A 490,446-nucleotide genomic window follows, 5' to 3' on the forward strand; every position below is an offset into this window, starting at 1 on the left:
TAATAAATGAGAACATTTTCGAACTGCAGTTCTGGGTGTGGAGTGAGAAGAAAAAAACGTTGTTAAATTAATGCAGAAGTTGCCAAGCATATCGGATTACGAACAAAAAACATTAGAAAAGAAGAAAAATTGGACGTAAAAAATTATCACAGAATATACAGACGCACGAAACATTACGAAAACAAATTGCGACCAAAAAAATGAGGATCACAAAAGTTTCAGAAAAAAATTACAAAAAATTGAAACAAAAAGAACTTTTGCCATTGTACTTGGCGAATGTTTTTTTCTAGCTCACATTATCTTATTTATTTGGACCCCACGAATTCAAAAGTTGTATAAAACGCCAAGTACGACGACAACATTTTTGTTTCTTTCAATTTTTTAGTTTACAAATTTCTTTTGTTTGTTATTTTTTTTTTTTTATAAGAAGTAAAAAGAAATACATTAACGATTGCATTTGTTTTTTTCCGATCAAGCAACGTCGGTTTTATTGGAAAAAAAAAAAAAAAAAAAATGACAGAAGGCTATAAAAAATGAGAAAAATTCTATGCACTCGAGAATCGTTAACGACGATGCATTTTTTATGCATTTGCAAATGCATTTATGAACAGCCCAAAGAAAATGCATCTCGCGAGTCTTCCAATCATAAAATATGTGAATGCGAAGGTCTGAAAATAAACACTCAAATTGTTCGTAAAAACAAATGTTATCCATTACAGTCATGCGCAATCGCAGTGCGTTATGCTACGCCGCCTATCATACGTTCACCTCGAGGCAAACATTATTTCACCTCCACACATCCCAGACATATCTCCGCGCAACGAAAAATAGTTTTACGAAAAAATATATATTTCGCTGAATGCATGGCAAGTGTTCAAGTACGAATTTCAATAGTTCGATCAATTCCGAATCTACGATGTGCAAGAAATGAAAATGAACAAAAAAAATATTTTCACCAAAACGCTGATCCAAAACAGCGAATAGAGTAACAATTTTTCAAAGATCGCGAAAGTTTTTTACAAATTGAACTCTAGGGAGAAGTGATAAAAAAAGAAAATTAAAAGATGAAATTATCGATAAACTACTCATTTACAGACTTTTTTTGTAAGCTTCCCAGCAGCTTTGCTCCATTAAGAAACAATTCGCACAAACTCTCGGCCCAGTAGTAACAGCTTCTGTCCCAGTAGCCCGAGTCTTCCCCACCTGCATCTGTAATACACTTCCGAATGAACAGATTCCGCAGTAATTTGGACGACGTCCGAGATGCTTTGAGAGAAGCTTAAAAAGTTGAGCGTATATTTCAAGATGCAGTGGTACTCTCTCTAGAAACTATTCTCGCGTCGCGAACCGAATTCTGAACTTTACTTCAATGATAAACTTTTCTAACCTGCTGCAAAGTGAAAAACGCCACTCACAATAATTTTTCATCTCTAGAGCTCCTCGACGCGAAATGTTAAAAAGTATTTACTCTTAGATAATGGAAAATACAATAAAATCATTTCAGAATAACTTACAAAGAAATTTCTATGAATATTTTTCGAAAAAAATGTTGTTGGTGAAAAAACTAGAATATGAAAACGACAAAAATCTGAACTTTTCAAAAATAATAACAATGAAATAACTATTTTCGATCATGTACAAAGAGAAAGTTCATTACTAGAAATCAGTCGAAAGAAAATTCTACAAAAATTATGCCCAATCGTGGCCAATTTCATTTTTCCAAAGTCTCATGAAGCAATTGGAATAATAATTTTCGAAGTACGGTTTAAAAAAACTGTGTTAAATATTTACAATACTTACTTTTGCTATAAATGGTCCTAACATTTTTTTCAGCATTATTATCAATGAAAAATAATGTGGAGCTTCATTTTAGGGAAGGGGGAAGGTTCAGAAACCAAAAAAACAATTTTTAAAAAATCCGAATAAAATATCAGTTTCTTCACTGTCGTCATCGTACCTTCCCCTTCGTGATTTTTTTTTCAGATTCAAAATTCATCGCGATATCATTTGTTATTAATGATAATGCTTAAAAAATAATTTGGCATGAATCTTATGAAAAATAAGTCCTGTAAATATTAACCAAAACTATTTCAAGTATCGTAGCGTAATATGGAAAGCATGAAAAATCTTCGACCGCGATTAATGAAATTCTCGCTCTCGAAAAGATAAGAATGAATATCTTGAAATTGAGGTGAAAAATGCCACATATTCTTACGAAATACACGTGCTGTTGGGGATATTAATAGTCGGACTTGCTCGACTGCTGGCCGACTGGAAGCCGGAACTCAGCAAGCGCGCACCTTCTCGACAGAGTGCATGCCGTGAAGCCGCGCGCGCGCGCGCGCGCGAGACAGGGAAGGAGTCTCGTCTTATATATTTATAAGTATACGAAATAACGTTCTACCGAAGAAAATTGTGAGTCCGAGAGCAAACGACGCCGAGCTCGCTCTACCGCTCTCCCACGCCAACGCTTATAAACTATAAAGTGGTGGTGTACCTCGTGGGTCGGGCCCAGGCGAGGAACAACCACCACCAAGCCCGAGCGCTCCACTCAGGAATTACGTGTTAGCACGTAACCGGCGGCAGCACACTGAGCTCCTGCTCTATCCTATAATATCCTCTTATATATTCAGCACGGCTATGTATTTACTTTTATGTATGCATAGTCTAAAATGTTTATACGTTTAAGAATATCCATGAAAATGATACGTCAAACCAATCATGATTGAAAAAAGTATGAAGCAAAATTCGATTTTCATTAAGGTAGTACATCCGCGAAACAATTTTCTTAAGAAAGTCTTGAAATTTAGACAGAGTTTAAATGAATAGTCGACTCACACGCGAATCAAATTTTAAGGGGTTCGTCTTATTGGTTATTTAGATAAACGTGTTCAAGTATGAAGAAAAATACACAGCAGGGACTATGCGTAAAAAATCGTTTAACTTTCCATATGAGGAATGAACGCTTCTTACGAAGTTTATGAAAAACGTACACAATAACAATCAAGTATATAATGAAGGTCTGAGAAAAAATTCGAGACGATTGTCTTACTAGTAATAAAAATATATTACGTTAAAGATTGAACGAAATTGGTAACGAGCACTCGTAGCCTCAAATTTTTTATTAATACTTTTTTCTCGATCCATTTCCCTTTGTGTTTCCCTTTGCACTCTCTAATGTGATTTTTCGCATAAAAACTATTGTATTTTAGCCAGGGACGAATGAATTTCAGGTTCAGTCGGTGATGGATCCCCATTTAATTAATGGCTTGTTGTAATTTCATTCGCCGAAAGATAAATTGAAAAATTTTAATTACGATTTTGAATTAATAACTCTGACATGAATTTAGAGTGAAAACATCTTTAATTAGGAAATAAAAATCGACCCAATTAAGACAGCCATAAAATACGATCCTACCGGCATGATCTATATACCTTAAAAGCATTGAGGGACGTAATGAGAGAATTGAGATTTATAAGAGCCGGAGCAGTGATCCGACGCTGAAGTATTCATGAAAAAAGCCAGCGCGAGCAGGCTCGTTGGACTCGGTGGTATCTTCGGAGTTGAAGGTTTTCTGACTTTTTAAAAATTTTACATATTTTTTTGTGAATTTATAAATTTTAGTTGGGCTCTGTTGGGAATACGAGCTCAGTGATAATGAAATTGTTATTTTATCTTATTTTTCGTCTGCTCATATCCTTCGGTGGCTATCTAATTTTATGGATTTATGTGTTTGGTGATAGGATATGAAATTTTGAATGGGACTGAAATAGTGAGCGGTGTTTAGTGCATATTTGAATAACGTTCGGTTAGGAAACTTCTGACAGACCTAGACGCGGCAGCAGGAGAATCCGAGAATAGAAATAACACGAGTCGGTCGACGGTAGGAGCTCGCGGTCGCCCACCGACACCGGAGGTGGTCGGTGGCTTTTTCGTGTGAGAATTCGGATCGTAGACCCCCGTCGGCTAGACTCAGACGAATAGAACACTATGAGACGCTTGAGACTTTGGAATGTTTTCACGTCGAATGCAAGCCAACCGCGAACGCTTCGCGCGGCTGAGGAGTGCTGATGACACAGATGACTGCGATCGCTCCCGAATTGTCCCAAAGTTGACGATTTTTTATTTTCAATTTTTATTGCGGCTCAACAAAATCGATGTCGAAGACAAACATTTTTTTGAAACCGTTAATCCTCCAACTTTTCAAAGCACGAAATTACCATGACAAGATGACTATTCAAATAATTTAATCTCACGCGATACGAAAAAAAATTTCGTGAGCTGCAAATCATTCGTTCTTCATCACCCAGCATTCGATGATCCATGACCTCACATTTTCAGGTTTCCATATAAATTAAAATCAAACGTGTCCAATGCCAATATCGCTTGACTGATCGACACACAAATCGACTGAGAAATCGGGCCTCCCGGATTGACGTCCGTAATCGCGAGAGACACACACAAGCCTTTCAGTATGTCTCGAGCAGAAATGATATTTTCCTACACGAGAGCAAAAAAGAGCAAAAAAGGAAGGGTGGAGAACGCGATAAATCGTATTCGAAGGTAAACAGGTGGCGTAGGTGGGTACTCGAGCGATCTCGATCGTGTTATAAAGCATCTCGGACTCCGGGCCTGGTCTGCGTGGTGGTGCGCGCGGGGATACCGGAATTCCGTCTCCGATCCACGACAACCCTCGAGACGTGGCCTAGTTTTTACTTCGTGTTTTCTTTTTTTTGGTATTGTTTTTTATCTATTCATTTCCCATTGACCACATTGATCATAAGGAGCAAACGTAATCAACAGGTTCTTAAGTACCTAATCGCAGAACGACTTTATAAGGTTGTTCGTAATAAAATGGCTGATAAATATTCCCGTGGGTCTCGTATCTCGTGTGTTATAGTCTTATGTACATTCGTACGTGGTTAAATTCTTTCTGGCCTTGCGAGACGAAGAATCGAGAAGCCGAAATCTTTTCCTTCGACTCGTGAAGATTTTTGGTTTCTACATCGCAACACAATTTTCTTATTTGAGCTCTGGAGACTTTATGACTTTGGGAAAATATAAATTGCTGGGGAATTCAACTCTCGCGATTACTTTCTTCCTGAAGAGAGACGTTGGTGATTTTTTTATTCGTAAGTGCTCTTCGCTTTAGTATGGACAGAATATGATCGATTGAACAAATAAAATTGAAGAATTTCTCCCTGGAGTTAGCCTTTCGATAAATTATTCACGATCAGTTTTGCTTAATCAACACTTTTTATCCGATTCTCGAAACCCAATAAACTTCGAGTCTCTCGCGCACTGGTATTTTCTTCTCTTGATAAGAAATTTACCATCGGATTAAAATGTAAAGCAGAGCGTTTCGACGTTGAGATTAATCTCGATTATGCAACGTTTTTTTATAATCAACTCGTTGGATATTGACCTACCACAACGTTTCCTCGTGTGTGCATGAACTTTATGGACGGATAATGCAATGTGAGAATCCGGAATTTTACTGATCGACGAAATAATGTTAGAAACATTTCATTATTTTTCGATAAATCGATTATAAAATGGCTTTTTTTACTTGATCGTTTTTTCATGAAAAAAAATATTGATCTTGATTATGAAAAAAGTCTGATTCTCTGATACGAAGCTCCAAAATAAATGATCGAATTTCAAAAAGCAAAACTCAAGATTTCCTGCTCTAAAAAATTGAAGTTTCTCTTCTGGTGACAATAAAATCAAAGAATTGTAATCGTGATAAACCACTTTCCTGAGCTGCTTCGACTCCTCGATGTAATTCTGTAAATGCTTGTTTTCTTAAGGGGGTCCTGCTGTAGAAAGTCAAAAAAATCGATTGTCTTCGGAAAGGTTTTTAGGATAGACGGAAATAACTCGAGAGTCGACGAATGACAAGGTACTTTGAGAATGTTTTTACTCGATTCACATAACGTGCCTCTCAGTCTCGAGCTCGCTAATCCTGTTTTTTTTTTTTTTATCAGCGTACAACATTATTTGCAGACTGTAAAATACAATGAAAGCCTCCCGTTCATAGTGACACGTACTTAGATAAAACGCAATTTATTTTATTACTGTTTGCAGAAACGAACTTGAACTCCTCTGGAGAATTGTTTTATTTGAGTACCGTACATTAAAAAAAAAAAAAAGTCATTGGAGCAACGAAATGTGGCATTTCGGGGTGCCAATGAAATGAATGATCATCGCAAGGTTAAATGTGATCAGACCATTAGACGGGCAAAAGAATTTTAGATCAAACTGCAGATTCATTATCCCCGAAAACGTTACAGTTGAAAACTTTTCCAACAACACCAATTGTTGTTGGATCAACAATTTTATTTCTCAGTGTAGAAATTTACTGGGTTTGCTCATTTTCTCAAGATTTTTGTACAAGGAAAAAGCAATGTTTCAATTTTGACAATTTCGACATTTCACTAGATTATTGTCGAGAAATTGTTTGGGATTCACGAATAATGATATTATCGGCGTTACTGAAGTGACGAAAAAGGGAAAGTCATTAGCAAGAAAAATATCGACAAGAAACAAAAACAGTATCCACAGATGGAGCTTCACCGTGTGAGGGGGAAGCTACGCAGGTCACAGGTGTGAGAAACTCTCACTTCTCAATCTTTCCAACGCTATTCCTTCGCAATAGATAAAGACATTTCGAGGCTCGCACAGCTGTTAAACAGGAAACAGAATGTGGTGAACCGCTCAATCGAAGAACAGAAACACAGCACAAATCCTTCCATGCCAGCACTTTCATGATTCAAATCATTCGTTGTAATTTCATAACGAATACAACTGTGTTATCAAATTTTAATAAATTATTGATTTTCTTCGTTTTTTCACATTATTATTGTGACGAGATATTCAGTTGTGCGTTATCAACTAAATAATTGAACTTTCGAACTAACTATTAACTAATTAAATAAATAAAATATATACAAATTTTTTTTTTAAATAAACGTCAAAAAAAAAGAGATTTCGAAGCATTTTTTCGCATATTGGTACTGCTCCAGTGAACACATTTTTCATGGTTAATACTGCCCAGTATTCCGCCATCGGGAATTTAAATAATAATTGTCAATACTTTCGATCTATTTTTTATTCATAATTATTCATTTTGAACATCAGCGGTTGTGAGTTTTCATGCATTTTGCACGTATTTTATTCTGCCTGCATATGCTACATCCGTATAACGCATAAATAGTCACGAGGTCGAAGACACGTGTGGGCAGACAGCTTCTCGCTCACCGGTGTGTGCTGTACATAATCGCTTCGCTATAATCTCTCCCTGGGGATTTTATAAAAGTTTGAACACCGCTCCATATACCTGGAGGAGATAACTCGCGACGAAATCCACAGTGCAGCTGTAACGAGAGCTGAAAAAGGATTAAAATTCAACGAAATCCAATTTTGTACTTTTGATTAAATATTAAATTTCAATAGTTTTTCGAAGAATGGTTTATTTTTCATTTGATTTTTTGTTATCACGACGAAAGTTCATTTTTTCATCACCTTGACAACAACACTTCAAGACAATGAGGCTCGTGCGTCAAGGAAACAATGATCAAGGTCCAAATTGGAGTCCAAGATCGATGATACTCCCAGTCCAGCCCACATTCGCAATCCGATAAGATATATTTAAGGCGGATAAATCGATTACCGAATCTTCGTTTATCCGGCCTCTCGCGAGCTCTGATAATCGCGTGTGTGAAAGATCCTCGAACACTTCTCTGCATCCGGTATTGCTCGGACGAATTCTTCTGTCGTCAACTGCTTTCGCAGTTATTTTAAAACGACGAAAAGTTACATGTTTTAGATTGTTCGCACGGTTTTCGTACTTGGTCACAATTCTGTCCGATCCTACAAAAATCGTTCTCGAATATCGATACACATTTATGGCTACGTGCATATTACATTTATGAAATTATAAACGAATTGTGATCTCTGATCCCGATCTCGCGCTCACCCATACAATCGGAGACTCATTCGCATTAACGATTTACGGCGAAACCGCTCCGCGACTCTGTACAGGGTGTCCGAAAATTGAGCGATTTAATTTTCATCAAAAACTCTCTCGTTCGTCCGTGGCTAAGAAATTTGCGAAGGGTGCTCAAACTTCTTCGAACGTGTTTAATCTTCGCGTAGATTTTACAAGGTTTTCGTTCTTTTCCAGGTTTTGGGCTACACTGCAACCTCGATTTTTCGGACTGTGGCCCACGTGAATGATAGAATTGTCGCACTGTGAGAATTTTTGCTTAAAACGAGCTTGGGATGATCGAGGTTGCAGTCTCATTCGAATTATCATTCCCTGGAGAAATTCTCAGATGAGTGATGACGAGGAGGGATTTAAACTCTATCTGTTGCTGCCCGAAAGTCCACTCGGGGCTAGAATTCTTGTCAGAGGGCCCAAAATGGCTGCTTTCCAGAGATAAAAATATATTTTTATTCGAAACTCCAGTTTTTTACGGTTTCGAAAAATGTAATTACATAATTGAGCACACCCTGTATAATTGAAAGATTTAACGATCTTGTGTGCACGAAACATGTAACAGCCGAGATCCAAGGCTGGACTAGCGAGTAGTTAAGGGGTGCTTACCGCAGCGGGAAAAAATACGCAATTTATGTGTCGCGAACTCCAAGAACGTATGCGGTATTGCATCAGCGACACTTTCGAGCATTAGCATGCAGCATTGTCGTGTGCGCATGGACGAGAGCTCTGATAAAGTGAAAATAAATCCTGGGGATACTTTATTGAAATTTTTCTGTGCAACCAATTTAGAAATTCCGTGTTAAGGCGAAGGAGGAAATTCCAAAGTACTGAAAAGTTCATCTGCGTAATAGTATCAAGAAATACAACTTTTTCTGCAATTCTTCGACGCACTTATTCTCTCATTTATTGATTCAAATAAATTTGAACAAAAAGTTGAACGTCCTTGCTCGTCTGTGACGTTGAGTGGACCCAGAACATATTTTAATGCCCAAAGGCAGGTTCTCAGCGATCGGAGTCTCCTCGTAGAATCGGTTTCTCAACATTGTCGCATAATAAAATTGATAAAAGTATTGAATAGTAAATAACATTGTAATATATTGAGTGGTACTCGTCACAGAGTGATATGATTAGATCAAACGAATGATAAATTTTCAACACAGCGATGTCGCCTGACACTGGGTTATATCTGACAATGATATCAATAACGTGTAATACGACTGATGGAACTTTTTTGGGAATCTATTTTGTATCAAAATTTTAATCGGAGATAAAAATAAAATTCGATTCGTATAGAAAGCTGCGACGAAAACTACGGCCCTGTGTAAACGCCCCTTAAAAAATTCACGAGATAACTGTTCTGTGCAAAAGCTCAAATGTTTTATTGATTTAAAAAGAAAACATTTCCAGAAAAATCAAAGAAGCTTAAGGTACTTCGTGCACGAAACGATTTTATTAAGCAAGTCTTGAAATTTACACAGAATTTAAATGAGTAGTCGACTGACACGCATATCAAATTTAAAGGGCTTCGTCTTATTGGTTATTTAGATAAACGTGTTTAAATATGAAGAAAAATACACAGGGTTATAGAGACTATGCTTAAAAAATCGTTTACCTTTCCAAATAACGAATGAACGCTTCTTACGAAGTTTATGAAAAAGTACACGATAACAATGGAGTATATAATGAAGGTCTGGGAAAAAATTCAAGACGATTGTCTTACTGGTAATAAAAATATATTACTTTAAAGATTGAACGACATTTGCTTATTTCGGCATTTCGTTTCTTCTTGGCTTGACCCATTCCTGTCACAGCCTTCTTTTTTTTTATTAACACTTTTTTCTCGGTCCATTTCCTTTTGTGTTTTCCCTTTTCGTTCTCTAAAGTGTTTTTTTACGTAAAAAATTATAGTATTTTAGCCAGGGACGAATAAAATTTTGGTTTCAATCAGTGATGGATCCCCCCGATTAATTATTGGCTTGTACAATTACATTCGTGCAAAGATAAGTTGAAAAAATGTATTTACAACTTCGAATAAATAACTCTGACATGAATTTAGAGTGATAATATCGTTAATTAGGACGTAAAAATCGACCCAATTTAGACAGCCATGAAATACGATTCTACGGGCATGATCTACCTTAAAAAACACCCTGAAACCCGATGCGCTAATTCCATCGTGTAACGACACTCAAAGATATTTTTGTCACATTGGCCTGCTGATGTCGAGTAGCTTTTCCATAATTCGATTCGAGTAAAATAACAATCGTTAAGCCCATCAAAAAGATATCGTGAACAGCGATGGAATACGCTTCCCAATATTGCCCGGATACGAAGTCATTGAAGACTTCGAAATGTTTTGTGCTCACCCGAACACGCTCTGGGTTTCTCATCCCAAGCAACGTGATCGAAGAAACCGAGAGATTGCGCCTGCACTGACAAATCGACGATTCGGTTGTACGCGATGAGTTTCGCGTTCGTAAGTTTTATCATCGCGTAAGCTGTTGAAGTTGGAGGGCCCGCGGAGCGAGGAAAAGAAAGAGCGAAAGATTGGAAACGGAGGAGAGTAAAAGTGAGAGGAAGAGAGAAAGTTCACGATGCTCGCGAGACCCCGGAGTGTTAGATAACGACAGGAAATCGTTTGCGTTGCATAATATTGACGACGATAGTTACGCAATCGATATCTTGTCTTACAGAGTTATACCGCAAGACGCCCGGCTTATGGGTACGAGTTAATGTTGCCGCGCTACTCTGCTACGAAGAAATGTCATGGAATCCATAGCCTTAAGGGACTATAATGGATGCTTGAGGCGATTGAGCCGCCGAATTTTCAAGAGGCGAGTCCTTAATCGACTGACAAGATTGTTGACGCAGCGATTCGGTATTGTGTCGATAAGGAGAGAGCGTGATGAATGCCATTTAAGGTAGTTCAAACGATATGTGTACGATACCAAACGAAAATTATTAGATTTTATTACTCCGAGTTGATGAATTGAAAATTTGCGTGAATCTTGTTGAAGAGCGCTGGGCTCTTATGGAAGATTGCAAAAAATTATGCGAACTTCAACAATAAATATCTCAATTTCGAGACGGCGAGTCATCGGCATATCGGAAAAAAATGCAAAGTTGGAAACAACTTTTTTCATAAGATACGCTCGAACCTCCTTAATCAAACCAAGCGCTGTATCGGCTCAAGAGAGAGTTGCATGGAGAACATGTCAAATGTTCCTGCCTGTGGTTAACAGTGACAAAAAGACCTGAACGAAGTCCCTGCTCACATCGAGATACCTAAAAGTGTGCCAGCGTCGATCTTCGTTATCTCGAATTTAGGAAAATGAGCTTCTGAAAGTGTTTTGGAAAGAAAAATGAAAAAAATCGCAATTCCACTCGAGATACTTGACGCATTTCGTAGTTTATTTCGTCACACCGTTAACTCGCAATTTGAGCTCACGAATCCATCAAATCCTTCGGCCAAATTTCATCGTTTTTCCAAGTCTCTGATCGACGGTATCGAAATATTTGGAGTCTCAAAAAATTGTGCGTTTTTCACCCAAAACTTGATTTCCGGGACCCGGACCGGCTAGTCCGAACGCTGTAGGTATCGTCGGGTTATGAAATATTGAAAGAAGCCACAATCGCAATCGAGGTCGAAGCCAGCGTACCTTCCTGTACTTACAACAATCGAGCTTGTAAACAGCAACGATGCGAAATGCGAACGAGGATGAGGTTCGACACAACGGAACGAGCAGAATGGGTATTAGGAAAAGACAATCCCCGTAGGATTCTACGACGACGAGGAGCAGCAACGAGCCAGCGGAACTGAGGTTCGCGGAGCTTCCTTTCCTTCGGACATGCCTGGCTGACTTCTCGTCCTCTCCCACAGCTCTCTTGATGCTGTTTCTATATATTCTCCTATATCTACGAGTCCCAAGTAGCGTGTACACTTTATATAGGACCGTTGATGCATGCAGGTACAGTAAAACAGCAATTTTGTCAAGTTCGAGCCTAAGGTATTCCTTTCACGAACCCGAATACTCTGAAAATAACTGATTTTAAATAACAGTTGAGTAAAAGTGCATGCGAATAGACTGGCCAAATTTCAGGTCAGGTTATCGAACTTTAAGGAGTTTCGGTCCAGTCGATACAATGTTGTCATGCTAAGCCATGTTTAGAACATGAAAAAATTCAAAAAGTTCAGAATTTTATAAAATTTTGTGAGCATATTCTTTAGTACCAAATTCGACAATGCATATTTTTTTTAGACTTTTCTTCTACACCGTTATCGAGTAATTGAACTCGAAAGATCACGTGTGTATGAGCATAGCGTTTCAATATATATAAATATACATTCCGGGCTTAAGAACTTTGCTTTAATGCTTTATTACTCGATAACTATGTAGAAGAAGATTTCGAAAAAAATTGAGCTTTTGCGCGTTAGGTTGAAGAACATTATCACCAAGTTTTATCAATTTCTTAAAATTTGTTAACAGGTATCGAAACTCCTTAATGAAGAATTGAAACAAAAATCGTAAAATTTCGAGCTTCCATCAAATTTCTATTCAACAATTCGTATACTAAATAATTCTAAATTCCTGACGCAAACTGTCTCGCAGGTAGAAAAAAATGTAAGGAATCCACGAGGACGATAAAAATAAAAGGTTAGCGAACGCTTAAAAGATCAACGACAGAAGTTGGAAAAATGGCAGAAGCAAAAGCTTTTCCTACATAACCCTGACTTCTCAGAGGTTAGTAATCGGTCCAAATTTCAAGGGCCCCGATTTGCGCTACCAAAAAATACGCTCATGCGAAAGGAGTACCTTAAATCCAAATTTTTTGCTCAAGTTTTGCTCTCTTTTTCTCGAAAGGTGGAAAAAGGTCATTTCTGTAAACCCCTTTGAAGTGGGTGACCCGGAAATGTCGACCGTCGCGTGATCCTTAAATTATCCAGATGCAAAGTCACTGCGACATTCGTATACGGAGCAATTCACCGCACACGCCAGAACTCATCGTTACCGATGGGAACAACGATGTTTATGAAAAGCTAAAAGAAATTATTTGAAAAATAGAACCAACCAAAATTGGCTGGAATGTAAATAAAATTTGGATTTTCATCGCGGTTACTCGACCCGACAGGACTCCCTACTACAAAATTCTGCTGAGCGGGGCCAAGTGACGACTTTATTCGTATGTTTTCATTTGAATTTAGTTAGTAAATTGAGTTGCTTATATTGAAAAGGTATCGAAATGCTTCTCATGAAGCGTGTATTATAATTTTGTTTTGCGTTAATTTGGAGTGGCCGAACGAAGAAGCATCGTCTCGTGGCGAGCGGGGCTGTGCGCTCCGGCGAGCACGATACTTCTGTCACGGTTCTTGGGTCAGAGCGAGAGTAACTCAGGCTCATACACTCTCTCGTAAATATTCGACACGCTCAACGTGCCACCTCGATTTTCCGTCTTCCTTGTATATCGTCCCGGCTTTTGTCGCATTATTGCACTTGTTCTTATTGTAGAAAAATATTCAAAGAGCGTCAATTACCACCCCCTTAAGGCGAGGGTGATAAAAGTTGGCTGCTTTAAATATTCGAAAAGATTTTAAAAAGTTGTGAGTCATAAACGAAGCCTGGAATCGCGTTAACTCGAGAAATGATGCAACGCATTTTTATGACGCGCTTACAGACTATTTTTTAGATTTTAATAGCGGACGAAAAACTTGAAGTATTTCGATTTTCTAATTGATTCCATGAGGACATGTAATAGGATAAGTTTACGATCACTTTTTCCCTGCAAAATTGAGCGAATTATTTTCTATCTCTACCGCTATCGTAACACGTGCATAAATTTAAGGGGTCTACGCTAATTAGAATATTCAAAAATTCGGTTTTTTTATTGCATTTTTCGAAAGTATACATATTTAAAAGTATCATACTAATGTTTTATAAAGATCTGAGCAGTTCAAGTGTACTTTTGAGCGACGTTTTTTTGAAATTTTTAGTGCAACTATTTATTTTGGACAAAACTATGAAAAAAAACGTGCTTTTTCGTAGTTTTTGGAAAAACGGCCGCCATTTTGTCATTTTTGGAAAAATCGAAAATCGTATGAAACGCGCTATAGCCATTTACCTGTTGAATCAAAAACCATTTTTTTTTCTCCGATCATCGATTTCAGAGATTTTATCAACAGCGCACACCCATCTTTTTTTGGACCTGTTTTCTCCTTCATTTTTCTGAACGAGAACCGAGTAAAATGAATGTGAAAAAAAAAATTTTTGCATATTTTAAGAGTGTATTTTTGAGACTTAACACTTTTTATATTCATATTTATAATTTATACCGGTCAAATAAATTCGTGAAAATAGTCATTTTTATGCCCGTCAAATTGGGATCGACCCCTCAATGTGTAATTCGAGATGAAAATAGGTATCTTATGGTCGTGAGGTTTGGACTGAAGTATAAAAATGGTGAGCAATTTCATCGAGTGTCTGGGAGATAAAAAACGCCTGGACGAAATTTCGATATTTCCAATAAGCGTCGGACGTCGCGGACGGTTGGCTGTTTTATTTTCCTCATAGAGGCTAAACACGCTATCGACATTTGCATAATAGACAAATATTGTTGAACCTTACCCGGAAACTCATCCGAAAAATACGCTCGAAACGACGCATTTTAGTTATTCAAACGAAAAAGAAAAAACACGAGAGATAACACAGTGGTCTAAAGGGACTAAATTTGTTGGCAGGTTTTCGAAAAGCCTGCTCGTGAGCCCCTCTCGATTCACCGGCTCTCGAGAACCAGCAGGTTTCCCTGAGCCGCGGAAAACCGGTTTTTATCATTGAAAATCCTCTCGGAGTCGATTGACAAAAAAATTTGATAAAAATGTTTACGCAGCCTCTGAAAAGCGCTTCGCTCGTTTCCACCTTGTCGCGAGGAAGGTTTAATGCAAGTTTGCGCGTGTAATCCGGGTCGATTTTCAGGCGTCTTGTACGGCAGCGCGCGCGCTCCGTACGGCAGTCGCCGGTTGCGTAAGTCACTTCTCCGCGACTCCTCGCGATCGAGTTTATGCCTTTTCGTACAGTCTCGCGGGGCCGATTCAACGGCGAACGAAACCGCGATCGACTCCGTATACACCATATGCGAGAGGTTAGCGAGAGCTCCAACCGTCTGTATTGTAGCTTTCGATTACGCGAAAGTTTCCTTCGCACACACTCTTACCTCCAAATATGTATACTGTTTTCCTTATTATAGATATATCGCGAGGAAAGAAAATCGATTGTGAGCCAATCGATCGCTCCGCGGTGTGCATACTTCAATTTCGTGCTGGCGATGTTACTCCGTCGAGTTTTAGTTCCTCGTCATATTTTTCGCCCAGAAGTGAAGCATATTTCATTCGTAATTTCTGGTATTTTTCTTCTGTTAAGGGGTTTACCCTACTTGGAATTTTCAAAAAATCGATATTTTTATTGCATTTTTCGAACGTATAAATATCTAAAAGTGTGATACTAAAATTTTATAAAAATCTCCGAAACTATTGAACCGATCCTTACCTAAATTTTGCCACGTGTTCTTTATGACTATAGCTGTAGCGCATATTATACGAATTTTGAATTTTTTAGTGGAACTACTTTTTTTTCAAAAAAACGACGAAAAAAAACGTGCTTTTTCGTAGTTTTTGGAAAAACGGCGGTCATATTGTCATTTTTGGAAAAATCGAAAATCGTATGATACGCGCTATCTCCATTTACCTATTGAATCTAAAACCGATTTTTTTTCTCCGATCATTCCAGAGATTTTATCAACAGTGGACAGCCATCTTTTTTCTGGACCTGTCTTCTCTCCTATTTTTCTGTACGAAAACTGGGTAAAATAAATACTAAAAAAAATGTTGTGTATTTGTGAAAATAGTCCTTTTTTGCCGGTCCAATTAAGGTAGATCCCTTAAAACGAGGCCTTTTTGTTCAAGGAAATTTATGGTTTCTGAAATGCAATAAGAATTTGACCAGGATTCAGTGATTAAGTTGAAGCAATCATGATAATTGATCCGGAGACAAAACTCACACGAGAAGAGACTTTCTGCGAGACTCGTGTGAAACAATGATGTACAGTGCCTTGCTCCAGTTTGAGAATTTGAGAATTTATTGATGGAACATAACTATAGAATTGAGGTAATCGAACGATGGTTGTAAGACTGCTCCAATAGAAATGTAAATTATAAAGGACAACTTTTATTAAATTACCTGACAAAATCTTGATTAAACCTAATTCAAATAAATGAAAAAATCACCTCATCACTGATTCGTTCAATCACACACGCATGTAAATTTCATCGTGTCAAGAAACCTCGTATTTCCTTGGCCGCTTAAGTACAATTTTTAAGGTAAAGACCTTAATTATAACACAAAATAACAATATTACGTAAACTATCTAAATATCCCGATAAACTTTACGTCCTTTTTAACCGTTCGTCGAAAAAAAACTGTCTCCAAGTCAACAAACTTCTCCACTTCGTTTGTTCCTTTTTTTCTCTTTTATATCTATATTTCTCTATACATATTGAAACTAGTCAAGGGCAGTGTGACTATCTGCACTGTCAACACCAATCGATAATGTTAATACTCAATTCAAAGAATGACCCATTTATCAAAAAAAAAGTTTCTTTATTTTATGAAATTATTTAAAAACCTTCCAAGTTCGAACGACGTTCGACTCCCACGTCATTTATCTGGATATTCGTATCGTCTCTAATGTAAATTTTCCCCAACTCGTACAGAAGCACGCACGCATACATACGTAGAAAAATATGCTTAAATGCGTGTGTACAGCGTGGACTATTCAACCAGTTCTCACCTACTTTTTCGTGTGGAATATTTGTTCAGCTTGGCATCCTGATATCGCATATTACGTAAGTCGATGTAACAAATTTGAAGGCCGTTGCTATGAAGATTAGTTGGAGAAATAAAATTTTTATAATCATTTTCCTCGAATATAATGAACCTCTGTAAAAGCACATTCGAAATGCCGGGAGAACATTCTGTTCTAATATTTCCACGGCGTTTAGCAAATATCGTTATCTCTTTACGTGAGACAGACGAAAATGTACAATTCATGAAAAAACGCCCATTTCCAATTTCTTTTACGTATCACGTTAAGGGGAGAAGGAGAAAAAACGTGATACACAAAGAATAAAGATTTTTTTTCTCGTATTTGACCAATTTTTTCTTGTCAAAATTGAAAAAAAGTGTCCACTTTCCGATTACGTGGGAAAAAAGGTGACAAAGTTCGAAAACGCCGAATCAAGATTGCATCACTAATTTCGAGTGTACCCCAGTTCTGTACCAAAAACAATTTTTGTGTGAAAATTAATAAAAATCGTGGCACTCGAACCTTTGAAGATCGCAAGTGTCGCCTTAAATACTCCGTTTTGCCCCGGTCTCCCCTACATTACGTACGAGTACACGAGTACCAAGTATATGGAACAGTTTCGATCTCACAGCGCATGCATATATGCGAATGCACTTCCGGCGAAAGCGAAGATCCGTCCCACGATCGCGACCCGCTCGAACTCTCGTATTTATACGTCGTGTGCAATGTATGGGTAATGAAACAGTGTGGCGGGCTTCGACACCGATAAATGTCTTGATTTATCGATCCTCAACGCTGTTTTCTCGAGAACTCGTGCTCCTTTTAACTCCTTACATTATCCTGTTAAATCCGTTACGAAAATAAACGAGGATCGCGTCAAGTTGAACCCAAAGACTGATCAGAGAGCAAACATTATTAGCGCTCGAGGAGAAAAAGCGTTCCAACGCAATTTTCGAATTCCCTTTACTGGCAAGATATCGATTGACGAAAGAAACCGACTCGAAGATATTTCGAAAGCCAGTAAAAAAATGCGCAGTCTCCGGCGTTCCGTTTCGTGTATCAAACTTTGTTTCATTCTATTCTAATGAATCAATAAATATATTTTATTTTAATTTATGTCAATTGCAATTTGTTAGTATTTTAAACATTGAGCCATTTTTTTGGGTGTATTGATGTCCGCATGAGCCAAGCTGACGTCCATTGATTAATAAAGAAAAATAAAAACCAACTTTTATTGAACGATTTGGATTTTAATCATTCAAAATATCTCCAAATATTTTCCTAAGTGAAAACTCCGATAATTTTGTTTAAAATTGAAAACAACAGCAACAAAGTGGAGCGGACAACAATCAATTCATTCATCATAAAGATGGAACAAATTTTATTGCTACTCGCATATGAAAATGTATAGCAGAAATAAATTGGATAACTATCGATTGATTAAACATATTTGAAGATATCGATCGTCACCGAACTCGAAGTCATACCGATTTTGTGATCGCTCATTGAAATTATTCGTACGAGCGTGTTGCTTCTCAAGTATTTATTTTTTCTGTACCATCATTTTGTCGTTTTGCATGATGAAAATTTCCAATGAATTTCATTCTGCCACGGGCGAATATTTTCTTCATCGTTGTTCCATCGATAGCAACCTGCGATATTCTTGTGTTTGAACACTCATTCTTCATATTTGCGTATTTAAAAGTATGGCGTGGGGCTCGCGCTCGCTTTTTTGTACTCGACGTCAAGTCGTCGCCACGTACGTCTCTTGATAGCAAATGAAGGATAAACTTCCAAATACCGGTTGCCTTTGATTGGCTTCAAATTTCGCACAGACCTTTTTTTTGACTTGACAAGAGGCCCTGTGAAGGGATTTTTGGCGCATCGTAATATTTGCCGAGACATTTGAGTTTCAAAGTCGGTTTTCAGCGTTACAGAATATATTCATATAGCGTTGTGTTTCCCTTATTTTTCATAAATGTTTTGCTCATAAGCCAAAAGAGGGTCCAACCGCATCGTACACTTGAATCTTTTTAATTAAGCCAATTTTTTTTCAAACAAACTTTCATAAATTCCTTTATGAAAATGCAACGAAACAAATGCTGATTGGTTCTCCATTTTTTCGAGAAGCAAAATTCTCGATTTTTTTCAGTTTGTTGCTCAAACAACAAACATTTTGGGATCATCGCATTTTACACTTCGGAGACCAGAGATGTTTTCGACCTCTTCGATCTAATGTCTTTTTATCGCATGTTTCTGTTGGCGATGAATCGCGGAGAATAAAAAAAATCTCGATACTTTTTGCACAAACTTCTTTTTGTTCATAAAAAGTCAAGACACGATCGAGCCAGAACCGGTTCCATATCAATACATATTTTTGTCTTTCGCATCGATTTCCGCTTTGAAAGTTTCGTTTCGTGAATTATTGCTTGCTTGCATTAACTTCCTGGCACATCGATCGGTCGATGACGTGATAATATAGTCAACAAGAATTAAACAAATTTTGATAGTTGCCGAGGCAACAACATTTTTTGGACAATACCGGAACTAAAAACAGCTGCAATGAAAATAAAAAATAAAAATTCTCATTCCTCAAACTCTTTTTTAAGTACTCGACGATGGCATTCTATCGAAATTTCGTGATCTGCAAACTATTAGAAAAATCGTAAAAAAAAATTCACCGTTTGTCGAATGTTGGGATCGCTGTTTGTTGAGCCATTTCAAATTTGTGAATCCGATGCGTGAGAATATACAATCCACGATGACGTATACTTACGTAACGAGCGTAAGTTTTTCGATCGATCCTTAAATCGTTAAGATCTACACGCAAGGTCGTAGCGTTGAATTGTCTCTGGCTCTCACAAGCCTGTCATGAAGACTCGATTTCGTCTCGCGGTTTCAAGGAATTAAAATAATTGTTCTGGACACATGATTTTTATAGAATATTCGTTTCTGCATGAAATTTTATCGTATTATTGGCGAGCATGGTTCATTAACGTCGTTGAATCACAAAAATATTCGTCACCATTTTTTTCTCTGTTTGACATATTTTGACTGTTGAACCGAGCACTCATTATGAAACCAGGCACCTCTGGATGAGTTCGCATTATATTTTTCGTCTTCCAAACACAATTTTATTGCATCCACTCTATTGGAATATGAAAATTTCTGGCTTGTGGACCAGCACAGTAATTCAAACAGATTTTTTAATTTTTTTGAATCAGTAAAATGTTGATGCATAACGATAGCTGAAAAAGAAATTTTGTTTGAGGAATTCAATTTTGTTTGAGTGATTCAAACATTCTTCGTTCACATGTGATCACGATTTGTCGCTAGAATTTGATCATTGGTCTCGAAACACTTTCTTTAAATGCGAGTTTGATGGTAAAATTATTTGAAAAACAAATTGTTAAAGTCATTAAAGTCAATCAAAGTCAACACTGAACGTGATTGTTTGCAGCATGAATACTCATCCTTTGCTTCGAGACTCTGAACTTGTCGTGGTTTTCGAAGATCGTAAAAAAAACCGTTTTGCATGTTAAAATCGTATAGCAGAGTGGGTTTTGAGAAGAGCAGAGTTTCGTAGCAAAATACATCAACCTTTATCTCGTTTTTCGAAAGATCGACGATTGCTAGTTCTGTTTTCACAATATCGAAATGTTTTCGTTTTGAGGAATGTTTTGCTTTCGATTTCCTCAATCGATTCTATGTTTTTTATTATCGAGGGCAAGACGAAAGTTCAAAAACTCGCTCATCTTCGTACCTGCATACAAAGTACTTTCCCGAAGTTTTTTATTTCTCACCGACCATCAAATGAGCGCGGAGTTTCTTGTGAATAATTAAAAACTCCAGGTTCGAAGAATGACAAATTTCCCATTGCTCCGTCACAAGCCAGGTTAAAAAAGCGATCCTAAATTTCAACTTTCATAATTATTAATTTTATAATTAACCGACTTTTGGTATCGTTTCTGCGTGCTGGAAAACGCGCCCAAGCAGAAGGATCATTCTCGGCCACTTCATGATAAAAACACACTCTCAAGTTCAACGGCTGAGCACAAAACGTGGCGTGTGCGTCATCGTTGATAGCTGGGAGAGGCGACGCATCCTCGAGACTTCTCGCTTCCTTCCTGGCACGCATAAATAAGTGAGCCCGGTACAGAGGTTGACCAAGCATCGGAGGATTGGCAGTCTGCTAATAACAAGTCCAAGAAAAATGGGGATTAAAAAACTCGAGAAAAAATCGACGATGAATCGATCAAAGATCAGTACCGATCAATGGGCAAGAAACTTCACCAGTTCAACCAAAGTTTTCAGTCGAGTTATACCCACAGTTAGAGTAACATCGATAATCACAATTTAAATAAACTGAAAAGCGTTTTTGTTTTTCATTTAATTTGAAGTTGAAATTGAAAGTTGAAAAGAAAAAAATTGAAAATAATAAATAAATAAAAAGTAAAAAAAGTAAAAAGTAAAAAAAAAAAAAACAAAACAAAAAAACTCAGATGTAAGTCGAGCTGAGAGGAGCCAGGGATAGAAGCATGGCAGTGAGAGTTTTTTCGTCTCTTGCAGTGCGGCCAGTCTCGATATCTTTTCTTCGACATTAACTCTCCCAGCAGCAAAAGCGCCACTGACGCAGTTTCGTGCAGAGTAGCATGACTAATGTTCAACATACCGACACACGTAGAGCAGTGCTCTGACTTGTACCGGCTGTCTTTTTCTCAGTTTCATCTCCACCGCTCGTTTTTCCGGTAGGTTCGTCTTGCTCTTTCTTTCAGGATGTTTTTCTACAGGCTTGGTGCTATTACTCACTATAAGCGGATCCGTTTTGTGCAGTATCTTTGTATTCAATCCTCGTCGGGATTTTTTTTTTCTCTCTCTCTCTTCGTCTCGATGAAAACTCGATGGCGAACCTCTCGTTCTCGACTGCTCGCGGAGATCCTCTCTGTTTCCAGATTCCTCGTGTTACTCATCATGCATCCTATTGTCATACCGTATTTTCCACGAATAGAAACGCAGTCCTCGGAACTGATGAGGGAGTGCAAGGAAAAATGTGAAAAGACAATTGCGCGAGGAGGAGTGAAGTTGTGGAAAAAAATGGCAACACTTAAACGATCGAACAAAATTGAGTGGACAATGACGTTACTCAACGACGAACGCATCCATTGTTTTTTGTGACGCCGATTACTCGCCAGGGACTTTCACGTGGCCCAAATAGTTGACGATAAAAATCAGCTGATCGCTCCAGCACCGGTTCCATTTTTCTCGCCAGCAATCGCTGCTTTATTGATCTTCTTTTCGTCCCTAGCATCACAAATAGCACGTCGACGAACTTTCGACCCTTGCGTACCAACATTTTAATCTCTCGACGCTACAGCGAAACTTGGACCTGCGTATACATAAGATAAGAAAATACGTTCGTGTATCGTGCGCTCGGTTGAAGTTTTTGCGCGATAGGGCAAGTCCAACGGGAACGTTCCTCGCGTGTCTCCGTCGCCATTGTTCCACACAGCGTGTGGTGTCGATACAATCCGGATGACGGTGTACAAGGTGCTCCCGGAGTCACGTTCCAACTCGGGGAGATACGCAGATCGGAAAATTCCGGAGGGCAAAGTCCTCGGCCTTCTTCCTCCGCAATGGTGGTGCAAATGTTTTTCTATTTTATGATTGTGCTCCAGGAAACTCAGCTGGGGAAGCTCGCCAGGGAAGAGATCGTTCGGCGGAGCAGAAAAAAATTCATTGGGCCTGACCCGATGAGCATTTCTCGTTAACACATTTTCGAGACTTTGTGCAACTCGAGGCTTGTCAACGTTCTTTTTATTCCCTTAAAAATAACGTTCAGGAGGTTTTTTACTCATAAAGTGAAACATCGTATCGAAAAGTGGGCTCTTTTTCGTAGGTTAAACTTGTGATAAGATTTCTAAATCAATAGAACGTGAGGATTGCAGAGCAGGCTAATTAGTGAAAACTGTTAAAACGAGGGTGAATCTCAGTGCAAAATTTGGGACACTCCTTATAGACAATTTGTTCTGTAAGTATTGATCGACGGCTAAGTAGATAAGAGTGACGCAAACGCTCCTCAGGAATTCAGGAAATCCTTAAACGATGTTTCCAGGCCCGATTAAGATGGGGCTGAAGAAAAAAGCACAATCTCCAACACGGCATTGAGGATTCAATGATGGGATACCCAGCACCGGAGAATTTCGTAGGGACTGTAGAAGAGGAATTTGCTGGTAGCGCGCGATTTTAACAGGATCGTCTATTCCACTATCGCTAAATGAAATTCCTCACACAAGATTCGCCGAAAGCTCTGTCGAGAGTGCTTATAACAGCTCAATTTGCTTAGCCTCCTTCGTTCTAACTCGGAATTCGTCGTCGAGATTGTCACTGGCTTTCCGCGTGCTTGTGCCCGCCGCGGTGGGGGCGTTGAAAAATGTTGGTCAGCTGTTGGGGCCACTGGACGTGGTGCGCGTGCGGAAAAAAAGTTGTGCATTGAAAATGGGAGTAGAATTTTGTTAATTTTAGGGGTGGAAAAAGCGATTTTATTTACTCTGCATTTAAATTTCTGCGTACTTAATAAACCAAGTGATGACACAAACGGTTTTTGGGAGTCTTCAAAAACGATTGGGAATTGCGGCGTATAATTGGGATAATGATTTTTTACTACGGATTCTTCCAAGTGACTTTTGCCCGAAAGAGTCCTGCACGAATGGCAACTTTCTCTGTCACCAAAGCATACGGATCTGCGTCTGATAAATCCAAATGGATTAATGAGATTTGACAAATTGAACGAAAGTTTAGCGCTGATGAGGCTCAGCAAAGTTAGCATTTCCACCAGGCTGTCACGTGAGCAGTTCTGTCACTCGAATCGGCTGTTGAACGCGTCAATAGCGATGCTAGTTTTACTTTGCTATGCACTGTAGTAGACTCTGAAAGTTTTGGTACTCCGAGTAATTCATCTGAATTGAGCCGCGTTTCAATGGTTGGTGAAACTTCAGTAAGCACGCCAGCGTCGAGAGGCAAAGCTTCTTTTTTCATTTGTCGACTAAGTTACCATATTTTCTTGGATTCTGGACTAAAATTCGAAACAATTACCGCGACACTTGAGGGCTGTCAGCAGTGTAAACGTTGGAATTTTAGCTGTTTTTTTGTTTATTTTATAAATAAAAATTTGTTGGATAGATTTGAATAAAACTTTGCAGACATTTTTTACGTACTCAGAAGTACTGGAAAATATTTTTTTTAATTTGTTTCGTGGTATTTTTTGTACAACGGTGCGTTGAAAATGGCGCCCCTTTAATCGGCGTGACAGCGAATCTCACAAATGAAACATCTCAGGACAAAAGACCGAAAAGATTCTTTAAGTGCGTGCTATTAGCTATCGCATGACGTATATTTGAGGAAAAAAATTACAATTCTTGTGGATTTCTCAGTAGAAAATTGTTTATAAAAGAATCAAAAACAAAGTTGCCAAATGCAATTTGAATCGAGTCGCTGGGATAAAAACTCCTTCCGTTTTGCTCCCAACGTCGATTCAAGGGGTGCCCATTTTCAACACACCATTGTACAAAAATACCATGAAAGAAATGTCTATAAAATATTATTTAAATCCATCCAACCAATTTTTATTTATAAAATAAACAAAAAAAAGAACTAAAATTCCAACGTTTACACTGTTCATAGCCCTTAATTTTCACTGAGGAAAAAACGGATTTTACAAGCATCAATGGACATAATTCTAAAGAAAATAAAATTCCAAAAGAAAACGCGAAGAAGAAAAATGTTTCAATGATTGTCACTCGATTTGAGCCATGAGCAGCCATTTTTTTCAATTCCATGTTCAATATTTAAAAAAAAATGGTGTCTAGCGTCCAAGACGAGCCGAACCGCTTATCCGTGCCTACGTGAGATTGGAAGTTTCATTATAAACGTTGAAAACGTCTAAGCTTCATTGATTGTCATTGTGCAGAGAATACCTCGCGACCTTTGCACGTCGACATTTAGATCACAATCGCAGCATCGATACATTTAGAACTAAACTTCCATCCAGTTAGTATCGAACCGGACGGTGCGATACGATCTCTCAATCCGTGAACTCAGATAGTGTGAATCTCTCAAAGTGCCTGATGAACTGCAGACTCATCCCTGGTAAATAAAGCTGTCCGTTGTTCGTATCGATTCGTCACTGTGTAACAAACATCGAAGATAATTGGATCCCAAAAAGACACTTTTCGATAATTCTGCTGATAATCTGATCGAGATATTTAAAAGTTCTTCGTTTACAAGACTTACCGCTGCATCTGAAATACGCACAGCGATGTATTCACGCTTCCGTGTCCTTCTGCAAGCTTCAATCGCTTGAAACATGAAATTTGATAGTTTTCAAATTTTTAAGATAGTTCATGCACGAAACGATTTTCTTAAGCAAGTCTTGAAATTTACACAGAATTTAAATGAGTAGTCGACTGACACGCATGTCAAATTTTAAGGGATTCGTCTCATTGGTTATTGAGATAAACGTGTTTAAATATGAAGAAAAATACACAGGGTTATAGAGACTATGCTTGAAAAATCGTTCATCTTTCCATATAACGAATAAACGCTACTTACGAAGTTTATGAAAAAGTACATAAAAACAATGAGATGTATAATGAAATTTTGGGAAAAAATTCGAGACGATTGCCTTACTAGTAATAAAAAAATATTACGTTAAAGATTGAACGAAACTGGTAAAATGAGCACTCGTAAGCACACACAGCCTTCTGTCTTCTTATTAACTTTTTTCTTCATCCATTTCTCGTCGTGTTTACCCTTTGCCCTCTCTAAAGCAATTTTTTAAATAAAAAAAACTATAGTATTTTATCCAGGGAAGAATAAAATGTCGGTTTCAGTCAGTGATGGATCCCCGCTTAATTAATGGCTCGTATAATAAAATTCGTGAAAAGATAAGTTGAAAAAATGTATTTAGAATTTCTAATTAATATAACTCTGACATGAATTCAGAGTGATATCTTTAATCAGGAAGTAAAAATCGTCCCAATTTAGACACCCGTAAAATACGATCTTTCGAGCATGATCTTCTTTAAAAAGAAAGTGTCGTTAATCCCATGGAATTCCCACAGTTTGGTGACCCGGAGAAGCCAAGAAGCTCGACCTTTTGTGAATTCGAGTCGACGGTTGATGAGGCAGTTGATATTGGAGGTTCTCGATGGTGTATATGGACGAGGGTAGGAAAAGCCGAAGTTTTCATCTCGATGCTCCTGCCACGAAGGAAGTTGGCTCGAAAGAATTTCTGACTCGCGCAGGCATGTGTAGATTCTCACACTTGTTGCGGGCGCGGGTGCACTAGCAATCAAAAATCTATGGGGCCCACATAGCCACAGAGAACTCTCCTCCCTAAAGAAAATGTCTTTCATCAAGCCTGGCTTTTCTAGCATGTTCCACGTAAAGTGCAGGCGTTTTTTTTCCCCTCAATCTCTGCCTGTATTTTTTTCCTTCCAGTGTTGATGCACAGATCGTCCGTTCACGGCGCGTTCGTCGTCCCCCACGAGGGGGAATGTTTTTAAAAATTTTTTTCGTCGGTGCAAGTAGCTGATGGATCTCGGCCACGGGCTCTTGGCCAAGTGGAGACTGCACAGCAGCCCCCATACATAATTTTTTCCTCTCCCTTTCTCCGGGGCTCTGCCTTTCTTCCGTTAAGATTTCCGAGGCCCCGCATCTCGGTCTGGGAGTCCCAGGCTCTCAAAGGGATCTACTTCTCGGAATGGCCGGGCATCAAGAGCTTTTTTCTCGCTCGTTCTCTCTCCGGGAGCATCATTCAAAAGATCCCAAAGTGCCGAACGAGCAAGGGCCCCGGAGTGTGCACCTGCACCTTCGGATTCGAAGCGACCACAAAGTAGAGACACGCCAAAGAATTCTAATGGGTTTTTCCTGGGGCGAGGGGGCACCAACGAGTTCAAGAAAATCATGAAGAACACCCAGCACAGCTTAGTTTCCATAATCACGGGACTCAATGCGAAAAGCAATTGCATCCTATTTATTGGCCCTCAAGTGACTCAACATTTCGATACTAACGAAGTGTAACAGTTTTCCTCCACAGGACAAATGACCGTAATAAATAAATGTCATCGGGCACCTGTCACCTAAGGCCTCATGAAAAACGAGGGACGTGCGCCCAGACACACGAACAGCGTCTCGAGTCTTCGTCGCGTTGCTCAATATCCTCGTGTGAACTTATGAACGCGATGCGATTGAGTGTGAAAAAATATCGAGAGGATTGAACTCCGTGAGGCAAAGTTGGCCTGCGCGACGCTGCGAAACAGTACGTCGATCGTTAAAACAGCGTACAAACTAACCTTAAGCGATGTGGAAGATGAACATAAAGATAGAGAAATCGGTGTGTCTATACGTGCGAAGAGTCGATAGCACATGTAGAAAGGCAGAGCGCGGGCCACTCTGGCCCCCATTCGCATGGTCTTTCGTCTCCAGCTTACGTGTGTATGCACAGAGAGCGCGAAAGACCCGGTGTGCAATATGCCATCGCGCGTTACCCAAGCCCCAGCAAAGTGCCCAGAGAAAGAGGATCTTGGCTCCGGAGAGCGAGGAGAGGTGAAGAAAAAACGAATAAAGAGAGAGGGCGAGTAACGAGACAATTTGAGGCGGCAGGTATTCAACGTGAAAGAGAAGGAGGAAAGAAAAAGGTACGCGGTGAGGAAAAAGACGAGTGCCAGTAGCTTCAAACGCGAAAAGGGCGAGCTGTGATCTCCGCAGCCTCCTTTCTCTCTCTCTCTCTCTCTCTCTCTCTCTCTCTCTCTCTCTCTCTCTCTCTCTCTCTCTCCATCCATGTGTGCGCCGAGTCTCTCCAATATTGCGACACACTGCACAGCTCGAGCGATTGCAGGCGTGCAAAAGCACGTTAAACCGAAGTGCTCTATGGACAAACTGTTTGTAATAGACGCGGAGAATCATAAAGGCGTGAACGCCAGAGACTCTGCTTTGAACCCGTTCACCTTGCGCCATTTTCTATCCCAACACTCCACAGCGTATTTTTATATGTATGCATCCATAAAGAATAATGGGGAATACATAGAACTCGCAACTGCAGCAGCGAGTTGAAGAGCTCGACGTTACGCCATCGCCTGATCCGATGAGACGAGAACTCTTGGCACATTCGTAAATGTGTATACGTACACAGGCCATATCAATATCGCGGAGTCATGCTTCCCTCGTACTATCTCCACTCGCTCACCGATATTCGCCTCGTGCCATTTCTTCTCCCTTTTGTACCAGATTTATGCACAGCATCAGCTTGTCTCCAAGATCCTGGACCTGGCTCGACCGCTCGTGAGGACGGTCGCTGAGGACTTTCGTCGATGTAATGAGGCCCCAGTGTCGCTATGAAATTACGTGTGATGTGCTCAAGGGAGTTGAGGCATCAGAAAGAAAATGATGTCATCGCTTTTCAACCGATTGCATCTCAAAGTGAGATGTACAAAAAAATCTGTAAACTTTCAGACAGCTTAGGAGGGGCCTTGCTGAGAAATGTCGATAACAATTTGGGCCAAATGACGTGTAACCAGTCAAGACACATTCAGTGATATCTCCGTTAAAAATGATGCTAAAATATGACATTTTTTGGGCAACATGAGCAAGGCTTGCGGAATAATGTTAATTTTTTCAGATTTATTAGAAGATTTGCTGAGATTAATAATAATCTGTTTGCCGTGCTGTTTTTTCAGGCTAGGATCGTCACCGTCCGTGCGTTTTCGACTGAGCTTTCACCAGTTTTTCGTCTTTCCTTTCCCAGCTCTTCTTCAAAGTGTACGCAACATTGTCAAACTGTAAAGTAAACTGGCCCAACTTTCGAAAGGTACAGGTCATAACTTTTGGGTAAAAAAAAATGACTGTACGGCCTCAACTTCCTTAAGCATGGCATTTTCATTTGGACTATTTAGTCATCGGGGCTAGGAGCTTCTTCGTGGGTTTTTGCCTATCGAGAGAGAGAGAGAGAGAGAGAGAGAGTGCCTATTTTGAAAGTTGAGAAATTAGTGAAATAGACAAATCCCAGGAAAAGAGCAGGTTTTTGTGACTGAATTTTTGTAATCTCAATCGTCGTTTTTTTTTCACGAGCGTCAACGGTGAATCAGAGATTGAAACAAGAGTAGACTTTCCTATCCAATATTTGAGGGCTCATCGATTTCGTAAACCTTGGCGCTGGCCCCTTGTAAATATAATTTTGTCTCCTTATTTGCATACGTTTCGAGGAAGTTTCATCAAGATTTTCTATTAAAGTCAAAGCCCCAGTTTGGATTTGCACGAATTCCTTTACAAGGAATAGCTCAATATTCCTGCTAGAACGTCGTTTTTCGCCACACTTTCTTATTTAAAAAAAGTCTTCTGTCTCGCAGCATCGTCTTCTCACATTTTATCTTTTAATACTCACAAAACTTTTTTAAAACTCATTTCTTTGGAGACGAGAAAGAGGACGAACATCCATCGTGGTCCGGAATCAATAATGGGAATAGAAATTAAAATAAAATATTTCGCAACTCTGAAACATTCAAAAATGCTCGCACTAAAAAGTGCATGTCTACTCATTCCCTGTAGAGGATTGATATAATTGTTCATTGTAAACCTCTTTCTCGTTCGCGTGTCTCAACGCGACGGAGCGACACGTCGTTCAGAAATAATGAAGAATTTTCCTAAATCCAGCAGGTACAAAACCAAATGTTTACACCAACCTTATCTGTCTCTTGCAGCCTCGATTTTTTTCCAATTATTACGATAATCCTCTACATGAAAGTTCATATATTGAACTATAATTGTCCACAGTATTTTTTCTCAATTATCGCTATAATTTTCTGGTAGAACGTTTTGTTGCAAAAAAAGGCAGTTTGGGGCAAGTAGGCTAACAGTGGCATGGGGTTGGCTGACACATGTGTCGATGTACAAGAGTCCTCTATTATTCTGTGTGTAAAAACTGCAATTCTCATTTTGATGACGAGGATGAGGACGCATTACTCCTTTTGCTCACACTCGTCGACAAAAATTATCTTTACTAGCTCGTGTCAACATTTCGTATTAATTGTTCGAATCGTCAAATAAATAATATTGATAACTCTCCCCATTTTTATGAATTTCACTATTACGTGGTTGATTGTCGGAAAAAATAGTGGCACAGTCAACTCGGCCGCGATCGTGGGGTCGGTTGACACAAAAACGTTCGTCAAAAAAGCGACTCAACTCGCATCTAAAAAAGTTCTACATCTAAAAATTCAAATTTTTATCCAACATAGAGTTACTTCGATTCGAGACTACCATTTGGTTTTTGAAGTCGTCTTGAGTTCCTTGTTTACAAGCAATAGTTTGAAAAGTTGGCCAACCAGCCCGGTGTCCTCTGCATTAACCCTAGAACGCATGACTGGGGTGTGAGCACACCTCACGCGAACTTCAAACTACGCTCCTGTCCCAACAAGCGACATTATCGAATGATTATCGACGGATTTCTTTATATATAAATTCAATTGAAATTAGTTTTATAGTACATCATTCTTTTCGTTATGAAAAAACGAAGAAAATGGTGTAGGATAAAGTCAGTTTAGCATCGTAGGACCGGATTTATAAGCAGAAAAAAAGTGGGGTGCGTTCGAACCCCGGTCATGAGGTTGAGGGTATGAAAAAAGGCACATGAGGTGTAGGGTTAAATATGAAAATTCACACGATTGTGAGAGAGTCAGAATGCTGCCATAAAAGAGGCGGAGAATCCTTCACGCGCATCAAACGAGATTATTCTACGTGAATATGTGTATGAATGCGTTTGCATTTTAGACTTGTATTACAATTTATTGGGTCTTGTAGCGATACATCCGGTATACGAATGCTTCCCTCCTTCCCGCCCTCCTCTTCCTCGTTTCATCTCCGTCCCCGTGATTTTCCTTTCCTCTCATTCTCATTTATTCATTTATTATAAGTAGCCGTACTAGATAAGCATCTAATGCAGCAGCTTGTACACTCGGCTACTTAGGCCTCCGAGACTCGATGCGATTACAGCGTTTCTTGACTCTGTGCGGGTACGCGAAGGCGAGCGAGTGGATGAATATGCAGGAATATGTGTCTGCACGAGGACGTGGGAATATTGGTGGGTAAGGATGGAGAGAAAGGGGAGGGGAACGGAGGAAAAACAAAGGATCAAGGAACGGAGGACAAAAGTGTGAGCGACGTGAGATTCGACCGGAGAGAATGCGGACGCACACCTGTTGACCCGAGTCTCTGCAAGTGGAAGACAGCCAGAGGAACCGTTGAAAAAGTATTTTGTGCATGCGTCAGAGGCCGCCGTTGCTAAACCAATCTTTCGCGAATCCTCGTGTGCCCAACTTTTTGTTTTTCGGTTACGTAAGAAAGGAAGTAGGAAGCGCTTCCTCCGCGGCGGGGCCAGTAAAACGGTTGGAAGAAGGAAGTAAAATGGTGAAGCGCAGGTGACACCTGTGCGTCTCATAGGCGACGGGTTGATGCCTCGATTCCGCCAGACTTCCCGAATAATCCACGTCGCATTGAGGAAGACACCGTTGCAAACCGGAACTCCGAGACGGTTGTAGTTCCGACGCGAGGACGAGCGAACCAGAGGCTAATAAAAAAGGGTGCTCCGATAGACAGCAGGTGCCTGTACGCGCAGGGGTACACTCACGGAACTGAAACGCGGCGAGAGAAACACCGAGAGTCAGGAAATAGCCGAATTGCATTGAAGTCATTGGAATAAAAGAAAAAATCAAGTGCCACGGGGAAATTCAGGGTTGACAAAGAGCGAGGGGAGAGGGAACAAGTGTAAGGGAGAAAAAGGAAAGGGGAGAGAAGAATGAGAGGGAGAAGGAAGCCAGAAAAAGGAGCGATGGGGAGAAGATTGTAAAGGACCGTTGTACACGGCGAGGCCGTCCGGTCTTCGGTCTCTCTTTTTCATCCAGACACGGTCCAGCAGAAGATTCTCCTCGGATGTAACGGAGAAGTGCTTGCCTTCCTGATAACCTTCTTTTCTACATTGAATTTATTTTATTGCCAGTTCGATTATTCCTTCGGCTTTTCTCTCATCTTGCCCTTCCTTCCTTTTTCTTTCAGGCTTTTATCGCCGATGTTGCTCAACGAGTGTAAGCACCGTTTTTCACATTGTAATAATAACCGTTATCGTTGATCCGCTGTCTCTTATCGAGAGTACGAATCCGTCGATTAACCTCGCTTGGAATTTTCGAAATCGAAATTTTTTGAGACTTCTTTACCTGCGTCAAGGTCCAAGGGAAATAATCGCGTCCAAATATTGTCGGTAGGATTTTATATTTTCTGTTTTTTTTTGAGACTCTTCGTGCAGTGAGTCGAAGTAGTTCTTGTGCACTCGAACAAATGAAGCTTTGGACTTTTAACGAAAATCGATCGAAAATGATTTTTTCAATCCACCAACTCGGATGGAAACCAATAAATGCGGCTTGGCTTTTTCCTAAGTGAATTAGAAGTAAAATCGAAGTTTTAATAACGAAACGGGCTCGTGTGGCCTCGCAACTGAGTAAAGAGAAGCAGCTTGAACGAAAAAATCGTCAAGTTCAATTGCAAAAAAAATAACCGAAAACAGTTCATGGGGTGAAAGTAAATCCCGGAGAATCAGAGACACTTTCGATCGCCAGTTCATTTTTCATTAGTTAATAATTAGACGCAGCGCCAGAATTACAGTGAACGAGTGACGTTGAGTGTATCGCACGATATAAAAATAAAAATGATGCTTGCGTTAATAACGGAGTTTACGATTGCTCGATTCGATGATTTTTCGAGTCGATAAAGACGTCAGCGGGGATTTGTTTTGTCGTCCAATAACAGGTTTGACCAACGCAGTGTTTCGTAATTCGAAAAAGACGACGCAGCAGCGCCTGTTCTGCGGTATCCCGCGAGATTTCTAATTAGCAAACGCAATTTCCTTCCTCCGTTTCGCGTCGTGGACTCCTCACTCGGTGCACGGATTCACGCGCGAATCCCGTCCATATTGTTTTTACACACGGTGCTCTTCATAGCACACGCACACGTTCAACAATATTTAACTGTTGAAAAAACGCTGAAAAATCCTGGCTGGAAATGCGCGTTTGTGCGAAGACTCGATGCTCGTGGATTGCGAAGCCTCCGCATCTTTCTACAGGGAAGCTCCTTCCCGCTCGGCCCGAGCTGATCCAACGAGGAAATTTTCTGTCGCAATTACACGCGGATTCTCCAAGAAGCATATACGCGAAGGCAGACTTACAAGCGCGAGACGAGGGAAGTCATTAATTGTGGGAAGTCGGAGAAAATTGTGCGGTTTTTCGTGAAAATTTTCCTACCTCCACGCACTCAAATCTTGCACACGCAATCGCAGTTATCAAACCCAACTAATTAGCATCGCTCGAAAGGAAACGAAACAACGGACTATACAGCACACGTAGAAATACTTAATTTGCATGATCGCGAGTGAAAAGCAGAAAAATATTCTCGCTTGACCAAACTCCTGGAGCGTAAAGGAAACCGCGAGCGGCGCTCGCGGTCCTCACTCAAGAAAATCTAAATCGTCTATGTTACGGTGCAATTATTCCGGGAGAGAAGAATAAAGACATTACAAATTGTTTGGCGAGCGGGAGCTGTGGTGAGCTGCGAGAGCTAAAGAAGCAATTACGCCTCGAGACATCGCAAATTCTTGCGTTTATCGATATAATCTATGAGCCGAGGAACATCTGCCCTCGAGTTGGTGCCAATTTGGACCGGCCTGTTCCGAGCATCGCGATGTTCGAGCCAACAGATTCGTGGGACATTTTCGCGTCGAAATTTCGTGTCGCTTGGCAGCCAAATTTCTGGAGGGGCAAATTTTTTCAATGGAACGAAAAAATCGGAATTTTTTCGACTCTGAAGCGGCAGCGGGGCATTCGACGTCCAGCAGCGTTCGATTATCAGAATTCTTCGGGTCCGAAAGTTCGTCTCGAGATCGACGGGGAGACGAGCGACGTCGAGGTTGAAATTCTGGACCAAGTAGCTCCGGTCCAAATTAACACCAACTCCTCGACCCATAAAATCTGCACGCTCCGAGAGGAAGAAGTCGAGAAAGGAAGGAAGAAATTAATCGTTTCTAAAGGAAGAAGAAAAAACAGGGGAAAAATCACAGCGCGGCGTGTGCTATTGCAATTTAGAGCTCGTGCTGACCATCTCGGGTGTACACGAGCCTCTGGGATTTTACGATCTTGCTGAGAAGCGGCCGAGAGATGCTCCCGACACAAACGCCCAGCCGAGTATATCGCTCGGAGTGCACATATATCTGCAGACAATACGCTGGTAAAAGCAGGTAGAAAATCTTGTAAAAACGAACAACAGGAAGCTCTGTGGGGAACAGTAAAAAAGGAGTGGAACGAAGTTCAACTTAGAAACAGAGCACTGTCAAAAGTTGGACCTCGGCGAACGGAGGATCAATGCAGCAAAGTCCATTGAATGAAGAAACTTTTTGAATCATCCTAAAACTAACAATTTCCATAATTCGTATATGCCATTTTGACAATTACACGAAATGTCACAATTTTTACATTTTTCTCCGCTCGAAGTTTACAAACATAAAAGATACGAAATGAAAGAAGCGATCTCGTCGATTTTACAGCATGCAAGAAAAAATATAAAAATCCATGTTTATGATTCGTGAAAAAGTAATCGAGAAACGTGAGAATATTTATTCACAGAAATGCAACGTTCATTTTATAACTCAATTTGAAATTTGTGATGAATCAATTTTACAAGTTATTATCAAGTTTGTGGACTTTCGTCATTTATTTTATTAAAATCGCGTCACGGGAGGCGATTTCGTGGAAAGCAGAAAGTATGCAGATTTGCCAGTGATGAATACGTCGATGGTCGCGACGAATCCACAATTTTCGTGGCGTTTTTACACTTGCATTATTGCATCAAGGCCCAAGACACGAACGATATGCGTAACAGCTAATTATTTTCGACGAATCTTGTAACTTGCTCTTTCGCAGTGGTATTGTTAGCGACCGGAGTGACGTCACGAACCGAAGCATCACGGCGGGCGGCGTTTCCGTCCGAAAATTCAAAATCCCAAATAAAAAATAGTCTCCAAGCCACACATTTCGGTCTTATAAAACGGAAATAAAAATTCTGCCCCTTCGTTGCGATCTCAGCATCAATTTGAAAGAGTTTTGCAAGAAAATGTGTGCCAGCACTCGCATTATTGCAACGAGAAACATTTTTCCCTCTCTCAATAAATGATTTTAATCATTCGCCGTTCGTTCACACGGTTCTTACCACCGCTCATTCGAGTCTCGTCGCTCTTTACTGCAGTGCCGCACGCGAAAGTGTGCGTGCCTCGCAGCGAAAGACTTGAATGACGTAACAAAGAGGTTTCAGCGCACGAATATGAAAGATTTCGACGTACGTGTGCGCGTCTGTGAGCACACAATCGCAGCACTCGCTCGAGTATTCACGTCCGCGAAGGGGGAAAAAATAAGGAAGAAAGATAGTACATCGGGGATATAATGTCTCGGATTAAAGGCGACATTAATCATGCCGTAGGTATACAGACGCACGCAGGCAGGCGCGTTACTTACGAGATATCTGCCGAGCGAGTTTTTCGGTGCCGAAAACCCGCCCACGGAATTTTTCTCCCATGCTCTCTTGCGTTATGGTCTGGTTCGCTCGTGCTGGTCACAGGATCACGAGGGACGCTTCGGGCCCAGCCTGGCGCTCGAGATCTTCGATATGCCTCGTGGAATCATGGCCCGGAGTTAAAAGTACTCGCAAGTGTGGATGCGAGTGTGGGCGCGGCTGTGTGCACATTTTCGACGCGGAGATGTGCGAGGGAGAATAAGTCGAGATTCGGGGGGTCTCAACCGGATGCAAATTCGGTGGTGGGCTCGCGTGGAGCAGCGGCTTCCGCGCTTGGGAAGCCAATCTTGCGAGGAAGAATGCGCAGGGGGAGAGAAAAAACTTAATTGCGCTCGGACTGAATCCGCTTCGGAGCAAAGTCGTCGCGTTCTCCGTGGTCGCAATCCCGGTCGGTATTCAAGGTCGTCGAAAGCGTGGAAAGACGTGAGAAATTCTCAGTCGCGCGGAGTATGTGGGAGTGGAAATTCGGAGGTTTTCGGAAGCTGCTTAACGCGAGTGAATATTCGTAATAATGATTGCGTCTCGCGCGGAGGAAAGTCCTTCGTCGCAGAACGTAGGCAAAAAAATATGGCGTTGGCGCGCAAAACTCAATTTGCGACGTATGCGCAGCGCTCATTTCGTAACGGAGAGAGCTCGCATGCGGTCCCGGCGCGGTGGACGGAGCGGCAGCGAGGACTAGAATAAATTCCCGAGTTTCAAAGCGCATACGAGCCTGCAAATGAAAGACGAAAAATTCATGAATTCGCCGAGAGAAGAAAGAAAGAACACAGAAGAAGGAAAAGACGTTGAAAAAAATTGGATAAAGTCGACGCCGTAGCCGGAGCAACTAAATACCGGATCGCGAGTATTTCTACAGCGGCGGCAGCAGCGCCCGGTCAGCCGCCACCGGTAGTTCCGCATTTCTTCAGCTCTCTTTCTCGATCTCGAGGTCGAGCAGGCTCAGGCAGCACAGCAGCAGCTCGTTGCTGCATCCGTTCTCTCGCGCACCTTCCTCCTTTCTCTCTCTCTCTCTCCCTCCGCAGTCCCTCATTCCCTTCGGTCCGCGAGGAGTTCGCTCGAGTGCGCGGGCGAGATCGAGTCCGCGATCGCAGCATCGCACCAAGATGCATCCGCGAGGATCGTGCGAGCGTACGATTTAGTAGGACGTGAAGAAAAAATGGAAACCGTTGTCGACGGGGACGAATTATCCGCGGGCTCACGCACTCCCCTCGAATCAAGGCCGGTTTTTACCCACTTCCTTTCACTCCCGTCGGCGGGGGAGCGTTTCAATTCCGGTTGGAGCATCGCTAGGAGGCCCGGAGCATCGCGGGAAATACCACGAATGTTTGCCTCTCGGTATTCCCTACTTGTTACCTCGCCGGCCTCGCTCGCCTCGTCCCAATCCTCGTCTTTGTCTCATTTCTTATTTATTCATAGACCAGGGGACGCGCCCGCGTCCCCTGGTCGAAAGTGTGCAAGAAATACGTGCGAGAAGAGGGAAAAGCTACGGGGAAGTACGTGTCGCGCGCGCGTTGTGCCAGAGCCTTGGTATTATAGCGCGAAGAGATCGCGCGCGCGCGCGCGTGCGCGCCGCAGAGCTAGAGGAGAAGAAATAAAAAGAGAGAAAGAGGGGCAAAAGGAAGGCGAAGGAAGCGGGACAGGTAGCTCGCTGAGACGCCCACAAACCTGTTTTACCTGTTATGTGCTTCGGACCTCTCTCGCCTGCTCTCGCCATACTCCGCGCTGGACCTCTCTCTGACGACGGAGCGGGCCCGCGACGCGGCTTATATGAGTTCCAGCTCGATGATCTCGCACGTCGGTGCGATTCCTGGGCTGGTGCACCGCCATGAAATACGCTCTTTTATATGTGCTCGCATATATACTCGACAATTCTACACACACGTGCGTGCGGATTTAAACCGGTGGAGAGCCCGCGCAGCATCCAACGCAGATCAGACTGCGGGATGACGCGAGACGAGACTCTCCTTTTTTTATCTTTCGCGCCCGCGCGCTCTCTCTCTCTCTCTCTCTCTTTTGCTCGTCAAAATAAAGAAAAAGGTTCTGGTCCATCAGCAACATTTTTCCACGAAAATCGTCATCCAACCGGAGTTGCAAGTTTCCCGTGAAATTTCGCCCATGCCGCTTCGCATGGGCGAAGAATAAATTAACCTGCTGGACTCTCCGGATGCCTCACTACCGTTGTGAGTCTCCGTTCGCTTGAAATCCCTTGGAATTCGATCTACGCGGAGAAAACCGATTCGTTTTTTAGTGTGAGGAATGTATTATTTTTCAAGAATTTTCAAAGTACTTAGTCACCGATTACAAACGGCATAGTGTTTTTTTAATTTTCCTATTTTTCCTCCCTTCTGTTCTGAACAGCTTTATGTGCATGGCAAAAAGTGATGCACGTGCGAGAACTACTTTTCGTTTTATTTTCGAGTGTCATTCATCGTGTCAGACTAGCACTTGCTGATAAGTGGAAATGTATTGTAAATCACACATTTTTACTCAGCATGGTAAATTCTGTGATAAATACACAAATATATACGCCGAATACGTGCGAGATTTTACCATAAATATAGTTCGTTTCAGGGTTGTTCGAGCATACTTTACAATACAAACATTCGAAGTGAGTGAAAACATTTTTTACTATGCTTATAGAGAAATAAAAGAGTCTCGAGTCTTTCGAATAAAAGGTACGGTCTTTTTACTATGGTGGATAGAACAATTGTTGTTACTGCTCTTCGAATTAAGGCTGCAATCAAGTCCGTATATACTGTCCCCGAGATGCTATATTCTTAGTACTTTCCTCTAGAATTTTCGGTCTCGTTTTCTCCGTGTACGGTCACGGAGGAGGATGATTCACCTGAGACGGTTGCAGCTAATTATAGGAATGTGCGAAGTGACTTGGTTTGATGTTACTTTTTAATAAGAAAACTAACCTCGAACAGAATTCGAAGCGGTTGGATCGACGTTGTTTTAAGGATATTCGGTTTGAAAATCGACAATTTGGGTTTCCAGGAACACCTCAGTGCAGTAGTTTTTTGTGAATTTCTGATAGTGCGAACCAATTGAAATTCAAGAAAAGTGTAGTCGATCGACCTAGTTTCTCCGCAGTTTTCCTGAGCCCTCGTGCTGTGCAGCATTTCACAGGGAAAGGCAACGGTGGTCAAACCTTCAGGAAGTTTGTGGAGAATAATAAAAAGTCAGTGGAGCGGATGGTGAGGCGGAGAGCGCTCGGTCCCGGGAATGGGAGCTCACGAGCGAACTCAGGTACGACTCCTGGCTAAACACCTTCATGAATCTACGTCCAAACACCTCTTCCCGTCCAGGGTTCTCGTTCTGGGGAAAGAACTTTTTTCGTCAAAACATATTTCGTTTCTCTCCAGCAATATTTGGTTCGACCCGAGCAGATGAATGTTCGTAAAAGGGGCTCAAATCATTTGCAGACGCTGATAAGTTGTTAAAGCAAAATAAATTCATATCTCAATGCAACGAAATTTAATGCAATTCATTTATCCGCTCGATCAATTTGATCATTGAGATTCAAAGCAATTTTTATAGAAGCAATTGAATAGAAAGCGTTAGCAAATGAAAAATACGAGTTGGAATAAGAAAATCTTCGGCGGCAGCGTCGAAAATATATTTTCAGTTGCTGCGACGCAACTGAAAAGATATTTTCCTGGCGGCGGTTCCGGTGCTCGCCAGGGATTCGGCAGGCTCTGCGACTGTATCGACGAGTATTTCTGCAGTTTCACTTTGCCCGGGGCTAAAGCGACGCTCCGCGCAGGAAGCACGGAGCGATCCAGGATGGAAGTGGAAAGAGAGAATGCTGTAACAGTCTTAAGCCTGCACTCGTAAGAACGAATACAAAAAAACTATCATTTTTATTCCTGAAAGAAAAACTCGTTTCTCGAGCAAGTATTTAATGTCACAGCGAGCGCAATCGATTTTCATAACTGCAAGAAAATACGCGTAAGAAAAATTATATCATCGATGGACCGATGATTGATTTAATAATTAAGCCTTGCCGTCTACCACAAGGCAAAAATTTTCATACTTAACTAAATTGTGAGGTAAAACCTCGTACATCGAGTTTGCTCATAACAAAAAAATATTTCATAACAATTTTATTATTTATTTTATAATTTTATAACATATTATATTATTATCGCGATCTCCAGAAATCAAACAAGCAATAAAGAATCATGAAATGGTGGAAAATTTAGAAAAATTGTTGGAACAAACCAGAGGAGAGGAATTAAAAAGAAAACTAGAGGAAAAATTAACAAGGAACCATAGAGCTATGCATATACGCCAAAAAGTTCGAATTGATGGCATAAAAAGTAGAAAAGTAGAAAAGGAGAATAGAGAGAAGACCCTCGAAGAAAGGGATGACCAAAGCTGAGCGATAAAAGAAAGGAAATGTTAAAAATTAGATGTAGAAAAAGAAAAACGGTTGTTAAATATTGATGTGCTACACAGACTTTATGAAATAATATGTAAGAGGAACAGAGGAGGGGGGGGGGGGGGGGGGATAGTTATGTAAAAGTCTGAAAAGACATACAAGAAATAAATACTACGACTATATTATTATATTATATATTATTTTATAATACATTGTTTATTTTATAATTTTATTTTATAAAGTAAAATTGGAAAAGTCTTGTAACAATAATTATAGATCAAAAGAGCAGACTTGATTAACCTATGAGAGTACGAGAGTAGCGGTGAGAATAAGACGCTGAAGAAAGTTTAGAAGGATCGATATTCTTACAGTCTAGATAAACAGTAGATAGATAAAAAGTGATGTTAATAGTATTGAGTATACATTGTAATGAGATAAAACAAGAGACATAAAACAAAGGAGAATTTCCGGGTGAGCAAGGCCGGAGTGAGTAGCAGGTTCTGATTATTGTTTAGATCGTTTTTGGAGGAGAATAATTTTGAGTACTTTTGAAAAGAGCAATGAATGAATTAACGTCGAAGGAAAGAGAAAAGTGGGAAAGACGAGGCTCGTAGACTGCGATGTGAGCTGGTAGACTCGACGATTAATTCGAGCCTCGCGAGTAAATAGAATTTCCCAAAACAAGACATGCCAGATGTATATCATGAATCCGAATCCCCAACGTAACACGCGTCAAGGGGATAACAGTAATCAGTGGAGGATCGCGAGATAACGATCTTCATCGACGTCGATTTTCACTGTCCTGTTGATCGAGGCAAACAATTTGATGACATGGACCGTAATCTACGTAGGCGGTGTTCACAAAGTTGGAGTAAACATTTGCACGGGAATTGTAGAGCGCGGAATACTGCGATGGGAAGGACCGACGCTCTTGCCCCTGGAGAGACTCCAAATATTTTCGAGAAGCAGTCGTGAGTCGCTCTGTCGGTCGAGAACCGTAAGAGAAACTCAAATTCGATAATCTTCGGTTGCACGTTCAATTTTACCAGCGACCTCCCAACTGCTCGGAGAAGATTTCTCACCAGCTATTGACTTTTCTATTGGCTCAAATGAAGAAGTGAACTTTTTTCATGGCTTTTCATCTACTCGGCCGTCTTTCGGGGCTCACACCGGTCCATGAGCCGCGTTTGAACGCGGAGAGACTTTTATAGCAAAAATTACTACGTTTTTATAGTAACGTCGGACCACATCGATGTTATAATAATAATCGCAACAAGGGTGTGTCAAATATTGCAAAAGTTTGGGGAACCATTGCCACAGTCCACAGTAAATAATGCGGTGTACTATATCAAAAATCAACACCGAGTGAATTTTGATGAAAAACATAGTAAATAATGAAACGATTTGATGAAAATTTAGGAGATCATAGCAATCGCTTCTCTGTGCTATACGAAAAATTGCTTAGTTTCGTATTTTCCTTTTTACCGCACTGAATTTAGCTCAATAACATAGCAAAATTCATGCGCCCGCCAATTATAGAGGCGTTGCGAGTATAAACATTAAAATTAACTAGTGGCACATAGCAAAATTTCAAGCAATTTGTCCAGTCCAATAAACCAATTTTTAACATTTCGCCAAAGACACGAGTGACGTTCCGATATCGATACACATCTCGTTCGATGTAAGAATGTCGCAGACCTAAATTTTGCCTGTCGTACATAGTAAAATTTGAAACACCTGCTTTCGGCATCAAAATTGCTATGCACTTTGGTGAAATGTAATAGAACGGCGATATAGAAGAGCGCTGTTATAAAACATAGAAATTTTTTCTAGCAAATTCATCCGAAATATTCGTATATAAAAGTCTCTCCGTGAACGCTCCATTCGGAAATAATTTTCAAACTTATTCCGCCGAAAAACGAGCGTCTAAAGAATCCTCAAAAAACTTAGCGCTATTTCGAAGATCGCGAAAGTTTATTCTACTGTTCAGAGAAATTCTCCGGACACACCCTCAAAATAAACTTCGGATCCGTTCGCAACATCGCATCTCGAAACGTTCGCAATCTCGGAAACAGCAGCCACGATTAATTGAGTAACACATAGCAGATAAAAAAATGTTGCACGAAATACGGGTACAAAAAGGAGTGTAGAAATGCAGTAAGACGCAACGAGGAAGAGAAAGGGGTGAAGCTGCTCGGATAAGTCGGCGGTAGTCTGATTAACGACGGTATCGGAGATCGCGGTACGGAATCAGTCGTGAGAGCTTATCGGAATGAAAATACATTTAATCAATACGAATTCGGTCGGAGGTCTCGATTACTCGAGCGATGGCCTCTCTCCTTATCCTCAATAGCACATGCACATCTCGTGCAAAAGGAAGCTGATTAGAAAACGAAAACGAGCAAAAAATTGAGCCTGAGGTCCCCTGCGTTCGTGTGCGTCTTGGAAATTTTTGCTAAAAAATCAACTCGAATATCGACTTTTCGACGAAAAAATACGAGTGTTTTTAAGGAAGATCGTACGTTACTTGTGATTCAAAAAAGCAACTGAAATTTGGCTCATTTCGTGATGAAAGGTACGACTTAAATTTATTCTCGCGATTATTAAGGTATTCTTTTCGCACGAGCGTATTTTTTGGTTGCGCGAATTGGCCACTAGAAATTTTGACCGATTACTAAGCTCTGAGAAGTCGCGGTTATTTAGGAAAGCTTCTGCTTCTGCCATTTTTCCAACTTCTATCGTTGATGTCTCCTTTAAGCGTTCGCTAACCTCTTATTTTTATCGTCGTCGTGGATTCCTCACATTTTTTTCTACCTGCGATAAAATTTGATGGAATCTCCATAAACTCCCGTATAAATTTTACGATTTTTCAAGTTTTTATTCTTTATTAAACGTTCGACAACCCGACCCGAAATTTCGCCAATCCATTCGCATGCACTTTTACTCAACTGTTATTTAAAATCAGTTATTTGTAGAATATTCGAGTTCGTGAAAGAAATACCTTGAAATAATGTGTAACTTATTTGTACAGATTAATTAATTTTTCATATAACGATAACAGCTTAAATACTTTCCTAGTTAAATCATCAAGCGAAATGTGACAACAGCCATTTTCAATTTATATGCGTATGCACATCTACAATTTTTTTCTTTTTCCATTCCCAAGTGATGTTCACCGGTAACAAGGCTTTCCCAAACACATCACTGATATCGAAAAACATTATATTTTCTTATTCTCGTTTTTGGCTCCTCAAAGTTGGGAGGATTCTCTTTCGTTAAATCCAAATGGTCGCACAGGAAGTGTGTCTGCCACAAGAGCCTGTGCACAACCCTTAAAAACATGTAATTTTCGTTAATTGTTTTCTCGACGACTAGACGCTGGATCCTATAATAATTCCGCGGGAGTAGATGCACGCTGTTTGTTTCTAGCATAGCAAGTGTCAACTCTTAAGTTGAAATTTTCGATTTCCATTAGATTAGCGTGATCTTCCTTAAGGAGGGTGGATCACGAAATCAAAACAATGAGATTTTGATGGGTGACAACACTCTTTGGCATCAAGTATATACAAATACAATTTTTTTCAAATTTTTTGACCTCATGGTTATCGAATAATTGAGCGTTGAATCCAAGTTCTTATGCACGAGATGTTTAACTGTAAATATGTAAACTCTATGCTTATAGACGTGAACTTTAGTGTTCAATAACTCGAGAGCTACGTGGTAGAAAAATCTAAAAAAATGTATATTCTCTTATATATTTTTAAACAACACATTTATCAAATTTTATTAAAGTATTCCTTTCGCAGGACCGTATTTTTGGTGTCTGCCATTTTTTCAACTTTTACCGTTAATATCTTTTTTCAACATTCGATGACCCTTTATTTTTATCATCGCTATGGATTCCTTAAATTTTTTTGTATCCGTGAGAGAGTTTGTATCAGGAATTTAGAGATATATTCAGTATTTATGAATTATTGAATAGAAATGTGGTGATGATGGAATCTCCGTAAGCTCCCGTATGAATTTTATGATTTTTCAAATTTCAATTCTTCATTAAATGTTCCATAACCTGACCTGAAATTTCGCCAATCAATTCGCGTGCACTAGTACTTAACTGTTAATTAAAATGAATTTATTGTAGAGAGTTCGTGTTCGTAAAAGGAATACCTTAAGGAGGGTGGCAGGCGACGATACAATGTTGCCATGCTGAACCATGTTGAATACATAAAAAATTTCAAAATGATAAGAATTTAATAAAATTTGGTCAACGTATTCTTTAGTGCCAAATTTGACGATACAAATTTTTTAAGATTTTTCTTCTGTACAGTATTCGAGATCACTAAAGTTCACGTGTATATAAGCATAGCATTTCCATATAAGGTATACATTCCGGGCATAAGAAATCTGCTTTAATGCGTAATTACTCGATAACCAAGGAGAAGAAAATTATGAAAAAAATGGTGTCTTCGGACTTGGTGTTGAAGAACATTATCACCAAATTTGTGATAAATTTCTCTTCATTTTGAAATTGTTAATATTTTCAACATGCTTTAGCACGGCAACATTGATCGTCGCGATCCACCCTCCTTATTAAAACTGCTTCAAGACACTGTATTTCTCGATCCAATAACCAAGCGCCGAGGCTCTAGTGACTCAGTCAATTAGTCACGTCAGTTTATCCCGAAGAATCCAACTCCGTGTATACCGAACATTTAAAAAATAAACATTCTCCCCGAAGCGTCGAGAGAGACAGGCGAAAACAAGGAGGAAACTGCGAAAGACTGACTCGGATCGTCGCACCACGACGACTCGGTGCAGCACTTTAACACTCGCCTGTGCACACAGATTACAACGCGGGTTTGACGGAATTGTCCCGGAAAGGTTGTTCGGGTCGATAATAAGGTCATTTGCGGAGAGAAATAATCGGGATGCCTTATCTCCGCACCAGAATATCCTTTGTTTTAACAAACCACAGTTTATATATATCTCGAAAGATAATTTTTTTCTCCCCCTCTCGGCGTTCGTTCCGACGAGCATTCCGCGAGAATAATAACACTGCGGAGCCAAGAGATTCGTAGGCGCCAGAGTTTCCATCTCGTATGCCAGGATTGTCGATCCCGTCGAACACAATTAAAATAAAAACATTTGACTCGCCACGAAAAATCGGTCTCCTCTCCAAAAGGATTTCCAAATATTAAGAAAGCCCTTGAATTTTTCAGCACCGATGAGAACGTCGGCATGAATATTTGCTCACGAATAAAAACTGGAGTGGGCTGCTTCGGCGCAACATTTGGAAGGCGCGATTGCCATTGCCGTCCGTACGCTGCTCCGAGAGGAGCCTCGATAACCCCTCGCGCTATTTTGCTGATTAATCGCCTCAATTATTCGTGGCTCTTTCTCGTACAATCGTTCGAGCTGGTGTGTCTTTATTTTGGGGCTGGTTCTCCGTCGCGATTCGGAGCGTCGTATCGAGCCGGGAGTACGAAGCGTAACGAGGCGATCGGGAGTTTGAAGGAATTCGAAAATAAAAGTCGAGCACGAGGAAAACAAAAATATACAGCGCGCGCGCGCGCGGAGGCAAATCCAAGCGCGAAGGAAAAATGAATAAGCGGTAAAAGCAGTCGCTTTAGCGGATTGTGACAAACGACACGTGAGGAACGCGCGACGCGGACTCATCAATGATTCTCTAACAGGTTATTTCCAAGCCCCGCATGTGAAATTCGATATTTCACGTGAATTATTCGCAGCCTCGTTAATTTATATGGTTCAATCGGAATTAGATTCTCCGCGCAGAGACAGCCCGGACAAGAAAATTTTGCGGAGGCGACTCGCTCGTTCGATTCGAGCATCTTTCTATTCGGATTTGCGAGCGAAGTAAATGTGACATCGGCTGTTTTTCGACTACGGAATCGGGGCGCTCGCAGCAGACACCTGCCACTCTCCAGGCCGCTCGTTCCGCGCGAGCTTGCGAATATACATTCGCGTGTATTTGGACGCTTTTTCGAGCCGCTTTGACTCGGCGAGGCGCGTGTCCTCGGCAAGATAGAGATAAAAATTCGTGGCCCTCGTCGCCTCGCTGACGAGTTGATAATTCCTTTAAATCGAATGAAACGAACGTCCCCCCGAGCGGCGATGGCTATCTCGCGAATTTTAATTCCTCGGCGATGAGTTGGAACGATTAAGGAATCGGGAGGGGCGAGTATTTTCGAGAAAGAAAGTGTCCAAAATTCCGAGAAACGAGTTTGTTTCGTCCGAGAAAAAAAAAACCGTTCGGAAAATAATCTCGGGCGGTCCAAAAAGTATTTCGCCGCGAGGATCGAGTCGGAGGATCGCCCTCAAAAATACGGGCGAATTCCAGTCTGGAGTAGCGCCGCACCGCCGGAGCATCGGAACAAGTAAAATTCCCGATATTTCCTCGGCGCCAAAATTCCGAGGTTGCAGCCCCGCCGACGTTGGCGAATGATTAAAGAATAAAAATCGATAATTGACGAGCGCGATTAGCAGCGCGGGATCGCCGAAGCATCGGAAACCGGCAATTTCAGCGAGTGCGGAACAACGAGCGAAGAAAATCGAGGGGGAAAAGTGACATGGAAAGCGAGTGCGTTGGATCGGCTCGAAGAAGAGAGAATCGGAGAATGAGAGAGAGGACAAAAATAAGCGAGTTCAATGGAGAGTTTATCTGAGCGTTTGAACAGTGTTTCGTCTCGGTCTGTGGATGGCTCATAGCCGTTTGGCCCGATCGTCATCGCGCAGCACGAGGAAGCTACGAGGAAGTGTTGGCCCAGTCGAGCTGACCCCTCCGCTCGGCCCGCCCCTCCCGCACAGCCGTTCCCCTGTGCCGCTAGCCGGAGCGTCGCTCCGCTCCCCCCCCCCCCCCCCCGGCGTGCCCGGCGCGGCCGAGCCGCCGCGCCGTCGTCATCTTCTCGCCGCCGTCCGTTAGACGTCGCCACGTGCCCCCCTCCGCTCGGACTCTCGTGACAGAGGGCAACTTCGACTATTTCCGTCGGATCCATCGCGACCCCCACCAATGGGGCATCCTCGTCACTTGTTTTCCCGACCAATGAACCGTTGGAAAATATCGGCGAGGCGCTTCGAAGTCGCGGCTCCCTCCGTGCAAAGCCCGAACGGTAGTGGGAGCGTCGCGGGAACGAGGGGCTCGCTGCGGGGGTGGGGGAAGCGAGCGAGTAAAGGGGGAAGCGTAGTAACGTCCACACACTCCGGCAAAAGCACTTCCTAAAGGCACCTCGCGAGTTGAGTGACGGCTAGCGGCTCAGTCGCTCGCCAACCCCGAGACGTGACGGTGCCGCTGTACAGCGCTCGTTCAAACCGCGCGCGCCCGTCCTTGGTGAACCATCGCAGTTGACACTTACGAACGACTTTGTTTTATTTTGTTGTTCTTACTTTATCCGGCGAGTATCGAACGACTTTTCGATACTTCCTCGAACATCGCGGCCCACCGAGCTCGCTGTAATAAAAAAGAAAAGGCGGTGAAAGATTGTGGGCTTTTTGAACGAGAGAGCAGACAGAGGCACGAAACGGGGCCAGGATTATTCGGGGCTTTCAATTAATCGGGCTTGTACCTCGAGAAAAGAGACGACACTTTTTTGCGGAAAAGACTAAAGAGAATCGGAGTGCTCTTCGCGATTCGTTGTTTAAATACTTCGAAGTGAAAATATATTCGATCGGCGGTGCAGCGATTTTTGAGGAGTTACGCGCTCCCACTGGCGACTAATAGCGAGGAAGCTAAACCGGGATCCTCAATCCTCGACGTCTGTGATATTGAAACGAAAAAGAAACGATTTATTTGGATCTTCCTCTCGCGAGAGCGTGTGTGACCCGGCTGGTATAGTTACACAGCGTCGGTGTGCGAGGGGTCGTAATGACAAAGGCAAACAAACAAGCAAACAACGCTAGCAACAATAGACTCATCGATTGGTACAAAAGTGTTTTAGTGTGTGCTTGAAAAGTGAGAGGATAATCTCGCTTAGCTTCCCGTGCTATCTCCTTCGAGATTCAATTCTCTCTCACGTGTTCCACTACTCGGCGTTCGCATACTCGCGACGAGACTCAAACGCGAGGAGTGGGGAAAATAGGAAGAAGAGAAATAAGAAAAAAACGGTGTTTCGTGCTATCTCGCGCGCTTCGTGCAGAGGCAACGCGAGAGGAGCTGCTCGCCAATGTGCGCGTGTGTACGTGACTGTGCGCGTGATTTTTTTTACCCTCCTCTTCTCGTCACTTCCGGATAAGAAACTTTGTGAGGAATCTTCGCACGGGAGACGGGCGCGATACTCTTCACTCTTTTTCTCGTTTTCCTTTATATACCGTCGTACATCGATCGAGTGCTGAGGATTACTGTCGACGATACCACTTTTTTTTTCGCCACTTTTTCTCTCTCCCTTTTTTCCGTTCTCCTCTCACATCGAACTATATCAGCAACGCCACTTCCGTGTAACGTGAATCATTATTTATGACATATACGTATTCTTGCCTCTTACGTACACGTATTTAATATACTTTCGTAGTATTCAAGCTGTTTCCTCGAAGGTTTGACCAATGAACAATCGTGCAGTGCAAGTTGTATCGCCGAAGAGTAACGGCGTCCAGTGACAATCGTTTGAGGATTTATACACCAGCTCTATAATCGAGGTAAGCTTTTTATATTTATTTTTCTCTGTAAAACTCGAATTTTTCTTCGTCCTGAAACGTCACTCGTCGTTCAAATGCTTTGGTCCCCATGGAAAATGGCACCTGTCAAATTCCGCTCGTCGCGCCGTTTTATCATTCCGCATCGACATTTTTCCTCGGCTCATCCGAGCTTCACGGAATACAAAGGAGCTCTTGCAAAATTGCGAGTACAAAATTCAAGTGACTCTCTCGCGGAGTTTATTGTCAGTTTGAAAATTCTCTATAACGAACACAAAAAGGGATTTCGACCGTCCTAAAAGTTAACGGAAAAAAAATACTTCCAGCCTCGTTTCTTCTTCCTTGGTGTAAATCAAAGTACTCGCCACAGAAGCGTTGACAATTGATCGCCCCGATTAGAATATCTGTTATCGGAGGCCATAAATCTTCATCGATCGCGAGAGCTCAAGATTTTTCATGGAAACATTCGATCGGCCATTAATTCCGGCTCGATACTTCACCTCGCGTGAACCGTACGAAAATAAATAAAGTGACAGAACTTTTCTCGGTACTAGGGGCAACTTCTTGCTCGCTCAATCTCGTGTTTCGCGCCAAGTGTTATTTCCGGTCGCGAATCAAAAAGTCTTAACTCGAATTACCATTCAAGCTCTCGCTCCCCAATCGTTTGTCCTTCGTTCCAAGTATCGCTCTCCGAAAAGCGGGCTCGCGGGGAGCCGAGTGAACGGGAAAAAGACGCGCCCGTTGTATACGAGGCCCGATTGTTGTTCTCGGCGCCAGAAAAACATCTCCGCGTACACTCGCATCAACGTCTATTAAAATACATGAACCTTCGTGTACGAGTGTGTATGAGACGCACCTGCGCATCCGCGCACATGCGGAAAGCACGAAAAGCTCCACTTTGATTGACTGAAGCGAAAAATAGAGGCGAAAATTCAGCTCGGAATTCAGGTACGAAATTGAATTTTTATATAGCTACGAAAAAACGATGCGCCAGGCGGGCTCAGTTTTATCGAATCCTTTGTATACGAGTAAATTTGATTTCGCCTGCCCCACGGTACCAAACTCGGTCTTCGAATAAGAAGGACGCTGAATTCCGCAGCGTTCGAGTCCCACGAAACGAAGCAAAAATTTCTAATTAACTATTTTTTACCTCACGAAATTTCGGTGCAGCCTGAAAAGCTACGAATTGCAATTTGGCAGCGAACGAAATTGGAGAATTACCGGAATTGTCGGAGGCGGACTTGAACGTCGCGCGCGCACTCAGCGTCGTCGAAAAAGATACGAGGATGGGAAAGAAGCAGTTTTACTTGCAATCAGTTGATGAAATGAGAACTAAAGCTTGCGATAATGCTAAAAACCTCCTCGCTTATCTATAGATACGCAAATCTGTCAGTCCACGTGTCATCACTTCGCACTGTTTTTCGCTGTTTGTTTGCTTTTTGTTTGTTTGCCCGTCTCCAGTATCGGGGCCTCAGCGATGGTTTTCTTCTCGTATTTTTTAAAGGCTGCACGCGCGGAGATTACGGATTTAGGGACAACGAATATTGTGTTTTCACAACAATGTCGCGGGAGGCGCGGGCACGCGCACCTCCCAGCAAGGGAGCGGGACGAAGAGCGATGGGGAGTCGCTCACCCCGATAACGCGCTTTTGAAAACGTCGCTTTTATTTCAAAAGTGTTCTCTACAAGCCCCGGCGATTTTCAGATTTTTTGCAAAGCCACGTTGAGGACGAATTTGCATTCGAATGCCTCCGCATGATCGAGTTCGAATGAAAATCCCCCTTTTTTCCATTCCGAGCAATATTTTTCACCAAAGAGCAATTATTTTTGTTTTCGGACGGTGCGAACTGCGCGGAGGTAAGACTTCGATGATCGTTTTCACAGGAGGAGCGAACCGATCGCCGCGTCTCGACGTTCAGTCACTTTCGTGTTGGAAAACAAGGGGGCTTTGACGTTCGATCATTTTTTTCGTTCACGCGTCAAAAATTCGACTCGTTGAGTGAATTTTTCCTCAATTTTTCCGCCCGTCACCCCCCGCTAAACCTCGTCGACGTATTTGAACAACTTTGTTTGAGCACGTCGAGAACTCAGCTACTCGAAAGACTCGAAATTCAGTTCTTTGTACATTCGACGTTGTCGCAACTGGTCTCAAGGAAACTCCATCTCGAAGTTACATAAGTCCAACTTCCTTCTACGAAGTATAAAGTGTTTCGCTATAGAAATAAAAAAGAAACATTGTTTGATGGCATTTTCGCAAAAGGGGTTCGTCAAATTCAATAAAAATGACAATTTTTCAAAAGCATTCCCCCCCCCCCCGCACCTTCGTTTTCGCTGCAACTTTCAACCACTCTGGAAAACTCGTATTTTCGATGAAAAAAAAAAAAAAAAAAAACGATTTTGCACTCAATTTAACTTCGTTTAGATACGAATTCATCGATTTCTTTCACCACCGCCGTTTCCCGTGCGATTCCACGGATATTGGGGTATGAGAAAAAAAAATACTTTCCTGCTGCGACGTCCCCTCATTGTGTTCGTCGTCCCCCTCCGCCGAGAGCGTCTAGAGAACGATAATAGAGTTCGTCTTGAGAAAGAAGGGTCCCCCGAATCGACGAAGTAATTTGTTAGGACGCGCCAGCCTCTTTGGGGCGAGAAGCGATTTCTCTCGATAGGCTTTTTCGCACCGAAAGCCTCGTGATCGATTCGGGGCTGGATCGTTGCTCTTGACACTCGCGTTCACGAGGCCCCTGATCTTCTGACGCGTCAGGTGACCTTGAGAGGAGGAAAAGGGGGGAAATGGAGTTTAATTTTTTCGAAAACGCATTGCGATCTTATCGAGGAGGATATGAACCCCTGAAAGTCTGACGTGACGTGCAGATCAGCGTACTTTTTTATGATCAATCATATTTTCGTCGTAGTCGCAAACCTTTTTTTATAGTCCACACGCATATATTTTATCATCCGATCCACGAAACGTCGCGGTACGTTGAATTTATTACGTTATCGATGGATAATCGATAAGAAAATTTCCTAAGTGAAGGCTTGTTTGTCAAAAATAAACACGAGAACGCACCTTGTTATTTTTTTGATAGACTGCGTCTCTCGAAGCACCGTTTTTTTCGGCCCGCAGCTGCGAATCGTTAGTTTCAACAGCGTAGAGCGAAACTGTTTTTCAAAGTGTCCGCAGACACTTGACGTATCCAAGAGCATTGTTCGATTGGGTGCATGAAAATTTTCAGTGCTCGACCAAAATTCTTTCGTGCTGAAACTGAACTTCGATGAGGCGATTAAAGATGTTGATGCGTCCAGAAAATATCTCTCGAACGTGTCGAAAGAGTTTGAAGACTCTAAGAATAAAAATTATTTTTCAACTATACTCATGTTTCACCTCATTTTTCATGCCGTTATCGATGTTTTTGCCTCGGTGTAGATACCCGATGGGCCAACAGTGAGCGAAGAAGCTCCGCAAAATGTGTCTTCCCTTTTTAACGTTATTTTTCTCTCAAAAAACGAGGAAAAAAATAGCGCCACCGGCGCTCAGTTTTACCGTGATTTGTGGGAATTTCAAAAGCGAATTTTTCATTCGTTGCTTATCACTTTGATCGATCACGTGTTCCCCCGCAGAGAATGCTTAACGAAAAATCAGGCACAGAAAAGTAGCGTGCTTTGGATGAAAATTATAGTCGCTGAGAGAACCGAGTTGAAATGGGCTCGAGGAAATAACAAAAGCGAGAGAGAGAAAAAAAAAACAATGCGCTCCGCTTCAACTTGGACGTCGTTTCAGTCCCGGCTCTCCGAGCATTGCGCGCCAAAACCGAATTTCCGATGTTCCAGACGCTTTCGGATTACGAAACCTTACAGCGGTTTATTTGTGCTCGCGGTCTCTCATTCCGTGTTCTCTGCGTCGATACACGCGTCCCCGAGAGAAGCAGTGAGAACAAAGAGTCCAGCGGTACGAAGCCTCGTGTCATCGGAACGTGGCAGCGGACCTCCCCGCGTTTACTTGTTTCGGTTGCATCGATCTCCAAGGTGTATCGACGTTTCCATTTTCCCGAAGGATATTCGACGGGCCTCAGATGAGATTCGACGCTGAAGTTTGCAGCGTTAAAGCCCAACGAAGCGAAGGAAAAGAGGATTTGCACTTGACCAATTTATTATCTCACGAAGTATCGGGTGCAGCTTGAAAAACTACGAATCGCTAAAATTCGAATGACGCTGAAGTTTCCAACGTTGGAGTCCAACGAAATGATGGAAAAAAACTCTCCAATAATTCCCGCAATTCTCCGATTTTGTTCCCTGCCAAATTTGCGATTCGTAGTTTTTCAGGCTGCACCAACGATTCGTGAGATAAAAAATTGGCGAATCACAAACGTTTTTTTCGTTCGTTTCGTTGGACTCCAACGTTGGAAACTTCAGCGTCGTAAAATTCGACAGGAAACGAAATTGGAGAATAATTTGAATTATTAGCGCGATCTCAGGTTATTTCGTTGGACGCGCGAACGTTGCAAAGCTCTCGGCGCCGCGATTCGGTGACTGTCGCAGTCTTAAAAGTCAAGTGAGAAGCTGCCTGCGAGGCACGAAGAAGAGAGCAGTCGATTCGCCCATCGAGACGCTTCTAAAAATTGCACAATCGAGCCCATCCCGTGGCGCACGCCCCTGCGGAACGTCCTTAACCCAAAGGTGCCTCCAAAGCCATGCTCACACGCGTTTAGCTAAAGAGAGCCGGAAAAAGTAGAGGCTCGAGCGATCCCACGAGTCAAGTATGCATACGAAAATCCAGCAGTGACGTTTCATCATAACCACGAAGAATAGAGGCCCCGGGAATTACGCGCAGCTCGTTATATCCCAGGAATCTTGAGGCTCATTTATTTATCTCGTTTTTCCACACGCTCCGAGCGCGCATGTGTCCGTACTTAAATATGCAACGTGCCAAAGTGCCGGTGAGATCGCGTCACGACGCCGCGACAAGTTCCGGTATTTGTAAACTCGGGAAGTAGGTACAAAGACGAAAGAACGGAGGCGCGCGATCGTCTTTGTTTCTCTTCGTGCCGCGTATGCTCGTACACATCGCTTCTATATTAATGTTATACGAGCGTGCCTGTGTGTGCGCCTGTGTGGAACAAAGAGCAACGTATATCTGTAGAGTGCCCCGAAGAACGTGACTCGTTTAACATGCATGCATAAGTAATGGGCCGCGATATGGACGTACGTACTGTAAATGCACCGTATATACGTAATAAACGCCTACACGTGTGTGCGTACGTATTCTCACACGTTTGGCCACTCGACAATGCTCTTCGTTGCATCCGTATACCGCGGGGCGTCTCGACGTTTTCGTGTCCAACACTTGTAACACGAATAAATAATATTCATACGCACACGTGGAAGCTAAAATCCTCCCTGGGACGAGGTTAACGAATGGGGAGCGCTCAGCCACCGTTCCGGGCAGCACAGCGAGCTCCGACGATCGGAGGGAGCAGAGAGAGGGGAGGAAAAAATTAGAAACTTTGGGAGTACTTCCTTCCGGTGTTTTGATGACGCTGAAGTTTGCAACGTTGGAGTCCAACGAAATAATAATGTAAAATTTTGTAAAATTATATAAAATTATTAATTATGTAAAATTTTTTAAGCTACACAGATACTTCGTGAGATTTCATTAATTGGTCAATTGGTCAATTAAAAATGTTTTTTTTTCGCTCACTTCGTTGGACTCCAACGTTGCGAACTTCGGCCTCGTGTGTTTTGGGGAAAGACGGAAATTTTTACGACGCTGGAGCTTGCAACGTTCGAGCCCAACGAATGGAAGGAAAAAAACATTTGTGATAGCAAGTTTTGATTTCGAATTGGATTGCGAATTGGGGCGAGGGAACTGCTGGAATTATTGGACAGTTTTTTCTTTTTTTTTAGATCGTTTCATAAATTTATTTGGGGTAGGAGCAGAAAAACAAGTTGACACGGTTTCAAATCATTTTTAGCTTTTTTTTAATTCGTTGTCATTGTTTATTATTTTTCGTTGTAATTGACAGAATCGATTCTCCCTGGGTCGATCTCTGGGTGCTCAATTTGTTGTGAAATTTATTTGTTCTGCCTCAATTCTACTCGATTCAACGAATCGACCTTTTCTTAACACCCCGGCAACCCTAGTTTGGGGCAATTGCCAAGATTTTGAATTTTTTAAAAAATTCTTCGCGGCGATTCCGACTCAGGTCTAGTAACCTTTTGAGAATGCAATATTGTTGGCGTGGAGAAATACGGCGATTTTTCATCGCAGATATTCGCCGCAACGAGACATCTTTTCTTATGCTCATTCACGCAAGTTTTCGGACTATTTGGCCACTGGAATGCAATAATGTGCTTGATCTCGGGAATCTATCATCGGGAACGATCCAACCTTTCGCGTTTAGCGCCATCTCTCGGCAGTAGTACAATAAAAGAGAGCAGAGAATACAGTGATTCGTCAACGAAGCGACTGGCTGCTTACCAACTTGCCTTCACCTCCCTTGCGCTTCTTCCTTCGTCTTACAATTCCGTTTCCACGTGTGCGTCGTACAAACGCGTGTGTGTTGTGTGCGGATTACGCTGGAAGAGCCAACTTCCGGCTTCGGTAATGTCCGTGTTTCTTTTTTTTTCATTGTCTCGCTTCATCCGGCCGCGTCGTCCGACGCGGCTCTTTCCTATCGGGTTTTTGTTGACCTTTCGTACGTGAGATTCTTCAAAATACAGTGAATCTGGACGCGAGCTTTTTGGACTAAAAGCGCAAGTTTTTTGTACCAAGGAAGAAAGCCTGAAGGGCGAATCGAGAGCGGGAGTGAACTCATTTGGAACTTCAAACATTCTGAGAATTTATTTACACAGAAATTGGACGATTCGGTTGGAAGGAAAGCGATCGACGACGCTGAAGTTTGCAACGTTTCAGTTGAACGGAAATGGAGGAAAAAAACATTCGTAATTGCCCTATTTTTGGCTTCGCGAAGTACCGGTGCGGGCTGAAAGATAAAAAATTGCGAATTCGGCAGGGAATGAAATTGGAGAATTACTGGAATTGTTGGTGAGTCTTTTGACATCATTCCGTCGGACTCCAACCTCGCAAATATCAGCGGCATGGCGAAGTTTCGTCGAAATTGTAGTAAGCCTCGCACGGAATATCGGAACGCGTACCAAGCGCGTAGTCAACCGCCTTTTCCAAGCGTTTACATCGGAAAATATTTCTCAACAAATCGAAGCACCGTTGCCTGCGCGATAACGCCGCGGCGTGAGCCGAATGCGTCGAGCGGGCCTTGATAAGAGGCGAAAAGTGGAAAACGCGCAAAAGACCCCGCTAGAAGGCAGGCGAGCTCTCTTCGCGAGGTGGAGGAGGAGAAATCCCACCGGAAGAAGCGAAAACCCGGAAGCGAGGGGGTGACGAGGAAGCAGCGCTGGATGAAACGGGTGCGAGCAGGAGGCGCAAGAAACGAGGAAGGGAGCGGACAATGAAAAGTTGTATTTCTCCAGGGGTCTTCGAAACGGAGAATGCTCCAAGCGAGACCGTCTCGAGCTTGAGCTAAGAGTGAGACGCGAATTTGCCGGCTTGCCGGAGAGGATCGATCGTTAAGATCGAGATAAAGCGTGGAGTGGAAGAGCCAACTTGCCTTCCGTCTCTGCCTGTATACAGAGTGTCGCTGAAGTGACCTTCGGAATGGCGGCGTCGAAGGGATCCCACGCGGAAAAAACGAGGCCGAAATTGCCAGAGGAAAGTACTGAGAAAAAAATTGTCGATTCGATAACAATTGACGTTAATGGAAGAGTTTTCTTCATTCAACTACAATGCTTTCGGAAAGAATGAATCTGCAGTTTGATCTCTAAAAGTCTTTTGTTCGTTTAAGGAAGTTGAGACATTAGAATGCAAATGACGTCGTCGCTTTTAAACCGATTTTGTTTCTTATGAAGTGAAGTGTAAAAAAAAAACAGTTAAACTTTCAGAGAGTTTAGGAGAGCGTCATTGCTGAGAAAAATCAATAACAGTTTGACGACGCTGAACTTTGGAACGTTCGAGTCCAACGAATTTGACGAGAAAAACGAAGAATTTACCAATTTTTGTTTCACGAAATCATTGGTGTGGGTTGGAAAGCTACTAATTGAAAATTCAGTAGGAAAAAAATTCGATAATTACTGGAATTGTTGGAGAGTTTTGTTACATCATTTCGTTGGACTCCAACGTTGCAAACTTCGACGTCATACAATTCGGGCCAAATAACATGTAACCTTATGGAAGTCAAGACACATTCGGTGATATATTCGTTAAAGATGGTGCTAAAAATACAAAGCTTTTTGGACACACGAGCAAGGCTTGCCGAATAATGTCAATTTTTTTCAGATTTATTAAGAGATTTGCTCAGATTATATCAATAATAATTTTCACCAGTTTTTCGCCTTTTTCCCAACTTTTCTTTAAAGTGTATGCAACATTGCGAAACTGTAAACTAGCCACGACGCTGAAGTTTCCAACGTTGGAGTCCAACGAAATGAATGATAACAAAATGATTTTATCCATCAGTTTTTTATTTCACGAATCATAATTGTGTACATTGAAAAACTACGAAGTACAAATTCGACAGGAAATAAATTGGAGAATTACTGGAATTATTGGACAGTTTTTTACATCATTTCGTTGGACTCCAACGTTGGAAAATTCAGCATCATAACTAGCCTAACTTTTGAAAGGTACGGGTCATAATTTTTGGGTAAAAACAAAATGACTGTACGGCCTCAACTTCCTTAATGCCACATTTCGTTGTTCCAATGACTTCTTTTTCTTACTGCAGTAATAAGAATTGTTTTATCCACAATAGTAAAAATACCAATACTCGTACCTTTTATTCAAAAGACTCAAGAGTCTTTTTCTCTGTAAGCAGAGTAAAAAATGATTTCAGTCACTTTAAATGTTTATATTGTTAAGTATGCTCGGGCAACCCTGAAAAAATAAACTATTTTTATGGTAAAATGAGAGTAACTGAGAGTCAAAATATGGGATTTACAATAGATTTCGACTTATCAGTAAGTGCTAGTTTGACGCGATGAATAACACTCGAAAATAAAAGGAAAAGTAGTTCTCACGTGCATCACACTTTTTGCCATGCACACAAAGCTGTTTAGAATTGAAGGGAGGAAAAATAGGAAAATTCGAAAAATACTATGCTGTTTGTAATCGGTGACCAAGTGCTTTGAAAATTTTTGAAAAATAATATATTCTCCTCGCTATAAAAAAGGAATGCGTTGTCTCCGTGCAGGGAATGGGGCTGCGGGGCGCGAGTGATTCTTTCTACGATTGTCTTGTTACGTATTGTTCGATAAACGGATCTCATCAGTGGATTTCATCGAAGGTGAGATCTAATCAATAATAATATTACAAATAAATTTGAATGGAAAATGAAAATGTTTCGAGAGATCGCGGAGCCACTCTCCGGCGAAGAAGAAGAAAATACGAAATTATTTCCAGTCGCTTCATTCCCCTCGTGTTTATCCAGCAAAAATGAAATCGTTTCTTCATTCATTTTCGCCGGATCACGAAACGTTTTGGATCCTTTATCACTGATAAACGCTCTCTGCAAACACCGAATGCACGCACACGCACACTCACAAAAGCGAAATTAAAATCTGCGACGATTACTTTTCCGCTTGCATACACACGCGCAGAGGCGCACGCATTTATTTATCACTTCCCGGCTGTTTTTGTCACCGCGGCGCATGTCCTCGTTAACAAATAATTAAAATTACGGGTCAACGTCTGCCGATTGTTTTCCGAATGATGTGTTAATGTTTGTTAATCGCCTTTAATGTTTTCGCAATCGCGTTTTCGTCGTCTTCGCCTCGTCGTTGTTGTTGCCTTTCTATCATTTTTACGCTCACATATACCCAACCTATACGGCGATACACGCGCACGTATTTCTAAAGATAATAATAAATCTTTTCAACATGGTATTTCTTTGCGCCGAATGACGTATCCGATAAAGAAACCTTGTCTTGCGGTCAATGGTTTCGCATTTCGCAATAACAGTGCGTACATTTACCACGCTAGATATACACGAGTCGCTCGCCCTGTGCTATTGATCTGCGCCAAACGCTACGAAACTTTATCAAAATCAATCGAAACTTAATATTTCACTGTACGCTTAAACTAGAAGGTTTGGAGTGACGCGGACAGATTTCGAGGCTTCGAGCCATATCACCGAAATCTTATGGTCGAATCGCATCAAATTCCAGGTTAACCAAAACTCGAGTATTGAATTTTTTAAGAAAAAGGAGCATTTGTAGGTCAATCGGAGTGACTAAAGTTCGAAAATTATTGGAAGAGTCGTTTTTTCTTCAATTATTCACGTGTACTTCATGCACGAAACGATTTTCTTAATAAAGTCTTGAAATTTACACACAGTTCAAATGGCTAGTCGACTGACACGCGTTTCATATTTTAAGGGGTTCGTCTCCTTGTTTATTTAGATAAACGTGTTTAAGTATGAAGAAAAATACACAGGGGACTGCGTTAAAAATCGTTTATCTTTCCACGTAACGAATGAACGGTTCTTAAGAAGTTCTGGAAAAAAATTCGAAAAGATTGTCTTACTAGTGATACAAATATTGTTCAAGATTTAACGAAATTGGTAAAATGAGCACTCGTAAGCTCACATTTGCATATTTCAGCATTTTGTTTCTTCTTGGCTTGGCCCATTCCTGTCACAGCCTTCTGTCTTTTCATTGACACGTTTTTCTTCATCCTTTTTTGAATTTTTCCTTTGCGCTCTCTAGAGCGATTTTTGACATCTGTAGTATTTTAGCCAAGGACGAATGAAATTTTGGGTTCGTTCAGTGACGGATCCCTGTTCAATTAATGGCTTGTAATTTCATTAGCCAAAAAGTAAGTTGAAAAAATGTATTTACAATTTTGCACTAATCACTCTGAAATTAATTTAGGGCAATAATATCTTCAATCAGGAAGTAAAAAAATTAGCAAATTGCTTCCTCAAGATGGACAAGATGCACGATGCCCAAAGCTTACTCTATGAGGTGCTGTATTTTTCATTTTGGCTTCCTCCGAGGAAGCTTTCAGCATTGTTCTAAAAACTTGAGAAAACAATTTGTTACTTTCAATTTTCATCGTTTTTCTATTTACATTTAAATTAAATAATTCCGACAACTTTGCTGGAAAGTATAGAGGAAGTACAGACTTATAAACGATATCTTACAAAATTTCCAAAAATTAAAGTGGTTAGACGATTTTTCGAAAAACTCATATTTTCGTAAAATCCAAAAAGTCATAAAATTTAAACCGCTCAACCGATATTCCCCAAATTCAATACCAACCTTCCTATTATGATAGTCTATTTATAAAAAAAAAATTAGTAATAAATCTTAAAATTTTCGAAAGTTAGAGCGTCGACACCCTTTTTATGAAAATTTCAAAACGTCGTAGGATTCGTATTTTTTTTACAAATTCTGACAAAATTATCAGAGAATGAAGAGCTCGTGTAGATCCGGACATTTTTTCTGGATATGATTTTTCGATGTTTTGGGACATTTTGAGGACATCGACACTGAAAACTGGAAAAAAAAATTTTCATCATCACACAGCTTCCTCTGTGAGGAAGCAAAATCGACCCAATTTATAGACACCCGTAAAATGCGATCCTACGGGCATGATCCACCTTAAACAAATATTTCGTGCGCTTCATCCGAAGCCATGAAACCGGCGAAGGTAGGGCCGAAACTGCGAGGGTTTTTTATCAGTCTCGCGACTGCTGTGCGTTGAAAAACGCGCCTGCTATGCGTGCGAGTTTCCGATAATCGAACGTCTCATTACCGGCAACGAGAGTCGCGCGTGAGTAAAATGGAAAAGTTAAGCTCACGCAAATGATGTTTCTCGGTGCAATATTGCAAGTAGCCGCGCAGAGATTCTCGAAATTTCGGCAAGGCCTCTTGTCATTTTAGTACAAAATGAAGCTGCAACTTCGTTGATTTCAGTCTCGTCATGTGTGCTCGAGTCAGAAATTTCGGGAGTAGATTGCCCCGTACGCGGTTGAGTATATACTATAACGAAAAACACAGATTGCTCTCGCAAACGTTACGAAAGTTTCAATATCCTGAGCACGTCATCGGGAGAATACTTTATCGCCGATTTTCTCGCGGCGCGGAGCGCAGTCTTTCCAAGCGATCGAGTATAGCTCTACCTCGCGATCAAAGCAATATTTCTTCCGCAATCGATATTAACGGTATCGCGATTCTGCACGAATGGTAATGGGTGCGACGAGGTCGTGTTATAAAACCAACTCGGGGAAGTGTATTACGCTCGAACTCTTGAAAAAAATCTCTCCTCGTCCACGAACGCGCGCTCGCGCGCGCGTGTGTGTGTGTGTGTGTGCGCGCACGCGCGTGTGTGTTCGAGGCGCGCGTGTAATCCGTGTAACTTACGCTTATATTTATGGATACGAGCCATTTATGAACGTGTGTATGAACGGATGTGGATTTTCGCATACTTTTCCCCCTTTTTTCTCCTCGCCATTTATATTTTCCTCCACCTATTTTTTTTGCTCCCATTCGCGAATGTGCTTTCCATTTTCTAAAGCGAGAGACCCGCGCGAGTGCGCGCACATTGTGTGTAGTACATAAACTGCTCTCGCTGCGCGTATATTCAGTGGCGCAAGTTACACGGCCACTGCGACGCGACGAGAGACACGAGAGCAGCTAGAAAAAGGAGTGACGCGAAGGAAGAGTGAGAGAGAGAAAACCGGTCCCGTGTCCGGACCGGAAGTGCGGGCCTCTCGGACCAACTCGCGCTCTGCGGCCAAGAAAACCAGCGGAAATATATCTGCGCTCGAGCTTCTTCTCTGCGGATCGTTCTTCGTCGACTCGTAATACAACTTTTCCGCATTCGCGAGACCTCAGATGACGGAAATTATCAGGTGGACGATAGAAAAGCGAATGGAGGGGAAAAATCGATTTTTCTATCGGGGGAGACGTCGCGGACGATCGAATTCCATTGAATTTTTATTCGGAGCTATTCTTTCGTCATACACCGAGATAATTGAGTTTGTAACGATGGTGGGGTGACGAACTGCAATTCATGACATATTATGGTGGAGAAAAATTGAATTTTCCTGTACATTAAGGTAACTCCTGTACTCCATGCTAGTCAAATAAGTGCTGAATTTTCAAAACGCTTTTAGATGCAAATTTCCATGATGACACATTTTCACAGCTATTTTTCAAAGAATCATCTGTATTGTTTAACCGATTTTGTTGCACCAAGTCTCATTTTGTTCCTCAACCGATCCTCTACCAATTCACCACGTAGATTTTCCTTTAAACTCATTCCTTCAGAAATTACGAATGAAAAAGTTTTTTCACTCAATGAACAATTAGCTGCAACGGTGAAACGATCAAGTTAAAAAAACAACTACACGGTCGATTCATAGAGGACCGGTTGACGAACAAAATGAGACTTGTTGCAATAAAATCGATGAAAAAACGCAGATAATTCTTTGAAAAATACCAGTGAAAATGTGTCAGCGTGGAAATTTGCATTTATCAGTTGATGCTTTTTTATATTTTTACATTTTTACATCTTAATAAGGCATGCTGTAATACAAATCCACTAACAATACATTTAATCGGTACGTTAAACTCGGCCTAAAAGCTTTTTAAAAATTTAGCACTCATTTGACTAGCATGCGGTACAGGAGTTACCTTAAATAATATTCATTGTTCAAAGTAGGAACTTTTACCGGAGTTTCTAAAAGAAATATTCAAGGTGCCGTACTTTTTAAGATTATTTCAATATTTGTTTCGATTAGATGAGCGTCACGGTGGATTTTACTGCGCTGCACTGTAAACATTTCCGTACGGAGGTTTATGCCAAGATGCACAACGCCGAATTTCGCAACGTTGGTGTCCAACGAAACGAAGGAAAAAACACATTGCAATTGAGCTATTTATTGTTTCACTAAGTATCGGTGCGGGTTGAAAAACTACGAATTGCTAATTCGGCAGGGAACCAAGTTGGAGAATTACTGGAATTGTTGGAGGATTTTTGAAAATCTCTTTGCGTTGCAAACTTCAGCGTCATCCGGAATGCGGCGATAATAGGAACGCGGCAGGGGCATGTTGTCACCACACCGGCCTATTTCCCCATTGTTTTTAAATGCTCAGCCCTTCCTCGAAGTGTGTAAATCACCGATTTAGTGTGCCACGGGATTCGGAAGGGAGTGATCGATACCTGCGTTGGGACAAAGACATTTAACTGTGATGCGCGCAGTAAAATTGACCAAACATTCTGTAAATTTTAGTATGCGTACCGTAAATTTCACTATCTGCAATATTTACTACTATATAAAATTGAAAATTCGGCAAAATATTGAAAATTTTACAGAGCGTCAGAGGAATTAGTTTTTTATCGTCAACTTGTCCCCGCAGTAAAATACATTCGGTAAATTTTACAGTGAATTTCACACTGAATATTACCCCCTTTAATTCTCTCCGATGACGTTGACTCAAATGATTTCAGTGATTCTCGAATTTTGTTCCGGGCCGAATTTGCAATTCGTAGTTTTTCAACCTGCACACCGGATACTTCGTGAAATAAACAAATTACTCAATAACAAATGTTTTTTTCCTCCATTTCGTTGAGCGATTTTTTTACAGAATGATTCATTTGCTTCGAGCAGGGTTCAACGAATTTATTGAAAAGCTGAGACTCGCGCCCCAAGTAAATCCGCTTTCCATTCCGCTTATCGCGTTTTTTTCAGTTTCCATGAATTCCCTTCTCCAAATTTCCACGATATCATGCTCCCTGGGAGGCTCGTGTGTCCTTCTCGGATTCGTGCCGCAGGCCCTTTCGGGTATGTGCGCCGAGGAAAATAAAAAGCCGAAAAAACGGGGAGCAAAAGAAAATGGTCGTTGGCCCGGTTCCCCGGCGTGCTCCTCTCCCGGACGCACGATGGATGGCATCCGGTGTGTCCCTCTGTCCGGAGAATGCACTTTGAGGAATGAACAGCGACGCGAACGGCGGCAGTGCGCGTATACCCGAGTCTTTATGCAGAGAAATCGGCCCTCTCCGCCCCTCGCTTTTTCGCTTCTTTATTTCCCTCCCTTTTGTCCCTTCCTTCCACGCGGCTTTCTTCTCTCATCTCGTTTCTTCCTTTCGCTGTTAATTATTTTCCGTTGATGCCGGAAACGATGTTATCGTCGCGATTTAAATCTCGGTGAAGAGAGCTCGCGCAACCAAACATTTTTCTTCGTCCTCTCGCTTGGAGCTTTTAACTCACGAAACAAAGGCTGCTCGAATCGTCAATAATGTGACAGCTATACGCGCTCGTTTTCTCAGGCGTTCTTTACCCCCACGCATTTCCCATCCGGCATTCCACGTATTTGCCAAAATATTATTCACTCAAATACGATCATTTTTGTTCGCTTTTTTTATGTTGTTCTCTTGCGCGCGAGCTTGTTCCTCTTTCGTCTCGTGATTCCTCGCAACATCGCGGGCCGTGCGTCACAAAGCTAACAGGCTCGCTCCACTGGCAATACTGCAATCACGAATCTCACTCGCGGCAGCTCTCTCGTCCACACGTGCGGGCGATCGCGTATCGCGGATTTGTGTGTATATAAATAGTGAAAAAGTTGTAATTCTCACTGGGTCTGAGCAGCCGGTGAGCAGCCTGAATTTTGGGTTCGTCGGGTTCGTCGCTCTTGTACTTCCGCTCCGAGCATTTTCTCTTATCGGCTTCGACAGATTTTTCCGTCGCGAACATTTCTGTTTCTATTCCGCGCTAAATTTTGCGTCGATCGTCCACTTGTTTAGTTCCTCCTCGAAAAGTTGCGAAAAACCGTCAATTTTTTCGTCACTTTTCAGGCTATCGGACGCTGCCGGAAGCGGGAGATATAACGATTGCAGGAATGCAAGCTTGAAACTCAATATTGAAGCGCAATATTTCTGGCAGTTTCGAGAGAGCGCTCTCGAACCGAAAATTATCACGTGAATCGTAAATATCGAGCGATTCGCGGCCGTTGAACTTTCTCACAGCGTAATTGATCGTGCGCGGGGTTGCGTCGATGCGTATGCACATTTGACAGAGGCTCGGAGAGCGGCCTGTAATTACGGAGCTCGTGAAATTTGGGACGATTAGCGCGAGCTCACTCGCCATTAATCTCGTTGTTTTTCGCATTCGCGCGGTAGACGTGCCTTCTTTTATCCGGCGTTTTCGAATTCGGCGGATGCTGCTCGGGGATGAGGGGAATTTATCGGGCAATTTGTTAGGTTTATCGCGTCAAGTTTGCATTGGGACACGCTCGCACCGCGAGTGTCAACGATCCCCTGCGCGCGTTATCGTTCGATATATTTCTCTTTTGCGGCATTGTTTTTTTCCTCGGTGGATGACGCGACTCGAGTCAATCGCAATATTTTTTACAACAATATTTTGACGCCCTGCGAGGAACCGGAGCCGCGAGCTCTTCCCCCTTCCTCTCTCCGCGTGTGTTCAGCCGCGGAGAGAGCCCAGCTCGCTACAACACTTCGTGCACTCGATTTAGCCACCTCGCGGGACCTCCGCGAGCCAATAAAACCGATAAATCCGTCCCGTCCGGGTTATATATCGTTCTATTAAAAGTACTACTCCCGCTCTCACTCCCTTCCCCTTCCTCCCTTTCTCTCTCTCTCTCTCTCTCGCCCTCGTCGCCCTCACGATTTCCACTGTGTACACAATAGAATCGCACACTCCAATAGACGCGCGTGTATTATTTTACTAAAACACGGATTAGCACGGATCTCGCGGTCTCCCCTTAAATCGTTCTTCCTTTCCGCACTCGACATTTCTATTATCGTGTTTCGCCACCGCACCGCCACTTCCTAGCCCCTTTCACGTGGCTATAGATAGCCGATGTATGAGAGACATGCACTTGTATTAATATCCTCACGCGCTGCCAGACGATTTTCGACGGCGCCCCTCCGCACCCCGGCTCACCTTCTTCCTTAACTGCCGGTCTCTCTTTCCTACGCGATCCACAACACGCGCTTCCGTCTCCTCCTCCTCCTCCTCCTCCTCCTCTCCTCGCATCTTCTCATATTCTTTCCTTATTACGTGTCACCACGCAGCATCCACACAATTATCTGGTACTGTTTATACAACGCTCCGGGGCAGTCTCTCAGGCCGAGGCGACTATACGCTAGCTTCATCGTCGTGCGGTTTCCAGATTTAGAGAGACACCGGAGGGATGTCCGTCGCTCTAAGAATTTTCCACGCTTCCTTCGTTCTATATTCGTAATCGCTCGTTCCGCCGGGGCGGATTATAGTGCGACTGGGCGCGTGACTTTTTCGTTTGGATTATATTTGCCCGGTGGCAGTGCGCGGCAGCGGCGAATGAATTTTCGCGTTTTTTTAACTCATCTCCGATGTTCTGTGTTTTCGGATGAGACACTTTTTTCGGAGGGGCTAGAATTTTCGTGAATTTTTTATTGCACGATTTCAGAATCTTTCTGCTCGGGCCCGCATTTTGGAAGTTCAACGACGACTTATGTGCCCGCGTGTAGCTCAATGCGGAAAAACTCTGGGCCGATGGAATTAAAGTGAAGCTATTTCGATCGGTTTTGTATCAGTGGGAACGAAATTTTGGGGAAACATTCAAAATTTTTTTGGATGGATGCAAAATAATTTGTTCGTGTGGATCACAAATGTTTGTTTCAATTTTCAAAATGTTGTGCTACAACTAACGATTACGTATCTAAAGATACCGATTTTTACTTCCTAATTAAGGATATTATCACTCTAAATTAATGTCAGAGTTATTTATTCGAAATTGTAAATAATTTTTTTCAACTGATGTTTTGGCGAATGAAATTAACAAGCCATTTAAATCAAACGGGGATCCATCACCGATCGAACACAAAATTTCATTCGTACCTGGCTAAAATACTATAATTTTTTGTGTAAAGTCGCTTTAGAGAGCGCAATGGGAAATGGAACAAGAAAAAAAGTGTCGAAAAAACACGCGGCAGCGACTCTGAGACAAGTACGCATTTATAAAATATGACGAGTTGCTGCCAGAGAAATTTTCAAAATTTGTTTCTTTAATAGTTAATTGATTATAGTGTTTCAGAGAATATTGCAAGTTGACGTATTTCTTACTATTTTTTTTACTTCATTATACTTCACTTTAATCGTGTACTTTTTCACAAACTTCGTAAGAAGCGTTCACTCCTTATATCGAAAGATAAACGATTTTTTACGCATAGTCTCTGTGACCCTATGTATTTTTAATCATATTTAAGCCCGTTTGTCTCAATAACCAATAAGACGAACCCCTTGAAATTTGATACGCGTGTCAGTCGACGAGCCGTTTAAACTCTGTAAATATCAAGACTTTCTTAAGAAAATCGTTTCGTGCATGAACTACCTTAACAAGTATGTAACGAATGAGTCTGTATTTCTGTAAAGACGTTTTTCATATTAAATGAAAATCCTCGATTCAAGTGATTTTTCTAGCTAAACAAATGATTAGCTATTTTCGAACTAATGATTTTTCTGAAACCGATTAGATTTTTCATGTCGTAAAACGGACTTTGCTCCCCTTCCGAAAATTAGCACCCGCCACTCGAAGATGAAACACGTTTCGCGTTGATAAATCAGAGGCATAATCGAGTTCGCTAGACTGTTAAAGTTTCGTTAAAAGAGTCTATTATAGTGGCGTAAAGATGATGGGAGTGAAGGAAAAGTTAGAATGGAACGTACGTGAGGTAGATTGGCAGAAAGATTTTTCACGTAAGCATGCACGCAGGCTCCGAAGCTACGATTCGTCACGATCTCGAACGATTAGGCTGGAGAGCTCAAAACTTTTGGTATCGTTCGAGGGCTTTGTGTCGCCTCGACAAAGGCTTTTTCTTTTCTTCTTTTGGAGTAGCTGAAAAACGAGGAAGATGAAGCGCAAAAGGTAGTAAAATGGGGACGCGCGCGATAGGATTAATTTTTCGGATATTCTCACGCTTCAGTGGCTCGCTTCCTCTACAAGAGAAGGTCAAAAAAAATATCGCCATTTCACAGTCGAGTTCTCCGGTCCCTGTACGACTTTCGCCAGAGAGTCGCCCCTTCCTTTTTCTTCTCCTTTGCTTCTTCGTCTCTTTTCTCCTGTGCGCAACGATCCGACAGGAGTGAAAACGATGAGACGCCATTGTTGTTGCACAGGATTCTCTCCTTTCCGCGTCTCTTTCAACCTTTCAACATTCTTCCATCTCACGAATTTTAAGAACGAAGAAAAGCCACCGAATCAAAGAAAAGTCCGACTCGTTGAAAAATTAGGGACAACAAAACCCATCGCGCGGTACAGCCGAGTCTAGTGTTCACCTTAAAAACGTTCTTCCTGCCTCGTCTTGCTGCATGCATTTGCCCAAAACTTTTCTACTGCTTTGAACAGCAGAAAAATATGGCAAAAAATAGTGGAGCCAATTTCTCAACAAAACAGAAAAATAACACGAAGACGATTTTGTGAATAACGATTTTATTGCTTTGACCTCCGTAACAATAAATTGAAATTTTCGTACCAACATTTTTGTCCCCACCACCACAAATTTTCGATCCCCCCAGTTCCTCCTGATTTTGTAAAATTGTCACAATTATCCGCCTCCTAATCGAAGCTGACTTTGTCACGTCGAATTTCGAGACACCCGGTATGCCTGCTCACATATTTGTGCTGACAGAAATAGGTAGCTCTTGCGGTGTGCTGGTGCTCGAAGAAAAATGACCTGGTCCAAACGAGCAAAGTTATAACACGACTGGAAGGGCGTCAGGCGATACGGACAGGTACCAATGGACAGCAGGTAGACTCGCCACGAAACTTTTGTGCATTCCTCGTGTACGTACATCAGGGTGTTGCAAATAAAATTATTCTTTTTTTCGAACGACGCTGAAGTTTGCAACGTTCGAGTCCAACGAAATGAGTCTCAAAAAGCATTAGTATAACTCACCAATTTTTTGTTTCACGAAGCATCAGTGCAGGTTGAAAAACTACGAATTGCAAATTCGGCAGGCAACGAAATTGGAGAATTACTGGAATTATTAGAGGATTTTTTACACCGTTTCGTTGGGCTCCAACGTTGCAAACTTGAGCGTCATTTTTTTCGATTGCGCAGAAAAGTTGTGAGTCGAATTTGGGGATAGCTGTTCGATCGAGTGTCAAAGACTTTAACGCAGCGAATAATCGACGTTTTTGTTGCGAGTTGAGGACGAAGATAAAAAATTTCTGGGGCAACGTCGAATTGTGTTCAACCGGGAAATAAACTTTGAGAGGTTCGTTTCTTTTTCATAAATGAATAAATAAGAAAAAGTGTGAAATTTTTTTTACAATCTCAAATCTCAAAGTAAATTTCGAAATTTCGCACGTGCACGAGGCCGCTGATCCGACGTCGAGGAATTCCAGTCTTTCTCGCGATGGTTGCCCCCAACGAGAATCGTCGATCGAGGCAACATTCGATGGGGTTTCTGAATCGATATTTTCCCAAGGAATAAATAGTTTCCCTCGCCCTGCGATAATCCCTTTTTTCGTCCGATAATTCCTCCATTCCTTCAAAATGTCTTTGGCGTCCCTCCGCTTAATTGTTTCCTTGTTTCCTCGTGTCGTATCCTTTTGTCCTGCGCTGAAATCGTATTCCCCCGTTCCGCCCTCTTTCTTCGATTTTTCCATTGTTCCACGCCGAGATCGAGCCGGGCTTTTCGAGGCCGTGCGTACATGAGAGGAAAGGAGGGACGAGAGGCGCGGGGACGAGGGAAAGAAAATAAGAAAATGGCGACTGGAAGAAGCACAGGAAACAAGAGATTGCACGGAGCCGCGTGTCGAAGAAGACCGTGAAGTCACTTCCCGGAAACTCTAATCCACTTCTTCACGGATCCGTTGGAAAGGCATGCACGGTGCCTCGGTCTTTTCTGGCGGATCGGGCGCCCGGCGAGCGGCTCTCTCGGGCACTTCCGTCTTTGAAACGCACCGAGGATCGTGTATTGCGCTGTGACTCGATTTTCAACACACATAAGTACCACGAGCGTGTGTCAAAGTGGATTTCAAAGGTCTCGTTGTCCATTTCTTCGCCACATCGTTCGAGTTTGCACACACTCGCACACGTTGGCTTGGTCGCAGGATCGCCGGTTCCAAATACAAATACAACAAATCTACGCCGATCTTTTGCGAGGTTTGAGCTGCGGAACGACCCGGCTCTTGCAAATTTTCTTCATTTCTTCGGTGCTTCCATTCGTTAAAAATATACCGGGTTCTCGAAGCAATTCGATTTCCTAGTTACCGTGGCTGCTCAAACCCTCCGAAGTTTGCTTCTGCGAGGATGACCGAAAACGGATAATCGAGGATCGACTCTCCGGGAACCGGTTCGTCCGAAATTCTCCACTCTTTCAGACACGCTGCGTCTTTCTCCGCTATGAAAATTCCGTCGAATTATATATCCGGACTTACGTATATTGACCGAGTGTGCACCGCATCCTTTCTCCGTTTAAAAACGGCTCGTTACGCGCCGCTCATTGTGGCCGATCGATTGCGCAAGCACGCAGTCACTGCTGTGGCGTAAAGAGAAGTTGCACGCGCTCCTGCGCGCCTCTCGCTGTTGCGAACTCCGTGGGACACGCTTTTGTATTTTCTCTCGGTGCATCCTTAGCAGAAGCGTTTACTTTTCTTCCCTTTTATTCTTTTCGATCTTTCTACATTTTTTGCCACATCGTTGCCATCGTCGTTTCGCTCTTTCCTTCCTTTTTTTCTCTATTATCACACTTTTATTCAATGAATTCGCTGCCACCGAGCTCACAGCTCCCCGCATCGAATTGGCCATAATATATCGAGCCTATGAGCCGTTGCACGGTTCTCCCGAATTCGTTAGCCAAAGAGCACGAGGAAGAAGCAACTAAAATTAACGACCAAGTACGAGATGCCGCGTGATCTTACCCGAGGCGGGTTGAGCTGCGAGTTTACAACTCGCGGGCATTACAGACGCAACAGAGACGCTCAGCAGCATGAGAAAAAAAGGAGTAAGAAACTGGAAATATGAAAGTGGGTTGGCGCCGGAACGATTCCGTGCTCGTTGCGTCATATCGATTCTCTCGAGCGAGCAACGTGTTTTATAATTGTTCCACGTTTCAGACACATTTCCGACATAGTCACTCTCTCTCTCTCTCTCTCTCTCTCGCTCTCCTCCGCGCTCTCTCCCCGCCTCGCTCGTTCATCGGGATAAGTGGATGCTCGTGAGGCTTGCGACATTAACCGTGAGCGAAACTAACAAAGAGGAACTCGAAAATTTCAGCCCAAAAAGTCCACTTTCGACGAATACCTGATCCCTCGATTCCTCATTTTCTTATTAAAATTTCCAATCGAAGTAGACTCTCTCCAAGTTTTTTTTCCCCCCCCCCAAACACACACCAAACGTCTGACTTGAATTCCCAAATATTCCGGAGAAAACTTTCGCTAGAACCGAACGATACCGAAAGCCGAATAAAGTCGGCTCATCTTATCGAGAGAAACAACAAGTTCATCAACTTCTCAGCACGAAACAGTTTAATTGAAGCGCATGCACGAGTACGTCTGTGAATTTACGAAAGATAATAAATACAGAAGGGTTGCAGCAAGACATTTAATCGTCTTGCAACAGGGAACCGGAGTTCCCTGTTGCTTCTTCTTCTCAACCGTCCGGTCTCATACCGTTTTTTTTCTTATTTTATTTTCCTCGCGAGAGGGTGGCACAGACGTGTACATACGAATATAACACAAAGAAAACGAGGACGAGGTTGCACACTCTAGGAGACGAGAACCGTCCGCGGATGCTGCGCGTTGGGAAAGGCTCTTCGTTATTTGCTGCAGAATCCATGTACGCGCTGTGAAAATATGTGCTCTCTTAAGCGTCTATTCGAAAGCACTATAATCTCGAGGAGAGAAATGAAATTAGCTTTTTCTTGATGGAGTTTTCACTCGTCGAGGCAATATTTTATCTCGGTAAGTGAGAGCTTCATTTGTCGGATATTTGGGAGGAAGCTCGATGAAAAATGGGGAATATTTGGATGTGAAATTGGCGAGGAAGCATCGACAACGAGGCCACGTAAATTTTGTTTCGATTCGGCGGAACGGAGCTCTGAAAATGACGATTTTTTTTTATTAGCGGCGTTGGAATGTCCCATGTGGTGTACGCGCACTCGAGGCGAGTTTCGAGAGGAAAATAAAAGGAAGTGAGAGAGGGCCTGAAAGAGCGAAGAAAAGGAGGAGAAAGGGAAGACGAAAAGAGAGAAGCTTCTCCTCGCCTCTCGATCTTCGGGGAGCAGCAGCCGCGGCAGGTTTTAAGGCTCCGTGGAGCCCGCGCTCTGTGGAGTGGCACTCTGTTCGCTCCCGCAGACTCAACCGACGCTTCCCTCCTCGCCCTTTCTTCCCTGAGGTCGGCCTGCATCTCTCTCGCTCGTTCAAGAGGCCCCGCGCGACGTTCCCATGACGAGAGAAGCTCTCGTGTATACGTCGAGTGACGAGGGTGAACCACGGCTTTTTATCGACTTCCGGTCGGCGTTTACTCTCTTTCTCTCTCGTGTACATGCACACGTGCATCGAGCAGCACCGACCGGAGAGGCCAGAACCTCGTTTAAGGACGCTCTGCATGTACATTCCCAAGCAACATTTTTTCTTCAATCTTTTCCACCGTTTTCGCCACTCGAGACTCCGGACTTTTTACAACTCCGCTGTTTTCACAACTACTCGAAAACTTGGGCGCGAAAGCATTTTTTCATTTCGATAACATCTCTCAAGTCGCTCATTCGATTCGTCCGAATCCAACGAAATGAAGGAAAAACATTTGTAATTCGGCCATTATTAAACTCACGAATCGCATCGGTGTGTAGCTTGAAAAACTAAAAATTTGAAATTCGCCAGGAAACGAAGATGGAAAATGGCTGGAATTATTCGAAGGTTTTTTACACCATTTCGTTGGACCCAACTTCGCAAACTTCAGCCTCACTTTTTCTCCCTCAAAATTGCCCAGTTTCAGTGACGTTTTGCCTGAGAATGTACACACCCGAGATCCTTAAGACCGCCTCTCGTTCCATCTCATATTTTCGCTCCTCTCTCGTTGCTCCCTTTGTGGAAAGACCGCAGGGTATCTCAAACACCCTTTTACCATAGACATCCGCGTATATGTATATTTAACGTGTTTACTCATACCACAAGTGGGCGCATTCTCGTACGTGTGCGAGCAGCTCACGGAGCCACACAGTATTTGCCTACGTGCATGTATACTGTGTGCCTTTTCTTATGTATCGTTTAAGGTGCACACGGGCGGGCTTTCTGTTGCGTCCATCCCCCTTGAAATCCGAGCGTAACAGGTTGCCGAATGAGCTTTGCACATTTTCACTTAACCGTTCGCGACAATGCGCGGTGCGGAAGCACACGGCGAGGAAATAACAGTCGAAAGTTTCGTAAGCCCCCCCGTTTCTGTGAAATATTATAGCGGCTTTTCAGGCTGAGTTTATTTTGTTGAATAGATCCAATGAATTTCGAAGCGAGTGTGCGGAGTCGTGCTCGAAATTGTGTGGGGAGCGATTGAGCATGGAGGGAAAGAGGAGCTTTTCGGTTACGGAAAAACGTTGCGAGATTTTCGTGTTTTATTGATTATAAAACACGAAAAGGCGAGTATTTGTCCGGGTTATCCACATATTTCTGCGAGGAATCGTTCGTCATTAGCGAAAAGTTTCCTTAGCTGCCGAAGCCGTTGGTGCTGCCCGACTTCCTCGTGCGCGTAGGAAGTCTCCGGCTCAATAAGGAAAAGTCGACGAATCCGCAAAGCTCCCCATTTGCATTTACATACGCGAACTTTGTATTTTCTCAGCCTCCGCTATTGCGAATTCCACACTCGAGATAATACCCCGAGACGGAGAATCGAGGTGATTAATATTACGTGGAATCGTCAAACGATATGGGAGAAACGTGACGAAAACAAATTAGTCACGCGCGCACTCGGGACGATCCCAACGACTTTTTCGCGGTGGTTCCATCTCCAAGTATATTCGAATGATTTTTTAAAAAATTCAAGCCTTTCTGCTAACGCCATATTTCCCATCAAATTTACATTCTCCTTCCCCAACAAAATTTCATATTAACAAGAAAAAAACGAGAGTAAAAACAAATCTCTCGGAGATTAAAACACTTTGTAAATCGTTTCCGGATACCCGGCGCGATCGTTGCGCGCGCCGTACACGTGCAAAGGAAAACGTAAAAACGTGTATTTGACAAAAAACAACGAGGAAAAACGAAATACAGGAATCCCAATGAATTCAGAAAAAATTCGATACGACAAAAAGTGCCTCATTTCCATAAGAATTCGACGAGGGACTCGGGGACGGGCTGCTCCTCGCACCGAGTTGTACAGTATAACGAACCTTCGTAATCTATTCGTCAATGAATCGTGAACGCACACTCGCGCGTATCTTGATATAGTTGATGGACAAAAAATGGTAAAGATCGAGCAAGCGGAGCGGGAGAGAGACAGAGAGAGAGAGAGAGAGAGAGAAAGCGTTATTTCTTCGGGTCTGAGAATCGATTTGCTGCTACTCATTTGCGTCATTTCAATCTTTTTATCGCGTCTCATATTCGCGATCCGTACTGGTAATAACCACACATCGTTAGTTGCGAGCAGCCCCATTTTTTGCTGCCAACGTCAAAAAAGCGTGTTCGAGAGCTCGATTAAAAAACCTCAACATCCTGCTGAGAAAAAACTTGGGAGGAGTTTTTTTCTATAGATGCGTTCGCGTGACTTCGTGTTTCGACAACGAAAAGAAAAAGCTTTTGAGAATATGTTCGCCACGAGAGGTCGCTCTGCGCTCGAGCTTTCAAGTCGATCCCCAAAATTTTCGTGGCAACGGAACTCGAATCTTTCGTCGCAATAGCAACCGAAAAGGCCTGAAATTCCGCTCAACTCGAGCGACGAACGTCGAACGAAAATCCTGCAATCCTGCCAGAACTTGCCGTCTCTAAAAATCGCTGCAGCCATTGAGCCATCGCGCTCCCGTCGAAAGAAAATTCTTTTCATTTACACCACCTTAAAATATAAATATTTTTATTATTTCACGAAGTTTCGGTGCAGCTTGACTAATTACTAATTGCAAATTCGATAAAAGTGGACGAACATTCTTGGGCTGAGATGAGAGTCTTGATTTCTCTGCTTGCGAGTCGTTGATGGAGTATCGATTGGAAAAGCACGCGTAAAAAATTCGATCGAAAAATTATGACCAACGAAATGATGTGAAAAAACTCTCCAACAATTCCAGTAATTCTCGAATTTTCTTCCCTACTGAATTTTCAATTACTAGTTTTCCCACCTACACCAACGATTTCGTGAAATAAAAAATTGGCAAATTTTTTCGTTTTTCTCGTAAAATTCGTTGGACTCGAACGTTGCAAAGTTCAGCATCGTCAAATATTTTCCACTCGGATTTCGGTACCGTGATTAATTAATTGGATGTCAAAACCGGAAGTAAAAGTATTTCTTGTGTCGAGTGATTTGGAGATGTTGCAGAGACAACTTTTTGACGAACTGTATTTTCGTTTCTCTTTCGTTTCGTTTCTTTTTTTCTTTTCTTCTTTATGCGGGGGACGTTGAAACGCGAGTTTGTGTTTACGCTCGTGAACGCGCGTAACGAGCTATTATGCTCGAGCGCGCGTAACTCGAAAGCAATGCGTAACAACTGCAAGTAAAATAGCTTAGTATAGATATATATGAGGAGGTGTAGCTGTTTCATATCTAAGGCTTACAACACGAGAGAACAGCCCGTAAACCGGTGCAAAGAATTCCACCAACGTTCGAACTAAACGCGTTTGGTACGCATGCGCTCCCGGGAGCTGCTCTGATAAAGAAACAAAAAGGAAGAAAGCGAGAAGCACGCGAGAAGAAAAAAGCCTTCCATTTATCAGCGTTCCATGCGAGATACGAACAACGGAAGATCGCGCCTCTCTTTAATGCAGCGATAAGAAAAGAACAAGGAAGAATATATAAGCCACCCAAGGCAAATTAAGTTTGATCAGTCGAAGGACTTTAAATTCCTCAATTTTTTTCCAAGCCTAATTTTCTCGTCAAACTCAAATAAACGAGTCAAAATACGACTCCTTTTCCTTGTATCTCCATCGTCTTCGATCATCGTCGTTTTTCTCTCGCGTATAAAAAGTTCTTTCGTATGCGGTCATGAAAAGATTGATGAATGGAGAAGAAAAATTCTCTTCTGGCATCGATTGTTTCGATGATTTATTCGCTTTTTTTTGTTTCTTTTTTTTTTTTTTTAATTTTTTTTTTTCTTCATACAATTATCAATATACGAAGAGACGAAGACTTATGAAGCGGGATCGAAACGTCTGCGGAATGAATACGACGATGGCACGAGTGACACACACGCGCACACACACACACACACACAAACACAGTGGGAGAGCGAGAAGAAGAAAGAGGAGGAAGGTGGTGAACCCGGAAGGGTGTACGTTCCCATCACGGTGACATTATACCACAGTGTGCGGCGATCAACGACGAGCGCGTTGAACAAGAAGAGTTTAACCGCACACAGAGACATACACAGAGATGGAAAACTGCATGCGACACTTCGGGACACAGAGACGCGTCTGTGGCTGTATACACGGGCGCAATCCGCACCGAGATTCTATATCGAGAAACGGAGTTTTGTTGCCAGCGGGCGTTCGAGACCCTGATGAATGTTCGGACGGAGGTATATCGCGGCGGGAGTAATTCTTATTGCAACTATATCCGGAACCAGGAAAGACAGAAAATAAGTTTTGTGTCAGCGAAAAGACTCGGTAATTGGTCACAGCTTATTTTTCGCGCCTTTTAACGGCATCAATTAAACGTTTTGTTTCTTTTTTGTTTTTTTTCCTGTTTTTTGAAGTACCGGAAACAACCGGGGTTGACTAATTTCGTGACAGATCCGGTTCTGCATCGTTGCCGCACGCTCGATCGTTTTTTTTTTTTTTTTCATACACACGGTGAACCGAGACCTCGCGGTTCAACAAAAGTTACTTCATTCCAACGATCCACAACCCAAAAACGGGCTTTTCGTACCTCATTCCTGAGGGGATTTTTTATTTTAATGATTTATGATTAAGGAAGCTCACGCACATCCAATGGGAATCGGAAATTACAAGTTTGAGAGTTGAAATTTGGAAAAATCGAAAATTGCAACTTTGAGAGTTGATATTTGGAAATACGCTAGAAACAAACAGCGTGCATCTACTCCCGGAATTATTGTAGGACCTACCGTCCAGTTGTCGAGACAACGATTCACGAAAATCACATTTTTTAAGGGTCTACACAGGCTCTTGTGGCAGGCACACTTCCTGCGCGATGATCTCGATTTAATGAAATAAAATCCTCCCAACTTCGAAGAGCCAAAAACGAGAATAAGGAAATTAATAATGTTTTTCGATTTCAATGATGTCTTGAGAAAGCCTCGTTACCGGTGAAAATCACTTGGGAATGGAAAAATAAAAACGCTTGTTTGAGATATATAAACAGAAAATGGCTGTTGTAAAATTTTGCTTGACGATTCAACTACGAAATCATATTAAAAATGAATCAATCTCAACAAATAAGTTGCACATAATTTGAATAATTGCGAGAATCAATTTCATGATCATCGTAAGAGCAAAAAGTTTACTCCCTTTTTTGAGTCAAAAGTACGCACGATATTTCTTTTAAAAAATAACTCCATTCCGCAAAATCCCCAAAAACACGCTTTCGTGTATAATTCCTGCGGGGATTTTTATTTTAATGATTTATTCAAGTGCGTGCGTAATTGAGAAAAAATTCTATTGCTCGATGCTCTCGCAGAGTGTGCTCCTTGATCCGACACGATAATCTCAAAGTGTAAAAGTAATAAGAGAATTTGAAAAATACTGCAAATGTATCGGCTCGTTAATTGGCCGCGCGATTAAGCCTGATAGATCGATAATAAAGAAGATCGGAACGCAGCGAGTGAAACAAGAGGAGCGTGAAGGACCTTCCTGCTTGGAAATGCCTTCAGGAAATATTCATAAATATGTATACTGCCTGAATAGTTTAAAGTCTCTCGGTATTTTCCTCTCGCTCTCCGGGATTTCGCATCAACAATGTTCATTCGACGATGCTGTTTGGCTCGGTATTTTCGTCTCTTTCCTCCTCGTCGACGCACGTTACGTGGCAAGCAGTCGATTATTTCCGAGTCACCGTGCCGTTGACTCATTATGCAAATTTCCGCGTGTTTTTTCAAAACGCTCCAACGTTCAATTGGATAATTGCTTGTTGTCGTTTTTGAGCTTGATCGTCGTTGAGATTGATGGGTAGTTGTGAACGAAGATCGTCCAGTTGTCAGCTCCATCAGCGAGCAAAATCACTCGCGCACTCGTTTTTTAAGTGTTTACGCTCGTTTATTGACGCGCGCAAGTCCGAATCGGTGAGCTCGTCTCAGACGCAGCAGCTTTTAAAAGCCTCAAATTTCCCACGAATCTTACTCGCTACGGGGGAAAAGATTTTCAAATGTTCGTCGAGTACGAGTCGCGAGATTAAAAATCATCGGAAAACACACAAAATAAATAAAAATTGAGAAAACATAGTTGGTCAAAGGTCGATCACGTATTGGGGAAAGAGCCAGATCTGGTCTCCACGTGGCAGCGCATTAGTTCCGGGGCAACTGTGCGCGATGCACTTTCGCGTCCCTCGAACTCGACACTTCTCAAGTTTCTTTCCTCGAAGAATTTTTCTTCGTTTATTCGAGTCTACGAGCATCGAGTGGCCTTTGAATCCGGCGCGCGGGCGATGTTATGCACAAACGTAGACAAAAGTCTTGGAGACTTTCTCGCTCAACTCGAGAGAGTCAGCCTTTGAAAAGGTGTTCGAGTTTTTCAACGAGGTTGCTGGCAAAAGTTGCTTTCGTACACGATAAGCACAATATTTGAGCGGGGAGCTCGGGAGAAAAATCGTGACACGTTTTTTCACGAGGCGTCAGACGAGCAGGAGAAATATCCGCTCGAAAATGCTGTCTTCAAAGGTCGCTTGGAACTTTCGAGGCTTCGCTCGCTCTCGGACGCGAGCGAATTCGCTGCTCGATTGCTTTCGATTTTTTTTCTCGTGCGGCGAACGCTCCGACTGGCGATTCGCGAAGGCGTTCACCGCGAGCCAAAGTAAATAACGATCGAGTTTCTACCCACAACATTGATTTTCCAAATTATATTCACTCGCGCAGTTTCAATGAGTGATGAGCCCCGGGACGCCGAGGCTCGAATATCGAATTTCGCAAGTACGACAGTCGACGAGCACTTTTATGTCGCTCCGTCATTTCCGGTCTCCTCGGAATGATTTTCATTAGTTTTTACTCTGTGTCAAACTTTTCGCCTGCCGATCCTTCGACGATGTCAGAAAATGAAATTCTTCAAGTCCACCGTGGGAGTTCCACCAAGAAGAGCAAATCGCGTTCGAATTTCAGCGGGACTAAATTTTGCTGCCTCCCATTTGTTTTGGTCGTCACAAGTGCGTGTGCGCTCGCAGCGCGAACGAAAGTCGTTCGAGTTACTCGGCAAACGTATTATTTCGCATGCATTATGCAACGTTGATACCGCGCTGCTCAAGCATCGTTTCTTTATTCTCCACGAATAAGACTCACCTATACGAGAGCGTAAATCTTCATCCGAAGCATCGCGTTATAAAACTGATAGCGCGGGAGTGCGAGCGATTTTGTTTGATGTTTACGACTGCGAATGTTGACAATGTGTTTTCGTCAATTTGCAAAAAAACTCTTCAAATAGGAAACTCGAGCGTCTAAAATGTGAATAACGTTAAAATTATTATTATTATTATTATTTTTAATTTTATAAAATTTAATTCAATCTTTTTAATTATTAAATTATCGAATTAAAATAAATTTGATCAAAATAGTTGAAAAACACGCGAGCAGGTGGATAATCCGAAGTTGCGTAACAAGTTGCTCGCGCTTTCGGGGACCAATGAGCACGTTAATTTCTCCACACATTTATATAAGCCCCAACGATTGAATTTTCCATTCCGGATGCTGCGAGCTCACTAATCTAATCTTGCGGAAGCGTTAAGGATATTTCTTAAGCGTCGTTATATCTTCGAGGTTGAGTCACGGAAGCACGTTATTTCCGATCGCTGGTGAATTAGGCAAGCGCTTTGATCGCGATATCATGTACGCAGATTATCGACAGTCTTTTCTTCTTTTTCTCTTACGCTGCTGCCTACTTCTATCGTACGGTCGAAAACCGGTGACCTCGCTTCAATCTTAAGACCGTCACGAATGCTCGCGCACATTTCCGCTTACCCCCTCCCCAGAAGTACAATTTCGTACGTATTTTCTCAGCTCCTACCCAATTCGTGTCTTATACGCCAAAGCTTTTTTTTCGATGAGTAACCAAAGACCGAAAAAATCTTCTAATTTTTTCTATTTCATCAAAAAATTTTAATGTTTTTTTCTTTTTTTTTTTTTTTTTCTTTTCTTTTCGTACGTCCGATTTTCTTCGAAAACTTTCTCTTATTCGAGACGCAATTTTGAGGGAAAACGGTAAATAAACTCGGGGTATTGCTCCAATTTTAAGGTATTCCTTTCGCGGACACAAATATTTTACAAATAACTGATTTTAAATGAAAAGTAAAAGTGCATGGGATTGGTGAAATTTCAGGGTCGGGCTATCGAACATTTAATAAAGAATTGAAGCCTGAAAATCGTGAAATTTATACCGGAGCTTACGGAGATTTCGTCATCACTAATTTCTATTCAATAATTGATAAACTAAATAATTCGAAATTCCTGATGCAGACTGTCTCACATAGATGGAAAAAAATTGAAGGAATTCATAGCGACGATAAAAATGAGGGGTTGGCGAATGCTCAAAAGCGGTATTAACCATATAAGCTAGAAAAAAATTGCAGAAGCAGAAGCTTTTCCACATAACTGCGACTTCTCAGAGGTTATAGGAACAGTCGAAATTTCGAGTGCCCCAATTAGCGCGACGAAAAAGTACGCTCATGCGAGAGGAAAGAGAAAAAAAGCGATTCTTTGGAAAAAACGATTTTGGCGGAGAAATAATCGGCAGGTTTCTCGATATCGTCGTAATTAACATCCCCGCGTCAGCTCTCATTTCGGCCTGCTCCTCCACTGGCACATAAAGTACGCGAAGCAAATAACTTTTATCCGTATATCGATGTCGATTTGCTTGTCTCGCAGGTCTTTTTTTCTCGTTATCTCTCGCGCTCCCCTCGCATGTCCAAAACACTCGTACGCCCTTCCGGCTTTCCATTAGGACGCGAGGATTCAAGCAGTCTCTGCGGCCAAAGCTCGAAACGCGACGATAAACCGGATGAAGCTTACCCTCGCTTCGCGAGAGATGCGAACGTGCCGCAGTGAGGCTTTGTAAACCGAAAAGTTTTTTCGCATTATCGGGCCAATCCGAAGTCTCGGATGGACGACGAGTCTCTGCATTTGAATGGAAAAGAGAACACGAGGCTGAACGTTTTTATGTCTCGCGAATCCCGAGCTCGTACGAGGCTAAAAACTTGCAAGATGCGAATTCTTGGGAGGGGGAAAAAGTCGAGGAAAAATACGCAGCGATTCGAAGGAAAGTGTCGAGGGAATTTAGACCTGCGACTCGTTCCTTATCGCTCTCACCTTAATGCCAAAGATTCTCCGAACGAGGAAAAGTGCCTCGAGGAATCATCGCGGACGAACCAGCACCTCCGAAGCCGCTGCTGGGATTAATATTTTCGATAAAATAATCTAATTCGCGTGTCTCGATAAATATTTATGAGCCATAACGATACTTCGGTCTTCAAACGATGCCTGACCTTTTGGAGCCCCGCGCACCCGTGAATTTCTGCGACGACACGCATTTCAACTCGTTCAATAATTATCGTACATTCATTTAGCTGGCGGAACAGAGTCGCGCGACCTTCTCAGTCCAGGCAACGAAAGACTACCTTTTACCGGAGTATATCACGAGGTACACGATCTGAGCGAAGTGCGGAGCAACAAGAATAAGTTGAACTCTTTTGCGCGGCACGCGAAGGTCGATGCGCCGTTTTCTCGTTCTCTCGTCACACTCCTCCTCCCCCTCGGCCTCCCTCGCTCTTTCTCCACCGTGCACAGACACCCGGGGAACAGGAAATAATTTCCATCTTATTCCACATAACTCGTTCTGCGGACATTTTCAGCATACGAGTCCGCGCAGACGTCCTCCGCGAGTGTCTCGATGCACTTCGATCCCGTGAATTATTACAAATACCTCGGGAAATGCGCGTCGATGTAATACACACTGCTGGGCGCGAGAGCCTTTTTTTTCGTTTTCGACAAGAGGGATCATTGACAAACGACGCTGAACGTCGATTCGTTAAGGATTTTTCATTTTATTGTAAGAACATTTTTTTTAATTTGCGATTAACAATTGACAAGGAAGTTTCAATTGAAATATCGGCTCGATGGGCTTACTTTTCTTGATTAATTCACCGACCATTTATCTCAAAATTCATTCCATCGTGTGATTTATTATCAAACAACATCGGTTGCTCATCGCAAAGATTTCGACATTTTACATTTAAGATAGTTGACGCGAATCTAATGGGAATCGATAACTCCAACTTGGAGAGTTGAAATTTGAAAACATGCTGGAAATACGCAGCGTGCAACTAATCCCACAATTATTGTAGGACCTACCGTCTAGTTGTCGAGAAAACAATTAAGGAGGGTCGATCACGAAACCAGATAATCATAATTTGATCAAATTTCGTGATAACATTCTTTGGCATCAAGTATAAAAATACAATTTTTTCAAATTTTTTAACCACATGCGGTTATCGAATAATTGAGCGTTGAATCCAAGTTCTTATGCGCGAGATGCATAATTGTATGTGCTCAATTACTCGAGAGCTACGTGGTAAAGAAATCTAAAAAAATGATTGTCCTATATATTTTTAAAGAATACATTTACAAATTTTATCAAATTTTGATCATTTTGAAATTCTTCGTATTCTTAAAATGCTTTAGCATGGCAACATTGTATCGTCGCGATCCACCCTCCTCAACGAAAATCACATTTATTTAAGGGTTTTACACAGCCTCTTGTGGCAGGCAGACTTCCTGTGCGATTATTTCGATTCAATGAAACAGAATCTTCAATGAAACAAGACGTTTTTAGACATCAATGCTGGGTTAAGGAAGTTGAGGCTGTACAGTCATTTTTTTTACCCAAAAGTGATGACCTCTACCTTTCAAAAGTTAGGCCAGTTTGCAGTTTGGCAATGTTGCATACACTTTAAAGAAAATTTGGGGGAAAAAAGACGAAAAACTGGTGAAAGCTCAGTCGAAAATACGAACGGTGACCTCAAAAAACTGCACGGGAAACAGATTATTATTAATATAATCTCAGCAAATCTCCTAATAAATCTGAAAAAAATTGACATTATTTAGCAAGCGTTGCTCATGTTGCCCAAAAAATTTCATATTTTTAGCATCATTTTTAACGGAGATATCACCGAATGTGTCTTGACTTCCATAAGATTACATGTTATTTGGCCCAAATTGTTATTGATTTTTCTCAGCAACGACGCTCCTAAATTATCTGAAAATTTAACTGATTTTTTTTTTACACTTCACTTTATAAGATGCAATTGGTTTAAAAGCGGTGACATCATTTTCATTCTAATGCCTCAACTTCCTTAAGGAGTAATAACGACACAAACGGTGGAAGGTTTGACAACACCATGAGGGAGCTGCCTTAAAATACAGATGTGCATACGCATATAAACAGAAAATGGCTGTCGTCACATTTTGCTTGACGATTTAACTACGAAAGTATATAAACCCCGCTATAATAATATGAAAAATAGTTCAATCCCAAATAATAAGTTGCACGCACAATTTGAATAATTGGGAGGATAAATTTTAATCGTTTCTTTGATAATCGAAATATAAAAAGTTCAGTTGCCTTTGTTAATTGCAAGTAGCCGACGATCTTCCTAAACTCAAACGACACGCGGCGCCGTTGCAAATCGTTTCTACTGGATTTTTATATCGCTTCTTTATTTTGTTCTCTCGAAACGGAAATGCCTTGTACGTCGATGGAAATACGGTTATGCAAATTGCATTCGCTTTACGAAACGGATACCGGTCTTCCTGCCTTCGCCCACAAATTTATACACCGCCTATATGTATATTTATCCACGAGCAACGTCTTATTTTTCGTATCCTCAATGCCCTCTCTTTCTCTCTCGCTTCCTCATTATATTCCATGGTAATAGACGGCTGAAGCGTTTTCATACCTGTAAACAAACACGTAGGTATGCACCACCTACGTATGTATATCAGAAAAAGCGTACTAATGTACGTGCCCACTTGTGGGACGATGCAGCTCGAATCGGCATCGTCGTCGAGGTTAGCCCAACCGGAAGTCAGTTTCGCAACGTGGCTTTGCTCTCCGGCGGAGCTATTTTGCAATGTCAGTCGACGAGACATTGTTCCGATGCTCGCAACAGCTTCGCCGAATATCGGAAGGCCGATGAGTGTGCGCGAATGTCCCCGCGGGATGAAGGCACTTCGCTCATTTTCAAATGAACTTTCGTTCGCTTTTCACTGCGCGTAGCAACAACCGCTAAACTCGACGAGAGTGGTGACGCATTCCGTCACAATCGTTGAAACGAAAACTCGGAAATTCTCCGCGGCAGCGAAGATTTTTCTCCTCAGTGTCGCATTTCTGTTGTCACGAAAAAACGATTTTTCTCACTTTTCATCGGTTAAACAGAAATTTCCAATCAACTCGCTCGTGTTCCAAGATTTCCATTCGTTCCGACGACTTCATCGATTTTTATTCGTCATACTTTACAAACGAATCGCGTTCCTGCTCCGACCCCGCACGTGCTCTCATATTCGCAAAATTTTCCTCGTTTTCCGCTCTCTCATTTCCCTCGATAGCTTCAATTTTTCCTTCCTTATTTATTATACGAGTTGACGAAGAATCCGCATAATGTAAGGTATTAGATAACACCGATGATGAATTGTCCCTGAAGTAGAAAAACAGAGAGAGAGAGAGAGAGAGAGAAAGAAATTTCCGGATACCGATGATATACGGCTTCGTTTTTTCTTGCCCTGAGGCGCGTGAATAATTCAAAGATTTACAAGGATGCGTGTAAATACATGTTTCTATTTTATTTTTCCGAATCGAGAGCGACCGAGAAAGATCCGCATTAACGAGGAGCTAAAAATATTTCGATTATTCAATGTGACTCGTTAATTTTAATGTTTTCTGTGTTATCTGTGTTACAGAACTTTGGAAAAGCACCTTAACGTGTTATGAAACTGCTGCCGACGATCCAGTTGCCGCAGCTACCGCCGGTATCAGCCGCTGGCGGTATGACGGGGATGGATTCCCGTCTCCCTCCCGGGATTTCGCTGCCGTTCAGCCCCACCGATCTGCTGTGGCGATACGGTCCGACCATGAGTTTTCCGCCGACGGCGCATCCACCTCCGAGCCCACTGTTGGACTTCAAAACTCACCTACCAACGACATTAGGTAAGAAAAACTGTGTCTTCAGTCGCCTTTAGAGCCACGAATAATGATTCCAGGAAGGAAGAATTTTTGTCGAGTTGTGCAAAAAAGAAGCAGCGGCGGAAGCTTCGCGAACCGAAATAATTGAATGGACTAATAAAACTTGGAACGTTTCGATTGCAGCGTCAGATCCGAGGCTATGGTCGCGAGAGGACGTTGCGGCGTTTCTACGATGGGCCGAGCGGGAGTTCGATCTGCCACAATTCGACATGGACATGTTCCAGATGAATGGGAAAGCGCTCTGTTTACTGACGAAATCGGACCTCGGTGAGAGGTGTCCCGGAGCCGGTGACGTTCTCCACAACGTGTTGGGCATGCTCGCGAGAGATTTCAATCAATTGCAACGATGCTTGCCGAGCAGCCCGGTGACGCCGACGAGACCGTCGGTGTACCCGCTGAGTCCGCACTCGCATCCGCCAACGCCAACGTGGGTCGAGAACCCATACACGGCCAATCTCGCCTCATTGATGTCCGCAAATTCCGTAACCCTCTCGCCCGCGCCGTCGGTCGACAGTCAAGCCGGTTCACCTGGACACGCTGAAAACAATCAGACCCAAGTTTACAAGAGCGACTCGGACGAAGACAATCACCAGAGCAGCAACAGCCCACCGGCCACACCAACCGCCCTCACTGCCCAGAGGCTCAGCGAAGTTTGCGTTAAAGATCAACCGAGCCCGACCTTGCCACCTCAAATGATGCCACTCACACCAGGCGCGTTCAGACCAGCCTCTGCGACCGCTGCTAGAGAATTTTTCCCGTCGGACTCTCCCGAGCCGAACACGAGTACGTTCAACTTCATTTTCCTTTGTAAAAGTTTCTCGTCGTCGTCGTCGTTGTCGGCGGCATTGTCCTTGAGCCACTTTCAGCCAACAAAGAATCTAGATTTTCTGTCGTTTAAACAAAAAGAAAGAAACAAGTGTCGTATAGCATCAATTATTCCAAGAATCGTGACGGTAAAGTAAGAAAAAATTGTTGAAAAAATAGTGACTCACTTAGACTTGAGAAACTTTGGGAAAATATTTCTAACTCAAATCAAACACACGTGTATTGAAAATTACGACAGTCTCAAAAGTAACCGCCACGTATTTCGTTGATTCAGAATATTCGATAGCGGGTCTGTGAATAAAACGAGATCGCGCATTTGAACTCGAGTGGAAATAATTAATGTTACGAGGAATGACAGAAGCAAACAGAAGTTTGGAACTTTATCTGATAATAAAAGGCGACGCGTAACATGATTAACGCTTTATCTCTTCTATGTACAGACGGAAGACTTCTCTGGGACTTTTTGCAACAATTGTTGAACGACCCGTCGCAAAGATACACCCACTACATTGCGTGGAAAAGCCGGGAAACCGGAGTCTTCAAAATTGTCGATCCACCCGGACTCGCGAGACTCTGGGGCATACAGAAAAATCACTTGTCCATGAATTACGACAAAATGAGCAGGGCTCTTCGTTATTATTATCGTGTCAACATACTCAGGAAGGTCCAGGGCGAGCGACACTGTTACCAGTAAGTATTCACGAATTCAACTCCATTTATAGAATTTTCAAGTTTCAATTATTCAATTGTAACAATAAATTGGAGAAAAAACGCCAAGAAAAATGGTCGTTTTAATCAGGATCTGAAGACCTTTGAGAGGGTCCTGCTTTAGAAGTTCAAAAAGTTCGATTGTTTTCGGGAAATAATGTTTCCTCAATACTTGGTAAAAATTCCCTCGAATACGACTTTTTTTGTTGCCAAACCGCACTGAATCTCGATAAGATTGATCTCAACGTGAAATTCTTTGCGCTTACAGATTTCTTCGCAATCCGACCGAGCTTAAAAACATAAAGAACATTTCATTGTTGCGACAACAAATGAGAATTAAATCGGAGCCGGAGGACGAGGGTGTGATATCGGTGAACGGTATTGAGCCCGAATCGGATATGCCGACGGATTTATCGATGTCAAGTATGAATCAATCGTCGTGCGATCAGCCATTGCCGCTTCACGATCCACCGGCAAAGTACAGAAGTCACGCTTACAATCTTGTTAAAACCAATCAAGAGCCGGAAGAGAGGAAGTGACGGGTAACTTAGCGGCGTTAATGACGCTCGATTACGCGTTATTGGACGATACAAGTGAATCGCACCAGAGAATATATTTATACGTATCTCTATGAATATATACATATACGAAAGGTATACATACGTGTGAATATAACGTTAAAATATTCATATACATGTGTATATAAATGATATATATATATCGTGTTCGACCCGGACGATCGACTCTCATGGTAAAAATCGATAAAATGTTTCTCCATTGAGAAATTATGGGGGCTGGACCGTGCGCGATTGTATGACCGAGCGATGATGACACAGCGGAAAAAAGACTGAAGTCGTGAGAGAAAGAAAACTCGCTAATGGTGCCAACGACGTGGGAAGGATGTTGAAAAAATCGAAAAGGATGCAGAGTGAAAAAACATCACGTCGCGAGTTCTCTCGAGAAGACACACACGCGCTATGATATCCGGTAATCTAAGAGAATCGTTATCAATCATCCCTCGTATCGTTGACGAGAAGAAGAGGATAAGTGAACTTGAGGAGTCGGCCCGTATCGACGGATTTACCATTTCAGCATTCTATTTCGAATGTTCCTTGTGGCAACGAACGAACGAAAAAACAATTGAAAAAATATAGTATCGAGTATGTGCAAAAGCTCGTCGATTGAGAGGGCAAAACGCTCGGTTTATCTGTTCTTTTATTTCGCTGCAATTTCAACAGGAAAGTGTGTGCGATAAACAGGAGCAAAAAGTCGCTAACTTCGAAAACGAATACGGGAAGATCTTTCTCAATTGGGGCAATCTACGTTATCTTGTCGTTTGGAGTGGAACCTTAGGAACGACAACCGGAAATACTCCAGTTAGCAATCGTCATCGTCATTATCATCTCCCACTCCCTCTTTTGCCTCCTTCCAATCCACAACCGCCCGACTAAACTGTGCCAAGAACGTTACCCTTACCGTTAGAAAAAATATATATAGATATATGCATATATTTATATGCATATAATGTGTCTGATAAAAACGCTCGAACAGCGTTGCAAATCGTGGAATTTTGGAGCTGACAGCCCATCAATTTTTCTCCAGGAGCTCATTGCTCACGAGTTGTTCATTGACTAAAAACGCGAAAAAAATTGTTCACTTTTTCTTCGAAATACTTTGAATCCCTGTCCGAATGTCGAGTACGAAAAATCTCGGATAAAATATTTGGCCGATTGACTCCTTGAGCGATGCAGCGGAGAGAAAAATTTGGAGGGCTTTTTACTCCGAAATTTTAGCGACGTGACTATATATTGACTGCCTGCAGCTTGAGGCACGTTTGTTAAAGTGTGCATGATGCACACTGTACGTGGACGCGCGCACAGCGTGTGTGTTGTGCTGCGTCGTACGGGAGAAATGCGGGGATGTTGCCGAGCGTGTTCCGTGTTCCCAGTTTGTAAACGGACGAAAGGCTCGCCAAATTTTCTGCCTCAAAGACCTCGTGAAATTTCGGAACTCGAGGAGCATTGGAAAAGGGAGGAGGACGACCGACAATTCTCCTCGAGATCGCTCGGTGTGAAATTCGCTGGAGGCCTCTTGAAGCGGATTGCAATCTTATATAATCGGATATCCAGAGATCGGACTTTCTTTATTGCTCAAGGACAAAAAACGTCTTCAACTGTTAGTTCGGTGGATGAACTTTTATTTCGGTAACGTGATATATAATGTGTGTGGAAATATGAAAAAATTATTGTTTCAGAACGAATGACATTGAAGAACATTCGTTTGCCAAGATAAAAACTTGGCTGAATGCATTTTTTTGTCCCTGTAACGAAGAGCGTCCGTGTCTCGATCCAATATTGCTGTAGCACGTAGGGATTATTTCTAATGTAAATAAAACGAAAAAAGAAAAGACGTAACGGACATGGTTAAATGGAAACGAAAAATTGCGATATATAAATCGGCTGAATAAATGTGCGAGATTAAGCGAAAAATAAATACAAAGTCCATCACGACGTGAGACAATTTATGCAGATGATAAAACACAAATAGAAGGAATTTTTATGAAATCCGGGGCCAGAGTTATATTTAAATTTATACACGAATTCATAAATATATAAATATATATATATATCTCTCTGATTTAGATATATGTATATGAACATATATTTTAATACCAAAATTTATATTCGAAATTTCTATGTTGTTGGTGGTGTGTGATTTTGTGGCTTACATTCCACGACCGAGCTCGGTAAACTTCTCGTCCTCTTCTCCTCTCAATCCCTCAAAATTGTGAATTCTTTTTTAAGCCTTGTCGATTACCGATCGGGACACGCTCAGAGCCGGGGATTATCATCTTTCGAGGAATCCGAGATTTCTTGATTTCAGATTGTTGAAAGAAAAAAGAAAAGTATTATATATAAACTCCTTCGTGTGCACGGAACGGTGCGAATTTTTGTAAAATCCTTCATGGAAAAGAAAAAAAAAAATTCGGATACGACTGGAGAAGAAAGAAAAAAAAAATTTGTTACATTTGAGAATTGCAGATTTAAAAAAACCGTAATCGCATGCTTGATGAATTTATCCCTTGCGTCGAGAGCCTCTAAATTGGAATACAACAGGAACGAAAAAATGATAAATGAAAAAAAAAAACATAATAATAGAAAAGAAAAAAACTTAGAGATTAAGGAAGAAATAAAAAGACGAAGAAATATAATGTTAACAGGAAAGAATGATAATCGCGTTTCGAAATAATAAACTTATAATATTTTTGCACGAAAAAAAAAAGAATTCAAAAAAAAAAAGAAAAGAGTAAACAACACTGTGAAGCACGTGGCCCACGTGCGCGAAATGATGAGAGTATGATTAAACTGCAGTTGACTGTGAGTGCGTGTGTGTCTGAGTGTAAGGTAAAATAGAATCGAGACCTATTATCTGGCTTCTTGTATACTGTGATCTCTGTAAGGTAAAAAGAAAGGGAATTAAATGAGACGAGTGAATTATTAATAGCAGAAGGATAAAAAAAAATAAGTAAAAATAAAATAATAAAGCAAGTAATAATAATAATTGAGATACAAATGATTAATTGTAGACGAATTAAAGTAAATAAGTAAATCAATAAATAATAAATGAAGAAAAAATAAATATATGCGAGATTTAAGAGAGTATAATATTAACGAGATAAGAAGAATATATATGTATATCTTTAACTATCGTTTACAAAGTGTAAATAATTTATATACGCGAGAAAAAAAACGGTGAACGCGAGAGCTCAAAGCCGCAAATATAATTATGTACATATATACACACACGTATACATGGATAAATATATATTTGTGTGTATATATATTCATAGATGATAAATACAAATGAAAAAACGAATAAAGATTGATCGCGCGTATCGCACGAAACGTAGGGAAATAATGACGCATCGTGATTGAGAAATGAAAATGAATAAAAGTAACAACGTCTGTATATCATGCGTGGCAAACAGAAATATCGTGTATAAAAACGGCAGAAACGAAAGGAAAAAAGTATCTTACGAACACTTGTAAAGTTCTAGGTTTATCGCCATTTTATTATGTAACTTGTTATTGGAGAGATTATGAACGATGAATGATGTAAATATAGACTTATATACTTATTAAGAACATAAATGTGTTGATTTTATTGGTTTTGACAATTTACCTTATCCTCTTCGACGACTGATAGATCGGTAGAAAACGTTGAAATCTTTGTTTGAGAACAAATTTTTTATGGGGTATTTGTAAGTCATTCCACATACATGAAAAGGTAATCAATCATACAACGGCGAAAGTCTTGAAACATTGTTTCCTTGGGGTATTGAAACTTGCACCATCGAAATGCAATACAAATCTTTCATTTTTCTCTCTTCACTGGATAGCGACACTTTAATTGAACTCTAATTATGCAGAATTTGAAATGAAGAATGATTTTTCGTTGGGTCCCAATTGTACAAACTAACCACATTTGTTTGGCTTGTCATTTTGCTTAACTTTTCTGTGCAAAGAATATCACATCATCAGCTATAATTGCTGTTGTTGGCCTCGCAACACCCTCCTCGTCTTTTACTTCGCCGTAACTGAGGCGCCCATTGACCAATACTCGCTGACCTTTCTTCAAATAATTGTACACGGTGTCACGCAGACTTGGTTTGAAAATGCATACTCTATGCCAATCAGTTCTCTGCATAAAATCACCTGTGTGAAAAACAAACAATCAAAAAGCCTGAAAACCATCATATTCAAGTATTTAAGTACTGAGGAAAAGTCACAGCCCCTTTTTCTTTGATACTTGCTATCACGCTACTGTCTTGCTTTTTCTTATTATACAGCTTTAATTTTTTTATTCAGAAAGATGGAACGATTTTCTCCCTGTTGAAAATTCTATTAAGGCTGTACTCACCACCTTCATATTTGTAGTTTGTGTGAGTTGCCATAGAAAAAACAACAACTGGATGTTCTTCAGAACCTCGCTTCTGAGGATCGTTACCACACCTCCCCAGCAACGTCACCTGATTCAAAGCTGAAATGATGCAACACCCAATAATTTTTAGAGAACTACTAAAATTGATACGATAACACAGAAATTCAACAATGGAAAATCATTCAGTAGTGAGATTACAACAGTATAATCACACATGTTTTGAATAGAAATGTAAATTATAGTTATTGAATCCAACATTTGGAAAGATTATTGCAGTAGTAATAATCAATACAATTGCAATAGCAAAATATTTGAATGCAGTCTAAAAATCGTAGCTTACGATTCTTATCAACAATATTATCAACAATCTTATCAACAACAGTACTCACTTTTTTCGATTTTTGTTACATCTACACCTGCAGAAGACATGTATCTGGCACCGGCTATTTGATTCATTTGCCGAAACGTGTGCAACATAACCTTGAAAGACATACAATTCGACCAGAATTAAACGATTCAAATATCGAATGATTACATTTGAAAATCTTATGCTATTCGAAATGAATTATACGTACTCTGTTCAACGCCATTATAACGAGCTAAACAAAAATTAATAATGAGACGAATATGTTCAACTTTAACTTGGTTTCGGGTGAATATTCAGAATTTCAGAAATCTCAATCCTGTTTATGTGTTTTTTCTTCGAACGGGAGGCGCACATGGCACATGCTGTAGTATTCTGCGCGGGAAATGAATTCCTAAAAAATACTGAAGTGCACATTTCAAACGACAGGGGGTGCGCGTTCAACAGCGTGTGGCGCTCCAGTTCCATAGTAACCAATAGTAACTCATACAACACCGCTACTACAAAGTTAGGCCTGCTACACACGGTAAATAATATTGTGCAATATAGGTGATTGCACAATATTATTGAACGTATAGATGTAGTATTGAAACATTGCGCAATCATTGAACAGAAATTTGAGCTATCTTTATGGCGCACTACACACCATACAAACTTATTGTGCAATATTACTGTGCAATATTATTGACCGTGTGTAGCGGGCCTAAATAAACATCGACCAAAAGCAAAACTTCCCAAACCCTCCACTATAGAAGGCGCCACTTCCAAAAACAACCGGCATCCGACTTTGATGCTATCTAACTAACATTGCTGATTATTATTTTTCCGTTTACTCTTACTCCTTTACTGTTACTGTTTCTTTGCAACAATGAAGAAGCCATCACAGAGAAATAATGCAAATTAACCACGAATAATTAGAAGTTGGTGACTATAACCAAAGAAGCTATAACGTATATAGATTAGCAAGATCTATACGATTAAAGAAAGTTCAGTTTATATTAGTGAACGAAACCGAACGGGCATACAGGTATAGGACATATAAAGGTTAAGCCGCGATAAATCGTACCAAAATATTTTTGTTCGATATCCAGAACATGGACGAGTTTCTCCAAATCAATTGGTAAATAATGCTTATCTGTTGTATTTTGTTACTAAAATTTGTACGATGACACGACTTTTAAACTAATTTCAGGAATCCTCCACTTGAGGATATGCTCGAAGGTGAGTTTGTCAATGCAGACAGATTGATGCAGGAGGGAAAAATGTACCAAGCGTTGAGAAGCAGTTTCCGTGATCCTTTCCTCAATATACACGAAGACTTTGATCACCTTGTTACTAAAGAGCTTATTTCAAAACTTAAGCCCAAAAAAACTGCATCCATGAGGTCAGAACAAAATTTACAACTACAAAGCTCTGCGACTGAACCCCAGCAAGATCCAACACAATCGCAAGAATCTGACAAAGAGCAGCAAGAAATTCGGAAGAGGGAGTATGTGCCTGGAATTTTGAAAAATCCTTTGACGTTTCCAAAACAATCCGAATTAACCGTCCAACAGCATGCTTTGTGCCTCAAGGTTCTACTTAGATTTTCTTCCTCTGAAAAACCTTCGCTCACTGCCGCTGATAAGGAAGAATTGCAAACTTATATGGTAAAGGACTGAACAATTATCAAGTAAACACTTCAGCGATTGTATTGCTTGCTTTTTGAATCACTTACTCACAGGTATAGCTTCATTTGATAAAAAAAAAAAAACTTCAAAATATTATCGTGAGATCTGTAAAAAATGTTTAATTCCCCCAACCTGAACATCCTCAAATTTGTTTTTGAACTCGAAAAATATTTATAATATTGGAAAACGATTGAAGTTTGGGATTATTTAAAGTAGACGTATAAGCAACAATAAAATGAAATTTCTCAGCTTTGAGGTTTGACCAAAAAATGCATAGTACATTCACAAATATTCGTTAACTCTGAAAATCGTTTTTTTTTTCCTTTCAGAACTTAATGCCAATTATAAAAAAGGAACAAGAAACTTTTTTAGAGTTGGTTAAAAGTAATTGGGATGCTTCGACATTTGAAATTCAAGAAGAAGAATTTATTAACGAGCAATGGAAAAGAAAAGTGAAACTGGTCGATTCGTTGCCAAGATATTACACAGAAAAGGAAAATATTCCTTTCATATCACCCATAGAAACTGTTGTGAATATTCTATCAAACTGCCTAGAAATGGTAAATGAACAATAAACAACCACTTTTGTTCAAATACAATTTTCGATTTGATGCTAAAAATATAAAATATTTTGAACCATTTATACCGATTGAAAAAACGATAATACAACTCTAATTGCAGGGAACTGTGCCAAAGATTTTCTTGCCAAAATTCACGAAACGCGTTCTCATGCCTCCAAATACGACAAAAATAAATCAACGATTTTTCTCCATCGATTCAAGCAAAGGTCCTCAAGAAAACGTGATTTTTAAAACTCCTGTGAGTCAGGATCCAAATTGTGAGAAGTTGGCAGGAATACATGATGTTAATATGGTCATTTCATCGGGTGGGCTCAACTGTCTGGCACTGAACATTGAACCGAACATCACTACATCGTGGATTTTACCAGTTGTCATAAAACGCATTAATGACAAAAATGTTGTTTTTGTTGATAAACCCTTGCCACCAACGGGACTAAACGTATTGCAGAAAAATGCTTGGATACATAAGTATAATGTGAAATCATACTTAGCCCATCCTTTCCATTGCGGCGCTCCTAGGTAAATGACTTTACAAACTTCACTCAGAAATGAGTTTTTATATTTAACCATTTTTTTTTCTAAATTTCAATTTGTCTTTAACATTTCCTCTCAATGTTTTCGAAGATTTTGTGAATGAGTAAGAATTTCTGACAATTAAAATTATCTCTCAGTTGGATTATGTAAAACGATAAACAGAAAAAACTTGGTTGACAAGCAGCGGTCTTTATCTGAAATATAAAAACATAACATACGCTGAATTTGCATTGCTTATTTCTATTAGACTTTTCGTCAACGTTATCAAATACATAAATCGCAAACTAAAATTCGTGTACTATATAGATTATAAATATTTAATTAGTGTTGATAGAAATAAATTGTTGACGTTTATTAAAGGCTCGACAGTAAGCATGAAAAAGTGGAAACAAAGGAAGATGACGAATCACTAAACGAAGGAATGGATATCGAGCACTTGGAAGACGAACAGGAGAACAAAAATCCCCCAGAAACCGAAGAAAAAGCTGAAAATTATATTCTTCCACCATCGGGACATAATCTCTTTTACAGATTATTCAGCATTAACGCCTCCGATGAGTCTAAGAATGAGCTTATGAAAAATAGAGTGGATAAAACTTATAAACTGTTGGTTCGCACAAAGATGGATGGAATTTTGGTTGGTATACGTGAAAATACTAATTATTTTGATCATCATCGCTACGTTGCTTTGTCAAAAATAACATTGAGAATGCAACGAGAAAAATCAATTTAATTAAACGATTTTAAGCATTTACATCGGTCTGATGCAATGTAAAAATCCATATAAAAAATGTTCTAAACATTTTTACATTCGATAATTTTCTTTCGTACAATTACAAATATTTTCGTGGAACCTTTGATATTTTGCGACTAAGAAAAACAGCAAAAGTTATTCTATCTATTCTACAAAAACCTCTCGAATAATAGTTTTTTTGTAATGAAATTATCAATTTTCATGATCATGAATGTGGCATTTTAAAAAGCAGAAAGCACATACCGGTGAGGAGTATTTGACTATGATCGCAGCAAAGGTCGAGCATCAATTAGCGCTAGGAGCTGAAGAGGTATCTGTGGAAGAAGCTCTCAAACAATGGATGTCTTTAACATTCAGACCTGGTACAAGTCTCTTACGCGGTTAGTTGAATTTTTATAATATTCTTACATTTTATGAGCTTTTTGAGTAATTTTTTATACGTTATAAAATCGATGTTTTTCTGTGCAGTGAGAATGGAAGCGAAGAGTATGGAATTTATCCAGTTTGAAAAAAGAACCGCCGCCTCGGTAAACAATGAAATAAAAAGCCTCTACGGCCTGAAAACCGACTCCGCTTTGACATTACTTTACAACGTTGTGGACATAATGTCTGCAATGAATCCTGGTCATTATATCATCAGACATACTCCGCGCAATGGAGCATTCGCGTGTGTGTATCAAACGGTCGACGAACCGGGGTAAATAGTAACATTTTAGTGTCTAAATATTATATTTGTTTTGAAAAAGTTATTTTTTGTGTCTCAACACAAAAAATTTCCATTCCATACTCCATTTTGGAGATTTGGTTTTTTTCACATGGAAAAAGTGTATAATTTTTTTCCGGTTTCAGAAAAAACGTATTCGATTTACAAACACTTTACTGGGGTGACGAATTTCCTACGATACCAAATCCACCGTGGCCACCTATAGACAAATCTGTTGTCACACCCGCATTGAAAGTCTTTAATCGAATGCCAGCCATGTTTTATCCGTCACGATATAAACAGAAGAAAAAACCTCGAGGCGAGTGGAGTAGAATAGAGATTCTTGGGACGGGGGGGGGGGGGGGGGGGGGTACGTCAATTCGGTGAAAAAAAGGCCCAATTTTAAGAGAAAAATTATTTTATGGATTGTGACATCGTACTCCAATGTATGAACAATATTTCCTGAATTTTGAAAACTCAAATATCAATTATTAATTCGATGATAGCACAGGCGCTTCAGAAAAAAAGTTGTCTACTGGTAAACAGAATAAATCTACTCGACCGATTCTTTTGAAATTTTGCATACTACTTCCTTGCATAATGAACCAGGTGTCCAGGACGGGACAATTTGTTTATTTTTCGATTTTTTCATTTTTTGTGACACGTAGAAGTGAAAACACTGATTTATCGCCTAAAAAATAAGTCTGTTTGTTACTGTAAAATTATTAAATATGAAAAATTTAAATAAATCTCGTAGATACCTGGTCAATTATGCAAGCAAGTAGTATGCCGAATTTTAAAAGAATCGCTCGAGTAAATTTAGATTTATACTGTTCACCGGTGGACAACTTTTTTTCAAAGTGCCTCTCTGCTACCATGGAGTTAATTATTCATATTTGAGTTTTAAAAATTCAGGAAATATTGTTCATATATTGCATCATGATGTCCAAATCAATAAAATAAATTTGTATAACCTTTAACGTCTAAAAAAATTCTTAAAATTGGGCCTTTTTCACCGGATTGACATTACCCCCCTTCCCTTAAAACCATTCTTATATTCTAATTTGGACTCGGAGAATCTTCAATCTTTGTTTCAACCTCCATAACAAGAGCCCTTTAAATCCAGGAATACAATGACGTTATTTATTCGCGTAAAATATGAAATAAAATTGTCGACCATTCAATAACCCATAAATAATCTTTTCCAGGTGGAAAATGTGACCGAGGTGCAAGAGGCGGGAGAGGTGGCAGAGGTGGCATGGGCGGCAGAGGTGGCAAAAAAAGTGGTAAAGGACGGAAAAAAGGTGCGACCAAAATACCAGATCGTGAGCAAGAGAAAAAATCTTCGAACCCCGAAGGATAAGTCATTTCATGGAGAGTACGCTCCCGCTTCTGGAGGAGAAAGGACAAAAGACTGCGTGTTAATCGTAAAAACAGAAAAGCACAAACAACTGCCGGTGCAAGTTGAACGAAACTAACCCATAAACGAAATATTGTGATGAAACAAAAAGTTTTAGTTCCGTTATTATATTCAATATATTCGGAATAATGATGAATTACAGAGATATAGAATCTCAAGTTGGGATGAGCATTGAATAGATATGTTGGTGATTGAGGAATATTTTCGCACCGGTTTGCTCGTCTATCTCTGGTCAAAATACTTGTGGCAACAAATATTGGAAAGAAGACAGGTTGGTTCAACGATCATTTCAATAACACATTCACCTATCGAAAACGTTTTCTGTAATCTTCTTTCCTTTTATATTTCATAGAGAAACGTTTTTCAAGCGTATAAAATAGCACCAGTCGAGATACGGAATATAATAGACGAAGATGAATACGAGAATCTTCGTAGGGCAGCTTTGCATCGATCGGGTTTCGAAATTTTTAAGGGTACTCTCGACATTGGTATTGCTACGGTATGGTTTTGATAATTAAGTGTTAAGTAATTTACAGTGTTTCCATTACAAAATTGAATGCGTACGAAATGAATAAGAAAGTACATGCAAGGTGCGAATTTGTATTGAAATATTTTTGAATACACACTTAACAACGAAAGAATGAGAATGAAAGATTTGAAACTGTTTTCTACTTCGTTGGTCGTACATGATCAAGTTATCTCATTTTTCAGACTTTCATCCTGTTTCAAGGTTTTCGTAAAATCTGGGAAACATCGAGCGAAATCGTTGCTTACTTTAATATCCGAGATTCCAAGGAGATCATTAAAAATGCATTGTTTCTGACAATCATGACTTCGGGAACGTTTCTCGTCAGTTTGCCATTTTCAATGCTCGAGATTTATTCACGACCATTACTTAATACAAACAAGCAAGTCACCGTCACAAGCATAGTTTTGGACCACTGCGTTGCTCAGACTCTTCTGTTTCCCTTCGTTTGTCTTTTCATTGTTGCGTTTAAGCTCGGTGGCGACAAAACTATGCTCTGGGTTTTCGGCTTTGCAGAATTTCAACTACTCAACGAGTTATTGCTCGAAACGGAGCCTATGACAGTTTTTGATAACGCCGATTTACGAAATGGCATAATTGACATCGCGAATAAACATCAATTTCCACTGCAAGATGTATTCGTGTCAGAACGTACGAAGAATCACAAATTAGTCACCTTGCAAGGATTCCCAACGAGCAGAAACATTGTTCTGAGTAAACAACTCGTCGTTGTTGATTCGTCAAACGGACAATCACATTTCACGCATCAAGAAATCAACGCTCTGGTTGCTCGGGAACTGAGCCATTGGAATCGCGGTCACACTTTGATTAACTTCCTCGTTGATCAAGTATATTTTCATTTCACATTCTTCATTAATAGAGAAAGTAATACAAAATTAGTAAAATTTTTTCACTGCTAATTTTTACTTTTAACGAACAAACAATAAAAATCTATCGAATTAGACCAAATCGGCATTAAAATAATTGGAAACGAGATTTATCGGAAAACGAGAACTTTGCAAAATTCATTTTCATCGCTGTTAAGAGTGAGGCAGATGAAGGCGACTCAATCGTAGTCCAACTTTCTAACAAAAATGATGTACCATTTTGCAGACACATTTGTGCCTGCGACTTTACACGATGCATCGATTTTTGAACTCGGAGCAATTGTATGAAGCTTTTGAATTCAATAACCGACCACTAGCAATGGGATTGACTCTTTTGCAGTATTGCCCCCTGTTCGATGTGAGTTCAAAATTCAAATAATCTTAATCGAATATCTCCCAAGTTGCCTGTACTGATGTAAAAAATTTATAAGGAATATGTTACAAAAACATTTATTTGAAGCATGGTTTTATATTTTGCTGTCAGTTGTACAACTTCATCGCAAGAGTAATTAATAGAAGACTCGAATTCATTGTTGATGGGGACGTCAAGAGAATTCATGGCGATGATTCACTTAGGAAAGCAATAATAAAGTTGAGCGGTTATAATAAATTGTTTCCTATTCAAGATCCAATATATTCGGCCTGCTGGAATTCTGAAGCTAGCTGCTATGAACGCTTAAACGCCCTTAACGAGTAAAATATATGGCGAATGTACATTGATTATCCACTGGCAGCTATCCTATTATTGTATGAATTCAACTATCAGTGCAATCACGTGTCAGAGTTGTTTTAAATAAAAAAAAAAAAAACAGCTGTGGTTGATCTAATTTTCTCTAATCGTTTTATTTTTTCATTATCATGTCATAAATATTAAATAAATTTTGTTGTTTGAAATTCTTTGATATTCTGAAAACAAGTCAAAAAAATGTATTAGAAAAAATCTACCACATTGAATCGCATTCGATGAAACAAAATTCATCTGTTTATATTTGTTAAAACTTTTGTTGTTTTAACCATATATACCGGTAACTTTGAACTATGGCTCTGCCAAATATCTTAATAGAGTTTTAAAAATGATAAAATGACTTCTGAATATTTTTAGCAAACTGCAGAGTACTGAAATTACGATGTTAAAAAAATATCGTGATTTACGAATACAGTAAATGTTTCTTACATCCCCGTAGTTTTGTCACATTTCTATGCATTATTAATGGCCGTTTTCTCCGACGCCCTTCAAACTCAGTTTAATTTTTTTCATATAGTTTCGAGATAGGATGAACAGAGTTTAAACATAGATTAAGGTTGGAGAAAACGGGCATAACGCTGTCGGCTGTCGGCGTCCAAGTAGAATGTACCCAAAAATTTAACCTAACATCCGAGTCTAGTTCCAAATATGTTAACACAGATGTGGCTACGGTCGTTTTCTTCGATAAAGAAAAAAGATACGACGACAGAGATTCTCAACTTTGTTGACAGTCGAGTAAAGACACATTTACATCTTTACCAGAAACATTTCAACCGAAATTTGATTGCATAACTATCACATATCAACTTTGCAGAACATTCTATTCGTAAATCTATAAATCGCAACGGCTGTATTATGAAAATAAATAATATGAAAATATTATATCTAACGATTCATTATTTGAAAAAAATACTTCCATGAAATATCCAAACGTCATCCTGACGTTCACGTGTTTTGATCATTCAATCGGCAGAATGTCTACATTTGTAACATGAAAATCATTTTTCATATTTCGCGCACTCATATTTTTAAAAAAATCGTTGGTGTAGTTACTCACGGTTACAGGAACGGGCCTCGATCTTCTTCCTACCTTTTTCTCCCGCGATCCTTGCGATCTCAGTTTTCCTCGACGATCCTCTCCCGCTCTCCGTCTTCCTCCACGATCCTTTCGCTCTCCCTCTGCCTCTACGATTCTCTTATCCTGCTCCATGGTTCTGATCATAAAGAACTTTCCACATATTTTCAACACACTTTTCTTCCAATGTTTTTTCGTCCTCCCATGTTTGGAATTTATCATTTCACCTTTAACTTTTGTTATCACTTCACCACATCACAGAAAATCGTAATCGCCATTCATTATCACAAAGTTATATTTCTGCTGGTATTTTTTTCGAGAACGAACTTGGGTTTTTATTCACCAAAAATTTAACTTTATACCGACGCGAGAGAAAAAATTCGTTATTGAATTGTACGACCGATTGAATACGAAAATTAACATAAACGAAAAAAATATCCCCATTTTCAGGGAGGGCTCTTCTTTGCCTACTCTTCCCTAGGTTTTTTTCCCTAGAAAACCGTTTTTGCGCAAATGGATAAGCCAATATGTCGAGTAACAGAAACAATTGTAGTGACAAAACCTGTACCACCGTTTCATAGAGAATCGAGTGTGCCCGCGTGCGTGCACGCGTGGTCGGTTGCTCGCGTCCTATTGTTAGCATTTGACTAGTAAAAACTATTCGTAATGCTGTACATAGCTGCGGTTATACGCGTTGCGTGCATTGCTTAGCGTGCAGCGTTTGCAACTCCGACTTATCTGCATGGAATCTTGCCTGCGCGACTTCAAAGTGATACAGAAACTGTATCGAGCTCGGAACTGTGTCAAACTATCCACCATGGAGTAGATTTACTGACTGTCCGTCTTCGCTTGCCGACAACCCCATGGCTTTAGGACCGTGCGTTAGGTGCTTTGCTTTGCGTTGCGTTGCTCGGGGTATGCTTGCATCTTAGCTCGCTTGCGGACACGCGCGCGTGCGAGCATACACAAGACTCTCGAAGCTATGTTACAGGCGTCACTAAACTCTTTCTGTTACTGGCCCTTGCCTCGATACTATTTTTCACGAATTACCAAAATTTTAGAAATACTCATTCATGTGCAAATTTTGTAATAATAATAACATCGAGTGCGAGGACTTCCCTATCGGCTTATCTATAGTTGCGTCAAAAAAGGAATCGCAGAAATTAAAGAAAAAAAATGTATATTATTGAAAAGGAGCGAATCATTTTTTATTAAATTTCAACTTTAATATTCGTTACGTTATGTTTTCGTGTCTTTTATCGATTCGCACGATCTTAAGTTCTTTTATTTTGTAATTTAGATGACCGATCAGTTGCTTCAGCGAGATTGAATTTACTATTAAAATTATGAAATAACTGTTAAAGTTTAAATAATTGATAAAATTATGACCGCTACCAATTTTTATTGGTTTCTATTTTATTTGTTTATCGATTGATTGAAAAAAATTAAATCGTAAAAAAAGATTATTTTAGTCATTCAAGATAAAATAGGATTCCACGTGTCGTATTTCGTGCCCGGTTTCCTCAATGCACTGGAATGTATAATGCGTAGCGATAACATCACGCTCACGTTCCACGCCAAAACTCACCCTACGCCCGCCGAGCGGTGAGTGAAGCGAAAGCGAAAGCGATAAAGCGAAACGTGTTGTGCCCCTCTCCTGTCTCCTGTCCAGCCCGCTCTCGGGCCGGAGCTCCCCTCCTCCCTGGGCGCCTGCGCCTCTCCCCTGTCTCGAGCTCCGCCCGGTGTCCGCCCGTCTCCCCTCTCTCCCGCTGGCTGACCGAACGCCTCTATCCCCACTCCGCTCTGCTACTACGCTATAGCGAATAGTCCAAACACGACCAAGCGTAAACGCGTGAAACGTAAACACGTGAAGAACGAAAACAAACCGAACGAATTATCCAAAATCCATTCGTAAATATTCACCGATTAATTGCCATAATTATCAATACACAAAATTGTATGTACCCAACCGTTGAATAAATTTTGATCATCCATTAAAATTATACATTGTTTGTGGCGCTCTAATATTTATATATTAAGGTATTTTTATCAAATTTTAATAAATATTTTTTTATTTTTAACCTGGAAAACTACTTCACCAAAAAAAGTGAGGTAGTGACGTAATATGATATAATATTTTTGGAGTAGAAATATTTTCTGGTAGACATTTTTTAAATTATTTATTCTCATGGTACAGTCGTTACAGTTTATACATTAACGAATAGAAATGTTCTGGTGGAGTTGATATGTGGTAGCTGTGCAATCAAAATTAAATTCATGGTGCAGTTGTTAAGGGGTAGTATTTGGTCATGGTAGAAATATGAAAGTTGATTTGTTGGGTGTAGATAAATTTTGGTATAGATGTTTCTGGTGGTACAATTAAATTTTGGTAGAAATGTTTCTGATCGAACTGTAATGTGTCGTTTAACACGAAACCAACTCTTGAATTCAGTTACCAACAATCGAGAGAATCTCTGTCGTCGAATCTTTCGAAGAAAACAACTCCAGCGACATCTGTATTGATATTTGGAACTAGACCCCGACTTCAGGCTAAGTTGTTGAGTTCTGCATAACCATAACCAAATCGATCTCATATATCAACAATTTTTGCGCTACCTCCGTCGACAATCGCGGCATCACTAGTCAGTCTACGGGAAGAGGGAATAATGCCCGTTTTCTCCAACATCAATCTGAGTTAAACTTGGTTCATCCTATCTCGAAACTATAGGAAAAAATTGAACTGAGTTTGAACCGCATTGGAGAAAACGGCCATTAGCGTTATTAACGCTATTAACGCTGTCAGCGTCCAAGTATAGAATGTACCCATTGTGTGGATTGAATTACTGATTACAGTACGATAATTCAAACAATGTAACAAAGGGGAAAGAATAAAATGAAACTTAAAATGTTCTTAGGACCTAGGACATTTACGATTCGTAGCGTTGGCAAACCTTGTTTCTAACATAACTTTACTGTACTGCGCACTCTCAGGGCTCTCAGGCGTAAATGTCATAAGTTTTTTTATCATCACGGTGCGGCGTGTACTGTAGTTACTGTGCGGTACAGTGGTGTGTGTCGTCACGTTACAGTGTTCGATACACGACGAGTGAGCAAGCGAGACATTCCTGTTATCTTTTTCGTATGTGTTATTTTTTGTCGTCGTCGTGTGCCATTATCTCGAAACGTTTGGTAGGTGGCTCATTCTCGGTGGTTGAAGCCTTACAATACAAAGTGGGCAGTGTTAGTAATAATGGCAGATACAACGGTGGATGCAACGCGGCGTCTTAACGTCAAAAAACAAACTCTCGATGACGCTTATGCAGCTCCAGCAAACTTTCTCGAGATCGACGTTATCAATCCGGAGACTCACGGTGTTGGAAAAAAACGATACACGGATTATGAGGTCCGCATGAGGGTGAGTAATGAGTGAAATCGAACACACGATTGCGAATCGGCTGAATAACGAGACGAAGAGGAGAGTAGGAGAAAGCGAAAGGGGGTGTGTGCTCGTAATGATAAAATTCAACATTTTTTTAATTGAAAAAATAACAGTAAATTATTACATTAAAGCTTTACGGAAATGAAAAAAGTCATTTTCGATCGGTATTCGAATTATCCGGTGATATCGTGGCGTTAGCTGTATGTGCATCAAATCGTAGTACTTTCTTTTGACGTCAATCAATTAATTGCAAAATTAACGTTACACGGGTTCACTATACCATAATCCATTTTACCACTTTCGCCATCGATTGAAAATTTTATCCAGTGATTCCCGATCGAATCCAGTCACATTTATCGGGAGGTTCGTTCACGATTTCTATTTTTTTTCCCCCACTGTATTAACGAGATTGCTGATTTTTTCTAATTATCTTGCTTTAACGTTACGTAAATAAAAAGCAAGCGATCTTGCCACTCTTTTACGCGAGTTTTCAGACCGAAAATTGAGACTTTCGTGCGTCAATATGATTTTAATCTATTCTAAATATATACCAAACTTGGAATATTGGCAAGTTTTTGTCTGGCTTCTCAAACCCCAACTGAGCAACCTTTTCAGTGTCAGTCTACTGTTGCTTGTCATAATATGCTGTGTTCCTTGTTTTTCAAATCTTGAATTATTAATCTCTTTGTTGTAGACCAATTTACCTGTATTCAAAGTTAAAGAATCCAGTGTAAGAAGACGATACAGCGACTTTGAGTGGCTGAGAAACGAACTTGAAAGAGATAGCAAGGTACGTGAGAAGTCTCTTTGTCAACATGTGCACTCAAACTCATAATTTTTTTTTTCCAACAATTTGCAGTATGAAATTTTGAATTGTTCAAGTTAGCAAAAAAATTGATGAACTAAAATCAATAATGGTTCGGTCATGAGATCATCTGAGTAATTCCTATAATAAATGTGATTTATTGGAATTAATTTCATTATTTGATTTGTAAAGTTAAACAAACCCAAAGACTATTCAGGCTTCAAACAATCATTCAATTCTTTCAGTTTTAGTTTGATGGATAAAAATTTATTTATAAAAAGCAAGATGACAGGTGGAAAATTTGCAAATTTCTTATTCCATCCATTTTTGATTGAAAACATTTTTCAGATTGTCGTTCCACCTCTGCCCGGCAAAGCGTGGAAACGTCAAATGCCTTTCAGAGGGGATGATGGAATTTTTGAGGAAGATTTCATCGAAGATCGAAGAAAGGGTCTAGAAATATTTGTCAACAAGTATGTAACTTGGCTTAGGCAGATTTTACTCTTCAACTCTATGAATTAACAGATAAACAATTCTCTCAACCGCCGCATAAAAATAGTTGTGAAATCTGAAGTTTATTGTTAGAAAAATCAACTCTGCATAAAACAATTTACACTAACAACTTTTTAGTTTTGAAAAAGCTTTTTTGGTAAACTGAAAAACTCTGATTTGTATTACAGAATAGCGGGTCATCCTCTGGCACAGAACGAACGGTGTCTTCACATGTTTCTGCAGGATCCTGGGATAGATAAGAATTATGTGCCAGGAAAAATAAGAAACACGTAGACGTCGTAGTTCGGTTCAACTGCAAATATTTGATCTTTTATCCGTCACTTTAATACCACCTGTAGATTCCTAAATTCTCCATTCTAATTGAATTTGTACTTGTGAAAAGTAAACACTAATTTTTCACAATCATGATGATAGTAATACTCAAATGATTGAACAGTTATGTTGGTGATTCGTGATGCTCAGAGCTCTCGTTGGAAAAATTATTTGTATGAATTCAACTGCTTTTTTTCGGTGCTACGCGAATGAGGAGCTTAAGGATCTGTCTAAGGTGGTAACGAATATTTGCAAGCTTACCTGATCGTTGATCAGGTGGCGAACGTGTAAATTGTTACGTCGATTCGAAGTTATGAGAGAAACGGAAGCAAAAGAAAAAAAAATTAAAAACAGGACACGATAGATCGGATAAGATCATTGTAAAATCGAAAAAATCGTTGATACGGATATTTTCTTACATGTCCGAAAGGCAAAAAGACAAAGCGAGAGAAGTAATGTTAACGAATACAAATTCGACCATCGATCTGAACGAAATTTCATTTAAAATTGTTGCAATAAATATGGATGTGTATATATACGATAATACAGAGCGTATCAGGTTGAATGGTGAATAATGTAAATTGAAGATAAATATTCAATTTCAAATTGACAAATTTAATACAATTTTTAAATCGGACACCCACCTGAAGAGATTTTAATTATTAAAAATAGCGATCAAGGCTCGCATTCCCAATAAAAATACAGTCAAAACTGTTATAAATAGAATAAAAGTGTTGAAAAAATCCATGGAACCGGGACTATGGAGCACAAAATTTTCTACAAGCGATTTCCGGACAAAATTATTCTGAATTCAATTATTTATTCGTAATAGCAACGCTGCAAATATTTTTCGCTGTTCACTCGCTTATCCAATGTTTCAAAAATCTGATTTGAGGAGCAGTTACGATGAGTGTCAATGACTTCTTCCTCTTCGAATTCCTGCTCTACCTAATGAATCCTATGCAATATTACTCAATATCTCCACAAGTTTGAATACTCTCTATTGGAGAACAATTACTAATGAATTTTTTTGATTACCATCTTATCGTGAGGCAATTCGGTTCACACCTCTGTACTTGCAATTTGATCGTTCAATTAAATAATCAATATTAGAGACGGTCATTCAACCTGGAATGCCCTGTTCGCATATATATTTCGATGAAATTGTGTAAATTGAAGAAGGAAGAGAACCATGACAGACGAGTGAAATTTCTGATTAACGAAACATACCGGTAGAACGTAATAACGGAATCTTGTGTATCTTTATTATGATGAGTTTAAGGAAAAGAAAAAAAGAAAAAAAACTGTATATGTATAGTCTTAATAATATTTTCGTTGTTCATCTGTGTGTCTATCACCGTATTTAATCGTGCATTGATATCGGGATTGAGATTCAATTGATCGATATAAACTTTACTTTCCAATGACTAAAATGGGAGGTGAATGAAAAACAATGATGTTTGTATTTACAACTTTTTGTACGCGAGCAAAGAAAAAGTAAACGTCAAGATGAATTATTGATTACTCATAACTGTTAAGACACGAGTATATTCTTGTTGGAAAATAATTTTAAAAAGGATTAATGAATGATAGAAGGTTACAAAGAAAAATAATTGAATAAAAAGAGCTTGCGCAGGATGTGATAGACGATAAGGGTCTTGAAATTTATTCACGAGACTGTGAACTAATGATTTTTCATTACGTATATCGCGCGACGAACGTGTTTTGTATTTTTTTCCTTTCTTTCAAATCCAATGAATTTTCAAGTGTCGTGCATAACCGAAGTTGTTTGGCATATGAAGTAAATTGTTAAAGCATTAACAAAGTCGTAGGAATGAGAATTTCTATCCACGTGGAAAAAAAATGATCGAAAGGGCTTTCGTCCCATTGAACCTTTCGTGAGGAGTTATGCCTCACAAAATCCTCGTGCATCCAACCGTCGAGCGTTTGAACTTGAAATTCAATAAAACACATTTAAAAAAACAATTCAAATCGTCCCATTCTGATTGGAATAATAATGTACGTATTTCTTGTAATCCAATGAAATCTTGTATGATTAATCTTATTATTATTTGTACATTACGACTAGATTCGTCAGCACTTCATCGAAATTACTTATTATATCGTACTGTGGAAATATGTGCATCGTTCATCGGTGCATCTACCATGATTTTTCGGATTATTATCAATAAACATATGAATAATTTTCAACGATAATGTGTTTCAATATTGTCTAATTATTTTTAGATGTTTTACCAACCGAAATTTTTATGTGTTGATGAAATGATGAGAATAAAGTATGCAGTCAAAATAACTGAATAGTATTTGAATCCGTAAATTATCAATGTTTATCTTTCTATGGCAAATGCTGAAACTGCATTTTCAATACAGTACAATTCTTCTAATACTGAAATTTCTTATTGTTCCAAACTTGTCTCGGACAAATGCACGAGGCAGACATGTTTTTTCTTAAGAATTTTAGTACTCGGTGGTTTGTCGCAAGTCAGAAAAATGTCAAATCACCAAAACAGTAAGATTCACTTTTGAAAATTTTGAAAATTCATGATTTTCTGTCAAATGGGGGAATATTTTATACTCGGGGGCAATCGGAAGGTTCGTGTTGATATAAAACTCGAAATTTTTCTCTTCGTAAGAATATATTTCCATAATAAACGACTATTTCTCGTTCTTCCATTACACATCGATCAAAACTATACAAAAAAAACAGTATCCCGTCTACGATAAACGCACCAATTTGACAGATCTCCCTTAATTCCGACATTCATACTGATTTCTTAAGGTTGTTTTTAAAATACTGTGTTAGTAGAAAATCAATAGAATAATTGCACATTTTCAACTACGATTTTTTATCTCCCTAGCATTATTCGTGAGTGTTCAAATTTTTTTGGCAGATTCCCCTTTTTATCAAACTTCAAATAAAATTTAACATCGTCACAAATGTTAAAACCTAAGGAGCATTGGAAAAATCTTCAAAATTGATTTTTCCTTTTCCATTTGAAATGCATCTCAATCTCGTAAAGTTTTATATTCTATTTTTTGTGAGATGAAAAAATATGGATTGACTCATTAGTTGAATTATTCATTGGAAACGTCCACGACTCGAATCTACGAAGCCCAATGCTGTCGCATAAATGAATTAAAAAATGAATCCCTCGTCCGCCTATTTCGAGAGTTCAAACGTAAGAAATAATTCAAAGTATGTCAGCCGGATTATTCGGAATTCCTGTCACTTCCCATATCGTAGCTGCCAATCTTCTCGAGTGTTCCAACACGCACGAAGACGTTGCAAGACCCAAATGTACGCAATACAATTCATAAATTCGTATCTTGTTTGGTGATAGCTTTGGAAAACATGTTTGAGCCAATTTTCTGCAAAAAAAAAATCGTTTTTCACTTTCTCGAATAATCAGCATACCCAAGCTGGTACGAGTGATCGATTTTTGACAGTTTTCACCTGTAGTAATCACCGCAAAGTATCCCCGGTACCGGTAAATTTTTCATCTGATGGTTCAAGTACGTTTTGCATTTGAGTGGGGAACCCTGAAAAAAAATCGTACTTTAAAGTATCGCTTTGCAGAAAGAAACATGGGAGAATGTTGCAATATTTTTGCTTCAACCTATTCTAACTCGAACACGTTTTCATTTCTTTCATGAATGTTTTTTTTTCTGGACCGATTGCGGTTCTAAATATCAGGGAATTCGTTTTCATTTTTTCTCATTTTCGGTAAAAATCTTCGTGGTACGTAAACTCACCGAAGTGTCTTCGAACCAAAGGAAATAAGCGTAATTAAAAGTGGTGTCTTTCCACATTACTGAGAAGTGTCCTTCCTGCAAGTGGGTCCTGCTGTGCTCAACCATCGACCAAATCTGCAATCGACAAAAAATCATGAAAATTTTTCACATTCGTGAAAGCAAACCTTTGAATTACCTTTTTAGTTGTAAGAGCGAGAGTTTCAGGATTCGTAAAGTCCAAAGTCGGCGCTGTGAGTCTGTGTGTCGTTCGATCTATGTATATAAAATGTACGAGACCAGGAAATTCTTCAAGATATTTGTTGATCGTTAGGGAAGTTCTCGTATTGAGAGGAAATAATGTTAAGGAAGCGTAGATAAAGCAAACGACAATTCACGTACAATGTGCCCTTTGAAACCTGGCGAAACCTTTTAGTGGACGAAACAATGCACAATTTTATTTTCTTAAAAAGAACTCCAACTTTTTGTGTCGTTGATACTTTTCCCACCAGTTCACCAAGAAACATTTTTTCATATAAATTATCCAGCATCCAACGATTCAGAAAATGTTTCAAGTATTTTTCAACTTTCCAGGTATTTAAGTTTGAAAAATTGGCATTTTTCTGCATTGGATTCCAACAAAGGTACGAAATGTCAGGACTTTATATTCGCCACAAAGGCAGGAGCCCAAATTATGATTTGGTGGTTGAAACACACGACAAGAGTGCAGGGACAAGCAGAATGGTCAAAAAAGGATATGATCCGAGGCTGAAGTTCTTGAGAGCTTTGACCTTGAGAAAATCACTGAAGTCATTGAGCTTTTGGCGAACCAAACGACTGACAGTAACGATAACGTCGACGCCATTTTTCAAGAAGTTTTTATCGAAGCAGGTGAGACGAAAAAGTTCCCTCATCGTTTCTGTGAAGCCCGAAGTGTTCGATTCTATTTGTAAAACGAATTCGGGATCACGTGATTTCAAAAGATCGATATATTTTCGTCTTACAAAGTCCCATTTGACTTGAAGACGTCGTTGGCACATGTCGACGTCGTTGCTGACGTTTGCACGATTTTTTTTAATACCCTCAATCGCTTTCTTTATCGAGCCATCCAAATTCTCGAAGGCTGGTCTCATCTCGTCGATATCACGTTGCAACTGTAGACTGTTCATTATATTCAAATGATAAAAACTGTCGTAGAGCCCCGAGGATGTTCCCAAATTCGTTACTTCGACTATCGTTATGAGATTTATTCCCTCGGCCAATTCGGATATGTGAACCGCATTCGCGGTACATCCACGCTCCGATCCCAGTAAAACTAATTGGCTGTAGAGACCTTCGTCCGTGAAGGAATACAAACCTTCGCTCACTGACGAGTCTCTCGAGTCCCCTGCAATCGAAACGGTTCTCAAAAATCATTCTATCGATTCAACGCCTGCAAAATCATCGTCGCTACTCGAATCTATTACACACCAAAGATTTTTTTGTTTCCAATCAAAGAAACGATAAAACTGCACAAAAATTTTCGTGTTCTTATCAAATCGAGTTTTTATTTTGATGATAATGAAATTTGCTCCTTTATCTGAGCAGCTCCCCTGAAATTATGACTTCTGACGAGGACAGAATTGAAATAAATTATTTCTGATATTTTCATTGACTTAAACAGCGAAAGGAGCGAAAAAAACTCACCAAATAAATGCGTTATGTCTTCCGAGGTGGGATTAGCCAGTTTAGTATTGATGTCCAACGAAGCTCCCTTGTCGTCGAGACCGTCTCTGTTGACATGAATATTTCTGGGCAAAAGAATATCACCCTCTTCTCCATCGTCTCGGCACAATGTGCCATCGTCAGCAACTTTGCTGTGAGCGACTTTGCAGAGTAGGACCATCAGCAAAATATCAGCTGCACTCAAGTCTTGAGCATTTTTGCTCGAGTAGAGGGACAAAAATTTGTGTTCAACGAGAATGAGTACGTGGACGTTGGCAAATTCGGATTGGGTTTTTAGTTTGTCAGAAGCATCGCGAAGTATTTTCAATATCGCGGAAGCAAGATCAGCGTTCACCGAAAGCTGTTCCACAGCTTCTGTGAGCAAACTTTGTTCGCAACTACGAAGATGACTCCAAGAATCCAGCAACGATGATACGAGATGAATTTTTTGTCTGCTTGTTTTTAGCCTGCAAATATTGCCATGTTAAGCACGCTCTTCTCATTTTTTATAAAAAAATCATTCAAAAAATTCAGATGAGAAAATAAAATTAACATTGCAACGTCCGGACCACAAATGTGCCTCACTATTGAGACACAAACTCCCAAAGTTCGTCGCATAAGCTCCACGTCTTCTGTGGAAACATAAATGAACGTGTATCCCATAAAATCATCGAAAACCATGTTCGTCCCGTCGTGGCATTTCATGGAAGTATACGAATTGCCAAATTGAGAAGACATGACATTTTGAGATGTGACGATTGGCGAGAACAATTGCATTATTATATTCGGACTCAGCTCGTCTCCGTCTCTGTTGCTGTCATCCTATAGCAATAATTTCAACATGTTAAGCACTTTTCACTAATTTGAGCATTTTCATTACTGTTTTTTATCGTTGTTGTTAATAAATATTCACCTTGCCCTCGCACAAGAGTCCTTGCATTCGTGCAAGACTTTGTATGTGGTTGGCAAACTTTCTGTTGCATTTTGTAAACAAAACATCGTTGAGATGATCGAATATGAGAATGCCTCTCATTTTTCGTTATTCTAATTTTGGATATCGCACTTTTCACCGTGAAAATAACTTTAAATGTTGGCACTTTGATGATTCGTTCAAGAAATTTTTAAATTATCTACTTGCTTCAACCAGCTGTCAAACGAACATTCGATCTTTAAAAAATTCTGACATTTCAGCAATAGGCGTGTTGTGTGTATGTTGGTGGTCATGAGAGAAGGGATTATCTAACCCAGCCGGTATTGCTCGGGCGTACAATATCCCACGTACCTTATTACGACTTTTATTACGATTGAAGAAAAAATCGATAAATGTGAAACGTGTGAAACTACGAACGAATGCTTATGTGACTTCATCGCTCGATAAAACAGTGAGCCCCTTTTCCATCACTTTTTGAATTTTCCTAACGGAAACTCCGCTCTTTTACTTCCAGCAAAACAGTAACATAGAAATCGATTTCGCACTCGATTTTTTTGTACTCGTTCCCAACGACCTCATTCATTCATCTCGCTCGATGAGATTTTTGCACCGTTTCGACATAACACGAAAATTATAAGATCGAAGTACACAGAAAACAAGACAAATGTACTTGTTTTGATCGTGATGTGTAGCCAAAGGAAAAAAAATTAAATTTCTGGAGATTTAAAAATCGTTGATGAGATTTTCTAGGTGACAAAGTTGATAATCACAAAATATGATCAAATTTTGAGGACTTTTTCGGAATAAGTAGAATCAGTACTTTTCAAGGATAACTTGACACCGTGACAATAAAATGCCCTCATAAACCGCACTTTTTCAAAAAAATGTCAAAATTACTAAACAACGAAAGCTTATTCCATACCCTGTCCTACTTCTTTCGCATCATCCTTTCAGCCGAACTTTTTGATCCAAAAATTTTCTTCAAAAAACATAAAATATGATCAACTCTAAACTTGATCTCTTGAGGTTGGCTCTACTATGCCAACCTCAAAAAACTCTTTTTAAAGCATGAGATGTTGAGATTCCAAATCTGCTCAGTCGCCTTTTTTCCATCATTACGAATATCATTAAGGTAGAACCGCAGCAGTGGATAAAAGGTTTAAAATTGCATTATTTAGCAATAGCTTTATTTTGAAACATTTTAAATACATCGGAGTATATAACACCTAAATATGGGTTTTTCCGATATTTCGCTAATTCAATCAAATAATTAATTGTATTAAATTGTTTCTCTGCGATAATCGTATATAGTTATTCATTTTTATTTCCTTGTTTTTTTTCTTTTCTTTTCTCTCGAATGGTGCGTATATGAAGGTCATTACAATATATATATTTATATATATATGTGTGTGTGTATTTGTTAAGTACGCTTTGCTACTCCACGTTTTGGGTTTTGGGTATGCATTTATATTTGCAACATTCATAATCCACATACGCATTTATTCGTATGCAATTACATACAAATAAATATGTAAACGGATATATGTAAATAACTATACTTTTGTTCATACATACGTATTCACGACGTTGGTACAACAATTATGTACATAACGCTATTAAGCTATAACTAGATATATTGACGCTTGAGGATTGTTTTAAACAGTTGGTAGAGGTGGGAGAGACGTAGAATAATGGAATAAATCGTTGATTATCGGTGACCGTTTGAGTTTTCTCTCAAAGCCCCGACGAGTGTTTTAGGTTATGTTTGTCTGAAGTTCGAGTCAACTTGAAAATAGTAACGAGGAGAATAGATAGGCAAAGCCGAATTTTGAGTGAATCCTTTTAATTGACCGGAGGAAATATTTATTCGGAAACATTGGAATTTGAGGCTCACTGTTCTCAGCTGCGAGTTCACTGTTTTCCCGTTTCGCTTCATCGACCGTTTACTTCTCCAGAGAGGCTTTGCACTAATTTAATAAATTGGTAAAGCGAAATACCGAACAACAAGAATCGTAAACGATAACACTTATTGACTTTTTTTACGATGTAAAGACACGATGAGAATTGATCGAGTTCTGAATATTTGGGGGCCGAGACATCAGACGTTTCTTGTTGATCAGCCTAAGAGACTCGTACGGTCTGTAGTGCTTACTCGTAACCTCTACGATTGACTCTCATCACCAATTCCTGAACGCCACTCACTATATATAAATACTACACTCGTACATACAGTAAAGGGCACCTCTGATTACTTTGAATCTTAGCATTCAATAAATCGTTCGTTTTTTTTATCAATTACATTATTATCGCCAATCGATTATTCTACTACCAACTTATGCAATTAAAAATATTGTCTAATCACTTTTATACGAAATTATTCGTAGCTTTTATGTTACGCGCGACTAAAACCAAATTTCGGAAGTTTTGTTTCAAAGTAACGAGAGGTGATCGTCTTTGCTATGCGACCAAAACTTTTCGAAGTCGATTACAGAGTTTTTGGTTTGTTTGTTTGTTTGGTTTTTTTTCCTTTTATTTTTGGTTTTTCAAGCTTTAGCTTATATAGAAAACGATTTGTCATGGAGGGTAAGTTATTTTCGTTGAGTTTCTGAGTTTTGTCATAACGTGACTCGCAGATATACCTTCGTTTCGTCAGCATACAACTCTCGTTCGCACGATGAAACGCGTAATCTTTCACACTTTTGCAAAATAACGTAACAGTTTTGTTGAATTTTTTATTCGCTCTGCAGCTTCTCGCAAGACCATTAAACTTCCTATTATCTGGTCCACAAAAGTGTATGAATTAATCAATAAATATGGCCGACTTGTTTCTCCAATTGTGGCGTTTTTGTTTGTTTGTTGTTTTATAGCACCGCGGTAGCCGTTATTCATTCGATTAGATTTATCGTGGCAATAATCCGGCGCAACATTTTTATTCAACGTTTCACTATATTTTGACGCTCATTTATCCAATGATAATAACAATGTTTTTCATGTTGCTAAACTCCCTGTGATCGAACTCGACACATCTAAAAATCGAGCTAAGCTTTTCTTTCATTTGAAATTTATTTATATTTTTTACACGATATAGATGCTAAATAATAAGGTCTAAAGGTTCTTTCGATCGCTATCCTCGTGGGTTTTATTCGTCACTTCTTCGTTTATTTTTTATATTTTTGTTCGTCGTTAACCTCTTCGGTGGCAAGACATTTTCCACGCCATTGCCCAAAGCGCTGAAAATCTGACGGCAGATGGCGTCAATGTCACCGAAGGAGCTAATGCTTGTCTGCCCTCTCGTTTACGCTCCCTTTCACGCATCCACGAGTAAATACAATAAAATGTGCACGATTGGAGACTAAAATGAAAATCGCGCTGCGAAAATCTTGCACGGAAGATCGATGCATCGGAACAATTCAAATATATCTTACACGAAGCAATGAATTTCATCGTTTTATTACCTTTTTAAATGTTATTTTATCGCAAAAATTTAAAGCACGTCGTGGTGCGAGCCCGCCGGGGGCTCCAGAGGGCGTCGTTTCCTCGCGCGCGCGACCATCCTCGATCTATCAAAACGACCTATTTCGCCGCTGACAGCTCACGATCGAAAGATCAAAGGATTCTGGAAGCGCAAGTTTCAAGGAACGCGCAGAGTCATCTTGTTGTAGATACTTTCATCGGATAAGGCTGAGTCAATTATTGTCTTCCTTTTTTTCGTTTTTTTTTTTTTTCAATTTTTTCTCTTCGATAACGCGAGAACACTTCCCACGAAGCCAACAACGCCTTAACGAAAACTCTCTTCCCTAATGGGACTCTTCGCTTCTCTTTTTTTTCGACTTTTCTGTCAACCATAGGTGCGTTCCACTTATCGCCCGTAACGCTCAGACGACGGCTACTGGGATAGGATATTGGGGCATTTTGGGCGTTTTGGGCGATAAGTGGAACACACCTCATGCTGTCAACCATTTTCTTCTCAACTTCGTCTCATCGCTCGCCCCCCCCCCCCCCCTCTTTATTCGTATTGTACTTATGCGTTCGTCACGACCTCTGTTTTCATGCGCTCACATCTTTTTACACAGTTTTATATATCCGAGCCGGAAACGCCGACGACTGAACGTTTGAGAATTCACTGCACTCTCCACCCAACGAGTCGGTCTTCGTTTTTTTCAACATTTTTTTCGTTTCCTGCGAAACTACGAGGATCAACAAAAGGAGCTCAATTTTCCTGGCGGATTCTCCGTCCCGGGGGGGCACGGAATTTTATTCGTTTTGGATTATCCAATTCTCGAATATTTTAAACTCAAAACAAAGTCTACTTTTCTGGGAATTCGCACACACGGAGCTTCTGCTTAAAGTGTCATTGTCGGTTTTGGGGAATGGAAAAAAAAAAGTTTTGACGAATTTACGAATTTCCCCCCGGAAGCGGCATTTAAGAAAATGTCGTTTTCACAGTCCCCCACTCGCTCGGTGTGGAGTGCAGGGCTTGGTATAACAACGACTCACGCTAACGAGGAATCTCTTTGATCTCGCGAAATACTTGCGCGCGCAGCTTAATTCATTCGCGATTATATTATTCTTTGTAAACTGTTGACTTTTGAGGACGCTTCACCGATAAATTTACTGTCAAACATGCTGCAACCGTCGAAATCTCACTGTTTGCGATTCCCTTGAAGTCTCCGAGAATCCAAAGTTCTTTATTGCTGATGCGAAATTTCAATTATTGCTAATGCGAAAACTTGGACTAAAAATTACCCAACAAACGGTCGCATGACTTTTCCCGCCATTCGAATTGAGCCCAGTCGTCTTTCTGCACGAGATCAAGTATTCTCGAACCTTTGCCTCTCTTTTTACAAGCTTCATTGAACTCTTTGAAAAATAAATAAAAAATATTACATTTTTGAGAACCTGAAAAAAGAGAGGCGGTTCCGGAAGCAGCTTCCAAGTCTTCAAATACAAAAGACCGATAAAACGACGAAAAAAATCTCATCATCCGTCGAACCACTTTTTTCCTCATTTTTCCCAAAGACTCCTTAATATAATAATTATAACTAATGAGCATTCGCGAGAAGCCCGTCACTTATCTCGCACGGTTCCAGAGGATCGTAAACAGTAGAAATTTCAATCGATAGTAAAGTCTCGAAATTCATCTGTGAAGAGTGTCCACCCGGAATATCTTTCATTGTGTTCTTATTGAGTTGGTGCTACACGAGTCTGTGTCCAATCGTGAGTCAACGATGTATAAATATGCATTTATTAATATAATTGAATTGCGAAGTACAGAGAGGACGTTTGAACCGGTGACACGAACAAAGTTCTCTGAAAATAAGCGATTCGTTGATGAAAAGGGAAGAATTCAAAGGGAAGAACGTATTCGGAGAGGAGCGAAATCGTTCAAGGATCACGACCGAAGTGCTAGTTCGTAAACAACTAATTTGTTCCTCGTTACATGCAAATATGAACTTGTCAGAGTCACCGAGTTTCAAAAGCGCGCACGCTGCTCTCGGTACACGCATAGAAAATCGCGACTAATCGCGATTTCTTTTACTTTGTTTTATTTTATTTTATTTTATTATTATTATTTTTTTTTTTTTTTTTCATTTTCCTTGTTCTCATAATTTTATAAATATATAAACGGCGCATCCGACTGACTGACTGACCGATGCGTTAGGCCTATATAATCATATAGCTCGACTAACAAAAGGTATATAATATATAATAAATGTGTACTTTGAGTTGGTATTTTTTCTCTTATTTTCTTCAATGCTTATAGCTCATTGGATTCGATCAAAAGTCGTGGGCGCACGTCGCGGCTCGTACACGATCCGCCATCGACTTTGTTTATTCAATAATAAATATCTAGAGACGCGGGGCAGCGTCTTGTATATTATGCTAATGCGATCGTACTTGCAGCCCGAGGCGTACGCGTGGAACTTGAAAATTTCAAGTTGAAATTCCTTTTTCGATGTCTCCGTTCTTCGCTCTTCTTAACAGCGAACTTTCATCCCTTTTACTTTTCCTTTTTAACAGATTATTTCACTGGTTCTCTGTTTTTACATAAAACTACGAAAGTGCATGTGTTCGTATTGAAAAATCGTTCGAAAGTCGTTCGTAGATGAAATTTATCCTCGCATCTACTTCGATTAATAAATAACTGTTATTTTTGTTCCTTTTAGCAACTCGAAAGGTGCATACGCGTTAATATTTTTCATTTTTATTTTCTTTGTTTCATGAGTTTCTATTCGTGGCCCTTCTTTCTTCTCACTTATGGTGTTATCTCGACTGACCTAATCGTCGGGATCGAATAATACTAGGATATTTAATTTTAGTTGCAATAATAATAATAATCGTTGTAATAATACTAATAATGAACTTTCGTAGTTGATGGACTCTCAATGAAATAAAAAATTTAACGAAATACTGATTAATTATATTGTCTCTCGAATCACCCCTTCTCGTATTCTCGTCAATGACGTTTTGCGCCTTTGGTGGCGTGTCCTGACGAACTGTCTAGTGAAAAATACGATCGAGACTGGACTCACTTCTCTCGTGGGCCTTCATTCAACCGAAAGTTTTACGACCGTATAGAGTTTTCACAAAATCATGGACACACAGCAAACCGAGCAGACGAGCGAGTATTTAACTTTAATTTAATGTCCAGAATCAACGCGTTCCAAGAATTTTTCTTGTCATTAAGATTGTTGGTACACGACGATGGTAAACAAAAATGGTAAAAAGTCGGTTGAAGTACATAAAAATTTGAATTGGAACGAATCGGTCCGTCGATCAATAATTTATGAATAAAATAATGGAAGTGTGACTATAAACCGCATCATTGAGGAACCCCTGAATGTTGACGATTCAAATTGCACCCAGATCGCTCCCAAATTTGGTTCTCGTACGGAGCGTACTGTCCCGAAGAAATCGATCGAATTCGACACTCGTGTTTCGAGATTGATGAATTTCTTTTGAATCGATTTTTCTTCGATGCTTTGAAAGAAAGATATTGTGAAGGCTTTTGGACAGGGAAACAATTAATCGAAAATGACCGAGGCGCATCTTCCTTCGCTTGCGACCCATCGTTTGCTTTCGTAGGCTTTTCTCGACTCGAGAAATTTTGCAAGGCCTTATGCTTAGAAAAAAATAAGGACTCTCGCTATCTTTCGGTCGAATTTTGCACGGATTTTTCGCCACGGCTGGAGAGCTTTTCCGGCGTGAAGACAATGATATTCGATAATGAGCAATGGGGAATCATATACGCGTATTTATATATTGTTATTACCGATTCATGACGACGAGTTTGTTTTATCTCGCTGGAAAAAGTGATTAGCCTAAAAGGAGCTGTCGCACGTCGGTGGATTCATTTCACCGAAGATGTTGAGCTCGTAGAGCGAAGCGAATACTATGAAAATGAGGTACCATGCCATCAGCACGACACCGTATCTTCGATCGAGTTTCCAACCGTTCAGATGAGTCGCTACTACGAGGAAGACCACGGTCGAGAGAAGAGAGACCGTGGAATAAATTAAACCTGTGAAAGTGATAAACAGCGACGTTAATCTCCATTTTTGTCTCGATCAAAAATTCAATTTTTACTCTACTGATCAAGTAAATTCAAATTTTTATTTGACATCGAAATTTATGCTCAAAATAAAGTTTCGAGGAACTTGTTTAATTTAAAAATTTTGTTGAACGCTTTGTACAAAAATTGTTGATACTTCAATGCAGTCCTGTCGAGATATTGGACAGCCTGAATTAAAAAAAAAACTTTGAGCTCGTAAAAAAACGATCTCGCATCGGTCACAAGTTTCTAGTGTCACGAAATCGTTCTTATCGTTAATTCGAGCACGAAATTGACTCAACGGTTCTTTCGGTGTGGGCTTACACGGAGTGAAATAAAACTTGTTCAAGCTTACCTCTGCTCGTAACGTTGACATGAGAGCCTGGTTTAATGAGGGCAGTTTGGATGAACCAGGGAAGACCAAGACAAACAAGAATGTCGAAGACGTTACTACCAACGGCGTTGCTCACTGCCATGTCACCTAAACCCTCTTTTATCACGGCCAATGATGACAGCGCGTCGGGTACGCTGACACCAGCTGCCACGAAGGTCAGACCCATCACAGTGTCTGGGATTCCCAGTGTGCTACCTGAAATATCATGTTTTCAGTAAACGAAATTATTATGAAAATCGTAGATTTCACATTAGAATAAAAAAACAGAAAATTCGGGCCCCGCATAAATAGCATTAAAAAAAAAAAAAAAATGAGCATCAAAATGTGAAAAATGCTACTAAAAAAATCATTTTGATACACTTATTTCCCATTAATATCATGAATTTGTGTCCACAAAATGTTACGAGTGACAATGTCAGCTGCGATATTTCTAAACATTGAAATCAGAAATAATCTGATCTCGTCTCACTGAATACTGAATACTTATGTTATTTTTCTGGACTTTTGGTAATATTTTTCAAGCCGTCCAATGAATGCAATTTTGTGTTGAAAATTGTGTTTTTTTTTCAATTATAGTTTGTCGTAGAAAAGAATTGGAACTCCGCCATCTTTACGAGCCTCCAATGACGTGTCAAGTCACAAAACTCATCTGAAAATTCACCCACTGTCACATCCCATGATACTTAGTCAAATTTTTGCTCTCACCGATTATGGTAATCATCCAGACCATGAGATAACTGTAAAAACTGATCCATATCATGGAAATGCAGAATGTGAATGGATACCAGCTCCGCCATTTTTCTTGTCGACAATCAGGCATCGTTTTTCTGCACATGTAGTGAATCGGATAAACGAGACCCCATGTAAAAAGTACCCATTTGCTCGCGTCTACTGGCCTCTCCAACGGCGAAACTTCATTAGGGTCAGGCTCTTTCGCCTTGTAATACTCAGGCTGCTTCGGCGGCGGTGGTTGCTGTTCACCAACTTCCGGTAAGCCGCCACCTGCGATTCACAAAATAACCCAATTTATTCGCTAATTTTATTCAAATTTTATTCATTATGCTGTCAATATTTTTGACGTAAACATTTTTTGGTTGTTCACATTTAACTCCGTTACGACGATTTACGATTTTTGGATTCTAAAGACTTTAACAATATTTTGCGTCATTTCGTTTCACAACTGTAGAGAATTCATTGGAACGAATAAAAATGGCAATAATCGTTTGAAAAAATGGGAAAAACTCCAAAAACGTCGACAACGTTGATTTAGGTTTTTTCATTTTTTCTTAAAGTATGAACGGAAGTGGAAATAATCGATGCAGTAACATTTTTCGGTCCGTCGATTATTCCTGGAGACGCAGGTCTTGGAATATTTGTAAACTTCTGAAAATTTGGGTTTCTCTTGCAAAATTGCAGCTCTTGAAAGACGCGAGCCACGAATCTAAGAATTGCTCTAGATGTCCCTTTCGCTGGTACAATTTGATAAAAATTTTTGAGAAAAATTGAAAATTCTCAGAGCCACCGTTGCACAAAATGGCGTAGAATGTCTCATTACAGAGGAAAAAGTGTCCGTGAGAAATGACGAAAAAATGTAAAGGTTGCGCGAGCTTTTTCCAACACGACTCAGAGACCGACCTTCCTGACTCTTGACTTGCTCCGTAACCGGAGAATTCGGACCGGTGTATGATAGCCTGTCCTCTTGGAGCGAACGATAACTCACGAGTGCACTTTCCTCCGCAGGCTCGTCATCCTTCGGGAGGAAGGGAATGTTGAAGGACTTGGCCCAACGCTCGAGACGCGCGTTGTACGACAGAGCGACACAATAAATAACGTATGTCACCAGCATAAGCAACGACTCGGCCCTGTAAATCAGATAATCCAATTATAATCTCCATTTTCTCGTGAAAAATCTTTTTAAAATATAAAATAACTGAAAATAAGGAAAAGCTTAAAACACAAATTTTGATTCTGTGCTTTCTTGCTTTCGTGCTGATTCGTAAATTGAAATCGTAAATTCTACGGTCAAATTCACAGCTAAGAAGGCCAGAATTTGAACTGAAAAATCATTTTTTTTAACAAGTTGAAGTGTAAATTTACAAAATACAATTTTTTCATATCAACCATTTTTCATGGTAATATTTTAAAAATAAAATCCACGCAGATTCATGGCGATGGCTCTCATTTCATTATTCCTGTCTTATCTCAGGATTGAAGAAATTTTTACTTACCAAGAGATACTGTCGTTGTAAATAGTGCCGAGCATGACGAGGATCGATATGAAATAGAAGAAGGAGTCACGACAGAGTGGCCACCAATTGAGCTTGGAAACGGTAGTTGTGCATAATCCGCAGACCGAAATAACGAACATTATGTTGAATACAGCGCTGCCGATAACACCACTGACCTAACACAAGCGAGAAGATCGAATATCACACATTTATAGAGCCTTGGAAATCTCGTGGTTGCAATAAGAGCTGCGTCGGCCTTGAGTCGTCGAGTATCGAGAGCTTTTCTCGATCATCTCCTCTCGGCTGTACGTTTTTTTGTTTTACTTACTCCGATATCATCTTGGGCGAAAAAGACTCCAATAATAACGGTCGCTAATTCCGGGGCCGAGGACCCGGCAGCCATGAAAGTTGCGCCAGCAACGTCTGGCGATAATCTCAACTCTGAAAAAGCAAATTTTAACATTTCAGTGTTTTATTCAAATTTTTCATTTTCTTGAAATATGAAATTTTACATTTTTCGTCCATTTTATCGTAGGAGGAAAATTTCTCATTGATGTTCCATAAATATTGGCAAAATATCGTCGTTACTTGAATCTTTAAACGCGATTATCTCAGAATCGTATTTTTTGAAAAATATAACTATTAATCCGATCCATACGAAATTTATAGCACTTATTTATTACAATGATAGCTTGGGCCTGGACGAAGGATTTCGTATTTTGTTGGAAAAAAAATCGTAACAAAAAGCGGAAAATTCAGCACCTCGAAAAATGAATTTTTTGTTAAAACTGTCGCCATTTTTTTTGAGTCCAAATTTTTACAAATCCTTCGTCCTGGCCCAGCTATTGTTATAATAAATAAGTGATATAAATTTGGTGTGGATTTGGCATGGAATTTTTCAATGAAAAAAATTGTACAAGTACATGAACACGTGTACCAATGAATGTCGTCCACAGTTTTTCAATAAAAATGGATTTTCTTGTCGAAAAAAAATCAAGAAAATCACGTTTTTTTGCCCGTTGCAAGTGATCTTAAGGCCTTGAATTGATAATTGCTATGCTCTCGAAAAAATCTTTCGGAGAAGCAAAATTTTGATATTTCGATGACTTTTGATAAATTGATAAATTTTGAAATAAACGAGTGTTCGTTCGTAGACTCACCTTCGCAAATACGATCGAGGCTGGAGACGAAGTAATCGTCGCAAACGATAGCTAAACCGAGAAACGTGTAAACAGCAATGAGCACGTGAATAATGAGACCTCCGTGTTTTCTCGCAACTGGACCGATAATTGGATTTGGAAATTGTTCGATCGCCGGTGCTGAACAATTTGAAGGACGCCGAGGTCTCCACGTTGGATGAGCCTCGCTGGACGGAGTAGTCGAGGGAGTGCTCGGAGCTGACTGAACAGATTAAAAGTCCTTTTAAGGCGCTGTTTTTCCCATTATTCATCACTCTGCTTTCACTCGTGGCTTTTCAATAAATCGAGAATCGTTTTACGCAAACGTTATCGGGCAATATTGACACCGAAAAATGCATCTTTGATCACAAAAATTGAACGAAACGCCTGAAAAGTTCCAACGCGAGTGATTTTAACTCGGAATCTCTAACGATCCGAAAAGCTCGATCAAGGAATCTCAAGATTCCGAAGATTTATATTTCTTCTTTGTTTTGGCATTTCCTCGAGTATTAAATCGATTCGAAACGGACCTTGAAGAGCCCTCAAAAATAACACATGCAAGAACTAACGGTCGTGACGTCCGGCGAGCCTTTCGTCGTCGGAGGTTCATTCTTCTCATTTTCCTTGTGCTTCGATTGAACTTTCGCCGAGTCTTTCGCCTGTTCGCTCATCGGTTCCCCGACTTTTGGAAGTTTCGTCGTAGTTGGTTCTTTGGTCGTCGTTGCCGTTTTTTCATCTTTCACCTCGTTCATCTGAGGCTTGTTGCTCTCGCTCTCATTTTTATCTTCTTTTCTGGAGGAATCCGCGACCAGATCATTGGACCCTATACTCGTTGTACGTGTTCTTTCCGTCGTGTAAGATTCCGTGCTCGCTTTTCCCGTGCTCGGTGTTCTCGTCGTCGAAGAAGCGACCAGTTGTATGAAAACGTAGAGAAGGAAGAGGCCGAGGTGGAGAGGCCATTTTTCACGACGGGTCAAACGTCGTGGTCGGTTTCTCATCGTTTCTCCCTGCAACCATGAGTTTTTCAGGTCAAATATGTTCCCAGGCTCGCAGAAGAGGTTGCGCCAATCGTTTCGAACGAAAAGTCTATTTTTGTGAAAACGTTCATTCGGAACGATTGAGAAAATATTCAGGACATTATTCACGACGAAAAGCAGCTTTTAGTCGGTAAAAAACGTACCGGAAAAAAATTACTCAAAATTTAGTCTTCGATTTCAGTTTGAGCATAACAGAAAAAGGAGCAACATTTGTACGAATTAATAAATGCCAGCGACACGATATTATCGGCCTCTCTTCGCACACCGCGTATGTGACAAAACGTCCGACACTACTGAGTGAGCCACGGGCGTGCGTTACTCGAGAACACGAAGCAAGCGTCGTTACCCGGTAATGTGACTCGACAACGATGTTGCAACTTTTACGAGTTCATTCAAACTTATCGGAGTGTGCCCTCGCTGAGGCAGATTCGTTGAAATCCGACGGTGTAGAAAAAACGAAAACGTCATTTAAGGTGGATCATGCCCGTAAGATCGCGTCTAAATTGGATCGATTTTTATTTCCTGGTTAAATATATTATCAGTCTAAATTAATTTCAGAGTTATTTATTCGAAACTGTAAATACATTTTTTCATCTTTTGACGATTGAAATTAGAAAACGGGAATCCATCACCGGCTGAACCCGAATTTCATTCGTCCCTCGCTAAAATAATAATTTTTTATGTAAAAAATCGCTTTGAGAGCGCAACGGGAAAACACAAAAGGAAATGGATTTTTAAAAAAGTGTTAATAAAAAGAAAGAAGGCTCTGACAGGAATGGGCCAAGGCAAGAAGAAACAAAATGCTGAAATAAGCAAATGTGAGGTTACGAGTGCTCATTTTACCAATTTCGTCCAATCCTTAACGCAATATATTTTTATTACTGGTAAGACAATCGTCTCGAATCTTTTCCCAGACCTTCGGTATATACTTCATTATTATTGTGTACTTTTTCATAAACTTCGTGAGAAACGTTCGTTCGTTACATGGAAAGATAATCGATTTTTTACGCATAGTTTAAACTTTGTGCAAATTTCAAGACTTTCTTAAGAAGATCGTTTCGTGCGTGAGCGACCTTAATGGGGATACAGGAAAACAGTGGAAAAATAAGAGAACCAAAAGCGAAAATGATTATGAAGTTTCGTATGAGAATTTTTCGTTATTTTCACTTTTCTCATGTCCCATGCTTCTGCAATTGTTCGATGAATTTCAAAATCAAGTGGATTAGAAAACACGAATCCTGTTCTTGGGAACGTACACAAGTTTCAGGAAAGGAGTTAGCGGAACGAGTGTTCCAAAATTCCTGAAAGAGTTGCAAAATATTTTTTGACAATTGATTAAAAAATGTGGAATTTCGATGAAAGACTAATAAAAGTTGGTGCAACGATTTGTTTGTTTCGACGATGACATTTTCTCGCTGTCTCGACAGCTCAAAAGTGGGAATAAACGGGAAAATTATTAGAATAAATATTTTTAGTCCACGCGGTGAGTATCGAAGGCATCGTACCCTCGGGGATTAAAAATACTCTTTTGTGTCGGCCACCTTTTGATGGGGAAGCCTTCTAAAAATTGCTCGAAACAAAAGAATTAACGTTGTGAATGCGCAGTTGACAAACCTATGGCTCAGCATTGAATGACGCGAATGGGAGGGCACGTCGAACCGCGCCAGTGGGGCTCGTGGAAAAGAGTATCGAGCGTGAAATGTGATTTTTGAGGAGCTTTCAAAGCGACATTAATCATCGAGCGTACTGAGACTTTTCATTCGTAAAACGACGGAGGTTCAATCACTTCCGGCGGAGCTTGCAGACTGAAATGACAAACATGTGAAAACATAAAAAAGTGACGACTGGGCTTGATCAAACTGTGGCTGGATCATCGAGGGTTTTTCGGAGTTTTCTCAGAATAAAATTATTGGAATTCGCTTCTTCGCAAAACTCACGAATTTTTCTTTTCATCGAGTCCTCCAAATTAGATTTCTGCTCCGAGTGGAGAAATCTGGAGAAACCTGTTCTCAGAACCCTGGAAACTAAACTTCACCATCACCGTCGTCGAAAATCAAACGTTTCTCGTCGCGTTAAGTGCAAAATTTCAACTTTTCCTTCCTTCATGTTTCACCTCTCGTAATAGTGTGCGGATAGTCTCAAAAGCCTTTGAGAATGGGTCACTGTGCTTCTTGGATCGATTCGCTACTGCCCCAATCAACCATTACTCCCTTGCCCGTCTCTTTGACGTTGCCTGCAACGTTGTTCCTTCAATCTTGTTCTCTCCCTCGCCTCGCACCGTCTCCCGGCGTTCAACTATGTATACACAGCCCATCGTTGCATCTTCAGTTTCTCTCATTTCTACGTTCCCCTCTCAGAAAGCCTTTGTTATATTTCATTAATTGAAACGTTGAAACTCGCGTTCGAAATAACCGACGCAATTCTCGAGTTGCAAAGGGCAGAGAATATGACATCGGAGAAAATCTATAGGGTGGAGCAACAAAGATAAGAGGACGACTCCGGCTGTTTGTAGTATTGTTCAAATCAATGGGATCGAATGAATGTGATCAGAGAATTTATCACCGTGCACATAATTATTCTCAAAACGAATCGAGCAGTTTCATTCATAATTATGAATACGAATTGTACTTTCCTGACTCTCGCTTGATTAAGGTAACTCCTGTACTGCATGCTAGTCAAATGAGTGCTAAATTTTCAAAACGCTTTTAGACCAAGTTCAACGGACCGATTAAACTTATCGTTAGTAGATATGTATTCAAGCATATTTTATTAACGTGAAAAAATGATTAAAATGATAGTTTTGTAAAACTATCAACTGATAGATGCAAATTTCCATGATGACACATTTTCACAGCTATTTTTCAAAGAACCATCTGTATTTTTTGACCGATTTTATTGCGCCAAGTCTCATTTTGTTCCTCAACCGATCCTCTACGAATTCACCATGTAGATTTTCCTTTAAACTCATTCCTTCAGAAATTACGAATGAAAAATTTTTTTCACTCAATGAACAATTAGCTGCAACGGTGAAACGATCAAGTTAAAAAATCAACTACACGGTGGATTCGTAGAGGGCCAGCTGACGAACAAAATGAGACTTGTTGCAATAAAATCGATGAAAAAACGCAGATAATTCTTTGAAAAATACCAGTGAAAATGTGTCAGCGTGGAAATTTGCATTTATCAGTTGATGCTTTTGCAAAACTAGCGTTTTTTATATTTTTACATGTTAATAAGATATGCTGTAATACAAATCCACTAACAATACATTTAATCGGTACGTTAAACTTGGTCTAAAAGCGTTTTGAAAATTTAGCACTCATTTGACTAGCATGCAGTACAGGAGTTACCTTAAGGAGGGTGGCTACGTTCGTCAAATTGATAAGAAATTGATCAAATTTGGTGATAATGTTCTTCAACATCAAGTGCGAAGACACCATTTTTTTCAAAATTTTCTTCTGCTTAGTTATCGAGTAATTACGCATTAAAGCAGATTTCTTATGCCCGGAATGTATGGAAACGCTATGCTTATACACGTGAACTTTAGTGATCAATTACTCGATAACTGTACAGAAGAAAAATCTTAAAAAATTTGTATTGTCAAATTTAACTCTAAAGAATATGTTCACCAAATTTGATTAAATTCTTATCATTTTGAAATTTTTAATGTATTTTTCATCGTTTAGCATGGCAACATTGTATCGTCCCTAGCCACCCTCCTTAAGGTGGATGGGTGAATATTCGCTATCCAAAATCAAGTGCGAAGATATTTTTTTTTGTAGACAAAAATGAATACGTACGATTTGCAAAATTTGGAGGCCAGTCACCATGCAGTTTAGCAGCAAATTAATTATTGAATATCTACTTTTCTCTGACACTTGTCACTCCGGCATGTGAAAGTTGTACACACGTGAAAAGTTAATCAATTTTTTTATTAGTTATATCCAAGATTTTGTAAAAAAAAAATCGATCGTTGTATTTCGTGGATAATCAAGAATACACAAGTATTTTAGTTTTTGCGAACGTTACCGTTGAAAATCGGCTGAAATATTGAAAAATATCTGATGAAAAATCATTCGGATTACGCGACAAATGGATCGGTAACGTTTGGCAACGCTGCATTCGATAATGAATGCGTTGACACGTGAGGTCAGTTCGTCCTTTTGCTCATGTTTTGTCGTTCGTTTGCTTCGCCACACTTTTTTCGTCAGTTTTAACAAAACGACCATTTTTATTCGGGTGAACTTTTTAATCGTTCATTTCTTCACTTTCCTCCACTAAAGTGAACTCTTCAAACGTTTTTTTAGTAATAAAATTGCATTAAAATGTTGGTTCCCTACCGATTATATTTCTAAAATAGTAAAATTTTTATTTTAAAGTAAATTTCGTCTTTTGAAATTTTCAGGGTGAATTGTCGAGACTCGTGTATCTCGAATTTCACAGTTTAAAGCAAGTTTAGAAAAATAAGTGAAAAAATATTATTTTGGCACGTTTAAGGTAAGAGTCGCACGACTCTATGGTCAAATCACTATTTATTAATCGTCGAAATAAAATAGGTTATAAGAAAGGTTTTCTGTATTGAATAAATCTTAGGGCAATTTAAACTATATTCGTATAAATTTATACAAGATCATATTTAATAATTTATGATTAAAAATATCTTATGATTGCTTATTTGACTCGGTTTTTCAATATATACATATATATATCGGTTCTCTTCTCACCTGACAGTCGAAAGATATCCTAGCCTTCCAAACTCGCCGGCTATCACGTAAACTATACATTTTTGATCGTAAATTTCTTGATATAATCTTCGGTAACCTATTAAATTCTTTAGCCATACGAAAATTTATCACGTAAAAATGATATAATTTAAAAATCACGAGTTCGTCTAATATCGATTGTGGCGCGACTCCTACCTTAAGTGATAACCGAGGGGATTGAAAATCCAATTTCGTTTGATTGCTTGATGTGAGCCGTGCGAAAAATCGTGTGACACGAGCGATGATTTTTTCGAGTAAATTATAGAGTTTTTCGGCTCCGGTATCGTTGCAAGGGACGATTCAGGGGATTAATCGTCGCTCGTAATGGACCGTCACGACGGATGCTTACAGCTATATTTCTCGTGCTATTCCCCGTGACGAAACGACGCAAAAAATCTTATCTCGTAAGAATAAGACGAGAGGGCCAAGCTCCCCGGAGAATCCCCTCTGTTTGTCCAAGAATCAGGGTCGAGACCCACTTTGAACCACCGAGCCGGAAGGGATGAATGACAACGGAGTCCAGACAAGGGGTGGCGGAGCAGGCTCCTCCGCCCTGAGAGAAAAACCAGCGGAGAATCGAGACATGAATTCCGGTGGGGCTCGTATCACAATATACAATTTCGCCTTATACCCGGAAAAAACTCCGAGTTAGTGACGACACTGAGGCTCGAGAAATGAAACCAACAACTTTGCTCTCATTGGAAGATATTTCGTCGATTTTATCGTAACGATCCCGGTGGAAATAAATGAGACATTCGGTGCTAATCGGAGTGAGAAAATGTTCTGGGGGCCCTGCACGATTTTCAACATTTCCAAGTACACTTCACGCTCCTTTTTGGTATAGGGGCCCATTGAAGGAGGACGTAAGGCATGCGCCAAGTGCTTTGAGATTAAAGTGAAAAACAATGTGTAAAGAGACACTAAAAAACGCATTTGTTGTTCGAAGACGAATTGCATATTGGATACGATTTTTTTTCCTTCTGACGATGTATTTTATGGAAATTAGCGAAAAGAAACGTCATACGCGAAATCCCCAAAGACCGAACACTTGACCCATTGAAAGATATTGATGACGCTGAAGTTTGCAGCGTTGGAGTCCAACGAAATGATTTTTAAAATCCCTCCAATAATTCGAGTAATTCTCCAATTTAATTTCCTGTCGAATTCGCAATTCGTAGTTTTTCAATCTGCACTGATACTTCGTTAAGTCGAAAATTGGTGAACTACAAATGTTTTTTTCGTTCATTTCGTTGGACTCCAACGTTGCAAACTTCAGTGTCGTTATGAACTCATAAAAATGTGAAAATCTGTTTCTTTCTCAACTCGCTTAAAGAATAGAATTTCCCAATTTTTTCGAGCTTTTATAGATTCGTATGGAAAGAAAATATATGAAAATGGAATAAAAATTTGAAACTTTTGTTGCAATGATTACGACCTCCACATTGTACGCAGCTGAGAAACTTCGAGAATCATCAAACTTTGCCCATAAACCATGTACAAATTAGTATTTCTCACAGTAAAAAAATGTTTTTGCACTTTCGAAATATCCTTGAAACTCTACCGGAAAGTTCGCTACAATAAGTTATTTCCGTCTATTCAAAAACATTCCCGAAAACAATCGATTTTTTCGACTTTTTAAAGCAGGACTCCCCTCAATGCAAAAATACATATTGTAATGATATCAATATCGAGATAACAATAGAAACGTATTAATATTCTTAATTATTCTTCAGACATTTATTCAATAAAGAGGTGAGGAATCCCTGTGTTCATTAAGGAGGGTGGCTACATTCGTCAAAATGATAATAAATTGATCAAATTTGGTGATAATGTTTTTCAACATCAAGCGCGAAGACACTATTTTTTTCAAAATTTTCTTCCGCTTAGTTATCGAGTAATTACGCATTAAAGCAGATTTCTTATGCCCGGAATGTATGGGAACGCTATGCTTATACACGTGAACTTTAGTGATCAATTACTCGATAACGGTACGGAAGAAAAATCTTAATAAATTTTGCATTGTCAAATTTGGCACTAAAGAATATGTTCACCAAATTTGATTAAATTCTTATCATTTTGAAATTTTTAATGTATTTAACATGGTTTAGCATGGCAACATTGTATCGTCGCTAGCCACCCTCCTTAAATGGAAAGTGTTGGGAAACTTGACCCTACGTATGAACACTCGCGAGCTTGATGCATTTTTAACGAGTACAAAATGAAATAGTGGTCAAACTTGAAGATAGGACAATTTTATTCTCATATTTTGAAACTTTTCGTTAATCGTGATTCTCTGATTGTCAATTTTTTTGACATTTACATTTTTTTTACGCCCAGTGTCAAGTGCCCTCCACCAGGGCACAGCACAAAGCTGTTGTGAACATTGTACAAACTTCATAAAAAAATAAAAACTACACCTCAGCTCGCTATTAAACGAGATTATTCGTTTTGCTTCCTCATAGAGGAAGCTTTGTGACGATGAAAATTTTTTTTTTCCAGTTTTCAATGTCAATGTGCTCAAAATGTCCCAAAACATCGAAAAATCATATCTAGAAAAAATATCCGTATGTGTGTGTGTCTGTGTGCGTATGTTATGGCACTGCAAAATTAAAACGCTTATAACTCGAAAACGATTTGAGATACAGGGCTACCGTTTTGCAAAGATGTTAATCTATACGAGCTCTTCATCCTCTGATAATTTTGTAAGAATTTGTAGAAAAATACGAATCCTACGAGGTTTGAAATTTTCATAAAAAGTGTGTCGACGCTCTAACTTCCGAAAATTTTAAGATTTATTACTAATTTTTTTTTTATAAACAGATTATCATAATAGGAAGGTTGGTATTGAATTAGGGAAATATCGGTTGAGCGGTTTAAATTTTATGATTTTTTGAATATTACGAAAATATGAGTTTTTCAAAAAATCGTCTAACCGCTTCAATTTTTGGAAATTTTGTAAGACATCGTGCATAAGTCTGTACTTCCTCTATACTTTCCAGCAAAGTTGTCAGAGTTATTTAATTTAAATGTAAATAGAAAAACGGTGAAAACTGAAAGTTGCAAACTGTTTTTTCTGATGGCTCGTCATTCAGTTTTAGGAGCCTAAAAAGCCTAAAAAATTAACAAATTGTTTTCTCAAGCTTTGGGAACAATGCTGAAAGCTTCCTCTGCGAGGAAGCGAAAATGAAAAATATAGCACCTCATAGAGCATCGAGCATCGTGTATCTTGACCATCTTGAGGAAGCAATTTGCAAATTTTAATTTTCAGCATTTTTAAATAATTTTTTTAATTCAAGAGCGGGTGTTCCGCAAACGAACGACTCGCCTATTCGTCAATCGGATTTAAAAAACTTACGTCACTCCGAGGACACAGTTTCGAAGAAAAACTCGAAAAACAAACATCAAAATCGTTTCCCTCAATCACTCCGAGACGACGTTAATTTTATAAACTCCGCAAAAGCCTCCGCGAACGAGGGCCCTCGAAAGTTAAAACACAAGACCAAACACTCAATACCGTTCTCCTCGAAAGCCAGAATAAATAAAAAATTCGCTCAAACATTGTTTCGAATAAACGATCATTTCGGACAAATAATTCACCGTTGCAACCGTCCAATTCATTGAACGTTCGTACACACACCAGTCGGAAATCTCCGTGGCATTTGTCACGCGAAACAATCAGTCACATACGGGACGCGGAGTCCAGTCTCCTCGTCCATGGATATTAATACGAAATAGTTGCATAACAGTGACGTCGATAAGCGGAAAAGACGCTCTTCCGCTCGCTGCTCTCGAGAAATATCGCTATTCCGGGAACAATGAGTCGCGGATATCTGAAAACGGCACCCATACACGGGCGGTGTGGAAACGTGTGGGTTAGAGACGTCGTCGAGAGGGAGCTCGATCCTTGCGGAAAGTTGACGCGCCAACGGAGGCATGTGTGCCGGGTTTCCGATAAAATCGAGCCAAACGAGGGAAGGACGCCATCAATACGCGTGTTTACATCAACGCGAGTGTGTGTTCGTACAATAAACGTCGCGACTTGGACGTCGAGGCTGGGATTAATTCGCGCGCCTCTTCAAGGGAGCCTCTCCCCTTTCTCTCTCCCTCCAATTCGTGACGCACTCGGCGAATGTTTGCAAGCCTTCGTGGAGCGGAGAAAAAAAGGAAAATGGGAGGTCGCGAGGTGTTTCTGTGCCGTTGAATTTAGTCCACTTTTCCAAGACGAGTTAACCGAGAAGTGGAGATAAAAAAACGGGCTCTTTCGGGGCGCTCGGAGGCCTGCTGACGAGAGGCAAACCTCGGAAAAAAGAAAGGCGAAAAACGTCGAGTTCGTTCTCCGCGCCACGATCGTTACACGTCTCCGACTCTCCGAAAGCGGCTTCGGGTGGATGTGCCTTCATTAATTGTCCTCGAGCACCACCTCGACACGCGCAACGCTATTGTGATCATTGAATTAAGAACAGCGACGATTTGGGATTTGCGGATTTGACATTTTGGCAAACGTCACGCGTGAAAACCAGTTGGGATTTCTACAGAGTCGTCTCTCCCTTCGATGCTCGTCTCATTAATAACGCACTTCCGCTCGATCGATACCCGGTTGAATAAAAAAACTAGACGCAATCTCGACGATCCATTATCCACGGACGTGACGAAATGCGCAAGATTTTCGGACGACTTTCATCGAGAGCGTGGAAAGCAATGTTCCTCGAGCTCGTCGCTAGTTTCAGAACGTGCGAGGCAAGTTTCTAGCGAGTGCGAAATCCTCGCGATTCTCCCAATCCATTTAACGTTGAAAAGAATCGGCCGCGGACACTTGACGAGACGAATGTACGAAAAAGCTGCTTCGATCTCCCCTGAAATGACACGAGAATTGTTGTAAAACGTAGATAAAGATTCTCCTCGGTCCTCTGACGAGGCATCCATCGTATTAAATCTCACAAAGTTCCAGGAAAAAGGGGAGTTGAATTTTAGTGAAAATATTTACGTCCGAGGGATTTTTCGTAACGTGGAATCTCCAGCTCGCCCACTCGCTGCAGGAGTTTTATTTTGGTGGCAATATTTCGTCGCCTTTCCTTTCGTCTCACTCAGGTCACTAGGGTACGAAGTTATATTTTTAGGGAAGCGTTAAGTGTGTGTGTGTGGACATTGCTAATACGTTGGAAATTATTGATTTGCATATAATCCGAGGCGCGATGAAGAGGAACTTCGTCCATGAAAAAGCTTATCTTCTCAGGGTTTATTTTTCTATACCGTGCGAGATAAGGAGTCCACGGTGCACGAATAACATTCGTCCACGTCTCGCGTGCATCGACTTTTTAACGCTACGTTATAATTAGTGGCCTGTGGCCACTGTCAGAAGCGGGGGCTCGAGAGCGTGAATGAAAATCAGGAGTAGGTCAGAGGGGTGAATTCCTGAAAAAGTAGAGAAATAAAGAAAAAAGAAGGTAAATAAAAGACGAAAAAGAAGGGAGGAAAACGAAGAAAAAATCCACTCACCCTGGAGCTCGGAGGGGCCGACGTCATTTCCGCACCGCTCACCGAAACCGTGGACATTTCTCGTTCTCGAGAAGACGGTTGAGTCTTGAAGCCTCGCACGAATTAAATAACTTTTGTATTTTATACTTCGTATCTATATTCACGGTGTCAACTGTTTATCTGTAGATTCGCGTGTACACATTTATAGCGGTAACGTGCTCTATCGCATATAAACTCGCGCCTACCGGCCCCGGAGCTCGCCTCACTCGACACCGTTCACATATTTCACCCTTAGCTCGCGATTCTCGCTCGCACCGTCTCCTCCTCCTTTTCTTTTATCCCGTGGTTTACATTCACTAACTTTGCACTATTGGCCGGAGCTTTTATCCAAGTCCGGTCACGAGCCCTTCTCCTTTTTTCTCCTCCGTGGCTTTCTTTGTCACCTTTTTTCTATTACGTTATTTTTCTTGAAGAATTGACACAAGCGCCATTTACTCGAACTAACGGTAAAATAAGCCGAAAAACTCGCTCACTTTTGTCTCTCGAATATTCGGGAACTTTATTAACGACATTTACTACTGAAACGGTATGAAGGCCCCTGAAGGAACTCGGGGGATACGAAAGGCTACTCAACACCCACGCGTATTGGAAAGACACTAAATTTTCATTCGAGGGAAAAACTCGGCCCGTAGAATCTCCCCCGAATATATAACCGCCGCCGCCGCGCCGCGTACACTGATATTCACCACCGGTTAGCCTCCCCTCCCTCTCGCACCTCCGCCGCACGCCTGCCTACACTATTTCGCAGATAATAGGGAAGCTTTTCGCCCTACGGGGCCTTCAACGCTTGCGCACAATCGCGAACAAGCCAGCGGCTAAAAAAACGCTCGAGCGCCGCGCCGCTCCACAGAATCGGCAAACTTCGTTGGACCGTACGACCCACGCGCACGATATACTCACCGGTCCCTCTCACCTCCTTCGTCCTCGTTTATACACATAAATCTATGTATATAGGAACGAACTATTCTCCTTTTTATACACGAGACATTCCATGCCAAATCCACTTTCCTCAGTCGTTAAAATTTTATTTTTCTCCTTTTACCGCCCCATCTAGAATTACTGTCAATAACATTCGCTTCGTCACGACGATGTTCAATCCCCCACTCTTCGAATGCGACCTTCTTTCCCTTTCCCCAAGTCCAAACGCTTCTTCATTTGTTTATATTTTTCGTCGAAGTTCAGACATTGCTCCGTGAGTGCGGGAGAGATAGCTGCAAATTTCGAATGTGAAATTTTTCCATACCGTTCGCCCGATCGAAATAATGAAAATGTCAGCCCATTTTTGCCATCGCCCTGCGCGAGCTGACGGAGCCTTTTTTTAATCGGCCAAACTGTATCGAAGAATTTCGATTTTGAAAATTCCAAATTAGGTTAGGTGACTGATCACCTAACCTCGGAATTGCAACCTTCCATTTTTGTTGAAATTTTCATAGATTTCGTTAGTGCGTTTTGAAATACCAAAAGTCTAACGATGCTTCTCGTGCTAGTTCTTCATGAAATTATAAAAAAATGGAAAGACGAAATATTTGAAGAGCAAATTTAATCTTTAACAGAATTCTGGAAACGTAGGTTCAAAATTATTTGAAATTTGGAAAATGTGAGAAATAATGAGCGCCTTTTTTCGACATGGAATGACTCGTGGGGTCGAGCCGTCCACCCATTCGTCAGGTTGCACTACTGTGCTAGCTGTATATACGCTACTCAAGCCCTCGCTTGAATGATTTCCCGAAAAGACGAGGACAATCGAATCAATGAGAAAGCCTCGCGCTCACGCTCTTCGAGCCCGAATCCTTTTTTATTTTTTATTATCAAATATTATGAAACGTCAACCTTTGTGCGACTGAACGTCTAAAACGTCGAGCAAAAAAATACCGTTCACGGAGCGGGTCAAAGTTTAATACTCGCTTCTTGTTCCAATGGAAATGAGGTTTTTCAGATTTAGGTTTTTTTTACTTAGGAAAGAATAAGGAAAAAGCTGATGTTTTTTGACGTCCTTTTATCGACTTGAAACTCACTTCTTAAATGTCCAGGATACTAAAAAAGAAAAGCGATCATTTCTAAGCCCGAAAATATTGTCAAATGGAACATGGACGGAACAATTGGTTGGATAGCCTCCATTTTTTTTTCATATTTTGCCCCTTTTCTGCGAGCATCGGAAATCAACTGATGGATACATTTGAAAAATCGTGTCACAATGCCATATTCGAAATAATTGAACTTTCTTGCCTTCGATATTTACATTTTTACGAAACTTCATTCATGACTATGTTTACAGTATGGGGAATCGAAGAAACAATAGAATTGAAAATTTTGTCGTTGAAATATCGAAAATCAATGCTTCATTAAAACGATTGTTTTTTCGTTCCATGAACACGATTCTCGATGAGAATTTCTCCCAGCGTTTGTAAGTGCGGACTCCGTTTTCCTATCTCGTAAAAAAATCGATATATCGAGCGTCGTATTAATTTAATGGTGCGAAAATAAAAGTAGAAGAAAGGTAAAAGCGTGATGGAAATTGAAAATGGGTGGTTGATTTTATCTGAGATATTACAGACTCGAAGGTTTTTTGTTTGGTTTAATGGAGAGTGACGTACTCGGCATCGTTCGGTATGAGTTTTCATTGGTGGTTGGTAAAGCATCGCGTGCGAACGATCGGTCGCGTCGATTTCGAGATACGCCGACGTCGTGGTTAAAACGATTGAGAACTGTTGGGACAATGGAAATGTCACGATAATTATCACGTTAGAATATCGATCGAATCGGGAGGGCAAAGAAAAAATATCACAAACTTCCTGCGTGTCGTAATGGTTTTAAAAAGCAGGGAATATTGGATTTCAATCAGAACCTCGTGAAAATTGGAACTCTAGTCATAGATTGGATTATTGACTCTCTTTATACTCGGGAATGTCTTATCATACAATGCTGACTTATTTATTACTTTTTTATAAATATAACGTGTATCAATCGATGCTTTTGCTTGATCTTTCTCGGTTATTAATAACTGCTTAATTAACTAGGATTCTGATTAAATTTAACGCTATATCCACCACTGTTGGGATCCTGCTGAAGCTCGAAATTGTTAGTGGACAATCCGAATGGCTTGAGGACCAAATTTCCGAGATCTTTCAGTTTTCCTAACATTTCAGCTTTCAGTTTCTCGTTCGCTTCCTCTATCAGTGGTGGCAATCTCTGTTAATGAAAAGATTGGATTAACGTGTAGTCGACACACATCTGTCAGGCTGAGACTTGGAATTAAAGTGTGTTTATATTTACCCGCACAGCGTGGTTTGCTTCTGAGTGAGACGGATCGAGCTCAAGAATCTTTTTAAAATCTTCTAACGCGTTGTCCAGTTTATTCGTTTCTTCGTGCAATTGTGCTCTTCTCAGGTATGCTTTCAGATACTTTGGATTCAATTCTATGGCTTTTGTGCAATCGGCTATGGCGGGCTCCTTATCCTCCTGATTGAAAATTTTATTGAAAAACACGAAATTCGAATTCTTACTCACATTTTGCATGTTTAAGTTTTCATCTCTGAAACGAATAGAATAATTTTCTAAACTTCAAAACAAGAAATATCTGTGTTTCAGGGATGCGAACTTGAACATTGTTAATATTTGATCTTTCTGAACCATGTGTTTCATTTTGGCTGCAGCTCGGTTCGCATATAAGATTGCCCTCTCTTCGGCATATGCTAACGGACATATTTGCAATCCTTCTGTGTAAGAGGTATGAGCTTTGGTGTACTCTCCGGCTTTGAAAAATGTGTTGCCCTCGTTTTTCAGTACATCTGCTTCGTCACGAAGTTTCTGCAAAGATTCTTCTTATTAGCATCAAAATCCAAACGAAAGCCTCTATTACGATATGATTTATATTTTTTCACAATTAACACCCATGTGCTTGGTTTTTAACATTAACCGTACTATGATACAAAGCATGCTGTATCCTTATACAATTTACTTTCAGTTATTGTTGCTTCTACTTAAACTATAAGCGTTTTATATTCAAATGCCTTGACTCAACACAAAATGGCCCAAGTAAATTTGAAATTAAGCAATAACAACAGACAAATTGGATTAATTATAAAAATAGGAATAATTTGTTTGCCTTATTTGCCTAAGAGATGAGAAAACAATTGAAAATGAAGTATGATTCGTCTCAGATATTACTTTCTAAGGAGAAAATGTTTCCCACAACCAGTGGAAAGGGATGTACGAAAACTTTCAACCTGCCATTGAGAAAATAGTGAACATTGAATGTATTCGGTGGCAGGTGCATTCAGTGTTACAGAAATATTAGCAAAGGAAGTGGTAGGTTCAGTTATACAAAAAAATTCATTTTACTCGTCGTTTAAAGTTTCTTCTTATGGATTTGTTAATAATCAAAAAACCGGAAACAAATAACTGGCAAAGCAGAAGAATGGGAAGAAACGAACTCGTTTTTCATCTTCGGTTAAAGTAACTTCTCGATCTTTTAAAGCCTCCTCATCGATGAAATCCAAACAAGGTCCTTCACTTTGAAGAAAGTCGGATTTATCATCTTCTTCCATTCCTGTAGGCAACGAAGTCAGGTTTTCGTCGGCACTGTCTTTGTCGTCGTCCGAACCGTACTCCGCGCGTGTTGATGTACTATTCGATTGAGTCGTACCACACGAATTTCGAAGTTCCTTCGTTAAGTCATCAATAATTTGTTCGTTGGACGGTATCGTTGGCTCGTCCATTGCTCTTTCTACTTCAAAAAAATTAATATGGTAAAAAGAAAGATTTTTATTTTTTAGGTTAACGCTCTCTGATGATTGTGATGAATTAGGAAGATGAGATCTGTCAATTGCGAACTGTGAGCTGCGATTCGTTATACATACGTAAACTATAAAAAGCTGATGAGATTTGCTAATCATGTACTATTCTTATTCCTTTCGGAACAAGATAAAAACTGTTATAGATGGAAGCACTGCAAATTTAAATTGGTTTATCGATAACCGGTGTGCTCTATTTTTATTTTAATCGAGGACTAAAAAAATGACTTTTAAAAATATAATTTATCGAACAATCACCTACAATCATGCGACAAACGATTGAAAATATATTCAGAATTCGAAGAATAATTAAAAAACCAAATTCGCAGGCAAGTTTCCGTGAACCGTTTGAAGAAATGAAAGATTCGAGCCATCAAACCATTTTTTCCACTGAGAAAAAAATATTGGCGAAAAAAATTGTGCTTAGCATTTGAATTAATGAACCCATCATCCCGATGAACTTGCTGTAGATTAAAATAGTTTTTGATAACGAAAAGTGTATATATTGTATCAAAATATTGTATCGAAATCATTGAAGAAAGTAAAATCATGAACTACAATTTTGGAATTTATTGGTTATCACGTATTATTCATGCATTTTTAGATCGATGAACGTGCGATTACTTTTTCTAATTCTTGCATTTAAAAATTTTAAATGACCTGTCCTTTGGATGAATGAACTACGACCTACGACATTCCAATCAGTTCCGACTGTCTCCGCTAGATGACCAAGAAACGACGACAACGTCGATTCTCGATTCATCGATTGCTTTTATTATCAGTTGGTTAATAAAACTGAAAAACTCTTATCGCGCCGCAGATGTGTTCATCTTTATGGGCGTAATTAGATGTAAATTAAAACTTTTTTTTACTATCGCTCTCTCCGAAAAATTCTCTCGAATAATTGTAATGTTTTTCGTTGAAAGATCATTAATGTCGCGATAAGATAGCGGAATTTTTACAGGAAGTGCTTCATCCGGCATTGTTATAATAAACCCGTTCGATTGATTTGTTAAAAAAAGAATATAGAACGTCTGTACAGAACTGTCATGCAATATTGTTTTCATTTCTATAAGTGATAATCGTGATAGTGCTTTTGAGTATTTTGTTATCAACCCGGTATAATGGGTGAGTCAATTATTTTTCCAATGAACATTCCATAAAAATGTATGGTTATCAGTCAAAACTGTAAACTGTTTCATGAAGACGACTCGGCTGAATCCCAAAAATGGCAACAACATTTGTCACTACTTCGAACTCAATATGTCAGTTTGTATACGGCAAACACCGAATTGCAACAAAAATACGCTATCGCTACTGCCTCAAAACAAGAATCTGGATTCATCGAAAGGCTCCTAGCCACAATTGCTTCATTACATGGACAACAACGATACAGGTATTTAGAATTTCTCTTGAGAATTCGGTTGTAAACAATCATTCAAAAAAATGTGATTGATAACAAATAATTATAATAATAGTTTTCAACTTTTGTCTTTCACAATGCATCGTTTGTTTTTAAATCCACGGAGTTAATTGAAAGATGATTTTTTTTTTCCAATAACAAATAGACCTTCCAATAATTTTCAATATTTTTTTTCTAGTGATCTGACAATTAAACTAGCAAATCGAGATACTCCAGCGCACAAATTTGTCCTTGGAGCAAGAAGTGATTTGTGGAACGATACAGCACTTGCCAACAAATCAGACCTTGGTAAGTTTTTATTTAATCTGAGTTGTTAAAGAGAATTGATTAGCACAGAAAAACTGGCTAATTTGAATGTTCTAGATGTCTTTAAATTCATTTTGACACTCTAAAACAGAATTTTATTTGTGGCAACAGATTTATTCGAAAGATCATGACAATTGAGTAGCAAAAATTTGTTGTTGGTTATCTTATGATTATCAATATTTCTCAAGGCACATTCGTCAATTTATGATCATTAAAATAATTGGTTGAAATTTTCAAAGTTATTCAAAATGGTTTCAGATTGGAGTAATTTGGATCCTATAGTAGCTTCAATCCTTTTGAAATGGATTTACACCAGCATAGTGGAAAAAGACAATTTGTCGCTGGAATTGATGAGAGCCTCTTCAGATTTCCAGTTGCAAGAACTGACCGAACAATGCGAAAGATATTTGATAGGGATCGTTGGTCTTCAAGATTGTGTTCGTTTTTATACAGCGGCAGAGGAAATGAATGCATCAACATTGAGGGATCATTGCAGTTCCTTAATTTCCGCTCATTGGGTAAGATATTACATGGAGATTGAATAAAAAGCTAAAAACGGAATGGATTATTATCGACAAATTATTTCAACCAAGTTCATTGATAATTAATTTTCAAATAATTTCTCTATTAATTGTAGGAAGATTTGACTGGAGAAGATTTCAAAGAAATGCCAGGTCCACTCCTGTATCAGTTGCTTAAAGCCAAAAGCGACTTTCCATTACATTCCGCAGTGAGGTTGGTTCGTGAGGATGTTGTCTTCCTGTACTTGGTCGAGCATAATTCCGAGGTAAATATTGAGAGCAAGCTGCAGTTGGGACTGAACTCCAAGTATTTAAAAAAACCAGTATGAGCCCTGCCATACTCCTATTCACTGGAATATAATGATTTTTAGACTCTTTTAGGAAATACAGACAAAAACTGTTTGTTTTCGAACTTCAAGATTAAAAAACTTGATGAGCATTTTTCTCATTAACCAAGACTAAGTTGCGAGTGACCTTCGAGGTTTCGTGGGTTTGTGGGAGAGTTTATCTTTCCAAAGCTCTTAAATGTGTGGAATGCGTCAATTATGGTACAGACAAAAATTCCAGGGTGAAGATTTCATATCGAAAGATGTTAGAGTAAGCTTGTAAAATTTTATTTGAACGCTAATTTATAAAATAGGCTCGAACCCGTTTCGTTAATCACAACAACGAGATCACATCTTCGTTGCCGAATCTTAAAAAATAAATTCCTTTGACATCAATAACAATACCATGATCGATCGATAGCTTAAATGTATATGTACATTTTTCAATAGCTCGACAGCAGTGAATTTTGGAAAAGTACACTGTCGATTATCCCGTGTAGTATAATACAAATATTTTAATTCTTTTTCCTGTTCGATAGATGTTCGAGGAAAAATGTCGTCTGACATTTTGGCGATATCGTCCTTCATCTCTTCTCGCAGACTAGAGAATAATACTTTGCATTGAAAATACTCCAACAATCGACATCCAAGCTAAATAGTATGCGATTTTCTTAGCCACGCTCCCGTTGCACAAGTGGAAACTGCAGAAGCAATATTCGGGTGGTCCACCCGGGGATCCTCTGTCCTCACCGAAGTAACATCTCTCGTCATACGCCGAGGTTACAACTTCGTGTGTATCGTACCACGATTTTTTTTGGAAGTCGTAAGCTTTACTGACATTCAGTTGCGGCGCGCAGCCTCGTTCGACGCTTGTCAAAACAAGCGCTAAAACAAATGTTAATTCCCCATTTTAGTATCATAATTTTAGTCTCTCGGGTGGAAGAGGGTCAAAAAAATATTTGGGACAAAAATTTCAATTTTATTTCTTCTCGACAGTTTCTGAAAAAAATTTCAAATTTAACGGTGGTTTTTGTTCGTTCTCCACTGCGGTTGAATGAGTTTATATTATTCGATAGGAAATACGAAAATTTCGTGCTTGACCGATCTCGTCCCATTGAATAGAAATCACTCGTAAGATAGGAATTCAAATGACTATATTCGAAAGTGATAAAAAACGGATGTTCAAATCGATGTCGAAAAAGAGACAAACTCACATCCATTGCCAAGTCGGTGTCTTATGGATTTTTTCATACATAGCGTCGAATGTGGACAATACGTTTGAAAGTGTTGGCTCTCGTCGAAATGACTGCAAATTTGACTAGCAGAAACTTTGGCGCCAGGATTTGGTGCGACGGTGCATTGGTAGCAGGATAAACCTATGCAATGAATCTTCGATATATCTAGAAAAAAAGAAATCGTTAAATCATTTGTAGGAATGGAAAAAAACGGTTATTTTTCAGAGATAATTAATGCGAGGTAGAATTTTAGTTGGATTACTCACAGGCTAGAAATAAACCAGTCCACAAAGTGAATCGTAACCGTGTGAAGAAATGCATTATTTTATTAGGAATACCTGAACGTCTCAGGACTCGGTAATAAACATATCGTGAATCATTAATTAAGGTAGTGCGTCACTCGATAAGTTTTTTCTATCGTAATAGCCAAGCATTATTGATCGATAAGAATTTCACGAGGAAGAGACTTTTAATCCAACTGACATTATCGTCTCGCGCGACCTTGAAATTCCACGTGTCTAGCCATCGATCGAAAGTTATTGTGCTCCCTTCCTCGGTCTTGTTTTATTTGAATTTTCAAGAGATATGGCTCGTTTACGTTTCGCATAAAACGAATATTTGAAATATTTTTCTTTGTTTTTACAGTGGCAGATACTCGAAAAGTTTTAAAGGCACGAACAACAAACGTCGCGCGCACACTTGACCCACTTATTCACGACTATCGATTAAACTTATCGACCTAGTTTCGTGAGCATTTTGTTCGGCTGCTTCAACACAATGTTCGTAAAATCACGAGACGATGAAAAAGAGGATTGTGCCTTTTTAAAAGTGTCTAACGTTGAGGGACCGGCGCCGCGTCCGAGCTTGAGAAAAATACAACGCATTCTGATGGAAATGTCGAGGATCGCTTTCCGCTGTTGGTTGCTGGTTGCGGAGGTGGTGGGAAGATGCTGCTGGCCCGTGGTCAGGCGCGTTCTACACCAACTTCTATCTTTTGCCACGTCATATCATCCCCACCATTCCATTACCACTTCTCACTCTCCTCCTCCTCCTCTCCGACCTTCGGAGCTTGGAGAATGTGTGAAACACTCTTTCGAGAACGAGCGTATTATGCTCCGAGCAAAAAAGCTCGCTTGCTCATCGATGACTCCACTGAGGGCATTACCTCCTCATCGTGCGCTCTCTCCCTCCCTCTCTCTCGCGCATTTCTCTCGATTTATATTTTTATCGCTTCCACGGACGCGATAAAAGAATATCGTCACTCTTGACGAATTCTCGGTCAATTCGACATCGAGTCACGTTTCCAGAAGCCTCCTAAATGTCACCAAGTCAAAAAAACGATCATTCCAAACGTTTCATTCCCAGGAAATGAATAAATTTTTAAAACTCGAATAATATTGAACGAGACCTAAAATAATTGAGCATATTTGACAGATAGTGGCTGTAAAGTACAAAAGTGGGATTCGAACGAGGACTTAGGCTCGTTGAAATTCGCAAAAATGTATGCAGGAACGTGGCGAAGAAATTATATTGAAATGATATGAGATAAATTCATAGAAATCCAAAAATATGATGACGAGAAGTAGATTTGAGAGTGAGTAAACTGAGAATATTAAACCTGGAAAACTCTCCGTGTTATATTCACGTTTTATGGTGGGTACAAGACAAAAATGTTCTTGTTTCTCCATGCGCTGAGAAAAGCGCAGTCTAATGCTCGGGGATAACGCTTCGCGGTCACCTGAGCGGGAAGTACTTCCGGCCGCAAGTAACATCCGGAAAAGGCACACACGTTCAGATGCGAATAAATGAGAAGGGAAAGAGAAAGATAATAGAGGAGCTCTGGGTATATGCGAACGGACGGGCTTCCCGTTACTCGAATTATGCGATAACGTAACTTTGGCTCGTCTCGATTCTCTCTTCTGCATTTTATGAAAATCTACTTTTTCTGACCACTTGTCCATTCTCAAGCTGACAGCTTGGAGCTTTATATCAACGTTTTAGTTCGCGAGCCAATTAATTTTTAATTAATGTTTTGAAAAATCAGAATCTTTAATTATTATGAAAAAGTATTTGTTATTAACTGAAATAGCTGGTGATTGAAAGCTTTTTTTTGCAACCAGAATCCTTTGCATGAAATTCACGTTGAAAAACTTGTAATTCTATGAATCCCATTTGGAAAGATTTGAATTAATTTGAAAAAAAAATAATATAAAAACGAATTATTTACTGTAATTTAATGTATCGAGTCATAGGAAAAGGTGAAAGCAAAATAAGAATGGAAACAAAAGCTTTTTCAACGACTAAATTTTCTCATGGAAACGGTGAAATCGTTTCACTTCTTCAGTTAATTGTTGTGACTAATTCCAAGTATATTATTCGAAGGTGAAAAAATCAATGTAGAATAGAAACATGTCAAGTTGAAAAAATCGAATTTTTAACAACGTGTATTGGATTTTTTGTTGCGCAGCTTCCGAAAGCCGTAAATGCCGTGGACCACAAAGGGGAGAGAGCCCTCGAAGTGGCTTTGAAAGCGCGACAACCCTCTCTGGCACGTACGCTCGTCGAGCATCAGGCAGATTTGATAGCAAAAAATTCACGAGGTTTGACGCTGCTCCAGTCAGCTATACTCAAAGGAGACTTTTACACCGCCGAATTTATAATCGAACAATTGGAGATCAGTGGAAGTGCGCGGAGGCTTTGCGATCCTTTGCGATTTGAGGAGACGACTAAGGATTCTGAAGGCTTGAAAGAATTCGCTGGTTGCACAGTTTTGCACTTAATCGCAAAGCACAAAACGCAGGAGATGATCAATGTTGCTGCAAGACTTTTGCAAGCGGGTATCGATCCGAATTTGCAGGATAATCGAGGATGGTAACGTCAATCAACGAAAATAATATTAATTCTCAGCTTTCCTTTCATGTTGGAGCGATTTTTTCCTTATTTTAGCAAATACATTCAAAATATTTTCACTTAACTAAACACTATGAGTTTTCACGACCCTTTGGTCTCTTTTCGCCTTTTTTCAAAAATCGAAAGATCCTATGCAGTTGAGCAAAGAAAAATTGGTTTAAACTATTGTTTCGTTATCTAGGTTGCGAAAAATTTTGATAAGAATGAAAAGGAAAGATGCAAGATGAGAATGCGAAATTTCGAATGCGGTAAAAAAATTTTCTCATTACAGGACGGCCCTGCACAGCAGCATCGCAGAAAAGAACGAGGCGCTGTTCGATTTGTTGCTGGAAGCGAAAAATTTGAACCTGAATCTAGCGACTGTGGAAGGTCATTCGCCGCTGTGTTTTTCATTACGAACGGAACCGTTTCAGGAGAATTTCGCAAAAAAATTGCTGTCGAAAGGAGCAGCCGGGAACCCGATTTATCCGAAAACAGGCGACACGCTTTTGCACATCCTGGCACGAGACGGTCGGCAAGAAGCGGCTATTTTTTTGGTTGAAAATTCTACGGAAAAATCGTGGAAAGGAAATTTGGAAGGGTTTACGGTTTTGCACGAAGCTTGCAAATCCGGTCTCGCTGAGCTCGTCAGATTGTTATTAAAAAATGATGTTTCGCCTAATAACGCATGCACTGCGATGACCTTGACCAGTGGCGAAGCCCCCATACATTTAGCAGTGACGAATCTTTATCTCGACGTGGTCGAGGCACTTTTGGGTGCCAGTGACTCAAATACTCAACTCGATATAAAAGAAAAAAACGGCGAAACGCCTCTCAGTCTCGCCATCAAAGCACCCCTGAAAAAAGGCCGCGAAATCGTCGCAGCCCTTATCAATGCCGGTGCTAACGTTAATCAGCGAAATGAAAAAGGATTGACGCTTTTGCACCAAGCTATTTTAAAAGAAGATTCCGCAACTGCAATCTTTCTTCTCGAAAATGGCGCTGATATAAACGCCAAGTAAGTTTCTCATTATACCACTTTATTTAATTTGCGTATCCAAATTTTATCATTTAATTATTCAACTCTTCTAATTTCTATTTATTATCAAGCAACGAGTATTTAAATTTGCATCGTTGTACTTCAGTGATAATTGCTCCCAAGCTTCTAACATTTCAGTTTTCCAATTTTCAAAATTTTTTCTATGATACTAATCAATGAAAGTTGTTAAAACAAGTCTACTTGATTCCTGCACCTAAAAAATTTTACGAATTATTGGCGAATCAAAATTTCATCAATTATATGCATTTTTAAAAAACTTCGAATTGTTTTATGGAATAATATAGAAATTGAGGTCGTTCGCTATCTTCGAGACGAAGTAAACCAAAGTGAATGAAATTTGTGAACTAAAAATACGAATGTACGTTACAGGACAGGCGAGGGTGAAACGCCACTTCAGCTGGCAGTTCATTGTCGTCTTGGCGAAGTCGTCGAAGCTCTATGCAGACGAGGTGTCGACACATCGATCGGTTGTCCATTGTGGGACGCCCTGGAATCCGAGCAAGAGGACACAGCCTCGGTACTTGTCAGCCATGGGGCTGACACGGATTGCTGGAGTCCAGGGCCGGAAGGATGTCTACAGACTCTTTTGCATCGTGCGATCGACGACAATCAGCAAGACATAGCTCAGTTTTTAATAAGAAGCGGTTGTGATTTAAATGCCCCACGAAGGCCAGGCTTGGACGGTGCTGGTGGCGACGAGGCACGTGACAATTGTACGCCTCTTCATTTGTGTTGCGAATGGGGCCTCGAACAAGTTGTTCAGACCCTCGTCGAACACGGAGCAAATGTAAACGCTCGCGATGCTGATGGGAAAACTCCGATTCACATCGCCGTACAAAACCAACACACACAAATCATTTCGCTTTTATTGTGCCATCCGAATATCGATTTATCTCTGAGAGACAAAAAAGGCATGAGCCCCTTTGCCACCGCACTCACCGTTCGCAACAACAAAGCTGCTGAAGCGATTCTCGAAAGACTACCAACTGCTGCTGAACAGTTTGATAATAAAGGCCGCAATTTTCTTCATATGGCCATCCAGAAAAATGACATGGAAAGCATTCTGTTTCTGTTATCTATTCAGGTAAATTTATTCACATTCGCTGCATCATAGTTACCTGCGTGGGCATAAAAGCTGGCACCGATTGATTAAATCTGCCCACAAAATTAATGAACTTGATAGATAAAAAGCCAAATTTCTCATAAAAAAGTCAGAAATGCAGAGAATAAGCATAAATGTTAAAAATTTGTATATTTTCGGTTTCTCAGGTTGACGTTAACTCAAGGGTGCAGGACGTAACTCAAACGCCTCCATTGCATCTCGCTGTAATTTCTGGGAACGAAATGTTGGTTCGAAGTCTCATATTGGCAGGAGCGCGAATAAACGACACGGATGCTCACAGAAATACGGCGTTGCATGCAGCCGCCAAAGCGGGTCATGCTGTTGTCGTATCGGCTTTGTTGCAGGTGAATGAAAAAACGATAAAAAATTTGTTTCAATCGAAAAAATTGTTCAATCGATACTCAATTCGTTTCAATTTTTTCAGAACAATATAAACTTCGACGCCGTCAACGCCGATGGTGACAACGCACTGCACGTTGCCGTCCGCGAAGGTCATGCTGCAGTCGTCCGAGCTCTCTTGACGGAATGCACGCTCGACGCCGAAACCGTTAATCTCAAAGGGAGAAATCCATTGCACGAATTGGCAAGATACGGACGGGATAATGCCGCAACTATTTGCGAATTATTTTTAGAATGTATGGCCCAGTATCCTCTGAACAATCCAGGTGAGAATTCCAGACGAATCGCACTAACTACATTTTCGATTCTATTAACTAAAAATTATTGGATGCATTAAAAATATAATGAATGCGGGATTTTTTCTTCGATCAAGGTAACAAATTTTGTTTCCATTACAACTTCAACTTGTTCGAGAATACCTGAAAAACAAGTCCCTAAAACTATTATAATCAGAGATGAAATATTATATAAAAATTTGAAAAAAATTGTAGATTTGGACGGGAATACGCCTTTACTGATTGCCTACATGAAGGGCAATGGGAATCTGTGTCGTACGCTCGTTAAATCTGGCGCGTGTTTGGGACACATGAACAAGGAAGGAATCACGATATTCAATTATCAAGTCGCAACGAAACAATTGTTGTATCGATTATTGGATTCGCTGACGCAGGAAGCTCCTTGGGCCGATAAGGATCTTTGCCTTGAGTGTGGAACCAAATTCTCCCTGACCATGCGGAAGCATCACTGGTAAAAGAGACCTTGCTCAGATGTTCTATGACAATTTTGCAAATCCATTTATTGACCGCTGATTTTCTTCTTAGTCGTCACTGCGGCAGAATTTTGTGCAGCAAATGTTCAGGGCAGGATGTTCCGATCCTAAAATTTGGACTGAACAAACCCGTCCGTGTATGTGCAGTCTGTTTCGACGTGCTGCAAATTGGCGCAGATTAGACTAGAAAACCCATAACAAGAGAGAGGAGAGCGAGACATTAAAACAAAAAGACAATTTATCATAGAACGATCGTTGATGCGGAGAAAGTAAATAACTGTGATGGTGAGCGGTTAATTCGACGCCACCAGGAACTGCATATTCCGTCGCCATGCAGCGAAGTACGAGAGTATATTAGTTGTAATTTTTTTTAAGCAAAAAGAATTATATGAAATATAACAAGAATTATGTTCACTGTTTGTAAATACCAAGCCTCATTCAATAATCTTCATGTATAATCGCTTAGTTCAACTACTCTTTGTGACCCGCAATTTTGACTGAGTTCGGTCAAACACCAAAAGTGATAGCACTCATAAAGCAAAAATCACTAGTTTGTGGGTGATTACAACATAATCTATGTTTAAAGATTCTCGAAAATTTATAAAAATTAAGTGAAATAAGTTTATTGAAGGTAAGAGGGTTGAACGGAAAAATTCTAACAATAATTGAGCCAAAATCAAAAATGTAACTAAAGAATTATTGACAAAGAAAAATTAATCAAATACATTAATCCCCAAAATGGATACAAATCAGGATTTAACCTAAGCTACTACAACTTCATAGTAATGACCAAAACTTAATTTTTCATTGGAGCCGAAGATCGATAAGTCCATTCTCATTGTACACAAACTCTGTCTGAAGTAGCTCAAAATTGCACTAGTTTATTTACCAATTTTCATTCACCTCTAGCCCTTTTTACGGTTGACAGTTGATTTTCCTATATTTTCATGGTTTTATTTGCAATAAAGTTGAAAAAATTTTGTGGAGTTCCTCACATCTGGTTTATTTCTAACATTTGGATTTTTATATACAATATGTAGCGAGTATAACTAGTATAATGTTGCAGCAATGATTTACCAATTGTTCGTTAAGCGAAGCAGTGACGGACAGGTTGTTACTTGAGCTTGCTGAATAAATCATGAGAAGCGCAGTGATCTACGCAACTGACGTAATCTATCAGTTCTTCCAAACAAGTCTCTTCCGTCTGTTTTCTAGAATTAACTCTGTCGTTGCACGTGCTAAGTTTCTCTTGGAAAGCGCTGCATTTGTTCTCTGAGCATTTTTCCTGCAAATTATAATTTATCTTTTGTACAAATTGTTTACTAACAAAAAATTTTCAACTAAATATCAACTATGCTGGAGTATCTTTGCATGTTAGAATCTCTAATCTTATATCGATGACACCAGAAACATTACATTTCTAACTGTTACGTTTATTCATTTGATCGATTAAATTTCTATTTGATTCACATTTTCGTGAGTTTTGCTGCAATTCTCTCTGTGAGTGTTGAGTAAATTTTTGAAAAAAAAAATCTATAAACAGACTTTATAAAAATCTGCAACAAACATATTTAAATTCATCAGAAATTTCACACTTATTATGTCGCTTTTCGTAAAAAAATATAGACTCAACTATTAAAAAAAAACGTTTTTCATTCACATTTCAATTTTTTTCCATTATTTGTTTGAACAAAAAATGGTTGCCCTAATTTTTCGGACGTTTCTTCAAAGCTTTGAAATATTTCTTCCAAAATTCATGTCTGTCACAATTTAACCATTTTTTTCTTGCTCCCATTCATGCAGTTGTTGATATGGATAAAAATTATGTAATGTTTACGGATTCGAGATGACTTACTCTGAGAACTTTCTGAGGATCGACCAATTCTTCATCGTCCGCCTTGACCGTGGGAATAAAACGATTAATGAAGTTCTGGAGGAACGTCATTTTTATCGCCTAAAACAGAGCCGAACCCTTTTAGCTATTCCAGTGCAAATGACACAAATTATATTCCATAAAAACAGACAAATTATCGAAAGTATTTTCACCTCGTCGTGTGGAACAAATTGCACAAGTTCACCGCAACTGATCAAAAATGGCTGACACGGTTCTTTAAATTGTCAGACCCGAGAGTATATGAATTGTAGAGAAACAATATCGTAAAAATTTTCAAAACTGGACAAATCAATCACTTCACGATTCACATTTTTTTCATATTTTTTAACGGTAATCACTTCTTTCTTTTTTCATAGCTAATGATAGAAAATCCTAATAAACATATATGGATACGAAATCGATATATTTAAGAATATTCAATGCAATTCAAATTTATTATACAAGGGTACATGTAATAATGCAAAGGTTTAAGTTAGAATAAAACTAATTCATACGATTCGTTGGTAATTTTGGGTAATAATTGTGAAAACTTTTGAGTTTTGTGCAAAAAATTTCGAAAAATATGTGGTGGGAGATGTTATGGTAATGCAGAATAATTCTGTCATACATACATGAAGTTAGCAAAGTCATCAAATAACTTTAAAGTCTTTAAAGTCAACACAAAAATAGTTTTCCGTTCGAAAATTGATCAATTATAAATCAGAAAAATATATAAAAAATATTATCAACGAATATAAATAATCGTGCCTTTTGAACTTTTCTTATCTTGAATAAAAACTAGAACAATTATTTTCGAACGAAGTATTATTGCCAACTGTATTAAAAATCCCCACATCGACGACGAGACGATAACGACCTATCTTAGGTTTTTCTGTTCATGGACGGGGAAACGTCAAACATTGCAAATGGCTGCCGACGATCACAAAAAAAATCTTGATAAGAATACAGATAATACTTTTCCGATAAATAGTAATTTTTTATTCTCGTGCTGGACGTTCGTCTTACGACAAAGGATATTTACAGTATATCCCATTTTTTCTAGCGAGAACTGTCTTGAATAATATAATTCCTTTCGGATTTTATCACATATAAATACGGTACAATAAGATTCATATAAATTCGAAGAGTTTGAGGAGGAACGTGTGAAAAAAATTCTTTACACGTGACAAGAAAAAACAAAAAAATGAATCGATTTTTTTTCGTAATCCCCAGTTTTGGATAGGCCATATAAACCAATTCTTCGTAATATCCCTAGCTTCCATCGACCAATACGATTACAGAGAAACACACGTACAAACATACACAGAGACAAGCAAAAGAAACATTACCGTTCGTCATGCATAACTATCTCCGTCCAAGTTTTAACTGCAATAGCATTAATCGAGCGATTTTAATTGTCTTATGCGCGGTATAAGAAAATAATTTGATCGAGAGAAAAGCAAAAGAAAAAACAAAAAAGTAAAACACCAATGCCTGCGCTACGGGAAACATACAGGTATTACACTAACAAGATAAAGAGAGAGAAAAACAGTATCTCCCGAGAGATGCGCCGCACAAAATTCATCCCTCTTTTTCGATCGATAATAAATTGCAAAATTCGTCAATATACTACAGTGACAAAATCGGACTCTTACTATTTTCATGCGTGCGAATCATCGCGGAATTTTTTAACGCGCAATGATACCCAAAATGCCGAAAAAGTTGGACGGGTTTTGAGAACGGGCGCGATAAGATTCGTCTCGTCAAAAATAAAAGTATACCCGGGTCGTGAATTATTGAATAAAAAAATCAATTGAAAACTGGTCTATCGATGAAGAGTCTTGTTTTTTCGCCTCGATGGATGTAAAAAAAAGGGAGAAAAGAAAGATTGATCACGTGCGGGTCCGTAAACGTTGGATTCCTCGTGAAAGAATGGCGTTTTCCAAAAGTGTCTGCCACACATTTATTTTTTCTTCTCATCAAGTATGAAATTTTGCGTATGAAGAAATAATTCCCGTCAGGTGGAATTTAATTGTGATATACTGCCTATTTCGTATATAGCCAAGATATATTCGATAAATATGTACATATATACATATTTTCCTATATATAAATATATCTATATATGTATCGAACGATGAATGTAATCGCGCGACTCGTGTTGTCGAGACGGTTCGGTACGGAATAAGCAGAATAAGCTTAGAGAGAGCGAGCCTCGTTTGGTGAAGAGACGACAAAGTTTGAGGTGCCACACATCGGGACTCGCGCAGTTACGCTGACTTGTCGTGGGAGCGCGAGAAAGAGAGAGAGACTAAAAGAAAACGCGAAAAGGAAAGAATCACTAAGAGAGATAGAGAGAGAGGGGAAAGGAGATAGAAAAGACGAGAAGAGAGAGACAGAGCGCATCAGAGTAACAAACCAGCGCTCGTTGCGATTAGGACCGACCGCGAGGACAACGAACAACGAGGGACATAGAAACGGGGTGCATCGCGTCGAAACGTACACACACACACAGACATACACGACCGCGCGAAACTTACATTAACCCAGAAAAGGTTCGATATTGCAAAAAAAACCGAGGAAATACGATCAAAAAGGATTGTTGGAAAAAAAAAACAATTAAAAAAATGAGAATTTGCCGGAACCCTACCTAAACGCTGGATGGCCGTTCGAATAACAAAGGTATGCAAAAACATCGTATTTCATATAAAATATATTGTTTGTATTTATCGCAGTTAAAGCTTCGTGATAATTTAATCATTTACACTATCCTTCTATCTGTTCACGAATTGAGTTGTAAACTTGTTTTTTTACAAGTTGTACTCTTTTTTTCGAGGTTATGTCTCATTTTATATTGTCTTTTTTTCCGAATCAAACGCGATCTCTTTTTAAAGTATTATTTTCGTTGCTGATAAATATTTTTTTAATACGTGCCGTTGATTCACAGTTTCTAATTGGTTGTTTCTTGTGTTGCTTAAAATTGCTAGAATCCTTCTTGTAAACGTTTTTTTGGTACTTTCATCACTTTTCTCATTTATCCACCGTAAATAAACTCACGGATCACTCGCTTCATAAAAGGTTTGAATTTTTCATCAAATTTTTTCTTATTTCGTATGAAATTCAGCATATTTGTCTTTTGTACGTTTTTCCATCCAATCGAACAAATTTCTATTATTTTTTAGGTTAAATTGTCAATTATACGCTGAATTAATTGCTTCGTTCGATTTTTGAGGTTATGGCGTTGTTCTCTTGAAAGATTTTTCGTACAAGACTAATTAAAAACATTTCATACCAGATTTCTAACGTTTTTGACACTTTCCAAATTTTTTTCCCACTCTGGCTGTTGTGTCATGTTAACAGGAACCATGACATTCTACATGTTTTCAATGAAACACAATTTTTTAGCTTTCTCTGATCTAACATTCTAGTTCTCAATCAGTATTTATTTTCCTGATTACAAAATCTTCTTTTTATTAATTAATTGGTTGACTTAATCAAAAACGTCAGCAGTATTGTAAATATATCTCTTCATTTGTTTCAAATGAAACCTTTTTTTGTTATTTTCATGATGCTTATTACACTGAATGTCTTTTTGCATTCATGGATGTTGTTGACTTCAGTTCTCATTGTTTTTTACAATCGATTATATTGGGAATGACTTAATCAATGGTAGTAGTAAGAGAAACTATTTACTTTTCAATTTTTATTAAAAATAACCTATTTGGATATATCTTCATTCTTTATTTGTTCCTTTTCATCTACAATGGAGTCATATGTTTTCATACAATCATTGTATGTTGTAGAGAAACGCATAGCTCAATCTTTCTCAAAAATGTTATTGCATTATGGTAGCACTTTGTATTAATTTTGAGTTTCATGGAAAAGAATAATTTAGAAGTTTTTCTAAGCAAATTCCAGCAACACGTTATGACTTTTCCAATGATAGTTCTACTACTTTTTACTACTAAAAATTTTAGTTTTCAATTGAATAAAATCTTTTTCTCAAACTTTTTATATTTTCATCACTATAAGTACCGAATGTGTATTTGTTTGACACAGTTTTGTGTTGCAGTGTTTGACCGAAGATTCCATTTGAATGGATGATGCCTGGAGGCGATGAACGGTATGGAGAGACATGGACACGGTCATGGGCATTCGCATGGGCATTCGCATCATCATCATCATCACCATCACCACCACCATCATGCACATGGTGGGAGTTCTCAGAGCGTGACACAAAATGCTGGACAGGTGGCGTCGAAGCACGGCCACGGACATTCGTCCCATGCAGCAAAAGAGCCAGTTGCGCCATTGCCAGCGGCACAGCCTCAAAAGCCTCGAAATTACAGGTTAATAGTAGATCCATTTTTAACTAAGGGAGCTGCAAAGGTATATCGTTACGATGGTGTTGTGCCTGGAGATCCGACGTATCCGTTGATTCAAGTACGAGATCCACGTTCCCAATTGACGCGAATATGGACGAGATTAGAGCAATTAGATTTGCCGGTTCCAAGGTTCAAGATAGATGGTAATTATTGTGGCGAGCCACCGCCTCTGGAAGTAACTTTTTGTCATCTGAACGACAACATAGACAAGACCTTTCTCACCGATATGGTTCAGAAATTTGGCACGATAGAAGAATTGATAATATATTATCATCCGTTGACGAACAAGCATCTTGGGATAGCGAGAGTTGTTTTTGAAAACACAAAAGCTTCTAAGGCTTGCGTAGAGAAGTTGAATAACACATCGGTGATGGGGAAAGTATTGAGAGTTTTTCTCGATGCCTTTGGCGAAGAGTGCAAGAAACTGTATTCAGAAATGACTGTTGAGAAGAAGCCGGAGAAGAAAGCACCGGTTGAAAAAGAGGTGAAAGTTGAGGCTGAGCCTGAAAAACAAACGCCGATCGAAAAGGTCGTGCCCGAAGAGCGAGAAGAATATAGGCCCAAGAAAACAATCGCTGCCACATCCGAGAAAAATCGTGAGTCTTATATCGAAAATTCAAGATACAACAGAACGAAATATAGTGATTATCCCACACCGAGTGGAAGCACGACGAGCAGTGATCTAAGCTATGCTACTGCAAATAGCGAGCTCAATTATTCAAGCAACTATTCACAAAATTCGACACCTGCTACAAACTACGATTATTATTACGCGAGCTATCATCATACGCCGGCAAACAGTTACGTCGGCGGTCTACCAGCGAGCGCAGTTCCTGGTGCTCCTTTAGCGATTCAACAAAATTCGAACATGTGGTGGAACACGAATTCAGCAGGAGCAACACCGACGCCGGTCGGCTCAAGCGTTACTCCTGTTTATCCGGCCTCTTCGGTTTGGCCGTCGCAACACAGTGGAACGATCGAGAACAGTGATGCCTCGACATCCCTCAATAAAGCACCTAACTCCAAGAGCTCGTATCACACACCTAAAAAGGACAAAGACTCTTCGTCTTTGAGCTCATCCACCCGAGATTCACCGATCGTTGAATCGCGCAAAACGCTCGATCTCGATACAAGAATCGCTATGTTACTGAAGGACAAGGCAGGCGGTATGGCTCCTCCTTTCCTTCAATTTGGCAGCGATTCCGAAGACGAGAAAAAATCTCAACACATTGACGAGGACATGCTCTCCGAACCACCCAGCCCCTTTCTATCCGCCGAAGTTTACAAATCGTGCTTCGAGAAAAAGACTGAACGCACGAAAGAGCGTAGAAAAGCCCATGAAAATAACGTCAATCAATTCTCCGTTGATGAGGATTTGGGCAGTGTTATTAGCTCTAGCGAGGACGAAGCACTTTTAGGTAGTTACAGCCCTGCTGTCGACGATAACGAACCTTTACCACCCAAAGAACCACCGCCTCCACCACCCCCTGACGACGATCGAATGTCTCTCAGTCCTCTAAGCTCCGGAGATGAAAAAATCGAGGAAGTGAGAATTCCTTCGAATTATACCTCTTCGTGCATGGTAAAAGAAAAAGTATTTAAACATTCTATTTTTGGGATATTTAACTAAAAAATTTGTAGGTTGCTGCTCAATCGGAAACCGCCAATCAGATGTACTCGGGAGCTGGATATCCTGGTCATCTTCCCCACTATCCACAGCCCACGGATTTTTACAGTTTGCCCAGACCCACTCAATATCCTTATCCTTATGGTGCAGCTTATTTACCCAATCAGTACCAATCCTCCTCCACCCAAATCCCAGGCACTGTTGGCTCACAGGGAAGCTATTATCCGACATTTCAATCCAGACTTCAGGCTATGGCTAATCAGAGTATCACGAAAGATAATCCACAGGTCAGATTCCCACAATATCGTATTTTTTGCTATTTACATATTTACATTCATTCCCATAACTTTGGAAGAGTGAGTTTTTGTTCGACATTGCTAATATTGTTTTCATTATTCAGGGTCCTACGATAAACGCAGTGTTAACGAGGGTAGTAAATGAGGTGAAGGCGATCCTGAAGAAAGATTTCAACAAAAAAATGGTCGAGAGCACGGCTTTCAAGCTCTTCGAGGTTTGGTGGGACGAGAAAAAATCGGAAAAGAGTCAAAATCTGACGGGCACGGAAAATACGATCGTGAATAATGTCGTGAAGGAAGAAGCCCCTACCAAACCTCAAGCACTCTCCTCACTTTTGGACCAGGCGACACCGCTCGGTTTAAATTACGATGGCTTTGGTTTGGGTATTAGGGCCAGTATGCCAAAGATGCCTTCGTTCAGGGTAAGTCTTAAAACCGTTATTCTTAAGAAACTAAACGATTTATTCAACATGAATATTTATCTAATTCAACGTAGAAAGATTTATTTTGATAAATAACTGAATAATTTGGCTCATCCAAAATTGAAGCAACATGAGCTTATTCCAACTATCAAGATAACGATTCGTGAAGTTGCGAATGATATTTTTTGATCGTAATATTCGTCAAGCACAGCATAAATTTGGTTATTTATTTCTATTCTGAACTGTCATTCTCCAAGTTTTTACAGATCGTAGTTGAATAGCAACCCTGTAATTACGACCACGTGAAAGTCCAGATCTTTCATAATAGACATTAACATTGATTACTTTTCGAGCTTCTGAATAGACTATGAGTGTCATTGAATATATGGTTTTACGATTGAATCACAGCGCAAGATAAAAGCTCCGAGTCCTTTGCATCAAGACGAGGATAGTCGTCAGTCGGATCGTATGGATACGGAAATAATCGACAGCGATAGTGAATTAGATTTGCCGATGGTTGCTAATTCAAAACGCACGTTACCTGATGCCTCGACGACCTCGTCGTCCTCGTCTTCGTCGTCACCAAGTGACAGTAGCGAAGCGAGCAGCGGAGATTCGTCAAGCAGCTCGAGCGAAAGTTCCGACGAGGAAGGTTTTGATAACTCCCAAGAAGACGTAAGTTGTTTTTTTTTTATATACGAGCTGAAAAATGTTTTCCGTGTCTCCAGAGTACCGGAATTATGACGAACGGTCTGTTAATTAATTTTTCTTTCATTTATTTTCAGCGTGATTCCGATAGCAGAGTAGCAGATCTTCGTCCGCTCGCTTCGAGCAGTAAGGACCCAGAAATTTTGATGGAACTCGCGATACAACGATCTCTGAATTGTGCAACGCCAACAGGTCGGGAAACTCCAATTCCTGACTTGGATGTGCGAAACGTCGACGAATTCCCGCAGCTCGATAATGACCCGAGCCCCGTAAGTTCGCCTATTTTCGAAGATGCTACGAAGGTCGAAGACGAAAAGCCGGATGGCAGCATGCGAATTATGGGAACCAATGACCTACAAAGGGCAATTACACCGGCCACCATAAACGAGATCAATTCTGATCATTTGATTCGCGACGAAAAACGCATTGGCGTTAAGTTACCAGTTAAGGAAGAAAATCACGATATACAGAACATGGAAAGCTCCGCGGCCGAAGCCCTCATGGCTCTCGCCGGACAAGATAATATTATTAGGCATAAAGATCCGGGTCCTGTGACACCTAACTTTATAAGAGCTCTTCAAGATATGTCGACGAAATATATCAACGACGAACCGATACTTAAAGAATCGGAAAAGATTGAAATGTTCAGTGAAATTCCAACTACGGATTCTGAGGAAGAAAGCCTTGAAATAAGGAGACTCAGGTTAGATATTTATCACTTCAATTGCTCGCTTAAACTTTATATTACCGAGAGCTGTGATGCAATCAGAAAACCTGCGAATTCTAGTGTTCTTTTAAATCAATGTTTGTCTATTTCGCGTGTACACGCTATGAGTCTTCCAAGTTATGAAATTTGGAAAAAAATTGACCATTATTTTTTTCCAATTTAAGGTTCCAAGCGGAGGCAGACATTCGTTTGAATGGTGAGCGAAGTCCAAGCACGCCGGGCTCGCAAGCGTCTCAAGTTTACATGGAACACTCGTATTCCTTGCCACCAGCTCAACCTGAGCCGATCGATCAAGCCTCACAGCAGCAGCAACAGCAACAACAACAGCAGCAACAACAACCCCAACAACCCCAACGCGTTATCGGACAAAAGTCCAAACCGATTAAAACCGAAAAGCCAAAGGACAGAAACGAGAAGAAAAAATTGAATAAATACTCAAAGCTTCATGTGCATCAAAATCACGAGAGAGAAAAAGAAAACATGGCGCAAAATGAATTTATGTACGAGACGTTGCCGAAGAAGTTCGAAGAGCCAGCTAAAGTCACCTACAAAGAAAGAGATCTTATGATGGAAATGGGAGTTTTGTATGAATTTTTAACTCGAGGCATCGATGCCGAGGACGTTGAATACCTTCGGAGAAGTTACGAAGCACTATTGGCCGATGATGCGGTCGGTTATTGGCTCAATGATACACACTGGGTCGATCATCCTGCCACGGACATACCAAGTCCGGCGAAAAGAAGGAAAAGGGACGAACTCCGACTCCATGCGACCGGAAGTGCTAGAACTGAGGGCTATTACAAAGTTGATATCAGGGAAAAGGCCAAACACAAAGTGAGCCTTTTTTTCATTCTCGTTCATTTTTTAACTTTCCAATTCATTTTGATCGTTGTTAATACAAACTCCTTTATAAGTCCTTATGCAGTTTGGTAAAGATTGTTTGAACGAATTCCCCATCATGGAAACGTATTTCAAAAGGATGAAGCCGTTTAGCTAAATTTTCATAAATATTTTGTCTCGTGGTAAATGAGTGGATTCTTCGCTTTTTGCAGCACCATTATGCGCAAAGTATCCAACGTGCAAACGAGATTGAGGAAAGTGGTGGTTCCTACGCAGGCGGTGACGGTCTTGCGAACGGTCCGAAAAATAATTCGAAAGCTCTTACAGGAAAAATGCAAGCTCTTTCGAGAGAAGCTCGCAGTAATCAACGTCGTCTTCTCACAGCCTTTGGCATTGACACTGATAGTGATCTTCTTAAATTTAATCAATTGAAGGTACGTGAGGTTTATGTGATCATAGGAAATAAAAAATCTGATCAAGAAATATATTGAAAACTATATATTTTGATGCTAATGCTGTTTATTGCATTTTTTTAGTTCCGCAAGAAGCAATTGAAATTCGCTAAATCAGGTATTCACGATTGGGGTCTTTTCGCGATGGAACCGATCGCAGCTGACGAAATGGTTATCGAATATGTGGGACAAATGGTTAGGCCCATCGTTGCTGATCTACGAGAGTCCCAGTACGAGGCAACCGGTATCGGCAGTTCTTACCTCTTCCGTATTGATTTGGACACGATTATTGATGCGACCAAGTGTGGCAACTTGGCTCGATTTATCAATCATAGCTGTAACGTAAGTTTCTCTCGAGTTGAGCCCCCCAAAAAATTCAAGAAAATGACTCGTTTGATTTAAAAATCCTGTCGAAAAAAATCTCTTCATCTCTGAAATTTATAAATAATTTTCAAAACAAAAAATTAATTCCCTGAAAATAACAAAAATTCTCCTAACACATTTCTTTTTTTACAGCCCAATTGTTACGCAAAAGTCATCACGATTGAGAGCCAAAAGAAAATTGTTATCTACAGTAAACAACCGATCGGTGTTAATGAGGAAATAACATACGATTACAAGTTCCCGCTGGAGGACGACAAAATTCCATGTCTCTGCGGAGCTCCTCAATGTCGGGGCACTCTCAATTAAGATTTGTTATCGCGTTTCATCATCCAACTCATTTATCCTTTACCTACCTCTTTATTTTCCCACTGTTCCTCATCCCGCTATCTTCTTCCTGACGCTGCCCTCTACTCATATTTTTGTAAATAAATCTCCCATGTAAACATTTTATAAAAATGCAACGGAGAATACTGATTGAGCCAGTGACAGAAATTCCTTTTGCTCATTTTTCAAGATTAAGTGGTTCCAAAATCACTCGAAACTGAATGAGAACTTAACATGAGCAATTTCTGAACCAGAATGAAGGACAAAATTATTTATGTATTTTTTTTATTAATGCTCCATCGGCGCAACGTTTGCTCATTCATTTTCACGCTTTCCATCATGTAAATATATATACATTGACTTTCAATCGTTTTCGATTTTACATGATAGAAACCAAATTATCAAAGTCGTTTTACAAAGTTTTTTCTCATTGAAAAACATGGAAAACCGAAATGTCAGACATGAACTTTTCAAAGCAGTGTCTCGACCTTGTGGTTTACTGAAATGTTTAATTTTCAGTACACTATTATACAATTACAAGTTAAATTTTATAATTCGACTAATAATAAGACTACCCAACTATAGGGGCTCCTTGAGACATTAAACTTTTAACGTGTTTCCCGGTGGCTCCAAAACTTCTTTAAGAGATATTTTGTTACCAATTTATGAACTAGAGAAACACTTGACGAAGCTTCTTCTAATTCTTCAAGTACATCTCGGTCGGAGAAGTCATTTATTTTTCCTTTTTTCATTTTTGTACGAAACAATCACAAATAATTAAACATATTTATATACACGATAAGTAGAGAAAATATTAGGTCATTTATTGGCTGACGGAATTCGGTGAGCGATCACCCATTTGGTGAGGATTATTTGAAGCTGGCGCCGAGTTAACAGTGTTTGTTGGTTCCTGTTTGAAGTTTACGGCAGGATTCAGATTCGTATTGATGACAGCTGTGGCCGGTGCTGTTGGATTTTGCATGTCCAATTGACTTTGAGCAATGTCTTGCAGAGCCGCTTGAATTCTTTGCAGCAAAGCTTCGCCTTGTCTCACTACTTCTTCTAATTGCTCTCCAGCCTCCAAATTCTCTTGCTCTAATCGACTCAAACTCGCCACTTGGAGCTCCTGTGACGATTCTTCACTGGGTAAGCTTTCGATCAGGGTATCAATGTCCTTGGCACATCTCGCTATTAAAGTTGCAAATAAGGCTGCATAATCTGTGGAATGGTGGAGCTATTTTATATTTAAAATTGTACCAATTTCTGTTGATAATTGAGAATATTTTTACTATTTCAAGTAGTACGATCAAAAGGTTTTTCTGGAAAATAGGAGAGGCCTGATCCTGCAAAATTTCATATAAATTTACAAAAAAATCACTGCTGAAATCTTGTAATGTGATTTCAAGAAATGATCCACATAGCTGTTGAACGAGTTTTTCACAATTTCAATTTCAAATATTGGTAAACTCGTAACAAATTACAACAACCCACTCTCGGAATCACGAATTGTTTATTTTATATTTCGAATATTGTAAAGCAACTGCAGTATCATAAAAGTCGTGCCAATTTTCGAAAAACTTCGTTCGAGAAATATTTATTTTGTTACCTTCTTGGGTTTGTTGGGGCTGTGGCATTCCTATTCTGTCAAAACCAGGAAATTTGCTAGGTGTTGAATACTGTTGGAGGATTCCAACGCTGTTGCAAAAATGTTCAGCTTGCTAGATGGATTTCAATTTTGACATCGTTAATGCACAGTGAAATACGAGTAAACGTAAATTATGGAAAACCACAATTCCAACCTGATTTATCGTATCCTGCAATTGAGTTAAGCGATCTGCCATGTTTGTTTTTCGCTGTTTTCAATTCGTAACAAACAAAAATCTCAATACTGAGTTTTCGACCGAAGAAGTTTGCACTGTTTAGACAGAACAGCGAATTTTGACAACAATGTGACGCAACACTTTCAGTTATTTTTTGAGGTTAGAAATTTCGGAGCTGAACCGCGAACACCACCGCGAATGGTCTAATTGACGTGCATGCTCGACGGTGCTGTCCTCTGAGTAGACCGCAAGAAACGCAGGGTTACACATTTGAAAAAAAATGCCCTGGAAGTTGAACTTCCTATTGAATAATTAAAAATAATAGAAATTCATTCTCCCTTGAAAAATCTTCACATCTTTTTTATTGTTAACCTATCATTCGCCCCTATAAATAATACACTCCAATCATAATCTCTAGATACATATTTCGGTTCGAGATAGACAAATACGTGATATTAATAACCTAAAAACATGAGAATACGTTCAATCGAGTAACAGAATTAAATTCACTGCTGAAAAAAATGACTCTTCGCATCCGAGAATATAATTCTGTACTCAAGAGGATCTCAATAGAATGAATCGAATGCCTCGTTCTTCAAAATGCAAAATGTTTCGTCGATCACGTGTGAAATAATTGAATAAACAATTCATTTAAATAATCCATCAAAATAAATCGGGAACGTAATCATCGGCTCCATAATCGTAGTCATCTTCAGCGCCCGGGGGCACGAACACTCCTCCCAAAACACCGGACAAATTTTCTCCAAGTCCCATAGCAGAAGCGACACCAAAAACAAGTCTCATCACAACGAGTCTCACGAAATTAGCGACGTTCGTTTCTTTGCTCTGAAGTGCAAATTGTTTGGCCTTCCGTGATTTGCATTCTGCTCCCCTCAACTGAAACAAAAAAGCTCAAACCTTTAAACCCAGAACTAAAAAATGAATAAACTCAGAAAAATACTTAAAATGTGTTTAAAACTAACAAAGTATATCGGAACAATAAAATCACAAAATGGAAAACAAAACTAATGAGAATATGTGAAGTGAATCGTAAATGAAATAAAAATAATGCATCGATGTACATTCGTACAGCACGAATATCCATGAATTCATTCATGAAGTTTACAACGTCAACGGTTCGTGCATCCCCATAAAAGAAGTGCTAATTTGAATAATATTTATCATGAAAATCTCGTATAAAAAACAATACCAATTGTTCGGCTCATTCATGATTTTTTTTCACTGTCGTCAATGATGAATCAAACGTAGGAAATTCGACAAAAACTTAACGAAACAGAAGCGCGCAGTGGCATAGCAATAGAAAAAGTGTATCGGCTATGGTTGTCACTTCTGAAAATCCACGTTTATAAATCGAATTTCCGACGTCGTTTGAAAAGAAGTGTGTGAAAATCAGTGTAGCTTACGGTGAGACAGCAGATGATGAGTATTCCAACGAGAGTGATCTTCATTCTCGTCGTAGCAGGTGCCCTTTTCGAATGGGAATAAATTCACTTTCGTTTAATGGTGAGTAAGTGCAGCAGTGTCGAGTGCAGATGAATCGAGAGACCGGTTCTCGTGATAAAAACCGACGAAAGTAAGACGAATGCAAAAAGCGAGTAAAAAAATGTTTATCTGTCACGCGTTCGTCGGAAATGAGTCTTTTTCGAATTTTAAACTGCTCGATGAATTCGTCGCGGAGAATATTGTGCTCGTGGAGTCAACTTGTCTCGGTCGGTTCTCCGAGCGACTGTTTCTCAGAGCAGTGGGTCTCCTTGCACCACGAAACGATCCACCGCGCGAATGCGTTTTGAAAAACCGGTAACCGCACGACACCGCCGCTCTTCTCCGAACAAACTCCGACTAATTTTCTTTTTATTTATTCCCCTTTTCTCGTGACCATTCGAACGGGCAACTTCGTTTCCGTTCCGTCTCCGGTGAAGATTGACGGACGCATAGACACGAGTAATAGCGAGAATCGACTGCTTCGATATAGCTCCTCGTGTGCTATAAGTTATTGTACCTTGTAACGGTACACCACGAAAAAAGGCATTCAGGCCACCACTGTCTTCTGTACACTCTTTTAACTCTTATGCATGCGCCACGCACGCTTGTACAAATGTAGACAAATATTTAGCACTTCCCGCGACACCCACTAAATTTCATTTTCTATTTTATTTCCTATTATTTATTGACTTTTCTCCTCGGCGTATCCGCGCATTCTTCTTTCTCTCGTATTCTCAACAAGAGCGTTCGTGACATTCCCGGACGTTTTTTACTTCATTTTGCAGACGCGGTTTTTCGCATTTCCTTTCAACTTTGAATTTTAAAAAAATTTCTTAATTTTTTTTTCAAGTTGTTAAATTTTTAATATGAACATTATTTTAATTAATTTTTTTAAATTATAATTTTTATTTCTTTTCAAATTTTTTGTTTATTTAGTTTTTAGGTCTTTTTAATATCTTTTATTTTTTTTCAGAGCGTTCGTCACATTCGCGGTCGTTTTTTACTTAATTTTGCAAACGCGGTTTTTCGCATTTCGTTTCAACTTTGAATATCGAAAAAATGTCTCAATTTTTATTTAAATTGTTAAATTTTGAACGTGATTTTTTTTAATTCGTTTTTAAAAAATTTCTTGCTTCTTTAGTTCGTAGGTTTTTTAAATTTCTTTTATTTTTTTAAATTCGAAATAAACCTTGATCCAAATTCTCCTGAGTTTTCGTACCATTTTCGAAAGTTTTTCGGACATGCTCGTTCGAACGGTAATTCTGTTTTACGCGAAGTACCGGAAAATGAAGCTGAATTTGGCCTTTTTCGTAGTATTTTTAGTTTCATTACTTCAGAATTTTTGCATTCGAGCATTCGAACTTGAATTCAACGCCTTCACGCACCATTTTTCGGGTTATTTATCGCTGAACCCTCGTGGCTGAATGTTTACTCAAAAATGTAGATTCTTCCATTGAAGCTCGCAGACTTTTTTGGGCTTCGATTGTTGTTTACTGGATAATTTATTATACGATTGCGCGAAAGGATGGACAGCGAGCGTGGAAGAAAAAGGAGAAATGTGTTACGATTGCCTATGTGTTTCAGTGGCTCAAAGTATTTATGTACGCGGTGTTGTGTCATGGAATATAAGTTAATGGTAATGAGGAAAGCCTCCCCTCGTATTCCCTCCCTTTCGTATTACCCTACATTCCTGTTCAACACCTGTCGCGAATCTATAACTAAACAATCGCGCTCGCGCATGTAGAACAACAATCGCGTTTATGCGATCGTAAAGGAATAAACGAAATGGGAAAAAGAGAGTAGAAAGTAAACAGAGTGATTTTTCGAGCGCAACGATAAATTTGGCGGGAAAATAATCGGTCGAATGAATGAAATTTTAGTGGGAAAAGAAAATTTTTTATGTTTTTGAGTGAAAAAATAAAAGCTTGAGTCAGTTAAATAATGAGTAAGGGAAGAAGTCAGTCGTTGGGGAAATCTGGAGCTACACACTCGGAAAGAAAATCGCCGTAACGACTAAGTGTCTTTGGCTGATATTTTTGCTGCTTAATCCAACTGACATCCGCTTCCGATAAATAAGGAATTGTTCATTTATCCCAATCGCGTGATTTTTGTCGTGTCAATCAACTTAACGACTGAAACGAAATCTTCTGGTCGGACAACTCGAAACTTTTGTTTATCTCTACTCAATTCACATCGAATATCGAGCACCGAAGCATCCAAACGGTTTTGTTCAGGATGATAAATATTTTGGTGGAAATCGAATCACACTGGTCGGTTCGATGCAACCCAAAATTTCTTCAAATGTATTTTTATGTCAGCCAACACGATTCGTGCAAAATAAGAAATAATTTTGATGGATTTTTTCTTCGTGTAGCTTAACCAAAGCCCATCGACGACGAACCAAATCAATTGTCCATACAAATCTCTACCTCGAAATAAAAGCTGAGTATATTTAGTACAATTTTGTTAATTCAGCTTAAGGTTTTCTCGCCACGACGCAATATGCGGAGATTCAATGTACAATTATTTCCGTAAAAAATATTTCGTGAAATAAAATAAATATCTTGTCGTGCCTGAGGGACTAAATTTCAGTTAAATTTTCCAAGTCTCTCAATCAATAATTTCTTATCAGCGCACGGTCCTAAGGAAACGTCAAATTGCCTCGTTTTCTTTTTTTGCGAGGCGAAATTTTGCATAAAAAAGATTCAATTGAATATTCGAAGTGCGGTCGACAGCATGAAAACGCTACGGACACACAATTAACGAAAAAAAGCAACGGATCGTAGAACGCGCATTCCAACAGGTAGTGAAAGAGTCCACAGTTATAAGAGAGGCGATAAAAACGGAGAAAAATAATACGAACGTCAATGAAGTCGAGGAGGAGGAGGAGAGCTGGAAACGTATGCCAGCAAAAGAGGCCGCGGAGACCTCTTCGCTTCAGCGTTTGCCATCCTACACGATCTCTTAGCACGCGCGAGTAACTAGCTTTTTATTTCTCCCCCCCATTTGTATGATTGCATTCGAAAATAGTGGAAAAATAAATTTGACTTGTTTCTCTACTTTCATTATTTCACAGGATCCAATAAAACGAATCTGTTCGTTCGCCCGCTCATTTATTCATTGGCTTTTCGTTACAGAAATAAAAAATCGACGAGTCTTGAATCCTCGAATAATAAAATTAACGTGATAAAATCCCAGCATGCGAAGGAGCAGGAATCGAAATCCAGTTCGACGAAGTACCGATTTAAACGGCGCTTCACTCGAGGATAAATGCGAGAGAAAATAAAATATCTTCAACTCACCGAGCATTCGAATAATCTTGGGACTAATTATAGAGAAGCTAATAATAATTGAGGTAGCGAGAATCGAGCGTTGAATGGGAATTAATCGTGTGCCCAAAACGAGATTTTTCGTCGATCGAACATGCGCCTCAATTCCGCTTGAAAAAGAAAACGCACGATACCACGTTTTTCAAGAGTGCGAGACATACACGAGTTAAAAATGATCGTTAGTTCGATCGGCTATTACTAATTTCTTGTCGCGAGTGGTGCGCTGCTGGCTAAGAAGAATAAAACGATCAACGATCCGCTTGTCCGAAAGAGAATGTATGAAAGGCAGGATGCGTAGAGGAGGAGAGGAATTAAGAGACCGGACGTTACACACGACGAATACTCAAGCAGTTCCAGAAACGAAGGAAATACCCTTGGGAGTACTTTTATTCGTCATGGAGGGTCTCCGTCGAACGTTCATTCGTAAACAACATTTTTACAGTATTTTATGTACGTTTTGACCGAACGATTAAAGCCGAATTGCCATTTGAGATTTCTTTAAAGAATTTTTACTCCCGTTGTAAGTAGACTGAGAAAAACATTTGGTTGGAACACTTGAAAATTGTTTTAACTGAAATATTTAGTCCCTCAGGCACGACAAAATATTTATTTTATTTCACGAAATATTTTTTACGGAAATAATTGTACATTGAATCTCCGCAGATTGCGTCGTGGCGAGAAAACCTTCAGGTGAATTAACAAAATTGTACTAAATATACTCAACTTTTATTTCGAGGTAGAGATTTGTGTGGACAGTTGATTTGGTTCGTCGTCGATGAGCTTTGGTTAAGCTACACGAAGAAAAAATCCATCAAAATTATTTCTTATTTTGCACGAATCGTGTTGGCTGACATAAAAATACATTTGAAGAAATTTTGGGTTGTATCGAACCGACCAGTGTGATTCGATTTCCACCAAAATATTTATCATCCTGAACAAAACCGTTTGGATGCTTCGGTGCTCGATATTCCATGTGAATTGAGTAGAAGTGAACAAAAGTTTCGAGTTGTCCGATCAGAAGATTTCGTTTCAGTCGTTAAGTTGATTGACACGACAAAAATCACGCGATTGGGATAAATGAACAATTCCTTATTTATCGAAAGCGGATGTCAGTTGGATTAAGCAGCGAAAATATCGACTAAAGACATTTTTTAGGTGTTGGAATGATTTTTTTTGTAAAACTCCAAAAAGAGCTTCGAGATCTCGCTTCGTTGATCCGGAAACTCGTGGCTGCTCAAGCGAATAAAAATCTTTTTATTTACACAGAATTTTCCATCAAAATGGTGGTCCCACAAAACGTGAAGCTTCCAAAATCCTTGAGTAAGTTTCCCAATGGAAATGCTTCACGACGTAGAAACAATTGCTCGAAGAACCGTAAAAAAACGTTCTGCCATTCGATTAATTGAATGATGACATTAGTGAAATGAGTGACGTGTAAAACGAGAAGGAACGTGATGAAAGTCACGAGTGTCGTTCGAACTTAGAGGCTTCCACAGGCATGGGAAAATGATCAATATACTTCGCACTTTGCGCTCCATGTTTATACGAATACGGGTGATTGAATTGTTGTACGAAAGCGAATATATAGGATATAAAGGCGAAACGAAGAGAGAGTATACAGGAACAAGAGAAACGGAGGGATGAATGAATGATAGAGGAGAAGAAAGAAGGAGAGGGAGAAAGAGAGAGAGAGAGAGAGTTCGTAGACCTGCACGTCGCCAGGGACTTTATCCGGTATTCGAGGCACAATATCGGAATCTGCCTTCTATTATTCTAGATGCTCTATTCCCTCAATGTGAATGCATACAGAGAAACCGAGAAAGAGAGAGAGAGAGAGAGCGAATTGAATTTATTCAGCGCTTTCGCAGTTAGTTACATATTACGTACAAATATATTTATTCCTGTTTAATAATTAATTCCATTTGGCTTCGCACTATCGGTGATTTTATCATATATTTCTTTTATTCTCATAAATTCTATCATTAGAGATTTAAAGATTTCTAGATTTCTTGCCTTTTTTATATTTTCTGACAGTTTATTATACGTTTGAAATCGTTTATAAGTCAAACACTTTTCATCGTTATTCGTTTTCGATTTGTTTAGGTAAATGTCATTTCTTTGTTTTTTACCGTATCGATGTTTCTCGCCCACAAGTTCGATTTTTTCGGTCATGTACGTCAGACGTCAGACCATTTTTCATTCAAGTGGAGGAAAAGAAAGATTTATTTATTTTTATGCCTCTGTAACGTACTTAAATTCTTATTTCCTGGAGAATAAATTTCGAATATAATTTCAGATGCTTAATTACAGATTCCATAGTGTAAGATCCAATTGAGTATTGACGATGAGATATTATTATATTTATTTATAATATAAAAAAGAGAGGGAGAAAGATTGATTGATTGATCGATTGATCTGTATTTATGCTCTGGAAAACCCACGGGACAAGTAAAACACAACAAAAGTAAAAATAACAATAGTAATAACAAAAAATAAATCTTAACATAACAAGTGAGTAAGATAAAGTGAAGAGTAACAAAATATAATAACAATAATACTGTAGAAATACTAACGCATTGAAACGTTATAATAAAATAAAAAAGATAAAATAAAACCAAGTAAATCATAACGCTCGCAGATAAACAGCGAAAAGATCGATTGATTGATATGCTTTATTTAGCTTCTAACTATTTTATGGCAGAATTGCTTCAAAATACAATAAAAAGTAGAATCTTACATTTTACATTTGCTTGCAATTACAATTGCTTGCTTACACTACCTTAATGTTCTGTTTCCTACAATAAAGTCTTCCAATTTCAAATTGAATCTTCCCACATTTTTTATATCTCGAATATTTATCGTCAATTCTTTAAGGAGGGTGGATCATGAAATCAGAATAATCAGAATTTGATAAAATTCTGTGACAGCATTCTTCGGCATCAAGTATACAAATACAATTTTATGCAAATTCTTTTACCACATGGTCATCGAATAATCGAGTTATTACTCGAGAGCTATGTGGTAGAAAAATCTAAAAAATTTACATTTTCTTATATATTTTTAAAGCATACATTTACCAAATTTTATCAAATTCTTATCATTTTGAAATTCTTCATATTTTTCATGGTTCAGCATGGCAACATTGTATCGTCGCGATCCACCCTCCTTGAACAATTTAAAATCATTTTGTGTTAACGATTTTTCAACAGTAACGATTCTTGTGCTTTTTGTCATTAATTTGTCTTCATTTGTTGTGTCGCATCGATCACTTTCTTCTATACTTCGTACATGGCCATTCAACTATTAAGGTGACTGAGCGTTCTTCATTTCAAAAACAAGTTTTTTCTCACAAGAGAAAGAGAGAGAGGGACACACAGAAAAGAGAAGAAGGAGCATGAAAACAGCGAGAGAGAGAGAGAGAGAGAGAACCAAAAAATAGTCCGTAAAAAACGCGAAAAACGTGCTCTAGAACTGAAACTCCATCGAGCACACATAGGCAGCGACTCGACAATTACAAATAAAGAAACACTCTTACCGGTAAAATCAATAAAAAAGCTAAAAAAATAGAGCGAGCAATATAATGACGAGTGATCTCGTTCCAAGGCATTTTAAAGAATGGTTTCAAGCCAAGCAGAGCAGAAATACATAGAAACATAAATATCATATTATTATTCTCATTTCTATCATTACACTGCCCCTTCTAATTCAGTTTTTCATATATTTTCAACCAGTAACCTCGCCCTGGCACTGCTGTCGAATAACTGCTAATACGAGCTTCGTCTCAAGACATTTTTCCTCGTGAATATGAATATTTGATATCGCATGAGCCGATGAAAGTGACGGGCGACGCCGAGGAGGCCGTTAATTGAACAATGCACACGAGTATTCCTCCTCAACCCTCGTCGTCGGCGTGTACCGCGTGCTTTATTTTCATCGAGCTTGTCCGCGTGCGGATCGAGAGTGTCTTCCGCAGAGGCGCGTGCATGTGTGCCAGGTCCTTCTCCGAGGACCCTTGGCTCAGTGAGTGTCACGCTCTCCCACACGGATGACACTTTCTTCGCGTCTCGACTGCTCCGCAACCGCGTTTAGTTAGCCAATTTAAAATCAATTTTAACGTGACAATGTTATACAAATGTGCAGGATCGAGAGTGATTTTAGGCTGATTTTAATATTCGTTGGAAAAAGTGACTCGTTCAATTTGTTTCAAGTATTTGATTTTTGTGTCCGTCGCCCTTAAAATGAACGTCGAGGAGACCCAAGTCGGCTGGTTCCAAATACTTCTTCTCTTTTTACTTTCCATCAATTATGTAATCGTCTCCATGAGCCATGCGCTTCCGGTTTTTCAAAATTATACTCCCAAATTCTATTGCGAGGTACGTTCTCATCGGCTTTTACTTCAAATTATTGTGATGCTGAAGTTTCCAACGTTGGAGTTCAACGAAATGATGTAAAAAACTATCCAATAATTCCAGTAATTCTCCAATTTATTTCCTCTCGAATTTGTACTTCGTAGTTTTTCAATGTACACAATTATGATTCGTGAAATAAAAAACTGATGGATAAATCATTTTCTTTTCATTCGTTTCGTTGGACTCCAACGTTGGAAACTTCAGCGTCGTAAATTATTCCATTTTTCTTTTTTTTCGGTCGAGATTTCGACGATCCCAGCGGACTCGAATTTCCAGAATTTTTGACACTCCGATAATCGGCGATCGCCGGGTTTATTATCGTCCGGTTGTTTTACTCAAAATAAATAGAATCGAATAAATAGGCTGCGCACTTGCGAGACTGCGGAAACGTGGATGACCTTTCGACGAGGGCTTAAACAGTCCCGTTGAGACTCGCGATCGAAAAATTGGATTATAAACACCTTCGTGGTGTGATCGGACGTTTTGTGACAGCGATAATCCAAATTGTGATTCTCCGGAGTAAAGTTAACGTGGCAGACTCTTTTTTATACAGAAACTTTTATTTTTTCGTCAATCATATTTTTACACAGTTTTTTCGTCATTTTGAATATCCTCTCGAATATTTTTTCCCACGAATATTGCAGTCTTCCGATGGAACGAACAGAACCTACGGCTGCCTGCCCTCCATGAGCTTGCCGAACGCCTCCCTCCCAACAGACAGACAGAATCAGAACAATGGCGACTCGTGCACCAACGGATACTCCTGGGAGGCTGAGATCACCGAGAGAAGCGTCGTCACCGATTGGAGTTTGATATGCGAGAAAAGCTACCTCATTTATCTCGGACCAACGGTTTATTACGTTGGAATCTCAATAGGCGCCTCGCTTGCTGGCATTTTGGCTGATCGCGTCGGCAGACTTCCGGTTCTCGCGATATGCTTGTACATTCAGGGTACCATGGCTGCTGCCACTTACATCGTCCAGGTATGAGATTACACTTTTCCAGTTCTCGAGAAAATACTTTTTGTCATTTCTCTCCCTATGCTGGGGACATTTTATCGCGAGCTCTTCTCAGTTTCTTCATACGAGCACTAAAAAATTATTTAACAATATGCGGAATAGTTATCGCGGGACCTCTGGGGCTGCTCATTTCGCTCTCGAACTCAGATTTCGTCTCGCACTCTGGAACGTTTTTCGTTCAAGCTTCTTCAAAGTGATCAGCCGTTTTGGGGCGCGACGTTTTGAACTTACGATCGATTTTCGTGGAAATCTGTGAAAATGAGAAAATCGTGAAAATCTTAACGATACGATAAACTGATATAAACTGATGATTCAAGTTTTCGTGATGAAACATATTTTCTCTTGTATTCAGACCCAATTTAGTGCAAATCCACTAACGATACGTTTAATCGGCAGTTAAGCTTGCTGCTCCGAAAGCGTTTTTAAAATTCAGCACTCGTTTGACCAGCATCCGATACAGTTAACGGGGAAATGGAATCGAATAAAGATATAAAATCGAGTGAATTCGGACGCAACGTTTGCTACCGAAGAATTGTGGCGACTCGATAAGAAATGATGAATTTTGGGAAAACTGAAAGAGTAATTTTTCAACGAATGAAGGAAATCACATGGAAACTGAATGGTTCCAGAGTTATCCTGCCTTCCTCGTGCTCCGGGGGCTCCAAGGAGTATTTGCCCAAGGTTTACAAAACACTTCGTACATTCTGACGCTGGAATTGTTCCCGAAAAACTTTCGTACGATCGTCGCAACGACGATGGAGCTTTTTTGGGCCCTCGGCGTCATCTTGCTCGCTGGGCTGAGCCACATGATACCGGATTGGAGGATCCTCCAGCTGGCTGTATCCGTGCCGACTGCGGTCACAGTTCTTTACATCTGGTATTCCGGAGTCTGAGCATTTATCTCAGGAATTTTCATGCTGAAAGGTGTTTTTTGTGGAACAATTGGGCGATCTGGCTTTCAGGATAATCCCAGAGTCGCCTCGGTGGTTGCTGGCCAAGGGGAAGTCCACGGAGGCCGATATTTCGCTGGAGAAAATAGTCAAGTACAACGGCTGTTGCTCGCGGAAAAATCGGCAGACTCTCGTCGCGGAGACTGAAAGTGTCAGTGCGAGTTCGACGCCTGCGAAACCCGAGCGGAAGTCGCGCCTCGTGAGGTCGGACGGGGCGAGCAAAGACGCTCGGAACGAGGGGGACGAGGCTTGCGAACTTACGAACTTGCTGACACCGCCGAATCCGGCTCAACGCAAGTCTCGAAGTACGAGGCTGCGCGGTTATTTTTAGGGATAATTATCGGGCACACTTTTTGGGGAAAAATCAGGGAATTTCTTAGCGCTTGCGTTTTTATTACGAATTTTAGTTCTTACGGAACCTTAAATTTCCACGAGCAGGAACGAGCCTCCGTGCCATTACGGAAAACCTGGAAAAACGATTGTCGAACGTCGAGCTTCCGAGTCCGGAAATAAGCGTCGGGGAAGCAGAGGACACGACCTGCTGCGATACGCCGCTCGACCTCGCCACGTCGAGCTCCAATAATTACTCCGAAGCTCGAAAAACGTCGACGAACTGCGAGACCGATTCTCGCGTTAAAAATCCTGAGGACGATGAAGTATTGATCGTGAGAAACTCGAGCACGGAAATTCATAACGAGGAACAAAACATCGGCGCTACGAAAAAAGAGGATACACCGGATATCGAAAAAGTACAAGAAGCAGGTGTCAATACGAGGAGAAACAGATTCCTCAGTAAATATCTCATCATTATGGCGTGTCAATGGTAAATGAGTTTCGAAAAATCCACTTTTTTCATTCTCTTACCAACTTTTCATATAATTTATCAAAAAATGTTATTTCGTGACTGCTAGTGAAAATTGTACTGTCCAAAATCACGCTCATTTCATTCGCAAGTGATTTATTTTCATATTAAAACAATTACTAGCACGAGTGGATTTCGATCATTTCGTGACAGTTGTTTCACTTCAATTGTGGCGTTGTTCGTTAGTTTTGTACAAAATTCGAAGCTTTTGTCCTTTCGACAAATCCAAAGATAATAGAAACAAATTCAATTACTACAAAAAAAAAGAAAATAACGAAAAATAAATCATTTTGAGAAAATTCATTCTTTTTTTTATAATAAAATATTCCTTCAATCATTTTTCCACAATTGTTTCTCTCCATTTGTATTAGTATTTTGTAAAAATGAATGTTTTTTTTTATTTTTCAGTAATGCATAAAATCATTGTACCGTTAAACGTTAGTTTCGAAAAAAAATCAAATCCAAAGATAATCGAAACAATGGTTTGTCGCATTAGTGGAAAAAAAATGACACAAAGTAAAAAATTTTGTCAAAATTCATTCTTTATAATAAGATATTTTAAAAATAATGTTCAAAGTATTTTGTAAAAATGAATTTAAACATTTTTTTTTACCAATCCAACAAATCATTGCTCCCATTGTGCTTGGGCTTTATTTTCGTTAAAAACTGACGATCCGAGTGTGGTCGATTGACGATGAAACTTTTACTCCATTCGATGGTGTTGATCGATTTTTTTTCCGAATGATATTTAGAACAAATTCTCACGTCTTCGAAAACGATCGATCGTTTTCTATAAATTATTACTGTGCTCCATTTTCAATTTTTTGAAATGAATACAAAGTTGTTTAATTTTCGAGGTTCACCGCATCCGTTACACGAGGCATTTTCAACGATTTAACACCGGAGCTGAGTAAAAATCGGCACGTGAGTTTTGCGATTGGTGGTGGGCTGGAAATGATCGCTTACGTGCTCACCTACTTCGCACTCTCGAGATACGGACGGAGAATTCCGATGAGTCTCTGTCAATTCGTGAATTGTGTTGTTTGCATAACGGTCGGCGTTATTGCCGTTTTTACGCATTCTAACATTGTTTGGATCGGTGAGCGACCAATTTTCTTTACGATGCTAACAATTTAAATAAATTATAAAAAAAAAAACTTTAGTGATTTCGGTGTTTAATCTTTTTGCACAGAAAAACTTGAATTTTTCTCAACAGTTTGGTCAGTTCGATTTTTACTCAAATTCAAAAGTCAATAATGAATAAAAAATTATTGGAAATATTGAAATCGGTATTGGATTTTGGAATTTTAGCCAATTGTGATGTCCAATTATTTTTGGTAAATTTTTTTCTGCTCTTGGCTGCTTGGCACGTTTCGTGCTGAATTTTATCTCATCTCGCCCACAGGACCGTCAAGGATCGTGTTTTTGCTTATCGGTAAAATATCCGTCGTATCCTTAATCGCCACAGCTTATCTCTTCACCGTCGAAATATTTCCGACCGTAAGACGAGGCGCGTGCTTAGGGCACTGCGCCATCACTGGGATGCTCGGTAGCCTGAGTTCTCCACATATTTTGTCAATCGTAAGTCAAACGTGCTTTACGCAGTTTACAACGAATTCTCAAAATCAGCTCGTCGATGAGGCACTTTAATGATTAGAAATGGAAACCAATTTCGGCTTCAAATTTTTAGTTTCTTCTAGTCAAAACCAACATTTTTTGCTTTCCAATTTCATCAAACGCAAGATTTCATTTTCGATGTCTCGAGGAAACAGAAAATATTTGAAAAATTGTTTTTTTCTCTTTTTGCAGAGGAACCACACAACGATCGCAGCTCCCATGTCGATCACAGGATCTTTGTGTTTGGTTTCCGGTTTGATAAGCCTCTTGCTACCGGAAACGATGAACGAAGCTTTGCCGGACAGGGTCATTCAGATTGGGCGAACGTTAACGAAAAACAAGATCGGAGTGGCGAATTGTGAGGGCGAAAAGGCCGAAGAGGAGGCTTCCAAAAGTGAAATATTACGAGAGAAGCTTTATTCCGAGGATTGGGTGGATGCGGGCAACGGAATAATAGTTACTTTTTCCGAGAACAAAAATTAGCTCGCTTGTAGTTTGAATGAAGTTATAATCTCGAATTAGAGGCTGCAAGACACACCAAAGGAATTTGCCGAGTTCAATCGCTCGAGTTGATCGGCTCGAAAACATGGGAGAACCTCGAAACAATCTAAAAACAAAAAAGAACTTCGTATGCGATGATTTATTCATTGAACAAAAAAGAATCTTAACAAGTATTAATTAAAATGTATTTACGCTTTAAGTAACGTTTAAGTCTCGGCGTGATAAGTATTAAAAATGACCGATTGTGTTGAAATTCACACAATAAATATACGATGGGAATGTCTTTACACTTTCTTCCCTTTTTTTCTTCTCTCCGTTTGATTGCGAGTCACCATTGACTTGGTTGTTCGAGATACGGTTGGATCGAGAAGTTCCTTGCGCAGCGATTGAGACATAAAAAATGACATAGCGAGCGCATTTGTATTCAGCTCCGAATAAGAATACGTAATCACGTTTTCACGGAACTTTCGGTGGCGCTATTCCATTGTTTTGTTGAATATTATGCTGCGTCTGTTCAGCTGCTGCTTGCAAACGTGTCCTACGTCGTGTGTAATGTTGCCAGAGCAAAATTTGCTGATCGTCTATGAATTTTGTACACTGAGAATTGACAACTTCGCGCCTGAAATGCTCGTACTGCAGCAAGTCCAGGAAATACAAACACATTGGATACTTGAGGTATTTCGCGTACTCCGGCTCTTTCCAATACAGCAAATACTTCAAATAATTGATGAACGTCAAATCTTTGAAGTGTCCTCGTTGAGCCAAAACTGTAAAAAAGATTTTTGTTCTTTTTTATTCACTATTTAACATTGGTATTGAATTGCAAAAGTAAATGAATAAATTTATGAGTTCAAGCCTACTTCAAATTTCCATTTTTTATTTCAGCCTATTTCCCATTTTTTCATCAAGTTTTTTCTACGTCAGCAGGCAGAAAATCAAACATTTGTTCAATAATTTTCATGGTTTTGCCTTCATTTTTTTTCCTAACTAGCAGCAATTCACAGAGATTCAAATGATATAAAATTCCATTATAAATAAATAAAATAAATAAAATGGAAAATAATATTGCAACAATCAACAGATTTCGTTCTTTCCTGCACTTCAACGCAAACTTTTATTGTCACTTTGAAATTTTGAGTATACATAAGCACAATTCTGCTTGCAGGTTATTAGAAATAACTTTTTCTGATTTGTAGAGTTATATAAACAAAAGAAAACATTGTACTTACAGTTCAAATAATTAGGATTTGCCAGGCATTGGACAAATTCTAATTCTACTTGGAAGCGTAGACGCTGTTGATCATCGGTTTCTGGTCCGCCTGTCAAAATATTCGAGTTTTATTTTTGTTTTTCTTAACATTGTTTGAGACAGATGAAAATATGAAGAGTGATCAACTTACCGTTCATTCCAATGAATGAAGCTTTTCTGCCTTTAATCAGATTTGGTGGATCATCAAGTCGATTCATATTATAACTGGCACACAAATGCAGTTATGTAGCATTCGTGCAAATGACTGGAATTGCGTTCGTTTAATCCCTGACGTTATGTTGAGCGGGATGTTAACATAACCAAAAGTTTTCCAAGCAAGTTTTGGAGGGACCGATTGTAACTACAAAAACAACAGCTTATTTACTTTCTTGGTTATGTTCATTATTGGCTTGGCGCAAGGGCTTGGCGCTTGGCAATGAAAAACCGTCACTTCCGGTTATGCCTTCGGGAATATCCCGTTTCCGGAGAGTCTGTCTCTTTAAACTTATTGTTTCAATTTTCAACATGGCGGTTCGACCGGCTTTTTAACCCAATGTAAACAATTGTTTATTTGTGATTAGAATAGTCAATTTCAAGAAATGGAGCAACCGGAAGTGGTTGAACACTTTTTCGGAGTTTATTTGTTATATTGTAAAAATCCAATGTACAAAGGTAGAACTTATATTGGATATACAGTTAATCCGATACGTAGGATAAAACAACATAATGCAGGAAAACAATTCGGAGGTGCTTGGAGAACCAGTAATAGAGGACCCTGGCAAGTTTAATTTTTCTACTTGGATAGAGTTCCAATGAATTATAATAACCTTGAATGTTTGTTCGTAGGATTATGGTCCTCATTGTTCATGGATTTCCCAACTCTACATCAGCTCTGAGGGTAGGTAAATAATAATAAGATGAGTGGAGGATTGTTTTTGTTAAATCTAAAAATATTTTTGTCGTGTTTTTAAATAAGAATTTTTTATCTCCAATAAAGAGAATCTTGAAAATTTTTTATTATTCTAGCCGATACATGAAAATCGAGAAGAATTCGTAAACAGAAACTCCTACGAGGCATGTCACATCAATATAAAATTAACTATTTTTTAGAATGAATAATTTTTTTTTGACAATTTTTAATGACGTTTCGATGGATGTTTTGGGCAATGGGTTTGTTTTTGACCATTTCTGAAGTACATCATACTAAAGTCACTGGGGATTTCATACTCTTATGTCTTGCAACACAGTGAGTGTGACTTGCGACTTCTATCTTTATTTTGAATATTCTAAAACTCGTGTTTTCTAGCAGACTCGCTGTACAAAAAATTCATTTTTATGATTTCAGTTCGAATGGGCATGGCAGCATCCACATTTGAGTAGACGTCTTCGGCACGTACCTAAAAAGAAAAGCTCTAAGCAAACTGTATTCCAATACCGACTTTCTATTCTATCAGAGATGCTGAACGTCGGTCCTTGGCATCGTTTGCCATTGACCATAAGATGGCTGGATTATGAATTTTTCCTCAGTAATTCTAGAGACGTTACACCTCCGATTCACATGCCAATCAGCTATGGTAAAGTTATTTCTAAAAGTCTCAAAAGCAAAGGCTCAAAAAAGATAAATAAAGATTCTTGTGAGGTCACCGATCAGGACATTATGTTCTGTTCGCTCTGCCACACTTGTGTCTTTCCACAGGAAAAAATCACTTGTATACAAGCCAACTGTCACCTCATGGCACATCTTTTTTGTCTTGCAAAAGTTTTTGCAGAAAGTAGTATTCTGCCCGTTGAAGGCAATTGTCCAGCTTGTGGAACTAACGTCCTCTGGGGTGATTTAATCAGAAAAAAAATCGGCTGCTATATTCATTTGAAAAACAACGATAAGAGCGAAGATAGTTTCGATGATTCAGATTAATTTTTTTTATTCATGTGTCGATAATGGCACACTCGATTTTCTGCAATTCATCATGGTTATATATTGTGATAGGAAATAAAGTTTATTTTTGTATGATTTGTTTTTGTATTGCGGTTATTTGATGTACAAATATTTATAACCATTTTTTGAGGTCGCAGATTTCTCAAGCCCATTGGAATATGAATTTCCGTTTTGATTCAATATCGTAGAGTCGCGGTTGAAATTTACTTCTCCATGCAACATTCTCGTATTCCTTGTGGAACTTCCAAACAAGCCAATCATAAATCGCGCGTATATTTCGGTCGAATAGTTACAGGGGTTACAGGAATTCGAGACTTCTGATTGGCTGAAAAACTTCGTAAGCATGGTGGTTTGTGACTCAAATGTAGGTCTAAATTGTCGTTTTTATGCAACGTAATATGTTCACTAGAACAGAGTTTTAACGAATTTAATTAATATAACTTTCAAAATAAAGAATTTAAACAACCCATCATACAAGTGTAATCCCCACAAATCAATAAAATTCGTCATGCGTTATGAGTCGTTAGTAGAGGCACTGACTTCCGCTTGAAAGGCCGAACTTCCTGTTTCGGTCTTTACGACATAACCCACGAAAGCGAGGTGAGGCATTTGCAAGATGCTCTCGTTAAATATCGGATTAAATCTCAACCGCAAATTACAGAATTAATTGTGACCATTATTGAAGTTAATTACCGGAATTGTTGTTAAAATTGTCGAAACGAATTCACCACGATTTCTTGAAAATGTCGATGACTCTGAACGCACGTGTGACAAGCTACTCTCAAACCACTCTAACAACACGGAGTCATCGATTTTTTATTAATAATTATCCAAGTGATCTCATTTCAATCGTTTTTCTTCATTTCAGAAAAACGCAGACAAGATGCAGTTGCAAATTCGCGGGCAAGAGACCCACGTTATCGAGTGCGAGGGTCATGAGACCATCGGACAAATCAAGGTAACGTGAATATAATTTTTTTCTCGTGGCTTCTCCATCTTCCATGCATTATAATGATAAACCGACAATTGTCATTACACGCAGTGTCGGAACGAGCAATAATGCAAAATCAAACTTGAGATCTCAGGGTGACGTTAGATAGAAATTTCTTTATCGTCTTATCATAGATCTCAAACACTCATTTAATTCTTATCAATTTTAGTGATGATTCAATATCACAAATTAAAATATTGAAAACTACTAACACAGACAAAATCCGAAAAATGATGAAAATTAATTATTTTTTGGACTTGTCAAAAGCAGTTTGCCTAAGAACCTAAAAAATATTTTTGTCATACCGCATTATTAAATATTCTTAGAATTGAGTACATTCCGATATAGCGTTTGTCTTTTAGATTTCCATCCATGGTGTACCGGGTTCGAAAATTAAAAAATTTTCACCTTTAAATATCAAAACTATATTTTATCACGCACAAACTATCAAGATGAAACAGAAGCTCGATTAATTAACCGTTTTCGTACACCTGGGATCCAGTAACTCCCAGACTTTCCGTATTCTTACGGCAATTGGGCTGTAGAACTCAAACCTCAATAATTTGATATTTGCTCCAATGAAACTTTGGTCAAATAATTTGAAAATTTTATTTGATTAATGATTGTGTGAGATGAAAATTTTAATAAAAAAAAAACAGTAAGACAAATAGCGAATCAAAAACATGATTGAATCATTACTAGAATTTGTGATGGTAACAACTTTGACATTTTTCACTTGATTTTTCATGTTTCCATTTATTTATGAATGCGCAGGCAAGGTTCGGTTTAGACAATGAAGCTGATTTCACTCTCCACTGTGCGGGTGTACCGCTGAGCGACGAATTGTGCGTTTCGGAACTTACCAGTGATGTTCTTGAAATGACTGTACCTCTGTTGGGAGGTAAAGTTCACGGATCTTTGGCTCGTGCTGGCAAAGTCAAGGGACAGACGCCCAAGGTAAATATTATGAATAATACCAACTCTGTTAATCCACATTTTCTCATAATCAGAAGGCTCTTAAAACTCTTTCATTGCATTGTAAAAGAAATATTTCGGTCATGAGAACAAATTTTGCACGGTATGATCTAAACCGCTGTTTGACATTTCACAAATGATGGTAATGTAACTGTGCTAGAATAAACAGCAGGTTAAAGTGAAGTCTCGATTCCTTCACGGACTTGACTTTTCATCAATCTGCAACATTTATTTATGATCACTCATTACCGATTATTGGGGCAAGGCTAAACGCTAAAGCGAAAAAACATATAACATGAAGTAACAAAGCTTTGGGACCCCATAACGCGATTTACATGACGGAAACTGAACACTTTTTGACCCTTAAACCTAATTCGAGTCCGTTTCTTGAATTTTGCAGGTTGAGAAACAAGAGAAAAGCAAAAAGAAGACTGGGCGCGCCAAGAGGCGTATTCAGTACAACCGCCGATTCGTAACCGTCGTCCAGACGTACGGACGTCGTCGCGGACCCAACGCCAACCCTAACACGTAAACACACGTTTAATGAGTTTAACGATCCATTATCTGATGTAAAACGTGTTTTGCTAAAATAAACGAAAACATCCCGTTAATTCAAAGGTTTATAATTATTACAATAAATATATATTTTGCCATTTTTTTTTTCATTTACATCGAATTTTTAATTATCGGAGGATCTCTACCATTCAAAAAATCGAATATTGCATTTTCCCACTAATTATAAGAAACCCAAATTCTTGATCAACGAATCGACAAAATATTTTTTTTTACTTACAAAAAATTTGAAGAAATAATTTGAGCAAATATTTTCAAGGCAGAAAAACTTCCTCGTTCAAAGTATCTGAAAATGAGTAAAAACATGGTCGGAGAGTTGAAACTAAAAAAAAAAATAATAAAAAACAATAGAAGCGAGATAATTTTCTGCTTAAGAACCAGAAAATTAAAGTAATCAGTCTCTACAAGTTTGCCCGAGTTCTGTAGGTCAACAATGACCTCAAGCAAAATGTAAAATCCTCGTAGAACGAGGACTATGTTTTTGGAGAGTTTGGACCACGTGAGAGGTCGACAATTCCCTTATTCCGAACACTCAAACTAACTGAACTTCCTATCGCGCGTTCTCTCGACGTTCACCGCAACTTCAGGTTTTGAGATAGCGTAAAATGGAATTGCTTATCAGGAAAACCAGTTGTGTATGTAATCGTGGGCAAGTTTATACGAACTTCGACCTGAGAGTAAAACAACAATAATAAGGAAACAAATGATAAAATATTTTATTTCAAGTAGATTTTCAGTCTTTACAGAATAATAAAAAAATACATTTTTTAATGAAATTTAAATGCTTTTTTCACTCGTCTAGTCGATCTTGACCTTCCTCTCTAACTCGCCGCAGTGACTTCTTTAGAGACACTTGCTTTGTATTTTCTCGAAATTAATAGGGATGAGAAGTTTCAGTGGTTACTCGTGCACTCCTTGAGCTTAAAACAGTTCACGAGGAATACAACGACGTAGAAATGTAGGTACAGACGTACATTATACACTAGCATTTTGTTTGGATTAAAACCTACAAGGTTGAAAGCGTGGATATATACAGAGTGTCCCAGAGTTGAAGGGGAACAGTGGATTCTCCTTCTGCAATTTGTATTCAACGTTGAATTTTGGACGGAAAGATATGGAATTTTTAAAAATCGACGAATTATTGACGCTCGAAGTTGACCACTCGTCGGGGTTTTGTTTTATGAAAAAATTTAGGAAAACTTTCCTGTTATAAATTTGGATAAATATTATCGGAGGTTAGGTTCATGTACAAGTTTTTATATCAAGTCGAAATTTTCGGACAATGTTTCTTGGAGCATATGCGTTTGTTCTTCCGGCAGATGCAGGTATTGCATCCGACTTTAGTTTTTTCACCCTCCTTGCAAGTGTCCAAAGCCCGTGTAAGTTTCGAAGCGCAAAACGTCGGACGACAATACGCCACTCTCGTTCCAAGGCAGACGCAGCTTCTGCAGTCTTCCGCCCATGCGTCACCGACTATGCAAGGTTTGTCTGTTACAACAAATAATAAAACAAAATATTAGAAAACTAAAATTCTGGTCGATGAAAACTGATGATTTTTTACTTATGTCGGTTTGTTTGGGTTATTGGCAAAGTGGTTAATTGAAGAACGGAGGAATGGAGGATTCTACTTCGAGCGAAAATTTGATCTTCGTTCCAAGTGAAACTTCTTTTTTTTGTAATACTCTCGAAAACTTCATATACTAATTGGTGTCGTCCCCGTCGTCGCTGCTGGAGAGTCTCGTATCTCACGCCCCCCCCCCCCCCCGCCCGCCCCACCACCACACAATTTCTGTGCATCGCATCTATTTTTAACACCTTGTTTGGTGGTTCTGCTTCAAGTGAACTTCAATAGCGTTCTGCGAATATGTCGGGTGTACCGAAAGTTTTGTTCCATTTCGAAAAAGTCCCTACATCCGCAACATTTCGAGATGAAAAGTCCATTGTCATTTTGCTCTGGAGCGTTGGTGAGATTTTTGTAGGTAAGTGACAACCGATCCCGCGCGTTCCTCCTTTCGCGCCAATTCTCCGACCCGTATAATCGACTATCCACTAATTAAATAATATCTCGACAACGGTTGATATATAGGAAAGAAAAGATTCAAAAGACCTTTCTTTAAGGAATTCCGCGATCTTTGGCATGCTTCTAACGAGACGCTGTTGATTCTCACGATCCAGATGGTGTAACCTAACCTATTAATGTGTAGACGTCACGAAATGGACGCCGAAATACACGATGACGGCTGAATTTTCAAAAATAATATTCAACAATTGTAAACAGCTGATAATCCACAGAATTTATGTGAAAATATCGAAACCGTGAAAATTGACATTGGCATAAAGAAATCAAATAATAGTCGAGTAATGCACATTGTGAACGATCTTCAGCCTAGCAACGAAGATATTTTCAATATCCTGAATTTTTCCATCAATGATCAGAATGAAGCAGATCGCAGCAGCAACACTTGAGTAAATAATCGAATACGGAAATTGCTTATTATTGGGTTTTAAAACGCGGATGTTGATCTTTCGAGTGAATCCGTGCGTTTATACATTTTTCGATGTCTGTGCCGTTGTAAATATTCTTCTTTGACTTTCTCCTGTCTTCGGATTTTCTTTCTTCTCCTCTTTTGCAAATTGTGTGTATTTTTACGCGCTATCTTTGAAGGAACGATTAAAAAAAACTATATATACAAACCACGGAGTAATAACGACGAAAAGACCGGAATAAAGAGACGTTTGATCTCGAAACGAAGAAGGAAAATCGGGAAGTGTGCTGTCATCGAGTTTATCGCAAAAAACCATGCTCACGACGTACACCAATGATTGCATTTTCCCCCTCATCTTAGTACGAAGATAATTGCGCGACATTTCAATGAAATTCTCAACTTCCTTGACTCTTCGCCACTACATCGAAATTAATGAAGATTCTCGAGTCATTTTTCACTCGCCCTCGCCTCGATATTTCCTAGTAGGAAATCGTCCATTAAAACCAGAGTCAGGGGACTTATTCGAAGGCCACAAACATCGATCGAGAATGTTCTCAAAAATATTCGAAAGAGAGTGATGAAAAATGATTCGCTTTATTTATTGACTGCACCGTTGATTGTACAGCTCTCCTCGTACGAAGTACGGAAATAAATCATAAAATATTAATGTCCCTCACTATTTTTATTTCGTTACGCAATATTCCCGATCGTTTCGATTGGCCAATGCTGATAAAAAGATCGCGAGAGACTCGGCGTGAAATGACCGGAGCGCTGTTTGTCCACATGTAAAAATGACACATTGACGCAAATTGGTAAGTTGTGTGCTCACCGTGATTCGGTTCGATCGAAAGTGTCCTCGCCATCGTTATTCCCAAGAGCAAAATTACAGTGGGCAGATCGACGTTGCGCATCGCGTCAATTTATTCAACGTGCTTTATTATTATGTATATAAATATACATACATAAATATATACAAGCGCAACGTAAACTTGCACGATGCCCGATTGACCCGCCGCGGCGACTATCTCTTTTGCTGTATAAATAAGCCACTGAACGTCTCGGTGCAGAGTATTTAATTACGAGCACGAAACAAAAATTCAATTTAAACAAAACTTTGCGCACGATACTTTATTGATTTCGTTTATTTTTGTGAAATAATATTTATACACGGCTTTGTGAGAACACGTTTGGGCAATCCACTCGACGATGACCGCTTGCTCAGACTGCTGTATATCGACTGAATCAATTACAATCGTAGCCGCAGCCTCGGACACGAATCTCCAAGTTATTTTATACGCCGTCTTTTATGCTTATATATCAACACACTCACACACGTCATGTATTTTTTTTTCACACGCAGTCCGCGCCTGGAACAGGCGCAAGAAAATTGTCCGCACTTTTACTTGCACGAGTAGTAAACGTCGAAGATTTTATCGTCAGTTGCTTTTTCGTTGAATTCTTCTAGGTTACGTTCGTAGCGGCTTATTTTTAACGGCGATGTTCCTCCGGACGATTATTCCTACGGAATGATTCGATTTTGAAAACCCGTAGTTTATGTAATTCGTTAAGATTTTCTCAGCTGCACGATTTTCATTCTTCACGTGGTTTGCAATGTTCAGAACAAGCGCCATTTTTGTACGCGGCTTCGACGATCCCTCTTCGCGTCTAGTGTTTACGGAACGTGACACTTCACTGGACGAACAAAAAACCCGGAGATTTTGATGAAAAAACTCTGCCGTTGAGTTTCCAGCGCGATGCAAATTCCGATAAGCTTCGACTGGAAACTTCCGAGATCTTTGCGTAGGGTAAAAACCACGCGCTATCCCAGCGCATGTGCTCCCGGCTATCTCGCGTGGCTCCTCGCATTCGCGCGGGTTAAAAAGCCTTTGGCGCGTACGCACGATACACAGCGTAGCAGACGTACGAGAAAACAGACGCGCGCAACTTGCTCGCTGGATCTCCAACGGTGGATTTTGCATGAGGACGAACCGAAGAACAGTTTGAACCTCGCGCGACACACGGCCACTCGCTTAACGCCGCGTCCGCGGCGTACTATCGTAGCGCGATTTATTTACTTCGAGCCAGTTTTTCATCCAGTTTTTGTTCACATTTTTCAAACAAACGTCCATTTTTCCTTTGCCGTTTAAACTTTAATTCAGTTGAAATTTCGCCAAAATTTTGTATGTTCCAAATTAACTGGCAATCGAAAATCCGTTTGAATTTCGTTGGAAGTTGAAAGACGCTGAACTCTGGCTGAATTCTTCTCAATTGAAAAACTGAAAGATTACAAATTTTTCTCTCGATTTCAGTATAAACGTTTACAAAATTCTTGCGTCGATCTGCGATCATAAAATCGGTGTTGAAAGCGTCGCAACTTCTCGAGGCTCCCAAAACTCGGTAATTTTGAGAGGCACGAGTAATCGATCATGTTTCGATCGATGAGTGAGAATGAAAAGTGAAAATACGAAAATTTGTGCTGTTTGAGAAAGAGGAAAGAGGCGATCGCACGTAAGATTTTTCGTTTTAATCTCCTCGAAAATACATTTTCGTATCATCAATGAACATTTTTTTTCCTATTTTTTCCGAACGGAAAATCCGAATCGAACGATTCGGAATTTTCGTAACGAGAAAAGGCGACGTTTTGCCAGTGTAATTCCGGGCCTCATTAAATTTCCCCGTGTTTCGTCACGATACGACGAAGAGACATGAAACTTTCAACCTGCTCGGGGTATCGTCCCGCGAGGGTGAAATGCACGCATGGCTTAAGTGTGCAAAATTAATTTGCATGCTTTTGCGGCCGTGTGTTTTTTCCCTCGAGTATGCGGCGCATTGCGCTTCAATGATCGAATGTTTTACGTTCATCAAACGTTCCGGGAGGCAAGAGTCGTTTCACCTGCGTTTTGGCTTTCGCTGCCCTCCAATAAATTCATATTTTTATTCCAATTTACGATCGTTTATTCCAATTTCAACGTGAATCGCTAGATTTCCCAATTAATTCGTCGCAGTCGTATATTCTTCCCTCTATAAATTATTATTTCACCAAGTTAACTGAAATTTTTATTGGAACAATCGTTCGCCAAATACAAGCTTGCTAATCGGACGAAGATAATTATAAAAATGGCAAGCTTTCAAGCCAATTACGGTAAAAGCTCACGTTTCACCTGTCACCGTGACAGTGCAAAATGAGTCCGATTCACTTACACGAGCGATAGTCCGCCGCTGCTTTTTGGAGAGGACTTTTCCGTGGTAGAAAAAAAATGAAATGTTTTTCATGAGTTTATGAATTTGCCAAAATCTACGTGACTGAAGCAGATTTAATTAGTTCGCAACCGATTAGATTGGACTCGAAAATGTGCAGACGAATTTCCGCTCAGAATGTAAAAATAGAAAAATCGTCTTTTCTTTCCTTTTTATTGTAAATTATTATAAAATGAATTGAAAGAAAGATTTAAGGATCGCAAATTCCGAGGCTTTTTCAGTTCGTAACGACGGAATAAAAAATCGGATTTTCCGAGTGGAATAAAGTCGGTCGCGAAATTGTCGGATTTCATTGAACCAGGAGGGAAATTCTGCAACATTCATTGATCGTGTTCCATCAAAAAAGGTGGGTTTCGACGCGCTCCACGAGGCAGTTGAAAATCGAAGGAAGCGTCTCACGTGAAATTGAAGAAGACGATAATTGAAAGAATCGTGAAAATTGACGTTTCTATTTCCGGCCAAAATTCATCTCGCGAAGGCAGAAGGGTTGAATTCACGGGATGAAATTCTTTAGGGAATTGCAGGCAACGAGCGGCGGAGAGGGAGCAAAGAAAGCGTCGGAGGCCGAATGTGGTTCAAGTTCAAAGCGACCCGGTATGTTTATATTTTCGGGTTTATGTGCCACGAGCCTCGATAAGAGACGAACGTACTTCGCAGCTTGTGGAGACGCGAAGGGTGCCTCGAGTAGCATTCGCGAGATAGCTGCTTGCAAAACTCGCGTAATATCGTCTACAGGCTGCGCCAGAATCGCTAGTTTTCTCGTCGCCGTTGGCCGCATAAAATTAAGGGGAAAAACGACTCGCTCAGCAGCGCTCGACCCACCCAAAGCTCACAATTGACGCAACAAATGCCTGAACAATCGAGCACGTAAAGGCAGAGCAAGAATCGAAACACACGAAAATCGAGTCTCGATGATTTGGCTCGTGAGTGAGACTCTGGCTCAGCAAATACGCTTCGTTAAGGTATAACTCGTTAAGGATGGATAGCTCGACCAAAAATTGTATTTCATTGGAATTTCCGTACTTCGTGATGCGCAATAAAAATCTGAAAAAATTCAACAACATTTGGAAAGTTATGAACAACAATTATCAACAATAATATTGCCCAAAAGTTAGTAACAAATTGTTTAAACAATTAATTATTCAGTAATTTTGCGGTGACCTATTGTTTTTTTTTACGAATCAAATGTGCGTATTTTTCCGAATGCTCGTGAATTTTTTCCGAATTTTCGTGGATTTTTGAAATTTCTTGAAAAAATGTTGAATAAAATTTTTTTTAATTTGAATTTTGGATATGTTTTAGAAGACATATTTACCATCAGTTTTGAAAAGTCTCAAGAATACTGGATCAAAAATGTCCAAATAGAGCCACTTGAAAAATTTGAAAAAGGGAATTTCAAAAGTCGACGAAAATTCTGAAAAAAATCATGAGCATTCAGAAAAATGCGCACATTCGATTCGTAAAAAAAAGCAAGGGTTTACTGTAAAATTGTTAAAAAATTATTTATTTAAACAATTTATTAATAACTTTTCGGCAATATTATTATTGATAATTGTAGCTCATAACTTTACAAATTTTGCTGAATTTTTTCAGATTTTTGTTGCATCACGAAGTACGGAAATTCCGGTCAGGTACAATTTATCGACTGGCCATCCAGTAATACCTTAATACACCGGCTAATTATTTTGCTGGGACGTCGTTGTAGTTCTTCTTCAAAAGCGCACAAAGGCCTTTTCGTCTTCGCGAATTTGAGTGCATTTCGAAATTTTGGGGCCTGAATCGAATACAATTGTGTTTATTTTCAAATTCAATTTATCAATGAGTTATAATACTGAGAAACTTCGTTCTTCGAGGTTCGCGAACAAAACTGTCTCTTGATATTTTATTTTTCCTCACTTTGCATTTTTTTTAAAGAAAGAGTTGTTTTTTCGTCGTTGCTTTTTGCAATGTGAACGTATCACATTTCGAATTCGTGTTTCATTCCCACGTGTCCAAAGATACCGATTGTTACGAAGAACTTAGCAATTATGTGGTGAATGAATGAGTCTATTTTTCTGTCAAGAGCATTTTTCATATTCTTATAAACGATTTTAAGCCAGTCGACTATAACTGTACTGACCTTTTTAACAGTTTCGTTCTGTTGTTCAGACAAAAAGTTTGTATGTTTTTACGAAGCATTGTGCGATGAAAAAATATTCTGTTCGTTGTTTCGATAGGACGAATAATTTAGATCGAAATATTTGGAGGAAACGAAACGTTTTTTTGAGCCATTTTTTCGAGATACAACAAAAGATTTGTGCACCTCAACTGTGGCATAAAAATGACAAATAATCGATGGTTCATTCGACAAAATAAGCTTTGACCAAATGAATTTAGTTGGATCAACAAAATTTCGTTTCCAGTGCAGTCAATAATAAATTGCGATTAAAAGTCATTTTGCTCGAAACTTTGAGTAACGTTGACGAGTGAATGGAACTCAAAAATGTTGTCATTCGATTTTTCCTTCTCCAAAGTTTGCTAGACCGAAGCCTCGATAATCGAAATTGCGCAGCATTGAAATCTGCGCTTGAGAAGTATCGAATTGTTCACTTCGATCCACACGTTCCTCCAAGTTTTCATTTCTTATCGTTATAAAGTTTGGGTATTTAAAAAGTCGGCTGCACTGAGCCGCTTTCCTCGGGGTAAATGTGGCTCGGGGAGTTGCACCATTAAAATGTCGAAGTTTCGATAAGATCCCTATACACCGCTGACCCCGTTGTCAGCAATTCGTCTCTCCTCCCATTTATTCACGATGCAAAAAAAATCGATACCTTTTTTCTCGGAGCTCCAACGGTTAGTACATTTAAATAAAAAAATGATTTTCCCAAAATTTCAGATTGTTTTTTTCCACTTTTCCATATTTTCGCGAAGAAAAAACTGTTTTTTTTGCTCTCATAGCGGAAAGTGTTAGTGCTCAGTGGAATCATAAACCTAATAAAATTTTGTCACTCTCAAAAAAATGTTAAGCCTACCTTGCATAATTTATTTCCTTTTTTTTCTCTATATTTAGCTGTAAATTATGAGATTAAAAAAAGTGGGACTAAAAATGTCTATTTTTGTCGTCCTTTCAAGGGGTGAAAGTATTTTGGAAAAACAGTTGTTCAAACACTTTCCCTTATGAGGTCAAAAAGAAAGTTTTTGCTCCGCGATTTTTGAGAAAAAAAACCGGAAAATATGGAAAAGTGGCTCGAACACAATCTAAAATATTTTAATCATCAATTTTGGAAAAATCATTTTTTTTTATGTTACCAACCGTTGGAACTCCGAGAAAAAAAAAATATCGATTTTTTTGCATCGCCCCGATATTGACAGAGAAAATTGGCGAGGATTTGGATTCGTTGTGTCGCAATTTTTTCCCAGCAAATATTGTAAACATTGAAACAAAGTGAACGAGAGTTGTTTTGAGGAAAGTTGTCAGAATGGACAGAATCAGGCGAAAGGGCTTCTGCGATTCCTTTCGAACGTTCTTTGAACGCAGCAACGGAACGCAAACTCTTACTCGGTCCTCATTCCAACCAATTTCAGTGCGAGTATTTCACTTCCGCTCCTTTCTATCGTTCCTTGTGATCCAAGCTTCTTTCGATTTGATGGAAGGCTCGCGAACAAACCTGATTAGCCTCATGTGGGAGTGTCCGATGTTTTGCTTCGCGAGTACATCGAGCGACTATTATGCCACGTCCTCGAGGTGAATGTAGGACGCGACGAGAGATCAACCCATCGGGTTTTACGTTGCACGTTAAATTTCTTCGCGTTGAATTTTCTCACGTCGGACTTATCGAGTGCGAACTTTCGGCTGTAGAAAAAGTTTTTCTGAGAAAATTTTGACGTTGTACTTTAAGGCGGTGACCCCGCGTGGCGCCCGGATTTCTCGCAGTTTTTTCGCGATTTTTTTCCGGCGAGGAAAAAAAACATAGACTTTTGAATTTATTAGGGTTCGTTCACTGGCATTTCGACTATATAACAGAATTTTTTAACTCTGCCATCTCGGGTAGATTCGGTGTAAAACTACTCAGCAGGAACCCATACGTTTCTTCAAGGTCTCCACGATTCCGGGGCGTCGGTTTATCCGAGCTCAAAAAACCAAAGAGCCTTTTTATGTGTAAAGCAGTGGCTATCGCCTGAACTAAAATCACACAGAAACATTCAAAATTGAAGGATTTTCGGGCTTCGAAGCACAAAATTTCATTTTTAAAAATGTTTTAAAAAATCGCAAAAAATCCGGCGCCACCCGAGGTGACGTTAAAAATTATTCATCGAATCGTCATTTTGTTGAAGAAAATTCGAGGGTGAGCATAAGACCAAAGTTAAGTTTTTACTCCCACCGGAGAAGAAATTTCGACTAAATAAATATTTAAATTTGCTCGGTAAGGGAGGTCTATTAAAAAACTGACAGGAACGTGCCGTGGCGGTGCACTTGATGGGAAAAGCTTACATGACGTCTCGTTTGAAAGAAAGCACGTTAAATATATTCGCAGCGCTCTCCGGGCGCGCGGAGCGAAACATAATTTCGGTAGAGCTAGCATAAAATATATAAATATTTGGTGAAATCCGAAATGTTGAATTGGCTACGCACTGTGGGCGTTTCCATGAACGAGTCTGTTCTCCAGTCAGTTTTACTTAAATTACATTGGATGATGAGTAATTAAGGAAAAAAGCTTGAAACAGCAGGTTTTCATTGCGAAAGGCATGCAGCTTGCAGGGCCGTTTGAGGGAATGAAAACCGTGGAACTGCGCGATTGTTTTTTTTTTTTCGTTGCCAGGACCCTCGACATTTTTCACTTCAACTTTTCCTTTATCATGCTCCACGGAACGAAAAATTAAAAATTATGAATAAACGTTGATTCGAATAAGAAAAAAACGAAGGAAAACAATTCGAACGAAGTGCTACAAAATTTGGTTGCAAGCGAAGTACGATCGAAATACTCCAACGCGATCTGACGCATTTCGAGGAAGATGCTGAAACCGGGAGCTTATCTTTTTGACGCACAAGCGAATGTGGATTGTAAAAAGTCTGCGCTCTCCTTCCTCGCGGCACCAAAATTTTTTCTAGTCCACAGAGGCGATGAGGAATTTCGGAAAGATTAATATTCGCTCGGAGTTAAAAAAATCCCACGAATTACGCTTTTTCTCTAACATTCTTTCGAATGTTTATGTCTTTAAGGCCTTCAGGAAAGAAAATTTTATTCTGTTTGGGATTTTCGCCGATGAAGCACCTTCTCGAACGGACCCATGACACTCGGACGAGAAAAGAATCCGATGATCTCTCGCCTCGCGTCACATTTTATTTGGTCCGACGATCCCCTGAGACACTCAGAATGGAGACAGCAAAAATGTCGATTTTCTGGCGCGAAAAATATCAACTTTGTGACGTTTCGCCGAATCATCCAACTTCAGTTTTTCATCAGAGTTTACAAATTTTCCTATTTAAATGTACAAGATTCGGAGGAATTTTTTTCACCGCACTTTTACTGCATCGGCAGCCAAATTTTTCGTTGCGGACTCAAATTTCACTGCCTCGCACTGAGATAAAAATTTGGCTGAAACACCTGAAAAATGTTCAATTTAACTGTAATATTTAGTCCCCCACGCACGACAAAATATTTATTAAATTTCACAAAATATTCGGGTTACTCTAACGTCCTGTTTCGTTCCTACGAAAATAATTGTACATTGAATCTCCGCAGATTGCGTCGTGGTAAGAAAACCTTCGGCTCAATCGACAAAATGATACAAAATATACTCAACTTTTCTTTCGAGGTAGACATTTGTATGGACAATTTATTTGGTTCGTCATCGATGAGCTTTGGTTAAGCTACACGAAGGAAAAATCTATCAAAATTATTTCTTATTTTGCACAAATCGTGTTGGCTGATTAAATAATACATTTGAACAAATTTTGGGTTGTATCGAATCGACCAGTAAGATTCGATTTCCAGCAAAATATTTATCATCCTCAACAAAACCGTTTTGATGCTTCGGTGCTTGATATTCAAATAAATATATGATAAAAGTGTATCAAGTAGAAATAAACAAGTGTTTCGAGTTCTTCCAACAGAATATTTGCGGTTTCACTCGTTTAGTTAATTAACATAAACAAAAATTACGTGATTCGGATAAATGAGCTATTTCTTATTTATCGCAAGCGAATGTCAGTTAAATTAAGCAGCAAAAATATCAACTAAATACATTATTTAGTTACAACGATTTTTTTTCTCAGTGCGATCTTCGTATGTTTTTTTAATTCGTAAATTCCCGTTGCTTTATCGAGAACAGCGAGCTTTTGCCCAACTTCGTCGAAGCTAAGAAGTGATTCTTCGAACAGATTTTTTCGTCGGATTTGTATTACGAAATCGGATTTTCGAACGGAGAACTCTGAAAGTATCTCAGCTTGGGCTTAAAGAATTTGAATAGGAAAAACAGATGTAGGGAGTATCGTTAAGCCCGATTAGCCGTTTGGTGTATTTATCTTTACTATGACGAATAGCAGGAGCAAGCCGAAGTCTCTTCGAGTCTCTGGGTAAGCCTATAAATCAGCAAATTATAGACCCCTTCGAGCTGGCTAGATAAATTTTGGGATCCATCCAGAAATACAAATATTTTCGTGGACGATCGTCTCGAGAACATTCAAATATAGGCAAACGTAGAAGGGAATTTCATTAAACTCGAATCCCAGTGCGGAAGTCGAAAGATGAGAATTTATCATTTCGAAACGACTTTGCTGCGTTGAGAATATAGTGAAACTAAGAAAATGCTAAAAAGGTCAATAATTTGGCTGAGAAATCACGCGTTTGAGATTTTATCGGAAATATCGAATTTTTTCTAAACGCGAATGAACGCCCTGGGAACTCATCGATACCCGGAGAGCATTTTCGGTAGTTTGCAATCAAGAATTTTCCCAACAGCCTTTCCCCAGTTTGCGTTTAAACGAAACTAGCGAGCTTTAAAACTGCAGAAGCTTTGCATCGAAGGTGAAAGCTTCAAACTCGAGGTAACGACATCGAAGAAAATGAAAATTGGTGCGTCCCTCATCGTCGTGCACTCGATACCTTGTGTCTTGAGAAAATACTCTGTGTCCCCTGAACACGACAAAAGCGCACTCTCGATGCACAACTTGTTAAACTTTTCCTGTTTATTCGCTGTCCCTGCGATCGAGACTCGTCCCCTCGTCTCCTCGCAGAGCTCCTTTTAAAATTCCATGGCTCTTGATAAAAAATTCACAGCGTTTTAAGGATGCTGAGATAAGAAAAAATGGATAAGCGTTGTCGCAGCAATAAACTTGGGGTTTTTTTTTTTTCGTGCACCGAACACGTTCTGCTCAATTTATAATGTAAACAGTAAAATGATCGAGCAAAGTATGCGAAGGAAAATATTCATGAAAAAAGGTCGATAACGAAGCTTTTTGAGAGATGAGACGTCCCCGGGCAAAGAGAGCTTTCACTAATTGATTAATATCCCATCGACAGCGCGTAGGAGAAACGGGGACGAGAAGTTTTTTCTTCCACACAGTTTGGCAGCCCCTGCTCGGACGAGCGGTGAATTCCACGTGACTTTTGGGACTCCCTCTACACGTAATTCCGCCGTTCCAGTCTATCTTTGCAGACGGTAACTCTTCCAACGGGTTATGTACTCGTCTCGTTTGTAAGCGAGAAGAAATAAAGGCAAGACGATCTTTCGAGAGGAGAAAGAAAAGCGAAAAGGAGAATTTTTCAACGGGAAGAAAAGCGGAGTAATGACCGGCCGAGATCCGGAGTCGAGGGAAGAAGAAACTCGCTTCCAAAGCTGCTTTCCTGTGACTTTTCATCCGATCCAACTACTTTGTCGTCTTTACGAGCCAGCACGCATCGCGCCCTTTTCGCTCCTTCCCCTCCAGCCGCCGGCGTTTCCTCCAGTCTTCGGTGTCTCTTCGACGCGCTAATTTCGTTTTTCGGTTAGCTCTTTGCAGGGCTTTTTCCAGCGACGCTTTCCCGGGCAACGGAATTCACGAGCTCCAACGTTTCGATCGATTTCCCGGGTGGCACAAGACGAAATTATTGGCGTTTGATTCTTCGAGCTTCTTGACGCTTTGGACGCCGACGGGACTTGGACGATCGGGAGATAAAATATTCCCACTGCGAACCTTCGTCTCACAATTTTTCAAAACCCCTTAAATCCTGAATTTCCGAACGAGCCTATAACTCAACGGCGAATCGAGATACAGCGATTTACGAGCGCGCTTTTGAAGAGGCTTTTTGTAGATTTAGAGAATGGTACATGCTTCTGGGCCGACATCTCTGTCGGGTTTTCCCGGAAAAAAGCCTCGGAAATCCTCGTAAAAAGCCCAGAAAACATTGCCTGCAAGCCAGGATTCAAAAAGTTCACTATAAATCGATAACGAATCGTAGAGACACGACACGAATACTGTTTGTAAGGGAAATCGAATGGAAGCGAGGCCAGAAGTGGAAACTCGATGTCATATTCGAGATAGAAATTGAGTAAAAGTCATGAATTATTTCAAAGGGTCAAAGCTTTTTGAGTATATTTTGACCCGAAAGGAGGAAACAAATTCGTGAAAAAAAGCACAAAATAAAAAAAAAGCGAAAAAGTGTTTTGAAATGTTTAACAAAAACGTGTATTTTTAAATCGAACTGCTCAAATAATCTCACTGAGAAAACTGCTGGAGTCGAACGCGATGAACAGAAGAAATACATTTGTTATTTTGCTCGTTCTCTATTTCACGAATCATTCGTGCAGGCCACAAAACTATGAGTAGCAAATTAGGGAGGGAAAAAACCCGGAGAATTGGAACGTTTTTTTCGTTGAAGCTTTTTTCTCGGTAGCGCGCTTACTGAAAACGGAATTTTGTTGATCGAACAAAATTCATTTGGTCAAGATTTGTTTCGTTGATTCACTCATTGATTATTTGTTTTGTCGAGCTGTGCAGATCTTTGGTAGTGTCTTGAAAAAATGGTTCGGAAAAACATTTTTTCGTATAAATTATTATTTATATTTGCGCCACATCAACGAATTATTTTGTATTCATCCAAAATATCTTGTCGCCGACGTATTCCTCTATTTCATTTGATTCACTCAACAAAACTTTGAACGTTTCATCAAAACTTCGTTGTCAGTGCAAGCGAAAAATCAGGATTATTTGCACCTTCGTATTTCAGACGCTTGCGCTCATCAAAATAGTCATTTTTTCTTAATTCCACAAAATTTACGATTCAGCCTTCACCGGTTTAATCATAACCAGGAAAACTGATTTTCCACTCGAAATCGACGAGCCCACGAGCCTTTTACCAGGAGTGAAAGTTCGTTTAAATTAATGAGGAATTTTCGTTGAACATGCTCCCTTCGAAACTCAACTGCAAATCTGCGTACATTCATACGCGTCGCAGAAACATACTGTGAGATCGGGGCCCATTGAACATTTCCTCATTACTCCAGCACAACGGCGGTTAATTAAATTTTGCATATGAAAGACTGCCTCGCGAAACAAACGATTGCGACCTCGCGAATTGAAAAAGCCTTTTTTTTATTCTAACATTACATCAATAAACGATGCCTTTCGATAAATCGTGTCGATAAAAAGCCCGCAGCGAGTCTTCCAACTGCCCTAATTGAGTCCAAATATACCTCGAGATTGTTGTAACAACGTTCGAGGAAAATGAAGCAGCGAATATTTCATTAGATCGATACGAAATTCGCTGGAGCCACTAATTCATCAAGTTTATCGTACCAACCTCCATTTGTCAGGGCACGGAGTCCGGTAAACACACTTGTGGCTTTATCATCGATGTTCGCAGGCTCGGATACAGTTGTGTGCGAATGAAAAAAGGGGAAGTGAAAACGAGCTCTATTGACACGTGCTCCTCGTCAACTTCCTGAAAGCTTATATCTTCATACATACACGAATATTGGTACAAAAAGGGCGTTGATGTCGCCGGCTCTGAAATATTATTCGTATTCGTTGAAGCTCGCTGTTTCGCGAATCGCCACGAGGAAAGAGCCGTTTGCACAAACGTGTTTATACCGGGTGTCCGAGGAGTTCAATGGAGTTCGAGATCGCTCTGTCCGAGCAGAGTGTGTCCTGGGGCGAGTTTTTTTCGCCGATTCCCTCCACTCTGGATCGTCGAATCAACGGGTTAATGCGACGAGCAGACGCGACGCGAGCTCCGCAAGAAAAGCGCGTTTTTCCTCTTCGAGTGCCTCCGAGCCGACGCGTCCAATTTTCGCCGGGTTCTTCGAGCAGTATTTTGCAATCGCCGGCTCGAAAATAATCATTTCCCGAGCTTTTTATCTCCGGAATTCCCGGCCTCGCCGGGCCTCGACTCCGCGGGGCTCGAGCTTTCAGTCGCCCCGTATGAGAACGGGCGAACGGAAATGCGAGCACGTGCATTCGCGCCCGGAGCACCGGGACGCAAGAGACTCGCCATTCCACTCGGCAAATGTCGCGACTTACGCCCTTATGTCGCACAGCAATCGATTATACGTGGCGGTCTGGCTTTTTTATTTCTCCTGGGCTTACAGAGAGAGCTTTCGCTCTCTTTGCCTCGAAGTAACGAACGGGATAAAGGATGCACCGAACCGAGATGTAAATTACGTGTACACAGCGCGCGCGAGCGACGTGCGAACGAATATGCGGAGGGAAAACGCACCGCGGAACACGCTCATTCCATATTTACTGTACACACGCTCATGCTGCTGCTGCTGCTGCTGCTGCTGCTGCTGCTGGCTGTGAATAAACCCGCTTTACAACAGTGGTCCCAACGAGTTAGTGGATCATGAATGACGTGTTGCATTTCGACAGAGGAAAACAGACGGGAGCTGCGATTAAGTACAACGGGGGCACATGAATGTGTTGCCGAATTCTGATTACAGCGACGTAGCTTTCCGACGAATATTTCGCTGTGGTGTCTGCGTGGATCGAAGAGTTCAAGTATGAAAATGAAATGGAAAGCGAAAGCAGGAAGGCAACGCTTCGAGTTAACGACACCAATGAACATATTTCCACGCTTTTGTTACGAGATTCCCTCTGTGCTTCGAATATAATGACGGAATTAATTAACGTCATTGTACGTTAGACTCGAGTCCCTTGTCTCTTTCCTCGCGCACGCGTAACAATTTAATGAGCCTCGAGTACACGCCGTCGACCCTTTCTTCCTTCGTGTCCCGACGCGTTTCTTTCGTTTTCCATTTTTTAGCCACGAACGGTCATTTCTTTTGATGGAATCGCAACGAATTTTGGTTCCGATCAGGGCGAACGTTGAAGGAACACGCAAGGCAGGCGCCAAGTGTTTTACGACGCTGAAGTTTGCAACGTTGTAGTCCAACGAAGTGATTTTAAAAAACTCTCAAATAATTCTAATAAATCTCCAATTTTCTTCCCTGCCGAATTTCCAATTCGTCATTTTTCAAGCCACATCAATAATTCGTGAAATAAAAAAATTATTAATTATAAATCTTTTTTTCGTACATTTCGTTGAACTCCAACGTTGCAAACTTCAACGTCGTAGTGTTTTGAGATCGAAGTGCTGGGAGATAACGTGCAAGGACGCACGAAGAAACGCATTCGACCATTGAACATTGCATACCATTTTTTTTCTGATTTTCCAGATATTAACAAAAAGCAGCGTCGTACTCGAAATCCCAAAGACAGAACACTTGACCCATTGAATCGACACTCGCATTCAACGCCACAACTTTCACTGATGCCTACTAGCTTCGTTTACTTGTTTTCATTGATAAGGAGTCATTAACACTGATGCGAAAATTCATATTGTAATAGATATTAATTAATACAACAACAGATACACAATAAAATTTTTAATTATTGGCAAAATAACAACCGCATCCTCTGTACGCCTCTACTCGAAAACGACTCTGCTTCTACAACCTTGACTCCGGAATTCATAACAACTCTACGTCCACTCATGGATAATCCATCATCTCCAATATCTTTACTCACGATGAGATTTGTTCTGAAATCATAATGAGCAGAGATGTCGGGGATTAAATATCTCACCGGAGTACACTGAGAAAAAAAAAATTGTTGATTCAACAGCAATTGATGTTATTGGAAGAGTTTTCTCCATTCAACTGCAATGTTTTCTTTCTTTTCTCAATGTAGATATTTTAAGGAGGGTAGACGTTCTCTACGCAGATCCGCAGTCATTAAGGAGCGGAGCTGTTGTTGACTAGCTGCTATTTATAACTGTACTCATCACTGCTCTACTCGATAACAACTCCCCTCTTTAAACATGTGTTTAGAGGAGTGCTGTTGTTGAATACATTCGCTGCGAGAGTAGAATTTCGGACTTGCTGCAACATTACTCTCGGCTCTTATAAATCTACTCGATAACATTTCCACTCTGAAGATTTTTATTTTATGCACGAATAGCGTCTCTAGTTTTTAACATGTGTAGATGACGCTGAAGTTTCCAACGTTGGAGTCCAACGAAATGATCGAAAAAAACTCTCCAATAATTAGTAATTCTTCTATTTTGTTCCCTGCCAAATTTTCGATTCGTAGTTTTTCAAGCTGCACCACCAACGATTCGTGAAATAAAAAAATTTGGTGTATTAGAAAGGTTTTTTTCGTTCATTTCGTTGGACTCCAACGTTGGAAACTTCAGCATCGTCATGTGTAGGCGGATAACACAGATTATTGATGACGAAAGAGGAGCCATATTGGATTATATTGATTTTGCAAATTCGAGAGTAGGACCGTTGTTTTTGAGAGCAGCGTTGTTTTTGAGTGGAGCCCTCAAGAGGACGGTTGTTATTCTGCCTATTTATTCGTCAGACGTTTACTCAACGAATAGAGACGAGGAATTGCTGGGTTCGTTAATACGAACACTCGCGAATTTGATGCATTTTTGATGATCACAGAATGAAATAGTGGTGAAACTTGAAGATTGGACAACTTTGTTATTATATTAGTTGAAACAGTGTCAAGTGCACTCAAAGCTCTATTGTGGTAATTGCAGAAACTTGAGAAAAAAAGAAAAACTGTACTTTAGCTTGTTATTTAATGAGATTATTCGTTTTTAATAATTTTGTTCATTAAATAGCGGGTGTTTCGCAAGTGGACGGTTATCTCCCTACCAGTTTGAATATTTTGAATTGCAGATGAATGTCTCGCGGAATGTGAGGCTCAGGGACAATGATTCCGTCGAACGATCCTGCGAGGCGTCGATCATGAGAGAAAACTCGATTCCGGAAAGGATAAATATCGATCGGGATTGAGGCAGCGGCGGTACCAGGGGAAGCGAAATGGCCGAGGATCTTCGGAGGAAATCGTGATAGAGGCAAATGCTCATTTTTGGCAAACACGAAAATGTCGTATGTCCGAGAGATTCTGAGGGTTTTTAGCTTCCTGACGGTGATTATCGGCTCGGTAAATATGGGCGATCCCTCAGCTCGGGTCAGAGGCGACCTCGTCATAGGGGCTCTTTTCAGCGTGCACCGAGCCCCTAGCGGCGGACACGGGGCCCTCGTGTGCGGCACTGTTCGCGAATTGTACGGAATTGAACGCGTCGAAACGGCGCTTATTACCCTCGACAAAATAAATCGAGATAACACCATTTTGCCAGGTTTGTCAAAAATATTTCTGTGGCTCAATTGCAAGCAGAAACGTTGCAGGGTTAAAGTTTCGAACTTTGAATCACCAGAAAGCTCGAAATTCCAAAATTATCGATTTTTTCATCGAATTTCTTGGGGCATTGTTATTTTACACAAAAAAGTGGCTTTCGCTATCCAACCTACTGAAATGTGACAATAAAATCATCATTTCGACGAGCAATGTGTCTCGCGATGGAATGTCGGGCTCAAAATATCCTGGGACACGTCTCGGATCTAAATATCCGATACAAATGAGCCGCGTCAAGATTGAATCAGGCCACCGTGAGCCCTGCTGTACTTTGACACACTCAAAAACGGGTTTCTGGACTTTTTCATTTTTTTAGATTCTTTGATATCATGCAAGCACGCGTGGACGTACGGACACGGATACGAACAAACGAACCTTAAGGAGGTTGAAGCGTATCTTATGTTAAAACTATTTTCCAACTTTGCACATTAAAATTTTTTAAACGGAAAGCTTAAGACAGTATTAATCCTCTGGCGGGATATGCCGATGATTCACCGTCGTGAAATTGAGATATTTATTGTTGAAGTTTGCAATTTTTTGAAAGCTTCCATAAGAGCCCGTGTTTAACCTTGTCATTTTCAACAATGAATATCTCGATTACTAGGCGGTGAAACCTCTCCAAATTTTTCACACATAATTAAAAGCGCTATTCAAGAAGATTCACGCAAATTTTCAATTCGTTAATTTGGAATAATAAAATCTAATGTATTTTTCGTATCATGTCCTCGCTTCAATGTTGCCATGCTAAACCATGCTAAAAACATAAAAAAATTCAAAAAGTTCAGAATTTTATTAAATTTGGTGGACATATTCTTTAGTGCCAAATTTGACAAGACAAATTTTTTAAGATTTTTCTTCTACACGGTTATCGAGTAGTCGATCATTAAAGTTCACGTGTATGAGCATAGCGTTTCCGGGCATAAGAAATCTGCTTTAATGCGTAATTACTCGATAACTAAGCAGAAGAAAATTTTGAAAAAAATTGTGTTTTCGCACTTGATGTTGAAGAACATTATCACCAAATTTGATAAATTTCTAATTATTTAGACTTTTGTATCATACATCGTTAATGTTAACCCTCGTCAGTAACGTTGGCTCATTCGTGTCCCACCCAAAACTGTTTTTCGTCGTACCTCACTATGGAAAAAATTGGTCCATAAAGTAGAAGGTTTGTAGCAATAGCAGGAATTTTTTTAGATTTTTTTACCGTGATTTGGAGAGGTTCGGGACAGTGTCAAAAAATCGCTTACAGACGAAGGGTTGAGGCTTCGGGATATTTTGAAATGCTGTTGAAATACTTTCGAATGACGATGTTGAAGTTTGCGGCGTTGGAGTCCAACGAAATGAGGGAAAGCAACATTTGTAATTTGTTTATTTCCCGAATCATTGGTGTAGCTTGAAAAGCTGCAAATTTCAAATTCGGCAGGGAACGAAGTTGTAAAGTTACTGGAACAATTGGAAGGTTTTTCAGACCATTTCGTTGGACTCGAACGTTGCAAACTTCAGCGTAATTTTCGAATGAAAGAATAAAATCTCACCAGGACAATCTGTCCCATTTTCAACGACGTTGCACAAGTGAAGCTCCACGTTTACGAATCTTCGTTGTCAAAATTTGCCTCAGGTGTGACGTTAGGCCTGGAAGCTCGGGATTCTTGTTGGTCCGCTCCGGTTTCTCTGCAGCAAAGTATCGAGCTTGTCAGAGACGCGATAACACCAGCGCTCACACAGCCTCAGCTCGCGTCTAGCGGTGCATCGGCCACCTGTCAAGTTGATTCAGTTCTCCAGGTACATTTAATAATCGCTTGTAACGAATTTATTCACTATTTATCGTCCAGTTGCTAAAAAACGTTTCGGATTCTCCACACATTTATTTCGACTCCTCAAAAAATCTCAACTCATTCCAACTCCTAATAAATTCATGAAAAAAAGCGATTTGAAATTGGAACGCTTCCTGCTTGTCGTAGACCGAGTCACCGGTGAGCAAAGCTCCAATTGTCGGGGTCATTGGCCCTGGTTCGAGTTCAGCAGCCCTCCAAGTGCAGAACCTGCTCCAACTGTTCTCAATACCTCAGGTGAGCGAGCGGAGAGGATTTGGAGTTGAAAATTTATCGGAAACACATTAAAGGTGTTCGGAACTTTGATAACGAGCATAACAGAGATCTTGTAAAATCTCCGTAACGCGTATTCTTGGATGACGTCAAAATGCGTAATTTATCTTCCTTCAAAATATGCAATTATTGTTTTTATATATAAATTTACATAAATGCCTCGAAGTTGCTGGTTTCTGGGGACATATGAGCACAGTAAATTCGACGCGAATATAATGCCGAGTGATAAATAACTCTCGTGACGTTCGTTATCTCGTGTGTGTCACACGTTCATTCGATACAGAGACGATCCGCGGAAATTAATTTCGGCTAATTGGTTCACTCGGTGTGTGTGTGTGTGTGTGTGTGTGAGCACGATATTCTGTTGCGAGGAGGAATTAAAAGTTCCTGCCCAATTATTCCGGCGATCATTCGACAGCAATAATTGATAAGTTTCGCGGTTAATGGAAAGCGTGTCCCGGAAGCTGTCGAGCATTTTTTCACCGTTGAATTTATTCCCTTTTTTGTGATGGTTCGCTCCCGTCGATTGATTTCTCATCGCGATGGCGCATCGAAACCCCAATAATTGGAAACTCTTGCCTTTCCAATGTCAATTATTTTCGTCTCTTCGATCTCTAACGTCACTTTCGGGACACCCCTTAATAACGCTCCGATAATACTCCGGAGAAAATATGATGCACGTATAATATCGCGCTTTGTTTCCGTTTCAGATAGGATACTCCCCGACCTCGAGGGATCTCAGTGACAAAACTCGATACCCAACGTTCCTTCGGGTCGTACCGTCCGACTATTACCAGGCTCAACTACTAGTCGATCTCGTACAGTATTTCAATTGGACTTACGTATCAATCGTCAACACGGACGGTGAGCTTTTTTCGAATATTCTTTCTCCAGTTATGCGGCAGGGGGATTAACGAGAGATGGAAGAATAACAGGAGGAGGTCGAAGCTTCGAAGCCTGCGGAATGAGCGAGTTTATATTTTTATGTCATTTGAATATATCGATTTTTTAAATTCCTACAAAATTAATCACTTTCGAGCGTTGCTCGGTGGACGATCGCAGGCTAAGTAGCGACGTCGTAAAATCCTCGTTTCGTAGCTCGCTTTCCGAGCAATTCCATCCCTACGCAGCGTTAAGGTAGTTGGGTGAATATTCGCTATCCAAGATTAGGCGCGATGATATTTTTTGTAGGCGAAAATGAATGTGAAGGATTTGGAAAATTTGGAGGCCAGTTACGACGCAGTTTCGCAGCAAATTAATTATTGAATATCGACTTTTCTCTGACACTTGTCACTCCGGCACGTGAAAGTCGTACACGCGTGAAAAGTTATCGAATTTTTTCATTAGTTATTTCCTAGATTTTGTAAAAAAAAAATTGATCGTTGTATTTCGTGGATAGTCAGGAATACACAAGTATTTTCGTTTTTGCGAACGTTACCATTTAAAATCGGCTGAAATATTGAAAAATATCTGATGAAAAATCATTCGGATTACGCGACAAATGGATTGGTGACTTTTGGCAACGCTGCATTCAACGAATGTTGACACGTGACGTCAGTTCGTCCTTTTGCTCGCACTTTGTCGTTCGTTTGCTTCGCCACGTTTGTTTCGTCAGTTTTAACAAAACGACCATTTTCATTCCGGTAAACTTTTAAATCGTTCATTTCTTCATTTTCCTTCACTGCAATCGCACTTTGGGCACTAGACTAACTCCTCAAACGGTTTTTTAATAACGAAATTGCATAAAAACGTTGCTTCTCTACCGACTGTATTTCCAAAATGATAAAATTATTATTTTAAAGTAATTTTCGTCTTTTGAAGTTTTCATGGGAATACTCGCGCCCCCTGCCAGAATATTAATAACGAAATATTTCTCGTATCACAAGAAGCCACAGCTTGCGTTTACCCGGAAAATAATATATTTCGAGAAATACGAGATATTGCATAATAGTGGAAAGTATATACTCTCTGCTAAAGTCTCTCGGTGCGAGGTGCGTCCTGCAAAGATCAGCGTACTACCCTCATATTTGGCAAACCCAAATGTTAGGGTTGACCACTATTATAGGGGCTGGAGGAGCTGCAAGGCTCCCAAGAGATTTCGTTCGTTCGTCCAGCACCCAACGTGTTATTTGCTCCACGATAAAGACAAATTTGATTATTTTTATCGCTTTGACTCGAGAGAGAAAATGTTTGAATTCATGAAAATTTTCGGCCGTAACGATGCCCTTGCAGAATAAAATGAGTGGTCATTATCATACTCGGCTACTTTCTCGCTGGAATTAACGTTCATGAGGGCATGGAAGATCAAAAGCTGCTTCACGGACTCTCTTACCAAGTCCGACTGTCTCGGACAGTAGCGTGAACTCTGCTCATGTGCGCACACACATTTGTGGGCTCGAGAAGCCTTCTTTGAAGTGCGAGCTTCCGGCTCGTTTCTTGAGTTACGTGGACGTTCCAAGGTCCCATGGAAATTTGCACAATCGTCGAAGCCTTCGATTCTCGTTGAATGAATTGTGACTTTTTTTTATCGTTACTGAAAATAAATGAGGCTATTATTTCTGAGTATTTATCAACTTTAAACTCTGACGCGTTTAATCTACAAAGAAAAAGGAAAAGTTTCGTCAAAAGGAATATTAGAGTTGACTCTGCGAGCTCCTTTTCGAATATGAAATGTGGCGAGAACAGTGGACACGAATTTACATGTGGGAGAGGCGTTGGAAGATGGACCAAGAAAAATTTACATAATCCAGGAAGCCCCTGAGTCTCCAGCGAATGCAGGTTCAAACGTACAGTTAATGATCAGGATGCCCGCATTCTCTGCGGACAATACAAATCTTTGCGGTATCACTCGCAAGCTTCGGAGCCCTCAAACGACCCAGCCGCCACTGCTGCGTACGCGTTGCAATACAACGAAGCATTGATTACAAGCAATTAGCGCTTTTCATCTGAATTGCCGAGAACTCATCGTGGCCCTGATGTGGTCAGAGGATGTGGGGGCGATGTGTGATTACGAAAACGCTTATACAATTCGTATATATAAACGTACGCGAGTACATCCTTATAAATAGACGGACTACTGCACAGGGTGTCCTCCAAGCTTCGTACGGCCTGCTGGTAGACTCAACAATTCTGACGAGAAATAATTCCAGCGACTTGCTCTGCCGGGTTTAGAGGCTGAGTTCAATATGTCAAATGATCAAATTGTAGAATTGACGATGTTTCGAAATTTTTTAAGTTGTGATATCAGATTAGAGAAAAATAAGGAATAAGGAATTCTTATTTCCGATTTACTGTTTAGCAGGTTACGTGTTTAAGGAGGGTGGATCGCGATGATTCAAAGTGGCCATGCTAAACCATGTTAAAAATATAAAGAATTTCAAAATGATAAGAATTTCATAAAATTTGGTAAATGTATTCTTTGAAAATATATAAGACAACATACATTTTTATAGATTTTTCTACCACACAGCTCTCGAGTAATTGAACACTAAAGTTCACGTGTATAAGCATAGAGCTTACATATATACAGTTATACATCTCGTGCATAAGAACTTCGATTTAAGGAGGTTGAAGCGTATCTTATGTTAAAACTATTTTCCAACTTTGCACATTAAAATTTTTTAAACAGAAAGCTGAAGACAGTATTAATCTTCTGGCGGGATATGCCGATGATTCACCGTCGTGAAATTGAGATATTTATTGTTGAAGTTTGCAATTTTTTGAAAGCTTCCATAAGAGCCCGTGTTTAACCTTGTCATTTTCAACAATGAATATCTCGATTACCAGGCGGTGAAACCTCTCCAAATTTTTCACACATAATTAAGCGCTGTTCAAGAAGATTCACGTAAATTTTCAATTCATTAATTTGGAATAATAAAATCTAATGTATTTTTCGTAACATGTCCTATATATATCGCTTCAACTTCCTTAATGCTCAATTATGCGATAACCATGTGGTAAAAAAATTTGAAAAAAATTATATGTAAGAAACCTTGGACAAGCCAACTGATTAAGTTTCCGACTTTATTTAACAACAGACTTTATTTAACAACAGATTTAACAACATATTAGCAGGTCGTAGTGGAGTGGTGTGTTCCACTCCGCGTCTCGTCCAAATCTGCCTCAGCCCTTCTCGCCAAGACCCGAATCCGTTAGCCCTTGGACATAGGGCCCCATTGTACTCCCTAAGCGAGGCGAAGTGTCCTCAGGCATCTCAAGTGCTGGTGACGACGTCACCAAACTTCTCGCCTTACGAGATAGCATCGAGTATTGCTTTCATATATTTGTATACTTTATGTCAAAGAATGTTATCACGAAATTTGATCAAATTCTGCATGATTATTTTGATTTCGTGATCCACCCTCCTTAACAGACGATACGAATTTCAAAAGTTCACATTTTCGAATTCAAAATGGAGAGTGGTTTGGTAAATTTGTCGAATCCCGGCTCCACCTTAAAACAGCTCCAAATTTATTTCTGGTGTTTCCTCCTTAATATTACTTGGGATACTACTTGCTAGTGGTAAAAAACGAAAACAAAAACATTGGAGCACTTTCGAGGTGGAGCCGTGATTCGACAAATTTACCAGCTGTTTTATAGATAAACCAGAATATAGAGCGAAAAATCGAAAGTGAATTTTTAGAGCGTGTAAAACTTAGAGGCGTAGTAATTCATGAATCGAAAGAGTGATAGTCGAATTTTTGGAAAAACGATATTTCAGTGGTCGTTCTACGGGCGATTGTTACATTTTATTTTCGATGTAAACGTGCTTCGAAGCTTGAAGTTTCTACTTTATTTATTTTCGACATTCAAAGCCCTACTCGAGTTCATCCGTCTCCATATTATCATTCGAAGTTTATATTATAACTCGAAATTTCAGCTGTTCTAAATTTCAGTCATTCTAACGTTTCATCCCCACTCGAAAATACGAAGAAAGCCTGAACTGAAACATCCTCGCGTTGACTTTTCGCTCAGATTTACAGTCGATTGAATGTCAATCGATCGAATTCCATCAATCCGACGATTCCTTGATTCAATCGATTGATTTACAATATTTTCAAGACGAAAATGATTTTTCAGATGGAACTTCCATAAACGTTCGATTTCTGCTCGTCATATACCGTACGATAGAATCACAAATGTCCATCAGAGCCTTATTAATTCCCAAAAAATTAGAACACGAGGCTGTAACAGGTCGAAAATTTGTCTACAATCGCTCGTTTCGTTGAAGGAACAAATGCGATCGGCAAATCCGTCTATCGCAGCGTGCACAGAAGGCGGAGGGATTTATAGCTGCGTCAAATTCCACTCCTATTACGTTATCTCCTGACTATACTCACTGTGTATTGTGAAGCAATACTAGCTGCCTACTCTCCAGTCACTAGATGAATGACCAATCGGAATTCTATTTCGGAATCAGCACAACCATGCGTTTAACACGCGTACACGTGGACGTAGGCGAGGATGTAAATGTCAATGTCGCACAGCTCGTATTGTCGCGTTCCCGAACCACTGCGATCAAATTTTTATCAATTTAAGCGTCACTGCCAGTTATAATAAAATTCCATTGTAACAAAACGATGAGATTTTTCTGGCTGATATAAAATCGTGTTTGACTTCATATTCTTGTCGCAAATTTTCAACCGGATGAAAAAACGGAGAGCGAGGCTGCGATAACCAAACGGATTTTTTCATGTTTTTTTCTCCATCTCGAAGCATCGGGCTTTTCATTAAATCGCACTTTGCAGCGTGACAATGTCCAAACGAACGTGGACCCTGAATTCTTGCTACTGCTTCAATGGAACCTCGCATAAAGCTGGCAGGATTCCTCTGTCGTCAAGAATCTCAAGTGGCAACCAATTCGATTAATTTACCGGACGCTAACCTCGAGAGAGAATTTGCTGAACACACAGATTATCAAATGATTAATGTTCTGTGACAGAATTAGCTCGCATACCGATTATAGCTCGCGGGTCACCGCCTCCGAAAATTAAGCGGGGTTTCGGTATACTTTCAAGCACATTTCAACAGTACAAAAATATTTTTTTCATGTGAAAAATACTCATTTGTGCATGGTTTTTGCGCAAAGTCTGATCGTCGAAGTTTCTCAGCTGAGTACAACGTGGAGATCGTAATTATTGTCTGCAACAAAAATTCTAAATTCTTTTTACATTTTCATGTATTCTCTTTCATACGAACTTATAAAAACCCAGAAAATTACGAAATTCTATATTTTTAGCGAATTTGAAACAAAATAAAAACGTTTCTAAAGAAGAAGAATTCACTTGAACGTGCTGTAAATACGGAATTTCGAATTTTTTTCGCCTTTCATAGGTTCATGTGGCAGGAAAATATATATGAAAATGGAAAAAAATTTGGAATTTTTGTTGCAGACAATAATTACGATCTCCAAATGAGTATTTTTCATATTAAAAAATGTTTTTGTACTCTTGAAATATCCTTGAAACTCCACCGAAAAGTTCGCTATGCTGAGTTATTTCTGTCTATCCAAAATCATTCCCGAAAACAATTGACTTTCGACTTTCGATTTTTTCGACTTTCTAAAGCGGCGGATTCAATTGGTTTTTTTATCGAATGAATTTTATGCTATTTGGAAAAAAAATGTGACTGAATCGAGTCTATTTTCGTTGAACCGACGAGGGATCGCGTCATCCGTTTTCAGATTCCTCCGATACAAATAAGTTTATGTTTTTGGATACATTTCGCTAATTTCCTTCTTTCATTCTCAAGCCTCAAAATTTGAAGTGACTCGTTGCATACTTATTGGAAATTCTCGAGAATTCGAAGTCCAAGGCTCGAGGACGAGAATGAAAAAAACTCTTTTGTACCGTAACGTGAAAGTTAGCACAAGTTCCTCGAACCGTTATTTTTCCTGCAGAGAATTACGGCCAGAGTGGGATGCAGGCTTTTCGAGAACTCGCGGAGAGAAACGGCGTTTGTGTTGCGAGGGAAGACGCGGTTCTGTCAACCGCCGAAGAATCGGTGTTCGATGGTGTTTTGACGAACCTCGACCAGGACCGTTTCGCGAATGTCGTCGTGTGCTTCTGCGAGGGCATGACAATGCGGGGGCTTCTCGGAGCTACGAAAAGACTCAATTTGACTGGAAGATTCGTTTTCATTGGCAGGTAAGTCGACGCTCCTTCTCAGTTGAGAGCAAAATGTAAAAATCTTTCAATTGGTCAAGTTTAGAAGTGAAAATCGAACATTTTTTATGAAATTTATCGAAACTTTTATTTGCCAACGTTTTTTCCGATTACTTTCAATTTATTTGTGCATTCGGTCTCAAATATTCGCCACCTTAAGAGATTTGCTGTATCCGGGAACAGAGAGGAAAACAAGAGCGAAAATTCTCGATGGAAGAACGGAAGTTAGTTACCGAACGGAAGTCGGTGGGGAAGAGTCTCCCCGGACTGTAAATTTTGCTCCGCTACATTCTTCATTCCTTTCTGCCCAATTACGGAGCTCTCAGTGATTGCGGTCGCGCATTTGCGTTTGCCAATTTCCCATCCCCGAACTCGCTTTCTCAAAGCTTCTGCAAGCCTTTTTTTATCCATTTCGCCGGACGTTTCCAGACCAAATAAGCAGAGTCTGATAAAGATTACGCGGAGCAGAAGGATCGAGCTTTTTTCTCTTGCACCGGACGCGCGGAAAATGTGCAGGTCGAGGAAATCCATTTTCACGCTCCGCTTCAACGAAATGATTCACTTACAGTTCGGCTTCCGAAAAAAACGTGGTGCGACGTTATTACGACGATTTATCACTTGTGAAAATGATAAAAATTCACGGGCTCCTCGGCGCTCAACACATAAGCATTGTTATTTATAAATTTCGTCAACAAATTCAGCGATCGAGATGTAAACTTCGAAAAATTCATATTCCTGACAACCGTCGTCTTACGAAGTCGACTGGAACCCCGAAAACTGAATTTATCGATGAGAATTCCATAAAAATCAATTTTTTCATTAAAAACTTTATTTTCAAAGTTAGAAAATATTTTTCGCGACCCTCGGAAAATCGGCCGCGTCTCTCGGTCGCCCTTGTAAAAAAATCGAATTTTCTGGAATCAGCGACGGTTGGGCGGACCGAGACGACGTGGTCGAGAATCTCGAGAACGAGGCACGGGGCAGTCTTTCCATAAGGATTTACTCTCCCTACATCAACGAGTTCGACGATCACTATTTCTCTCTGAACCCGTTCAACAACACGAGAAATCCCTGGTTCGTCGAGTTCTGGCAGCACAAGTTCAACTGCGTTATGCCGAAAACCGCGAGCCTCGATGACGAAACGGACGAGGATGTGGAGAGAGTCAACGACTCGAGGACTGACAAGAAAATCAGTCATCGAGTACTTTCCAGCACTGAATCACCGGACACTCGAAAGATATGCACGGGTGAGTGACGAATTTCCTCAGACGTGGCCAATGAACTGTTCGCGTGCTCGTTACGCGATAAAACTTCACGCAGAAACTTTAATTATTTCTCAATTCAAAAAAGTCAAAAAATCGAAATCCTCAATAATTTTGCAGAATAAAAAGTAATCAGAATATCCTATAACTCCTGAAAATTCAGGATATTAGTTCAAACCTTTCCGAATAAGAATATCATGAGAACAAAAATATCCCCGATTCTGAAAATGGCGAAAAAAAATCTGCAACGAGGCCATGTTTTAGAAAAAACTATTTTTTACTGAAAAAATCATAAATCTCGGAGCGGCGAATAATTTAGAAATTCTTTAGATTAAAGTTGCTCTTGGTGTCATTTTGACTTCCGGTGACCACGGAGGATTGATCAATTCGTGCCTCAATCCCATTTAATTTATAAAAAAAATTACGATTCTCTCTCGTTTCACCTGAATCAGCCCTTACATTTCTCCCTCCCTCCTCTTTTATGCATACGGGGCGAGATTTAGATTACGCCCGAATCAATTTGTGGCTGCGCCCCGAACACTGTCGTCTTCAAAACGGGATCGCGTGTACAAATAAATAGGTCAGAGGACTATTGTGCTACAAACGGGTCTGCCGATGTCTCGTTTCTCTCGTCGTCTTTTCATTACATTATGCAGTCGTATTATCGTTGGAGAATTTTACATTGGAAAGAATGATGAACGAACGACTTTCTCCGACGATCCGTTCGAAGGCATAACTAAAGAGGAAACTTGGTAAAAGTTCGTTTAGTGAGCGTGGACTGGTAGCTGAAGGAGCAAAGTTGTACGAGAACCGCAATTAAAAGCCCATCGAGCAACATCATTTCAACAGCTTTCGAAGCTGAAATCATTTCAGGAGTAATGAAAAATAAGCTTTAAAGAAAAATCTTTTTAATTCTATCGATCTTAAGAAACTTACAAATGCGTACACAAAGCTTTTGTCATTTTTATCCCCTCGTTTCTGCATTTTCGTTCGAATTCACACGAAGCTCAGCTTTTACAATATTCCGTAAAGCTCCTCGTTTTTAAATCCAATCGTTAGTCCCTTTTTGATCGAATGCGCGAAGAAGCTGCGTATCGGGATTTATCGCAAAGAACGAGATTACTGAAGTTCGTACACGGAGAGACTTTTATAACAAAAATTACTATGTTTTTATAGTAACGTCGGACCGCATACATCGATATTATAATAATAATCGCTACAGAGCGTGTCAAATAATGCAAATGTTTGGGGAACCATTACAACAGTTCATAGTAAATAACGCGCAGCACTATATCAAAAATCAACGCCTAGCAAATTTTGATGAAAAACATAGTAAATAGTGAAACGATTTGATGAAAATTTAGGAGATAACGTAGCAGTAGTTTCTCTGTGCTATACGAAAAATTGCATAGTTTCGTATTTTCCCTTTTACCGCACTGAATTTTACCGCTCAATAACACAGCAAAATTCATGCGCCCACCAATTATATGAGGCGTTGCGAATATAAACATGAAAATTAACCAGTGGCGCATAGTAAAATTTGAAGCAATTTCTCCAGTCGAATTCACCAATTTTTAACATTCCACCAAAGACACGAGTGACATTCGGATATCGATACACATCGTTCGGTGTAAGAATGTCGCAGACCTAAATTTTGCGGGTCGTACATAGTAAAATTTGAGAGAACTGCTTTCGGGATGAAAATTACTATATGCACTTTGGTGAAACGTAATAGAATGGCGATATAGAAGAGCGCTGCTATAAAACATAGCAAATATTTCTAGCAAATTCATCCGAAATATTCGTATAAAAGTCTCTCCGTGTACAAGAGTAATTTAGCTGCAGTTTTGACAGTGACATTTTTCCGATATTAATGATGGATTTAAAAATTTATAATTTTACTCGATTCAGAGGTAGCACATTTCCCGCTTTTTTTCCACGGCCCATCAATGTTTCATTGCTTCGAACGACTCGGTTGTTCTGTCTCGTTTCTCGTAAATCGATTTACCCGGAAAATATAGCCGCAAACGAGCAGATTAGTGTTTCGTGGACTCTGGCGTCGTCGTCGTTTCACTCTGTGCGTAAAATACGTACAAATCTGTCAGACTTCATCCGGCTGACAATGGAACGTTCTGTACTCGGAAATGAGTAGGCGAAAGTGAGAAACGCGCCGTCGGTTTTGTGCTTTGGAAAAAAGCTTTTCAATCACCGCGTGATTCGACTACTCGCCCGCCGCTGCTCTCCCACTCGCGGGTGTCCTCAAAGTCGGCGAATGATTTTCGCGGGAGTTTGCACCCGGAATTCCTCTCTTGGGAAAATCCTCGGCGCGAGGGTTCCTCCGGGCCGGGGCTTTCGAGGTGGGCGGATCGTTCATCTCGCGAAATTTTGACAAATTTTTTCCGCCTCCAAAAGCCCCGAGAACTGCTCGAGTTTCGTCCCAACGCGGTACTTTGGCGAAGCTGCTGCCGAGCATGTTCCAGAGCGTCTTTGAAACGAGGATTTACAAGCTTTTCCAGTTCACTGTCTTGCTCACCCTATAAATTCTCCTCGTACGGAGGAGCTTTACGATAATTCACGAGGAAATTGAGCAGACGCTCAACGACCTTCGGGAACCACTGGTGAATTTAAGCTCTTCAATTATCCAGGGAAACGTCGAAAGCTTCATTCTCCGCGCCCCGCGCGACAACTTTTATTCAAAAGTATTTCTTTTGTGCGCAGGATCAGGCTCGAGGCGCGATCGCGTTTAGCCAGGGGAGCTTTCCATGCATTGTGTCGGAACTTTTACATTGTACGAAAAGTCACACAAAGCCGATGCACTCGATTATTTTGTTCGCTGTAGAAATTATCAAATTTTCTATTCATTCGAACGATATTTACTCGCTGATTCGCTGATGCAGCTCCACAAAAGTGCGCCAGGAACCGCGAATCGTGTTGACTTCCTTCCTCAATTATCGCTTCGCATCTTTTCCCTTCAATTGTCCTTTCCCATTGGCCCTCGCGTCGCTCTCTCTCTCTCTCTCTCTCTCTGTACGTTCATCCCCGTTTTTAAAGGTACGGAAAAATTGTCGGAAAAGTACAAACAAGATCCGAAAATGAGCTTCGTCATGAAATCGTTTTGGGCGATGGCCCACGGGCTCCACAGTATGCTCGAAGAAATATGCGGCCGTGGTTATTACGGCGTTTGCAAGGAAATGTACCCTTTCAACGGGACCCTTTTCAAGGTAATTATAATTTCTACAATTCAATTTAAAAACCCCCGTTTTCCTTTTTCTCTCGAGTGCACCAACTGGAATCCCATGAAAACGGTGAATGAAATGAAATAATTAAAATCCTATAAAAGTCTAAGATTGCATTGAAAATTGCGTGAGCAACTTAAAATGAGAATTCATTAAAATTTATTGAAAAACGTAACAAAAGGTCAGAACAGCATTGATTATTTTGGTTTCTCCGAGCACCGAATTTCATCGTCCTAATATAAATAAATAAAACTACAATTTTGGCTTTATTTTAATGATTCATTGGACGCAGAATCATTTGATGAATATATCATTCACGTTTGGCGAGGAGGAAGTGGAATTCGATCGCCGAGGTGATCCACCGGGCAGGTCGGTGCGTATGCTTACACATAAAATTTCGAAGGGCTCACAAAACGAATAAACAGTCGGTGAAAGTTTATATGAAATAAAGAAATTCGTAATCCTCTAATGAGAAAATATCGCAAACTCGAGTGCGGAAATTCCGATCGTAAAACCCCTAGTTCCGAGAACCACTTAAGGTAGTTCATGGACGAAACGATTTTCTTAAGAAAGTCATTAAATATGAAGAAAAGTAGACAGGATTATAAGAACTATGCGTAAACAATTGTTCACCTTTGCTCATAACGAATGAACACTTCTTACGAAGTTTATGAAAAAGTACATACAATAACACATTTGCTTATTTCGGCATTTTGTTTCTCCTTGGCTCGGGCCATTCCTGTCACAGTCTTCTGTCTTTTTATCAATACTTTTTTCTCCATCCATTTTCTTTTGCTCTCTAAAAGAATTTATTGACATAAAAAACTACGATATTTTGGCCAGGGCCGAATGAAATTTAGGGTTCAGTCGGTGATGGATCCCCGATTGATGAACGGCTTGTTATTTCATTCGCCATGAGATAAGTTGAAAAAATTTATTGCAATTTCGAATAAATAACTCTGCCATGAATTTAAAGAGATCGTATCTTTAATCAGGGAGTGAAAATCGATCGAATTTAAACACCCGTAAAATACGATCCTTCGGGCATGATCTACCTTAAAATTGAGAGGCTATAAATCGACGATTTCATCCTATGTTTAAGCTACGAATAATCGTTTCTTTACAATGCTATTGAATTCCACAGATACGAGATCCTGAATTTTCAAGAGTTAAAGAACGGTAGTTACGGCTACGTACAGATTGGCGACTGGAACAATGGGACACTTACGTTCTCGGCGAGTCCTCTGTCGTGGCGACGCACCACAGAACTCGTAACGAGTGTTTGCTCAAAGCCGTGTCAACCTGGTCACTACAAGGTAATTACTCTCGATGCCCTTCCTCATTTTCTACGTCGACCTTGTTATCATACATTCTCTATTAAATCAGCCTGAAAATTTATATCACTAGACAGAAGATCCTCGCCCGCCAATATTCAGAAACTTCATTTAACCGGAGATCGATGAAACGACGATTAAAAACCCTCCAGTCAAGAAAATCTCATTGCCAAGTCCACTTCAGTTAAAATTAATTAAGCAAAAAATGATTTTTTTAAAAATTACACTCATTAAAGAAGTCCCTACACAAAAAAGCCAACAGCCCTCGGGTGCAGGTCGGTCCACGGTTTCGCGGCGATGTCCCAAGTCGAGCAGCCTCCGGCGAGGGCATTACTTGGATGGGGGACCGCTTGCGCATTTTTCTCAGTTTTTGATGGCCTGAGTTAGCAGAAGCTCAGTAAAAATACAGTTGCTTGTATCGCCCGGTCTTTTCCAGCTTTGAGAACTTCGCATGGGAGCTAAATAAAGTAGGAACAATTAACAAAGTCCTGAATAAGAATTTGCAGGAGGAATAATGAAAAGTGCGCCGCGGACACGACGAAAAGTAACGTTTTAATAATCACGAAAACCAGAGTAGACAAAAAAAACGTCGAAAAATGTGCAAAGTAACGAAGAGATTGCTGATAATTGTGTGACCCAATTTTTCCGATGGGCTGCTCCTCGCGGAGGTCGAATACACGAGCGCCAGCAATCTCAGATTTCACACGGGGCTCTAACGTCTGCCTACATGTGTAGTGGTGAATATTATCGGGACCGGCTTTGTCTCATTCAGGCTCAATCAATGAATCACAAACGTACGCTCGTGCTGGAATAGCCCGAACAGACGTTCACTATTGTTTCGGATGCGTGGGGAGTTATCGAAATTCGAAGATGCGGCGGGGGGCAGCATCGCAGCAGATTCTGCTTCTCCTAACGCGTCTACGACGAGTGATATAGCGCGATGCATCGATACGCGATAGCATTCAGTCCAACTGATCGAAACTGGGAAGCTAGTGCAGCAGCGATCCGAACAATGTGAACAATCAGAGTTTTCATGTACATTTTTTGCTGCCGTTCTTATTTTCGGTCTCTTGCTTGCACCCTCTCGTGGTCCTCGAATACGTTACCATGCATTTTTTCTCCAGTTTTCTCCCACCGAGGCGAAACGAATGTTCCTACCCACACGCCTATCACATTTCCTGTGCGCTCTCGGAGCACGTGCATGATGAAAACGGATTCGTATTGTGTAGTAGGGAATATATTATTTTTCGATAATTTTCAAAGTATTTAGGCACCGATTACAAATTTTGCTATTTTTCGTGTCTTCAATTCTAAACAGCTTTATGTCGATAGCAAATAGTGATGCACGTGGGGACTGCATTTCGTTATGTGTTCGAGTGTTATTCGTCGTCGTGTCAGACTACCACTTACTGATAAGTGGAAATGTACTGTAAATCACAAATTTTCACTGTCAGCACAGTAAATTCTATGACAATGTAGGAGTCGAAATAATTTAAATAATACGAATAAACTAATCGATGTTATTATAAATTTGTTATTTTAACAGAAATACGACGATCATTTTACGTCTATTCGCTTCCGACTCTTTCCAACGAATGTGTTTATTCGATTCGTTTTTTTTTTATTGATAATTAAAAAAAAAAAAAAAAAAAAAAAAAACAGATCAGTTGTATGTGACGAACTTCATAACTCTATAACATAACATATTTTGTCAGAATTTGAAAAAAAGTACGAATCCTACGACGCTTTGAAATTAAAAAAAAAGGGTGTCGACGCTCTAACTTCCGAAAATTTTAAGATTTATTATTACTCATTTTTTTTTATAAATAGATTATCATAGTAGGAAGGTTGGTATTGAATTTGGGGAATATCGGTCGAGCGGTTTAAATTTTATGATTTTTCGAATTTTACGAAAATACGAGTTTTTCGAAAAATCCGGTTTAATTTTTGGAAATTTATTTGGAAAAGTTAAAAGTCGATAAATGAGTTAAAATTTTGTTTAAAAAAAATTTTAAATAAACAAATTGCTTTCTCAAGCTTTTAGAACGTTGCTTAAAACTTCCTCTATGAGAAAGCCAAAATGAAAAATATAGCACCTCATAGAGTAAGCTTTGAGCATCGCGCATCTTGACCATCTTGAGGAAGCAATTTGCAAATTTCAATTTCCAGCATTTTTTACTATGCTTCTAGAGAAAAAGAGTCTTGATTTTTTTTAAAAGGCTATCGGTCCTTTTTCTTTGGTGCATGAAACAATTTTTATTGCTGCTCTTCGAATTAATGCTGCAATCCAGTACGTATATACTGTCCCCAATATTCCTAATACTTTCCTCTAGAATTTTCGGCCTCGTTTTCTCAGTGTGATAATAGAATCGATGAGAAATTGATGAACGATCGTTTCCACGTGTCCCAACGAAGCCAGAAAAACTCATTTGAGTTTATCCCAAATACTTATGACTCACGAGTAGTCTTTAGATTCCAAAATTCTAGAGATTCGAGTACGGGAACATTTGTCTCGACGGTGCGTCGTCGGAGCGCTGTTAATTGATCGGGCTCGATCCTCTGCCGAGCTTTCATACTCTGAGCTCAATCTCTCGACCGCCGAATAAAATATCATTTATTTATATATACTCAATGCATTGGATCGAAGAGGGTCCCAAAATCGTGAAAGTTTTCAGCACACTCGGTACATTATAAAAAAGTCGTGAACGCGCGGCAGAGTAAGAGAGACTCTGATCGATCGTATCTCTGTGCAATTCGCGATGGCACAAGCCATCGCTGCGAGTTCAAGAACTCTTTTCATGCACTTGTCGATTCGCATGATTTCACAAAAAGCAACCTCAGACGAGACTGCCGGGCTTCGTATTCAAACGCCTTTCGGGACCTGCTCGAAACCGTTTTCAAAAGAGTTTCGATCTTTTTTTTTTCTTTATTATTCAAACACACTCCATCAATTATATCTGTATATTGCGATCTTATCTGCGAGCTCAATCTGCAGAAAGATCGCGGTGACCTACTTCCTGCGATTGATCATTCTTATCCACTTTTACAAGCTTTGTTGCACCGGACCAGCGTGCATGTCTGACGAAAATAAACGTTTTCAGCGCCTGCACCGCAGCTTTTCTCTCTCCGTCGAATCGGCACTCGATCGACGATACTTTCTACTATTAACCATGAAATTCATGCCCCTCGACATTTTCCACAGCCGCGAAAATCTTTCCAGACGCACTCGCATCTCCCAGAGCGTCGGACATTCATCTCGTGCATGGTTGTCAAAGCATTTCGAAGGGGGAAAGTGATTCTGGCGCTCGTTTCGCCGCAGTCTCCAACGCGAAACCCACTGGACACAACGCGGGTGTCTATTTATAGGTTTTTTATATACTGCTTGATTAGTCGTCAAACAGATGGCGGAATTCGTCCGATTTTTTTTCTGTTTTTGAGCTTTTTTTCGCTCTGAAGTGCGCAACTTTTTATAAGAAACAGTTTCACGAAATTTTTTTTCAGGTGGTTCCTCCACGAGACAGTTAAATTAGGAAATTATTTAAATTTGGCACACGTATTGTTTAACATATGAACAACACCTCTATAAAATTTTAACAAGTTTCACGATCCCGAACCCGAGATATATGTAATTGAAGTTGACTCAATTAACACGTAACATATGGACCATGCATAAGCAAACGGCACATTATTAATTCTACCGCTAGTACTAAAATTAGGAAGTTTATAAAAAACGAGGAGGAGCTAGAGCAGGATATGACAGATATTGTGAAAAAAAATCAAGGTGATTGACCATCTAGTTTGACAGATATAGCCTCGAGAAGTACGAAGGTTTATGCTGCATACGATATATTTTGCAAGCGAACAAGCGAATGTCGTCTGTATAGACAACCTTTTCTGTGTGTTGAAGCGTAACCTGGATAGTTCCGTCAAAAAATTTACTCACGATGTCGGATCAAAAATACTTTTAGAATAAATTTTACGAAAGCAAATGATATTTGTACTATATCTGCTGGCACCGAGTACGTATATAGGGTCTTTACAAAGTTATTGATTACGATCCGAACGAATTATCAAGCCTTTTAATATGCAAACGGTACATAACTTTTGGTTGGGGCTGTCGCAGAGGATCAACCTTAACCGTGGGAAACGTCTGATCGGTGGGAAAAAGTCCAAATTCAAGAGTTTTTTTAGAGGCTACAGGGGTAATGGCAAATTAATTTGATTGATTGTGACGTCATATTACAACGTACGAACAATATTTCCTGAATTTATAAAACCCGCATATCAATGATCGACTCGATGGTTGCAAATCTTCAGAGACACCTCGGAAAAAAAACTTGTCCATCGGTGAACAGTATAAACCGAAATCCTCTCGACCGCGATCCTTTTGAAATTTGGCATAATACTTCCTTGCATAATTGACTCTTGAAAAATGAGCCTATTTGTTATTGCACAACGAATAATTATGAAAAATTGGAAAAAAGGTCTCGTAGATCGAGCAAAAAAGTAGCACGCCAAATTCCAGGAAGATCGGTCGAGAATTCAGGAAATATTGTTCAGATGTTGTATCGTGAGGTCACAATCAATAAAATCAATTTGCATTGTCTGTAGGGTGTAAAAAAATTCTTGACGTAACCCCTCGTTAAAGTAACTTTTTCAAATCCGATTTCGATTCGCGGTTTCTTTGATGCCCCATTTTGGAATACCTTTATGAAAATGTTCAGTCTTCAAATGGCTTGAAAAGTGGCTAACGACACTGAGAAAAACAAAAAATTGTTGTCCCCGAGCGTGTTATTTTCTCGTCGACATAACTCATCCGGCTCCTGACAACTCTCGTTGATTAATCAATTTATCTTTCGAGAAATATTTGTGGACGATCGATTACTGTGTTCATTGTGAAGCGTGTGCGGGCGAGACAGCAATAAAACAAATAAGAGAAGACACTCGAGAGCAATAAAGCGATGAAATGTGTACGCGAGTCGTCGCGCGTTTAGGCTCGGACGAGAAATTGCATGGCGTCAGGGAATCGCTCCACCGGTCCATGCCTCGAGATCGATGGAGCTCAAGCTCACAGCGGCGCAGCAAGGACACCAGGGAATTATGGCTTTGGCCAGTTTGTTTATATTTGCTCTCCAAAGAACTCTAAATGCGCGAAAACCGGGCACGTTTTTCGGCGATTTCGAACTAGAATCGGCGCATCAGGCTTTCTACGTCACTATACCGGGATCTCGTCGAGTGACGAGAGAAACAGCGAATGCTACGAGACACTCGAATCACCCCGTCGATTCATTTTTCTTCTAAATTGTAGAACTTCAAGACCGGAGGACAGGAAAAAAAGTGCTGCTGGGCTTGCGTTCCGTGCGATTATCACGAGATCGTCAACGAGGAACAAACCGCCTGCGTTGCTTGTCCAGCTGGCCAAAAACCCAACGGCAACAAAACAAGTTAGTTAATAATAATATTATCGCTCACCTTTGCGAAATAACGCATGAAAATTACATTTTTAAAATACTTTATTACAAACTCGAGACTTTTTGCAAATAAGAAAATCCTTTTGCGGGCAAAGTTTGGCGAAGTCTTATCAGCCGAAAAGTTTGAGCGATACGAGGGGAAAATGTGTGCGCCCGGTCCGTAAAATCACGAGTGCAGCGAGTCAACGGTACCGAGACCTCTTTCCTTTCATCAAAGTATTTCATGCGGCGTTTAACTTTTCCCGTGGGAAAGCCTTTACGAGCGGCTAGCCGCGGTAAAAGACTCGAATCTCGGTAGAATAGCCGCTCTTGATTGTTGCAACTGCAACAAGAGATAGCCGAGAAAAAAGCGAGGAAAAACAAAACTCTCTCGCGCTCGTCTTTACGAGAAAGTAAACGGGAAAAGGAGTAAGAAGACGCACGGAGAATGCGGGAGTTTTACGGAGAAATTACTCAACAACGTACAGGCTGCTCCGAACTTCGCGTTTGGGGCTCCACGCATGCGGCCTTCCAAAGAGGAAAGTCTCCGAACATTTTTCTGCGGTATTCGTACTTCGCTGCCGGAAAGTCGAAAAAATCGATTGTTTTCGGGAATATTTATTGGATAGACGGAAATTTTTGGATAGTCTGATGTCGAAGTTTCTCAACTGCGTTCAATGCGGAGATCGACATTATTGTCTGCGACAAAAATTCCAAATACTTTTTCCATTTTCATATATTTTCCTGCCATACGAACCTACAAAACACGAAAATATATCGAAATTCTGTATTTACAGCGCGTCGAAGTGAATTCTTCTTCTTTAGCAGCGTTCTTTTCAAACTCGCTAAAAATATAGAGAGTTTCCCAATTTTTTCGGGTTTTTATAGGTTCGTGCGGAAGGAAAATGGACAAAGAATTTGGAATTTTCGTTGCAGACTGGGCAAAAACCGTGCGCAAATGAGTATTTCTCACATGAAAAAATGTTTTTGTACCCTTGAAATACCCTTGAAACTGTACCAAAAAGTTGGCCGAGTTATTTCCGTCTGTCCAAAAACATTGGCGAAAGCAATCGATTTTTTGAACTTTCTAAAGCAGGACCCCCTTAAGGAGGGAGTGAAAAGTCATTCAATCGTCGCGACCCCAGCAGAGGTCGCACCGGGCACTTTTCTTTTCGGATCCGCGACCTCGTCGCTCTTTAAATTTCCCACTCAGCGCGATCACGCCCCGTGGAAAAAGGTCCAAATACACAGAAACACGAAATTATTTTGGTTCGACAGAATGCGACGTTATTTTGGTGGAGCACATATCCTGGGGCGACGCGGAGGCCGTCGTCGCAATGTCCTTCAGCGCGATGGGTCTCATGGCAACCTTCGTCACGTGTCACATATTCATTCGGCACAATGACACCCCGGTCGTTAAAGCGAGCACCCGTGAGCTCAGCTACCTCATACTAGCTGGAATGACTCTCGCCCACATAACCGTGAGTCTGACCGTTTTTGTCTCCCCCGAGTCATCAAAGCGATCCCCCCCCGTGCATGTTCGGAATTGCAGCTTCGCGGGGTGCTTCTCGGCGAATGGAAAGCGCGTGAGAAGAGCCCGAGCCTCTTTTTCAACGAGTTTCGTAGCGCGTCCCTCTATTTAACGCTTTTCATTAAGGTATTTCCCATTCTGGCGGAGCCGAGCCGGATCACGTGCGGCTTGAGTCGACTCATGCCGGGAATTAGCTTCGCGATGATGTACGCTTCTCTCTTCACTAAAACGAACAGAATCGCGAGGATTCTGGCCGGCTCGAAGAAACGCTTTCCCAAGAGGAAACCACTGTTCATGTCAGCAACCGCCCAGGTGAGCTCTCACTCGCTTTTTCCACTCACAATCAGTTTTCTTATTTTCCAGAGTTTTAATGAACTTTCGATCCTTTCCTCAGGTCGTCATAACGTGCTTTTTAATTATGCTCGAAGCCGGTATCGCCGCAGCGATGCTCGTCATCGAACCACCGATGCCTCGTTACGAATACCCCACTCGCGACCGCTCCGTCCTCACCTGCGCCACTTCACCCAGAGCGGTTCTCTCCCCCCTCGCTTTCGACGGCCTCCTCGTCGCCCTCTGCACTCTTTACGCGGTAAAAACTCGCAATGTGCCGGAGAATTTCAACGAGGCTAAGTTCATCGGGTTCGCCATGTACACCACTTGCGTCATTTGGATCGCTTTCGGACCCATCTACTTCGGCAGTGAATCCAAGGCACGTTTTCCGCTCGACGAATTCACTCGAAATTAGCAGCGAGTTACGAGGAATTTTTGAAAAAATCAAAAAAAAAAAAAACCGCCGAACTTGCTTGTGACGATTTTTTACATTATATTCTCAGGCTGTGCCGAAAATGAAAAAGTCCATAAAAAAGGGAGCAAAGAATAAGGGATTCGGGGAAAAGCAAACGAAATCGAAAAATTTGCTTTTAAGCACGAGTTTTCAGGCTCCCTTTACAGGACGCGGCGAAAATGGAATCGTCGAGTTTACAGGATCGATGCCGGACGCTATTTCGTCGAGAAAAGTCCTCGAGCATTTTATTCCGCTCCGATGGACGCGGTTGCTCAGTTCCCTCCTCCCGATGTTTCTCAAAACATTGAATTTCTCTGCCCACAGGTCGTGACGATGTGCATGTGCGTTACTCTGAGCGCGTCAGTGACTTTGGTATTTCTGTTCCTGCCAAAGCTGTACATAATAGTTTTGAGGCCGGAGAGAAACAACCGAGCGCTGTTCACGACGAGCAAATCGATGAGATGTCATATCGGTGCACGCGTAGCGGCAGCGATTGCGGAACCGCCGGCAAAGCAAGCAATTTATCGATTAGCCACGGGGGATTCTGAGATTACAGGTGACGAGCGTTTTTTCCTCATTTTCGAAGCCCCGACGCGCATTTTTACCGAGCGAGAATTTACGTAATCCCCGAAGCAGGGGAATACGTGTCGATACTCTCCGCTCGTTTATTTCCTCGTCCTTTTTGCCATGACCTCGTTTCCCGAACCGACAAACATCGGAAATCCCAGGCAATCTCTCTCTCTCTCTCTCTCTCGAGTAATTACCTTGCCGCAGCTTTAACGGATATTGAATAGCCTCTTGGACCTCCGATATAAATGGGAAGACATGCAACCGCGTGCCGGATTGATGAAACAACGATAGCGAATAATGCTCGTTTAATTTTAGCGGCGGACGTTGAGAACGCCCTCATCTCGTTAAAAATTGCCAGCAAAGTTGAGAGGAAAATGAAATTTCGTTGCAGATCAAAGATCGAGTGTCTCGAGGCGAACGCTCTCGGTGCAGACGGGAGCGGAGCTGCTCACGGGCCTGTGCAAGCAAGACGATCGGTCGACCTCACCGATGCTGAGATTTTTCGAGGACCCGGAGTACCCGGACTCGCCCTCGTGGCGTTGTAAATTCGACAAGAGAATTTGTAAGTCGAGCGACAACGTTCAGCTGAGGCCTCGCAACTGCGAGAACGAGACGATTCTGAAGGAGTTTGGAGACTCGAGTTTCGTGCAGCGCTCCCACGAGAAGTTGTACGCGAGCGCCAAGAGCCTGGGCTCGCGTCTGAGCCTCTTCGTGGGCCGTAGCGAGACGAGCATCAAATCGAGTGTCAACTCCAAAACGAGACTCTCCGATTGGCTGGAGCTCGACCCCAAAGTTCTCATCGTCGATTCTCAAGTGCGCGATTATTTGACTGACGAGAAAAACCACGCTGCGTCGTCACAGCTTCGAAGTAACCCTCGAAACGGAAATGCTTCTGGAATGGAAACGACTAACTCGGAGAACGGAGCGAGTGCGGGGGTGAACAACGAAATCCCTGCTTTTTTGAGGGAAAGAAAAACTCGGATTCTCGAAGAACGAGGCGATCAGGTAGCGAGCAATGGTCAACCGGTCATAAATATCACCATAACACTCGGCAGCGATTTGCCCGACCTCCGAGACCTCGGGCAAAGCGCAGTTTGATCTTCTCGGATCGGGATTTCGTGAAACTGACGAAAATCGTTTCACCGATGACATCAAACTTCGAAAACAGTGCCAAATCTGTCGAGCATCCATGAAGAAACTCTCGATCCAAATGATCGCGATCGATCGCCTAAAATTAATGAACATCAACGATTATTTCACATCGAACATTTGACGTTATCGGGGTAAAATCATATCCGGCGTGGAGAGCGTGTCGAAAGTCGAGGCCGAACGGATCTCGAAATGTTTTTTTACGCTTCGAGAGCTGACTGTTCAAATTGTGTCATGCGACTTCTTCTAGTCAATACCCAGTAAATCTAAGATTTTTTTTCTCCTCAGTCTCAAAAAGTCACTGACAAAATACCGACTAATAAAATCGACGATTTTACGAATCATTCACCAAATAATGCAATTATGAATATTGTATCGAAACGTCTCGTCATTGCCACGCTCGATAGTCATTCGAGAATTGGTTAAACTTTTCTATCGTTCATTTTCATCAACGTCAAAACTATCGTTAAGTCCTCCAAGTAGATGAAAACGTAATTCTCTAAATAGAAAGTTCGAAGGAGTCTGAGCGTCCTGAAAGAAGCAGAATCCAACCAGAATTTCTACTGTTGCCCTAGAACCAAAGGCGAGTGAATGAAGAACCTTAAAAATTGTTAGATCAGGTTCTGATCGCAATTGATCGTTTATTTTTACAAAGGTGATTACAACTCGTCAAAAATTTGGGCACAAAGATCCTATTCGAGAAGAGAGCGTTCACTTTTCATTGAATCACTCCGAATGAATCCTCGATAATCGACGAAAGTTATGGTCGATAAGTTTTTGATTGAATTCGAACGTTGGCAGTGTCTACAAAGGGATCAAAACGTATTAGAATATATCGCGACTCCGTTTCCTCATAATTATGGAATTTAACGAGCAGAACACTAGCCACGAAGCAGTAATAATAGATTATCATACAAACGGTGCATTAATGCCAGTAGATTTAATCGTGAAACTCATAGTCATACGAATAATACTACGAAATAGATAATATATTCGACGAGAGAGTATTAGGTTGGACGAGTCGAAAATGTTAGAAGTCGTTTTCAGTGAGATTCAGTAGTTCGAAGCATATCGAATAACCTGCAAGTACCAAGCAAAAGTGTTTTCATGGGAATAAAGGAAAATCAATAAATTATTTTCCTCTGCTTTCGAGTGGTTTTTATCCCCGAATCAAATTACGCCATTAAAACTTGGATATTTCGTAGAGGCGACAATCAAACGAATAAATTGTGCAATAATATCTTCCGTTAATACTGAATGTAATCGTTGTGGAAAAGACTAATTTTAAATGGCGAATATGTAAGGGTTTGAGACCCGCGTCGATTCTCGTTGACCGAATTAATAAAAACAATCACTTTCTATGCATTTGATATCGAACTTTATTACGAATGTGTTTTATTATTTGGTTTTTTTTTTGTTTTCTAGTAGAGGTAATAAAAATACTGCACGAAATAAGCATTTGTTCGTTCAAATTCCCATTCTTCTTACTTCTTACTCCGTTTTATTTTTCATAATGTTCAATTGCAGATTCCACAATAAAATTTCGTCTGGATTTTTTTGAACGCTGAACAACGGAAATGAATGAGGGGAAAATGGAATTTTTTATGGAGCGATTTTTCCCTCGGGCTTTTGGTTATTTGATGCTGAAAAAAAAATTTGGTTCAACGAACGAAATCCCATTTAGTTGAACGAAAATTGTTGTTTCTGTACGGACTTTTGAAATCTTTTCGTTTTTCTGAACAAAAACAATCTAATCAAAATAATTTCTATCAAAAATATTTTATTTGATAATGGAAAATCGTTGAATTGACTCAACAAATGAAACATTAAATTTTCGTCCAATTAAATGGATTTAATTGAATGCGATCATTTTTCTTCCTACAACTTCGCTCTTTATTACTCCCCAAAGGCTCAAAACGATTTTGAAGCTTCACTGGAAGTGACGCCCAGCGAGTCTGTGAAAAATTCTACAATGGGCTTTTTCGAGCTCATTGTCACTTTGAACTCTCCCGAATGTTTTCGATAGCGAGCTACATTTTTTTACCCTTTGGGTCTTTAAAACGACAATCCTGTTGGAATACTCGTTGGTTTCTCGTCGGTGGTCGTTCCGCACACAAAAGTACTGCGTACATTTGTGCGTTACAATGAAATTGAATGCCTCCACCAGCAGCATGCCTCGGTCCGTAGCACCAAAGAATTTGATTTCGCTGCAAATATTATCGGTTCCCAAAGTCCATCGGTCTGGAAAAAGTATCGTACAATAAAAAGGGGCTCGCTCATCAGTTTTTCATTGAGCTGGATAATCCGTGCTCGTTTCTCCTTAATCATCAATTTGGTTCGTCGTTTCAAGCGAGTGAGTTATCCAATAATTGTATTTTTTTATTTCTAACGATTTTCTGATTTTTTAAAATAAATCGCACGACTCTTGAGTTACTGGAATAACGAAAGTGTCCAACAGCTTCTTGCTCGGTGCGGCGTCGCGCGAGCTTCGAGTTCGAATTCTATCGACACCAATTTCATTGATCAAACGAAACCAAGGTAATCGCTTCTGATTCTCACTCTTCGTTCTTCTCACTTTTTCTCTCTCTCTCTCTCTTCCGTCAATAAAAGCTGCAGTCCTCTGGGAGCTTTTCGGCTAGAAGGGCAACTTTTTTCATCGGAAATGTCCAAGAGTTTTCGAGCAGTGGAATCAATTAATTGGAAGCCATCGATATCGGAGATTGCAGGTCGTTTGAGTAGAAGAAATTTGGCGAGTAGTGCGTCGATCTCGGGCAAAAAATGTGCTCCAATAAATCTGACGTTTTGCTGTTTTGACGTTAGAATTGTTGCGAACCCTCGGAATCTCGCCGCCTCAATTCTACGACGAAAACTTTTTTGCAACGACTCCAACTTCCTGGCACAATTCTTTGGATTTTGATGACCACGAGGAGTCGGACATTTTTCCTAATATTTCCGAGAGTGAAGGATCGATCAAGGAACCCTATTTCGACAGGGAAGCAATAATCGAACGACTGAATATCGCTATCGAAGAAGGCAAAAATATCCAATCGAGGAACAATTGCTTCCACGAATACCTCGTCGAGCACTTCAAAAGAAAACAGGTAATTTCATCATTCCAGAACCACAGAAACTTCCGTTCTCGTCATCAAAGAGTTTCTTAAATTTCCATTTTTTTCTCTTACTCAAAACTTTTCGCTCGCATGTTTCCGCGTAGAACGTACAAATAGTCGAAACTGAAAAAAACGAACAAAAAATAATAAAATGAAAAATAAAAAAATAATAAAAAGAGTAAAGAAATAACATCGGTGCCTTGGCCAATGGATCCATCTGTATTTTCAACCCTTTATTAGATGATGCACGTCTGTACCAACGAGTCCGAGGATGACGTCTTGTTGAACGAGTATTTAAGGAAGCTGGACGAATTGGAAAGATCGAACGAGGAGCTGAGAGCTTCTGGCGATGATTGGGAAGCTGAGCTCACCCGAACGCGTGCTCGAATAAGGGAGAGGAAAGAAGATGCGAAAAACGAAACGAACGAAATGATAAGCAAAGAGCGTGAGATTGGCTCCTCCTCGTGGCAGTGTGGAAAGCCACTGAGTATGAAAAGAGTCCAAGCTTTGATGACGCGACAACTTGACAGAATGAGGGACATCGCAAAATTTCGTATCCGTTATGTACGTAAAAACGAAAACGAGGCTACAGCTTCGGCACCGTTGTTGCCATGAGGATCATTTTTAGGGAGCAAAAAGCTTGAGGAACGAAAATACTGTGATAAATAAATGAGAGCGAAGAATTCCTGATTGGAAAATGTTTTGTCAAGCATCGAAATTCCAATGAGGGATTATAAGATTTTTTAATAAGGATAAATATCAAAATTCAGTACTTTAAACAGCACGATTTCGTAATTGTTTATCTCAGTGTGTATGATGCTTTCAGACGCGATTGAGAAACGAATTAGTAGAGGTAGAAGTGGAACTAAAACGTGGCGCGATATCGGGCCCGAATTTAACGAAGGAGGATTACGAGCGACTGGAGGCCGAGCAATTTCGTTACAAGCTCGAATTGCAAACGATGAAAAACGAGTGCGTTCGATTTCGCGATCGTCGGGATAATCTCATCGTTCGTATTAAAGAGATGCCGGAAAAAATGAAGGGAGTGGATATTTCACTAGAAAAGTGTGAAAAAATGATGATCCTTTTGAAGTACTCGATAAAGTTGCAACTGCAAGAGCGAAAAATTTGGCTCGCTAAATTGGCCGATGCGAAACACTTTGTACGGAATTTCAACGAAATAATCGGGGCCACCGAGCGTCCGGAATTCGCCACGAGAATTACAAATATTAGGAAGGAACACGAAGAGTGGATGAAAAAAATTTCAAGCTTTTTGAGCGACATCAGGAATTTAGGACAGTCGTTGAATTCGCTGAGGGCAAACTTGATGCTGCATGGCCAAGAATTGGAACGAGTATCGAGGCAAATTCGCGATAAATCAGTCTTTGATTCGGCGAACGAAAGAACTTCGGGCGGGCACGTTTCACGAGGATGAAAAAAGTACGAACAAAATCATCGACATTTGTTTATCGTACGTTTATTAAATAATTATTTTGATTTCGTTGTTGTTTTTGTTGATTTTTTTTTTTTTTTTTTTATATTAGCAACAGTTTCGTATAAATAAGGGGGCGGGGAAAGGCCTTGTTAAAAGATCGTAAAAATAACGAATTATTGGTCGATTATTCGTTTTTTTTGCTTAATAACGCCCTCGTATGTTCGAACACATTTTGTACTTAATATTATTGTTTTTTTACTCGAAATATTCTCTCAAGGCCCAAAATGACGAAGATTAATATTAACGAGATGAATTTCACGCGAGATAAATCTCGTGAAATAATAAACGTTAAGAATTTCACTTAAATTCAATAGAAAATAATAATGTTTGATTAAATTGTCTAGAAATGGAAAAGTCTCAATTCAAACAAATGAACAATTGTATTTTTTTATTTGCGATCCAGTTGAGTCAAATCAGTGCCAAGTTTTTAGAACCGTTTCTACAAATTGTCCTGCATTAATCGACGATAACAGAGAATGAATGCCACTGCCCCTGGCAGGAGTGAAAAATGAAAAGCTTCACTCATATCACAAGAGATTTGCTAATATTTCACAACAAAAAATCGATCGCTGTTTCGCCCTCGTGGCTACAGATTCCGTGATTCTAATTTCCTTCGATTCTACCGAGATTTCTGGCAGTGGCATCCATTCTCTATTATCGTCGATTAATGCAGGACAATTTGTAGAAACAGCTCCAAAAATTTAGCACTGATTTGACTCAACTGGGTCGCGACAGGAAAAATACAGTCGTTGAATCGCAAAGTTAAAAATTCTTATTATATTTCACTGGTCTTCGTTCGTAGAAAGACTGTAAATTGAAAAAGAAAATAACCAATTTTTCGGCGACTCCGTTTTGTTTGGATTTTCAGAACGATCGTAAATTATCACATGTCGTATTTGATCGTGTTTTTGAGAACGGCTTTAACTAAGTCAATTATTACCCAAAAGGTCGAAAACGGAAGATAAACTTGTTCACACACTCCACTGATGAAAAGTTCCTTCGATTGACGCTGCTACTTTTTCTCGGGGCAAAAGAATGCCTCGGTACATTTCCTTCTTATTAGTTTCTACGTTATCGAGCCTAATTTCATGTTAATAATAATAAATATTCTACGTATTAAAAGAGCGATTAAAACTGTTCAATGTCGACTATTAATTATAAATATTTACAAACTTTACGCATTAATTTCCTAACGGTCGTTCAATTTGAATGGATCGAAAGTCGAGAATATCGAAGATCGGAGATGGAAAATTGAATGCGGTTGGACGATCGCGCTTGGTCGATCGAATCGTGATTTTTTCCTCGTTATATTAAATGTTATCATTCGTATATAAATGTTACTTTAATGTATTGCACATTGGCTGTTGGCAGCTTTGATTATTTTTCGTTCAATCGACGAGATACTTAAAATCTCTGAAAATTGCATACATCCATGCAGACTTGAAAGATTCTGTTTTTTGCTCGGTTTTAAAAATGCAAAAAAACATTAATAATTGTTGTAAAGTTAAAAAATTTTAAGCTATAATATTCGTTTGAAGACGATATTACCAAATATCTTAAGAATCCAGTAAACGGCGAATAGACAAGACAAAAAATGATAACGTTTTTGTACTCAATCTACAAGAAACAGGAAGTTATTGGTCCAGCAATATTTGTGCGAAAATTTTGTACTTTTGATTCGCTGTTCAAGCAGCCCAGTGGCATTTACTTTATCACAATTTTAAGTCTGCAGATAATAAAATAAATGATTAGAAAGTTTGAGAGAGTTTATTATTCGCCATTCACGTTTTGCTTTTTGGATTTTTTGTTTTGAAAAATCGTTGGTTAACCCCAATTGATCTTTTCGTCTGCGATTCTCACAAATATTCGGCCGTAACAAAACAAAGTGAAAGAAATAAAATTCAACGAAGAGCTTCGGTCAATGCACGAGAAGTCGTACAATTTTCAACACTACCTTCGTATAAATATGGTGTATAAAAAATAGTTCCGAATTCGAACAAAACTGTTCGAATATTTCATAAACGATCGAGCGATATTTCGCAATGTCGTGCGTCCGGAAAATGCACCCGGATTTTGAGAGTCCGAAAATTCCAATCTTTACAGAGATTGAATTTTTATTCGTGTTTTCGAAGGTCGAGAAAAGAAGGCGTTTGTTCATGCATTGAAGCCCGTAAACCCGATTGTCATCTTGTAATTTTTCCACCCCTTGAAAAAAACCGATTTTTCATCGTTTCGAAGTCTGATCCTAACTCTCGATTGTTTTTGACTTTTGACCGGCTGTGTTCTTTCGAAATGCCATAGCCACTCGGTTTCTTTCACGCTTTTCGAATCTCCCTTTTTCGGTCGGTTTTCCTCCCTCGCTTTCTTTCCCTCTCACTCTTTCTCTCTCCTTTTCCCACGCAAATTTACAGCATGCAACATTTCTTCTTGTTCTTCTTGTAATTCTGCTTCAATGGTGGTCTCTCGGACAATTGAAACTTTCTCACAATTCGCACGAGCTCGTGAAACGCCTGGTCAACGTTCATACGAAGTTTCGCGCTACACTCGATGTATGGAATTTTCAGTTGTCTTGCGAGATTCTGGCCCTCGTCCATGGACACCTGCAATCGAAAATTTTTTTTTTTCACGCACCAGAAAAAAATAACGATAAAATGACGTTTTTTATAAAACCCCCATATCGATAATAAAAAAGATCTGAACCTCGAAATCACAAAAGCGCGAAAATTCCTCGAGGAATCTGCAAAACTGACAGCAACAATTGAGAAAATGAATAATCTTTATAAACGAAGAAAAGCAATGCGAGACCTCAATAAACAGGAAAGGAAACAATGAAAATATTCACCGCCCGTTGATGGTCCAAATCGGCTTTGTTCCCGACCATGAGCATGGGGAACTCGTCACGGTCTTTGACCCTCAATATTTGTTTGTGAAACTTCATCATTTCGTCGAATGAGGAGTGATCGGTGACTGCGAACACAAGAAGGAAGCCTTCGCCGCTTCGCATGTACTGTTCTCGCATCGCGCTGAATTCTTCTTGTCCAGCGGTGTCGAGTACTGTCAAAACAAACAAACGACCATACAACACACATGCACGAGGCGAATTCAAAATAAAACGTGACGCGTTAAAACCGGCCGGATACGCCTGAAAGAGTTCATTGTTTTTGTCTACTGACTGTCGAGCTTTGCTGGTACGTCGTCGATGACGCATTGCTTCGTGTACGAGTCTTCGATCGTTGGATCATAGTCGGTCACGAAGTAGCTCTGAAAACACCAAAGAAGCGAATTTTTATTGAGTACAAAGAACGCGCTCACTTTTTTATTCATCTTTTTAGAATTTCATTCATTCTCGGTCAACGTACGTGGGTAAATTCCTGAAGATAAAATTCTATGACCGACACTAAACAATTCGAGGAAATATTTCATCAAATTTTGTCGAATAATATTTGTTCGTTAGAATTTTTCATTCTGACAGAATTCTGCTAGAATTCTTTGGAAGAACTCGATTATTTCTATTCCTATTCCTATCCAATTTCGTTGAAATATTGTGACGTTGAAGTTTGCAACGTTCGAGTCCGCGAGGATACCAACGAAAAAAATGAATTTGTAATTCCACAATTTTGTTTCCTCCCTAATTCGCAGATCGTAGTTTTTCAACGGTCAAATAAATGTTTTGAAATGGAGGAGATATTTCGTTGGGCGAGCTCGGCAAAGAAAACGTTCCGTTCTCGAGACGCGTACCGCGATACTGGCCGCCCATAAAGAAGCTCGTACAGCTGCTACTGTTCTTCCACGATTCTACGTGCTCGAAAAAATAATTTGAGGATCCTGGTCTCGAGACGTGACGATTGAATGGGCGTCGAAGATGAAAATTTGATGAATCCATTTTTTTTCATTATTTCGCAGAGCGCCTACATCCTGCAATCCTTTCGCTCGCGTGAACGGCGTCGACAGTGTGAGCAAGAATTGATATTGGGGAACGGAAAAGTGCGGCGATGAGAGCGTGAGGAAACTCGAGCAGTCCGACGTGAAATATCCGCTAAGAAGGAGCCGAACGAACGCACAAAATTCGGCAACAAAATGCTGCTGCATTTCCATACGTCGATCGAAAGGGAGCGTGAAATGTTTTGCGGCGCCAGTACGAAGGCGCTAATAAGTCAGGAACGAGGCGTGATATCATCGTCGAACGACGAGGGGCCAGATATAAACCGGTCCAACGCATATACGCATAGCGATAAACAGACGCGATCCCCACCACGCAATATTTTTGACTTTCTGCAAATTTGGGACACACGAGAGGGGAGAAGAAATAACTATAATTAGCCGAGTTTTGTTTATCGGGGAAAAAAATGCGTACACGGAGAGACTTTTATAGCAAAAATGACTATGTTTTTGTAGTAACGTCGGATCACATCAAATAACGCAAATGTTTAGGGAACCATTACCACAGTTCATAATAAATAACGCGCTGTATTATATAAAAAATGAACACCGAGCGAATTTTGATGAAAAACATAGTAAATAATGAAATGATTTGATGAAAATTTCGGAGATAACATAGCAGACGTTTCTCTGTGCTATACGAAAAATTGCATAGTTTCTCATTTTCCCTTTTACCGCACTGAATTTAGCTCAATAACAGCAAAATTCATGCGCCCACCAATTATATGAGGCGTTGCTCCGTATAAACATGAAAATTAACCAGTGGCACATGGTAAAATTTCAAGCAACTTGTCCAGTCCAATTCACCAATTTTTAACATTTCGCCAAAGACACGAGTGACATTCGGATATCGCCGTACATCGTTCGATGTAAGAATGTCGCAGACCTAAATTTTGCCTGTCGTACATAGTAAAATTTGAGAGAACTGCTTTCGGCATGAAAATTACTATGGACTTTGTTGAAATGTAATAGAATGGCGATATAGAACAGCACTGCTATAAAACAGCAATTTTTCTAGCAAATTCATTCGAAATATTCGTATAAAAGTCTCTCCGTGTAGAATTCATTAATCGAAAGTGCTAGGAGGCTTCACATCGGAAGATTCTTCTCGGCAAAAATGTTTCTGCAAATGTTCCAAGGGGAAACGGAGAAATTTTGAAAAATCAAAAACTATGACGATTTTTTCTGGTCGTTCCGTATTTTTCCACTGGAAATATCGTGTTTGAATTACACGGAGGACAAAAGTCTGGGGAAACTCTCGTTTCGTGTATGGGATCTTGTTCGAGAAGAAGAAAGAGAGGCTCGTTGAGAAAAAGCGAGGTTAAAAGACGTGGGTACACGCTGGGAGGACAATCTTTGCCTTCGCTCGTTCGTGTACGTTTCTTCTGTTTCTTCTCGAGCACTTCTTGTGTGTATACACGTGAAAAATAGCACATGTGTGGCCTTTCTACGCGGAATGCCCGTAGGAGGCGGTCTCGCACCCACGCGCGTCTTTGCGAGGCGCCCGATCTCTCGCGAGGCCTTTTTCTAAAGCAAACTCAAAAGAAAATAATCGAGAATTCGAACGGCCCTGTGGTATATGAGGCGGCGAAATCATTGAACGGATCGCGACATCGATGATCGTGGATTCTTCGATGTTCTGGCGGAAAACGTGATTTTCTTGATTTTTTTTCGACAATAAAATAAATGTTTATTGAAATGCTGTGAACGACGAAGGATTTGTAAAAATTTTTAGTTGAAAAAAAATAACGACAGTTTTAACAAAAAAATCATTATTTGAGGTACTAAATTTTCGGCTTTTTGGCACAATGTTTTTTTCCAACAAAATACGAAATCCTTCGTCCAGGCCCTAGCCATTATTGTGATAAATAAGTGGTATAAATTTGTATGAATCGGATTAATAGTTTTTTGGTAATCGTCGTCTCCCCCGCAAAGGTTTTTTTGAAAAACGACGATTCTGAGATAATCGCGTTTGAAGATTCAAGTATTAGAGGCCCGCGCGCACCGGACGATCGGATTCTTCGGACACTGTACTTGAAGAATATCTAATAAAAATTTTTTTTATTTTTCCGCCCATCGCAAGTGTACTAAGGCCTTAATAAAATTTTTGAAAAATTAACAAAAAACCATCAAATCTAATGAGCAATAAGAAAAAAAAAAATAACTTTCGAACAATAAATAATGAAAAAAGAAATGTCAGTTAATATTATAATAAATAGTAAAAAATTGTCAAAAAATGATGGAAATTGAAATTTGGAAAGACGCTCAAAGCTTACTGTATGAGGTGCTATATTTTTCATTTTGGCTTCCTCGCATAGAGGAAGCTTTAAGCATCGTTCCAAAAGCTTGAGAAAGCAATTCGTTACTTTTAATTTTTTTTTTTAATAAAATTTCAACTCATTTACCGACTTTTAACTTTTCCAAATAAATTTCCAAAAATTAAACCGGATTTTTCGCGAAAAACTCGTATTTTCGTAAAATTCGAAAAATCATAAAATTTAAACCGCTCGAGCGATATTTCCCAAATTCAATGCCAACCTTCCTACTATGATAATCTATAGATAAAAAAAAAATGAGTAATAAATCATAAAATTTGGGGAAGTTACAGCGTCGACACCGTTTTTTTTTAAATTTCAAAGCGTCGCAGGATCCATATTTTTTTTCAAATTCTGACAAAATTATCAGAGAACGAGGAGCTTGTTCAGATTAACATCTACGAAAAACGGTAGCCCTGTATCTCAAATCGTTTTCTCAAAGATATGATTTTTTCATGTTTTTCGAAATTTTGAGCACATTGACATTGAAAACTGGAAGAAAATGTTCATCGCTGCATAGCTTCCTCTGTGAGGAAGCAAAATATAAAATAGTAAAAATAAAATAAAAGTTGACATTGACAGTGTTCGATCCGTGCGTAAAGACCGCGATTCGATGACGAATTGTCGAGCAAAAAAGAATTAAAAATTGTTGAGTAAAAGTTCCAAATTGACATTTCTCTGTTGGACGTAAAAATCCTACGCTCGTTATCATACGAGATCGGCTGATACACGAGCGTGTTGGCCGTTGCCGAGAAAATGAAATCTTCCGCAGCGACTCTAGGCAAACATCATTACGTGAGTCAGTGGAAGAGCGAGTGGTGCAGAGCCGAGGAAAACCGCGGGCTTTGAGTTTTACCAAGAATAGAACGAGAAGAGGAATATAGCTCGACCGCTAGACGAGCGCACGCGAATATAGCGTTTCAGCAACGTTTGTTGTGAATTAGCCACGCTAATTCGAATCCCGAAGTCCCTGACGCGGAGGATGCTTTTTTTCGGGACTTTATGCGAGACTTGCTCTCGTTCGGTGCTTTATAAATGCGAGGATTCGAAGAGTTTATTAAGGAGGGTGGCTACACTCGTCAAAATGATAAGAAATTGATCAAATTTGGTTATAATGTTCTTCAACATCAAGTCCGAAGACACAATTTTTTTCAAAATTTTCTTCTGCTTAGTTATCGAGTAATTACGCATTAAAGCAGATTTCTTATGCCCGGAATGTATACCTATATGTATGGAAACGCTATGCTTATACACTTGAACTTTAGTGATCAATTACTCGATAACTGTACAGAAGAAAAATCTTTAAAAATTTCTATTGTCAAATTTGGCCCTAAAGAATATGTTCACCAAATTTTATTAAATTCTTATCATTTTGAAATTTTTAATGTATTTAACATGGTTTAGCATGGCAACATTGTATCGTCGGTAGCCACCCTCCTTAAGAGGGAATGAAAAGTGAAGATTTTGAGGCATTTTGAAAGCTGAACGCGCCCATTCGAAGCTGCATTTTGCAGTTGGAATTATCGCGATTTTATTCGCCATTGAGGCGAGGCGGTGAGGAAATTTTTAATAAATCGACAAACGCAGTGATTCGCATATGAATTGGTCCGAGTCTGAGCTCGCGTCTCGCCTCGTGTCCGTGAAAATTTGTAAGAATAAATATAGAATTTTAAATCAGGGTCCAAGGCCTGAATCTCTCGAAAATGAGGGAGAGCGTTAAGACGCGCGAGCCTCGGCGAAACGAGTGTCCGATCCGATGGCTCAACTTTTGCTCCCACGCACACGATTCAGAGTTCTTTCTCTCCGAAGCGTTTCCCCTCGTCAATAATCAATGGGCTTGAGCAATTGAGCCGATCCGACGGCTTGTCGATCTATTTATTCAAAGTCTTGGAGAGAAATCCCGGTTGACAACGATGCACAAGAATTTTTCATAACGTTGGGTCAAACTGCTTTAATTCGTCGACGTTGTTGACAGCTCCTCGGCGTTATCGTTTATTCTGCTAATTAAACTCGAGATGGAATTTCACCAAACACACGATTCCGCGTCATTCTATTTTCAGCACGTACGAACCTCGAGAAACAACAAAAAACGAGAAAAACATGACAAGCGGGATTTGATAAGAGCCTTAAGAAAATTGAGGCGTTTCATCAGCGTGATGGATATTTTTCATCGATGAAAGCCATTCCCGAGTTGCTTCACTTCGTTTAACATTTTCCTGGGGTTTCGATACACCTTCGTTACCCAGCAATTCGAGCAGATCCATCGCGATAGTGCCGATGTTCGGTACGCAGGGTGTCCAAAAAGTCGCATTGGATGACAAGGGGGCTCGATAAATCGTAAAATTCTGAAGAGAAAAGTCCCGAACTATTTCGAGGTGCGATGCACGGTTTGCGAATTACAAAATAATCTGTAGAAAGGCGTATCAAAGATGGCGGTCGAAACGCCGAACGACGAGATAGTCCAGACGAATAAGCTATAAAATCGACTGACTTCTATTCTGGAATGACGTAGGTTAGCCAATTTTTTTCTAGGTTCATTAGATATGGACGAACATATCTTCACTTATGCCCCAAAAAGTTAGGTCCGGATTTGTCCGTAACCGTTGTTTAAACTTTTGGAACCCCACGTTTTGTTAAATAACGTCTTTGTTATGGGTTGTACACGGAAACTGTTCAAACAAAAGTTGCTCGTCTCATCATTCTTGAAAAAATGAGCCGTCATGAGATCGATTATCATTATTTGTTTAGTTGCAGAACCCAAAGTCCCGTGAAAAAAAAAAAAATACATTTTTCGTTATAAATTGATAAATAAACAACGTGTGGCTTTGAAACTCATGATACAAGTAATATAAGGTATCTTCAAAATTATCGTACAAATTTTTTTTGCTTATGTTGTATAGTTTAGCAACAATCCGCAACAAGCCAAAATCCGTAAATCGTCTGCCCAGTCTGATCGCATTGGCCTACAGGTAGCCAAAAAATCATGGAGTCAGATCGTTACTAGTACTTTCCATAAATGGAAAAAAAAAATTTTTATACACCAAAATCACAATTTTTGGGCGACTTGAAATTTTATGCTTTTAAACAATTAGAGATATCTCGGAGAATTTTCATATTATTGTAAATATTATGATAGATTGTACTTGCCCTTCATTTGACGAGTAATTTGAAAAAAAAAAAATATGAATATCTTGGTTAGAACCGGAGATAATGATGTTTAAGTGTTATTTTGTTTATTGTTGTTGTTATCAACATTGGGGGGTGGAAAAAAATATCATCTACCTCTCAACACCCCAGGGAATCACCGTGAATTTTTTCAGATCCTTAGGTGCGTTTTATCTAATTAAAAAAAATTGATTAAAGTTCGTCGAGCGTCGTCAGTCGGAGAAATGAGACCGAGCGGCGTGGTGGGGGGTCCGAGGCCTCGCGCGCCCGGCCGTTTCTACCGCTTACTTAACAAATCGATTACTCCGTTAATAATTACCGTACAATAGTTTATTTTTTTTTTAACTATGCTATTTTTTTCTCAACAATTCGAATCTGAAATTAGATTTTCAATATTCATGAATTTTTTTTTTTTTTTTTATTTGAGTAATATTCTTAGGAAATATTGCTCGAAATAATTTCAAGGACATAATGTGAGTTTGAAGATAGAATAAAAGAAAACAAAATTTAATTGGGATGGTGTGAGTATATATATATATATATATACGCATATAATGGAAGAGCGAGAGAGAGATTCAAAGCATTATAACGGGTTTTTTTCTGTGAATTACCCTCTCCCCTCGAACTGAGGCAGATGTTTTCGGCTGAAGGTTCTTCAGGTATAGAAAAAGTCTCCACAGACGGTCATTTCTGTCTGAGTCTTCCTTTCGAACAGTCAGTATACGAACGAAATTTTACATTCTGTGGTGAAATATGTTTGGTGAAACACGTCGCTAAATATTACGTTTGCTGAAATACGTCGCTCTGTGGTAAGTTATAATTTGTAATAATGTCTGATCTGTTTACTGTAATGCATTAAAACATATTTCAACTTATATTATTTAAACACATTCACTAATTTGTAATATCTATAGAATTTTATTCCAAAAAGTCAACTCTACTAATCATCATTCAAAACAAAAAATTGTTTTTTTTAGTATTTGTCATACTATTGTAATGGAAATAAAATAAAGACTAGCATATTATGTTATCGTAGGTTATCTGATCATGGAGGAAAATCGATGTTTCCTGTGCAAGGAATCGTTAGACGAGGGCAAAACGATTCACCTTAAAGAAAAAGCGCTGGGAACATTAATCAAGGCAAGTGTTCAGAGAAGAGACGACAAACATCGAGAACTCCGTGGCAAGGATAATATCGTACTTCATAGTAAGTGTCATAAAAGTTACACTCATGCGAATAGTATCCAAGCCTGCATCAACGCCGCAACATCAAATACGTGCGCTGCATCCACACGCTCCGGTACAGCAACAGATTTCGATTTCGAGACGAATTGTTTATTTTGTGAAAAAGATGCATCTGAAACATTTTTGAAAAATCAAGCAAAAAAAAAAAATGTTTCGAAACGGGAAACTGTGAGTCTCATCAAAGATTCGAGAGATAATCTTGAGGTAGAAATAGATCTGATCGAAAGTAACGAAGACGTAACGTATGCGTTGGATACTAATGAAAATGAAGAATTCGATGATGATTCAATGGTACATTATTCGCCTACTTGTAAAAAACAGAAAACAACGATGTAATGTATGTATACGATCCTAGGCTCCACTCGTGTATTTTATAATATAGCTAATAATGTAATAAATAAGTTTAATATAATATGTATACACAATTTCGAGCGAAAAAAATGTTTGTATATTTATGGTCACATGTTCACAATTATTTTACGTATTGTAATATTAAATGTCATTGACGCTTGAATCAGTTTTATTTTTTGTACTATTATCCTACGTATTTTAAATGATTTTACGCTTTGAATCTCTCTCTCGCTCTTCCATTATATGTGTATATATATATATATATATACTCACACCATCCCAATTAAATTTTGTTTTCTTTTATTCTATCTTCAAACTCACATTATGTCCTTGAAATTATTTCGAGCAATATTTCCTAAGAATATTACTCAAATAAAAAAAAAAAAAAAAATTCATGAATATTGAAAATCTAATTTCAGATTCGAATTGTTGAGAAAAAAATAGCATAGTTAAAAAAAAAATAAACTATTGTACGGTAATTATTAACGGAGTAATCGATTTGTTAAGTAAGCGGTAGAAACGGCCGGGCGCGCGAGGCCTCGGACCCCCCACCACGCCGCTCGGTCTCATTTCTCCGACTGACGACGCTCGACGAACTTTAATCAATTTTTTTTAATTAGATAAAACGCACCTAAGGATCTGAAAAAATTCACGGTGATTCCCTGGGGTGTTGAGAGGTAGATGATATTTTTTTCCACCCCCCAATGTTGATAACAACAACAATAAACAAAATAACACTTAAACATCATTATCTCCGGTTCTAACCAAGATATTCATATTTTTTTTTTTTCAAATTACTCGTCAAATGAAGGGCAAGTACAATCTATCATAATATTTACAATAATATGAAAATTCTCCGAGATATCTCTAATTGTTTAAAAGCATAAAATTTCAAGTCGCCCAAAAATTGTGATTTTGGTGTATAAAAATTTTTTTTTTCCATTTATGGAAAGTACTAGTAACGATCTGACTCCATGATTTTTTGGCTACCTGTAGGCCAATGCGATCAGACTGGGCAGACGATTTACGGATTTTGGCTTGTTGCGGATTGTTGCTAAACTATACAACATAAGCAAAAAAAATTTGTACGATAATTTTGAAGATACCTTATATTACTTGTATCATGAGTTTCAAAGCCACACGTTGTTTATTTATCAATTTATAACGAAAAATGTATTTTTTTTTTTTTCACGGGACTTTGGGTTCTGCAACTAAACAAATAATGATAATCGATCTCATGACGGCTCATTTTTTCAAGAATGATGAGACGAGCAACTTTTGTTTGAACAGTTTCCGTGTACAACCCATAACAAAGACGTTATTTAACAAAACGTGGGGTTCCAAAAGTTTAAACAACGGTTACGGACAAATCCGGACCTAACTTTTTGGGGCATAAGTGAAGATATGTTCGTCCATATCTAATGAACCTAGAAAAAAATTGGCTAACCTACGTCATTCCAGAATAGAACTTAATTTTATTCTTCTGGACTAAGAGCCCGCGAACACTCCGGGATCACAACCCCCCCGCCACTGCCCTTAGTCCTTCGTCGTTTTTATAAGCGCAAAGCGCAACGAATCAGTGACTTCTCGGACGCCCTACTAACGTCTAATCTAATTTTGACTGAAGTCACGGCAGGATAAACTAGTATGTCGTAGGAAAAATCCGTTTGCCCTCGCGCCATGAATCTCTGGAGTGTGCAGTGTGTATGTTGATTATCGATCGCATTCTCTAACAATGACACAATACAGCTGATCGATTTGTGTACGATCTTTTTCACGCTGAAATATTATCTCGGATAATCCCCAATGGAGTGACTTTTATGAAGATACAATTAGTTTAATAGAAAGGAATATTTTGTGGCATTAATAGAGTAAATATGATGGGACAAATTACGATGCACGACTTTATTTGCGATCGGAAAAAAGGTTCGTCGTAATCCGAGAAGCTCGATGCGCTAATAAAGAAAATGACGTAGTTGTATACTCTCCCCATACTCTGTCGATCTTCGAGCTCACGGACCAACGTGTCTTACGGCTAGACTCACGACGTGTGTGGAATTGTCAATTACAAGAAATTTGAATGGATGAAGTACTGTTCGAAAAAAGAACCACAAAGAAATGACGCACCAAATAAATGAGAATAAAATAACGGGTTGAATATTTACCTGTATAAATTGAATCGTGATAGCGGATTTACCAACACCACCGCCACCCACTACGACGAGTTTGTACGTCTGTGCGTAGCTCTGTCTCTCACCGGTTCGCGACATAATTATACCGATATAACACAATACTTGAGAACTTGTTTTCGGCGTTTTAATCCTCGTATTTTTATCACGAGCGGGTGAAATAACGTCGGCAAAGATTCAATGAAAAGTAACGTCGATAATTTGACTTTCGGGGATGAGAACTTGTCGAGTCTTGAAGGACCTTGAAAGGCAATGCGTCGAGACGACGAAAAAAGAAATAAATATATATTTGACACTCGCGCCTTATCGACACTCCCGTAAATATTGTTGCACCGAGATATAATTTTACAAAAAACCAGTAAAAATAATTATTTATTCGAAAAGTTCGTGAGAACTTGCTACACTCGACGGATCAAGCTATTGAACTCGAGACAGTTTTTTTTTCGTTCTTATTCGTCTCGAGTACTACTCTCAATAAGTGTTTCAACGCGAACATATGGCTGTGTGCGTGCGCCCGCGCGCGTGTTCCTTGCCGTTTACGATACTCCACTTGACGGTGTATCCCCGCGACTGTTGAGAAGCAACAGGGGACGAGCGTCGTATACGGGAGAGCCGACGACTTTTTTCTTAAACGTGCGTCCACTAGTACGATTCGAGCGCCCCGCTGCTTGCGTTTCAAATTCTCTTGAATCGGTCGTAGGTCATGAAAAAAAACGCTTTTTGGTCAAACAAACGCCATCTCTGAGAACTTTCATATACTACTCGCGTGCAGGAATTGATCGACTCTGTTAGTAAAGCAATGTACCAACGTACCACAAATAGGTACGTGATACGAATAAATCAATGCGATTCGCGGGGTTGAAGAATTTTCTTCCATTATTTTTTATTTTTTTTTATTTTCGCCACGGGAGTTTACAAAAAATAATCCACTTCTAAATATTATGAAAGAAACCCTTCGATACTAAATAATTTTAAACGATTTCAACAAGCATCATTTTTATGCTTCTCTCACGCACATTTTTCAACATTTGTTGTTTGTAATTAAACTTTGTTGGAGAAAAATAACAAAATTTTATTGATCGATAATAACGAACATGATGATTTTTTGTATCAAGCAACTTCCGAAAAATTCAGTGGGGAATCAAAGTTACAGTAAAACGATAGATTTTTGTACATCCATCTGTATAAACAGCAATCTTGAGTTTTTTTTTAGGTCGTGTTTTGATATTGACTCTGAATACTGTAAGCCCTGTACCAATAAAGCACGTACTCGCAGTCCTCACAATGATCAGAACATAGTCAGTTTGGAGAAGCTTGAAAAATGAAGCTAAAGGTCTTGATAAAAACAAAAAAAAAAATACCAAAACTTGACATGGTAATTTTCCTGATTATCGACAGATTTATTCGTAAAGAAAAACGCTGTATGCGTCGTGTGCGCCGAGACTTTCTCGGTATTCTATTCTCGCACTAATCGAGAATGAAGCCTTGTTCTGTGATCTGTGAGAGGGTATAACCAAGGTCGATACTTGATTTCAATAAAGATAGAAAATCCAGATCCAGGTCGTTAAAAAAACTCTTCCGAAGAAAATTCGTCATACTTGTACGCGATATATTCGAATCACATTCCACTTTTTTGTGTTCAGTATATTTTTCACATAAAAAGGGATAAGATCGTGGATAAGATTAAGTAAAAAAATAATGACCAACGTTCCATCGTTCGGGGAGACAAAAAAAATGCATGCAAACTAACTCATGCGGTAAATCCTGCGGTAGGATTCCTTATTCGCGAACGTCCGTGACACAAAATTCTCAGAATGCATTATTTGTAAATATGTGTACAATTAGTCAGCCTCGCGAGTCTGATGTGATCGTGTTTTGTCACTCATTTTTCGTCGGTTCTATTTTTATTTCGAAAACACATGTATAAGCACATACGAATGGAATTTGAATTAAAAAATGTGTCAATAAAACCTCGGCAATAAACCACGACGAAGGATTTGGCATGACGTAAGGGCGAGAGTCGATTAAGATCGCTCCAGAATTTTTATCTCACACATTCACCATTTCAGCGCGACCAAAATACGAACGAAAATTTCCCCCTTTCCGAGTCCCTGGTAATCTGGTATTACTTCGCGATTAGAGCGAGAACAAAAAGATTACAAATCTTGGCAAGGTCGTTTAGGGGATAAACGTCACGAATTTCCTTTCACTTTTAAGGAAGTGCCAACTTGTGCCCCCTCCTAAGTCTTCAGTCCTCAACGAGCTATCGAATAGTAAACAGTGGAGTTAGAGTTTTACGAACTTCGAATGTGTACTAAAATTAGAATATCTTGTTAAAACAAAATATACGCGGTCACAGAGATCGAATACCAATAAACGGATTGATCAAATCAATGTGTGTACGTAGTGTTAATAAATTGATAAAAAAATTATGAAATATTTGATTTGACAGTCTGCACTATTTGACCTTGTCATACACGGAGGAAAAATTTTGCGGCCCCTCATTTTTCGGCGGAGTTAATTTCTCAGAACGTACAAATCAATTTTGTCATTTTTCATTGCATAATAACAGGCCGCTTATCATTCGAAGACTCATAATTTAGCTGAGTAGCCGGAAAGACTCGGCGGTTTTTTTTCAGCAACCACACATTTCTTGATAAGATTGTCGCGGATACAAAAAAAAACGTCTGCATATTCGAGAGTGTGACTGCATGCGTCCGGGCGCGGTCATTAGAAGATCAGTTCTTGCTCGAGCATGTGCCCCCCCTACTTTTTTCGACAATATTTTCCTTTTCGTTCACGATGAGACGCAATTTACGTGATAAACAGAAAGTTTGCATTAATTGATAAGGGACCTCGCGACCGAGTGGAACATCATACATACGTGCTATTTTTTTCAACAGACAATTTTGAACTCGTTTTTCCCGTCTATTTTCGGACTCTATATAGTAGGCCATAGAGCGAGAAGAACTCGTTTGCAAAAACTCCCACTTGAAGGCGTGAAAAAATCCTTACATTTCCAAAATCTCTCAACCGCGTCTTCTATCATATTACTTATTGTCTATGTACAGAGCCTTTAGAGTGTTTACCTATGAAAACATTCATTCGTGTTTCAGAATTGACAGTGCGTGTATAAAAACTGTCGTGAGTTTTTAATTTAAAAAATGGGTGGGAGAAATAGTAAATCTTATTCTCCGCAAGAAAATAAACACTCGAGGAGACAAGCAGTTACCACGAGCACAGGTAAGTTTTTGTTTTTATGGAAAAGCAATGATCCGGTATATATATGTATAAGAGCGCCGGCTCCAAACAATAATAAGTTAAGGACACAACAAAAAGAAATATTTTTTATATACAAACTTGTAAATATTTTAACGTTTGAACTTTTGACGTCTAAATAACGCGGGTTATCTTATTTCAAAACTATAATAATGGATGAAATAGAAAATAATAAATTACGTTCAATAAATAACTTTGAGCGAGAAAAAGGCGTGTACAATTCAATTTTGAGCTGCCATGTAGAAATTTTTTGAATGCCCCCTTAAGTTCGCGTGACCTTTAGGACTTAATCAGTGATTCTTTCATCGTTTTCGTTATTATTTTATTTACTTATTCGTACTACTACAGCACAAGCATCAATTAATTCGTGTTGAAGTATAAGGTTAGTTTTAATAAGTATATAGAAATGATCACACAATAATCGATCAACAAAGAGTTTCCAAGCTCTTCAGTTTATTCGATAGAGGGCGTTCAGCGAATGTTTGACATTTTCATATAGTTTACGAGCATATATTACGAGCTCGCTTATGCAGAGATCTTTCCCTCGTGACGAAAAAAGAGATTGTTGCCTTCTCAGACGAGTTTAAAAAGTTATTACTACAATATCGTGTAGATTTCGATCCCGAAATAATTAAAGGTTAAATTCTTCATACTAAAAGTGCAGGCTTCAATTAATGGGAGGTAACATATATCATCATTGTTATATTCATTTGTTTTTATTGGATATATCCGTCAAAATTTATCGGCTTTTCGTGATGTCAAATTGGAAATCGAAAGATCCGAATTGACGGTTTTTTCAAAAGTAGATTTGTTGAATATTTGAATTGTGACTCACGTTTTAATGGATCTTGATTATAACAAGAAATGTCAGCGGTGCGCAAAATCTATAAAAGTGACAGTACAGAAGAGTGTGAAATATAATGTACCAAACTGTTGTTGTTCCTGTGAGTTTAGATCTTTCAATTCTCAAATATTTATGGTAGTTCATTGTTGAAGGATTCAGTGAATATGTCACAAACCCCTGGAAAAAATGCTTGAATTCCTGAAAATTTGAACTGAATTCTTCTCAGTATCCTTGGCATCGTTCGAACATTTTGAATGAATAGCAAAAGTAATCATCCTAAGAATTTCATAATGATATATTCAAAAAATTGGGAAAGAGTACACCTTTCAACCCAAGTCCCGTGAGAATGCACGAAAAATCTGGGGGCAGCTGGACCGCAAGTGTATGAGAAGAGTTAGAGGGTTCCTTAAAAAGTTGTATAGTAGCTCAAAATTTAGGTGTACGAATGTTACTGAAGTTTAAAAATTCATGAAATTACAATAAGATTATTATAGATTATTAATTCATTTTCAATTATATGGAAAGTAATATCAAATGTAATTAATCAAAGCTATTAATGAATTATGTTTTTTATTTTCTAGGCAAATCAGAAAAACTCGACTATGTCGAAGATGTTGTTTGCAACGAGAGTGACATCAACGATAATGAAATGAAGTTATTGCCATTGGGAGATGATGGAGGAAAAATCTTATTGATTAAGCAGAAGGGAGAATTGCACGCTATAGGAACAAAATGTACCCACTACGGTGCTCTTCTGCATACAGGAGCATTGGGAGACGGAAGAATCAGATGTCCTTGGCACGGTGCTTGCTTCAATATCAAAACTGGCGATATCGAAGATTATCCAGGATTAGATTCTTTGCCCTGTTATAAGGTTCACTCCTATATATATTATTTCACATATTTAGTTCCTCCACTAATTCTTATATTTGAATCAAATTTCTTTTTAATTTTGTGTGGGAAATTCACAACAATCGATTGACGCAACACAACAAAGTATTGAAAAACGCTAAAGCAATGTTCCAAGTTTATTAAAAAAAAAATGGATTGAATTTCAATTGGAACGACTTAATGCTAGAACGAAATGAGTAGGAAATCTTTCAGTGTATAATGAAATCGTATATTATTTTTTCCAGGTATCCGTGGACAATGGGCAAGTAAAAGTTCAAGCGAAACGTAAGGACCTTGAGGCGAACAGACGAATCAAAGGGATGTGCTCATTAAGGAAGGAGTCACCAAAAACTGTTGTGATAGTTGGTGGGGGACCAGCAGCTGCTACGTGCGCTGAAAGCCTTCGTCAGGAAGGCTTTGATGGTCGAATCGTTATGATATGTAAAGAGAACGTTTTGCCATATGATAGGATAAAGGTTTCCAAAACAATGGACATGGATGTGCAGAAAATTCTTTTGAGGCCTCAGATGTTTTACGACGAGAATAAAATTGAAACGAAACTTGGTGTCGAAGCCACTGGTTAGTTCAAAGTTCAACTTCGATCGTGTGAATTATTTCGAAATCCGAAAAGGGAACTTCGGTTTCCATTCGGACGAAAAAAAGAGTGAACCTTCGTATCGTAAAATCAACTAATTTTGCATTTTTTATTTTTCGTTTGCAGCATTGAACACGGCTCAGAATATTGTCAAATTGAGCAATAATGAGGAATTGAAATACGATAATTTGTTCATTGCAACGGGAAGTAAAGCACGAATGCCCGATGCACCAGGATCTAATTTAACAAACATATTTGTCCTCCGTGATTACACCGATGCAGCTCGAGTTCACCAAAAATTGTCATCGGACAAACATGTCGTAATTCTTGGACAGAGTTTCATTGGTATGGAAGCTGCTGCTTATTGCGCTGGAAAATGTGCTGAAGTTACTGTTATTGGACGCGACAAAGTTCCTCTCAAGGCTGTTTTCGGTGAAGATATCGGGGATCGGGTGAAACAAGAACACGAAAAAAAAGGTTTGAAAATATGTGAATAATTTCAGTACTATCCACCTGAAAATTATTGTAGAAGATTCAAATTTGAATTTGTTCGGAATTAATCCAAGAACTTTAGATTCATATTGATATCAAGATAATTTAACGGGCGAATAAAAATACATTTTTTCCTATTTCAGGTATAAAATTCATAGATGAAATGAATATCGCAAGGTTCATAGCGAAGGATGATGGCCAAACTTTGGGCCAAGTTGAGCTTACGAACGGGGTACTTCTTCAAGCGGACATTGCTATAGTAGGCATTGGCTCGACTTTCTACACAGACTGGCTTAAAGATTCAGCTCTCGAACTTATGCCCAACGGCAGTGTCATCGTAGATAAGGTTATTTAAATTTCAATTTATTCTCTCGTTTAGTATTTTATTGCAGAAAGTTGACAGTGCCAATCGGTAGCCTTTAAAATCATAACAATATTCACTGCTTTGATAATTTTTAAAATCCTTTTTCAGAATCTCCGAACGACTGCAAGAAATGTATTTGCTGGTGGTGATATCGCATGTGCTCCTGTATTCGCTGCCCAGGATATTTCAGCCGCAATCGGTCACTGGCCGTTGGCACATTATCACGGGAAAATAGCAGCCTTGAATATCGTTGGAAAAGAAACTCCTCTTCGTGCTGTACCTTTCTTCTGGACCATGCTCTTTGGAAAAGGTTACCGCTATGCAGGTACGATTATAAATTTATCATTGTGAGATACAGAACACAAAAAATGCTTTTTTCGTATCTCCTTTTGAATATACCCACGATCGAATGCAAACGATTGTATTTCCCTAGGTTTTGGTAGAGCAACGAGTCACAAGATTTATGGATCGCTGTCTGATTTGAAGTATTTCGCTTACTATTTCAACGAGGGTAGAGTAATTGCTATGAGCAGTTGTGGTACCGATCCAATTGTTTCGGACTTTGCTGAGTATTTGCACGAAGGAAAGACTTTGACCGAAGCCGAAGTTACAGCGAATCCAACTGGTTGGATGCGGAACAAACCTAAAGATTTGGACAAGCTATTATCCGCCTCAAAAACAGTTTTGTCCGCGAGCCACTCGTAAGGATTCATGATGTCCTAATTTATGGTTACGAACGGCCTTCTATAAGTGTACGTCGAGTTGAACGAAAAAATATTTTCCGAGACTCTTTTGGCTTTAGAGAATAAGATATTTTTAAAACCTGGTTGCAAAAATATGTTCCTTAAGCCGCAATCTACAAAGATAAAACAAAGTTTTCTCGATTCGTGAGCTACGTGAGCATCCAAGTTTCTAACATTGGAAACAAGCGTATGAGGTCGGGAATTTTGATACGCATTTTTTCTTTATGACTGCATTTGTTGGCAGGACCACAAAAAATCACAGTATAAACGCCGTGAAATTCCGTTTTCCTTACCCCGTGCATGGATTGCTAGATTCGTCAGTTCGTACTCCCAAAATACAATATTTTCATGCTATTTATTTGTAAACTTTTAGGATCGGTGCTTTGTGCGGGAGTCAACAGCGAAAAGCTTATCATACGTTAGCTGTAAGGCAACGAGATTTCTGTAAAATGAGTGGAACTTTTGAACGAATAACCCACTGTAAAAAAATGTTCAAATACGCCAAGTTTATCGTCGGTTTTCGCATTTAAATATTCAAACCAAATTACTACATTTGAGTTTTTTTAAACCGACGATTTTTTGTATGAATTTCTAGTGATTATTTTTTCTCAGTTAAATATTGCAGTAATTTTATTGCACCTATGTACTTTCATATAAAAGATTTTTTAATCAAATCCACGAAAAAGTTGACCTAATTGAAAATATCCAGAAGCAAATGTTAGCAACTTTTACATTCAAAATGTTTAATTTTTGAGTAATTGTAGCTCAAAAATATTCTTTCAGTCGATTGACAGTCAAAGAAAAATTCTTGCAAGATAATCGATTACGTAATAAAAATCTCTCTAATTCTCAAAAATGCTTGCAGAAATGATATAAAACGATATGTTCAAGAAACACTGCGAGTTCTGGGAAGTGAAGATTTGAATGACGACGATGATTGAAGCTAGAAGAATCGTCCAATTCTAATTTATGAGCATATTAATGCAATCTTATGATAAACACATGTGACTCTGTATACATACATAATTGAATACATATTTATTTAATATCGGCAGAAATAATTTCACGTTGTACAAAATAATTATTTTGTACAGACTCTTATTATTCCCAAGCATCAGAAACACTCAAGTGACTCAGTTGCTCTGCCCAAGTGAACGTTTTTGAAAACTTCTCGTTTCTTCTTTCATTCGCCTCGGCTATGAAATGTTGCACACCTTTTTTCTTTCCAATTATTGCTTTGGACTGTTCAACCGTCAAATAAGGATGTCGCAGGATCAACATGTTTTGTTCTTCTCTTTCTAACTCTATGTAACGCTGTTGTAATGCTGGTATTTCCACTGCTTTTACTTTTCGATATTTTCTATAAAAACATTGATGTATTAGTTTCCTATCACCATATTAATAAATTTTTAAACAAGAGATTTTTTTGTTATTGGGAACTTTTGAAAAAATACGTTGTGGAAAAGTTTCAAAATTAATGAAAAGGAGAATCTATAAAATGTGAGAAAAAAAAATTTATCATTTCAAATACTTGACACTGAAAACCAGTTTTAGTAACAAGTCTATGATAAGGTATGTTCTGATTTTTCTTCTTGATCTCTTTAATATGCATATTAAAATGAAACTGTTTCATTAGGATGACTGTAAACTAGTCCAAGTATGGTCTGAATTATCACCCGAGCCTCCAGGATATGACGCTGAAGTTTACAACGTTGGAGTCTAACGAAATGAAGGAAAAAAACATTTGGAATTCACCAAATTTTTATTTCACCAAGTATCGATGCAGGTAGAAAAACTATGAATTGCAAATTTGGCAGGGAACGAAATTGGAGAATTACTGGAATTATTGAAAGATTTTTTTAGATTATTTCATTGAACTCCAACGTTGCAAACTTCAGCATCATTCAGGATTCGTGCTATTTGAATTTTGATTTTTTTTAGTCTTTGAGTTACCTGCTTAATTCAGGAAGTACTTAGACATTTACTTAGATTTACTTAGATAAAGGAACATTTGTATCCAACACAAAAATATAATTAAAAAAAAACTAAAATTGTCTTCAAATATCAGATGCTTATTTTTTGTGTTATTTATATCGATTCATATTTTTTAGGAAATTAATATTTTATCAAGACATCGTAATAGCTTGTATACAAAAATATGTAATTGTTAAAATCATTCGATAGTTTATCATTGTATTCTGTACGCTTCTGTGAGGTTATGTATGACGTTTCTTTGAAACCTTCAAAATACGATGGAAACTCGATAAATTTACTTACCCTCGAAAATTAAAAGGTGCCATTCTCATTTTCTTAGCGAAATTAACGAATGTCAAATGCATTTTGCCGGATTAATACGTCTTTTTTTCCAAAGTATATAATGATCAAATTTGATGCATCGAGTCCACGAAGACTAGAGTAAAGGAGAAAGGAGCAAGGAGCCCGAAGCCCGAATGCAATGTTGGAAGAATGGTCATGTCCATAAGTGATGAACGGTCCGACAATTCCACCGCCTAGCAGCACTACCGTTCGTGGTTGCGGGACATTTGTCAGCGCGGATACCGTGGCGCGGATTTTGGAGTATCAACAGAATTCGTTGTCGTATATTTCTTATTATATAGCGATGCTTATAGAGTCGCATCTCAATATACTTCCGTTTAAATTATAAGGCGGTAATATTTCAGTAATTTTTTTACGTCCAGGTTATCATCGCCGCGGTACTACAAAAATGGTATATTTTTACCCGATGAAATTTACGATTAACCTCTTAAGGACGGGGATTTTTATGTTGAAATCAACCTTTTTTACGCAAAATTTGTGCATCATATCAATGAATTTTTCAAGTGGAGTACCCGACCAAACCACCAAACTAGGTAGTGGTCGATGTTTCGACCAGACTCGTCCTTCAAAGGTTAAATACCATTAGCGTTCCCGCCAACGTTGCATAATTTCGCGGCTGGAATATAGTAGCTGACAAAACTTTGCGAAAATGCTAGAAAAAAAATATTGTTTGTTTCAATTTCGATAATGGTACGAAGACAAGGTGGCAAAATAATTATTTAAACCCATTAATAATTGAGATTAAATAGATTAAGATTAAATAGATTAGAAAGATTCACGAATTCACAAAGTGAATTAGACTATCTTTTTCTGATAAAAGAACCTTTTGAGACTAACCAGTCGAAAAAAAGATTTTTTTTTACATTGCGCACATATATATATTTATGTGAAAAAATCATTCGTCGACATATATACGGGGTATGGCCTAGCAACGAAATAAAACGCATAAACAAAAGAATATTGCGTAGTGCGATGAACGGAATATGGCGATCTATTTCTTTCTGAAAAAGCCCGTTAATCTTCCAGCTTTTTTGCGTCGTTTGTTATTGACTAAAAAAGTCGTAAGCTTTATGTTGATCGTATAGAAGATACGCCCTCTTGTGTTTCAGTTGGTTGGAATTTTCACGAAACGCACGGTCGTTTCGAGAAGGTATTTCCATAAGATTCTCGAGACTTCGCAGCGATTGGCCGGTTAATATAAATAGAGAGCGCGCGCAGCACAGCGTCAGTATTCAAACAGCAACTGAGCGTGTAACATTTCACAAAGCGTAAAATCAAACACACCAACACTTTGACAAAAGTGAAAAAATATTGAAGTTAAAAAAATACTGAAGTGAAAAAGTGAATCGTGAGCAAACGTCGAAAAGTAGTGAAATCTGTATTTCCATAAATACGTTACGTGTGAATTATCAAAGTAAACAAAAATGACGAAAGCTATTGGAATTGATTTGGGAACAACCTATTCGTGCGTCGGAGTTTGGCAAAATGGTAAGGTGGAGATAATTGCTAACGACCAAGGTAATCGTACAACACCGAGTTACGTGGCTTTTACCGATACCGAGCGTCTGATCGGTGACGCAGCGAAGAATCAAGTGGCTTTGAATCCGACGAATACGGTTTTCGACGCAAAACGTTTAATCGGTCGTCGCTTCGACGATCCGAAGATTCAGGGGGACATCAAGCACTGGCCTTTCCGAGTAGTGAACGATGGTGGCAAGCCGAAGATACAAGTCGAATTTCAAGGTCAAACGAAAACATTCAATCCGGAAGAGATAAGTTCGATGGTGTTGACGAAAATGCGAGAAATCGCGGAGGCTTATCTCGGTCATACCGTGAAAGATGCGGTGATTACCGTGCCTGCTTATTTCAATGATTCTCAACGTCAAGCTACTAAAGACGCCGGAGCTATAGCTGGGTTGAATGTGTTGCGAATCATAAACGAGCCGACCGCAGCTGCGCTTGCTTATGGTCTTGACAAGAATCTAAAAGGTGAACGCAACATCCTGATTTTCGACCTTGGTGGTGGAACTTTTGACGTTTCCATTCTCTCCATCGCCGAAGGTTCTCTCTTCGAAGTGAAATCAACAGCAGGAGACACTCATCTCGGTGGAGAAGATTTCGATTCTCGTCTTGTGAAGCATTTCTGCCAGGAATTTGAGCGCAAATTCAAGAAAAATCTGGCTAACAATCCACGTGCTTTGAGAAGATTGAGAACAGCTGCTGAGCGTGCGAAACGCACATTGTCATCGAGCACCGAAGCAACTCTTGAGATTGATGCACTTTACGATGGCCTCGACTTTTACACAAGAATATCCCGAGCCCGTTTTGAAGAACTTTGTGCCGATCTCTTCAGAGCAACGCTCGAACCGGTTGAAAAAGCTTTGAAAGATGCCAAGATGGACAAGAGTATGATAAACGACATTGTACTGGTTGGTGGTTCGACTAGGATCCCCAAAATTCAGTCTCTCCTGCAAAATTTCTTCAACGGCAAACAGCTGAATCTGTCGATCAATCCGGATGAGGCAGTAGCTTACGGCGCAGCAGTTCAAGCAGCTATTTTAACCGGAGAAGATGACAAGAGCTCTGCTCTCCAAGATGTTCTCCTTGTTGATGTGGCTCCTTTGTCTCTTGGCATTGAGACTGCAGGAGGCGTCATGACCAATATCATCGAGCGCAATTCGAGAATCCCCTGCAAGCAGACTCAAACTTTTACCACTTATGCGGACAACCAACCAGCTGTGACGGTACAAGTTTACGAAGGTGAACGTGCTATGACAAAGGACAACAATTTGTTGGGTACATTCGAGCTCACTGGTATTGCCCCGGCCCCACGGGGCGTTCCTAAGATCGAAGTAACTTTCGATCTCGATGCCAATGGCATTCTTCACGTAACTGCCAAAGACACGGGCAGTGGACGCACCCGTGACGTTACGATCCGCAACGACAAAGGTCGTCTGAGTAGAGCTGAAATTGATAGAATGCTTTCGGACGCCGAGCGCTATCGCGATGAAGACGCTAAACAACGAGAGAGAATTGCTACAAGAAACCAATTGGAATCTTATATTTTCTCTGTGAAACAAGCTGCCCAGGAATCCGGTGACAAACTCTCCCAAGAAGACAAAAATAAGGTTATCAATTTGTGTGAGGAAGCAATCAGTTGGCTCGATGGCAATAATCTTGCTGACAAAGAAGAATATCAGCACAAACTTGAAACTCTACAGTCTCAGTGCTCGCCCATCATGACTAAGATTCATCAAGGAGCCCCCAACGGACGACAATCCTGTGGTGGCCAACAATCTTATGGAGGTGGACAAAATTCTGGACCAACCATTGAAGAGATGGACTAGAAAACACGTCAGCATACTGATATGTTTGCCTCATTAAACATCTCAATTACCATATTATTCTTTTAATCCTCATGATTTTCGTAGACCAAAGTTTAGAAACTTTGTAGAAATGTCTTGTTACATCTTATCCATTAACTCACTTGAACTCTTCAGATTCATAAACTTCTCCCTTTTATCGCAACCTTCAGAACTGAAATACTAAGACTGAAGCATTTTTTTTGCCAATGTATACTTTTCTGTAACAGTATGAAAAAATTACAACAAGAAAAATAAAAGATGTACAAACATATAAAATTAAACATTGTCTTATTCGTGTCTTATTTCTATTCCTAATATCTATTCAATTATTCATAAAATCAGATATAATTACACTCGACGCGTTAACTGGTTTGCACACTTTTCATCATATTGGTGTTTTCCATCTCTTGCATTTTTAATAACAAGCTAGCAAGTGTGTGCCGTAGTAAATGGAATTTTGCTAAGCTCAGTTCAAAAATTTTGCGTTCTCCTGTGCTCAAGATCCATTCCATCAGGATTACAGGTTTGAGAATTCTTGAGAGCGAACTGTAAAAGACGTGCAACAATATTATTCCAGAAAGATAGATCAACAGAAAATCAAACCTACAAACCTTGATGAAATAGTGATGTCTATACGCCAGAGGAATTTTTTTACTCTGGGGAACATTCTTGTGGTTTCTGAAAGGCTGTTCAACATTGCTGGTCTTTTGTGGCCATAGAGAACAGCACACAAATCATCTATGCATTCATTTTCGAATCTGAAAGAAAATTTATTGAACAAGGTTTAGTGTTTATCAGGTCATTATACAGTATATTGTCAATTCAATCATTTGATTCTAAAATAAAACTATAAAACGATTCAACTGTTTCGAAAACAATATTCATTTATTACCCAATTATAAGTTTCCCAATTCGTTTAAATACAAAACAGATATAACTGAGTTTACTGCTGAATTAATTTGTTAACAGCAATGTCAACATGTAAGTTTATTCATGGTAAAGATTAGTACTTTGTGTACCGTGAATTTACTCTGAACTGACGTTATAGTTATCATTGTCGCAGTAACAATTATCAAAACCAATTCAACAGTAAATTTTTATTACTCACTTCAATTCCTGCAGGCATTGTTTGAATTCAGCATTTTTTATAGAATTATTGGGAGCTCTGAGATGAACCCGAATTATCATTAGTATCGCAGCATACCACTCGTCAACTTTGTTCTGTGGTACATTATATTTCTCAGCTATTCTTTCAAGCACTCCATCTTCGATATGCTCCTGTTCTATGGATTTGACAGCAACTGCATGTCAAATTTAACGAATAACAATTACATTAACACACATCATACTTCCGGAGTACAGTAACAAACATGATAAAAGGTTATGTTTTAGTTGAATGTAAAACAGAAAAAGTCTTAAGAATAGTAGCACTTTTATTATCTCACGTTGAACAAGGGGTCGTAACAATGTTTTTCGCAATTCTGACAAAAGTTTTCCTTTGTTTCCCAAATTCGATGACAGTTTCATTAAAGTTGTGGAAGACATGTTTGATTGTTATTATCAACATTCGACGACCTGTCAAATTAGTGAGTAATTCTAGTGTTGAATAATTCCAACAGAGGCGCCACTAATCGATGCTGTATTGGAATTCCGTTGGAAGTAATGAGGCAAATAATTTACAATAATTTTAAGCTCACACTCGGACCAAAAAATTATCAATGAAGAAAGATTTGAACATTTCTCTTCTTGATTTCGATAAATCATCGCGTGTGCATTACCGTTGTCTTTGGCGCAGTTTTTGATCTCACAGTTCGACTTTTTCTCATACAGTTTTGACATCAGTTTAAATTTCGTAAAAACGTTGGAAAAAATGGACATTAAAATAACGGAATTGATTACAATGGCACGATTTCTAGTTTCACAGAAGCCCGTCAGAGGGCTACGGATGAAGCGCTCTCCTGTCAGCGAAGCACCACCCGTGCGCCAATAAAACATTCAAACAAATGTATTATTCGACACATGGTGTGGAGGATAAAATACGAAAATACCTTGATCTATGTATTATTATCTGAAAAAAATAAGAATCTCTATCGGGAATATCGGGATGTTCTGAATCACCTGATAGATTCTTATTTTTCTCAGGTACGATATAATTTCTAAGTATAATATTGAAAATATCGATTTTTATCAGCTTTGCCAGCATTTTATCTACGCCTGCATGTTTTCTCAAATGGTTTTTAACGCTCTTAGGCACAATGTTTTTTGTGACTCCGTACCCTTGACTCGTTCGATTATATCGTTCAGTCAAATACCGAGCAATAGTAACAGTGCATGAGAATGATACGCTCTGAAATTTACCTCTATTTTTTCAAATTTCTCACCGTATTATTTGATCGAGAAACAGTGAATCGCGGTACACCGAAACAACGACCTAGCAACCAATATTGCTCAGTAGAGTTCTCAGCGGTCTTCCCTACAAAGGGAAGACCGAGATAAAACCGAATACATAAAAAAAACTACGAATTTTATTCAATTTCTTCAGATTTTTACACAATTGAAAAAAAAAAACAATGCATCTCTCGATTATATGCAAGAATAAGTAGACAAAATGCATTAAACTTTTGACACAAGATTTTACTTCAAGTACCGTGTGTCACTTCTGAACCGTTAAAGAAAAATAGCACAAGACAAAAAATCAATATTTTTGATATCATTAAAATTGTGTTTTAAAAAAATCGTACATTTTTAGGGAAAGCCGTTTTGTCCTAAAAGTTCGTTTTCCTGAAATTCTCGAAAAATCACGTCACGAAGCATAAATTCATTGATTGTTGAGGGAAGAAAGAAACAAAGCTTCTCAGACTTCTGCGAAAAGTACAATTTTTCCAAGTACCCTCTTTTGACCCTGTTTTCCCTAGATCAGTCGTTCGCATTCAACGTTTTATCCATAAATTCTTAACTCGATAGTCGCCCATTTTTCAATGGAAGAAAGTAATTTTATTGATTTCTCATGCGAAATGGAATTTTTGTTTTATGGAAAAAAAATTCGATCGTGAATAATGGTGGTGGGAATGAATTTAGTAATTACATGAGCATCGATCGATCCGTCGGTTATCATTACCAAATAACTCCAACATCTGCTATTGTAAGCTGTACAATTATAGAAGCCAAATAAACATCGCACATTATTGCGTCTCGGGATCATACACTTTCGTCGTGTTACGAATTTTTGACTTACTTTTTACCTTCGAAAATACTCGCCAAACATTTATTATCTGAGATAACACGATCAGTCGTTGTGTACAAACGTCAGGAGCGTTAACGTGAACACAGAAGTTGGGACAAGCGCTTCGGTAACGCTTCTCCAGCGCTGAATCTTCGAATTTATTTTTCATATCCATCGCAACGGTGAGTATCTTGGGCACTTAGCGAAATTAATTTTCTCGAATTGCTGGTCTCAGATGAAACGAATGGGGAATTAGCCATGATTAAAAATAGTATTAACGATTATAATTCCTGATGCATTTTATGAAAATGTGTATATGGTAGCCATAAAAGACTTTCCATGAATTTCATTGCTTAACTCCAGCAAAGTAAAGATTCATGGACGTTCTGGGATAAAATGAAATTTTCATCTTTTTTTCGAAGCAAAAAAGTAACCGAGGGAAGAAAATTCAACGAATTTCGTAGATTTTCTCTTCAACTCCTTCATCGAGCATTTAAATCTCTCACGTTGATTCTCATCGTTCATGGTTTTTCGATTTCACAGATGCTGCAGCAGCAAAGACCAGAAAAAAATGACGGGATGTGGAAACGAGGAGCGTTGTTGTCATTCGTGTTGAGCCTGATGACCAATACTGGTGGTGTATTTTCACAAAAGCCACATTTAGGTGAGGGAGTTCGTCTCAATCCTTTCGAGCATTATTTTGGAGACATAGGAACCGTGTCTGTAATCGGGGCTGATCATTGGTTTTATCATTTGTACACCTCGCAACTTTTCCAAGATCCATCGGCATTACCAAAATTTATACAGCCGGTTGGGCTCTCAACGAGAACGATTTACAGTTTGAATTTTGTGACAACGCTCAACAATTGATAAAAGCTTATTTTCGTGGCTTCGAAATGGAAGGAGAGACAGAACTCTGGACCAAGTTTGCCGATGATTTGTCCATACCCGTTTTTGCTAACCATTTTGGTATTGAAGAATGGGAATTGTCGAGCGATAGACACGCCTTCATTTTGGTTAGGATCAAAAAATCGTACGACAACCAAACACTTGCTGAAAATGTCAAACTCAACGATACGAATGCCAAACAACTCGACAACTTCGATACCATCGTGAATCTTCCCACGCATTATATCAAATCTTACGCAACCGGAAACTCCCTCTATCAGGTGAGAACAATTTGGACTGACGGTACTCATTAAAAAAAAAATTTATTCGTACTTGAAATCCCAGCATACTAGAAACATAAAAAACGGAATTTCTCTGGATTTTGACGGTTTCTATTATCTAACATCCTCAGGTCTTAGTGTTTGAAAAGCAATTCTACGAGCGGATCAAAAATGCCATGAAGGATCGTGGCTTAGCGGTTTACTCAGACGCCCTACGACGAATATTTTTCTCACCTCCTTATGTAATACGAGCAGGAGAGATACGAACAGCCAGTCGTAACCGAGCGGTCGAGGATTGGGCAACCAAGAGTGTTCGAACCTCCTATTACGATCGGAATTGGTTCAGTGCTTGGAGATCCGAACCGTACGAAGTTTTCTTCTCGAGTCTTATATTGTTTTATCGCAACGCAACGTTGTTCAATCAGCTTGACGAGCTTCTACGAGACGAAGTCCTCCTTCAACTGGAAATTCCGCTCGTGACACGTCTGATGTCTGAATCTTCGCAAATGTCCTTTGTAGATGGAAATTTCGGATATTTCGGTGACGATTGACTCTCGCGTAGTTATTCGTATCCAGGTCGATCTGGAAATGCACAAATGTCTTTAGATTTTATATCATAAACGAAAGTCAAAGGTCCAGTCGCAACCTGTATATCTTTATGCTCTGACAATAAATACGAACATTTGAAAATGCTATTTGTTGACACTGCTTTTTCGTTCGTTCTTATTCAACCAATTGCTCTCTGGCACTCTCCTACTTTAAACCAAGAGCCGTAATGTGAACTGGAAAATCAATTTTTTCGTTGTTCGGAAAATTATATTTTTTCATTCAGCGAAAGTCAAGTTTTTCATCATGAAGTTTGGATTTCATCATCAAGAATTTCACCATCAAGAAATATTGGATTCATTGACTTTTCTTAAAATTTCTATACTTTTCAACTTTAATTCTCTGTTTTCAAAAATAATTCGCCAAATTTCATTACATTGTACAGCAAGCAAAAAAATAATTTTCTTACATCTCTGTTCGGTTGGAAGAACTTTTTTCCAGAAGTACCTCTCAGCCCCATGTTTCCTCTTGATATCTTCCATCCTTTTCAAGTTTTTCGATAAATTTTTCAGCCTCGGTTTCCGTTAGTTTTCCAAGATCTCTCGCTACTGCGACGAACTCATCGCGAACACATTTCGGCATGTTTTTCGAACTACCCGAAAGATAAATGCTGCCTCCCCGTTCCAACAGTTCCCAGCATAGTTGACGCTCTTTTTGTATCACGTGCTGTACGTAACTGTAAGAAAAGAAAATTATAAGCAAGTCGTAGAGGATTGCCGAAGGACCATTTCGGTGGCTCTATCTAAATTTTTTGTTCAGAAATTACAATGCGGGGAGCAAATTACAAAAGTTGAAACGATCTCGAAATATTCAAACAATATTAAATACTAACATTTTTTCTTCCTGATCTCTGGAAAAGGCACAAAATACTCGTAGATCATTATTCTTTCTGATAGATTCAAAATCTTTGCGGCAGTGATAATCTTTGTGTTTGTTTCTACATCCGAAGAATAGTACAGTGTCAGCCAAATTGGCATTAAGATGAGACTGTTGAAGAAGAAGAGATCGGAATGGAGCAACGCCCGTTCCAGGGCCGATAAGAATCATTGGTTTGCCATAAGTGAATTTGAAAGTTCCTTTCTGAATGGAAAAAATAATTTCTTCTCCTGGCTTCAACGTCGCGAGCCAATTGGAGCAAAGGCCGAGTCTCGGTTCCACAAGCTTCGTTTTATATTTCACTACAGCGACCAGGAGATGAATTTCGTTTCTATTCTCCTCGCAGCTCGAAGCGATGCTGAACGCCCGAGGCTTTATGGGGCTCATTATTTCGAAAAGTATTTTCAAGCTCAGCTTACGCGCAGTATGAGGAAAATCTCCAAGGACTTCGAGTATATTTCGCCTGGGTCGATTTACATAACTGAACAACTCTTCTTGACCAGCGGGAAGCGTGAACTCATGAAGTTTTTCCTTTTCCAACTCATCCTCGCTTATCGAAGCCAAAACTTGCATTGTCGATCTCCTGGGCTTGAAACTCAAATCCCAATATTGTTCGACAATTTCTTTCAAAGTCAATATTTGCTTCAGTGCCGCTGGAACTTTGATTTCTTTCTCCTTTACGCTTATCAACGTTTCAGGACCCAATGCAATCCCATGATGCATCAATAGATTGAAAAAGTTTGCTACTTGCTTTGGAGAATTTCTGGGTTTCACATACAAAATGTCACCCGGTGAGTAATTTACGTTATTGCAGTGGAACTTTATCAATCGAACATCCTGGAAATGATCCTCTGAGGTTGTCCGAATGTTTTCAAGAATTTTTCCAATTCTCAGCTCTTTATTTAACTCTACTTCCAGTCGGAAAATATCTCTATTCTGTTCCAAATTGTCTATTTCTTCTTGAACAATGTTCACCTCAAAACGTTCAATAATTTCATGATCGCTGTGCTCTGAATAATCGAGTTTTACATTGAATTCTTTGCTTATAATTCTCCACAAATTCTGTGTCCATGGATCTACAACGGCATCAATCCCAAGATCATGCTGATCATCCGCTAATCCAATAGCCTGAATTTCTTTTGCTCCCAACTGTGCCAGCCTACGGTTCAATTTTTTTGCTGCAAAATTATATTTCTTATAAGAACTGTCACCCAGTCCCAGGACCGCGTATTTCACATTCTCTAAACATTTGGCTGGCAGAGTTTTACGCAATAACAAACGCCAAAATTTTGTCATATTCTTTGGCGGGTCACCTTGGCCGGTTGTTGCCACTACAAAAATCACCAACCGTTCTTCTGTCAATTTTGCTATCTCATAATCGTCCATTGCAGTGACAAAACATTTTATGCCATTTCTGAAAGGAAAAAAAAGAAACACATTTTTTGGGAATTCATAGCACCAGCGTGTCTTTCAGAAATTTTTTATAAACAAGAAATTGAATTTTTCACCATGACCAGCAACTAAAAAGATAAACGTTTTAAAAAGAGCAGAATTTCTTTTGACCTCTTCGAAATTACGAAACAATGGTTTTTTGAAGATTTTTTATTTTGCAGTTTTTTCCACATATACTTTTGTATTTTTCTATATAATTATGAAACCTCGTTGATCATTTTAAAGAACAGGAGGTTCACATTTTTTTCTTTGACATACAACAAAGAAGAAATAACCTCTTAGCACTCTTCCAAATCTGTTCGGCAGTATCCTGAGCAGTTCCAGTTTCACTTCCATACAAAATCGTCATTTTCAATTCCATATTTTCGTCTCGTTGTGCTGAAATATTTCATATAACTTGGCGAAATAAATGTGAATAGGTTTTAAAGCGTCTCGAGGTAAACGTGTCTCCGAGCATGTTGCAAGTCACAGTGAAATCAGCTGTTGCTATCGTGACGTCATTATGTAAAGCAGACGACAATACTTGACGCGTTGCCAGGTTGCCACGTTGCCTGATATTTTTTTTCGTGCACCACACGATTTGAAGTAACTCGGGGCGGGAAAAAATATTTACTCAGACATCCACAGATATAAACAAAAAAAATTTGCGAATTCTCTCAAGGTTAACTATGTGTGAAGGCGCATAACCATTTGTATCTAAGGGTAATAAGAGAAAAAATACAGATTTTAAACTTATTACTTTGACTCTTAATCATAATCATTCCCAAAAAATTTATTAAAATATTAACAATCACAATGCTTAATATATTATTTTTAAAAAATCATCTTTATTTATAACATCAGGGATTCCATGAAATCATGATTTTTAATTGATCACTCTAAATCACAATTATTCATTTCATTTACTGAAGATACTTATGAAATTATAAATTTCAATATTTGTTAACAATCGATGTAGATATTGTCACATTCATGAAGCATTATTAATAATTATAACATCTGAGTAAAACGTTGTATCACATCATATTTTGCCATGGTAAGGCCCAACCATAAAGTTTCTTTGTTTCCTCTTTTCGAAAAATATTTCGTTCTCAAGCAACTCTATATAAAGAAATATTGAATAAAATTGATCGAAAGAACGAGAAAAATATATAAAAAGATAACACAATAGGAGGGAAGTATTGAAAATATTTTGTTACAGATTTCGAATGATTTTTTGACATTATTTAACCGGTCACTGCTACATTAAGTAATCATTTAAAAGAATGTGAAAGTGTCTGATTTCTCGTAGCTGTTCTGTATCACCAGTCAATGGCAATGAAAGAAAATAATTCATCCGTGAAGATGAATGATTTACTCGTGTCATGCTCTCTTTAGCGTTGATGCAACGGACTGTGAGTTTGCATGATCAGCGGAAAAATAGTCTAAAAATACGTATACCTTCGGTAAAATACTAAAAATCTCAAGATCCACTTGTTTTTTCACTATTTAAAATAATTCATTTTGAGCATACCCGTCTCATAGCCACATAAATTTCCGTTGCCTACTTAGAAATTTAACGATAAAAATATTTTGCATACTGGTCGTTGCAGGCAGTAGGAAATGAAAAATGTGACTTTTGCTTTTGTGAACTGACATTTGCCGGCACTTCGGAAGGAATGCATTTATTTTCGTATATCTAATTTCGAGTATTTTCCACTAGTTTATTCCTTTTTCTTCAAAACGGTTGATTTATCTGTCTCAGTTGGCCTCGATGGAAATATCGCGAAGAGCGATAGTTGCACGGCATTCAGAGTCAACCCCAATGCATTTTGAAACTGTAAAACCATAAAGAAAGCCTTCATTAGTTCGATTTTATTTTTCCTTCGAAAATACGCAATCTACATCTGAATTTTCAAGAAACTTATTTGAAAAGAAAAACAATCGATAAATTGAAAAGTCATCGCTGCAATGTCTTGAGCAATTATTATAAAAGGGCAGAACTTGAAAATCACATGAAAAACGAGTTTAGTCCAATTGTACGAACCCACTTTTTCAACAATGAAATAACGAGCGAAATTTCGTCAGTGCAGTTCTGACGTTTCTGACGAAATAAACTAATCGAGAGACTGTAAAATTGACGAGAAAAATGAATATTTAGTCGGAATTAATCGAATTTAAACGTGACCAAAATCAGTTCAATACTTTTTTAACAAAATTGTAATTCCTGATGAAATACTCGTTGCAGTTGCGGTAGACTTATTAGAAAAACCAGGAGGACAAATAAATCAGCATGATAAGAGTTTCTGTATGAGAAAAATCGGCGATTCGAGATATTCTTATCTTTAACGTACTATGATAAATGCATCATCGATCAAAAGTCCGTACAACAGCCACTGGAATGAGACGAGCGTGCCCATCAGAATAAGAGGAAAAGGTAACATCTCGGTGCTCTTCGTTCTCAGTACTTCACCCTGAAAAGCGTGTGTGGTTCTTGTAATATTCGATAGTAAAACGTAAAATTTACTGGTCGAACGGTCGATTATCAGAATGATATGAAACTCCAATTTTTTACGAATTTCATGCTACTCAGAATGTTGTTTTTACATTTTTTTCATGGATTATCCAAAAAAAAAAAAATAGCATCATAAGAAAACCGGTTTTACCAAATGCAAAAAAGGTGAAGCTATGAGCAAAATCAAAAGGACCGTGACGATCATTCCGTATCGAAATTGAATCAAATCCTGATGTTCCCACTGGGCGTATCCAAGAAAAAATCCGGCGAATACGGCCGCTTTGACGATCATCCCGATCACTTGATCCTGCAATTATTTTCACAAGGTCATTAGCCCATTCCATTGTTTTTCATGATATCGTTCATGAAGCTTTTACAAATTCTCACCTTGTCCGGAGAGTAAGCATAGAATACCAGGACATAAATAATGTTGACCGCTAAACCAAAAAGATTGATGTTTATCATTGCTGGATCTCCAAGAATCAAAGCGTATCGAAGCATCAAAAGACACCTGCAAAAATTCATCAATTAATTCAACATCGAAATGAAGAAATAAACGGGCAGAGTGAGAAACATTGACAATGAGACTTTGTCCATGAACCATGTACATATTATTGTCTTGCACGTTAAAAAAATGTTTTTTTTACTCTTGAAATATCCTTGAAACTATATAGCAAAAAGTTCGTTATGGTGAGTTATTTCCTTCTATTCTAAAAAAATGTCTGAATAAAACAATCGATATTTTCGACTGTCTAAAGCAGGACCCCTTTAAGGAGGGTGGATCTAGACGATACAATGTTGCCATGCTAAACCATGTTAAAAATATTAACAATTTCAAAATGATAAGAATTTAGAAAAATTTGGTAAATGTATTCCTTAAAAATATATAAGACAATATAAATGTTTTTAGATTTTTTTAGATAGATAAGAACTTTGATTAAACGCTCAATTGTTCGATAACCATGTGGTAAAAAAATTTGAAAGAAATTGTATTTTGTATACTTGATGCCAAAGAATGTTATCACGAAATTTTATCAAATTCTGATTATTTTGATTTCGTGATCCACCCTCCTTAAGATGATTTTATGAAGTTCGTTATAAGTCTCTTTGAAAATGCAGTTTTAGAAAAAAAATTTCTTAGCCATTTTCCAAAATAAAAACAAATTTGACTGTACTCATTAGCGAATATTGAGTTAATTATTTTTTAATCAACGAATTATAGTGGAGTGATTATTAAATAATATTGATTGTACAAACATGACAGTTCCTCCCACAAACGGCGTTGGATCGACCCCTTTCGTTGTTCCTTTCTTGTAAATATCTTTGCAGATAAGCCTGAAACGAACGAGCACATAAAACTATTAAAACACTTAAAAAAAAATCATTCGTTTAATTCGAAAAAAAAGTATTAAAATTTCTCGGTTGTCATTGGGGGTTACGATTTCTTTTATGATTTTTCGAACGTCAAACCTGCAACGGGAACGAAAACGACGCGAATTTGGTATTGCCGTAAAATGTCCAACGATGCGAAAAAAATTGAACTGTTCTCTTCGTTTTTTCATCATAAATTGAAAAATGTACGATTAAGTTGACGAATATTCACGATTGAATATTCCGAGTTTTCGTTTATCAAATGGAACGAATTTTCAAAGTGATGACAAAAAAATATTCTCCAAAATCGGGATCTTTTTTTTGTCTTCGTTCATTTTTCCGAGGAAATCTCCGATGATAAAAAATCGGCTTGTTGACGGTTGAACCAAGCACTCGGATAACGCAGTTGATTACTTATTTCACAGTATGAATACGTTGGCTGATTTGTTTAGATCGTCTTAAAGTCACGAGATAAAAGAAAATTTGAAACCAAGAAAGTTTCGTAAAACTAAGTACGCTATTAAAAGTAGCATATTCAAGAATTCCGAGTTATAAAGTTTTGGTAATGAATTTTCGATTACAATCTTACGCATGCACGAGATCACTGAATATACTCAAAAGCAACATTATAAATAATAATCGATGTTTTTTTTCTACTCTCGATAACAGCCTGGTCGCTTACTATCATTCGCGATTATCACACGATGTGACATTCAAAAATGAACGTGAACGAAACACTGATGCGCGTGATTCGACAACAAAAAAAGTGGAATTATGAAAATCAATCCAACGTTGGACAATCACAATTCTTACTGAATCGAAAACAAAGTTATGAAAATCGACTCTGTTGTATTCAAGATTTTTATCTCTGCTCTTAATTGTCGAATAATTATGCAGTTACTTAAATCAAGACGCAACAATTAAACATGAACGTCCGTGGTGCGTATTTGATTTATTGTTCGAAAAAAATGCTCAGATTATCGTAATAAAAAATCCTGGAAATTACACTTCAATAATCATGCGATAAGCGAATAAAAGTATAGAAGACTGAATCATAAATACATGTCATTGCACTGATTGTAACGTTACATGACATAAGTAATTGGAGACTTAACAAAAGTGCAATCTTATACGAAAGCGACATGCGTACGGATTGCATGAGAAGACTCACGTTCCAGCCAACATTTGACCCATGGTCGTGATGACAGCGCTTGTCGCCACGATTTCCTTCAAGTTGAGCGAACTCATATTGCTATTTTTCAACACAAATTATCGTTGATTCAATCCTCTATATATCACGACGACACCGAACAACTTTGTGATAGCAAAAAAATGAGAATAAGAATGTGAAAAAAATCAAATCAATCTCGAGCCTCGTGCTCGAACGAATGACTGGGTTTAAGACACGACTTTATCCATACGTTCACTCGCCACGACGTTCCTTCGCCGACTACCCGACTAGCCAGAGTCAGAACCGCACCGCAGCGCATTGGTTGGTCACTGTTATTATTATCATTCTCAGCAACGTAAAAATATTGGAGAGGGAAGGTGGCGTTCATGAAAAATAATGATTTCTGAGAGTGTCATAACAAATCTCTTTTGTTTACCTCTCGCATTATGTCATTCATGACAAGATTTTTCAAAACGTAATTTTAATCAAGGTTTATATTATGTCTCAAGATAACATTTATGAATTTGCGTACGAAAATGTTCGAAATTGCTGAAAAATTTTGAATTTCGTGATCATCAAAAAAGATCATGATTCATTTTTCATCTCATTGAAAAGTTTTCTTGATTTTGTTGTTTAATTCATTTCTATTAAAATTGAGTAGAAAACAATCCGAATTTGACGTCGGAAACTTAGCAATATTTAAAAAATAAAATTTTATGGTTATGTCGATCAAAGCGTCAAAAGTTTGAATAAAGCTAATATGGATGTTCGTGACACATTTAATATTCTCCTTATATATACGTAAATTTATGATGACAAGTATCTCGTTTTCATTTTCCCCCTCCATCTGTGATGCTTCGATTGACCGGTAACTGATTTAACCTTGGAGTGATTGTAATAATTATGAAAACTGTATAGTGTGGAGAGGGTTCGATGGCTATATTGAGTGTTCACCAAGGCGGATTAACGATTGCTATCAAACGAATATCATATTCAGCTGATGATACGGTTTCAACGCTTGCAACAGTTTGCAGAACAACGCTGACGTTTGTTATGTTGGCAATAAAATATCTTAATCACATAAGTAGTATCATTTGAATTCAGAGATCCAGGTGATAAAACTGTCATAAAGGAGATTGGATATTTTATGTTGAGAGAGTAACTGATTTTTTATTCCAAGAAGAAAGTATTGTTGCAAATATTTGGTGACGTCGTCACCAGCTCTTGAGATGTCTGAGGACACTTCGCCTCGTTCGGGGAGTACAATGGGGCCCCATGTCCAAGGGCAAGGGATTCTCGTCTTGGCGAGAAGGGCTGAGACAGATTTGAACGAGACGCGGAGTGGAACACAACACTTTACTATACCCCACTAATATCACTGTGCAATTAGAATAAAGTCAGAAACATAATCAACTAGCTTATCCAAAATTTCTTACACTGAAAAACAATAAACTCAAATTATATTACAAGCGCAATTGAATTTACCGGCAAAACGCCATTAGTTCGAAAAGCGCCACACATCATCTAGCGACGCTACTTGCTGATGAAGCGCGAGTTGTTTTCCCCCTCCAGTAGGCTGACGAAGCACGTCTCTTCCATTTGCAAGCGGCTCTTTTGGTACGTGGTAACTCTAAATTTTTCCAACAAAATCCAAAAATATTGTTATCGCCATGAAGCATCCGTGTGAAAAAATGTTCTTTAAATGTTGTTTCGGCATTCTTGAATGGAAAACTACGAGTATTTTTTTGCGTAATTGTTGTTATGGATAAATTGTCGTGCATTATGTTCTTTGAAGGTTATGAGATGAGTGTTGATCACGTTCGTTGACGTTTAACTCGTGTCCCGTATTTTTCCAACTACGATAAATATCCTACGCTCAAGGAACATTCAATAAATACTTTCTTTTCAGGATTTGAGCCATGGGTCGTGTTATTCGAGCTCAACGTAAGGGAGCTGGATCCGTTTTCCGCTCTCACACGAAGAGAAGGAAGGGAGCACCCAAGCTTCGATCTCTCGACTTCTCCGAAAGGCATGGATACATTAAGGGTGTCGTTAAGGTTTGTCATCAATTTCAATCTGTTAATCACACTTTTGTTTAATTGCTTACCACTATTCGACAGCACACTTAAATTTGTCGGTTCCTTCAGAACAGAACAATCATTGAGTCGAGTACATACACGTATTTGTTCGAAATTGAAAACAATATTATTTTCTGATACAGCAAACGATGAAGTTCATTTATGTGCTTGAGAAATGAATATAATATAGTAAATGAAACAAAGCTTTTAATGATGATTTCTAGTAAACCTACTTCTGAAGTTTCATGAAGATTGTAAACTAGAGGCTCTTTCTGATGCTGCACAAACACATCTTGTTTTGTCAATTTTTCATAGCAATTTGTTTGATAGAAGTATTCTTCATTTATGTAGGACATAATTCACGATCCGGGTCGTGGAGCTCCCTTGGCAGTGGTGCACTTCAGAGATCCGTACAAGTTTAAAACTCGCAAGGAATTATTCATCGCACCTGAGGGCATGTACACAGGCCAATTCTTGTACTGTGGTAAAAAAGGTGAGAATCCATAAAAAAATTTGAACAGAAATTAACGATAACTCTTAGGTCAGTTCACAAATTTTTGACATGATGATTTCTAGGCTTACTGATTGTAAAAATGCAGATTTATTTCTAGAGGCTCTTCCTGAATCGTTTCAATCGATTACCCACAATTCTGTGTAAAAAAGCAGTTTTTTCAATGTTTCTTTTTCTTCTTCAGCAAACTTGCAGATCGGCAATGTGATGCCGGTTGGTACAATGCCTGAAGGTACCATTGTGTGCAACCTCGAGGAAAAGACCGGCGATCGTGGCCGGCTTGCAAGAGCATCCGGTAATTATGCTACTGTTATCGCTCACAACCCTGACAGCAAAAAGACGCGCGTCAAGTTGCCATCCGGTGCAAAAAAAGTAATTCCGTCGAACAACAGAGCCATGGTCGGTATTGTTGCCGGTGGTGGTCGTATCGACAAACCCATCCTCAAGGCTGGTCGTGCCTACCACAAGTACAAGGCTAAGAGAAACTGCTGGCCAAAGGTAAATTTTAATCTTTTTATTCTTTCGTTCATATCATCATATTATATTCGGAAATTAATTGATATACAAAATCAAACACTTAAATTATTATCATCGTATTACAATTTTCATTGTTTCTTCTATCTTTCAATCTGCTTTCTGTCAAAGCCTTGATTCAATAGTGTCGATCATTGTTGATAGTTTAAAGCAAAAAACAAAAGCAGTAAAATATAGATGAGAAAACTGATCACTGCAAATATGTTCTACTCTTACTAGATTTCATACTGATTTTCCAATGATGTCTTGACATTTGAAACCTGAACAATCGTGTGGTCAAATATTAACTGAGCAAACGAAGAATTGAGAAAAATATTTAATTAGCTAAGAATCAATTAATGATGGGTTTTCTCTAATTTCCCTCTAACAGGTTCGTGGTGTTGCTATGAATCCTTGTGAGCATCCTCACGGTGGTGGTAATCACCAGCATATTGGTAAGGCTTCAACGGTAAAACGTGGAACGAGTGCTGGTCGGAAGGTCGGTCTCATCGCTGCTCGTCGTACCGGAAGAATCAGAGGAGGAAAGACAGACACCAAGAAAGACGATTAGATCAATTATTATTGATCATCGTGTGGTCTTTGTTGTACAATAAAAAAAAATTAAAAAAAAAAAACTAAAAAAATCGCAATATTTGTATTCATTTTACTTGTCATTACCGTATTTTTATTGACACTCGTTCGTTTCCTCCTGTCATTTTATTTGTGTACAATTCGATTTTTTTTCTTTTTTATAGATATAATCAAGTTTTCGCAAACTATACAAAAATATAAGGAACGAGTATATTTGGCGCTTTTTCCGAGCATTTACCAAATCTCATGATACTAATAAGCAATCTGTGATGGAGGGTATGAAAATTTGATAAGATGTTGGTACATCAAAACGAAAGATATCTTGAAATCTATGATTTTACTCTTAGAAAAATTGGGAATTTGATAAAGTCAACATCCTGTTTGAGGGATTGGATCTGTAGAATTTGAGGATTGAGTTTAAATTCGATGATAAGAATTTTTGAAAGTTGGAATATAGAAAAATGGCTTAACACAAAAAAAGTAAAATTACGGTCAACATTTAAATCATTCAAATCCGTCCTATTACATTTTAATTTTGGCGCGCTTTTAATATTTCTTGAGAAGTTTGGAAGGGGATGGGGAGAAGGTCCGGAAGTGCGTCACAGAAGCGTGATTGTGCGCGCTGCCGCGCGAAAAACGTTCTATTTAGGTTCGAGTGTCGTCCCCTGCTAGTCTTTCAAACGTACAGAGGAAATAAAAAATGTTTATACTATTGCCATGCCTGCGGGGTAAATATGTCGCGGGCTTCTCAATTATTAAAAATTTAACTAAATTTTGAAACGATATACGAAATGAAAATTGATGCAAAAAATGAGTGGACAACGCAAGATCTAATCCGTTGAAAAAACCATTTACTCATCCTCGTTATTGAAGCGGGAATTTTTCCAACAACGATAGTTAGATCGAGTAAGGCAAGAGACATGGAGAGAAGGAGAAACACGCGTGGCTTATCACGCACCACGCACCCACTGGTTGTTGAGGGTTCGTAAGTGCCGCGAGCAAGAGCATCTGCACATAAAAACGCGCACTTACAACCTCAAAGGGGAAAGAAAGGGGGGAGCGAATAGCGCGTATTGGTGGGAATGGTGACGGAAATAGTGTCGACGCCATCTTGAAAACTGACGAATATTTCGGTTCCTCGGCCATTTTCGTTGCGTCGACGTCAAGTGCGGCCAGAGGCCCTCTCACATACTCGCTGGCGTCCGGGGGTATTAGATTTCAGTCTTCGACTTTGAGTTTTCCTTTGTGTCATAATATATCGGTACAGCCAAGTGCGGAAGGCTGTGTGAGCGTGATAACGCGATAATACGTCTCGTATTTGTTACAAACATTATATATATATATATATATATAAAATATATATATATACACAAAAATAAAAACTCGAAGTTTGCATTTGGATATAAGATTTATATTATTTCGATCATCGAGACGTTGAACGAGAGTCTATCTGCAGCAGAGCTACGAAAATCTACGCACCGAGGCGGAGTAATATGAGTAATGCAGCCAACCAGAATGGATCAGGTCTAGAGCAGCAGGTAAATCGTAAAGAAAAGATACATAAACATCCCCGAAACTTCTTTGAAGGTTCTTCAAAGTTTTGTGAGCGTTTTTCTTGTATGACACGAGCGTGAATCCCTTTCGGAAATGGTCCCCCGCGCGCCCCCTTTCACCTCGACATCGCAACTTTAATGATTCGTACTTTTCCTTTATTCTTATTTTATTCGCTTTGGTTTGATCGATCAATCATTCATTTGTGTAAATAATTGGGATTCTATCGTTCGTTATTATGCTCTTACCGCTGGCGTCTTTTAGAACACGCGAAAAATTCCGTGACGTTCATTCGCGTAATGGCGGCGGTCAATTCCCGGAACGGAGCAGCACGTTCCTCAACGTGATTGTTCGTTTGGCCTTTTTTCTCGACTTTTTTTTTTCTTACGTCGTCCCCTCTTGCCAACATACACGTGAATTCATCCGGGTTTACTTGATCCTCTCACCTTGATCCGTTATTTGAATGCTATGAAATTCATACCTCCCGTTGTCCCCGTCTCTAAGAAATAATTCACCCGATTTTTTCGTCCAATCTCCAATTCGCTGAACTCAAGCGAGGTTACTTGAACGAAAATTCACGAAATCATTATTATCTGCACCGCTGATGTGCTATGAGTTGAACGCGTTTTTTCCCAAATTTGTAATTATCACGTTTTCGAAACTATCAGCATTATGATTATGATTATTACTATTACTATCATTCCTATTCCGTTTTATTGCTATTGGAACAAAAAAATGATAAGCAAGTTTATCGTCTGAGTTCATTTGGGAAAATATTCAATAGCATTTGAAATAGAAAAAAAAGTCTTAAATTACTGAAAGTTTAACTACTGGTAATATTGGTTTGATAATATGATTATTGAACAGTTGATTTTCGAGTTGAATAAATGCAAATCATAACACAGCTTTTTTTGTTGATATTTATAATTTATTTATTTATTTTTTTCATTCTTTGTGCAGTTAGCTGGTCTGGACTTGCAGGGGTCCCGCCAACCTAGCGGGGGCCGATACGTTCCACCGCATCTTCGCAACAAAGTCGCAACCGATAGCGGTAAGTGAATTTATTCAAAAGGTTAGAATAATCATTGGTTTATGGAGGTTGATTCAAAGTGTTGCACAGCGATTTTTCGAGAATATACTAGACTCGCATGAGTAAGGGACAACTCAAATTGAACATAAGTTTCAATTGTAGAATTTGCAACCAAAATCTGATTCTGGTAAATGGAACTGAAGACTTGAGCTAATTTGTAGAAGAGTAGTAATTATTGAATCTTTTTCTCTTTTGAACCAAAAATAGGTAACGGACCGACGAGTGGTGACGATCATTCGGGTCAGAATTCAAGAACATATTCAGACAGAGATAGGGGTGGTGGACGCGACCAGGACAGAGATCGTGATTACGGATATCAAGGTTCCTCGTACAGAGATATTCGTAACAATCGTGACGCTGATTTCGGTAATTTCGGAGGTAGAAATCGTCGCCCTCAAGAGAATGGTCGAGACTATCGTTATGGAAATGGAGAACGAGATCGACCAATGGGAGGTGGCGGAGGTTCATGGCCAGAGCCGAGAAATGATCGTTGGCAAGAAAATCGAAATGATCAGAGAATGGGAGGCGGCGGCGGCGGTGGCGGAAGTCGATGGAAGGATGAGCGGGATGGTGGTGGACGAGGAGGAGGAGGACGAAACGAGGTCGATTGGACAATTCCCACTTCAAAGGACGAGCGACTCGAGATCGAACTCTTCGGCACTGGCAACACGGGTATTAATTTTAGCAAATATGAGGATATCCCCGTTGAGGCTACCGGTGACAACATACCCGGTCACATCTCATCCGTAAGTGTTACATTATTTTACGTTACACCTTGAAAACATTTAAAAACTCTTGTTTATATAAATACCAACAACTATTAATCTCAGCGCCTTGCAATCTATTTTTCAGGGCATAAACTTCCTCTCAACGGGGTGGAGAATGACCCTGTTTTCTTTCATAATCATGAATAAAATTATTTCAGATCAATATATCTCGAATCGTAAGAGAAACGATTGGAATTATATGTTTTTAAATATTTCCAAGATTTGTTTTTCTTACTAACGGACTATCAATAAGACTTGGAATAATAAAGGAAATTCAATAATTAATTTTATGAAAATATAACCCGGTATCAAATAACACGTGCCAATAAAACGTTGCAGTTTGACGAGGTTAAGCTGACGGAAATCATAAAGAACAGCATAACTCTCGCGGGCTACGACAAACCTACACCCGTACAAAAGTACGCGATACCGATAATAATCGCTCGCAGAGACGTCATGGCCTGCGCTCAAACAGGCTCTGGAAAAACGGCGGCTTTCCTAGTGCCAATATTGAATCAGATATACGAGTCCGGTCCACGCCCACCACCACCGCAGGCTGGCTCAGGTCGACGAAAGCAATATCCTCTCGGTCTCGTACTCGCTCCTACGAGAGAACTCGCCACTCAGATTTACGACGAAGCGAGAAAATTCGCTTATCGCTCAAGAATGCGACCAGCCGTTGTTTACGGTGGTGCCAGTATGGTCGATCAGATGCGCGAACTCGATCGCGGGTGTCATTTGCTCGTTGCCACACCTGGACGATTGGTCGATATGCTGGGACGTGGAAAAATTGGCTTACACAATTGCCGGTGAGCTCAGAAATCATGAAACTCTCTTAAAATAATTCTTACTCATCTTTCTGATTTTCATGTTCTTTTTTATCTTCGAACTTCCCTCAAAGTGAATAATCAATGTAACAAACAATTATGACGAAAGAAGGCTATATTAATAGGTGGAAAATTTTTAATCTGTACAGATATTTAGTTCTGGACGAAGCCGATCGTATGTTGGACATGGGTTTCGAACCACAAATACGACGCATCGTAGAAGAGGACACGATGCCACCGACCGGAGAAAGACAAACCCTTATGTTCTCTGCAACTTTCCCTAAAGAAATACAAATGTTGGCGCGTGACTTTTTAAGCAATTATATTTTCCTAGCAGTCGGCCGAGTCGGCTCAACTTCCGAAAATATCACGCAAAAAATTGTTTGGGTCGAGGAACACGACAAACGCTCGTATCTTTTAGATCTTTTACAGGCGAGCAACGTCATCGAACCGAGTGAGTTCAATATCTGACGAAAATTTGGTTTTGTTTCCTACAAAAGTTCTCAGTCTTTAAATGTTCTTTTATCTACGAAAAATTTAATTTTTTTATTTTAACTGCAGATTAAATGAAAAGAATTGAAAATCGACTCAAAAAATTCAAATTACAATCAGAAAGTCGCTTCACTGTTTAGAAAACCAGGTTTTATTGTAATAAAAACTGAACCTTATTCACTCGACGCTTCCCAAGGGAAAACTTAAAAGTTCGAAACAAAATGAAGGCTTTTCCAAATAAAATATAAACTCACAATCAATACAAACGAATTTCTAGGTGCGGAATCGCTCACTCTTGTTTTCGTGGAGACGAAAAAAGGTGCTGACATGCTGGAAGAGTTTTTAGCGTCCATGAATTATCCGGTGACGAGTATTCACGGTGACCGATCTCAACGCGAACGTGAAGACGCATTGCGACGTTTCCGAGCGGGAAAAGCTCCAATACTCGTTGCTACAGCGGTTGCGGCTCGTGGGCTCGATATTCCGCACGTTAAACACGTTATTAACTTTGATTTACCCGGTGATGTTGAGGAATATGTCCATCGCATTGGCCGTACCGGACGTATGGGAAATTTGGGTAAGTTCAGATGCAAAAAATGTCCAGTGGCTGAGAAAAATCCCTGAGAATGAAAAGTCTCTTCACTTGAATAAGAAATCTTCAAACAGTAATGTAAATTCTCTAACGAAGAACATACTTAACGAAATTTCTCATACGAGGCTGCCACATAAAACCTAAGCTCAAAAATATTCATCTTCGTTGCCTGTTTTTGATAAAATAAATGTCATGATACCTCTAATGAATTTCTGCTAAATGGTCATGATTATGATTTTATTGTGCGCAGGTCTCGCAACGTCATTTTTCAACAGCAAGAATCACAATTTGACTCGGGATCTCGTTTCGCTTTTGGCGGAGGCGAACCAAGAATTGCCTTCTTGGCTAGAGAACATGTTCTCAGAAGCCCGGCACTCAGGAGGCGGAGGTGGTGCTCGACGACCCACTGGTGGTAGCGGCAGCAATGCCAAGGGACGCTTCAGCGGCGGCTTTGGCGCCAGGGACTACCGTCAGACTCCTAGTTCCGGAATGGGAGGTGGACGAAGTAACGGACCAGGGGGAAGGCCCGGCGGATATGGAGGTAATTTATATTTCCAGCAATTCATTTATTAAGGTATAATACTATCGCTGCAGTCGTGCATTCGAATGAGTATGCAAAAATTATGCCCATTCCAATTTTGACACGAAAAAATAATCATTTTTAATGAACAAATTTGTCCCGATCAAAAACCGTTTATAATATATTTACATGGAAGTAAGAAACTGAAATAATAGTCATTTCAATTACTCACAAAATACTTGAGCACTTGTAATGAAAATGAGTATCAAACATAATTCTAATAGCTAATATTCATGATTGTATTACTTACTGTATTTTAACTGGGCACCACTCTATCTTTGTCACTTATTCAAAATTCAAAAATGTTACCTTATTGGATAATCTCGTGAATTGAAGTTATTATATTTTATCTCGTCGATTTCTATTCTTACTTTCCTTATCGGCCTCATAACTTTCAATATTCTGTCCATGTTTTGATTCAAGGTCGTTTCTGCCTTACAAATACTTATATTTTAAACGTACTCACGTTTTATGAAAGATCTTATTGCCCGAAAAATGTCCCCTTTTCGTTTATTGTTTATTATTTCGTAGTGCACGTGGAGATGACATTATTCATTTTCATCCAATACTTTTGAGTGTTTGCTCTTTTTTCTCAAATTAACTAAAAAAATATTTTGATGTCCCTTATCAAACCTTGCCATCTGTTATTCCCCTTTCTTCACATCTTAAAGACGAAGTTCGCCCTACCATGTTTTCGTTTTTATGTCAGCGCGTTTCTCAACAGTCTTGGTTCTCTAGGTGTCAAATCTGTTCTTGCTCTACCTACTCCTTCATTCCGCTATTATATGAAACGAGTGAAAATATTTCCAAGCTCTGGATTTTCTTGCTTTCTACTCCTTAAATCGGGTTAGCTGTTTCAAAATGGTTGTAACTAATTACAGGTGGTTACGGCGGAGGTTACGGCGGTAACTACAATTCTTCGTACAACTCGAGCAACAACGGAAGCAGCGGCAACGGTCAAGATTGGTGGGGGGGAAAATAGAATGATTCAAAACGATGAAAGAGAGAAGGAAAGAAAAAATGGAGAAAAGGAGAACTCCGTTCACCGACGTATTTGCGACCATTATTATTATTAATCTACACAAAAATTCGATTATATGTAAGTGCAAAAAGAGACACACACACACACACACACACACACAATACACGAACATTAACACAGGGACGTTCAATGAAAAGCGAGAAGAGAACAGAAAAAATGGACTAAGACGGACTTACGATCAAGTTGGACGAATCATTTGAGTCACTGGACTACGAATACGAATTTTGCGACATGAAATACACCACAAAGTCGATTCCTCCCCTTTCCCCTGTTTCCCTTTTCACTCAACACTTTCCAGCCCCCCCAAAGACATTTATTCATACGCGACCAAGTATTAACAAATCCCGAAAAGTTGCGAATCGCGCAAACTCGGTCCAAACCCCAAAGCCCTCACACTCTATTCGGTGCCTCATAATTTTTGAGGCCCGTCTTTTCTCTCGACGATCACGGTGAGCGCAAATCCTTTGTCCGATGTTCGGGAAAAAAGACATGGCTCTTAAAAAAAGCCGGTACAGCGCCACCCTTGTCGGAGATAGAAAAGAGAAAACTATGAAAAAGAAGAAAAAACGAACGAACAAAATGTATGTAACTGTGAGAGGGGATTTAATGGACATTGGGAATTGTTGAATATTAGCTAAATTGCATCAAACTCAATTATACAATGTAGAGAATAGTCATTTAATGAATCAAATCGTTTGACCGTTATTTACTAATCCGTGAAGAATAACGAATAATACAGTAGGTCAAAGGTAAATAAGATGAAAAAGTTGGCGACGAAGATAACAAAGAAAAAAAGGAGGAAAAAGAAAACACTGAGAAAACGAAATTTAGTTGAATTTGTTAGAACTCGTGTCGGGACTTATGTGTGAGACTCGTTGTTTGTGGCTTCGAATTATTTAAACGAATATTATATAAAACAAAAAAAAAAAACAAGTAAAAACGTATTGTGTAGCGAGGAAAATACATGGCGTGCGCGTGTTCGAGCCTACGGCCAATTATTGCCGAATCTCCGAATCACACTGTGGTCGTTAGACTCTCGATTAATCTTTCGCGTCGCGGGTTATCGACTGCGGCCAATTTAACTTTTTTTTTGTTCCTCTTTGATTTTCTCGTTTGATTTTTTTTATTTCTAAATGAGAGCATAAGTTGGAAGCATAAATGAAGGCCGCAGGCTCTGAAACACCCGAGCCTCATTGAAAAAACAATCGCATCAAAGACTCGACTGTTCTATTTGCATTATTTTCAATTTTTCCCCTTTTTTTTACGTCGACAAATGGTACTCTGTTGTTTTGTCGTCCCCAAAAAATAATAGACAAAAGAGGGAGAGAGAGAGAGAGTTAAAAATTTTGCGCGAGTGACTCGGAAGTCAGATAATCAAACACTCCAAGCTGGTTAGATCAAAGGGTACGTTTACGGGGTGAAAAGTATAAATCAATAAGGAAAAAGTTAAGCGTATCTCGTAATCAATTGGTGTAGAGATTTTTTTTTTCAATTTAATCGCTCTTGAGCAAGGTTGTACGAAAAAAAAAATATCTGTACATGGATTAATATAGATCAATTTCGATCTCCGTGGCTGTTCAGATTGATGAGTCCGAAAAAGTAAAAGAAACTTCGAATTTCCTTGAATATGAAAACATTGTAAAATCGCTGCTGGTCGGAACGAAGCAAAGGCGTTTATAAGGTCATCGCAATCGTTTTGTTTTCGGCTAAGGTTGAAATTTTGAAACGACATATACCCTCATTTCTCCGCTCGCCATTTGCACCAAAACAGATCAGTTTTTTTTTATTTTTAATTTTTTTTTTTTAGAAAACTGAACAAGGCCAGTAGTTTCGGAAATGAAATACGAAATTTGCATTCCATCCTTCCGGAGCTTGATCCTCAGGGAAGAATTGGAAAAATCACTCGCTCTCTCGTGGAACGGAGAAATAGAAGAAAATAAATGAATAAACAAAATTTCAAAAAATTAATTCACACTTCAAGCTAATTTAATGCCTCCCAAAATAGTGCAAAATGCGTAATGAGAATAAGGAATTAAGACTTGAGAGGCGGAGTAAAACTGAGCTTGCAGTTATAAATGACAATTAAAGTGGAAACAAAAACCCGCCAAAATACAGGAGCTCGGTTTGGAAAACTTTGAACAGGAAAAATGTGTATGACGTAATAAATAGGCGGAAAATCTGGTGAAAAAACGAGATGAAGATTTGAAAAAATAAAAAATGCCCGAGCATACACAAGTCGACGCGACACCGAGAGACGCACCCGTACAATATTTTATAACTGTATTTATCAGTACGATTAATGCTCTATATTATAAAAATAAACAATATTAAGTGATATTCGTAAAATACATTATTATAAACATATATAAAAGTAATTGAAAAAGTAAATGAAACAAAACAAGAAAAAAAATGAAACGACTGTGATATCGAACGATCTTGTGACATTCAATTTCCAACGCGAATTGAAACGATAAATGAACGATTAAACAAAAAATATACAAATATTTAAATTAATTAATTAATTTATCGGGTATTGAATGTCGGTGAAAGGAAAAATAAAGAGGCTCTGTAATTACGAGCTCAGCGGGAGGAATATTAAGTCGTTACGATAATACAACACCAACAACACGGGCAAACTTTGGGTGACGTCAATGAAAACAAACACGAATCGGAGGTTATTTTCAGTTTCGTTAGTTCCCGAAAATCGAGCGCGTCTCAACTAATCGAAACATTAAGATACTTTCATCAATTCATTGGATATCGTAAATACACAATTTTAAAAACAAATTAACGTTTTCGAGTTCAAGAGCTGTGACTCTATGTTATCCATTTTTATCACGCTAGGCAGTTTTATACTTCGGAAAAGGTCGAAACCGAAAATGATCTATTTACGTTCCGCGTCACCCGGTCAGAGAAAAAATGAGAGAGAGAGTAGCTGTAAAACAGGTAATTCGGGGCATTGTTCATACACTCGAGATGAATGAAAACGGGATCGAAAAAAAATGAGACATAAAAATGAAATAATAAACGATGGAGTAAATGGAAATGATCACGGGCGAAAAGGCGGCATCGTTATTTCGTCATTCGTCGATGAAGGCTCGTAGGTTTTTGTAGCATTTTCGGGGGATCGTTCAACGGACGGGCAACCTAACGAAATAAAATAATAACCCTGAATTGTCGTCGTCCCCCTGTGATTCATCTACGCTGGCGATAAGAATAAAAAAGTACAAATTCGTTTCGCGTGACAACCGACAAGATTTTCTAGACACGTCATACTTATTATATAAATACCTGTTATATTCGTAGATTAATAGTGCAATCGCGTGATTGAAGGCGTCGTATGACCGTGGACCAAGGTATGAATGCCTCTTCGCGAGGAACGATCATTTATTTTCAATTACTACACACATTTATTTGTATTCACTTTTTGTTCTCCATTATTTACCATCTAATATATGCGTCCCGATCATTTTGGGCCATTTTTAATGAGAGAGGGAGTGAAAAAATACATATTTCACGAGTTTCCACTCGAAATTGTTCCGCAGTCACGAAATATCCCGTTTAGATACAAGGATTTCCAAAAATCACGCCTGTACCGCCACGGCTGATTGGATTGTTTAACGATATTCCAAAGCGCAAACTCTGCATTCGTTTTTTCCAGTAGCTCGTTCGCGAGATGATAAATAATAAACAGTGATAAACTCCACTACGAAGATAGCATTTCACGAACGGTGCTTCACAAAAAAAGTACACAGACTTTGCTCTTTAGAATTTCGTGATTCGCGTAACCTGAAAGTGAGGGTGTAATTTTTTAGAAATTCTGTAGAATCAGTGATGAATTCTAGAAAACTAGCGCCTGCCACAACGAAGATCGTCTCATTTTCAGAACCATTATGATTACGATTATTATTATTATTATTATTATTATTAGATTATTATTACTATTATTTTTAAATTACGCATATAATCGAAGCTCGATAATAAGGAGCAGCAATGGTTGACCGTCGGCAAATAATCTTATTTATAACTAAAGTTCTAAGTATTTATTTTGATTTTTTTCCTGTCGTTTGTACCTTGCGAGCGCGGTTGGGTAAAAGATTCAATTTGTTTTTTTTTTCATCGGTCCTCTGCTGAAAATAATCGGCGAGCAACAGCATTTTGGGTGGAAAATAAAATATTTATAATAATTCATCGTGCGACAGAAACAAAAAAATTCAAAACAACAGAAAAACAAACATGAAGGAAGGCAAAACTAGGCCATACTAAATGTCCGAATTAATAGAGTTGAACGGTATGAAGAGAAAAGAGCGAGAGAGCGATGAGATATTAACATGAAATTATGATATATATACGGTCGCTGTTGATGGTGTATATACGACATAGCTAAATATGAATGACGTGAAAAGTTTAGTGCAAACCGATAAAAAAAGAACAAAGTCATGTTAGACCGACTACGATCATGCGAGCAGGACAGTAAGAAGGCAATAATTGGATAAAAGAAAAAGGAAAGAATAGAAGAATAAAGGGAAAATTCCCTCCGCATAAATTTTTTTCATTTTCGTACTGAAATTAAATTAATTTTCCGGTAAAGGAGCTGCGAAAAATCATCACTCTCTAAATTTGTACGAGTGAAAAGAGCGTCGTTTGAAAGGTAACGAATAAAGCTTGGAGTGAATTTACAAAATCAATCGTCTTTCTGCGAATTATTACAATTAGTGCGAAAATAGGAATGTAATGAGTGTTCGTATGATAAAAATTCTTTGTGGCCATCGGAGCAAAAGCAAATGGTATTTGCAAAACTTTGGCTACGTCGATCACATGATCCATGCGTCCCTCTTACGTCGCCAAACAGTCACAGGCAGTTCAAAATTTTTCATAAAAACTTTCAAACAAAGAACGCGACACTGGGATTATTTTAAAGTAATCGAGCTCCATCTTACGGGGACAAAAAAAAACTAAAAATTGGAGGAATCCGAAAGAGTTGACGAAAGGATTCAAAATAAATAACGCCGCAACGGTGGACGTACCATTCTGTCGGTATATCTTTAAAATATTAGTATAAATCCACACGTTTACAATGCTACGTTAGTTATTCGAAAAAGGAATAAAAACCACATTGGCATAATACTAAAAATCACTTGTAACGTCGCGCGAGAGTAATCGGATTAAAAGTAAATAAACAGAAATAAAAATAAAACAAAATGATTATACATTTTGTGTCGTTTTCAAAACTTGTGTATGAAAACTCGACGTTACGATTAAGCGCAGTAGGTTGCGGACCGAGATTGTGACAAACAAGTCCAAGTCATGGCTACAAAAGTATAAGAACTCTTAAAGAGCCGAATTGGATGATGAAAGGAATGAAAATAATAATTTTTGGCCCGGTTCGTCTAATTACAGGCTAATTAATCGAACTTGTCGGAAAAAATACGGTTTTTAAACAATTTGTTACGTAATATCTCTGGGATTTTGTTCAAGTCCATGGAAAATAAAATTGGTGCTAGCGCAATGCCGTACTTCTTTGGGGGCGTTTATCATTGAAACGCGTTAATTTTTTTGGAACATTTGATTTGTTAGCGACTAATTTTTTTTTAAACGACAATTACGTACCTCTACGACCGTTTCGAATAGCCGTCTACCCTTGCAAATACCCAGATTCTTTAATTATGCAGATCGATTCGTGACAGTATGGCACTTGAATTCTGAAAGTTTCATAATGAAGTAAAACTATTTATGCGCCTGCCATACTTTCAACGAAGTTCAAAAATCCTGCAATACTTCAGAAACAGTTGTTTATCAAACGTTTTCGAGGTACAAATTCACCAAACGTAAAATTATTTATCACAGTATGGCATTGTCGTATTTTTTTAGCTGCAACGCTAGTGTACCTAAAAAAATGTCCCATACTTTAACCATAGGTCCAAGAACTATCAGACTCGAGCTACAATGTAGAAAAAATAAAAATTAAACGATTTGTTACACAGTACGGTATTAAAATTTTTCGAAAGTTAATGCGGAATAATGAGAAAAACATACCATCTCATACCCAGAAAACTTGTCCTGTAGCTTCGATTAGGATAAATCTTATAAATACTTATACTAGTACGCTCAAGTCGCATCGAATTTATTTGGATTTTTTTCAAAGCTCTTAAAATAGCGCAACAACGTTTTACAGAGTTTACGAAAGAAACGTTAAAAAATGTTACGCACTCGACTTCATTTTCATTTATTCCGATAAATTTATTATTCAAACCTCCGAACCTCCATCTTCACTTTCATCGTCCTCGTTGCTGCTGGTATCGGTATCTCTCCAGCTTTTATCTTCGATATCCGAAGTGCACACGAATCGCCGATCGTCCGCATGACGTTGTCGTCGAACCAATGATCCCAAAGATATATTCGTATCCCTCGAAAGTACCGAGGGGTCGGAAGTCTTGAGATTTTTCTCGAATCTTTCATCTGTGGCACGTGCTGTAAGATTTTCAAGAGGGACAGTCGCACTTCGTTGAGAATCCACATTCCGGTGACTGTACAGTTTAAACGAATATAAAAATTTTTTAATTCGTTGAAATATTAAAAATAGTGAAATATTGAAATAGCATTTACTGTGAGCAGAAAGAAAAGACCTGCAAATAAATTTCTCAACAGAAAAGCTCTCCTCTTCGCTCGAACATCTTCGTAAAAACATCTTGATATTTTTCTGCTTTGAGCAGAATTTTCAGAAATTTTTTTGCCGTTGCGACAAAGGTTGCAACCTTTAAAAAGATTGGCCGGAGGCTGAGTCTCTTGAACAGGACTTATGCGAAGGTGACTGAACTATTAGGCCGCTTCAGTCTTTCCAAAATGTACACAAGATTTGAAACATACAATGTATGTTTTCAAATCTTGTTATCAGATAAGTATGCACTTACATACAAGTTAGAAATTGAATACTGATGTTCTTTGTACCTTCCACTGGTATAAAGAATGGTCATATTTTGGTGCTCTTCAAAAAATGTTACAATTTTCAAAATAACATTCCAGGTATTTCGGCTCAACCCACGGGTATGGCTCGATTGGATTCACATTTCTTATATAAATAACTGGTCAATCAAGTTTCACGTTGGAACAAATCGGTTTGCATAATTTGAAAAAAAATATACGTCTTTACAGCGGTCTGATTGCTATTCGGAACCGTCGTAATGACGTGGCATCGTAATTTTCTTAATTATTGATTTGAAGATTGTCGTTAAAAAAATGAATTCGTAGAAAATGTTTAATAAAAATAATGAACGCGTTTCAATTAGTACGGCGGGCTATAAGCGCTGCCAAAAAAGTATCGCATTGCGCAAGCGCCGATTTTATCTTTCATGGATTAACCCTTAATGTGCATCTGGGGTCAGGTTGACCCCAACATTTTTTCTCACATGAATAGCATTTACAGATGAGCATCTCATAAGTAAAACCGCCAATATTAAAAAATCGTTATCCCCTCTCTAAAAGTAGGGAGCATAGCCACTTCATACTCCAAAATAGACTTTTTGGAACGATTGCAAAGTGGACTATTTTTCCCTTAAAGCATGGACACTTGTCTGTAAAACTCTGTAAGGATTTTTTTCAAAACTCAAAATTTAATTTTTTACGAGTGATTTAACCGAAAAAGTGCTTTTTACGCGCACTATCAACTTTGAGCGCGTTTTTGAACAATGAAAAAAGATTTTTTTGGAAATCCGACTTTGCAGCCTTAAAGTTGGATCAATTCACTGCAAAAAGTGACTAAACCTTTTATTTCGAAAAGCGCATAGTTACCGAGATATTCGATGTCGAAAATGGCCTGGGGTCAAAGTGACCCCACGTGCACGAAATGTCTCGCTGTGAAGGTGTGCACACTAAGGGTTAAAAAAATGCCAGACAAATCGTTCGAAAACCTTATTTTTTCCGAACAAGTTCGATCAACTAAATTTTGCAGCAATTTGAACTTCTCTGTCACCATCGCCCAGTTCAAGCTTCGAATATCATGGAATTCGCAATCCTGAAACAATTTCTATCACACGTGTTTTTTACTTTGTAACATAATTCGGTTATCGAAAGAACCGAATGGCGAATAATCGACGCTCCACTCTCGTTATTTTTTACGATTTTCGGACGACAAGCATTAATCCAATAAAAGTCAAGAGATAGCAGGACACAATATATTTTCCCCGTTTATATATATGTATGTATATATATATACACACACTCGAAACACAATGGAATACAGTAGTTGGATTAAATTGAATAACGCGCCCGTATAAAGAACGGACACTTTCTTTCGTTTTAAGGGCCGACCAAAAATTGGAAATTTCACGTTTTTCAATAATCATAGTCTAATACATTTTTTCATTTAAACTCGTATTTTTTGAACATTCATACACATTTTTTAGTTTCGTTCAATTCCCAAGAATGGGGCGCCTTTTTTAGGAAACAAAAACAAATCGTGGACGCTGTGGGACAATTGGTGGGAACGAGAGAAAAAAACTGCTTGTCGATAGCTACGATAAAAAATATTTTCACCATACATATTGTCGCGAAAAAAATTCTCGCAGATGCTACATTTAGTGAACTTACAATTTACAGACATAAGCAATTTATTTATTTTTCTTTAGTATTGACCAAAATATAAGAACGCATTTTGATTCTCAAGTCCCTTTGAAAAAGGCACAAAAATAAGTGTTGATTCGAAGTATAGTTCGGGTAATTCCCACGTAATACAGTGAGTATAGGTGTTTGAGCTGACATAGTTTCGAAGGTTGTTCTTCTGCGGACCAACGTCATTCTCAGCTGACGTGATTCAGCGTTGGTTAAGTAAAAAATTGCTTCGCATCCATTTCGGCTTTCATTTTTACTTTGGAGTGTGAAATATTAATTCAAATCATGCTTAAAGATTGCTAATAATTACTGTGCATCGATAGAAGAATTTTAAAATTAATAAAAAATCTGTTGATTTTATGGTCGCACCGTTTCAACATTTTCTGTTGACAATGTCACGGGGTCATTTTCAATCTTTCAGCAACATTTATGCGTTAAAAAAAAATACAAAAAATGTACTTGAGCAAGAAAATGATTCATATTTTTCTTTTGTTTTGACATGAACGAAAGTTACTACGTTTACACGCCACTTTTTTTCCGGTTCAGTTATATCATTATAGATATACAAAATACTCTTGATATATATATAAATATACCCGTCTGTGTATACAAAACTGAAATAAAAGCGCCGTATAAACGTAGTCAGTAACGAGTCTCGGAGAAATTGATTGTTGGAAATTTCGAGTTTTCATCCGTTACGTAGAATGACGAAAAGGCGCGAATGTTTCATACATTCAAAGTTTTCTTATTCTTAAGTCACTAATACACTATCCATATATCAATGTATATATCGTGCGGCACATTTTCATTCTTGACGAAATTTCGGCGACATTATTCGCCATCATTTTTGAATATTGACCATTCAACACGCATTTGCACATTATCATTATTATTAATATTATAATTGCAACAATTTTTAAAGCTATAATGGTATACGATTTTGTATACAATTTGAATATATTTATATATATATATATATAAGGACGCGATTACACAACTTTTAAAACCGTACTTTATCGTTATAATCCGAGGAATAAATTTACCGAAATAGAAATCTGTGCGCAAATTTGGCATTACAGCTTTAATATACATTTATATATTTTTTCTGCTTGTTTCTTTTACATACAGATAAAACTCTCCAACTTTATATGCGTGCGCAAGACACATTTTAATTTGTATTTCCGGTCGAGAATCTGGTACGGTACTTCCGTTACATTTCATTTCCCTTTATGGTCGAGTTATTAAAAAAAAGAAATCACAGCTGAGCGAACTCGAACAAACGAATCGTTCAATTTTAAGCGGCAGTGACTTTCGTTGCGTTTTTCTTTTTCTTCATCGAGTAAAAATATAAACTCATCTTTACTTTCTTTCTTTCCTCTTTAGGGACGTATAAATACTTTGATGTCCCAACTTACACGAATTTCTTTCACGATGCATTGACTGTACCAAAAGAGTGTATTATAAAAAAAAGAAAACAGAATATTCCAAAGTTATTCGGTTGGTTTGACAAATTATTTTCTAAGCTTTCGAAGATTTATATTTTTTATCTAGCGACCGAAGTTATTTACAGAAAAGAAAGTGAAATCGTTTAACCAACCATCGTTATTTGCCATTGAATCATTCAAGATCTTATGTCAAGCCAAAAAATTTGAATTCTTATCATTTTGAGAATTCAATGTACTGTCTTCTGTAAAAAAAAACAGAGCTGTTAGAATGTGGTCAAGGCACCATAAAAATAAAAAAAACTGCGTCGTCGGAGGGAACAAAGATTAAGTGGATTATGATCGAAAAGTTTTTGCGTAATTCTTGCAATCGGTTTTTCGTTTGTTACTATACGAGTAAACATTAAAAATTTCATATATACGTAGAGATAAATTAATCATCGAAAGTAGTTATGGTCGCGCGTAAATAGCACGCAGCTTGAAAAATATTGAGATCTTGCATTGTAATATTTGCGAAAGATAATAATCAGTACAAGAATTAAATGGTATACATCTTAAAAATGACACACGTTAGCGACATCAAATTGAGGCCTTTTTCCAAACGCCCGAAAAACCGGGGCATCACTTCGTCCTTTAAGGCATTGCGTACAAACAGCAAGTATCTAACTATTATTTATATTGTCCTGTTGTGTGAGGCACGAGGGAAATGAATCCTTCGTTTATACGTCGAGAATTTTATTTTTTGCACTCTAAACTAGTTCCAAGAGAATTTGTTCTCCCTTTAAAATGACGAACGAGAAGCAAAGAAGGCAACTGAGGGTGAGTACCCAAACTTTCTCTCGACAATCACTATTTGATGGTCTGCGAAATAACAAAAAGCTGTGGTATTTCTGTAAACATTGCCTATTGTCAGTTTGCACAATTCGTTTTGTCTCGCTTACAATCTTTCATCTTTACATATTTATTAGTGTAGAAAAAAAAATTGTATATATGTTTATACATTTTTCAATAGACCGAAACTGCGACATGATTCTATTTTTTTTTACTTTCATCTCTCGAAGATTCAACGAGAGTGAATAATTCGGTCGTACCCCAATTTACAAATTAAAATTTTACGACGGACGCTTATGATTAAAATATATACGTATGTATATATATATATATATATATCCTTATTATACAGTAAATCTACTATATTTCTCAGTAGTATAATAGTAGTTTTCCTTCTTCGTGAAGAACAGCCTAAAAATTTGTACGGCTTTATCTTGTTGTTTGTCTTTTTTTTCTTTTAATTCCGTAAATAATTGCGCATACTTTATACGTTTGTAGATATATATAAATTATCATTCATATATTTGTTAATATATAAACAATAGCGTTTTACTTTCAATGTGTTTAATTTTTTTCATCTTCTCATTCAATTATAAACGACTCTCTTGTACTAAATAATCCTATATTTGCACTCGCGTCAAGGCTCCTCGTTTAGTTTTCTGGTTTGCTCCACATTTTTGCTCTCCATTAGTTCTTCTCATAATTGCGAATACGAAATTAATCGAAATTCTGAATGAAAATCGAATGTTTTCGAGTTCGACTCGTCTTTTTTGAAATTTAATAATGGCATTTCAGGCCGTAGAGATCGAAAAAGATAAACACACTTTGTTATTAGCTCGTCATGCGGGACGAAGGCTTCCAGAATAGACTCTTCTCCCCCACTTATTCACAGGAAAACCTGTTCAGAGTTATTTACCTCACTTATCTAGGTCTCATTTATTTCTCTATCTTTCCCTCTTGATCGCTAATTCGGTTTTTTCGTCTTTTTTCTCTTACGACACTGAACTTATGGCGTTGTGTGGCGAACCCATTTGGGTTAAAACTTTGTCCAGCCACTGTAGAGGACCGTGCAAATGAACTTCTATCCAACACGGCGTTGAAGTTACATCTTGTCGATGGTATTCGGCACCCCATCCTTTTACGAATGACATCCTGAATAAAATATCAACTATTGTGAGTATTATCGAAACAACTTTTTATGACTACATGAAAATATTATGGTTAGTGTCGGAAAAAAATTCTAAAACTTAGGAAAATTTGTTATTTATAGAATTGTTGCCTTTACTTCAGTAGATGAAAATGTTAAAATATTTTATTGATAATTTGAGATGTATTGAAAGTCTTTAATCACCTGATAGTGCACATTTTGGTGAGTTCGTAAACTGCCTCAAAGCCATGATTGACACTTTGTGACAATAATTGAGCAAACTCCTGATTGTTGAATATCTTGAGAGAGCAAGCAGGAGGTATTTTGCAGACGGTGCTGGGATGAAAGCCGTGATGATGATTACAATTTCTCGATTGTACGAAAATAGCGGAATCGGATAAACACTCGGCGTAAACTTCACCACCAACGTAATACAGATGAACGCCTTTGCCAATATGTCGCCTGGTGTTTTCGATCGTGGAGTTGCGATTTACGTTGGATAATTGGCCGAGACAAAAGCGATCGGAATTGTTACTAGGGTTGGTGAAACCGTCGACGATTACAGAGTGGGATTGACAGTGGAAAACTTCGCCGACGCGACAGTTCAACTCGTAATAGGCGATTGAGGCCCAGTAGAGAGGTTCTTGGTAGCAGACAGGGGCGACTTCTGCCGAGTTTCCGGTTGTATCCATTGCGGCTGGATCCGGAGGTGGGGATTGGCCAGACTGGGAACCATCCTCAGGTGGGGAATATGCAGGGGGTGGAGTTTCCGGCAAACCATTAGCTCCGTAAGGACTCTGGGGATTGGGGGATGTTGTGCCACCAGGACTGGGTACTGAACCCACCGAAGACATAGGCGAGGTCGGATTCACAACACTGCTACCGCCACTCCCAGAATTAAAGCCGCTTGACGAGTAAGACACGTTATGAGGCATCGTTGGCTCAGGAAGCTGATGAAATGGCAGCAAAGAATGACCCGGTGCAAATTCTGAATGCCTTGGTACTAGAACAGGTGGTAATACTGGACTTTCCACTCTCTTGTAATGATAAGGATTTATACAGACTTCTTTTTGCTTGGCGGAAAATGGATATTGGCACAATTCCAAAGGTTTGAGTTCATGATGCGACTGGAGATCGGGCCATCGCCACACTCGACAATAAATTACATGTGGCAAACCCTTTCTATGCGACACCTGTAAACGTCCGTCCAAACTCCTAGGTATCGTTACGCACTTGCTAGGCGTACCAGGACAGCTCAGAGCTCGCTCCAATTCCTCAATTGCGCCTTTGCGTTTTTTCAATTTCTTTACCAGGGAATCTACCGCTTTTTCTGCCCATTTCTCTTCCTCGTCACCCTGTTTCCAACCCAAAAGTTTTTTTACTGCTGGACTCGTGAATGAAAACAGGCTGTTTAATGAGGACATGGGCCCCGAACTCGAAGAGCCTTCTTCGTCATCCATTTTTGCTTTTCAACTCGACAAATTTGATTTTAAATCTCTACTGACAGTGGTTTGTGTCAGTGTTCCCTCAATACCTGTGGATCATATATACATTCTCATCAGCCCAAATTACGTGCACTTGTTTTTACTTGTTATTTTTTTTATTATTCCTGTGTTGTTTTCTGTTGCCTTTGATCTCGGTTTTACACTTTAATAAAAAAATCTCCAAAGAAAAATGAATTTACGAGATTTTGAAGTTAAAGCCGAACTCAACATTGAATACTATACTCTACGTTATGATTCACTCCGAAATTTAGACGAACGGTTGTTGAACGTTCACAGGAGTGAAATTATTAACTTGCGTCTTGATTACATACTCCGAACCGTGTCTACATTATTGTTCACTTGAATCACTATACAATACTTTTTCCCTGAAACTTGATAAACCACTCTAGTTTGTTGTAACGTTTTTAGTAAAAAAAATCCCGCGCAACGTGATATAAATACGAAAAAACTGATATACGAATGCAAATTCGAGGTTAGGTCGGTCGTTTGGAGTCAAACGCGATGCTCCTGGACATTTATGATTCACTGATCCTTTACATTGGTGTATCTTGTCGATGTGACAATATTAGTGTATCAAATACGCGTAACGATTATCTTTCGAAGTAGGAGGAAAAAAAACGCACTGCAGACACGTTACAAATGGCTTCCGGTACAATATTGTTTTTTTACGGGTACCGAGTGTCCCGCGCCCGAGGGGAGTACGCAGGGAGCGCGCGCGTCGCCCGTTAGCGCAACGCCCGGAGAGCGAGCAGCTTCGTTATTCCGCATAGCACCCATCCACATTTATATATGTATTTACATCTATGTAACTATATCTACATTTACATACAAGTATACACTTTCGAGCATCAAGGATTCGCGTTGAAAAAAACTCTTGAAAAACAGCAGCAAACTCTTGATGTACACAAAATTGCAAATGGCGGAAAAAAACTAAGAAAAATTGTGAAGTTATTATTGAATTACTAATCTAATTTGAAATCATTCGATTTGTAATTTTCTCTTTAAGCGATCTTTCTCCTGTCTCGAAGCAGTGGCTGATTCGACGCAAGACGCAACTAACTAGAAACGTTCTGCTGCAACTCCGCGCGTATAAACAATCCGCCAAATCTTCAACTGTTACATTACTAACCTGTATAAACCTGAATCCTGTACCTTGAGGCATCAACGAATTACAAGCTTATCATTCAAACTTCTCTAATTCGAACATAGTGAACTTCTTTGGCGTGCAAAAAAACTATTGCACTTGTTTATCACGGAGGAGCACCCAGCACCAAACCTATCTCTCACTCGGAACACAACGTTATGGCGTTACGGCATAATGGCGGAGTGTTTACGAGTACCCGACAACAGCGGCGTCTGCATTCGCTACTTGTCACCTCTTGAAAGATTTTTTTCTAGTATTCTCTCTCTCTCTCTCTCTTTCGATCTTGATTTGCGCAATGCACTCAGGCGTTTTTTTTTCCTTAATAGCTTTGCACTTATTGCGATAGACCGACGACTAACTTTCCCTGATAAATCTTTTTTTAAGAGGGAGACTTATTGGACTTAATTTTTATTTTATTTTTTTTTCTGTCGTGCAGCATATACGATGATGTGAAAATGTCGCTTGTTTCTTTTCTCTACTTCTCTCTCTCTCCAAAAATGAAATTGCGGTAGCAAATTTCGTCTTGCCAGATTACCAAAACGTTCGGGCAAATAGATATATTACCAATTCAAACAACTTCCCGTATTTTCCGAGATTTTTGTATTAATGTAGGAAAAAAAAGACGCGACAACTGGACTTTATATTTTGCGTTGCTATCGAATTGTATGTATCATTGTATATATATATGAAATGAAGCATATATACGCATAAAATAAATTTAATGATGACCAACTGTCGGATGACGATAATGGCCGTTTTCTCCGGCGCGGTTCAAACTCAGTTCAATTTTTTTCATATAGTTTCGAGATAGGATGAACCGAGTTTAAACTCAGATTAACGTTGGAGAAAACGGGCTTAAATGCGTGTGTGTAATGGCCGTTTTCTCCGATGCGGTTCAACTCAGTTCAATTTTTTTCACATAGTTTCGAGATAGGATGAACCGAGTTTAAACTCAGATTAACAACGTTGGAGAAAACGGGCGTTTCATTACCGGTCGAGTCAACTTGCTTGGCAAAAGTGGCAATAAAAGTTTAATTATTATGCATACATAACCTAAATTCTTAGTCACGTTAAATTTTTCAAGACCGGCAGTCTCAATTGTTTTATTTTCAATTGTTTTGATAACATTGCGGTACAAATAGCAATCGAATATTGTGTTTAAAATTTAGAATCTTCCGGTGATATCCCTTTTCGTGCAAATTATAGAATGGAGCTAGATCAAGTTCAAGATCAAGGGGGTTTACGCATAGACGGCAGACGACCTCTTGAATTGCGGCAAATTCGCGTTAAATTGGGAGTTTTTCGACAGGCGGATGGAAGCGCCTATTTGGAACATGGAAATACAAAAATACTCGCTGCTGTATACGGTCCTCATCAGGTGCACGATTTATTGCTCTTATCAAATCGTTTATGACAATGAAAGTCAATATTCAATATCTTGCACAAATGTGTAAAGAACTATTTCACTATATTTCTAATGAACGTTTTAACCGTTCAAAAACAAAATTGTTTTAATTGTTGATGGTCTTAAATTAAATAATTTGAGACATTAATACCATTTGCAGCCTAGAGGGGCAGCCGCACGGAACACAGCAAACAAATCAACCAAAGGAATAATAAATTGTCAATACAGTATGGCAGTGTTTAGTTACACTGCTGGTGAAAGAAAAAGCAGACCTCGAGGTGACAGAAAAACACAAGAGAGATGTACTCAACTGAGACATGCAATGGAGGCGATATTGAATTTGGAACAATTTCCTCGATCTCAGATTGATATTTTCATTGAAGTTTTACAAGTTGACGGCAGCGACTATTGTGCCAGTGTCAATGCTGCTACTTTAGCTCTAATCGATGCTGGAATACCCATCAAAGTATGTTACCTCATTCTACTAAAGCTTGGAAGAAATAAAAGTTCATCACGTTGAAAGTAAATGTAAATTGTTCAATGAGAAAAAGTTTGACAGTATTGTCAGTTGAAATTTTTCCCATGCTGTTTTTTATGACAATGATGAAATAATTACAATTATATTCAGAATAACCCTTGAAAAACCAAATAATCATCATATAAAAAACGGAATTATCGCCATGGAAGTTAGCAATGGTAATCGTAAAGTAAAACAAAATAACAAATTAGTAATGAATAATGATTACTATGAAGAGGAAAAAATTAATGCTAGTGATTGAGTCGAAGTGCAATATACTTTAATGATATCAAAAATTCAGAATTTCTCCAAAATACAATGAAAATGAAATAATTGTAATGGTATACTTACAGGATTACGCGATAGGATGTACGATAACATTGCCAGATTCGTCAGCATCGTACGAGGAAGAGGACGCTCGAGGAATCGGTATACTGGACGCAAATTTTTTGGAAGAAAACGGTCCCGGTGTTACACTTTCGATAGTCGCTCTTCCAGAAACGAGCAACGAGGCGTCGAAAGAATCCGGTCTTATCGTGGTTGCCCAGGGTTCCGGACAACGATTGCACCTTTCTCGTCTCGAACCCATGAAAGTTCGTGCATTGACTGGATGTCGGGACATTAAAGTTATTTTGGACCGCGCAGTACGACAACATCTTAACGCAAATTCGTTACCATCATTGTTCAATGTTCACACATTGGTTGACTGACGAATTCAAACGATAATTAAATATGTGGCAAGTTTTCCAATATGATGTATGCATATTTATATTTTTTTAATTAATATAAATTCGACATATTCAACAACGATTTCGTCAACTCTTGATATTAAACTTTTCTCTCCTGGATCGACAGGTCGCCACTTCGCAATTCTTCACTTCCCGATAACAATGTTTCGTTGATCCATAAATCTCATAAAAAATATAAACTATTCTACTCCTTCATATAAATTGTTATTTATATTTTCCCTTCTCGTTGAAATTGATCGGTCACACGAATCAGAGTTCTTGCGCAATTATGATGAATATAAAAATATAAAATCCGTGACGTTCAAAGCTTTGCATCTGGATGCCTCTCCATTATCATTCCAACACCCTGATAAACAAAAAAATAATGATTGATCTCAAGGGGACTTATAAATTTGTTATAGCAACGAAATTAACTTATAGAAGATTAGCTAAAAAAACTAGAAAAACAATCTGACACAGTTTTTGAAAAATAAATGTCAATAAATTACCTGTCCTCCTGCAGCACAGGCAGCGATCAAACCAAATTGCTGATCCTCTCGAATCATGCGGTTTGCTGTGTGCGTTGCTAATCGAACTCCTGTAGCGGCAAAGGGATGTCCAAGGGATAATGATCCTCCCCAGGTGTTCCATTTATTCATGTCGGGCGTACCAACTTTTGTAGCCCTCTTCAAATATTCCTTGGCGAACCATTCTGAATCGAGTGCTTTTAAATTGGCCAAAATTTGAGCCGCAAACGCTTCGTGTACTTCCCAAACACCGATATCCTTCATACTTAAATTTGCTTTATCAAGAATCTGCAATTTTACGAGTTTTACGAATTTTCAGTCGTATATTGTTAAGGTTATTTTTTATGATAAAATTGAATTATTTAATATTTTAGCATCATAAATGATAAAAGAAATGATCTGATGGCGCGACTAAGAATCTCAAATTGAAATAATTTGTTCTAAACTTCCTAATGGAAGATTTACATTATTTTTGACCCACATCAGTTTCTAGAAAATCTGAAATTATGAAATATCAGCGAATTTCAATGGTTCAAAAAGTATCGTCACTTCTCTAATTACCTTGGGAATCGCGTAAGCCGGTCCAAGTAGCAACTGATCCACAGGATCTTGTGAAACGTATGTGAATTGTCTCAGATACGCTTTAGGCTTGAGGCCTAGTTGTTTTGCTTTTTCTTCAGTCGTAATCAGAGCTGCAGATGCACCGTCTGTCAGGAAGGATGCATTGGCTGCTGTCACTGTTCCATAAGGCTTCACGAAGGCTGGTTTCAATTTCGCTAGTTGTTCGGTTGTTGAGACTCGAACACCATTATCCTTATCCACTAGCTCGTTTACTCCAGGCACTGAAAAATAAACGAAAGTCATGACTAAACAAACGAAAGAATAAAGTAATCTTTGCATTTCATGAATAAAAATGAGAGGAAAATTATTTCCTCTGTTGTATTGTATGCTTGAGTACTTGCTGTTCATAAAAAAGAGCTCTAAAATATTTTTCCAATGAAGCAGTTATATTAATAAAAAATATGAACATGTAAAATGTTTGGCCACCTTTATAAGGGACGATATCGGACAAGTAGCCTTTTTGATGGGCCTGGGCAGCGAGAGTGTGAGATCTAAGAGCATACTCGTCTTGTTCAACTCTTGATACTCCGAAAGCAGCAGCCAAACGGTCACCACTGTGTCCCATTGTTTCACCAGTTGAGAATTCAGCTACCGCTGGTAACTGAAGAATTTTGGAAAAAGAAATTTTTGAGATATCGCTGACTTTTCGAATGCAGGTAGCTTCTTCAATTCATTATTTTTTGTAATAATTTCATGTTGAGTTGTGATAAAAAATAAACAAATTATACTGAGCAGTAATAAGAAAATTATGAGGAAAAAATGAAAAATAAATTGATGACTGATTGGAAAATTGGCTTACATCAGGAATAAAATGGGATGGTCTGATACTCGCAAGAAGAGCCATTTTTTGTTGCAAAGATTTAGCTCTGTTGGCTTTTAACATAAGAGAACGCATATTCCTGTTGTGCCTTATAGGTATGTCAGACATAAATTCAACACCTCCAGCCACGATAGTGTCATAAACTCCAGAGGCTATCAAGCCCATTCCAGTGGTCATAGCTACGTTGCTGCTTATACAAGCCATTGTGACAGTATGTGCCGGAGTTCGGTCACTGTATCCAGCAGCTAAGGCAGCTTCTCTTGCAATATTGGAAGTCTTTACTTCTTGCAGCACCGTACCATAAATAATATAGTCTACAACTTCTTTCGGTAGATTCAATTTTTTTCTCAGACTCCTAAAAAGATGTTGACATTGAAAAAATATAGATTTATATTTCGACATGTTCAACTATACCCTTCAAACTAAATGCATACAAATACCTATTTGTAATTCTAATAACAAAAAACAAAAACTCACAAAAGTGCGTGTTGAGTAAGATCATGAGCCATCAGCTTACTATATTGCGTTCCAGACTGCAAAAATGGAGTACGGACACCATCCACAAAAACAATATTTTTGCCTGTTGGAGTGCTGCTTTTTGTGACATAATTATTTGTCGACGTTGTCAAAGCAGCGAGGGAATTCGAACTCCCTGTTTGGATAATATTCGTACAAAATTTTTACTCTAAATAATAATAATAGTGAAAATAATAATAATAGTAATAATGAGGAACGAAATGAAAATACAGGTCAAGTTTTTTCGATTCAAAATTTTTTGCTCTGTATCGCATTCAATCGATTCATTAATAGCACTTTGCGAAATCCAATGTTCAAATTTCGTTATTTAACGAATCGAACTTTGCACTGACCGGTTATAATCCGTACGTCATTGCCCTTACTCCATTAAAGAATCTATAATTGTTCTACAATTATGAACATTTATTTCATGTTTCATATGATAAAAAATCACACTCACCCGAATGGAGAAAACCTTGTCTTACTCGGGGAAAATTTCTAGCAACGAATACAGACATCTTTTCGTAAATTAAATAAAAAAAATACAAGTACTTGGAAAGTATGTTACACCCTCAACCGATCTGCCGACACCGAACTACTGAACTGAACACTGAACAGCTTCCCGAAACAACATAGAATACAAGAATGGCTCAAAATTCACATACTTTATACATAAATATATATATATATATATATTACACCAGCTACAGCTCCTATTTTTACCCACAGCGAGTAAATGAATCCTTTATGCGTTGGTACATTTTTTACTGCTAGAGGCAGCACACAATTTTTCCTTCAAATATCGAATGCCGTGCTCTCAAAGTTTATGTTTACAATCTCTAATCTCTATAGTCCAATTTACGAATTTACATTTGAAATAGTAATACATGCAAAAAACATTCGTAAACTGTGATAAATATTGACAATTTCTCAATAAAAATCTGCCAGTTAGCACTGCTAAATTTCTACTATTCGAAATTTGATTGTATTCAAGCAGAATGACAAGTGTACTTGTTCCTAATGATATTTTATCACGTGTGCAATACGCTTTTCCCATTCTTGAGGGAAAGGTTAGTTTTACATTGAACATTAAATTTTTCATGTTTATCATCGAATATATTTCTGTTGGATGTTAAACCAAAATTTGAAAAATCCCGAAATTATTTGAAGATTTGCCAAGAATTTGTGTGTGATTTAATTTATAATGAATCCATTCTTTTATTTATAAATAGGTGCAATCGGATTGTACTGATGATCAATTTGTGCAAATTATCAATGAGATAAAAGGCTTACATTTAGCAAGAAGAATTCAGAATCTTGCGATCCATCATATAGAACGATACATAAGACAAAATGTAGCTCCAAACTTTTGGTCCAAGTTTACAACTGTGATAGATGAGCAACAAGGCTTTGAATTATTCAGAAGCGCAGTGGATGACCTGTACTCCAGTTCAATTGAATTTTTGCCAATTCTGAAAAGGCTGGAACAACTTGTCACTGAAGAAGACTCCAAATCAACACTTTATGGCCAGCCAAATATTTTGGCACAGTTCAAACTTATTGTAAGATCAACGTTACTGAGTTGCTTACCACTGTGCCACGAAGTCATCATTGAACACTTTTATAAAATTGCCTTCAATGTTTTCTGCAACACTGATGTGAATTCTGTTGGTAAGATTTTGGATTAGATTTATTTATTCTGTTTTTTGAACAATGATTTTATTTCTCTTAAGGAAACTCGTGCTAATTGTTCGTCAACTGATATGCTATAAATATTGAATAGATACTGAATAATTACCAAATTTAATTCAATCAAAGGAAGATGAAATTTTGCCTTCAATCATTTTTCTTACAACAGCAAAAAACAATTATTCATAAATGTAACATAGCGAAAGGTTATAGCATGCCTTGCTTGGTGGTAATTGAAAATATCTTTTGTTTAAGACAATGGAACTGATATTACCGAATGCGGCGGATGCAACAAAGAACTTGATAGTTGTCAATGCCAATTGATAGTGTACATGTTCCATGAGACAAACAGGAAGTTAAACGAACTGGAATTGCTTGAGAGGCTTGTTGGAAATGTGCTGACTTCGTTAATTCACATTCGAATTAAGAGTCACGTTAGTCAATCGTGCGAACGGCCGTTTGATATTTCACAGCTAGTTCCTCTTGAGAACGTAAGATCTTGAATATTCATATATTCCATCTAAAAATTGGAATACCCCTTCTCATGAATTTCTATGGAGGAAAAAATTTACTTCCAGTGGCTTGAAACCGTCGTGCTCAGCTGGCTCACAAGAATCTTCTCCGGTGGCTCGTCAAAGTCCGTTACTGTCACTGAGAGAATTCGTACACTGTACAAATTCAAAAGGAAATTGTCTCATTACCTCTATGAAACCTACACGAGAATCAGAATTGATCAATTATTTAATATAATTATAGGTAATTTGATAACTTGAAATATCATTAGACATACCAAATACTTCATTCTCATTTCTGGATTTCATGAGTCTATACCATTGCTTTAAAGCTAGTTCACCAACTTCAATATTAGAATAAGGGTTAACATAAATGGTTGAAAACTGCTTTTCAATGATCCAAACTAATGCATGGCTCAATGATATTTGAGTGAAAATTCTATTCAATTCCCACTGCAAAGATACGAAAAATACTAATTATCATAGCAGAGATATCACTAACACTTATTATACTGTTTTTCAGAATATCCAGACTCACAGCCGGCAATAGACGATTTACGAATCTGCTTAGAGCGAACGGATTTACGCAAGGTTTTGGTGCAAACTTTGCAAGAGGCTCTGAGAACCCGTTTGTTACATCCTGGTGTTAATACACCCGACATACTAACCGCTTACATAGCCGCTATAAAAGCACTACGACAATTGGATCCAACTGGTGTTCTTTTAGAAACAGTCACCGAACCAATTAAGTATGGATTTTCACGGTTTTTCGGTTCTAATGACTACGTAAAATCATGTGGTCGAGAAATATTCGGTGAAAACAGGCTTGGTCTTTTCTATTCCAATGAAAAAAATGTTCTTTACTCCGGAAACTTTTTAGAATATGTGACAACATAATTGTTTAGATTGTGCTAATGATGTACAAAATTCGTTTGCGAGCATGTTTGGATACCAAGAATTTTATGCTCGATGGATTCACGAATATTTGAATCAGTCTAAATGGAAATTGAACTTTCTTTTTAGGGTTTATTTGAGAAGTAGAGAGGATACAGTTAGATGTGTCGTAAATGGTCTTTTGGATGATTCGCCGAGTGATCTAGCGGACGAGTTGATAAAGGGAGAATCTTTACAATTGGACGATGGATCAGTGGACGAGGAGAACGAAGATTGGGAAAAATGGATGCCAGATCCAGTGGACGCTGATCCTGGTAGTAAAACATAAAATCAAAAAAATAATTCCTGAATTTTCTTGCTTCTTTATATGTTTGATAAACATATGTTTTCAGCCAAATCGACGCAACGACGAATGTCTGACATTATTTCCATGCTCGTGAATGTTTACGGAAGTCAGGATCTGTTCGTAAATGAGTACAGAACGCTGTTGGCCGACAGATTATTGTCGCAATTGAATTATCACACGGAGCGAGAAATTCGTTATCTCGAGTTGCTGAAAAGACGTTTCGGCGAGAATCAATTGCATTATTGTGAAGTTATGCTCAAAGATGTTTGTGATTCGAAAAGAATTGATGGAAATATTCAGTCAGACGCGATTTACAGCATGGAAATGGCCCCTTTCTCGACCTCGGCTCTCATTTTATCGGCCCAATTTTGGCCTCCGTTCAAAGAAGAATGGAAACTAGAATTGCCAAGCCTCGTTCAAGAACAATTAAAAAAATACGTAAAAGCCTTCGAAGCTCTTAAAGGCAACAGAACTCTTTGCTGGAAACCTCATCTTGGAAATGTCAATTTGGAAATCGAATTGAAGGACAGAAAATTGGAAATCAATGTTACTCCTATTCATGCCACGATAATATTACATTTTCAGGAAAAAAGTGAGTATTACTTCAGCAAAACGAATCTTATTAAAGTATTTAGTCCAGTCCCACTGGCTAGAAAAAAGCTCAACCGAGCATTTCGGAAAAAGGTTGAAGGATTCACCATGAGTGTAATATCGAGTTTCCGGGGTCGGAGGTGATGTCATTTGAGCGTCATCTTAAGAATAAAGTGCAAATGAGTTTCTCCAGCGTATCTCGATAACTACGAGTCTTGTCGAGAATTTCCTGAAGATTAATGCAGAAAACCGATTTCTCTTACATTGAAATCATCAGAAAATTCTTAGTCTCTAGGCAACCAACAGTTCGCAGATGATTTAATTCAAGTCTCAGTTGCCTATTGATCTACGTAATATTAATAGTAAAAAAATTATTCATACAAAGAGTTAGAAAATAAGGAGATGACAACTTAAAAACAACGTTTGATTTGAAATTTAAGATAAGTGGACCTTGGAAGAACTGGCCGACGTGATGCACGCACCAGCAACGATTCTTCGTCGAAAAATGACGTTTTGGGTGTCGCAAGGTCTTTTAAAAGAAACCTCGAACGATGTGTTTCTCCTTCAGGAGGAAAGTTCATCGAAAAATCGTTCTGTAGCGGAGATCGTAGATGATGAGGAAATCGAAAGTGCAATGGCGTCTGCGAGTGATCAACGGGAGGAGGAATTGCAAGTTTTCTGGTCATACATTGTTGGAATGTTGACAAATCTCGATTCGATGCCTTTAGAAAGAATTTATCAGATGCTTAAAATGTTCGCGTCTCAAGGTCCTGGAGCTGTCGAGTGCGGTTTGCCCGAATTGAGACTATTCTTGGACAGAAAAGTTCGCGAACATCAGTTATTATTTTCTGGTGGATTGTACCGATTGCCGAAGGCTTAAAAATTTTATTGAATTTCAAAAAAATTTCAAACGTATTAAAATGATTCGTTATCAACGATATTCAACGGATTTCAAAGTGTTTTTTCGTCGCTCGTCTTTGTAAGACCAAATATTTTTTCATAAAACTATTGAAATTTTTACGAAGTATTGAAAAAAAGTAGAAAAAAAAATTAATGTACATACTTAAGTATAAAGTAATCGTTTATCCTATAAAGACAGACTCATTCATAATATAATTTTAGTTTTATCTTCGTATGCGTATTGTATTTTTTTTTTGTATTCATTGGCCCGGACCTGACAAAGACTTGTCCATAAACTTCTTTTTAGCAAAACACAGCCACCATTTGCTTGGTTTTCCATCTTCTCCATACACTTTGTCTACAAGTCTCGTTGCTGTTTCTTGCCTTATTTGCTGCAAGTATTGCCTCATTTGATCTGAAACGGAAAAAATGAAGAGTATAGTAAATAAAAGGAAAAGGATGCAACAAGCCATCAGCACATTCACAAACAATCAAGCTACATTATTAATTAATTGCTACAAGAAATGAGGTTTATCTTATTTGAAGTTACCAGCTTCGGCAGGACTGCTTGGCTTGGCGTAGACTGAATTGAGAGGGAATCCAGGATCTCCGGGTATGTCAAATTTAGCAAAAGCCAAAGAATGCATTTCAGTATTAGCTTGGTGGCGAGTCGCACATTTTTGCAACCTCTTCAAGCACTCAGTTATGTACAAAGTAATATAAATGAGAACTCTGTCTGCTTCACTCTGTAGAAAATTCATTGAAATGAAATTATAAAAAAAATGAAATAATGCAGGAAAACAATTGTAATATGCATAAATGTTCAATTAAACTCAGTTATGTTTGTAGGATAAAATTATTTATATTTTTGGAATGTTTCTTAAAACTGATAAGTATCCTGCAATTTTGTATTGATTTTTCACTAGTTTTCTGAACATTGTGCTCTTTGTATATGTTGTTAAAATTTTTGACAATTCACCTTAATTTCATAAGTTCTAAAGAAAACGTTGGCTTTGAAATAATAAAGTGCTTCATCTACAATGTCCATGTCCTGTCCGCTCATAGGAGGAGCAGGACCTCGGAAATTTGTTTTCAATGGCAGAAGCGCCATATTCCCGAGCATCATCTTTTTATTGACAGTAAAACTCGAGTGAAACGCCTGTAACAATAAAATTGAAAGAAAAAAAGCATGTATAGTATTTTTGGAAAAAATCGAAGTTTTTTAACAATTCTTGCACACGCCCTTTTGACAGATAAGACAGTTCGGTGAGAAAACTCTTTTTGTTTTTGTATTTATCGAGAAAAATTTTGTTTCTTACCGGCATTTTGAGTCCTTTGAAATTTATATTATTTTCTTTAGCGGCTTATTTCATTTAACGAATAATATCCGAAAGAAAAAACTCATAATACCACTGATAAGGAGAGTTTCTTTATGAATCAACGAGATAAAAGCACGAAATAAATACCAATACAAGAAGAATCGCAGCGGGAATACGCTGGACCGGATGTGTCTACTCCCAGTCGGTAAAACGATCAAGTTTTCACATTTTTTATAGATGGCGCTTTTCATTAAATTCTCAGGTCAAACCGGATGTGGCGAATCTGGGATATTTTATACGGGCATGGGTCTTCGTGATGATGTCTCTTCTTTCCTTTCGTACATTGATCGTGCAGGGTGAGTGGCCGTGTATTAAAATCCACATGGATCTACGGCATCGAACATAATTCGAAGCTCGTCGTTTGTTCAAGTGCTAAACTGTGATCTCCCGCGATACGTGATTTCATACGTTTTCCCGTTGTTCTTTCCAGTTTTTTTATTTATCGGCATTTTTCTGTCATAACCTACATTTCGAGGCGCGATCTGTTTTCAATCTTTCCCAACATCCTTTGAGACTCGCAACGTGACACTTTTATTTACTTTTTTCAACCTGCAAACTATTATGAATTTCGTTTCACTTGTTTTTTTTTTCGATAAGTTCTCTCACGATTGTAATCGATTTCGTAAGGAAAACAATTCATGAAGTTGAATAAACTCTATATCAAGTCGCAACGCTAGTTCCTATTTAGAAACCACCTCTGCTAATTTTTTTCGGTGTGCGTTGTTTTTCATTCATTCTCTTTTTCCAGGTACTCACGATGGGTGCGTACAAGTACATGCAAGAGTTGTACAGGAAGAAACAGAGCGATGTGCTCCGTTTTCTCCTGCGTGTCAGATGCTGGCAGTACCGTCAGCTCACCAAAATGCACCGTGCTCCCAGGCCATCCCGCCCTGACAAAGCCCGTCGTCTAGGATACAAGGCCAAACAAGGTTAGTTCATACACATTCCTAGAGTATTCTATTTCAATCTTATCTCATAATTTCACATCCCAAAAAATCCTCATATGTACACAAAATTGAGAATTTTTGTACATCAAAATTTGTAAGAAGTTATTAAAAAACTGAAATTTTAGTTTTGTCAATCCAAAGATGTTATTAGATAATTATAAAAGACCCGCAATTTTTCTTATTCTTTAGCGTAACTTTGATTTATCGCTATAATTTGCAGAAGATCTTTTTAACTTCTGTTTAGAATATCAACCTGTAGAATCATTTGTTTATTTGGATGAAAAACTGATTTGTAAATGATGAGTTGTACATGCACCACTCTTACTTCTACATGGGGATCTGTACATCTGATGCTTTTCAGTTTTTGACCATCAGATTGCATTGATGTTGAATTTTGAAACGTTGGAGTGGAACAAAGTGAAAGAAACAAAATATTCGTAATTTTCATATTTTCCCCTCCCTAATTCGCAATTTGTAGTTTTTCAACCTGCACAAATGATGCATGAAATAAAAAATTGGAGAATCACAAATATTTTTTTCATTCATTTCTGTCGACTACAAACTTCTGTGCCATAGTTTCAACATAAAATTTAGAACTATGAGCCTGAAATGATAGTTTCCAATACAATAACATTTGATCTAACTTTTGTTTAAACATTAATCAATTTATCGATAGAATTTTATAATCTGAAATATTACAACCACACGAACCAGGTGATATTTTACAAAAACAGGTTTTGTAGAAATTATAAAAACAAAATGTGTTGTTACAGTGTAACAGTGATAACTATTAGTCATGTACATTTACTCTGATTTATTCTGATGATGTTGAAAATGTCAAAGATAAAATTGCAAGTCGATCACAGCAAGCATGGCAAACACGTGTAAATCCTGAAAGTGCTATTTTTTTATACTTCTTGATGTTGGTTAGAAGCCAAGCTCATTTTTTGTATACGTACAAAACTTTTGATAGTATTTTTGTTCAAGTCTAGTTTTGAACTAAATCCCAAGATTGAAAAGATAAATAATCTAACTGTATTGCCCATAGATATACCTTGATATTTCTGGTATTGTTTTTCCTTTACAACTCAAGCATACTTTTGGAAACGACTCTAGAAATTGTACTGTTCAAAAAGTCTTTCTTTTACAATTGATGTGAAAATTACAATAGAAAATATCAAAGCTTCTCAAAAACTGTTTGCTGACTGGATGGCACTAACTTTGATATTTGGGTAACCAGACCCAACCAAAGTATGCACACATGCTTGTTAAACTAGAGCTTTGATTGACTTTAATGATGAATTGTACATGCACCACTCTTACGAAATCGTGGAGATATGTACCGTCTGATTTGAGGAAATGATAAAATTTGAAAAAAATTGGATGTGAGAAGAATGATTAATGGATTTTTTTTTATGGAATCGTAGGTTTCATTATCTTCAGAATTCGTGTACGTCGTGGAGGACGTAAACGTCCAGTGCCCAAAGGTGCAACTTACGGTAAACCCAAAAGCCACGGAATCAACCAATTGAAGCCCACAAGGAAATTGCAGTCCGTTGCTGAGGTAAATGAGAATTAAATTCGATTGAAAGAAGGAATAAAGGTAGTTAGAAAATTGATTTAATCGTTGAGTGATGATAACCCGGATCATAAGCGACTTGATGAATTCATCTGTATAACTTCCTTGGATGTCTGATAACGATAATCAATAAATTCAATTTTATCCTCGAATCAGTTTGAAAAAATTTTATTTTTCATTGATCGATCTTTTAAACTGGATTTCAGGAGCGCGTTGGCCGTCGTTGCGGTGGATTGAGAGTTTTGAACAGCTATTGGGTAGCTCAAGATTCTTCTTATAAATATTTTGAGGTCATTCTCGTCGACCCCGCACACAAGGTGAGATAATCGTTCATTGCTCATTTTTCAATTGAAATTTTACCAATCTTATAATCTTTTGAGTCGCCACTATTTTTTCTCCTTATAAATTCTTAACTCGTAATTGAAGCCAGGTCTCTCCCATTTCGTTTCAGTTCAATCAATTATTTTTTCAATTTTATGTATACTTTAGTTTTTTGGTACCAATTTTATGTAAAAATCAAGCACCAATTTCCAAACGCAATTTATTCAATTCTATTAAATTTTTTTTTCTTCCTATACTTTTCAAGTCGACATTTCATAAGTAATTTCCATGACTTTAGTTTTCATCAAATCTCCCTTTCGTCGTATTTTTTAGGCTATCCGTAACGATCCCAAAGTGAACTGGCTCTGCAACGCAGTCCACAAGCATCGTGAACTCCGTGGCAAAACGTCGGCCGGCAAAAGTTCCCGAGGTTTGGGCAAAGGACACCGTTATTCGCAGACCATCGGTGGATCGAGAAAGGCGGCATGGCTCAGGAGAAATTCCCTTTCTCTCCGAAGGAAACGATAGGTTACTTGACACTTGTCATCTCACGCAAATTAAAATGTCTGATTCCATCGGAACATTTTTATTTTGCGTCAAAAGTTTGATCGACGATGCAAAAAATAAATATCTTCTAAAAAAACCACAATTCACTCTCTTTGTCCCCCTAAAAACGCTGATTTTCTATTCTTACATCTGCAAAATCTTATGCCATGGATTCTCTCGAAAATCCACCCAATTTCTTCTAGTAGAACGAAAAATCGAAGATGAGTTTGTAAATCTTTTGAAATTCGTTTTATTCTTAAAATCTATGAAATTTATTCAACATACAATGAACTTGTACAACTGGCAGAAGTATTTTAATCCTTAAAGTCGAAATCGACAATACTCGATACGTGACTAATATCCTCTGGATTTGATATCTATTTTTTTATATCAATTCGTTACGAATCGAGAAATTGAATTTATTTTGTTGATAAATCAAGATATTCATAGAGATCGTCTCGTCTGGTTCTTCTATTTCACATCGCACACGTACGAATAACATTAGGTATTATACTGTGTATATATTATATTAAGCAGTACAAACGTAAACCGGATCACGCAATATGAAAAATTCGTTTGTAACGAAAGATTCTCATTTTTTTTAACGTTCTTTGATTTAAAGTAAATAGAACACTGGATATTTTCGGCAGAGTGATCAGCAGTGAATCGTAGAGATTCTTAAGTAAATGCTTTTTATAATAATTGTGGTTCGTTTTAATTTGACTTTGTAATAATGAAGCCTAACTTTGGTTATATCGTTTCAGCCCATGCGGCAATAACGTAAGTCTCGATTTCGCATTCGTTCGTTCCCTTGGTAATTCTGAAGAAGCCATTTTCACCCCAATCCGAACCCCACGAGTTCGCCACAAGCTGAAACAGACAAATTTTCATCGATAAATTTTCATTCTTTGCTTCAATCATCGTTCCGCTTTCAGTGATGAATTTTCTGCGATTGTACACGCTCATTTTTTCGAAATTTCCTTACCCAGTATTTTTCAGGAATTCCATTAGAGATTTGTTCTTCGCCCCAACCGATTATTCTGACCGAATGATAACCGCTGAGATATTGTTCAGCGATTTTAGAATGCCTGTAAACGCCAGCCTCGTAAACGAAGAAATCTTGATAAACTTTCATGGTGGCTGGAAATAAAGGCGAAAACGTTTAGCGGTGAGAGCGTTTCATTCGTGGTCCCGTTCTTAACCTTTCAATACTCCCGTGGATAATTGTTAGAAATTTGTTAAAGACCGGTTGTTTAACGTACCTTGAACGGGGCCGGATGTCAGAATTTCTTGCATTATGTCGGTCTCATTTCCCAGACGATAAGCTGGTCCAACTTGATACAATCCTGTTCTCAACGGATTCGGCGGATTTCTGCAGTGAGCCGTTCGAAGAGTATTCTTTTTTCTTAATCTACAGGCCTCGTTTCTTCCGACCCAAGGATAACAGTCTTCGTCCACCAGACTGAAAGCAATTGCCAACCAGAACTCGAATTACAGTTTGAAGAATCATTATTTACGTTGTTTGATTCACGATATTTCTCGAATACATTCCAATTGTTGAAAATTCCATAAAAACATTAGAAACTTTTTTTTTTCTAATTCAAGTAATGTTTGCTTCGTTGACGAACGTGTTTCTTTTATTTTCATTTTATTTATTTTTTAATTTAATTTTATTTTATTTTTAATTTATTTTTCAAATACTGTCTTAGTGATTTTTTAATCTAACATGAGCAGAAATTCACGCAGTTTTCAAATAATCCAAATTTTTTTTCTATAATTGAAATAAAAATAACAGAGTTAAACGAGTTTTGATATTCCTTTTCATTTTTCACGCTCTCAAACATTTTTCGTATCCTGAAATACTACGTCGTAGCTTCGGGAAATTCGAGCAATTTTTTTTCGAATTTCCGAAGTCTTTGAGCGAGAAAAGATTTCCATAAATTTTTACTTTTTCAAACGTTTTGAGCAAGAACGAAAACGAGCTGAAGATGCCGAAGATTCTTTGCAAATAGTATCGGTGAAATAGTTCGTTTACCCAAATTTCCGGACAAACATCCACGCCCTGTCAAGATATCCGCCGTTGCATCCCTGTTGGCCTCTGTTGTTGCAAGATAATAAATGTTGCGCACTCAGTTCGACTGCTTCAGTCCCTTTGCTCATAATCGCGTATCTGTCAGTGGCAACGTCCACGGTTGACAAAGCCCACGATGCACTGCACCATCCTTGATCGCGAATGTCCGAAATATATCGAGGCCATACCCTTCTCGAGTCAAATTCTTTTGGCAAAGCGTCGGGGTTGTAAATTCTTCGCACTGGATTCATTCGATAGACCTGATGAGATGAAAAAGTGCTATTGATTAGCGACTTTATTCCAATTCAAGTTTATAAATCTTTCCATTTTAGGGATTGGAATGGAACTCACAGATTTTCCAGGATTTAGAGTTCCCAGTCTCAATTTTACACCATCATCGAGTGTCCTCCCCCAGAATTTCGACTGATTCGTCGCTTGCCATCCGAGGTAATAATTTTGCAGGTGAAGTTCCTCGAGTAAATCTGCGTCGACGATGCAACGATTTTCCTCGCACAGTACTTTGGCACTCACCCCGAGCGACGAGCATTTACTGTTGACACAAAATTGATAATCTCAGTTTTAAAATCGACATTGCAATTTGCAATAAAAACGAGGCATCGCGCTATCCATATTTACCAAGTATTGCAATTGAGTTTGAAAGTTTCTCCATGATTGTAGTACTTCCCTCTGAAGAAGCATTCTAAAAAATGCACATTACGATCAACAGAGTTCAATCATTTGGTCAATTATTTATTTACTCAGCAGATTCATGAAATCTACAATGAAAAAAAAGATGCAGTAACAGAAATTACGTCGGAGTTCTTCGGGCCCAGTGGGCAGCGAAATTCCTCTGCAATGTGACCAATAATCGGGACAGCAATCTTCCTCGCGTGTGCGATTGCAAAAATCGTCGCAGTAACAAGTCGTCGTTAAAATCGGTGCGCTGCAATCGTCCTGACGTCCCGGACAACATTGACCACTCCGGAATCTACCGGCGCAGTATGGCCCCGGTGGCAGTCCCGAATAATTCGGTATTCCTTGGGACATTGTTATTAAATGGAAAAACCCGAGTAGGGCTATCCCGAAATAAGGTTTGGTCCACATTCTGAAAAATTATTTAAAATTTTTCATAAACAATCGAACAATGTGGTTAAGCCCGAAATTATTGTATTTATAGTTTCATGCTTGAGTAATTTTTTCAACATGCGAATTGACAGATTCTGCAATTTTATTACATGAAATTATGAATAATAAGAGGAACGAGGATTGATGAAAATTTTTCAAAACTTCTCTCGCTCCATTACCCGAAATGGATGAGTTTTAAAATTCTTTTGGTAGTAATTAATTATTTTCATCTTTTTAAAAACAAGAAAATCTCGTACTCTTTGAAATACAGAAAAGAAATTGGAGTTTTTCGTAACACTACAAGTGCTGTTACTTCGGTGAACATTTTCTCGGCTTTTAGTGCTCTCCAAAGTTTAATTGTTGCTCAGGGGGCAATGAAAACGATTTTAAAAATGAGCAACAATCACCAAAGGAGGTCAGCTAATTCGCCTTTGGCACGAAAGTACACGAGAGTCCTGCTTCCTATTACAGTTCTCGTTATTCCTTCGTACGTTATCATTTTGATGCATTGCCCGGCCATTGGCGGTTTCTAAGCCTGTAATAATATTGGATTTTTGTTTCGATCGCACGGATCGTCGATTATTTCGTTCGAGGCTCTTATAAATAGCACAAATTCTTTGCCCATACCCCACCAACTCATGTGAGCTCGATCGATTACAATATTTATAGTATTTACCAGACTGGAACTTCGATTATAAGAGCGAGAGAGAGAGATGACCAAATTTTTAGTCGGGACGAGCCCGAGTCCCTCGTGAAATGACTGATTCAAAACAATGAGCCGTGACCATAAATTTCGATTCTAAACCGTCGAAAGCACGTGGGAGAATTACAAAAAATTCATTTTCCATGAGAAGACTCACTTGCGATCCGAGTTGATATTTTTCTGATCGATCCCAAAAACGCTCGTGTCTCGATGATCCGTTATTTTCGACTGCAACAAAAAATGGAGAAGAAAAAAGTTAGAAAGTTGCAAAAGATAAAAATGAAAAAGCTCGCTAAGAAAATCCATGGAAAGTTTTTTTTTCTGGTTATGAAAATGAAAGTATTTCGAGACTGATTGTACCTGAATGAAAATTTCGAAAAAATGACATTTTTGGGATTCCTTACGACCCGAGTCGCTGATAAATTAGATGTTTCGGTGCGCTGTTATGCGTTGAATGATTTTGGCTCATTGCCAATTTTCCATGTGCACACCCGGCTGATCGATCGCGATATAGTTACGGTGGTTTCTGTCGCGAGAGGAGCTTGCGTTAAACGGATTAGCGGGCATTTTGAGCACGCGGGAAAATTAAGCGGCTGTCTATCAAAGCCAAACGGGCGATTAGACCGTGTAATAAACCGTTCTTGACCCATATTTTCTTTCATGAACGGATAAGTGGCCGGAGAAAATATTCTCATAGCAAAGACGCGATGCAGTTCGCCATTAACAAGATTGTGAGTCACATTTTCGTTTGTAAAACTTTTCATTTCGATGCAATCACATTTTCTCTCCCGGAGAAGTTGCCAAGCGTTTGAAAGGGTGGAAATTCTTGGAATTATTTTCGCATCCAAACCAGAGTAAATATTGATAAAAAAAAAAAAAAAAAAACAAAATTCGCGTAAGTGAAAACGTCAACGATTAAAAAATTGCTTTCGACAGCGCCAACATTAATCAATATTCTAAAAAAGTCCTTTCGAAGCGTTCGTTTATGCACGCGCGCGTGATGAGTCGTACCGGTAGCTCGTTATTTGCATATTATTTTTATTGAGTGACTCAGGACATTCGATTTGCATGTTAAACGCAATATTCAACACGTCAAAAAATTCGCAAGTGATTCAACTGTAATTGCACGTGCTCGGCGAGGCCTGACGCGTGGACAAGAAAATCGTTTCCTTTTACAACGGGCTCTGCTTGGGGAACATTTCTCAAAAAATACAGCGCAAAATGACAAAAAACGTTAAACCATCGAACAAAATGAAATTATACGAAAAAACGAATAAGTACAACATTCGTATCATTTTTTTCGTTCAAAGCAAACAAGAGAAGCTTCATGGAGCATCTCCAGCGACCAACATCGCCACAATAAACCACTGTTGCTCGCATCGCGTCCTAGAAAAGTGAATCTTGATCTATTGTCTTGCCCATTTGTTTTTATCGCATTGATCTTTGCGACGGGACTCTTGCACCGGAGTAATTACTCGACGAAATGTCAATTTACAAGTGCCCGACTCTCTCTCTCTCTCTCTCTCTCGTGCTACGATCAGTGATTTTTTCATTTCGAAAATGAGAAACATTTTCTCATTTGATTTCTTAACAATTAAAAAAATAGTAAATAGTCGATTTATTTTGAATAGAAACAGCAGGGAGTTTTCAATGAAAGAACTCCAAGTGTTTAACGTTCCTCTCGTTGTTTCTGTCTCGAAAAATTCTACGAAATGAAAATGTGTCTGAAATATAGATTCACAGAACTAAGACTCTCGGTCTTAAATATCGGTCTCAAAAAACTAGACTACATCTCAATGACACATTCAAATGCTCGTAATAAAATAAATTTTATGTCATATTTTCGAAGCACCCGATCGTTTTCGAGATTTTTATTATCCCATAAAACATAAACTTCGCTATAAATCAAGCTCACGTTTTCTTACTTTGATGTTGCAGTCTTTTACTGGAATGTGCACGTGTCGATGTGCACAAGGCGATTCAACCGTAAAAGAGATCATTTTCGAAGGGTTTCGTGTCGATTTACATTTTTTCGACGATTTGAATAGTTCGAATAGAAAAAAAATGCTAAACTTTCACACGATTGTCTTGAAGTCTAAGAAAAATCGAGTTGATTCAGTTGAATAAACTTTTTACTCGATTTTCCCACGATTTTTCAGTGAATCGCTCATGTCGGGACACCCCGTACACTGCGAATTCATCGAATATGTATGTAATAGTTTTGGATCCGAGCCAAAAGATCGCCGAAGCCTTCAGTAGCGTCCAACAAATGGACAAGCTTCTGTGTCTCATCACTTATGAATAGTAAAAAGACTTTGCCAACTCTAATCTATCCCGCACACGACGTGGAACCAATAAAACAACAGTAAACGTCAAACTCGTATTTTCTTTCACTCCTCATCGAATCACGTTGAATAAAATTCACATTTATCTCACTTGATACGAAGTACGTCAAAACAGTGCACGTTTCGAATGGGAAACATTTGATTTTACGTCTTTGTTTTTTTCTCGATTGTTATCGAAGAATTTTGGTTATTCTTCAGCAATTTGTAGATCGGTGGTCTCGAAATTAACGTCGCGGAGGTCTTTGATTTTACGATCACTTTTCGGACCCGAGAACCCCTTTTCACTTCCCATTCTTGAAGGAATTTTCTGAAACAATTATATCCACAGTTGTAATTTCATTAATACGGATAAAAATAGAAGTGCATTAGCTCGTGTCGCTTAAGCGATGGCACACGTTCGCAGGGATCGGGAATTTGACGCGAGTCCGTTCCAAATACCTCAATTTGTATATTTCCTCACTAAACAAAATCATCACTCTAAAATTCCCCGTCGAGGTGTTCCACTTTCGTCAATCACACGGATCTCCCCGTGCGCGTTTTTCAAGAAAATTTATGTTTCACATTCAAATCGTGCTCTGTGTTTTGTACAACAAATGTTGACAGAATCACTCATCGTAACTTCATACTCGAGAAAGATGCGCTCTGTATTAAGTCTGAAACACCAACACTCAGATTTACGATGCTCCAAGCTTCAACGTACAATCACCTGTTGCTGTTTTTATGGATTTCAGGAAAATATAGAAATTCTATAGATTGAATTCGAAGAAAAAACTATAAAGATGAACACACTGAAGATGCAACGATGAAAATGAGCTCAATATCAACACAAAAGCCCCGCAAAAGAACAATCGAACTGAAATTAGAGAGAAAAAGACAAAAAAATTCTCAACATGATCAACGGTAAAAAGATTCTTGTAGGAAAAATATCAAAAACTAAACATCAACGAATTTTTCGACTTTTCGGAGTAGAAAAAAGCGGAATACGAATTAAGAATCGAGCATGATTTAATGAAATTGAGCTCACTCGTACAATGAAACTGAACTTGATGTCAAAAACGTTGTCTCAAGATTCTTATCAAAAAATTCCAGCGACACTTACTCTGCTGTCATATGAATCGAGAATGGCTGGGGAGCACTCGTAAGCGAGGAGGCTATTGTACGGGTGATACAATTACAATTTCAATATCAACAAAGCTCTGAATGTTGTCACTCGGCTAGAGTACCGTTCAACAATGCCTCGAGTCTCGTACTGACCCCAAGACAGTTTATAATACCGAAGCTGCGCTATTAGCCACGCGAGAGCCAATTACAAATATAGGAATGACAAAGATCGCTCGATAGACGTAAATTTTGGCTCGACGAGTGGTTCGACCGATGATTTTTCATTTGCGAATCAACGAAGAAAAATTGATGCGGTGGCTTGCAGCTTGTTTACAATCGATTTTAAATTTTCAAACCTCAATCATTCGCGATATAAAATATAAAATTCATCAATTCCAATTACGATTTATCTTGAAATCCTATCGACACGAATGAAGGATTTTCTTATACATAAAAAAGTTGAGCAACTTGTATACCTGAGCGAGTCACGAGCCAAGAGAACAATGTCGAATTTCGTCAACTCAGTTTCTCACTAACACTCGATAGCATGCACAAGTGTCTAAATATGCTTATCAGCGAAATTGTGAATTAGCAGCATCCGAGAAAAATGAGAGTAGCACGCGATGCACGAAGAAATTCGTATCCTCGACGACGTTTTTTCCGTTAACTTGTCACTTTATATTCTATAATTTCGAATAAATCATTGAAATGTGAAAACGAACGTCGAGTTTCATCGACTTTACTTTCCGCTTGATAAAATGTCTATACGAAGAATTCAGATTCACATTCAAAAGAAACAAATTTTTCTCGCAGATTCCAATTAAAAATTTTTTTTTTTGCTGACTCTTCAACTAATGATCAAGGGAGTGGTCACTATGGATTTCAAAATTCCTCGTTCGTACTCGAAAACGCTAATTCAGGAATTTATCGAATTACTGACTCGCTGGATGAATGGAGAACGTAGAACTGTTTTGAATTTTGATCAAAGCATTCAGAAACATTATTATACGTCTAAATCTTATCGCCGCCCCGAAGGTTACCGGAAGTCTCGTATTTACTTTACACAGTCCTGCCAGTCTACGAGCGTACACAAACCTGGTCAATGAATGTTTGATCAGCGTTCTTTAAACTTTATTATCGCAGTACAAATACGCAGAATTCAGAATTATTTCCTAGTGCGATTTTTGACCCGACGATTTTCGTGTCAGTCTATTTATTGACATTTTCAACTCGTCGATCAATAATTTTTCGTGTTTACAGACTATTTCAAAATCCACTATCCTTGAATTCTAGCTTTATTCGGATTTTCAAACGGGGGATTAAATTGCAAGGTTTGTTTGTGTTCATCTCGTGCACGACACACGAAGAAAAAACAAACACGATTTATCGGTAAATCATCGGAATTAAAGAGTCTCGAGCACTCGAGGATCAACGCGATTAGAAAATTCTTTGCGAGATTCGATTTTCGTATCTTCAGTAAACCTCGTGATTGCGCAGCCCGATCCGCACAAAGTTTTTCTACCGATCGATATCGATAATATCGAGCAAAACAGCTCGATAAGTTCGGTCATTCGTTCGATGTGACAGCAGCAATCCACCATTCTTGACACGCATCGTAACTAAAAATAGGAGAACAGGATACTGACATTTTAATAAGGAAATCATAAAATCGAATTGCCATAAAAATATGAAAAAACCAGAAACGATAAACCTTGAAGAATTTATAATTCTTCGAGAAATATTTATTTCGAGTATCATATACGAACTTGTAAAAAAGCTTTTCAATAATCAAAATTTCGCGATGGTCACCATCGTTTATGAGAAATTGACGAAAAAAGCGTTCCCCCGAACAGTTGAAATTGAGGATCCTGAAAATTCTTCTTTTAAATCTTTTTTTGAATTGACGTATCTCGTTTGAAAGAATGATCGAAAGTACAATGGTCAAAAGTCTCGAGACCCCCTTGGAACGTAATTATCAAATAGACGTGAGCTCGATCGTGGTATGCGAGGATTCTAACAATCTTGTGCGGGTGTTTCAAGAGAGAGCGAGAGAGAAAAGGCATTATCATCGATCAAAGAATCAACCGGATCTGTCATCTCGAAGGCTACTCGTCGAGGAAAATGTCACATAGCTCGACTACAATAATTTCAGTCATTTCGAATGATTTGTGAAAGCACAATGACAGCTAAATGAACTAAATGAAAATGTAACAAAGTTAATCAAATGCTTCCACGAATTTCACACTATCAATTACAGAATAAAATCGATTTTAACTGTGGAAAATCGTATTGTTGATCAAATCGAATTTCCACGTTTTCGTGTCAAAAAAATGATGAATTCAGGCACTAATTTTTCTTCGAGAACAGAAAAAATTTGAGTTGAAAAATAAACAAAAAAATCCAACGAAATTATTTTCATTAATTACCAAAATTTTTCAAGCTATCGCTGATTTATAGTCGTAAAAAATGATTTTTCTCACAAGTTTCGAAAAGTTCTCTCAGCGGTGTGGAAATTTCGTTACTCTAATAATTACTTAGGATTGGCAGAAGAGATATCGAGAATTCCGGAAAGGGCACTTAGCGATACGGAAAGGTAAAAATATGCAGACTTTGTCGTTGGCATTGACGAACTTGTGAGTAAATTTCTACAAATATACGAGGGTCTGAGATCTACGGTGCAGCTATTTCGACACAGGAAGAGATCATTGGAAAAAAGTCAATAAACCTACACGTGCGATTTGAAAAGCTGTCGAAAATCAATAAGCACGAAAACGATCATAGAAATTCATAGAGAATTCATAGGGAATTCTGGTGACGAATTGAATTCCTTATTTAACTTTCAGCACATGAAACTGAAGTTTGCAACGTTGCAGTCCAACGAAAAGATGTGAAAAAACTCTCCAACAATTCCAGTGATTCAGTGAAATAAAAAATGTGTGAATTACAAATGTTTTTTTCGTTAATTTCGTTGGAATCGTTCGATGTTCGAATTATTTTCGAAATCTTTCATTCCGTCCACTGCGCCTAACAAAACTGTTTCACAGAGAACTGAAAAATATAAAAATCAATAGTGCAAACACAAGTAATTGATGTTACATTTTTTCAATGATTTTTTTGTAACTGTCATTTTTTGGCGAAATTCTGCGATGACACGCACGCATACTTTTGTGAGTTGAATCTCAGTGCGAAACATTAAAGGTTGATTTCTGATGACTAAGCGAGGTACTCGTAGATAACGGAATTGCAAATCGACGTTAGAATTGATAAGTGCAGATAGGGTTTTGCACGTTTTTGTACGCGGATGAAATTTTCGATACGGCTATAAGTATAGAAAAACATGATTTCCCGAGCCGAGAAAATATAAACACGATCCTACGTAAGAACACACGTGCGAATAAAAGCGCGGGAACTCGGCGCCGTTGGATATTGATGGAAAAAGGAAAACGATTCGAAAGAAAAAGAAATTCGAGTTCCCAAACTCAAAAAAACACTCCAAAATCCTTTTTGCGATCACTGATAAATTCGAGAGAAAAAATCGACACTATAAAAAATGTCCAAGTACACTTACGTGCGTTTTTCACGTATTTCCACTTTCAAGGGGTTGATGCGCCCCGTTCGCTTCAGAAAATGTTCGAAAAATCGTGATAAAACACTTGCTGGATTCTGTCAAAATGTTTGAACGCGTAGCATCGAAAAGTCGATCAGTAATTTTGGAAAATGCTTTTTAATCGGTGAACTGAAAAACTGTTTTTTATTTGTTAATCAGGAGTCACGAGTTGGAGGAGTAAATGTCGATCAAAAGATCAAGAAGATCTCGGTGCTAGCCGCTCGAAAGCGCGAGCCGCACTGACCCACGTTCGCGGAGGTAAACGTTCAAAGCTAAACTAAGTCTCCTCGTTGTCGTATCACAATTCGGTTTAAACCATACTCCCTCGTCTGTTACTCATTCTTTTCATTCTCCGTCTCTCTTGCTCTTCTCTCTTTCGCGGTTTTGCCTTTTCCCTTGTCACTCAGTTTTTCTCCAATATTTCTGTTTTGATCGATGAAAAACGTATATTAATTTCGACCCAAATTTCCGTCCCAAAGGATCATTCGATTCGAATTTTTCGAAGTTACAGAAAAGTAACTAAAATTGGTAAAAACCGTAAAAAAAAAACTGACTTTTAGGGATTCTTCATCGAAACGGTCCTCCAAATTTTCTTTCGTCTCCTTTTCGTAGCTTCATTTGGTAGAAATTTCATCGGACGCTCGATCGGATCCTGAAAAAATAAAAATTACGACGAGGATTATTTAACTTTTTGCATAACTCGTCGACATGTTAACCGTGAATGGAAGCGTTATCGGTCCAATCACTTTTTTTTTATTGCGTTGCTTTCTCGAGCCTCGATAATTATGCATAAAGTGTGCATGTATCGTGAAAAAGGAAAGGCCACGCCGGTTAATCGCTCTGATTAACCCCGGCGCCGCCTTGACAATTACAAGCGAAAAAAAATGATCACAATTATGTTTCAACGATTTTAATCATTTTCACATTTTTTTTCGCTGTGTAATTAGCACGCTCTAATTTTGTTTATCGAAACATTTGTTTATGCGAGTGCTGCGATTAATCGGAGTTTATTCTCACGCCATTTCCAGCGATAAAACAAATGATATAAGACGTTTTTCGAAAATCATCGCTTTTTTTGTCGATTGGACCTCGTTCGGTGACACATCGGATTGACGACAGTTACGTCACTACCAATTTCGATAAAAGTGCTTCCGATTAGGATCAATCTGATGCCGAAAACTCATCTCTCGCCCAATTCGATTACGTAACACTGCACCCGAGGCAAAATTCCTCGAAGAATCAGCGTTTTCTCATCTTTAAAAACGTTCAATTTTTTTTGCAGCAAACTTTTCAAATTATGAGCTGTAGCCCTGATTTTTTCACGTTCTATAATCCCATATTTTGCCCAATAAAAATGAGTTAAATGTTTACTGATTCCAACATACAGAGCTGGAAATTCAATGTTCTGTTAATTTCCGATCGTTTCACCTTAACATTTCACTTTTGAAGGCAACATCGATAAAAAAGGTAAACCGCTGATCACGTCAATTTTTTTTGTTAACATTCGAATTCAAAAAACGCTTTAATATTCGATTACGAGGAGAGCCAGATTGAGATTGAAAAACCAACACACATTTTCTAATATCGAGAGAATATTGAAAGAAATTAATGAAATATTATTCGAAATTCGATTATCGATGATCGTCGTATCAAGTTTGATTCTGGCCACATGCACAAAATATATACATACGCATATAGAGCCGGAAGTAAACTGCACCTTTTCCGTCTCCTCCAACCACGGGCCGAAACAAGCTCTCCAGGGCATGACGTATAATTTGAGACCGTCATTTACTCACAAATATAAAAATACCGCAGCTCCCATAATTCAGCAGATTCTGTAAATTGAATAAAAAATGAAAAAAAAATTGGGCTCGTCCGGGATTTGAACCCGGGACCTCTCGCACCCTAAGCGAGAATCATACCCCTAGACCAACGAGCCTTAGTTATAAATAAATATGTGAAGATTTCACAAAAATGTATAAGCTAAGTATTCTCTAGTGATGATAAATTTTCAATTGAAAAATCGAATTCATTCGATATTTCAATAGTTCATTTAATTTATTTTGCATAATTCAATCCGCAGCAAGTGTTTCGACTCACGCTCATGTGCTGCAGCGCTTTGCTAATTATTAACTGCATAAAAATGCAGCTAAACGGAAAATGTAATTGAGAAAATTTCTTATTGTGTCCGAGCATAATAATGATTAATGAAATTTGAGGTTATTCATATTATGTACATTATTCTAATGTTTGGCTTGAGGGGGCCACCCGGTGCGACGGTCGAATTTTTGGAATTTTTCGCGATTTTTTTGCGACAGAGAAAAATAAGAGAAACTTTTGAAACTTGGAAGGTTGATTTATCGATATATCAACTCTGTAGCAGAATTTTTTGACTCTGATATCTTGCATGGATTAGGCATTACACGACTCCACAGGAACCCAAGCGTTTCTCCATAGTCCCCACTATTCTGGGGGATTGGTTGATCTGAAATCAAAGAACCAAAAAAGGTTTCAAGCTTTAAAGCAGTCTCTATCGTCTGAAGAAAAACCATTAAAAAATATTGAGAATTGAAGAATTTTCATAATTTGGGACAAAAAATTTCTATCTGAAAACTGAATCTTTGTGTTTGAGAGTGTAAACATTCTTTAATCTTTAATATTTCAGTATAATTTCAGTTCAGGCGATAGCCATTGCTTTATAGATTAAAACGCTCTTTAGTTTTTTGATCTTAGACAAACCAATTCCTCGAAATCGTGGGGACCGTGGAGAAAAAAACTCAAAAATTCAACTGTTATGCAATTTTAGTTATTAAATTAAAGCTTGAATAAAACTTTGGTATTGGAAATTAAATAAAAATTAAATTCAAGAAGTCGCATTTGAATAAAAGTACAAATTTTCGATACAATCCAATTTCAGGTAAAGATTTTTGAGGGTAAAAATAAAGAATATTTTTTTGTCTAGAGATAAAATTCATCCATGACTCATCTTGAGCAAGTGAAAAAGGTTTTGAAATCCCCAAGTTCCAGTTTTTTATTTGATTTTTATGTAAAATTGAAAATTTTTGATAATAGCAAAACGATATTTACGAGAAATTTGTAGATTTACCGTAAACATTAGTGAAGGCTTGAATTTGTGCAAGAGAATTATGACAAGTTCATGTAAATAAAACGAGCTTCAACCACCCGAGGCAAAAGATTCAATTTAGACAAGCTCTAGCATGTATTTTCTCACACATACAGTCAAGTAGTTTCAACCATTTTTTTCATAACCGTAATAATAAAAAAATGGAATGTTAGTCAACGAAATGTTTTATCAGTGCAAATATCGATGCCGCATAACAGAAGAATGAAAAGTTTGAATTTTGTGACGAAATATATTTGCAGATCGTCGAACTCGAAGTATAAATAATAGTAAGAGTAAAGGAAAAAATGACTTCAATTAAAATAGCTTCTGGATTACACATCTACGAGACGCGTAACACACACATACACTTGCACGTGTATGTAGGTACATGCACGAACACCTGTGTGTATCGTCTGACTCACCTTGACGAGCCGCCACTGATATCATTCCAGCCGGAGAAGCGCAAAATAATCCATGACGACAGAATCAATAAATCGCTTTTTATCGTATGGTCACCATGTGTAATTGACGTGATTATTATCCTGTTGCGTCGTTGAGGTATGACGAAAGCATCGAGCTTGTGGGAGACACAATGTGAAACCGAACGAAAAAGTGTCTAAGGCCGCATTCTCTGGATGTTTCTTTGTCGCAGCTACTTTTGTCCGGATCCGCGAAGAAGGACGAGAATTTTTCTTCGATATTAAAAATCTTGTCATTTTGTTCTGACAATTCAGATATGTCAGAGTGATTAGTTTCTTGTCAGGCAAGTTGCGAAATAATGTTCTATTATTCAAACGTCTTAACTGTATGACAGCGTTGGAAGAACTGATCAACCGAGTGACCAAAAAAATCACTCGAACCCGAAGAACAAAGCGGCACTATGCCGATCTACGACTCTTGTCACTTGTATATTTTGAATTTTCTAAAAACTTTCCCATTTCTAAGATCTCACGCACTATTTTTCTACACTCGTAAACATCGATAACGTTCGAGCTCTCCATATAAAGTTGACGAAAGCATTGGTTTCTTTTAAACACATGCAGTAAACAACGAGGAAGAATAAAGTCAACGTTTGTATATGGGTCTCGGCGGTGCCGCGGGGAGCCGAAACCCAAAACATAAACAAACATTGAGAAAGAATCGTTGGCTGCAGGGCCCCGTGGGTGGGTTAGCATGGAGGGGATACGACGCGACGGCGCTCTCGAGAGTCCTCTTGCGTTCAAGCTTATAGACGTATACAGCGCGAAGTTGGCGAAGTTCTTATATACGCGATTTTGAGGTTAGAAATACAAATTTGATCAAGGGTTGAAAAGAGATACAAACTTACATGTTATGAATTTACAGGCATTTTCAATAAGATGTCGGTATTTCGGTACATAGTCCATATAGTTGATGCAACGACCACACAGGAGCAGCACGGCACACGCCGAAAATCCACAAAATAATAACTTTGAACTTACAATTGAATGTTTTTATGGTTGATTTTTTGAAAATCCTGAAACAAGATCATCAGATCTGGCCCAAAATATTGGTGGTGAGGATAAGTACGCGTGACACGTACTTCTGAGAAGGATTAACCCCTTTTCTTTCTCATTCTTCTTCCCGGTCATCGCATCTAAAGAGATTTTTGTATTGATTCTAATAAAGAATTATCACGAGCCGAAAGTGCCCTCAACCAGCACGAGGATTGAATGGAAAGCATCGGCTTTCGTTTCGATTTTTTCATCGCTTCCATAATTCTTTAGAACTTTTGCTACCGTTTATGAAAAAAAGTACTTTGCACACTATTTCTGTCGAGTAATACAGTTTTCTCGAAAGTTTCAAAAAGTATCAACTTTATCACGAGACCCAGACAAAGTAAAAAGAGTTTCTGCGCGCAGACGGAAGTTCCTCGTCCATGCTCGACGGATACGGATGAGGACAGAGGCGCTGAGATGGCGTTTCATCGTACTAAAAGCTTAGTGGGATAGCGATTCAGTGATAATTTGTCCTCTTGTATGAAGCATAAGAAAATGTAACGAGCTCTCGACTCAAGATTCTCATTATGCGATACGAGATGTTATGCTAGAGTCATGGCCGAGCTGGATTTTTCATCGGTACGTTCACTTTATGTATATTGAATACGTAATTGTTGCATATTATAAACACAACAATGAGTATGTGTGTGCGTGAATTGGAGTAGAACTGGACCATGAAAGGTATTAGCGCGAGAGCACACAGGCGGGAATAGCCCGGCGGAGGCAAGTATAACGAATAATCCGGAACTCATACAAAGCAATTGAGAAGTAAATCGTCCCGTCGGAGCATTCCACGATAGTGCGGTCACTAAACTATAAACCGCCGGAGAATGTCGATGCGCCGGTTGCAAACACACGCGTCTCGCGATCTCTCAATTGGACGAGCTCTTGACATTTCGCTTCCTTATGACGGAGGAAGCTCCGTCATTTTTTCTCCATCACGGATTGTTTTTTCTCGCCGGCAGCAGGCCATACTTGAAAATAACTGGACCGACCTAAAGTCACAATGAAAAAACCGCTCGCGCTCGTGTGGGTGGGATTCCTTCAGGCTTTTTTGTCCGCGACCACGATTGAATTTCGATACAGGCGCCTCTGAATATGTTTCGAGTAAATAATTCGGAACGTGGGCAAAAAATGAGCGCGGAACTGATGTAATTCAGAGCAAGTATATATGTAGAAGCGTTAAGGCAGTTTCGCGTCTCATTCTACGCGGATTTATTTGCTGAACATTTTCATTCGCTCTTCTCGTCGTTTTGACTGACTCAACGATTGTTTTTTCAAGTGAATATACATCGCGCAATTTTTACATGGAAAATATGAAAATAGGCGAATTTTTGGGCCCGTTGGATTGGATTAAACCGGCAGCTTTTAATTAATCGCTCTCGGTAACGTTAATTTTTAAATATTCTTTTTAATTCAACAGATTCAATTGTGTAAGCGGCTAAAAATATCGGGAGGCGCCACCTCAAAATATGCTGGAGGTTACATGCGCACTCCCGAGTATTTATAACTCGCTGGAACTTGAAGGACCATAAAGTTACACGAGCTTTCGAATGACGCTTGTCGCGCGATATTTCGGCCGCTCGTTGACTCGTTTACGAGCCAAACAAATCCAAAAGTGGATCACACCAAAGCTTTTGCTATCGAGCATCGCCCCCTCGACTAGAGCGTTAACGAGATATTACCAAGACTTAAATACTTCGTAAGTCGCTTTCTATTAATAAAATTTACGGAAACATTGCGACCAGTTATTTTATTCGATTGCTCGGAGGTATTCGTCCCCGTGCGCGCGGAGGGAAAGGTCAGGAACGCCGGGTCTCCAAACGAGAAAATACGCTCGTATTTTTCGTCAATTCGTCGTTAAATTTATGCATAATAAAATATACGTCACGCTCGAATTAATTAGTGTTGGTTTCGACGTTCTTTGGCTCATGACGCAATCGATGATTCTTTACTCAATAAAAGTAAAAAATTATAAATAAAAAATTTATAAAATTTCTTTTTCTACTCATTTTTCAATTTTTCTTCCCAATCACTCTCGTTTTTTTGCCTTTTTTCAGGCGAATTTTTCTGGCACAGTCTGCATGACAACTCGTACAGTTTTCAATATTTTTTCATGCTTTTTTTTTTAACTATTCGAAATAGTTTTCTCTGTAGTCTGTCGAGTGGATGAAAAAATTTTACAAACATAATTAAAGTGTGACATATTTATGACACAGAACGCACACTTTTTTAAACTGCCGTAAATTGCTTGATTTTTCGAATTTCAAAAATCCGGCTCGACTATAACCACAACTTTATTTTACACGAACGTTTTTTAACCTTTTGCAGATCTATCAAAACTTCAAGAATAAATAATGCAGACCGCGGAGCAGCTTTTGTTTCATCGTGCTTCAGAAAACGCGATTTTTTATGCTGCAATTTAAAAAAAAATGAAATAAATTCCTTTACAAAGTTTAAATAGCAAAAGCAACGTGTAAAAATGATTTTTATTAATTTCCATTGCAATCTCTTCTAAAAAGAGTTTTTCTTTTAGCGCTCTTCAGGCACTGCTGGACGTACGTAAAACCCTGAATTAAAATAGCAACGAAAGTTCGTTACGTAAACTCGTCGTTGTCGTTGAGATTCGAAATGTTTGAAATCATACGAAAATGAGGCTCGAGTAATCCTGATTCGTGTCCCACGATTATGAATGAATATATTTTTTTTTGCAGCTCTTACTATTCCACCACATATACGCGCGCAACACTCGAGGAATTTATCATGAGAATGTGACTCGCGAATGCGCGTGGAGCATTTTCTCGAGCATGAATAAACGAGGGCATAGTGCAGGAATATTATTATGCGAAGAAATGACAACCATGTGGAGAATCAGAAGCGTAGAATCTCGCACAGTAGCGCACATGTCGGAGCATAGTCCTGTGTATGAGAAGCTGCGCGACTGCGACGAGGCTGAACTCTGGAAAAGTTTGTCAGACGCCTCGTACGCGGTCTCGGACGGTGCATAACTCGGTCGCATATCTCACACGATCAATGAATTTGTAGGTCAATCATTGGTTAACGGTCGATCAGCGAAATCGAGCGTTTTGCATGCTCTTGATCTTTAAGCATTTAAGTTTATTTTTCTCATCGCTTTATAATTATTGTATTCATCGAGCTTTTAGAAACGTTAACTGGCAAGCTTTTTGGCAACTTTCGACCGAAACTAGCATAGCTTATTGTCCATGGGGACGCGCAACTCGCCTTGGGGCTTTCGAGGCTGCTGAATTCGTTCCCAAACTCGCTTGACAGATTGCGACATAACGCTCGAGTTTGCAACGTTGCAGTCCAACGAAATGATGTAAAAAAACTCGTAATGATTCGACTAATTATCCAATCTTGTTACCTGACAAATTTTAAATTCGTAGTTTTTCAAGCTTCATCGATATTTCGTGAGATAAAAAATAATTGGTGATTTACTTCATTTCGTCGTATTGCAACCTGGAATGTGGTTTATCAAAATTTCTCAAAAGCTGGAGGAGAAACACTTTTTGGAGGCTGGCATTTTGGAGCTTTTTCTGCTTCAGTGAGGGCGTCCTCACTCTGTCTTTCTTTCGAAGGACCGTACGACTCTTTTTGTCTTGTGGTGGGGCGCGAGCAAGAGAGGCAAACTAGAAACACGTGTAAAGCACGAAAACCCGGCTGGGCCTGTCGCACACTTCGAGACTCGGCAGCTATCGCATTTAAGGAAGTTGAGGCTGTACAGTCATTTTTTTTACCCAAAAGTGATGACCTGTACCTTTCAAAAGTTAGGCCAGTTTACAGTTTAGCAATGTTGCATACACTTTAAAGAAAAGTTGGGGAAAAAAAGAGGAAAAACTGGTGAAAGCTCAGTCGAAAACACGAACAGTGACGATCCTAGCCTCAAAAAACTGCACGGGAAACGGATTATTATTAATATAATCTCAGCAAATCTCCTAATAAATCTGAAAAAAATTGACATTATTCGGCAAGCCTTGCTCATGTTGCCCAAAAAATTTCATATTTTTAGCATCATTTTTAACAGAGATATTACTGAATGTGTCTTGACTTCCATAAGATTACATGTTATTTGGCCCAAATTGTTATTGATTTTTCTCAGCAACGACGCTCCTAAACTGTCTGAAAATTTAACTGATTTTTTTTTTACACTTCACTTTATAAGATGCTATCGGTTTAAAAGCGGTGACATCATTTTCATTCTAATGCCTCAACTTCCTTAAGGCTTTATGTATACACTTGGAGGGGGGCAAAAAGCGTGATTTCGTGATTTTATTTCGACAAGGAAATAAATGTTTATTGAAACACCTGTGGACGACATTAATTAGTATTTACGTTGATGCACTTGTACAATTTTTTTCATCAGAAAATTTCTCAAAATGGCGAAACTCCATTTTGAGAGATTTTGAGAAATGGCAAAACTATGAATCGGATCGATACCAAATTTGTAGCATTTATTTATTATAACAATAGCTCGTGCCTGGACGAAAATTTGTAAAAATTTTGATTAAAAAAAATGGCGAGAGTTTTAACAAAAAATTCATTTCCTGAGGTGCTAAATTTTCGGTTTTTTCTCACAATTTTTTTCCCAACTTACGAAATCCTCCTTCCAGGCCCAAGCTATTATTATAATAAATTAGTGATATAAATTTGGTAGGGATCGGATCAATAGTTTTTTTGTAATCGTGCCCACCGCAAAGGGATTTTTCAAAAAGGCGCTCCGACATTTATGAAATTTCGTGAGAATATTTTTCCGACATCGTACTCGAAGAATATTTAATAAAAAAAAGCTCGATTTTTCCGCCCATCAAAAATGTACACGAGGCCTTAAAAATGCGGCGCGGCCCGGCCCGGTCTCTACACCACAATTTACGTAACTCGGATTTACGTAACATTATTATTCGCGAACAAGGATACGAGGTCGAGGGGAGGCGAAGCTTCATTCTCGTTCCATTTTCGAAAAGTTTTGTCGTTCCATGTGGCAGATAAGAGTCGTGGGATTTTTTTAATCAAAGTTTGTGGCGAGCTCCGACGACTGATCCTCGTATCCAGGATTTATTGGTGAAATTTTAACCGCTCATTTCCAGCCGGATATCCTCTTCTCCGTATCCTGGATGGACATCCTGAAATCTTGAAAAAATAAGGGGAGCGATTTCCACGTAAAATGACGAGTGAAAAGTGATTTATTGAACAATCAATTCAGCGAGTTGTGGACACTTTTCACACTTCATTGGCGTTGGTATTTATAATTGGAGTAATAAGGACTGGACGGCTCGTTCTGCGCTGCGTTATTCCAGCGCGCATTTTGTGTGATCGATAACGATGATTTTCCATGGGAACGGGAACCGTGCGTCGCCGAAACTTCGCCAGTCGCTTTATTTTCTCTGCGCTTCATTGAACAGTTATCATTTATAGCTACGATAATCGAGAATGGGAAATACCGAAAGTAACGTCGCAAGTGCCGTTAAAAAACAGACCGACACTTCGTCGATTTTACTCTACAAATTGGTCGACCTCAAGGGCAAGTGTGCTTCGAAAAACTAATTGAATTTTCGGCTTGGAAACGAAAGTTTTTTATTTATTTTTCATCTCACCGCTCGCCAAGGCCAGTGGAATTTTCTGAATTTGCGCTCCAAAGCAGAAGGAAATTAGATTGAGGAAGCGAGACGAAAAACCAACAAATTGATCGGGAACATTTTTTCATCGTGCTCCCTCAATGACCGAATGCAACACTTTGAATTTGCAAGTCTCGTGCATACGTAACAGACCAACGAAATTATCCGTTTTATTCCCGATGAGTCAGCATACCGATTCGGAAAGTGAAGTGCTATAATCCGACACGCGGTTTCATTTTTTAAAATACTTTCTTCGTCGCGTTCTCGTTTACGAGTGCTTAGTCCGAATGATTTGACGAGATCAAAGTGGCCGGGCACGATTTCGAAATGATCTAAATTTGAGCAGCGGTTTAAATGAATTCATAAATTCCCATCTCTTCACTGATCACGCGAGTTTATCGCTGTGATGAAAAATTTCTAAAATATTTTCGAGTATCGACGTTTCCTGTAATTATTTGTGTCTTCGTGGGGTTTTGTTGATTGCGATTGCACGTTACGGGGAATTAATTTAATGAATAGTGACATTCGTTCCTTCATGATTTGCCACGTTTATTGATGATCATTCAAGGAGGCGGACTTCTCGTTGACATGATGAAACGGGCGTCCCAGACTAAGCAATATGCCGAACTGGACCACGCGATGAGGACGAAAGTCGAGCCTTTTTTGTACAACAAAGGAAGAGGCAAATGGATACCGATCGACAAGCTCGTGCTTCTCAGGAACAAGGAGCGTCCTCGTCACAAAATGGTACTAAATTTTCCCCATGAAGAGACGAATTTTATCGAATAATTTTACTCTAAACGAGCATCCGCATTGCTTTTTTTCTCTGTCGAACAGTTGCCGGTACTTCGAGCAATGGAAAAACCGGACGATTACGACATCACGAAGGAGATCGGGGACCAGGACGTGGACGAAACGAAAATCGGTATTTTACTCGCGAACACTCTATTTTTCGTACTTCCCACCCAAAATAACTCGCGCCCATTGTTCAATCTCCAAACTATACTTTCAGACAAAAGCAAATACCGCCAAGTTTGTTGGCTCCTGAACGAGCGTGGGGCCGTCGGAGAAACGATTTTACATCTGTGTATGCTCAACGCCACCGCCTTGCACGCAGATTTGGCCAAACGTCTATTACGCTTTTATCCCAAGCTCATTAACGACATTTACATAAGCGATGAATACTACGGTACGATCGCATCCACATGTTTATCAGACTCACTTATAATGTGAAAAAAAACCAGCAACCTTTCGTGTGCAGAGGATGATGAGCAGCAGGAATATTATTTTTTATGAAATTCCCTCGAAAATTTTGATGCTTTATTCATTTTTGTAATTTCGTGCAATCAATCAATTTTTATTCTCAAAACGACAATTTTCCTTACAAAGTTTCGACTTTACGAAAAAATTTAGTAGAACGAAAAGTGTTTAGTATCATCCAGAGAATATGTGTGAATTTTTTCAGAATTTTTGGAATTTTTCAAAAAAATGTCAAAATTCAAAAATAGCTAGAACATTTTTGGAAAAATTCACACGTGTTCTTCGGATGATTCCAAATATTTTGTGCTCTCTTAATTTTTTTCGTCATGTTGATACTTTTGGGGAAAAAAATCATAAAAACTTACGTCACGCTGTTTTGCAAAAACCGCCATCTTGGAAAAACTGAGAGGGGGGGGGGGGGAAAGAGTTTGAAACCAGCGTTCTGGAAAGGTCAGACGTTAAGGACAACGAAAATCGATTTGAAAGAAAAGAACGTCAAAAATTCTTGACTTTTTAATTAAAAAGCCAAAAATAATGAAGATTTTGTCCAAAATTGTCGTTTCGTGCATTAATGGGTCAAGTTGAAGATGAAAAATGAAATAACGATTTGATGATAATCCGTCGATCTCGACTACACGCGAGTGCTTCACGGAGTGAGAAATTCGTGAGAGAAAAATCGATTTTTCGTTTCGTCAATCTCAAATCAAAATTCTTCCTTGCGTGTAATGTTTTTTTTTTTTTCCCCAATTATGACGCCGAACCGTCTAACAAGAATCACACAATTGGTTTGTTTTCTGCACGTTACCAAGGCGAAAACGTGTTGCACATCGCGATAGTAAACGAGGATCCAGCGATGGTGAAATACCTGCTGGACAGTGGTGCGGACGTGCACGAGCGTTGTTTCGGTAACTTCATGTGTCCGGAGGACCAAAAAGCTTCGAGAACGGACAGCCTGGAGCACGAGTGGGTGTGCGTTGCACCGGAAACTAATTACAATGGGTAAATCATGAGAAAAAAACCACTTTCATTTTGAATATCATGATCGAGGTTGAACGAGCGAAACGATTTTTCCAGCATGATTCGCAGCGGTTTTCCAAAACAATTTGATCCTCTTCTGGGATCGTTATTAATGGTTTTTTCATTATAATAGTGCGAGTTCAGCCGGAGAATATTCGAAGAGTCTCGCAACGTACAGCTGGACTCGGTAAACTAATTCTTGGTATACGAGAAGCAAGAGTGTCGAAGATGCGGAAAGTAGAGCTTGGCTCTATAGAGCAGTTTGTGACTTTTGATGCACTCGCCTCGTCTCCTGGAACTAAAGATGCATTTTATGTCCACGACTGTTTAACCCAGCAACCGCGTTATATTCTTAACGAGAACTGCATAAAATGAGACGAGACAAAATTTCATCGCTCTCTTTCTTCTGCAAACATATAAATTGCGCATAACTCTTTTTTTCTCCTCAATTATTTACTATCCATTTGAATAGAGGGTCAAATGAATGACGTACGACGTCTGAGCGCCAATTTTCAGTCTCCTTTTCCTCAATTGCAACTTCCTCTTGATTAAATTAAATTGTCCAAAATTATAGCAAGAAGGCAGCCTCGCTGTAGCATGTCAAAAAGTTTATTCAACTCCTTATTTTTCTCGAATCCTTCTCAAGCTTTATCCTTCCGATCAAATAAATCGTCAGAAAATAATGAGCTTGCTGTAAAACTCGTGAAAGTTTTCTCCATTCGATGACGATTGTTTGGGTTTGTTTTTTGTTGTTTTTTTCATTATTAATCCTTCGATAAATTGGACATGAAAAATAATTGATTTTTGCATCGCAGTTACGTCTACTGGGGCGAATATCCTTTGAACTTTGCTGCCTGCCTGGGACAGGAGGAATGTTATCGTTTGATGTTGGCACGAGGTGCGGACCCCGACAAGCAAGATACCAACGGCAACACAGTTTTGCACATGCTCGTGATTTATGAAAAGCTCGTGAGTCACTCTGCGAAAAAGCACATTTCAATGGAGATTTTAAAAAACGTTGTTCCACGGGGATGGGAATTTTGAATGATTTAGAGTAAATTAAATTTCTTCTTCGACCACTTTTCATGGCGGGGTAGCCAGCACAGATTTGTATTTTCGTTCGACGTTTGCTTCGGTGATAAATCATAAAAAAGTGACGTTTTCAATCAGTGTTAATACGAAAGTTGATCTCCAAAAAATTCGGCAGAGTAATTAGAGCAATGAAAAAAATAATTTTTATTCCAGAGCACTTTTGACATGGCCTACGAAGTCGGAGCATCTCTGGCCATTAGAAACGTTCAACACTTGACCGCGTTGACACTGTCAGCGAAATTGGCGAGAATCGAAATGTTCTTTCACATTTTGAATATAGAGAGAGAAATTTACTGGCAAATTGGTAGTATCACTTGCGCTGCCTATCCGCTCTCACAAGTCGACACAATTGACGTTAACACCGGCCAAATAAGCAATAATTCTGCCTTAAATTTAGTCGTCTTTGGGGTCAGTCATAAATTTATTTAAATTCTCTGTGGAAATAAGAAAATCATCGTCATTTTGAAACACATTTTTTCAGGAAAAAGACGAACACTTGGAGCTCATGGACGGTGTTCTAGTCGATCTGTTGAATGCCAAGTGGAATACGTTCGTCAAATCAAGGTAAAATAAAACTTTACTGTTGGTTCGATTGGAATGAATCGCATGATTTTCAAGCTAAACTGATCACAGAACAAGAGTGAAGGAATTTTGGACGATCACAGAATTATTGTTTCAGATTTTACAGGCAGTTTTTTCTCTTCTGTTTCTACTTCGTTCTGTCACTGATAAGCTTCACACTTCGTCCTGGGCCAGCGGAATTATCAGAGTCGACGACATCGCCACCGACGACGGGGAACGATTCATCTCCGACGAAAGCGACGACGCTCCTCTTAAATTCGAGCTCAATTTTGGCAAGCGAAAAATCGCTCGATCACGCGATAAATCAGCTCGCGTCGAATCTCGCAGCAAATTTAATTGTTTCGTTAAACGTGACGTCATCCTTGTCGTTACTCGCAAATTTAACGTCTCAAATAACGTCGAATCTAACGACGACGCTGCGCGACGTGATCGTTAACTCGGACGTTGATTTTCAAGGTCTCGTCTCGTCGGGCGCATCGTCAAATGCCTCGGAAATTATAAATGACGTATCTGGGACATCGTTTGGCAAAAACTTAAGCTCCTCTTACGTCGAGAATAAACAGAGCAGTGTTGTAAACGATGATGCTTTGAGGAATCGTCGTTCAACCGTTCCTACCACACTAATTAGGAATTATCATTTAGAAGATAAAAATCACAATGGAGAGAAGCAAGACTGGTACGATTGAGCATCATTTCAATCACGCTTATCACTTCAGCTCATCCGAATTGCCTTTAACATCGTTTTTTTCACATACATTTTCATTATTTTTCATTTCACCGACGTTTCAACTGCATCGAGTGAAAGATTTTCATTGCACAGAGAAAACGAGGCCGAAAATTCTAGAGGAAACTGGGGACAGTAAATAGGTTGGATCACGAAATCAAAATAACCAGAATGTCATAAAATTTGGTGATAACATACTTTGGCATCAAGTACACAAATACAATTTTTTTCTACATTTTTTACCACATGGTTATCGAATAATTGAGCGTTAAATCGAAGTTCTTATGCACGAGATGTATAACTGTATTTATGTAAACTCTATGCTTATACACGTGAACTTTAATGTTCAATTACTCGGAGCTATGTAGTAAAAAAATCTAAAAAAAAAAATTACATTCTCATATATATTTTTAAAGAATGAATTTGCCAAATTTTATTAAATTCTTATCATTTTAAAATTTTTTATGTTTTTAACATGATTTAGCATGGCAACATCATATCGTCGCGATCCAACCTCCTTAATTAACGACTTCCTTAATAACGATTGTTCTATCCACCATAGTAAAGAAGACCTTTTATTCAAAAGACTCGAGAGTCTTTTTCTCTGTAAGCATAGTAAAAAGTCTTTTCAGTCACTTCAAATGTTTATATTGTAAGTATGCTCGGGCAACTGTGAAAAAAAAACGATTTTTATGGTAAAATGTCACAAGTATTCGGTGTGTATTCGTGTATTTATCAAATTTGTGATTTACAATACATTTCGACTTGCCAGTAAGTGCTAGTCTGACGCGACGAATAACACTCGAGAACAAAACGAAATATAGTTCTCGCGTGCATCACTTTTTCCTATGCACATAAAGAAAGCTGTTCAGAATTGAAGGGAGGAAAAATAGGAAAATTCAAAAAATACTATGCTGTTTGTAATCGGGGCCTAGATACTTTGAAAGTTCTTGAAAAATCATATATTCCTCACTATAATACAAAACGAATCGTTTTCTCTGTGTGGCTTTAATTTCTCTTTCACGAGCAAACATTCGTTACAAAAATAATGCAAAACGTATTTGGGGGAATCTGTTCCACTTATTTCGTCTCGAATTTTTTTTTTTTATCACGCTCCTCTGACCTCGAAGGTGGGGAGATTTGACTGAGGAATGCAGACTCATGCATCTCGAGGATCCAGTGGCAAAAATACGTTTGACTGCTGAAATCTGCATGGAGGTCGGGGCAATACTCTACATAGCAGCTGCTCTTCGCGAAGCCCGATTTCTCGGGCTCAACATGTTTATTGAGAATCTGGTAACTACGTTCAAATCTGCTCCAGATGCATTACAAATCAGGATTCATTGCTTACTCGTTTATGTGCTTTTGTTGCAAGCAAAGTCAACGCACTGTACTCCTACAACCTGGATCGAAAAAATTACACATTTGTAGTTCACATCCAAGTGGAAACCCGCACAAAAAATTAGCTGCCCACTCGCATATTTGAGGGGTTAAATGAATTCCTATAAATCGTTGGTTTTTTCGTTTTTCTCGTTTTTTTTTTTTAGTGTTCCGTAACAATATGTAATCGGAAATTGTATAGCTTTTTTCTTCATTTTATTCTCACAAGGAAACGTGGTTTTTCGTATAAATTTTTCTCAAATTTTCCATATTAAACGTAATCCCATTCCGATTAAAAATTCAACATTTATTCTATTTACTATTTTCGATTTTATAATTAATATACAATTTTCGATTATACATCATTGCTGAGCACTGAAAAATGAATAAATTTTCCATCTAAACTTTTGTCGCATAGATCAGATGTGCGAGTGGGGAGCTAATTTTTTCAGAGGGTTTATACGTTTATGTGAACTACAAAATGTAATATTTTCGAGCCAGGGTCACACTGAGGTGACTTTCCTAGTTAGTGAAAATATTTGTGAACCGATTGGGTTGATAATTTCATGCAGTGTCACTTCACGTATTCAGTGGAAATGTTGCTATTGCTCGATCGATCGGCATCGGGCTGAACGGGAAGATTTTTTCTCTCGCGTTCAATCGCCCGTAAAATTATTCTATTGCGAATAAAAATTGTTTTCCAGATGACCGCGCCTTCGAGAGTAATGTTTCTCTTCTCGTGCTGCATTCTCATGTCATTCCCATTTTTGAGGCTCTCCTGTGCCGACAAAGTCGAGGACATGCTCGCCGTCGTCGTAATGCTCACGACCGCACCATATTTCCTCTTTTTCTGTCGTGGCTTCAAAACCGTGGGTCCGTTCGTCGTCATGATCTACCGCATGATAATGGGCGATCTCTTGAGATTCGTCTCGATATATTTGGTCTTCGTAATGGGATTTTCACAAGGTAAAAAAAATGGAATCTGAAAGAGAGGAAAAGGGGGATAAAATGTTGGCCAGCTTTTGGAAACAGCCCGAGCGACGTTGCCCGCATGCATTTTGCACCCGATTTCTTTCCGCGGCTCCTCCACGCGCACACGCGTAACGTATGCTCGTGCACAAAGTGAGATTTTGAGCCGAGCGAAATTCCCGTTCGAGTCAAAAATAGAACGGGCGATCCAATAATGGACACGAATTCGAACCGCTCTCGCTAAGTCGATGGCGTCACTTTCCGCGGGTGTACTTCAATCTCAATCCACCGACATGAAAATATTCGATGTGACGTTCGACTGACGCGAGAAAAAAGACGATATTTCCCCGTCGATCGTTCACGGACTCGCCTCATCCGCAATTTCCTCACCGCCCTCGAAAAGAATTCCATCTTTTTATTACTCGTATGACGAACGTTCGACAGTTCGACGAAGATCCAATGAAAAATGTAACGCGCACGTGGCAAAAGATCGTCATCGAGCGTGCGTGAGCTAATCGCACGAAGCAGTACGGAAATCCAAACGTATCGCTTTCGATGCGCAACTGCCTCGGTGACGAGCAGGCGTCAGAGGCTTTATCATCCAAGCACCACGGCTATGACGCCATTCCATCTTTCCCAGAGACCCTTGACGCGAGAGCCATGTTAGTCTCACCGCGACATTGACATGTTTTTAGTATTTTGTACACTCACGTATATTCAACGACGACAGTAACGATGCGAAGTAGTAATTCACTCGGAGAATTAACGCTCGTGCTTATGATGTATCACTTACCAAGCTCGTTTTGCCACCGATCTTGCGACGGTCCATCCTCTTTTCATCACTCCTCTATTGTGTCAAGGTCACGTTACGTTACCGCGTGGCGAACGCTCGCTGTTATTATGCAAGTTTTCATTCGCGCGTATGCACATCGCGTTGACAAACAATAAGATGACGAATTTTCGTCGAGGAAAATCTCTGCGATTCGGCCTTCCCGGGTCGATCGGACCCAGCGCGCTTGGAGATCGGCGCCGGGGTCCAATGGATTTTTCTCCCGGAGCGGCATGGAATTGTCGTTCCCGGATCGAATCGCTGGAGAAAGAAGCTTTTGAGGATCGTCACTAAAAGTCGCGCTTCGATCCGGGCGCGTCTCGACGACCCGGGGACCGAATTTCGGGACACTCGGTATACGGCGCGAAGGCAAATTCGCGCGTTGAGTGATATAATATAGTACTATGCTATTCGAGTCACCTACGCTCGCGCGCACTGATTCATCCATTCTTAACTATTCGCGAGACTCGCTCGGTTCACCAGCTCGCCTCCTCGCTCGGCAAAGTGCCATTGACTTCGGCGGATTTTCTTGTTCGCGGCAACATTGCACCATTTTGCGAACGCACCTGGCCTCCTCGGAATGTCGCTTCAGCTTGCTTTCATCTTTTTTTTATTGCGAGCGCCACTTTGGCGGGGTGCTTCCGTGAAGTTATGAAGCTTCAGCGGGACAAGTCTGCTGGTTTTCGGTATTCGCGTGGGTCGAGCAGTTTGAATTGTTCTTGAAGAACGAAGAGCGTACAGTTTTTTTTTGTTTTCGGCACTTTTCAATTTCCATAACCGTAAAGAACGCCAGCGGAGGCGTTCCACGAACCCGAATAGTTAAAGCGCATGCGAATAGATTGGCCAAATTTCGTGTGAGCTCATCGAACGTTAATGCGAAAACTCGAAAAATATTCACATGCCAAAGGAATGCCTTAAAAAAATGAAGATTCCGCCCTCGGAGTGGCGCGAAAGTCCCCGCAAATATTAAGGGCGATCTCATTTTGTGTGGTCCGCAGCTTACTACATCATTTTTCTGTCATTCGACAACCCAAACACACCTGAGGGAGTCGACGACTCGGTGAGCAATCCAATGCCGTCTCCGATGGAGAGCGTGATGGCGATGTTTCTCATGAGCATGACGAACTTCGGGGATTATTACGGGGCGTTCGAGAGAACGGAGCACGAGATGGAGGCCAAGGTGACGAAGCGACGACGACTCAATACGAATAAGCACAAAAGAAAGAAGAACGGAAAAAAAATGAAAAATAATACCGAAGGATGGAAGGCCCGAGTTTTATGGATCTTAATATAAAAAGCTCTCCGCCTTCTGCGTGTTTGCTAAGTCAACGATACAACGCGTCTTATCCGCCCGCGAGATTATTTAGGTTTATGATCGTGCGCTCCCTCTCTTTTCCTTCGAATTCTCGCGCACAAGAATAATATTGGCTCGGCGCGCTAGAATCTCGCGGTAATTGCCCGTGTAATGTACTAATCCGTGAGGGGGCGCGACGCGCACGCCCGTTTTAAAAAAGCCGGAAGGGTCCGCGGGCCGCGGAGAAAAAATGAATGTTCGAGCATCGACTGCGAGCGCTCTGGCCAGCGATAACGAGCTCCACATTGAACGAGCGAAGGTGTCTTATCCTTCGAATCTATCACCGATGTTGATTATTTGAATCAATGAATACGTTTATGTTGTTATTACGAGAGCGAATCGCCGAGCGAGAGAGTACGACGAGTGGCCTCGTGACTCGGCTCCACAACCACCCACCCACTGTTTTCTTTATCTCTTGTCTCCTTTTCAGTGCCTATTCGTCGTTTACATGGCCATTGTTGCTATTCTTCTGGTTAACATGCTGATCGCCATGATGGGAAACACTTACCAGAAGATTGCGGAAACGAGGAACGAGTGGCAGCGACAGGTATCACTGGCATTAACTCGCAATATTTTGATCGAATTTATCAGCTTTTAATGCACGGTCCTCCAGTTTTTACAGCGCAGTTTTAAGGCCATCGAGGACGACGCGGTCGTCGGGGTTTTTTGCCTTCGCGCGGTTCCACGTTTAAGTGCAAATGGCGCGCGCAGGGCTCGCGTAACAGTTGAATCGTTGTTGCGGCAATTTCGCAAATCCCTGTCATCGCTGCTTTTAAAGACGTTGCGCGGAGTAAATAACGCGTGTACGAATACTTGATATGGAGCTCGCGATCTCGAGATACACGCGCGCGATGACAATTCTCCGGGAAAGTAGCGCACCGTCGTGCGGTTGCGCTTTTGCGATAATATTTCAGTAGCTCTTGGCGAGATTGAGGGAGGTCTGCGGCGCGTGGGAGAAAACGGAAAAATCACTTTTGTTTGGCGCCCTCGTTGTACGCTCAGGAAAGAAAGGCCGTCCGCGTAAAAAACTCATTCAAACACTCGCAACTGCCCTCTCCGTTGCTTCAAGCTATTTTTAATTAATGATCGGATTATTTCGAATTCGGGAATTAAAAGATTTATTGAACTTTGTGCTCGCTTTGCAGAATAAAAACATTAAGGCCTTGCACACTGATTGGGGTGGGCGGAAAAATCGAAAATTCGTTTTATTTAATATTCTTCAAGTATACGATGTCTGCGAATAATATTCCCACCAAATTTCATAAAAGTCCTTTGCGTGGACACGATTACGAATAAACTATATTGATCCAAACCATCCCAAATTTATATCACTAATTTATTATGATAATAGCTTGGGCCTGGACGAAGGATTTCGTATTTTGTTGGGAAAAAAATTGTGACGAAAAAAGCGAAAATTTAGCACCTCGAGAAATGAATTTTTTGTTAAAACCCTCGCCAATTTATTTGAATCAAAATTTTTACAAATTCTTCGTCCAGGCCCGAGCTATTATTATTATAATAAATGAATGCTATAAATTTGTTATTGATCGGTGGTTATCGTGTCCACCGCGACTGATGCTCAAAAAAGGTGCTACTGGAATACAGCTGGAGTTGCGCCATTTTGAGAGATTTTTTCATAAAAAACATTGTACAAGTACACGAACATACGTGCTATTGAATGTCGTCGACAGGCTTTCAATAAACATTTATTTTCTTGTCGATAAAAAATCAAGAAGTGTACAGCATAGGGCCTTAAAATGTTGAAGAAAAATTCACTCGAAATTTGCGTTAAGACAGAAAAAATTACGCAGGAATGAACTGTTTGTAATACAGAAAAAATTTTATCAATTCTCCGCACGGTCCGGTAAATTTGCCATTTAAATTCGGGGCGCTCGGCACCCATGTATTTTAGTGTAAATTCAAATTCAACTAAACAGTTATGCACTTTTGTACGACGGTCATGCACCACTTAAAACCCGAGGAAACGATCCTCAAAGATCCTTGTCGAATATACCGTGCAGCTTGACGTTCGTTTTATATTCACAGTGGGCACGAATCGTTCTTGTGGTCGAACGAGGCGTCAGTCCAGCTGAGAGGCTTAAAAAGCTCATGGATTATTCCCAGCCCATGTCCGACGGCCGAAGGGCACTTGTACTTCGACTGAACCAAACGGTATTATTTTAGACGAAAATACGAGAGAATTCCGTACGAATCGTTTCATGATTTTTACTATTTTATCAATGTCGTTTATTATTGAAGGTGAAATTATTTATTGACCCTTGATAGTCACACCTTTCGCCCTCCACTCACTTCGGAGGGCGAAAGACAGTTGAAAAACCGTAGAAACAAAAAATAAAATAAAAATACTACAATGTATTTTCAACCCTAGAGAAACGACCACGACGATTTTATTTTATTCGTGCAATTTTCAATATAATAAAAATGTCGAAAAAATACATGCAGCAAAAATGACTTTTTTTTAACAAAAAATGATCTAGAACTCGTAATTTTCAATTTAAACAACAAAAATCGAATCATTTAGTAAGCCTGAAATATCATGCGTTCAGGTGGAAATGGTTAAATTTACGATTCTTACAAAAAGCATATTTATTTTAACATCCAAAGTCTGGTCTAATTTTGACAAAAAAATTCCCGACTTCGGAATAACTTTTTTTGGCACCTTCTGTAGCAGAATATGGCAAAAAAAATGTGCTCTGAGACTCTTTTTTGAAGCGACGAGACTCTCTACTGGAAGGTTCAACTACCGGCAGAGAGCGTCATAAATACCATTTCCTCAAAATTTCTATTATAAAAAAAATAAACAAATAAACAGATTAAAAAATTTTTTTTTTAATTCTAAAAAAATATCGAGGGTTAACAAAGAGTATTGTGAATGAAAATGTTTGAATTGCTGTTGATTGATTTCGATTCGTTCAGGAGGAGGACAAGGAAGAGATGAAAGAAATTCTCGAAATGAAGACGACTCACAACAAACTTTACAAAAAAAGGCAAGCGAGACTGTTGGCTGAAGAAGCCTGCAAGGAAGCTGGAGCCGGGGGCAAAGACTTGGAAACCCCGAATATCGGATAGAACGAGAAATTAGACGACGAATGGAATTTTTTTTCATTTTTGTAAATAAAAATAATCGAGAGCGATTAGAGAAAATGGATGAAGGACAAATAAACGTGCGTCAGTTTTGATCTTATGGTCTGCAAATTTTTTCATTGTCCCTTTTTTTACACTTGGTAGAAATAGTTTTATCGCACATTTTTATCTCCGCGCCGATTTTCTTGACGGCACTTGACGAGGGAACCAGTCGGGCGGTTTTTTTGGCAAAAATTGTGGCAAACCCATCAACGCGTCGCTCTCGGAAATGACGCACAAAAGTCTATTGCTCGTGACATTCACCGTTCTCACGGACTCCCTCGCGCAATAAGCCTTCGCTAATTGCCCTCGCAGTCTCGTCCCACAGTCGTAGGAACTCAAGGAATCGAGCCCGGACTCCGGCGACGAACAACTCGTCGACTGCTCCCTCGATCCAGGACTCTTTACGAACAAAAATATTCACGCATTTACATTTCATTCGACCAACGCACCAACGTAAAATGCTGAGAAAATTTTAAAAATCTTTCAAGCAACCATCCTCCCGAGGGTTTTGCAGCTTTCGAGTATTTTTATGCACATCGATTTCCATTAAACTTTTAAGGACGAGGATTTTTATGCACAATATCGATGAATTTTTCAAGTGGAGCGCCCGACCAAACTGAGATCATCCCAAAATTTTTACCCGGAAGCTTAATACTTTTCATCAAGAAGGCTTTCAGTGTCTCGAGTTCAATTCTTATGATCTTGCATGACAATTATTCTCGAAATTATTAAAAAAAAAGGAAACAATTTTCTAGTTTTCAAGCAAGTACGAATTTTCATATTTTCTTGGGCACTTTCGACTCGGTACGAAATTCGATTTTTTCACAATTAAGCAATGAAACAGTTTTGTTAGTTAAAGAGAGCAAGAGAAGCGATAATTCACGTTCGAGTCGTCCGTCGAGATCGAATGGTCCGTGTCCGTAACGAGGATGCTGAAACACTCAAATTCTTCTTTCTCCTCATCAGCCAGGATTCCATCATTCCCATTTATTTCGATCTTCTCCTCCGCGTTCTCCAGTTTGTTCGAAAAACCTCCAGGACCTTCGGTTCTGTCGTTTCCCCGAACCTGCTGCTGCACCATTTTCCTCACGCTTTCGTGCTTGTTTATTCTGTTGACGACGTTGATCCACGGATCGTTTTCCAATCGCGGATAGAGCGTTACGCCTTTGACGCGACAGACTGGTCTCAAGTATCTAAAAATTGGGGAACTTCAGTGATTTTTCTCGTCCCGCGTCGAATGAATAGCTCAAGGTTATTCGTTACCGAGGATTCTCGAATTTCGTTCGACCGCAAATCGTGCAGCACTCGTCGATCGAACACGATTTATGATCGTTTCGATGGCTCGAGGCAGTCGACGACTCGGAGTGGCTTCGAGCTTGCGGTAATAAATTGTTGACGAGCGGTGCACAAACCGATTCTGTACAGTTTCCGGTTTCCCGTGGAAGCAAGTTTTCAAAAGGATTTTCTTCTCGAAGGTTGCCGCGAAGATCTTTCATTTCGACGAAAATCGATTCGAGCTCTCCGTCAGTTTCGGTTTCGATTCTCAGCAAATTTATTCCTCCAACTTGAGACTCTGGATTTCCCTTGTTTCCGTACCGAAGAATCTTTTCAGCAGTTTCCTCCGTTTTCTTATCCGGTTCAAAGTGAGCGACTGCTTTCTTATCAGCTGCCGATAGCTCGTGAAAAATCGCGTTCGTTCGGCCGATCGGTGGCTCGATCAAGTCGATGATCCCGCGGATATTGAACCCCGCGTTACCGAGCAAGGTTCTCGGCATTCCGGGCATCCGGGACGAACTCGGGGTGCAATAAATGTCAATGAGATCGCTGGTGTCGGTGGAGATGTTAATTTTGGAGGCTGAGCCGCAGAGGATCGATCCATGATCGATCCCCCGAGGCGGTGGCGCCATCTTCTGATCCGCAAGATTTTTCAGCTCGAAGATTATGCGTTCGATGCTCCGCTGGTAAGTCGAATCATGATCGTTGTCCAAAGACTTTTTCAAGAAGTTCGAAACGATGTCGCCTTCGGCTCGGTGCTTCGTCGGGGCTTTCGTAACTTCGGAGTCTTTTTTTTCATCGATTTTTTGCTGAACGAATTTGTCAGGATGGAGTTTTATCGACAGAAGGTCGGACGGACTTTTCCTCAAGTATGACGAATTTATGTAGAAGACACTTTCGCAAGTTCTATGGAGCGACGACCATTCGGTTTTCCCCTCTTTCTCCGCCTTCCTCGAAAAGGATTCAACCGAGAGCGAGGACTTTGACGAGAGATTAAAAATCATAGAAGAAAAAAGATTATCGAGGTCGGTTTGCAGAGAAAAATCGTCGTCATCATCGTCTTCGCTCAAGGGCACGTAACTCCCCTGCCGTCGAAGATGACCATCGATCCCGCGAATTTTCGGATTTCTCCGAATGCCCCTATCGACCGACGACTCCGTCGACACACAATTGTTGAAGGTAACGTGTCGCTTGGGTGCAACGCAGTTCAGCAGGGATTCGCAGCGGTGGAACGATCGAACGGTCTGCTTGACCTCCGCGTCTCTAAACTTCGCCGTCCCGGTTTCGCTGCTGGCGACCACGTTCCGAGCGCCACCGAGACGTCTCTGCGATCTTATCAGTCGAATTATTTGCTGCTCCCTCAGCTTTCGTAATCTAATTAAACGGACCTGAGTATATTACGCTTCTCATTAAACCAATTCCCATCCGGAAACAATAAAAATTACTGTTCTTATAGGATTGCGGGATGTTCAGACGATGCTGTTCAATTTTCGTCCCTTTCGTTTATTTTATTAACCCTAGAACGCATGACTGGGGTGTGAGCACACCCCACGCGAACTTCAAACCACGCTCCCGTCCTGACAAGCGACATTATCGACTGATTATCGACGGATTTTTTTATATATAAATTCAATTGAAATTAGTTTTATCGTACATCGTTCTTTTCGTTATAAAAAAACGAAGAAAATGGTGTAGGATAAAGTCAGTTTAGCATCGTAGGACCGGATTTATAAGCAGAAAAAGAGTGGGGTGCGTTCAAACCCCGGTCATGAGGTTGAGGGTATGAAAAAAGGCAAATGAGGTGTAGGGTTAATAAAAATGAAACATTGTACTTTAATATAAATCAAAATAACCGATGATCAGTTACCCAGAATCGCTGTGGCACTCGCTTGCAGAAGGACAACGATGGGATTCTCGTTTCTTTTTGTCCCCCGAACGATCCCAGTCGTCCAGATGACTCGAGTTGTTATTTCTCGGCGATTCGGAGTCCGTCGCGATTTGTTTGCTCGAGCAAGTTTCGTAAGGCGAAGTAGAAGCCCGTGATATCGGCCTCTCGAGTATTTTCAGAGTGTCCAGAAGAGCATCGTTCAGCCGCGAGTACGTCGGAACCGGAAATCGCGGAGGATTTGATTGCTTACGTTTTTTATGCCTGCGCCGCCATTGAGGCCTGTGCGTCCAGAAATACGTGACGCTTGGAACTTTTGCGTACCAAGGCTCGCAGCTCTCATTCGGCTCCGAAGGATTTTTTATGGGCGATCTTAGCAGAGCTGTGACTTGAAGAAGTTTTAAAGTTACACATCAACTATTCGTCGATAACCCGAGAGCTTTTCTCATTTTCTCAATTTAATTTTCACTCCTACATAATCAAGTAATTAGTTTTTCTCACAAAAAGCTCGTTGAATTGCGCTCAGTGATGAGTGGATTTGTGAGTGACCATTTCACGTGCGATTAGAATGTTTTTATCACAGAAACGGATATACTTACGAGATCGTAAATACAAAGGATTTTTCACTTTCATAGTGACGTGCTGATCTTTAGTGAGGAATACCGAACCATCCTTGCGTTAATCCTATTTTTTTTTCTTTTTAACTTTTTCATCTATAACCTCATGATTTAAACGTTGCGGAATAGTGACGTCGGCCGAACAGTTTGAGGGGAAAAAAAGAAGGTCGATGGGCAGCGATCATTTTTCGTACGATTCAACATTGCTTTTGACAGTAAAAAATGAAAAAATCAGAATTCTCGCGGAATGGGAAAAATTCGTGTTAGAGAGAAAATTTAATTATACAGTTTACTTCCGTTTTTTTTTCGTCTATCGTCGTACGATTATGCCCGAGGGCTGAAGGGTGCGGAGCAGCACCTTCGGAATGTTGCCCTGACAACGGGCAGTAACAAGTGTCATTTCCAGTGTGTACTTTGAGATAAAATTTTCTTCTCGATTGTAATCGTGGAAGTTCCTCGCGATGAAAGCCTTCAAGGAACCCATCAATTACGAAGGGCTCGAGGAAGAATTGCACGAAGCACTGAGAGCCGACGAACTTTACGCCCTGCAAAACGATGCTAAATTTCGTGCGATCGAACAATCCGTTCCCACTTACGAAGACTTCAGGCAAATGGTAATAAAACAATGGATTTTAGACGAAATTCAAGCGAAACTCGAAGCAATCGCCTTTTATTCTGGGAGTGCATTGACTCGAGACATTGTTACAGGTCAATGCTGCACATTTGAAACCTTTAGAGCGCAAAGACGTGACCCCGAAGCTTGGGGTCAAGTGGAACGCGATCGCTGACGACAGAAAATATTCGCAGTCGATGAAAGGGGGGACGAAAAAAACGTCTGGCCAGGAACCGACCGAACAGCTCATATTTGGAGCGATACCGAAAGATAGCCACGAGTTTTTGAAAGTCTGGAAGAATCTCGATTGCGAGAAGAGAATTCGATTGTTGAATGAAACGAGGTGACTAAATGATTTTGCAAAATAACGAACTATATGGGAATCTTGGCCCCGAGTTAATTGAGATTCTCCTCTTTTTCTTCAGGCCAATTCTCACTAGCGAAATATTCCGGAGTGAAATTCCTCCGAACGTTTTAAACGAGTGTATTGTCGCCTGTCTCGAAAGTCTCGAAACTCCAGATTCCGAAAAATCGGTAATGAAAATTTTGTCAACGCTCAGCGAGTGCAACAGATTCAAACTGGCGATCGAGTTCATGTCTCCTCGGGATAAATCTACTTGTCGCGAGCTTTTTCAAGCTCTGAGGAAGCAATCAGGAAACGTCGAAAGTGAAACAATTCTTCGCAATCTCGAGGCAACTTACTTGGTGGAAATCTAATTCGACGAAAAACAATCGAACGGTTTCACTTTGTTGCTTTTTTCCAATGGATTCTGCAATAAAATTTTTCCATTAAGGAAGTTCACGCGAATCTAATGGAAATCGAAAATTCCAACTTTAAGAGTTGAAATTTGGAAATATGATAAAAATTTACAACGTGCATTCATTCCCGGAATTATTGTGGGATCCACCGTCCAGTTGTCGAGAAAACAATTCACGAAAATCACATTTTTTAAGGGTTATACTCAGGCTCTTGTGGCAGGCACACTTCCTGGCCGACGATTTGGATTTAATGAAATGGGATCCTCCCAACTTTAAAGAGCCAAAAAAACAAGAATAAGAAAATAAAATGTTTTTAGACAGACATTTTTAGAAAAACCGATATTTTTTCCTTTGCGTCCAGCCGAGAAAGTTGAATTAACGTGAAAAAAAAGAATCCCAAAAGCAGAGCTCACTAAAACATTATTTCGAACGGTGCATCGCGTTTGAAGATTTTCCACAAGAATTATTGAGACCTCTGATCATCGTGTCGTAACTCTTTACGAAAAAATCACACAAAAACCACAAGAATATGTTTTTATAGAAAATCGATTCCCCTACAAAAAAGTCCTTTCGAACAATTAGCTCTGAGCAACCTGTAAAAAGCAAGACGGTAAAAATTCAATTTTTCGTTTCACGAACAAACTTTTTGGTATATTTTTTCGTAGAGAATTGCTGCCTCTATTAGAAAACTGTTATAATCATTGTGATGTTATAATTTTTATAAAATCCCGTTAATAATAAAAAAAAAAAAAATTAAAATAAGTGACACATAATTTTAATAATTGCGAGAATAAATTTTAGTAATTTCTTTAATCTTCAAGAGAACAAAATTTTCGTTGCTTTATTGAAGCACACAAGTAACACAAGTCGTAATCCTTAACTCGTCGAGCTCATCCCTCTTTTGAGTCACTCGTGCGAACCGTTAATCTTTATAGTGTAAGTGAAAAATGTTGTTTTTCGAAGTACCGGTGGGCGTAAGATTGTGTTAATGGTTCGACGATCGAGGTGCACGGGGTTCCTGGGTAACCTCTCGACACAAGCGATTCCTCGCTTTCTCGCCATTCACGGTTTCTCAGTGGCAAGTTTGCTCGCACCTTAGCAAAGAACCAAGACAACCGGGTCAACGGATCAAGGTTCCTCGTATTTCCTCAGCCATTGCAAAAACTCATTCTCGCTTGGTGGACGCGCAAACATACGGGAAAAGCGAAAAGTACGAGCTGGTGTCGATGCACGTTCCAAATTCTCGCAAGTGAAATGTTTATTCATTTGACTAATATTTCGTTGTTCATTCAACCTTCGTGTGCGTGACCTGGACTCGAAATGAAGCTCGTTTACGACCATTTATTCAACCCAATCGATATTTTCATTTGCATGCGACGATTTTTTACTTTTTACTCTCAACTTTTATCTCCGCGATAAAAATATAAAGAGTTTTCGCTCCTCTCTCTACTCTCGTTATGTTTTTATCTCGTACGTAAATCGCGTTACATCACGAACATCGTGAAACAGACTTATGCAAAGTGACTTGAGATTGTGCCCTCGCTGGTATTTGCCTCTATCTGTCATCGCTAATAATTAGAGGTTAAAAACAAATGTGCCATTGTTCGACTCGTTAACGAGGCCGGGTCAACGGAACATGAAATTTAAGCAGCGTTGTACAATCGTTTATGCTGGTTTTAGAGAAACTTCAAATTATAGTGGGATTTTCTTCGACACATTCTTAACCGAGCGAACACAAGAGCATGGAAAATGAATGATTTTTTGAGCGTTTTTGTCCGCGTCCGTGCTCCATAGCCAACTAGTTTTGCGGCTCGAGTTCTTTGTCCGTGTCTTTTACTGTTGTTTTTTATCCTCGGTACGACCGTGCCAGTGACTTTACTCGCTGATTATTCGTTGTGCAATCACGCCCGTGGAGATCTTCATTCACTGCTCGCGAGTGTGAGCGCGAAAGCGAGGTCGTGAAATTTTATTTGTCGGAGCAAAAAATGACTCGCTCATTTTCACTGCCTCGCGATGTGGGTGGATTTTAATTCGTGTTTGCTTCATCAAGTTAGTTTTTCAATTAAATTCAATGAAATAATAAATAACAGTAACGAGGTTTTGGGAAGAAGCCTTTAAAAGGCATGAAAAGCCCAATTTATTTGATTAAATGTAACTAGAAATAAACGAATTATGAAGAGGAAACGATTCTCGACTCGCTTTTATCCAGGGTCAGACCTCGGGCTTCGGATCGACAGGCCGGACCCATCGCTGCGCCGTGTCTGAATACAATTTCTGCTGAAATTATTGTTTTATTTGTAATAAAAGTTGAACGAATGTGTGAAAAGTTGTATTGGAAAAGCTTCTGTTTCTGCCATTTTTCCAACTTCTATCGTTAATTCTTTTAAGCATTCGCGGTAGCCCTTTATTTTTATCGTCGCTATGGACTCCTTAATTTTTTTTTTTTCATCTGTAAGACAGTTTGTATCAGGAATTTAGAATTATTTAGTTTATGAATTATTGAATAGAAATTTGGCGATAATGGAATCTCGATGAGCTCCCGTGTAAATTTTACGATTTTTCAAGTTTTAATTCTTTATTAAATGATCGATGAGCTGACCGGAAATTTCGACAATCTATTCGCATGCACTTTTACTTTACCTGCTATTTAAAATCAATTATTTGTACAATATTCGACTCCCGCGTGAAAACAAGAGTTTTTTTTTTCGTTATACCATCGTATGTTTGATAGTGTTTTTTCTGCAACGTTTCCTAGCGAATTCGTTATTCAATGTCAAACATTTTTTTATCGCGAGGTACTTCAATCAATTATTCCCTCAATCCTACAGAGCGGAAGGAATTGCGTTGAGTGGAGGATCAAACTGGGATTTCCTGCTTGGGTTCGAAAGAAGTTCGAAAGAAAAATTGAATTCTATGTTTTATCATTTATTTTTATTTTATTTTATTTTATTTTATTTTTCAGAGCTGTGAATATCATTGCATTTTATATGAATATTTATATTCACGTGAGAGTGCGAGAGATTCGTCGGGTTCCATGGCGATAAATAACGATAAAGGCCATTTAGCGTTTGATTCGTCCTCTGGAAAGAACAACGACAGCTGCGCGGTGTTACGTGTTAAGCTAACATGTATATTATAACGTTGCTCGTGAACGGTAACGCGTTACGCAGTATCCCGCCGGACTGCAAATGCCAGACGATTCATTTTGAGGCATTCCCCAACGAGAATCTTTCTCCTTTTCATATTTATTTTCTAGTAATTGCTTCGCTACTCCACTACCGAAAAGCTCCATTCGCGACGGTCTACAATCGTGAGAATCATCTCGCGAGGATGTTCACTAATTACGAAGGGGCGTCTCGTCCCTCACGCGTTGCCCAGCAAGGTTCTTCGACAATTTTTTATTTCCTCTGATCTCTGACATCGTGAAGATGGAATTTCTTTTTTTTTTTGAAGTTATGAAATTACTCTTCCGGACCGGAATGACGATTCTTTTCTTTGAGAAAAAAAAAACAAAAAACAAAAAATTCCAAACTCGCGAGAACATAAAAAATAACTCGCTCCGGTATCGAGAGTTCTACGCCGTTGAAAATCATCCACGACCAATCAATGGCGCGTGGATAAGAAAAAATGATGAATATTGTTTTGCACTTTACGTTTAAGGATCACGAGTGTCAGGCGAAATGTTCGATGAATCGCACGATGATTTTTCTCCGACCTTTACAACGAACCTGGTGCAAGGCACATAACACTTGCGGGAGAGATTAATACCTATATATACAGTACTTTTATATAATCACAGGCATAAACACTTTTTCATGGTGGCTCGTTGATAAAGGTGAAGGTTTATGATAACTAATGCTACCTTACTTCCATAACAAGTGAGAACCAAGAGAGGAGTTGATTAATTTGTCATAATGAGATTTGAGATCGTTCTTAAGAATAACGCAAGATAGGGTATATAGCCGATTGATTAATGATCGTGCTCTCACTCCCGGGGATGGACGAAGCAGTATTGATTTCACTAAAAAGAAAATGTTTTTTATATTTTTTGTAAAAATAAACCAAGCGATTCGTATCGCAGTGAACAATCGTAAACTTTTCAGACCCAAAAATAAAACTGGCTCAATAGTAAAAGGTTTGCACTTTGTTGGCTCCAGTCCTCGATCTGCTCGCAGGAAAACTTATTCTCGGTCCCACCGGCAAGGTCTCTTGGACAACTCTCGCAGCACTGCCTTGTTTTTTGGGATAAAATGTGGGAAACGAAGCATCGTGTCTCTCGATTCGACAACGAGGACTTAGGCATTTGTTTATTAAACTAAAAATCGCACTGTCTCTCTCAAGCGTTTACAATGATTCTTAAGTCGATGTATGTACATTGGAAATATCCTAGAAAAAAAAAATGTTAACAAATGCCGATAATCTTGGTGACGCGCGCGGACCTTGACTGACGTTAATGCTCTTGACGAGCACCAGCAGACACATGACGACACTATAAACGACGAAGAATAACGAACGACGAGTCGAGATAAAAATGGGCAGGGAAAAAGAAAGAATCACGCAGCTCAGACTTCAACCGAAACTATTTACTTGGGATCCGTTTGTCCTTTCCTTCCACAGTGTCAGATCCATTGCCCCGTTCAAGTACGTCGCACACTCGCTCAATTCGTTTCTGAAATAAAAGCGTTCACTTGCCAAGTCAGGTTTAAGCAGCTCTCGAAATTCAGAGAAATTATGTCCACGCGACTCACAGGAAAGGATCCTTCAGAATAAACGCTCTCGGCTGCATACTTCTCAGGCTGTCACCGTTGTCACACAGTACTTTGGCCATCGTGCTCTTTCGAATTTCCTCCAATTGCTCAGCCGTGAAAGACCCCGGGGAATTAGCATTCTCGTACCAGTATCTGTCGCCTGGACAAAATCAATGCTTTCGAAAAATTCTCCTTCAACTCCACAGCTTATCGCCAGCCTCTTCCAACGCTTCCAAACTCGTGGGATTCTTGAGGAGGGCGGATCGCGAGGATGCAATGTTGGCATGGCGAACCGTGTTAAAAATATTAGGAATTTGAAAATTATGAGAATTTCATAAAATTTGGTAAATCTTTAAAGACATATAAGAGAATATGAATTTTTTTAGATTTTTCTACCACACAGCTCTCGAGTAATCGCGAACACTAAAGTTCACGCGTATGAGCATAGAGTTTGGATGTATGCGGTTAATTAAACATCTCGCGCATAAGAAGTTCGGTTTAACGCTCGATTGTTCGATAACCATGTGGTAAAGAAATTTGAAAAAAATTGTATTTGTATACTCGATGCCAAAGAACGTTATCACCAAATTTTATAAAATTCTCACTCTTCGATTTCGTGATCCACCCTCATCCTTATAGTGAAACTCAGAGCGACGAGAATCAAGTATACTTTTCGACTTGGAGAGTTTATTGTGAAAAACGAGGAGGGTCTGGCTGAAAACCTTGAGGAAGCTCCGATCGCATTTCGCAAAATGAGAAATAACTCGTGGAGCAAATTCTCATTCAACCTGGTCGACAGCAGCGTTTTGATAAAGCTTCAATAACTTCGCTTGAATTTTCAAAGTTTGCTAATCGACGTGCTCGCAAATTTTGGGATCGTAATCTACTGAACTGGAACTGTAGCGCGGGTGGAAAGAAATTTGAAAAAGCGGGCGAAATATAGGGCCGATCGAACGAAATCTTTGAGCAACTTGGAATTGCCGGATTTTTGGGATATTCGCGGCCAGACGAAGTTTTGTACGGCAAGGGGTCGAAAATGATAGAATTTTTATGAAAGAAATGAAATTCAGTCTCACCGAGCCTCGCATTTCTGAAGGTTCGTCCCAAAAGGCACAGGAAGGTTGCACCCACGACCGATCCTTCGGCCGGTATTTCCGAGAGAGCGCCGCTCACGAGATCGATGTCCTCGACATTCCTGCGGCAGATGGAATAAATCGTTGGATCGCACTGCGATTATCGATCACTTAACCGGAGAGTGTAAAATTGAGATAATTAAACGACGAACGAGTGCGAGGAGAAAACGTACTTGTAAACTTTTTGTAGCCTCTCGATAGTTTCCTTAGTCATGCTGCCCTCGAGATCCCGGAAACCGGTGACTTCCGGAAGCTCACAGAAAGCTCTCCACCTCACGTAAGGCGCGAGACCGTGGTCTCTTCCTTGCTGAATCGCTTGAGCCGCGTAATCGACCGCTATGTCGCGAGTTTTCCCATCGTGGAAGTATCTTTCTAGCAATATTTCATTCAGTCCTGGCGGCAATGGTTTTCTCGAGTGTCCAGCTGCATTGGATTATTCATTCGTTAACTTTCTCTGCTTTATGGCTCGTTCTCGATCATAATTTACGGTCCGTCACGTCGGTTTACTACTCGATTTAACTTCGATCGATTATTTCGCTCTCAACGTCCCGACATTCGCATTTTTTTCGAGATACTTTTTACTAAGAGAATTCTACAGTGGGGCAAGAAAAACGGCGCTGACCTGTGGCGCCGGCGATCAGTCGATCGATGGCTCCAGCCTCGTAAAGCTCCTGGGGAGCATAAAATGCTGAGAGAAGGGATCTCTCTCCGGACTTGACCTCTGACCGAGGGTCAACGAGGTCGAGAGTCTTCGGGGTGAGTGCAGCAACGAAAAATAAACCTGCCGAGCCTGCTGCGTTCGATATCGTCGCGTCGATTTTCGAATCGTAACCTCGGAAGTAGCCCTGGCTCGTCAAGCGGAGATCGAACCTTGAAAAATATTTGATTACCTTTGTCAAAGATGTCTCATTGAAAAGTCACTTTCTTGGGAGTGCTTTTATAATTAATTAATCATCGATCCAGAAATTCTTAGCAAATTATCACAAAATGCGAGCTATTTTTTTTCATTAAACTCCAAATGAACTGTCAAAAGTAGTTTTGCCTTCGGAAATTTAAATAAAAAATCGGTTTCCGATCGTCGAGAAAGGTAAAAATAATTGAATCGACGGTCCGGAAAATTGAAAAATAAAATTCTTCAAAACCTCATGCCAGTTCGAAGTTGTGTGCAATCGAGGAAAGAATTTTCTACGTAATTCGAGTGATCCTACGATCCGACAATACTTTACCTATCGAGATTCCCTTCGCCGAGAATAACCGGGAGGAATTCGTTGTAAGTAATGTGTTGCATTTCAGCAATGACGACGCGTCGCGCTTCCTGATAAAGTTTCTCGTCCTCCCACGTTGGATTGAGCAAAGCGAGTTGATCGGCGACTCTGTTGTGTTCCCGGAGAAAGAGCACGTGCATAAGAGCGAGGCCGGGATTCTCATTGATTCGGGGATCACCGCTGAAGAAGCACGGAAGAGATTTGCTCTCGGATCGACAGCTTCCGCTATCGGTCGCTGGCATCGGCAGGTTTTTTTGCTGAGTGTTCAAACGACCTCCGCTTCCTAAACGCAGTGCTCGAGCAGTTTCCTCCGAGTTTCCGTATATCGTCGATAAATCGAGGTACGAAGACGCTTGATTTATTTGCTGTCTTGGACCTAAACATCCCTTCACAGGGCAATTCGAGCGAAATTTATATTATTGCTTCACTTCGCTGTTCCAGTCGATGAAGCAACTATTATTTCGACTCAATTCCGGTACCAAGTGCCAAAAACGACCCACCGAGTACCTCAGTTTGAGGAGGGTCCTGCTTTAGAAAGTCGAAAAAATCGATTCTTTTCGGGAATGTTTTTAGAATGGACGGAAATAACTCAATCGATTTTTTTAATGTGAAAAATACTCGTTTGTACGTGGCTTATGCGCAAAGTCTGATTGTCGAAATTTCTCAACTGCGTACATCACGTTGAAGTGATATTTTTCTTCTTTAGAAGCGTTTTTTATACAACTCGCTAAAAAATATAAAATTTCACGATTTTTCCGGCTTTTATAGGTTCGTATGGAAGGGAAATTTGTGAAAATGGAAAAAAATTCGGAATTTTCGTTCCAGACAATAATTACGATCTCCGCATTGTACACAGCTGGGAACTTTTTAAAATCAGACTTCGCGCATAAACCATGTACGAATTAATATTTCTCAGACGAAAAAAATGTTTTTGGACTTTTGAAGTATCCTTGAAACTATACCTAAAAGTTCGCTGTGCTGAGTTATTTCTATCCACCCTAAAAACGTTGCCGAAAACAATAAATTTTTTGGACTTTCTAAAGCAGGACCCAAGGAGCATATTTTCGGAAAAATCCTTTCTGCGGTACGTTCTGTTTTCTGTTTTTTCTGTTTCCGGAGACACTCTTAAGGAAGTTGAGGCCGTACAGACATTTTTTTTACCCAAAAGTTATGACCTGTACCTTTCAAAAGTTAGGCCAGTTTACAGTTTGGCAATGTTGCGTACTCTTTAAAGAAGAGTTGGGAAAAAAAAGACGAAAAACTGGTGAAAGCTCAGTCGAAAACACAAGGACGGTGACGATCCTAGCGTCAAAAAAACTGCACGGGAAACAGATTAAAATTGACATTATTCAGGAAGCCTTGTTCACGTTGTCCAAAAAATGTCTTATTTTTAGCATAATTTTTAACAGAATATATCACTGAATGTGTCTTGACTTCCATAAGGTTACATGTTATTTGGCCCAAATTATTATTGATTTTTCTCAGCAACGACGCTCCTAAACTTTCTGAAAATTTAACTGATTTTTTTTACACTTCACTTTGTAAGATATGCAGCGATGACATAATTTTCATTCAAATGTCTCAACTTCCTTAAGTTTAGTTGTGAAAATTGCGTGCACGATTTTGTTTTTCAATATGAGAAAAAATGGCGGATAGAAAAGTGTCAGGATCGGACAAAGTGGAAGGCGAGGCTCACCTGAAGGCTGTTGCCCGGATGTGGCGCGGATCTCGCGTACTCCATGCACCCGACGCGATTTTCAGCTCTGATAGGGAAGCATTCGGGATGAAAATTTTCATAATCGACGTCGCAGCACTTGAGTCTGATACCGCCGGTGAGTTCCATCCTGGGAGTATGCGCGAAATCGTTGGCAAGGAATTGTCCGAAGAGTGGGGTGAGGGCCATGAGATGAGGGTGTTTGAAATCGGGGCCGCCGGCGTGAATTTTGGTCGAAACGTCACGGGCGCTCGGGAGCTTTGTTCGGGGCAGGGAAACGCCGTCCTGATATTCGGGCGGTAAGAATCTGGCGTAGGCTTCGAGAGCTCCGCCCCACGTTGGGTGGAGATAATTGTTGCATTTTCCAGAGTGAGTTCTATACCGCTGAGTTTCGCGTTTGCACTCGGCGCTGTTCCTCGCGTATGCGATCGCCGTGTCTCCGGAACAGACGAAGGTCCCGACCGAGGGTAGAAGCCAGACAACGTCTTTCGACGACATGTTCAAAGCTTCCACGATTATCATCGCCATTGTTTCGCTTTGCAGGGCACGTCGCGATAGATTCTTCGCGCCCTCGTTCATCTCGTGAGACGCGCCCAAATACCACGACGGCGAATCTTGGCTCAAGTGAGTTTGAGACTTCCGTATCGTCTCTTCGGTCTTGTAATATTTCTCCATCGAGATATTCGTCCGCAAGGTCAAATCTTGCAGCATCCTCGGTGGCAGGGTCGTACATTGTGCCAATTCCAACAATAAATAATAAACACTGAAAATCAAACGTGACAACTCAAATCGCAGCCTCCTGTCAAATTTTCTATTCATCTCCCATTTCACGCGATCATGGCTTGTTCTTTTACCTTAAAGTGTATATTTCGTTTCATCTGATATTTTCTTCCTAGTTTTAATACTCTCTATTAATTTTATTATATCCCAAGTCTCTCTTTATATCGTGATTGCTACGCTGAGAAAAAGATTTGTGGTTGTTGAAACGCTTGAAAAATGTTCAATTTAACGGAAATATTTAGTCCCATAGGCACGACAAAATATTTATTAAATTTCACAAAATATTTAGATAATCATTCAAATAAATAGGAATTTGGATTAACGAAATTGAGGGTTATATGACGGTATTTGAGTTACTCTAACGTCATATTTCGTTGCAACGAAAATAATTGTATATTGAATCTCCGTTGATTGTCTTGTGATGAGAAAACCTTCAGCTGAATCAACAAAATGATACAAAATGTACTGAACTTTTCTTTCGAGGTTGACATTTGTATGGACAATTTATTTGGTTCGTCATCGATGAGCTTTGGTTAAGCTACACGAAGGAAAAATCTATCAAAATTATTTGTTATTCTGCACAAATCGTGTTGGCTAATATAATAATACGTTTTAATAAATTTTGGGTTGTATTGAACCGACCAGTGTGATTCGATATACAAAATATTTGTCATTCTCTACAAAACTGTTTAGATGCTTCGGTACTTGATATTCAAATAAATATATGATAAAAGTGTTCGTGAATTAAGTAGAAACAAACAAATGTTTCGAGTTCTTCGAACAAAAGATTTGGTTTCACTCGTTTAGTTAATTCGCATAGACAAAAATTGAGTAATTCAGATAAATTGTCGCAAGCAGATGTTAGATCAAGCAACAAAAATATCAATAAAGACATTTAGTTTTTACAACGATTTTTTTTTCAGTGTATCCTTGTCTCTTTCGTGCTTCACTGTGTTACTTATAATTTTACTGGGTATTTTTTATTATTAGTTTTATTATTTCTATCATTAGTTCTATTGCTATTTATGTTTATTGCAGTTTTATATTTTCTACATTGTCATCATCACTTCATATTATTTTCTTCCTCACAGTTACTTTTGTCTAAATTCCATTTTCATTTTGTTTTACTTCGTATCAATTGCTTCTATATTCTCGTATTTTTACTTTTTACTTGTTAATTTCGTCATCTTCATTAGCATAATGTTGTACCTCGTTATTTTTAAAAATATTGTTATCACACCTGTTATGGGTTCCCGAGGCCTAATAAACTCGAATCAATCAATCAAACGATTCTCCACTTACACGAAAACGAGCTCGCATGGGAGCTTTCGAACCGGCAGTCTCTTACAACCAAGAAAATTTTCTTCGAGCAGAAAAATGGGACCTAAAACGCCGATAAATCGCCGCTGCGCGTTGGCGAAAAAAAATCAAACAAGAAATTCTCGGCACGAGTCACGGTTTCGGATACGCGATCGAATGTGCCTGGGGGGAGATCGAAACTGAATAAATGTTATTAAAAAACGGAGAGAGTGCAGCACGTGATTTTGGGATCTCGAAAACGTCATGGATACGAGCATCGCAATCCTCGGGTGAATGCGTTTCATTATCATACGGAATATTCAATTAGGACGTTGCTATTGAAATTCTCTCGCGCAAGAGAATCGTTCGTAAATCTTGGAGATCAGCCTCAGGCAAAGTTTTTCGTTCCCAGTTACGATTAATGCTCTTTTCTCACGTGTTTTTTTTTTTCTTTTTTTTTTTTTGTGAGAGCTCGAAGTGATGGAAAGTCTGAAAAAAATTAACGTCCTCATAATTAGACGCGTCAATAGCTGGCACGATTTCTGTTCCTTCCACTTTTCGCACTTCGCACACGCGTTGCATCACCATTTTCCTCCGGCTGCTTTCAAACACGAGGACATTTGCATTTTGCACTGTACACACTCGCTGAACAAATCTCTCAAACCTTCCGAGGGTTGTTGCTCCAGTATGAATAATCATGATAATAAATAAACAAACAGCAGCACGCGGGGAGACATTCTCGATCACGAGTCCCAAGATCCGTTTCCTTTCTTTTCTCAAACGAGAGTTTCGTCACATTTAATGTGAGGAGAGAATCGTTAAATAAATGTCACCGAACGAATAATAATTATTGCGACCTCGTTAATTTATTCAGCGAATCTTACGCCGTCCTTTTTGACGTTACTTCGTCGATTTTGCCACCGGGAGGATCGCTTTTCAGGGCCGTTATACGAGCAAAGTTGCGGAGAAAATGGGAAAAAATCATCAGTTTGTGATTCCATCGAGGCAAACTTGCTCGTAGAAAAATTTCTTTCGACCTCTCACTTCGCGCGGTCTTCTCGCCGCGTTGAATTCGTCGATCGATTTTGAGAGAAGAAAAAACGAGTGCGACAAAGAACGTTATTTACGGAGGTCTTAAGTTCGTTCCTCTGTCGCGACCAGCTTTCGAAAGCCCGAGTTTATGCTGCGCGCGAAATCGTTCGTGATTGACATTTATTGTGGCTGCGTTGAGATTTTTGAAACTGCTCAACACACAATAGAAGATTAAAAATGAAAAAGAAATCTGCCAGTTGCCAATTTGACCTCGGGTCACGCTGAAATCTCTGCGACCATAATAAAACGACGCCTTTACAGACTCCTTCGCACTCGTAACAACATCCTCGAGCGCGTTGAATGAACTTGAGTGAAAAGAAAAGATTGGCCAATCGATTACGAATTTTCGGAGCTCGCCAAATAAGGCGAGAAGGAATCCTCGTTCAATATTTAATCCCGGCGATATAAATTGCCCGAGTCGCACGATTCCACGCCTCACGTTTCCTCACATCCGCCCTTTTGGCTGTCAACACTAAAGTTTTTACTTGCAAGAATCAACCGCGATTTATGCATGATATTTCACTTTTTCATTATCCAATCGACTCTAATCGCCCGAAAACCTTTTATAATTATTCATTCTGACAGCGATTTGCCCCATACATTGGTCAAGACCCCAAATGATCGTGGCGTGCTCTAAAATTATTGCACAATAGTCGCTCAAGCGATCGAATTCGACCTCAATTATTTCCTCTAATTTTCATACGAAAAAATGGAGCCCCGAACATCAAGTGCTCGAGAGACGAGCAATGTTTTGAGCTCTCCTAACGAAATCGTCCCCAAAAGTCCACACTCCGTTATGTCATCGTCTATTTTTCGACCGATCGCTCGGTAAATTTAGTTGAAACCTTCCGAAAATGCAGATTAGCTGGGACCATCAGTTCGCCGAAGGAGATTAACCCTTTTCAGAGAGTGACAGCTTGGAATTAGACTAACCGAATTCAGTTCGAATAAAACTCTGTCGAGAACAGCAGCAGTGTTTTCACTCGGGGTAACTTGAATAAAGAGTTTTCAAACGACAGAAGCTGCTGACCCTGCACGACTGGCCTCGAGATTGGGCCATTCCCTGAATTTTATAACTTCGAGTCGCTGCTGTAAACACGCGTAAATATTCTTACAAAGAAATAATAAAAACGAACGATTTTTCCGACCTAAACACTCGTGCATGGACTCCTCAAATGCGAACGATCAAAAATATTTGAATAAATTTACGAATAAAATATAAAAAAGTCTGCTGTCAAGACTTTTTTTCAGTCATCACCTTCGGTTGCCTCGGCTCTTTGACATTTTGTAAAATACATTGAAGTTTTTAGTTATTGAGATCATCTGTCAGATGTTCGAGGGATAAATAAAAAACACGTGAGTCCGTCGAACAGACATTTCGTCCCCCTCTTGAATTTTGTTTAAACTCGTTTCTTTTCCTAAATTAGACTCTCCCTCTGCGTGGCTAGCTCAACTAATTCAAAGCTGCTTTCCCACTCGCTCATTACACGCTCTCTCAAACGTGCTCAAAATATGAAAAAGAAAGGAGTCGTTCCGAATGTATATGGAAAATCTGGAAATGCTCGTTGAAAGGGTTGCAAGGTCGATTCCATTTGAAGAAATGTTCTTAAACCCATCGAAGCTGGTCTCGTTCCGAATGACATTTAGAAAGACTCGCGATCCCTGGCACAAACTGGTCGCATTGTATCCCCGCCGTGAATTCGATTTCTCGTATATCGAACAGTAACGCAAATGGCGCCAAGCGATTTTTACTCCTTCGATCCCATTCATTCTTCGCACTGCACGGGCTTTGACCTGCTCAATACCTCACGATCACACTCGTGGAATATATCCCGTATAGAAATATAATTCTTCTGTATATATAAATGAATGCGCGGAGAGGGATCTCTCCGAGAGCGGAGTTGACATTTAACGAATCCTTCCTGGTTCCCTCGTGACTTCCTTACGCAACCGGTTCCACGATCCCACGCTAAAGTTCGTACCATAGACCCAGATACCGTTCCACGCCTTGTTTTTTCTTTCCTCCGCGTCAGACTTCTTCCTACCGTAATTAACGAAGGATCGAAATAAAAATTGCTTCTTACGAAAGAGCATGATTGGGGCTCGGAAAAAGCGAAGCTCGTAATAACGAAGCTCCATGCATGGTCGTTGTGGAAACTCGATCGGTGCGTGCACTTGAGTCGGTCGTGAGTGAATTGGGGGGCAAAAAGGCTTTTGGGGTTTTACGAATGCCAAAAGTTATTTATGAATTGAGGAAATTTCATCACGGAATTGTGTGGGGTAAAAAAGATCCGAAAATCCCAATAACCTTGCTGCCGCCTGCATTGCGAAAGTAAAATCACGCGTTGACGCGCGATCAATTTGAGATTAGAGATGAGGAAAATGAGGAGACGAAGAAAAACAAGAGGCAACGATGACGCGAACAGTTTCGAAAATCGTTAAAGCTTGACTCATTATGATCGGAGCTGTAAGGACGTCGATAAAAACCGATGTGGGCGGTATTTTTATAAGGTTCGTACACGCAGACACGAATACCATTTGTCGGAATCGTACACGCTCGGTTGAATTACGCATGGTACAAGTGAGATATTGTACCCGAACACTATTCCAGATACGGTAACTTGGGCACATAACAATTCCCTCGCTCCCTGCCCCGCTCTCTTTCTTCGAACCGCCTTTCTTCTCCTTCGTCTTTCGAATTGCACTTCTCATTCTTTAGATGCTAATCGCCAAAGAAATTATACATAAAAAACGAATCAAATGTGCGTGCAATCTCTGCATAGTTTAAAGTGTGTCACGCGCCATACGGACAATGATTTTTCGCCTTTTTTTATCCATCTGTCACGGTCTGTGACGGATGAGGTAACGAGGGAGCGCGCGAGCTCGACTTTTTCAGTCTCCTTGTTGAAAGAAATTTCCATCGCCGTTCAAAAGTCGTAAACAAATTTTTATTTCAATTTTTTGCCTTCAACTTTTTTGTCTCCTTCCGATTTTTAAGGGGGTGAAGTTTGGAGGAAATTCGGTGCAATTCTGAGCCGAATTTCATCGATAATGTCAATTCTCAGTGGCTTCTTTTCAGTCTGTTTATCAACTGTCATTTGTGAATTCCATCTACTTCGGGCTGTGGAGTATTCCAATTTTTTGACCCGACAACCACTTTTTTCGCGCTACCGCGAACGGGCGAGCGATGAAAATAAACATTCGAGATTGTTGAATAAATCAACGGGGAAAGAATTTTATTCGGATGACTCCTCGGCTTGGATGAGAAATGAAATAAAAAAACGAACAATTTGAACGATGTTACGGCGTAGTTTCAAAGAGTGCTGACGATCATCGAACTCCGTTCGGCATCGTCGGGTATCAACAAAAGAAAACAAAACTCGCAAAGAAGAAAAAAATTCCACGAAAGTTGAATAATTTCAGGATTTTTGTGTGAGGATTTAAAGTAAAAAATGTCGTCTTACCTGACGGTAAAAAAAAACATCGCTGCTGTGAACGTGGCCCCGGTGGGGATCGCCGTCGGCGACAAAGATAGACGAAGAGACCAGCGCGATCAAGATCGCGCGACTGTCATACGATTATAAACGAATGAACGGTCCGAAAAAAATGGCTCGTGAAGCAGAGAATCACTCGAGAAACAAGTTCATCGAGAATCGTTCACTGTTGCACTAGAATGAAAAAAAAGAGATGAAAATTGCGAAAGACGAAAAAGTTTGAAAAAACTTTTTTGGATGCGCGAAAAAAACGTATTTGAGAATTTTACCGGGCACGGAGTCACGTGACTCTCGGAGAATTTGCAATCGTGTGGCGTAACGTAGCGAAGTCGAACCTCAACTAAGAGGCCAGTGTAAGAACGAAAGTACGATCGATGAGACTCTTATGGGGATTCGAGCAAGACGTATATTCACATTAGGCATGAGAGTGGAGGGGCCCAAAGAAGCGGGATCGTAATCTGCCTGGCACTTACGCCGTAACGAAAGTATACACACGATTCGATACAATCGCCACGAATAGGTGTAAAAAAAGCAGTAAAAAGGAGCCAATTTGAGGGGATAATTAAGATCGATTTATTCGTTGAACTCGAAGAATTTTTTTCCACTCCCTTTCATCTTCGTGAGTTCGTTTGTTTCTTTTTTATCACCGGTGACTCTTATTTTAATTAACAGGTGGGTAAAAAGATCCATGAAAAAATAATGGACTCTTGCCAGCATTCTTAATTGTATACCAATAAAGTCATCATTCCGGATAATTCTTTTTGTTACCTTCAACATCGAAGATTATTTCGTAACAAATGGCACGAATAAGAAATATAAAACTAATTGAAATTGTGCAACTGAGGAGTAATTAGTGAGAAATTATTCAAGACGTTTTTTTGTACCTCTGAATTATTCAAACGGTGAGGAAGCCTCGGAGAAAAATGATCGTGATGGATTTCCTATTTTTACGTACAGCCTTGAAATTCACGTGGATAAAACACTTGGGGGTTGCTCAATTTTTGTGTCACGATCCTTCGTCGTCGATTCATCCGTTTGCTGGAGTCGAACGAGTACATTTTTTTTTCGAAAATTCAACTCTGCAAACGTTTCTTGCTTTGGTTCATTCCAGGATCCATCACCGCGACAAAATAATCGTCAAATCAACGTTCACATGTTCGCTCCGTACAATTCCCTCAACTGATCTCCAGATCTTAATTTAAAATGATCCAATCTTAGGATTTATCATGCTCCTTTGAATGCGGCTATTAAAATGTACCGTTTATCGATTGAATATTCAATCCTTATTGGAGCTGTTTGTGTTACGGATGAACATTTTTGCCGCGCCTCGTTTCGAACTTATATATTTACAGGTGGGATTGTAGTCACGAGACACCTCGTGACTGCGCGATCCCCTTTACGTCCTTTTTCACTCGCGTTATATCGTCGAGTCAAAAGATCGCGGCGTGCATATGCATATACGAACCTGCTCGAAATTTCATTCGAATAAAAAGTGTCAATTAGTGAATCCTCAGTAGCGTTAAAAATTCGTAGAAATTAATTTTTTTTTTGTAATGTTGAATATAAAAATAATTCTTTTTATTATTAATTATGTTTTTTTGTCGAAAAACCTCTCGATTCGAACGTTCAAATATTTCGTTTGAGGGGAAGAATTATGTTCGATTTTGCGAAATTTTTTAATACCGTATATTCATTTCCTCTTATTTTCCTCTGGGATTATGAAGTCATCCTGAAGGCGGTAAATCAATCGATCGTTTCGCTAATAACCCAGAGATATTCCATCGCCGAGATCCTTATCGTTTTGTCTCTCGATCGATGTCGTTGTGCAAATTGACGGACGGGATATGTGCCGTTAAACATGAGTGCAGTAAGACGTCTTATTTTCACACTTATCCTCTTCTGTAATCTTCGTTTTCCTGTTACTTTTTATTTATATTGGTGATTTATTCAGTTCTTCGTCGAGCCCGTTATTCCTTGAATTAAAAAGTGACAGAATTTTTGAACGAATGGGAGAGGAACGTATTGCAATTTCGTGATGAAGAATTTTTTCGCAAAATGAATATTTTTCTTTGAGGTATTCGTTGGAAAATTGCCGATTCTTTCGTTAAAAGAATGAAAATTATTCGGTGGTAAAAAAATGTTTGTTTGCGAAAGAGACTCGAAAAAATTTGGAAATTTCATGAAATAAAGTTGAAACTGCCGAATACTGTAAATATCGTTTTGTTTTTTAATCGCATTCAATTAGTTTTTCATACAATTTCGGATTATATCAACGGAGAGATGGAAGTGGATGAAATTTAGAGTAAGCGATAGAGAAAAAGAAAAAAAAAACGTATAAAAAGAAGATCGGATAAACTGCAATCCCATTGATTTTTATTGAATCGATTCTCATTCGTAAAACGCACCACTTGTATACTCTCGGATGTATTTAATGCCTAAGATTGAATTCACGCTCAGCGCGTTGGAAAAAAAGGAAAAAAAATGGTTTACGAAAGTTCTAGGAGCGCACATCGTCCGTGTTATCGAGAACCGCTCCGCTGTAAGCGAGATCCCAATAATGCTCGACCTGGTGTTTCTTGAAGTGTTCACGAGCCATTTTTTCAATTGGGCAAACCTTGAATTTCATCTCACCAAAATTACGCTGTTTACTTGTGCCCTGCCAAACGAGGACACATTTGTTTGGCACGTCGTTACCATCATTGTCCTTTACTATGTCCTCTTCCCACTTAATACGATGCAACATCAGACGCTGATATTTGCTCAATTGTTTTGCCCCACCCTCGACCACGACCACGTTGCAGTCACGAAAAAGCATCACGCAGCCCGTCAAGTAAAGCTGCTTCGCGTTCGTCTCCACTTTGAATTTTTTCGATGCGTTGTTTATCAAATCTCGTATTCTGTAACATTTTCAATGGTCATTCAGTGATTTATTTGAGAAAATTCTTTCAATTTTATACGAGGGGATATTGAGCTATTATCCTTTTTTATTTTTGACGTTTCATTGAATATTTTTGTTTATTCATCTCATGAAACCTTGAAATATATTTTTTCCCAAAACGATGATTTTTCTTGCTTCCAAATGTCAATTTTTCCGTGAGTCAAACAAGGGACCAGATGTTTATCAAAATTTCGCCTTAACCATTCGAAACTTTGCTGTTTCTTGGAAAAACGACTTTAAAATATTCGACCTGATGCAAGATTGATATTTTTTTTTGTTAATTTTTAAATGTAAAAATTGTTTCATCTTAAGATTAGAGGGTCCATTTGGAATCATAGTTACTATACAAATGGTTTTGTTAAAAAAACCGTTGTACGTGAACTGAAAACTATCAATGTTGTACTGTTCGTATTACTTTTTGGTTTTTAACGAAACAAACCTGTAAACAGCCACGTGAACTCCGAGCGAGGTGTCTTCTTTGAGTTTTCTGGCTTTTTTCTCTCGTCTTTGATCAGCCGTGAGCCGTCTGGCCGCGTTCGCGTCCTCATGAGCCTTCAGCCTTTTGGCCATTTGTTGTCTAACGTGAGCCTCAATTTTCGTTGGATCCTGAACGGCCTCGGTCCCGAGAACCCGCATCAAATTCGATATACGCAATTTCGGTTCCGGCGGCGCTTCGAGACCTAAACGTATTTTTTCCTGTTCTTCTTTCCACGCTTCCCGACGATTTTGACGACGCAATTTTTTTCGTTCTTTCTTCGTTAAGAACACCGGCATGTAAATAGGCTTCAAAGGATCCGCTAAAAAAAAGCATCAGGAAGACATGAATGTTGGGAAATCACAGGTACGAAAAATATTTGTATTTTTTTGTGATAAATTCATCGCAATTTACTGTATTTATATAAAATGGTTTCTGCTAAAATTCGTTCAACAAAAGCGAACGATAAAAACTGAGAGAAAACTTACTGGGTGGTCTCATCTGGGTTGGATGCTCGACGAGATTGGTAATGGCAGTAGCTTTAACGCTAGAGGATTCATCATCAGTGGGATAAGATCCGTTGAGAATGACGGAGTCCCACCATTCAACATTGGGTACATCTTCGCTCTGGGCCTCGGTTTTGGGTGCAATGAGGGCCAATTTGGTTGCAGAACTGATACCAGTTTTCCTGGCGATTTGGCTAATCTCGTTTTGCAATTTTTCCAATTGGGCTTTCATCCGAATACGTTCAGCGATTTGTTGAAATTTTCCAGGCTCGTGAAACTTTAGAGCACGTTTGCCACGAATAGCGGATTTAACGCCGATTCGCGTATCGAAGAAATGAGTATCTTGAATTTCCTCTGGACCTTTTGATTCTTGCAATTGCGCCTTAAATTCCTCTCGCTTTTTCGCTCTTATATTCGCTTTAAGGGTCGGGACTACTTGAGTCAACTGGACTTCTTTGCCCGTGATGTCAACGGTTCGTCCAGCCTCATCGAGAATCAACGGCGTTGGTTTGTCCGGCACGCTCACGTTGTTCAATACTCCCGAACTCAGCTTGTTCCGTATTTGTGCCTGGAGAGCAGCTATTTTACGCGCCTTGTCCGAATCCGTTTTGCTCAGTAAACCCTGATTGTACATACTTGCGACGTTAGTCGTTGTTTCCCGAGTTTTCAACACCGGCCTCATCGATTGCACATCCTCCTGCTTTATCGCTTTCAGAGCTCGCTTTCTTTCCTCTATTTCTCTCTGTGCGTTTGCCATCATTTGTTTTATCTGCATAAAAATGGTGTTAATTTGATTTAAAATATTCACGCTTTAGACAAATTATCAATTTATGTTCATTGTACTTTATTGGTGAGTATTCAATCTGTCAAATCTTATATTCACTTCAATAAATATTTCGATAAATAATTTGACTAATTAATAGAATATCATAAAATGTATGAAAAAAATTATGTTGTAAAATTCACATTATTAATAAGAGTTGATTCACAATTATTGAAAAATGGTAAATGATCGCATACTCTAAGCATTAGTTTTGATGGAACTTTACTCGATTCTAACATGAAAATAAAGCGATATGCTTACCTTATCAGGAGATAATTGGGTTTCGATGTTGGTGTCATTTTTAAGCTCGTCCTCTCGAAGTTTTGGCTTCTTTGCATCTTTATCCTTTTCTTTTTCATCCGCATGGATGCGTTTTTTGCTTTTTTGGGCTGCTTTGGTATCATCGTAAATCGTGAAAATTTTTTCTGTTAATTTTGTAGCTTTCTTGTCCTCCAAAAGTGCCGAAAGTTTATCTGTGGAACAGTTAGATTTTACACATTGACGTAGATTCAAAACAACCCAGTTATTGGTAAATTTGATAAAAGTAATAAGATTTTAGGATTTAGTTTTTTTTATATATATACCCGCTGTTTTACGCTTGTCGTAACCCGATGTAATGCAATTGACAGCAGCAGTAACAATGGCTGGTTCACCAAAACCCAAAAACTTATTCACAGCTTTTTCAATCTGAGGCTTCATCTCGTCTATTTCTTTTCTAGTTAAATACGACATTTTGACACTGTCTTTTTGCACGCTCTTTAGATGAAAAATAACTAGCGTTCAATTCATTTGTGCAAATTCTAAATGAGTTTTCTGATTCACGACATAACCTACAATGTGAGGTTATAAATACTCCAGAACGATCTACACTCAGCTCAATACAGAAAGAACTGTATTTTATTTATTTCCTTGCGAGTTTAACGAATCTTCACATTATGTACAAGTTTATGACTTTTAAATACTATAACTATTCATCACTTCATTTTTACACGACACAACGCGCCGGAACGTTTGCATATCTGATGTCTGATGGGAATTTAAAATGTGTAACGATGAGAATATAACCGTAACGCTATCGAACAGATTTCCAGCAAAGCTCGATCACAAACTCATTTCCCGTACCGCCAATAACTATAGACCGACTGATTTTGGATTTCAGCCATTTCAGCTCACGCCCTAAAATTATTATTTAACAAACTTTTTGTAATCATGAGGAATCGTTTCGAAAATCTGGTTTTATTCCGAAGGCAAATTCTTATTGGGACAGATTTCTAAAAGCGATGGATCTTATTATATATATTAGGAATCTTTTTTTCACCGGGAAGTATTCCTAAATTGATTTGAATGTATTTGAAAATAATTTACAATTTTTTATTTTTCACTTTTTCATGGCCATCGATCGTGAAGTCAGGACCCATAGTTTTACGTTACTCGGGACTTTGGGACAATTATTGGAAAAAGAGTAAAAGGACTTCTCATCTTGTTTTATATATATCTATGCTGTTTTTTCGTAGTTTATTTTTATAACGACTTTCCGTAATCATCAGACTGAATCTTCTGCAGGCTGCAGAAATTGAAATATTATCGCGATTTTGTGGATTTATATATCGACTTGATTTTTTCAGATAAAATTATTTATTTTCATAAAAGTTTGAGACTGAAAAGTTATAATGCACTTATTTATGTTGAATCTTCTCCCATTTTTGTTTGTTTTTGTTTTATTTAATAAACAGATATTCGACAACTGTTTTCATTATTTAAATAAACAAACGACCGCGAACTTCGATCAGTAGTGATCAGAAGTCAGAGATCCAAAATCAGTGTTCACGGAGTTATATTTTCTGTATTGGTCACTAATCTTGGAATATAAATAAACCATAGAATAAGTTGAGATTGAACAAATAATTCATAACTATCGACAGGAAACATTCATTCGAAGTTTTTATAATCACGTTTGTGACATTTCATTCGACTTAAAAATAAAATCATAAATTTTGAACGAAAAAAATTTACTCCGATCCAACTCCGTGACAGGAGTAACATAACTAGATGACCGGAAAAATTTCGGCCAGGTAAAAGGAGACAAGGTTATTAGTGAAATATTGTCACGGTTGTCAAATCACCAAATCGATGAATCAGAATCTTTATCACGAAATCGAGCGATAATTAACAAAAAAGTAAGGTGTTAAAGAAATAGGTGTGTAATGTGGTCATAGATTTAGAAGTATTAGAAAAATAAAAATTTAACACTCGTCGTGTGCTACTTTGTCGATTAATTCTTGAGTCGACAGTTTTTTTTTCTGTCTTCTTTGCAATTCCGAACATAAACATGGATGTATTAAATAAATTAAGGAATACGGTGAGCAATACGATAAGCAATACAGTAAACAGTACGGCATACGGTTTGTCGCAACTGTCGAGTGTTCTGCCAGGAAATCCGGTAACTCGAGAGTTTGAGGCGACTGCACATGTTGCAAGTGCTGGTCCTGGTTTATTGTGGAAAGTTTACAGTGGTTATAAAAAATCAACTCGACAAGAAGCCTCGATATTCGTGTTCGAAAAGCGCATGTTGGACCGCTGGTCGAGCAAGCAGGAACGCGAAGCTGTTCTCGAAACGTTGAAACGAGGAGTAACACAACTGACTAAACTCCGCCACCCACAAATTCTCATAGTTCAACATCCATTAGAAGAGTCTCGAGACAGTTTGGCCTTTGCGACCGAACCTGTTTTTGCCAGTCTTGCCAATGCTCTTGGCAATGTTGAAAATATTTCGATACCCTTGTCCAAAAATCTTCGTGACTACAAATTACTGGATGTAGAAATTCGCTATGGCCTCTTACAACTTGGCGAAGGCCTTGCTTTTTTGCATGGTGACGTCAAACTCCTTCACCGTAATGTTTGCCCAGAGTCTATCATCATCAACAAGAACGGAGCATGGAAAATTTTTGGATTCGATTCTTGTGCCCTGAATCAAAATCCTAACGATAAACAGGTATTTTTTCTTTAGTTTATTGTCTATCAGATTTTATTTCTCTATTGCCTTCGTCATGGATTTTCATATTAATTAATATTCACATATTTCAAATGTTCCTAATTTTTTATAAAAACTGGGTCAATATTGATGAAGCCAAACAAAAATTCTAACAACCATTTTTCTTATTTTTCTTATTTCGTGTTTAGTCAAATTTGCCATAAAATAATGAAAATATATTGTGTAAACTCAAATATTTATATGTCATTTTTTTTAGCCATCATGGTCGTATGTTGAGTACGATCCTACAATTCCAGCTATTGGTCAGCCTATATTGGATTATCAAGCTCCTGAGTGTATTGTGGCTGGGAGTTGTTCTCCAGCTAGTGATATTTTTTCTCTGGGAATGTTGGCATATGTGTTGCACTCGCCGGGCAATCGTCCACTCCACGAATCTCATGGAGATGCCTCAAAATGTCGACGTTTTTATGCAGATTTTAAAAACTCGCTCACATCGACAAAGCTTGCTCCTGTTCCGGATGCTTTTCGAGATACGGTAAAACTTATGTTGAGTAGCAATCCGGAACTCAGACCAGATGCCCATCAATTTATCAAGGTAAAATATATCATGTTTTCTCAATTATTCAACGGTGTTATGAGTTTTTGCTATCAATTCAATTGTTTATCTTATAAACTTTTTCAATGGTTTATTTTACTTGTAAAAGCCATCTTACAATCTTGTTCCTTTCAGATCGAATATTTCATGGACATCGGGGTTAAGACTCTTAACTACTTAGACAAATTGTTCCAATGGGACAATTTACAAAAATCACAATTTTACAAAGGCTTGCCTCAAGTGATGAAACAGTTTCCGCATCGCGTTGTACTTCACAGAATTTTGCCATGTTTGTATAAAGAATTTGTAAACGCTCCGATGATCCCATTTGTTCTACCAAGTATTCTTCAAGTTCTTGAATCCTGCACCGCTGAAGAATTCAGCGAGCATATTTTACCGAACTTGAAACCCGTGCTTGCCCTTGAAGAACCACCACAAGTAAATATTCTCCTTCAATTACTTAATTTCACATTCAGTTTCAAGCTCTTCAATGATTCAATCAATATTTTCGATCACGATATATTATTTCGTCGAAAATATTTCTACAAATCCGAAAGAATTTTTGCAACTAGTTATACGATTTTGTTCATCAAAGTTTTGTTTCTCAAACCATTTATATTCAAGTTTAAAAATTTTTTTCTCACTTCACTAAATGGTTTTTTTTTTTTTTTTCATTTTCAGATCAGTCTCGTTTTGATGCAACGTATCGATCTCTTATTGAAACTTTGTACCGCTGAAGTGATAAAAAACGATATAGTGCCACTGTTGACCCGTGCCTTGGATTCACGTCTCGAGCAACTCCAAGAATTATGTCTTTCGGCGTTGCCCTCCATAGCAAATTTAATCGAAAGCCCTTCGATGAAAAATGTTATTCTACCACGAATTAAAAAATTATGCTTGGCTGGACCGGGCGGTGGTAGAAGTTTGAGCGTGCGCGTCAATTGCTTATTGTGTTTGGCAAAAATGTTGGAACATCTCGACCGATGGCTGGTCCTCGATCAAATATTACCGTTCCTGCAAGAAATCCCACACGCCGGTGAACCCGCTGTTTTAATGGCTATCATAGGTAAGAATAAATCAAATCGAACCGAACTTAAGCAATCCTTCGAATAATGTATATTTATAAAATTCCTTTTTAATAAGAAAAGGCGTAGATGGGATCTGATCAAAACTGGATAAAAATATTTTTTTTTGTAAACGAAGCTAAAAAGGATCGTGTATAAAATTGTTTCAAATATTCCAGGTATATACAAAATGGTACTGACTCACAGTAAGTTGGGGATAAGCAAAGAAACTTTGGCGACCCAAGTATTGCCATTTTTAATACCACTTTGCATAGAGCAGAATTTGAGTCCACCGCAATTCGAAGCTCTAGCAAGCCTCGTTACCGATATGATTCAACGAGTAACGACGGAGCATCGCGAGGCATTGCGTCAGTTGGACGCTGTAAGGAAAGAAGCTCAAAAATTAGACGATGCGTTGATGCAATCAGCAAATTCGTCGACCACATCTAACGTTTTGGACGAAGCTTTCCCCAGAGGGGAATTGTCGAGAACGACGAGCTCCACACCGATCAAAGATGGCAAGGGATTGACGATGGAAGAAAAGCATCGGTAAGGCATTTGACGAGCAGTGCGAATACTCGAAACGACAATGAAAATATTTTCGTTTTATAGTACTGCCACCAGAAAATTGACAGATCAAATTTGTTTCCTACAAATTTGCTCATTTTAAAGCATTTTCTAACGCTTCGATAACTTTTTTTAGACTGGCAAGACAACAAGAGAGCAACCAGAGGTTGCACTCTCAGAGCCCGATGACACCGAAAACTGTGACGAGACCATTGAAACCTGAGCCAAAAGATCTCACGAGTACTCTGCTTCAAAACAATTTAAACCAACTAAACTTGTCGAGTGGAAAACCGACAAATTCAGGGCCAAATTATTCGGGCATAACATCGCCGACTTGGCAGAGCGCAACTAAAACCCAGTGGAGAGGACCGGAAATGGCAGGAGCGCTTTACAATCCGACGAACCAACAGAATAAAGATATCAATTGGTCGACGAACGGTTCACCTGGATTGACGAACTGGGGTCAAAATTATTCCACCTCCAATTGGAATTCGTCCACAATGTCAAATACTTTTGGTCAAAATCATACCAATATTATGAGTCCAGGCTCGAACATTCCATCAAACTCTTTACTACTTGGACAACAAATTTCCCCCCAAGAACAAACGAAAACAAATTTATCCACCCAGGATATAATCGATTTTCTCAGCTAATAGTCTCGAAGTGTCGAAAATAAAACGTGATTAGCGAATTTTACGCAAAAATATCATTATACCAATGTATCATAATATTCATACAGGATTTTAATTTGCACATCCGAGCTAACATTTCGTGCACTCCATTGAATTTGTACATACGATTGAAATATAAATAATTATTCCAAGGGATTCGTTCCAAAGAAACATTAAAAAAATAACACTGCAATGTTGTCCCCCAGCATTTTTTGCGTGCATTCCACAGCTTTTGTGCAACGAACATAATTTAAACATAAATAATTGTTCACAATTACGATAGCTTGGCATATTAAAAAAATATAAAATATCGTGGAGCAAAAACTTCCTACAATTGTGGATTGACAACCGCAGCTGTAAATAAAAATTTTCATTAAAAACTATGGATAAAATTTACTAAAAATCGGGAAAATCAGATAGACGTGCAGATCCATAATTTAATTCATAATTTATTCGAGTATGACGCTTTAGAAACTGACACAAATCCATAATTTAATTCATAATTTATTCGAGTATGACGCTTTAGAAACTGACACAAAAAGGCCTATACAATACTATCCCAGCAAAAGTACGCGAAGAAGAAAAATATAATTTGTTTTACCAAAATAACATTTCTTTGTTGTCATATTCCTGTAAGAAACTACATGTATTCCAATCTTACGACGAACAACTTTTGTTTTCTAGTTCTCGTGTCTGCGCATTGATAACTCTCAAAAAGTATATGCATTCGTTGAAGCAATACATATTTATTTACGAAGTGAAGGCACTTTTTTAGAAAGCTCTATGCATGAAGTATCATCGATTAGTGGAAACGTAATGAACTTCAGCTTATTCCAACGTGCGTTTCCTCGTTGCGCAAGTCCCGGAATTCCTGGAACAAGTAATCGGAAAAATTGTTGGTGAATCACATTTTCGATTCGCACAAATTCAAACTCGTGTTATCAGATGACAATTGAAAAACCGTGGTAAAAATAAATATTAAAATTTATCTAAATTTGTAAATTAATCAAAATATTCGAAATTTATCAATCGTCACAACATCTGAAGAAAAAATTCGTACACGTCGGTGAGAGATTTCCTACAGAAACGAGCAGAGTGCTGTGACGGTTAATTAGGAAAATGGAACGGACCTGAAGTCTACAACGATGCTCTTTTCCATCAATTTCTTGGGAATCATCGTTTTTGTCGGTCTTTGGTGAGCTCGAATTTTCATCGCTGAGGAGTCCAAATTTCCATCCGCCTTCGCCATCGAACCGGAGCAAGAATCTATGAAATTTGGCAAGAGAAGATACCCGATGGGTGATAGTGAGCAGAGTGATGCCGCGTTTTTTCGCGGTTTCGTACATGGCTCCTTCGGCTTCGAGGCTGACGGCGCTTGTGCATTCGTCGAGAAGGGCGTATTGAGGGGCGTGATAGTACAAACGCGTCATAGCGAGTCTCTGCTTTTCGCCGCCGGAAAGGGTCGAGTCCCAATCGGCCTGGGCGTCAAGACCTTCGCTCTCCCGTTCAGCGAGTCCTCGCAAATCGACTAAATCGAGAAGAGCTAAAAGTTCAGCGTCTATGGATTCGCCCCTCTTGCACTCGGCCGGATAGGTAATCTGGTCCCGCAAACAGCCGATCGTCATGTAAGGTTTCTGAGGGATATAAAACATCGCCGGTCGGCCGCTTCGAGCGGCGTACGCTTCCGCTGGCCGCGTCAATACACCGCCGTACACTGGCCACAGACCGGAAATCACTCGGAAAAGAGAGCTTTTACCGCATCCGTTCGAACCCGTTATCAGTAGGTGATCGCCCGGTTTGATCTGTAATTGAAACGAAAAATCTCGTTGCCATAAAACATTGGAATTTATTCGATCGGACAAATAGACAAATTAGCTCTGCTTAATAACTTTCCAATAATCTCACTCGATACTTCAAAGCTACTTTTAAAAATGATTGCCGCAATAAAACGACGCGATGCAATGAACGGCGTCATTGTCACGTTTACTTCGAGTCTTTAATCGAGCAATAAATGCTCGTCTTAATGAATAAATTACGAAAGGATCGAACAATCCAGGAACGAATGACAAAGCGCATAATTAACAACCAGATGACAATTACGTTTGAGCTTCCGAATAAAAATGTTTAATCTTTCGTAATTTTCTACGTGTTTGATTTCCTAACGATAAGCAGCGATCCAAGTACTCACATCGAGGGTCAAACTGGGAACAATAACTTCGCAATTAGGCGTGACGATCGGCACGTTCGATAGGCTAATACTACCGTCGAGGCTCTCTCGCACAATGCCTTTTATTATTGGCCTACCGTCGTGGAACTCAAGCACACTCTCACGACAACTCGATACTGCACCGTTCGTACCACGGGTTTGATGACTCGTTACCACGCTTCGGCGATACTTGCACAACGACGCGTCCCTGAAAACGTTCAACATTTCGCTCACGCGATTTGCGTAACCTGCCAGGGCCACCAATTCCTGAAATCCGAGCAATTCAAATTTTACTCAAAAATATTACCCGATGTCAAATTTCCTTGACAAAACTCATTTTCATCCAAATTTTAACAACTTTCAACTGAAACTTTCCGTTTTAAAAATCTAAATTTGTAATGAAATTTTTTTTTTTATTTTACGATATAATAATGACAAAAGATATCTAATCTGAAAACGCGATTCGACATAGCCACCAAAACGCTTCTTTACGTCGATCATTTTCACGCTTGAAAGAAAAAAAAAAAAAAAAAAACGTTTAAACGAAATACAGTACCTTGTAGGAAGACATTAATCGTTCGACTGCGTCAGCTCCGGAGCTCAAAAGATTTTTCGATGTCGTAAGATATCTCGTGCGTTCGCTCACTCCACCTTGAAAAATAAAAAAATCTAAACAACAAAATCTTTTAACCGACGAAGAATAAATTTGAAAAAACAATAATAAATTATGAAAATTGTAACGAAAAGCGTTGAACATAATTTACAATGAAAGTCTTTGATTTAAAAATTTCGGATTTTGAGCCGCACACACGCTATGAAGAAAGTTTTCAAAAAATTAACTGACGTTTCTTTAACACTGTTAAAAAATCGTATAAATTATTAAACGAATTGGATAAACCGTAGTCTCTAAGTACCAACGTCATCGTTGTCTCGGAAGGAACTCGAGGCCAGACTCTCGGCAGAGTTGTAGAGCAGCGGCATCGCAATAACGAGAAGTCCAGTGCCGGACCAAACGTACTTCATGAGCAGTTGCTCGAGCATAACGTACCAGAGCTTGAGGGTGAGAACTTTTCCTAAATGTTTCACGAGAGATCGGTAAGCGGTGGTAAGATAACGATGCTCGGCTCTGTGCCCGCCGTAAAATGCGATCTCTTCAGCGTGGGCGCTTATTCGTGCATGGGCTTCCCGCAAGCGGCCTCGTCGGGAGGCTTCCTCGGACACGAGCTCACCGAAGCGAGGCGACGCTAGTCTCAGTACTTGACCCGTCGCTGCTATCACAACCGCTGCTAGTAACGGACCTGACGATTCGTCAATAAACGTGATTTTGAGTTTAAAACAAACGAGTTTATGGCGTAATTAAAAAATTGAGAAAGAGGACATTTTTCAAGTTTTTAAATAATCATTCGGATCGATGGGAAATTATTTGAAAAGTGATAAACTCGATAAAAATTCTCTGAATTTTGTTATTCGTTTTTGTTATTTTTGTTGCAGATTGCGAAAATATTGGACGACTTTCGGATGAATTTTGTTGAAGACACTTAAAAATCGAATAATAAATTTGAATTGTGGAAAATGATTTGCGTCAAACACGCGCCGCGCGTATGATCGTAAATTTGACCTTGGGAGTCATACGCGCACTCTTATCGCGAGAAGAAAAAACGTGACGTGCTTCAATTCTGCTATAGCGTGTCGTGCATATTTTTTATCGAATTTATCGAGCCATCGAGTATTATAAGCACTTTTTTCCAGTGGAGCTCGAATCTTGTTATCGCATGCATGTGAGACTGGGTAAAAAATGTATGGAATTGATTCGATATAGAGTTGAACGAATAAAAATAAAAAGAGAAAAAATGCTCGTTTATGTGTTCAAGGAAATCGTCGATCTTCAATCGCGCTATCATTGGTTAAATTGATCGCACTCGCAAATCAGCACGAAAGAATCCGATATGCAATGTTTCTGGACTGCGAGTTCAAAACAATGCGATTAACACGAGAACTATATCTTGTTATGAAAAATGATCAAAATACCCAAAGACGTTGATCTTGTTTTTTTCGATGCGATATACGGGATCGAAGTTTTCCGGGATATTTTTAAATCGTATATTTGTCCTTTGTTCCATAATTTTGAAAGGTTCGTTTTTTGGTACGTTGCTCTTATAGGTTATGTTTTTCCCGGGCATTTGGTTTGGTCGTTTTACCTGGCACAGCTCTGGCTCCCATCCGAGAAGAAAATGACATGAGAGCGATCCCGACGAGCGTGCAATCCAACAGGGGCTTTGTCAGACTCGAGTAAAGATGGGCCACGGAACTGGCCAATTCTGAAAGATCGTCAGTCAGTCTTTGTTCCGCACCTCCGAGTCTCGTATCCAGAGCAGATACTCTGTAGTACGTCTGTTGACTCAGATACATCTTGTACGCGTATTTAACTAGTCTTTCTCTAAAAAATAAAAATGAAAACAAAAAGGAAACGATAAGTGGAAAATAATTTGAAAAAAAATGAATTAAAAGACAAACTACCGGGAGATTCTGAGCTTTGAAAAAAATCGTTCGAAACGGCTTTCGATTCGGAACAATGGCGAGGAACATTTTGAAGAAGGTAAAAAATTATAATCAAAAATAAACTCAAAAGACAGCAGGAAATCAAATAAATGAATTGAAGTTATATTTTTCGATCGAAGGGCGAAATCAGTATTCGGAAAAATTGGACTCTTATTGCAAGCGATACCGCGGAATTTAATCTTCGTATCTAAATCTATATCTCAACGTTAAACGCACAATAAACTTTGAATTTTTCAATATTATTGAATTGAATTATTCGCTTTGAAATGATTCGGTAAAAGGCACGAAATGGGGTTTAAATTTGACACATAGGAATAACGAGTGTTCGTGTACCTAAAACTAAGCGCAAGATGACCTTCGAGATATCTTATCGCAGAATTGACAAAGGTGGCGGGAAGAGCGATGGCGAACCATCTAGCAAGCATTAGAGTGAATCCGCGAACATCTTTTAAAACGATCCTTTTAACAATTTGTCCCTCTAGAGTAGCGACGTAAACGGACAAAAAAGTTCGTGCTAATAAGGTAAAAGTCGCGCAGGTGAGTAAGCCAGCCTCCCTCGTACGCCATCCGGGTACCATAATTTTTAATAATTTCACTAATTGTAGAAGAAAATTTTTGTCGAGTCCGATATTAACGAGATCGGGAGAGTTGTCGTCGGTGGAAAAAAAACTGGGGGTTTTGGTGTTTTTGCCGGTTGACAGTTCATTGTTGAAAGCTCGACTGGACAGTTGATCGTTTTCACTTTCTCCGTCTTCTTCCTCGCCGTCTTTGTCATTCTCATTGCAATCGCTTTTTTTCTTCGTCGCTTCATCCTCGGCCTTACGATTGTTTCTGTGACGTTTGACACTTGCGATTATGTGAGGATAACCAATTTTTAAAAGATACAGAGTCGTTGCAACACCAACGACCCCGCGTGTCAATTGTTCTTGCTTAATCCCATATCTCGCTGAGGTTTTATCAAGTATCTTGGAAAGAACCGACATCCCGATACTTTGGCCGATATCATCGGTAAATATTTCTCTAATTTATAATAAAAACAATGTCGACGTATAAATCTGAAGAACGTTCTTAGTAGAATCACTGTCGAAGAGCTAGAAAAAATATCCGATTATTCTTCATTAAATTTATCATCGAATTTTGAAATAATTTCATAAATATTAGCGACGTGAAACTTTTTTTGTTACTCGCTCTATGAAGCTCCGCGAAATCAACGTAAATTGCACAAAGCACCACGACCGTTTCTATTTTTATTTTTATTCAGTCCCTCTCCGACCGCGAACACGCACTGTATTTCTGCCAGTCTAGATTAGCCAAAGTTTTCTCAAACATCAGACATAACTTGACGCATGTGGTAATTGGTACAGTTCGGCGCACTAATAATAAAGCAACGCGGCCGCAAACACGTTTGAGATACGATGCGCATACCCAGCCAACTGAGTAGCAACTGCGGCTCGAGTCTCCCGCACTCTCGCTTCACGAAACTGTACACAAAACGATAAAGAGAAAAACACGATATCTCACTTCTCTCACGAGCAAAAAGGAGCCTCTCCCTCCTCCCGTTGTGGAATCCGCACAGTTGCCATATGAGAACGAACCATTCTCTCAACGAAAGTACCACAGCACGACGTGTGCTCGACGAGGGAACTTAAGTACTTCAATACCCATAATTTTTTTCTTTCTCTTCATGACTCTTCGTATCGTCAATGAAGTCTCTCGACGACGTCAGCGTTGCTCGGTCTTTATATCGACGATCTAGTACTGCGTGCCATCAATTTTCATTATCATCTCTTCGATGTACATTTCGAAATTTTTGATGGAAATAACATTAATCAATGTATTTTTTGAGTGCTGTGTACGAAATGAACTATTGTTTGCACGTATAAATAGCTGATGGAATGAAATTAGACTGGATATGTGCGCTCAATTTTAAGCCAATTTGTTGAGTCGTACTTATTGTTTTGTTACATATATAATATTAAGTTAGGTGTCCCTTTTGCGTACAGTAGGAGCTTGATTCCGACGACGCCTCGAGAGACTCGCCGACAGAAATATTTGCGCATGAGCATGCAGAGTCGACAAAATGGAGCGTGTGCTGAAGCACTTGTATAAAAAAACGTCGTGACAGTTTCCTAAATCAGGTTCAGCTCCGTTGATATTCGAGGGCACGTTTTGATCTACGAGTGCTCTTGGCTCGGAAAAAGTGAAAATCTTGCATTATATCGAATTGATTTCAGAGACAACTCGGACCCACGTCGCCTATTTTTTGTTCGGAGTTTAACTGAAAAACTCGAAGTTGGCATTGAAACACATCGAAATGGAGAAGAATATAAAAAGCGTCACTTTTTCTTATGCAAACAAATGTATAAATGCATATTTAATTTTTTCCCTATAAAACCCGTTTCTTCAATATTTCGAATGCATTATCAACGCTCCGAGATGGAGGGTGCATTTTTTAAATCATTTCCTCTCTTGCTCTGCATAGTAATGACTATCAGATAAACGCGTTTACATTCAATTAGAGAAATAGACTTGTTTTCCTTCGTACGCGTGTCCCTTTTGTTTCGGTGCTCGCTCCGAGACATTCATCGGAGACACATTATTGGACCAACCCGCCGTGTTGCTTTCTCACGATGAGTCGACGCAGCACTCGCGTATATATAGTCATATTATTCACAGACGTGTTCGAAACACTTGAGCAAGAGTTGGTACGCGCGAGCTCTTAAGTCGAGAGTTCAAGTAATACTACGTCCATTTGACGAAAGATTTATTATGTAGCGCGGAGTTAAAAGCGGGGAAAGTGAAGTTCTTATTCGTCGTTTATTGATCAAGACAACATATTTCGCACTTTTTTTTCTTTCATTTAAGCATAAACAAAGCGTGTGTTAGAACACGGAGAGTCGAGAAGAAAGAGAGAAAGTAAAAGTTGCTCATCGAAGCGTGTGTGTATTGAGACGTCAATCATGTGAATCCGGTGTTCTAGTCCTTCGCTATATTGACTTTCATCAGACCTTTCTTTTGTTTTCATTCTCCGCGTCATCTTCAGTGACTCTGTGCAACTAAAAAAATGTATTCGAAAATGGAACGTTACCGAAGCCTTCGAAAGTATATCCGAGAACGAACTTTTTTCACATTCCCCGGTGGTTAAAGAAAACTTGTACCCTGTATTTTTCAAGTAAAACGTGCATGTGTAACCGGAAGACGGTAGTCATCGAAGCGGGCAGCACGTTATAATCTAACAGAGGAATGAAACACTGGAGATACATGTACAGTGCGTGCAAAAATCGAGTGAGTCACGCTCTTCGTGTATATCTCAACTGCACAGGTCACGTCGTTATTTTTCTCCTCTGCTTCATTTTTTTCTTCTTCTGAGATTGATGGAAAGTTACGACGCTCAAAGTTCGTTCCGCAGGTCGCGGACGTTCGTTTCAACGCTGCATTTCCTGCAATTAAACGACGAAAAAAGGAGAATATACGAAGGAGCAAAAACTCGAACAGTGAGAAACCGCGACATCGAGAGTTGAAAAAGTACTGATTGTGAGCATTTAATAACCCTGTAATCTGTAACTGATCGTCTCGCACATCGTAACGAGATTTTCTGCGAGTGCAAAATCTGCTATTTATTACATAACGGAATCGTACATAACCTGTCAATCGTTTTCGTCACGTTCCCATTCTTCTCTACGGTGACAACAGTGTTGAATTTTTCGACGCCATTCGATCCATTGATTATTTTCGTAGTCTACCCGGTGACTGAAAAATTGCAATAGCAAAAGTTTCCGGAGGAACAGACACGCTGGAAAGTGGACAGAAAAGTGAAATTTTTTCGACCAACATCCAAGCATCCAAATCATGGATATTTCGCGAACGAGGCTCCGAAGGGAAAAATTTCAGGTGACATTTCAATTCGGTTTCGCGATTCATCGGTCCTCCAGCTGTTTGGGCGTGATCCTCGGGACACCCTTTATACAGGAAAATAGAGAAATTTAGTAGTTCGCGAGAAATTGAATGGAGGAAGTTTACAGGTTTACAAATAAAACAACACGCGTACGCACTCGATTTATCTTCGTGTTTGTTCCCTGGAACACCTCCTTTTATTGTATTCACACTTTACGTACCTACATTTATCATTATTTACACATACAAATATATTTACTATGTTTTTACACTGTTTTTACACTCTCCAGCCTGCGGAGACGTCGAAGATAAATTTTGCTGTCAATTTTTCATAGAAATATATTCTCGTTATTCTTCGTTCCGGAATCTACCGCAATTTCTGGCTTTATTTTGTCACGACATGAAATTTGTGTCACACACGTTTGGAAAGATTTTTTTAAATATCCTTTTACAACGAAATCACCACAGCAATAGTCTCGCGGCGCTAAGTTTGATGAAAAAATCCCGCGCGCATTCGAAAAGCATTTTTCAAATTTATTAACTCGTTCCAAGTTTCAAACCGCGGTTGAGAGTAACAAAAAATATCATGCACGCGTTCAAAGGGTAGTCGGGGAAAAAAATTTTCTAAAAAAGGCAGTAACACACATTTTTCGCAATACGAACACGCGCGCTCAAACCATCCATTATGTTTTTGCGTAACGCTGAAGGTCATTCACCGCTGTACGCATTCGTCTACACACATCGCCATCACCGCACGAATATTCGTTCCATTCAGACCGATGTTTGTGTGGTTGTTTCGAAGACGTTTCTCGAGGATGCTTTGCACATGCATTTATAGCCAGAAATGTTATTCGATTGGAGCTCTGCTGCTAGTATAGCGTGTATTTTCACGAAATATATTTTCAGCAATGATATTCTGCAAAATTGAACATTCGTCCGAATCGGTCGGTTCGAAGAGCAATTCCCAGTTTTCTAATTCTTTTGTAGACATCACTTTCGTTGATTTTGCTGAATACTCGGTTTTTTTTACTTCGCGTTTTGCACGGGGGAACCACAAAGCTTTGACATCTCGATTTGACATCTCGTGAAATTTCGCGAAGTCACTTTTCCGGGCTTGGAGTCTCGAGGAAGTAGTGGAAAGGTTTTTCGTTCATTTTTCCTGTATGTCCGTGGCTCCGCATGATTTAGCAAGACGATTAAATGTGATTTTGGGAATTTGAGTGTGAACAGTATTGAAAAATGGAAAGAAAAACGAGGGTCTTGCGAGTTTCGCGCTGACCTGTACGTCGGCCACTCTCCTTGACGACTTCTCTCATTGCGACTTGTTTTATGGGCGAATGGAGGAGATATTTAAAAAATGAGAGGATGGAAAAAAGGATGAAAAGAAGAAATACGAGCGATGAGCAAGGAGACATTTCTCGAGTATGGTGAAAACGAAGCGGAGATTTTAACGTCGCGCCTCGATAGCGGCGCGCAAATGCTTTTAGAGGTGCTTTCTCTTTACTGCTCAACCGGGATCCCCCTCGACCAATCGCGCAGCCCGAATGATCACTTACGAGCGTGTACTTCGCAGAGGGCACTCAAAAGAGCCGCGCACTTTTCCCTCGCACATTTAAAAATCTCGATTTCATTTTTATTTCAAGGACGTTCTTTCGCTCTGTCAATTACAAATAATACTTTTTTTTTCGTCACGATCGTACGACTTTTTTGTGAAAATTCTTCACGCTTTCGCTCACCGTCAAAGTTCTCTGCATTAACGGCTACTTCCGCGCTTTTTAAGTCACAATCCGATGCTCTCGGACTGAAATATTATTCAGTAATACGATTCGTAGAAAATATTATCAAGATTATTCGTCATCTTGTTCGCGGGAATACTGGAAACCTCTGTTTTTCGTTTTCAAATTTTTTTTCCACCTTTTTCAAATTCCAGGCTACCTCGCCTCTCAGAACCGTTCTCCAGACTGCAAACGACTTTCAAACTATTGTCTCACGATTACGCTTCATTCGGGGCTCCTGTCGTCGGGTCAAGAGGGCATTCTCGTTGCAGTACCGATGGGATAAGCGGGCAGAGCTTCGAGGATTCTCGGCGGTACTTTTTTCACGCTCCCGTACGAGCCCGACCTCGTTGACGAATTCTCATCGGTTATCCACGATCCAATTCCACGATTCGGCGGCTGTCGTCCTATCGCATGTTTCAACAGCGTACTACCGCTCATTATTTCGTTTATCGTCGGCGTGCTGCTCTGCAGATTCAGCGCGCTCAACTGAAGACCGTTTACACCGGATTGGAAATCTTCCGACCCACCGGATTTGCTCAGCCTTCCACTTTTTTCTATGGAAATAAAAACATTGAGAAAATATTGATTCGACCTGGATTTTGATACTTGGCGAGTGAAGATTTCTGGAAGGTTCAATAATAATATTCGAGATGTGAAAACTTTTTGCAATAATTATAACGCGGAAATATCGGTAAATTGATTGAGGGAAAAAAATTCTGCAGCTTCTAACGAAACCTCAGTTTATCCTCGCGTCATGCAATATAAATTTGTTGATTCAATTAATGATTTATTTTTAGAAATTTCCGCATCATTTTCTCTCCTTTTACGAAAAAGAAGAAAAAAGGCATCGATTTAATGTTAAACAGGTTTAGAAATCGCGTTTCCTGTTTCTCTCACGATAAACATCCTAGGAAAGGGAGGAGGGGCGTCGGGTATCAGCCTCGTCATCGACTGACCCAGTTTGTGAAAACGCGATCAACTGGTAAAATGTAAACATTCGATATGGATTGTTGGGACGTTGCATACTTCGGTGATCGATTCACCCCGTCTCCGTTTCCTCGAAAGCGGAAATTGGGAGATGGGAAATTTGTGATTTGTAAAGTTGATCGAAAATGGGCTTCGGAATGCAAAAATCGATGTAAATTTTGGAGATTCTGGATGGAGCAAGCTTAAACTCGGGAGGCGTTTTTTTCTTGAATTTTGGCCACTGCGACTCACCAAAAGTTTTGGCTTCTCGAGCGTGAGCCAAAAGTTCGTCGATTCGATTTCTGCGAAAATAGGTGCCAGCGATATCGCGTCGATTAGCTGCGCCACCGTTGAATTCGTCGTTGCCGATCGAGTAACGATCCTCGTAATCGTCATCGCTGCTACGATCCTCCAAATCTTTATCCTCGTTTTTCATCGAACCGCCATTATTGTTGTGATCAGTTTTTTGTTGGCTCGGGAGAATCGAAATGTCTCGGGGCAGGGGAGGGGGCATGGGAATCCTCGAGGAGGCGTCGAGAAGTCTCCAACGTCCGAGCTCGTCGCACCAGGTCGCCGAAGATCGTACGGACTCGAGGTCACGAAACGGGCAGCCGGCTTTCAGATGCGGTATCATCGCGTCGCAGAGCTGAGTCGCTAGAAGCTCTCGGCGCAGGAGGTCGCGCCGTTCCGCATCCCATGACGCCTGGAAGCGAATTTCAAGGTCATTTACAAGAATCAAAACAAACTTTTACTTTTTCTCCTTCTTCGTAGAAAATTTCATTCTTTATTTTCATTTTTCGAAGCAAAAAATTACCTGAAGATCAGCGACTTCGGATTCGAGTTGTTTGGCCTTTTTAGCCATTCGTTTAAGGGCGTCTTCGGTAGACCTGAGTTGTCCATAGACTTCGAAAGCGCCACCATTCCCGTCCTCGGCGCTTTTTTCAAGTGCTTGAGCGAGAATTTCCAGGCGTTTGCGTCTCCTTTCTCGTCGTTTTCTCACTTCGTCGTTGCCTCGTGCTTCCCCGCCGATGGTTAATTTTTCGAGTCGTCTCATGACTTCTCTTTTCGCGGCTTCCCTCTTTTTCCTTCTCCTCTCATCCAGTTCGTGACGCATCGTTGCAACGACTTTGGATTCTCCGTGTTCGTGCGATCGAGCAGATTCCTCGAGGTTTTCCATGCTCGAAGGACTTTTGCTATTTTCTTGAAGCGATCTCACCGAATCGACTTCGCCACGCAATATTTCCCCCGGTAAATTCGAATCTCGACATTCTTTTCGTAAATTTCCAGCCTCGCCGTTGTAACCGATTCGTTTTTTATTTATATCCTCGATATTTTCAACCTGAAAATTTCTATCCATTTCCTGATCAACCGGCGACGAATAACCGCCCAACAAGCGTGATCCGTCACTCGTTTCGAGCAATTTCCGTAAGCGTTGAAGCTCCAATTGGTATTGTCTCAGTAAAGCGTCCTTTGGATCTTCGTTCACTATCGGCTTGTTCTTTATGCAGCGCGCTCTCGCCGCATATCTACGATACATTCCATTGAAAAAAAAAAAAAAATGTTAAAAGCGTCATTTAAAATCTGTGATGCAAGAAAAAAACACTGACGGCGATAATAAAAAATAATTTTTTCACTAATTTATCGAACCATTTTGATTATTTTTTATCTTTATTTTTCATTTTATTATTTTTTTTATTAATTTTATAATTAAAAATTCAATACGAAAATACAATTGATAAATAATACAAAAAAATATTAATAAATTAAATATGAAAATTGATTTTTCATTTGATTAAACTATATTTGAAGAATATTCGGCTCTCACGCCGCAATTGCTACCTTAAATTTTACTACAATCCCCATTGTCGGCGTTATTACAACATTATTATTGTTATTGATAGCATAAACTCGTATTACAACTGGTCTCACAACTGTCAGACATTCAAGATCACCTTTTTGGCAATCACCAAGCGTGAAGCAACCTTTCTAAATAGCGGCATTGAAAAATAATCGGGATAAAAAGATGGAGGAGACTTGAAAAAAAAAAAAAACAAAAAAAAACCGTCGTGTCCGTTGAAAAATTCGTATAATGCAACTCCACTTTTTATGAGGTAGACTGGGATATAATTAAACGAACCGCTTTTTTCTCCTTCGCAGGAAGATTTAGTTTTACAAGCACTCGCGTCATCCGGGAATTCGAGCGGTTTTTAAATGAGTCATTTTCGAGGTCACGCGAAAATTAGTCGAGTTTAATCAAAGGATTTCGTGAGAAATGATCTCGCGGGAGATAATCTGCTGCGCATCAGTTTTTTCGAATTTATTTTATAAATTATCAATAGCAGGAAGTACACGTGGACCCTCGGAATTCGTTGATGACTCAACAAGTTTATTGTGCGCGTTAGAAAAAAAAAGTTTGAGCAGGAAATGATTTTTCGTGCGTCATAAATAACTGAATATTTCTCTATGCATCATTATCAAACAATTTTTAGGGCTCTTTCTATGTATCAGGGCTCTTGATATAAATATGCTTATAATGTGAATATTTTGGTGAAATTTTAAACTTGTTTGAAAAATAAAAAATTCATTCAAACGTTAAATTCGTTTGAATTTTACATGTGACTGAAGTTTCTTGTTATTTAATAGAATTCTTTCCTAAATAAATTTTTTTTTAAGGAAAAAACCCCGGATTTGGTTACACAAGATTTGGATCGTATACATAATTCAAACCCTGCTGTAACCAAACCCTGGGACTTTTTCCCTTTCTCGTAGAGGAAGCTATACGACGAGGAAAGTTTTTTTCCAGTTTTTAATGGGCTCAAAATGTCCCAAAACATGGAAAAATCATATCTAGAAAAAAAAGAAAAAATGTTCGGGCGCGCGTGTGTGCGTGTGCTATGGCACTGAAAAATTCAAACGCTTATAACTCGAAAACGATTCGAGGTACAGGGCTACCGTTTTGCACAGATGTTAATCTATACAAGCTCTTCATTGTCTGATAATTTTGTCAGAATTTGTAAAAAAATACGAATCCTGCGACGTTTTGAAATTTAAAAAAAAAAGGGTGTCGACGCTCTAACTTCCGAAAATTTCAAGATTTATTACTATTTTTTTTTTTTATAAATAGATTATCATAATAGGAAGGTTGGTATTGAATTTGGGAAATATCGGTTGGGCGGTTTAAATTTTATGATTTTTTCAATTTTACGAAAATATGAGTTTTTCGAAAAATCGTCTAACGGCTTTAATTTTGAAAATTTTCTAACATACTGCCTTTAAGGCTGTACTTCCAATACAAATTTAGAAAAAAAATCAGATCTGATATATGTTTTTGAAATTTGGAAAAGTTAAAAATCGATAAATAAGTTAAAATTTTATGTAAAAAAAAAATTAAAAGTAACAAATTGCTTTCTCAAGCTTTTAGAACAATGTTGAAAGCTTCCTCCACGAGGAAGCCAAAATGAAAAATATAGCACCTCGTAGAGTAAAAGCTTTGAGCACCGAGCATCTTGACCATCTTGAGGAAGCAATTTGCAAATTAAAAAATTTTTTTTCAATTTTTTTTTCTATGTATTTTTTTCTGTTATGTTATTTTTTTCTATGTATTTTTTTCGTCTATGTAGATTACATCACCCCCAATACAAAAAATGCCATATTTCCGAAACTATTAGAGACCCCCACTTACTTAACCCTGCACCTCATGTGCCTTTTTTCATACCCTCAACCTCATGACCGGGGTTTGAACGCACCCCACTCTTTTTTTGTTTATAAATCCGGTCCTACGATGCTAAACTGACTTTATCCTACACCATTTTCTTCGTTTTTTTATAACGAAAAGAATGATGTACGATAAAACTAATTTCAATTGAATTTATATATAAAAAAATCCGTCGATAATCAGTCGATAATGTCGCTTGTTAGGACGGGAGCGTAGTTTGAAGTTCGCGTGGGGTGTGCTCACACCCCAGTCATGCGTTCTAGGGTTAATTAAACATAAAATTGCTCGGGAAAACATTCAGAATAACATATTGAAAAATTAGCGTGATCGGGGGTGGAGCCCGTCTTTATTTACCTAAATATTTATTTAGGTAAAAATATTTACCTAAAAAGTCAAAAAATGGCGAATAGAAAAAAAAACTTGGGTCGATAGAAGTTGCGAGAGGTCAATCGAGGTCAGTGGGTAAAGCATACTCGAGTGTCTTACCTGAGAGTGCTAAGAGTTTCTTCGGCGTCAAGATGACAGGGGCTGAGACACGCGATCATGAGTGTTCTCGCATTTCCGCCGAGGCTGTCTCTGAGCAATCTGGTTAATTTGCTGTCTCTGTAAGGTACGTGTCTACCGTTGCCAGCGGCGAGTGCACTGATAACGTTACCGAGGGCGGAAAGACTGAGGTTAATACTGGCGGCTTCTTTGAGGCGATCACCGGTCGCGCCCGTTCTTGTTTGTCTCTCAGAACCGGCGAGATCGACGAGATGTAATCGTCCGCGGCGTACAGCGCCGCCATTTTTGTCGTCCTCGTCGATCGCTAGAGCTTCAAGAGAGAGCGTCAAAACAGCGTGACTCCGAGAGCTCGCAGCGTTCATTTTCGTCGCCGCAGCAGCTCTACGAGCGTCCCCCTGACTGACGAGCTTCGAACATTCGGCCGCGTTTTTCACCGTGATTTCTCGCAAACCACCCGATACGTAAGTTCCCTTCGAAGGATCTTCCTTCAATTGTAATAGGCTCTCGCCGCTTCCATCCTGCAGCAAATCTCGCAATTTCTCGTTGTATATCTCGAGATAACTCAGCAATGCGAGGTAACGCGTGTCCGTACTCGACGTCGATGTCGCCTCGAATATGTGCTCCAACGTCCGCTCGATGAAACCCCTCATCGTATGCGATTTTCCACAACCGGTTTGACCGTACGCGAATACCGTACCGTTATAACCCTCCAACACCGCTTCCACTATCACCGATCCCACGTCCTCGTACAACATTTCCGTTGTCGATGACGGACCGAACGCTGCATCGAACTGATAAATCTTTCCCACGCCTCCGCCGCCGCTTGTACCATCCAACGTACAGGTTTTTCCCAGTGGGTCTATACTCACCACGTTCTGCAATTTTATATCACCACATTTCTTATTTTCATTAATTTTTCATAGACAATTTTACGGATTTATCAACGAACTAGGGTTATAACGTAAATCCAACTTCGAAACCGAGTCTTTATTAACGCGTGTCAACGCTCTTTGCTCTCGCTATTCCGAAATATATAAACAACATTGACGCGTCGTTTTGGCGCGATCAAAATTTAACGGAGTTCACGAATCATAATTTTGCTACTTTTAATTCAATGGAGTTCCTTGAATCACACAAATTTCGTGATTCAATCCAGAGAAAAAGTGTTGGGATTGAAAATCGTTCACCGCGTGGAGCGATCAAGCACCGACGTTCCAACGGCTTTCGTTTCGCTTGAAAAAGGAACTAGCGCCAGACGGCGCCAGTAGACTTGGCGCGTTCGCGCCGATGCGATTGGCGAACATAACCTCACTTTTCTCTTCTCTGCGTTAAACATCGAGAATCTAATGACTAAATTTTCACGGTTTTCACTTTATTTACCGCAACCGTCGTACATCAGAAACAATTAAACCAATAAAAAGTTCTTTTCGACACGAATCAAAATACCTGAAAACATTTTTCATTTAACCTCTTTATTCTTGCCGCGTTTGTTGAGTTGAAAAATGTAGTTTTACGGGATGATATATAAATATGTACAATTAATCGTAAACAAATGAGTCACTTGATTGTGGCACTAAAATGTCTGGAAATATACGTGAAACTGAAATTCTAAGGAATTCGAAATTCGTTGTTTCGATTTGTTCGATAAAAAATGTGAAGCTGCGTGAATAGTCGATGAAACAAGAATCGATACTGAAACTTATAAATAGGGTTATATAGACGCTGTATATAAAAAAATAAAATGGCTGAATTTATAGATTTTCGAGAACACGAGTTGATGAACAACCTGACGACACTGAATTTTGCAACGTCCGAGATTCCAACGGAATTAGCGAAAATAACATTCGTAATTCCATCAATTATTTATTTCGCGAATCATTCGTGTAGAATGAAAAACTACGAATTGCAAATTCGCCAGGTAACAGAATAAAAAAATTAGTGGAATTATTAGAGTTTTTTAGATCATTTCGTTGGTCTCCAATGCTGCAAACCTCAGCGTCATTGAACGCGGATGACTGTGAGTTTATTGAAAAATAATTTTATTTATGCTAATGGAATGAGAAAGATCAATGCATGCAATTCGAATAGAAATGTTCCTGTTTTATTGACGGTCTAATTCTACGGCTTAGAATTACGGCAAGTCATCGTAATTGATGAATTGACCTTCCTTGATTTACAAGTAAATATGCGAATAAAATATCATGTGGATGAAGATGGCTGCGATAATAATTTACCTTTATTATTATATTGACATTAGGAAGAGTTCTGAAGATAGAAAATAGTAAGAAAAAGATATGAGTGAAATGATTACTGGAGATTTTATTGGCTGATACAAAGGTAAAAATTGCTTATTTCCTTTGAGAGGGAGAACTCTCGCGACTAATTTGTTAGAGAATTTTTTGAGTGACACGTCGACGAAAAAACACCTCATTCGTTTTGGTGAAGTGAAAATACTCGAAATATTTTCCTGTTCAATTGTAAGCTTTTGACGTTTTGTTATTGACATGTTAAAGTATACTTGGGCGTCTCGACGATGTCTTTGCATAGACCTCATAAAATATTGAGCACAACAAGTATAATAGGCTTGAATTTACGTTCGATAAAGTATGAGTTGCCCTTTTGTGGTCTGCAGACTTTTGCGGAGTGTCAATGTTTTGTAGAAGGTTTTTTTTTCTGTGAGAGAATTAATCAGTAGAAAGGTCATTCGATTAATATTTCCCAGTTCATAATAAGATGATAATCAAATTGAAATAACTTCGGAACGGTGATTTCACAATTTACGCTTCACGTAAAGTGGTTCTCGTGATTCTACATCGAGCCAATTTAATGAAATCGAAAAAAAACTGACCATCATAGACTTCGAATGGAGCATGAAATTAATCAAAAATTTAATTCGTGCTGAATAATTTTGAATTTCAAATCTATTCACCGAGAATGTGTTTACACTCGTAAACTGAATGCACAAAACCGTTCGTATACAGTAGATCGTTCTATATACACAGGGGTAGGTAGAGAATCGAAGAGTTTAGTGCCACACAAAGTGTGGGGTGTATTATCGATGGAAACAAACGTGGAATATGTGTCGAATCGATAAACTGTGTCTGCAGGGGAATCTTGAGGCGAGTTTTCAGCACGCATACCGATCGCGTGAGTTCGAGAGAGATAGTAACACGCAGATAATGTGCGAGTGAACGAGAAGGTGTTTAACCTCGACTTAACGGGGGTTTTTTACTGAACGGGGGAGTCAGCGAAGATCCGTTACTCGACACGATATACAGGGTGTTGAGGGGATCGCATCGAAACTGTGGAGAATTTATAATTTGGGAAACTGTGCAGGAGAAAAATTACAAATGATTTGCTCTCCGATGGGCCGTTATTATTTCTTTGTGATTTGTGAAAAGTCGGTATACGAGGTACGAGGAAGAAGCGCTGGACGCGTCGCGAACGAGGAGCGCGAGCGCCATCTGCGTCAGTCTCGCGCATGCGCGAGCAGGGCGCGACGCGATTCTTCCATGACGAATCAAATAGTCAACTGTCACTATAGTTAATAAATATCTCGTTAACTTCGGCTTCGATCGGAAGTTGACTCGGGAATTTTTCCTTCAAAATTATTCGGGCTATCCGATTCCGAGGATATTTGTCGCGACTTTTGAGACACCCAAATGAAATCATGAATGAGGCGAAGGAAATTGCGCTTAGTGAGTTACTAATGCATTAGGAGATCGTCCCAGGGGAGTGTATAATAAATCATTTAGTGAGTCACAATGCACACAGAGATGTTTGTGCGCGTGCCTAGTTGTGCGAAGCGTTGGCACGACAATCGCATGAGTATGGGAAATATGAATGTATGTCCCCACATGCAATATTCCCTTTTTCGATACCATATGCGAGGACTGAGCGAATGCGGCAAATTGCCGAGGGTTATGGCTATAACGGCACTATGAATAACTGTTAAGATATCATAACGAGCCGCAGGGCTACAAGTGCAGTTTAAGGTCAATAATTAATCGTTGTGCTTTTGCGATCGTAGCAAGAAATTATACGGAAAGCTTTCAAAGTTAATAATTGTTATGAAAAAGTGACAAAATAATCATTCTGTTTTCGGATCAACATCGAGTTCATTCGTTCGGCAAAAAAACCGATTATTACAGCAAACATGTTCTATTTTTCATATCCTGTTGCGGCCCATCCATAAATCTTTTTGTTGAGCATAATCAATTGTTGTCGAAGCTCGTTGCGTGCAAAGTGGAGATTGTGTTCGAAACAGAGAAATTCCCCCGTGTGTTAGAGAAATGTTCAATGTACAGAGTGGCCGAAAAATCGCAAATTCCGACGATTCCTTGCTAAAATTTCGGGAAAGAAACTCCAGTGATTTTTTTTTTTCGAGTTGACCCGGCGCGATGCGACGAATCAACGGCCAGCGTTTCAACGGCGCGTCAGAAAGAAAAATGGCTGAGGACTTTTCTCTCTTGAATTTCACGCTCTCCCAGCCCTGCAAATTTTGGCAGCCACTTTTCGGACACCCCGCACATGTTTTATGCCCAGGCTCAGCCTTTTCCCAGCAGACACCTGTCGCACGTGAACGTGCTCGTATGTGGCAGAATATACTTAATAGTTTTCGATAAAAATGCAACGTTTCGAAGGATGAACAGAAAGGGTGTTTTGTCGCGGGTCGCCTTGGCTACACCCGTTTGCGAAAGCGCTCGATGTACGAGCTTGTCATTATACCCAAGTGTGTACATACGGCTTGTGCGGAAAAAGGAGAGAATGACGTTTTCCCGGGTTCCCCGAAAGCTCGTAAAAAACTCCCGGCTCTTGGAACAAAAAAAGTGCAGCGGCGACGATTCCAGCACCCTTTAGTAAAGTAGGGCCCGAGAATCGGGTCAATTGGTAGCCAACTTTCAATTATTATTGATTTTTCGTATTGGAAAAAAAAAAAAAAAAAAAATACGACGAATCGAGTATTTTTATATTTTTCTATTATTACAATGTACACGCGACCTGTCCTCATTTTTATTTATTTTTTCAAAAATGCACTGAAACATGGGTTAACTGCCATTGTAAATTCGATGAAAGTTTGAATATTTTTGATGATAAAAATTAAGTCACTTACCCGACATCCCTGTTGTTGTTCCTTCTGAGACAGCGGCCTGCATCTCACGGCCACTTTCACTGACTCGCTCATCTTAAACACGTATAGAAAAAAGGTTATTCAAGTCGATTCGATGCGAGGATAAAAAACGTTCATTTGGGTGCCAGTTTTTTTGCGAAATTTGATGATGAAAAATAGATTAAGGACTAGGAAAAACCAACTCCTTGGAATAATGCAAAGTTTGCTGGTTTACTATTTTTTCAATGAAAAGTACACGCGTGAGTCGTTAAGTAGAAATTCACGTACTGAGAAAAGGTGACAACAATTTGACCTTCTGTTTTTCTACTCTAAAACGACCCTATTCCGTGAAGGAGCCCGCTTAACAATCATGATTTAGTCGCAACGTCGGTGCTCTCGTGTTTACGGTGTGTCACTGCTATATAATCTTGATCTTGAATGCCTACAGCGAGAGCGACGGGAACGGTATGGAGAAACGAAAACACGTGAAAAGCTTGTTTTGTGCGTTCGTTCGAATTTTTTTCGGCTCCATAGGCAGGCTGTCATCAAATTTTTATCAGAAGCCATTGGAGCAATGCGCTTTTGGCTTGGTTTTCGGTAAATGGAAAATATTAGGAGCGACTATGACAGGTTAGGAAATTTTTTACACTGATGAATAGGTTAGATTCATTTTTCGACATCGCCGCGCGTGATTTACGTTCGAAAATAAGTGTAGAGATTTCATTCGAATATTTCTACTCATCGACAAAGAGCTGAGAACGATCGCGACGTTCTGAGTACAAAAAATGCTTTTTAAGCACTTTTCCAAGCCTTTGTATCACTCCAGAGAACCTCTTTGTTCGAGTGAAAAAAAAACACTAAAACACAAGTTTAGTTTCTTTTTCACGCAACAATTATAAAATTATACAAAAGAATGAGTACACCTCACGTCCCTAGTGAATCGATGTAAGAAATATGGTGGTCACCCTCTCTCGAAACTTTTGCCGCTTCGTACCTTGTTTTGCCCTTGAACCCACGAGAGACATTGAACCTTCCTTTTCTCAGAGGCAACGTCATGTGTTCATTGCTCGTTTGGGAGACTCATTAGGGCAAGGTTCGTTCGATTTCTTTGTATACGTTTATGGGTGTATCGATTATTTTTGTTGTTATTATTATTATTATTATTATTATGTTAATATATCGAAGCGTATAGTTCGAGGGAAGAAAAAAAACAAGTCATTCATACGAATGATATGACCTTTTATTTTTGTGTGGGACAACTCTCGGGCCAAGTTCGTCTAAAAAAGTTAAAAATTCGGGCTTGAACAGCGATTACCGAGTTTGATAAAACGTGGGATGGCCTCGTGACCGAACAGTCGTCAAAATTCGACCTTGGAATTCGTCACATGACCAGAAACGTTATTTACATATTAATTTTGTGAGAAAGATTTTTTCATTATTTTTATGACTATTTTATGGTTGATTAGAAAACGTAATAATATTCGAGTTGTTTGAATATATTTGTGTCGTAATATATGATTACTCAGAAATAGTGCGTTTGACTAATTAGTTTGAATGTTTTATTCGCGCAGGCCAGAGTTTTATTTGTTTCGGAATCATTAACGACTTTTTTCATGATTCACCCATGATTTTTTGGTTTGGCGCGAATTCATTGAGTCATTCGCGGGACAGTAAATAAGAATAAATGTGCCGGAGAAATTAATTGTTCGACAACGTGCGTCAATTAACAAGTTTTCCTACCTTAACATTGAATTTTTACGATGAAACGTCATAGAGAACACTTAAAATTCACATCAGCCACTTTTCCCGATACGAACTGACGATGACATTTTTTCTTTGTTTTGTTTTTAATGTGCACGGCTAAGGGTCGCGCGGTAAACTGTCGCGTGTAGATTCAGGTGAAGGTTCGTTTTCGCACTCCCACGTTTTGTGACATGCGCCCAAGAGTATTGAGAAAAATGCATTTTCTCGTGCTCATCGATTGGAAAATGGATTCCGAAAATCACAACTTCGTCATTCAGAATTTGAATGACGAACATTAACCTATTACGGAAATGTATTTAAAGGATTATTTTTTCTAAAATTTATTTTATTTTAATACAATTTCGTTCAGTACCCCCGCGAAAATTGCTGCAGCCGTTGAACAGCGCCGCGTGGCGCAATTAGAAACCTCGTTCGCTGCTCCGATCGGTAAAACAGCTGTTAAAGTCGCAGATATAGTTTTTCTTCTGCTATATATATTTTTTCGGTGCGCGATTGTGCAGAAGAAAACAAAAGTTTAATAAACTAATTTTGAATTAAACGGAGACACACAATGGCGTACAACTTAAAAAGTGAAGAAGACGTCAAGGAGTATCTAAAAAACCTTTACATAGAATACAAATTTGGCTGTCTCAGTGAAAAAAGGCCCGAAGGTTAGTCTTGATCACATAACCTCAAATTTTCTTTCTACTTTCAAAATTTTTTCTTCGCACGCCGATATGTAATCATTAAACAAGTGCTTACAATTTATTCGTTCACTCAGTTTGTCATCTTTTGGGCGATTACGAGGAAAGTATAAAGAAGGATATCAAGAAAGCAGCCGAAATTTATAAAACAAATTGTGATGTGAGAAGTTACCCAAGAAGTTGCGCGAAATACGGTGGATTCGCACTTGTCGGTAAGTTGGAACTTTTACCCTGGGGTTTTTTGTTTCGTGATTTTGTATTTTCGACGACAGATGGTGCTGAAAATTCTTTTTATGGTTGAATTTTTCAGGCACACCAAGCTTTGTATTTCGACTCATTTTTTCTCCAATTTAATTACGTTCCATATCAAATAGTTGTAGAAAAGTTTGAGAGAAATAAGAAAAATCATTCAAACGAGTGTTTCGTCTCATGTCTAAATCCATCAAAATTCTGGTTTCATTGAAGGTTCCGTCCCATTTTTTTGCCAAAATTCCTTCTGATTTCAGCTGAGACAATTTTATTTCCACAACTTTTTTCAATTACATTTGAAACATTCACTAAATTTCTCGACTCCTTTCTCCAATTTTTAAATCATTTTTTCTTCCTCTCCTTTGTCTATCTTTCCACTTATCATTGTTCATCAAGTTTTTAATAGTTTTTTTCGATTGAAATCGCTCGGTCACCGAAGGCAAAGGATGTGAGAAGAATCTGAAGGAAGGTTACGAGTACACGAAAAAGGGTTGCGAGCTCGGTGACGCGTACGGTTGTTTACACGCGGGTGTCGTCGCAACGTCGGACCAAACGGTGGGGGAAAAAGATCGGATGGCACAAATAACGAAAGGAATGGAAATGTTGAAGGATTCGTGTTGGAAGCACGAAATGGAGAAAGGCTGTTATTGGCTGTCAGGACTTTACATACAAGGAATAAAAGGCTATTTGGAACCGAATTTATTGGAGGCTTACAAAGTCTCGTTGAAAGCATGCGAGGGTGGAAATCCGTACGCTTGTGCGAACGTATCTCAGATGCATGCACGAGGTGAGGGCGTCGAAAAAAATCCAACCCTCGCGGAAGCTTTCAAGTCTCGAGCGCTTGCGCTCCATCGAGAACTCACCGAGAATCAAAGACCAATTCAATTTGGTCAGGGAATTGACGGTTGACCTCATTCTCTTTCAACAAACGAGTTACAACTTTCCAGTTCATTTTTTCTCTTGCACAATACTGACGACGTTAAAAATGAACGAAGGAGTCAGCCCGACCGAATTCCTTTCTAAGTAGTGAACAATTCTCATTTCATTTTTATTACAATTGTAACGATCAACATAGATAATGAATTATATAATTATACGATTGACCAAATCCATGAAAAACTCCATTCTTTTGCTCACTTAGACTATAATTTATCACAATCGAATGAGAAGTCGAATTAATCAAATTTTATTGTCGAATTCATCACACTGAAGCGCGTGTAGTTATAATTTCAAAGTTTTCGTAGCTGCAGTTTACGAAATTAGTAACCAAATCACACAATTCTGTCGGATTGTATAATTCATTTTTTAATTCAGTCATCAACATTTTTCGCTCGCCCAAATCTTGAAAAAAACACGTTTAGCATTACTTTTATAATAACCGTCTATGATTTTGTAATGAGGATTCCGATCAGTGGTGATTCGATTAGAAATGAGATACCAGTCATTTATCTTCAGAAAAGGAAAAAAACTGAGTCGTAAAAAAGTAATTGATTCGAATGTTGAAAACGAATGATTTTCGACTTGCGGTAATTCGATTAAATATCGTCAACCCAAACAAATGTCATGTCTTTTCGTAATCGAAAATTCACTCGATCAACATACAATATTTATTGAACGTAAATGATGGATGCACTCCCATAAATATACTCAAATTAGAATACAGAGAAAAAGTAACGAATGAAAGTAAAATTGTATTCTGAATGCGAATGAGTCAAAAATGCTTCAATGGAATTTTGCGAAGCCCTCGTATCCACGCTTATGTCTCTCTCTCTCTCTCTCTTTTACTCAGAGTGTAAATACTACCCAATTCTTTTACGGCATTGCGTTACTTTCTCGCGCACTCCAAAGTGCAAGCGATTTCATAAGTGAAATATCTCAAGATAGAGGATAAGAAGATAATATTTGATTCTCGTCAGTATGCATCACAGTTTTGTATGGACTGTAAACGAAATGAAAATTCGAGGCAAACATTTCTTCGTAGTGGGTTATCGAAAAATTCGTCACTCTTTTTTTATTATTTTATTACACACTTTTTTTTGACTCTATCTTTTAACTTTATAAACCGGTAATTTCTCCGAGCGTCTTTCGACAAATCAACGTGAACAACGAAACAGTGTCGCTGCGGCCTTTTCGTTGATTTTTATGGCATCGCATTATTCACTCGAGCATGGCTTAGGCAGGACTTGATTTTTTCCCGTTAAGATTCCCGTCCGAACGACGAGACCTGCTTTTTTCGAAGAGTCAAAAGTTTCGAGTCATTTCTTTCCCTCTCCGGTCACAAAGCCCAATAATCTGGGGAGCGTTGGATTTTTAATTGAACCAGTTTTATCAGAGTATAATATTAAAATGATTATGATTTTTCCATCCGTTTTTGACGTTTCAGAGAATTTTTGAAAATTTATAAAAAAACAGCGACGATGAAACACGTCGATTGAAATTTTGGGAAAATATCGTTGATCGTACTCGACTGTCGTCGATCCAAGTCTCGTTGTATCCGCTGTCATCGAATTTATTTTTTATCGTGAGCAGTCAACTTTGCATGCACATAATTGATATTGAAGCCAGAAAATATGAGTTTGGATATATTCGTCGTGGAATAAATAAAAATATAACGATCTGTCACTGTCACTGGCCCCATACAAATGATATTAATTGCGGATCGAGAGAGTGCATATGAAAATGAGGATAAGTTAGCCGGACGAAAGAAATAGAGAAGATTTTTTATTGCATGTACGAGCCCGGCGAGAGGAACTCCCGATTATAACGTTTCTCCCCTCCTCCCTATAATTTTTCGTATCTCCCTCTCCCCGTGCGGATTAAAGTGAGCTGATGCTCGCTCCGTTCTCACTCTCGCCTCTCTTTCTCCTCACGATATTATATTCGAGCGAAGCGAGCAACTTCTCCGGAGTCGATCATCGCCGATCCTGGAATAAAGTACTCGTTGCAGCTTGAGGAAAATACGAGGATGACGTTTACCTTGGCCGCAACAGCATTCGTGCTCATTCTCACTCATCCGACTCTCGTAAGCGATACAGGCTCGTCAATTTTACTTTTCATCTTTTTTTATTTTTCCATTTATCCCTATCTTTGATTCGTGACCTTCTCGAAAGTAGATCAAGCTCCGATTACACGTTTCGCATAGACCAGCTTACCAACTGCCTCGTTATATTCTGATTCCAAAATATCTTTCAACCTAATGTCTGTCAAACTGAACAAAATTCTGCCTCTTTTTTTTTTTTGTTACAAAACGTGTTTTCACATATTCGAGTGAATTCGTCTTCGTGATAAAAATAAACGAGCTCTAACGATGCTTTTTCAATAATAATGCAGGGACTTGGGCCGGATGAGAAGACCGTTCTAAACGTGACTGTATATTACGAGGCTCTTTGCGGCGACAGCATAAGATTCGTCAACCAACAACTTGCACCTTCGTACGAGGGCCTCAAGGAACACCTTAAAATCGATTTTGTTCCTTACGGAAAAGCTGAGGTTGGCAAATACAATTTACAAATCCTATTCACGAAAATGACATTGATACAATTTTTCTTTCATATAAAATCTGATCGGTGATTCGGAATCACTATTTTTTCGAGAAATAACTCCAATTTTTTATTCTCAAATTGGGAATTGTTTTGATAAAATTGCAGTAAATTAAGGTGCTTTGAGTGTTCTACAATTAACCATCGAATTTCATTGGGTTTAGCTGTTTCTCGGTTTTCCTAAATGAAAATGTAGTACTCAAAAAAAATCATAGAATCTATTGGGATGTTGATAAAAAAATATTCTATAGTATCATGGAGTTTTGTGGAAATTGCAATCGCAGAAATACGAAAATTTTCCTCGAATGACGTTTTAATAACAAAATTATAATTTTACCGACACGAATAAAAATTTTCAAACGAATGTCATGAGCAGCAAAGCAGGAATGAAAAGACTGGCGAATGGAGTTTCGACTGTCAGCACGGACCTGACGAATGCAAAGGAAATCGTGACCAGGCGTGCGCTTTAGATGCGATCAACAAGAACGAGGACGCCGCTAAACGTCAGGATCTTTCCGTGAACCTTGTAGCTTGTGTTATGAGCAGTACAAACCCAGCAACTGCTGTTACTCGGGTACGTAATCGGAGATCATAAAATTCCTCTGTTCATTGAAAAAATATCAAATATTGTGGGTACATTTGAAAATTAAAAAACTAAGTGCAATATTTGTTTACTGACAGTGCGCAAAAACAGTCAAATTGAGCGTGGAAACGCAAAAACTTCTCGGCGAGTGTCAAGAATCGAGAACGGCCAATGAGTTATTGGCCCAACACGGTGTCACGACCATGAGACTCAATCCTATCCTGACGTTCGTTCCTACTATAACTGTTAACGGGGTAATTATGAAACGAAAATTAAATCTGAATTTCTACGAGCCGTTCCTGTTCGATTTCTCAATGATTTTCGCATTTTTTTTTCTATTCACGCAGCAAGCTGAAACTGAGGCACGCAATCACTTCAGAAGGTTTGTGTGCGGACAGATTCCTGATAACGAGAAACCTGACAGTTGCAAAAGTACTTGATGAGAAATAAAAAAGTGACTAAAAATGCAAATTTCGTACCAACTCGATGTGGCGAACTAATCGTGTAATAACTATATACAAATTGTTGTTTTTTTTTATGTACAAAATACAAAAAATTGTCGATTATATCAAAAATGGAGTAATAAAAAAATTGTATTTGGAAAATATAGTGGTTATAACTATGAAAAAGTCTTATAATTAATCTTTGGATTTACGATGAGATCCGCGATCCTCGACGTTTCCTGAGATCACAATTGAGTAAGCAGTTCCTATAGAACTGCTCGTGGCGCCTCGTTTCTTTCAACTCCAAATGCGTTTGATTGTTTTTTTTTTTTTTCATTAATATATTTATATCGTTTCCTATGGATGTACGATATGATTATCCGCCGATAAACTGCGCATCGTCGAGATTGCTGAGCTCGAGGAACTCGTGCTCGATGTCGGATCCGAGCTCTTGAAAATCCGTTACGTCATCTCCGTAAAATTCTGAAAAAGTTAAATAAACAGAGTTTCGTTAGGAGGCTTCAAAAAGGGAAAAAAGTTCGAGGGTTTTGAGAATTTGATCTGTCAATCGTGTCATTCAATATTCACCCAACTTTGCAAGTACCATTGAAAGTTAAAAAAAGAACTTAATTTTGTAGATTTTTAAACAAGTTTCTATAAAGTAATCTTAAAAATTTTCTTAACAAAACTATTTCCAATGATTCGACTACGAAAGCGATAACTGAAAATATTTTTCCAACCGAGGAAAATGCAATCTTGAAAACGTGAGAGCCAAGTTTTTCTCGATCCGAATATCTGAAGAGAATAAATTTTAAAATTCTCCAAAGTTGACGTCAATATTGATTGATAACTGTTGGGAATTTCTCAACGAGTATGTTTCGACTAAAAAAAAAAAAATTATTCTACAGCACGTGTAAGGAACACATTGCTTAATTTTTTTTCTATAAATGACAAGTGCATTCGCGATAAGATTTGGGAGGGTTGACAAAAATCGTTGTACGAGGGAGCATAAGGAGACAAAAGCGTGCTGAGCACGTGGCACATTGTCAATGAGGATTTTTGGTGTGGCGCGTGCGTTGGGTGACTCTCGAGCTTGCACGTATTATAAGCTTTAACGTTTTTTCTCTTGGCTTCTGTGTGCCCAAAAAAGTAACGAATATTATTTTAAGCTTCGGTGTGGGGGGTAAAGAGCGTCGAAACCTCCTCTGAGATTAACTGTGGACGCTCCAATATACATGTGTATACATCGCTATGTATAAATACGTACATCGTTCTCGATTATTATCATTATACGAAAGAGTTAAACGCAGGGAAGAGTTGTCGCGGTTCAAGGAACGTATTCGAGAGCAGCACGCGCCTATATGTGCACGTTACGTTGATATTTCGACGGCTTGCACGAAAATCTGTACGCCATGGACATTCTCGACCGTTTACCCACTCCAATATTCGTTTTATATATAGCCATTGTACTGCGTATACGTCAGGAAAAAACCCTTTTTTTCGAGAAAAAAAAAGGAGGAAAAAAGCGTCCGCGAGTATAGTTATCGAACATGTGTTATCCGAATATCTTTGAAGTACGCCAGGACAAGTCTTAGGATCGTATGTATATAGTTATGAGCAGACTTATGAGATTTTTTTTCGAGTTACCCCACGTGACCGTTGATTACTCTATTCCGTAGCTTTGTGAATGGGAAAGGATTAACTCTTGTGAGATTGCTCTTGAGATAAGAAAAGTGATTTTTGTTAACACCAAATTTTTCACATTTTGGTGTTGAAAGATGTTTGCCAGGAATTCGTAAGAGAACGACCAAGCAATAGAACTCGTTCTTCGGAGCTGCAGGGGACAATTTTTGGAGCAACAATTGTGGTATCTTCTGTAGATTGCTTGTTTCCTTTTTTTCTTTGGCAATTGTACCCGGCTAATGCTTGGGGAATTACGCGAGTTCATGAAAAATTGGATTTTTATGCATAAATGTTTACCTCCATTATCAATTCCCGTGTACGTTTCGTCCTCGATTAAAAATCGTTCGACGGACTCGAAGGGCACGTACTCCGGTTGGTTGTTTTCAATCTTGGACGTTAAACGTGCCTCCGATGTCTGAATCTCGTGGAACAAAGAAACTTTATCCTCCTTCGTAATTTCGCAATTCTCATGCAATCGATGACTCAACGCGGATGTGGATATGTTGAGATTGCGGGTTGTCGAGTCTTTCATATTCGCAAATGAGATTCTGTGTGACAAGGTTTGCTTCGATGACGAGTCCATCGTTGTTCCTCTCGTAGTCGATCCCACTGTTGTCGACGGATCCGCATGATTTTTAACGTGCTTTCGAAGACTCGAGGGATCTGTGTACCGCTTGCCACATCCTGTCACTTGACACGCGTATGGTTTCTGTAAATATTTAAACAGTTGTTTATTAAACGTGAATATAACTTGAAATAGAGAATTACCGAAATTGCGATACTTTGAATATAATCGTTTACTGTAGAAGCTTCGTCAATTTATTTCAAATTCATGCACCCAAATGAGTTTATTGACTGCCCCCAATGAATTTCTGTTTATAAAAAGTCATTCGGGTGATGGGCATTAGCTGCTTTGATAACGAAAAATAATAATTGAATAAAAGAAGCCGGTTCAATCGGTTTTTTTTATGAACTTTTAATCTAATCTCATGTCACATTAATCAATAATACCGAGCGCAAACAACGAGCTTTTCAATTTCAGTCATTCAATAATTGCTGAAATTTGATTGAGCACTGAAGAGCATTGGAGAATGACAATTTGAATTTTTTATCGAAGATTTTGAGCAAATTCCACCATTGAGAAACTGACTCGTTAAATTAGTTAATATTTCTACTTATTCTCAGATTTTTCATTTTGAGAAATTTGTGCCTCAATATTTGAGCTCGTACCGTATCGTAATGAGTTCTCTGATGTTTAGCCCTGTCGCTGCTGTTGCTGAAGGCTTTCGAGCATCCTCGGTGTTGGCAAGCGTAAGGTCTTTCTCCGGTGTGCGACCGTTGATGAATTTTCAGATTTTCAAGACGAGAAAAAGCCTTTTTACATCCTGCAAACTTTGAGAAAGAAAAAAAATTATTCGATGACTTTTTAAATATTGAAAGAGAACGAATGCCGATGAGATCAGACAAATTTATACGAAAAGGAGAACATTATCGAGTTACTTACCGGACACTTGTTAGGTTTTTCGCCACTGTGCACACGCATGTGTATGAGTAATTTGTATCGAGCATTGAAAGGTCTGGCTCGAGGACACCCTTGCCAAAGACAAGCGAATTCGTCTTGTGCAACGTTCAACGAAGTCGAGCTCACAGTGTCCTTGTCCTTTTCCTTTTCACGATCTCGCTGCGATCTTCTTCCTGGACCGTGGGAGTTAGAGGACGAAGACTCGATGTGACGCCGCTCAATGTGACGAACCAGGCCTTCCTGATCGTTGAAACACAAACCACAGTCGCGCCAACGACACGGATAAGACGAAGGATATCCTTCCTCCGAGGACATGTTACAACCTGAAAATGAAGAATTTTATTATTCTCCTTCATTTTTTTTTCAAAAATTTTGATTGTACAATTATTATTATAATTTTATTTTTCTTTGGATTTGTTCTTGAAATTTTATGAAATATATTCCATTGAAATTTTGGTACAAAAAAAAATGCGGTAAAATCTATTTTTCATCGATTTTCATCATGAACGAGATACGATTCTGGATCGTTAACTATTTGAAAGATAAAACACAACTTTAATGGCTTTGATAAGCAGAATAAGAAGCAGTAAGGCATTGAATTATTGAGTTGATAAAAAAGCAATAATTTTAGTAATAAAAATGTGTATAAACTCTGTTGACCGATCTTACCGTACGAATCCTCGTGTCGATTATCATTGCCGATAAAACCGGTGGAAGTTTTGCGTCGTTTATCGGCAAGCATGAGGCCTTCACTGCGTGGTAAGACGATTTGATTGTCGGCGCTACTGACGAGGCCGGAAGTCAACGAGTGATTATTATTTTTGAAATTGTTGTTCGGTAAAGCGGAAGTCTGTGTGGAAACGAGATGACCAACGGCGTAACATTGTCCATTCGAATTGGGGAAGGGATCGTTAACGTCATCGATAAAAGTGAGGGAAGAGAATGAGTTTGAGGATGGAACGTTATTGAGCAGCATAGTGGGGTCGCCTCTGATGAGACTGAGATCAAATTCGTCGACGATTTGCAACGATTCGTTCAAGTTTTCGTTGTCTTGAGTCTGTGACGTGACGGGTATCAAAGAGTCCTCTGAGAATTCTCGAAAATCCTCGTAATCCTGACAATCTTGATTGTAGTCAGAGCTTGCGAATTCGCCGTAATTATTTGCGTTTGAAAAATTGCGGGAAAACGAAAACGCCGAATTGACGGAGGGCAATCTGAACCGTGGGTTGAAGTCGTTGGTAATTTCGTCGTTGGAATACTCGCTGTATTCACTATTGAACAAACCACCGTTCCATGAATTTGGCGTTACAGCTTCGCTTCCGGTACTGCCCGGTGACATTTCACCGTTCGTCATTGCCAATGGGCGTCCCAAATTAACCGGGTACTGAAATATCGTCGTCGATAAATTTTCCCATTCGGTCGGCTCGCACGGACTTGCCAAAATTGGTGAAAGACTGCTGTTGCTACTCTTGCTGCTCAAGTTGTCCCACGAAAAATGTACGTTGTTACCCATGGTCGGTGTCGTTGACACGAGATCGCTCGTTATCGACGATAATCCGTAATCTTCTTCGACCTCATTACGCATTATTGGAATTATTTGCCTTAATCCTTCGATCGAATTTTGTCTTGTACCGTGTAAATCATCCAGATGCATTTTACCCCAACTTTTTATTCTGTAACAAATTAAATTCCTGGTCAATTTTTGCAATAAACTAGAGAAATTTGATCATAAACACGTGCGCGGGTTAAAATTTGAATTTATCAAAATTTTGCTAGCTAGTTATGGAAAAAAAAATCGATCGAGTCTGTCGTATAGAAATTTTGATTAACATCGATTCTCAAGGATGACGGAAAATTTGAATAAAAAAATCCATTCAGTCGTTCAACGAAGAGTTTGCTGTGTGCCGAATTTCGTTGATACTTTTTCGATATAAAAATCAATAAAAACTACCGAACTCCAGCACTTCGGAGTTGATTGAAAGATTGTAAATCCGAACAGACCGAATATTCAATGGCAAAGGTTGATTCGTTCTAAAAACAACACTCTCGTAATTCCGTTCAACGTACGAAGTTCAATATCACGTGAACGTCGAAAAAGCAGTATACTAAGAATAATTTGATAGAAAAAATGAGTATATGCTTGCAATAGAATCGAATGCAGATCACTCACACGTCAAAAATTCACAATTGCACAGAGCGTGGTTACGCAACGAGATATTCGAAGAGTTTCATCAGATTGTTGACAGAGAGTGGTTACTGTTAAGAAATTTCGATCTCGGGGGGACAGTTCCCGTGTGCGGTTCGAGTTGTACTGACCCGAGATAAGAGAGTCCCGTTGGAAAAAGCTTCGTAAGAATGAGAGAAATCAAGAGTGAAAGAAAGAGAGAGAAAGAAACGGGACATGAGTCCTGTTCGCCCCCTCTATCGTCGCTCCTCCCTCTTTTTCCAACGAACGTAAACGTCGAAGCGAGTGGAGGAAGAAATTTCGTTACGAAAAAAGGGGATCTAGGAGAGGAATTATTGGAGGGTTTTCGTATTCAAGAAAACGATGAAGAGAAAAATATTTCGAAAAGTTGAAGAAGGGAGGGGATAGAATTCTGCTTCGGACCGCCCACTCGCGTGGCTCTCGGGTCATTTCATCACATATATACACTTACGTGCATATGTATTTATAAAAATACATATATACTCGTGTAAATACGTAGAGATAAAGGAATATTTGTGTACAAGTATGTAAATATTGCGTGCAGGCTTCGGTTGCACTTGTCACTGCACGGGGGTCTGAAGATGCAGCAGTAAAATATATAAATATATAGAGGAGTACATCGTACCAAAGGGTAGGAACAGTGGCGCTGGTCCGTTACATTATGTACTGGCACATCTGTGCGACCGTCCGTCATCCTCGTTCTTCTTCTTTGGACGTAACTCGAATGCATGAATTTTTTTGCTATTCCTTCCCCCGTCGTTTTCTTCGTGCTTCTTACTGTTTCTCTTTTCTCTCCGTTAGCTATTTAATCCTCGTTCTATGTCCCTTTGGCGAGAGCTTTCTTCCTCATCTGGAGCGGGGTTCTTCGTTCTCTCTATGAGACTCGTAAATTGAAATTTCATAGACTTTTTTCCCCTCCGCGGAGGCTCTCGGTTCTTCAAGCGTGGCGAAAATATTCCGATGCTTGATCTTCGGGGTCTGCAAATAAAAAGAAGAAAAAATGCAATTATACGCCTCGATAAGTTGGATTAATTATTAATAATTTATGTGCGCGTTCGTAATTTAGCTGGACACGCCTGGAATTCAAAAAGCTTTTAACACATTCGATCTCTGGTCCATCGACCCTGTTGTATCTTGCTCCTTTTTTACTATTTTTTTGCTCCTTTTTCGGGAGGCTTTTTTTCTTCTCTCGAGTCACGTTCGTAAGGTGCATATGCGGACAAAAAAGCGATCCCTTTTTTGGAGCTCCTCGAGGGCCCCGTCATTTGACATCGGGGCCTCTTCGTTCCTTACGCTCCTCGGAGGAACGAAACGACGAGGAAAAGAGAGGGAACGATCTTTTGAAATGAAAAAAAAAATGAAGATGACAAAAAAATTGAAACCAGCTGCCGCACACGCGTCACTTATTAACAACAGTTTCTTCAACCCGCGATCCTCTCTCTCTCCTGCTCTCACTTTTTCTCTCTCCTTTTCACCCGTATACGAACCCTGTTTTTTGCTCGTTTTGTACTTTTCCTTCGACGATTCCCCCGCAACGATATTTCTTGCATTTCACCCTTTTCCCAGTTCGATGAAAACTCCAACAGGATCTCCAATCTGAAAAAATAATAATCAACCATGGATTATTGATTATAATTGACAGTTGATTCTCATCACAAAAGAGACAAATGAACCACGCCACTTGCACGATGTTAAGCATCCAAAAAATTCTTTCAGTCATTTCATCATTTCCCATACCCGAAACATTAATTTTAAAGCTACACTAAAAACACTTAAAACACTTTAAAAGTAAGCCATAACCATAAAAAAATATTTCATCCAAGAAAATGAAAAGCCTTGTGAATTCGCACCTGACTAACATTCGATTATTTATTGAACGTGAAAGCACGTTCTTTCTGTCGTAAGGCCTCTAACAGTGACATCGCTCCTTTGAGATGATCGTTTCTCACCGAAAAATGGCGTACTCGTATGAAATATTTTCTCGCAATAACGTTAGCCCACAAACTGAAGTAACTGCGTGGCAAAGAATCGAATACGAATTCGCAACAAGAGACGAGTAAGAAATCTGTGTTGTCCCGCAATGTTTGGACGTGAAATAATATGTATAATTCGTTTTTTCTTTTAATGCGAGGGGTGCACTTGCATCTCTTTGCACCCCTCGAGAGCACATGCGGTTGAGCGTTTCTTTCCTCAATCCCTCACATACAGACATTCAGACATTAGTGCATGAAGAAGATGCAGCGAACGCATACAAATGTTACGGTCCGAGTTGTAAGTCATATTACGGGTAGATAAGTAATAGAGTGGCACATGTGGTCTGCCAGCCCTCTGTGCTTACATTTTACGTGCTCCAACGCTCTCTCCCTCTCCTGCATTTTTTTCTTACTCTCCTTCGTTTTTTTTTCTCTCTCTCTCTCCAGGGCACCTGTCAAGCTCGTTCATATAGTCTCCGCATGTGTGTACAAGAACGCCTCTAAAATAATATACTGATTCCTATCGTGTTATGCGTGCGGGTGAGAATGACGATGTCAAAAAAAAGTGTGTATGGAGAGAAAAAAAAATGGGGGAAAAAAGGATTCGAGGAACGGACCTATAGCGCGACTCGATCTTTACGAAGAATGTTTGTGTTAAGTGTGCTGAATCTTCGATCGCGAGAGCCCCGAATCTTGCATTATCGAAATTTTTTCCTCGAGGCTTCATTTATTTTACTTTTTTTTCTTCCTGTCACTTTTTGCGAAGCAAGCTCGAATGAAAAAAATAGAGACGAGAGAGTACAAGTTTTGGAAGAATTTCGAAGGTTCGAGATTGAGGCAGCGGAGAAAGGAAAAAGAGGATTGAACTCGATCAGGGGGGAAATGATTTTTCGCCGGAATTCGTGGCATTTTCGTTCCTTTTCTTTGCGCCTTTTGCTTTCTTTATATTTTGATAAATTAGTCGAGGTGTCCTGCCTGGGGACACACACATCGAACATACGTCCCGGACACTCCCAACAGCCAATGTGTGGAGCGTTTCAAAATTTTGGGCTAGTCCTCTTGAGTCAACAAAACGCGAGAATATCAAATTACTTTCTCCGCTCCTGTGACATCTGATCGCCCAAAATATATCGAGAAATTTTCTCACGACGTCAATTATTGTTATTTGAACAAGGTGACAATTGAAGCCTCAGTGAAAAACGAGAAATTTCTCTCTTCCATTCGCTCGACATTGAACCGAATTATTGAAACACAAAATTCGTAATTTGTTGATTTTTGAGAGAAATTTGAAGCTGAAAATTCTTCATTTTTCCTCTCCACTTTGCCAAACGCACTTTTCGTACGCCCAACGCGATACGAAATTGCGATTTACGTAATATTTCTCCTCCCCCCCACCACTCTTTTAGCGAAAAAAAGGAACGAGAATAATAGTTCGAGGATGATAGACACGGTGTTGTCGAAGACAAAAAAAATATTATATATAACGCCCCTCACACTTGTCGTAGCGTTTAGGTTTCGGTCAAGTGTCGTAAAAATAGAAAGCGGAGAGCTCTGCATGTGACTTGGTATAATTAGGTACCGAACCCGAGAAGACGAGTCCTTTTTCTCTCCTTGTCTTTCTCGTATCTTCAATGTATCTTCGATACGTTATACACGAACGTAAACCTTTCAAAAACCTCGAAGATCGAGGATCGTTTTTTTCCCCTCTGAACTTTATGTATTTTTTTTCTTCACAGTTTCGTTTTCTCGTCACGGGCTACCGATGTTATTGAGAAGAGGATTGAAAAAGAGACGAGGAGTCTCTGCGTGGGAATATCATTTCACTAATTCCTTGTTAATCGTGTATTTTTCAGTAATAAACATCCCTTAGGAAATAATGATTTTTCTTTAGGTAGAGAAACGGTCCTAATCGTGGACAGTGAAAATTTAGCTTATCACAAAATTATTGTAGAAATGTTTCGACAAATGGTCTTTCCAGAAAGACTCGGATTATTTATATTCTTTTCTTTCGTCTTTCTATCATTCATCTATCGATACGAGCGGTAGTTACTGACGCTCGTGTTGTGCAAATCATTTCTCCGTGCGAAAGGACTCGCAATTGTTCCCAAAGACCTCGAATAGTCACTCGGTATTTCGCCTTTGCCGACGATCGGAAATTGCTGGACCCGGCCGCTGCTCCACGCGATCGTCAAACACGTTGCTGCCAACTTCGAGTCGTAATTCTGATGAAATTGCATACAATTCGGTACCTCGTGCTGAAAACCTTTCACCAGACAGCCCGGCTTTATTTCCGTTAACCGGGAATTCGGCTCGATGTTTGTCATGAATATGGCCACGTACGGACAATCCTGCAACAAATTATTTGCCACTTACTTACGAATTTTTTGGGTTTTCATGCAACATTTGCAAGCGACAATGAACTTCGTTCTCATTTTTTTAAATTTTGAGCACGTAGTTTTACTTCGACGTTCAAAAGATGTTCGTTTACATGAAAAGCAATGTACGAGCTGCGAGTCATTTTATATACAAATTTCATGAAGAAATTATCTAAAATGTCCATGATTTTAATAAAAATAGCAAAAAAGTTTAAAATTATTGCATTTTAATGGTCGATTCTTCTGATTTTTCTATTGTAAGTTTTTTTTTTAATGTACCTGAAAGAGAATCGCGAGATATTTGCCCGAAGGATCCCAATCCATCGAAGTGACGCGGCCACCGACCGTGACATCTTCATTGATGAGTAGGTTTGTGTCGAATGTCACTCTGTTCAAGTCGATAACGGGATACGCCATTTTCGCTCCGTCAATGGAAGCAGTTTTTTTGACATCGAATATATTCTCTTGTAATGGAAGGGAAAACACCGTGGCCGGATCTTCGGTCGATACAAAAAGAAGCATTTGATTTGGACCGAAACACGCGGCGGCGACACGGCCATTTGGGACGGTCCATCGATCAGCATCCCAAGGGCCTCCGATCCCGATGTTCCAAACGCTACGAAAATGTTTTTCGTCATCAAAGTTTTTTAGAGTCGTCAAAAGATGCATTGAACATGCTTGAAAAATTATTTCGGGGCTTTACAATTTGGAGAAACGCGCAAGGAAAGCGTAATAATGAAAATTGTTTCGAAAATATTCAATTAATTTCGAGCAATGAAATCACTATGATCATTAATTTTTCCATTTTTGGAATGTCGCTTTTTCTTTTTTTTTTCCCCCCCAAGACACTTTTTTAAAAATGAGAAATTTGGAAATCCTGTAGAACTTTACCGGAAAACTGTGCGACAAGTAGCAGCGAGTAGTTTCATCCCGCAAGGTGACCATCGAGCGAAACACAAGCCCCCGCCGCCAACGCGTTTCAAAGGTACTCCAATTTCTTTAGCGACGTCCCACACGATCATATTGAGATCGGAAGGCGAGCAAGAAACGAGGATATCTCCCTGGGGATGCCAAGCTACCGAAGTGACCGGAGCATGGTTTCTATGCTTGAGGAAGGTCGCATGACTTAAAGAATTACTCGCTGCGCCCAATTCAATTGTCCAAACAAGAACGCCACCGTGACAAGCCGCGGCTAGCTCGCGACCTGCGTTCGGTCGCCAATTCATTGCGCATACTGATTTTTGACCGCTGTGTCTCAAAACTGCGACACTTTGGATTCCTTTGGAAAAAATTCGTATCCGATCGTCCCTCGTAGCGACCGCCAAACGAGTACAATGGGGATGCCATGCCAAACACCGTACCTGAAAATGGAACGCGTTATACGATTTATATACGATGCCAATTTCTACTATTTGTACAGGAGTGAACAGTGCGTATTCCATTACCTTTTCGTAAACTAATGGAAAGATTTTCATCGAAGCATGTACTTCAGCGAGCAAATTCAGTTATCACAAAGAAAAAATCATTATTGAATACCTTCTAAATTCTTTGAGCAATAAATCTTACATTTTTCAACCCCAGACCCTCATAACAGAGTTGAAAATCTTTGTATAGCATTTTTCTGGACTTGTTTGCTGTTCCATAGAAATTCGGGGAACAGCAAACATCGAAGTTTCTACACATGTAACTTTATCGTATCCAATTTTCTTTGTTGTCTTTTATTGTGAATGAACAATTGAAATTTCTGAAATCAATTTTATAGTGAAACTACAATAATTGACATTCCTTATGGGATTTCATGATTTTTAGCAGACCTTTCAAAATTCAAACTATGATTTTGAAATGTTTCAATGTTTTGAAATAGTTTCAATTCTGAACTCAATGTGCATTTTAATTACAGTCCAGTCACTATCATTCTATTAGGAAACATCACTGATAATTATAACTGGTAGTTTATTTACGAGCGCAGTCGTCCAGTCTCTCGTGGCTGCAATATCAGCAACAGAACCAGAACCAAGAAGGGGCAAAGCTTCGTAGAGGGAAGTTCTTCGTTCAACGAGATCCAGCATCCAAGTAACTCTGGAATTAGTCAAAAATTTCCATCATGTTAAAACATATATTTTGATACAGCTCTAGTAAAAATTTAAGTCGAATTTAGTAATCTTTGGGAAAATCAGCGGCTGATCGTGATTGAAAGATAGTTGATGCCAAGTTATAATTATAATTAATAACAATTTTAATAAAAAGTCAATTATTCATTTAAATGAATTAATGCAGCCTTCGAAGTCACCTTGTAGCAAGCCAATGAACAATTTTTGAGATTTGTTGAGGATCTTCGACCGCAGCGGCTCGACAAGCTTCTAAAAATCCTTTGTCTCTCCAAATACTAGCGATTTTTTTGAATGCACTATCTTCAACAGGAAGAAAAAGATCGCTCGCTCCAATGGTCCTAGATGATTCTCGAGTAGCAAGCATTTCGGTAGTTATATTGACATCGGGATAGTCCCGAGTATACATGGCAAATGGTTGAGTTTCTTCATGGAGACGATTTTTATCACAAAAAAGTGGTTTGGAAGCTATCAAGCCCACGGTGGCTTCGTCATTCAAAGGTGGACTATCAAAGTCTCCGAGAGACGTTATTTTCAACATTTTATTTCAATTTATTTTTCCGAGTATGTGATGAATGACGTTTGTTTTGACCGGCGCTTCGTACTCGTGTAATCACTCCATTTTCGATAAAAAATACTTTAGAATTATGTCATCGAATGTTTGAGTATAGAAATTTAAAAAAGTATTCTTTACAACGAAATAAACGATCGTTTTATCGAAAAAAGTTGAAAATAGTTATGAAAGTGTAAATTAATTCGAACAGCCAGATGAGAGGTTATATTGGTTATAAACTCCCGCGAATGGACGAACGAATAGCACGCTATTGCGGATATCTCAAGAACTACGCCCTGCATTGCTCTTGTGCGCTCTCTAGTGCAATTCGCGTGAACTACGCTCCTCCTGGTGGGTGCTATCTCCCGTGACTTACTCCATTTAAATTTTTTCCGCTACACGGCTATGGGAAGGCGCGCAACGATTTTTCAAATGATCAGCTGGTTACTATTGCGCATGCCCGTTCTAAAATGAATATTCCCCTCGAGCTGCTCTGTTACATAATCTTTTCTTCGGTCACGTTTTACTCCATATGGATTTTTACCGATTGAGCGCTGCATCGCACGTACCGTCTTGGAGTCTTCTGGCTTTTGTAATTTTCGACTTACCATTTATACACACGAGAGTGAAAAATACGCATTTGCTCCTTCCTTGAAGTAACTGATTCCCATTACTAATTAATTTGATTATTAAAAACGTGTAGAGGAACCGGTCCGTCGTAGAAAGTGCATTTTTTGCCATTTTCATTGACCTAAAGCTTTTTGAAGCAGTAACAATAATGAAATCAATGGATTTGTCGACCTTTCGTCTGAACGATTAGAAATGTTGATGAGTGGAGATTCGAAATTTAACAATGTTTACCGCGGTAAAGATATTAAAGTGCATGCGCAAAAGCGTTTTATACGCGATAGTGGAGCAGAAGCTGCGATCGTGGGGTAAAGAGGGAGCGATAGAGGAATAGGTGGGGAGGTCTATCGGCTAGAGGGGTGGGGTGGGGACAACAGTGTGCTGTCGGAACTCGGCCGACGCGGGTGCAGAACGGAGCGTTTGTTTTCCCTACCTCGTACGAAGGAATAGAGATAGATATTCTAGAGAGACAAATAGATATTCACGTAAGGGCAGAAGGAAAGAAAGAGAGAGACGAGAACTCGAGTTTCACGGGTCAACGAGATTATAAAAAGAAAGATAAAACCGCGAGAGCGAGAGTAGAAAAAGGCTCAATCTCAGAGGTAAAAGAATCAAGAAAAAACACTGTTTTTGCTTTGGTCTTATCGACAAATTTCCCATAATTTCTCACTCTCTTCTCTCTCTCTCTCTCTCTCTTTCTCTCTCTCGCCGGAAACATCGAAACGACGTTAAATAGTGCTGCGAAGTAATAAAACCCATTGACGATAATATCTAAAGGAATAGAAAGAAAAAAATTATTTTCAAAACATGCAGTCGCTAAGGTAGTGCGGGCTCTCATCGAAAGTACGAGATGTCGTACGAGGGATTGCCGACTCGTTGAAGTAACTGAGAGAGAGAACGAGGAATAGATAAAAAAAAGCAATAACTCAAAAAGGTGATAAAAAACGATATTCAACGAGAGGTATTTGGAAGACGAAGACGAGAAATAGAACGAGCGGGGGAGTGAGACCAGGACGGTCTCCTCCGAGTAATGGGGAAGGGTTACAAACGAAAAACCCGATGGAGAACACTCGACATCGGCGGTGAGTTCATTTAACCTACATCTTTTTTCATTTCTTCCTTTCCGAAAATAAACAATCCCACATTAACCTGTGCATAAATTTGAAAAATATCAAAACTAATTGCCAAAAAAATCGGCCCGAGCACCTGCACGCATCAAACCATCGAGTCTTTTCAATCAATTCCATCACTTTTCATGTCCCTGAAAACTCTGTTCCCCTCATAACCTTTCCAACGTCAAATTAATAACTCGCCTGAACAATCAATAATGAAACAAAAATATCCCGATTCGTATGAATCGTTCCCTACAAGAGTAAACGAAGAAAAAAAATTACGTCACTCTCACCCTCGCTCTTCTCGTCCGTGTGTCCATGTCCACAGCCTTCGAGAGGGTCGAATTCAGAGCACGCATATAGCTACATGAATACATAAATATATAAAAATGTTCATTCGATACATTCGTCGATCGACGGGTGAAATGTGTTCGGAAAAGCATATTTTTCTCACCCAAAATATTTCTCTCATTCGTCTATATGAAATCAACGTATCTACAAATTCACAAATATATTCTCGATTCCCATATAAAAATGTATGAACGAGTATGTAAATTCATACGAATGCAAATGCGAGAGCCACACGCAGCGAGCAGTAACAAGACGTTACGAGGATCATATAGCACGAGTCTTATCGCCGATTCGAAATACTTATTAATCTACATGTATTTATGTGAATATTGGACAAATAAATGAATAAAACAGTATTATTCGATGCTCGATAGCGCGACGAACGATCGGCTACGAATACATGCATTTTTGTCTGATGTTTCTGACAATTGAGTTTAATCCGGACAAATACTACGAAAGAAAAAAATTAAAGAAAAAAACGTGAACGCATTTTCTCGGGTCCGAATCGTGCTCGCCGGGAAATCGCGTCAAGGTTATGTCGCGCGATGTTTCCTGCTTCCAAGAATCACGCGAGTATCCTCGACGCTTCGACACAGTGGGAGAGTTTTATTTCGTAAGTTTTTTCTTCCGTCGTATAACATCATATTTTCAAATTGTTCCTTCGGAATTTACTGCTCCTGCGACAATGCTTCGTCTCTCGACCTTGAAGCTTCTCGCGATCGCGGACCGTCGAAATACCAACAATGCCTGCGCTTCCTAACAAAAAATACACGCCGAGATTTATTTATCGGCGATTTCGCTCGTGTTGGAAACGTGCGTTCCTCGTGCGCCTCGGAAGGGGTGAAAGATCGTTACGTGTCAGACGCTCGTTTGCCCGATAGTTCGTTTTGTTTTCCTTCTCCTTTATTTCCTTATAATTCCTCACGCTTCGATATGCTTGTTTACGTTTTTTCCTCTCATCGCGACGTGCCTGGAGCCTCGAAGCTTCGATAATCCGTAACCCTCATTCGACCTCTCGGCGTTTCATTCCCACGTCTGTCGTCGTCGTCGTTACTATTCAAACCGTGACTGCTTTCTTTCTTCAATTTTTACTTTCGCATATCGATTGTATTATTGTAATTCTCACGTTTTTTTCTACTTTGTCTCGCACATGCCTGCTCACTGTTCGACGCGCAAAAGACAGTGCCGCGAAGACCCTTGGGGCGAATAAACATGGCAGAAAAAACCTTCGTCTTGTGGCCATTGTGCTCTCGTCCTCTCGTTGTCTCTCCCCCTCTTTCGCTCCATCTCAGATTCGCTCTGCCGACCGGAGCATACTTGCTCACGTTTCTCTTTCTCCTCTAACTAACATTGGACCCCGATTTGAAAGTGTAAACTGTGGGGTGCAAAAAAACGACGTGAAAACAATTTTTTTCTTTGCTTTCACAGTTTTAGGCGTGCTAACGGAATACTAGCGGAAAAATTGACCCGAGACCGCTATTTCAATTGATTTTTTAGACTAATCGATGTTCGAAAGATGTAATTTTCTGTATAAAAATCTTTCTCGAACGTTTCTTTTCATTTCGCTTTGTTTTTTCAACGAAAATGATCTTTTCCAGAATTATTCTGATTCGAACGAAACTTCTTCGAATTTCTTTCGTTCTAACTTCGCTTCGCGTGAACACCCATTGAATAATTAGCTCGGACCAACGGCATGCTCGAGTTTTCATAGGCGAATGCGAGCACAGACTTGTTTCAGTGTGTTCAATGAGTTCCCGGAGGTCGTCGATGAGTCTTCGAGGCCCGGTGCGCGGGGAATCTGAAGCCTCGTGGTTTACTCTCGTCGTCGAAATTGAGAGGCGCGGAGCGAGCGAGAGAGAGGGACGCAGCCTTCGTCCGGGTTGTGCCGCGGCCGAAGCATCGATCCGCACCGCCCTCCGCGACTTTTCCGTCTCGCACGCTGTGCTCCTTCCCGTCCGAGAGTGCAATGTTTAAGGGGGTTGCAGAACGATCGTTCGGTCAAATGGAGTATAGCGACCGAGTTCTCAGTCGAGTCGTCTTCCGGCGCTCCTGCGTAACCGGGCTAATCCCTCGTGAATTATCGGTCCGGTGACGAAGGCACGGGCGCAGCAGTCTCGTCGCCGATTTTCTGTTATTTATAATCCATCGACGCTCCGTCGAAGGGTCAAGCGCTCGAGGACTCCTCGAGGCTGAAACTCACTCGCTCTCTCGCTTCCTCTGAATATCCGCGCTCTCGCTCTCCACGGCGCGGTTCTATTGCTGCGGCTAACTCAAAGTCCTCTTCGCTCATACTCTTGTACCTGCGTTCTCGCGTCGGAGGTCGACGCCGGCGAACTCGACGTCGTCATCGTCCCGCTTGCAGCATGTTGCACGATCTTGCGTCTTCCCGTCGCTCCGTTCACGAGTCGAAAGCATGGAAGCATTTTTTTACGTTATTACGAAAGCTCTTCGCGGCGAGCACTTTTTTTCAGGAATCGTGCGTATTTTTGTTTTGGCTCCCAACTTCGCTCCGGCAATTCCACCGCGATTTTTTGCGGCTGCTGTCAACGCGGACGCGATTTCTATTTTCGTACTACTTCATCCCGCAATCTTTGCATCCTCGGGAAGGCTCTCGGTGCGAGGTTTTTCTCTCATTTTTCATCTCCTTTGCCTCCCCTCGAAGCGATCCCCGCGAATTCGATCTCGCGCACGGTAACCGGCGTTCTTAAATTCTTAACCGCGAATCAACGAAAACGATTGATTTGTCTCACTATTTTTCGAAGCAGATTAATCGTGACGAATTTCACCGAAACATTTTTATCAACGAATCCGTAACGAAAGTTGAGATCGACTTTACCGAAAATATTTATCAGCGATCTTTTGCCCGCTCATTTTCGAGTCGCAGAACGTTCCGCAGAATAATCGGAGCCCTAAATTTCGCCCGGTGGTGATGATAAATGACGAAATTTCCTGTAAATTTTCATAAGTCGTTGAATATGCTTGTCCGGAGATGAATCGTATCGCTCATCGAAAACGGAGAGTCCAAAAATCTCGCGATTAATCAGCGAGTCGTGGGAGAGCCGAAGCTTCGTCGAAGCGGTGTCAAAAATATTGGAAAATTGTAAGAAAATCCTGGCCCCGACTTCCCTTTTTTTTAATAACTCGGAAAAAGTGTTTGAACGTTGAATTGACGAAGGAAAGCGGGGAAAATTCATCGAGCGCACTCCGCATTCTCGATTGGTTCGCATCGAAACGGTTTTCAGAGTGTCTAACGACCTGAAAAGTCATGAAAATTCTTAAATGTCATGAAATTACACTCGGACCTGAAAAAATCATTAAATGTCATGAAAAATTACCAAACAACCTGATTTTTTAAGATCTCTGCAACGCTCATTGTCATTGTCGATTTTTTGGTTTTCTTCAACATGATTTCAAAATTCGCGGGGTGGCGACAATGTCTGGTTCGTCAATACTCATCATCGTTATAAAAACGAATATCGAATGAATAGTTTGTAAGAAAAAAAAGATTCTTTATTTCAAAATAAAATATCATTTCTTTGTTATTTTTATTGAATTTTTTTATAATTAAAATATGAACAAAAAGTATCAGAACCATAAGAAAAGTCATAAAAAATTCCTGTTCCTTGACTTAAAAAGCCTTAAAAGTCATGAAATTTCTGTTCTGGTCAAAATTAGACACCCTGGTTTTCGCACTGTCTCAGTTCACTTATTTTTGTGGCGAAACGGAAAAATTGATCTTGAGAACCCGGAGAGACTCGCCCATGGCTCGCTGTCGATCGATAAACGTCGCAGTGTCCCGATCGCGGTTCTTCCTCCCTCGATCGAACCGACCTGTCACAGATGGTACCGCGAGTCTGGTTAATGCATCGGGTCGCTCTGTACGTGCGAGCGTGATCGATGGGACGCGCTTGCGAAGCGGTCTCCGAAAATCGGAAACAGGAAATGAAATTGACAACTCGGGGTAATATCCCCTTAATGTGTCGGCTTCGTTTAGGCGGCGAATCTAGTTCCGTCTATTCTCATCGTGGCGCAGGGGCTGCGCCGAGTGGAATTGTCAAAAGCGTCGCTCCGGGGATGAATTTATAGTCGATTCTGCAGTCCTTTTCTTCGGTCACGAGTCTGCGATCTTTCGTCGAGCGCAGGCTCGGAACCGTTGGAGATAGGGGGAAAGTGCACAGGACCAAAATCGTACAGGGCGAAATTTCCTACAAAAAAGTCCCCGAAAGTTTTTCTCCGTCTCCAGTAGTTTCGCAGAAAACCGGCGATCAATGCTGCCCTCGCGTGGGACCTCTGACGAACTGTTTTCCACACCGTTTCCAGGGATAAACAAAGCAGAGATGAAACATTGGAGTTTTCGTAGGAAATCTAATGCTCCGCGAGACTCCCTCCACCTACGACTGTTTCTGCGCGATTTTTCGATACGGTTCTCGTGATAAATAACATAAATTCGTCAACTCGGATTATTCATTCCTAACGAAAATGAAAACTCGCTCAGAACTTGGCATTTCGAGTTCCAAGTCGAAATCGTCTTGGTAAAATTCCCTACGATGCTCACGTTTCCAGGATTGGAGTCCAACGAAATTAACATAAAACAAACGCATTCCCCAATGATTCGTGAAATAAAAAATTGTAAAATTACAAACGTTTTTTCGCTCTAGACTCCAAGGTCGCAAACTTCGGAGTCATAATTCCGTAAGAATATTTGTTACCAGTCAAACGATAACGGAATCAGTTTGCCATGAAATTGGCTTTATGTAAATAGGCCACGGAACGAGCGAAACGCGGTTCGAGGACGTTAAAAAGAATGATATGAAAATTCAAAAGTAAATAATCGTCAGTGAAAATGAGTTCCGAAAGAGTAAATTCGATGAAAAATCACTGAGAAAAGTTTCTTCTTATTTTTTTCCTCGATCACATTATCTACGATGTGTTTGCATTCGTAATGCTAAAGCACACAACGAATCGAGACGATTCCTCAAAAATAATGGAACAGAAGTGTACAAGTTTGTATTTATGCGTGAACCGAACTGAGGTTCAGTCTCATCACTCGACGTAGCGCTCCAACGCGTTACGTAATTCCTACGCAGCTCGCCCAACTTTTTGTCGACGACTCGTCGTTCGCGACGTTCAAAAGTCGAGGGAGCAATTAATATAAAATAAAAACAAAACAACTAATAAAAAACGTGGAATTTTAACGTTTCAATTTTATGCTTTATCGTTGACAGTCTCATTATTACAGTTGCTCTGGCTCTGGCCAACGAAAATACTATTTTCACACAATGTTGTCGATGTTTTACCGGCTCGGAACTTCAGCACGATTACCAGCCGTGATATTTAGCTCGTACCGAAAACGCCCTCGAGTTTTACACGCTCGACGAGTTTCTCTTTTTCGAGGGATCGCTCGGTTCACTTGTGTCTTCAATCGCCATTGTCAAATCGCGCTAAATTTCGCCGGTGAAAAGATTATTAAAACTTTTGTCCAACGGATTTTGACGTTATCATTGGTGCGCATGAATTTTTCCATATTTCCGCAATTCCGCAATATCTTTGTCGGATTATTCTCGAAGATTTCGCAAGTTTTATTTCATATTTGCGAATGAGGAAAAATACGTGGGAATTTTGGTCTAAAAACTTGGCCAAACCGCCGGGGGTCTACGCTCGCACATTGTTCGCCACGTGCTCTCGCGTCTTTTATCGCTTTTCACGATTTGTTTTGTTCCCATTGAAAATACAGCACGAGAAGAAAATGCGCGACGAGCGCCCTTTCTGAAGCTGAAATGGTGGTGAGTTAGTGCCTGTTAGCGGACGGCACGGATCTATAATTACGGTCTCAGGTCGTTGAGTTCGGGAATGAGAATCTTAGAAACAGCCTGAATGAAAACTAATATTAGTTGTTGTCGGTGTAACGCACGGTCAAGCCCGATCGCATGTTTAAATTCTCGTCTTTTGTCTTCCCACACGTGTTATGCAACGCTGAGAGAATGATGAAAAAGATAAATCTCCGAGTTAAGGCGAGCAATGCGATGTGCAATTTCACAAAACGATGAAGCAGTCCTCGCGTTTGATTTTCAGGCACAAAAAATCGAATTTTAAACGAACCGGAAATTAACTTTGGGAGTATTTTTCCAGAGGGAATCAACAGCGAGCCTAAGCAAAGACCGAAGAATCGAAAAATCTCGCTCGCTGTTGTAGAAAGTCCGGCAAAAAAGACTGCGAGCAAAAAAATATGCGAGTTGCAGGAGTAAGAATATTCAGAAAAAAAAACACTTCACCGGAGAATTCAAACCTATCGAGAACGTCGAAGGGACCGGGGCGCACCGGCGCTCGACACAAATATGGAAAAAAGTCTCCATTTTTAACGGCGTTCCGCGTCGTTCGATTCGTAACGAGTCATCACACGGTGAACGGAACAGGCAAAAAGTCACTCGCTCTTCGATCCTGCTCCGTGAATTTCTTTTCAACTCGCGAATATTTTCATTCCTGCGTAATTGCACTCCATAACTGCCATTCAAATAAAATAACTTCAGCCTTCTTCAATACGGAGAAATAGAAACAAACTTGCGATATTTTATGATGATAAAATTGCCTCGGCATTCGAATACCGTCGATCAATAAACTCGCCTTTGGAAAGTGAGTTTTCACGGACGTTTTCCTTATTTGTTTTCCTCTTTTTTTGACGCGGGACTAGAAAATGGCATCACGCCTCTAACGTCTGTCCCAGAAGCACGATCAATTGTATTTTCCCCTCTGTCTCGTGGTAATTGTTTAATGAGCGTTGTATCGTGGCACTATGAGGAACGCGGAGCGCAGCGAAGCGAGAGAGAGAGAGAGAGAGCGAGGGAAGGAGCGTTCGCCAGGTCCACAACGACGACGATCTCGCGCTCGCCGGTTCTTGCTGACGAGAAGCGTCGATCTTCCAAACTCTCTTTTCGTATCCGAGATGATCCGGGGCGGGTCAGTGTGCTCCGGTCTTGCCCGGTTTTCGTGAATTTTCTCCGACACGAAAGCGTCTCGTCTCGTGTACAGGGTGTCCGAAAAATCGCGCGGCGGTCGCGGCCACTCGACGGAACGGTCGGAAGCGCTTCCTGCGATCGCTCGTTCTCTCAAACTCGGTTTTTCCCCTTCCTCGTCGAGACTCGCTCTGCAGGAGCGATTGCACAGAAAATGAGATCCTACGAGCGAAATATAACGCAACGCGACGCCTCATTAACTCGCGTCGAGTAAGGATTTCATTGGCGATTGCACTGAGGCTGAAATCGGAAAGAAAAATGGTGAAATTTGTCCGTACAAATTGGCGCCTCTTACTTCACTCGCTGCTCAGCCCCCTCGACGCCTCCCAAAGTCATTCTCGTCATAGGAACAAACCTGCAAAACAACATCTATCGCGATAATAATGACGATCAGAAATAGCGGTCGTAAATCAACGGAGTGTATACGAGAATAAAATCGAATAGTTTACGTGACTCGGCTCCTCTCTCCCGCTCCCTCGGCCTTTTTCGTGTCTCGTGACACCGCGACGAGCGGTGGGCCGAGGAGCAGCATGTGATCTCGGCCTCGTGGTTCCTCTCGGCCGTCGGCGCTCCGACTCTCACGCGCTATTCATATAACCCGAGAATTGTACGCGTAATACGCGGGAGCAGCGGTTGCTACGTCCGCGTATTCGAGTCCACGCGAGCAGCAGCCAATATTCTGGCATCGGGAATTTCAGCGACGATCTCTGCTGCGGGCTTGCCAAGAGTCGAGGCGGATTTGCCCCCTCGGGCGACCGTACCTCGGAACTTCCATGTACCATCTCGCTGAAGACGAGAGCGCGCGTATGTCATCGAACAAGGTGAAACGCAGCGCCGCCTCACGGTGAACAGTCTCACTAGCCTCCGCGCTATCTGATCGATCTCATTCGTCTGCGGATTTTCAAACGTCTCGGGGGGGTCGTGAAAGCGGGGTTCGAACTCGAGCTTCCCGCTGCGATTGCGTAACGCGGTGTATCAACACTGAAGATTATCGGAGGAATTTTTCTCGGTTGCGTGGGCACGGGGTCGAGGAGCCCGATCATAGCTGGCAAAATGGACCCCTTTTTGTTGAAGGATATTTATGATTTCTGGAAACGACGCTCAACTTTGCGACGTTCGAGTCCAAGGACGCGAAGGGAAGGTTTTATTTCACGAAGTTTCGCGGTGCAGCTTGAAAAGCTACGAATCGCACATTCGGGAGGGACCGAAATGGGAGAGTTGCTGGAATCATTATTCTAAAATGCATTAAAAATTTTATTGGGAGGAAAAATATTATGACCATTGGTCCGGAGCAAAACTCAACTTGCACGAGAAGCGATTTTCTATAAGAGACTCGCGTGAAACGATGATGGACCGTTTTTTACTCCGGTATGAGAATTCGAGAATTTATTGACGAGACTTAATTACAGACTTGAAGTAATCGATATGATGGTATTGAGAAGGTATTTCATCACGAGATTAGTTCAATTGGAGAAAAACAAGGACGAACAATCAAATCGAGAATAGAGTTTATCACACACGAATGCAAAAAAACTGCTCCAACAGAAACGTAAATTATAGAGAAAGAGCAAATTTTATTATCTGAAAATATCTTGATTCAATCTAATTCAAGTAAATGAAAAAATGTGATCCATTAACGTCATCTTCATCTTAAGGAAGTCACTTTTAAGGAAGTCTTGAAATTTACACAGAGCTTCGATCGGTAGTCGACTGCCACTTACATCAAATTTTAAAGGGTTCGTCTTATTGGTTATCGAGATAAACGAGTTTAAATATGAAGAAAAATACACTGGGATTACGCGTAAAAAATCGTTCATCTTTCCATATAACGAATGAACGCTTCTTGCGAAGTTTATGAAAAAGTACACAACAACAATAAAGTATATAACGAAGGTTTGGGAGAAAAAATTCGAGACGATTGTCTTACAAGTAACAAATGAAAACATTTTCGCCAGGGACGAATGAAATTTCTCGGTAAGTTGAAAAAATTTAAAATTTCGAAAACTTTGACACGAATTTAAAGTGATCCAATGAGACACCTACAAAATACGATTCTTCGGGTATGATATTTACCTGAAGTACAATTCTTAGGGTGAAGACATAATTGTAACACAAAATATCGATATTCAATCGTTCACCTTTTCACCGTTCGCCGGAGAAAAACTGTCTCCAAGTACCTTCTCCACTTCGTTTGTACCTTTTTTCCTTTTTTATATCTACATTTCTCTAAATAAACCCAAACTAGTCGAAGGCAGTGTGACTGTCTTCACTGTCAACACCAATCGATAATGTTAAGGAGGGTGGCTACCGACGATACAATGTTGCCATGCTAAACCATGTTAAATACATAAAAAATTTCAAAATGATAAGAATTTAATAAAATTTGGTGAACATATTCTTTAGGGCCAAATTTGACAATACAAATTTTTAAAGATTTTTCTTCTGTACAGTTATCGAGTAATTGATCACTAAAGTTCAAGTGTACAAGCATAGCGTTTCCATACATATAGGTATACATTCCGGGCATGAGAAATCTGCTTTAATGCGTAATTACTCGATAACTAAGGAGAAGAAAATTTTGAAAAAAATTGTGTCTTCGGACTTGATGTTGAAGAACATAACCAAATTTGATCAATTTCTTATCATTTTGACGAGTGTAGCCAGCCTCCTTAACACTCGATTCAAAGAATGAACTCAGGATCGTTGAATTTTTCCTTTCTACAATTTTCCATAATTTTCAAGGGCTCATTTTCATGAGACGAAAACCGAGACGATCCTCATCGGCGTTTCGAATCCTCCTAGCTTTACATTTCTCCCAATAAAATGTTCTGGCACAGCCTCGAGCCTCCCTCCTCCTTCGGACCGTCTTTTCTTCCATGTCGAGTCACGTGTTCAGCGTCCTTCGTCAGCGTCTCCGGCGAAAGTGTCCGTTGCAGGGGGTGAGGACGCGGCGAGGGGCTCCGATATCTGAAGGACTCGTTCGAAGAGACCGGCAGAAAGTCTAGACAACTATAAGATCCTTCGCCCCCGGCGACGATACCGAAGGATACTCGCGCGTTGCTAGGTCGTGATCGATCCGAATTCGCCTCTCGTGCGGTATAGAAACTTTCGCATTCATTCGTACGCGATGGATCCACATTGTTGTATGGCGGAATACCATAAGCCCAGTTCCGGGCCGAGATTGTCAGGCGAACTCGTTGTTTTCCGATACGACGAATCCCTGACGAGTTATTCGCCGTTGAAATTGAGCCAGCGATGAACAGGCGAGGAGGAAGCGAGACCGTGTCATTGGCCGCTTTCCACCTCAGCGGGGCTCGCGCAGCGCGAGCCGCTCCTGTTTCTCGTTCTAAATTAATTTCAATCATCGATAACCGGTCGAAAATCCATCAAGCAAACGCCCGTCGACGCTCCGAGGGGCGATTCTCCCATTTTCCCAAGATTTACGCTCCGAACGTTAATTAGTCAATACGCACGCTACATCGGCGTTTACGTAAGAAAGGGATCCTCGCCGCAGTGCTTGCGCCAGACTCGCAGTATCCCGAGCCGTCCTCGTACGTGCGTAATTCCGAGTCTAGACTCTCCGGGACTGCAACCCCCAGCCGTTGTTCACGTGAACTTTCCTCCTCTCGCTTTTTCTCCTTCGCTTTCTATCGCTTCGCTCCCTCCGGCGAGAGGCAGCCTTCTCTTTTTTCCCGGCACGTCCGGATGGTCGATGCCACTTTTTCGCTTTTCTTTAACTCGTACAAAATTACGTCGATAAAAACCTCCAGATGCGTACGCACTTTTTTTCGTCAAGAGTCAGAGAAACTCGAGTTGCCTTTGAGCTCTCCTCGAATTATCATAATTGCGCGTGCAACGTCGTCGCTTGCGGTTAAAACATTCAAAAGTAAAAGAGAAAAAAAACAAAAAAACAAAAACAAAATAATATTTTCCGTACGATTTTCCTGCGCTTTTCAGAAAGTTCGGAAAACAATTTTCGAGTTGTTTCTCACGAGAAAAATCCGACCGAAGTAACCATTTTTTTATTTCCATTTATTAACAATTTTTCAATTTTCAGATTCTCTCCAAAATTCGATTGGTTTTTTAATACTTTGCAAGAAAGATTTACTTTTTTATCGACACTGCAGTCAGGCGATTTGCTCAACTGTTGAATCGCTCGAATCTGTTGGGGATCGTGGGATTTGAGTTCGAGAAAAACCCTTCGAAAGTCACTCAGCAGTTAAGAGTATTGGAACGTGGAGCGAGAGACAGCTCGATGTTCTTTTTCCTCGAAGATTTCTTCATAAATTCAGAGATCGACTCGCTCGTCGCGACGTGTCGGGGCCTCAAACTCTCCGCGTTCTTACCCTGTCTGATGTCTTTACTGTCCAATGGTGTCACGAGAGCATGTTGGAAAGACTGCGACTGGCTTCCCAATCAGCTCTGCGGATTTGTGCTTCAGTTTTTTCTCTCGTGAGGCGCGAGTACGCTTCGAAAACAGGAGCACGAAGTTCCGAAGCTTTTAAGGTATTTCGGCAGCATTTCGTTGTTTACGCCAGCAAAGTGGCCACTCGACTCGGCAATATTTGCCGAAAAGGAACGGCAGAGGGCTTGCAACAAGGTCGGGGATAATTCATCGCTTTCGTCGATCAGTGAACGAGGAATTGATGAACGATGCAGGGGATCGAAACACCGAATTCAGCCCCGACGTCCGAGCAGTTTGGCCGTTTTTAACGAGTTTTAACGTTTTTCTCACTTTCCATGCTGAAACTGTCGATCGACGATGGCGTCTCACGATGAAAAGAGCTTTTTTGATATTTAATTTAAAAAAAAAACGGTCGAACGACCGTTTAGGGGTGAGTGGTGACATTTTTCCGCTCGTTTGAAACTCCTTAATTGCTATTCGCGTCTGCATCAGATAGAAAAGCAATTTTTCATACTGTTGTGACAATCGAGCTCTCCGAATGGGGCGTAAATTTGTGCGGGATCTCAACGAATTTGTAGCATCCCGCGAAGCACACCGTGAAGTTTCGTTAATGAGGTTGTATCAACGAATGAAAGCGGTAAGAATGGCAGAGAATTGGAAAGGCGGAGTGAATGGGCCATTACTTTATTGGATCGAGCCCAAATCCCGTATCTCGTTTTTCTTCCGATGTTTTCTTGTTCTCTCGATTCCCTTTTTTCACTTTCTTCCGTCGCGCATTTGTCTCTAGGCACGGACGAGAATTCCCGTCGTCGCAGGGGAGAGTAATTTTTTAAATATCCAACGATCATTTCCCTCCTGAGAATCGACGCGTTATTTCCTGGAGGACATTCATCGAGACAGAGGCTCGTTACACCGGGAACAGGACGTGAATATTTCACGAAATCAATACTCAATGTCATGCCTAATGTGCAGTCGCGTAGATTTCTCTGTAAGTAGAACAGCTCACGCAACGGGATAAAAATTTTCTCTTGCCCATTTTTCTGTGGGAAAACTGAGTTTTAAAAATTTGTGTATTTTAAGAGTGTATTTTTAAAGTCCAAACCACCATTTATAATTTATACCGTTCAAAAAATTTCGTCAAAATAATCTTTCTTTTGCCCGTCTAATTAGGGCAGACCCCTTTATTTTTTGTGACACTTTGAAATGAAAAATTGAAAAAAATCTCTCGTATCTGCACCTGGCCAATTATGTAAGCAATTTTAAATAAACGCCAATTTTAAAATAATCGCTCGAGTTTATTTACATTTGTACTGTTCACCGATGGACAACTTTTTTCCAAAGTGCCTCTGCTACCATCGAGTTAATTAGTGGTATTGGAGTTTTCAAAATTCCCGAAATATTGTTCATACATCATATCATAATGTCACAATCAATAAAATCAATTTGTATTATCCGTAGCGTCGAAATTTTTTTATAAATTGGGCCTTTTTTCACCGAATTAACTTTAGCCCCCCCCCCTTAAGCTGTACCACAATTTTGTAGGCTGGACCAATAACTTGTTTGAGAAGCTACACATTTTTCGTCTCATCATAAAAATGCTTGGTTCCCCCGCACTGAACTGAATATTTTGCTTTAGTTGCGAAATTTCGTTTCGATCAATTTTTCCTTGAGTGTGCGACACATTATTCGTGTTTACAGAGTTGATTTCATAATTGAACTTTAATACCATCGTATTAGATTCGCGATAAAATGATGAGTGTAAAAGTCCTCGGTTATCAGAGTTGTTAAAATCCGACGAGCGAGAGGCTCCTCAGTCCGCACGATTCGACGGTGCGCACGTCCGCCCATCGCTTTGTAACAGTCGACCACTCGATGTTGACTGAGCGAGTTTCAACAACGAATAATTCATCGGAGGATCGTCCCTTTGAAAAATATCGTAAAATTTTTCGACTCGGAATTCCCTCCCGAATGGAAATCGATAGAATTTCGATTCGGCTTTGTCCCAGCCCGTATATGAAAAACGATAGCAATGAAATTCCATCGTTGCCCGGTCGAGCGCGGTGACTCTAGTAATCGGCATTTGAAGCGCTAATCTTTCAGGAGTCATAACAGATGATAAGACGCTTCTTTATCCGATTTACTGTACTGCGATATCGCAAAAAGTCTCACCGGGATGAAACGCGATTCTCTGAAATTTTAATCAGAATTTTCACTTCCCAAGACAGAGAAAGGAACGGCGCGAAAAGTCAGCTACGTAAACTCGCTTTCCGAGTCCTAATTCATAAAAGATTTATTTTGGTCAATATTTGGCTCCGACGAGAATCCTCCTAACGCGCCGAGAAGGACAGTCATGAAAAAACAATCATATTTACCACGAAATCCATTAATAATTAGTTCGAATGAGCAAAACTGTCATCCCGCGCGTCTCGTGGGTGGGTAGTAAGAGAAAAATCTCTTTCAGCGTAGCACCAATATTCTTCCGGCAGCTCTTGTCGACAGCTAAATGAAGTTTCGCATATTCAAAGCGCCCTCGTTCATCGTGGATGTTTTATTATAACTGCTGGCTTGAAAGCTCGCGGTTCGCCGGATGGTAGTCTTCAAGAAATCGCTCTACCGAGACCGGAGAGCAGGCTCTTAAAATAGGCGGTGTCCTGCGCACTTGTTTGTCGACGGGGAATAGAGAATATTTCATTGTTCGAACACCGCACCCTCCCCCTGCAATCGAATCTCTATTTCTAATGGCGAGGAGCTCGACAATATTGACAAGCCCTCCGAGGCCCGAGTGCATCCGATCGAACGACAGTGATGGAGGGAAATTGGTGGGAAAAGCCAGTTCTGAGCTCTCGTTAAAAGTGGCACTTGGAAGTTCCAGCAGGAGTTTCGCTTTGTATTTGAGTAAAACAAATTTTTTGTAGTTCTCTCGAGCAACGATTTTTCAAGGAGATTGTAGCCCTGGCGAGAACATTTCATTATCGAAGTTCATTCGTCGTGATATCAGAGTGCGTCAGAGTGGCAAAATATCCTTGAAGCATTCGAGGACTTGGGAGAAACGAAAAGGAAGAAAAGTGTCTTCGCCTTTCTCGTTCCGACGACGAGAAAGGCGACGACTCGGATTTCAAGAACATTGAAAAGAAAAGTGTAAGAAAAATTCCATTTTAAAAATTACGAAACCAACTCTAAACAATTTCAATATAACAATTCGGAAAAAAATTCACGCATCATGAAAAAACATTGTGTTAAAGTAGATCGGCCGTTCGACAAAGTCCGGTGAAGGTCCACTTTTTTGCGTTCAAGGTCCCTTACAACGGTAAGCAGCGGGGCAAAATTTCCAATTATTTCATTTACAATTGAGAGTCTTTAACATTTTTCACAATAATATTAATTGCGAAATAATTGTACGGTATTCGAGCTTCGGAAAAGTTTGTATCGTGAAGAAAATTCATCGCAGATTTCATTTCTTTAAAAAAACATTACCTTATGGGGTAAAAAAAAAACATAAAAAAACTTTAGTTTTTGACGCGTCGAAAGCGGACACGCCAGTCATCACGTTGGACTGCTGGTAACAGCTGATCGAACTTCGGGCAAATTCGGGAATTGCAGGAATTTCATCAAATTTATTTTTCAGACTGACTCACGTGCTTTCACTCGTGCAGTAGCTTCGCTTTTTTTTAAAGAATTGACCATTCCTTTTTCTCGGTGTCATTACACCGACGTAAACTTTCTTTCGCGCAATAAAAATGTTCCCTAGGTTATGTCCATTTCAAGTGTCACCGGTACCGACTGAACCATTAACTATAGTCAAGTTGAAGTATGAATTTCACAAGCCGCGTCTCTAGATATCTTTTACGATACTCTTAAAGCATTTTATTACATTCTTGTAATAAAAGTATTCTCAATGCAAGTATTTATTAATTTTATTAATAATTTAGACGTGAATTTAATCAACATAAAGTGAACTTGACTAGTCTTAGAACGGCGAAACTATTTTGAAAAAAAAAAAAAAAAATACAAATCCGTAACGATTTTATAAAATGAAAAAAAAAAATCAAATAAAAACAAGAAAAAAAATGAGATGAGAAGATCTCCCATCTTCTCATCTCATTCTAACGACTAAAAATCCATTGAAAAAATGTCCCACCTAATTTCGAGAGCGCATCGAAAGGGCAAATGTGTATCTCGTATTTCATACTCCGCGCGAGGTTCTAGTGAAGCTTTTATGTGGAAAGGACGCACGAGAGCCAAGCGTTCTCTGTGCGTGGTCGAATGTTTTCGACAATGTGACTAGGCTGTTCTATAAACGTCCAACTTGCGCTCCAAATCACGTGTGTCGGTGCGTGTGGCTTTCTTTACTCTCTCGGGCCATCGCGATGCTGCTGCATCTCGCTTCTCGCGTGCGGTTACCTCGTGCCGTTTTTCCAACCCCGAGGATGACGACCAACGCGCGAGACCCAATAAAAAGGCGAGGATACAGAAGCAGAGAAGAGTGAATGAAATACAGGAGGGGAAATCGTTCGCGGAAAGATGCTTCACGATTATTCTTCGTCACCTTCGTTACGCTCTCGTTTGATCGTACACGAAATTGCTAATCGCCTTCGCACCATATAAATAATTCTTTCCTCCGCGAGTGTAGAATTTCCGATGCCTCTGTTCGCGTCCTCGACAGTGATTTCGAAAGCTTTGTTCTTCCTTCTCGAAATCCGATTATTTTGCCTAAACTCGTGCGTTTCTGACGTTTCGATCGTTTTCGACGAGAGACTTATATCGACGTCTCCGCGCGGATTCTGCTGCTTTCAGCGCCGAGAAGTCGGCGAGTTAAATAATCGGAAAAAATGCCAGTTCCCTGCTTTGAGTGGCGAAGTCACATTTTTGCTGCGGCAAAAAGACGTTTTTGGAAGATTCTTTTCTTCGAGTAACAGCACGCGCAAATTATCGGCGCTGCGGAGCTCAAGGGCTGAAAGCTTCGGTCAACGGCCCCTGCTCGTACAGAAAAAAGCGAACTATTACTGTCTCTATAAATATACGTGGAGAAAAATGACATATGAAAAGCCACGCAAAAGCCACCGTCCAAACGAATTTCACCGACTCTGAAGTTCACAGTTTTGACCTTAACGCCCTTGAAATCGTGCGTTTGTCACCGTGCGAGTGACGCATCGCACAATTGTCCTGCGAGGGAAGAAAAAAGATGGTCGTCGGGGTGGGAAAGGCGAATCGAGCGTAGACACAGAAGCGCCGCGCCGCGCCGCAGCGAACTTTAAACTTTGAGCTCGGTACGTGCACGAGAGAAACCGGTGGCGAAATTACGCCCTTTTTGTCGTAACGGAGAGACTTCTATAGACACGAGTTTCTCAGCTCTATAAGCTGCTATCCTCATCGTCCGATTGCATTGCCCCAGTTCAGCATTCACTTCCTTATTCCGCCCTTTCTTCCTCTCCCTTCTCTTTTCTCGTACTTTCTCTCATTTGTCCACCCCTCGTGGAAAAATACGGAGCGTTCTCCGCGCCACGGTGAAAAAAAATGTATCAGAAAACACCGCTGGCGCGACAGACTTTCATGTGCGCTATGAAAGTTAGCATCTGCGGCTCCGGGGTCATTTCCGCGGTCGAACGAAAACATTCATCGCGTCCGAACTCTTGCTCGAAAACGTTGGCCACGATTGTAACGGGTCGTTTGATCGCAAAATCGATTTAAAACCTCATTCACGTTAATTCGTCATCTCAGCTTCGGACTTGGCATCAGTTTTTATATGAAAATCCATATAAATTTGAAGGATTATGAAAACTGTGAGTGTTTCTCATGCACTCTCGCGTAAAACGCCCGGTGGACTCGAGCCCCGGAGTTCTATAGTCCCCGTTATAGCCACGCTCGTGTCGAGATATGCGAAAATCGATTGGCCGTTGAAAGGGCGGATTCGCAGTGGGATTTCGACGTGCAGCGACCCCGGCTACGACCGTTTGCGGGTTCCTAATCGATGCACGTTACGTAGAGATATTTTACGATTTATCAGTGTGTAAAGAAACGAGTGCGTTTCCTACCGTTCTGTATCTGACTGATATTCTAAGTACATAATCCAGAGCCTGGTAATAAAACTCTTGTGAAAAGTTAGTGACAGTTCCGATGGAGAAACGAGAATTACGCCGAATCGATTTATCGATCAGCCGTAACAATTTCCCCCCCGCCCCAAAAAAAATCCGCGATTGACAGCCTCTGCGATGAAAACGTCGTTTTCTTCGCTCGGTCGTTCAGGAGCGACGATTTCCTGTGGAACGCCCAACAGAACATTTTCGTTTCTACATCATTTTAAAATCGACTCGAAATCATTCGTCGAACACCCCCGCGAGCTTTCGGAAGCGCAACAATATCGAAGCTTCGTTAGCAACGGCGAGCGGTTACGTCAGACGGTCGGCTCCCGTGTGCAATCGGTCTCCCACTCCGCAGGCTGATCCCCGGGGTGTATAGCTATGGAAAATACCCTGATGCATGGTCTCGCGGTTGTGAGCGAGATGAAAACGTGCCCGGCAGGGGAGGAGGAGAGCTTTTATGCAGGTATGGGCATAAATACACGTACGAGGCTACAGATTCACTTTTTTCCCGTTTTTTCCTCATACGGGGTGTCCGGAAAGTCGCGCCGAATATTGACGGGACGAGGGAGAGCGCGAAGTTCCGAGGGGAAAAGGTTGGGGACTTTTCCCTCCGGGGTCGAAGGTCTCGGCGACTCGTCGGACACCCTCTTTTTATCGGCGAGAATTTTGCGACTGCGCGAAATTTCTCCCACTCTTGGGCTCGATGGATTCGGGTGCCGACTCCGGCGGATCGCCGCTGAAGAAACAACCCTCGACGCGGTGCCAGTCGACAAGGGGTGGTGGCGGTTACGCCCGCGAGACGCATCCCGTGCGCTCTCACACATAAATACGAAAAAACAAGAAAATTCTTATCAAACGCTCTCCCCAACACACAGATTCTCATTTCTCCACTTTCTTCTCACGTTGACGCGATAAAACTTTGGTTACGATGATTTTTAGATCCCCACCTCGATCTGTCGCAACCTCCCACGGTTTCGCATCCCTCGAGACGACTCCGAGCCACGAAATTTCTCCATCCCCGTCACCCCCGGCTTAACGTAGCTTGCGAGACTCGTAGGACGCGTACAGCTCGCGAGATCTTCCGGAAGTGAACTTTACCGGCGCGAGTTCAGCAATGGCCGACGCTCTTTCGATCCCATGAACGCTGTACGCTCGCTTATATACACACTTTTGTTCATATGTAGACCGAATTCTCGACCCGGCGTGCGCAACCGCGTTCGCCTTCTCTCTCTTGCGCTCGCGGATATTCAGTGTTAAATTCATCGATTCAAGAGACACACCAATTTGGAACTTTCAGCAGAACTCCCGATGTCACGTGTGGATTCGTTCCATTCTTTTTCTGCTTCCCTCCCCCCGCCGGGCTCTCGCTCCCCTGGATCGTTCCTGAGCAACGATCGTGCGTGACGTCACGAATTTTACTTTTCACAAACCGAAGCGGCGAGCGGAAAACGTTGCTGGAATTGTGATGATTGAAAGGTTCAATATTTTGGTGGATTTATCACTCAGCCAGTGGGTCTCGCAACAGCGAGTTCTCCCTCGAGCTCGATCTCAAAGACGCTTAATGACGAACGAATTTTATCATTAACCAAGCATGAGGTAGCCTCGAATGGGAGTGGAATTTGGGGGAACAAGTTTTTGGCGAAACAAACGGAACCTCGTGTACTCGTCGCAGCGAATGCGGCTTTTATCTCCGCACGTTTTTGGCCCGAATTCCGAAATATGATTTGCAGGAATTCGTTGCAGTTAACACCGCTTGAAAAATCCACAATATAATCAGCTGAATCTCAAAGCGAAGTTGCGACTTTTCAAAATATTGTGTGTTATCAAATCACTCTTACGTAAGCGAACGAGGAGGAACCCTCTCGAAGCTCGTTACAGCTAAATCCTAAACGAGAAGTGCAACCAGGCTCCGAATTAGCGCGGTAATTAGTGTACCAGTGCCAGAAGCAGGATCGCGGGGCAGACGGTGCCTGGAATGTTTCGAGTGTCGACGACGAGGCTATTTTACCGGCGAGGTCGTTGATCCCCGGTGCATTTTCTCCAAGCGGCGGCAGTCCCGAAGATAAATTGTTTAGAAGCGAGGCTTCAGAATTCACCGAAGATCGCGCGCAAGATGAGTAGTGACAAAACACTGCTGAGCTAAAAAAATTTTGCGAAAATTATAGCTTTCTCAGCGAATGAAAAAATCCATCGAATTTCGTCGACTAAGAAACTATTTTCACTTGCTCTCAATCGGATTCGAAGAGATCGGTTAATCCAGTACTTCCCTATTTTCGGAGTGTCAGACCCACCGATATTTGTTCCGACTCCAAAATTTTCGTCTCTACGCTAACGAATGTTAGCGCGGTTGGGAAGCCAGCTGAAAAATTTCAGTGCTCGAGGATCCTTTGGGCACGCCGGAATATCGTCAGCAAATACACGCACGCGGTCTTTTCGTCGTGCTATTCTAATTCTAGAACTATTCTAGTCGCTCGCATCTCCACTCGCGGAGATGAGCAAATGAGCGAGAGAGAGAGAGAGAGAGAGCGAGAAAGAGAGCTTCCCTGGTGATCGGTGCAGCATCCTCTCGCCTACGGTTCCCTCCCCCTGCACTCGTCCCTCTCGCTCTTCTTTCAAAGCCCAGTCTCGTTTCGTGCACTGCCTGCGACAGATACTACTGACGCGTTTTCTTCTCTTTTCCACGCGCGCCGCATTTTACTGCCTGTTTTCCGTTCCGATCGATCGTTTCATTCATTGAAAATCGCATTCGCATTATCTTTGGTAAAAACTCACGATTCCTCGTAATTGGAGCAGTGACCAGCCCGAAGACCATTCCCTCGTATCGATGAGAGCATAAACTGAGATTGAGAATCTTTAACAAAGATAAATCGAGTCATAATAATTCATTGAGCAGGGAGCGCTGTTATCAAACCGGAAAAAACGAAACTCGCGTCATCGGGGGCTCGGGTATCAGAATAAGTGTGAGATGCAGTGGCGCCGTCATCGAAAGATCACTCACGTGATCGGCTCCTCTAATCACGCTCTGCTTTTAACGAGGTACCAAGACGGTACGAGTTTTACTTTACCAGTGGAGGAGTAGCGCATGCCGAAATATTTGTACAGGGTGTCCCAAGAGTCGGCGCGGATCATTGAATCCCGGTGAGTCAAGTCCTCTCCGCGGATTCGATGAAATATTAATTGATGGGTGATGCTCGCGTCGGTGGAAGGTCCCGCACGACGCTGAAGTTGCAACGTCCGAGTCCAACGAAATGAAGGAAAAAACGTTTGTCATTCGCCGTTTTTAATCTCACGAGGTTTCGGTGCAGCTTGAAAAACTACAATTGCGATAATTGGAGGCTTTTTTAGATCGGCCGGACTCCAACGTCGCTAAGTTCAGCGTCACGATGGTCGCGAGGAGCAGCGAGCTGCGGCGCCTCGAGACCGCGGGGGAGCAATTTTATTGGTTAATTTCAACTTTTCGGAAAACCCGAAAATGCTCGGAGACTCTTCGTTTCAGGGATTTTTGAATCCGATGCGACTCGCCGGGCACTCTGTACATCGATGTTTTGTAGAATTAAAAGACTCTTCCCCCTTCGAAGTTTTAGATTCAGACGAAGAATTTTGGTTTTCGCTCCATTGAGCGGCTTGCCCACTCAATCGAGCTCGCGACCACCCTGCCAGAAAAATAATCTTGAAACGTTTTGCAATCGCATTCGGATCGCTCGTTGACGCATATATCACATTTAAACGACTCTTTCTATAATCGCCCTGTGTCACTGGGTTGCGCTTGCATTGCCTCGAAAAAAGCCAGCACTCGTCCCCGTGTGCGATTTTCACTGTCCCTGCTGCTGCGGTGTGACACAATCGCGCACCGGCCCGCGGCCCAGATTATTCTGCTATATACTCATCTCTGACACGAGAATCGCGTCGCATGCTCGCTCACACACACACACGCACACACACACACACGCACACAAAAGAATCTATAAGCACAGCACGCAGCGGGGTCATTGAGCGAATTCCGAATCTGTCGATGCATGTAGATGAACGAATTCTCAATTTGTCTTCTCCACACTTACTTTTTCTTCACCTTTTTCCGTCTAATTTACCCATTTCTCGAAAGGAATGAAAATATTTTTATTTTATTAGCAAAATGTAAATTCGAATCGTCCATTCCTCGGATTTTTCATTCCAAAAGTTTAATTTAGGTAAAACAAAAAAAATGGAACTTTAATTATTTACTTTTTTTTATAAATCCAACGGAAATGTTTCGATGTGAAAGAAGCGAAAATTGCTTTGCTAAAAGGAAAAAAGCATCCTCGAATTGCCGTTTATGGGGTTGCTTTTAAAAATGTCTTATTTTTTTCAATTGAAATTTATAACCTTCGAAAACTGAAATTAAATTAGAGGCTCGATCGATTGTTGCAGCTCCACCGGGCGAGGAAGACGAGGAGGACGGAAAACGAAATGGCTACATAAAAGGGCAGGAAAGTAAAGGGGGCCTGAAAAACGGGCAAGTTGTACACAAAACTGGCCGTACAGACTCAGCGGGAAGTTCAACGAGCGATTATGCGAGCGATTACGCGAGCGCGGTCTCGAAATCGAGGCGCGACAAGTCACGGGGGGGAACCATGGCGAGCCAGCCTAAAATCAGATTCAACGAAAATGAGTACACGAGGATCACGACGCCGCGGCAAGATGTACTTTTCAAAAAGGGATACTTCTCGAGCAAAAAAGTATGGGCGAGCACCGCCAGTATGAGCGCAACACCCTCCACGACCGAGAGCCAATCCGCTTCACACTCCACCGCAGGTACCTTCTGAACAATCATCAAAACCGTCATTAATTGAGGAAGATCGTGCGTTATACTTGTGATTAAAAAAAGCAACTTAACTCTTTCGCTCTTTTCGTAATCAAAGAAACGATTAAAATTTATTCCACGAATGATTTAAATTATGTGTAGCTTATTTTTCATACAATTATAGCGGTTTAAATACCTTCATAGTTAAGGAGGGTGGATCACGAAATCAAAATAACCAGAATTTTATGAAATTTCGTGATAACATTCTTTGGCGTCAAGCATGCAAATACAATTTTTTTCAATTTTTTGTCAAAATTTCATGTCAAAATGACATGAAATTCATCAAATTTGGTGATAATGTTCTTCGGCATCAAGTGCGAAGACACCATTTTTTTCAAAATTTTCTTCTGCTTAGTTATCGAGTAATTACGCGTTAAAGCAGATTTCTTATGCCCGGAAACGCTATGCTTATACACGTGAACTTTAGTGATCAATTACTCGATGACTGTACGGAAGAAAAATCTTTAAAAATTCGTATTGTCAAATTACGCACTAAAGAATATGTTCACCAAATTTTATTAAATTCTCATCATTTTGAAATTTTTTATCTATTTAACATGGTTTAGCATGGCAGCATTGTATCGTCGCGATCCACCCTCCTCGTCAAGCGAAATGAGACAACAGCCATTTTCTATTTATATGCTTATGCATATCTATATTTTAAAACAACTGGTTCGTGGTGTTGCCAATCCTTCCACTGTTTATGTCGTTATTACTCGTTAACCTCAAATAAGTGTTTTACTATTTCCAAGTGATTTTCACCGGTAGTAACGAGGCTTTCTCAAGACATCATTGAAGTCTAAAAACACATTTTCTTATTCTCGTTTTTGATTCTTTAAAGTTGGGGGGGGGGGGGGGGGATTCTATTTCATTAAATCGAAATCGTCGCACAGGAAGTGAGCCTGTGTTTAACCCTTAAAAAATGTGATTTTCGTGAATTGTTTTCTCGACAACTCGACCGTGGATACTGTAATAATTCTGTCAATAGATGCAGAGTATGTTTCTAGCACGTTTCCACATTTCAACTCTTGAAGTTGGAATTTTCCATTTCCATTAGATTTACGTAAACTTCCTTAAACGCTCGGAGAATTGAAACTGAATAATTACCGGGCAAGCAATCCCGAGAGCGATATTCTCGATGTTTTGTCATTATTTGCTGAGCGAAATGTACATTTTTATGAAAATTTAATCAAGTCTATTAAATAACAGTCAGTTTCTGAGATTTATGTACAAACTCGTCAGTCGAATTGAAAAACACCTCGTGGATAGAGTTCTCAATCACATTTATTAGAATTTCTTTCAAAATAGACCCTTAATTTTCACCCTTTTATGCGTTTTGAAGAGTTTTTATTATTTTTGTGTATCATTAAAAACATTTTATTTTTTCAAAAAATCTCGGTTCCTTTACGCTCGCAAAGCTCGTCGAACGTTTCTGTAGTTGACTGTACTCGTTCCATGGTAACGTAATTGTACAAATAATTTGTATGTTCGTAATGAAACGATGCTGAAATCCTGAAATTATTTCCCGGTCGATATCTCGCAGCGACTCCATTCTAATGAATTCTTTCGCTCCCGAGAATTCTCGCTCGGCATGCTTATCCCCTTTCCCACTAATCGCTGTCTGGAGAGGATAAATCTCGAGAAATTATTGTTCAATAATCAGAGTGAGATGAGAGCCTGAAATTTTCAAGATTATTCCTGAATGAAACACTCAATCGAGTGGAAAAAAATGAATTTTTTGCCCTCGTTAGAAAAAAAAATTGGCCATTGGCTTTCCTGAATGATTTCACACGCAAACATTTTGAAAGATATTTTCAAACTTTTGTGCAAAAAATTCCATCAAAAGTAGAAAAAAACAAGAAAAATTTTTCAACGAAATATCGAAAGAAGCAAATCAATCGAGTCCCATGAAAGTGGTAAGATAAAAGGAAAGGAATAAAAATGGATTTTTCTTTACAGATGGTAGCGAAACGACCGAGGACCAACAACTCCTGGACTGCACCGCCACGGAGTATCCAACGATGATGGACCCCGGTGTCCAAGTTACATACGGCACTTTTTACGACCACGCCAGCGGTTACTATTACGAATATCCGGTGATGGTGTTCGGTCCCGAGGGCGCTGTCCCAAACGGGCCTCCGATGCACGACGTACTGACCGCCGTTCCATGCGGACCAGTTCCACTCCGTCCAATAAAATGGGTCAATCCTGCATTCGTTCCAAAATACGTCAACGAACAGTACGGGGTCGTGGATTATCAGGTGAAGTACGGCCGATCCTACGACTCTGTACACGATCACTCGTCCGTATCTTCTTCTACTTCTACTTCTTCTACTACTTCCTTCTCCACGACGTCTGTATGCAATCCCCTTTTACTCCTTCTGTTGTTTTTCTGTCTCACGTTAAAAGACTCATTGATTCACCGCGTCGATTCGTCTTCAATTTATATTGAGAAATTTATACGTCTGATATTTTACGCGTGGGAGTTTTATCAGTTATTTTAGTTTGTGTGTGGAAGAAACTTTGCTTGCCTTCCCATTGGTACTGCGTTCGATCCACGTCGTTTCCTGACATCGATCTGCATGTAACTTTGCTTGGAATTTTCTTTTTAGCTATTGCGGGAAAACGTTGAATAACTTTTTACTAACATTGATCGAAATATTTGTTGATGAACTAGCTCATTTTTAAATAAGAATTTTTGTTTAAAAAATTTTTGTTTTTTGTACCTGGAGAAAAAGTAGTATACTTTGGTTTAGTACTGTCACATAAAATTACACAGCTGCGTGAAAATAAGTGGTAAATTTGTTTCACTTTTTTGGAGTTGGAGGTTCCTCTCCAAGGCTCCCGATCGAAAAATCTATTGACTATTTTCAAAAAATAGTGTAACCGCCAATTGAGTGCCAGGGCCAAAAAAGCATTTTGTAGAGTAAGAATTTTGTAAATATTGAGCTTTTCGTTCGAATACAAACGCTGCTAATCTCTTTGGCCAACTCTTTTTTTCTCATCAGCTTATCTTCATCGATGAATGTATTAATTTTCTGATTTTAACGCAGACGGCGCAAATTGGCCAATATCCAGCATTGGTGGACGGGAACGAAGCTCCTCTGGCAGGACAGACCGAGAATTCGAATGGCAGCTACGAGGCTTATCAGGAGAATGGTACCGGCAGTGCAAGTTGTACGGACAGCGTTGGTGACGAGGAACAACAAACAGGGAACAACGCCGAAACGCAAAACGGAACGACGGAGGCTTCGTTGACCGACGAAACCGAGGAAATTGCTCAAGCCCCGGTCAATTCCGAGGCTTATCTCGAAACCGCATTGGCACAACAACTCCACGTTACTCATGCACCCCTCGTTCCACCGCCACCCCCGTTATACGTATATCCCGGTCACTACATGTTTGGCCCGTCGTTGGTCAACGTCAACGGTTCGTTCGCCATCGTTTTTATTCGACCATTGGGAGAATGATATTCCACTAATTATCGTCAATATCATTGGAATCAAGTTACGAATGAACGACGAAAGCAATATTGAACCTTGAAATCTAAAAAAAATGATTTTCATGAAAACCAAATGAATTTCTCGGTTTCGAACATTTTCTTGCTCTTCAATATTTCTCAGATTTGAAAAATAAGGGGAACGATGAATTAAGGGGTCCAATGAATCATTTGCAATCCATAACGAGTGCACTTGACGTTTTGAACTTTTTTCAAACGAATCGTATTCCATCGATAAAAATTTGACACGTTCTCTTACGTTCCAATGTATTACGATGATTCGTACGACGAATTTTAGAGAAAAATTCACGTTTAATTCTCCCCGTCTGATATTGAAATGCGCATCGTTGAAATCGAGTGAAAATTGATTGAGTAAACCTATAAATTTTCTGCAATTTTTTTGTCTCCTGATTCTCTCTTTCGTGATATCGAACGGAAATATGTCGAGATTTATATTTGATTAGAACGATGCACATTTCAAAAAAATGTTCTCCGGCTTTTCCTGCCCCCGCCCTTTTTCATTTAGTTGCGTCCCAAGAATAATTCTTTGAAGCTTTCTTTGGAAAATCCGAGCCTACAAACGCCCTGCCCCCTGACTAATTGCCTGCTAGACAACTTCGCTGGACAAACGCGCTTGCTACGAAATGTTATTTGATCGTTTTTTTTTCTTTCAAGTGACACCTCCAAACAATTGAGGCTTTTTTGAAAACGGAGAAGCATGACGGACCGTACGACCACTTTCGAATGATTCTTTTAAGTTATTCCGGCCTCGAAAAGATACGAGACGAGACAAATTTTTATTTCACGAGCTCGTTTGAGGGAACGATTCCCGAGCGAATAGCTGAACGTTGGGAGAAATTCTACGGAAACGAATCAACGCCATGGCAAATTAAGGGGACGGTGTAACGTCGTTTTTCAATTTATTTCAATCTCCTTCGTAACGATCCTTCGAGAAAAAAAGCACTCTGGAAAAAATGAGACTGTACGCGTTCGTTCATCTCAATGTTGTGTAATCGGAGTCCAGCGAGTCACAGCCACTCGTGTTCGTGCAACGAGGACTCGGGGACACGTGGTTTGAACTTTTGAGCGACGAACTTGCGGAGACGCGTTCACGCGACAGCGTCATTTCCCGTGGAATTCCAGCTCCGCGTCTCAAAGCCATCTCGTTTTTTTGCCTTGATTATTATTTCTATTAGTCATTGTTCTCGATGAGCTTCAACACTCGTTCACGGTCTCCGAGAATCGCTCCGGGCGCGAGGTCTCAACCGTGTAGCACAAATCTCCCCTGCGCCTCGATGATGCAACGTATACCGAATCGATTATTACGTAATTAGTATCCTCGCTCAAATGTACGAGGTAAACGCGTACGTACGTGTACAGGGTGTCGGAAAAGTAACTGTGGACGATTGCGGGGATCGTTGGATCGCGGAATTCTCAATGCAAAAAGTCCTCAAGCATTTTGCTCTCCGAGTGAGCGTTGATGAGATATTCACCGATTACGAGCGATCGAGCTCGTCGCCATAACTAATTGGGCAGCGTAATTTCTCGGTATCACTTTTGGCACACCCCGTAAATGATTGTTTTGATGGCAAAAAGAAATCGGATAAAACGCGCGGAAAACGTTGGTGAGAAATTCGAGAAAATGCCAAAAATTGTTTACACTTTTATTCCTTTTTGGATCCCTTCAAAGTGATTGCGCTAGTGCATACGCCTGAGTTGCTGAGTCCGAAGATAGCGATGACACGAATGAAGAGAGAAAAAAAAGCAATGAAAACAAATACGCGAAAGAACAATCGCACGCACACCGACACACACGATCGAGACCGGAGGAATTCGCTTTATCGTTTCTTTTTTTCTCTCTTTCTTTTCAATTTAAAACGTGAGCAGCGTCGATCGGCGGACGTGTCGCGGGAAAGGGCTTTAACCACATTCACGAATGCTGTCCCGTTCATCGGCATCATTGCTGTTTTGTAGCCACGGTGCCACTGCCTCGAACAAGGTAAAAAGCAATGACAAGAACGCCAAAACACTGAAAATACGAAAAGAGAAAAAACAATGACGAGACGAACTTAACTTACGAGAGGACAAATATTATTCTTCAGATATTTAGAATTCCAAAGAATCGAATTGGAAAGTAAAAATTGGAAAAACTTCAAATCCTTTGAACAGTTGAGTTAATCAACGATAACGACAGCTCTTATTTGAAGAATATTTTTCACTCGATAAAATCGATGTTCATCCACACTGAAACCACGAATTCACCGATAAAGAAAAAACCAAGTGACAGAACACGCAGCAAAGTGCAATATGCAAATGCGTTTCGACACCATCCACTCGCATCAATCGCTCAAACGTCACGCTCCTCATCTCTTACCGGCACACATCGAATCTCGACTGTCACTAACTATCGAAACTTGCATCATAGAGAAAATAGCCTCAGAACATTTATCTCCACAATTTCATCATCCAACCCCGATGCAAAGAGATGCAACTTTTGGGACACTCTTTGTGCACGTGAAAGTGGTCGTTAACATCTTCCTCGAGACTTGTATTCGAAGTGTACTTTCCATACAAGCATTTTTTAACTCTCGCAGTTTCCGTGCTTTTCTCTGACAATGAAAACGAGAAAATTAACCCAACGATCGTCCATAAAGATTGTTAAGAAAACTGGTTTTCTTTCTGCCTTTGCCCTCTCTCTCTCTCTCTCTCTTTTTCTCTCTCTCTCGCTCCCCGAGTCAATGGACTCGAGAGAAAATATAACGATCGTGATAAATAGTCGGTGCGCGAAGACAGTCAGCAAAAGTTGTTTCTTCTACCTTCGTCGTGATAAATATACAAAGTGTATACTTAAGAAACATCGCTCGGATGAGAGCACATTGTCGTATTTGTACGAGCTCGTTCTAACTCTCTCGCAGTTTATATTTCGTCTCTCTTTTCTGCTCGTTGCGTTTCGGCATTTGAGTCCCGATGTGTACGGCGCGTTCGAAGCATTTTCATGATGACACTTTCAGTCTGGCTGACAACTCGATGGAGGAGCGAGTCGGAGGGGGGGTTGAATCTCAAAGTAGCAGAAATAGTGCGGGGTTGGCAAGCGACGTTGAATTGCTGCACCCTGAAATAGCTAAGTGTCGAAAATAAAGCTGAGCGCGGAACGAGCAGTTGTTCGAATCTCCTCTCTCTCTCACACACACACACGCACGCTCGCGCATTCACACATGCACTGTCAAACGTAGCCAAAGTCCTCGGAGCATGTCAGATCCCACCAAGCCGCCGCTACGCACTTTGAATTCGACAACGGGCTTGAAAAGTTCGAGAGATTTTATTTCCGCGAGTAGATTAAACGAGAAAATTTGATAATGTGAGACGGGAGAATCGTTGAACGGGCACGAGAGGCCCGAGGAAAAACAGCGTCGTTTATTCTGGGTGCGAAAGGGAGAGATTGAGAGAGAGGTACATATCGCGACTCGAATCCTTCGAATCGTTTCACGATCTATTAAAGTACAGCCAACGGACTCCACTGACCCTCCTCCTTGTGCTTAAACCCATTTTTTACTCGATTTTTCTTCCTCATCGCCTTTCAATCCTCACCGCACTTCGATCTTTCTTCTCCTTTTTGCTTTCATTCATCGTTTTTTACTTCCAGTTCGTTTAAACTTGTTCTGCATTTTTGTTTATTTTTACTCCTCGGCTACTTGTGCCGTTGTTCCGCATTCATCCTCCCGATCTTTCATTTTCTAATTCTCCTCCTTCTCGACTTTGTTTTGTGTGTTTTTGTTGCTCGTATCTTGTACCTTCCGGGCATTCTTTCACCCTCGTTTCTTTCTTTATTTCATACGATTATAATTATATTTGTTCAAATTTATTTTGTTCACTATTTTTATACAACTTTTTTACTCAATGTTTTGCATTACGATGACACTGCTCGCTCACCTTCTTCGAGAGTAATATCGGAGCTTCGACTCTTTTTCTCTCGTTCAAGGCGTCACGATACAGAGTGGTGGACCGATCGTCCGGAATCCCGCTATGAACGGAGCTCCAACGAACAACGGAGCGTGGTCCAAACGGAAAAAGAAGAAAAGCTTCAGTAGAAGAAAATGGGGACAACTTGTTGGTCCGGTGAGCCTCACCTCTCTCTTCTCATCCTCGTCGCTCTTAATGAATATCAGATCTCTGCTGTGTTCCCTACGTTTTCTGTATACAAATCGCTCACGAACGATCTCAATCTTGTCTTTGGCATGGAATTTTCCTTCATGGGGATAATTGGTTTAGTTATTTCTCATTATCTTCGTTCTCCTTTTACGAAGAGAACGGTGTATACGACTAAGTGACATTTCGTGACGTTTCGATGATGGACAAACTCTATAAACGAAAAATAAACTCGCGGAAAGTCCGAAAAAAGGGTTTTAGTGAGTAAAAGTGAAGAAAAGCGGGGAAATTGCAGAGTTTTTTCGGGATGAAAAATGAAACGATTTGAGAAAATATCGCGTTTGATTTTTGCAGGAAATGATGGGCGAAGATGTCCGGCCGGAGGGCATAAACGAGACGGACGGCATCGGAAACGGATCGATGGGTCCATCGTACGGTGAATTCGTCGTTGGAACGAGTCACAGTCGAGTGTTGAATCCGGAGTGTCAAGAATTCCGGCCTGTTACGGAGCTGCAAACGTCGATTACGGGTATCGAAGCTCGGAGCTCGGATGACGTGGTCGAAAATGGTGAAGAAACGAGAAATCGTTCGGAGTTGTCATCGAGCGTAGAGAACGGAGGGGAAGATAAGAAAGTTGTTAAAAGCTCGTTGGAAAAATCAGAATCGAATGTGGATCCGACGACGACGACGACGACGACGATGCTCGAGGAGAATACGGAGGCAGAAAGAGACGCGAAAAACGGCGGTACGACCCTCGAGGCTGAGGCGCACCAGGAGTCAGGCGTGTTGAAAAACGGCGAAAATCTCGTATCGAGAAAGAGCGAAGAGAAAGAAGGAGCGCCGGTCGATTTTGCGGCGGAGGTATTCGCGAACGTTAGTATAATGGCGGAACGAGCGTTAGCTCGACACGGCGTGGTCGAGGGAATGCTGATGGAAACGGAAATCGGTTTGGATGCGACGTCAGTCGATTTCGAGAAAATCGTTGAGAAAATTGAGTCCCGGGTGGACGATAATTGCCAAGAGGACAAAGACGTACCGAGAAACGGCCTGAGATTGGAGAGATTGAACGATAACGAAGAGACGGTGCCAAATGGGGTGGACGGGGAGCGAATGACGAGCGAGAAAAGCTCTCCGAACGATTTGTCGACGGACTCTCTGGAGATGACGACGTTCTCCACTGCGAACGAGAAGCATAAAACAACGAAAGAAAAGCGTGGCTCAAGATCGGCGAGTCCCGGTACGATAAATCGCACGACAACCCCGATCAATGCGAATTCTCAAAGACTACCAAAGAGCTACGAGTCCTTGGTGACAAGGAGCACGAGCGATACCTCCTTCTCGTCGAACTCGAGCGTCAACCAGACCCGCAATCGCAAATACAGCGCGAAAACACCGAAATTCGTGAGAGAGCCGACACCCGGTCCTGACCTCGACGAGCTTCAAACGAACTGCGTCCAAGTCGTCGAAGAAAGAATTGCCAACAACGGCCTCGTCAAATCCGAGAATGCCACGAGAAATTATCACCGTAGCTTGGAGCACGATGCAAATGGACGTGAAGCAATTGCGACCGGTGAAGAAGCCCTCGAGAACGAACTCCAAAGATACAGTCTCTCCACCAATGAAGGTTCTTGCCATTGGAGAAAATCTGGAAATGCCGACGCCTCGAACGACGACTCCGGTATCGAGAGTCAAAGCAGATTTTCCTCGTCGGAACATCCGATCACCGACGCCGTTACCGAATGGCTTCAACGCGCCAACTCGCCGGAAATGTTTGTAACCGGGATTGGAACATCGACGAGCGAGCCGGAGGATGACGAGCTTGAAAACGACGAGCCGCCAAAAAACTTGGAAGGCAACCCCATGCCTGCACTATCTGCTAATAGCGCCAACGCGAACAACCAAAAGTTGTCGCGTTTGGCTAGCTACGGTGAATTCGCGGATTTCCTTGACGCTCCTCAAGTAACAACGAGCAGGAGCGACGAAGACGCTAAAGAGAATCATGAAAAACCATCGTTTAACACCACCGAAAATCTCGACATTACGAGCAACAACAAATCCTCCATTTCCAGAGCAAAGAAACGCAACGACGGCGCAAGAAAAGTTGAAACTCTGAAAAACGCTTCCACCGAAGCGTCTGACGAGGCCGCCGATGCGCGAGGAAACGTCGATGTTGACGTCGAAGCTGCGAGACAACGATTGCTCCAAATCAGCAGCACTGCCGAGAGTGATAACGACCGTATGATTCACGAAGTGTGCGAATTGACCGAGAACGATAGCGTTGCGGGTATGAGGGTTGCCAAAAGCTCTCGGACGAAGGAGAACATACCGTCGGTTGCGACGAGTACGAGGAACAACGAAGAGGCGTTTAATGAGGAGAGTCTCAAGACAAAAACGACTTCGGATTCGAGCAATACGAAGAAAATAACAGGCTCGACCGAGGAAGGAGCGAAGCTTAAAGTCGGAGCAAAAACGAAGAAGCGTTTGAGAAAAAATAATAAAAAGAGTAAAAATACTGTGATTTCTAGTCGTGACGTGCCGGTAGAAAACGTCGAGATTAAATTACGAAGAATACCGGGGGAGGATGAGACGACACCCGAGGACGAAGAGATGAGGATTCGAACTTTTGAGAAGGGAGAAATCGTTGTTTCGAACGAAGGTAAAATACTTCCGGTTGATAATTACGAGCCGATACTCTTCAAAGCAACGGATTCGAGCACAAGCGATTGTGGCATGATCGAGGAGCCGATTAAATTTCGAAAAATCACGTGCGAAAAGAGTTTGAGAAGTGAGAGAGACGAGGAGGAGAGTACTTCGGAAAATGCGAGCAAACGAAATTCCCTCGGGAGTATCGAAGAGCCGGATGTGCTCGAGTGTTGGGAAATCGAAACGGTGGAGCCGATCGTGACGCCCAAGAGGGTTCAGACCCGTGGCAGATCGTTCGAGGGCGAAGACGCTGCCGAGGACGATAACAACAACAACAACAACAACAACAACAACAACAACATAAGCAACAACAGTAACAACAACAAAAACGATGGTTCAAGCGGCATGGAAATCGTTAGGAGATATTATCGTCTCGAAGCAATGACAACGAGCATCGACGATCTCTGTCTAAGCGATAATTCCAATAATAACGATATCAAGAAGAGTTCTATCCTCGATAACAACGATCGCATGTTCAGCAGTATTTCCAGCGACGACGTTCCCGTTATTGGCGATAAGATGAGCAAAATCGTCGAGTCGATGCTCGAGAATTCTGGTCTACCGATCGAGGAAGCCATCGAAGCTTACGAAAGTTGTTACGGCAGTGGGGACAAACAACAGCAACAACAACTGCCACGTTACCTCGGCTTCGACCCAAAATTTCGCATTCGTCGTCTCTACGGACAAGACCCCGAAAGAGAAGGTGCTGTGCCGTGCAAAGCTGCCTGTTGCAATATACAATAAAAACATTGCAACCAACAAAACTGCGGTACATCGACAAAAAGTTCGAGCTAAAACGAAAACACGTTGAAGAATAATATTTTAGGGTATTTCATTAACGAATTGTCCTTCTCCATCGTACCATTATTTCATTTGTCATCATACTCGTAATATAACCGTGAAAATCCATTATCACGAGATCAACGTTACGAACTAGAGAGGAGGAAAGAACCACCGGCAGGACGAACATACATGAAAACGAAAATTCAGCAAGTTTTTTTTTGTCGTTATCGTTGTACAAAAAAAATCCCCAAGGCCGTCCCCTTTCGAAAAGCAACGTGCGTCGAGAATTCGAAACAGAAATATATAAAAAACAAAAAAACGACGTTCAAATTCACTCACAACACGCGAATACGATAACAAACACGCTCAGCATCCGAATATCGGGTACCGACCCCGGAGCTCTCGTTATCCAAAAGCTCGTCTAAAAAAAAGAACGAAAAAATCTTGCAAAAACGGAGAATAGTTTAGAAGATTCCGGACGATCGGCGGTGTAGCGAAGCACGACGAGATGCTGAGTTTCACTAACCGTCGGGTCGTCGGTTAAACGAACAACATTAAATACAAAAATATCGTTGCTCTCGAAACAGTCGAAATGTGTATTTCGAGCTTTTACACAAAAATCATATGCATAAATATCATACATATATATACACACAAACACATTGTTACTCATCGTTGTAAATAGCCTTGAAAACGAAGCGCAGGTGAAGGAAAACAAAATGGAAAAAGGCAGGAAAAAGAAGAGAAGTAAGAAAAAACTATGATGTTTTGGAGAAACCTTCAGGAGCCAAAGTGAAGAGACAAACGTCGAGATTATCACGTTGCTATTGTGATGTTTCTTATAACAATTATTATTATTATCATTATGATTAATATTATTCTTATTATTGCTATTATTACAATTATCATTATTATTACTGTTACAATTATCATTATGCAAATTTGCATAGACAAGATCGAGTGTGCGAGAGGACCTGGAGAACCTAAGAGGATAAAAGGGACACGAGGAACTTGGCAAGATGGAAATTCAGGGATGACAAAATGTTATGGTTATTACGATGGTCGCTAATGGGGCTTCGTTGATAGAAACGTGATTGAGACATATTTTTTATGTGCCCTTTACTTGAACCGTTTGAGAAGAAGATCGTTGAGAAAAAAAAATAGAAAAATAGTAAAAAAAAGAAAAAAAAAAAGAAGAGAAATAAAGCAAGCATTAAATAACTACGAAAAAAAGGTGTGCAGGAGAGGTGGCTAGAAATGTTATAAAAAGGTACGCTTTCGAGTTGCGAACGTCTTAAATGACACGAAGATAATAATCCTTTTCAGCATTATCGTTTTGCGGCGCATCACGTGTGTTATAGTAATTGGCCTTTGCTCAGGAAAAAAAATAAATAAATAAAAAAGAGTATGCACTTCCGGTTGCGAATATATTGTGAGAGTGCGTACGCTGACATATAGATTTACATGAAAATAAATATACGAACAAAAAATATATATATATCGACATATTATCGAAAATGTATCGAAATATATCGATATATTTGTAATGTAGAATGTATTTTAAGTATTGCAGCGGCATTGTTTGAACAAATAGTTGTAACGATAATTTGAATGAGTTAAAGGGGAGAGGGGAGAGGGAAAAGAAACGCGAAGTTGAGGCAAAATAAACGGAAATTAATGACGTTACGACGAAGGTACAGAGAAAAAAAGCTCCTACAAATGAATAAGTGGTGCACGAGATTGCGCGGAGTCGTTGAAATGAAGTTAATAGAGCGTACACGAGTTAATAATGTACAATTAAGTGAGAATTCAATAAAAATAAGTAAAAAAAAAGAAAAAAAAAGAAAAATTCAACTAGATGCATGATCAAGTACACGGAACTCAGAAATTAATGAAATTAATGAAGTTCAACGTAGAAGCTGACGTAAACGAGTTGCAAATAATGTAGTTATTCTAAAGGAGCATGTGAAAGAGAGCTGTGGGGGAAAACGAGCTCGCAAGACGAAAAATCGATTTATCGTGATTGATCATCAATCGTTCGAATACTTTTCTTTTAATTGTTTGTGCATAAAACAAAGAGTTGATTACTCATTATTTCGAGATATTTAGTTAACAATTTTTTTTGAGAAAGGATAAATTTAATGAGCGTTCGAACGAGACTGATGTCGACGAAATAAATCCGTTTTTCTCGACGCGAAGCGACAAGCAGCGAGGTTAAAGTGTCGTGAGCTTGTTCAGCGACGATCGTTTGCAGCCTGACAGAGCAGGGCCAAGTAGCTTTGAGAATTGAAAAAATACATTTTCAACCGTACGAACGAACCTCGCTCGATGGCGTTGATGAAATTATCGAGGTTTTATTGTTTTATAGACTTGAAACGGAAGCGGAACGAATGTGAATTTCTTCGTAATAACGTAGAACAAGAAATCAGTGCTGGAATGAAAAAGAAAATCTATCAAAACGTTACGACAGTTATAAAGAACGAACACCAAAGTTTTTCCGTAGACTAATGTAGTGTTACGATTTCCGTGTATGCTCACAAAAAAACCAACAACCGACACACAACAAGTAGTTATTCATTTCAGTAGTTCGTTGCTGAAAATCGTGGGGGAAAAGTGAAAAAAACACACACACACACACACACACACACGAAAAAAAACAAAATATGATAAGAATCACCTCAGGTCGCGAGTGAGACGAGAAATGAGAAGAAAAAAAAGATGGCACATCACGTTACCACGAAGTTGTATATCCCATATCCACGCTATAAATACCTCATTGAAAAGTAAATAAAAATACAAATAACAAGTGAAACGAAAAAAGAAACGAGTAAAAAGTTATGTAAATAAAACAGCCGCGATCAGCAGAACGCTCGGTGGGTGCACGTGAATTCCGGACGAAAGAAAAAAATCTTTATGAAGAAAAAAAACACGAAAAAAGCAGCCAATTAGTTATGAGAATAGAGCGAAGCTTGTCAAAAAAAAAAGAAATCTCCAAGGCCGAAACGATCCGAAGTAAGACGATTGTCACAACAAAAAATATTGAAAGAACAAAACAATGGAAAACACCCACACACACACACACACACACACAAACCAGAATGTGCCAGGGCCACTATAATGCACGATCAAGAGATCTTACGAGTTAACCGAACTTCCTCATGTGTTCAATCGTAAACAACAAAACAAAAGTAAAAAAAAAAAAAAAAAACAACTACGTCAAAGATAAAAGACGTACTGATTTGCAACAAAAATGTTTAAGGAGCGAATTAAATGAAGGGGGAAAATAAAAAATAATGAAATAATAAGGAATGGGGAAGAAAGCACTAAGTTTTAAAAAAACAAATATATTATGTACTATATTATCGCTATTACTAAATGCGCTTTGCATTAATGTGTGTGCCTTATTCTGTGGCGGCCATTTTCGTAATCCTTTTCCAAGCGGCGATCATCTCTCCTCGTCTCGTTTGACAAATGAAAGAGAAAATAAATAAATAAAAAAAAAGTGCGAAGGAGAGAATAATGAGGAAAGAAAGTGATGAGCGAAAGAGAAAATGGAGGCGAAGAAGAGTACTAACACATTGCGACCACAGGAAGAAGGATATGATGTATACATTTGAACATTGAGCGGAAAAGACATAAAGTACACTGGCGGGGGACTTTTATTAAATATCTTATTATTTCGATTTTTGTTTGTTTGAATTTCATGATTTTTTTTTCCATTTTTCTCTTTTTTTTTTTCTCCGCATTTCGGAATACCCAAGTCCGAAGAACGAGATCGAACATTTTCATTTAAGGTTAAGCGTACGCTACAATTCTTATGTATATACATGTATAATCACATATACTAATAAATAATAATATTCATAATCATATTTTTATTTATTTCAAGTATATATGAGTATATATCTATACACATATTTTCTCTTTATTTCAACTGATATATCACGATCATATATATTTATGTTCCTACCGTATAATTGAAAGCATTATACCAAACATTGTATTCACGATCACACATTTAAACACACTCGTTGTTATACTTGTTAATCAAACTTTTAACCATTTAAAATGGGGCAAAAGACAAAAAAAACAATATGTTATCACGAAAAAAAATGAAAAAAAAAAAAAGAAAAGTAATAAAATAATAACAAATAAGAGAAATCGAATAACGAAGAAGACGAAGAAAAAAAATAATGAAACACACCGATACATCCAACTCGAGTCACGTTACTGTACAATTATACTGTTAGTTGTATTGGTGTAAGAGTAAATGTACTTCAATTCTGTCGTGTAATTGCTTAAAGAATAAGAATAAACATAGGTTCGATTTGATATCGTTTCGTTTATTTGTTTCTTAAAATTTATTTCATGAATACGCGAAACGCTTTCATCATTTCGTGAGAACGAAGCGCAGAGCTCTTGACCACAAAACTGTCATGAATTTTCGTTAGATTCGTACTTACGACAGAAACAGTACAATTCTACGAGAACGCACGATGCGCGGTTATGATTTGTGCGCTATAGCGCCACCGTCTGCAAAATTCTCAATTCCACAGCAAACTTATAGTAGAATACGTCGATATCGAGGAACGAGATGATAACGAACTGCGCGTTCAGCTGATTTTCTCTTTTGTCAAGCCAACGCAACCTGATTCAGTCCAATATTGTGTTATTACTCCTACAAGCTTTTCAGAATTCCTGCTCAAACAACACTGTCGTAGCAGGACAAACAACATATCGTAAAAAAGAAATGGGATGTGAAACGAGCGGGGGTAATAGTACGCCAAGTATTGGGAGAAAAGAGTAGAGATGTTACACACAGGAACGTGATGTAAGAGAACTTCACCATAATGACGGCGATAAGCCGTAGACGTTGGCGCTCTAGGCGCAAAAGCGGGCTGGAAGGTAGCGCCACCAGACGGCAAAACTGACAACCGCAGCTGGCCTACGTGCGTATAGGAGAAACAGCTCGTGTCGGGCGGACGAACGGTGGAAAGGAGAAGACGTTCCGAGGGAAAGAACTTGCAATTTGGAAGAGTTAAGACAATATTAATTTCAAATGATTGAATAATCTACACACGTGCATAGACACGTGTTCTAATATCCAGTCAACAATTGCGAAATATGCGCTAACGATACGAACTTTAAGCTAAAACTTGCGCGTAAATTGTAAAAAAAATAAAGTAACCTCTCCACTTTTATTTCCATCGGTCTGCATTGAAAACCGAAAGAAGAGACTACTCAGAAGAACAGATAGGCCAAGAAAACTGGCAAAGACCAAGGAGGGGGGGACTAGACAAGCGAGATAGTGGTTACCTCGAAGGAGTACGCGATCACGTCGTGTGAGCGCGCGCGTGGCTCGTGCGTTTGTCATATATACAGACACATATTTATAAACTACGTGGGCACGCGGCGATCCAAGGAACTAGGGTAGGGTTTTCAGCCACGAAGTAAAAAAAAAAAAAAAAGTAAAAAAACCAAAACAAGTGCTAAGGCTAAGGCAGCGATCGGAGAAATCTTCCAGCAAAAAAAATCGCTGGATATTCGTCGTGTGATATACTGTGCGTATGCGTACGTAAAAAGTGGAGGGGGAAACAAGAGAGAGCGAGACAGAAGAGTCGCCTAGCTAGACGAGGCTAGCCTTGTTCCATATATACATACATACATACATGCAATGTAATACGAGGGGTATATAGATATATATATATACACACAGCTCGTACTGCACGTATATGTATACATATACTTAAACGTCTCCAGCCCGCGAGGGGAATTTGTGTGCTCGCGCGAGTGGAGCGAGCAAAGCTCTGCGGAGTCCGCGAAATATAAGCCGCGAGTAGAGACGGAAAAGAGCGTGAGCGTGGAGTTGTGCTGCTGCTGCTGCTGCTGCTGTTGGCAAAGTGGAGTAAGAGAAAAAGTGCGTGTTAGTGACGACGAGAGAGGAAGAGTGAGAGAGAGTGAGTGAGAAAAGGGTTCAGGATTAGCGGCGGAGACGACGACGACGACGACGACGGTTTTGTTGAGGTCGTGCGGCGGCAGCGGCGGCGGTAAAGACGGGGACGACGGAGACGACGACGACGACGACGACGACGACGAAGACGAAGACAAGGACAAGGACGAGGACGAAGTGCACGACGGATGTTCGGACCGGGTCGGACCCGTACGGAGTGAAGTGAACGGGAAAAAAAGAATTATTTTTGGGACCGTGAACGCCAGAAAGATAGCCGTAGATTGAAGATAGAGAGAGAGGCAAGATATAGGGAGTGAGAGGGAGAGAGAGAGAGAGTTTTAGAGCAGTGGTGTTTGGTTGGTTGCGCTCGGTGTCGTTAGCTCTCTCTCATCGCGAGGAAGAGGCAGTGCCGGGGCTCTTTGGTGGTGAATTTTAATACGGGGGCCCTCCGCGCTTGGCTCCGTCGTGACAACGAGGGACGCGAGATCGCGACACACGAAATATAACACGAAGTGAATACGAGAGAGAGAGAGAGAGAGAGAAAAAAAAGGGACAGGGAAACGGGATTCCGAAAATCCGAAATAGGAATATAATAATATTAAAATTAAAATAAATAAAACAAAAAGAAAGAAATAATAGCAAAGAATAACTAATTTTAAAATCAATTTAATAAATACCAAATAAAAACGAGATAGAGAAAACAAAACCAAAACGGAGTTTGGAACTATGTCCGACCGAGAGAGCCTGGACGATCAGCCACAAAGTAAGAGCCGAGTTTTTTTCTCTCTTCCTCTCAAAGCTATTTTCTACGCTCGTAACTCCATCTTTTTTGTTTTCATTATCATTATAATTCAGCTCCTATTTTTTCTGTAAGAGAAATCGAGAAAATACTTTCGAGCTGTTTGTCAATTTTTGGCGAGGTCCAATTTTGCCATTTCTTTTTTCCGGTTATCGTCATTGCACAACTTCGCGGGTTTCATAGGAAAATGTCTGGGCTCCGGTATCTCAACACGCCCCTATAAAGTATTTTTTCAAATCCCTCCCGCAGTGGTTTTGTCGGCAAACGCCGCAGGGCGATTTAAAAGTGTAAAAAAATGTAGTGAAGATTAGTTTTCGAGGTAAACTGCATGTGAATATCGTAGGGATACAATCATAATTGCTATTTTTCAACGACCCCCCAGGATCCAAGATGGCCGACGGCATATCGCACTCGGTACGCGTGTGCGCCCGAGCGAGAGAGAGATAGCGAGATCCCCTCTTCCCCCCCGCTCTTCCACCGCTGACTCCCGCGTGCGCGGTGCCCCTTCCCCCTCTCTCGTCCCACCATTCTCGCGGACCCTCGCGCCGCCCGTGTTGAATAATCGCAACTTTCGACGTTGCTGTGTGAACTGCTGATTTTTTTATTTTTTTTTCCTACCATTTTATTCCACCGAGTGAGTTTGCTCGCGAGCTTTTTTTTCATCGACGTTTCCAAAGATCCTCGTTCGCTCAACTCGTCAATATTTCTTTGTGGGTTTTATTTATTATTTTTTTTTCTACGAGAGAAAAAAAACATCGAAAAGCATCGTAGGCAAATGTCTCCGCTTCTCATAGAATCATGCCTCCACGTTTTTCGGCTGATCGACGCGCCAAGGTTGAATCTGCTAGTAGTCGATGACATGCGCGCGCGCGCGAATCTCTCGACCTCGAGATACGAAGAAAGATGGAAGATTTGAAAAGAAAGAGTGAGAAAGAGAGGACGACGGATTCGCGAAAAGGTTTCCTTGTCCCGTCGCCAGGGGAGAGTCCTCGAATGACGTAACAGCGCTTATGCCGCTCTTATTCTTTATTTCTCTCTTATGTCTTTCTCTGCTTGTCTTTTCCTTGTCCGCCGTCTCGTCGCCGCGTAACCGCTTCGACCGTCTGGAGTGCACGCGGTTCGCGTGCGGACTCGTCTCAACCATCTTGGACTTGCACGCGGAAGAGAGAAAACTAGCATAAAAAAACGGATCCAGGCCTGGAAGAAAAGTTGCAAAATAAAGAGAAAAGAAAACGAAAAAAATGTTGAAAGGGGGAGAAATAATAAAAGTGACTGGAAAATAAATAATTATGAAGAATCTTCAGAGTACGAAGTTGAAAAAAATAAATAAAAAGTAAATGAAAACCAAACGACCTGGAGTGAGTTGGTCGGTGTTCAAAGAAGCGAGAAAGAGTAAAGAAAAGAGCCGGACGAACGAAAGAAATATTCGTGAGAGATTCATCCGCTTAACGTGATTATGCATCCGCCAGATGTACCATGCAAACTCGTTTTCTCGTCAATCCCCCCTCCATTCTTTCCTCCATGCCGAACTAGAAAGAAACTGAGGGCTCGAGAAACCCTTGATCTCGTTTTTGATTCATCGAAAAATAACGTCCACGACTGTCAAGAGTTACACGAGTTCTGCTCCCCTCGCCTCTGCCCCCTTAAAAATAACGAAAGTTGTGGAACGTATTGGTTTCATGTTTCTTCCATTGACACATTTTTGGTAGCTGCAACTACTTTTAGTATGCTTTTATTTGATTTTTATTAAACTGTCATTTTTTGCAGAGTATGGAAATCCTGGCGGAATGGATGCCGGCGGAGCTGATTTCGATTCCGGTGAGTTGAAAATTTTGACACACGTGTTTATGCGAAGATCGTGAAATTTGTCCTTGAGTCGTTCTTTCTGTTTGTTGAGTCGTGACAGCGACTCGAATCGAGTATATTTACGAAGCGAACCTTTTTACAAGGAGCATCGTATTTCCATGCATAAATTAACGAGTGTAAAGAGAAAAATTCATTATGATTTCATTCATTTTATCTTATTTGACAATTTTCAAATTAGCGCCTAGTTGAATTTTCGCGCGCTCGGGTCCCGCTGCAATCTTATTCGTCGGTACAGCCACGGACTTGCGCGAAACCGCGGTCTTTACACGGGTCTTGAAACAACGTCGAATTTCAATAGCCGAGAACTGCAGGCTTGTAAAAAGTTTTTTTTCCGTTGCGCCCACCAGGCGTCGCTGGCAACAGGCGGGGTGCAACACTGAGTCTCAGGGGAAAAGTAATTGGGATGTTGAGCATAATTATTTGTTTCCAAATGGAGAAGTCAAACGCGAAATTGTCGTTGTTCAATATTTTTTAGTCAACAGATCAAAATTCGGTTCTAAATAAAGAACAATTAGTTGGTGTTACACGACGAAAATCATTTGGGGTGCCACGAATCTCGCGGCCTTCGATTTTGGCGAATCCACAAAGATTACAATTTATAATTGCCAATCTATTCATGAATTCTCCATTCCGTTTTTAAGAAAACTTTTTATTTGGGGAGGATGACATGAAAAATATTGAATCTGAATAATCTTGTCGAGTATTATGGCTCTCGATTTTGAGGTTAGGAGATCGTCAAAGAATGTTTCGAAGTCTCATACCGTCGAAAATACTAAACTGATAAGACAATTTTTGAATCTTACCATTTTTCTGAAAAGTTGTTTGGTGTTGAATAAACTTGACATTTTTTGACATAAAACTCGATTTCGTAAACGTCATTTCGTCGTGTGCTATTTTCTGGAAAAACATTAAACAGAAGAATTGAAATTATGGAATATTTTTCTTCCCTTTTTCAAGAAAGGTACGAAGTAATTTATTTAAAATTCTGAAACCCCGCGATAAGAAGTACACGTCAAGTTCTGTGTGGAGGTATTGAAATCGTTCGGAATGTTCGTTGACTCCGTTTCGCGGTTACTCGAGCAGTGAACTTGTGTGTCGAAGTTATGAGATCCGAGGTGCGATTACCTGTGTGTAAAGAAATCCGGAAGCATGCGCTCAAGAATTTTCGTTTCCGTGTTGCGGGTAGCTGTTCGAAGAAAAAGTGTCCAGGGAGCGATTATATCGGCGGTTTACATTTCGGGCATCAAGGGCGAACTCTCTCTCGTGCGGTTCTCTGATATTTCCGGGGAGTGAGTGTGGGTGGATAGGGCGCGGGACTAGTGTAACGACGGCGGCTCGGCCGCGCTCGGTAGTCAGCTGTCTATGACGTCACACGCTCTCGTCGCGCCGAGCGGTGGTCAAAGTAGGGGGAAGTCACGTGGCCGAGCCGGCAATATCACGTGGCGCGATGGGTCCGCAAACTTTCGCTACCGTCTAAAACATTTTTCCTAGTCAACTATTTACTTCGAGTGGATTGAAAAACTTGAAAATTTATTTGTTTATGAACCCAATGCCAATGTCACTTCTTTCTTATTTTATTTTTTTCGACACCATTTTCTTCGAATTCACTTTGGGCTCGGCTGTAATTCCCTCGAAAAACACGAATTTCTCGGATTTCTTCGAAATTCCCGGGCACACAAGTTTTTCCGAGAAACAGAGCGATGCTGGCGCGGCTATATCCTCGGCGAAGAGAAGAAAGTGGAGGGGAAAAATGGCGCGGTTCGTGTAGGACGGTTCGAGCGTCGTTTCTCTTTCTTTTTCTTTCTCTTCGTAAGTCACGCATTCCAATTGCGTGACGGTGAGCTCCATGAATGACCGGCACGTCATCGGTGCGATTTCGCGTTTGACGACACACAACCGCAGCGCCAATCCACGTACGTACGTCAAACGCCATTTATGCTCTTTCTCTTTTTCTCTTTTCCTCGATCGCTCACTCGCTCTGTATTGCCGCCCGCCAGTGTTACGAGAAAAGCAACGCACTCTACGATGCCGAGGAATCGTAACGGAGAAGCGAACAGTCACCGTGTGCGGAATATTATACGAGCAGATACTCTTGCTGTTCCGCGTTTATAACCTCTCCCGTCGTCCGTCTCTCGCTCGTCTTCAGTTTTAACGCAAACGCGATGTGTCATCGCGCGCGGTAGTGACTGTGCGACCGAGTCTATTCAATCGCTGACATTGTTTTTCTCTCACCCTCTCGTATTCGATCGCCCGAGTTTTTCCTTCAATTACTGCTTTCCACGAAATTTCTAACTCCCGTCGCGACACTCACCGGTCAGTTTGGCTCACTCGATACGTCGTTTGTTTTCGTGCGGCTTTGTTGTGATTTTTTGTCTCCCCGAACCTCCCGTCACTTCCAGGAAACTTTACCGAGCTCTCTGCCTTTCCTCGAAATTTGTGCCCAACCGCTCGCTCTCTCGGACACTGTTTTTTTCTCATTCCGAGTTTTGTGTGCGGCTACACCGTTCGCGCTGGCGCCCTAAGTTATGCTCGATCCGGCAGAGGTCGCCTCGTGTTTTCGTCACAACGACGCGATTACGAACGGATGGGGTGATACCATGGAAACTATTCAGTACTGGCGACCCGAAGGTGATTTTCTTTCTTTATTTATCGTTCTGTGAAACCGAAAATTTTATCTCGTCAAAAGTTACTCGCACTCGACTAGATACAGCGATGGAAATTCGAAAAAACTTCTCGATTCGTCAGTTTTTTTTTCGAGTTACGACTGAAATTGGGGCTCGCGAAGTAAATTGATTTGTCTACTTTTTTTTTATTTACAAATGAACTTTCCAGTATTAAAGATTCATTAATTTATTGCCGAGAGAGATCGAGCCAAAAGTGACGTGTCAGTCTGTCTGACCATTGAGCGGACATCGCTACTTATATGCGTCAGACAATCCGGTCAGAGTCGGATCTTGAACTGCACGATTTCTCGATCAATCTTGTTCCTAACTTCTCTGATTCGCGATATTCGTGATAAAATATTATAAGTTTCAAGGAAGGTTCATACAGACGGAAAGAGTTATTCTGATTATCAGACTAAAACATTGAGAGTCAATTTTTGACTGTTGCTGAAGTAAAATTTGTTATTTTCTGTAAATTTTCTGACATGAGCAACTGCGAGTGCTTGATTTAATGGATATGAGAGTGGAGAAAATTAGCCAGGAAAATGGCGACTGAAAACATTTCATTTTCTAAAAATTCGAAATTTCAAAAATTATTGAAAATCTGTAAAATAGAGAATACAACAAATTGGAGATGCAAAAATGTTTTTCGGCTCATTTATCGAAAGGGAAAGTGGATCTGAAAAACAAAGTTTCGATTCCTTCTACAATCGTTTTAAAAAAAGTGTAAGAATATTTTTTTCATGCGATTCTCAGTAGGATTTTAAAACCATTTGAGGTTTTTCTTTCATACTTTGTCTCGACGTGTCTGAAATCCTTCCAAAAAGATGAACTCATTTTTGAGAAAGAGATTAAAAATTTGATCTTACAGTTTTCCAAAATTCGTTCGAACTTTTATTTTGCATCAGTACCGTGAGCACTTGCGCCAAAACTCTTAATCGTGTCACAGGGAAAAGTGACAGCTCGCCTCAATTTCCTTCGCAATCACTGAAAAACGATTTACCGAAGATTGATGCCAAATTTTGGTGTATCTAGCCGAGAAAAATCTCCGAAGAGCTTTACAAAATGATTTGACGAAAAATTGAATTCGTTATATATCCCTAAAGTCACTTTGCGACACAATATTTTAACAAAAAATCTTTATGCAACGATTGATGCTATTGAAAAGTAAAAAAAAACGACAGTGAGAGTAGCCTAATCGGCTGTCATAACAACAACTATCGTCGAAAGTGTCATCCAGTGCTTTTTTACGATTTTCTGCTGCTCGTTGGGCATCTAGTTGGCCAAGGCGCCGATCGAGGCGCCCCAGACGCGTCGACGCAGCTGAGACGTCGTCCGCGGCGCTACTCGCTACTGCAGTCGCAGTCGCTGAACCGTGCTATATACTCGATGTCTATAGATATGGATTTATGCACGTACATATGTTTGTATTGATGTACATATCTCGATATATATGTGTATTTGTGTCAGTGTAAAAGATCGAGTGTAGGGCGCATCGAGAGGCTAAGTTGGCGAGACTCGAGAAGAGAGAGAAATAAGTACGAAAATGCAGTTTGCATTGTGGCAGGTCGCGTTACGGTCGCAAACCTTCCTCGTTTTCCTCGATCGAACAATTTGCAATTAAAATCAGTTGGAATTCTCGCCTGGTTCGTACCTTTCTTGGATTAGAGTGCGATAAGGTTTTATCGTTCAACGGCTACCGGAAATCGAGCGAATTGCTCGTTTTCATTTATTTAACGAAGCTCGGGCTCCCGTCACGGCTAAGATTCCTCGCTGAGTACGCTCCCTGCACAGTTTTGACTGGTGCAACGCCGGAAATGAAACGTCCAAACGGAGATTTTTCGACTCCGGAAATTGACGAATCAACGCGATGTTTTTGTGTGACGTTAAGTAACGGCTTTCAGGCCGCGAATTGATGGTTATACGGAGAAGCCTCGGGCTTCGAATGGTTCCGGAATTATTTTTAAAGAGTTTTAATTCCGAAGCTCGAGACGTTGAGGATTAAAAATCGTCGAATTGTGCTTGGATACGATAATAATTCACAGCTGCGGAATCTTCGTGGAATAACTTCGAAAGGGATTGTCGAAATATAAAATCATGAAAAAAGGATTTTTTAAATTCTATTGCGAAATAGGAAAAAATGATGCGTTGCGGCTGAAATTTTAACTCGTGCGGAGAAAACACGACGACGTGAGAGCATCGGTGCGGAATTCGATAATGTGGCACAGAGAGTGTGTATAAAAATGAGTCAAAAGTCGAGCAAAGTTCGAACTCTCGGATACGTCGCGAGGGCGACGAATTTATTTCGTCCAACGTATTTAAGGCGGGGTGTTTTTGTCGCAGTTTTCAAAGATTTGTGAGACATGGAATTTAACCGTTGAGCGAAAAAATAATTGCGAAATGCGTGAGACATTTGATTATCGTTTGGCCGAGAATTTCAGTTCGATCACGCGTCGAGAAGAAAGCGACGTTCCGTTGAAAGTCGAGAGTCCCGAATTGGAAAAAGAGGCGAACGAAGGTGAGTCCAAGCTTGAGATTTTCGACGACGAAATGTCACGGTCTTGGTCAAAATTCTCGCTCCGTTCACCGTCCTCGACGAGGAGAGCTGAGGAACCTCTCGAATTAAAGTTTCACCACGAAAGGGCGTCGACGATATTCGACTCGAATAATCTAAACGATATCGACGCGTGCTGATGGTGGGAAAATTTGGGTTGGACGGGAGAGCACAAAGGGAGGAATCGAGTCGCAAACCGAAGTAGAATGATGTCGCAGTGGCCATTTTCCTTCATGGAGCCTTGAGACCAAAACACGCGAGTTTCTTCCAGCGTGAGAGCGAAGACTGCAAAATGTCGTGAAGTACGCGCGCGCTTCGAGAGCTCTCGGACTCTAAGAATAGAAGTGACAAAAAAGCTCGGGGAGAGAAAATGTTTTTTTTTTTTTTTTTTTTCTGACAATCGTCTCGCTCGGAAAATACGATCGGTCGAAACTTGAAGCGAAAAATAAAGTTTATATTTTTAACCCGTCAACTTCGAATGTCAGGTGCCATCTTTGAAAATTCTCGAGAACTAATTCTCCGTGCCAAGCATCTGTTTTTCAACTTTTAAACACGAAAAATGGTATAAAAACACTCGTTCGTGCCTTTTTACACGCGCACTGAAATATCCTGGGACTGAAATCGCCGCGAGGATAATGTACAGATACACAGATAATCGAAGCGTCGACAGGATGTTCAAAAGCCGCATTTTCCAGGGCGACCTCAGCCCGGTCCCGATCTCTGGAAGCCTCCAGCAATCTTCCAGTACGTAGACGACGCGAAATTTTCAATTCTAGTTTTTTTTTATTACAACGCGCGTCGGCGAGGCTGAAACCCCCGCGAGGGAAGCCATCCCACAACGAATGTGGGGCACTGAGAAAAAAAACTGGATTTCCGCTATTTATTTATCTTGCGTCGATATTCGTTTATCGAGTCCTCTTCGTCGAGCCAGGCTGTCAATAAATCGGTGATTTTCGGCCCTGATACACGTTTCCACGGTGTCTTCGAACCCGTTTGTTCCCCGAGATAAAACAACTGTCCCGACTCAAACGTTTTCGACGTATCGGGAAATTTCGCATGCGGACACTGACAGCTCGTCACAGAGTAATCCCCGAGGTCGGCAGCTTTCGGCACGCTCCGACGCGAAACCCTGCCGTAAAATGTATCAAAATTAATAAAAAAAAAAAAAAAAAAAAAAAAAAAAACGTCAAAAATAAGCAGAAATATTATTCCTAACGAATTTTATAAAAATTTTAATGGAAAAGCGAATTTCTCGATCGTTCTTATTCCATTTCGTCACACACGAAATAAAAACATTTTTTTAATTTCATCGCTACGAAAATTTCGTCATGCCAGACGATTGATTCAAACACGGTTATCCGGCTTACGTAATTACTCACCAAATGCAAACGCACGGTAGATCGATTTGTACCGCTGTGCGTTTATTCGGCAACGTCCAAATTTTTTCAAATCTTCGATCATGCCTGTGTGCGTGTGTGTGTTATTGGTTAAACATTGATCGAGTAAACGGATAAAGTGAATTGGAGGTTGCATAAATTGAGTCGATAACAAAACAAAATCACTTAAATTCGGTGAGTTAATTAATGTGATAATGAATAATAAATAGTTTTGAAGAAAGTTCAATTCCTAACGAAATTTGTTAACTAAAATAATCAAGTCCAGTTTAATTGTCTGAATTATTATTTCGATTAATTTGCTCAACAAATTAAGTAAAATTGAGTAAAATTAACAACTTGGATGAGACCCCACGAGCTTTCCCGTCTTTAAGGCAGTTTTGACGTATCGGGAAAAATAAAGTCGCAGCTGCTCCTCGACTCGGCTCGTCGAGCCCCGCGACTCGGGCTCACCCATGTTGGACGAATCCTGCAAGTTCTCCGAAGCATCGAAAACAAAACGATGACTTTCAAATAAATCGGGGAAAAAGTAGTTCGATCACAGGCTGATAAAGCGTGAGAAGCGGTCCTGAGAACTGTTCCATTATTAGCAGAGCTCGGGGAGCGTTGCTGCGTTCGTAACGACGCTGAAGTTTGCAACGTTGGAGTCGAACGAAATGAAGGAAAAAAACATCTGGAATTCACTCATTTTTTATTTCACGAAGTATCGGTGCAAGTTGAAAAGCTACGAATTGCAAACTCGACGGGGAACGTAATTGGAGAATTACTAGAATCATTGGAGAGTTTTTTTTAATCGTTTCGTTGGACTCCAACGTTGCAAACTTGAGCGTCATGCGTTCGTAACGCTTTTAACGACGTACGGTACAAAAGTCTAAACAATTAGAAATTGATGAAATTTGGTGATAATGTTCTTCAACATCAAGTGCGAAGACACAATTTTTTTCAAAATTTTCTTCTGCTTGGTTATCGAGTAATAAAAGCATTAAAGCAGATTTCTTATGCCCGGAAAAATCTTAAAAATTTTGCATCGTCAAAATTTGGCACTAAATGTTCACCAAATTAAATAAAATTCTGATTATTTCGAAATTTTTTACGATTTTAGCACGGTTTAGTATGGCAACGTTGTAAGCCTGTACCAAATATCCTTAAAACGCGAATAGCATCCCCCTGTATCGGGGGTTATCGGAGCCTCGAGGTATCTGGAGCAACGAGGCTTTCCCTGGAGTGGAGAACGCCACGTAGTTGATATTAGGCTAGGGCAGGGTGTAGGCAAGCCTCGGAGAGAACGAGAGGAGCGAAGGAAGGAAAGGATAGAGGCGGGGGAGGAGTTAGAAACTCGCGAAGGGATGAAAGGGGAATAGGAGTGAGAAAGGGGGCTGGTGGGAGTCGAACGAAAAAGTAGGTGCCCCAGGATGCGGCGGGGCAAGTCGCGGACGATCGTAGAGGGGCTGAGAACTCGCAGGGAGGGGAGGGAGCGCTGGGGGCGCACGAGAGAGAGCCGAGGGTATCGGAGGAAACGGGTCGTCGACCCTCGTCGCAGCTGTTATTGATCGACGAACAGGAGGACTCCATCCCCAACATGGCTCTTGCCTCAGCAGCCCTTATGCCCAATTGGCCTGGCCTACCTCAAACGCGATCCCTTTTCCTTCTGTTTTATCACAACTCCTCATTTTCCTCGTCGCGTTGTTGCTATACTCTTTCGAAATTCTTGCTCCTTCTTCCTCTTCTGGCTCCCGCTTGCCATTGATTCTCCTCTCTCCAAGGGGCCCTGAAATTTGATCGTTATTAGCCATTATCGTCCCTCGAAGACCGGTGCGACCCTCCCCTGTGTGACCAACTTTCCCGACCACGAACCGGGTCACCCAGTCACTATTCATCCGTTTCGCCTCCAACCTAAATATGCGGCTCGTATTTCTTGTAGAAACGGTATCTCTGGACGAAGGCTTCTTCTCTCGAACACTTTTTTTCGCAGCTTCCCGTAGGATGGGAAGCTCGGCTGGTCCAGGCCGGGTTTTCGTGGGGCTTGGACCTAAGGGACACCCTTTTGACACTTCCGGAATTTGTTAAACTCATTTTTGTGAACAAATGTTGTTTATCGTTGTTCAATATTCTTTTACGGCGAAGAGAACTTACGCGAATCGGGAGGATCGCCAACGTCGACGATCAATCTCGCAGCTATTTAATCCCGTTTTTTTGCTCGATTCTCAGGTCAGCAGGGCCAACAGGGCGAGCAGGAGTTGGCGACGAAAATGCTCCAAATTCAGAGCAAGCGATTCTACCTCGATGTGAAACAGAACAGGCGGGGAAGATTTATCAAAGTAGCCGAGGTAAGATTGATCGAATTTTTTCCAACTACTTTTGCATGGAATATTCATTTCGTATTTGATGGATTTTTTTTTAAGTACCTGCTCGAAAATCACGACAGCCATTTCATTATTTGAGTAGCAATAAGTACCTTAAGACCTCGAAATAAAATCGTGGCGTTACTTTTGCAGATCGGAGCAGATGGCAGGAGAAGTCAAATATTCTTGGCTCTCAGTACAGCGTCAGAATTTCGTGATCACCTCTCATCATTTAGCGATTATTATGCATCTCTTGGTAAGATATGAAACAATGACAACTTTTTATTTGCCCTTCTATCAAAAATTCGGTTTCCCCTTTTTAGAACAATCGTACGAAAATTATATTCGTACAATAATTGATATTGAACAGGCTTTACACAATTTTGAGTGTCTAGCCCAATTTTATATGACGCTGCAGTTTGCAACGTTAAAGTCCAACGAAATGGGAGAAAAAGATATTTGCGATCCTCCAATTCCTTGAATCAACGAATTGTTAATTAGGGGGAGATCAAAATTAGAGAATAAAAGTTGTTTTCTTGGTTCATTTTGCTGGACTCAAACGTTGCAAACTTCAGCATAATTTTATTTAATGGAAAATCATTTTGACCTGATGCTATTTTTTCCAATCGAATCCATAAATTACGTCAAACAAGTTTTCTATTTTCAAGCATATTAACGAATCGTCCATTTTTTTCATCTGCACTGAACTGCATAACATTTTCCTTTAACTAAAATTTCTATGAACAAGTAGCTTCGTTAATATTTGCACAGTTCGAATGATTTTCGAATGATTAGTTGAAAATTTAGCATCATCCTCTCGATTGAAGAGTCGTGGAAAATGAAAGAAAAAAAATTAATGAATATGATTCAATAGGTCCACCGAATTCGGAGAATTTGCCGGACGATGGGAAGCTCAAATCAGAAATGATGGTTAAGGACAACAGACGATATTATCTCGACCTTAAGGAAAATTCCCGTGGTCGTTTCCTGCGGGTGAGTCACCCTGTATGTACCGAACATCAAGTATCACATTATTTATAATAAATATCGTCACCAAAGTCCTTTAAGTTCAGCCCAATTTATTATCGATGCCGTAATAAGGGTTGAGTGTTTTATTACTTACGATGTGCAGTAGCTTAAGAACTGAAATGTTTATTTGGGAGATGAAGAAATGATAAATTTTAATAATTTCCGTTTTTACGCATTCTCAGGTTTCCCAAACGATAACGCGGGGAGGTCCGAGGACGCAGATTGCGATACCGGCACAGGGAATGATAGAATTTCGAGATGCTCTTACGGATCTTCTCGAAGAATTCGGCACCGACGACGGCGGCTTCAAGGGCGATTTGCCCGAAGGTCGCTACATGCGCGTCGACAACAAGAATTATTATTTCGATATTGGTCAGAACAATCGTGGCATCTATATGAGAATTTCTGAGGTACGATTCCAGTATTTGCTTAATATGTTCCGAAGCTGATCCTCGTAGGAGAGAATTAATTTTGAATTTTTTCAAAATTGTTCGGTTGAAATATGAACTCCAATGTCGAACCTATGAATCTCAAGTTTTACTGAAAGGAGGAAAAGTTTCAATGAATATGAAAACGAGAATATCGTCAAAGTACATTTTTGAAGAAAACTGATGAACATCAAAAACTCCTTCCGTCACTTTGACAATCGAAAATTTGACGCACTGATTTTTATTGCTCGTCATAATTATTATCGAGCATATTCAAGATAACAATGGAATAAAAAGATAAAATTTATCCAGTTTTCTTTGGTTAGTTTTGTTAATATTTTACTGAATGTATTTACAGGTAAAGACAAACTTTAGAACAGCGATAACAATACCGGAAAAGTCATGGGCGAGATTCCGGGACATATTCGCAGACTATTGCGACAAGATGAAAGAAGGGGGTGGTGGATTGGTGATGTCGAGTGTCGGTGGGGGTGGAAGTACGATGAACGAAGGAAAAGGAGGTTCGTCGGTGGTGACGCAGGTAGCTTCACCAACTTCGCAGCAACAGCAGCAGCCTAATCCCAATCCGAATCTAGAATCAACCTTACTCAAGTGAAAAAGGCTTTAACTTAACTTGAACATTGGATTTATGACCGTAAAACGTTTTCAATTCGTAATGCGAACTAAGGGAACTTGTCGGAGTCCGTGTCGTCGTAAATCGCAACATTTTCATCGTAATCATCGTCATAATAGTCCTCAATTACGAGGAGCTCGTCATTATGATACTTTTCGTATTTCGCGTAATCGACATTTGTCGCCTCGTCTTCGTCCTCAAACTCACTGGTCGGTCATCGTCAATGAAAAAAGCATGTGTAACAAGCATCATCGTCCTCGTGTTCCTGTTATATTCTCGATACGAAAAATCCGTCGCGTCCTCACGTTTCTCAATTACAAATGTCGCTTCAACACCAATCTTTCAACGATTTTTCATTATTACGACAAAACAATACGTATCGAACTATTATTACGTAATCATCGACCTTGTTGCTTCGTTATTTCGCCCAGGGATTTTATTATCGAGATAATAAGATGATGAACCGATCGAGTTGGGCGGGGACGCGGTTCAATCTTTCTCCGGTTCCCTCCACCGAAATTCACAGCAACATTATTATTATTATTCGTCAATAAACTGATCAACTGATCAGGTTAAGAGACGAAGCAGGGGAGATTAATATTGGAAAATAACGAAATCTAAAAGGAAAAGAAAAAAAGTGAACGCACCATCGTTCTTTTTTTCCTTTCATTTTCCATTTCTTCGGGATCAATTTTGCTCAGAATCCGTATATTTTGTTCATTCAGTATGTTTGAGCGTGTAAAACACGATAAAAATATTCCTGTATTTCTTCTAAAAAAAATTCATTTCCGTTTTCGAATAATTCATTTTTTCTCTTTTTTTTTCTGTACGTTCGACATCTCGCATCAACGGAGTGTCTCTATTTCTCGTGGGCGAATAGTCGGGTTATAGTGAAAAAAGGATTCCGTTACAATTGAATTTGATCGTTCAGATTTTATGGATAAAAAATGAAGATAGTTGTTATATTAACGATTATGTCGCGTGTAAAAATGCTGCTCGTCTTGAAAGTTACATTTTTTTTCGATTTTACATGCACGTACACGGACGAACGAATCTATAGGGAAACGGAGGGATGGCAAGGAGGCGAGGAGGAAACATTGCGCGGACTTGGGGCTTTCAAAAATTCGTTCGCCCATTTCGAGTATCTCCCTTAAGGAAGGAAAATGACAAACGGAATAAAATCAATCGTCTCGGGTCAATATTAAATTCGTTCTCGCCTTGGAAAATCGTGACACGAAAATCACTCGTAATCGACGTCTATCGGAAAATAAACGAAAAAGATTTTAAAAACGGTGGGGGTGAAGGAGAAAAAATTGGATTGGAAAAAGTAAAATAACGATAATAATAATGATATTGAAATAATATATAAATCATAGGAGATGAAAATGCTAGCCGGATACAAAAACAAATCTATATAATATGTACATTATATAAACGACGTTAATTATGTGTTGAATTTTTGCGTTTTTTTCGTGAGAATAAAACGCACGAGAGGTGCCCCGATGATCATCATCCCCGTATTCAAAATGATATAAAAGTAAACGAGAAAAAAAATGAATTAAAATAAAGATACAACACTTTTATACGGAACATCGTGACGGTGAAGTTGACAAGAAAAACAAAACGGAAATGATACGCAGCAAACCAGAATAGCGGAAATATATTGGGACCGTGGGAGAGTAGAAAGAAGAAAAATTCTCAAAATTACGAAAATGTTGATATGAGTATTTGAAAAATATTGAAGATCGTGTCGACACGTACCTAAAAAAACGAACAAACCAAATTTCAAAACGGAATGACATTTGAAAACACATACGGAAAAAATCTACGATCGAGCGACGACCGATTTGAAAAAGAGAAACAGAAAAAAAAACAACAAAAAATAATTGCATATTAGGTATGTAATATATGAATGCATATTAGGTATTTATATAGAATCTATATAACTGTATAATTGTAACGAAATGCCAATGTCCGTGGACCCAACCGATTGTGCCCGAAATCGCAGTTTTTTTGTTTCCGCAATTTTTCTTTTTCTTTCCAGTTATTTAAAACAAAAAAAAAACATTCATTCGAATTGCTGTTATCTTATTATCGGTGTTTATTTTTGATTTTCTTGTGCTCGATGAAGTCCGAGCAGATTAAGACGCGGTTGACGCATTGCGATTTTTCACTCAATCGGTTCGGTCCCCTCCCGGGCGCAGGAAGCAAAGTGGGGGGATAAAGGAAAACATGAAGGGCAAAAGAAGAATGCGAGTTATGTTCGTGACACGGATGAGATGAAATAAATGAATAAAAGGAGCGAGCAAAATCTGAGAAATAATGGAAACAACGGAACGATTGACATGACGAAATCGAGAGAGTAATGAAGAAGCATTATGAGACCGAGTCCAAGACGGTTCAAAAACATACACACACAGCTTCGTGAATTTTTTTTTCGAGTAAACGAGGATCTTAAATACGCTTTTTTTTATTCTCCAACGTTGCTGTGCTGATATCATCAACCAATATATGTGACGAAAAAGAGAAAAGCATCGTGGTGATGAGGGAGAAGTGAAAACTTGTAAAATCGTTTTGTTTACGTTCTTTCTATTGAAAAGAAAAAAAAGCGAAGAATAAAAAAGAAAAACGCAAGTAATAATAATAATGATAAAATAACTAACGCTACAAGAAAATAAAGTTGAAGACGACAGGACGAGATGAAAATTCTCGAAATTTCGCACTGGTGCGAAATCATCGATTATAGTAGAGGAGAAAAAAGTGGGTTGAGTTTGAAGCGATTATATTATATGCATAAATGAGAAAAAAAGAAACACAGACAAAGTGCTATTTAAGCAGGGCGTGAAGCAGCCCTGAAAAAAACGTAAAAAAAAAGTAACAAAATGAATACGAAATGAAATATTATTTATATTTTTAGCGATTCTCAATTATAATCTATTCCAATTAGATACTCGATTGTTTCGCGATTCTCCCTTTTCTTTTTAAACGACATGAAAGAAAAACAAACAAACAAACAAATTAATCAACACAATTTCGGCTGGTCTGAATTTACCTTAGAATGTAGGATTCGACGATTGTAAAACGCAATATAAAAATCACATGATACGGGAGGAGGCGGGGGGGGGGGGGGGGGGAGGTTTCGAATGGAGAACGCTCTTTGTAGGTTTTGTTTTTCCTCACGACTTCGACTCGACGCTCTCGAGTGCTTTGCGCGTTTGAGAGGAAAATGAAGAAACTCAACATATTTTTTTTTTTTTTCCACCCCCGTTCAACGAGAACAGCGTTTTCTTTCGAGATCATTTAAAATTTGTGTTTTCGATGTTTACCGACGAGAAGGATTAGCCACTCGAGAGGGTCGAAAGAGTGACAGCGAGGGAACCTCGAGATTTGTGTAATAGGCGATAAAAAAAAAAAAAAAAAAAAAAATACAAAAATACAAGAAAATACAAAAAAAATGTTATCGGACGTTCGAATGGAAACGAAAAGGCATAGAAAAAATTGTTCACTGGCGCAGATGGTATGACACATTGTGATCTATTAAAAAGATAAAGAAAAAAAAAAGAAGAAAAAAAATTACAAAATAACAAAGCATCAACAGGTAGTAAATATTTAAGGATATGTTAAATATTAAACTCGACAGAAACATACAGGACACGCATACACACACACATACACCAACACATTGACACATAAATATGAGAGAGATTCGAAAATTTCTCGATAAGTTTTCACTCGTGAGAGAGACACAAGTAAGCATAATATAACTAAAGAATGAGAATAATAAATATGACATGAAAAAATGATTACACAAAACACACGAAGAATTCTTCGAGCGTACACACTAAGCTGTACGCTTTTGAGCTCGAGCTAAATAAAAACCGTATAGACGACTACGAACGTACCTTAAACGAAAAGACACGGAAATTGAAAAAAAGGTTGTGGACAAGAAAGAAAAAGAGAGAGAGAGAGAGAGAAAGGAAGAACGAGGGCGGGAGAGAAACGAGCGAATATACGAAATAATAGCAAAAGAACGAGCAAAAGAAGATGAAGCGAAAATCATGAGCCTGAGATCTTATATGAAGAAAAATAATATGACGATGAAAATGGAGGGAGAGAAAAAACGAGAATAACACGACGCTCCTGCCACGCAGCGAGTTCTTATAGACAGACAGCTTTAAGATAATTACGAAGAGAGAAAGAGAGAGAGAGAGAGAGAGAGAGAAAGAGAGAGGAGGAAAAGAAAAGAAAAAGAAATAACAAAAAAAGATGAATAATTATTGATTAATAACGATAAACTTTCTATATGTTGAATCGTGTCTAGTGAGAGGAAAATACTAAAAAAAATAATACTATTGAATTAACGATTAATACTATTGCCACATCCATACAGCGAGAAAGTGAGCGAGAGAGGAAGAATGTGTGCGTGACCGCAAGAATGTGTGTGAAAGAAGGGAGAGAGAGAGAGAGAGAGAGAAAAAACACAGAAAATACAGACGAGACACCATTACGAATTAACGTAATTTGTATATGACTATTAATTGTCTCAATCCGAACACAATGTTTTCTTCTTTTTTTCTATTCTTTTTCCTCATCTTTTCAATTTTTTTCTCCTCGATCGTTAGTGAGATAGAAAGTGAGAGCGAGAGAGTGAAAGAGAGACGAGAAGCTTAGAAAGAAATTGTAGCTCGGTGTTTTTTCGTTTGCTGTTTCAAAACAACGTTGTAACGTTGGTGATCAGCGAACCTCTGATAAAGCTGATTCAATGTCGAGTAAAAAGAAAACTAAGACCCTAAAATGAGAAAAGGAAAAAAAACAAACTCATATGTAGTTGATTAGGGACGATTGCGATCGTTGTCTTGCTACACGTCGTCCTAGAAGACAAAACAAAAAACGAAAATATTCTGCCTTCTCCCTTAACGACAAATTGCGAGCATCGTTCGAACCTATTTCTCCCCTCTTTTTTTATTCGTTATTTCGATCGTTGTCACATCAATTATGTTGATCTTGAATAAGAGGCTCCGTGCTGGGCTCGAGTCGACGAACTTTGAGGTCGAAGGTGCATACCACACGTGGCCAACACATGAACCACAAATGTGATTCAAAAATTGAAAAAAATAGAAATGAAAAAAGGCGAAAAGAAATCCAAACAAGTGTCAAATGCACTTGAGATTTCTCCTTTCTCTCTCTCTCTCTCTCTCTCTCTTTCTTTCTTTCTTCTTTTCTCACTCACATTTTTGCTCTTTCTCTCTCTCTCTCTCTATCTCTCTTCTTTAAGAGCATATGTCCAAGTTCGTTTTTCTCGAAGTTCGCTATTTGCTGTCCTAAAATGAACGAAAACAAAAAAAAATAACAATTTCTTCAATGCAGCATCAATTATATTCATTACAATTACGATTATAGTGTCACTATTATTACTATTATTATTATTGTCATTATTATTACGATTATTATCATTATTATTACTATTATTACTCGTAGAATATTTTATTACCAGTGAATTGCCAGTTGTGTCTCCTTTTCCCTAAAAACAAAAATGAATCAGCTTCGAGAGGGCTAATTTATATTGTTTAGCGTAATGTTTTCTTTTTCTTTTCATTTTTTTTATTTGTTGTTGCATCGTTTTTCGTACGGTGTTGTTTCCTTTCATTTTCAACTACAACGAGTGTTATTACTGTTTTTTTTTCTTTTTTTTTTTCAATATTATGTTAGGATTGCGATTGTTTGATAATTTGCTTCGTACCCAACATCCTCCCTTTCCTGAAGTATACATATAATAAATTGAAATATCAGATCGATTTTGGCATCAAAATCGTATTTATGTATTTATTATATGTATTTTTTTTTCTTTAGTTTTTGTAAAAGAAAACTAAGTCGGAGAAAGAGAGAGAGAGAGAGAGAGAGTGAGAAAGAAAGGGGAGAAAAAAATATAAAATGTTCCTCTACACATTTTTTGTCCCTTCCTATCCATGTATCGACCTCGACTCGAGATCGGCCCACTCGGGCCTGGCTCAAAAATCGCCTAGGCTGTTTATTCAATAAAAAGAAAACGGAAACAAAAAAAAGTATTTCCAATTTTATTGAGTCTTGTGCCCGTGCTAAAGACGATGTGTGTTATACGAAACAGCGTTTGTGTTGCGAAATGAAAGAAAAACAAAAACTTATCCTACTCTCACAACGTTAATTTTTTTTCACGAATTCATATTACATATATGATACACGAATTGAAAAACAAAAAATCTTCCGTCCGTCGTCGATAAATAACGAAACACGTTGGTTGTTGATTTTTTTCTTTTTTCACTTTTGTACAATTATTTGAAAGTTCCTCTATATTCAGTTTCTCTATTATTCATTTTTTTCAATATTATCACTTGAGTACACTCTGATTTGCGTATCTTTTTCGTGCTTATTTTTTGTTCTGGCAGGTACGCCGATCGACGAGCAAAAATCGTCGCGATTATAAACGACAACAGGGCAATAATCGTCGACAGCGTGATTATCGAAACCGACGAAAAACACTGGACCGAAATGTCAAAAATCCTTCCTCGTCCAACGCCAGCTTGAAAAATTCTTTGATACCAGCGAAAACGAACTCCGCACCTTCCGTCGTCCCAAAATAACCTCGTCCTAGAATTCGCCTAAAAAATTTCCACTCCACCTTCCTTCTATAGTGAGTTCACATTTATATATTCTTCTAAAATATTCACGTTTGATCAAAGAATCGCAGGATTTTACCACCGTCGCAGTTCATTCGATCGTTCCTTTTTTTAATCGTGAAAACCAATCTCGTAAATCGTAATGATAGGTTATGGTCCATAACTTTCAACCATAACCCCTAAAATCGACGAAAACACGAAAAAAAAAAAAAATCACAACTCAATGGAGAACTAATTAGACCGATTAAATGGATTAAAATGCGATTAACCTTGTTGAAAGGAATAAGAAAAGCGAATTTCAAAATATTTCTGTTTTCGTTTCGTTTAACCTTGAATCAAGCATCGAAATGAAATTGTTTTCGCAGACGTTGACCGACCGTTGCGATTGCTAAGTGTAATTTACGCGATGATTTTCGTCCACGCGTTTGCCTGATTACGAACCTTTAATCGTTAATTCTCGTGCTTAAATCTCATTATTATTGTGGCATAATAAAATAAAGCAAACATGCGAACACATAGACATACGAATACGAATAAGGAGCACTAGGAAACTTGAAAATTACGAGTTTTCGTCGAATTCGATCGAAAAAATTATCGTCTTCTGTTGCAATGCTTTGTTTCCATGTGTTTTGACCGAGACGAGCGATCATCAAGAAGGGAAAAGAACATGGACGCAATGAGTGTCAGTTGTACGTCCTCGAGATCCTTGCGTATGTTTTCCTCCATCCCTCTCATTTTCAAGTTCGCGATCTTTCGTTAGATTATTTAGCCATTTGTTGAAGGAACAAAATCAATAATAATACTAGTGATAATAATGAATTCGCAGAGATATATTTAATACACCGGACGAGACGATACGATTTCGAAATGTTTTTCGCACGCCCTCGCGCCGTCCGAATGAAATAAAAAAAAGGAAATAACGAGCAAAACAATGACAGAACGAAAACAAATGAGTGATAACTGTTACTTCTTGTGAATATAACTACCCAATTCTGCTGTGCAGCTTAGCTAGTTAGCTAAAGTATTCTTAATTAGATATGTCGTTAGTTTCGTGTACATTTTTTCTTTCTCTGCAAAGTTTCATGTACTCTCGGATCAATTGAACGAACAGTTCGCGGTATGGTATTGCATTGTAGGAAAAAGGACGAAAGGAATGGAAAAAATACACTTACCGCATTGGCTCTTGCACGTGTTTCCGGACGAAGATAATTCTCACTCGATCTTTCCTTTGTTGAGACTTACAAGCACTTTAATATCGCATGTTTCGTGTCGATTTTCCACTGTTTTGCTATCCCAGGCTGTCGAAGAAGTTGCGATAAGTTTGAATGCGATTTTCGTGAGTTTATCGGGAAAGTTTATCAAGCAATTTTTTTTTACGATGTGAACGTTTTCTTCCCATTGTGCACTTGACTTACTGCCACTTGCTGATTGATGGCATCAACCACGAATCGGGGAACGAAACGTTTAACCGCTAACCTTCATGACTTTTGTTTATCCAACGGACATCGAGAATTTTGACGAGCAACCTGTATATCGAATCCTCACCAAAATAATTGTCGTGATTGATTTCGATTAGGGAGCTTTTAATCACAAAAAATTTTACTCTTTCTCTTGTAAAACTCACCGAATAATGAAGCTGTTCCGATTCAACTGTTCGCGTTTATGTATTTGCGAGTTTCGAATAAAGAAAAATTATGTGAATTAAAATTAGTGTCGTCGAAAAAGAATGTCAATCACAAAAATTGAAGCACATCACTGCCATATTACGATAATTGCCCAAAATGGCTGAATTTTCGTATACCCGTTTTAGCGACAGAAAAGCAAGGGTGTCGTGCGATTCATGAAAATAAAAATAAATAATTTTGAAAAAAGCGTATTTAAAATTAAATGGAAAGGTGAAAGGTTTAACGGATATTCGTAGCACGTCAGGAAGTCTCAGAGTATTTAAATAAAACGAATACGCTCCGTTTTTTCTTCGGAAGCACGGTTGAAAAAGGAAAGGATCGAAATAAATGAGACACGGTGATGCTAGCTCCAGGCCTGAAGGTGTTGTTAAATAAAAGAAAAGAAAAATGTTTTAGTGATTATGTACGCGTGTGATTATTAAATCCTATTGTCGCACATTATTTCAATGGCAGAGCAATGCTGCGTTAAAAATGTAATTTGAAAGATTGAGTGATTAATAATAATAATAATAATAACAATAATAACAACAACAAGAATAATAATAAATATAAATGATATTTAGGAATAATTTTTTTAAATTATTCTCTTTTTTTTATATTTTTCTGGTAAACTTCAGTCAATGTCTATGATCATGGGACTAACGCTTCGCGATGTTTGAAAACTATCTGCATTTCCAAATATCTCTGATTTCTCTATTTCACAGTATTTTGTTAAACGATTCGTGAATAATGTCAACCAGTCTGGAAAATGAGTGATAAGAATCAGTGTTTCTTCCGGATTGATTTCATGTGTTTTCATCAATGATTTGATTGTGTGATCTCGCGAACAACTCGAATGATAGTTCGGAGAAATTCTTAATAATATTACTAATGCTTGAGCTCTGAGAGGATAAAGATCCAATATATTTTTGTGTCTCTCTTGACAAAGTGAATCCAAAGTCTCAAGATAGTCTTTTATATAACGTAAAACTCGCTGAGAGTATTTTAAACAAACAAACAATTGTTTGAGGATGCTGCAACTTATGTGGAAAATAGCCGGTGAATCTACACATTTTTTCAACACATTGACCATGCTCCTGGAACACTTCGATCGGAGATGCAGGGATGAACCGTTCTTGAGATTTTCTAATAAGCTTTCAACAATTGGCGTTTCGATTAGTTTAACTCTTTGGGCGATGTACAAGTTTTCAATCATTTTGGAACTCAACACTGGCCTATCTTTTCCTTCCAAAATTTCAATTAGTAACGATTCACTATCCGCTGTTGGTTCCAACTCGCAAATCCTCTCCAAAATCCTTTCAAAATCAGAAACCAGAGATTTTCTTCTTGGGATCAAACACAATAATGCCTTTGCTACATCCACCAGAGTTTGAATATTTCCGTCTTCTTGGTATAACAGTTCACTCGTTAAGTAGATTTTCAACATTCTTTCCGTGAAATCCAATACTTTCTCCCCTTTGTAAAATGTTCGCGAACAATTCAACAATGAACATGGTCGTATCCAGTCTCGTAAAACTTCCTGAAATCATTGTAAACGAGGGGTCAATTCTGCCAAATTCAATAATCTTTTTATTCCAATAGCCGCTTATTTTCAATTTCATTCTCGGACAAAAACTTTAGCAACTATCGATTCAACAATACTGAAAATATACTCATAATAAGTATTCAATATACTTGAGAAAGTGTGCAAAGTCATGAATATTGCCACATCGCTAACCGATTATTACAGAGTAGAAATTTTACAAGAAAAAACAAAACCGTGGAATTTGAAAGTGATATCATTAGCGATAAGTAAATGTTGATACAGCATCATATCAGCTAAAACTACAGACCTATTTTGTGAAATGTTAGGTGTTTCACATGAAAGTATAAATTGCCAAAGAGTATGTTTAATTTCATTTTGTTCTTGATGAAAAAGTAATTTGACTTACAATCAATTGAATTCGGACCGAGTATCTTTGATGAGCCTCAGGGGAGACTTTGTGACTGAAGAGATCGGTAAAACATCTCGTAAGTATTGTAAATATTGATCGATCAAGGGGTGGAAATTTTTCTTCAGCGAGAGATCGCTCGAACTTGTCAGGATCCTCAACTTCTTTCATAACCTCACTACGACTTTGGACGATAGCCCTCAAAATCTGCACGTCCATAGTGTATGGAGAGAGGAATTATGATTCCAGATGTCAACACATTTAAAAGATAACTTGCAATCCTTTAACAATTTTACTAGAAAGTTCACTTCAGTATCAGCAGTTTACGGTGTGCGGCACATGCATATTGACAAATCGATCAAATATCACAATGTCAACAAGTGTGGGATCAAATATCACATAGTCGAAGTGAGGCGAAGTTATCAGTGGATCTCAATTTATTTAAATATTTGTTCTAAAAATTGTGCGAAAAAAATGTACGAGAACCAAACTCATAAAAATAGCCAAATAGAGCATTTTTTACACTTTATTTCACAGTGACGAAGAATAGCAACCGTCTGCTGTGAGTAGAGAAGAATTTGGTTTGTTTCCAACCGCTTCCTTGCAGCTCGCAGATGGCGTTCCAGAGGTTACGACAGACAGGGAACTCTTCGGAAATGGATATTCACATTTTCAATATGGGAAAGTAGAATTATAAAAATTTTCTATTATTTATTAAACGTTAATTCTTTCAGATAACAAAATAGGTCAATAATGTATATGCTTATCGGATCGACGATTTATCGTAAATGCACATTTTCCATAAAACTAGCAGCCCTATAAAAGTGTAATGATAATCGATACAAACTCATCGTCGGATTATACGGTTGTGAAGACGCGCGAAGACAATTGCTCTATATATATGTCATTGTTTGCAAGAATGGAAAAAAGGGTAAATATGCCTTGAACGTTACAAAATTGAATTACAAAAATATTTTACCTCGAATATGAACAGTTTTTCTGGCTTTCATTTTTCGTCGTTTTCGTTGATAATATAAGTAGACTATATTTTCGAAAATAAATATAACAATCGAGACGATCATACCGATTGAGAGGATCGCAAAAAGCATCGAAACTTGATGGAAAGTTAGGGATGTCACGACATTTGGATTTGTATCCGTTATGCTTGTCGCCATCCATCGGTCTTTCAGACCATCCGTTAGACCGGCTTCGTTCATTTTCAATATGCTAAAAAAAATCCAATTCCAAAATTTATGATCAAAATAATGACTAATTTAGATTTATTTCATTAAAATGAATCTCGGATTTAATGAACCCACTTCAGTCATCAAAATGCATGTATTAAAGAATGTCCAAAATAAAGCATTAAAATCGACGAAATCACTATAAGCGACCTCGTTCGGACGAGTGAATTACTCTGCATGAATTGTTTGACACCAAATGAACTCACATTTTGAGCAATCATTTGCTACGACTCTCGTTACGTAAATTTCGCTTACTAATTAACTCGATAATTATTTATTGGTTGATCGTAAAAATAATATAAAAGGATAATCGATTATCGAAAGACGAAAAGTAAAACGACTTCAAAGATTGAAAAATCGTTCTAACAAAAATAATCCATAAGCAGTAAGTTACCCCATATCGAGTGTTCTTTTGTATTTGAAGGTTTTTGATACTCCTGCAGTGACCCATGTAGAAAAATAAGCCTCTCCAGTGCCTACGAGATCGCACTGAAATCTTCCATACGCACGTTGTCTGTCCTCCGAGTCCAATATAGCGTACTTTTTCCTCCCCCAGCATCCCTTGTGGTACAAATCTTGTGGTGAGCCAACATGAGTTTCACGATTCTTGTATCGTCGTTCGTAACCCAAGTCTTTTATCGTTTTCTGGTTATTTTCAATAATGAAACAATCAGTATAAGGATTTTCACACTCGTAACGTGAAAATCCGAATAACTTTTACGAGCCGGAATCGTTTAATTTAATTTACGTGTTTTTAACTCTCCGTCATACGCGCGTGAGTTCGAAACATCGCCTACACGCGACGCGAGAAACTGCCGCAACGTTTTTGAGCCTTACAGTGTTGCCATTCTTATGCGTAAGCGCGCGCCCTCGGCGCGTTCGAGTGTTCAGTTGAAGTTATAGCAACGTCGAACGTAAATATCAACTTCAAGCACGACTTCAAGGGAGCTGGCGAGAAAACGCCGCGGCGTATTCCCTTGCGCTTAGTCACGTTCACGTTCAATGTTATTTTTAAAATATAAATCTGAAAATGATCGAATCAATTACTGCTGGGGTTCCCTAACCACGCTCGACAAAATGTGCTCAATCGTCACTATTATTCATCGATTTTTGTTGACGAACGGAATAAAAGCAGAAAAAAGTAAGGCGTTTCGCTTACAGCACGTGTGACGAATGGTTAAACGTAATCCGTACGGACGATAATAAAATTTCGATTGTTATTACACATTCGATTACTCCGTTCACCTTGTACTTTTCGTAGATTATTGACCCAGTGAAGATAACGATATCGTAAGTTGTAGAATTGAACATCGATCCAAAATCATGAAACGGCGGATATACTTTTTGATTTGTCGTCCACGATATCAGGTGTGAACTAATCGTCATGAGTAGTAAATATGCGAACATTTTTTTCGAAAAGCCGAGAATTTTTGTACGACGATAGAGGCTGTCGGGTATAAAGCCCTGGCAACAAAACGTCCCAAAAGTGTAGAAAAAGTGGTCGTGCAAATTGTGATATCGATGTTTGTCCCCAGCCACTGTCATCGAGGTTCGTTGGATCGCGTAGCCAAAAACGCTCAACAGTATTAGCAGTAAGAGAAGCGAGCACCATACTTTTCGTGAAAACATGTGAACTATCCACGCACTGTTGGCCCTCCATTCGGGCTTTATGTAAAGTCTGTAACTGTGAAATAAAAGGTTTTTTTATTCGAGCGCCCTTTTAAGCCGGAAAAATGACAGTTTTATAATGCAAATAACTCTCGTGAATAGTGCTAAAATGGTGCGATCAACAGTTTCGTTGTTAACGATCGAAATGATGATTAACGAAATTGCCTACAAAACTTGAGCAATTTTTCAATTTGCAGTTCACATATGAATGGAATTTTTTAATTCCCCAGTTTTCGGCATAAATGATGAAAAAAATCTCTGCACCGACTTTTTTAAGCGTCTCGAAATAACCGAGTTTATTCAAGACATTTTATTGTTTTTCTATCTTCTCGAACCTGTTGTACCAGACTGGAGTAGTGTACGCCATAGCTCGAGATTCTAAGACGTAGAATCCGCTTCTCGGAATAATTTGTATTTCATCGCGAGTGAGCATGCCCAACAGTCCGTTGTAACTGCCATTCGGGAGTAGTGCCCCAAATGTAGTGTCCTTTGTTCTCGTCGTAACCATTCTTTGCAGAAACGAAAACGGATGATTAAGAATAAAAGTTGAGTGACGAGCGATGAACAAAAATTCGAGAACTTGCACTCACGTAAAATTTAAATGTTCCGCGAGTATGTTCCACAGCTCGCCACAAACACCGGTGACCTTCGTGTCATTGTCGTAAAAATCGAAAATATTTGATTCCTACACGGAAATAAATGTTCATACTGAGAAGTCCTGAAAAATAACTCTCAGTAATTGGAAAAATTGCGATCGAGCATTTAACTGACTTGGTAATAAGCGACTTTGAGAACTTCTTTTCCAAAGTTGTGAGTCTCCGATTCTCGACTTTTTTTCAAATAATGTTGCCGCTCGGCCTGAAACGTCGAGATTGTTTCAATCGGAACGAAAATTTTGTCACTTCGCCTCCATATCAAACTCCCAGCCGAAAATCCATAGGCGGAGGCCTCCCTCGTCAGCAGTGTAATTCCGAGTACGACGGTAGTAAAAAAACGACGAGCCATTGTTTTTTTTCTTCTACTTTCTCAAATCAATCCGTTGTCCAACGAGCATCGAGCAGCTCGGAACGAACGATGAGAAAAACTGAGTTCGAGCACGAAAAAATGTATTTTCATAGATGCGCACTGAAATGCTGCAATCTTTTTCGCTCAACCTGTCATTTGACTGACACGCCATTTATCATCGATCCGTCGTGCCCCATTAGAGTCTCATTCTCAGAGATTCATCGTTTTATGTAAGTTTCTAGAGATCGATCGAAGGCTTAAACATGATTTTCTTGCTTTATTTTTATTGCCCGCGTCAAAAATAAAACAGCAAACGCGCTGTAGCGAGCGATTTTTTTTCCGAATGGACAAACTCGTTCGGTATTTTTTTCCTATTTTATTATCTCTCACTTTTTCATCACTTTTATTTCATTTTCGGACCAAAAAAAGAGTTATCGAAGGTGTTTCTGAATTTATTACTTTGGTTGATCTTCAGTGACCTCCGAGGACAAAAAAAGTGACAGATGCGTTGTTTCCCACTCGTCACCTTCGTGGCCGGTAATTAAACGATTTTTTCTTTTCTCATCGAAAAAATCACGTTTTCGGCGACGCACACGATTATTGAAGCGATAAATCCCAAACAGAGGATAGCAAAAATCATGGAAACGTGGTCCACGTCGATCGCTAATTCCGTCGACTGTCTTACGATGGGTTTTTCTCTCTCCGGTGGTATGTATCGCTTTTTCATTCTGTCCAACAATCCTAATTCCCGAAATCTTGTAAGCCTGTAAGAAAGTGATAATTTTTGGTTAATCGTACATCGAATCATGTGCAGAATGACAAGTTGGTGAAAAATTATCGTTGGGACACTGCTTTGATTATTTATTCGTCGAATTTTATGAAATTTTAATTGCGCCGGTCGAGTGATGAAATTTATTTTGTTGCAGCTTTTTTTCTCGGTACGACGTCGATCGCTGGAACTTGAATTACCAAAATTTGATAATTTTGCGGTGTGGAAAACCGTGGCTGAATCCGGAGCCCACTGGGTTTGAATAATACGTCGAACCTACAGGCCCGATGTCACATTTTGTGCCTGATTTAATGGCTACTTCGTTGTCGTCGTGGAGAAATACGTACTTGTCCTCGTTTTCGCAAACATAGGAGTAAACGTCATCGGGATTTTCGACGATTTTGAAACGTGAAAAATCGCTTATGTTTCCGAAAATGCTGTCGACATACTCGCTCTGGAAAGTGAAAATAGTTCCAGTGCATCGTGGAAGAAAAATAAACCGATTTCTGGTATTTTTAATGCGAGAAGAGTGTGAAGAAGCAGAGTCCCTTCGTCACTTGGATTCTTCGATTCCACAATCGCAAAAAAAACTGTGCGAATGAAAAATGCCCGGTAATGAATTTTTCGCTTCTCAATGTCGCTCTGCACATTACATTGACGTACGTGAACGATGCGCTGAGTAAAGCTGCCGTTTGAGATAACCATGTCATACGTCGTATCGTTTATGAGGCTTCTGACGTCGTAGAAAGGTGCTGCAAATGATTCTTGGGCCATACTAAATATCAAACGTGAATTGTAAGCGACGAGTGTGAGATAAGCGAAAAGTACGATTACGACGTTCAATAACTTCGATCCGCTTCCAGTGTTTTCCGATGTGCTGCCTAAAACGATTCCATTCAGTTGCAAATTCCTTTTCAATATTTTCATTCACGTTTAAAAATGTACAGTTTCAGTAGATTTATCTTACCCGATTGGTTGCAAAGCGTTGCGAAATTGTAGAATAAGTGATTCAGGATGTTTTCACATTCCAATTTTTTTCTTCTGTAACGTATCAAAATTCTTTGCGTCCCGATACTCACCAGGCTCGAAAACACCAAAAATCCAAGTATCGCGGTACGAACGTCTCGCTCAAATATATCGAACATCCATGCTCGATTCTTTTTCCAATGGCCTCGCGAATAAATTCTTCCACTGATTGCAAACGGAAATTTCCATTCGATCATCAAAATATTAAGATAACTCAACCAAAATAGCAAACTTTTTATCGTCGAAAATGAATGTTGAAAGCTGCGAAAATATCGACTTTTTGGACACTGCAAATTTCAAAGTCCCGGAATGTTTTTCTTCCGAATTTTTTGGTCTTCAAACATTTTTTATTGTTCGGGCAAAGTAGGCATGAATCGGTGAAACTCAAATTTCAATTTTTTTCACGATCAAACCTTTCCTAGGGATGGAGGTTAATTCGTTCACAGAAGTTAAGCAGCACTTGCCTTTCCGTCAAAAAATTCATGCTGTACTCGACAGCCCCAAAACGTCCGTTTGTCATTTGTAGATTCGGCACGACATCAGTTTCATTGAGTGCTGCGCTTTGGAGAATTGCAGTGTAAGTACCGTCCGGATTCCTGTGGCCAATATCCGGGTCTGCGTTTTTCTTGAGAACCATGCTGTCCAAAAAATGCAATTTGCTGGTAATTCGGTATTCAACAAACTCTAAAAATTGGCTCGAATTTAGTGAGTTTGGCATCAATCACTTCCCGGCAAAATGTTCGTGTGACATATTTGGAAAAACTGGCGAAAGTTCATAATCCCGAAAATCGATACGCTTGACTTTGGCACTTTTCGGTCTTGTGATTAACCCACGAAAACCAACGACACGGTCGTTCATTGATTTAAGCAATAAGAAAGAGCAAGAAAAACGTTTCAGCCCAAGGACTGGCATGAAAGACGTACGTGAAGTTTAAAAAGCTGCACATCGTTGTCCAAAGTTCACCACAAATGCCCCGAGCTTTTGTGTCGTTATCGTAGAACTCAAAAATACCTTGTTGCTGAAGAAAATTATAAGAATTATTTAAAAATCTCATAATTTCAAAAATCATGTTTCATAGATGAAAAAAAAAAAAATTTTCTTTTTCAGGGATTTCATAGAATCACCTCGAAATAGGAGATTCTCAACGGTTGACCATTGAAATTCCGTAGCTCAGGTTGTGGCGTCCTTCCCGCAGCATTTCGTGTCTCGATCCCTCGCGTCGAGCTGTCACGAATCTCTTCGAAACTTTGCGAGTGTTTATTCCATCTGAGGCTGTTCTGAGACGCGACGAACTTCGAATAACTCGCAGAGAGAACGGCGATTAAAAGGAATATCATTTTCACTCCTATTCATAAACCGATGACTCCCAATTTGCTTTCCACGTTTCTTACTCTCGTTCGTGCCTCAGAACAATTGAAAACTGCAAGTGCGAGAATGCCCTGACCAATTTAACAATCGAAACTGAAATTCTATTGCTCTTGTTTTATTTCACGTGACACGCGAGATTTGAGATAAAACACCGGTTCATTCACTATTAATTTACATGATTCATTTGCATGAAGCACTCGTTTGCAACACTCAAACATACGTTTACATTTCATTTTTGTGCACGGAGAGAAAATTCCAGTAAAAACTACTCTGGTGCCACAGAGCAGAGTCGGTTCATTAATTCTTACGAACATGCATAGTCATTTTTTGTGAAGAGCGAGAACTCGACGAAAATTGATGTGTGATGCCAAAACAAATAGTATGAAAGCAAATAGATGCCATGTACCAATAGTAAATTTCTAAACACTTTGGAGGATCATCGATGCTTGGTCCGAGCTCCTCAAATTTTACTGTGTTCAACTGTAAATGTTGACTGTCAAAACAGTACTAACCATAGCAAAACAACATAATAATTCTACTTTATAGTTCACCATTGAGTCAACATAAATTTTACAATGTTTCCTCTGTGATGTACGTAGGAAAAAATAGCACAGTAGTAAACCTTTGTCAGAGCAAAATACGCAATTAATATAAGTTTTTATTCGGAATTGACTTGGACTTGGAAATTACAATGTTTTTGGTAAAAGCCTCCAAAACGGGCGACACAGAACCCTAATATTTATGGCGGCACAGTAATTCTTACTAATTTTTTCTCTCCGTGTGTAGTTGGGATCAATGTAAGTACCGACGTTTAATCGTTAGGTCAACGATGAAAAATTCATTCTCATAACCGCGCCTCCGAACATTGTTTGCGTGACAAGCTTGCTACGTTCGTTCCCCCGTTCCGGAGTGTGCACTTGAATTGCATCAATCTTCGTAAATTTAATAAACGGGACAAAATCCTCATTGGGGAATACGGTCAATTGGAAAAATTGTAGTATTTTTGGGTCCAAGAACGATTTTGAACTCTGACGGATGACATTCGTTAAATGATGTTGAATGATGCTGCATTTTCATAACTACGAATATTTGAAAGACGTTCGGAGAATGGATTCGAAAATATCGATTGCATGGATACCCGAGTCGCAGGAATACGGCGAGGGTGACGGTCGCTTGGTTCACCTTGAAACGGGAGCAGATGGCTCGTGGCGTTGAAAATTATCCGACGTTTGGATCATTTCTTCTATCGCACGAAACACATCAATTTGATAGTCGTACGAGCAATGAGAGCGAGGTTCACTTTTCCTCGTCTAGGTTCGTCGATTATATCAGTTTTGACAAATTAAGGGAGTTGAAGCGATGTATATAGGACATGATACGAAAAATACATTAGATTTTATTATTCCAAATTAATGAATTGAAAATTTACGTGAATCTTCTTGAATAGCGCTTAATTATGAGTGAAAATTGGAAGCTTTCAAAAAATTGCAAACCTCAACAATAAATATCTCAATTTCACGACGGTGAATCATCGGCATATCCCGCCAGAAGTTAAATACTGTTTTAAGCTTTCTGTTTAAAAAATTTTAATGTGCAAAGTTGGAAAATAGTTTTGACACAAGGTACGCTTGAACCTCCTTAAACGGGAGCGAAGTAACGGAAGAGAAATTTTCATTTTGTGCGAAGGCCTTAAAGCCTTTGTAGGATAAA

At 39.6% G+C, this 490,446-nt stretch overlaps 53 protein-coding genes, 5 long non-coding RNA genes and 1 other non-coding gene across 99 annotated transcripts; 28 read left to right on the top strand and 31 right to left on the bottom strand.

Annotated features, from left to right (window-relative positions):
- Positions 1 to 7,147: 7,147 nt before the first annotated feature.
- On the bottom strand, positions 7,148 to 10,445 carry LOC122406684 (uncharacterized). Its single transcript, XR_006260047.1, has 2 exons — positions 10,370 to 10,445; positions 7,148 to 7,389 (listed from the first exon to the last, which is right to left on the bottom strand). It is a non-coding gene; the product is annotated as an uncharacterized lncRNA (long non-coding RNA).
- A 36,675-nt stretch (positions 10,446 to 47,120) lies between these two features.
- Positions 47,121 to 90,832, top strand: aop (anterior open). 2 transcript variants are annotated; one of them, XM_043411311.1, is made up of 5 exons: positions 47,121 to 48,549; positions 84,872 to 85,118; positions 85,278 to 85,937; positions 86,420 to 86,669; positions 86,956 to 90,832. In XM_043411311.1, exons 2-5 carry the CDS (start codon positions 84,899 to 84,901, stop codon positions 87,224 to 87,226), a joined length of 1,401 nt encoding a protein of 466 aa, XP_043267246.1. In that variant the 5' UTR covers positions 47,121 to 48,549; positions 84,872 to 84,898; the 3' UTR covers positions 87,227 to 90,832. The 2 variants fall into 2 exon arrangements, with proteins under 2 accessions (XP_043267246.1, XP_043267247.1); XM_043411312.1 differs by lacking the exon at positions 47,121 to 48,549 and adding an exon at positions 81,889 to 81,965.
- Positions 90,739 to 92,385, bottom strand: mtSSB (mitochondrial single stranded DNA-binding protein). The gene is made up of 4 exons (XM_043411313.1): positions 92,204 to 92,385; positions 92,018 to 92,108; positions 91,608 to 91,727; positions 90,739 to 91,402 (listed from the first exon to the last, which is right to left on the bottom strand). Exons 1-4 carry the CDS (start codon positions 92,216 to 92,218, stop codon positions 91,194 to 91,196), a joined length of 435 nt encoding a protein of 144 aa, XP_043267248.1. The 5' UTR covers positions 92,219 to 92,385; the 3' UTR covers positions 90,739 to 91,193.
- Positions 92,386 to 92,772: 387 nt separating this feature from the next.
- Positions 92,773 to 98,292, top strand: LOC122406457 (uncharacterized). 2 transcript variants are annotated; one of them, XM_043411916.1, is made up of 10 exons: positions 92,773 to 93,112; positions 93,185 to 93,641; positions 93,992 to 94,222; positions 94,344 to 94,762; positions 95,138 to 95,414; positions 95,761 to 95,911; positions 96,000 to 96,228; positions 96,381 to 96,553; positions 97,443 to 97,925; positions 98,007 to 98,292. In XM_043411916.1, the coding sequence occupies exons 1-9, from the start codon at positions 93,087 to 93,089 to the stop codon at positions 97,595 to 97,597; spliced, it is 2,118 nt and encodes a 705-aa protein (XP_043267851.1). In that variant the 5' UTR covers positions 92,773 to 93,086; the 3' UTR covers positions 97,598 to 97,925; positions 98,007 to 98,292. The 2 variants fall into 2 exon arrangements, with proteins under 2 accessions (XP_043267851.1, XP_043267852.1); XM_043411917.1 differs by having other exon boundaries at positions 92,774 to 93,112; positions 95,764 to 95,911; positions 98,007 to 98,091.
- A 5,619-nt stretch (positions 98,293 to 103,911) lies between these two features.
- On the top strand, positions 103,912 to 108,173 carry Snx3 (sorting nexin 3). Its single transcript, XM_043411406.1, has 4 exons — positions 103,912 to 104,302; positions 105,021 to 105,116; positions 105,480 to 105,604; positions 105,812 to 108,173. Exons 1-4 carry the CDS (start codon positions 104,138 to 104,140, stop codon positions 105,915 to 105,917), a joined length of 492 nt encoding a protein of 163 aa, XP_043267341.1. The 5' UTR covers positions 103,912 to 104,137; the 3' UTR covers positions 105,918 to 108,173.
- Positions 108,174 to 108,594: 421 nt separating this feature from the next.
- Positions 108,595 to 112,644, bottom strand: HPS1 (Hermansky-Pudlak syndrome 1 protein). The gene is made up of 8 exons (XM_043411405.1): positions 112,324 to 112,644; positions 111,964 to 112,232; positions 111,393 to 111,877; positions 110,466 to 111,093; positions 109,906 to 110,050; positions 109,731 to 109,844; positions 109,432 to 109,517; positions 108,595 to 109,346 (listed from the first exon to the last, which is right to left on the bottom strand). The coding sequence occupies exons 1-8, from the start codon at positions 112,441 to 112,443 to the stop codon at positions 109,169 to 109,171; spliced, it is 2,025 nt and encodes a 674-aa protein (XP_043267340.1). The 5' UTR covers positions 112,444 to 112,644; the 3' UTR covers positions 108,595 to 109,168.
- An 867-nt stretch (positions 112,645 to 113,511) lies between these two features.
- LOC122407089 (probable sodium/potassium/calcium exchanger CG1090) lies at positions 113,512 to 135,729 on the bottom strand. 4 transcript variants are annotated; one of them, XM_043413072.1, is made up of 9 exons: positions 134,990 to 135,729; positions 124,263 to 124,700; positions 123,676 to 123,916; positions 122,844 to 122,956; positions 122,516 to 122,691; positions 121,923 to 122,149; positions 120,993 to 121,289; positions 120,249 to 120,482; positions 113,512 to 119,863 (listed from the first exon to the last, which is right to left on the bottom strand). In XM_043413072.1, the coding sequence occupies exons 1-9, from the start codon at positions 135,044 to 135,046 to the stop codon at positions 119,664 to 119,666; spliced, it is 1,983 nt and encodes a 660-aa protein (XP_043269007.1). In that variant the 5' UTR covers positions 135,047 to 135,729; the 3' UTR covers positions 113,512 to 119,663. The 4 variants fall into 4 exon arrangements, with proteins under 4 accessions (XP_043269007.1, XP_043269010.1, XP_043269008.1 ...); XM_043413075.1 differs by lacking the exon at positions 134,990 to 135,729 and adding an exon at positions 134,478 to 134,495; XM_043413073.1 differs by lacking the exon at positions 134,990 to 135,729 and adding an exon at positions 132,849 to 133,208.
- A 2,169-nt stretch (positions 135,730 to 137,898) lies between these two features.
- On the bottom strand, positions 137,899 to 139,897 carry Ttc1 (Tetratricopeptide repeat domain 1). 2 transcript variants are annotated; one of them, XM_043413076.1, is made up of 4 exons: positions 139,462 to 139,897; positions 138,627 to 138,835; positions 138,302 to 138,560; positions 137,899 to 138,217 (listed from the first exon to the last, which is right to left on the bottom strand). In XM_043413076.1, exons 1-4 carry the CDS (start codon positions 139,744 to 139,746, stop codon positions 138,038 to 138,040), a joined length of 933 nt encoding a protein of 310 aa, XP_043269011.1. In that variant the 5' UTR covers positions 139,747 to 139,897; the 3' UTR covers positions 137,899 to 138,037. The 2 variants fall into 2 exon arrangements, with proteins under 2 accessions (XP_043269011.1, XP_043269013.1); XM_043413078.1 differs by having other exon boundaries at positions 138,302 to 138,487; positions 138,659 to 138,835; positions 139,462 to 139,890.
- A 687-nt stretch (positions 139,898 to 140,584) lies between these two features.
- On the top strand, positions 140,585 to 150,297 carry LOC122407088 (rabankyrin-5). Of its 2 annotated transcripts, XM_043413070.1 has the most exons (12): positions 140,585 to 140,949; positions 141,028 to 141,217; positions 141,423 to 141,532; positions 141,809 to 142,068; positions 142,188 to 142,337; positions 146,100 to 146,503; positions 146,814 to 147,539; positions 147,951 to 148,665; positions 148,851 to 149,048; positions 149,129 to 149,369; positions 149,595 to 149,850; positions 149,925 to 150,297. In XM_043413070.1, the coding sequence occupies exons 1-12, from the start codon at positions 140,946 to 140,948 to the stop codon at positions 150,052 to 150,054; spliced, it is 3,384 nt and encodes a 1,127-aa protein (XP_043269005.1). In that variant the 5' UTR covers positions 140,585 to 140,945; the 3' UTR covers positions 150,055 to 150,297. The 2 variants fall into 2 exon arrangements, with proteins under 2 accessions (XP_043269005.1, XP_043269006.1); XM_043413071.1 differs by lacking the exons at positions 140,585 to 140,949; positions 141,028 to 141,217; positions 141,423 to 141,532; positions 141,809 to 142,068; positions 142,188 to 142,337 and adding an exon at positions 144,410 to 144,595.
- LOC122407093 (uncharacterized) lies at positions 142,664 to 144,040 on the bottom strand. Its single transcript, XM_043413079.1, has 3 exons — positions 143,899 to 144,040; positions 143,612 to 143,797; positions 142,664 to 143,282 (listed from the first exon to the last, which is right to left on the bottom strand). The coding sequence occupies exons 1-3, from the start codon at positions 143,951 to 143,953 to the stop codon at positions 142,999 to 143,001; spliced, it is 525 nt and encodes a 174-aa protein (XP_043269014.1). The 5' UTR covers positions 143,954 to 144,040; the 3' UTR covers positions 142,664 to 142,998.
- Positions 150,298 to 150,849: 552 nt separating the features above from the next.
- UQCR-11 (Ubiquinol-cytochrome c reductase 11 kDa subunit) lies at positions 150,850 to 152,066 on the bottom strand. Its single transcript, XM_043413080.1, has 3 exons — positions 151,919 to 152,066; positions 151,728 to 151,826; positions 150,850 to 151,157 (listed from the first exon to the last, which is right to left on the bottom strand). Exons 2-3 carry the CDS (start codon positions 151,815 to 151,817, stop codon positions 150,987 to 150,989), a joined length of 261 nt encoding a protein of 86 aa, XP_043269015.1. The 5' UTR covers positions 151,818 to 151,826; positions 151,919 to 152,066; the 3' UTR covers positions 150,850 to 150,986.
- A 1,007-nt stretch (positions 152,067 to 153,073) lies between these two features.
- Positions 153,074 to 162,078, top strand: Set1 (SET domain containing 1). Of its 2 annotated transcripts, none has more exons than XM_043411388.1 (10): positions 153,074 to 154,427; positions 155,818 to 157,712; positions 157,772 to 158,044; positions 158,158 to 158,475; positions 158,884 to 159,150; positions 159,261 to 159,886; positions 160,075 to 160,744; positions 160,963 to 161,184; positions 161,287 to 161,544; positions 161,719 to 162,078. In XM_043411388.1, exons 2-10 carry the CDS (start codon positions 155,862 to 155,864, stop codon positions 161,890 to 161,892), a joined length of 4,659 nt encoding a protein of 1,552 aa, XP_043267323.1. In that variant the 5' UTR covers positions 153,074 to 154,427; positions 155,818 to 155,861; the 3' UTR covers positions 161,893 to 162,078. The 2 variants fall into 2 exon arrangements, with proteins under 2 accessions (XP_043267323.1, XP_043267324.1); XM_043411389.1 differs by having other exon boundaries at positions 155,818 to 157,676.
- A 530-nt stretch (positions 162,079 to 162,608) lies between these two features.
- MED21 (mediator complex subunit 21) lies at positions 162,609 to 163,939 on the bottom strand. Its single transcript, XM_043411390.1, has 3 exons — positions 163,710 to 163,939; positions 163,517 to 163,628; positions 162,609 to 163,128 (listed from the first exon to the last, which is right to left on the bottom strand). Exons 1-3 carry the CDS (start codon positions 163,749 to 163,751, stop codon positions 162,734 to 162,736), a joined length of 549 nt encoding a protein of 182 aa, XP_043267325.1. The 5' UTR covers positions 163,752 to 163,939; the 3' UTR covers positions 162,609 to 162,733.
- Positions 163,940 to 164,074: 135 nt separating this feature from the next.
- On the bottom strand, positions 164,075 to 165,894 carry LOC122406139 (uncharacterized). The gene is made up of 2 exons (XM_043411391.1): positions 165,155 to 165,894; positions 164,075 to 164,627 (listed from the first exon to the last, which is right to left on the bottom strand). The coding sequence occupies exons 1-2, from the start codon at positions 165,197 to 165,199 to the stop codon at positions 164,394 to 164,396; spliced, it is 279 nt and encodes a 92-aa protein (XP_043267326.1). The 5' UTR covers positions 165,200 to 165,894; the 3' UTR covers positions 164,075 to 164,393.
- Positions 165,895 to 172,427: 6,533 nt separating this feature from the next.
- On the top strand, positions 172,428 to 178,203 carry LOC122405758 (solute carrier family 22 member 7-like). Its single transcript, XM_043410703.1, has 8 exons — positions 172,428 to 172,935; positions 173,616 to 173,954; positions 174,620 to 174,867; positions 174,953 to 175,245; positions 175,379 to 175,763; positions 176,660 to 176,901; positions 177,208 to 177,383; positions 177,612 to 178,203. Exons 1-8 carry the CDS (start codon positions 172,801 to 172,803, stop codon positions 177,900 to 177,902), a joined length of 2,109 nt encoding a protein of 702 aa, XP_043266638.1. The 5' UTR covers positions 172,428 to 172,800; the 3' UTR covers positions 177,903 to 178,203.
- MED31 (mediator complex subunit 31) lies at positions 177,815 to 179,552 on the bottom strand. 2 transcript variants are annotated; one of them, XR_006259818.1, is made up of 4 exons: positions 179,321 to 179,552; positions 179,150 to 179,239; positions 178,113 to 178,687; positions 177,815 to 178,026 (listed from the first exon to the last, which is right to left on the bottom strand). XR_006259818.1 is itself a non-coding variant. In XM_043410705.1 (3 exons), exons 1-3 carry the CDS (start codon positions 179,385 to 179,387, stop codon positions 178,377 to 178,379), a joined length of 468 nt encoding a protein of 155 aa, XP_043266640.1. In that variant the 5' UTR covers positions 179,388 to 179,552; the 3' UTR covers positions 178,045 to 178,376. The 2 variants fall into 2 exon arrangements, 1 of the variants encoding a protein (XP_043266640.1); XM_043410705.1 differs by lacking the exon at positions 177,815 to 178,026 and having other exon boundaries at positions 178,045 to 178,687.
- An 86-nt stretch (positions 179,553 to 179,638) lies between these two features.
- Positions 179,639 to 181,180, top strand: slx1 (Nuclease slx1). The gene is made up of 3 exons (XM_043410704.1): positions 179,639 to 179,947; positions 180,016 to 180,067; positions 180,515 to 181,180. The coding sequence occupies exons 1-3, from the start codon at positions 179,769 to 179,771 to the stop codon at positions 181,082 to 181,084; spliced, it is 801 nt and encodes a 266-aa protein (XP_043266639.1). The 5' UTR covers positions 179,639 to 179,768; the 3' UTR covers positions 181,085 to 181,180.
- A 408-nt stretch (positions 181,181 to 181,588) lies between these two features.
- Positions 181,589 to 183,682, top strand: RpS30 (ribosomal protein S30). Its single transcript, XM_043410706.1, has 4 exons — positions 181,589 to 181,705; positions 181,974 to 182,063; positions 182,871 to 183,053; positions 183,472 to 183,682. Exons 2-4 carry the CDS (start codon positions 181,989 to 181,991, stop codon positions 183,601 to 183,603), a joined length of 390 nt encoding a protein of 129 aa, XP_043266641.1. The 5' UTR covers positions 181,589 to 181,705; positions 181,974 to 181,988; the 3' UTR covers positions 183,604 to 183,682.
- A 662-nt stretch (positions 183,683 to 184,344) lies between these two features.
- Positions 184,345 to 188,012, bottom strand: LOC122405763 (uncharacterized). Its single transcript, XM_043410707.1, has 2 exons — positions 186,960 to 188,012; positions 184,345 to 185,132 (listed from the first exon to the last, which is right to left on the bottom strand). Exons 1-2 carry the CDS (start codon positions 187,039 to 187,041, stop codon positions 184,906 to 184,908), a joined length of 309 nt encoding a protein of 102 aa, XP_043266642.1. The 5' UTR covers positions 187,042 to 188,012; the 3' UTR covers positions 184,345 to 184,905.
- On the top strand, positions 185,481 to 229,009 carry LOC122405757 (metabotropic glutamate receptor 1-like). 3 transcript variants are annotated; one of them, XM_043410701.1, is made up of 16 exons: positions 185,481 to 185,623; positions 202,538 to 203,001; positions 204,679 to 204,842; positions 205,022 to 205,129; positions 205,876 to 206,029; positions 212,064 to 212,310; positions 213,253 to 213,575; positions 216,642 to 216,811; positions 217,119 to 217,195; positions 217,971 to 218,142; positions 223,469 to 223,604; positions 224,889 to 225,091; positions 225,268 to 225,453; positions 225,536 to 225,850; positions 226,250 to 226,481; positions 226,887 to 229,009. In XM_043410701.1, exons 2-16 carry the CDS (start codon positions 202,746 to 202,748, stop codon positions 227,591 to 227,593), a joined length of 3,450 nt encoding a protein of 1,149 aa, XP_043266636.1. In that variant the 5' UTR covers positions 185,481 to 185,623; positions 202,538 to 202,745; the 3' UTR covers positions 227,594 to 229,009. The 3 variants fall into 3 exon arrangements, with proteins under 3 accessions (XP_043266636.1, XP_043266635.1, XP_043266637.1); XM_043410700.1 differs by lacking the exon at positions 185,481 to 185,623 and adding an exon at positions 188,113 to 188,638; XM_043410702.1 differs by lacking the exon at positions 185,481 to 185,623 and adding an exon at positions 188,113 to 188,527.
- A 1,309-nt stretch (positions 229,010 to 230,318) lies between these two features.
- Positions 230,319 to 232,422, top strand: LOC122406251 (centrosomal protein of 83 kDa-like). The gene is made up of 3 exons (XM_043411607.1): positions 230,319 to 230,745; positions 230,995 to 231,318; positions 231,581 to 232,422. Exons 2-3 carry the CDS (start codon positions 230,995 to 230,997, stop codon positions 232,187 to 232,189), a joined length of 933 nt encoding a protein of 310 aa, XP_043267542.1. The 5' UTR covers positions 230,319 to 230,745; the 3' UTR covers positions 232,190 to 232,422.
- Ras64B (ras-like protein 2) lies at positions 232,216 to 246,044 on the bottom strand. The gene is made up of 4 exons (XM_043411608.1): positions 245,430 to 246,044; positions 235,423 to 235,510; positions 235,092 to 235,303; positions 232,216 to 234,849 (listed from the first exon to the last, which is right to left on the bottom strand). The coding sequence occupies exons 1-4, from the start codon at positions 245,532 to 245,534 to the stop codon at positions 234,655 to 234,657; spliced, it is 600 nt and encodes a 199-aa protein (XP_043267543.1). The 5' UTR covers positions 245,535 to 246,044; the 3' UTR covers positions 232,216 to 234,654.
- LOC122406253 (uncharacterized) lies at positions 242,290 to 243,427 on the top strand. Its single transcript, XM_043411609.1, has 2 exons — positions 242,290 to 242,477; positions 242,705 to 243,427. The coding sequence occupies exon 2, from the start codon at positions 242,716 to 242,718 to the stop codon at positions 243,247 to 243,249; it is 534 nt and encodes a 177-aa protein (XP_043267544.1). The 5' UTR covers positions 242,290 to 242,477; positions 242,705 to 242,715; the 3' UTR covers positions 243,250 to 243,427.
- A 1,652-nt stretch (positions 246,045 to 247,696) lies between the features above and the next one.
- Positions 247,697 to 253,722, top strand: LOC122406598 (apoptosis-inducing factor 3). 6 transcript variants are annotated; one of them, XM_043412131.1, is made up of 9 exons: positions 247,697 to 247,852; positions 248,570 to 248,696; positions 250,158 to 250,450; positions 250,713 to 251,046; positions 251,189 to 251,539; positions 251,698 to 251,900; positions 252,027 to 252,243; positions 252,352 to 252,619; positions 253,035 to 253,722. In XM_043412131.1, exons 2-9 carry the CDS (start codon positions 248,618 to 248,620, stop codon positions 253,189 to 253,191), a joined length of 1,902 nt encoding a protein of 633 aa, XP_043268066.1. In that variant the 5' UTR covers positions 247,697 to 247,852; positions 248,570 to 248,617; the 3' UTR covers positions 253,192 to 253,722. The 6 variants fall into 6 exon arrangements, with proteins under 6 accessions (XP_043268066.1, XP_043268072.1, XP_043268071.1 ...); XM_043412137.1 differs by having other exon boundaries at positions 252,352 to 252,670; positions 253,035 to 253,205; XM_043412133.1 differs by having other exon boundaries at positions 247,702 to 247,848.
- Positions 253,723 to 254,938: 1,216 nt separating this feature from the next.
- Positions 254,939 to 255,737, bottom strand: LOC122406604 (uncharacterized). The gene is made up of 2 exons (XR_006260020.1): positions 255,458 to 255,737; positions 254,939 to 255,378 (listed from the first exon to the last, which is right to left on the bottom strand). It is a non-coding gene; the product is annotated as an uncharacterized lncRNA (long non-coding RNA).
- Positions 255,738 to 256,204: 467 nt separating this feature from the next.
- Positions 256,205 to 258,644, top strand: LOC122406597 (heat shock protein 68-like). The gene has a single exon (XM_043412130.1). It carries the CDS (start codon positions 256,423 to 256,425, stop codon positions 258,343 to 258,345), a length of 1,923 nt encoding a protein of 640 aa, XP_043268065.1. The 5' UTR covers positions 256,205 to 256,422; the 3' UTR covers positions 258,346 to 258,644.
- Positions 258,392 to 260,186, bottom strand: LSm-4 (Like Sm protein 4). Of its 2 annotated transcripts, XM_043412144.1 has the most exons (5): positions 259,809 to 260,186; positions 259,472 to 259,664; positions 258,975 to 259,121; positions 258,716 to 258,909; positions 258,392 to 258,581 (listed from the first exon to the last, which is right to left on the bottom strand). In XM_043412144.1, the coding sequence occupies exons 1-4, from the start codon at positions 259,906 to 259,908 to the stop codon at positions 258,726 to 258,728; spliced, it is 624 nt and encodes a 207-aa protein (XP_043268079.1). In that variant the 5' UTR covers positions 259,909 to 260,186; the 3' UTR covers positions 258,392 to 258,581; positions 258,716 to 258,725. The 2 variants fall into 2 exon arrangements, with proteins under 2 accessions (XP_043268079.1, XP_043268078.1); XM_043412143.1 differs by lacking the exon at positions 258,392 to 258,581 and having other exon boundaries at positions 258,635 to 258,909.
- An 834-nt stretch (positions 260,187 to 261,020) lies between these two features.
- On the top strand, positions 261,021 to 263,450 carry LOC122406601 (torso-like protein). Its single transcript, XM_043412140.1, has 3 exons — positions 261,021 to 261,768; positions 262,130 to 262,755; positions 262,887 to 263,450. The coding sequence occupies exons 2-3, from the start codon at positions 262,483 to 262,485 to the stop codon at positions 263,304 to 263,306; spliced, it is 693 nt and encodes a 230-aa protein (XP_043268075.1). The 5' UTR covers positions 261,021 to 261,768; positions 262,130 to 262,482; the 3' UTR covers positions 263,307 to 263,450.
- LOC122406599 (NADPH-dependent diflavin oxidoreductase 1) lies at positions 262,781 to 266,401 on the bottom strand. Its single transcript, XM_043412138.1, has 4 exons — positions 265,965 to 266,401; positions 264,194 to 265,651; positions 263,771 to 264,037; positions 262,781 to 263,337 (listed from the first exon to the last, which is right to left on the bottom strand). The coding sequence occupies exons 1-3, from the start codon at positions 266,048 to 266,050 to the stop codon at positions 263,812 to 263,814; spliced, it is 1,770 nt and encodes a 589-aa protein (XP_043268073.1). The 5' UTR covers positions 266,051 to 266,401; the 3' UTR covers positions 262,781 to 263,337; positions 263,771 to 263,811.
- Positions 266,402 to 266,496: 95 nt separating this feature from the next.
- Positions 266,497 to 271,021, bottom strand: LOC122406602 (sugar transporter SWEET1). The gene is made up of 6 exons (XM_043412142.1): positions 270,726 to 271,021; positions 269,441 to 269,518; positions 268,571 to 268,694; positions 268,335 to 268,490; positions 268,023 to 268,142; positions 266,497 to 267,506 (listed from the first exon to the last, which is right to left on the bottom strand). Exons 1-6 carry the CDS (start codon positions 270,800 to 270,802, stop codon positions 267,393 to 267,395), a joined length of 669 nt encoding a protein of 222 aa, XP_043268077.1. The 5' UTR covers positions 270,803 to 271,021; the 3' UTR covers positions 266,497 to 267,392.
- A 1,166-nt stretch (positions 271,022 to 272,187) lies between these two features.
- Positions 272,188 to 274,477, top strand: RpL8 (ribosomal protein L8). Its single transcript, XM_043412139.1, has 5 exons — positions 272,188 to 272,342; positions 272,635 to 272,782; positions 273,155 to 273,296; positions 273,499 to 273,812; positions 274,219 to 274,477. Exons 2-5 carry the CDS (start codon positions 272,645 to 272,647, stop codon positions 274,396 to 274,398), a joined length of 774 nt encoding a protein of 257 aa, XP_043268074.1. The 5' UTR covers positions 272,188 to 272,342; positions 272,635 to 272,644; the 3' UTR covers positions 274,399 to 274,477.
- A 1,083-nt stretch (positions 274,478 to 275,560) lies between these two features.
- On the top strand, positions 275,561 to 287,342 carry bel (ATP-dependent RNA helicase bel). 2 transcript variants are annotated; one of them, XR_006260019.1, is made up of 9 exons: positions 275,561 to 275,956; positions 276,930 to 277,020; positions 277,267 to 277,805; positions 278,166 to 278,635; positions 278,803 to 279,107; positions 279,423 to 279,722; positions 279,988 to 280,278; positions 281,199 to 281,416; positions 283,167 to 287,342. XR_006260019.1 is itself a non-coding variant. In XM_043412129.1 (8 exons), exons 1-8 carry the CDS (start codon positions 275,912 to 275,914, stop codon positions 281,297 to 281,299), a joined length of 2,142 nt encoding a protein of 713 aa, XP_043268064.1. In that variant the 5' UTR covers positions 275,561 to 275,911; the 3' UTR covers positions 281,300 to 287,342. The 2 variants fall into 2 exon arrangements, 1 of the variants encoding a protein (XP_043268064.1); XM_043412129.1 differs by having other exon boundaries at positions 281,199 to 287,342.
- A 2,174-nt stretch (positions 287,343 to 289,516) lies between these two features.
- Positions 289,517 to 296,385, bottom strand: LOC122407022 (Mothers against dpp). Of its 3 annotated transcripts, none has more exons than XM_043412965.1 (3): positions 296,021 to 296,385; positions 293,591 to 294,920; positions 289,517 to 293,391 (listed from the first exon to the last, which is right to left on the bottom strand). In XM_043412965.1, the coding sequence occupies exons 2-3, from the start codon at positions 294,844 to 294,846 to the stop codon at positions 293,232 to 293,234; spliced, it is 1,416 nt and encodes a 471-aa protein (XP_043268900.1). In that variant the 5' UTR covers positions 294,847 to 294,920; positions 296,021 to 296,385; the 3' UTR covers positions 289,517 to 293,231. The 3 variants fall into 3 exon arrangements, with proteins under 3 accessions (XP_043268900.1, XP_043268901.1, XP_043268902.1); XM_043412966.1 differs by lacking the exon at positions 296,021 to 296,385 and adding an exon at positions 295,721 to 295,868; XM_043412967.1 differs by lacking the exon at positions 296,021 to 296,385 and adding an exon at positions 295,250 to 295,263.
- Positions 296,386 to 296,917: 532 nt separating this feature from the next.
- On the top strand, positions 296,918 to 298,767 carry Ski6 (exosome complex component Ski6). Of its 2 annotated transcripts, XM_043412972.1 has the most exons (4): positions 296,918 to 297,052; positions 297,242 to 297,413; positions 297,601 to 297,906; positions 298,311 to 298,767. In XM_043412972.1, exons 2-4 carry the CDS (start codon positions 297,243 to 297,245, stop codon positions 298,665 to 298,667), a joined length of 834 nt encoding a protein of 277 aa, XP_043268907.1. In that variant the 5' UTR covers positions 296,918 to 297,052; position 297,242; the 3' UTR covers positions 298,668 to 298,767. The 2 variants fall into 2 exon arrangements, with proteins under 2 accessions (XP_043268907.1, XP_043268906.1); XM_043412971.1 differs by lacking the exon at positions 296,918 to 297,052 and having other exon boundaries at positions 297,071 to 297,413.
- Mtpbeta (mitochondrial trifunctional protein beta subunit) lies at positions 298,705 to 301,787 on the bottom strand. The gene is made up of 7 exons (XM_043412964.1): positions 301,630 to 301,787; positions 301,131 to 301,305; positions 300,633 to 301,008; positions 300,260 to 300,434; positions 299,774 to 300,054; positions 299,195 to 299,500; positions 298,705 to 299,052 (listed from the first exon to the last, which is right to left on the bottom strand). The coding sequence occupies exons 1-7, from the start codon at positions 301,685 to 301,687 to the stop codon at positions 299,008 to 299,010; spliced, it is 1,416 nt and encodes a 471-aa protein (XP_043268899.1). The 5' UTR covers positions 301,688 to 301,787; the 3' UTR covers positions 298,705 to 299,007.
- Positions 301,788 to 301,977: 190 nt separating this feature from the next.
- On the top strand, positions 301,978 to 306,141 carry morula (anaphase promoting complex subunit morula). Its single transcript, XM_043412963.1, has 8 exons — positions 301,978 to 302,239; positions 302,402 to 302,840; positions 303,114 to 303,349; positions 303,437 to 303,614; positions 303,894 to 304,119; positions 304,394 to 304,578; positions 304,657 to 305,202; positions 305,642 to 306,141. The coding sequence occupies exons 1-8, from the start codon at positions 302,168 to 302,170 to the stop codon at positions 306,079 to 306,081; spliced, it is 2,322 nt and encodes a 773-aa protein (XP_043268898.1). The 5' UTR covers positions 301,978 to 302,167; the 3' UTR covers positions 306,082 to 306,141.
- Positions 306,142 to 307,577, bottom strand: LOC122407026 (actin-related protein 2/3 complex subunit 3-like). The gene is made up of 4 exons (XM_043412974.1): positions 307,421 to 307,577; positions 307,081 to 307,260; positions 306,652 to 306,847; positions 306,142 to 306,516 (listed from the first exon to the last, which is right to left on the bottom strand). Exons 1-4 carry the CDS (start codon positions 307,424 to 307,426, stop codon positions 306,362 to 306,364), a joined length of 537 nt encoding a protein of 178 aa, XP_043268909.1. The 5' UTR covers positions 307,427 to 307,577; the 3' UTR covers positions 306,142 to 306,361.
- Positions 307,578 to 307,662: 85 nt separating this feature from the next.
- Positions 307,663 to 310,976, top strand: RpL15 (ribosomal protein L15). The gene is made up of 5 exons (XM_043412973.1): positions 307,663 to 307,776; positions 308,229 to 308,409; positions 309,855 to 309,991; positions 310,213 to 310,323; positions 310,661 to 310,976. The coding sequence occupies exons 2-5, from the start codon at positions 308,238 to 308,240 to the stop codon at positions 310,853 to 310,855; spliced, it is 615 nt and encodes a 204-aa protein (XP_043268908.1). The 5' UTR covers positions 307,663 to 307,776; positions 308,229 to 308,237; the 3' UTR covers positions 310,856 to 310,976.
- A 131-nt stretch (positions 310,977 to 311,107) lies between these two features.
- Positions 311,108 to 322,098, bottom strand: LOC122407023 (tubulointerstitial nephritis antigen-like). 2 transcript variants are annotated; one of them, XM_043412969.1, is made up of 9 exons: positions 321,787 to 322,098; positions 314,930 to 315,000; positions 313,757 to 314,049; positions 313,581 to 313,644; positions 313,296 to 313,494; positions 312,909 to 313,204; positions 312,136 to 312,335; positions 311,859 to 312,013; positions 311,108 to 311,743 (listed from the first exon to the last, which is right to left on the bottom strand). In XM_043412969.1, exons 3-9 carry the CDS (start codon positions 314,046 to 314,048, stop codon positions 311,624 to 311,626), a joined length of 1,326 nt encoding a protein of 441 aa, XP_043268904.1. In that variant the 5' UTR covers position 314,049; positions 314,930 to 315,000; positions 321,787 to 322,098; the 3' UTR covers positions 311,108 to 311,623. The 2 variants fall into 2 exon arrangements, with proteins under 2 accessions (XP_043268904.1, XP_043268905.1); XM_043412970.1 differs by lacking the exon at positions 321,787 to 322,098 and adding an exon at positions 318,217 to 318,365.
- Positions 322,099 to 323,692: 1,594 nt separating this feature from the next.
- TRNAP-AGG (transfer RNA proline (anticodon AGG)) lies at positions 323,693 to 323,764 on the bottom strand. The gene has a single exon. It is a non-coding gene; the product is annotated as a tRNA-Pro (tRNA).
- A 3,169-nt stretch (positions 323,765 to 326,933) lies between these two features.
- Positions 326,934 to 328,928, top strand: LOC122406607 (uncharacterized). The gene is made up of 3 exons (XR_006260021.1): positions 326,934 to 327,045; positions 327,890 to 328,168; positions 328,798 to 328,928. It is a non-coding gene; the product is annotated as an uncharacterized lncRNA (long non-coding RNA).
- A 3,448-nt stretch (positions 328,929 to 332,376) lies between these two features.
- On the top strand, positions 332,377 to 344,489 carry nan (transient receptor potential cation channel subfamily V member nanchung). Its single transcript, XM_043410912.1, has 14 exons — positions 332,377 to 332,846; positions 332,937 to 333,024; positions 333,112 to 333,288; positions 334,169 to 334,358; positions 335,192 to 335,345; positions 335,622 to 335,876; positions 335,950 to 336,032; positions 336,148 to 336,726; positions 337,905 to 338,070; positions 338,859 to 339,120; positions 340,951 to 341,132; positions 341,737 to 341,853; positions 343,353 to 343,478; positions 344,244 to 344,489. Exons 1-14 carry the CDS (start codon positions 332,655 to 332,657, stop codon positions 344,394 to 344,396), a joined length of 2,724 nt encoding a protein of 907 aa, XP_043266847.1. The 5' UTR covers positions 332,377 to 332,654; the 3' UTR covers positions 344,397 to 344,489.
- Positions 344,490 to 344,563: 74 nt separating this feature from the next.
- LOC122406483 (uncharacterized) lies at positions 344,564 to 345,605 on the bottom strand. The gene is made up of 2 exons (XM_043411953.1): positions 345,337 to 345,605; positions 344,564 to 344,852 (listed from the first exon to the last, which is right to left on the bottom strand). Exons 1-2 carry the CDS (start codon positions 345,532 to 345,534, stop codon positions 344,577 to 344,579), a joined length of 474 nt encoding a protein of 157 aa, XP_043267888.1. The 5' UTR covers positions 345,535 to 345,605; the 3' UTR covers positions 344,564 to 344,576.
- A 1,991-nt stretch (positions 345,606 to 347,596) lies between these two features.
- Positions 347,597 to 349,712, top strand: LOC122406022 (coiled-coil domain-containing protein 103). Its single transcript, XM_043411174.1, has 3 exons — positions 347,597 to 348,844; positions 348,939 to 349,186; positions 349,269 to 349,712. The coding sequence occupies exons 1-3, from the start codon at positions 348,692 to 348,694 to the stop codon at positions 349,558 to 349,560; spliced, it is 693 nt and encodes a 230-aa protein (XP_043267109.1). The 5' UTR covers positions 347,597 to 348,691; the 3' UTR covers positions 349,561 to 349,712.
- A 4,179-nt stretch (positions 349,713 to 353,891) lies between these two features.
- LOC122406609 (peroxidase-like) lies at positions 353,892 to 365,468 on the bottom strand. The gene is made up of 9 exons (XM_043412148.1): positions 365,397 to 365,468; positions 365,098 to 365,301; positions 358,445 to 359,225; positions 356,710 to 357,134; positions 356,106 to 356,353; positions 355,657 to 355,906; positions 355,427 to 355,545; positions 354,351 to 354,510; positions 353,892 to 354,271 (listed from the first exon to the last, which is right to left on the bottom strand). Exons 2-9 carry the CDS (start codon positions 365,115 to 365,117, stop codon positions 354,172 to 354,174), a joined length of 2,103 nt encoding a protein of 700 aa, XP_043268083.1. The 5' UTR covers positions 365,118 to 365,301; positions 365,397 to 365,468; the 3' UTR covers positions 353,892 to 354,171.
- A 2,010-nt stretch (positions 365,469 to 367,478) lies between these two features.
- Prp3 (pre-mRNA processing factor 3) lies at positions 367,479 to 370,912 on the bottom strand. Its single transcript, XM_043412706.1, has 5 exons — positions 370,454 to 370,912; positions 370,131 to 370,342; positions 369,029 to 369,815; positions 368,505 to 368,862; positions 367,479 to 368,024 (listed from the first exon to the last, which is right to left on the bottom strand). The coding sequence occupies exons 1-5, from the start codon at positions 370,599 to 370,601 to the stop codon at positions 367,625 to 367,627; spliced, it is 1,905 nt and encodes a 634-aa protein (XP_043268641.1). The 5' UTR covers positions 370,602 to 370,912; the 3' UTR covers positions 367,479 to 367,624.
- An 832-nt stretch (positions 370,913 to 371,744) lies between these two features.
- Positions 371,745 to 375,914, top strand: LOC122406894 (SCY1-like protein 2). The gene is made up of 6 exons (XM_043412699.1): positions 371,745 to 372,861; positions 373,118 to 373,456; positions 373,592 to 373,894; positions 374,138 to 374,522; positions 374,700 to 375,069; positions 375,224 to 375,914. The coding sequence occupies exons 1-6, from the start codon at positions 372,199 to 372,201 to the stop codon at positions 375,738 to 375,740; spliced, it is 2,577 nt and encodes an 858-aa protein (XP_043268634.1). The 5' UTR covers positions 371,745 to 372,198; the 3' UTR covers positions 375,741 to 375,914.
- Positions 375,915 to 376,242: 328 nt separating this feature from the next.
- ABCD (ATP binding cassette subfamily D) lies at positions 376,243 to 382,494 on the bottom strand. The gene is made up of 8 exons (XM_043412702.1): positions 381,708 to 382,494; positions 380,857 to 381,614; positions 380,163 to 380,401; positions 378,879 to 379,262; positions 378,521 to 378,615; positions 377,947 to 378,231; positions 376,889 to 377,560; positions 376,243 to 376,629 (listed from the first exon to the last, which is right to left on the bottom strand). The coding sequence occupies exons 2-8, from the start codon at positions 381,504 to 381,506 to the stop codon at positions 376,582 to 376,584; spliced, it is 2,373 nt and encodes a 790-aa protein (XP_043268637.1). The 5' UTR covers positions 381,507 to 381,614; positions 381,708 to 382,494; the 3' UTR covers positions 376,243 to 376,581.
- LOC122406902 (uncharacterized) lies at positions 379,150 to 386,484 on the top strand. Of its 5 annotated transcripts, none has more exons than XR_006260106.1 (3): positions 379,150 to 379,282; positions 380,125 to 380,560; positions 386,348 to 386,484. It is a non-coding gene; the product is annotated as an uncharacterized lncRNA (long non-coding RNA). The 5 variants fall into 5 exon arrangements; XR_006260105.1 differs by having other exon boundaries at positions 379,202 to 379,282; positions 379,456 to 380,560; XR_006260103.1 differs by having other exon boundaries at positions 379,259 to 379,761.
- Positions 384,580 to 398,511, bottom strand: LOC122406895 (osmotic avoidance abnormal protein 3-like). Its single transcript, XM_043412700.1, has 6 exons — positions 398,231 to 398,511; positions 396,494 to 396,565; positions 391,363 to 392,255; positions 387,976 to 388,687; positions 387,414 to 387,864; positions 384,580 to 386,749 (listed from the first exon to the last, which is right to left on the bottom strand). The coding sequence occupies exons 2-6, from the start codon at positions 396,563 to 396,565 to the stop codon at positions 386,442 to 386,444; spliced, it is 2,436 nt and encodes an 811-aa protein (XP_043268635.1). The 5' UTR covers positions 398,231 to 398,511; the 3' UTR covers positions 384,580 to 386,441.
- A 180-nt stretch (positions 398,512 to 398,691) lies between these two features.
- On the top strand, positions 398,692 to 400,294 carry Coa7 (Cytochrome c oxidase assembly factor 7). Its single transcript, XM_043412708.1, has 3 exons — positions 398,692 to 398,904; positions 399,015 to 399,149; positions 399,626 to 400,294. The coding sequence occupies exons 1-3, from the start codon at positions 398,805 to 398,807 to the stop codon at positions 400,093 to 400,095; spliced, it is 705 nt and encodes a 234-aa protein (XP_043268643.1). The 5' UTR covers positions 398,692 to 398,804; the 3' UTR covers positions 400,096 to 400,294.
- A 1,747-nt stretch (positions 400,295 to 402,041) lies between these two features.
- Positions 402,042 to 403,937, top strand: LOC122406901 (gamma-interferon-inducible-lysosomal thiol reductase-like). Its single transcript, XM_043412710.1, has 5 exons — positions 402,042 to 402,208; positions 402,517 to 402,675; positions 403,102 to 403,299; positions 403,407 to 403,562; positions 403,656 to 403,937. Exons 1-5 carry the CDS (start codon positions 402,152 to 402,154, stop codon positions 403,746 to 403,748), a joined length of 663 nt encoding a protein of 220 aa, XP_043268645.1. The 5' UTR covers positions 402,042 to 402,151; the 3' UTR covers positions 403,749 to 403,937.
- On the bottom strand, positions 403,884 to 412,853 carry LOC122406897 (transcriptional regulator CRZ1-like). 3 transcript variants are annotated; one of them, XM_043412704.1, is made up of 8 exons: positions 411,022 to 412,853; positions 410,650 to 410,758; positions 409,788 to 410,140; positions 407,626 to 408,629; positions 406,939 to 407,279; positions 406,665 to 406,826; positions 405,732 to 406,143; positions 403,884 to 404,234 (listed from the first exon to the last, which is right to left on the bottom strand). In XM_043412704.1, exons 4-8 carry the CDS (start codon positions 408,608 to 408,610, stop codon positions 404,128 to 404,130), a joined length of 2,007 nt encoding a protein of 668 aa, XP_043268639.1. In that variant the 5' UTR covers positions 408,611 to 408,629; positions 409,788 to 410,140; positions 410,650 to 410,758; positions 411,022 to 412,853; the 3' UTR covers positions 403,884 to 404,127. The 3 variants fall into 3 exon arrangements, with proteins under 3 accessions (XP_043268639.1, XP_043268638.1, XP_043268640.1); XM_043412703.1 differs by having other exon boundaries at positions 411,013 to 412,853; XM_043412705.1 differs by lacking the exons at positions 409,788 to 410,140; positions 410,650 to 410,758; positions 411,022 to 412,853 and adding an exon at positions 409,127 to 409,269.
- A 109-nt stretch (positions 412,854 to 412,962) lies between these two features.
- LOC122406899 (aladin) lies at positions 412,963 to 416,449 on the bottom strand. Its single transcript, XM_043412707.1, has 5 exons — positions 415,801 to 416,449; positions 415,472 to 415,589; positions 414,402 to 414,871; positions 413,790 to 414,126; positions 412,963 to 413,483 (listed from the first exon to the last, which is right to left on the bottom strand). The coding sequence occupies exons 1-5, from the start codon at positions 416,157 to 416,159 to the stop codon at positions 413,163 to 413,165; spliced, it is 1,605 nt and encodes a 534-aa protein (XP_043268642.1). The 5' UTR covers positions 416,160 to 416,449; the 3' UTR covers positions 412,963 to 413,162.
- Positions 416,450 to 417,181: 732 nt separating this feature from the next.
- LOC122405728 (WD repeat-containing protein DDB_G0292056-like) lies at positions 417,182 to 456,059 on the top strand. 7 transcript variants are annotated; one of them, XM_043410654.1, is made up of 7 exons: positions 417,182 to 417,283; positions 417,612 to 417,880; positions 440,164 to 440,547; positions 442,556 to 442,953; positions 443,650 to 444,025; positions 448,075 to 448,211; positions 448,596 to 456,059. In XM_043410654.1, exons 2-7 carry the CDS (start codon positions 417,829 to 417,831, stop codon positions 451,686 to 451,688), a joined length of 4,440 nt encoding a protein of 1,479 aa, XP_043266589.1. In that variant the 5' UTR covers positions 417,182 to 417,283; positions 417,612 to 417,828; the 3' UTR covers positions 451,689 to 456,059. The 7 variants fall into 7 exon arrangements, with proteins under 7 accessions (XP_043266589.1, XP_043266590.1, XP_043266585.1 ...); XM_043410655.1 differs by having other exon boundaries at positions 417,624 to 417,880; XM_043410650.1 differs by having other exon boundaries at positions 417,188 to 417,400; positions 417,535 to 417,880.
- A 1,426-nt stretch (positions 456,060 to 457,485) lies between these two features.
- Pur-alpha (Purine-rich binding protein-alpha) lies at positions 457,486 to 478,284 on the top strand. 7 transcript variants are annotated; one of them, XM_043412959.1, is made up of 8 exons: positions 457,486 to 458,440; positions 460,244 to 460,294; positions 469,162 to 469,280; positions 469,449 to 469,551; positions 470,170 to 470,300; positions 470,507 to 470,734; positions 471,111 to 471,293; positions 477,809 to 478,284. In XM_043412959.1, exons 1-8 carry the CDS (start codon positions 458,404 to 458,406, stop codon positions 478,001 to 478,003), a joined length of 1,047 nt encoding a protein of 348 aa, XP_043268894.1. In that variant the 5' UTR covers positions 457,486 to 458,403; the 3' UTR covers positions 478,004 to 478,284. The 7 variants fall into 7 exon arrangements, with proteins under 7 accessions (XP_043268894.1, XP_043268896.1, XP_043268893.1 ...); XM_043412961.1 differs by having other exon boundaries at positions 457,488 to 458,440; positions 470,170 to 470,288; XM_043412958.1 differs by lacking the exons at positions 457,486 to 458,440; positions 460,244 to 460,294 and adding an exon at positions 462,731 to 462,970.
- Positions 459,827 to 462,514, bottom strand: LOC122407019 (uncharacterized). The gene is made up of 3 exons (XR_006260131.1): positions 461,468 to 462,514; positions 461,146 to 461,239; positions 459,827 to 460,118 (listed from the first exon to the last, which is right to left on the bottom strand). It is a non-coding gene; the product is annotated as an uncharacterized lncRNA (long non-coding RNA).
- A 1,830-nt stretch (positions 478,285 to 480,114) lies between the features above and the next one.
- LOC122407016 (uncharacterized) lies at positions 480,115 to 482,223 on the bottom strand. The gene is made up of 2 exons (XM_043412954.1): positions 481,656 to 482,223; positions 480,115 to 481,243 (listed from the first exon to the last, which is right to left on the bottom strand). The coding sequence occupies exons 1-2, from the start codon at positions 481,872 to 481,874 to the stop codon at positions 480,338 to 480,340; spliced, it is 1,125 nt and encodes a 374-aa protein (XP_043268889.1). The 5' UTR covers positions 481,875 to 482,223; the 3' UTR covers positions 480,115 to 480,337.
- Positions 482,224 to 482,346: 123 nt separating this feature from the next.
- LOC122407015 (glutamate receptor ionotropic, NMDA 1-like) lies at positions 482,347 to 485,799 on the bottom strand. Its single transcript, XM_043412953.1, has 6 exons — positions 485,339 to 485,799; positions 485,158 to 485,252; positions 484,903 to 485,076; positions 484,145 to 484,583; positions 483,294 to 483,544; positions 482,347 to 482,882 (listed from the first exon to the last, which is right to left on the bottom strand). The coding sequence occupies exons 1-6, from the start codon at positions 485,570 to 485,572 to the stop codon at positions 482,618 to 482,620; spliced, it is 1,458 nt and encodes a 485-aa protein (XP_043268888.1). The 5' UTR covers positions 485,573 to 485,799; the 3' UTR covers positions 482,347 to 482,617.
- Between the last annotated feature and the right edge of the window lie 4,647 nt (positions 485,800 to 490,446).

Source organism: Venturia canescens, chromosome 2 (genome assembly GCF_019457755.1).
Source record: "Venturia canescens isolate UGA chromosome 2, ASM1945775v1, whole genome shotgun sequence".
NCBI classification, from domain to species: domain Eukaryota; kingdom Metazoa; phylum Arthropoda; class Insecta; order Hymenoptera; family Ichneumonidae; genus Venturia; species Venturia canescens.

Excerpts from the sequence above, each read along its gene's own strand:
- LOC122405728 (XM_043410649.1), top strand. The coding sequence starts at position 438,722 with ATGCAGTGGCGCCGTCATCGAAAGATCACTCACGTGATCGGCTCCTCT. Across the intron at positions 440,548-442,555 it reads CGCTTCACACTCCACCGCAG|ATGGTAGCGAAACGACCGAG; the intron begins GTACCTTCTGAA and ends TTTTCTTTACAG. Across the intron at positions 448,212-448,595 it reads GGGGACAACTTGTTGGTCCG|GAAATGATGGGCGAAGATGT; the intron begins GTGAGCCTCACC and ends TGATTTTTGCAG.
- Ski6 (XM_043412972.1), top strand. The coding sequence starts at position 297,243 with ATGGAGCTAGATCAAGTTCAAGATCAAGGGGGTTTACGCATAGACGGC. Across the intron at positions 297,414-297,600 it reads CTGTATACGGTCCTCATCAG|CCTAGAGGGGCAGCCGCACG; the intron begins GTGCACGATTTA and ends TACCATTTGCAG. Across the intron at positions 297,907-298,310 it reads ATGCTGGAATACCCATCAAA|GATTACGCGATAGGATGTAC; the intron begins GTATGTTACCTC and ends GTATACTTACAG.
- LOC122405763 (XM_043410707.1), bottom strand. The coding sequence starts at position 187,041 with ATGCGCAACGTCGATCTGCCCACTGTAATTTTGCTCTTGGGAATAACG. Across the intron at positions 185,133-186,959 it reads TTCGATCGAACCGAATCACG|ACAAACCTTGCATAGTCGGT; the intron begins GTGAGCACACAA and ends TTGTTGTAACAG.
- LOC122406601 (XM_043412140.1), top strand. The coding sequence starts at position 262,483 with ATGGAAGGAGAGACAGAACTCTGGACCAAGTTTGCCGATGATTTGTCC. Across the intron at positions 262,756-262,886 it reads CCGGAAACTCCCTCTATCAG|GTCTTAGTGTTTGAAAAGCA; the intron begins GTGAGAACAATT and ends TAACATCCTCAG.
- LOC122407088 (XM_043413070.1), top strand. Across the intron at positions 149,370-149,594 it reads GTATCCTCTGAACAATCCAG|ATTTGGACGGGAATACGCCT; the intron begins GTGAGAATTCCA and ends AAAAAATTGTAG. Across the intron at positions 149,851-149,924 it reads ACCATGCGGAAGCATCACTG|TCGTCACTGCGGCAGAATTT; the intron begins GTAAAAGAGACC and ends TTTTCTTCTTAG.
- slx1 (XM_043410704.1), top strand. The coding sequence starts at position 179,769 with ATGGAGCAACCGGAAGTGGTTGAACACTTTTTCGGAGTTTATTTGTTA. Across the intron at positions 179,948-180,015 it reads ACCAGTAATAGAGGACCCTG|GATTATGGTCCTCATTGTTC; the intron begins GCAAGTTTAATT and ends GTTTGTTCGTAG. Across the intron at positions 180,068-180,514 it reads ACTCTACATCAGCTCTGAGG|TTCGAATGGGCATGGCAGCA; the intron begins GTAGGTAAATAA and ends TTATGATTTCAG.
- LSm-4 (XM_043412144.1), bottom strand. The coding sequence starts at position 259,908 with ATGTCTTCCACAACTTTAATGAAACTGTCATCGAATTTGGGAAACAAA. Across the intron at positions 259,665-259,808 it reads GTTACGACCCCTTGTTCAAC|TTGCTGTCAAATCCATAGAA; the intron begins GTGAGATAATAA and ends TTTGACATGCAG. Across the intron at positions 259,122-259,471 it reads CAATGCCTGCAGGAATTGAA|ATTCGAAAATGAATGCATAG; the intron begins GTGAGTAATAAA and ends ATTTTCTTTCAG.
- LOC122406602 (XM_043412142.1), bottom strand. The coding sequence starts at position 270,802 with ATGAGTTCGCTCAACTTGAAGGAAATCGTGGCGACAAGCGCTGTCATC. Across the intron at positions 268,491-268,570 it reads ATGCTTACTCTCCGGACAAG|GATCAAGTGATCGGGATGAT; the intron begins GTGAGAATTTGT and ends AAATAATTGCAG. Across the intron at positions 268,143-268,334 it reads CTTCACCTTTTTTGCATTTG|GGTGAAGTACTGAGAACGAA; the intron begins GTAAAACCGGTT and ends CACGCTTTTCAG.
- mtSSB (XM_043411313.1), bottom strand. Across the intron at positions 91,728-92,017 it reads TGTAACAAAAATCGAAAAAA|CTTTGAATCAGGTGACGTTG; the intron begins GTGAGTACTGTT and ends GCATCATTTCAG. Across the intron at positions 91,403-91,607 it reads AAACTACAAATATGAAGGTG|GTGATTTTATGCAGAGAACT; the intron begins GTGAGTACAGCC and ends TTTTTCACACAG.
- Mtpbeta (XM_043412964.1), bottom strand. The coding sequence starts at position 301,687 with ATGTCTGTATTCGTTGCTAGAAATTTTCCCCGAGTAAGACAAGGTTTT. Across the intron at positions 301,009-301,130 it reads CTTACTCAACACGCACTTTT|GAGTCTGAGAAAAAAATTGA; the intron begins GTGAGTTTTTGT and ends ACATCTTTTTAG. Across the intron at positions 300,435-300,632 it reads CATCCCATTTTATTCCTGAT|TTACCAGCGGTAGCTGAATT; the intron begins GTAAGCCAATTT and ends AAAATTCTTCAG.
- LOC122406251 (XM_043411607.1), top strand. The coding sequence starts at position 230,995 with ATGATGCACGTCTGTACCAACGAGTCCGAGGATGACGTCTTGTTGAAC. Across the intron at positions 231,319-231,580 it reads CAAAATTTCGTATCCGTTAT|ACGCGATTGAGAAACGAATT; the intron begins GTACGTAAAAAC and ends TGATGCTTTCAG.
- LOC122406899 (XM_043412707.1), bottom strand. The coding sequence starts at position 416,159 with ATGTTGAAAATAACGTCTCTCGGAGACTTTGATAGTCCACCTTTGAAT. Across the intron at positions 415,590-415,800 it reads GTTCATTGGCTTGCTACAAG|AGTTACTTGGATGCTGGATC; the intron begins GTGACTTCGAAG and ends GACTAATTCCAG. Across the intron at positions 413,484-413,789 it reads ATCTCGCGATTCTCTTTCAG|GATTGTCCGTACGTGGCCAT; the intron begins GTACATTAAAAA and ends AATTTGTTGCAG.
- LOC122406022 (XM_043411174.1), top strand. The coding sequence starts at position 348,692 with ATGAAAGCCTTCAAGGAACCCATCAATTACGAAGGGCTCGAGGAAGAA. Across the intron at positions 348,845-348,938 it reads ACGAAGACTTCAGGCAAATG|GTCAATGCTGCACATTTGAA; the intron begins GTAATAAAACAA and ends ACATTGTTACAG. Across the intron at positions 349,187-349,268 it reads CGATTGTTGAATGAAACGAG|GCCAATTCTCACTAGCGAAA; the intron begins GTGACTAAATGA and ends CTTTTTCTTCAG.
- nan (XM_043410912.1), top strand. The coding sequence starts at position 332,655 with ATGATCATTCAAGGAGGCGGACTTCTCGTTGACATGATGAAACGGGCG. Across the intron at positions 332,847-332,936 it reads AGCGTCCTCGTCACAAAATG|TTGCCGGTACTTCGAGCAAT; the intron begins GTACTAAATTTT and ends TCTGTCGAACAG. Across the intron at positions 333,289-334,168 it reads CATAAGCGATGAATACTACG|GCGAAAACGTGTTGCACATC; the intron begins GTACGATCGCAT and ends CACGTTACCAAG.
- LOC122407015 (XM_043412953.1), bottom strand. The coding sequence starts at position 485,572 with ATGGCTCGTCGTTTTTTTACTACCGTCGTACTCGGAATTACACTGCTG. Across the intron at positions 485,253-485,338 it reads TCAAAGTCGCTTATTACCAA|GAATCAAATATTTTCGATTT; the intron begins GTCAGTTAAATG and ends ATTTCCGTGTAG. Across the intron at positions 484,584-484,902 it reads ACTCCAGTCTGGTACAACAG|TTACAGACTTTACATAAAGC; the intron begins GTTCGAGAAGAT and ends TTTATTTCACAG.
- Set1 (XM_043411388.1), top strand. The coding sequence starts at position 155,862 with ATGAACGGTATGGAGAGACATGGACACGGTCATGGGCATTCGCATGGG. Across the intron at positions 158,476-158,883 it reads CAAAGATGCCTTCGTTCAGG|CGCAAGATAAAAGCTCCGAG; the intron begins GTAAGTCTTAAA and ends ATTGAATCACAG. Across the intron at positions 159,887-160,074 it reads CTTGAAATAAGGAGACTCAG|GTTCCAAGCGGAGGCAGACA; the intron begins GTTAGATATTTA and ends TTCCAATTTAAG.
- LOC122405758 (XM_043410703.1), top strand. The coding sequence starts at position 172,801 with ATGAACGTCGAGGAGACCCAAGTCGGCTGGTTCCAAATACTTCTTCTC. Across the intron at positions 175,246-175,378 it reads GGCTCAACGCAAGTCTCGAA|GAACGAGCCTCCGTGCCATT; the intron begins GTACGAGGCTGC and ends TTCCACGAGCAG. Across the intron at positions 175,764-176,659 it reads ATCATTATGGCGTGTCAATG|GTTCACCGCATCCGTTACAC; the intron begins GTAAATGAGTTT and ends TTAATTTTCGAG.
- Pur-alpha (XM_043412955.1), top strand. The coding sequence starts at position 465,406 with ATGCGTGAGACATTTGATTATCGTTTGGCCGAGAATTTCAGTTCGATC. Across the intron at positions 470,301-470,506 it reads TCCTGCGGGTGAGTCACCCT|GTTTCCCAAACGATAACGCG; the intron begins GTATGTACCGAA and ends ACGCATTCTCAG. Across the intron at positions 470,735-471,110 it reads TCTATATGAGAATTTCTGAG|GTAAAGACAAACTTTAGAAC; the intron begins GTACGATTCCAG and ends ATGTATTTACAG.
- LOC122406895 (XM_043412700.1), bottom strand. The coding sequence starts at position 396,565 with ATGAGCGAGTCAGTGAAAGTGGCCGTGAGATGCAGGCCGCTGTCTCAG. Across the intron at positions 387,865-387,975 it reads CCGAAGTCGCTGATCTTCAG|GCGTCATGGGATGCGGAACG; the intron begins GTAATTTTTTGC and ends ATTCGCTTCCAG. Across the intron at positions 386,750-387,413 it reads TCGAGAAGCCAAAACTTTTG|AAAAAAGTGGAAGGCTGAGC; the intron begins GTGAGTCGCAGT and ends TTATTTCCATAG.
- aop (XM_043411311.1), top strand. The coding sequence starts at position 84,899 with ATGAAACTGCTGCCGACGATCCAGTTGCCGCAGCTACCGCCGGTATCA. Across the intron at positions 85,119-85,277 it reads TCACCTACCAACGACATTAG|CGTCAGATCCGAGGCTATGG; the intron begins GTAAGAAAAACT and ends TTTCGATTGCAG. Across the intron at positions 86,670-86,955 it reads GGCGAGCGACACTGTTACCA|ATTTCTTCGCAATCCGACCG; the intron begins GTAAGTATTCAC and ends TTGCGCTTACAG.
- LOC122406483 (XM_043411953.1), bottom strand. The coding sequence starts at position 345,534 with ATGGTGCAGCAGCAGGTTCGGGGAAACGACAGAACCGAAGGTCCTGGA. Across the intron at positions 344,853-345,336 it reads TCTCGACGGACGACTCGAAC|AGTCCTGGATCGAGGGAGCA; the intron begins GTGAATTATCGC and ends TTGTTCGTAAAG.
- LOC122406897 (XM_043412704.1), bottom strand. The coding sequence starts at position 408,610 with ATGCATCTGGATGATTTACACGGTACAAGACAAAATTCGATCGAAGGA. Across the intron at positions 406,144-406,664 it reads AGAGAACTCATTACGATACG|AAACCATACGCGTGTCAAGT; the intron begins GTACGAGCTCAA and ends AAATATTTACAG. Across the intron at positions 404,235-405,731 it reads CACGGGAATTGATAATGGAG|AATTTTACGGAGATGACGTA; the intron begins GTAAACATTTAT and ends TAACTTTTTCAG.
- MED31 (XM_043410705.1), bottom strand. The coding sequence starts at position 179,387 with ATGAATCGACTTGATGATCCACCAAATCTGATTAAAGGCAGAAAAGCT. Across the intron at positions 179,240-179,320 it reads TTCATTCATTGGAATGAACG|GCGGACCAGAAACCGATGAT; the intron begins GTAAGTTGATCA and ends ATATTTTGACAG. Across the intron at positions 178,688-179,149 it reads AAATCCTAATTATTTGAACT|TTTTGGCTCAACGAGGACAC; the intron begins GTAAGTACAATG and ends TCTTTTTTACAG.
- LOC122406598 (XM_043412131.1), top strand. The coding sequence starts at position 248,618 with ATGGGTGGGAGAAATAGTAAATCTTATTCTCCGCAAGAAAATAAACAC. Across the intron at positions 251,047-251,188 it reads ACTTGGTGTCGAAGCCACTG|CATTGAACACGGCTCAGAAT; the intron begins GTTAGTTCAAAG and ends TTTCGTTTGCAG. Across the intron at positions 252,620-253,034 it reads GTTTTGTCCGCGAGCCACTC|GATCGGTGCTTTGTGCGGGA; the intron begins GTAAGGATTCAT and ends GTAAACTTTTAG.
- Snx3 (XM_043411406.1), top strand. The coding sequence starts at position 104,138 with ATGGCAGATACAACGGTGGATGCAACGCGGCGTCTTAACGTCAAAAAA. Across the intron at positions 105,117-105,479 it reads AACTTGAAAGAGATAGCAAG|ATTGTCGTTCCACCTCTGCC; the intron begins GTACGTGAGAAG and ends AACATTTTTCAG. Across the intron at positions 105,605-105,811 it reads CTAGAAATATTTGTCAACAA|AATAGCGGGTCATCCTCTGG; the intron begins GTATGTAACTTG and ends TTTGTATTACAG.
- RpL15 (XM_043412973.1), top strand. The coding sequence starts at position 308,238 with ATGGGTGCGTACAAGTACATGCAAGAGTTGTACAGGAAGAAACAGAGC. Across the intron at positions 309,992-310,212 it reads AATTGCAGTCCGTTGCTGAG|GAGCGCGTTGGCCGTCGTTG; the intron begins GTAAATGAGAAT and ends ACTGGATTTCAG. Across the intron at positions 310,324-310,660 it reads TCGTCGACCCCGCACACAAG|GCTATCCGTAACGATCCCAA; the intron begins GTGAGATAATCG and ends CGTATTTTTTAG.
- LOC122406253 (XM_043411609.1), top strand. The coding sequence starts at position 242,716 with ATGGAGGAAAATCGATGTTTCCTGTGCAAGGAATCGTTAGACGAGGGC.
- MED21 (XM_043411390.1), bottom strand. The coding sequence starts at position 163,751 with ATGGCAGATCGCTTAACTCAATTGCAGGATACGATAAATCAG. Across the intron at positions 163,629-163,709 it reads TGCAGGATACGATAAATCAG|CAAGCTGAACATTTTTGCAA; the intron begins GTTGGAATTGTG and ends AAATCCATCTAG. Across the intron at positions 163,129-163,516 it reads GCCCCAACAAACCCAAGAAG|ATTATGCAGCCTTATTTGCA; the intron begins GTAACAAAATAA and ends ACCATTCCACAG.
- HPS1 (XM_043411405.1), bottom strand. The coding sequence starts at position 112,443 with ATGAGAGGCATTCTCATATTCGATCATCTCAACGATGTTTTGTTTACA. Across the intron at positions 111,878-111,963 it reads TGTGGTCCGGACGTTGCAAT|GCTAAAAACAAGCAGACAAA; the intron begins GTTAATTTTATT and ends CAATATTTGCAG. Across the intron at positions 111,094-111,392 it reads AGACATAACGCATTTATTTG|GGGACTCGAGAGACTCGTCA; the intron begins GTGAGTTTTTTT and ends TTTCGATTGCAG.
- LOC122407026 (XM_043412974.1), bottom strand. Across the intron at positions 306,848-307,080 it reads TTAGAACTTATGAAATTAAG|AGTGAAGCAGACAGAGTTCT; the intron begins GTGAATTGTCAA and ends AATTTTCTACAG. Across the intron at positions 306,517-306,651 it reads AAGCAGTCCTGCCGAAGCTG|ATCAAATGAGGCAATACTTG; the intron begins GTAACTTCAAAT and ends TTTCCGTTTCAG.
- LOC122407022 (XM_043412965.1), bottom strand. The coding sequence starts at position 294,846 with ATGGATGACGAAGAAGGCTCTTCGAGTTCGGGGCCCATGTCCTCATTA. Across the intron at positions 293,392-293,590 it reads ACCAAAATGTGCACTATCAG|GATGTCATTCGTAAAAGGAT; the intron begins GTGATTAAAGAC and ends TATTTTATTCAG.
- LOC122405757 (XM_043410701.1), top strand. The coding sequence starts at position 202,746 with ATGTCGTATGTCCGAGAGATTCTGAGGGTTTTTAGCTTCCTGACGGTG. Across the intron at positions 206,030-212,063 it reads ATCAATCGTCAACACGGACG|AGAATTACGGCCAGAGTGGG; the intron begins GTGAGCTTTTTT and ends TTTTTCCTGCAG. Across the intron at positions 226,482-226,886 it reads GGGGGATTCTGAGATTACAG|ATCAAAGATCGAGTGTCTCG; the intron begins GTGACGAGCGTT and ends ATTTCGTTGCAG.
- LOC122406609 (XM_043412148.1), bottom strand. The coding sequence starts at position 365,117 with ATGTTTTTTTTTACCGTCAG. Across the intron at positions 357,135-358,444 it reads ATCCGGGCAACAGCCTTCAG|GGATGTTTAGGTCCAAGACA; the intron begins GTGAGCCTCGCC and ends TGCCCTGTGAAG. Across the intron at positions 354,511-355,426 it reads CTTCAGAAATGCGAGGCTCG|GCGACAGATACTGGTACGAG; the intron begins GTGAGACTGAAT and ends GATTTTGTCCAG.
- Ras64B (XM_043411608.1), bottom strand. The coding sequence starts at position 245,534 with ATGTCGCGAACCGGTGAGAGACAGAGCTACGCACAGACGTACAAACTC. Across the intron at positions 235,511-245,429 it reads TCACGATTCAATTTATACAG|AGCTACTTCGTGACCGACTA; the intron begins GTAAATATTCAA and ends TGGTGTTTTCAG. Across the intron at positions 234,850-235,091 it reads ATTTGGACCATCAACGGGCG|GTGTCCATGGACGAGGGCCA; the intron begins GTGAATATTTTC and ends TTTCGATTGCAG.
- bel (XM_043412129.1), top strand. The coding sequence starts at position 275,912 with ATGAGTAATGCAGCCAACCAGAATGGATCAGGTCTAGAGCAGCAG. Across the intron at positions 277,806-278,165 it reads TACCCGGTCACATCTCATCC|TTTGACGAGGTTAAGCTGAC; the intron begins GTAAGTGTTACA and ends AAAACGTTGCAG. Across the intron at positions 279,108-279,422 it reads GAGCAACGTCATCGAACCGA|GTGCGGAATCGCTCACTCTT; the intron begins GTGAGTTCAATA and ends ACGAATTTCTAG.
- morula (XM_043412963.1), top strand. The coding sequence starts at position 302,168 with ATGACAAGTGTACTTGTTCCTAATGATATTTTATCACGTGTGCAATAC. Across the intron at positions 304,120-304,393 it reads ACAGTCACCGAACCAATTAA|GGTTTATTTGAGAAGTAGAG; the intron begins GTATGGATTTTC and ends CTTTCTTTTTAG. Across the intron at positions 304,579-304,656 it reads TCCAGTGGACGCTGATCCTG|CCAAATCGACGCAACGACGA; the intron begins GTAGTAAAACAT and ends ATATGTTTTCAG.
- LOC122406457 (XM_043411916.1), top strand. The coding sequence starts at position 93,087 with ATGGACGAGTTTCTCCAAATCAATTG. Across the intron at positions 94,763-95,137 it reads TTCCATTGCGGCGCTCCTAG|GCTCGACAGTAAGCATGAAA; the intron begins GTAAATGACTTT and ends CGTTTATTAAAG. Across the intron at positions 95,415-95,760 it reads CAAAGATGGATGGAATTTTG|CAGAAAGCACATACCGGTGA; the intron begins GTTGGTATACGT and ends CATTTTAAAAAG.
- LOC122406599 (XM_043412138.1), bottom strand. The coding sequence starts at position 266,050 with ATGGAATTGAAAATGACGATTTTGTATGGAAGTGAAACTGGAACTGCT. Across the intron at positions 265,652-265,964 it reads ATTTGGAAGAGTGCTAAGAG|AAATGGCATAAAATGTTTTG; the intron begins GTTATTTCTTCT and ends TTTTCCTTTCAG. Across the intron at positions 264,038-264,193 it reads AGAGATCAGGAAGAAAAAAT|TTACGTACAGCACGTGATAC; the intron begins GTTAGTATTTAA and ends CTTTTCTTACAG.
- LOC122406901 (XM_043412710.1), top strand. The coding sequence starts at position 402,152 with ATGACGTTTACCTTGGCCGCAACAGCATTCGTGCTCATTCTCACTCAT. Across the intron at positions 402,676-403,101 it reads TTCCTTACGGAAAAGCTGAG|CAAAGCAGGAATGAAAAGAC; the intron begins GTTGGCAAATAC and ends TGTCATGAGCAG. Across the intron at positions 403,563-403,655 it reads CTACTATAACTGTTAACGGG|CAAGCTGAAACTGAGGCACG; the intron begins GTAATTATGAAA and ends CTATTCACGCAG.
- LOC122407093 (XM_043413079.1), bottom strand. The coding sequence starts at position 143,953 with ATGCATTTCTTCACACGGTTACGATTCACTTTGTGGACTGGTTTATTT. Across the intron at positions 143,798-143,898 it reads GACTGGTTTATTTCTAGCCT|ATATATCGAAGATTCATTGC; the intron begins GTGAGTAATCCA and ends CTTTTTTTCTAG. Across the intron at positions 143,283-143,611 it reads ACACCGACTTGGCAATGGAT|CGCTTGTTTTGACAAGCGTC; the intron begins GTGAGTTTGTCT and ends CATTTGTTTTAG.
- RpS30 (XM_043410706.1), top strand. The coding sequence starts at position 181,989 with ATGCAGTTGCAAATTCGCGGGCAAGAGACCCACGTTATCGAGTGCGAG. Across the intron at positions 182,064-182,870 it reads AGACCATCGGACAAATCAAG|GCAAGGTTCGGTTTAGACAA; the intron begins GTAACGTGAATA and ends ATGAATGCGCAG. Across the intron at positions 183,054-183,471 it reads TCAAGGGACAGACGCCCAAG|GTTGAGAAACAAGAGAAAAG; the intron begins GTAAATATTATG and ends TGAATTTTGCAG.
- LOC122406597 (XM_043412130.1), top strand. The coding sequence starts at position 256,423 with ATGACGAAAGCTATTGGAATTGATTTGGGAACAACCTATTCGTGCGTC.
- ABCD (XM_043412702.1), bottom strand. The coding sequence starts at position 381,506 with ATGTCGGTTCTTTCCAAGATACTTGATAAAACCTCAGCGAGATATGGG. Across the intron at positions 378,232-378,520 it reads GATTAATGTCTTCCTACAAG|GAATTGGTGGCCCTGGCAGG; the intron begins GTACTGTATTTC and ends CTCGGATTTCAG. Across the intron at positions 376,630-376,888 it reads AGCATCGTTGTAGACTTCAG|GAATTCCGGGACTTGCGCAA; the intron begins GTCCGTTCCATT and ends TACTTGTTCCAG.
- RpL8 (XM_043412139.1), top strand. The coding sequence starts at position 272,645 with ATGGGTCGTGTTATTCGAGCTCAACGTAAGGGAGCTGGATCCGTTTTC. Across the intron at positions 272,783-273,154 it reads ACATTAAGGGTGTCGTTAAG|GACATAATTCACGATCCGGG; the intron begins GTTTGTCATCAA and ends TCATTTATGTAG. Across the intron at positions 273,297-273,498 it reads CTTGTACTGTGGTAAAAAAG|CAAACTTGCAGATCGGCAAT; the intron begins GTGAGAATCCAT and ends TTTCTTCTTCAG.
- LOC122406894 (XM_043412699.1), top strand. The coding sequence starts at position 372,199 with ATGGATGTATTAAATAAATTAAGGAATACGGTGAGCAATACGATAAGC. Across the intron at positions 372,862-373,117 it reads AAAATCCTAACGATAAACAG|CCATCATGGTCGTATGTTGA; the intron begins GTATTTTTTCTT and ends CATTTTTTTTAG. Across the intron at positions 373,457-373,591 it reads ATGCCCATCAATTTATCAAG|ATCGAATATTTCATGGACAT; the intron begins GTAAAATATATC and ends TGTTCCTTTCAG.
- Coa7 (XM_043412708.1), top strand. The coding sequence starts at position 398,805 with ATGGCGTACAACTTAAAAAGTGAAGAAGACGTCAAGGAGTATCTAAAA. Across the intron at positions 398,905-399,014 it reads CAGTGAAAAAAGGCCCGAAG|TTTGTCATCTTTTGGGCGAT; the intron begins GTTAGTCTTGAT and ends TCGTTCACTCAG. Across the intron at positions 399,150-399,625 it reads CGGTGGATTCGCACTTGTCG|GCAAAGGATGTGAGAAGAAT; the intron begins GTAAGTTGGAAC and ends CGGTCACCGAAG.
- LOC122406139 (XM_043411391.1), bottom strand. The coding sequence starts at position 165,199 with ATGAAGATCACTCTCGTTGGAATACTCATCATCTGCTGTCTCACC. Across the intron at positions 164,628-165,154 it reads TCATCATCTGCTGTCTCACC|TTGAGGGGAGCAGAATGCAA; the intron begins GTAAGCTACACT and ends TTTTTGTTTCAG.
- UQCR-11 (XM_043413080.1), bottom strand. The coding sequence starts at position 151,817 with ATGACGTTCCTCCAGAACTTCATTAATCGTTTTATTCCCACGGTCAAG. Across the intron at positions 151,158-151,727 it reads ATCCTCAGAAAGTTCTCAGA|GAAAAATGCTCAGAGAACAA; the intron begins GTAAGTCATCTC and ends TATAATTTGCAG.
- Ttc1 (XM_043413076.1), bottom strand. The coding sequence starts at position 139,746 with ATGGACGAGCCAACGATACCGTCCAACGAACAAATTATTGATGACTTA. Across the intron at positions 138,561-138,626 it reads CAAATATTAACAATGTTCAA|AGATGAAAACTTAAACATGC; the intron begins GTTCGCATCCCT and ends TATTCGTTTCAG. Across the intron at positions 138,218-138,301 it reads AAGCAAACCACGCTGTGCGG|AGATTGCCACCACTGATAGA; the intron begins GTAAATATAAAC and ends TTTCATTAACAG.
- LOC122407089 (XM_043413072.1), bottom strand. The coding sequence starts at position 135,046 with ATGTCCACGGTTTCGGTGAGCGGTGCGGAAATGACGTCGGCCCCTCCG. Across the intron at positions 124,701-134,989 it reads CGGCCCCTCCGAGCTCCAGG|GGAGAAACGATGAGAAACCG; the intron begins GTGAGTGGATTT and ends TCATGGTTGCAG. Across the intron at positions 123,917-124,262 it reads GCTCGCCGGACGTCACGACC|TCAGCTCCGAGCACTCCCTC; the intron begins GTTAGTTCTTGC and ends TAATCTGTTCAG.
- Prp3 (XM_043412706.1), bottom strand. The coding sequence starts at position 370,601 with ATGTCGTATTTAACTAGAAAAGAAATAGACGAGATGAAGCCTCAGATT. Across the intron at positions 369,816-370,130 it reads CCCAATTATCTCCTGATAAG|ATAAAACAAATGATGGCAAA; the intron begins GTAAGCATATCG and ends ATTTTTATGCAG. Across the intron at positions 368,863-369,028 it reads AACCCAGATGAGACCACCCA|CGGATCCTTTGAAGCCTATT; the intron begins GTAAGTTTTCTC and ends GCTTTTTTTTAG.
- LOC122407016 (XM_043412954.1), bottom strand. The coding sequence starts at position 481,874 with ATGGACGTGCAGATTTTGAGGGCTATCGTCCAAAGTCGTAGTGAGGTT. Across the intron at positions 481,244-481,655 it reads CGGTCCGAATTCAATTGATT|GAAGTTTTACGAGACTGGAT; the intron begins GTAAGTCAAATT and ends CAATGATTTCAG.
- LOC122407023 (XM_043412969.1), bottom strand. The coding sequence starts at position 314,048 with ATGTGGACCAAACCTTATTTCGGGATAGCCCTACTCGGGTTTTTCCAT. Across the intron at positions 313,495-313,580 it reads AAACTCAATTGCAATACTTG|TAAATGCTCGTCGCTCGGGG; the intron begins GTAAATATGGAT and ends TTGTGTCAACAG. Across the intron at positions 311,744-311,858 it reads GAATTCCTGAAAAATACTGG|CTTGTGGCGAACTCGTGGGG; the intron begins GTAAGGAAATTT and ends TGTCTGTTTCAG.